Genomic DNA, 576,716 nt, shown 5'->3' with positions numbered 1-576,716 from the left:
TAAAGTGTATGTTGCATTGCAAGAAACATCAGTTTGCGCTGTTGTAAGTAGCTGAGGGAGTTAAAGGTGCAGCCCTGCAATTGCTTGCTCTCGCCACCGCTGGCAGAAGTGTCTACACGTAAGGGGTCATTAGGGAAAACCTCTCGATGATAAGAATAAGTTTTGCCCTTTCTGGCAATAAAACAGGCGTTAAGATGTGCAAACACCAATTAGAGACCTTTTGCAAGGAATCGTCTGCATTAACCGCACGCACTTGTGGTGAACATGCAAAGAAACATAATCTGATAAAATATGCATTTTTTTAAACTGATTGGGCTACACCAGAGACAGCCTTCTTGTGTTAGAACATCTTAACACCTGTTTTATTGCCAGAAAGGGTAAAACTTATTATTTTTCATAAGTTGATACTGGCACAAAAAGGGCCATGCTACCTCTGGAAGATGTTTGGCCTACCCTTCCATACTATCCAGATGGTTATGGGAGAGGTGGGAGTGAACCAATGCTTTGTGGCCCCGACAAGTTTGAGCTGCTGATTGATGAACCGTGGTGGACCCATTCATCCTGCTCTGGAACGCCAACAGCCTGATAGACGAAAAATATATCGTGAGATATGGCGGTGGCTTGGGGAGGCTATCATCCAGAATGTTATTGACCGTGGCTGTTGATGGGGATATTTATATGGGTATGTCTTGTGAAGCGATGAACAGATAGGTCTTCATTATTTATTTTATAGCATCCAACAATAATTAGATTGTCTTTAATACAATTGAATACTGAGTGATTCAGTGCAAATAGCGCTTGCTAAATTGTAAGGGCGTATTACCAGTTTAATGATTTTGACCGACCGTAATAGCTGCATTGTCTGGTTTAACTTCTGGCAGACAGGCTTATGACTAAGTGTTGCAGATTCACCAGAGGCATAACAAGGCCCTTTGCTTTCCCTGCACACACACGGGGAATTGCATTTGTTTACGTGTTTTGCCAATTGTCGTATTTATACTCTTAGTTCTTTCGGTAAAGTCACGTAGGTAAAAAAATATTTTAATTTAAATTTTATTAATTTTTATTTCATTTTTTACCCACGTGACTTTACCGAAAGAACTAAGAGTATGAATCCTTGCAGTCACGAAAGCTTCAAATCTAGAATTGTCGTATTTGTTTTCTCTGACTGTAAGCGCGTCGTTGCTTGTGCACGTTCCACCCGTCGTGGGTCTTTACCCCCGCACGGCAGTGTCCTCGTGCCTGCAAGCCTCTCGGTCGGCATCCACAGGGCACGAGCACGACGCAGCGGACGATTCATTATTAACGCCGCGACTGCAGAGTTGAGCATTTGCCAACTTCGAACCGTGTGACCCGGTATGTTAAACATTTATACATCGCCTCGGTGCATTCACTTGCTCTCTGTATTTGTGCGCGTAATATTTACGTGCCAGTGTATGCGTGCATGGTTATATACGAAAACGCATGCCCTAGGTTCGTCTTGCAAGGTCAAGGGGCGAGAGATGTTAGGGAGCACCAATTATGGTAAAACAAAGCACACGCACACACACATTTTTTGTGAGCTATAGCAACCACCCCTGCCTCGTAATAATGTGAATGCACATCTGGCCAGCGTGGAAGAGTAGGCCAAGAGACCCTGTTAGAGGGCCTCTCTAGAGAGCTCGCTCTAGTGGAGGCCCTTCAGTCGGCAGAGCTGAGCAAGGCATTGCGGGGATGCGCCTGTATTTTTGCACTCTACCACGAGGAGCAATGCAACCTTCCACGGGTAATTGTGAAAATGTGCCCTTGGCAATGGCACACAGTGGCCAATAATGGGGAGCGAATACCATAGGGGGCTTTTCATTTCACACATTTCCGTGCACAATACTAGACGGTATTTGTCGATGTTTCCTGAGCACTGTTCAGTGGGAGCCGAGGTTGAATTCTACATTCACCACCGTGCTACATTTGCGCTCGCTCGCTCGCTCGCTCGCTTGCGTTGTTGTCGTTGTTGTGTGTTCACGTGGCGTTTAATTCCCGATGATCCGGGTTTGATGCCCGTCTGTGATCAACGTCAGTGACGAATACCTGGACCAGGTTCCTGGGACTCCCCTAAGTCGGCTCAACCTTGAGAGAGTGCCTGGTGCAAGTGTATTAAACAAGGTCAGCATAGGGGGCAAAGAGAGAGGTGACCGGCCCATGGTGCTGGCCACACCACCACTGCCTCGCACACTGTACAGGCATTCATAGGTGCTCGCAAATAGCACTTGTCCCATCGGTCTGCAAATGATTTCCGGGGGATCTTTATCTATTTTGTGTGTGGGGGAGGGGGGGTTAAGAGCTCATCCCTCGAGCTTGTTTGCCTTCTTGATGTTTTGAGATTATTTGTAAACAAAAAATACAAACTGCATACAGTTATATATCGATAAAAAAATACACGCAAATAATTTTGAATATTGAAATGCTGTTCAATTCCCATAAGGTATGCTTATAATTACATACATCTTTCCTTTGCATTTTTGTTTTCCTGTCTGCAGGCATCGTCAAGATGGACATTTTATCGAGGATGTGCTGCCCTCAAATATACCAAACTACCGTGATTTAATCAACTGGGCCCTACCACAAACATTCACACACCTGATAACCATCTCACAAAGACGGTCACTGCATCGTGCACTTTCAGATGCGCTTCTGCGGCCGTCTGGAACGCTCTTCCCATATTAGGAAGCCGCTGGAGATATGCACTTTGAAATCCATAATTAAAACGCAAATTTTTGTTGACTGATTTGTGTGTTTAGTTTATTGTCCTTACTCCGTACCTCCGATTAACACAGTAGGCTATGTAGGGTACGAAAGAAGTTCAACGTATACATATCCTCTGGTATCTCGCCACGGTGGCAAGATGTTCATTACCTCGCTTGGTATGCAGGAGGACATGGGTTCGATCCCGACCCTGACGCCTGTGTATTTGAAGTTTGCATGTTCTCCCTGTGGTCGCGTGGATTTTTATCGGGTTCCTCCGTTTTCCCCCCTCCACATTTATAATTAACGTGGAGTATTTGGCTGCTAGAAATTTCCACGTGGTAAGCCACTTCGTTGTGATATCATTTGTGGCCAGATCACTTCTGAAAAAAAGCTGCATACAGCTCAGTGGGCTTTACCTGGTAAAATAAAAAAAACTATGGTTGAGTTTGTACTTTTTATTACACACAATCCATTCACGCTTATTTACCGCAGCTGTGAAATTCCCATACTTTCGTCGCTAGGTGGCACGTTCACGATTTACCACGACCACTGCAACTCAGCTGTGACATCAGCAAAGTATTGAATGAGCATTGCACGTGCTGTGCAGGGGGTGCTTCTACGCAGATGCCACAGTGCGCTTTTCAGTGTTGATAGTTAATCTAATAATGAGGGGTGCAGTGCCACACGAGTTTATTGCTTTAAAACAGCACACGCTGCTTCTGTTGCTTTATTGTGATTTTAAATGCACACAGGGACTGATGCACGGGCACGTCATTCGTTCTTACAGCACAAACAACAACAAACACAAATATCGCATTCAGGCGAATGTCCCAGTCGTAAACATAACAAATTGAAGACTTTAATAACGTTCTGAACACGATTTCTTTTTTTAATCGCTTCAAGAGCAATTTGAAATTTGTTTCTTTGCAAGGGTGCCATGCATCCCCGGGTTGAATCATTCCCGTGTGTATGCGGCACAAGGATGAAGTCCTTTTCATGATCTGTCCGCACAGCTTCAGGCTTTTGAATCTCGTGCGACTCGTCAAAACCGAGGTGTGTTCAGACTTGAGAGATGTTTTTTTATAAGTATGTCTTTTTACTCAGCTGATCATCTGACAACCCGTGAATATACCGCGCGGCCAGTTTGCACGAATCCGGTGAGGTCGCTCCACAGGAGATCGTGCGGCTCGCTACCAGAGGGTTGTTAATGCAAATGCTGCTTGGGGTGTATATCATTATTACAGCTTTGTGGGCACGTCAACAGTGGTTGTTGTACGGACAGACTCACTCCTACCACTGGCTCACAGACTCACCCCTACCACTGGCTCACAGACTCACTCTTACCACTGGCTCACAGACTCACCCCTACCACTGGCTCACAGACTCACCCCTGCCCCAGGCTCACAAACTCACGCCTACCACTGGCTCTCAGACTCACCACTGGCTCACAGACTCACCCCTACCACTGGCTCACAGACTCACTCTTACCACTGGCTCATAGACTCACCCCTACCACTGGCTCACAGACTAACCCCTACCTCTGGCTCACAGACTCACCCCTACCACTGGCTCATAGACTCACCCCTACCACTGGCTCACAGACTCACGCCTACCACTGGCTCTCAGGCTTACCACTGGCTCACAGACTCACCCCTACCACTGGCTCACAGACTCACGCCTGACACTGGCTCACAGACTCACGCCTGACACAGGCTCTCAGACTCACCCCTACCTCTGGCTCTCAGACTCGCGCCTACCACTGGCTCTCAGACTCACGCCTGACACTGGCTCACAGACTCACCCCTGCCCCTGGCTCACAGACTCACGCTTACCACTGGCTCTCAGACTCACGCCTACCACTGGCTCTCAGACTCACCCCTACCACTGGCTCACAGACTCACCCCTACCACTGGCTCACAGACTCACTCCTGTTCCTGACTCACAGACTCACCCCTGCCCCTGGCTCACAGACTCACGCCTACCACAGGCTCACAGACTCACTCTTACCACTGGCTCACAGACTCACCCCTACCCCTGGCTCACAGACTCACTCCTACCATAGGCTCACAGACTCACGCCTGACACTGGCTCACAGACTCACGCCTGGCACAGGCTCACAGACTCACGCCTACCACTGGCTCTCAGACTCACCCCTACCACTGGCTCTCAGACTCACCACTGGCTCACAGACTCACGCCTACCACTGGCTCATAGACTCACCCCTACCACTGACTCACAGACTCACGCCTGACACAGGCTCAGCACTCTAAATAGGAGATGCCCACTGCTTCATTGCTCATTCAAGCAGGAAACCACTTTGACTTTTGACTTGACCTGTGTATGTGTAGCATGCCCTTGTTGTGTGTTTTCGTGTCTGTGTGTGTATATGTACTTATACTAGAGAGGCTAAATATAAGCGCATCCCTTGGGAGCAAGGAAAACTGTACTCGTATCCAAAGTGTGCTCGTATCAGACATTTCCCTTAGCCTCCAGTGAAAATGTAAGAATGTGTTGCTCATATGCAAACTGTGCTTATATAAGGTGTGATTACATCCAGCTTCCATTTCCACGATAAACCCTCATTCTGAGTTAGATTCATGGTCTTATCTAACACATCGGCGGGTGATATCTGTACTGGTACCGGCCCTCTCCGAGGTCAACTCGGCCTTAAGTGGATACCGCTTGTGGAATGTAAATCTGAGTACTGGGCAACATTGGTGGTGGCACTGACAAATGGCTGCATTTTTTTCACGATAAATTCGATATGAATTTCTTTTATTCTACTGAAATGGCAAATTCTAAATCATCTGCATTAACAACCAGACAGACATCACCCAAGAGCTTTGAATACCCCTTTGAAGAAATGTCAAACTTCCCTTCTCGTTAATTTTTCACGCGTTCATTTTTTGCTATCTAAAGATATTAACTCTTCACCAAGAGTGAATGATCCTGACCCGAGTATTTTAACCCAACGAATGCCGCCCCGTCAATGATTTTCGTTGCGCAGAATTGTGGAGTTCAGACCACCGCAGTTACTGCTCAACATCGCCACGAAGGGAACTTTCATCTCACAACGAGAATGGCGAAGCCGTACCAAGTTCTAACTTTTTAACAATCATATGAAACAGAAACATTGACGAATGATCTCGCCTCAGCAATCACAATGGGGTAAGTTTGTCATTACACTCGAATATCGGCTTAGTGATTCATTATCAATCATTATTCCAGTGGCGTTATCCAAAATCTTGTTTTCAGGGTTCATCTGCACGTTAATCATTTTCTTTTCTCAGGCTTTTGCCACCCACTGTATGTTGTTTGTTGGTGTATTTGAGCTTCTTTCGCACCAAAAAAAAACAAAATCTTGAGAAAAGAAACGCTCGTCAAGCGGGGACAACTCGGACAACTCGGACACGTGACGCTCGAGTCACGAGCGGCCCGCCAGCTGCGGAGAAAGAAAATAAAATCAAGTCGCTCGTTAAACCTCGGTCGAATTACGCGCACGTTTTCGGTTTCAAGCTGTCAATTTCGTAAAAAAAATATCACTCGAACGTTCCAGAAATTATACATTTTTCATAATGTTTTTCATATTCCACGCGTCAGTGTCATTGAAGCTGGATGGAGGTTTGTGGTTTAATAAAGGCAGGCGAGGTTGACGGGGATGGGGAGGGGCATTTATTATTCACTATCAATCACCGTTGCTTTTTCAACATCTCTGGAAACGCCAACGTTGGCAACATTGTGTTCTGTCCCAGACGGCATTGCCAAGGTTGCAACAACACCGGCAGTGTTCAAATCTCTGCACGCAACTGGCACAGATTACCGTTGTCTGCATGGATGCCTGCAACGCGTTACACCTGTCAAAGTCTCCTTCCTCCAGCGGACGTGTGGACTAGTTCATTGCCAATTTAACGACTGTCATGTATTATTATACTAATGCAGTTTTGTGGGCTATCTGGAATGCAGTGGGGTTAGCGCACTGCACTCCAAACACGGCCACCTGAGTTTAACTCCCGGTTTAGGCAAACATCAGTGGCGAGCGATAACTGAACCGGTCTTGGGGCATGTGGCCCCCTTCACCTCATACTGACCAGTGCGGTGAAGTATGGTCACGCTGCGGGGATGCTTCCTCATTGTACCAAATTTTCAAGTTTTTGGCCGCGTTTTCACTTTAGCCTCACATTTCACGTACATGCTATATAGCATGTGTAATGGAGTGGTGGCACGGTGGTTGGCACACTTCACCACGATCCCTGCGACCCGAGTTCAATTCCCTGCACTGAGCATCTTGGTAGGTTATGGTCAACCAAGCCTGAGGAACTTGCATCGGTGTGGGGAAGCCATCATCCAGCAGTGGATTAAGACGGAGCTGTAAGTGTATTGGGATGTCCCAAAGTGAGGAATGATGATTCGGCAGTTTTTTCTTTTGGCAGTTGTGGAGGGAGGTGGGGAGGGAGAGGAGGGAGGGAGGGGAGGGAGAGGAGGAGGGAGGGGAGGGAGAGAGGTGAGGGAGAGGAGGGAGATGTTTCCGGAGAACCTGATGATGGATTCCACTGGATATTTCAGTGCCATTGCACGCAGCAAGCACTGGCACAGGAGAAGCGTGGCCACCAGTGAGCTCCCTAAAGCACATCGCCATCACTATCGCAGTCGTTCGATTGCAATAAAAGGAAGATAATGCAGCACACGGGAGTATGAACACCTCCCAAAGTGAGTCATAACCACGCTGATGAAATGAACGACACGGAGGTGATGACTAAAAAAACTAAAAGTTTGCTCAATTTTTAGTTGTTGAAATTACAAAGTGTCATTATGCCCTCGATGAGGAATCACATGAAAACGTTGTTTGCCGACACCAATATTCAAACTGGAAGGAGTGAAACGGAAAGTAGCACAGAAAGATGAATTCTGTTAACGAAATTCATGAACAACGAGGTGTTTGCAAGGCACAGGTAGGAGACATGAGTTGAATATATGACGACCGACGTACACAACTAGTGGCAGGGACAATAAACATTCAGGTGACGTCAATCTATAAATACGGACACGTGAACGAATAATGTTAATGGCATGTGCACAAGGCAGGGATTGGGATGTTGATTTATCCTCATCCAACAGTGGATTGGGAGTGGCTGACGGCGATAGTGATCATCATGTTCTATCAGCGTCATATGTTGAGGTGAAGAAAGAATCGGACTGACCCCGGGCAGCAGTAGAAACCGGTGGAGGAACAATTGCGACAAAGCAAACATTGTCCCGAATAGGCTCCTCTGGTCGCGAATTCCAGCACCACCAGCAGCCATCAGGAGGTGTCACCCCCCCAGTAAGCAATGCGCTGCCCTACATCGTATCCAAACTGGCTCCGGGAGGTGCAAGTCACCTTCTCCACGATTGCAATTTACCTCCCAAATGTGACTCCAGCGCACCGCGACAATGAAACACTTTCAACTCATGTCTACTACGAGCCTGTGGGTCTCTGTGTGAGTCTGTAGGTCTTTGTATTAACTGATGTCTACCTGCAAGCCTATGAGTCTTTGTGGGTGTCTGTGTGAACTCATGTCTGCTACAAGCTTATAGTTCTCTGTGTGAACTCCATACCTGTGAACCGTAGGGTTTACCCGTATTCTTGTAAATAGAAATTGAGTTTTAAGGTCCATATGGTGTACTGCCGTTTCAATATGGGCAGTTTTTTTTCGTATATTTGCTTGTGTGTCTCCCTTGTGATGGGACTTTGTAGAATGAACGTTGAGATTTATAAGGGCACGGGGTGACCAATAAGGTACTGAATTGGTCTGTAATAAGGTAGGGCACTGATAAGGGGTTGACAGCTATGGAACTCATGTCTACTGCAAGCGTATGAGTCTCTGTGTGGGTCTGTGGCTTTCTTTAAGGGCATGAGTGGAATTCAGTCTTTGTTCTCTGAAGCCAGCAGCGGATTTTACTTCTGAGACATCGTTTTTTTTGCTGCGACTCATTTCATATCCATACAAAAGATGATTGAGATTATGACATTTCCATTCAGAATTCTTCCAGGAAGCAGTGTATCACCTTGTGTGGAAGATAATGCCACAGAGATACTTCTGAGGACACTTCCGTTGGCAAGTAGGCCACACATTTTAACGCCCTGCAAATATTTAATCACAATATAAAAAAGGCAAATGTTCTAACTAACACAGTATTTCTCAGAGGCATGAATTTCCGTGATACCGAGGCGTGCAGCCAGGCTGAGGGCTCGGTGTCGCTCACAGAAGCCGAACTTTAGAGATGGAGCCTTCATCAGCGTCTCTTAAAAGTAGACACAGGTTGACTGCTGTGACTGCGGTCGGGGTGGCATTCAAGAGGGTGGAGAGGGGCAGCCACGGCAACTTTTGTTTTTTTAAATGGAAGATAAATCAATATGTTTCAGTCTCAAAATTTAAAGATGTCAAATTACGTTTAAAAGTGTCAATTTCTCATGGTAAGGTTGTTTTATGCTCAATGATGATTGGAATGAGACCTTATACTCGACTCTCCTTGAAACTAGGTTTCATTTGTAGGTAAGCCACCTGGACTATACGACGTTTAGCAGTAGAAATACTCATAATCTTGTATTTATTTTTTATAACAACTGATATCGGGAGATGCCGCTTAAAGCCATCCTCACTACACAATGTCATGAACGGCGCTGTGGACTTCTCTGACAGAGTTGCGGTAGGAACACTCCACTGCAGTTAAGTACAATACATGTTTCATGTAATTTACAAGCACGGGGTCAAAGTACGTGTGTTGTTTTACCCCATGCAGAAAACAACAACGAAGCATTACACCGTGTGCTCAGTAAAACACCTTATCTGTTCAAGGACTCGAATGATACACTTGGCCACGTTACGAATGCCACCCAAAAGCATGAAGAATGGGCGCGAGACAAAAAAAGAACACTGGTGATGGAGCTCATCCAATACAAGCCGTGCGAATGTAAGCGTGCCCTTGTCAATGTTTACTTTATAGTAGTTTAGGCACCACGTGAAGTTCGGTTAAGAGTAAAACTTCTCTCTGCCAGAATGACGGGACGTGTTAAAATACATTTGCACAGCCCTACTGCTTTGCTGCGTGGAGATTATAGGATAGTGACAACAGCAGCAGCGATCCCAGAAGGGGGCATCGGGACATGAGTCAGCGGCGAGGACCCCTGTTGAGATCCTGGTTGATGATGGTTGTGGGTTGGTTGTCGTTGGCAAGAAAACGTGTCAAACGCCCCTGCGGTTCCGCGCGATGCCTATGTGGGATTTGTTTTGGCGGCAGGACGTTTGCCAGAACGGGGAGATTGGTGTCGCTTTCAGTGATCCGGCTATGATGCGCACTGATAGCTGCAGAGTTCCAAATAGAAATGTCTCTGTGCCATGACTTGATGCCGAAACCACAAATGGAACATAACTGGTGGGGAAAGGGAGTGGTGGGGGGGGGGGGGGTCTGGTTGGAATTGGGGGAGCATACAAACAAATATTACTATAAAGTGAAACTTTAACAGAATGAAAAGTATTTGCAGGGAGAAGCTTTTTCTTAACGGAAAAGAAACAAAGTATGAGCGTGGCCTGTCTCAAGTTATGACCGCACAACAATGCGCCGTGTGTGTTTCTAATCCGCGGCGCGGTAATGTTCAACACTAAAAGCGGGCATTGTGTCCTCGGTGCGTCGCTCTCATCGCTCGCCTCTTCAACAGCGCGGCTCGGACATTCGAAGCGCGCCAGCAGAGTAACCCACACCGTGGGGCTCGTTGTGTTGCAGGTGTAAGCCACACCGGGAAGGGCACACTGCTTGCCCCGGAGAGGTAAGTCGTGACAGAGAAGGCCCAGATAGCCCCACACTTTTGACGGGAGGACGTTTTGGTTTAAATAGCCCGAATGAAACGTGTGGTGGGGGGTGGGCGGACAAAACTCACCGTTCCACCACCGTGTCGCCATAAACGGACGGGCGACTTTTCAGGCGAGTAAAAAACCTGCCTAGACGCGTGTCCGAAAATGGAAAGACTTTATTTCTTACGCGCGGTCCCTACGGTTTGCCAGAGCGAAATGCGGAGCGTATTTAAGCGTTCTAAAATTAACACGAAAATCTTTTTTTAAGGGTCGTTTTGTTTTATTTTTTTAATTTTGCAAAGGGCGCTTCGAAAAATGTAGGCGATGTACGCTGGCGAGGGGCAACTATATTTAAGGCAAATTAAATATTAATTCGATGTCCATAAGAGTGTTTGAGATCTTCAGCGATAACAGATAAATGGCCTCTTCATATTTAATGAGCGGTGATTACTGGACCGTGCTTTGTTTTGTGTATTGAGTTTGTAAACGCCAACATCGAGGGAATGGCGGCCAATAACTAAACTTCCTTTCAACTGAGTTCGGGTTGGGATCAGTTCATGTTCCTCTTGTATCACTTTAGGTCATACCAGACAATGACATCTCTACTTAGTGATCAATCTGAAATCTGAGAGCGTCACCATGTGACTCATTGTCTCTTACCTATGTAGTCTTTTTCAGTTGTACCTTTACCTTTTATAGTTTCAAGAAAATGAAATATATCTATCGATATCCATCTATATCTACTCTTTCGGTGGTTCCCATCATGAGTGTGTGCTGCTATTTTGCACACCGTGCCGAGGTGTAATTGATCATATATGCTACATGGATTTAAATGTCACTGTATTCTCTTGAAATACTATAATAAAGTTGTTGCTGACAATGTATACAGAAGTAACGGCAATGTTTTTTTATTCATAAACTCTGCCTTGTCAGCTGGTATGAGATCTTGGGTAAGGTCTGCTAGTGCAACAATATCTCTTGTTGTATCGTAGTTGCTGCAGGACAGGCTTCATGGCCTATACCACCAAGTGGCCGGGAACAAAGAACACAAATTATTCTGAAGATCGTTCGAGTATTTTGAACCGAGTAAGGTTTTAGGAACTTGAAAAGAGTGGCAGTGGGAGAGATTACGACATTTAACGGGAGTAAGGAAAAAAAGGAACATGGGAGAAGATACGTTTTTCGTCCTACGCATTGTTAGTCGAGCAAAGCTTGGATAACAGGAAGGAGTGAATCTGACTCTGGCACCGTTCTTAAGCGTCTTGCTCTCAACAATTGGCTGAAAACATTTGAAAATATAGAGCACTGCAGAGTTTGGGCAATTTTTGGTGCCAGTTCACCACTTGGCTGCCTTCCAGTTGGTCTGTGCTCCCTCAGCGATTGTGACATGCAGTCTGCGTGAATGATGACGCTATATTAAACTAAATATTAAACTAAATTACATTTTGAAGTGATAACGCAGAGTTGCCCGGGTGGCTCGGAGGTCAGGGAGCTGAGTTTGGTACCGCTGAGTTCCTGGGTTCAAATCTAGGGTCGGGTAATGTGCTGACTAAACTTGATTCTCACGTGAAGTGACTTGATAACTGCACCAAAACAATCGTGTTGAATTTGGTTTTCAAATTTTGGATAAATTCCAGCCTTAAGAATAAAAATTCTTTATTTGGCAGTCACGTGACTAAAACTGTCGATGTATTTCCTCGAATATGGCCTGAGGTCCATCGAGGGCATTTCAGAAGTAGTTCTGCAATATTTGATTCCATGGGCCGTGTTCTCTTAACACGAAGGTGCCTTTGTGAGACAGCTGATTGACTCCGTGTTTAACGCAGCCTTGAAGTAGCCTCATTGTCAGTCTGTGCATTCATTCTCACCGATGCAGACCCGTCAACGGACGCAGCTACTCTGGCCGGTGCGCTGAGCTAACATGCAGATTTCGGAGAGTGAGGCCAACATTGTGGACAAACCGTCGAGGCCTCGATGGACCGTCCTGGAGATCGGCTTGACCGTGACAACGGCTGTGCTGGCCGTCGCCCTCGTCGTTTTCATCACCCTCTTCGGGACCAGGAAAGGTGCTCGCTTTGGGCCCTGAAAGGGTGACCTCGTTAGGAGTGGGGTTGGGGGGACGGTACTGCAAAAAAAACCCTCGTATGTATGTGTGTATGTATGTATGTGTGTATGTATGTGTGTATGTATATATGTGTGTATGTATGTATGTATGTGTGTATGTATGTGTGTATGTATGTGTGTATGTATGTGTGTATGTATGTATGTGTGTATGTATGTGTGTATGTATGTATGTGTGTATGTATGTGTGTGTATGTGTGTATGTATGTGTGTATGTATGTTTGTATGTATGTGTGTATGTATGTGTGTGTGTATGTATGTGTGTGTATGTGTGTATGTATGTGTGTATGTATGTTTGTATGTATGTGTGTATGTATGTGTGTGTGTATGTATGTGTGTATGTATGTGTGTATGTGTGTATGTATGTGTGTATGTATGTGTGTGTGTGTATGTATGTGTGTATGTATGTGTGTATGTATGTGTGTGTGTGTATGTGTGTGTGTATGTGTGTGTGTATGTATGTGTGTATGTATGTGTGTATGTATGTGTGTGTGTATGTATGTGTATGTATGTGTGTATGTATGTGTGTGTGTATGTGTGTGTGTATGTGTGTGTGTATGTGTGTATGTATGTGTGTATGTGTGTATGTATGTATGTGTGTATGTATGTGTGTATGTATGTGTGTATGTATGTATGTGTGTATGTATGTGTGTGTGTATGTATGTGTGTGTGTATGTGTGTGTGTATGTGTGTATGTGTGTATGTATGTATGTGTGTATGTGTGTGTGTATGTATGTGTGTATGTGTGTGTGTATGTATGTGTGTATGTATGTGTGTGTGTATGTGTGTGTGTATGTGTGTATGTATGTGTGTATGTGTGTATGTATGTATGTGTGTATGTGTGTATGTATGTATGTGTGTATGTGTGTGTGTATGTGTGTATGCGTGTATGTGTGTATGTATGTGTGTGTGTATGTATGTATGTATGTGTGTATGTATGTGTGTATGTATGTATGTGTGTATGTATGTATGTGCGTTGAACTCAATTCGCACCTTGCCAACCGTGCTAATCAGAGGGGTGGAGGCATGGCACAGTTGATGTTACAGATATTTAAACAAATCTTGACCGTTTAAAAACATATATATAACATTTAGTGGAAATTAGCAAGATACGGCATGCGAACATCCGTGGAAGAGGTGGCAGCAGCCAGACTTCGGAGGTGACTGCTGGACAGGAGCAGCTGGGGAAAGGGAGGAGAGGAAGAACATTGGGGGGAAGGCCTTTGCCCAGCAGTGGGAAAGTTGCATGCTGACAACAACAAATACTAAACAGAATGAAGAATGATACGCGATGTGCTTGTGCCTGTCGCGTGTTCTGCTCTGCCTGTCGCCCCGCTTGCAAATGAAAGAATTGAAAGAAGGTTACCGTAGCAAGGCAGTGTGTGTGTGTGTGAGCAGCCATTACAATGTGTGGGACACAGCCATTACATCCCCCCTCCCTTCCCGAGTGTAATGGGCAGAGGTGGGACAAAGTCATTGTTATGCAAGTCCAAGTCGAGTCGCAAGTCATCAAATTCATGACTCGAGTCTGACTCGAGTCCAAGTCACATGACTCGAGTCCACACCTCTGGTAATGGGGCTGCTGCCTTACACGTGCTTTAGGCTGAGACATTGCCAAGTCATTCGTCAACGTGGTTTAAGTAAAGTGGATGAATTATCTGTCCTGGAGTCGCAGAAGGTGGCTCGTTTGACTCCGCGGGTCCGATGATTGTCACTCGATGTCAGGATAACAAGCCAGAGCCAAAGTGCGTTATCCTATCATTCTGTTTGCTCAATCACAGGATCGTCGTTGCGACGTCGGAAATGCGGCAGTCACACGTGGTGGTTCACTCCGATCGAAGGTGTGGGCGCGCTGTAGAGAACGGTGGCGTGCCTCTCCGACCGTGTAATTCTAGGACGCTGTGTCACCGGGCCAGCTTCTTAGCTATGGCGACAAGAATATCGCCCACTTTCGTGGGAATGCGTACGTTTGGTGACGTTAACACGGCTCACGCCCGCCGCTGATGGAAGGGCGCCCACGTGGAGAAGCTCTGGATGACTTTAGAGAGGCCTGCCCCCCCCCCTCCACTTGATGAGACTTTGGCCTACTCTGCCACGCTAACAGACGCAGCCAGACCGACGCTTTAATGCACCACCAATCGACTCACTGTGGTGTAGCCACTTCTACTTTGTATGTATGTTGAACTTCTATCGCACCGTACGTAGCCCACCGTGCTATTCACAGGTGCAGGGGAAGGACAATACACTTAACACGCTACTGGGTAGACAAAGTGGGTGCTTAGAAGTGATAAACTTACGTAGAACCGTGAATAAGAATTTTTTTTACAGTGGATCATAACATGAATGGGGCATGTGCAATGGACACCAAGTTTATTTGGCTAGGCATTAGTTGAAAATATGTTGACACCACTCAGTTCTTATATATGCATTCAGTGTTAACGGACGCCCGCTTAGGACGTTTTTTTCATCAAATTTTTTTTGTCTCTCAATGTAAAACTGTGATCGCATTTTCAATGGCCCTGCTGAGTGCATCTCTGGCAGGTCATCATATCAAGAAAGTATGCTGAAAATGAAGCAGAAATTTCACTCTTGCAATGGAAAACAGCTATTCCCTACCACGAATTCTGGAAGCTTAATTGTAAGATGTAAATATTTAAAGACCACTCACTAAACATATTTTGCCGTTAGTTCTGAGCGGGGGAAAAAATCGTAACTGAATTCCTGCTCAAACGGGCCGTTGAGGCGGTGCTCATCTTCCGTTCATAGCCCTGAGCCAATCGTGGAATTGCTACGTTCCTACGCGAAAGTGATATCTGTTTTATCGACCCCAGAGGGACGATTGGCTGACCGCTGAGCCACCTGGCTGGTTCCGCTTGTCGTGAGCCTCCTCGTGACTCTCGCTCTGCTGCATTGTGGGATGTGCAGCAGATGACGCGGTGCATGGAATCACCGAGTGTATATAGTGGCCGTTATCGTTTAAATGCGTGCAGCAATTTGATGAGTTATGCAAAACCTTCATGCCGAATTTTAAAGTCAAGCTGTCTCTACGCAACCTATAAATATTTTCCAAGTAATTCTTCAGTTTGCAGTAAATTTTATGGTTTATTCTTTTTTTTTTCTAAATTGCTAAAAAGGCAATATATTGCAGTGTAATTGGTTATTTAAATGGCCTTTTTGTGGGCGCCCCGGTTTAATTTCACCGAATTAAATTGTTTACCTACTCAGGACCGGCAACAAGAAGCATATAAGATTATTCCGCTCGATAAGATTAGTCTGGAAATCCAATACGCTGGTGGAATTAAAATTTATTTTTGATACATATTCTAATTTCCTGGCAAATTGTTTTCATTTATACAGAGAGTATTCAGTATTTTATTTTAAAAGAACAACAACTTTTTATACATTGTTGTGGAGCGCTATAAGTATTCAAATAAATAAACAGTCCTCTGTTTGTCCCTCCAGAGAAAAGTAATATATTTTAGCCTGCCAGTCTGTGTGCATTGGAGACCAGTATTATCAGAATTACATTAATTAAACAGAGTGTTCTTGCCAAAAACATCTGGCAACAAAGCAGAATTTACTTAACACGCCTGACTCTTCTGATGAGACACAGACGATATAACCCAGTCCAGCGTTTGCTTGCTTTCTTCCTTCACCTGGGTTTGAACCCAGGTTCTCAGCGATGCCAGGTCAGTGCCGTTACGCATTATTAGCCACCCGAACAAGCCAGCTACGTACACTTTAAGTTGTTTTTTTAAATTGTTTTGCTCTTTCCATCTGTCATTGTCCCACAGATCCTGTGACACCATGCACATCAGCAGACTGTGCAATAGCAGGTGAGATGGGATATTTTTTAATCAATGATGCCTGCAATTAAATTGTAAACTGTGTTAAGAATACCATTGCTGTTTGCTTAACCCAGAAGCGTGCGTTCTCTTTACCGTGTGAACACCGGTAATTGCATGTTGGAAAGTTAACATCTGCTCCGATTACCTGAACCACTTGCAATGCATCTGTGTGATCCAATCGTTGTTTGAAAGGTGAGTGACAAAATTATGCCAGCTTTTCCTGAGTCAGGTCGCAGTCGGAAGGTTGTGTGAGGTTCTAAGGAAGTCGGCGGTGGATAGGGAGGTGGAAATTCCACCGTTCGCTCAGGGCTGTAAACATGAGATGAGCACTGTCTCAATCCTCATGAACAAGACATGTCACTGACTTTACTTTTTTTTCCCCTTTCCCGAATGTTTAAATGACTTGCTCCGCTGTTGTTAAGGGCCCAGCCAATTCAGTCCGTCGCACAAGGGAGTAATTTCGTAGCACGATAATGCAATGAGCATTAATGTGACAGGGAAATGTTGTATAGATGTAATTGGAAAGAGGGGGTTGTGACTCGTGGGACGTGCATGCAGAAAGGAGGGAGAGCCGGTTTGCAAGACGGGGCATTGGACTGGCACTCAGAGGTTGATGATGAGGGATATCCTCGAAGCTAGATAGTGATTAGAATCATAATCTTCTTGGTTCTTTCGGTTAAGTCATGTAGAATGGAAATAATGAAATAATAACAATAAAAATAAAACATAATAAAATAATTCTCACGACGTTTCGGCCACAACGCAAGCAGCCGTCCTCAGGTGAAGAACAGGTCTGTCGAGAAGACAGAGTCTTATTATTTCCATTCTACGTGACTTTACCGAAAGAACCAAGAAGATGAATCCCTGCAGTCACGAAAGATTTAAATCGAAATAGAATCATAATATTTATACTTAAGGAATCCGATGAGCTATTAAGCTCTTGTTTACAGATGTCCAGTAGGGACAGGTCAGAAAGTTACAGCAACAAACAATACAAAAACACGATTGGAGTGTCAAGTATGGGAAAGGTAAGAAAATCACTAAAGACAAAAACTTTATTTTACCAGGTAAAGCCCACTGATCTATTAACTTATTTTTCAGAAGCGACCTGGCCACAAATAATAGCACAACGAAATAGCTTGTCACGTAGAAATGTATATCAGCCCAATAATCTAGATGATGATGATGATGAGAGTGTAAGAGCTGTTCTTGGAGGCCAGGCGTGAACTGTGTAATAGCTGTGGCATGCATCAGAAAGAAGGAGGTGATGGTGAAATGTGGCATTCATGCCATTGGCCATGATATCCTCTTGACCATGACTTGTCATACATATCACTGTGATATCTGTAATTTTCAGCATTTTTATTGTGCTATCTATCCAAGTATTAATCACTTTCATTTGTCCTACTAAGTCATTCTAGGCGCTGCAAAACCTACAGCTGATCTCGTAAGGCGCAAAATAATTGTCTCTCGAGACACACAAGCCTATTGTTGTTATTGTCTTGGAGCTATTGCCTTTTAAAACTCGATTGAAAGCACATTTCTCTAGAACTGCTTTTTCTATTGAGTTTTGTTATCCACCCCGCCCGCACCTCCAATTAGCACGGTTGGCTACCTATGGGTGCCACAACACATTCCTGCGGAGGGAGCTGGTAGGAACGTTGGGTTGCTCGGTCAATGGCCAGGGTCAACGGCGGCGTGGTGTATTCCGCAAATATGGCCGACTGTGAGGGCGGGCACAAGCCGGCGTGAGTAGGTTAAACGTTGAGTTTTATAAGGGCACCACGGGGTGACCAGCCCCTCCCCTCCCCACCCAGCCCCACCCCTCCCACCCCCCACCCAGCCCCACCCTCCCCACCCAGCCCCTCCCCACCCTCCACTCTCCACCCAGCTCCACCCCTCCCATTTTTGGATTCACGACGAACGGACGGACACAATAATCCCCTGTGAGCAGGTGTAACCAGGAGGTTCCTACCAGTAAAAGTTCAACATACATACATACACATGCATAGGTGATGCGGAGCTGTGCATTGCTGACCACTTGATTGTCGTTTATTCCAAAACCACTCGCGCTCCCCCGTGTCCACCCCCTGCCGCCAACTACGAATCCCAACCCACACCGATGCCTCCCGCCGCAAACTCGATCGCAGCACTTCCACGAATAGGGGGGCATATACATTCCGCTCGCTCCGGCTGGCTACGGCTCTCTCCATTCGCTCCGGCTCGTGTCGGCTCGCTCCGACGGTCGGTGACGTGAATTAACAAATTGCCAGAGATGCCCCACGATAAATGTGAGGCGGAGCCAATTTAATTACGAGAGCGCTGCTGCTGCTGCTCTCTGCGTCCGTTGGGGGCTTTTTTTTTGCTGAAATGAGAATTCAGGAATTGTTCGTTGTCCGTAGTGGATCCCATTGGGGGGGGTGGGTGGGGGTGGTTGCACTTGAGTCGCGGCCAGTTGCTCTCGCGGGCACGTGCGGTGCTCATCGCGGACAGGGGCAGACCCGTCGAGGGGTTGTACATCCGCGATGGATCATCATCAATATTTATATAAAAACCCTATTTTTTTTCCTGAAAGGGCTCGTACAACTAAGAGCGGTGCGAGTTCAATCAATTATTTAAAATGGTCTCTAATATTTCATGGCCAAGGTTCATTGGGTGTGTGGAAGTGGGAGCTGGGGCTGTGTATTGCGCATCTCTGTTCACACACACACGTGTACACACACACACACGCGTGTGTGTGTGTGCGTGCAAGGGCGCGTGGGGAGTGGTGGCGCTGTAGTTAGCTCACCAGCCTACGAAGCCGTCAACCCGTGTTCGATTCCCGCTCATGGCCAACATCGGTGGTAAATATCTGAACCATTACGAGGCCTCCCCTAGATTGACTCAACCTTGAAATTAGTACCTGGTGTACTGTGTAAGCATCCGAATTGGGGGGCTAAATAGGCTACCGGAAGTGGTGTTGGCCACCCACCCTCCCCCGCCCCCTTGTGTGCCGTGCTGGCCTCATTAGGTGCCCCATAACACCACTTGCCCCACAGTACGTTAAAAGCTACCCGGTTGATCTTTGCCTTTGTTACGTGTGCACGTGTTTGTTATTCTGTTTCCCAGCCACACGTTTGCTGGAGGGCATGAACCCTGCGGCTGACCCGTGTGATAATTTCTACGAGTTTGCTTGCGGAGGATGGCCAAAGAAGCAAGTCATTCCGGAAGACAGTGGCTATTATGGAACCTTTCACGTTCTGGACGATCATCTGGAAATTGTCCTGAAAAGTTAAGTATTAAACCTCACGCAATGTTCCCAAGCCGCAAAGTATAGGACTGCGTTGCATCAGACTGACCAGAAAATTGGCCTTAAATGTACCTTATTGCAGGCGTGTACAGGACCACAACCACCACCACCCTAACACACTCATTACGGTACCCTTCATCTTTACGGCGGCATTGTGAATATCATTCTCATGCGAGGTAAAGGGTAAAGGTGCATCCATGAAATGAATTGCTCATACCACTGCGAGTGGAGGGGCCTCCGCCAGAAAGGGGAATTTGGCCTACCCACGGACACTGCTAGGGTGGTCAGAGGCGCGGGAGGGATTTTACAAGAACAACAAAACTTGTATTCTTTGGTTCTTTCGGTAAAGTCACGTAGGTATAAAATAAAATAAATTAAATCACGACGTTTCGATTGCAACACAAGCAATCATCATCAGGTGGGAAAACCAAAGAAAGAACATGTTTTTTTAATACCTACGTGACTTCACCGTAAGAACCAAAGAGTATGGATCCCTGTCGTCACGAAAACTTCAAATCTAGATTTAAAAACTTGTAGATTACATTTCGATTGCCGTTGAAGGAAGGCCGGACCAGGCCACCTTTTGGTGGATGGCCGACACGTCAGGGTAGCAGGCTCCGTAATGGAACAGCTGTTGTTGTTGACGGTGTACGTTGATAATCCCACGTTGCCACGTATGAGTCATTACATTGCAGCTCCAGATATCCCTCAAAATGCTGATTTATCTGAGATTGTGCATCGATGACTTCACATGCTTCCCAGATGCCGGTTGCGTTATTTCACAGTGTGGGGGTGTGTCTGTGTGTGTGGATTTGCAATTGAATCTCATGAGTGCTTTTCCAAATGCGCTTGCAATTAAATCCACTTGATTCATACGTCGTCTAGAGATGTGACCGTATCTCTAGGTAATGTGCAAAAGCAGTGGGAATATTTATATTTAACTATTTTAACTATTTTTATTTTAAAGACATAAAGCCCACTGAGCAAAATGGCTCCTTTTTAAAACGCGACCTGGTCACAAATGATAGGTCATTGAAGTGGCTTATCATGTGTAAATCTATAGCCGGCAGCCAAACACTCTAAATCCATGTTTCTTACGTTTCTATATTATTGAGAGGGAGAAAGAGGCAGTCAGTCAGAGACAAAGGGAGAAGTGGGAAATCCTTGAACCTTGACTTGAACAGGGCCAGGGAGTTGACAGCACATCACAATCTATTAGCTCGTAATACCTCAGTCTCTCTTGTGAACTCTTCATCGGCAAGCCGTCGCCCCCTGCAATTGACTTCAGAGTTCACCTAACCTGGCACTAACGCTGCGGTGACATCACCGCTGCTCAGCGGGATGTGGCAGTTGTTGTGTTTGCGGTAAATCAGGAGCAGGAACTCATACATATTTACGGGCGTGTGATTCAACCGATAAATAAGTGATGGATACCATGATTTATTTACTCATTTAATGTATTCAAGAAAACCTCGCTGACTCCCAAGAAACTCTTTCAGGAGGCCCCTGCATTGGGCTATTTGGACACTCATATTTAAATATGTTTTTGCATGTGGGGAAAAAAGCACGTGTCCAGAGAGAAAACATTTGTGTGAAAAAAGAGCTTAATAACTCATCGGATTCCTCCAGTATAAATACACAACGTAAAGATGATGTTTCTGAACGAGTAAGAGTACACAGCCACTCAAAGATCAGCACAGCCCAGGGTTCACAACCCATTTGCTGTACTGTCTTCTTCCTGCCCAGCGGATCTGGGAGGTTCACAGATCTGTACGACGCCTCTTAGAGTGCTGAATCACAGGCATTTCATGCCGTGGCTCCCTCGGTGCAGTCTTATTCGTCTTCCGTCAGCGTGGACATAACATTTGCAAGGGTAGATCAAGTTTAGATGGCCAGTTAAGAAATATCGTCGGATGCCGAACAAAGTTTTTTTGTTGTTCTGCCAGCGGGGGGGGGGGGGGTGATATTCACGGTGCGTTCCAGTGTTTGAAGTTCGCTGCCGTTGCAGTGCAAGGGGGGCTGTCTTTAATAAGCGCCACTGTGCATCGGGTGTGGCCCACGTCGCCCATGCTGAGTTTATGATCATTCGCCGCCATCCGGGATAGTGCGAAGCCGGGTGCTTCAGCATTTTTCTTAATTTGAAGGCCACCATGTAATTATAATTAACAAAATTAATGTTCTTCCAATTTTACCAGCAAAAGAAAAGCCTGCAATATTGATCATCGTCAGCCGCGGTCAATCCATTGTTGGATGAAGGCCTTCACAGCTCATTGTCATCCTGATACTTTAATGAAAAGTGAAAACAAGAGCCAATGTGAAAATGTAACAAGTTAAATATTATTATAACATTTTATAGGTTGTAAGTGAAATCTATACTTGGTTAGAATTGTAAGAACATCAATGTGATACTGCGTTGGTTGTGGTGAATAAGTACGAATAACACATTTCTTTATACATTTCTCTAAAAGGAAACAAACTCTATAATAGGCAGCACATTTGAGATTCGCCCTACTTCGCGGCACGTAGATGATATACCAGGCCAGGGATGCACACGCAGGTTTTTTTTACGATGTCCATTTCAAAACGGAATTCCATCCTGCGCCGTGCTACCGTGTTGCGCTTCACTGTCAGCCCGCCGGCGTCTCTTATCGCATCGTCAACATCCACCGCCACGCATCATGCGAATCGCTCGCCCCCCCCCTCCCCCGCAAAAAAAGAGAAGAACGCCTCTCGCGTTGTCCCCAGGGCTGCTGGAGGAGGCCGCCGGCAGCGGGGACAGAGACGCGGTGACGAAGGCCAAGCAGCTCTACCTGTCCTGCATGGACGAGGGTGAGTGGTGATCGGGCGGGCGGGGCGGGGGGGAACAACGCCACCGAGCAGCCGGACGAGTCCACAAGGAGAAGTCGCAGAGCCGCTGATCGCCAGGTGGCCGTGCCGGTGCACCTCCGACGAGCACGGCTTGGCTACGTACGGCGTGGAGGAAGTTGAGAACATATTCTTAGGTTTTTTCGGTAAAGTCACGTAGGTAAAAATTAAAATTAATAAAAGTAAAATAAAATAAAAATCACGACGTTTCGGAGGCAACACAAGCTTCCGTCTTCAGGTGGAACCGTCACAGCCTGAAGACGGATGCTTGTGTTGCCTCAGAAACGTCGTGATTTTTATTTTATTTTACTTTTATTAATTTTAATTTTTACTTTTTTACCTACGTGACTTTACCGAAAAAACCTAAGAATATGAATCCTTGCAGTCACGAAAGCTTCAAATCTAGAAGTTGAGAACGTACAATGCGTGCGTACGCGCAGAGCGCCGGACCCTCCGCCGTTGAGATTTCTGGGCCAGTTGAGATCTTGGTTTCAGACACTTGTCATGAAAACCCCACTGTATTTTTCGAGTGTGGCGTGTCGATGGGCTTGGCCTGGTCTCGGATGTACGCACAGAAATATTGTCAAGCTAAGCTAAATTCGAGATGGGAACACTCATTTCTTTGGAACTGCTTTTTGTGGTTAGTTTGTTGTCCTTCCCCCGCACCTCCGATGAGCACGGTTGGCTACATATGGTGCGAAATAAGTTCATCATATCGCCACCACATCCAGCTGGCAATCACTTGACATCAAACCAAGGCTTTTGCATGCAGCTGTAGAATTATAGCTTTTCTTTGCATAATTCAGCTCACTTCAGCTCTTGCAGGAATTAAACAAAAAAATCGTTGATTTCCACGTGACAAACACCTCCATACCAGGGCATGATAGGCAGTGCACCACCTAGTGTGGCGAAGAGGCAAACTAATGGCGATAGGAAGTAGTTATCTGAAGAACTGTTGCATTCAAGTCGTAGCACACACTCCTCGCCACGATGTCCGGCGTTTCGCTCTGCGGGCTGGGCGGTGCTCTTTTTCAGGTGCTGATTCGTGGAATGAAACGTCGGCCATCGTGCCGGGCAATACGCGGTACAGTGCTAAAGAACATCACAGCGTTATCTGTGATGTTGAAGTAGAATGGGGACGTGGAGGAGTGGGGGTTTGACCATCCCGAAATTCTTTCGCACCGTACGTAGCCAACCGCGCTAATCGGAGATGGGAAATCGGTTCGTTGGGTTCACAGCCCCACGAGCAAACCACTGCATACCCACCCCGTGCACACGTTGAGAGATTAGCGTGCAACGTTTTACAGAGCCTCTTCCTTCGTCTCCGTTAGGAGAAGAGAAACCTGCGCTGCAGTGCATTCGGGTGGGATTGCAACTACAGCGGTGCACATGACAGAACGGGAGGAATGCATTAGAATGCTGCAGAGGGGTGCTTAGGATGAAGTGTCCGGAGGCAAGGCGATAAGACGCATTTGCCTTGAGGGGCTCCCATTGTCCTCGGAGGAGAGCGGTGAATGTGCACGGATAATACGCTGTATATATGCAAACATATGCACAGAGATATAACATAACTGGAATCCCAGCATGCTTTGCGAGTCGAGATGACATCAGCATTCCTGCATTTTACAGCATGCTGGAATTATTGCAAGGGATGATATAGATGCAGGATATATAAATGTAAAATTGCGTACGTATTGAAAGAGATATCTTCATGAGCAAAACATTTCTGGTATCCCAGCATACTTTTGCAAGTCGACATGACATCTGCATTCCTACACTTACTCTGCTACGTGCTGGGTTAATGGCACGTATCAGGAAACCTCACGAGGTGCCCTTTAAGCAGCGTGGGGGATTAGGGGCTTGCTTCTGAAGTGGCACTTTTATCGTTGGCAGCGCTGCCGCGGTGCAAAGGTGAACGCGATGGACTCGCAATGCACGAGGCCTCTCGTTCGATTCCCACCACGTATTGCGAACAAAACAAAAAAAGACATAACGTACTTTAATACAGGGGTTCAATCACAATCTACATTTCCGACGACGACGACAACAACAACATCTCTTGGGAGTGTATTGTGAATGGACAGAAGTTCAAAGCAACGCTGCAGGTTTCTTAAATTCCCCTCCTTCCCGTCCCCTCGGTCCACCCAGAAGCATCAAAGGGTGCAATACAGTTCGCATATCGGCAGGTCGAATGTGGTGGGGCAAAGTGTGGGTACTTCCGTCTGGACTGCGTGGAAGAGTAGGCCAAACATGCCCTTGAAAGTGGAGGCCCTTCTACCAGCAGTGGCATGAACAAGCAATTGCAGAGCTGCACCTTTACCTTTCAATGATGATAACATTCCGTTTTATATCGCGTGGCCAAAGATGACATGCAGCAATATTACTCATTCATGAGTATAAATGTGTTAAATGATACACGTCTCTGTTAATCTATCCATGCAATTTGTACTGACCCCCCTCCATTAGTTGGGAGCACAATGTTCCATGTAAATATGTAATTTATGTTTCAATTAACTTTCTCTATTTTTTAATCGCTTTACACTACGTCCACCCGGAGTTCTCTCGATCTCCTCGGATCACAGGAGCTAAGCAGGCGTTGAGCCTGGGCAGCGCTCGGATGGGCGACCACTGTGCACAGCACAGGTGTTATAGGCTGTTGCTTCGGGGCTACTCTTGTCACCAAAAGTTCGTGCGGCGATATCCGATGGTTCTACTGTACTGTGCTCCAACATCTATGCTCCCTCCCCCTGCCTTCACCAAGCCGCACGAACCACAGCGGTACAGAATGATCAAATAACCCCCTCCCCCTCCCCCGTCACGGCATGTACGGCATAAGATTGACAAACACGCGCATTTTATATCTCAGAAAATCCGCACACTTTGACCGCTGGCACACTCGCGATGGCCGGCTTGAACGTCTGCATGCACTGCCGTGCGTAGTGCGTGAGATCCCATTGATAGCCAGGCAGGCTCACGTGACCCGTGAACGGTGTGTTGTTACAGAAGCTATTGAGGAAAGAGATTCCGAGCCGCTGCTGTGGCTCTTGGAGGATGTGCTCGAGTGGCCCGTTGCCACCGTCGATTGGAATTCCACCTACGGTAGGAGTGCGTGCCCGCGCTGGTCTCGGGCAGGCGTCGGCCACCTGCGCCTCTGGTGCCGCCTGCAGCTCTCCCCAAGGCAGAGGTCGCAAACGGGTTTTGATTCATATTCTTAGGTTTTTTCGGTAAAGTCACGTAGGTAAAACATTTAAATTAATAAAAGTAAAATAAAAATGAAATAAAAATCACGACGTTTCGGAGGCAACACAAGCTTCCGTCTTCAGGTGGAACCGTCTCGCTTGATACAGCTATCGTGCTGTGACGGTTCCACCTGAAGACGGAAGCTTGTGTTGCCTCCGAAACGTCGTGATTTTGATTTTATTTTACTTTTATTATTTTTTTTTTTTTACCTAAGTGACTTTACCGAAAAAACCTAAAAATATGAATCCTTGCAGTCACGAAGGCTTCAAATCTAGAATTAAGGGTTTGATTCCTTACCCGTACCCGTACCCGGCCGCACCAGGGTCGCAAACGGGTACCCGTACCCGGCCGTACCCGTACCCTACCCGTACCCGGCCGGGTACGGGTAGGGTACGGGTATCGGGTACCTGATTGCGACCTCTGGGATGAAGCCATGTTGCAGGCGCGGGTGGGTTGAATTGTGAGAAGAGACAAGACGTTGGGAAATGAGTGACAAACGGTGACTCACCAGTGACTCACGGCCTACCCGTACCCGTACCCGGCCGCACCAGGGTCGCAAACGGGTACCCGTACCCATACCCAGCCGGGTACGGGCAGCCGGGTATCGGGTAGGGTACGGGTATCGGGTACCCGGTTGCGACCTCTGCCCCAAGGGCCGCCGTCACGCATTCACCGCGAGCACTGCGCCTCTTGAATGTACGGGGCGCCGCGGTGGCTATGAGATGTTAACTAGCTCGCCTGGTGTACAGGAGGTCGTGGGTTCGACCGTGACCCTGACACACCTTTCGAAAACATGCGTTTAAGTATTCAGCTGCTATAAATGTCCACGTGATAGGCCACTTCGTTGAGCTATCTTTGGTGGCCAGGGTCGCTTCTGAAAAAACAATCTATGCAGCTCAGTGGGCCTTACCCGATTATAATAAAATACATTATTTGCATTGAGTTTTTGTAACAGATTTCGGAAGAAAAAAAAGCTCGTCTTGTTATTTTGGCTGCCGAACCCTGGACTAGAAGCTCTTGTGGATTCCATCACGGTATCCCCGGCGTGCACAAGAACACCATCCTCACCGCAGCACCCACAGCTCAATCACCGCAGCCTCGTCTCCCGATACCCAGAGCCAAGATCTCTCCCTCTGTTGAGCAGAGATTTGGCAAACCCCTTCTAAAAATTAAATCCTTCTCTCGTTTTTTTTTGCGGAAATAATCCTCAATTTACACCTCCTGTCAATCCCCGGGACTACTATACACTACGAATTTAGTTTACACCTCCTGCCAATCCCCGGGTAAATTAACCATCCATTTTTGATGAAGAAATGTCTCCGTCCAAGGTGGCAAGGTGGCTCAGGGGACAGAGCGATGAGATCCTGGATTCGGATTCCGGTTCTCAAGCGTAGCACGGTGACGCCAGCCCCAGTCACCGATAACTGCGCCAACAAAATAAGACTGTGAACGGGAGCGAATGACAGAAATGATTCTGCTACTGATTAGCGTGCGTTTAACGGTAAGTAATCTGAAACCGCAGGCGAGTAAATGTAATTTGTTGTTTACAGCCTTCCGCTGTGATATTTTAGTCGTACCGCATGTTGGGCACCACGGTGGCGAGATGTGAACTACCTCGCCTGGTATGGAGGAGGTCGTTGGTTCGATCTCGACTCTGACACCTTCTGTATATTTGGAGTTTGCATATCCTCTACGTGGTCAAGTGGATTTTTCCCCACGCCCTCTGGGTTTTCCCTCCACATTTAGAAACATGCGTTTAGCGTTATTTGGCTGCCATACATTTCTACGTGATAAGCCACTTCGTTGACCTAGCATGTGTGGCCACGTCGCTTATCAAAAAAGTGATTCAGTATAGGTCACTGAGCCTTACCTGGTAAAATAATAAAATATATATTTTTTAAATATATATTATATTATAGATATTTTTTATAAATTAATATATTTTTTTATATATTTTTTGACGTTATGTCTGACATTTCGCTCTGCGTGCTGCGGGCAGCTTCTTCAGGCGCTGCTGGGAGGAGATGATTTTTGTTTCTTTCGTGAATCGTCCCGTGATGATTTGTGCTGCAGGCGGCCAGTGGAGGCTCGAGAAGGTTCTTGCTTTCATGACGTCACGTTACGGCAATCGGGTGATCCTCGACGTCGGCGTCGCGAGCGACGTGAATGACTCCAAGTCCTCCGCTATCTACGTGCGTGTGACCGCCCCCCCCCCCCCCCCCCCCCAGCTTACGCCAGCTACGCGTCCACCCGGTCAATCGTAGAATCTCTCGTGAGCACAGTGGGGGGGAGGGAAACCATAATACCAAGCTAAGGACTTTCAAATACCTTTGGCAGAGGTATTTGATAGTGTTCTGAGTGTTTGCTCACCATGTGTACTTCATCCCAATGATAACTTAGTTCGTCCGTCCGTTCGTTTCTCAATCCGCTTGTCCTGGCGAGGGTCGTGGCGGCAGCGTGTTGAGTAGTGGCAGTCCAGACGTCCCTTTCCCTGGCGACAGACTTCAGCACTACTACACTATACACTACTACACTACTATACACTACTATACACTACTATACACTACTACACTATACACTACTATACAATACTATACACTACTACACTATACACTACTACACTATACACTACTATACACTACTGTACACTACTACACTATACACTACTACACTATACACTATACATTACTACACTATAGACTACACTACTATACACTACACTATACACTACTACACTATAGACTACACTACTATACACTACACTACTATATTCTACACTACTATACTATACACTACTACATTTTACACTACTATACGCTACTGCACTATACACTACTATACACTACACTACTATACACTATACACCACACTACTATACATTACACTACTACACTATACACTACTATACACTACACTACTACACTTTACACTAATATACACTATACACTACACTACTACACACAGACTCTAGCTCTTCCTGGGGAATTCCCAGGCATTCCCAGGCCAGCCGAGTGACGTCGTCCCACCGCCAGCAGCGTGTCCTGGGCCCGCTCTGGGGTCTTCGCCCAGTGGTAACGTGTTGGCATGAATAGCCGCTTACTAACCACATTTAGCCCCGACAGTCTTAACAGGTTACACAGGGAGATGATTGTTTTGTTGCTTACCATTCGTATGACCTTGTCGTTGTTATTGTAACGACAGATCGACCAGCCCTCGCTGGGCCTCCCTACCCGTGACTTTTACTTTGACAAAGGCTACTACAGTCAGGTGAGGTGGCGACGGTGGCATCACATTGTGAAAACAACACGTTGCTGCTCCTTGCCGCTAAACTCATGAAGCTCAAAAATATAAAAATATTGACGATGAATGGGGCTCTGGTATGCTGCAGTGGTGTCATGGTGAGCACGCCGGGCTTGTGATCTGGAGGCCACCGGTTCGATTTCACCTCCCGGCACGACATTTCAAACAATGTCGAAGGTTGATTAGATCCTCCACTGTCTACGCCCACTCGATAGTAGAGATGGGCACCGCCACAGTCGGCCGTTCAGGCATGTAACGCATGGTGGGGCAAAGATTGGCGTACTCCCACCTCTTCATTGACGCCTGAACTGCGTGGAAGAGTAGGCCAAATACCATATAGAGCGGCTCCTCATAGCTCCCAGTATTAGAGGCCGTTGTACCAAGAAGACAATGGCAAAGAACGCAACAACAACAGATCAACAATGAAGGCCAATATGACAATACAGCCAGCACTCACTTTGGCTCCTTGAAGATGTGTTCTATTTTAACACGATGCCCTCTCCACCACTGTCTTCCCTTATCGCTCCTGTATATATACACACACACGTGCAGGTACGTGACACGTATCTCAAGGCTATGATTGCTGTGGCGACGATAATCAGAGCGGACAAGAATATCACGGACGATATTGACTTCGTTCAAGAGCAAATGGAAGGCGCCTTTCGGCTGGAGATGGAAATAGCGGAGGTAATGCGAGCGAGTGGCATTGACTGCCATCCGTGCGCGTTCCCCCGGCGCGCGTCACGGATCTCGCTGTGTCGCGCATCAAGCGAAATGGGTGACATGGGAAATTTGCGTTCGTTTTCCCCCAAATAAAGATTTTCCGCTTGAGTAAATTACGCGACGAAAAAAACAATCTAAGCGTTTGGCATGCGTCTCACCTTAGGGTCACGTTTGTATTTTCAGTGGTTCTCGTAGGGTAGTGTGTGTGTGTATGTTTGTTGTGGTGGTAAGCGCTCTGCGCTATGAGCACGACTACCCGAGTACAATTCCCAGTTACGGCCAACACCGGTGACGATTATCTGAACTGGTCATGGGGCCCTCCCCTACGTTGATTTTATAATCAAGTAATTTTCAGGCTGCATCTCTATCTCAAGAATTACACCTCTCTCTATAGTTTCTACTCGCAGAAAACTTTTCTTTTTTGCTGTTCATTTTGCAACTTTTAATTACCTAGTTTTCCGTGGGACTAAAACTAAAAATCTAAAACTATTTATATTTTACTAGGTAAGGCCGATTGAGTTACATAGCTCTTTTCCAGAAGCGACCTGGCCACAAATGATAGCCCAACGAAGTGGCTTATCACATGGACATTTATAGCAACGAAGTGGAGCCGGAATATATTCGACCTGACAACAGCATGTTTCCGATTGTCGCACGCTCAGTTACTACTGTCACCGCAAGACCCTTTGCAGTGACAGATGTGCGGACTAATGCGTGACCCGCCAAAGGCATTTGAAAGTTTTGCCCGGAGTGAGGAATAGCTTCTCCACGCCTTCGGTACATTGAACTTCTTTCGCAAAGTACGTAGCCAACTTATCGGAGCTGGAGAGGAGGGCTGGGGTCTACCACCACGTGGTTGTGCCGTGAACGTCGACTGTGACACGTGCGATTCTCAGGCCATAACTCCAGCAGAGAACAGAACGGACGTCACGAAACTTTTCAACAGGATGACCTTAATGCAGCTGCAGCAAGAGTTTCCTCTTAATGTGAGTACTTTATGATTATTATTATTTTCAATTCAAATGGTCCATATGTATAGTAGAACTCCTGTTTACAACGGTAACTGGTTAGACAAAACCGGCCGTTAAGTGATTTGGTCGTTAAGCAAGAATTGGAAATACACGTTAAAGGCTTAATTCGCTCCGATAGTATCGAAAGTTACACTTCTTCACCCAAAAATAAAAATGTATAATATTTAAACAATGGATATTAATACACAAAGATACTAACAACATTGTAAACACATACTATTCAAATAAACATGGTTAATCAATACATTAATTCATATTGATTGGACCAACAACAGCCGATCGTTAACAGGGGAATGGTGGGTAAGCGAACACATTTGGCTCGTTGGTGTCCCCGTCGTTAAGTGATTAGTCGTTAACAGGGGTGGTCGTTAAGAGAGGTTCACTCGACGTTTGTCGATGATTATATTTTGCCGCTTAAAGCACGTCGGAGATGCAGTTGAATTTAGAACGAAGGTTCACGTTTTATTTTTTAAAACCAAAAACTCAGAGACCAGGGTGAGTCTATTTGGCGACAAGTGGCCTCGATTCCACAATTCTGTAATTGTGTTCGTACAGACTTTTTTTAAAAAAATTAAGACCAGCTCAGAACCCACACTGCTGTCTTGGCTTGAACCTCTGCTGAAGGAGTTGACCATTTGTAAAAATATCACAACAAAAATAACAAAATCTTGCATTAATGTCACGAGCACAGACGTTTTTTTTTTAAAGCCGAGGTGATCCCCTGACCGCAGCTGTCCCTATTAATAGGGAAAACGAATGAACCGGGTCTGTGCAGAGAGTTAATGGAACAATGTTTTGTTTTTATCTTTGCTTGTATTTAGGGTTTCAACTGGACATTCTTCATTAACGAGGTTTTGAAAACGGTTGACATTGAAGTGGAGGCGAGTGAGGAAATTTTGGTGTCGGCTCCTGAATATTTGGAGCAGTTGTCTGACATCCTGACCAGTCATCCACCCAGGTGTGTGTTTATATACACATGAACAACAACAATAACAACCGCCATTCACCGATAAGTGGCGGTGACGTCACCACGGCGCTTGTGCCAGGCTATCAGCACTTTAAGGCCACATTTACGCATTAAAAAAACAAAGACAAAGATCCCCCATGTAGCCCACATAGGCTGTTGGGACAAGTGCTGTTAACACCACGCCCCAGTGGCCTCTGTCTCCACAGTGCTGACATCTACACACCACAGCTAGTCCACCTAGGGGAGACCCAGGACTCGGGGATCGTGTTGCAGTCCAAGTAACCATTGCTCCACACACACCGGGTGTTTTGTTGCTACTTGAGCCTGCAGGTTGACCACGTGGCAAGTGCCCTTGCCTTTGGATGCAGGCCTCTCAGCCATCAATCAAACCTCAGTTCCCCAACAGGGATCACTGCAAAAGAGGTTCATCATCGTCTGGCCATTCGCAGAAACTCGGCAGAGCCAACGACTTCTACGAGAACAGTCCACGTCCTACTGGCATTTTGGGATAATTTGGGGAATTACCAACAATTACTGCTTGTTTTACAGAACGTTCCGAACGCTCGCCGGCTTCTTTAGTTCCCTTGTGGTGAGAAAAGGATGCCCTGTCAGCTTAAAGATGCAAAGAGCCTCGGACACGCGCCTGATGTGCTACGCAGATTACAGCGCTTTGTGTGCTTGCCATATTAACCCTTTACCGTTCCAAGACGTTTGCAGGTTTGCGGGGTTGCGGGTGTCCCGTTCACCTCTGAATCTCGGAACGCGCAAGCGGCCCGGCGTTAATTGTATTTAGAGAGGCGTAACGTCGCTGTTTTTAAAGACATTGCAAAGGACGCAGAGAACTGTCGTGACACGACCGCACTCTACGATAGCTGGCACCAAACTGTGCCACACGCCCTCCCGCATGGCTTTGTGAGAGCCACGGTACCGATTTAGTTATTTTATTTGCGTTTACTTCTGGTTTAGCTTTCACGACGTACGCATACGTACACATACATACGTGTACGTCATCGGGATGGAATCAGAAGAAAAACTCGTGATGTACACGTACGTACGTTATTGGATTGAGAAAGGGTTAAGTGCTACTAAGCATGTACACAGGCATGCGTCGGTAAAGAGGGTTGGTGATTATATTGGCGGATCCTAATTAGAGCTAGGTTATCCGACTATTTGAAGTAATTGATTGCTTTACCAACCATCGGTTCAATTACTCGACTAATCGGATAACACCTCCGTTCCCACGTGTGCCGCTGAACGGGAGGTGATGGGCGGGGCATCATTCGCAACATCACGCTTGGGCGTGGCTTTGTTGGGGAGGGTTTCCCGCCTTCGGAAGGTAGAATGTGGGGGTGGCCTCTGTTTTTAAAGGGGTCTGAGTCATCGACTAGAAAAAAAAGTAGCCGATTACAACTTCGAGTGGATCGAGCAGTAGCTAACGCTCACCGCGCTACACACATGCAAAAGCTGGGTGCCGAATATCTGAACCGGTCCTGGGCCTCCCCTAGGTCGACTCAGCCTCAAATGAGTACCTTGTGCGGTGTGTAAACAGCGGCACGAGGAGGTGATGGCCACAGGATCTCTTAGTCCGCCGTTTCGGCCTTCGTAGTTGCTCCCCGAACAGCACTTGGCCTACCGCAGTCGCCCTCAACCTTGTTGGGCTACTGAACCCCCCCCCCCCCTTGTTGAATTTTGATTCAACCTGAACCAACATGGCTCTGAGATCATCAATGTATGACTAATGCACGTCAACATTTTAACCGATTGTCCATTTTGTGAGGTATCCTAACGAGCGTGTAACTGCATGCACGTCGTAATTTGTTCACGCGTGCTGGTTACTCAAGGAAACCACATTGTGTACGATCAATGAGTTTAGAAAGGTATTTTATACCGTTTGAGGTTACCGTATTAGTTAACATTTGATCGTAGTCATTTTACATTGGCAGTTTCATACATGATTATTCACCAACAACTCATGTGTAATATGATTTCACACATTTATAAATCATCTCGCGTACCTCCCTGGGACATTGCTGCATACCGACCAGGGTTCTGCGTACCCCCGGCTGAGAAGCGCTGCCCTACCAGTCTGAGAAAGGCTACAGGGGTAGACTTTGTCTTTGTATTTCTTTCACGACCCACTTGTCACACCTTGCAAAAAGGCACGTCTAATCTCTCCGTTTTAGGTTACGTTTAGCGTAATTGTGTTTAACCTATTTCCAGTACCGTGGGGAACTCATTCCCCTGTTCCAAGTCTGCGCGTGGAAAATTCTATCCAGTTGTGGCAAATTGTGTTGAGTTGAAATAATCCCTCTCAATATGCGACAATTTCAAGATGCAAATTCTCATTGTGTCATTTAAGAGCATGTGCACAAGTAATCTGCAGCAGACTTGACCTCACTATTTAGCATGCCCTTCGAAAATTACACAAGAGATTGAGTTACAGACACTATGATTCCACTTTTGTGTTGAGCATCTTTGCACTGATTTTCTATTTTCTTGCAATTCTTTATTCATTACGTTTGCCATGTTGATGACAAAGGTAGCTTCCAAATTAGATTATTCTGGCCTCTTGATTTCTCACCCAGTTAATGAAATAAACTTGAACCCTTCAGAATTCTTGGGATACAAACTCTCTTAGGTTGAGAGGTTAAACAACTAATTCCTGATATATTAAGATCTTGAAAAATAAAATCGGATTTTGAAATAAATTTGTCATATTTGGATAAAGCACCCTTTAAAAACTCCAGGTGGTGCAAATGTGCAAAGGTCATTTTCTCTTAGGTGGGGTGAGAATTTGTGGTTTAATTTGGATTAGTTTGAATTGGGCACCACGGTGGCAAGACGCCTGGTATACTACAGTAGGTCTTGGTTTCGAGCCCGACCCTGACGCCTGCTGCTGTATATTTGGAGTTGCATATTCTCCCCGTGGTTGTGTGGATTTTTCTCCGGGTCCTCCAGTTGTTCCCTCCACGTTTAGAATCAACAACACGCCTTCAGAGTATTTGGCTGCATTATATATTTCCACACGATAAGTCACTTCGCTTAGCTATCATTTGTGATCGCCAGGTCGCTTCTGAGCAAAAGAGCTGTATCACCCAGTGGGCCTTACCAGGTAAATACAGAAAGAGGTCGTATAATTAGTTTATTGTATGCGTATTTGCGCAACGTTCGTGGCATGCGCGCGTGTGTTGGCGTGCGCGCACTCTCATTGTGTTCGTGAACAGTGACGTGCACAACTACGTGGTGTGGATGCTCATTACGGAGGTGATCGGAAGCCTCAGTCACAAATACCAGGAGGCCATCGCCGAGACCCAAAAGGTACCGTGACTCTGGGAGCCGTGGTTATTGATATATATATTTGTAAATATCTATGAGACATTTATGCTATTATCCAAAATGATGAAAAATAAGAATAGGCTTTAGACTTTTTGGCAACACAACAGGTGTTAAGATGTTCACACCAAATAGATACATTGCAAGGCAGCAAGTCTGCATTAACCACGCGTGCATAAGGCAAAACATCCAAACAAACATGCTCTAATAAGAGCTTTCCTCTTGGATTTTTTCCTCACTTGATAGAGTAAATTTAGCTGTGACGGTCCCACGTGATGACAGAGACTTATGTTGCCTCCGAAACGTGATTTATTATTTTATTTCTATTATAATTTTTTATCATTTTTAATTTTACCTACGTGACGTTACCTAAAAAACCTATGTATGAGTATGAATCCTTGCAGTCACGAAAGGTTCAAATCTAGAATGCTCTAATAGTATATGCATTTCTTTGAAACTGATTGGCCGACACCATTGATGTGTTTTTTGTTTCTATTGCCGTTACGAATAATGAATCGCTCATTTCGGCTCACATAAGGGGCAAGTGATATCAAAACCGCTCCCACTCCTTCGTTTCTACTTCACCAACTCCGCACTGACCAGTGAAGTCGAGTCAAACAACACCTACAGGGAAGGCATTCATCCGCCGTGGAATGGCAAGGTGGTTGTGCATAACACTGCATATATACGAGGCTGATTCACTGCTTAACCCTTCCCCGTTCCGAGACATCTGCAAGTTGCAGGGTGGGTGTCCCGTTCACCTCTGAATATTGGAACGTGCCAGCGGCTCGGCGTTAATGTTATATAGAGGAGCGTAGCGCCGTTATTTTTAAAGACATCACACTCAGCGCAAAGAACTGTAGCGACACGACCGCGCTCAACGATAGCTGCCGCCAAACTATGCCACACACTCTTCCCGCATGGCCTTGTGGGTCCCTCGGTATCGATTGAGTCATTTTATTTTAGTTTTCCTTCTGGTTTCATTTCGATGACCGACACGCACGTCATCGGAACGGGATAAAGTTAAAAGAAGTGTGCTCTCGTGCGGTTGCGTGCGGTTGCGCGAAGCACATTAAATGCGACGTGCGTGGGGGTGGGGGGTGAAGATGCTGTACGGAGTCTTGCTGGCCAGGGCTCGCTGGCGTCACTGTGTCGACTACGTGAACACGGCCCTCCCGAGCGCCGTGGGGGCGCTGTACGTGCTCGACGCCTTCCCAAGACACGGCAAGACGAAGGTACGGAGCGTGTCAGGGGTGGGGGGGGCGTTGGAGGGGGGTTCGCCAGCCTTTTTTGCACGGCGCATCAAAGCCGCGCGTATTTCTCAAAGACAGCCGAGGTTTGTCGAAAACCGCGCCATGCACTGGAATGAACGTCGACGCGAAACCGGGTACCAGTCTTGATTTAAAGCTTTCGTGACTGCAGGGATTCATCTTCTTGGTTCTTTCGGTAAAGTCACCTAGAAGGGAAATAATTGAATAATAAAAATAAAACATAATAAAATAATTCTCACGACGTTACGGCAGATGGCTGCTTGCATTGTGGCCGAAACGTCGTGGGAATTATTTTATTACGTTTTATTTTTATTATTTTATTATTTCCCTTCTACGTGACTTTACCGAAAGAACCAAGAAGACGGGTACCAGTCGTTGGCACGGATCAATTCGCGCCACCTGGACGCAGGTGGCGATCACCGAACTGTGCCTCGGCTCAAACGTGGACAGGTGGCACACACCCCTACGCGCATGGCGCAGTGCCACATCGTCGCCCACTCGGCAGGATCTCGTTCGTTCCGCCTGTTTTATAAAAAGTGTAAGAAGATGAAGGTGCAGCTCCACGCGGCTGCTCGTGCCACTGCTGGCTGAGTGGCCTCCACGAGAGAAGTGCTCCTCGCGCCTGAGAGATTGGTCGAAATTCCACATTCGTATGCCGGGGCTAGGGGAGGAGGGGGGAGGAGGGGGCAGTCTAGCCATCGAGCAACTGCTGCAGAGGTCTCACGAAAGGGTACTCATTTTTTATTAACCCCAAGCCAGGATTTTGAAATTGCAACCTTCCAACTGTGAGTTGTGCGTAAACTACCGAGTCATATAAACACGACAGTCAAAGATAAAGGTGGTGCCCTGCAATTACTCGCTCTCGCGACACTGCTGGCAGAAGACGCTCGACTAGACGGAGCTCTCGGGAGCTCCTGTGGCGGGATGGTTTGACGTCACCTACACTTTGACCCACCAAACGCACACGCACCGATCCACTGACTGTGACGCACGCCTTTATTGCTGCTGGGCCGACGGAGGCAGAGTGGGGGTGGGGAATTAATCAAACTGCGCCTTCGTTTCAACTGCCCTCGCCTGGCGGTGGAATCGAACCGGTCGCCTCTGGATTGCAAGTCCATTGGGCTTTGCCATTACGCCGCTGTGGTGGTGGACGCAGCATCGTTATTTCATTATTACCATTGTTATTGTTATTATTGTTGCATCATTATCAACTGCATTTACAATGGAGCCCATGCCTTGAGGCGCACACATCTCTCTCCCGCTCACAGGGACGGTCCCAGCGCAGCAGCGGAAAGGAATCGTGATCCGTGATTGACGTGCAAGGGGGGATCTGGACAGCGACGATAACATGTTGACTTGGAGTGCGAATTTAGGCGCAACACTGGGGTTAACCCACGACCCTCGATGTCCACAAGGGGAAGGCAGGGCTATGGCTTCATGCAACATAGGCGTGTGAATATTAAGCAATACCCTCGTGTGTATTTTGCAAGTGTAATCTCACACACTGCGCTGCGGTGAGCTGTTCGACGTTTGCTATAGAAACGTAAAATGTGCGAAAGAGGTTCAACATACATACGTCCCATGAACAACAGCTTGGTTTAATCATTATTACTGTCATTATTTTTGTACCAAATGTGTGGGCAAAATATCATTCTCAATCCACAAATTCATAAAAGCCCCCTTCGTCATGTCAGTAATGGTGTTTGTTTAACCATACCTCACCACGCTGGTCAGAGCGGTTTGGTGAAGAGTTGGGTGGGCAGGCAGACAGGACGGGTTCCGACGGGTTAATTTGCCACTGATGTTTGCCGTGGGTGAGGCATCGATTCCTGGGTCGCGGGGATTCTGGCGCAACTTCCTGACCCATTCACCACCAACTCGATAGCATTGCCCAGCAGCCTTTGAAATATTTGATTCAATTTCATCTGCAGACAATTACTTAAGAACTCATGTCGAACCTTTTGTGAATCCACTGCTGGATGAGGGCCTCCCCAGGCAGTGCGGCCCATGGGAGTTGCTCGACCGTTCTTCACCACGCTGCTCGGTGTGGGTTGGTGAAGGCAGAGAGCATGAATGCTGCGGAGCATAGAAGTAGAGTCCAACATTGGGTTGTGTGTGTCCTCCGCTGCTGCTGCTGCTGCGTAACATAGCCCCCCCCACAGCCAATAGCAACCTGCTCCACATGGTGGCCACTATATCCAGGGTTCCACCCAGCTTAGTCGCTCCCTGGGTGTGAAGAGATCTGGCTCGGGAAGGATCGGTTGTTTCCTAGGCGATGTAGAATGCGTGAAATGCTCCACGGCGCACGTCGTCACGTTGTCACGTGCGTTGCGGCCGGTGTGTGCCGGCAGCCAGAGGTTAACGTCAACGTCTAAACAGAGTGAAGCGGTGCTGGAGGCTGCCCAAGGGCCAGTGTGGTTGTCAGTCGTCCTATCGCGCGCGCTGCGCGTCGCAGCGCCGAAGTGTGCCACGTTTCCTTCGCCGATTGCGGCTGGAGCCGAGCGGCGTGCGAGCTCTTTGCCTCCGTGAGTAAATGTAACGCAGCGCGAGGCAGGGCGCTTAAGTGACGGTCATATTTTATTTTGCCTGGCGACCACAAGATTAATGGTCGCCATGGTTTAATCTACCGTGGGGTACATTACCGTCTCTGCACTTGCCTCAATGAAGCCCGTATACGTGTGTGGGTGCGTGCGCGTGGTTGCGTGCGTGCGTGCGTGTGCACATTCGGGAGAGCGGTGGTGTCGTGGATATTGCACTGCACGCAGAACCCGGACGCTCGAGTTCGATCCGCGCTCACGACCAATAACAGTGAATATTTGAACCGATTATCGGCCTCCCCTTGGTCGACTCAGCCTTACATGAGTGCCCGGTGCTGTGTGTATAAAAGTTCACCACCGAGGAGAGGAGGCGGCTGGGCATGGTGTTGTTCGCCACTGACGCCATCGTGATCCGTGCTGGCCTTCATTGGCGCACGCTAACAGCGCGTGCCGCACTAGTCTGTTAAATGCTATAACGGGAGATCCCTCCGTCTCTCTTTGTTTTTGCTTTTGTTCGTACATGCGTACATGTGTGGGCGTGTGTGTGACTCCAGAGCGAGTGGCGTAGTGGTCGTCGTAATGCGCTGTCAACTCGAGTTTGATTCCTGAGCCCTGGGCCAACAGCAGTGATAATATCCCCTAGGATCACACGCATATCCTGCAGGTGGTTTGTAAACATCAATACTCGGGATGAAGGGCAGTTGGGGGTGGTGCTGGTCCATAGATTTATAAGCAAAAATGAATATATAAAAAATGCATGACCAATTGGACTAGTATCTGTCTATATTGCAGGGCTTTATTGGACATGTGAAAATTGTTCGTGATAAATAGCATACAAAGAAACAAACAATACAAATGTACGTGCAATGTCGCATTCAATAACCAATTAGCCATACATCTATTATTTGTGCTGTACATTCTTTCTCATGCAAAACGTATGTATATATATATATATTACTTTTACAAACCTGGCTATACCCGAGCAGTAGCGTTACTTCTATCTTGTGGCAGCCCCCTTCCAGCAGGCAGGATAAATAATTCGATCTGCGCGTGGGCTTTAGTGTCGAGTGCAATTTTTGCGCGAAGTTATATTTATTTTGCGAGTCACAAACGGGGCAGCGCAAGGTCGGTGTGGATTTGTCCCCAGGTGGAGATGATGATCGAGAGGCTGCGGGAAGCCTTCATTCGCACGCTCGACGAGATGACGTGGATGGACGATCGGACACGAGCGAGGGCGCGCGAAAAGGTGCTCTCGTGCGCAGCAATCCAACAGCACCACCCCCGCCCGTCATGCATAGGGCTTCCTCAAACGGACACATCCCTGGTGGAATTATTCAAATTTGGCAAATGTTGCAGTCGCGGGCCACAATGGCAATTAATTTAAACTGAACAACATTTTTTTTTCCAGGCAAGGCCCACTGAGCTATGTAGCTCTTTTCGATTTAAAGCTTTCGTGACTGCAGGGATTCATCTTCTTGGTTCTTTCGGTAAAGTCACGTAGAAGGGAAATAATAAAATAATAAAAATAAAACATAATAAAATAATATAATAATATTATAATATATATTATATATAATAATATTATTTTATAATAAAAAATAAAACATAATAAAATAATATAATAATATTATAATATATATTATATATAATAATATTATTTTATAATAAAACATAATAAAATAATATAATAATATTATAATATATATTATATATAATAATATTATTTTATTATGTTTTATTTGTATTACTTTATTATTTCCCTTCTACGTGACTTTACCGAAAGAACCAAAAAGATATGTAGCTCTTAATTCAGAATCGACCTGGCCACAAATGACAGCTCAACCAAGTAGCTTGTTATCACGTGGACATTCATGGCAGCAGCCAAATACTCTCAACGCGTCTGTCTAAATGTGGAGGGAAAAACCGGAGGACCCTTACACAAATCCACGTGACCACGCGGAGAGAGACACGCAAACTCCAATTATCCAGCAGTTGTCAGGGTCGGGATCAAACCCACGCCCTCCTGTATAGCAGGCGAGGTAGTTAACATTGTTATAGGCGGTGAGACTCTGAGTTAATTGAAGCAGCCACAGCAGGTTACTGTATCCATCGGGTTTTCTTTAGTCAATAATGTAAAACAACAATGTAAAGTCATCCTAAAAACAGCTTGACATATAGCGGAAAGCTAACCAGCCGTGCCCAAGGCAGCAGCTTGCCCGATCCCCAAATACACTTAACGATCACTGGCTCCAGCCCCCTTATATGGGTGGAAACCTCTCCCCAAATAAATGATTCCATCATTAAATGCAGCTGCTCACCAAATGCCCCGCTACTTGGGGAGACGCCGCACCGCCTGAGCTCAATCATCCCGGTTTGGGGACCAGGAGCACGTGAACGTTCATACGCGGAGGCTGGGACAAGGGCAATAACGTCACGTGCTGTGTGTTGAACTTCTTTTCGCACCGTACGTAGCCAACCGTGCTAATTGGAGGTGCGGAGGAAGGAGAAGAACCTGAACACAAAAAAGTTGTTCTCTAGAAAGGAGTTTGAATCGAGATGATTTAAAAGTGCATTGCTCCAGTGGCTTCCTCATATCGGAAGGACGAGGTGCTGAGGTTGGACAACAGGAGGTTAAGGGGTAGGATAACTAACGTACTGAAAGGAAAGAAAGGGGCAGGGGGGAGGGAGGAGGGAGTGAACCTGGGGGGGTCAGGGGACGTCACGAGATCTTTAACGTCCACACCGTGAAACAGACGCCGTGGTCGTATTTTACGGTTAATACCCAACGAGGTAAACACCAGGGCGGCCTGCCGGGTGGGAACCGCGAACCTCTGCAACTTGCCAACGGCCCATTGTCCAACTGTCCCCTTTACCCAGCGGGGAGCCGCCGTGCTATTGTCTGACCCTGTCTGCAGCGTTTCATTCTCTGTGTACATTCATCTTCCCTGCAAACTTTGGCGGATCACAATGTCCCGGGCAGGTGCATTGTTGTGAGGCTTTATTTCACAAATTGTGCCGCGAGATTTCCATTGCACGCAAGTAATTGACTCTCTGGAGGATGTATTTTCTTGTACACATCTGTTTTTTCCATCTGTTTTTTTTCCTTCTTATTGTGTAGCAGTACTTGCGACTCCCTGCTAAAATGAGCAATTGAGCAGCACTTATTTTCTACAGCTGTCTGATGTATATCCAGGTTTGTACTGAGTGTTCGTCGGCGCGATGTCCGACGTTTTGCTCCGCGTGCTTCAGTTCTTGCTCTGTTCCTGAAGAAGCTCCCAGGACATTGATCGAAATGTCGGACACCGTGCCAATTTACCAACAGCGCAACCTGAAAGAAAAACACCTCCAAGAGCTAAACAGCACAAATGTGAAGAGCTACGCTTGTGGTGTTACTGATTTATATTGTCGGCATGAGGCAATTATGGACATTTGAAATCCCATGGGTGGGAGTTTAAAATACCTATGGCAGGCAACCACATATTAACACACACACATGCCTCAGTCACTTCTGTCACTGCAAGAGGCCTCCTGCAGTGACGGAAGTGGATGAGCATTCCACATTCATGACACAGTTTGCCATCTTTTACCCAGCACCTCCAATAAACAAAGTTGGCTACGTTCATGCAAAATAAGTTCAATATAGTTTAACACGTAGGCTTTCGCGACCACTATCATCCATAATAGAGGGTGTTTATGGGTTCGATCGCGTAAATATATAAACGTGTTGTTAAAACCCCTCCACCACCCGACACAGCCAACTAGTAAGGGTTGTCACGTAAACAGAACGTGCCAATTCGTCACTAGTGTGTAGTGTAGTGTAGAGTGTAGTGTATAGTAGTGTCGTGTATAGTAGTGTATAGTGTAGTGTATAGTGGTGTAGTGTATAGTGTAGTATACTAGTACAGCACACCGGTTGTGTGTTGGAGAGCCAAGCCACAACATTTACAATCTGAGTACCGTAACATTTCGCCAGTAATTTCAACTATCTTCATCAGGCGACAGCCTGATTTGTGGAGAAGTCCACCTGTTTCGTTCCTTACATAGATCATACTACGTCAATATACATACTATGTTGAAATGATTCCCCTCTAATACCTGGTTAGTGCGGCTAAGATGCTTGACAGTGATGGGTGTACATATATAAATATGTATAATTTGCAGGCCATTTCAAAAGCGGGAGGCCTCGTGACTGCAGGCAGTGCGAATCAAATTCACAAGCCATCTCCAACCCGCGGGTCGAAAAGTTCCCCACAAAACGGTACTCAATGTATTGACCCCTGCTCCTGATGGATGATGGGTCTAAATCGAGCACTGACCGCGATTTGAACTTGCGACCTTCCAATTGTGAATCAAGCACTCAACCGAAACCCTACCTGGTCAGCTGGTACCATGAGATACCGGCAGAGGGATGGATATAGATTGCAATAGATTCCTCTGCCTCGCGTTGCCACTAGAAATTGATCTCTGCTAGCCCGGCACAATCCCATCGCAAAACCCTCACACTGAGGGGCGAGATGTGCTCCCTATTGGCACCTTCCAGAGATGCATTGCCAATTATCTACATGGGCCCTGACTTGGTGGCCATGGTCAATGGAGAGCTGCTATTAGGCCGGATGAGTGTAGCCGACATGGATCGGAAACGTGGACATTGAAAAAAAGGAAACTGAACAAAGGCTTACGTGTGCAAAGAAGCACGGAGCTGTGCCATCCTTGGAGTCGGAAAAGAAAACACGTGGCTAACATGGCAGGCGTCGTGACGGGGTACTGCAAGATCTTACCATGTCTGTCCAGTCCTCGCCAAGCTGCATTGGCTTCCTAGTTGCCGAACGAATGCGTTATAAGGTCGCACATGCGTTACACACAAAGTGGTTGCCAAAATGAACCACAATACCTTGCTGATCTCGTCAAGAGCATAAACCATCGCGCAAACTCCGGTCATCCTGGCAGCGGCTTTTGACGAGCCATCGAACAAAGACAGTTACCCCATCACGCGCTTTCAGATGCGCTTCTGCGGCCGTCCGCAATGCTCTTCAGATGTTAGGAAGCGACTGGAGCTATGCACTTTTAAATCTAGATTGAAAACTAATTACTTTAGAACTGCGTTTTGTTTTTAGTTTTTGTTGTCCTCCCCCCCCCCTGCCGCACCTCCGATTAGCACGGTTGGCTACGTACGGTGCGAAAGAAGTTCAACATACGCACATGCATACAGATCGGATGACAAAGGGACGTTATATTTGACTGTCAAGACGAGTTTGTGTGCTCGGGGACAGACTCATTGTTCGGAGGGGGTGGTGGCCGATGGTTGATACTGACGAGGGAATTGCACCCTAGAGCAGTCCTTCTCAACCGGGGGTACGTGGACCCCTGGGGGTACGTAAGGTGATTTTTATAAACGTGTGAAATTATATCGTGCATGAGAGTCATTGGTGAATACTCGTCTACGAACCAGCCTGCATAAAATATCTAGGATGACATTTTTATCTATTTGGAAACCTAAAACGGAATAACATACTTTTCTAAACACAATGCGGTTTCCAAGAGTAACCAGTGAGCATGAACACATTTGCTTGCAGTTACTAGCTCGTTCGGATACCTCGCCAAATGGACAATTGGTTAAAATATTGATGTTCGTTATTCATACATTTATTATCTCAGAAAGATGTTGGGTCAGGCAAGGCGCGGGTCTCCTCGGTTGAGACAAAATTCAACAGGGAGGCTCGAGTAGCCAAACAAGGTTGAGAGCGATTGCCCTAGAGCACGGAGACGGAGGGATGAGGTGGAGTCCGTGCCCAAAGGCCAGATGCATTCTTGAGTCATGAGACGCGTGATGGAGGGCAACGACTTGGTGATGCTTTCATCCAGCAGTGAATAGGCTATGGCTGATGCCCATGGTCAAAGTGTAGCCAATAGGCCGTTGTTGTTGTTGTTTTTTCACCCTGACTTTCGTTCACAGGCGTTGGCCATCACCACTCAGATGGGGTACGCGGATTACATTGTGGACGAAAACAACCCCAGGCTTGACGAAGAGTACGCAGACGTAAGTAACTATCACCCCCGTTGTGCGCTCGACTCAATAACGTTACCAGTTAAGAGCCCACGCGTCTCTTTAGCAAGAGAGACATTGGGTCATTTGTGAAAATCTTTTATTTTTAACAAGCATAGGCCTGCGTGTCTGTCTTTGCCTTGGTAAATATGGGTGCGCAGTGGGGAGCACTGGTGGTGCATCCACAAGTCATTCCATTCGACTGGCCCTCAACACCTGGGTCTGCCCTGTGACCTCCCGTACCCAGCGAGCCTTCGGCACTTCACGCCGGCCCCGTGTGTCGAGCATAGCAGACGTCACTGCCACTTAGTGGCCAACGATCGCTACTGTTAATATTAATTTTGAACGTGAAAGCGGACACGCATTTGTACGGTCGATATCACGTTCAATGTACGCACGTACGAGTGCATCGCTTTTGTCGCTCCACTGCTGGATGAGTGGCCTCCGCCATGCCGTACGGGCCGCGCGCACGCGTTATTCCGTTTCGCTGACCGGTGCCGAGAGCACAGGTGCTGCAGCATGGAAGTAGAGTACAACCACCATTGGAACCTCATTTGCCAGTAGAAAAATATGATAATTGTTTTTTTACCCTTTTATATGGCAACAAAACTGACACCTTTTTTTACGAGGAGTCATGTTTGCATAGACTACAATACCTGCAGTCATAATGCAAACAAAAAACATAACTTTGATAATGTGCACTGTCCTTGAAGTTGATTGGTCCACACCCGAGACAGCTTTTCTTAGAGCCTAGTCTCACATGGTGTTGGACCAGATGACGCCAAAAGGCACACAACGTGTGGACCAATCAACTTCAAGGACAGTGCATACATTATCAGAGTTATGTTTTTTGTTTGCATTATGACTGCGGGTATTGTGGTCTATGCAAACATGACTCCTCGTAAAAAAAGGTGTCAGTTTTGTTTCCAGATAATAATAGAGTACAACCGTTGATTTGTGTTGTTGCGCCCACCCCCTGTTGCTAGCCATGTGTAGTGGTGGCGTGACCCAGGGCTACCTTCGTAACCTATATGGCCATGTGTTTTATTTATGTGCTTTTTAAGTTGAACTACGATGAAGACGTGTATTTTGAAAACACCCTTCAAGATTTAGAATTCGCAGTGAAAAACGAATTAAAAAGGCTCCGACGAACAACCAGCAAGCAAGAGTAAGGTTTGAATGCGGTGATTGATGGAGGCTAATTGCAGATTCATCTTGGCTTGGTAAATCATTTATGAATGATAATTAGCGTAACACTTTTTTTTCAAAGTCTGTGATGAATACATTTTCATGGCTATGGACACGTAACAGGGATCCAACATTGTTTGCGTTTTGCGTGGCAATATTTAATCTTCACTGTTGTTTAATGTCATGATCACCAATATGAGCACATTGTTTATTCACTGCTGATTGAAGGCCTCTGCATGCCCGCGCTCATCTCTCGTCCATCAGCCACCATTCCTTCCATAAATGTGCCCAGCCCAAGCCTACATATTCCACATTGATTAAGACTACATCGGTTAATCACAATAAATACCTGCGTTGTGTCCCCCCCCCATCCACGCGCAATATATTTGGTCTTTGACGCATTAAATGTTAGCATGGTTGGCTTCGCACGGCGCGAAAGAAGCTCAACATACGTAAATACAAAATGTATATTGATGATTGTTGTATGAATTGCAAAAGGACAAATGACCCTCTAAACATGTATTATCATCTTTCTTTTTTAAGATCACGATGATGAGTTTATGACCTCCATCATCGTCATCATCATGATGGTTTTATGGTTTAGAAAATCGCTTTGATCGTTATTGTATGAAATATTGTGTTGTCCGTTTTCACAGGAATTGCGTTCATATGATCGTATGCATGTTTCTTATTTTAGGTGGGACACTGGCGCTGCAACAATAAATGCCTTCTACGACCCGAGCAAAAACCAGATCGGTAATGCATTTTCAGAGCAAATGATCGTGCAAATCCATTATTTACCAGAAGCGCACTTAGTAGGCATAGAAGCAAAATTCCTATTCGCTGCACGCACCAATTAATGTTGGCTACAAGCCGTGTGATTGATGCAAGCGGCATCCAGGAGTGCATCTCATTTAATTAATCGCATTGCTCATTAGTGACGCAAATCTAGAGCGTATGTGGTTTCACTGGCAAAACAACCACCTCGGCTGGAGTTGGTCGAATGTGCACAAATTATATTGCTGGGTCAACTTGACACTGTCCTTCTTAATGTGCAATGTGAGTGTGACCCAGGAAATTATTACAGACCTGCTCACAGTCATTAAGCGGGGGCGGTGGGGGTGGTGGGGTGGACAGGGGTGGGGGGATTCATCATCAAGTGTTTATTTTTCCAGGGAAAATGTGAAAATGTTTAATGTCTCGTTTTAATAGAAAATGATACAAGCGAGGTCAAACACATTTATGAAAGGGCTGTCGAATGTAGTTAAGAGAGCCCATACTGGGGACGTGTTTTGTACATTGTGTCCCACGATTAGTAATGGCCACGTGGAACTTCACGTGATTCGTGACGTCCATATGTTTCGGAAAAAAAAACATTCTAAGCCTTTCATTGAAAATCTATAACCGCCACGCATATATACATATTTCACCAAATAAAATGCAAACAGTGCTACCTTTTACAACCATTGTACAATGAGATTCTCTTCCAAAGATGTGTGACCAGCGTGACAGCATGATCCACTGCCAGCATCGCTGTCAGCAGTGACGTGAGCAAGCAGTCGCAGGACTGCGCCTTAATCGTCATTTTATTTTTTGTAACAACGAAAGAGAATCGCGGCATGCGTGCATTGTTAGCGCAACATAGTACAGGTGGAGGCTGCAGTGCTATCCTGGCTAGGTTTCTACCCGTAAATGTAATTGTTGCTTCCTGCTGAATGCGTTTCAATTCACTCCCCACCAACCCAGTGTTCCCGGCGGGGATCCTGCAACCGCCCTTCTTCGGCCTGGGCCAGGCCATGTCCTTGAACTTTGGAGGCATCGGCATGGTCATCGGGCACGAGATAACCCACGGCTTCGACAACTTCGGTAAGACTTCACGGTGCAAACGTAAAAAAGCGGGTCTGTGACGCCGTCTTCCTGAGCCTTTTTTACCGATGCAAGCTGATGCACTGCTTCTGCTGCGAGTCCGAACAGAGATGTGTTCACCACGTGACGTGACACGATGTGTTCACCACGTGACGTGACACAATGTGTTCACCTCGTCACGTGACACAATGTATTCACCACGTGACGTGACACAATGTGTTCACCACGTGACATGACACAATGTGTTCACCACGTGACGTGACACAATGTGTTCACCACGTGACGTGACACAATGCGTTCACCACGTGACGTGACACAATGTGTTCACCTCGTGACGTGACACAATGTGTTCACCTCGTGACGTGACACAATGTATTCACCACGTGACGTGACACATTGTGTTCATCTCGTGACACAACTGGAATTTCGTGAGGGAGAAAAAAGACAAAACACAAAAACTCAAGAAGACAAAATCAGAGCTCTAATTCTTTAAAGTTGTTATCGTCGACTCGTTTGTGGTTGAACACTCGGGCCTCTTAATAAAATGGCAGTAACCACAAAATCCTGCCTCCCGAAGGCAGGAAACCCCCGACAAGCCATGCCCAGCGTGGCGTGACCGATGAAGTCACTGAGCCCTGCCCATCACCTCATCTCCAAATGGGTTCGGAGATTTTTGCGAATATAATTTTTTGTTGCAGGGTAATCGATTACTCAAACAATCGGATAGTTCAGCTTTAATCCGTTGTCAGGCACAATTCGATACGTTTATCGTGAGCATGAGAACTTATTGCAATCGATGGTCCGGATAGATTTCACCTTCACCTGTTGCGTAACTTTGACTTCTTTTCTGACGGCGCGCGGTTTCTGCGATGCCTTCGCACAGGCCGTAAGTTCGACAAGGAGGGCAATCTCGTAGACTGGTGGACCGCCGAGTCTGATGAGGGCTTTGACTCGAGATCCAGGTGTCTGGTCAGTCAGTACAGCAGCTACACGTGGGACCTGGCTTCTGGACAAAATGTAAGTGACGCGCCCGCCACCTGGAGCTCGCGGTTCCACGCTCACGTCCTCCAGCTCACCGTGTCGTCGGTTTGTTGATATTTCATTTGCTGAGCACAGACCCCGAGGCTCACAGTGCCAACTGGTCGGCAACAAACAGCACGAATGAACGTGCAGTAGATATACTTTTCTTGATTCGAGCGAGGTTATATTATCTTGGGGGAAATGAGAGACGATGATGGGAGGGAATTTCTCATGCGGGTGGTGCGGGGAAAAAGGAGTATATGGACCTTCAGTGTGGCGAGTGGGTGAGTGAGCGAGCGAGTGTGTGAGTGAATGATTGGGTGGGTGTGTGAGTGAATGATTGGGTGGGTGAGTGAGTGAATGGGTGGGTGATTGCGTGAATGATTGGTTGGTGTGAGTGAGTGAATGATTGGGTGGGTGAGTGAATGAATTTGGATGGTGAGTGAATGATTTGGATGGGTGAGTGAGTGAATGGTTGGGTGGGTGAGTGAATGGTTTGGTGGGTGAGTGAGTGAATGGTTGAGTGGGTGAGTGAGTGAATGATTGGATGGGTGAGTTATTGATTGGATGGGTGAGTGAGTGAATGGTTTGGTGGGTGAGTGAGTGAATGGTTGAGTGGGTGAGTGAGTGAATGATTTGGTGGGTGAGTGAGTTAATGATTGGGTGGGTGAGTGAGGTGAGTGTGTTGTAGTGACCTTCAGTGTGGTGGCGGTTGAGCACAGTATGGATGAGACGAAACAATCAGCCTGGCAGACCAACTCCTCAAGACGGGTGGAATGGAATCAACAAGCGACTATAAAGACTATGCCTTGTGGTTGCAGCAGTGTCTGCCAGGTAGGTGTATTTTAAAAAGCAAGCACTACGCGTGTAACATATATGGTGCTTTTAAATGGGTGGGTGGGGGAAGAGGTGAGTTCAGCAGGTAAACACCACTGGCTTTTTGAATTATAATCACCGTTTCACTAGCGTGCGTCAGGCGCAGTAACATGAACCGCAGTGCCTTTTTTCCTTTCACCGCTTTGGAAGCTTCGCGCATTCAACAAGGGGCAGTGTTTCACTCACACGGTGTCTCAACGCGGTGGGTAATCACGTGCTGCAAATCGGCTCTGAGTGGCCGGAGCACCAACGGGAGCACAGAACTCCCACACGGCCGCTGTTTTTTAAAAGCTTTCCCGACGGTTGATCTCGCAAAAAGGAACGTTGCACCACGCGGACACGCGTGACGCGGCTCAGCGGTGGCGGCGATCGGCCGCTCGTTGCAGAGGTTCGCTTGTGCGAAACTAACGGCCGCCCTGGTTGACCCTGTTACGTGTAATATGTAATAATAATAACAACAACGCTACGTGCCGTCAGCTTCACTGTGGACGTCAAAGATCGCCCCCCCCCCCCCCCGTGACATCATTTGCAAGAGTAGGCCATTGCGTGTCGGCGTCAAAATCTAAATTTTCCAAAATGAAAAAAATTGCACCGCAAATTTACTCACCCGTGACTGTGGATGGCAATCATCGCGCCCTGCTGGCAGACTTTATGCCCCAGGTCACGCTTGCAAATGAGGCCCTTCCTAGTCTCTTGAACTCTCCCACCTGGTTAAGCAAAGTATACATCTCAATTTCAAACGCTTACGAAGGCTAGAACTCTTCCAGATCGATGGTCCGCACACGGAGCCAAAAAAAGGCCGCATCCTGTTGGGAGGATTGTGAAAGATTGCACGGGATGCTTTGGAGTTTAATTCGGCATCTGAGTGTGCGTTTCACACATCGTCCTTTTTTCATTAATCGGGTCTCTGAGCTCTACGAATGTGTGTGTGCGTCATCGAGCTTGAAGTGCAGTGGGGGAAATGAGGCTATGTTGAACTGATGTGAATTTAACAGGCTATATATATATGACTGTGCTTGCCTTCAGTTCGGAGTGAATGTGGCACCACTCTTTATTGGCAGTCTTGATGAACGTGAAACGCTTGAAAATGCATGAGGTCAGCATGAAGGTCGTTGAAAGTTAAAATCTGAGGCAAAGTTTGCAATTTAGTGTTTTTATATTGAAAGACGTTAGTCGTGGGATTTGTAATTTTTTTGGCGGAGGTTATTTTGGGATTGAGAGTGAGCAGAATAAAAAGAAACATCCACACTATTTATGTACGTGATAGAAAAAAAATCATACATTTTCCCATCTGTGAGTCAGTCTGTTAATCACAGCGCTTGAGTTATTTTAACAGGGTTGATTAAAGTCGTTCTCCTCGTAAGGAACCAAGGAGCTGCGATCTTTGATGATGAGCAACGTATGATATATGACCTTTGACCTATGTAAAAAAATAATACGGTTGAATACTTTTACCTTGTTAATCCTGCATAGCTTTATACGTTTAGAGTTTCTTGATTTGAGAGTTGGGATAGATTTATAAAACGAAGAAACATCTAGGAACTCTGTGAGGAAGCAATCGAGCCTTTGCAGGAAACTTTTTAAAAAGATCATCATCACCATCCAGTACGCTTCTGCCCAAAGTCTCATCTCATCGCTACATCTCCCCCAATCGTCATCCTCTGCACCTCCGATTAGCGCCGGTGGGTATGTGCAGTGTGACAAGTTCAACATACATACGTACTACCGGGCGCGTTCTTTCATTTGTCTTAAATTCATTCACCGTTATCGTCCATTGGGCCAGGATTCCTACCAGTGATGTGACCTGCCCATGGCCCCACTTGGGCCTTGGCTTATAGTTAAGGTACACGTGGGAAACACGTTCATCGATAGGAATGTCATTTGGGTGCCTTCACATTATCAGATAATGTGAACGCAATAACCTTTTGATACGTTGATTTATTCCCCCCCCCCCCACACCAACAACAACACAATTGGACATCTCTGAAACGAGCTGTAATCATGAACGCATGAAAGTGCAGTGTTTTGGCCGTCGGTTCGAAGTGCTGATTTAATAAGCTGCTGAATCCAGGCTGCCACCAATTACGAGAACCAAATCCCCGCAAGCGCGAGTCGGGTCCAGCAGTGCTGTGTTCAGCTCGTGTTCGATATCAAGCCAGCAGAATGCATTCTAGATTGTACGCTGGAAGCTATATTTGCAAAATTTAGCTCGGCCTTTATGTTATTTCAAACACTGTTGGGTAAAAGAGTCGCTGAAGTCGGTTATATTTGGAAACAATTTTTTTTTTGCCGTGAACAGACTTCCCTCCTCTTGCGGCACGTCTGTCCAACATGGAAGAGTAGGCCAAGCGCCCTCTAGAGGGGCTGTAATGAGCTCGTTCTAGCGGGGGGGGACGGGGAGGCTTTCGCCAGTAGTGGTTTTAGGAGAAAGAAATTGCAGGGCTGCACCTTTACCTTGTATAGTGAGGTGATGTTTGTTAAACAACTGAATGTAAATTATCTCTAAGTAAGCTTAGTATGATTTTGTAAGGCGCTCGCAGTACAGTGGCATTAAAGTACGTTGTCTGAATCCGTTAAAACAGCCTAATGTGCGAATACGATTCCAGTCAACGTAAACAAACACTGAGCGAATCGTTGAAGTGTTGTTTCGAATGATTCCTTCCGATGCGGTCACTGAAACGTCACGTTAAGCACGCGCCACGTCACGGAGTGTATCGCCGCGTTTACACAACCGGTGTGGGGCAGAAGCGGATATCAGTGGACCCGGAAAGAATGACAGTCGCTTGGTCAATGTGGTGACTCAGGTCACTCACGCAAACGAGACTCCTTTGCTGGTCTCTTGACTTCTCGCCCGGGAGTAAAACAAAAAAACAACGTCAACTTGAAACTTGGTCCTGCTTTACAGCAAGTGTAACATTGCACGTCAGATAATGTTTAAGATAAGGAGTGCGGTTATTGAAAGTGGTGGTGTAGTCATGGTCGTGGTGGTGTAGTCTCACACACAGAACCATCGACTCGCATAGAGACCCGCTGAGAGGCTGAAATGTTCTGGCAGTGGCTTCATCGTCATGGCTTTCTGCACCAGATGATGCTGGGAAAACCAGAACAGGTGGCAACCCTGCTCAGAGCCCGACTGTGTTCTTATACATGCTTCTAAGCACTATACTCTTTGTTTTTTTCGATAAAGTCACGTAGGTGAAAATAAAAATTAAATAAAAATGAAATAAAAATGAAAACAACAAAAAATGAAAACAATTAAATGTATTTGTTTTCATTTTTATTTAATTTTTATTTTCACCTACGTGACTTTACCGATTAAACCCAAAGAGTATGGAGCCTTGCAGTCACACAAACTTCAAATCTAGAATCTTCCAAGCACTGTTTACAAGTTCACAGTTTCGTGTGTATTTAACCACAACCCACGCAAGACTTCAATTAAACAAATTCCGTTTTCTCGGCGGAGGCGTTAATCCAGCAGTGGTTTGACCACGACTGATGGTGAGGAGGACTTGATCCTCTTAAGGTATTCACATGCAGTGCTCATCCTGCTTAAACTTCACAGGAACAGAATGTCTGGTGACGTTTTCAGTTGGATGACTGCCAATTCCCAGTATGTGTGTTTGTTTGTGTTGTACTTTACTTCATTTGTAAGAAAATACTGTCACTTTTAAACACTGAATAATGCATTCAGGCATGCATTGTGGCAAGCGTGCCCTGCGTGGGCTGACGTTTATTTTAATTCACGAGGATACAAATGTAATATTTATATGTATAAAGAAGGAAAGTACAAGTTGTTAAACGTCTCTCGCCTGTTAATGTAAACGTCGATGACTGTCAGTCTGGTTTTCGAGTTAAAGTGAATTTTTTTGCGGCTATTTTGAAGTCAAATAACGTCAACGTAACATTTCCCGTGAAAATAATGACCTTCAATTAATGATCATGTTCGCAAAATTTTGTCAAATATTCAAATTTATCTGCAGTGATGTTCACGGTTTACAAACTGGTCTTGCAATCCAGCGGTCTCTGCCGGTCCGAATCGGTCTCCTGGTGCGGCGGTTGACGCAATCGACAGGTCTGACCATCGTGGAAGAGTAGGCCAAATCACCGCAACGTCATGGGCTTCCCCGAGGGCCGCTCGTCGTCGAGGGCACAGTGGCGCGCAAGCGAGCGGCCGCGGGGCTAAGGCCGCGTCCCTGGCATGTGTGGACGCTTCGTTGGCGAGAGGCGACCGCTGCTTAGTTAGATGTTGGCTTCTCAGCTCCGCCGTGTGTCCCACTCAAGCCACGGCTGAGAGGCAACGCGGAGACTTCAGATGATAATTGACATCCACGCCGATGCACTCTGCCGGTACGGTGGTGCTGGTGGTGGCGGCTGCCGCTAACCGCTGCACTACCACTCCACACTAAACGCTGCACAACCTCTGCGTGGCACATCTGTGTCGTGATGTGCGCGGCCACCACGTCGTAATTCACTTGTGTCCCTCTAGAAGTGAAGTGCGCGTTCGCGGCACGTGCCTTCCTGGACTGCACCGCGCGATGTTGTCGTCGCTTGTGCGTTTTCGTGGCAAGTTGGCACAGGCGGTGCATCTGCCAGTCATCTCAGTCAGTCGACCCATGGACACCTGGGTCTGTGGCGTGACCTCCTTCCAGCGGGCATTCGACACTTCACGTGGCCTTAAAGTGCACATAGCCTGGCACAAGCGCCGTGGTGATGTCGCCGCCACTCAGTGGCGAATGGCGTTTGTTGTTGTTGTTGGAGTGGAAGTGTAGCGGTTAGCGCACTGCGCTACGAACCCGGCAACACGAATTCGAACCGTAGGTTGACTCCGCGTCAAATGAGGACCTGGTGCGGTGTAGTAAACATCGCCACTCGGGAGACAAAGGCGGCCGGGCGTGGTGAACGCCAGCCGTCGTGTGCCTTTAATAGGCGCTCGCAAACAGCACTTGCCCAGACAGTCTGTTAAGGCTTATCCAGGAGTGGGTGGGTGTTTAGGCGGGATCTTTGTCTTTGTGTGTGTGTGTGCGCGCGTGTGGTATATGTAATGCGCGTGCGTTTGACTCCTCCAGCTCAGCGGAGTGAAGACTCTGGGAGAAAACATTGCGGACAACGGCGGCGTTCGCCATGCCTACTGGGTAATGAGAGACATTCCTCGCGCTGTCAGTCGACCGATGATTAATTTAAATGATGCCGTGGAAGGAAATGAGTGGTTAGAATAAAACATGTAAGAGCTGGCGCGGCTGTGCTCAGGCGGTTGGGGGGGTCAGCTCAGGCAGTTCTCCTGTGGAGAGAGTATTCCGACTTGGATAATGATCATCATGCTTTATGGCATTTACCGAGTTCCCTGCCTCGCGAATTATAAATGCACCTTTAAAAAATGCAAAAGGTCATCAACATGCTCAGGTTGTACGGCGTGCGATGTCGCGGATAATCTCGCCGCATTGTTGAGCGGGCGTGATTCGGACGATCGCAGTGTGGAGTATGCTCAATGCCACCGCTTCCGTGAAGCAGTGTGCATGCACATCACTCGTATGCACGTACAATGATGATTTGGATGTGTATATTATCTTCATACAGCGCCATCTCAAAATGCTCTGTCTAAACACTTCAAAAGGCAAATGAAGTTGCCCAATGGTAGAGCGAATTCATAATCCCAGTTTGGTGGTTGAACTCGGCCCATCATCATCATTCTAAGATCGATAAAACTAGTACCACTTTGCACATAAGCCAACAGTGGTTGTCCTATGGATGAACGCACCCCCACCATAGAAATGTGGAATTTCCACCGCTGGTTTGGCAGGGCTGTGCTCAGTCGATGAGCACCACGCATTAAAGCTGCCGGCAGGTGACATGCGTACGGCTACAGCGCGCGTGCGTGTGTACGTGTATGTGTGTATGTGTGTACGTGTGTATGGGTGTACGTGTGTATGGGTGTACGTGTGTATGTGTGTACGTGTGTATGTGTGTACGTGTGTATGGGTGTACGTATGTATGTGTGCGGTAGTGTAGCGGTTAGCGCGCTGCGCTACGAACCTGGCGACCCGGGTTCGATTCCCGCTCACGACCAACACCAGTGGCGATTATCTGAACCGGTCCTGGGCCTCCCCTAGGTCGACTCAGCCTCAATTGAATTCCTAGTGTGCTGTGTAAACATCGCCACTGGGGTGACAAAAGTCGACCGGGCGTGTGCCTTCCTGGGTGCTACTCACTAACAGCACTTGCCCCAACGGTCTGTTAAGGCTATACGGGAGGGGGGGAGGGGATGTTTGTCTTTGTGTGTTGTCGGCTGCTCCTGTGTCGCAGGCATACAGACGCTGGGTCGAGGAGCACGGGGAAGAGGCGCGCCTCCCCGGGCTCGCGCTGAATCACAAACAGCTCTTCTTCCTCAACTTCGCCCAGGTACGCGGACGTCACCCGGGGCTCATGCGCAGGAGGTGCTCGTCGCCTCTCTAGATGGAGCGTCTTGAATGTTTGTCTGTAGCCCTGCGTGCGATAGCGTCGAGTGCAGTATTAGAGCAATCAGCAGGCCTAATTACCTGGCCTGGTATACAGGAGGTCGTGGGTTTGATCCCGACCCTGACGGCCGTATATTTGGAGTTTTAGTGTTCTCCCCATGGTAGTGTGGATTTTTATCCAGGTCCTCCAGTTGAACTATCATTTGTGCTCCTTTTGGTAAAGTCACGTAGAAAGAAAATTAATTAAATAATAGAATACGACGTTTCGATTGCAACACAAGCAATCGTCATCAGGTAGAACTAAATTTGAGAGAGAGACAAAACACAGACACGGGGACACACAGACAGACACACAAGCAGAGAGAGACAACGCAGAGACTCACAGTGGGCCTTATCTGGTAAAATAAAAAATAGTTCAGCAATTTAGTTTACAACTATCCTTAACTGTCCCCCCCACCCTTCCTCCAATCCAATCCAATTTGATCACGGTCGCTTACATACGGTGCGAACGAAATTCGACACACGCACATACTTGTGTGGCAGAGTTCACGGTCAAAAAATTGCGGAGTTGTAAAAAGATCGGGTAAAACCACATTGCAGCAACATTGCCCCCCTACCGGGAGATTAGATAAATAATCGCGCATGCAACGTTGTGTGTGGATACCAAATGTACTCATTATAATTACTACTACAATTGCTTACTCAGGAAAATCCTCTCCGAGTTCAAAGACTCCTTTCCAGGAGGGTACTGCGAAGGTTTTTGCTCAGTACAAGGCGATGTTGATTTGTGTAAATCCCAATTTCAGTCACTTATTAATTGGCACTGGAATGTGTGTCCAATTCCAATTACATTGTGGCTTTGTTTATTTTTTTAAACAATGGAAGGGAACTGGAAAACCCGGAGAAAACCCATTGCCATACAGGGGGAGAGAACATCCAAACTCCACACAGAAAGGTTTCCTGAGTCAGGATTCCAACCCAGGCCCTTCTTGCTGTAACGCGCAAGCGTTACCATTGCTCCACCCTGCGCCCACATAATTGCTGAGAATCATGATAATAACCCTAACCTTGACCGCCACTTTTTCAATCGCCTATTTTCTACCCATTAACCTTGCTTCCTGGGCCTCAAAACCCATTTTTTTTACACAGCAGCTCTTTTTTTTACAGAGCAGCTGTTTTTTTTTCTTCTTATCGCACCATCGTGCTGATAAACTCAAATCGCCGTTCAAGTAGCAACAAAACGACAGAGTGAACTGCACTGGCCAGTAGAGGGCGTGTGACCTCCTGACAATTTGGGGTTCAAGGCATTATAATTCAGTCACGATCTTCCTCAGAAAAAATTAAAGGCACATTTTAATTTATTTATTTTAATTTACTTTACTATTTTATTTTTTAACCAGGTAAGGACCACTGAGCTAAATAGCCATTTTTCTCGAAACGACCAGGCCACAAATGAGAGCTCAACGAAGTGGCTTGTCATCATGTGGAAATGTATTGCAGCAGCAAAATACTCTAAAACTCATGTGTCTCAATGTGGAGGGAATAACTGGAGGACCCGGAGAAAAATTCACACGACCACGGGGAGAGAGACACGCAAACTCCAAATATACAGCAGGCGTCAGGGTCGGGATCGAACCCATAACCTTCTCTACACCAGGCGAGGTAGTTAACATCTCCTAGCCACCATGATGATGATGAGCGAGAAAACACGCAAACTCCAAATATACAGCAGCAGGCGTCAGGGTCGGGATCGGGATCGGGATCGAACCCACGACCTCCTGTATATCAGGCGAGGTAGTTAACACCTCGCCACCACATTCGCGACTAAACGTCCGCTTTCAACGCCTCCACAGTTGTCGTGTCCACAGTTGTATCCACCGTTGTGTCCACCCATCAAAACACAATTGCGAACGAATCCGCGTGCAAAATCTTTGCCGCAAACGCTGCATGGAGCCCTCGCCGTGCATTCATCCTCCCAGCCGCTCCACCACACCCCCACCCATCACCAACTCCCGTCACACTCAGTGGAGAAGCACGGTGGTAAAGATGTCCAGAGTCGATTCGAAAATAGGTGCTCATTAAAGCGTGGCTAAAATGTCCACTTACAAATTGTTGACACTCAAAAATATCTATGAAGTATGTGGTTGTGTTTTAAGAAAAATCGCAGAGTGGCAGCGAATGTTACAGGAATTATACAATCTCAGAAGGCCGTGTGGCCGACGTTTTGTATTTATTACTTGGAGGGACAGATGTGTCACGGAGGCTTATCATTTAGCTTATTCTTGTGTTTTACACTTAACTTATTTTGTTGGTTAAACGTGTTGGTTAAACGTGTGTATGCATAGAGGGTGTTCTGACAGCCGCTCGAATGAGTTCAAGCAATAGAATGTTGATCGAGTTTCTCTTTGAAAAACAGGCTTATGTAATGTAGTGGCCTTCGACCTCTCAGTTATTTGCTTATCGTTATATATTTTTTGTCTGCCTATTGTTCGCATATGTGGGGATAATCTCCATCTGTTCCATTCGTATGGGAGAGAGTATTGCGTGGGGTTTCTCCGGGAACTGCAGCTTCCTCCCAGATGTGTGAACACTCATTGATTGGCCGATAACGCCTGAATAAAGAGAGGGGCTGCAGAGCTTGGGAAATCGTTGGCAGCACCGCCTGGCCGTTGCCTTCCAGCTTGTTCGTGGCTTCTTCTCTCGCTTCCGAGTCTTTCTCTATCGTTAGTTCGAGAGCGAGCGGACACTGTGCAGTGCGTTACAAGTTGAATTTATTATTCGCATTTTCATCATCATCATCATGTTTTTTACGCTCGTGTTGCGCGTTTTCATTCACGACCACTGTTAAAGTAAAAATTGTAATAACGTAAGCAATTCCGATAAGTTACAGTGGCTTACTGAATGTACGAACAAAAAATGCGTTGGACAGAGATGGCAACACTGTGTACTTGGGTGACTCCGCTGCTTCTCGTGGTTGCTCTCTCCAATGCGCTTCCGGGTCGCACCGCGTGTTGTCCGGCGCGATGTCCGACGTTTAATTCCACGTGCCGGGAGCATCTTCACTGTTCCTGTATATATGTACGTTGAACTTCTTTCGCACCGTACGTAGCAAACCGTTCTCTTCGGAGGTGCGGGGGGAAGGACAACAAACTGAACACAAAAAGCGGTCCTGAAGAATGAGTGTTTCTATTTCGATAACTTCAAAGTGCATAGCTCCAGTGGCTTCCTAACATCTAATGTAGGAAGTAAGAGCGTTCCAGACGGCCGCAGAAGAATCCGTCCACAGCGAGTGAACCTTCGTTGTCACTTGAAAGCAAACTAATCGATTAATTAAATAAGCTAAGCTAAAATTAATACACCAATTGTGTGCAAATGGCTTGCTCATCTTTCACTCACCGCTCCCAGGTTTGGTGTGGTTTGCATCGGCCAGAGTTTGCGAGCAGCATGATAAAGGCAGATGTCCACAGTCCGGGCTTGTTCAGGTGAGCAAAAAAAAAAGTGTGTGCATGTATCTTTCAGGTATTGATAGTACAGTTCTTTGCAAAGTGTACTATTATGCTGTATTCTATGATTTAAAAAAACAAAAAAAGGTCAAAACTACTGACCCCACAGATGCAGGCCATGAAAATCTGTCTTATATTTCACTTGACCTGACATACCTGCGCCGAGAAGAATCGTCTACGGTAATACTTGCCCCTAACCACGGCCCCCTAACCCTAAACCATAACTTTAAACCACAAATTCTATCCCTTGCTCCGAAAGCCCAAACACTAAAACCCAACCCGACATAATTCACCCTCAACGATGATTAAAGAAGCGTCAAACCCTACATATTTCATCGGCAGAAACCCAAGGGGGCTCAGAGATTGGATGAGACCCTTTGTCTACGATTGGATAAACATAGGTGGGGACAATGGTGCCACGTACACAGTTTGTTTCCCATGCATTTACCTGGGATGGTAGTAGTCACTTCCTAAACAGAAATATAGACTGTGTGCTATTCAGCCGCTTGTTTTTTTTTGTAATATATGTACGTGTTTTTCTTTTCTTTTTTCTCACCTTTCCAGAGTCATTGGGACCTTGCAAAACTTTCAGGAATTTTCCGACGCCTTTCAGTGCAAGCACGGCGATTACATGCACCCAGCTCAAAAATGCCGCGTTTGGTGACAAGGCAAGATAAAGATGCCCTGTATAGCCTCAACAGACTTTTGGGGGAAACGCTATTGGCGGGCACCTATGAAGGCCAGCATCGGCACACGAGGGGTGGGTGGCCAGCACTGCACCCGGTGGCGATGTTTACACACCGCACTGGGTACTCATTTGTGGCTGAGTCGACCTAGGGGAGGCCCAAGACCAGTTCACATAATTTCCACATGTATTGCTTTTTTGATCGTGAGCTGGAATCGAACTCGGGTCGCTGGGTTCGTAGCGCAGTGCGTTAACCACTGTGGGGTTAGTGGTCTGGTGACCAGACCCCACACACACACTGTGTAAAAATAAAACAAGTAGTTGTTTTATTTTGCAATGATTGAGCAATATGTTGTTTTCGTGTATGTGTCAGTATCTTTCCAGAATCACTTTCCTTTAAACGTTGTCACATCCAGCAAACAACTTGAAACTGTGGAACAGTAACTGCACATTCCTGGGCAATTGAAAAAAAATGTATATATTATGTGCCCAACGTTTGCTTAAGTTATTGTCGAACACCTGCTACTCCGATTGTATATACAATACATATATATGTACCAGCAATGATGTACGATCCTCACCCTTTAGATCTCGTTAATAATAATAATAGCAAAGATAATCAAAACTCCAGTGCCTTTTAACAAAGTTAAAGTTGGTTCCTGTTCAGGTGACATAGGGCGACTCTCGTACGAATATGTAAACGGTCAGGAACAGATTTCAAATGCAATGGTGTGATCCATGAGACAGGTTTTTTTTTCGGTCGCGAAAGGCCTACGTGTTAAGCAATGGTGTGACTTCACGGGAAAGCTAGACTATGGTACGGGCTCGTTTTACTTGCGCGCCATATGCACGCACCCTCTGTCTTATTAGCATCGGTGTGTGCACGCATCCTTACTTTGCTCCATGGGGAACGGTTGTGTCCTGAATACTTGTATGCACTGCTTTGAATGTGCAGTCTTGCAACGTGAGCAACGTATGTACATGGCTAACTTTGTTGAACTTCTTTCGCACCGTACGTAAGCAACCGCGCTAATCAGAGGTGCAGGGGAAGGACAACAAACTTAACACAAAAAGCAGTTGTAAAGGAATGAGTTTCAATTCCAGATTTTAAAGTGCATAGCTCCAGTGATGTCCTACTATTGGTTGGCTACGTATGGTGCAAAATAAGTTCAACACACATATATAACTCTTTCTTGCGAGCATATGTAGTTGTTGCCGTACATTATATTTTCATACTCAATTTTGTAAATGTAAACCAAGACAAATTTAACACGAGGATTTCACCGCAAGCATCTCGGGATTACGGTGTGACTACCCATGACCGCGTTTCAAAAGAGAAAATTAGATGGCATTAAAAGTATAACAATAATCGCGCCTGCTCGTGTCAGTGTGTTAGCCCTGAGCATTCCTGGCAATATGTGTTTCACGAACAGCGAGGCCTGTGTTGTAACGGCGAATAACAAGACGCATCAAATGAAACGGCGATTACCTTGAATGAGAATTGGCGTCGCTGCTCACTTCCTTTGGCACCACTGGGGCAGGGGTGGACATTTCGCATTACTACACCGGGAGTGAATATTTCCACAGAATGTTAACTTGTGACTTCTCACAAAGTGGTTACCCATTCTAGCTTCATTGGGTCGACGCTCGAGCGAGATTTGAACTCGGTGAGTTGGAGGGATGACGCAATCACCCAACATCGTGTCGATGGGTGCACGTTGGACGAGCGCACAGATCACGACGCGGCTCTCAATGACACCGCCGTACGCCCACGTCGCTGAAAAGTACAATTAAGAAAACAAATATTCCACGGCTTCTTCAGGAACTGAGGGCGGAACGTCGAACAGCAACTCTCGGCACAACGCGAAAACTCACCGGAGGAGAGCCGCAAGGCACGACTGCTAAAAACCAACACCATGAGGTCTAACGAGATCAGGCACAATCGTGTCGATACAGGATTAGGTAGGATTTGAGTTCCCGTAATGCAGACGCTACTGATTGAACTTTGACCGCAACTGTGTCAATGTTGGCAATGAAACGGGCGTGGAGATGCGTTTCTCTGCACGATCGTCGAAGCGTGTTCATCCGCGACGGGGGCGTTCGTCGCCCCCTTGAATCGCCGCGACAGGCTGCAATCAGCGGCGCGAGTGTCTGCGCACGCGAATGCTCGCACCCATTTGGGCAACTTCCAGTGGCTCTGTGTGGGCGGCGAGGGGAGACACGCTTTGTGTTCACCTGGGGATATTTACACGAGCGAGTAGAGGGGGAGCGGCTAATCATCTGCGGCGCGGTGAATGTCAAAATAAAAAAGGCCGGCTACATTTGCGCAATGTTTGCCACAATTATCGGAGATCAAAAGGCCTTCAATTTCATAGGAACTTCGTGTAGCCTGGCTGAAAAAAAATATATTAATGCTCAATTCCAAATCTTATCCACGGCACCTCTCTGGCCTCCCTGTGCCATATGAAGAAGGACCATTACCTGAAACGTCACCTATTATATACTTTTAGCATTTTCGGCCACAGTGTTGTTGCTGAATGTGTTGCGTGTATTTGTGGTTATGCACTACTGTCAATGTCGGTGGCGCCAAATAATTTGTATCTAACAGAGAGAACCCTGCATAGTTTTAAGGGGGTGTGGTGGGAGTAATGCTCATTCAGGCTCTGGTTGATTGGTGGAGAATAAACAAAGTAATGTCAATGTTGAGTGGTTGCAGAAAGCCCTCTACTTGCATTGGCATGCACACTGTGCATGCTCAAGTAAAATAAGAATGGTTTGTTTGTCATAGTGCTGCCCTCCTTTACGCCGGGACACATCGGAGCGCTTCACACGCGATGGGGAACTGGCATCGCAGCTCGAATATACGACAGGGCACCCTCAGGGTCAGCTGTCCATGTGCAGCACTGACTGAATCAGCGCCTGGCCTGCAAGCTGGGCGCTCATCTGTCAGTAGGGCGAAGGGTGTTGAAGGGGGGGGGGGGGGTTGCTGCTGTTTGTATTTCCAAGCGAATAATGTTCCGGTTGTTGCTGAATTTGGACCATGATGCTGGCACGCAATGGCCCGCTCGATGTGGTCCAAATGCCCGCGTTTCCGTGACCACTCGGAAGGGTGATGCCGACTCGGATCGCGAACCCGGGGCTTGTCAGCCCCGGCTCACGTGAGGAAGGGGCCCAATTTGGGGCCAGGCCGATGCCACGTCTGGGTTTGGAAAGTTAGGGCCGGGAGGGGAGCAGTGGACCTGGCCGTTTGGGTGCCCTGAAACAGAAATGTGTTACATGTTGAGGCACAGATCCCCAGGGCCGCGTTGCTGACCCTGAAACACAAACGGAGGTCATTCCTGGCCCGCCAAGCTGGGTTGCCAATGATGGGGTGAATGTCACACAGCAAGACTAGGATACCACTGGATATGTGCCACAGCCTCGTGTGAGACTCATCTTCAGTGCTTCTGTTCCTGATGTATATCTCATCAGGAAAATCACATGTGTCGGTGTTGGGAGTTACGTAATTACAGTGATTAGTAGGTGTGGGTGTATGCATCGATTAATCTGTAAATATTGATCCTGTAGGTAACTAAACATGTGTCATTGTGCCTGTGAATATTTATATTTAAATGGGGTTATGTCATGCCTCCAGCTACTAAAGGAGCTCCCACTCATCAGTATCCAAAAAAAACAAATCCTCAACAGCATTAGAACCTCTGAATCATTAATATCATTCTGTGGTTCTTTCGGTAAAGCCACGTAGAAATAAATGAAATAAGAATAGAATATGACGTTTCGATTGCAACACAAGCATCCTTCATCAGGTACAAATGAATGAGAAAACAACCATAGTAAACTTGGAAATATAATGCAATACAACACAGAGAGTCGGCCAACAAAACAGTCAACACCCCACCTGGTTGGTTAAGTTCTTCCAAAGATTAATACATTTGTTGTATTGCATTATATTTATAATTTGACTATGTTTGTTTTATTTTGATTTAAAGCTTTCGTGACTGCAGGGATTCATATTCTTGGTTCTTTCGGTAAAGTCACGTAGAAGGGAAATAATAAAATAATACAAATATAAAACAATTTATATATTTTTTATTGTTTTATCTTTCTATTACTTTATTATTTCCCTTCTACGTGACTTTACCGAAAGAACCAAGAAAATGTTGGTTTTCTCATTCATTTGTACCTGATGATGGTTGCTTGTGTTGCAATCGAAACGTCGTATTCTATTATTTAATTTAATTTATTTCTCCGTGACTTTACCGAAAGAACCAAAGACTAATTCCTGCAGTCACGAAAGCTTCGAATCTAGTTCCATCCCTATCATTTTCATCCCTGGGGTCAAATATTTACACCCTCCGTAATCTCGGTGACGATTGTAACTGCGTTGCGTGAAAATATACCCTTTCTAAAAAATAAAAAACCCCACCTCAAACTCACGGTCCCATCTACTGGGCATCCTCGCTGACATGCCACAACACCCTGAGTTCCTCCTCACCGCCTCGTGCCACAGTTGAGCCTTGTGTGACCTTCTCGCTACCCACACGACCTCTGCGTGAGCCGCGCGTCACGGTGTCGCACAGCGTTGGAGTGCAGTACTCGCAAGGCGTAGCAGTCAAAGATGCAACAACGTCTCACGGCCGCAGCGTCATTCTCTCGTCGTGGCTCTGGCCGTGACTTTTCAGCGCGGTTGATAAGGTTTTTTTTTTAATTTTTACCTTCCTCAAATGTACGTGCGTAACCCTCATCGCAAGATAATGTCTCGATTTATTGGACGGTAACAGCAAAACACCTGGCGTTGCTGATGCGATGCAACGTTTCCCTGTAAATGGTTGAGCTTTTAAAATTTTCATCGCCAATGTTGATTGCGTCACAAGCCATCGCTCATTGTTGAAGTCGTTTTTTTTTTACTTTCTCATTGATTCCAAAGGTTGCTTTAGCCACAATATCCATTTTAAAGTAACAGATTGGTTAGAAAAAAAACCAGACGAGGGAGTGTTTGTACTCCGACCTCTTCGAAGTTGTTATGGTCAGTGTGGAAGAGTAGGCCAAAATATGTCCAAAATTTGGTTCTCTTAATCTCCCTCTAGCGAGGGCAATCATTTAAGCAGTCGAAATAGCAGGGCTGCACCTTTACCTGCATATAAGTTTACTGAATGTATGTGTGTCGAACTTCTTTCGCACCATACGTAGCCAACCGTGCTGATCGGAGGTGCGGGAGAAGATCATAAACAAAAACGAAGTTTTTTAAAAATCTAGATTAAAAAGTGCATAGCTCCGGTGGCTTCCTAATATCAGAAGGAAGAGCGTTCCAGACGGCCGCAGAAGCTCATCTGAAAGCGCGCGATGCAGTGACCGTCTTTGTTCGATGGCCAGCCAAAAGCCGCTGCTGTGGCAAGGATGAGCGGAGTTCGTGCGATGGTTTGTGCTCATTGACGAGATCAAACTGTTACTGAAGAAAACTCTCTGATGCCATCGATTGAACAGTTTTATAGATGGCCCCTGTAAAGTAAATTTTCAATTAAAATAGCTACAATTTGTTCATTTTGATCAGGTATATCATTGCATAGACAATATAAATTATGACGTAATGTTACAATACAGCAGGAACTTTTATGTGTGTGTTGTTTAGCTTTGTTGGGATCTTTTTACTACACGTTTCATAATGCAGTTGTAAATCATGAAAAGGGAGAAAATTGACTTCTAAAACTTCGATCGCCGGGGAAATCTATCACAAGAAAACCACGAACCAAACCGCCACAAACTCCACATTCTCTCGGTGCCGTTGTCCACGTGTTCGCATTGTCCAGGACAAATCCCAGGCCGACGATTGCCTTTTGTTCTTACTCAACCTCGCCACTGCAGAGAATGCTAACGCTCGTGGCACATAGCAAGTAGGCACCCGGTTCGATTCCTGCCTGCGGGCGCCTCCTTTCTCCGCGTGGTGTTTGTGCGTTCTCTTCCTGTTCTGCGTGGTTTTCCTCCAGGCTGTCCGGTTTCCTGTCATGGTTACTACTCCTGTTGTTGCGTACGATGGCGAAATGTTCCGGAGCTAAATGCTGGTCACGACGAGAGGGCTTCAGAAGAGAGGGAGTCAGTCGTGGAGCTTTTCTGCTTCTCCTCCGCCTTTGAAGGAGTGCCGACTACAGAGGTTCGCTACGTGGCCCACAGTGTGTGCTGCATGGCCACTACCCCAATAACTAAAAACATACAATTTAGTTGGTCTCCTGAAAATCAACGTCTTCCGACTCAGCGTGGCATTCCTGAGTGAATAAGTAATTGTGATTACTGTGGTTTGATTGTAAAAGTGATCTGTGTTTCATTAAGTGCCATTCTGTTTGCTGACACACGTTCGCCAGGGAAGTATGGTCCGTTCTCCTTCAGCGATGCGGTAATAGTTGCGTTCCTGAAGAACACAGCGGTATGGAAAAATCGCGTCATGATAAATAATATTGGGGGTAAATCACAGTCCGCGATAACACGTGAGATGCGTACGCAGGCTGAACAAAGATTTCAGGCGCAGTTGTAGCATCTGGAAACATCCAGCAGCATCCCAATGCCTTGTGTAATGCTACGCCGAGGCAGCCGTACAACGACTTATTCCTTCCAGCAATACGTAGTTCCGTTCGCTCGATGGCGTTGTATCCAATTCGCATCTGCATTATAACAAAAATGTGTTCCCTAATACATTCATCGCGTTATATCCAATTCGCGTCGTGAAAACCGCACGTGTTATAGGAGACCAGACTGTACTCAAACGATTCGGTATTTTCTGAACAGCGTTAGAGCCTGGTTGATGAGTCTATTAAGTCAATTAATTTAGCAACAAAAGTGAGTCATTATTTATTTTTTGTGGAATCGATTATTTTGGGTCCCTTTAACAAATGGCGAGTCCCACCACGCTGCCCCTCCCCGAAGGCGGGAAATCCCCTGAAAAGCCACGCCCAGCGTGACGCGACTGATGACCTTTATGATGGTGTCAACAGTTCCGCCCATCACCTCCCGTCCAGCGGCACACGTGAGAACAGAGGTGAAACCTATTTTTCCAGCCATTTTCGTGTAATCCGAGTTGAACAAACCAAATCAGAAGATTAACTGAACACATTCCTGCGGAGGGAGCTGGTAGGAACGTTGGGTTGCTCGGTCAATGGCCAGGGTGAGGGCGGGCACAAGCCAGCGTGAGTAGGTTAAACGTTGAGTTTTTAAAGGGCACCACGGGGTGACCAGCCTTTCCCCACCCAGCCCCACCCCTCCCACCCCCCACCCAGCCCCACCCTCCCCACCCAGCCCCTCCCCACCCTCCCCACCCAGCCCCTCCCCACCCTCTCCTCTCCACCGAGCCCCACCCCTCCCATTTTTAGATGCACGACGGACGGACACAATAATCCCCTGTGGGTTGGTGGAACCAGGTGGTTCCTACCAGTATTAATTTAATAATAAGAGAGCTCAGCTCTAAACAATGCCCTTCTCCGCACACATTTTGTGAACACGTATCCATGATTTAAAAAAATGGACTCAGTGAGAACGTCTTCTTTGAAGTCGTAAAAAAACACATTTTAAGAGGCAATCGTTTATTTTGATAGCGCAAGAAAAATCTTTTCAAACCATTGCACTGTTTTCCGATTTTTAGAGGTCTTAAATGCTTATTTCACGAAGCCATAAAATGCCTAAGTTCAAAGGTCAATTGATACTGCCACCATTATCTCTTGATGACGTCAAGACGGCTTATCACTAGTCACACATTTGAGCCACTAAGACATTTTTGCAAAGAATGTGTGTGCAATATACTTTATAGGCGGCGTGGAAGCTGACTGGTTCAACTTTGTAATCTAGAAGAGCAATTGTGAATTAAGTTATTGTTAAAATTCGTTCATATATTTGGGGCCCTGTTCTCACGTAACCGGTCTGTGGAACATTGCAGAGTTATGAAATGTCCATGGAAGGGAGGATGCCACTCACGTATTACACGCCTGACTTTGCTGATGAAGCCCACGAGGTTAAAACCGGTCCAGAGTATGCTTGCTTTAACCCAGGCTGCGGGATAAGATCGGTTTTGAAATCTTTACTTTGTTCAACCACCACACTGTAGATCAAAGCTCTTCTCTTTCTGCTTCGACCCTCGCACTACTCCACTTGGGAATTCATTCCCATTGGCTATTTTCCCCCCAAAGCTCTAACAATAATAATGAAAGTAACCTTGTTCAATTCAAGAGACGCCTTACACCATAATCTTTTACAACGTTGATGGTTGCTCTTTGCTGCTGGCCTTCAGACATTTTGGGCCTTTGGGCACATCGTTCAGCAGTCATATTAAACAAAAGTTATTATATAAGTGCAGGTGTTACACCACTATCACTGAATTCTTCAAAACCTGCCATGCCAGGAGAAGATCGTATTGTACCGGTGACCTCTGGGTAGCAAGCCCAGCGTGCTAACCATTGCGCCACTGCAGCATCTGTCTGGACGTGGTGATCCATGCCGGTATTTCAATCGTGTGGGAGGGTGTTGGTGGATCGAACGGGCATGGTCTGCCTACCCTGCAAGGGATCCCCTCGCTCACTTAAGACACTCGATCAGCATGGGGCCGTAGTAGCGCCCTCCTCAACGCCCACAGATCTGCCACAACTGTCTAAGCGCCTTCAATCGAGGTTCCAGAATTTCTACTAAACTGAATACAATTTGAATTTTACCAGGTAAGGTCCATTGAGCGATATACCTGTTTTTTTCAGAAGTGATCCTGGCCACAAATGATAGCTCAATTAAGCGGCATTACCATGTTTAAATTTCTAGCAGCCAAATACTCTTAAACGCATGTTGATTCTAAATGTGGAGGGAAAAACCGGAGGACTCGGAGAAAAGTCCACACGACCACGGGGTGAGAGAGACACGCAAATTCCAAATGTACAGCAGTTGTCAGCGTCAGGATCGAACCTACAACCCCCTGCATACCAGGCGAGGGAGTTAACATCTCCTAGCCACCGCCGTGTCTCGACCTACAGCCACAACAGCCGGGTTGTATATGTAATGACGACTTGGATGCACTTGTCTTGAGATTGTTTCTTTATTAAGGAGCCACGTGCTCACACTCCACAGGCAGAGGACCCCACTGCAACAGCCCCCAGTCTCCCGCGCATCTCCCTGATATACGGTCCGAGGCCACGCCCCCATTCCCGAACCTTCTCGCTGGTTCTAGACACTCGCTCTACCAGCAGACTCCAACGTCCTCTTCGGTCACCTGGCCACGCTCCAATTCTCGATCATTCCCGCAGCCACCAGTCCACTCGTACTGCGGGCTGACTCCCCTGGTATTACCTCCCGTGGCCACTAGTCAATTCGCACTGTAGGCTGACTCCCCTGTTATTACTTCCCGTGGCCACTAGTCAATTCGCACTGTAGGCCGACTCTACTGCCATTACGTATGTATGTACGTATTTATGTTGAAATTCTTTCGCACCGTATATAACCAACCATGTCAATCGGAGGTGCGGGTGGTGTCTGGGTTGACCTGGGAGCCAATTCCCGTCACTACCCCCCAGGTCTTGTGCAATGCGGGGGGGGTGGCAGTGCAGGCGATGGCCGATTCATGACAGCGGAGGAAGAGTCTTTCTGATCAACCAGCTTGGATTGTTTACTCCGTGTTGTTCTCCCATGCGCATCGGTCTGTTTTACCGCATCGCCAATTATTGTGAAATTATAGCAATTAGGTCGATCAGACATAAAAATGCCAATGTTTCCCAACAAGATAAGTTTAAGCAGGCAAGCCCCCCACTGAACCAGTTTGGACTTATCCGAGTCTCGTCAGCAGGGTGTGTCCCGCGCCTTCGTTTATCACGGTTGGCTACGTACGGCGCGAAAGAAGTTCAACCAATACATACGTTCAATTAAGCAAATGTTGGTTTGCCCGGTGCTTTTTTAAAGGCACAATTTGCTCCACAACTAACATCAGGGCCGTTCAGCGAGTGCAGTACAACAAAATCATACACACGTAATCTACACCAGCTCGACAAATTTCGTATACTCGTCTCAGAAATGCCCCACGGCAGGGAGACCATAATGCAGTTCTGTAAAATGCGACTTGGGGAGCTGGAGTTATCCATGATGTAACATATTATTGAATGCAAAGGCAGTGATGATTTAATGCAACATTTGTACTCTGGCTTTAGTGAGCAACATGGTACGTGCAGTATGTGTTTGTACAGTTAAGCTCTTTTGAAGAGAGCCTGACACTAATTATGGGATTTAACGTTCGGCGATTTATCACAGAATGGGGGGGGGGGGGTCGGTGATTGGCACCGACAATTTGGAATAAACTCCGCGGAGTAGACTCACGACAAGAATAGGTTGTGGCTTTGAGGATTATCAGCATTCTCTTGGGGCGGGCACGTTAGAGACGCATTGGCTGAGCAGTGATAATGAGTTGGATTTGAGTGTTCACGCCCAGTCAGGAATTTCTATTGTGCCCGTTTAAAAGTTGTCGCCTATGGCCTAGGACAGGGGTCGGCAACCTACGGCTCCGGAGCCGCATGCGGCTCTTTACGGGCTGCTTCTTGACGATATGTACGTATGTACATAGATGCATTGCGGCTCTTGAAATACTGAATTTTGTACCGAATTGGAAAGAAATGGCTCTTCTTGTTATTTTGGTTGCCGACCCCTGGCCTAGGAAGACCGTTCAGGGGCGATGGTGTCCGCTGTCGTACGCGCGTGCTCAACCGGATTGTTTGAATCGTTTGTGTTTGTGTGTGTGTCTACATTTGATTTTACGCTTTCGTGACCGCAGGAATTCTTTCGATAAATTAAATAAATTAAATAATATTATTTAATTCGTTTTCTTTCCACGTGACTTTACCGAAAGAACCAAAGAGTATGCCTCCATTATTTCGCGGCGCACGTAACCAACCGTGCTAATCAGAGGTGCGGAATCAATGTTTGTTTGGTAAAGTAAACCCATTTTTTTCCACTCTACAAACAAACCATGCCGGGGCCGTGCTGAGCCAGACTTTTTATTTGCCCCCCCCCATCCCTCTTTCAGTCTATAAATTCCTCGTGAGATGACATAAGATATATAGGCATGAGGTAGAGATGGAACGAGACGAGAGCAGAGAGTTGCTAGCAAGATGAATTATTATCGTACAGTCAAAACAAGTCTTGCTATGGCTCTGTATGCTTACAACGATCTGCATTCGAGAGACGACTGTTTGGGACGTTCCAGTCCATTCTTTTTCATCACATCACGAATGCGATTCCCCTCGACCTTCTCGGCCCCCTCCCCCCCCCCCAATCGTTTGCCGCGTTTGCTTTATAACGGAGAGCCACCGGTGCCTCCGGATTACCCCAGGCCATTTCCGTTTCCTCCGGCATGCAAAACCGTTTGTTACAAAGGAATTATCCGAACGTGCCAAATGCAAGAAACCCCTCTGAAAGTAAAACAAAAACTAGCAACACAATTTTTAGACTTCATCATTGTTGTCGCTGTCGTCCTGAAATGTCACAGTCTTGAGCTTGATGCATATTAAAGAAACGCTCTTTCCCCCCTTTCTACTTGATTTAATTTCAAAACCACTTTTATTCGAACAAGACACACCTATGAGAGAAAAGGGGATAATTGGAAAACCAGAGACTGATGCCAGCGTGAAGTATGCACTTGAGTTTAATCATGAGTGACTCCGAAAAAGTTAATCTAATTTACAACAGCTGTTCTTCTTTTGCCATCAAATTAATAGCAGGTTTAGCATTTTTGATGGGGTGCCACAAGCGGTTAAAATGAACCCTGGGGATTACTCATGCGTGCTGATGGCAATAGAGCGATAGTTCGGTTTGATGGAGCATTTCCGCCCACCCCGTGTCATCCGAGTCATTTCCTCTATCATGTGCTTGTGTATCTGCCCCCGTATATTTAATATTTTATTTCACAAAATGTAATTATGGTAATTAGTGCACTAAGCGATAACCACCCGTAATAGAATATGGACATGCTGATTACCAAACCACCATAAATGTGCTCAGCCTCGTGAAATAGTAGAAGCTCATCGGGTGTTGAGCCTGGTTAGTACTTTGTATGGGTGACTACTGGGGTTGCTTGCCAGGTGTTATAGGCATCGGGCTGCGAGGAGATGTCAGTGCTTGAGTGTCACGCCCATGTAATATGTGGGGGTGGTGGTTTATTTTATGTTCCCCTCTGGGTACTCTGGTTTCTTCCCACATCAGGTCAAGCACCCAGGAGTGAAATTGACCAAATATCCCAGCGCAGGCCCCGCATGGGCATTTTCATCAACATTCCAACATACCTCCAACAAGAATACTTTACAAGGAGAGGCGGGGCCTTTTTTATTTCTTATAATAGAACACTAACAACCTAACGTACGCATGTCAGATGCAATAGGCATTCGTGCGTAAGCCTGGGCCCTCCCTGTTTTAGTATGAACCGAAAATGCGTCAGTTCTTAGAAATGACAAGACAAAGGTGACTATTAACACCCTTGACCCCAGCAATCTAAACACCATCACAGGTGGAAAGATACAGATGCTTTTAGGTGTGTACGCGCGTGTGGGGAGTGGGAGCCGAGCGGTAAGCGTGCAGCATTACGAACTCGGTCACCTGGGTTCGATCCCCAACCAATGCCAACACCGGCGACGATTATCTGAACCGATCCTGGGCCTCCCCTAGGTCGACTCAGCTTCAAATTAGTACCTGGTGTAGTGTGTAAACATCAAAACCCGGCGGCCGGGTTTGGTGCTAGTCACCCACTCTTCGTGTACCGTGCCGGTCTTCATAGGTGCTGCTCGCTAACAGTACTTGCCCCAACAATCTGGTAAGGCTAGACGGGCGATCTTTATCTTTGGAGCGGTAATATGGGGCATTTATCTCAAAGCACTCCCAATCATCACGCCTACGGTTCATTGCTTAACCAAGCATATCGTCAGCAGCAACGGGTGTCTGAATTCGTGTTGGACGGAAATGACGCAGGCCACGCGTATTGTGGCTTTAATACCCTCATTGTGTAGACGTCATCGGTGCCATCTCCCAGCAGTGCGTTGTGACTATGCCCAGGGCATGTTTAATCATTATGCTCGTGAGCTTCGTCATTGAGAAGTCAGGTTCTGTTTTTGTTGCGGAATGCTTTGACCACAGATATGAAGTGGAAGTAGCTGGAGAGTCGTCACAGTTTCACTGGTGCGATGTTGTTGTTGTTTCAGCCAATCTCGCAAATTGCAATGTTATTCCATGACGCATTTTTTTTCTCGCGCGAAACTTGACGATGATGCAAAGAGGGCGCTTGGCCGTTTTGAAGGCCACTCGCAGCATGAAAGGAAGTTTGGAAATATTGATATTTGCAATACATAATTTTTTTATTGCCTATAAATAACTCTTGCAGTGGTTGATTACATCATTGTGTTCGTTCCATGACAACTCACAGTATTGTCCTGGTAAACGCTGAGCCAAAAATACATTTCAAATATTTAAAGCGGATTGAAATGCGCGTGAAAGTCAGTGATCCCCCAAAAAATACACATACTGTTTGATAATTAAGGTCCGTCCATCACAGTGTAACAGCCGTCAATATGCAGTTAGACGAAGGCCCTCCCCATGACCACATTTCACCGCCGCAATTTTCAGGATTCACAGCTGATGTGCTGTGGACCGCAGCCCTGATGGACTCAGTGGCAGAGTCACTGCACTCCAGCCTGGTCCGAGGGGCACGTGCACACAGCTGCGACGAGCTCTGTGCAGATGCAAGGGAATGCTTTTAGCTCTGGAGCTCGGCGCTCACCCCAACACCGCTCAACATCTTATCGCCGCGGTGCCGAGATGTTGTCTACCTCGCCTGGTATACAGGGGCGCGTGGGTTCGCTCCCGACCCAGACGCCTGCTGTATATTTGGAGTTTGCATGTCTCTCTCCCTGTGGTCGCGTGGATATTTGCAAGGGCCCTCCGGTTTTCCCTTCACATTTAGAAAACATGTGTTTAGAGTATTTAGCTGCTTTAAAATTCCACCTGATAAGCCACTTCGTTGAGGTAGCATTTGTGGCACGGTCGAATCTGAAAAGAGCTCGATAGCTCAGTGGGGCTTTACATGGTAATATATAAAATAGTTGAATTTTCATAATAAAGGTTTTTGGGTTAGAGCGCGTTATTTATAAATGTGTCGTAACCCTCCGCCTATTATTTGTTTTTTCCTTTTAAGGTCACAGTATTATTGACACATGTGTTGGCGTTTTTTTGTTATTTGTGCCTTCACGCCACTCTCAATGCAGCGGTATTACCAAGTCATTTGCTCTGCGCGGGCTGCATAGGAGTGGTGGGATGCCACTCGCCAATCCTCTTAGCCATGGCCGAGCATCGCTGGGTTAGTTGCGCAGTGCCCCAACCACTGTGCCACTGCTCCACCACACTACTCGTGGATTTGTATACAGTAATGGATCATTTATATAGGTTTAGGTAATTTGTGTGCAGTAGGTGAAAACAATTCATTTCGCCTTGGCTTCGTGCTTCACATTTTGAGCCCCGTTTGTCGGGAGTAACTCGCACTGTCCGCGGCATCGGCGTGGGTTCTACGGGCAGGGTAGAAGGAGGAGGTGGGCCAGGGGGTCGTGGCGGCGTCCACGCGATGCACAAATTCGGCTCAACGTCGTGGCACGCGGGTGACGTCACCACGCACAGATGAGCGCGATGACGTCAACACCGCGCACGTTACAATCCACGTGGCAGCCAGTCAGCTAGAAAGCCAGCCAGCAAAACTTTTTTAGTTTTGATAACGTACTTTAGTTTATTATAGTACGATACTTAAACTCGTAGTATGTTCTCTGGGTGCCACTATAACGCACCATGAAAGCCGCAGTGCAAAAATGTGTATAACACATTGGCATGCATGGAAGGCATGTGAGTGTGACGTCCACCGATGAGATAGAGCGATGAAATCGCCTCGAGTACAGGTGCTAGGTAGATTATTACATCGCAGATTTCCCAAGAGATGGCAATGGCTTGGAGAGGCCTTCATCCAGCAGTGGATTTGTATTGATGATGGTGATGCATGTATAGATGCTTCATAGCGTGAAAGTATAAGCACTTTGTCAAATATGTATCTTCTCATCACTAATGAAATGGAGTTACAACTGGTTTTATATGAACATTCAAATTATTCTAAGGTATTGATTGAGGGCCCTTCACGTAATAAAGGCACGTGTAAGGAATGCCCTTAAACGCGAGGTCTCCTTCTTGAGTTAATTTAAAATGAACTGAGATAACAAAACAAAATGTTGATTCTGATTTGTGGCAATGTCACGAACATTTGCCTCGTTCCAACATCGGCCTCCATACGTCGCTATGCACTTATACCAACGTGAACCAGGGACAGCATCTCATTAAGTTGAAAGCCTCTGAACAATGTCACCATTTGCGAACCTCCTCCTGTACAGGGAGTGTGTCATTTTAAAATGTTCACCCAAAATAGGCCATCCTTCAACTGGCTGAGCGGATTAAATATAAGTGTGCCAGATCTAGCCTGTGTTTGTCGTATGGGACACCACCGTTCACTGACAATATTTGACGCGTTCAAAGTTAACATACGGATCAATTTTAGTTTGTCTACATTCCTCGTGGATGTGTTATCAGCTGGGTGGTACTGGAAGGCAACGTTAATGTGATACAGGGCAGGTGGCCAGGAAGCTCAGAGGTCAGAACATTAGGTGAACACCGCCGAAATCTTGGATTCGGACACGCATTTCACCCGTCCGTGATTCTCAGTCGTGTGTTCTCAGATGCTTTGAGTTGATTGTTTCAGCCTCGTCAACCTATGATTTTACAACAAAACATTCCCAGTGTATTAAATACGGCGATTGACTGAAATTCGGTTAAATGTCAACTCTTGAGGATTGCAAAAGAAGAGTGCTTGCAGGACTCTGCAGTAGTTCGATGATACCTCCGTCTGCGTTCTCTCTAACACGTGACGCACCTCTGCCCGGGGATTCCGAATGGACGATTCTCCCTCTCGTCATATCACTCGGAGTAAAGACCCGACGATGGGACAGCCATTGTTTCTCTTCGGGCCACCCCAACGATATCGAGAAGCACTCTCAACCGCGTCCCAGCAACGCGTGGAAGAAGTTGCGGATATTTCCTACACAAATGGAAGATCACGGACTCACCATACTGCGAATACGGTGAGATTGTCCTCCCCCCCCGCACCTCTGATGAGCACGGCTGGCTACGTGCGGTGCGAGAGACTTTCAGCAAACATGCACACGAGGTGCAAAGCCACCACCAGCTCTAACACTTGAATGCCCAACACACCCACGTGCACTCCGGTGGAGCAAGCAGACTCCACTCACCTACCCCGAATACCGTTGAATGGCGTACAGTAATCCCTTGTTATTCACGAACTTTCTATCCGCGATTTTGGCCATCCGAGAGAGGGAGAAAGAAAGACAGTGATGAGATAAAGTGACGAGAGAGAACGTGATGAGGGAGAAGGTAATAATATAAATAGATGACAGAGATAGACGGAGAGATGACTTCACGAAGTTTTAGAAGCATCTGCAGACGTTGAGCATGCGATATTCGTCGTCCAATATCATTATCCGCAAAATGTTCCTTTCACGAGCATCTCCGGAACTTATCCCACGCGAATCACGAGGGAGTACTGTGCAATTTTGCCAACATCAAATTATGAAAAATAGAGAAAAGATTTTACCCTTTCTTGCAATAAAAAAGGTCTCAAGATGTTCAAACACCAAACGGATTCCTTTTTGCAAGGAATCAGCTGCACACTCCGAGCTGTGTATGCTCTGATAGTGCATTGTCCTTGTGCTGTTCATCTTTTCGCGTCGTTCTGTGGTCTGACACTGGTGGTGAGACTAGGCCGTGAAGAAGGCTGCTGTCTCTGGTGTAGGCCAATCGGTTTCAAACACCATGCCCAAATCTAATTATCAGAGCACGAGTGTTTGCATGTTCACCACAAGGACGGGTGGTTAATGCAGACTTGATTCCTTGCGAAAGGTTTCTATTTCATGTTTGAACATCTTCACGCAACTGTTTTATTGCCGGGAGGGGTAAGCCTATCCTTGTTTTTCAGTACTGTAACAAAATGTAAAATACAACTTTAGCCCTCTTGTTTGTGTTTCAAACGCCGCACGAAAGAGAGAGACGACAAATTGGGCAACAGACGGAAGATTGTCGTGATGACGAAAAAAATGATGTTGAGTCGGAGGCGAAATGCAGCAAAGCGGCGAAGATAAATAGATTACGTCACCCACACTCCGTCGTCCTCAGAATGAGCCACAAACAACGCTTGCGACTCAAGCTATGATTAATGTGCCGAGGGCTTCACTGGCAAGACTTCCCCAGGTGTGTTTGTGCTGCCAGACACAACTTGTTCTTTACATCTGGGCCACCGAAGCGTGGTTATCATAACCAGTATTTTATGCGTAAGAGGGCCGAACAGTTACTTCATAATGTGGGTCGGTATTTGTTTGCCTTCTATTGAGCTGAAGGACCCCGAGTTTAGTTATATAACTATTTGAATCGCCACTATTGCCTGCCATGTTTTAGACAAATTTGAATCCAAGTTGTCAATATTCAGGGTCAAATACATAGATTGTATGTATGTATGTAAAGAGGGAGTCGTGACGCAGCAATTAGTACGCAGTGTTGTGATTCCGGTGGCTTGAGTTTGATTTCTGTCCTTGGCTAATTTCAAGAGTGAGTTTAATCAGAAGCAGTCCTGCCCATCATCCCTCCACAGCCCACACTGGTCAGCGTTACTTCACTGGACACCTGTGAAAAGAGCTTTATAGCTCATTAGATTTATACCGAATAAAAATTCTGATTTTGTATTGTTATTACTATTTTTGATGTTAATTTCTGAGATTTTTATTTGAGAGCCTTTCAGTGAGCAGTACATCACCTTGTTTTCGTGAATGATGCAAGAAGACGACCTGACAGAACTACTACTGAATTTCCTTCAGTACAAGGCCACTGGCACCAACGATGTTATTGCACCTTTCTTGTACGTTTCAAAGTCTGCGTTAATCGCGTGGCAATCAACCCAACACGTTTTCGCGGATCTGGATATAAACCGCATTAAGTGATGAGGCACTGCATGTTGAAATTGCTCGGGATTGTTTATTGTACTTGAATCAATGCTGCAAAAAATATGCAATTCCCACAAGGCCGTGTTGCCGCTGGGTTGCAGAAAAATGCTTTTTTTTTATTAAAAAGTCATTGTTTTATCTAGGGGCCCAGATATACGAAGGAGGCGTATTGTCTGCTTATCTATTTTCTCGCGTACATTCTGCACAACGACGCAAATGATAATTTCGTGCTGCAAATTAATTGGCAAAATATCTAACAATCACTGTGAAAAATGAAGAAAATTGCGTGCGGTCATTGGCAACCGATCCACCGCCGGCCACGCTTGGGAATTCCGTCTCACCAGTGGTGGCCAAAAAAGCCCACATCCTCGGCCATCTCAGCCACGCTTGGCTCAGCGTCCCCTTACACCGCTGAAGCTCTCTCCGTGCGCGGTGGAGAGCATCAAAAGTTTACCTGGCAGCGTCCCCCTACTTGCTATGCTGCACGCACGCTCCTCACAGGGAGTGAGGCTGCTCAGGAGACAAACGCCCCGGCAGCATTAGGATGCGGTGAGCGTCAGGAGCGCAGGTGCAACTGTCCCACTCCGGGGTGCGGAGTTCACCGCGCTTCAAGCGCCCGTGGCGGATGGGGTTGCGTTGCGGCTCTAATCGCACTCTAAGAATAGCCGCGAGCCGTCGTCCTGATAGCGGCAGCAGCGGCAGCTCCATGCGTCCCCGTCCGGAGAAGTCTCACCCCCTCCCCCCACCCCGAGGCTGTGAAAGAACCCCCCGAGGCAACTCGCTACGAGAAGGAGCATTCCGCCTGTGATGTTTAACGGTCCAACGCCATCAGCGATTGCAAAGGAGCAGCAGCTTCGTGAACGTAATGACATCGATGATCGTCCATAATAACACGCTGACCTCCTTCTACATTTCTATGTTGGGTGTGTTTTTTGTTTCCTTATTATAAATTTGAGTAATACATTTACAGTTTGTGTTGTAAATCCAACGCTGTCCGCCACCGGAGGTTGTTAACCATACTTCACCACGCCGGTAGGTGCATTGGTGAAATGGCCGAGCCCGAGATGTGTTCAGATAGAGCACGCAGCTGTTGTTAGCCATGGCTGGGAATCGATCGTAGGTTTCCAGGTTCATAACGCAGCGTGCTAGCCACTACACCACCGCTCCTGCCCAATCTCTCTTACAATGTCAGGAATCTCAGCGTGCCTTGGATGTCCAAATGACAATCGCCATTGTTGTGCATAATCTGCAGACAGCTTTGTGATGGCTGCAAGTCCAAAGCAGCTGAGATCGAAGCATATTTCTATTTTCGAGAACAGCAACAAGTCTATTGTTTTCCAGTTTCATGATTATTAGCACTCATCAGTGCGTTTATTCCTTACAAATATAGCAGTACTGCTGTTGTATTAATGTCTGATCCCGGTCAGAGCATTGGTACAATGAGAACTACTGTCGTGGTAAGTCAACAGTGGTCGTTCTGTGGATGCGCTGGCCTCGCCATCAGAATGTGGAATTGTGTACCAATGGGCCTCAAGGAGTGCCGACAGAGATAAGAGCTGCGCGGGGTCACCACTCGGCGTACGCGCGCTGAATTCACAAGGTCACTCGCCTCGTCCTGGTCAGCCCGCCAGAGTACAGCACTTCCCAGTTGGCATCTTGCTTCAAAATTCCTTGCTTTGAATGTACGCGAATTTACGCATGCATGTATGTATGTATTTACAGACAAGGCAGTGGACCAGAGATATCAGTCATTCCACTGCTCTCCTTCTACACACATTGCTTTTCATTGTTTCAGTTCTCTGGGTAACATTACTTCGCAAGATCACGATAGATGCCCGCGGCGTGGCCTTCGCAAGCAGCCGCCATCATCCAGCAGTGGATTGAGCATGGCTGCTGCTGCTTATGATGATGGCAGCGATTTAAATAAACCTATTCAAAGTTGCAGCTCTGTATCACAACTACATCCCCGATGAGTCTGAAGAGGCGTACGCGATACGGTGGCCTGACCACAGAACGATGAGCCAACCTATTGCACCGACTCACCTGCTTGGCTGCGGCTGTTTTGTTGCAGTGCTTGTTACACACACACATGCCATGACACGCGTGTTAGCAAACAGCTAGGAAAGCACCAAGCCCCATTAACAGTGGGCTACACTTCAATGAGCAAAGCAACCCGATGTCTGTGTCACACAAAGCACTGCGCACTACACGGGCGCACACCTACGGACGGATTCGGTCATGGTTTTGTACCGTGTCGTGTTTACAGATCGAGTTTTGTGTGTGTTTTTTTTTTCTTCCTGTGCCGAGCCAATTCTCAATGTCAACGTGACACATTCGAATTGCAGCGGAAGAGCGAGGTGTAAAGAGAACGTTGGAGCAGGCTGAAAGGTAATGTTTTTAGCGACTGATTGCTGTTCGTTTCAGGTTCCGTTGTAAAATGTTTTCTAAAGGAATGCCGAGTCCTACCCAGACGTATAGTGGGGGGAGGGGGGAGAAATATATTCGCGAATGGCGTTCGTGTGCTTTGACATTAAAATGTGCGCTGGCTTCTACTGCGAGCGGTGCAATGACACGATCCAGACCTTGCAAATGAAGGGCCTGTCTTGCTGAAAAGGGCATTCATATCCCGCTCCCTCTTCATCCAAGGCTGGTTTCAAGAGGTTAAGGTACCCACATTTTACCCCACCACCACCAGCGAGTCATCAATACCCTTGCTGTCTAATGAAAGCGGCGATGTCACTTACTCGCGCATTCATGCTCATAAGTCTAGCCTTCTCGCGGTAACAATTTACGCGTGATTGACATGCTGCCGATATTTACCCGAGCCGCGGTGTAATGGTCAGCAGCATGGACTTGCAGTCCAGGGGTCACCGGTTCGCTCTCTCGCGCGGCAGTTGAAGTAATGATGGAAGATTCCTAAATCTCTGAGCCTCTGTCCACTCAGGAGTATAGATGGGGTACGCCACACTTGCCTGGGTCAGCAGGGAAGAGTAGGCATAACACCCTCGAGATGAGCTCTCGAGAGTGCCCTCCATTGAGAGTCCCATCGGCCAGCAGCTGCTCAAGCGATCAATTGCAGGGCTGCGCCTTTACCATCATTACATATTTACTAAAACCGATTAAACCACGTTTGCGGTATATTCTAATATTCTAAGCCAAGCTTTCTTGTTGTGACACGTCAGCATACTCGACATGCAAAACTCACGCAGCAAACGGACAGAATGCGTGTCACGCTCCCCGCTTAAAGCACGCCGTTGACGTAAACATAGTGATTGCTGTCCTTTATCTATCCACTGCTGCTTTGGGTCCTCCAGCTTGCCATGTGGGTCATGGAGAGTTGGGGAGGGGGGGTTGCCATATTTCACCACCCTGGTCAGTGAGAGATGGTGAAGTGGAGGGGCCCAAATCGCCGCCCGGCTATCAGAAAATTTGTTTCATAATCAGAATATTTATTGAAATTGCAGGAGAATTCCGATGAGCTCTAAAGCTCTTTTTCACAGATGTTAGTAGGTGCGGGTAAGATCGTTACAACAACGAACAGCATACAAACATCGTAGCAAATAGCTAATGTCGCGCGAACAGCGGTGTGAGCCGTGGCCTAAAATGGAACTCGGATTCGCCAAGTTTGCTGACCACCCCCAGCCACTCCCTCCCCTCCGCCACCCGCCCCCCCACCCCCCCATACATTTCCCCATAAAAATATAATATTGTTGAGCATTTCTGTGTCAAAGTTAAGAATTGGCCACGAGCATGTGACGAGAGGCACACAAAGCAGCCCCTCACGTTTCACAATCGGCTCTTTTGACCGAGAAACACTTCAACAGGCAAGCGTTGGTGATTCATCCTGAGATAAGATGACAACAGAGAAGCAGCAGCAGCAGCAGTAGCTATTTCACCACGAGAATTGTCGAACGGCGATGTCACTCCACCTCGTGTTACATTGAAGGTGGGGGGGGGGAGCGGGAGTAGGAAAAGGGTGCACTTACAAAACAACATAAATTGCCGCCCGTTTGACAAGAGGAAGTGAACCGCGGGAGTGCAGTGGAAAGGTTGCGATATCCTGCACACCGCCACCGATTTGGCCAAACGCCGCGTGTCGGGCAGCGCAGGAACGAGTGCCGGTGGAGGTAAGGTTGGAACACCGGCGCGGCTTTGTTGACTCGACGGAGGGAGCCGCGCGCGCGCGAGAGAGAGACAGAGAGAGAGAGGAGGGATTTTGCGGGTTGCCGGTTTTGACGGAGCGTTGGAGGGAAGATGTGGGCGTTTTGGAAAATGACGAAAGTGCGTGTCGCACACAGGAAGGTGATCTCACGCTGCCCACCGTGAAGTGAACTTCGATCAGACCCGGCCTTATAAAGTTGGCCACGCAGCAGCCCAAAGTGCTTAAAGACTCCCTCCCAAACGGTACGGGCAGGTGATCTCGATAAGGTGAGTTGATTCTCTGTGTGTGTGTGTGTGTTTGGGTGGGTTTGTTTTTTTTGGTACAGAGATTCAGAACAACAAGGCAGCAATGTGGTGTGCAGGCATGTTCCAATTGGGAGAGAAGCGTTATTCATTGTCTCGCACACGTGAATATCTTGTTTCCACTTGTACACGTTGTTCAATGTTGAGACTAATATACTCTCGTAAATCATAATTATATTCTGGGTATTCTGTAAAAAAAATACATATTTTATTAACCAAGCACCACAAAAACAGGCGTGTGGTTACAGTTGGCTTTTTATAATTAGTTTTGTTCATGCAATGGACAACCCCTTTTTGTAACAGTTCACCCAAAAAGCGCGTAGATCATTTACTTTATTTTACAAACAATTTTGGTCCGACGTAAATCAGTGTGGGATTAGTAGGTTTGTACCTCGCCATCTTTATCATAACGTGCTAATCATTCTCATAGTGCTCATTTGATAATTTAGAAAACATTTTTTAGATATAAATTCACGCAATTTTTTTCTCCATTCACCCTTTTACCGAAGCATAGAACAATTTCCAACCCGAAAAAAAACACCGCTGCCCTAACCCCCAAATCACAGGCCGCACGCATCCGTAATTACGACGATGGCTGGCATATGCCTGGGATGGCTGGTCTTTTACAAATCACGAGAGGGGTGTTTGTGATCGGAGAGGCACGAGGGAGGGTGAAGATCCGCACATATTGTTCGAGGTGGGAGTATAATTTATACTTTACATAGCACGATTATAGCGTGCAATAGATATACTCAATTGAACGTTCAATATGCATTTTCTCGATCCGGTCACGGTTTCATATCTAGTATTAAAACACAGATTTCGTTCAATGTGTAAACAATTAAAATTGTACGCAAATATAGCTAACGGCTCATCATTATTCCAGCTAAACGGTTAACCATTCACACGTTGCTCTCAACTAAATAAACAGGCAATGCTCGACGGGATTTCTAAGCGGTTCCACTTACACAGATCAATCATTCATCCCTTTAGCCTGCGCCTAAGAAATGTTATTCAAATTAACGAAAAAAAAAGAAACGTCAAAACGTGAGAGCCCAAGCGGCTTGGACCCTGTGTTTTAGACACACGGCTGTAGCAAAAAAAAGTGCAAGGAGGGCACCTGGACACTTTGAATAACATTGGAATGTGTGAGCGACCTTCGATTTGTGGTTTTTGTTTGTCGCGTGTTCACGCGCGCGTCCGTACTCCAAACTCGCGTGGTTTGCTCGCAGTGCTCGGTCTCGCGTAAAGGTCAAGACAAGGGGTTAAAGGGCAGCGATCGTGAGCAGCAAGCATGTCCAAGAAGAGGGCTGACCCCAAGGTGATCGGCCTGTCCGTCACCGTGGGACTTCTGGCCATCGCCCTGATCGTGTTCATCGTCCTCTTTGCCACCAAGGGTTCGTTGCTTTCATGACCTTTCGCACTCACACTCGCGCGGGCATCCCCCCCCCCCCCACCATCGCGCCCCCGCCGCCGCCCTGCTCACCCCTGCGTCGCGCATCGAACGGGCTGATTGCTGCCCCGGGGGACACGGTCCGGTAAACGTCCCCCCCCCCCCACCCGGGGATTGTGTGGAAGCAATGGAGAGAGCGTCCGCCGGGTGCCCCCCGTGGACGCACACGCACGGCAGTGGAACACCGTAGTAGGAAGGGCACAACAGGAAAATGAAGGAGTGCTCGATTTTGTTTCTGCGATGTTTTTTCGCCCAGCGCCAACACGTTTGTTTTATTTGCCACACCAATGACCCCGTTAGGCCAGCTGCGCCCGGATGTTTTACGAAGGGAGATCCCCGTGGTGCCGTGATCACAGCAACACACAAAAGACACAAACACTCGAACGAGGGTTTCGCTCGCCCTACGCGGAGTTCGGTTTGTGCGATTTGGCGCATATGCGGGCACACCTATTTCTACTCAAATTTCGCAATGCGCGGTTAGAATTCACTCATATGCTGCAACGCGGACAGACGTGAGATATTGTTTCTTCTACTCTGCAGGCAGCTTTCTCCACGCGCGGTTTCGCTTTTGGACCATTTTTTTGGAATGCATCTACTACTCCCACCGCATAGAGCGAGGGAAACGTGTACAGGGCCCTTAAGGAGCGTTTCATCATGAACAAACGGGTTTGTTTCATGGTCGTAAATGAAAGGAGCGCGAATAAGTAAATGAAAACTGTGCAAATATAGCATGAGAGCAAGAGGCACCAGAGAACGTGAGGTGCAGGTGCAAGTAAGCTCGGTATTTGAGTGTAACAGCGAAGTAAACGCACGTTCATTGAAAAGGACAGTTAAAACAGACTCCCAGGCAACATTGTGTATCCATTATTGATTTGAAGCTTCCGTGACTGCAGCAATCCATACACTTTGGTTATTTCGGTAAAGTCACGTAGGTGGCTTTACAGAAAGAATCAGAGTATTATGCATCCAATATTAGTTCCTTCAAATTAGGTCTGCACGCCTGCAAGATTAACAGTCTTACCGAATACTTCATCATCATCGATGTATCGTTTGCATCAATATTGCGTGTTTTTTTTGTGCGTTTGCTGCAGAGACGTCAACTGCAGAGCCGTCAACTCCCCCGGCTCTGAGCGTCTGCACGAGCCCAGACTGCACCGTCTCAGGTGAGTTTGCGACGGCCTTCTTGTGCCCCAGGCCCTACGCCTGCGTTGATAATAATATAATAATAGTTACATTTATAACGCGCGCAAATTTGCAGACGTAGTGGCCGCAACTCAGAGGCGCGGAGCCAAGCTCAGAGTCGCTCGAAAGCATGATTGTAGAGGTGAGTTTTTAAGTCTCTCTTGAAGGAGGCGATTGAGGTGATGCTGCGAATGTGCAGAGGGATAGCGTTCCAGAACTGTTGGGGCTGCCACCGAGAAGCGGCGCATAGACGTGACCATCCTTGATCTTGGTATCAAGAGGAGGTCGTGAGTCGCGCTGCGCAGGCATCAGCGTTAACTTATCACTCTTTCTCACCCTCGCCTTGTGGCAAGAGCGTGCTACCCGCCCGCACCCCACTTGTCCCCGATCAGAATTTCCGTTCGCCCAAAGTGATGAGACAAACAGATCCCAATGCGCATTCCTTGAAATACAGTAGAGGCAAGCCGCTCGCCACAATGGAAGGACCCGTTTACTGGCCTCCAACCACCAGTGCGCATTGTTACACATGGACGTATTGCTGTGGATTTTGAATTGTGCTCCAAAGTACAATTCGGTCCCATTTCATATCGCGTTTGAATTCTCGATTGTTTGATTCAGGGGGGACGAGTGGAGGGGGGGTGCAGTTTGTTTTGCATCCAGCAGCTCTGGAGTATTAAATTCAGAATCAGAATCTTTATCGAGACTGGCGGAATCCGATGAACTATGACGCTCTTTTTCACAGATGTCCAGTAGTGGGGCACACGGTCAGAAAGTTCCAACGAGTGGCGCGCCCCGCAGACAATCCTCCCACGTGATTGCATTTATCAGCCGGATGCATTGATGACGAAGCAAACGTTCAATAAATGAGAAGTTACAGAGAGATAAAAAAGAAATGTGTTTGCGTGGCGTTAACGCGATCCTGTCAGGTGCAAAAATGACATGAGGATTATTTGAATGATTTCTAAATAGTTTTTTTGGTGCTAGATCATGGTAGGTGTAATGGAAAATCGAGCAATACACTTAAAATGTCAATTCGAACTCTTCCAGACATGCACAGGACGAGGTTCGTGAGAGTTACAGAGTGCTCCCTGGTTGACAGACGGACGGAACTAATGCGTGGACACTTTCATCCTTTGTTCGGAAGAGTGAACAAGTGGAGCCGTGTTTTAGTCAGATGTTGATCAGAAGTGCCCGGAATGAAAAGCGATGTTGAGTGAGCTGTTGTTAAACTATCGTCAGTGCCTGCACCTTGCCTCGTATTTATATGAAACCAGCTAAGGGCCACACTGAGCTATGAGCAGTTTTTTTAGTGGGCACACATGATGGCCCATTAAAGTGACTTCTTCATCATCATCATCAGTTATGGGACTTTATTGTTGCAGCCACATAATCTCGTCAGATTCAGATTATAATAATTTCACAGCCCTTTGTCAATCCACTGTTGGATGAAGGAAAACCATCCACCCAAATCCCATGCCGGCCATAAGAATTAGTTGACCAAACTTCACAATGCTGTGGGATGCCATGTCGCACACCCGCATTGCGATACGCTCAGTCGAGGGACGATGTCGCACACCCACATTGTGGCACGCTCGATCGAGGGACGATGTCGCACACCCACATTGTGGCACGCTCAATCGAGGGACGATGTCGCACACCCACATTGTGGTACGCTCCGTCGAGGGACGATGTCACTGAGTGCGGTTGTTCTTATGTAACTCGTGACAAGTACAATTCTGTGTGTGTCACTATTCGTCGTTCTGAAGCAAGTGGCAATTACCCTCCCAGCGTGATTGCTGTTAGTTTTGTCTGTCCACATGACTACGCATGTAGCCGTCCACGTTTTTGATGACACAATCCATTCACTGCTCACTTGACAGCCACAAACGAGAGTTAATATTAGCTCTCATTGGGTTCTTAAAATTCAACGCGATTTCCTTCGCAAACGAGCATTCACGCCGCGCTCATCGCCTCTTTGCAGCCCTGAGCCAGGGGTGTCGATTCCACATTCCTATGACGGGGGATGAGTCTATACACAGGACAACCACTGTTGACTTCCCCACTGTGGTACTCATTTTATCGACGCCCAGAGGGATGATGGTCTGAATCAACCCCCATCCAGTATTTTAACTCAGAACTGTACGATTGATTGCGAGCCGCTCACTCGACTGCTGGCAATTGGGCTCCCAGTTGCTTATCCATCAAATGATGGAGTGATTGATGTTGCAAGCTTTAGCGATATATATTGATCAAGAGTCTCCTCTTGTGTGTGTGTGTTATATATATATGGGGAGCGGTAGTGTAGTGGTTATCGTGCTGCGCTACGAACCTGGCGACCTGAGTTCGAATCCCACTCACGGCCACAACCAGTGACGATTATCTGAACCGGTCCTGGGCCTCCCTAAGTTGATGCGGTGTGTAGTAAACATCGCCACTGGGGAGACAAAGGTGGCCGTGCATGGTGTTGGCCATCCACCACCTTGTGTGCCATTCTGGTCTTGCCCTAACAGCATGTTAAGGCTACACGGGGGATATTTGTCTTTGTTATGTTTCGACATCTTTAAGTTGATGGTGAGCCCGCTTGCCACTGCCGTGACGGAGCGTGGTGGGGCTTGGCTGTTGGGATTCCACCAATGGCTGCCAACACTTTGGGCCACTCTAAGAAGTGGCTCCGCCTGCTGCTTATTAAACGCCTAACGAGCACGCGACAGTATTCACACGAGTCAGCCATTCCGGGCCGCGGTGGTATTTGTGAAAATGTAGCCAATATTTATTTTTGTTATTCCAAATGACGGGGAAAAAATTTAAGTAGCATTCACAATGCTCTCCTGGGATGCATCGCACGCCAGTTGTGGCTCATTGCTGAGCAGCGGATGGCTTTGGGATGATGATGATGATTTTAATGATGATGATGATAATGACGATTATTTTCACACCGATAACGATTCTGATGGTGGTGATGATTCTCGTTTTCTTAGCGGCACGAATTCTGGAGAACATGGACCCGAGCGCGGACCCCTGCACGGATTTCTACAAGTACGCTTGCGGAGGATGGCTCAAAAAGAACATCATCCCAGAAACCAGCTCTCGTTACGGTGTCTTTGACATCCTGAGAGATGAATTGGAAGTTGTCCTGAAAGGTAAAAAAACGATCGCCAAGCGGTGTTCAAACTGTGCGTGTTACACGGCCGCTGCTCCTAACCCGCTTGCTCAAAGATTGTCCGCAGTAGTGGGTGGCGTGAGCTCTGGAGAAGGCACAGTTTCACTACCACAGCTCACTGTGGCAAATTAGACTAAGTCCTAGTCACTTGAGTTTTCACCGGGGCATGCAACATCAACTCGAGATGCTCAACGCGCAGCCCAAACCATAACGACCTCGCTCGAAGCGACCGTTGATTAATTTATTGTGTCCAAATACACTAACAAAAATATGTTTTTATTATTTTACCAGGTAAGGCCAACTGAGCTACATAGATCTTTTTTAGAAGCGACCGGGCCACAAATGATAAGCTCAACGAAGTGGCTTATCATCACGTGGAAATGTATAGCAGCCAAATACTCGAAACGCATGTTTCTAAATATGGAGGGAAAAACCGAAGGACCGGGAGAAAAATCCACAAGACCACAGGGAGAGAGAGACACGCAACCTCCAACTATACAGCAGGCGTCAGTGTCGGGACCGAACCCACAACCTCCTGTATACCAGGCGACGTAGTTAACATCTCTGTCTCCTGTTGCCTGGGTGAAAGGTGGTGAGGCTATGATCCTTACCCAATCCTTGCCAGCTGACTCAAAAGCTCAATAAATTAAACTAAATGTACGGATTAGAATGTATATCCCGTTCATGTAAAACGTAGGTGGTGATTCTCAGTTGACGAAAATCCCTACAATGTGGCATCCACACCACTGCTTCAAGCATTGCGTTTTAGTACTCTGCTTGGAGAGTTTAATCAAGGAAGAGAACACGTCTTCTCAAGATAAAACATTTTTACCAGTCTTTCAATAGCATTTTTATTTCGGCAAATATTTATTCATCTAAACGTTACAGTTGTATGATGATTATTATTATAAGATGCACTTTCCTCGCTCGCCCCTCTGTATATTTCATGCAAAAGTCGGGGTTGGTCGGTGTGTGTGTGTGATCAGATTTGTATTTGTGGGGAGCGGTGGCGCAGCGGTTAGCGTGCTGCACTTACGAACCCGACCACCCAAATTCAATTACCCGCTCCATGGCCAACATCAGTGACTAATATCTGGACCCCTTCTCAGGCCTCCCCTGGGCTGACTCGGCCATACATGAATACCCGGTGTGGTGTGTAAACATCGCCAATGGGGAGACAAAGGTGATCAGGCGTGGTGCTGGCCACCCACCCCCTCGTGTGTTGTCCCGGCCTTCATAGATGATCGCTAACAGCACTTGCCCCGACAGTCTGTTAAACGCTATATGGGCGATCTTTGTCTTTGAATTGTTTTACCAGACTTGTGTGACCTTATTGGCATTGAGTATATGCTTGGCATGCGTCCTCGCATTGTAAAGTCCGGATAATAAGGCAACACATTCTGTTTAATTATTCTGGCTGACCGTTAAAATATCACAGTTCACGTGACTTGGTGGATGTCTGCTCTGACAGCTGTTCTGGAGAAGTCTGATGATACAGCACGTGATGCTTTCAAGAAATCAAGGACACTCTACGCCTCTTGCATCGATCAAGGTGAAAGCTCGATGTGATTCCCTCTTCCATACAATGGGAATACTTTGTAGCCTTGTGATACATCAAGAGGCACGTGTTAATATCAAGGCTCCGTAGATAATATAAGAATGGTGGTGGACGGTCGGCTGGGGTGGTCAGCTGTCTCTTGAGTTTGAACTTAAACTTGGACTCCATAAGTCTTCAGGCGATTGGTCAAGGGAAGGAGTTACAGACAGTGAGGACAGCAGAGGAGAAGGAGTGACCTCCCACTTGGTATTATTTTACGACGAGGAGAATGAGCGACGAGCTAACCTTGGTCTGAGAGGCATGAATGAGACGCAATAATGGCAGAGTTTGCATCGATAAATGCCGCAGCGTTCCTTGCGGTGAACAAAATAAATGAAGATGCCCTTGTCTGTGTGTGGCAGAAAAAATCGAAGCCCTCAATTCCCAGCCACTGCTCGAACTTCTTGGAAATGTGAATGAATGGCCGATCGCAACCGTGGACTGGAATACGACCCAAGGTAATGTGGACGTCACTTCCTCTCGGGCGCGTGCCACACGAGGCATACCTTCACAGCGGAGTGGCACATGGCTGTTAGCGCGCTGCACTATTAATGAACCCCACGTTCTGAGTTCGATTCTCGGCAACAGCTCACGCCAGTTACTGAGCGATATATGAACCGGTTGAGGGCTCTCAATTCACCACAAACCCCACACCAGCAAGGGGTGGTGAAGTATGGTCAACGGATGTTGCCTAGAGGGAGACGTCATCCAGCAGTGGATTGACACAGGGGTGCAAATTATTGAAAATATAAGTTGTGTGCTGTACTAGTAACGAATTGGCATGTTATGTTTACGTGAAAAACCTTAATTGTCTGTGTCGGGTGGTGGCGGGTTTAACGACACATTTATATATTTACACAATCTAACCCAAAAAAAGTCGTTTTGCTTGTTTAATAGTGTATGCTCTTACAATTACTCTTCAACAATGTACCTCTTGCAAATCAATCGAATGGATTACGGTCAAAAGGCACTTAACAAACACGTGGTTGCCCCCTCCCTCCCCCCCGACTAGAACTGAGTAAACGGATTTGACCTTCGCTAAACGCCTGGGTAGCTTGTCGTTAAGATACCGTATCTCATTCGCGGCGGAGCCCAGATACGACGTGCGCGTTGGAATTTAGACTCGGAAAAAAAAATCTGCTGAGCTCTGGACGATGCCGCGTGTGATCGAGTGGACGCTGAACCATTTCGAAACGCAGGACGCTTACAGTGTTGTGCAGCAATTAAATACAATAAACGTCTAATGTCATGTACGTGTCCCTTTTTGGAAGTTCACACGCGTAGTGTTTGCTGACGAACGTGTTGAGTGTACATTCGTCAGGCATGCTCGAACACCACTGCCAACGCAGGAGCACCAGCATCCCCAGCACAAGATATTTTTTTCTACAGTCGGGATTGTTTGGGATTTTTATTTTTCTCACACCCCACAGGACCCACGTGGATCTTGGAGAAAAACCTTGCAAATCTGGCCAAGAAGTACAGGGTGCGACCGATCGTCAACACCTACGTCGGGATCGATGACAAAAACTCAACCTCCTACATCATCCACGTGAGTGACGCACGCATGCGTGTGTGTGTGTGTGGGAGGAGTTGGGGTGCTGCAGTGGTGGCCGCATTTGCGCTAATAACCCAGCAAACCGATTTCAATTCCCGTTCACAACCAACGCCAGTGACTCAGCCTCGAATGAGTACCTGGTGCAGTGTGTAATTATCTCCACTATGGAGACAAAGGCGGCCGGGCGTGGTGCTGGCCACCCGACCCCCAAGTGTGCCTTTCCAGCCTTCATTGGTGCTCGCTAACAGCACTTGCCCCAACAGTCTGCTAAGGCTACACGGGGGATCTTTGCCTTTGGCGCGAGAGCATAGTGCTCGACGCGTTACCATTCAAGCCATTCCACAGCTGATGTACAGGCAGATATATGAACAAGTCAGATATGTGAACGTCTGCAGAACATTCCAATTACAGCTACTGCACTGGGTGCACGTGCAGGCAGTTAATTGGTCAGGGTGGATAAGTCACTGTCGGATATGCGACCTTGTAATGTATTTTCTTTTGAGCCCGAAGCATTATATGATGAATGTGGTGTGTGTCGTGTGTGTGTGTGCGTGGTGTGACACGAACTTTCTCTTCGCATTGCTCATTCCAGATCGACCAGCCAGGCTTTGGTCTGCCCTCCAGAGACTATTACTTCTCACCGACAGCAAGCTACGTCAAGGTACAACTTACAGCAAAAAGAACAAAGCCAACAAAGCCCTCTCGACCTCGCCCGGCGCGTCTTTTGGAGTCGCTTCGCACGCTGTTTGCCGCGACGTCCGACGTTTCGCTCAACGTGCCTGGAGCTTCGTTCTGGGGGAACCGTGGATTCATGTCTCCGTGAATCCGCGTCAGAGAAACCATACGGCAGCCCCCTTCCCCCGCACCTCCGATTAGCACGGTTGGCAACGTACAATGCAATACAACTTCTGAAGGCCTCGCTAAACTCTGTGATCGCTACGAGTCCATTACGCTGCCCTCCGTGCCATCTATTTCCAGGGAACTCATCGCGGGGTCAGTGTGCTCGGCTCGCAATTGAAAGTTGGTCCCAAGATTAAATTCGATTGGTGGTCCACTTAGTCCATCAATTCGCATTTGCTTGGCGTGGTGCTGCAAAGCGGGACACGAGTTAACTTTGAGAGAAACAAAAGTCACGTGCAGACAGTTCTCTAAGCAACTGTAGGTGTCTGTCGGAGGGAGGCAACTGGGGAAACACGTCAGAGTTTCTACGCCGAGTGCTGCGATTGGTCAGGACCGTTTACGAGTGTTCGGCATGTGGGAAGGGAGCAGAGTAACCAGAGAAAAGTCCATGCTCATAGCAGCGAGATAACTCGAAGCTCCACACAGATGGATCCAAGCCCATTGCTGTACTGCCAATCCACTTGCCACCTAGCAACGCAGGCCTGCCACACCTTTGTGTTTCTAAGCAGTCTCCCATCCAAGTAGTAACCAGGCCAGGCTTATGCCCCTTTAGCTTGCACAATCGGCGCAGGCTGTATTGGTAATAGGCATTTGGTCATCCAGACCCTGACGCCTGCTGCTGTATATTTGGAGTTTGCATGTTCTCCCCGTGGTCACGTGGATCTTTTTCCAGATCATCCGGTTTCCCCCTCCACATTTAAAAACATGCGTTTAGAGTATTCAACTGCTATCATTTCCACGCGATAAGCCACTTCGTTGAGCTATCATTTGTGATAGCTAGATCGCTTCTGAAAAAAGAGCTATTTAGCTCAGTGGGGTTTACCTGGTAAGATAAAAAATTGTTTATTTTTATAGCTTATTGTAATCACGCTGACCTGACCTCGACTGTTAGACAATACCGAATTGCGGACCGGTGCTGCATACACCGTGTGCCTCACAGCGATGGCTTCTGCTAGGCGGGGTTCCCTAGCCTAGACCACTCCAGGTCAATGGAATTGTTGATATGAGATAATGTGATAAGGCGCGTTGAGATGCTGGGGAATTTTCTTGGCCTGCGAATGCGAATCGTCGCGTGACATCAACGACGTCGATGACATTTCGACAAGGATTTTGCACCTAACTCTGATTTCATCATCATCATCATCGTGATTGTGCACATTTATGATTATAAATATGATTATGAATAATAATGATCGCGTTTTGATGTTTAGGCTCGGGAGGCATACAAAGATTTCATCGTGTCGATCGCCAACATCGTGCGGAGAGACAAGGCGATTCCTGACGATGATGTGTTCGTGCGGGAACAAATGGAGGGGCTCTTCAACTTCGAGAAAAAACTGGCCGAAGTAAGTTTGCGTCAACTTGCAAATCAGGCGGTCCCGATTGTTTTTACCGCCTTGTTCCTTTACGTAAGTGGTTCTTAACCTGGGTTGCACGCACCACCCTGGGGGTGCCAGATGCCCTCTCAGAGGGCCAAAGGGGTGCAGGGCTGCAAGGAAGGTTAAGAAGCACGGCTCTGCGTCAACAGGATGCGTCTCATCTGTGAGCGCAAAACGGGTCTGTGGCAACGGTGTGTTGAACAAAATACACGTTACCCCGACTACACTAGACCTCGACTACGCGTTACCCTGACAACACGTTACTGTGATTACGCGTTACCCCGACCGCGACGGTTAAGGGACGAGTTTGCGATGCCGTGCGCTTAAATATTTTTTTGTCATTTTGAGTTTGCCCCGTAAACTTGAGCTCTCGTTAAAGGAGGCAAATTTTATTTCGTTTTGTTGACTTTGTCTTGAGAATGTAAACACTGCGGTTCTTGCTGGTGGGGAAGAAAGTGAGAATCAAAGGCCACCACCGGTGAGACGAAACGTGCCCTGATTGTTGACGCACTTGTGTGCACGCTGGTAGTGGATTATTTCAATGGCTTTCTCATTTTCTCTGCGTGTTCAACATCAACGCAATCTCCTTCTGGTCGTGTAGAAAATGGCAACTTTTTTCCGAGCGTGGATCAAGTCTGTGCAGCCAGCCAAGAACATCATCGGATGCGGGATTTACCATTATAAGTGCGATGATATCCGTGTATGCCAATTGGCTCGTTGAACGTGTCCTCCGTTAAATTGTGCAAACCAATGAAGGAACCCCAGCATAAATTGGTTGTCAGATAAGAGGACCGGAGACTACATTTTTAAAATAGATATAATTTGTAATTTTCTTTTAAAAATTTATTTTCCCGAGTATTATTCCAATTGGGCTGTTGGTGCCAACGTCGTGACACGGATGAGCAACTCCGTGCTTGAGAATCGCCCGTGGAAGGAGCTGTCGCAGAACTACTTCTGATATCCCTTCACATTCGCCTCTCTCTATCAACACATTAGGGTTGCACTTTCTCGAATGGTCTGTTACAGGAAAACAATTTTGCGGAATAACGGCTAAACCGATTTTTTTACTTTTTGTCACGATTAACAATTAAGGTAACAAACCAACATTTTAGCGAATGTTTTTTTGTTGTTGTGCGTGCAGTTATTGATGACGGGGTTTGGTAGATATCAACTAAAATCCTTCATAGCCCGGTTTTTATTCATGGGCGTCTGAAACTTCACGACAAAACTCAGCTCTGATCCCCGGACCATCTGTTCACCTTGTTTACAGATCATTTCACGTCCACAGACACACACTGGTACTGAGCGCACACAAATACCATATATGTAAAATCTGACACTTAAAAAAAATTTACATTTGGCAACCATGGTCTTAACGATCGTGTGACTCCTGAATGACCGATAACTCCATCGCGTAGCCCTGTGTGTCAATGTATCGGAGTGAATTTCTCATAATAGCAATCATAATAATGATGTGTGCCTGTTTTGTTTCACTAGGCATCTACCCCAGATGAGAACAGGACCGATATCACATTGCTCTACCACAAGATGAGTATATCAGAGCTCAGCACCAACTACAGCATTGGCGTAAGTAGTACGGAGCCCCACGATGTAAACTGGCTTTGCACTCCACGCGTGGTCATCATATACCCGCTGCTGTGGTGCAACCTCCAGTGGTACGCACTGGACTTGCAGCACCAAAGGTTGCCACTTCAATTCCATCTCCTCCCACTGCTGCCTGCAGTTGAAACAACTGACAGCGCCTCACCCACCTTGCCACCCACCCACCGTGCCCCCCCCTACTCACCTCCGTCCACCCGGCAGTATATATTTTTTTTAACCACAGTCAGTTGATCGGCAGGCCATGTCTGGTGGGGTAAAGTGTGGGCACTCCCACATCTTCAAAGGTGTCTGTGGCCAGCGTGGGTCGAGGGGTTAAAAGAAGATAATCTCAGGAGGGTCCTTTCTCATCACGGATGTAGCGTCTCACGGCCACAAGAAGGTGAATTGCTTAGACCACCGCTGACGATTCAGATTGAACGTCTTTAGAATTAGACTTCAAGCAATTCAGAAGTTTCGGCAGAGACAACCCTGAGAGCAAAACCAGTCAATCAACTGTAATGTAATTAGGCGGGTTAGAAATGCGTCCCTTTTTTGTGATCCGATTTTCGTGTTATTGGCATCGACTTGGCTGTGGTTGCAACGCATTTTAACTTTCTCACTCTTGTCGAACATCATTGCAATTTACGTCAGTCACTCGTTCAGACAGTCAGTCATTGTCGTCTATGGGTAAGTGAAATACTACATGATTAACTGGGAAATAATTATGCATTGATTTAAATATGCTCATAGTTAAAATATATATGCGCGAGCTGTATAGATATCCAGCAAAAGGGACATTGTCGTTCAAGCACTCAACTCACGGTCAGAAGATTATGAGATCAGTTTGGTCAAAAGTCGACTTGGCCAATCATTACTTTACGCATATTATAATATGTACCACTTACACTGCAGCTTAAGCGCTGACAAAGGAGATTAACGCCACCTAAGTTCTTGTTTCAGTACAGATACACTTCAGTTTGACTTTGTGCCATTGTATAGCCTTGCTAATTTTAGAACGCAAAGCCAAAACCGCAAACATTTGAAGTTACTCCAGTTCCCAAAAAGTCACGAGATACACGAGATATCGTGGGATTCCGAAATCTCAAACATAATTTCTCTACATCTGAATAGCTGTAAACAACAATTAATTCCTACCGCCTGAAACTGACATTTCTGACTTTAAATTTGTATTTTTTCTTATATGTATACATACCGGGAAAATCCCTTGCGATGGAAACATTTCATTTGCAAGGGTTGGCCCAGGGTGTCAAATGACACACGCATAGCAAACGCGTAACTGGAACGTGTATGCACGAACGTCTGATGGTCTGCCAACGTATTACGACGTACGTTTACGTGGCAAAGAAGTGTACACACGGAGAGTCGAGAAGAGGGGATGCGGCAGCCAGCGTGGCGCTTGCCCATCGCAGCGCAGTCGCCCGCACACACAGATAAACGCAGCGCGCCACCAGTTCGTACAGAAGGTCCTCTCGCAGGCGTGTGTGTGTTGCACTTCTTTCACACCGCGGTACGTAGCCAACCGTGCTCAACGGAGGTAATGGGGGAAGTACAACAGACTAAACACAGAAGGCAGTTGTAAAGAAACGAGTTTGTCAATCTAGATGATTTAAGAGTGTATAGCTTCAATGGCTTCCTAATATCGGAAGGAAAAGCGTTCCAGACGCCCGCAGAAGCGCATCTGCAAGTGTGGTTAAATTAAGCATTTAAATAAATCGAGACTCGTGGCATATTTTAGGTTTTATGAGAGACTTGCTAAAATTCCCCAATCCTTCATTACCCTGATTGCTTTTGCATGGAGCCTAAATTCCCCAAAGTTGCCTGGTGGTTCATGTGCAACAACTTTACGTTGCATACTTATTTTCTACTTTGATTGAAGGTTGACTATATGTATTATAATGTCGCAACTTACTCTTTGATACTTTCAGAATTTTTCCTGGCTCGCCTACATGAAAGAAATGTTTATTGGTATCAAAGATATTGGTAATGCCGAAAACATCGTGGTCTATGCACCCGAATACCTGATCAAACTGAAAACCATCCTGGAAGACGAATCACCGAGGTAATTACATCTCATATTTACGCAATATAACTTGATCGTGTTATCGTTTGCCTGCGTGATGTGCACACGACAATCTTGCAACCTTACTTGATTTCTGTTAACGATACAACACACTCTTGATTTGAAGCTTTCGTCACTGCAGGAATCCATACTCTTTGCTTCTTTCCGTAAAGTCACGTAGGTAGGAAAATAAAATAAAAAATAATGTATCACGACGTTTCGATCGCAACACAAGCGGTCGTCCTCTGGCGAAAAAACAATCCAGCAGTGGAACTGCTGAACCAGCGAGAGAGCTGTTACAACAAGAGGTTATTTACGTGGCGATGGGCAAGCACGTCAGTTGTGTTAATGGGAGAGATTAGGGAGAGAGAGATTAGGGAGATGAATTAGCATGAAATGAGCTTTCGTCGCCGCATAAGAGTATCGTCCCCGCATATGCGCACAACAGCAGTGTTAATGGGAGATTAGCACTATGTTGATGGGAGAGATTAGGCAGGGAGATTAGGGGGATTAGCAAGTTAAAGTCATGTCAATGTGTAACACAAGCTGCGGTGCTGCCAACTGCGCTGTGAGAGGCAAGCGCGTCAACGCAAGAGAACCACCGAAACGGTGGTCACGCCAGTGAGATACAAAGCCCATCACACAGCCAGAACCATGGATACATCGAGGCTAAGGGAGCAGAGGTGGCCATGTTAGTGAGACCCCAGCCCGTTAATGCAGAGGCACCTAACAGGGCAATGCAACTCAGAGAGTCGGAGACAACAGCCAAACGGCAGGGAAAAAGGAAGCACCACAGCAACTTACGACTTTGCTTGGTTAATAACGTCCTTCCAGTGATTGCTCAGCTTATACCCATCTTCTCGGATGAAATTGTCTATGTGTTTATATATCTGGATGGCTTCATGAACAAATCTTTGATGGTAGCCCGAATGTTTGCAGAGTACCTTGGTCTTGGAAAAAACAATATCGTGCGAGCCCACAGCGTTATAACAATGATCAGCCACTGCAGAGGTATTGCTTCTGCCGTGTTCCAAATCTGCCTTGTGTTCGCGAACACGGTCCGAGACATGTCGTTTGGTTTCCCCAATGTCACTACTGCCGCAGACACAACTTAGTTTGTAGACAGCCGGGTATCGTTCTGCGGTCTCGTTTCGCGAACCGGTCGCCCTAATTTTGTTCAACGTTCTTCGTCAGTTTCCACGTCTCCGAGCCGCAAAGTCAACGCGCAGCATGCCAGGGTTAAACACGTCAGCTGGTTGGCTTATCGCAATCAAATTCAAGCCTTCCCAGGAGCACTCCGATCGGCTCTCATCAGCCTCTTTGTTTTCGAGGTTAACAACAATGACAATCACGTGGCTTTGTAAACACGTCCACGTCCAACGGCATCTCAAGATGCCGAACGCAGCGTAGGCAACAACACTGAGAAGTGGGTGAGGGCAGTGAGGCATCGACGAGTGAGAGAGATCACAGGGCTACACGATGGGGTCCTAGACGCCTACATAAGGTCCAGGGGCTGCGTTATATAATCATAACTTAGAGCCCTTTTGTCAATCCACAGCTGGATGAATGCCTCCCCAAACGTCACACCGTGTTGGTCATGGGAGTTGCCTGAACATAATTCACCGCGCTAAGTCGGTGCCGGGTTGGTGAAGGGGTGGGGAGGAGGGCAGAACCGGTTTTGATATCACTCGCCACCGATGTTACTTAGCCATGGGCAGGAGTCAAACTTGGTTGGCTGGGTTCATAGCGCTGTGTATTAACCGCTGTGCCATTGCCTCCACCCTTAGCATTGTACATCTATATTCAAAACTGAAATGGGCTCTGAATAGAAACTTTAAGTGGCTTCCATTGAGTTTTCCCCATCCTCCACCAAATCCTCTTGATGTATCACCGCGGCCTTCTGGTTTTCCTCCTGTCACTGAGAAGGTCGATGGGCAAGTATGGTGTAGGCACTTATTGATTGTTGATGATTATGGTTGCTTTTGTTTGTGTGTTTGGTTTAGCACGATTCAAAACTACATCGTCTGGATGCTCACCGTGGAACACGTAGAATCCCTCAGTCAAAAGTTCAAGGATGCCAGAGCTGAATTTCGCAAGGTACTTCGCATTGGTGTGACGATGTATTTTAAGCTTGCGATGAAAGCATGCATACATATTTACGTGCATGATATCGCATGTATCAATACATGGGGCAAGCTATGGCAAGAATTATCAAGCCGCTAAAAGTGACGCCTCAATTCCAAGTGAACGCAGCTGGACTTGTATATGTGTGTCACTACGTCTATGCCTAGTGAGTGTTTGTATGTTTATATATATATGTTGAACTTATTTTGCACCATGCTTATCAAAGGTGTGGGGGAAGGACAACAAACTAAACACAAAAAGCAGTTCTAAAGAATGTACGTTCCATCTAGAGATGGAGGACCGGGGCCCTGTGAGTTGCAGGTGACCCATTCCCTGCCTCTCTCTCTTAGGCTCTGTACGGAACAACGTCGGACAAGGCTCGCTGGAGGAGCTGCAGCAGCTACGTCAACAACATCCTCTCCAACGCTGTGGGAGCTCTCTACGTGGAGGAAGCATTCGCTGGAGACAGCAAAAAAGTGGTGAGTAGTAGTAGTACTAGTAGTATGCGTTATTTGTGTTTCATATTCGAGTAGAAGGGCAGCTACCGTGGGGACGATGGTTTCCACACTCGACCTCGAATCCAGAGGTCGCCGGTTAGATTCAGTGTCCCAGCAGCGTAGGTGGGTACACCACACCAGGTTTATGTGGGGTGGTGGGGTGAAGTATGGGTGCCCCCCTCCCCCCCACTCTTTTCCAGGATGTTTAGCTAGCGTGGAAGAGTAGGCCAAGTGCCCTCTGGAGGAGCAAATCCAACCAATGGCTGCTTTAATTAACTAAATGCCCATTAGAGAAATATTAAACGCGATGGTCCATAGGCGGAGGAGTTAAAACGTTCAACTCCGCTGTCGTTCTTGGCCATCGGTCCGGGCTTCTGTTCTTTCGTGTGATGGCGATGCGTTCAGGAGCTCAATGTCAATGTCGAGGTCTGCTCGCCATGGCGAGAGGGCTGCAGGAGAGAGTTTGTGTATTCTCGCTTATTCCTCTTTCATTGAAAGAGCGCAGACGACAGTGGTTCACTAAAAAAATGGTCGATCGTTTTGGTTGCATAGCCACAATCGCACTGTGGCCTGTCTTTACTTTTCCATTCATGAAGGAGATGTGCGCATCAGACTGTTGACGTTCTGATGTGGTTGATGGTTTCCACCACCACCACCACCACCACGGCTAGTATCTTGGAGGTGGGAGGAATGTCAAAGCCAGGAGGTGCATCCGATGTTTTGGATGTCGAACGAGGTGTTTATTGCCGGACGGCCAAATGTGTTGTTCCCCCTCTGTTCGCCGGCATTATTCTGGATGCTGGGAGAGATTCTAGGAGGGTGACAGCACGATCTCAGTGGTGTGACCGACCTGGGTAAACAATGGGTGTCGACTTATGCACCGCCACTCCTCCTGCTTGCCCGTCTAATGCCCGTCGTTCATTGCTCAAAGGTGCAAGAGCTTGTGAAGTGGATTCGCGAAGTGTTCATTGCAAATCTGGACAAAATTACCTGGATGGACGAGGCGACAAAGGGAAGGGCACGCGACAAGGTGAGCGACGCTTGTCACAGTCGCCGGCACGCCGCCGGTGAACCTCGGAGTGGGTAAATTATCGGATGATATATTGTTGCATTCGAAAACACAACTTTGATTGAAGACCAATGCCAGAGAAATATATGTGTTTGCTATTAAACCGGTCGGATGACTCAGTGGTCAAACAACTGGCTTCACCATCGGAAGTTCCACGAGTTCAAATCTCGGTTGGCGGTTGAATCAGCCCATCATCTTTCTGGTCGATAAAATAAAGTAACCACCTTGTGGGGAGGTCAACGCTGGTTGTCGTCCTATAGATGGACTTAGCCCCGTGAGAGGAAGGTGTAATTTCCACCACTGGCTCCGAGCTGTGAAGAGGAGAGGAGCAACCACCTCATTGCTCATTTGAGCAGAAAATCACTTTGGCTTTTGAGTTAAAGCCGTATTTATTTAGATTATTTTATTTTTATAATGACATCATTAAGCATATTCAACCTCTGTGCACGTGATTACCATCGGATGGCCAAGAGATAATCTAAGTTATTGTTCTATTGCAGGCTCTTGCTATCGTCGATCGGATCGGATATCCCGAGTTCATCGTGGACAAAGACGATCCCAAAATCGACCAAGAATACGATGAAGTGAGTCGAGTACATCAACTGTGCCTCCTGACAACATCGGATCGCGTGTGTTCGCCACGTTACCACGGCCCCATTCACTCGGTGCCGATCACACCGTTACGGGGTGCGAGGGCACGTAGTGTGGCATTGCAAGGGTTAAAAGATCGCGAGGTCAAAGTGTCGCGTGAGGAAGAGGCAGGTGCGCGCACAGCCACGCGTCAGAGGTCGAGGAGTGCCCCCTTAGCGAGTGGTTGTTCCTTAAATTTACTGCGCCGCAGGTTTAGTGTTGCGCTGTACTGTACTACGATTGTGCAAAAAAAAATCTACGCAACTACTGGGCCAGGCGGCTCAGTGGCAGGGTTCTAATCCTGACTCGGGCCCGTCGCTTTTCTGGTTACCTTGTTTAATAAGCAGCAAGCGGAGCCACTCTTAGAGTGGCCCAAAGTGTTGGTAGCCAGTGGTGGAATTCCAACCGCCAAGCCCCATGGCAGTGGCAAACGGGCAAACCATCAACTTGTCTATATATAACAAAGACAAATATCCCCCGTGTAGCCTTAACAGACTGTTGGGGCAAGTGCTGTAAGCAAGTAGCACCTATGAAGGCTGCAAAAGCGCACGAGGGGGTGTGCCGCCAGCAGCACGCCCGGCTGCCTTTGTCTCCCTAGCGGCTGCGTTTACACGCTGCACCAGGTACTCATTTGAGGCTGAGTTGACCTAGGGGAGGCCCATCACCGGTTCAGATAATCGCCACTGGTGTTGGCCGTGAGTGGGACTCGAACTTGGGTCTCCGAGTTCGTAGCGCAGCGCGCTACCCGCTACATCACCCATACAGGCAACTCCATATCAATATCTGTTGCTACAGTGTGCACATCAATCACGCCATCACGTGATGTATAAGCAACTGAGATCCCAATGGCCAGGTACACTCTTAGTTGGCCAGCGGTTCGCAATTGGTTGTTTAAGAGTTCAAATCTTGGCTTGCGGTTGACTCAGCCCATCATCTCTTCTGGGGGTCAATAAAACGAGTGCCATTTGTGGGAAGTAACACTTGCACTGCTATGGATAGACTCTCCCCCGACATAGGAATAAGGAATTAACTCAGGGCTGTAAACGCGAGATTTCTCCAGACTCGGTGCATCTCCTACTGTTCGTGCCGCTCCCTTGCGACCGAAGGTTCCATCATCGGCATTATGTCACCTTGGGATCTAAAATATGATTTTTATTGTCCAAAATGTCGTGGGTGTCTTTTAGCCACATCGCAACATTGCCGGGACGTCACGACACTCACCCACAGTGCCCATGGTAAGAGGGCAGGGGGGGAGGGGGGGTTGGAAGGTTATGCGTGTGGAGGTAATTATCGATATGCTTTGTTTGTGTTCTGATGTTGTAGCTGGCGTACACCACCGATAAGTACTTTGCGAACACGCTGGCATCACTGGCGTTCGACTCTAAAAGAAGACTCGCAAGAATCAACACCGCAGTGGACAAGAATGAGTGAGGGCTTTTTTAAATTCATCACGCTCACGGAATATTCTTCACCTGCACATGTGAAACACTGTGATCGGTGAAATGTGGAGGTGCAGTCCCGCAGTTGCTTCCTCACTTTACTGCTGGCACAAGGGAGGTAACTCTCGAGAATCTCTCTCAAGGATACTTTGGTCTACACTTCCATGCTGGCCAAATGTGCTGGAAGAGGTGGGTGTACCCACCACTTCCACCACGCACGAACCTGTCCATCGACGGAAGTGTGTACCGATCTAAAGTGCTGGCTGGACAAGAGGCCGGGCGATTTAAGTCAATTGCCCATTGTGTCAACTACCGCACCGGGAGGTCGAACCGGCGGCGTCTGGCTTGAGGAGCTTCCTCTCGTAGAGGCCCTTCTGCCAGCGGCTGTGTGAGCGAGCAGTTTGCATGGCCGCACCTTTACCTTGACCTCGTTCTATTAGACACTTCAAGTATGAAATATATAGTGGAATAGGTTTTACCCTTTCTGGCAATAAAACAGGTCTTCGGATGCTCAAACACCTTTGACTTGCTTTGTCTTTTGCCATTCTCTGGTCTGACACCGGTGAGACTAGGCCACGAAGAAGGCTGCCTCTGGTGTCGGCCAATGAGTTTCAACGACAATGCGAATATCATCAGAGCCTGTTTGTTTGCATGTTTTGCCACAAGTGCTTGCAGTGAATGCAGACTTGATGCCTTGCAGAAACGTATCTATTTGTTGTTTGAACAACATGTGTTTTATTTGCCAGAGAGGATATTATTTTCCATCCTTTGCTGCTGCCAAGAAGGGAGACACGTAAATGCACCCTTGCGCCCGGCTTACGAGCGACACCGTCATTATATGTCCTCGATATGTTGTGTGCGTTATAAATTGTGCTGTCGTTATTATTAGAAATAATTCTACTCTGTTATCGCGTAAGATGGAAATACGGTTCAGGAGTTACAATGCCAATGTCCATGTCTGCTGCTGGCCACGAGGAGAGGGCATCAAGAGAGAGTTTGAGTAGTTTTGCACTCATACAACGAATGGATGAATGCAGACTACAGTGGCTTACTATACGGCCCACCACGATTTAATCGTTACGCGATAAATTCATTACAACAATCACACGATAAGCCACGAGCCCAATGCCCGTTGCAATTTCTTCTCATTTCAGATGGATCTCAGGCGCAGCTGTGGTCAACGCTTTCTACAGCTCCAGCTACAATCAGATAGGTACAGAGCACAAACACAAAGTACAACACGCGAGCAAATGCAAAGCAGTTCACGAAACAGACACATTCGTACGCAAAAAAAAATTCAATCTCATTGCGTCAAGGTGTCGAGCATAGTGAATTGAAATCAATTGAACTTAGGGGCCGTCCATAAATGACGTCACGCGATTTTGGACGATTTTTGACCCCCCCCCCCCCTTCGTCACACGGCGTCACAAAAAGTCAGACCGCCCCTCAAATATGACGTCATAAAGCTCTGCCCCCCCCAAAAAAAAAATATATAAAACATGCTTCAAATCGCTTTAAACTACTGTCATTGTAGTGCGTATTTAATGTGGCGCTGCACTCTGATGTTGTAGGAGAAAACATTTATTAAAAAGTATATTTAATTAAGTAGAACGTGTTGTCCATATTTATTTAAAGTTGCGCATTTTTACGTGACGTCATCCCCCCCCCCCCCTCCTAGGTGCGTGACGTCATTTATGTACGGCCCCTTAGATCACTGGATTTACAGCATAGTGAATTAACCACTGTACCATCACTCCTCCTTGCAGTCAATATGATGCAATTCTACATATTTTTTTGGAATGTGCAAATAATTGACAACATTTACCGTGTGAATGTATGAAGTGCATCAGTGTTTCCTGTCAATGCCTTGTTGAATGTCTGTCGGAGAATGGAAATGTATCATTAATCTCTTATTTATAATACTGTTGACATCTGTGGACCCGATAACCTCCCTGTTAAATTTACAGCACCCATATAACCAGCTGTGTTGTTGGGTGGCACCGCGCTTTCATCGGCACGATGTCCTGCCAAACGGCGTGGCGGCACGACCCAAACACACACCAGCACACTTTACGGCATAACCGCAAAGACATAAGCGGTTGCACGTTGCCTTATCCCCCTGTTGTAAATTCCCTGCAAATGTACCCCAGTCTCATTGTCCATTCCCCCCATCCCCCGGTTCTGTTTAAAATCTCCATACGTCCACATTGTTTTGCGTTAATGGGTTCTATTTTAAAAGCGTAATCATTGTCGGCGTTTTCCAATCTGCCTTGAAGGAGGAGGAGAGTGTGCGTGGGCGTGCATGTGGCTGTTCACGATCTGCTGAATGTGTTCCAATCCACTCCCCACCAACGCAGTGTTCCCAGCGGGGATCCTGCAACCGCCCTTCTTCGGCCTGGATCAGGCCATGTCCTTGAACTTCGGCGGCATCGGCATGGTGATCGGGCACGAGATAATCCACGGCTTTGACGACAGCGGTGAGAGAAGAAGAATAATAACCAGTTCACGAAGCCTGTCTTCGGCAGGCAAAAGTTTTCTATAAATGTAACACGTAACCTGATATTATTATTTTTTTACAATTTTTATCTACAGTCAAATATCTAAACGAAACATATAAAAGATAGAGCAATCATTCTCGCTTAAACTTTATGCTCTTGAATGGTCTATCAAACGAAAAAACCCGCAATCTTATATTTTGAACGGTTTCTGAATGACACCAGGCACAAACGTGTTTATGGGGCACATAAAATCAAGATTTGGGGGCCTTAAAATAAAAAATCTCGGATTTCCGGAATGTTCTGTTATTTGTGTCCTAAAGCTACCTGGTTAGCAAATTTCAGCTTTTTGCCTTGTCGGTGAAGTACCCGAGAGGTTTTTGAGACATACAGATGAACGTCTTTATTTATATGGATAAAAAAAAAATCATTGCAACCCTCGCACCAAAGTGATTGTGCCAGCGTAAATGTGGCAAAATAGTCGACCCCGATTGCATGTGCGGCATGTAACGTTGAACTTCTTTCGCACCGTACATAGCCAAGCGTGGCTCGTCGGAGATGCAATGATCCACACATGTGGGCCGTTATCGAATACCTTTATGTGAACGCGGGCGTTGTGCTTCGGTAGGTCGTAATTTCGACAAGGACGGCAACCTCGTGGACTGGTGGTCGGCCGAATCGGCTAGAAACTTCAAGCAGAAGTCGCAGTGCATCATCGATCAGTACGGAAACTTCCAGTGGGACCTTGCTGGAGGACAGAACGTAAGGAGTTTGGAATAACTGTGTGTGTTTTGGAATCGAGGCTGCTGCAGCATGAGTGGTTAGGACACGGGGCTTGCGATCCGGAGGTCCGTCAGCTCAATTCGATCTCCGCGGCGTGGCAGTTGAAGCAATGGGAGAGCTGCCCACCCAGCCGTGTGGATGGGGCTGCACCGCAGTTAGTTGATCGGCAAGGTCACGTGCTGTGGGGCGACGCGCGGGGACTGGCGGCCCGCCTCTTCGAACATGTTCTTGGTTCTTTCGGTAAAGTCACGGAAATAGAAAAAAAATTCTAAAAATATAAATCTTTTATCATGTTCAATTTATTTTTTTATTGAATTTTTATTATTTTTATTTACACTTTATTTAATTATCTTTATTTAGTTCACTTTTTTATTTTTTGTTTTCTATTAACGTGGCTTTACCGAAAGAAACAAAAATACGAATTCCTGCAGTCACGAAAGTTCTAAGTCAAAAGTCTTCGAACATGCTTGCCCAGCGCGGAAGAGTCGGGCATCACACCCGCTTAGAGGAGGAGGGGTGTCTTTAAAATCGAATGTACGACGATGCCGCGTCGTGAAAATTCATCAACGAGTGGAGTCGGTGGGGAGGGTGTAAATTATAAAACACGCTGAGCTACTGATGGCGGAACGGTGCACGTTTGTGAACGAAAGAGAAAACCGCGGTTTAATTTTGTTTCTGGATGTGGAAACGCGTCGGAGAGCCCATGAATGCAGCGGTACTGCGATAATTTTCAACAACAAAAAAAGAGACTGCGCTTCTTGTAATGTTTATGAACTTTTTAATGCACCCACTGTGAAATTCTCAAAATACTTTGCGAAATTTACACCCGGGCGCGATTGTTCGCACGTTCACTGCAGCGTCAACCTGGCGACAGCGAGTCCTGACTCGTGGCCACGGCGAGCACGAGTGACGAAGTGAACAGCTCATTTGTGGTTGCTGTGTTTTTCTTCTTGTTGTTGTTGTTGTCGTGACGTGTAAAAAAACCTGCAGCTGAGTGGCATCAACACGCTGGGAGAGAACATCGCTGACAACGGAGGCATCCGTCAGGCTTACGAGGTGAGCACGTGTTCTCACGGTGACCTTCCACGCACCATCACAACAGCACTGTCCCCCACGTCTCACCTCCCCACCTTTCATTGCGATAGTGACCCCCCTTTCATTGCGCGTGCCGACACGTGTCTACAGCGCCACATGGACGTACCCTAAGAAACACGCACGTGGAGCGCGTGCGCCACGTTCCTTGAAAAATATTTTAAATTTTTCATTGTGACGCCAAGCGGCTGATGACGCCGAGCCGAGCGAGTTGGTAGAAAGCGCCGAGCTCGCCAGCGAAGCCAGCTGACGCTCGAGTCAGCGATGCCATCCAGTGCCGGATTGTCCCGGTAGCACAAGTAGCTACGCATGCTACGGGCCCCGCACTTTCAAGTTGCCCCGCGCTAAATGCTTTCAAGCTATCAATTCCGGTTCAGTGAGTCTGCACTTGCTCTATTACTATAGTACTATACCGCCTTCAACTTTTACGAACGACTGGGTGTTTAAGGTTAGAGATGTGTCGTATTATCTGTCTGTATAGCAAATGAAAAAATACAATTACTTTACTATGCAATAACATTTTTTTGTGTTTTAATGTTTATGTTTTTTATATATATTTTAGGGCCCCTTTATAAAATATGCTACAGGCCCCGCACTAGCTTAATCCGGCACTGATGCGATCCCAGAAGCAGCAGCAGCAGCAACAACCCCCCCCCCCCTCGCGCGTATGTATGTTGAACTTGTAAATGTTGTGGATTTGCTCTTCAACACACCGGTGTACTGTCCAAGTGTAGTGACTGACTCTGAGACACTAAGAGTAGGAGGCACTCTGTTTATTAAACGGCCTTAACCGTTAACACTGGGTAACTACGGCTCCCAGTCAGGGCAGCTGGTAGACTGCCTGACTGGCGACGCCGAGACGGTGAAGACTCCAGCGGCAGCACGACGGGGACCCCACTCCACACGACAGCCCCGAGCTCCCCTCCCGGGTCCCCTCTTATCCTGCCAGCGTGGCCTGGCTCCGCCCCTGGCCACGCCCCTCTTCTGGAACCTACTAGCGGGTTCTCGATGTGCCCCTTCCGTAACCTTTCCCTGAGATCCCTCTCTAGTCTATCACGTGGCCTGCTGCCAGTCAGGGCTGCTGTGAGCTGCAGATGCCAATCCTTGCCAGCAGCCAGCGCTATGCTGCTATGTGACCCATTCTATGTCACTACACAAGTAACGAATTGCCAGTTTCTGTTACCGTGACAAACCTTACTAATTGGCTGTGTCGGGTGGTGGCCGGTTTAACGACACATTTATATCTACGCAATCTAACCCCTAAAAAAACCTGTATTATGAATGTTGAGCTTCTCTCGCGCCGCACGTCGCTAACCGCATGTCGTGTTCTGCTGCTGCCCTTGTGTCGTCGACACATGGCCGCGTTGTGTGCAGGCTTACATGGCATGGGTCAAGAACAATGGCGAAGAACTGCCACTGCCCGGGCTCAAACTCAGCCACCAACAGCTCTTCTTCTTGAACTTTGCTCAGGTAAAATATAAACAACACTCATATCATCGCCGCAAAGCGAATTCAGCCTTTGCAATTTTGGTATCGTCATCAACATCACTAACATCATGAGGCAGGATTAATCAACTGCTGGATCAAGCTGACGTCCCGCTTTTTTACTTTGTCTGAATTTAATTTAAAGGCATCAATTGCTGAACAATAAACACGATCATTGTGTGCGCTCCGTGATGCATCCATCACCCATCGTTACCATCGTGGCTTCCACCTATGTATGATTCACCAAACACATTTTGCAACGTGCTAGATTCGTGTGGTGTGTGCCCTATCACCTAGCTACACAGGAGCCACCTATCCTAGCTACACAAGTCACCTACCCACCCTAATTATTCTTGTCATGTGTTGGTTTTCAGGTGTGGTGCGGCGATTACAGACCCGAGTATGCCAGCAACTCGATTAAAACAGACGTGCACAGCCCTGGAAAGTTCAGGTCAGTCCCACAAATGCACGTCACTTCACCTCGGAGCCCTATGATGCGGTTGTGCTCTACAGCTTTCCCCTGGCGTGCGCAGTGAAATGTCGGACGTCAATCAAAACGACTCGGCAATCAAACCAAAAAGACATCGGAGAGCTGTGCACACTCCTTGACAATGCAACTCACTCACCCTTTGCATCATGATGAAGTAACAATAACTCAGCCCTGCACCGATCCACTGCTGGATGAAGGCCTCCCCAAGTCATGTTGGCGATGGGGGGGCTGTTTGACCATACCTCACCACGCAGGTAGGAGGAGATGCCCAAGTTCGGTTTGGATATCATTCTCCGCGACTAATGTCAGTTGTAGCCAGGAACCAAATGGAGGTCACTGGGGGTTCATAACGCAGCGCGCTAACCACTGTACCACCACTGTGGCCTCTTGTCATTGGCATGAGCACTATCGTCAACATTATCAACAACAGCTATGGTCGATCCACTGCTGGATAAAGCCTCCCCCCCCCCCAAGTCACCGCCATCTCTCGCAACACCTACGATGCCACGGTGTGCAACATGCCCATGTTCGGTGATCTCCAAGCTAATTACCAAATGTCTCCATGCCCCTTGCTCACTATTTAGTTGCGATTTGGTTCTTCGTGCCGTTCATTGTTGTCGTTGTTCGACAACTTACCGCGTGCGAACGCGGTCGTCTCTCTTTTGCAGGGTCATCGGATCCCTGCAGAACTTCGAGAAGTTTTCCGAGGCCTATAAGTGCAAGGCCTCTGACGCCATGAACCCCATAAGCAAGTGCCACGTTTGGTGAAACCGAGTGACGACTCTTCCCCAAATAACTCGTGCGTGCCGTCGCGAACCATCATCAGCCACGCAACAACGCATCGACTCGTCGAGGAAAATCTGTTTTTTCTACTTACCGCCCTTCGACAACGACGATGCTCGCACGGAATCACGTTGCTGGGAATAGTTTTTGCTTTGTCTCGACTCGTGTACAATGCAGGTACTCGGCTCAAGAGGTCCCTGCCTGCAGCCACCACAATTGGCGGTTGCTTACATTCGCCACAATGCCATTGATTTTTTAATTGATTCTTGAATCGGATTGGGTTCCCCGAATTGTCACAGTTAATTGAATAGCAAGGCAAGGCGGTGGGTGTGTGGGGGTTAATGATCACATGCACGCAGTGTTGATGCACTTGGGTGAGGGATTGCCAGGATGTCGTCAACAAAGGGAAGTCAGACCGACTTAGGAACGGCAGCAAATGGGTGAAATCGTGAATGTGTAGCGGCACGGTCGTGCGGATGTTAACAGTGACACAGTGTGGTAGATTGTTGTGCAGCAGCAGCAGCAGCATGAATGCGAGAGGCAGGGACAAGCAATGGAACGTCAGTCTCATCGCAATCACCCCCCTCCGCCGTGACATTTCACGGGAGTTTGAAGTGAACGGGCCAGATCCACACATCTCTGAGGTGTTGTGATGCTTGTCCACACCACAGCAGGCTGCTTTGGCCTAGGGGAGGCGTCGGAATCGGTCCAGATACCGGCCACTGATGTTCGGCGTACACTGGAATCGAATTCGTTTGGCCCGGTCCGTAGCGCAATGAGCTATTCGCTGTGCTACTGCTCCCCAGAGTCAGCACACCACACACACACACGCGCGCACGTGCGGACGTTTGCACGGTCAACAATTGCTTCTCGCAAATGCAAACGACACGCGTGCACCTTGCACGACTGGTTATTTGCATTTTCTTTTCGGACACTCCAATCCTCGAAAGTGAGCTCTGGCCCATGTGTCTGGTTAATGCTGCTGAAATGTAATACTTGAAGACAAAAGTATTGCAATTAAAGAGCTATCGATAGAAAAACTCATCTTGCAAAAAATAATGATGGCAAACATCCAATGCTCGGACCTTTTCGAATAGGAAATGGGCATAAATGAACGAGTCACTTTTTATTTCTGGATAAACAACATGAGTTTTAAGACATACATAATGTAGATGCGTCCAAGAAAGACGTTCACGAAGAAATAGCTTCAACTTCAAATGAAAGCCTGGATTATTAGAATCAGTGTGAATGTATTCCTCAAGGACTGATTCGATAGTGAACGACATATCATTTAGATTGGACGTCATGGACTCGTCTCCCATACACAGCATCACAGTGGTTGGATACACAAACTACGGCAAAGCATGTATGCACAATTAGGAAAAAGGCACAGTGAAATCTTAATATAAGCCAGAGGTGTGGACTCGAGTCATGTGACTTGGACTCGAGTCAGACTCGAGTCATGAATTTGATGACTTGCGACTCGACTTGGACTTGCATAACAATGACTTTGTCCCACCTATGAGATGTGGACTCGAGTCATGTGACTTGGACTCGAGTCAGACTCGAGTCATGAATTTGATGACTTGCGACTCGACTTGGACTTGCATAACAATGACTTTGTCCCACCTATGAGATGTGGACTCGAGTCATGTGACTTGGACTCGAGTCAGACTCGAGTCATGAATTTGATGACTTGCGACTCGACTTGGACTTGCATAACAATGACTTTGTCCCACCTCTGATATAAGCATAGCTTGTATAATCAGAGTTCTAATTAGCACGGTTGACTTCGTACGGTGCAAAATAAGTTGAACACACATAATACAAAAGGCAACCTCTGATATAAGCACACGTTGGTAAAAAAATTAACCCGTAAAAACAAAGTTTTTCACTATAAAACCTTTATATGCGTGGCGGCTCGAGTCCTCTCGTCCTCTGGCTTGAGATGGCTGCCACCTATGGGTCAGATGATTGCCTGCCACCATTAAGCAATTGGTAATTAAATATAACAAAAAAATTCCTAAAAAGTGTAAAAATTTGGAGAAAAAAAATTCTCGAAAATTAATTGTCACGCACAACGAGTCTGTGTGCAAAATGTCAGCTCGATTGGATCACGGGAAGTGGGTTAAAAAACGACCGAAAGATTTGCATGGTCGTAAGCGCGCAAGCAAGTGAACTTAATATAAAGGATTTTAAAAAAGCACGGCTGGATTTGCTCCGAAGGGGGTGTGGGTCATATCCAGCAGCTGCTGCTGCTGCTGTAGGTTTATTGTGAAGTGACGTGCTTGACAATCGTGACATCCTGTGTGGGTAACGGGGCTTACATGGACCAACATCTAAACACAAACAGAGGCTGGGTGAAGATAAACAGCTTCGCGTGTATTGGTGCTTTATTAAATGAGCAAACGTGATACGTTTTCAATCAACACATTACTCAACGAATACTAACAGAATGTACATTATTTTGTTTTGTATTAATGGGTGAATAGAATTAAGGGACACGGCAGATGTGTTGTGCAGGCAGCTTTTGGGAAGTTGCATTCAAAGGCTCAAAGCGTATTCGCGAGTCTCAGCTTAAGCCACCCCCTGCTGACTTCTCACACCGTGGTACTCGTTTTATCGACCACCCTGGAATGATGGTGAGCCGAGTCCAAGCCCCTGACCGGGATTTGAACTCTAACCGCAGTACCGTCGAGCCAACTGGAATCCCATTGCCTCAACTTCCATCTCAAAACGTTTCCATTTGATTTGAACAGTCCACACAGCTGTACAAAGACAAAGATCCCCCGTATAGCCTTAACAGACTGTTGGGGCAAGTGCTGTTAGCGAGCACCTATGAAGGCCGGCACGGTACACGAGGGGGTGGGTGGCCAGCACCACGCCCGGCCACCTTTGTCTTCCCAGCGGCGATGTTTTTACACACCACACCAGGTACCCATTTGAGACTGAGTCGACCTAGGGGAGGCCCAGGACCAGTTCAGATAATCGTCTCCGCTGTTAGCCGGGTTCGTAGTGCAGTGCACTGACTACCACACTACAGCTACAGCTACACTCCAGATGTACACACACACACACTCGCATTAAGTGATTTGCCAACCGTGATCGTGAGCTGTGGAAGTCGTTACCGATTTCATGTTGGCGTGGAGGTGCGTGGCATGAGAGCTGGAAGTAACAAGTAAACTGTAGAGCAGCATGATTTGAAAAGCATCCTTTGCCATTTAGAGAGGCTGGGGAAATGCGAAAGCCTTAAAAAATTTAATCGAGTAGCAACGCGTATCTTCATTTTACGATTCGTTTTTATTACTTCAATCACTAGAGGCCCCCTCGTCGACAGTAAAACTGCACTGAAAAAAAACATTCTGGTTCGTAAACGTTGCCGGGGTTTTCGGTGGCCAGGGGCTGCCAGCTCACCACGTGTCTTGGTTGAGCCTTCCGGAAATGTGGAGTAGGTTTTGGGTTAATGGCAATCGATGATTCAATCGTGCTAACAGTGTCCCTTTATAACCTGTCACATTCAATGGGACCCTTTCGATGTTCCACTTTCAAAGGAGGGGGGGGGGGCTGCTGATTTCAAAAGCAAGACGAGCAATGTTTACCTTTAGTTACTTCCATCTCCCACAGGAGGCATGCGCAGGTGCGTTGAGCCATTCCGCCGCGTGCTTCTTCTGTCGTACGGACGGGAAGATTGGCAACGTTCCTTGCCGACGTCGACGTTTTGAAGGCTGGCGTCGTGAACGTTCGAGGCGTCGCGAGCGGACGAGCGACGCGCCACTTGGGTGGACGACGCGTGCCACGGTGTGTCTGTGATAGCCGCGGTCGCAGTGCGGGCCCGGTGTGGCTGTCTTGCACCGCTCGCCGTGCGGTTCGCGTGCGCTCGCTCGCTCGTGCCGTGCGGCACCGCGCCGCCTTTCTGAATTGTCATGTTTGCGACAGGCAATAGAAGTGGGCCACGATTTTGGTAAACGGAATTCACACGGCTCCAGAATCGCAACGGGAGATTAGTCACAGATTGAATGCAATCGTGTTTACGCGATGGACGTTTCGTTTATTAAAGTATATTTTTTTTCTGAAAAATAAACTACTTTTTTTCCATGGGTAACAAATGTGTAAACATTTAACGGTAATAAAATTGAAAAAATTTAACGTAAAGTTTTGTTTTGGTATTTAAACTAATACCGCGGGTTTTTGTAGATATTTGAATACATTAAAACAATATTCAGAAACAGTTTCACCATATCACCCACTGCATTTTGTCAAAACCAAATCTGTGTTGCCAACCATAACACATATAACCGTGATCGCATTTTATTTCTTCTTCATAATCATCATCATTCATGAGTAATCTTCTGTTAAATGAAAGCCTTCCCAAGCTACCGCCCACCCTCTTACAAAGTGGCAATGTAATAAATCCACATAGCACCTGCACAACACGAAACTGATTCCATCGCTCCATCTCCTTGTTGGACGATGGTGAAGCCAGTTGCTCAACCACTGAGCCGTCCGGCCGGTTTCATTGGAAACAAAATGATATGACGTCTCTGTCATTGGTGTTTATTCAGAGTTGTGTGTTCTCGTGTGACAACGTCATCCACTGAATTTTCCACTCCGAGGTTCACCGAGTCTAATTTTCAAGAGGATCTTGATTCAGATATTTGACCAAATCATAACCGGATATCCTAATCGGGCCACCGCGGTGGCGAGATGATAACTACCTCACCTGGTATACAGGAGGTCGCGGGTTAGATCCCGACCCTGACGCCTGTATATTTGGAGTTTGCATGTTCTTACCGTTAATCGTGTGGATTTTTCTCTGGGTTCTCCGGGTAATCCCTCTACATTTAGAAACATGCGTTTCGAGTAATTGACTGCTATACATTTCCGCGTGATAAGCCACTTCGTTGAGCTATCATTTGTGGCCAGGTCGTTTGTGAAAAATAACTGTACAGCTTAGTGGGTCTTACCTGGTGAAAAAAACAACAACAGTGATAAAGAGTAAAAAAACATTTCCTCTCTTTGTGGGCGATCCTCTAACACGAGGGGTTACACTGCTTTATGAGCGATCCAGGTGGAAGCTTTGTCTCGTGACAAAACACAACTTGGATAAAAAAGACTCATTTTTGTATATGAAGTAAAGCATGCGTGACCCCACCCTCCCCCCGCATACCGATGGGGGCCCCGACGATGGTGGAGACACATTATACTCGTGGCAACACACACCTGCAGCGATTGCTATGTGAACGTGGTCTTAGCCTTCCCTAGGGCAACTCGGCCTCAAATGAGTGGCAGATGCTACGTGTGAACATTCGCGCTTTGGGAGGGAGGGTGAACAAATAATGCTCTTAGCCACACCGCTGTCTCGCGGGCAGTGGCGGCATTCAATGGGTGGCTCATAACCAGCGCGTGAGCCGAGCGTCTATTATAATTGACACACTGACACCCTCGACGTGCGCGCGACACACACCACGTGGCACAACCACAATCGCACGCACACGATGAACACTCCGCGAAGCAAGTGGCTCTTGATACCGAGCGCAGAGGAAAGCTCGAGACGACGTGAGCGCACGTACCGTGTCGCGCACATGCAACGGGACACGGTATATACACCCTGTTAAAAACAAAAAAAAATAAGCAAATGTTTTGTTTAAATCGCACTACCACAGTAGGCGCGTAGAGCATCGCTGACTCGCTGCAAGCCGCGTGTCCACGCTGAGCCATCGTAGACCCAACTTAGTCCTGGACTGAGCAGTCATCGACGTGCCATCGGATTAGTCGTTCCACAATTGGATTTTGATTTTCGGTGGTTTCAGTGGAATGAAGTTTATATATCTTTAGAAATGTTTTATCATTTGAAAAGCGAGATGAAGTAACGGGCTTTAAATGGGGGCCGAATTCGTTATGAATGGAAATCACGGAGTTTTAATAATGAAACGGATCTTCCCCGGGGCACCCCACCTCTGAATTATTCCGGTATTTCGAGCGCACAGTGTCCCTGGTAATGAACAGAATCGTTACAATAAAGTGACAAAAATCTGAACGGACAAATGTTATAAAATATATTCACTTTACTTAGTTTTGCACCATTATTAATTTACTTTTTATACTTACTCCCACACTGCATCTCTCCCCTACAAAACAATAACAACAACAACAAACCTCGCAATTGCTATGCGGTTGAGGTTTTTACTATTTTGAATTATATATCGCTCCTTGTAGGTGTATCGGTTCCATAAAGTACAAAAAAACCACAAGACTCGTAAAGAAATAAATAAAACACACTGGGATGTGTTCTTGGTAAATAACTACGTCTGAGAATAGCCTAGAGCCATTGGGACCGGGGAATAGGCAGAGGTATGTTGGGGCTTTTTTTACAATTACGGGTGATTTATGCTCCCAGGATGGAAAAGTGAATATCAACACGTGGTCAGTCAAAAAAAACACATTAAGAGCCAGAAGGGATTACTGTACTTATGTGGAGTTGGTTGTTTGCTTAGTTTCAAACGTAAAAGGTGCGATCTGTAACCTAGAAGCAAACAGGGGGAAATTATTGCGTGTTCTTTATATCATGGATTTTTATTTTCCTTTCAAAACATTTTCCCTGGGTAATCCCCATGAGATGGAACACCTCGTTTGCAAGTGTCCCAAGGGTATCGAGTGGCGCACACACATGCAATGACACGGAAACAAACATTTAATATAAGTATAATTTGCACAAGTCAAATAGATATGTTGTAAACATATATAAATTCCAGCCATGTCTCAATCTGACAATGGATGAAGACACCCCCATGTCAGTCGTGGATGTTTCTTTTATATATATATCATACTTCACCACGCTGGTCCGTGCGGGTTGGTGACGGATGGAGGAAGCAAAGGACAAATTACAATATCACTCGCTGCTGCAGATGGGAATCAAACTCGAGATAGCCGGATTCAAAGGGCAACGCTCGAACCATTGCCCCACTAAAACGCATCCACACAAGTAGGGGCCAAGTCCGCATTCACGGACACAGAAGTTGCCCATCACAGGGCGCAGCAAGAGCCTCGTTGAGGCTTGAGTCTACGAATGGTTTTACACACCCTATGCATGTGATGCGTAATGGAGTTTCATCCTGGCACCCTGTAGAACACACTGCACTACCGTAATTCCCTTCACCGTGCACATCGCCAACAAGGGAATTTGCAGATCATTTTGAGAATTAGTGTCGGTGAAAAAAAAGCTGTCTGGTTCACAAATGTAGATAGGAAGGGTCTGTAAACATCGCCCGTCTTGCGCTGAAAAGCGTTCCCCCTTTCATTATCCTCGTTTCAGTAAATTTGCAGGATTCTGTCGGTGGACGTCGTTCCATCGCCCGGAGTGCAAATATTGAGCTGATCAATTTTTACATGGCCTCTGCGAGAAGGCACCAAGAGAGGTCTCATTGATTAGCTGTTTTTTTTCTTCTTCTTTTGTCACAACCTTCTCTTGGGGGTGTGTGTGGGTGTGCGTGATTCGGTGGAGAGCAGCGACCCGCGAATCGTGCACCGCGCTACGAACCCAACCAACCGAATAACAATGAAACACGTGTTAAGATGTTCAAACACCAAATAGAAACCTTTTTCAAGGAATCATGTCTGCATTGACCATTCGTAGTTGTGGTGAGCATGCAAACAAAAACATGCTCCGTTAATTATATGTATTGTCCGTGAAACTGATTGTTCTGCACCAAAGACAGCCTTTTAAAATCCTTTATATTAAGTTCACTTGCTTGCTTGCTTGCGCGCTTACGACCGTGCAAATCTTTCGGTCGTTTTTTAACCCACTTCCCGTGACCCAATCGAGCTGACATTTTGCACACAGACTCGTTGTGCGTGACAATTAATTTTCGTGAATTTTTTTTCTCCAAATTTGTACACTTTTTAGGAAAAAAAAATTATATTTAATTACCAATTGCTTAATGGTGGCAGGCAATCATCTGACCCATAGGTGGCAGCCATCTCAAGCCAGAGGACGAGAGGACTCTAGCCGCCACGTATATAAAGGATTTATAGTGAAAACTTTGTTTTTACGGGTTAATTTTTAGGGCCTAGTATCACCAGCGTCAGACCAGAGAACGCCAAAAGGCCTTTCCAGGACAATTCATGTATTATCAGAAGATGTTTTGTTTTCATGTTCACCACAAGTTCGTGTGGTTAATGCAGACATGGTTCTTTGCAAAAGGTTTCTATCTGGTGTTTGAACATCTTAACACCTTTTTTATTGCCAGAAAGGGTAACATTTATTCTTTTTCTCATACTTTGACACTGCCAGAAAAGGTCCCATTTTTTTCTCCAAACAACCGAGTTTTATTTCTGACCATGGCTAGCTTAATTAGTAAGTGATATCCGAGCCAATCTCGGGTCTCCGCTTGGTTGACTCAGCCTTAATTTAGCACAAAGGTTGCCTAACCAGGTGTGGTGCTGGGTACTCCACGCCTCGTGTGTGCCGTGGCGGCCTTAGAAGGCGCTCACTAACAGCACTTGACTCAGCAGCCTGTTAAAGGCTATCCTGGGGATCTTTGTCTTGATATGTGTTTGTTCATATGCGGTGTTGCGGAGCCTTTGAGAGGGCTCTAATTGCTAATGTGCACGGTCATCGTGTAATTACGCTTTTGTTTACTCTTAAATCGCACATTTTCCAAAATCAAGTCATTACGAAGCGTAACGAATGAATACAGCTTAGTAGTGATGAAAGTACACTAATTTACAAGGACAATAAAGCATTGCGCACATGTCTTTGCAGCCCCAATATAACGAACATTTGCATCTGTGCGTGGCCTTTTTGAATTAATTAAAGGCCATTACGTTTTTTTTACATATAAATCTCCTCAACAAAATGTGCTTATTAATTTGACGAAAGTGTACGCTCTCACAAAAGGGACAAGCTAAGCTGCCTTGACCCACACGTGTGACACTGGAGCGGTTATAATGGCAGCAACAAATTCAATTCAGTTCATCCGTAAGTTCAACAGATAATCCAGCAGAGCCATTCACTTGGCGTGACGCCTATGACATTGACAATGAGCCCAAATGTCAGTATCCATGCCCAGCTGTCTCCTTACAGGATTACAATTGTAAGCGGATTAAATAAATAAAAACATTGAAAGTTGACAAGTGACGTGTTTTGTCAAATAAAACTTATAAAACACATTCAGGTAATGCAAACAAATCGTGCGATAGAGAATATTACATTTACGATTATGATGTTTTGTATTATCATGTCACTGATAAAACCCTGATAGTAATTTTCTTCATAAACCTGGTAACAGACAACGATGCTATCTAATTATATCATTATTATTTTTCTTGATAGTTATCGGGAAAACAAATTTAAATGGTAGAAATTGTTTTGCTCACTCAAACTGCAGAATAGTGCACATCATTTCAACGCATCTAGAATTGTAAATTTGTTTGACATATGCTGTACAGTTCTGTAATTCATTGTTTATTTTAGATCGTAGTAGGTACGATGTCAAAGCATGAACTGTAATTCTCCAACACCAGAGAGAGCTATTCAATTTTTGATTTAAAGCTTTCGTGACTGCAGGGATTCATCTTCTTGGTTCTTTCGGTAAAGTCACGTAGAAGGGAAATAATAAAATAATAAAAATTATACATAATAAAATAAAATTCTCACGATGTTTCGGCCACAACGCAAGCAGCCGTCCTCAGGTGAAGAACAGAGCTGTTGGAAAGACAGCGTTTTTCACCTGTCAGAAAGACAGCGTTCTTCACCTGAGGACGGCTGCTTGCGTTGTGGCCGAAACGTCGTGAGAATTTATTATGTTTTATTCTTATTTTTTATTATTTCCCTTCTACGTGACTTTACCGAAAGAACCAAGAAGAAGAGATATTCAAATCAAAGTTGGCAAGTTGGCAAATATACTATATGTGATGATATTTTTTTCGCAAACCGGATAAATGTTGAATATTGTGCAAAATTTCGGCAATTTTGTTAAAATGTATTTTTAAAAAAGAGTTTTGCGCACTTTGCAACGTTACCGTTATCCCAGCTCCCTTGGTTGGGCTCAGTCAGGCCGATCTGGTGGTGGGAATTAGATCCAGAAACCTGTATTTTCTGACAGAGCAACAACACACACTCTGTGCTCTGTTTAACCACGTGGAAACGTTAATATAAATTCTACCCTGAGGCCAAATGCTCGTAAAATACCATTTATGTAACATGGAAATAAGAGTTATCTATTTTGTAAAGCAGAGCTTTTAACATATATATGAAAGTGTATTCTGTGTTCTGGCCCATATGGTGATTATGTTGAAACTACTTTAATGGCACGGTAATAACCAAGGTCACTCAGCAGGAACATTAATTTCGTATCTTCCTTTTTTTAACCCAACCTAAATTAGACGCATCACACACTCAGCTGAAGATAGCGCATTGCCAGTAATTTGCCAACCAGCATTTAATGAAAAGTGACAATCTCCATTATTATCTTATGAACTTAAAAGGTCAAGAGTAATTTTCAATTGTATCGCTGCAGATTTTCATCATCACCTTGCATTAGTCTCCGCCACTTTAGGTGCAAATGATTTTCTCATGAACCCAGAGAAGCTCTTTTTTATGGAACGGTTGATCACTTTATTTATTTATTAATGACGTTGCTACATTTAATTTCCTTTGCACATCTGGACACGCAGGGCCATTTTAGGGCTGCATGCAACTGCACAATCTGTTTCAGTTGAAGGTAATATTAGACAAAGCAAGTCGTGGCCAGTATTTTGATAGTAGGGATGAATTTCACATTTAAAAGATTTCAGATTATAGATTTTTTAGGACAATTATGGATAACTTTTCAAATGTTCTGATTGTTTTTTTACACGATGCACAGTACTAGTTTAACGTCTATCTTCGTGCCAACAAAAGTGACCTCAGCTTATGGATGCCGCCACTTGCGTGGACATCACGTGATGGAAGTGATGTCACTTCATGTGATGTCATATTTTCGGAGCAGTCCGAAATCATTTTTTTAATCATTAAAACGCGTCCAATTTAGGCTTTGGAGAATTAATAAAAAACGTGGAATCACATCCTTAGTTTCTAGAGATCTGTTTGCCACGTCATTCACCGAGCAGTGGATTGACAAAGAGCTGTACATTGTTGCATGCTGTTATATTGTACCATATATACAGTATCATCACCGTAGTAATGGAGTACGTAGGGAAATGTTATTTCACCAGGGTGTCCCAGATTAAATAATGAGCTTGATTTCAATGCCATACAGGTAAAACACAAGCACCAATAACAACACAAATCATGGGACCTCCTTTGCAAGTACCAACATATGATAATATGTTTTCCCCTTTTTTATGGCAACAAAACAGGTGTTAAGATGTTAAAAGACCACACTGAAACCGTTTGCAAGGAATCATGTCTGCATTCACCACAATGCTTGTGGTCAGAATGCAAACAAAAACATCCTCTGATATTATATGCATTGTCCTTGAAACTGATTGGTCCACACAAGAGACAGCTTTCTTTTGAGCCTCGTCTCAAACGGTGGTAGACCAGAGGACGCCTTTTGGTGTTTTAACATCTTAACACCTGTATATTATTGGTTCTTTCGGTAAAGTCACGTAGAAGGGAAATAATAAGATATTTTATTATTTTATTATTTCCCTTCTACGTGACTTTACCGAAAGAACCAAGAATATGAATCCCTGCAGTCACGAAAGCTTTAAATCAAAATCTTAACACCTGTTTTGTTGCCAGAAAAAAGTGGAAACCCCTATTATCACAACAACACAAATTTGAACAACTACAGACGTCTATTGCTGCATTGGAGTGGACATGTTTCGCTATGGCCCAGCACGTGTTCTACATCACCAGGTTCAAGACAGCTGCTACGGCATTGCCCCATTCATCTGCTGCCACCTGCTGTGCAGAATAAGACTTTCTAGCATTCGTGTTCAGCAATACGGGTTAAACCACGCATGGCTTGGCCTTCTCTAAAGTCGATTTGCTCGTTATTCATCGAAATATTTCACGTGGGAAACCCCATATATACGAAACGCCGCGTTGGCCAAAAAAATCGACCAATGGAATGATGTATCATGTTTAAACATCGATACGAACGTTCACAGGCACAGACAGGCTGTTGTTGCATGGTACATACTCAACCGACAGCAGCAAACTCACGTCTGCTTTACATAACTTTCACGATCACCCAATCTATGGTACATTCTTTATTTATATGAAAGACTTGCCAACCACGCTCTGAATAAAATCATCAAAGAGCTTCAGGATTTTTTGCCATGTTATGTCGGAATGGAAAATTACGTGACGTCGAAAGCAAAAAAAGCATCGATGTTATCCCTCCAGTGAAAGCCACTCCTGCCAGAAATATCGTGATCAAGAAATTTACGAGTTACACTTTTACCAGTTTACCTTATCATCGAATCCCTATCAATGCAGATACGCATCTCTCTTTCACTGTGTGCCATGTCATTTCTCAAAAAAGACCACGGTGTTTCTTCCGTTTAGATCTGTCCGTGATATTTAATCAATAACTTGTGTTCGATGCAGTACTCCCAATTGCGTCCAACCGTTCAAATAGCTTGTGCAGATCTTGTGCTGTCTTTCCTGGCTTATTGTTCCAATCGTTTGCTCAGTCAAAGCATCACGTCCAGTCTCTTGCCTTCTCTCCAGGATGAACACAGTTTCTGATTAATTACATTTCCAAGAACTCAAAATGTAATTCTATAATTACTGTAATATAAATAATTCTACTAGAACTCTGCTGTTACTGGTTTAAAAAAAAGTGTGTTCGTGCACAGCGCTTTCCAACACCCAGGTGATAGATATGTCACGTCAACATTACCCATTTTATCTCTTCCCTTTTCAATATGTCGCAAATGTTTTAAGTTAGCGTGTACTTAAAAACGAATAATTAACGTTTAAATGCACACCCCACCGTCTCGTGCCCGCCTCAGCGTTTGTGTAGCTTTGTTAAAAAGATAATAATGCGAGTATTATTATGATTCTGTGGAACTGAGGGCTATTACTACTCCGCCATCAATGTGTCATAGAGGTTAGCGTGCTACGTGCCTCGCTGTGCGCAGGGCGAGTTGACCTGTCAGTTTGCACCCGTTGTTCTCTCTCCATCCTGCTCAGCACACCTATACCCTGCTCGCAAAACGTCTTGTCTCCTCTCACCGTTAGGCAACAGTGTGACAAATAAACGTGAGTTGAAAGTTAGTGGAGATGAGCGCACTCATGGTGGGCCCACTACGCTGGCCTCGCGAGAGATGGCAGTGGCTTGCGGGAGGACTTCATGCAGAGTAGGTTGAACATGGCTACTACTGCTGCTGCTGATGATGATGACACTGGTGTACAATGGGGCATTGTCGCAGGTGAAATGAAGCAGGGTGGCACAGTTGGGTCATGGTGGCACATGCATGTGACCCAGAACTTTGGATGCAAGGGTTGGTGGATTATGCTGGTTCATGAGACGTGTAAACTCGCTTGCAATCTGAGGTTGGCAGATGGCAGGACAGCAAATTGGTTATGAACCCACCTGTTCAGACCCGTGAGTGGTATGTCCCTTGTGTATTGGGGTTTTCTCGCAATACTTAGGTTTCATCTCACATGCCATTCAAATTGGCCAACCATCCCAGGGCCAGATAATTGAAACAAATATTGAGACTCAGTGAGGATTTCCTGGAGGCAAGGTTTGGTGTGAAAATCCCAAATTCAATGGGCTGTGGGGTCACCGGGAAATTGCAGTACATTAGAACAGCAATGGATTCTTAAATCTACCTGCGTGGAACTTTTTGAGCGTTTTACCCCTTAAAGCACGAGAGTTGTCTCTATGTTGTACATTCCAAAATGGAGAGATGAGCTCAACATCGATGGCAAGACATTCATTCTAAATCTCTATAAATTGGAACAATATTTACATCACACTGTGCAGGTCTGCATCAGGCCTCCATTATCCATATGGTTGGTGTACCAAATAAGGTCGCTCCTCAGGAACCACGCCAGCCACCCACTGACCGGGAATCTAGACTGACTGCCCGTGTAAATACACGTGTTTGCTGAAACCTTTAGCAAATAGGGACCTTACAAACAAACCCGACTGACACTTGCTTGAAAGAGAAATAATTTGCGCGGGGTGCCCATTTCATGTTGTGCAACGCTTGGGTTTCTCTCATATGAAGCCCAGAATCCCAAAGAGAGAACCCTACAAAAATATATGATTGAGGCACAGAGAGGCTTCTACTGGTCGTGTGTGGCCAGCGTGGAAGAGTAGGCCAAATACCGTCTGGCGCGTGGGGGGGCTCTCAAGGTCCGTCGAGTCGAGGCGCTTCTGCCAACAATGGCGTCAGCAAGCCAAAGCAGCGCTGCACCTTTGCCTTTTCCCAAGCAAAGTTTGTAATTCATTTAGAATAATCTGGAACACAGTTTTGTTACACATCGGGGAAGTGACAGCTGGATTAGGATATTTTCATTGTGAGTTTCATCTTTCCGAAAGTAAAATGTAGAGCACTGAAATTCCATCACAAGAACGTCGCTTATTCTTTTCGCCGAGTCCCACAGGAGATTAGATTCTGCAAGAAGCAAATTGTGGGAAATGCATACCAAATGTTTGAATATATTTTGGCGTTTGCATGATTTGTTCTTTCAAAGAGTATATTGCTTCACCAAACCCACTTCAGTTTATGTCGAAATTGAAAAGTCATTTCTTTAGAGTTGCTTTTTGTGTTTAGTTTATTGTCCTTCCGCCGCGACTCCGAGCATGGTTGGCTACGTAGGGTGCGAAAGAAGCTCGACATTCATACTCAGAAACCCACGTGTTTCATTTGCGTGGAATAAAGTACAAGTAAACTGTACAGCTTAAAAAGTCTGCAATCAGAAATACATTTGTATATGTTTTTTTTTTTACAATTTGTCACATGCGGGGAAATAATAGGCGTCTGAATATATATTCTACTCCATATATACACTCGAGATGAGTAATGTATTACGTTTTCGTTTTATTGCGTTATTAGATTTTCAGATTTTTCTGATTTATATTTGTATTTTCAAATTAGAACTTTCATAGTTTACAGGTGAACTTAAAATAAATATGGATCTAAATATTTTTTCTATAATTGTAATATTCATCATTGCTTTTATTTATTTGTACCTAAATTTCCATCCGTTAAGCAAATAACTCGTTAACATTGTTCATGCCGAGCACGTGACACCACGCCGTCCCCCCCCCCCGTGCACAATAGGGGCCATACACCAGTGGCGGCAGGCAGGTGAGGCGATGAGCTAATGCCATTGCTCTACTCAATCATACCCCTATTGTCCCGAGGTAAGGATATTCACACATAAGCCAGTTTTACCACTTTGTTTATTATCAGGATAACAAAAGGCAGCGGTTAGAGCTCCCAATTCCAAGCCCTGGGGGGTTTAATTAGTCCAAAAGCAGCGCTGTCAAGACGAGTTATTGCCAGAAGCGTTGCTTTACTGTTGTGAATAAATATTCATCTTCATGGCAGCTATTCGCGAATTCATTGTTGAGTCGTATCGATATTTGTGCTGCTGCCCACCGCTTACGTAGTGCGTGGTTCATCACAACGTTGTCTTTATATATTTGCATCGCGTTATATTCGATTGTAAACAAAATATACAGTGCATTTTTATTTCTGATTGCTTAGAATCTTGCTAATGTTATTTTGCATTTGTGTTTAAAATGTGATGATGGAGCTTTGTGCCAGAAAGGCGTCACGTGTGTAAAACTAACGTAACATTGACTTACGACAACGTTGCAATGCTGTGGTGTTTCACATCATGATAGCCATTGCATTGCGATTGACATCACTCTTGCATAGCTAATTATTGTTACTATTATTAGGTAATGCTCATTGCTACGAAAGAGGTTTATTGTTCTTTGTTTTATAATAAATTGAATAATTCACGGGGAGTCTTGCACACAGCGTGGGTGTACGGTGTTTATTCTGCAATATTTTGCTGTCTTTTTTTGGATTTTCTGCTTGCACTTTTCTTGTTCATGTTTTTGTTTTTTGTTTGTTGCGGTTGCACCCGATTCAAGAGCCAAATGGCTCACAGGGCTATACCCAATAAATTAACTTGAACTTGAAGTATCGATGATGGGCACCACTCCGCTGGGCGAGTGGGAAGGGCCTCGTGACGTCACTGGAGCGCTGCTGAGTGGGAGGAGCTGAGCGCGGACTCGCGGAAGTGAGTGGATGAGTCCCACTCCCCCCACTCACTCTCTCCACTCACTCTCCTCTTACTCTCCCCACTGACTCCCTACCCACTTCCCCACTCACTCTCCTCTTATTCTCCCCACCCACTCTCCTCCCACTCTCCTTACTCCGGTGCGAGGCCCACCCGGCGTGTACAGACGCGCCTTGCGCATCGCGCACAGCGAGAAGCCGGGCACCGCCTCGGGGCTGCAGCGACCAGCGACTGCTCGTGGAGCTGAGAGTGGGAGTCTGCTGGTGGAGGTGAGAGTCGGAGTCTGCTGGTGGAGGTGAGAGTGGGAGTCTGCTGGTGGAGGTGAGAGTGGGAGACTGCTGGTGGAGCTGAGTGGGAGTCTGCTGGTGGAGCTGAGAGTGGGAGTCTGCTGGTGGAGGTGAGAGTGGGAGACTGCTGGTGGAGCTGAGTGGGAGTCTGCTCGTGGAGCTGAGAGTGGGAGTCTGCTGGTGGAGGTGAGAGTGGGAGTCTGCTGGTGGAGCTGAGTGGGAGTCTGCTGGTGGAGCTGAGAGTGGGAGTCTGCTGGTGGAGGTGAGAGTGGGAGTCTGCTGGTGGAGGTGAGAGTGGGAGGCTGCTGGTGGAGCTGAGAGTGGGAGTCTGCTGGTGGAGGTGAGAGTGGGAGGCTGCTGGTGGAGCTGAGAGTGGGAGGCTGCTCGTGGAGGTGAGAGTGGGAGTCTGCTGGTGGAGCTGAGAGTGGGAGCCTGCTCGTGGAGGTGAGGGTGGGAGTCTGCTGGTGGAGGTGAGATTGGGAGGCTGCTGGTGGAGCTGAGAGTGGGAGTCTGCTGGTGGAGGTGAGAGTGGGAGTCTGCTGGTGGAGGTGAGATTGGGAGGCTGCTGGTGGAGGTGAGAGTGGGAGTCTGCTGGTGGAGGTGAGATTGGGAGGCTGCTGGTGGAGCTGAGAGTGGGAGTCTGCTGGTGGAGGTGAGAGTGGGAGTCTGCTGGTGGAGCTGAGAGTGGGAGGCTGCTGGTGGAGCTGAGACTGGGAGTCTGCTCGTGGAGGTGAGAGTGGGAGGCTGCTGGTGGAGGTGAGAGTGGGAGGCTGCTGGTGGAGGTGAGGGTGGGAGGCTGCTGGTGGAGCTGAGACTGGGAGTCTGCTGGTGGAGGTGAGAGTGGGAGGCTGCTGGTGGAGGTGAGGGTGGGAGGCTGCTGGTGAAACTGAACCTGGTCGTGGAGGTATAAATAATATTGGTTGTGGAGGTGGGCAGGTGGTGGAGGCATTGACATCCAAATTGATCCAGTAAAACCCGGTTAGCTGGTTCCCCAGCTATTCAGATTTTGCATTTAGCCAGACCAGGGGCTGCGAGATGCCTCGAAACACAAATTAAGCACTGGCACGTCAGTACAACTACTTTGTTTCATCAAACCCTCTGCATGTGTTAAGATTTTAAATGTTTTAAAGATTCAGAACCAAAGGGGGAGGGGGGGGTGCAGGCTGCAGTAAAGGTTATAAATGTGTGTTTTGTAATATTGGGTCCTATTACAAACTTTGGCATTTTGGAATCTCCCCTCCCTTGCCCACCTGGGAAGTTTCTAGATCCACCTCTGGGTGCAGGTGAGCGTGGTGGTAGTGCGTGAGTGGTGGAAGTGATTATGGTGGTGGTTGTGGTGGTGGAGAGCCTGGTGATAGACGTGGACGCGTTGATGGAGGTTTGCTGACCGTGTTTGACGCGTCTCGTTTAGTTATTTCCAGGTCACTCGTCCAAACGATTGAACAAACTCAACTTGTCAGCTGTTGCCAATGTTGTCATTTACTCTCGTCGTCTTCGCTCATCGTCGTTGTCTTGTCATCATCGTTGTCTCGTCGAGAGCAGACTGTGGCCATGGTGCGCGTGTACGGCTGCCACCCGTTCTGCGGGCAGGAAGTGCTGCCCGTGTGCGAGGAGCCGTCGCTGCTGGCGAGCGGCTCGCGCACCGTGCTGGCGCTCGCCGCCACCAGGGCCCTGCTGCTGCCCGTGCAGCTCGGCCCCACCGCACGTGCCCTGAGGCCCTTCCCGGCCGCGGGAGACTGTGTCACCGCCATGGCCTACAGCGAGACCGGTACGGGCCTAGCACCCCCACCGCCCCCCCCGGCGAAACTCTACGGTGCCATGTGACTTGCAGTCATTTGGTCATTGGCAATGCCCATCGTGGCGAAGCATGATCAAACGACTCCCATGACTGACGAAGCCATGGGGGGAGGCCTTCGTCCAGCAATGGATGAGCAACAGGGCGTTGTGACTTACACTTCGTTATACTAGCCACTAGCCATCGCATTTCTACCATGAACTATTCTCATCATGAGGACTAACGCAGCTGCACAAATGTGTCCATTGCGCATTGTTGCAAGCAGTAGACTTCTCTGCTGGTGTTAAAATTGTGCATTTTTCCCGCCTCTGCCTGTGGTTTTTCCACTTCCTAAAAATAGTGTCCCATTGCGTTGCACTGAACACACACACCGGCCTCTGCTTGTTGCTCTCCCGACCTGCGGTCACATCTAGGGAAAAACCGCGTGTGACATGCGCCGAGTCAGAGCGCCGGAACCCCCCCCCCCACCCGCTGAGATCATGAGTTCAAATCCAGGCAGTTTGCACGTGATTTAGACCAGTTGATCACGTGTGGTGAGTCTGTTATGAATGAATGCACAGGGAGGGGGGGGGGTAACCCCCATCACGTAAACGTTGTTTTCACACTTTATTTTGGCTACATTACAGCTCTGTAAATATAACAAAAATCTCGGTTTGAATCGACTGTCATGCCGCGGACATTACTCACGGCGAGATGCTGCTTTTTGTTCTGGGAGTTGCACTCCTCCTTTAGGAGAGCCCGTTCTTCATCACGCAGGGCTTGCGAGAGATCCGATTGGGTCCCTCATCTCACGTCGCCGGGTGCACAATCGGGACAATATAGTTGAGTTTGAAAGGCAAAAGGGGATAATTGTGCCTTTTGAAGGTTGTTAGATTTGTGCCATTTCAAGTGGGGGTCCGTTCATGCGAAGTTCTAAAAGATACATTTTTGAATGGCTGTTTAAGGTTTTAGCATAAATCTAATTGGCATAGTAAGCTTTGAGAACATAAACATCAAAGAGACATGGTCACGGTGGAAGAACATAAATCTAGTTGATAATTTACTCTGCATAAGAGATGCAGGGTTGTTTCATGTATTCTCAGTATTTAACTAAATAAATGGACATACTTTCCTCCACCATAAAAAATAAAATAAAAAATTAAACTTCCCTTCAACCGCAATGGCGATGTATTTTGCTATTCATATTCTCCGCAGTGATGCTAATGATCTATTTTGTGAATTCAGTATAAGATGTGTGCAGTTAATCACTTGTGACAATGTTTAATCTCATACCCTTTCCACATGAAATTCACCCTCTTGAACAGCAGGCAAATGTAGCATGTTTAACAGTTTCCTATAACAATGATGTAATTTGCAGCGCGTTGTCAATCCGCTGCTGGATAGAGGCCTCCTAATGTTATATCGTCCACGGTAGTTCGATCATAATTAATTTAAAGTGAATCGGTGCGGACTGACAAACGGTGGGCCCCGGAATAGTTCAGATATCGCTCGCCACCGATGGAAGCCGCCACGGTCAACGTACGAACTGAGGTCGTCGGATTAACAGCACATTGCGGTACCACCTGCGTCACCACTGCCCCAACGCAGTATGTTTTCGCGAGCTTTATTTCCCGTTGAGGTTCTGATACTGCGTAGGTTTTCCCATCCGCGTTGGAGAGTGTGCGGTGTGAGTTTAGCTCTTCTTTGAACCCGACGGCAACTTCAACTGTTGGCAAGCGGCTTCGTGCCCTCTCCAAAAACCATAAACGAGCGCGGTACAGTAAATGTATGTACAGTAAAAATTGCGGCTGTTTTTAGAGCCCCGGCGGGGAAGTCTCAGCATTGATGCATATTGAAACTCCTTAAAGAACAACAGATTACATGCACTGCACAGTTTATTTTCGACCACAGAAAGGGGAAGTTTGAGTGTGTGAGTTGGTGTTTTGTAGTTGGGGATAAGTCACCATAGTGGCGGGTTTCTTAAGGACAAGGTGGTGACAAGCCGTGAAAAACATTGTGAAGCAAGCGCGGGACTTGCTACTTAGGGCAGGGTTGATTGCAGGCACGTGATGCGCCCTCAGCTCCCGCTGGGTAAATATCCCTGACCGTCTCTCCGCGCTGGAACACCTCCGCTACGAATCCGTAAACAAAATTCCAGACTTATCGGCGCATCTTGTTAACGCACAAGTCTCCCTCGCCACGCTCACCTCCTTGGAGTGATCATCCCCCCCCTCCTCCTTCCCGTTGTTCCGCCCCTTCCCACGTAAAAAGCATCACGTGTCAAAAAAGGCTTCGCTTGACAATGATTATATGGAGGCATTTACTTTGAATACCTCCGTGCACACCGCATTTTGAAGTTCAGTCCCCTTGCACGGCTCGCATGTGAACTGGTCATTGGCTGGCACCCCCTCTTCACCAACCCGAGCGGATTAAAGGCACAAAAGTGCGATCGTGGCCACGCAAACCGTGGACCCTGTATTAAACCCGTAGAGACACACGTATGATCGATAAAACGATTCATTAACACATTCCTGCGGAGGGAGCTGGTAGGAACGTTGGGTTGCTCGGTCAATAGCCAGGGTCAACGGCGGCATGGTGCATTCCGCAAATATGCCCGACTGTGAGGGCGGGCACAAGCCGGCGTGAGTAGGTTAAACGTTGAGTTTTATAAGGGCACCACGGGGTGACCAGCCCCTCCCCACCCAGCCCCACCCCTCCCACCCCCCACCCAGCCCCTCTCCACCCTCCCCACCCAGCCCCTTCCCACCCTCCCCTCCCCACCCAGCCCCTCCCTCCCCACCCAGCCCCTTCCTGCACGACGGACACAATAATCCCCTGTGGCGTGGTGTAACCAGGAGGTTCCTACCAGTATTAGGTTGTTTGGGGTTAGATCGTGGAGGTGTACAGTAATAACCCGACACCACCGGAGAGCCGCTCAAATAAATTTGTCACGTGGGCATTTGTGCCGTTTGATTTGGCATATTTTAACGCTATAATTGATTTGGCTCTCTCATTATGTGTTTGTATGTTGAACTTGGCACCGTACATAGCCAGCCGTGCTAATCGTTGGGTGGTTGATTGGTTATATTTTAGAAAATGACTTTATATACCAACACGGCGATCTCGCCCAAAATTAACTAACTGCGAAATCGCACGTCGGCCGTGAAAGCCCGCGTGTACAGAACTGGGGCACGCGTTTCCCTTGCAGGCGACTACGTGGCCACGATCGAGAACAGCAAGAGGAGCCCGCCGACGGTGCGAGTGTACGTCAACTGGCGCCAAACCTCGCCGCAGCACTCTCAGAGAGCCGGCACGTCCACCGCCGGGCACCGGCCACCAAACGGCGACGACTTTGCCGGTGTGACGCCAGTCGGCCAGGCGGCGGCGGCGGCGACGCCGCGGTACCGCGTGCGCATGGCCGGCCACGCGCTGTCGCGGCAGAAGCACGGGGCCCAGAGGTCGCCCGCGCACGAGTCGGCCACCCACGTCATCGAGATCAGCATGCAGGTGGAGCAACCATGCCCCAGCGTGCCCCAGCGCGTCGCAGAGCCGCGTGGAGCCGTGTGGAGCCGCGGTCGCGAGATGTGGCGGCAGTTGAAGGGCTGCGTTTTATTTTACTCCGAGGTCACGGCGGCGCGTCAGGCGTAATTGTGAATTCGAACAAAGTCCCCGTGAATTAGAAAACTGCGTAGAATGAATGCTTAGCATGTCCCCTTCTTGCGTTTCAAAATTCTGTGGTGGTTTCCCCCCCCCCCCCCCCAATATTCCAGCTCCTCTCCGTGAATCATTGTTTTTCCTCAGCCTTGAATTCTACTAAAGATTACTCCGCCAAAATTGTAGTCGATGTTGGCCGTGAGCGGGAATCGAACTCGGCTCGCCGCGTTCGTGTAGCGCAGTGCTCTAACCCTCTCCGCCACCGCTCCCCGCACACAACAATACACAACAACCACAGCCAGAGTCGCCTCTGTGAGTCGGCGCAGTACAACGACGGTCGGATTTTGTGAAGTTTCCTCCTGTTGGGAATTGTTTCGTGCAGGAGCAGCCGTTGTGCCTGGCGTGCTGTCCGACCACCGGCAACCTCCTGGTGGGAGCGGCAGGCAAGCGCCTCGGTCTGTTCTGCCGCGTTTCTCACGTCCAGCGCAAGCTGCCGGCGCACGGCGCCAGCTCGGAAACGGACGAGTCCGGCTCCGAGCACGAGTCTTCCGAAGGCATCGACGACCCGGTAAGAGTTGGCGAGCGAGCGGTTAAGTTGGTTCGTTTAGTCGGTTTAGTTCAGCGGTCGGTGCTGTTTGCGAGTGTTCCGAATGTGGGAAGGGGCGACAGTGCTCGGAGAAATGTCATGCTCGGAGCAGGGAGGTAACTCGAAGATCCACGTGAGTAGTTCTGAACCCCTGGGGGTAGGCGAAACTCTGGGGGTACGTGCCAATGTGCCAGGGAGGTGCGCGAGGTGATTTTGTAAACGTGTGAAATTATATCGTACGTGAGAGTCATTGGTGAATTATCATGCGTGAATATGCCAATGTAAAATAAACTACGATAATGTTTAAATCCACGTGGTAACCTAAAACGATATTAAAGACCTCTATAAACTCGTTGATCGTACACAATGTAGTTTCCAAGATTAACCAGCGAGCGCAACCAATCGCCTTGTGCATGCAGAGCATCCATTGAATGTTTGTTTTGTTCGCTTGCAGTTACGAGCTCGATAGGGTAGCTCGCAGAATGGGCGAGCTCCGTGCACGTCTGTAAGTGGGCCCCCCCCCACCCCCCCCTTCACCGACCCTCGCTGAACCAGAGTGGTGAAGTGTGGTCCAAGCGACCCTCGCCCCATTTGACCGACCGAGCACTGTTGTGTTGCTGCTGCCGTTCCGCAGAACCTCGTCGACTTTGAGCGATTCGCCGTGCTCACGGTCGCGTTCTCGCCGCTGGAGGTGGCCCTGTGCGAGAACTACCTGGCCTTCCGCTCGGAGATCGACATCCAGGTCCTGCAAGTGGACATGGGGGCCTTTGCCGGCAAGGGCCTTCGCCAAGACGGCAGTCCCTCGGCGAGACGTGAGTGAGGCCCCGAATTCGGCTGGTGTGAGATGGTGACTAACTGGTTGGAGGCCAAGCGGCTACCTGTATACACGAAATCATTGGGCACGTAGTGACGTGTTGGTCCGTCGATTTTAAAAGGTCTTCTTACACTCGCACCGCGTTCAAGATTGAACGTGGGCTGCTGGATCGTATTGGGCTGGGCAGCCGGTAGGACAACGGACAAAAGCACGTTTTAATGTTTTTTTTATGGAAGCGCAAACGGAGCACTGCTTATTCGCCCATAATGCTCCATGGCAATGCATTTTGTGTTTGTTCCCAATATTAGCCCAATAGGGTTCGTTTTATGGTTTCATCTTGGGACGTGGGTGTGACTACTCGACAAAAAAAAAACATGAATTTTCCAGCATCTTCCCATATGTTTGAGGTATAATTTTGTATAAACGGTACGTCATGCTAGTAAGTTTTAGTGCAGTCTTGACTCGTTACCACGATCAGCACTGGACGAGGATTGCTCATAATCCTCGACGGCAAAATTGCCGACACGCGTGTCAAAGTGAAGCTGCGGTGTTCAAAGTTGAAGCCCTTGCCGGTGTCCCCTCTCTCTCACTCTCTCGGCATCGGTCGGTCTCCTCGCAGCCGCGTCTACGCCCGGCATGGCGATCGGCTCGCGCGAGGTTCCCTACCGCTGCACCCAGCTGCCCGAGGCCCCCTTCCAAGTGGAGTGGGCCGGCATGCCAACCCTCATGCACAACCTGGGCAACTCCCTGCATTTCTCCTCCATCCTCTACAGGTGCTGCGCTGGTGTCGCTGGCTTTTCGCGGTCGTGCCCCCCAATTTGTTTTCACGGAGTTTGTGTTTTTTTTTACTAAACCAAAACGTCGGATGTCCGAAAAGCCATGTGGTGCTCGTTTGTTCACTCCGATGATGGCGATTGTGGTCAGGCGTGAAATGGATTCTTCCGCTGACCAACGCGTGAATCGACGCATGCGTATAGGAAATGATTTGTATATGGTCCGTGCAAATGCTCTAATTAGGCTAACACAATCGTTGCAAACACTTGATGCTGAACCCCAAAATCGTGACTGGTGGTCAATTCACAGCGAGCCTAAATATTCCGTACTAGCTCACCGCTTTTATTTTTAATATCAAATTCTGCAAAGGTAGGTCACACCTGTATATTTTTATTATACAAATGATAGACATTTATAAACATAAAATTGAAAGTTTTTTTGTATTTTTTGTCCATCCTCTCTCACACACCCGCACTGTGTTTACACATGTACATTGTATATCTTTGTTGTTGTTGTTATATGAGGCATGCCCGTGTGCATTTCACCCACGTGGTTTTGCGTGCGCTCTGCCCTTGGCCATACGTCCGTGCGTAGGAAGTTCGTGCCCAGCTTGTCCCCCCAGGGAGCAAGGGAAGATCTCCTCCACTCTTTGCAGCTCGTCCCCATCTACGTGCATAGTAAGCCGGGTTGCTCCCTGAGTTTAAACGCGCGCGCACGCATATATGCACACACACTTGTATACGGGGGGGGAGTCACCAGACTGACTGGTGACCAACATCGGGCTCTCAAAGTTCACCGTGGGTTTGATGTGCTGCCATCGATTGGCCACTGTTTGTCGCGTGTCATGTGTTTTTTTTCGCGCACGTGGTGTGATCGCTTCACGATCCACCTACCCCCTCTCTAAATTGACGGGTTACAGGCCTACGCCGTCAAACAAAGTAGTGCTACCGCCCTCTGCTTGGCCTGGAAAGTCGTGCTGAGTCTTAGAGACTTTGGCTTTTAGGAGGATTGTAGGAAACAGGCATGTACGAGCTGGGGGTGGGGGGTAGTGCTCAACGCTCCACACAGATCGGCCAGGAGGTGAAGCCAGGCTCAGCCTCGCTCGGCTTCCGAGAACGGTGTCACCCAGTCGTCTTGAACTTGTCACTTCGCGTTTTCCGCACGCAAAATCGGCGCGGACAAAGCCAAGCTCGGCCCCGACCCTGTCCCGAGCGTTACCGCGTCTCTCTCCCTGCGCCGCAGACCAGTTCGAGGCACGGATGAAGCCGCACTTGGCCGCCCCCCCCCCCTTCCTCGTCCCGCTTGGCTTCCGAGATCGATGCCCCCGACCCTGTCCCGAGCGTGACCGCGTATTTTGTCTCTCCGCGCCCGCAGACTGGCACGAGGCGCGGACGAAGCCGCCGCTGGGTGGCGAGCGGCAGATGGCCGCCCTCAGCTGCTTCTTCAGCCAGTCGCGCGAGGGCTTCCTCTACGACGTGCTGGACGGCGCGAGGCTCGTCTCGCGCTACCAGTACTCGGCCGTGTCCCTGCAGGCCGCGCTTGGGACCCACCTCCTCTACGTCGTCACGCGGTAAAACCGCGCACGATGCGTCGTTTGGGATCTACGGATGAAATGCGCCGTACAAGCGGAAACTATTATTATTATTATTAGCACGGTTGGCTACGTACGGTGTGACGTGTGGCTCATTCGAACGAACATAAATGCGCATGCGTCTGACAAACCAAAAATATGTATTATTTATTTTAGCATGAATTTCCATTCGATTATCGGTAACAATAAAATGAACCACAAATACGATGATTTAAATTTACGTAGCGTCAAAATGCAACCGCATTTCCTTTGATGCTGTGTGGAAATAGTAGCTGTGTTTGTATTAATCGGACGGTCAAGTCATAGGCAAAGGAAAAAAAAGAGAGGGCCTTCAGAACGTGGTTGTGAACATTGGCAGCGAGTCGACAGCGGAGGGAAGAGACTAATTCCAGACTCCAGTGGGGGGGGGGGGTGCAGCAGATGAGAATGAGCAACTTCCCACTGAGCAAAGTTTGACCGAGGACGCAAGCGGCAAAGCCTCGGTTGCTGGAGCGGGCAGGGAAAAAGGAACGCAGTGAGCCTCGACTTGAACAATCGACAAAGAGTCGCCAGCACGGATGGCTGGGGGATAGAGAGAGAACCCTTCGGTTATCGATTGCGCCTTCTTTCATACCGCGCTGCAGCTCTGCTACCTGGACCACTCTGCACGTTCCCCCGCATCTCCGATGTAGCACGGTTGGCTTCGTACGGTGCGATTTGAAGCTCTGCATGCATACGTGCATTCGACAGTCTCTGCCCTGCTATAAATACGATCCAGCAACGGCTTGGCGGTGTGGGTGGGGGGGTGCGGACTAGATTGAGAGGGGGGGAGCAGAGTTGTTGGGGAGTTCGGCCCGTGGTGGACCTGCCTTCCAAACATGTGAAATCAATACACATTAGTTTCCCCCCCCCCTTCTCAGCTGCTTATTGCACTTGTGACCCGAGACTCTCGCGGGAACGCGCGCAAATCGGCACATCCATCACCATCACAACGGCGTGGCACCGCTCGCTGGGCGTTCCCCGCCACGTCTAATATTTCCAGGTTGTCTGGGCAACCTCACTATTAACGGGGGGGGGGGGGGTGGGTGATGCCTGTCCGTTAGTTCTGTGAACGCGATGACGGCCGAGGGGGAGAATATCGAGCACGTTCCGTGGCCGCGTTACGTTGTCGTCGGTGGCGTTGTTGTTGATGTTGTTTGTCGGTTTTTATTACCGAGTATTTTTAGTTCCCCCTCCCAGCGAGATATTAATAGTAATTTTAACGAATCAGAACGTGTAACGCTCGCAGGATTCGTTCGGTCCCGGAGAGAGAGAGAGATTCAGAGGCACGGGAAACCACAGACAAAGCGGGAAGGCAGCCAGAAGCGGTGCAGACAATTGCCCAAGCTCTGAGGTTCTATATTGGGATGTTTTTAACCAACCCCCTTTCGTAAGTGTTGATGCACGTGGAAGAAAGTCGAAGTACCCAGAGAAAACATATCCCTCGTACAGATGGAGTGCAGATGGCAATTGATCCACTTGCTATGCTGCCATACCCGGGCACACTAGGAGATGGCGTCCTCGACGCCCACCGGTCGGGATTTGCGTGATCCGCCAACCCTCGCCGTGCACCTCAGTGCTGCGTTTACCAGCCATGTGCGCGGCATGGCCACCAGGGCCCGGCGCCGTGCCATCGGTATTGAGAAATTGGATGAAAGAGACATGTCTGTTCGGAGAGCTACTTTCCCAGTGAGCGGTGTCCCGCTCGTATGTCAGACAACATCGGTGCCGGTGCCAACTTTTCTCACTGGAGGGCACACTTCAATTTGTATGTTACCTGGCATGTTGGACGACCTGCGTTCGACTCCCCCGGCATGGCTAATGTCGGTCGCGAGTGATATCTAAAGCGGTACCTGGTCCTCCTGTTCACCAACCCGCGTTGACAGGCGTGGGCAAGTAAGGTCAAACAATCTCACGTGGCCGGTATGATGTGGGGGGGGGGGGGTCACTGTTCGATTCAAGAATCGATTCACGCCGGCCATAGATGCCTTTACCACACGACGCCACGACCTGTCGATCGATCAAACGTCATTCAATATAGAGCGCCATCCAATAATATCGTTTCGTGGCCCTACACATGCTAGACTCGTTTATACTGCTGACTAACTCGCATTAGGATAAAATTCCGTGCGTATTTGCTTTGCTCGAAGTAAAAAAAACGCCGCCGCAGCGGCAGCACCGTTAACTCTGCATTCCAGGCGCAACGGGCGACTCGAGAGAGCAGTGGGGGCTCGTTTCGGGGCTCTCGTGAGACAACCGGCAGAGCCTTTGTGCGGAGAAATAGCGGTTCACGGAACCCCGTCTCATTTTAGCTGGAGGGGTGCAACCAACCGATCTCCATCGGCTTTGGCAGCTCTCCAGCCGTTGTCCGCAGTTTGATTGGGGGGGGGCGGGTGGGTTGGGGGTGCTTCACAAATATGCCCAACGTTTTGTTTTTACTGCCCCGAAATGGGTTTTTTTGTGAATGCGAAAAAATAATTTTACCACCCCGTTGCGTCGATATTGCGTGATGGGCGAGGTTTCCAGAGACGTGGCGAGTCGAGTCTGAACCTGTCCTGGTCCTCTGCTAGGTAGGTTCAGCCTTTGAATTAGAGAATAAGGTGGCCATGTGTGGTCCTGACCATTCCCCCCAGCCACTTCTGCATCTTGCCGGGCTTAATAGGTGCTCGCTAAAAATGGCCTTTGACTCAACACTTTAGTCTAAAGTTGGTAAAGTTACAGCCCTGCAATTGCATTACTCACTCCACTGCTGGCCAAAGTTCTCCTCTCGAAAGGAACTTGATGGAGCCCCACTTAGAGAGGGTATGCTTGGCCTACTCTTCCACGTTGGCCAGACGTCTTGTAAGAGGTGGCAGTAACCACACTTTACCCAACCACACGTGACTTTCCAATCAACTGATTGTGGTTATAGCCACTCTTAATGTTGGGTGGATAGTGGCGTGGGAGGGCTGGGAGGGATTTCAATCTTTGTCCTCGTTATTTCAACTGCCTCGCCGGGAGATGGAGTTGAACCAACGGCCTCTGCATTGCACAAAAAACCCTCCCATTATATACTTTTCTTTTTAAGAACACAAGTGTTATTGACGAATCTACGATGTCATTAATATTTGTAGATGCTGCTGCCGATGCAGCAGCATCTCCAAATATGTAAATCTGGATTGCAAGTCCAGTGGGCACACTTATTACACCCAGCAGCTTCACTCCAAATCGTTTACAGCTGTGAATGTATTTCCACAGTTATTTATTAGCTCGGTGGTTGTCAGAACTCGGGGTGCTTTTGTAAATGATTCTAATCGATAGTTTTACGTTTTAAAAATACTGTAAACATTCACAGTAGTTTTTTTGGGTCAAAGCGCGCAAGTAAAATATTCCTGTCGTAAATCCTCCACTAACAGGGTGATTTTGAATCCTGCATAACTGCCTGATGATGCTAGTTGTAACTACCAGAAAAACGTCAGAGCAGATTGCACAATGTGTGTGTGTAGATTGCTCTTCAACGCCACACCAGTGGCGCTGCTGAAGCAGTAATACGTTGGCCACGTTTGGTCCGGCGACAACGTTATTAATTGGCTGTCGGGTGGAGGAGGGTGTACGACACACATTTTACTTCCACGATCTGACCCACGAATAGATTTGCCCATCGTAACATTGGTCGCGGAAACTTGCGTGCTTAAATATACCGCACACACTTTGCAGTGTGTGTGTGCGCTTTGAGCGGGCACGAGAGAGATAGAGAAATACAAATGTACGTTTTAATTTTGTCTTTTCAGAGAGAACCTGGAATGCTACACTGTTCACAGTGTGACCCTGGCAACCAGAAGATCAGACCCCGAAGTAGACGGAGAGAGAAAGGTACAGCCCTTAACTCTTTACACGCTGGATGCAGCACACGCACGCGATTTAACCCTTTTCCGTTCTAAGACGTCTGCAGTTTGCAGGGTGGCGGGCGTCCCGTTCGGCGCCGGATCTCTGAACCCGCAAGCGGCTCGGCGTTAATTTTATTTATAGAGGCGTAGCGCCGTTGCTTTTTAAAGACATTGTACTCACCACAGAGAACTGTAGCGACACGACCGCACTCTATAAAGCTGCCACCAAACTGTGCCACACGCCATCCCGCATAGCCTTGTGGGAGCCTCGGTTCCGATCGAGTTGTTTTATTTTAGTTTTTATTTTAGTTTTCCCGATTTCGTTCCAATGACGTACGTATGCGATTCCGTTCTGATGACGTACATGCACGTACGTCATCGGAATGGGAAAGGGTTAAACCAGAATTTCAAGTGCAGCAGGTCGAGAGACTCAGCCCGATCACCACTAACTGCGCTCATCACATTCATGTTTCACTTACTTTTGGTAAGATTTTTAGGTCTTGCAAATGAAACGAAAGTCGGTTCATTGGACAAAATTTGATGACTGAAAATTGAAAAATATTTGTTCGGCCATGATGTAACGAACATTTCTCATTTAACAAGGCGTATAGAAAAGAACTTCGCCAGCCTGATGTCGATAAGTGGTCACTGGAAAGGATATCGGATTTATTACTGCGATATATGCTTCTGCAATAGATGCTAGGCTGTCTTATTTGCCTCTGTGTTCAAACAAGTAGCAGCTTCATCTGTGGATGTTCGGTGATCGTATAAATAACTAAACATTTGAAACAAGAGGCTTGTGTTGCGTTAATCGGTGGGTACCTGCGCGAATGACTCTTGGCCTGAATTATCTATATATATTTGTTTTTACCAAAAAATATTTTTTATCTTACACATGTATAACAAATGTAAGAGAATCCTTTGACCCGAATGAAAACATAATTGTTTAAATTCGGGTCAACCGATGTTAAAAGTTTACCAAATATATTTCTGCCTTGGCACGAGTCGCATTGTACTCGAGCAAGCAATTGCAGGGCTGCTCCTCTCTACCTGACAGGAGGCCAGCTGATTGTGTTTCTGGGCCGCGCGTCTGCCTCTGCCTCTCTGTCTGTCTCCCCCGCCAGGCCTGTCCGCCGCCCAGCCTGGAGGTGTGCTCGCTGCGCATGCAGCACTTCATCGGGCTGCAGCGCGTGTGCGTGTCACGTGACCACGCCATCCTGTTCACACGCGCCGGCCTCAGAGGCACCAGGACACCCAGACGGCCGCAGCGGTGAGGGGGGGGGCGATCGTTGCTTTTACCGCTCTCACGTACGGCCGTCGGGCGCCGACGGATGATCGTCTCCTCTGTTTCCAGACCCCTGCCGAGCCGGTGGTGTAAATTCCACATTGCTGTGGTGGGGGTGGGTCTATTAAACTCATAGCACAACTGCTGTTAACTTTCTCACAGAGTTGTACTCATTTTATTGACCCCGGAGGGATGATAGGATGAGTTAACCCCCCCGCCACCCTCCCAACCAGAAATTGGACTCGCAACCTTCCACTTATCAGTCGCTCGCCCTTCGGCCAAGCCACCTGGCCAAGGACAGCTCTGTGAATCGTCACCGTTTACGATGAGACCTCTCCTGATGAACACTCGGTGCAGATCTTCGCGCGACTGTGAATCGGAACATCGGCTGCGAAAAACCTAGCACACACATGTGGAGATAAGAGATGCGTCTGGGGGGGGGGGCGGGTGGCTGCGTCGCCCTTTGATGGCCGCTGAGAAGTCGCCGTTACGGGAACTCGTGCGTCCCGTGTTGTGTCGGTGTCTGCACTCGCAGGCAGTGACCGCACGGGGGCAGCAGAGCTGCACCCTGGGAAACACGTCCCATGTGGGCGAGCCGAGATGCCCGTGATTCCTGCAAAACACCGATAACAATAAAGTTGAAATGCCCATGCATGCATACCCGTCAACCCATGCGGTTTATCCCGTATTGCTGTTCAGGGAAATTTAGTTTTCGGGTCCATACGGCGTACAGCCGTTTCAATACGGGCAACAACAACAATTGTCTGTTTGTGTCTCTCCCTCGTGATGGGGACTTTGTCCGATGAACGTTGAGATTTGTAAGGGGCACGGGGTGACCAATAAGGTCTGAATTGGTCTGTAACGAGGTATGTGCATGTGCCGTGAAGAAGGCCCTGTCACCTTCTTTAAACGCCATATAACGCGTTAGTTTAACACGCAGGCTTTGTGTTACTGATGAAACGTGTGCTTTGATGTTGTTCATTGTGCTTGTGCACCACTGCCAATGCAGCTGCAGCAGCAGCATCAACAAATAATGTTTAATAACAAAGTTGTGGTGCCAAATGGTGTTTTTTATATATTAGGGATGTGCTCCCAGTTTTTTTTTTTGGCATAAACCCAAAATCGGGAGCTAGATGTGAAATTTCGGATGATAAACAAAAAAATTGGATTCTTTAGAAAACCGTGACATCACTATTAATTCAATCGATGACTCGATTGATATATTAGTGCCCCCTGTACCTACACCTTCAATCATCTATTGAACACTAAATAATATTCCGTCTTGGTACGCAATTAAATCATAAATGACAATGCCCTTAGTTTGACCAAGAGAGCCTCACTGGGTCGACATTGGCAAGTTTGGTGGACCCCATTGATGAGTGATTGGCATGTGGGAGTCAAACCGGCGTACTCGGAGGAATGGACCTCGCGACACGAGGGTCGTAACACTCAAAGCTCCGCACAGATGAATTTAAGAATCCATTGCTTGGCTGCTGTCTCGGCGCCACTTTCAAACGCAAGCATACATCGCCTGGCATTTGCAGGCAGGTCTTCTCCTGCCATCGTATGAGTATTTGGCTGTTCTAAATTTCCACATGGTAAGCCACTCCGTTGAGCTGTCATTTGTGGCCAGATTGCTTCTGAAAAAGAGTTATATAACTCAGTGGGCTTGGTAAAAAAATATATATATATAGTACGAATATTCATGTCCCTCATGCTTGCGTATCTTGTGAGATCTGACGGGATCGGACACATTAATGGCAGTCTGTTGGAAGACTTGTACATCAAGTCCATTGCCCGTCTGTTAACACGTGAACACACGCGTGTGTACGTAACGCGCGCGCACACTCTGAGAGAGTCCGCGCCGTAGCTGCTCAAGTGCGGTCTGCTCATTGCACCCCGCTGCCAACCCGCCATCTCACCCACGCCCCTCCCCCTGTCCCCCCCTCCCGCTCCCCGTGCGTGTGTTTGTATTTTGGTTTGATTGACAGGCCGAAGATGAGGCCAGACGGGGGCGCAGGGGATAATAACACGGGCTGGAATCTCTACGCCCTGCACCTCACCCCGCTGATACAGCTCTACAATGAGATGGTAGCGTTGGCTCTTTATGATCACTGTGAATGGGCCAGCTGGAATGGCCCAGGCCGTGTGACCCAGTTGGGGGTGCTGGGCTCGTCCTGGCATTGATAGAACATCCCTCAAAATGCCAATTAGTGCCCTGTGGCAGCGTGGCCCAAATATGGACCCTCCCCCCTCCCTGGCCACCCCCTCCACGTCTTGGTCCATAACAGGGACTTCTTAACCTGTCGAGCGTAAGGGGGGAAGGAGCGCGCGCTGCTCTTATCATTGTTGGAAGTACGTCATAAAAACCCCAGCGCTTGTGTTTTATGGAGTTTCGGGTTTCACGGGCGGGTTGCGATATAAAGGATGCTTTACGTTGCCGAGCCGTTGCAACGTGACGTGGCTGGGCCGTAGATCGTGTGGAACGTGAGCGGAGCGCCCGCGTTTTGAGATTAGAGTTCACATCCTGACCAAGGTCGGCTTATTCGCATCATTATCATCATCGTCGTCGTTGTTTTTATCATTGTCTTGTTTATGACTTCAAAGAGCGACCGGTGCAGTGTGTGATCATAAGCGGTGGGGGAGACAAAGGCGGTCGGGCGTGGTGCTGGCCACCAACCCCTGCCTGTACCACGTGCCCGGGCCTTCATAGGTGCTGCTCTCTTAACAGCGCTTGTCCTCAACAGTCTCTTCAGGCTCCACGGGGTGGGGGGAGGAGGATCTTTGTCGTCGTCTGCGTGCGTGCGTGCGTGCGTGCAGGTGGAGTACGGGCAGCAGTACGAGAGCACCTGCCCGGAGTCGCGCTTGCACCTTCTGTGCGAGGGCCACCTCCTGCTGCGGGCGGCCGCCCTCGCCGGAGGCCCCGGCTGGACCGAGGCGTCTGCCGCCGAGTTTGCGGCCGCGTTTCGCGAGAGCTGCGCGCTGCTCGGGGACCAGTACAGCCGGTGAGAGGCGCGGGCCACAACCGCACGCACGCACGCACGCACGCAGTCACCTCCTTGTCACTCTTCCATCGCTGTTACCGCTCCTGTGATGTATGTCTGCACGTGCAACTTTTTTTGCACCGTACGTAGCCATCTGAGTCGGAGGTGCGATCTTCGCTCGTCCACTTCCCCCGCCCCCCCTCAATCCGCGTTGGAGACTGCATCAAAGCCGACAGTTTCAGAATCCGTCTTTATCCTAGCGGAGTCCCATGTGCTATGAAGCGCTCCTTCGCACAGATGTCCAGCTCAGTCCGGGGAAACGTGCTCCAAATACCGCGCGTGAGATGGCGTGTCGGGTGCAATGGGGTCACGTGAGCCACCACCGGCCGCCAGAGGCCGCTGCGTTCACCTCGTGAAAAGAAAATAAAAGAATCAATAATTTAATTGTGTCGTGACGGCTCGCCGGATGGCGCAGGGGGTGATTCCTTGTGCCGCTATTGAGAAGCGCCGACTCTAAAGAGCTCCGCGTCATTCATAGCCCCATTCGGCCGTTTGCTGTGGTGTCTGTTGCTCCAAGTCCTTCAGTATTTCTCGCCGCAGAAGATACGTGGAGGGGTGCACAGAGGGAGCGCGCGCGAGAGAGCCGCGACTGACTGAGAAGGTCGGTTTTGTAATCGCACGCCACCGCTTCAGCTTTCATTGCGGCTCCTTTATTTGGGTTTCTGAACGAGAAAAATAAAAAGCCTAAAGGGCTCGTGGCAGACCGTGGCACGTAATAGGAACCACATGCCGGCGTGTACATGTCCCGCGCTAATAACTTTCAAATGTGCGGCCGTAATTGGGGCTAGAAATTGACGGCGTCATGCACGGCACGGAAAAGCAAGAGCCCATAACATTTTATTTCAACTTGGTTTACCGTGCTTTTTTTTATTTAAGACAATATTTCAACTTGCATTAAAAACCGGCCGTATGACTCGCTGCATTAGTTATCGTGTACGTTTTAGCTTTCTAGATAAATCAGTGTTTAAAATGCTTGGAGTGTGTATGTGTGCAGGGAGCGGTAGCGTAGCGGTTAGTGCGCTACGCTACAAACCCGGCGACCAGAGTCCGATGGCTGCCGACTGCGAACACCATTGACAAATATCTGAACCGGTCCTGGGCCTCCCCTAGGTCGATTCTGCCTCAAATGGTGTGTAAACATCGCCACTGGGGAGACCAAGGCCACCTACCCCCTCGTGTGCCGTTCCGGCCTTCATGGGTTTTCGCTAAGAGCACTTTCCCCAACAGTCTGTACAGGCTATAGGAGGGATTTTTGTATATATAGTATCGTTTTTTTCGTCGCGCTCTTAACATGTAAAGTCTTCGTGTAACATGTCAGTTGGTCGTTGACGAAGTTCGTCATTAGTCTCCACGTCTTTGCTTAATTTTTGAATAATAGGAGGGAGGTGGCCGGGTGGCACAGGAGGTCCGGGAAACTGAGCCGGCACCGCTGACATGCCGGGGTTCGAATCCCGGCAGGCGCCGGTGATTAAACCGGTGACTCAACCACGGCAGGTTGATGGTCTCAGCCTGGTCACTGGTGACTGCTTAGCAAAAGAAGAATAAATTAACATTAAGAAAATTCCATCTTGGAGCCTTTACAAATGCGACCGAAACTCTTTGCAGGACATTTTTCAAGGCTTGTCCCCGAGTGTGCTTAAAGAAACCAACTCAAGTGACCTTGGAGGTAGTTCTGTGATGTCGTCTTCTACGGCACCGTCTCTGACACAGGGTGATGCACTGCTGGCTGTGAGAATTACAAATGGAATGTTTTAGGAAGTAGGTCTATAAAGAATCTCCTGTGCAGCTGTTCTCACAAAATACGGTGAGATTCCCTGCTCTGGGAGATTTCCCGATTTTTCGATTCTCCATCTCATCACTTGATGCCGATAGTGCACGAGGAACAACTTTGAGAGAAGACCAAAATATATAAATATACATGACAAATATTGTGTAATGTTTCGATTCAAAGCTTTCGTGACTGCAGGGATTTATATTATTGGATCTTTCGGTAAAGTCACGTAGAAGGAAAATAATAAAAATTAAACATAATAAAATTCTCACGACGTTTCGGCCACAACACAAGCAGCCGTCCTCAGATGAAGAACAGAGCTGTTGGAAAGACAGCATCCTAGTCAACACTGTGTTCATTAGGACGCTGTGACTTTACCGAAAGATCCAAGAATATTGCGTAATGTATCGAGAATGTGTTTGTTTTAGGTATGTTTTCACACAATCTGTGGTCCAAATCTGAATTTTACCATGAACTTTTGCCAGCATTTCGCAAGTAGAGTTAGCTAATAATATTCATCGCCCTCATCAGTCGTAGTCTGTCCACTGCTGGATGAAGGCCTCCCCCACTCTGTCGCCATCCCACGCGGATTTGCGACGCCGCGACCCTTACACAGGAGCCGATCCCGTTTGTTCCGTCTCCACCACGGGAATCGTCGTCTTGGCTGCCACTGACCAGTCTCTTCCATCGGCCATCATCCCTTCTGGCGAAGTATCCTGCCCGCTTTCGCGACCAGTATTATTCATTATCAAGGTTTTACTTGGTTAAATCGCGTTATTTCAAATGTGTCGCAAGCCTCCACCACCCGACACGGCCAATCAGTCCTTGCCAGTCAATATGATGACTCCTTATTTGCATATTAATAATTCAGATTTTTTTTTCGAGTGGAGTGATGGTGCAGCGGTTTGTCGTGTTTCACCACGAACCCAACGGGCCTTGGTTTGATTCGCTGGCCACGGCCAACATGAGTGGCGAGTGAGATCCGATCCGATTCTGAGCCTGTTCCTTATCAACTGTCGCTGACCAACGTGGTCAAGTATGGTCAAACAACCACCATGATTGACACGGCGGTGAGGGAGGCCCTTCATCCGAAACGGTGGATTTGTAAAAGAGCTTTTAATTGTTTCATTATTTAGTATGTTTTTCACCAATTGTTATGGATGAGCATCTCCGATCTGCAGCTTTCGCCTCGCACCACTGCAGCGGGCGCTTTCGGGAGTTGAAATTAGGTGAAACCCACACTTTGGAATAACAGCGCGGGGGCTGCGAGAGCGTGATGTTTAACCTCACGCCCCCCCCCCCCCCCCTGTAATCTTGGTGACTAGATTATATCGGCTGTCGTTCGGTAAGCGGGCCGGAGAAAGCGTGACACAATGCGCTGCGAGGTTTTGTTTTCCAGGCCCCCCCCCACCTCATTCGGGCGCAAATGCGCCGTGACAAACTTGTCCATTTATTTATCCGTCGGCTCCATTTTGTGTTATTCTACACCATAATTGGTGCTTTTCCATGTTCAACTCTCGTGTTGGGGGGGACGCGCTTTGGTGAATGGGCGAGTTTGTTTAAGGAGAGGAAATGGAAGGGATGGACCGGAGAGCCGTGCCGTATTAATCACTGTCTCCACGTGCGTGCACAGATGGCCTCGCTTCTCAGTGCGCCACTTGTTTGTGGAGACGGCAATTTATAGATGACCGGCTTCCTGTTTTGGGCAAAACTTCACTTGTGGCAGGTCCCGAGTGGCCGGGAATTATTTTTATTTTTAAATTAAGTCTCGTGAGTTTACAAGGTACGTGTGGTTTGGTTTTCTCTCTCTCTGTACAGAAGGCGGTTCCATTGCTGTCTTTTATTTTGCAGATTTCAATGATTTAAGTTAAAACGAGAGCCCTCTTTGATATCCGTACGAACATGTGTCTCCTTCTGAGCTTCGAATATCCCACTATAGTTATATTCTCGTCTGCATCGCGCAACTGCCATTGTTTCTTAGTTAAAGTTGAATTGTTTATTAAATATTCATAAGCCGATTGCTTTAGTCTACTGCTTAAGCCACGTACAGTTCAATATCTATACCAATATTATGATACTGATTCTTATTTATCAAAAATATTCACTTTTTCCAAATTTGTAAAAACAATTACAAATGTTTACCTCTACTCTGGCAGTGTTTCACAGGACATCTATAGCAGGTTGATGTTTCGGGCAATGGGCCTTCTTCAGAGCGGAGAGCAGGCTTGTCAGTTGCCCTGGGTTACACAGTCATTAACGACTAATTTTAAAGTAGTGGGAACAACTTAATTGCAGCTTAAACCACGAAATCATTATAAATGGACCAAGCCCTGTAAACTAAACTATTTTTATTTCACCAGGTAAGGCCTGCTGTACTATATAGCTCCTTTTCAGAAGCGACCTGACCACAAATGATAGCCCAATGATCGCGTGATGTTAATTCTAAAATGTGGAGGGAAAAAAACGGAGGACCCGGTGATAAATCCACGCGACCTCGGGGAGAGAGACACACGCAACCTCCAAATATACAACAGGCGTCAGGGTCGCGATCGAACCCGCAACCTCCCGCATACAAGGCGAGGGAGTTAATATCTCGCCACGGCAAAATCAGCAGACTTTAAACAACCGTTTACCATACTGAGATAGGAATCAAAAACGCGTCAAAGTTCCGACATTTCTCCTGCATTTCGGTTAACAGTTTCGGCGCTTGCGGCAGCACGTTCAGAGACGTCCTGAGGAACGTAACGAAAAAAATTACGAATTAAAAAATAAATAACTGACCCTTCCATGCTTGGCTGACCTTTGAGGCCTGCTTATAATCACAGCATTTGTAGTCATTTACATCCGGAAATTTAATCCACAGCTTGAGAGAATGTATGAGCGAATGTGTTTAAGTTGAGCCATTGCTGTACAAATAAACTGGGCCTTGTCGTAATTGCCTTGCTGCCTCTGCTTTCTAGCAGGCTTTTGACAAGGCAATCGCTGTTGCCTTTAATTTAGAAAAAAAAAAATCCCTGGAATGGTGGGGTTATGTTAAGGGGTGGTGAAGGGGGGGCGATCTGAATTATTTAAGGTGGTTGTCCTCAACCACACACGGATGATATTAGTGACCGACTCATCTTGAAAAGTCGTTGTTTTCGTTGTAATTTCTCCCCCTCAACATAATCTCAACCGCGCTATCGGCGTCGCATCGTCACGAGACCGAAATATCCCTTCTGATCTCCCGCAGGGAAGCGCGATCCTTTGCGTGAGGGGAGCAGACCGCCGTCGCGGATTATCGTAGAGCTGCCTCCGAAAGATCCCTTCAAAGCGGCCTCCGGTCCGCACCGTAGAGGGGGTAGCACTCCGCTCCGAGAGTGAGCTTCGTTGTTGCAACGGTCAAACCGACAAATGAAGCGCAGAAGTGAATGTAACATTACCGTTTCATTTTATTTTGCGCAGTCATTGGCGGCCGAGCTGGGAGGTGTGGGGCATCGATTCACGGCTTTAGCTAAAGATTGTTTCGGCTTCTGTGAGGCCCTCTCCCATTTTGTGAATAGCGGCCTTCCGTTCGTTGTTCGCTTATGGGCCCGGCCACGGAATTCCTGCAGCCGTGCAAACGGCGGCAGCTTTTATTTTCACGGCGAATGCCAGCGCAGTAAATAAAAACCAGCTCGGAGGGGGGGAGGCGGATACCACTGTATTATATATTCGCCTTGCGGTTCAAATGCATTCTCCTGTGACCGCTCCTCCTCCGTGGCGTCGTGCCACCACGGAGGGGCGACCGGCGCTCGTGGCGGCGGCTTACGCAAGATGCGGAGAGTCGGGGGAGAGAGAGCCCGGCAGCCATTGTGGTTTGCGTTGAGTGGACGTGACCATCGCTTGCCCACCCTCCCTCCCCCATGCCTCCCCCGCCCCACCCCCACCCCTCTCTATTGCGACAGGTAATGAGCAGCGTTAGAAACTAATGGAATGCCTATTGTGCCCAGTAATTGAATAACTGCGTTTTGTTGTATTACTGCCCGCAAATGAGCCTTTGGGCAGGGCGTAATTATTTCCACATGTACGCATCTTTAGTTAAAGGTGCTGGCTGCGGTCTTGAAAACATAAAACGAAATACATTATTATAATGGCTGTTATTTTTATAATAATAATAAAAATAATAATATAATAACGGCGATTATTTTGCTCCGGAAAGCCTCGCTGGGACCCTAAATACTTTGGGATGTTTGGCCAATCGCATTTAATGAGAGTTTGGCTTCACGTGGAGAGGAGAGCGGAGCACCCGGAGGCAACCCACCACGCGTGTCCGCGAGGGGGTGACGCCCGGCACTGCCATCTCCCGTCGACACCTCGCAGTCGCACGCCTACAGCACCTGGCAAGCCCCGGTGTTCGCTAACAAAGCCAAACAAAACTCGCTTGGCTTTCGATATCCGATGAGATTTGGGTGAACTTTTATAGCGGTGTTAAATATTTGTGGGTGAAATAACGTTTTGGATAAGATGCCGTGTTCGCTTGTGCTCCTCTTAAACGCGAGCACAGAGGGCCAGAGCTCTCGTTCTCCTCCCACATCTCGCAAACTCTGCGGGGCCCGCCACGTACAATTGCGCAACATCTCCCACGTGCGTCACTTTATTGCCTCATCCGCCGCTGCTGCTGCCGAGGACCCTCGAGCGTGAATCCGAACTCCAGATGATCCAAAATGCCGCTTGCTGCCAAACTCCCTCGACCGCACCCAACCACAAATGAGACCCCCATCGGCGCAATCCTCCGATCTCTGCAACGGCTCCCGATCTAATCCAACTGCAGGATCACACTCCTCCATGAACTCACTCCTGCCGACCTCTCCCCTCTCATCTCACTCTACTCCCCTGCGTGCAATCTCCTACATCTCTGCTCTCATCTCACTCTACTCTCCTCCACACACTCCCCCACCTCTCCAGTCTCATCTCACTCTACTCCCCTGCGTGCAATCCCCCACCTCTCCGCTCTCATCTCACTCTACTCTCCTCCACACACTCGGCTCTCATCTCACTCTACTCCAGTTTAGCAACACGGGCCTCTGTCAAAACTCTTGGTCAACTTCTGATAAGTTGATGGTCGCTTCTTCTCGGCTGCCGCCCCCGTTGTCTGAAATAACTTTTCTCGAGCCATTCTGCGTACAACCGACCTGTTTCCGTGAAGCGTCTTTGTTAGCCGCTGTGCCCTAACGTAATCTCTGGCTCCGAGCATTCTCTACCTCTCCCTGCAAAAAGAAAAAAACAATCCCTAACGAACCCCCGACGCATTCAAACTTTCCAACTCGTGCACGGTCCACCCTCTGTGTGCAGGGCATCTCAACGCGCGATCGCAGTCAGTTGCTTCATGAACTCAAATTCGCTTTGTGTCGTATATTCATCCCTGCAAAGCCGTTTGAACGTCTCGCCAAGCGGAGCACTTCAAAACGACGTTTATTTTCCCTGCGTTTAAAAAATTTGCTCCGCGTGTTTAATTTTTTCTTTATTTAGCGAGTGGTGAAAGAGTCGGGCAGGAGGGAAAAAATAATAACACATTCCAGCGAAGTCGACGCGAATTGTACGTGAAATCGATCGAGGGAGGGGGGCAGCCACGGGTGAGCAATTTTACGTCGTCGGAACCGGTCGCACGTCGGCGCAGTTGGCCGGGTTTTACGGCGGACGTTTAATGGCTCGCGCGGCGAGGCTCATCGGCTCTTTAGCTCACTGGCTGCCCGGCTCTCCGGCTCTCTCACGTGGGCGGCGCAGCAGAGAGAGAGAGAGAGCCGCCCTTCGTTGAAACTCGGAGCACGGCGTGCGGCCCGGGCGCTCCGCGCTAATTGGAAGCAGCATTGCGGCCGTGCCGGGGGCCAAATAAATAGCGAAGCCGCTGCCACGGGCACGATGACGGCGGCGACGGCGGTGACGGCGGCGGCGGTGGTGGTGCCGAGCGGGGGGGGGGGGAGACCCCCGAACATGAGATGAGAATTACTCCACCAGTTCCTAAAAAACCCGGCAATCCGAGATGATCATTTCTTCTGTCCCGTACCACTGCGCCCCCCCCCCCCAGCAATGGGTATCGGATGTGATGACCAGTAAGGAGGTTGTTGGTGGTTTGTATGCGCCCGGCGTGTGTGTGTGTCCTCGGCAGCATCGTAATAATATATATTTTTAAGAAGCGCGATGAAACGTACAAACATGCAGCAAGGCAACCACACGGTGAGCCAGCGCCAAAGCTTGCCCGAGCTCTGCGTTCCTCTCTATATAAAGGTGTTATCAGCCAAGTAATGTGGGAGAACACCGGAGCAGCTGGAGGAAAGCGACGCGTGCGTGGCGGAAACGCTCGGTCCCATTTTAGACGAAACCGGTGGAGTGCACGGTTTTTCTGCGCCGCCTTCTCCTGGCGAGCCAGGGTACGGCCACCTCCGTCGACACCCACGGGAAGGGAGTTTCCCAACATCTGTGCGATCCACCAACCCTCGTGTGGAAGTCCTCCTGTCACAATGTTGTGTGTTCAATTAGTTTTTCACTTGATTTTTATCCGGGTGGATGTAACTTCGTCTGATTGGCGTGACACGATTGAGCGGCATAACAATAAAATAGTTGCGAGAAAAAAATATATATATACGTACAGACACAAACAACTGTAAGTAAAAAAAAGAAAGTAAGAATAACTTCTCGACAAAATTACTTGCTAATACGTTCGCTATTTTGTTTCCCTTCCTGCCATCGCCTTCCTCCTCTCGGTTAATCGTTTGGGTTTCTTGTTTTGCCATCACTTCCCGTCACGGCTAAACTGCGTCATAAATCAATCTCCCTGCTCGTTGCTTTGGAGATTCTAAACTCGGACGTAGCAGGGGCTGAGCGGGGGGGCACAGTTAAAGCTTTGCTTTTTTTTCTCCCCCCAGCAAAGAGAGAAGGGGGGGTACACGAGGGGGGGAGGGGGGGGAGGTCGCAGAACTGAGCCTCGGTCGCCCCGTGTGCAGGCAGAGCAAATTAGCCGCGCGTCCGAATTTCGCGTGCACTGCAAACGAGATTCCGTCGCCGATGATAACGATCCGTTTCAACCTCGCGACGCCCCCACACAGTGTTCTCTCGCTCCCTGAGAGAGAGCGGGAGGGAGAAGAAACTCGGGAGGCGGGAAGGCAGCATCAAGGCGGTGAGCCGGCACCGACGGTTGCTCAAGCTCTGCGATCCCCTACATGTTAAGATGTTTTCTGCCATGTGGGAGGAAACCGATGCACCATGTGTGCAATGGGGCAACACTATCTCGTACATAGAGAACAGGCGGAGTCGTCCACAGTTTTGCCATCCCACCTTCTCCTTGCACCTCCTCGACACCCACGGGAAGGGAGTTTCGCACCATCCGTGCGGCGATCCACCAACCCCTCGCTGCTGCCTCCGCAGCGCTGGATGACGGGCCACGCGCGTAGTGACGCCGGCTTGAACCGCACGGAGCTCGCCGATGTCGGGCGAGCGAGCGATCGTCCGTGCCGACAAATGCCCGCAAGTTCAAAAGCTCCGGCAGGTGGTTTACCGCGTGGTCAGTTCTCAACGTCCGATTCGCACGCTTGGCTACGTACGGTGCGAAATAATTTTTACACACAACAGGGTAGGGATCGAACCCACGGCCTCTTGCATACCAGACGTAGGAGATAACATCTCGCCACCGCGGCGAGGCAACGATGTCGGGCAGTGGTCCTTGTTGGCATCGCATGACGGGAGGCCGGTGCGCCGACTGGGTTCGGGACTCCTGAGTGAGCGCGTTGATACATCCGGAGTCCGGAATGCGTGCTCGATCTGGACCCCGGGTGCGTGCAGTGCGCTGTGCTTTCTTCACGCGCACCGGTTTTTTCGGCGATGACCTTTGGCAGTCTAATGCGGTATTTTAATTGGTTTGGATTTTATTCAGAACTTTCCTTTGGGGGGGGGGGGGGGCCATTGTGTGCGTGTGTGTGCGTGCGCGTGTCTGTGCGTACGTGTGGGGGATCGGTGGCGCAGCGGTTAGCACGCTGTGCTTGAAAACCCGGCGACCCGGGTTCGATTCCTGCTCGCGACCAATAACAATGGCAAAATACTTGAACTGGTCCTGGGCCTCCCCTAGGTTGACTCGGCCTCAAATGAGTACCTGGGGTGACGTGCGAATGTCCCTACTCGGGAGAAAAACGCGTGGTGCTGGCCACCCACCCCTCGTGTGCCGTGCCGGCCTTGATAGGTGCTCGCGAACAGCACTTCCCCCAACAGTTTGTTGCAGGCTATACGGGGCATCTTTGTATTTGGGTGTGTGGTAATTTTTGATGGTTTGAGCTTTAAATACACTTAACGTAGCTTTTAGTAGGCCAGTACAACGATCCATGTTTTTTTTTTGTGTTCTATATCTATCCTTGCATATGATGGTTATAAGTTTAGGAACTAAATTGCCAATGTCGTGGTCTGCTGGCTTTAGCAGACAGTTTGTGTAGTTTTGCCGTTCCTCAAATGCTGTAGTCCATAGATCGGGTTTCATGGCCAAAGTTGCGCTGCTTTGGCTTACATCTTTAATTTTATTTCTGTACGAAGGATATGTTCTGATGCGGTTGATCGTTCCACATCGGTGTCTTGGAGGAGGAATGTTAAAGACAGGAGGTGCGGTGATGTTTGGGTCTCGAATGAGGAGGTGTTTATTCTGGACGTCCGCGTTTGTGCCACTCTGCTCGCCAGCTTTCTTCCGGATCTGGGTGAGATTCTCAGATGGGTTGTGCCGTGGTAACAACTTTTTGACGTATTATGGCGGTGAATGCTTTACAAGGAACGTACATATGCTGGTGTCTCGTGCTTTATATCGCTGAACAGAACAATGTGCCTTGTAAAACTCGGCTTATATTCCTACAATAACACTGGCCTTAAAAATAGATTTTTTTATATTCTACGTAGCACACAAACAAAGCACGAACCTCTGATGCAAGAATTTTGAACGACGCTACTGCACAACCACGTCACCGCTACAATTTAGCAAATCGTATGCTAACGGTACGTTAGTATCGTAGGTGTCTCTATTTGGCGTTTGAACATCTTAACACGTGCTTTTATTGCTTGAAAGGGTGAAGCATTTTCTCTCTCTTTATCCTCTTGATCCTTGCAAAAGGGTCCCCGTAGATATGATGCCTTTTTAGTGTTACATTTAAATCTGTAGATGCAAACAAAACAATATAAATGGGATGTTTAGAATGAGTCAATCAAATCGTGACCCTCCCCTTCCCCTCCCCTCCCCCCAAACTGACAGTTGACTATGGCCGGCTGCAGAAGGGGGTGGGGGGAGGGTGTGTGTCGAGTGATTCACTGCCCGACCGTTGAAAGGCATTCACAGGAGGTGTACCCGCGAGGCCAATCAGGCCACACACCTCTGCCCCCACCGAGCCAGCAGCTGATGAGCAATCCCGTTCGAGGGTTGCGGAGAGAAAAATGAGAGGTCTTGACCTCCCGAACTTACGCCAGTAGGCCCCTGTAATGGTACCCAATTTACTGGCCAAGATCAAAGGTTGATAAGTGGTTTCGGATGATTGAATCGCTATCATGTGTGCGCTCGAGTGCGCGGTTTGTTCCCGCGGAGGGATTGTTGCTATCGGCGGGGTTGTGCTAGTGGGCGCGTGCGCCCATGTTTGTGCCGCGTGTGTTGCAAGGGCAAAGTGGGGAGCGGTGGCGCTGTGGTCGGCGCACTACGCCGCTAACCTCGAGGTGCGACCCGTGCTCTGGGCCGACGTCGGTGACGAATCCTCTTGACCTGAGCCCTCCGCTCGGTCGACTCGGCCTTAAATGAGTACCTGGTCCGGTGTGTAAACATCGGCATTGGGGAGGCGAAGGCGGTCGCACGCGGTGCTGGCCACCCAACCCCTTTGCATCTCGTGCCGGAGGCGCACGCTGACGTGACTGTGGGCTTCTCGGCCAATGAGAAGCTGACGATGTATGTGTGTTGAACTTCTTTCGCCCAGTACGTAACAAACCGTACTAAATGGAGGTGCGGGTGATGACTGCGACGACGACAATGATGATGGTGATGCCCGTGTAAGCGATGTGGTGGTATGAACTGTGCGCGTGACTGTAGCCTCACCGTGGACGACTGGCGGCTGGCGTTGCCGTATTACCGCATGGCCGGCCTCAACGCCGCCGCCGTCCTGAGCCGGCACGCGACGTCCACGAGGGCATACGGCAGGGGCCTCCTGCACTGCCTGTACGGCATGGCCTGCGAGCGCGAACTCCTCCAGCAGGTGACTCCGTCGATGGGCCTCGTGCTTCTTCCGTAATTTGTGCTTTGTGTCGGGACGCTCTCCGACTGAGGTTTGAAACGCATCGAATGCGTTTTAGTGGTCGACTGGACCACGCTGAACCGCGCTCGAACACAAACACTGCAGATGCGCGTACACGTTCCATAAATGGGATGAATGCTCCGTCCATGCACATCCTGGCGGTGTCGCTGAAAATCCACACTGCGTCAACCACGTCATTTGACTGGATGAGGAACCTTTGCATTAATTTATGACGATCATTAAGACAAAATAAAAACTTGCTTTTCACAATGGCATACGAAAGAAGAGCGCACAAATCGATGATTCGTGTGCGACTGTGGTCATCCAGAACAGAGATCGTACAGCATATAATAGTAATACACAAATACGAAGGAGACACTGCAGCGATTCACTCGGCCGCTCCTGACGTGGTTGTCTGGCTTGACCACCTGCATGTTAAATTGTCGTTGTTGCTCTGCATTGACATCAGCAGCGATGGGTAACAAGAAGAACCATCGGTCATCCTCTCAGCAGCGGTTTTTGGCTCGCCATGGAACAAAGACCTTCACCGCAAGCCACAGGAGCTATACACTTTTTAATCTGGATTGGAAACTCGTTTATTTAGAGCTGATGTTTGTGTTTAGTTTGTTGTCCTTCCCCCCCAACCTCAACCTCCGTTTAGCACGTTTGGCTATGTACGGTGCGAAAGAGGTCCTACACACTTGCATAGGACACGGGGTCACGGTAACTCTCGTAACGTCGATCCAGTACACGAGTGAACCGTTTCGTCTAAAGTTGTGGAGCCCTTGGATCAAACAAGGTGGAGCAAAACCAGACGGATTACTCGGGATGAAAAATACGAATGAGACGGCACAAATTTTTATCATATCTGGAATCCCATCGTGACCCTGAATTTTGATAATTCCTAAAATTGCTGACGAGTGCGGTGGGGATGAAGGTGGGAGGGGGGGTGGGTAATGGAGATGAAGGTGGGGGAGGGGGCGGGCAGGTGCGATCGTTACTCCGCTACTACGGACGCCCGTTTAACAAGCGGGCTGCTGTCGCGCGAAACCGCAGGAGACGGCCGACCGGGTACTGCAGGTGTTCAGCACGGTGGAGCCGGCGCGCGTGCCGCACCTGGTGGCCTGCCCCGGCATGGCGCTCGTCTCCCCGGCGCTCGCGCGCCAAGCCCTCGTGCCCCCCGCCGACGATGACGACGCCGCCGCCGCCGCGACGAAGAGGGCCCCGACGTCACCTCTCTGCAGCCTCGCGGCGGCGTTCGTTTCGCTGCGCGTGGACGACGACGACGCCGCGGAGGCGGAGGCGATCCTGTCGGGGATGCGCCAGGCGAGTGCGGTGCCTGCGCTCGTTCCGCTTGGGCAGCCCGGCGAAACCGTCGCCCGAGATTCGGGCGAGTTTTGGCCAGCCGGGTAGGAGGGGCTGCCGTGGGTTGTTGGTGGGCAGGGAGAGCAGGAGGGCAGGTGGGCAGGAGGTAAGGATAGCAGGGTGGCAGTAGGTTAAGTTGGCAGGAGGCCAGGAGGGAAGAGAAGTCTGGAGGGCAACGAGGGCGGGATAGAAGGAGAGCCCGAGGGCAGTGGAGCGTGCTGCTTGGGAGCGTCTCTCGTTTGTGGCGTCCCTTTGACACCTGTACTCACCCCACTACCGCACACATCGGTAGAGAATCTTGGACGTCCCGGAAGCGTAATGTCACGCCGGGGCCCCCCTTATTCCACCGTCCAAATGCCCTATGGGGGGGGGGGGGTAGGGAGGCCTCGCTTTTGTGCGAGGCCCGGAGATAATGTCCCCTTTCGCCCTTTCCCCATCCCTGAGTGGCTCTGCATGCCACAGCCACTGAAGAACACTGATTGGAAGTGAGGCCTCCATTGCCCAGGTAGAGGTACTCCGCCACTCAATTAAAACTAGACTAGTTTAATTTTATTTGTCCAGTGGAGCGGGTCAGAACGTTACAACAACAAACAACACAAAAACACGATCAGAGAGCAAAGTACTGTGTAGGAAAGGTAAACCACTTCAAAAAATATACAAATACCAGATGAAGCCCACAGCTCTTTTTCAGAACCGACCTGGCTGTCACAAATGTCAGCTCAACCAAAGTGGCTTGTCACGTGGAAATGTATAGCAGCCAAATACTTTCAACTGCTCTATTCGTCAACATCACTCGCACGTGTTCCCCACGCCCCCCTCCTCCCCCGCTCCACAGGACCAGGTGGTGCAAGCTGCCCTGCAGGAGCCCCGGCTGGTGGTGCGCGTCGGCACGGAGGCCCCCGGGCAGGACGGCGAGACGGGCGCCACGGCCACGGCGCTGGGGCGGCTGCTGGCGCGCGGCCACGTGGCGCTCATGGTCTCCACGCTCGTGTCGCTGCACGAGAGCGACGCGCTGAGCCTGACGGACATCGAGGACCTGCTCGTGGTGGGCGAGCCCGCGCGTCACGTTAGTTGCGCGGTCATGATAATAAGAACAACGGCCGCGATTTGCAACGCGCGCATATTTCGCGAATCGCACGGCAGTGTTCGATCGAGAATTCGGAGGCGCAGAGCCGGTGGGTGCTCAAAGTCGCTCGTGTGCCGCCCTGCATAGGTGGGTGCCGCGTGTCTCTCTCCTACCGCCCCCGCGTCACATCACTCCGCTCGTGCCGTGTCTCTAAACTAAAAAACGTAATATTTTACCAGGTAAGGCCCACTGGGCTATCTTGGTGTTTTTTTCAGAAGCGACCTCGCCAGAAATGTACAGCAACCAAAATACTCGCGTGATTCTCAATGTGGAGGGAGGACCCAGAGAAAAATCCACGAGACCATATAAGAGAGAGAGAGACGTGCAAACTCCAAATTGAACCCACGACCTCCTGTATACCAGGCAAGGCAGTTAACATCTTGCCACCGCGATTCACCATCGCTCCGCTCGTGCCGTGCTTCTCGCCTCCGTCGCTGCGCGCAGACTCTGGGGCCCGAGAGCGAGGAACCGTGCTCCGGGGTGGAGAGGGAGGCCGTGCCGTCCATCCTGCTCGACCTGTGGGAGCACCTGACCCTCGTGTGCACTAAGCCCGCCGTGAAGGCCCTGCTGCCGGAGAAGCTGGCGCGCGCCTACCTGCAGCGCATCGCATCGGGCGACACCCAGAGCCGGCCCGCGCTGCTCTCCGCCCAGGAGCTGGTACGGAGTCGCCGCGTCCGCGCCACGCGTGTCCCCGTGCGTGTCCTCGTGCGTGTCCCCGTGCGTGCGCGCGGCGAGGCCCTCGCTGGGAACTGCGAGTCCAGCCGAGCGCAGACTCTGAGCAACACGGCAGGCCGACGTGCGGCCTTGGTGAACACCTTGACTTCTGTTGGTACGCGGCCACTGCCACACTGCTCGTGCTGCAACTCGCCACTATGAGCAGCTTGGGTATGAAGCCGGCTTGCAGCTGCCATTAGAGTCTAACCTGCCCTCCTCCTCCATCGAGCACACGGGCGGCACCCATCGCGAGCTCCTTGTTTCGATTTAAAATCTACAGCTTTTTCTTGCCATGTTCTATCCCAGACTTTGAAGGGGACTCACCTGATTAAGTCACCTTGTTGTAACTTAAAACTCAACAAGTTCGTCAAAAAAACTGCCTTAACATGAAAATACATAATTTATCTATTGCCCTAAACGTCGCCGATTATGTATTTTAAGGTCACAGTGTTATTGTTCATTGTGCTTCTGCACCACTGCCAATGCAGCAGCAACATCACCAAATAATGAGCTATTTAAACTTCTCTTTTTTTTTTTTAGAAGCGACCTTGCCACAAATGTTAGTTCAATGAAGTGGCTTTTCACGTGTAGATTTATAGCAGCCAAATACTATAAACGCGTGATGTTGATTCTAATTAAGGATGGAAAAACTGGAGGACCCTGAAAAGAAATCCACGTGACCACGGGGAAAGAGACAGATAAATATATCCAGCAGGCGTCGGGGTCGGGATGGAATCCACAACCCCCTGTATACCAGGCGAGGTGATTAACATCTCGTTACGTCTTCGCTGTCGCGTGTCTTTTCCTGCCCACCGTACCGGACCCGTTGACCCTCGGCAACCGGATGCCCAGCGTGCCTTGTGTAGAGGGACTGGTGTCACTCGCTGTTTTACACAGTTTTTGAAACGGCTTTGTGATCCGCAGAAAAAAAAATCCGCTTGCTTTCCATCGCTTATTTGAACGCCTTTGGCCCGCCACCGCCGCCAGTGAGATTGTTTTAATGGAAGGCCCTGGGAGGTTATTTCATGCGAGGAAGATTGACGTAAGTGTTCTACGGGGAGCTCAAATCGGACGGTGAATAAACACAAGGGCTGGCCTTTTGAGGACGTGTGTGTGTGTGTGCGTGTGCGTGCGTGCGTGAAATGCCTCGCGATGTTAATTTAATAATTATTATTTTATTTCCTCGGCTCCGACGGACCGACCGGACCGCCGCCACGCCGACGTTGCTAACTCTATCAATCACGGATGGCCACCGAGCGTGCGTTGTTTGGGGTTCCGCGGAAAACCGGCAGAAATCTCGCTCGGCCATGGGGGACGCAACCTGTAGCACTACCGCCGCCCCCCTTCGGCGCTCTGATCCAACTCCCAATCTCGGGGTTTGTAGCTTGAAGGCAGAGCGAAATAACTGATGATGATGATGACCACGATTGTGGTCTAGTGACGGTACGAGGCGGCGAGGTATTGCCGCTCTCGCCACTCGAATCGCGCCGCCGATTGCGATCTCCCCGGTGCGACTGCGCCGGTGAAACCGCCCAAGGGGCCCGCCCGCCGGCTCGCAAGCGGTTAATGCCCGTGTTTCTTCGCTGGTTGTTTTTTTGTTGTTGTTACGTACCCTTGAATTTTTTTTATTTTACAAAAATTGTGCATGCCGCAGCAATAATTAAGTCGTGGTTAAAGATGACTTGGTGGGGGTGGGGGTTGCTAGATGGATTTTAAATAGTTTGGATAAACAGACCTGGGAATGCTTCTTTGCACTGATAACATCTCGTGCACACGTTTATAGTTTATTTGTGTCATTGAGATGTTGTGGGTGTCATTCGAACGTGGACGTTTAAAGGACATTACAATTGGCAACTATGATCATGTAATGGTTATGGACTCGCATCCGTCAAATTTAGGCGGTCCATCCCTTCTTGTACTTCACAGACGCATGTATGATCTGTCATCATCCACGTGGACACTAGATGTGCACGTGTGTCATTTGAACATGCATGTTCAGGAGTGTATTTACGAGGGAAGCAAATCAATAATGGCCCTAATAGTAAGAATATATCCAGCCGTGTCCAATCCACTGCTGGATCGAGAACCCCCGTGCTGTCAGTCATGGGGGATTGCTTGACCATACTTCACCACGCTGGTCATTGCGGGTGGGTAACTTGAGGGCAGGGAGCTAAGAATCGGTTCTACTGCCGTTTCGAGTATTTGGCTGATATAAATGTCCACGTGAAAAGCCACTTCGTTGACCTGGCTAACATTTGTGATATCATTTGCGATAGCCAGGTCGCTTATGATAAAGAGCTACGTAGCGCAAGTGGGGGCCTTGCATTGTAAAATAAAAAATAGTTCAGATAAGTTTGAATAGATTCGTTTTGCACCACGAGGTGTGGGGGTGGGGGGGAAGCTTGTCCAAGTTGGGATGTGGCACCCAACAACGCACGTGGTACAACCCGGAGAGCAACGCCGCCGATCTTCGTGAAACCTCACGCGGCTGGGCTACTCGCGGCGGACTCCCTCGCAAAGGGGCGAGCTGTGGAAACGTGCCGCCGGGTTTTTTGTTTTCATCTTAAAGCAACGCACTGGGCAGCAGTCGCGTCCAATAGCACCGGATGCTGAAAGAAACAAAAATTGAGCATCGCCGCTCATCTGTTTTCTCCAGGATAAATAATCAGATTTTGATCCCAAATAAAGTGCCGCCTCATCCGCCGCCATCGCAGCAGCAGCGAGCCTTTAGGCACCGTCGTAAGAATGTCCCCCCGCCCACCCGCTCGCCCTCATTGTAAAACCGGGGAAATGCGGGAACGAACAACGAGCAGAAAACCTGAAAACAAAAGGAGAGTAATGATGCGTGACCCACCACTGCTCCTGGCCATTTAACTCCGCACCATTTCCGTACTCGTGCATTTATTTATTTCCCCTCCCCCCCCACCCACCCACCTCAGTCGCCAGGTTATATTGGAACGCCTTCCTCCTATTGAGCCTGGGCTTTAATTACCTGATCCCATCATCCAGAAAATTGCTAAAAAAAAAAGAAACCTCAAGGACGTCCTGAGGGGGGTCCCCTTCTCGTGCCACAGAAGCCACAAATCTCCCCTTGCCGCCCGCTGTGTGATTGCTTTAAGTTGCTTGTTTTGAGGAGTTTGTTTTCGCGAAAGAAATTGGCCTCCAGTTGCCCCGGGCGACTAATGTGCGTGCGTGCGTGCGTTTGCGCACGTGGGGAGCGGTGGCGCAGTGGTCGCGCGCGCTCTGCGCTACAAATCCGGCGACCCGAGTTCGATTCCCGCTCACGACCGATTTTTCAATAGTGGTGAATATTTGAACCGGTCCTGGGCCTCCTCTCGTTCGACACAGCCTTAAATGAGCACCTGGGGCAGTGTGCATTTAAACATCGCTGCTGGGGAAACAAAGATGGCCGGGTGTAGCGGTGGGTCACCCTACCCCCCTCGTGTGCCATGCTAGCCTTCATAGGTGCTCGCGAACAGCACTTGCCCCAATAGTCTGCTAAGCTATACGCGGAATTCTTGTCTTTGTGTGTGTGTCGCGGTGGAAATTGTGGTGAATGCAGCTGCGCAGACATGATCTTGAGAGAGTGCAGTTTTTATGAATTCACATTAAGATGCCAGCAGATGTACCATTTCCATGAACGCGATGACTTGAGTTTGATTACCAGCTCACGTAAATGGTGAAAAATCTGAAGCTATGAGCGAACCATTGGTTTACGAGGCCTTAAATGAGCACCTGGTGCAGTGTGTAAATAACCAGCACTGGGGAGACAAAGGTGGTCCAGACGTATAGCCCATGAGGCTATACGGGGAATCTTTGTCTTTTTGAGGAGTGGCGGCGCAGCGGTTCACGCTCTGCGCGACGATCCTAGCGGCTTGGGTTCGATTCCTAGCCGTGCGCAGAATCGACGAAAAGTGGCACCCGAACCTGTTGTGGGCCTCATCTAGGTTGACCCAGCCCTAAGTGAGCACCTGGTGTGATGTAATTAACGTCAACGCTCTGGAGACGTAATCCCGAATGGTACGATGGTGGGGGCTCCAAGACAGCCTTCTCGTTTGCCATGAAGGCCGCAGCAGATGCTCACCAAAGAGCGCTTGCAGTCCACACGATACTCTTTACACAGAGTGCAGGTACGAGGCAGGCTGCGTCAGTGAACAACGCTTTGGAGCAGAGTCGAAGGTTTGCTGCTGTGTACGGGGGAGGAGGAATACCCAGCTAGTTGCACAGGAAAAGCCATTAAATGTCAAGGGCATTCTTGCATGCGCCGCCAAATTAAATAATAAACACTATCGAGTTCTATTTCATAATGTTCCGTTGTACGTGGAGAGGAAGAACAATGGTCCTTCTGTTCATCTCTCACGGCTCTACCGAGTGTAACGGTTACTCTCCAAACCGACAGAAAAAAATATACGCTGCGTGCCGGCCTCGCTTTAAGAAAGGGGGGGGGGGGGTAGAAAAAGAAAATCCACAGTGGCGCTCAGCGATAGAAACGAAAAGTGCTTAACTTATTACACCTCCGCTAATAGTGAAAGTTGTTGGTAAAATCGTTACGCGCGCAACAGCTGACGCGAAACAAAATGATAAATGACTCCTTGCAGGTAAAAATCACGGTTAGAAAGTGAGCCGAGCGGAGAGAGAGAGAGAGAATGGGAGGAGGAGAATTCTTTTTCTCGTTTTCTTGTAATGCCCGAGGGCGAATGTAGCACTAGCGGAAAGTTACGGGCTGACCCAGAGGTCATCGTAATTTTGAAAACATCTCGGTCGCCGCTCTTACCGTGTGGAAGGTGATTTATGATGGAGGCAACAGTGGGTGGTGGGACTCTGCCTGGTTTTTTTTGGCCCGGTCTCCCCTCCACCCCCACAGTCAACCCCACCGCCGCTGCCGCCTACTTCCCAGCCCACAACTGGCCGGTCCCTCTTTGTCTGTGCCTTTTTGGTGCAGCAGGGTCTTCGGTGCGCTTGGGTCGCGGAATTAAATTGTCAACAAAGCCTTGCCCCAGCGAGCTACGAGCGACACGGCGCCCCCGTGGTCTCGCTCGCTCCCTCGTTTCTCCACCGTATCCGCACGCTCGGCTTGTTAATAATCATCATCATCGTCGTCGTCATTGGCCACGATCAATCCGCTTCTAGATGCAGGCTATCCAAAGCCAGCGGCCACTCCAGACATTGCGATGCAGCGACTCCCCCCCCCCCCCCACCGCACCGCCACGCATCCTGCCCTCGTCGTCGCTCCATCTCCACGGTCGACGTGCTCTCGGAAGCGTTCCGTGTTGATCATCATAATTTAGCACGTTTGCTATTCGCGTCTCTCTGATAACAACACAAGGCTAATCACGAGGTGCACTGTATTTCACAGACAGAATCAGAATATTTATTTCTACTGGAGGAATTTGATGTGCCATGAAGCTTTTTCACGGATGTCCAGTAGTTCACCGATGTCCAGTCACTGGGTATGGGCTGCCAGTATGGGGGGAGGGCCGTGTTGTGGTCTTTGCCACCTCTGTAAATTGGTAATTTATCAACTTGCGGACCGTGGCGCCCGGCACGCCGTGGCCTACTCTTCTTTCAAATAACGTCACGGGATCTTTGAACGTCCACTGTGAAGCAGAAGGTGCACGTGAGAGAGTTGGGTGAGAGGTCGAGCATGGTGAAGTCTGGTCGAGCAACGAGCCTGTTTCGTCCTTCATCCAGCAGTGGGATGTTACAAAGGCCCGCTGATGTGAATGAGCATGGACCTGGCATCTTCTCAACACGCGCGTTTGGCTGCATCCTCTTGAATGGTGATTTTTGCAATCGTCCTCGGATGTTGCGATTCGGGGATAAACCCAGTTTTTCCATCGAGTCTGGCGGACTTTATTTGGATTTCACCACAGTAGGGCACAGGAATGTGGGAACGGTACCGCGTTGGCACGGCGTTCGAGCCACTTTGTGCACCTATGTTTTCCGCCCTCGTAAATCTCCCCCGACCGGTAACCTCCCGAGGGCAACGTCTCCGTGCCCACGTCTCCACGTCTCCTGCACGCACCTCCTCGCGCGCTCATTCACCATTAATTCCACCCCGGTCGAGTGACACCGCGACCGTGATGGAATGGCGCTGAGAGACGGGACAGGCGGACGGGTGTAAGCCTTCGGATAGGAGACGGACTGTCCAGACGGAGACACAAGGTCAGGGCTAATCAAATTTCGTTGCGCACTTGAACGGTAATTTTAATGAGAAAAATATTTTCGTCCTGTCTGAATAACTCAAATCACTCCACTGGTTGCCAATCCAATCCCAGATTCATTTCAAGATCGCACTCGCTCACCTTCAAGATTTGTTCGTGGCCTCACCCCTGCCCTATACCGCTCCCTCTCGATCTGTTCTCCCCTACGCACTCCACTCCACGTGCACTCTGCCTCAGACTGAGAGTTTCTATTGAAGTGCTGAGACAACCTTCGCTACTGCCCCCCCTCCATCGCCTTCATCTCCCTTCCCCCAGCCATCCATGTTATCGACTCCCTGGCCCCCCCTGTTTAAGTAACGGCTCAAGACAATACCTTTTTAACACAAATCTGGCTGTCGCCTGATGAAGCTAGTTGTAATCGCTGGCGAAACGTCGTATTCAGATTGTAAATGTCGTGGCTTGGCTCTCCAACACACCGGTGGTGCTGTACTAGTGACGAATCGACATTTTCTGTTTACATGACAACCCTTACTAGTTGGCTGTGTCGTGTGGTGGCGGGTTTTAACGACATTTGTAAATTTACGCAATCTAACCCAAATAAACCTCTATGGACAATACCTTTTTTCCCCCCCTCCACACACATGATATATCTGACCACCTCTCTCTGTAAAAGAAACACGCCCGCTGGCAATTTGTGTGTCCGTCGTCGTGAGATGCGGTGGCGTCACGGAGACACCTTGACGGTTGTGAAGCGTCGTGATGTTCGAGGAAGACGCAGCCCAGGGGAGGAAATATCTCACGCCGGGCCATGTGCCGCAGTCCATGCCAGGGCCTTCGCAGGCCTCTTCTACCATTTGCTGCTGATGCGTCTCGTCAACATCGAGTAGTAACACAACACTATAGTCGCCCGCCTGCGAGTGACTCGTGTTTTTTTTTGTTTTGCAGAGGGAGCTCTCGAAGGCTCACTTTGGGAAGGTGTTCCCGTGGGTGGCGCTGGTGATGAAGGAGGGAGGGCTGCAGATGGACGACCAACGCACCCAGCACCTGGAGAAGCTGCAGGTACCAGCAATGTCCCTCCAGACTCTCCTGCCCCTCCCCTCTCATCTCGCTCAACTCCCCTCCACACTCTCTCCTGCCCCTCCCCTCTCATCTCGCTCAATTCCCATCCACACACTTTCCTACTTCTCCCCTCTCTTGTCACTTTACTCTGCACCACGCTCTCTCCTACAATGATGATTATCATCATTGTTAGTTTCATTATTGTCAACATCATCTATCCCATCATCACGATTGTCATTTCCCAAGAGCACAACATAGTGGAAGGTCAACAACGGGACTTCTTTCGGACGAACCTATTTCTGCCATAGCAATGTGGAACTTCCACCGCCGGTGGCATCGCACCACCACCACCGCTGCCACCGACCGCTCGTTTTGGACCATTGGCAACGATCTCGGCTGCCGGCCGAGCCCATCGCGGACTGGCGCAAGGAGAGCGGTCAGAGCGATCTGCCGCTCCTCTTCCCCGCGCCTGTCAGGGCCCCCCCCCTCTCCCCCCCCCCCCCGCACGTCGGACGGTCCCAAGCCGCTCCCTGACGAGCACGGTGATGTGACGGCAGATCCGTGGCGCTGGGAGGGGATGACTTTTCGGCCCCGTTGTAAGTAAGTGACGGTTAGCGCTGCGAGCAACGGTTACAGGCCCTTGGGTAGCCCCGAGTCGCTGATAATGGAGCTGTCATCCAGCAAGTTCGCGTTTTTTTTCTGCTTCTTCTTCCCATCCCCTCCCCCCCACCCCACCGATCTCGCTCGGTTCTCCACTGGGACGTGGAGCGGGAGGCGGGGGGTCTCAGCTCCCCAATTCAGCCCCCCCCCCACCTCCCGCCCGCACCCCTCCCCCCTCCACGACACGTTCTTAAACCGGGTGATTCTGACCATGATGAATGTGAGGGCACGAGACTTCATTACTCCGCTAAATGACACGCGCAGAGTTCACAGCCATGCTTTGCTCTCCTTTTTTTTCCCTTCCATGCGTGTTGGTCCGTCCGACAAGATCAGAAAAACGTTGATGCCCTTTTTCCATCCCCCCCGCCCCCCCAGCTGCCCCCCCTGCCCTGAGCTGGCGATGTGGCTGAACGCTCGGTTAGTAGCTCTTGCTAATCTCTGGGTGGTGCGCACAACGTCGTGATTTTTTTTGGTGTTATGAGCTCGTTAAATGTTTTTTTTTTTGCTTGTTAAGCGACCTTTTTTGTCCACGCTCAGCGTGGCGGTGTTGCGCCGGCAGAGATATCGATTGAATTATTTAGGCGTTTTTGAAGAACGCGAAGGGGACTTACAAAAAAAGTATTGATCTTGAGAGTCACTTCTCGGCTTGCTCTGTTTATTCAGATTTTGAGCCAAGCTGGGCCAAGATTTGGCAAGGATATAGCGGCCACCGCTGTTCACTCAGGGCAACCAGTGAGCACAGACATATGATAGTTCTTGACTTATCCCTATACCAACAAGAAATTACATGTATTTAAGAACGCTCGATAAAAAAAATATAACAAATACACAACTAAAGAAGGAAAATTGTTTACTTCAAATCTTATCAATGCTTCTCATACAGCCTGGGAAACGTATTCCAATATGGATGAAGGCTATTTAAACAAATAACTTCCATAAATTCACATATGATCTTCCTGCAGGGCTCTTACATTGATTTGTTACAATGACTGCAATGTGCGTGGAAAGCCGGATCAAGAGATTACATACGAAAGTTAGAGACACCGTATGGACCGTTAAATGTGAGCACGTATGTTGAACTTCATTCGCGCGTACCGTACGTGAGCCAACGGTGCTCACGAGCTTCAGACTGGCGTATGGAGGCCATTATTCGTAGTCACGTGACTGTGTCGCTGTGCGTATGCTGCCCCCACCTCGCGGTGCGTGCGTGCGGTACCGCTTGGGGGCGCTAAAGTTACAAAAAGTACACCCAGACCCAGCAGGCCGTTTGCCCAAAACGTTGCCTAATTTTGTTTTATAATTTTAATGCCACGGTGTGATTGGCGAGCGTGTCAAGGTTTCTGTTGTTGTGAGTTGTGCCCCACTGCCAACGCAGCAGCATCACTACCAGATGATGTGTTCTATACCCATCACGCTTTGCCCTCACGAACATTTCCTTCTGTTATTTTCATAGAAGCAAAGCCGACTACTCTTCATAGACGTACAAATCGAATCGTGTTCCAGTCCGTCGGCTCGTCGTTTTTTCCAGACCGGTGTTATCCGTTAGACGCAAGCGTTACTCTCAACCGGTTTCCACCTTCTGGGTCTCATCAGCAGCGTGAGGCTCTGTGAAACAAAGCAACTTGAATGTGGCATCGTGTACTGTGCGTCGTTCTTTCAAGTCTGTTGCATTCTAGCCGCGCTACGTAAGGGTCGGTCTATACTTTGAGCCGTGTGTGGCAACTAGTAAATTTGTTCGGGTTTTTTTGTGTGTGTGTGTGTATATATATAAGCGTACAGTCGTGTCAAGCCGACGGAGGGGGGTCACGTTTGCTCGATCTTTGAGCCTGGCTTGACAAACCCACCCTGTACACAAATTAGCCGAGGTGGGCGAGGTCTTTCTTTGAAGGTAGTAGGAGTTCCCCTGAGTTCAATTCCTTCCACATGTCCAACAATGAAATGAGAGTTGTAATCGTCCACACTCGCTTGGAACACCTCGCCCGAGGCGCGGGGCTCGTTTTAAGGAGGGAGGGGGTCCTGCATCGGGATGTTTGGCAATTTCTTTGATGGGCATCGACATAATGACCCTCATTGAGACATCACGATGCGTGAGCCAACACGGTCAGAATGGCACTTGCTTCATTTGTCCTTCGTGAATCTTTTCAAGTAGATGCGTGGATGGGGTTGTTGTTGTCGTCGTCGTCGTTGTTAACCGGTAACTTCCCACTGCACGGCAAAGGCCTCTTCCCCCATTTTCTTCGTCTCCTTCCTTTCCTCAGCTGCTCCTGTCCCATCCGTGGCCGCCCCCTGACCAGGTCGTGACCTGCCGTCTGCGTTGTGACCTCCCGAGCGTCGTGGTTTCTTCTCACTGCTGCCGTCTTCTTCCACCGACTGCCTCTGATCCTACTCCCCTCTCTCAGTCTCCACCCCCCCCCCCCGTAGTTCGTTTTGTCTCTCATCTCAAGTCATGTGTTCTTGTGATGGCGTCTTGCCTCATTTCCACTTGCTTTCATTTTCCTTTAACAGCAGCATCCTCATCGGCGTGACCCCCCCCCCCTCTCCTTATCTTTCTTTCTTGACTTCTTTGTCCCTTTCATTCCTTAACCAACCCCCCCCCCCCCTTCGACTTTCTCGCGTTAGATTGACGTCCCCGACTGCACCCGTTTTGCCGTAGCGAGACCTTGGCCGTGTGCGAGCCCCTTCCGTACAAGTTCACGGAGATTCCTCGCCCCCCAATTGGCATGGTTGGCTACGTACGGTGCGAAAGAAGTTCTACATCCATACATACATCCATACATACATTGCTCGGATACAGAAGCAGCCGCAAGCGAAATGCGTGCGGCCAGTTTAAGGAAACGTGCATTTTTTTTGTTGTGTTTTTTTTTTCCGGAGAAATCTGAAGGCACGGCGAAGCCAGCTTCCCACGACCGCACGCTGCTCCTCGATAACATCTTTCCCGAGGCATTAGCGTCATATCCCGAGAATCTTACAGATGCCTTCGTTTGCCTCTGCGAGCCCTTTGCAAACGGCAACGGAAGCCTGAGAATCTTAGCGGCGCCTTAATTGGAGGTCTGAGCCTCGAAGCGCATCGGCGAAGTGAGAGAATCTCAAACGGTCCCTTGGTTTGACTCGGAGGAGCCTTGGGAGAGAACGTGATATCCGCCAATGCCGACCAGCCTGGACTCTGGACACCTGGGAACAAAAAAAAGCTCCGTGGCGCAGCGGGGATCTTCCCGCCGAAACAAAGTGTCCGAACCTTGGACAATAACATTGAAGCCTGTGAATCCTGAAGGTGCAAACATGCCTTCGCCTGGCTCAATGAGCCTCGGCGGATAATAACGCAGAAACATAATGCCAGTAAAACAAACTGGTTGTCGGAAAAGTCTTTTGGAAATTCAGCTCTCATCAACTCGTATTATCCACTCTGTTGTCTCTCTCTGGCTTCATAATTTACATTCCGTGAAGAAGGGCCATTGCCAGAAACGTTAACTATTTATATTTTGTCCCTCTTAAAGCCACGGTGTGACTGACGAACGCGAGTTTCCTTGTTAAGAATTCCAAAGGCACTCAGTGTATGGCGCTCTGCGTGTAATGTCGCGCTTGAGTTGCTTGTGTGTTTACACGGTTTGTGTGTACCAACTGCTGGCGGTCCATATACTTGGTTTAATCGTGGCCATCTTGGTGGCCACTGGCACCGAATTGTTCACGAGAGCTTTGTAGGAATCCTCCCCCGTGCAGGGAACCACGACGTGTAAAACTCCCACGCGCTGGTGTCACGGCCCGCATTTGAGAGCCGCCAGCGTGCGCGATATACGTAACAACAAGTCTCGGATGCTGGAGGAGCCGGAGGAAAAGAGTCGTTTTTGGGAATGAAGAGGAAGGGCAGAGAACAGGGGGGAGGATGGAGAAAGTGGAAGCTCTGGGACCTTCTGCAAGTGCAGAGCACCAAAGCAGCAGAAGAAGAAGACGCATTCCGTGGAGGCGACTGACCTATTGCAAACGGATCGAACAGAATTCTACAAACGTGACGCGAATGTGGAGGGAGGAAAGAAGTGGGCGATGGTCGACACACGACTGTCAAGGTTTTTGGGGTGGCGCTGTGGAGCCCGCGGACGAGTTCTCGGGTCGTCGCCGCGTGCTGTCGGGCGGCATGATGTCCGACGTTTCGCGCCCACCGTGCTGGGAGCTTCGTCGGTTCAAAATTCTGATCGCCGAAGTAGGCCCGCGCAGCGAAGTCCGGACGCTGTGCTGGAAAACGCGCGGCACGACCCGAAAACACGCCGAGAGAGCCTGGGACAGATGGTAAAAATTAGGCACCAAAAAAAAGAGAAGGATCGATTTCTTTCGATCGGATCGTAACCCCAGAATCGTTTCATTCCATCGCCGAGGAGTGGCAGAGTCGTCGTGACCACGCAGCGTAGTCCATCATCATCATCCGCAGAGTAAATCAACACTTGCGCTGATAAGTGCTCATCGGGGGCATTCGTGGCCGGGTCGGGCGATGGGAACGGGGGGCAGACAGCTGGCGGGGGCCGCGTTGCGGTGCGCAAAAAACACTTCGCTCTCCAGCGCACACTCCCCGGGGAGGTGACACGGGGGTGATTGAGGCTGTGTGGGATATGAGACCCAAGTTGTGTCTCCACTCAGCCCAGACAAAACAAAGAGGCCGAGAGCTCAATTAGGATGGGGCTTGCTCGAGAGGATAAGCTGTGTCAAATTCACAAAGCGGTGGATTTTTGTACGAATTATTTTTTTGATGATGATCATGGAATTTTTTACGTGTGGGGAGATGTTTGCTCATTCATATATCTTGCTACCAGTTTGGCATAATTCAATATTTGGTTGAATCCAATGGTTAGAACATTTTTAGGTCAGCGTTTTAGACGAGCGGTAGCCCGGTAGCGTGGCGTTTGAAACCCCTGAGCCAGCGCCACTGGGAAACCTGGGTTCGAACCCAGGTTTCAGCTGTCTGTGATTAAACGGGCTTCTCAGATGTAGTGAGTTGATGATGCCCGCATGGCTACCAGCACAGACGTCATTGTACGCTGTGGGGCTGGCCGCAATGTGGCAGTACAGCAAATAGGGATTCCTGACCTGCCTCTGCAGATGGTAGCTGTTATCGCATAGCAGTGCGCACAGTTTTCGACTGGAACTTCAGTTTCCTCCCACGTGAAAATATTCATTCATTATCGCGATGCCGAACTCGACTGGAGAGAGCCGTAATACTCCTGGAGGCTTTCTTGGGTAAATAAATGACGAACGGCAATCTCGTGGGTAAACATTTTCCCAAGCCTCAAGCCTCATTAGGGTTTACGCTTTCCTTCGCATCACCGCCAATTTTGGCGACAAAGCCTCGAGTAGCCAAGGTTATTGGAAAACCCTCATCCCGGCTGACGAGGCGCCGTCTCGAAAAACCAACGTAAGGACACAATAGGACACGGCGTTTGGCGTGCTGAACCGCGGTCACCGTTGCAGCGATCGTGCCGCCACTGCCGTGCCGTCGTGAACACCGCGGTGGGAGTGGAGTCGGGGCCCCTCGGCCGGTGACCTCGGCCGGCCGACTCTGAGACCGACGATGCCTACCAGGCCACCAATACGGCGTGTCTGTGCGTGTCTGTGTGTGTGTCTGTGTGCGTGTCTGTCCATGTCTGTGTGTGTGTCTGTGTGTGTGCACATGTGTAGCTGTAGTGTAGCGGCAGTGTAGCGGTCAGCGCGCTGGGCCTCCCCTAAGTCGACTCGGCCTGAAATGAGTACGTGGTGCAATGTGTAACATCCCCGCTGGGGAAACCAGGTGTGGTGCTGGCCACCCATCCCCTCCGTGTGCCATGCCGGCCTTCATAGGTGCTCGCTAACAGCACTCGTCCCTACAGTCTGTTAAAGCTATGTATATATTAATAGTAGGGATGAGTTTCTGATTAAACCATTTTGGATTTTAAGGACGGTTTAAGATGTGTTTTCACATTTTCGGGTGATCTTAATTGCGTAATTATTTAATTTGTCTGCGTGCTTACAAAAGTGACGTCATTCAACGCCACCTGACACCGCTATTGGCTGGGAAAGTGACGTCATACTTTCAGATCAATCTGCAAAAAAAATTACCGTCGCATCTTGACCAAGTTTTTTTTTCTTTTTTAGTTTGGGGGGGGGGGGGGATCAACCAGAAAATCAGAAGCACATACATTTATGATTATATATTTATACAATTAAAACGTTTAACCACTGTAGCATTATGCCACGGACCCCACACCAGTTGATAGGCCCAGGTTTCTCTGCCTTTTTTGACCTTTACAGCCGTTAACTCCCAGGGAAGTGATGAACACATTTCTTTGCGAGGACGTTTGTGCCTCAACATTTACCTCCAAAAACTTTTCATTCACGGAAAATAATTCCACGACATTTCGCGTGAATAATGAACGGATTTTTATTCTTATTTTAACTTAATAGGCCGTCTTTTACTGGAGGGAGAAAACGTCTGCAAACCCGACGTGGGAAAAAAAAAAAGTAATGCGGAGAGAGCGTGTTAAATAAAACGCGGTGAAAAATGAATACGTCAAAGGTAGGCATTGCCTAGCTCTGCGCAAAGCCATTACCTTTTAAGCCAAAAGCACACACATACACACACTCTCTCTCTCCCCCGCCTGCTCCAAAATTAAATACGGTTGTCACAAACTAATCGCAGAAAAACATACTGCATTTAATCTCCCGTGTTCTCTGGGGGCCAAACTGTTAGAGCGGCTTATAATGAATGCATTGCTTGGGGTGCTTGTGGTTTGCCATAAATACACTCGCAAATTGCTGTAACAACACCGAGATTCGCATGGGGTTGCGACTTTTGTATAATTAATGCAGGGAAAGGGGGGGGCGGCCTTTGGGGAAACTGCCACGGCACGGCGTCGATGCCGGAGATATTCTCCAGCAGGAAGATTATTTGGGGGGGGGGTCCCTTCTAACACGGGCAAGGGAGGCGATTCTAATCTTGGCATTATCTCTCCAGCCCCCTAATTGCAACCTCGTTGGAATGTTGAACATTACATCACAGAAAAAAAAATATCACTTGCTCTATTTAACAAATCTATTCCAGGGGCAGACAATCTCATCAATCTGTCTGGCCTACTTTGAGATTCGTTCTTTTTCGGTTTATTTTCATACTTCTACCCCCAAAAATGCCTCCACTTCAGCGGCGGTTTTCATATCCTGAATCCTCTCATTTTGGAGCGCTGAAATTTGTACCCGATGCGTAAAAAAACGCGGAGAAGGGGACGCTGGACCCAAAACTCCGCTTAAAGTCAACGTCAGTTTTTGCATTTATACAAATTAATAGGGCAGCTTATTATGCTTCTCTGGCAATAAAACAACTTACAGTAGACCACATACACACACGACATTTGTCAATAACACCGTGGCCTTAAAATAAAAAAATAAAGATACATTTCGTAGTAACGATAATGAAAAAAACATAATAGGTGACGTTTCGGGCATTGACCCCTCTTCATAGCACAATGAAGAAGGGCCAAAGCCTGAAACGTCGCCTGTTGTGTTATTCCTGTTGTGTGTTATTCCTTTCAAGGCCACACAGGTGGGGATTGACGGATGTGAGCTTTGTTGTTGTTCGTGCTTGTGCACCAATGCAGCAGCAGCAGGAGCATCGCCAAATTATTTCCTTAAACTTTCACAGGTCCAGTTGTATTGTTATCATTATCCATTAACGTCATCATGGCATTTCCGAAAGAAACGGTGAGATTTTTTTTTATTTTCTGATGAATCCAAGAATTTGCTTCGCATTCCGAATCCATATATAACCCACACAACCCCGAATGACTGCTGTTTGCGTTGTCAGCTCTAGCGCGGCAATTCCACGTTTCCATGGCAGCATCCGGTAAACCATTGTAACAACCACAGTTAATAACTTCCTCATAGTGGGTGCAATTAAAATGAGGCTGTTATTGCGTTTATCATGGGTGCACACATACCTCGACAATTTACTCGTGTGTTTTACTCCTATTGTCCGTACAGCCCTTTGTCAATCCACTGCTGGATGACAGTCTAAGACTGCGTGTCGGTCGTGATGGTTACTTGACCACACCTCACCACGCGCCGATCGGTACGAGTCGGTGACATGGTGTCAAGCCCAAGGGACAGGTTTTTAGACGTAACTCCGCCACCACAGGTTGCCGAGTCCGGGACTATAACTCGGCTCACCAGGTTCATGGTGCAGTACGGTAAAAGCCCCACGGTTTCTCTGACGCAACACAAAATCTCGACACTAAACAACGTGCACATCGCGAGTGGCACACTGCTTCGGACACTGTCACCTGTTTAGCACGTTATGTTATCGTTATGTTATAATTCCTACTCTTGAACCGAGCAGAGTGATTCATAATGGCAACAACGCCACCGCGTAGAGTGTAGCTTCAATAATAATAACAACAACAACGCCTTTACATTTAATTTACGAAACATTAACGACATACGACGTCGCAAAATGACGAAGTGGAATTAAAACAAAGCGTACGACCGAGCAATTTGGTTTTGCACAGGCTCACAAACTCGCGACGGTTAATTCTCACATAAAATAGTGATATTTAAAATGGAGCCGGGTCGAAGATTAAGCTATGCATACACAATAACAACCGGAGCGGTGTGGAGGTGGGGGGGGGGCAGCATCGAAAAATAAGAGATTTACTGTTATTCGAGTTGATGTCTCAAAGGGTGAATGCATTTAACCAATGCATTGGGCATGTTTGCATTTTTATGAGCTCCTCGCATGCATGCAGGCCCCGGGGCAGCCTTTCACGGCTCTTAAGGCTGTAAATCCACACCGGCGGAGGAAATGGGGTCAAGAGAATGGGAGTGGCCGGGTTGTACAATAATATATTTTACAAAAAGCCAGTCATGAGCATGACTGCTGGCATTCACAGCGGTAGTGGCATTGAGATATATATAAATAAATATATTTATAGGGTTTTTTTTTATCCCGCTCCCGATTTTTTTTTGCCTCTGTGTGTGAGAGAGAGAGCACCATCTTGCTCGTTGTGTGGAACACAGCTTGAATCTGCATTTAATTTGCGAGTTTCACGTTTATGGGATTTCGGTGCCAGGACGGTGGTGCAGGGGGAAGCGTGTTATAGGCGCGCGCATGCGCCCGATTTGGCTGCCGCCCGACTGGCGTAGCGTGCCAGCCATCTCACCACCACCGCCGCCGCTGCCCTGCTCCACTCGCTGTGCCAGCGCAAATAAAATATAAATAAATAGTCCCCTTTGTGTAACCAACTTGGCCTCTCTTGGGGTATCAAAACTCCTATTATATATATGTTTTAACCAAGAAGGTTTTGCGTCCGGATGTTTTGGGCGGTGTGTGCTTGTGTTCAGTGTTGTGTTCATGCGCAAGGGGAAACGGGAGTAACCTCCTCGTGACAACTCTCACACACCGTTGGAGGAGACTTCGCTTCAAATTAAATACAAATAAGAAGGTCATAAACCGACTCGCTGTGCAGGCCCCCTACTGGACAACTCATTGCCCTGCGGATTGTGAGTCTCGTGTACTGGATGATGTCTGCATGATCCACAAACGCTACCGCCCCAAAACACCGCGTTGTGTGTAACAATGCCTGACATAAATACACCTTTTTTTAAGATGTGGTAGTATTCTTTTGACATGCGCTCGTATTTTTTTTACCAAATGATGTATGTGTATTAGTGTGCACATACTCTCTGGTTTACATTTTCATAGGGAGTGGTGGCATCGTGGTCACGGTTCTATGAACCCCGAATGAGTCTGGTTCATCTCCTGGTCACGTGGATTGTAGGTAACTTACATCTTAACCGGACTTGGGCTTCCGGAAGGTAAACTAAAATATCACCGTAATCCACTGCTGGATGAAGGCTTCCCCAAACTCGTGTTGGTCGTAAGGGAGTTGGACCGTCCTTCATCATGTGGGTCAGTGCGGATTGTTGAAGGGGAGGATGGCCCAGGTCCAATTGTAGCCACCGTCTGAAATCGAAGTTGGGGTCACCAGCTTCCCAGTGCAATGTGCCAACAACGGCACCACCACCCCCCATATACCTTTTTAGATCTCCTAGGTTGACGCAGCCTAAAATAAGTCCCTTGAATCAAGCGTGGTCAAACATTAGACACGGTGTTGACCACACCGCTAACCTTGTTGCTGTGAGTGGCAAATACGAAAATGGAAGCATAAAAAGATATTGAAAAGTATCGCAGTGAGCATGGCGATATTGTACAGTGTCAATCTTGCGAGGTGCGCGTATGGGATGATGTGAACGCGCTTCAAAACGTTCGGTAGGAACACTCCGCATAGAAGATGCTCCGTGCGCAGGAGCGGTTACAAAATAATTCCTCTCGTTTCGACATTCCCCCCCCCCCCGTCTCCCATGAGCCCCGAGCGTGAAAACACCCAAGATGGCACAACTTGTGCAGCCCTTTAAGGAGTGTTTTTTTTTAAATAGCACACTTGACAAAGAGGGGCCCCTGGAAGTATGTGTGATATTTAATCTGAGCGAACTTCACGCAGTGAATTGCAAAGGGGGGGGGGGGGGGCACGTGGGATTGTTTTTCTTCCTCTCTTTTCGTTTCGTGGACATTAATGGAGACGTTAATGCTGCGACACATCTCTCTTAACCCTTTCCAGTTCCGAGACGTACTGCAAGTTGCAGGGTAGCGGGTGTCCCGTTCGTCACACCTAATCTCGGAACGCATGAGCGGTTCGCGTTAATTTAATTTAGAGAGGCGTAGCGCCGTTGTTTAAAAAAAAAAAATTGTATTGGACTTACCGCAAAGAACTGTAGCGATATGACCGCACTGATCGCTGGAGCCAAACTGTCCCACAAGCCCTCCCGCATGGCCTTGCGGGAGCCTCTGTCCCGATAGTTATTTTAGTTTTTCTCCCGGTTCAGTTCCGATGACGTACACATACTTACACGTACGTTAGCAGAATGGACACGTACGTCATCAAAACGGAATCCGAAAAAAACTGATGACGTTACACATACGTACACATGTGCACACGTACGTCATCGGAACGTGAAAGGGTTAACAAGGAACTGGCCGAACATCCCAATGTGTGACGCCTTGCCGAAAATAAGTCTTGACACTTGGTGAAGCTTTCTCGGATGAATAAACCTGCTTTCCTCGTTAGATCGCGAGCCATGGCAAGTTTAAGATAAAATAAATCGCCTTCTTGGCATAACCAAGAGCAACATCGCCCCCACACTGGCACACCAAAGCCCACGATTGGGCTCGCATCAACTTCGTTCCGCACAGGTGGAGTTGCCACCGGCGGGGGGGGGGGGGTCCCCGAGGCTAACAAATAAAAAAAATAAGAAGTTACAATTGGTCCTTCGAATGATTGACGTGCACTTGTTTGGTGCTTTGACATGCTGGAGCGCCCTGGGTCGTGGAGAGATTTTGTTTTCACACATTTTCTGAAATCGTAGAAAGATCAGTCCCCGCCCCAGGAATGTGTAATGTCCACGTTGTTCCTGGGGTCTCCGTTGGAAATGACTTGCCCCCCCCCTCTCCGCAAGAGAGACGCGCGTTGGTTCTCGCCTCTAATGCTGCAGCGCCGTGTTGCGTGGGTCCACGCACACACACACACACGCACGCACGCGGCGCTGTTTGGGTTTTATAAAGCGTGATTGTATATGATCGGAAAACAAAGAGCGGAGCCGGATTTTTTTTCTCTCTCTTTCTCCTTTCCCGACAGCGGTGTCGCACGTGGCGCGCTGCTTATTTATAAACGCAGACGCAAAATTGCCTTTATAGCCCCGGGGCGTGGAGACAAGAGAGCCATTATTCCGACCCAACTTGGCTGGCCATTGGCGCTGTACCGGGAGGGCACTTTTGACTATTAACCGTCTCTACCTTGGGCGCTGTGAGACGTGGGGGAAGAGGCTGGCCGCGATTTGACGGCCGAGGAAAAGCCAACGAGCGCATTTCATACCAATAGGGGTTTTCCCCTTTTTTCTGGCAACAAAACTGACACCTTTTGCAAGGAATCATGTCTACATTAACCGCAATACTTGCAGTCAAATGCAAACAAAAACACAATACTCTGGTAATTTATGCATTGTCTTTGAAACTGATTGGTCCACACCAGAGAAAGCTGTCTCTGGTGTGGACCAATCAGTTTTAAAGACAATGCATAAATTACCAGAGTATTGTGTTTTTGTTTGCATTTGACTGCAAGTATTGCGGTTAATGTAGACATGATTCCTTGCAAAAGGTGTCAGTTTTGTTGCCAGAAAAAAGGGGAAAACCCCTATTGGTATATTTTGGTACTGGCAAAGGAGGTCCCATGATGAGCGCATTTCACTTCGCTGCCCTCTCCTCTCTTTTTACGCAAACAAGGAGAACAAAGATCTCCCGTGTAGCCTTTGACGGACCGCGCGGCAAGTGCTGTTGGCGAGTAGCAGCACCTATGAAGGCCGGCACGGCACATGACGGGGGTGGGTGGGTGGTCAGCACCACGCCCGACCGCACACGCACACGCACACTCAAACACGCTCACTCGCGGTAGAATGAAGTATGCGGTATAAACTGACTGCAGCGTTTCGTTAGGCAAATTATTGCGCGAATTCAGATTGTTAATTTGTTGGAATTTACCATTTGATTATTTGGTATTTGTGCCTAGTCGTGAAGCGCAAGGCTGTCACGAAGGCACGTAGTTTCACAGACAATCGGAATCTCACAGTTGGGGGTAAAGTTGCTATGTCTCTTTACCGAATCGTGTAATAATTTGAGAGTGATTATCAAAGCTGGCAGATTTTGTTCAATAGTCGCAAGCGGTTATTTTCTTGCCGCAATTCCCCATAAATCAGAATTTTTATTCGGATGTTTTACCATGGGGAAAGCATTTATAATGTTCATAGTTTATGGTAAATGCCAACAAGGGTATAAAATCATGGTTATCATCTGAAATATAATTTTCTAAAATGAACTCCAGATTTTTTTTTGGTTTAGGCGAATCAAACGCCCACCAGATCTGCCCAGTAAACATTGAATGTTGGCCCAAGACTTCCGGCCACGTCCTAACGACGGCCCAACGTTGGGACATTTCACTGGGTACCCGTGAAATGGTTAATCGGACATTGGGGCGGATGCTCACGTGTAACGTACCACCCTGCGAACAAAATGATTTGAGGTGTTGTGGTAGTGGTGGTGGTGGTCGTTCATATCTTATTCATGTTAAAATGATCGCTGTACTGAGGCGTTGGGTGGTTTCCTGCAGGTAGGAGAAATGGATTATCAGGAATAAGTTTAACGCAAGTGCGAGTGCAAGTGGGCAGATTTTACCGTCATATATTATTCATTCAAATCTACACCGCATACCGTCGCATATATATTGTATGGTGGTAATGAAACACTTTATATGGTAAATTCTCCGTAAGATTGTGTGCAGTTTACACTGCCAATGCTAACGTACACACGCGGTTGCTTTGCTCCGCATGCACATCTCCTTTGTGGCATGCGGTCGGTCTGGCGTGAAAGATCTGTTAGTGTTAAAAAGTGTTTCGTCATCATCGTTAGCCATGATCTATCCACTGCTAGGTGAACGCCTCCCCAAGCTCTCCATCTGTCACGATCTCGTAACGTAAAAATGACCAAAGCAAGCCCACGTGTATGTGCTTGGATGGTCGACCGCCATGCCTAAGGGGTGTTATAGGCTGCGTAGTTTCGTGGACGAGCAACGGCAACATCCACCGTTGTGCTGTACTTCTATGCTCCCACACGTCTGAGCTTTCCTGCCTTAGACAAGCCATACAGAACAAATTGGTGAGGTATGATCAAACGACTCTCTCCCCCGCGAGCCCCCCCCCGTGTCCACCCTGTCGAGTTTCCCACCTCCTCGTCGCCCAGGTGAGGCCCACGAAGCTACGTTGCTCTTTGCAGAAGCGAACCTCGCCACAAATGATAGCCCAACGGAAGTGGCTTATCATCACGTGGAAATTTATTGCAGCCAAATACTGTAAACGCACGTTGATTCTAAATGTGTGGGGGGGGGGGGGGACTGGAGGACCCGGAGAAAGATCATTGTGACCACCGGGAGAGATAGAGGGACATTCAAACTCCTAATATACAGTTGTAGGGATCAAACCCACGACCTCTTGCGTACCAGGCGAGGTAGTTAACATCTCGTCACCGCGGCGCCCCAATTGCACCGCATGGACACTCGCTCAATAGCCACGGCACTGTCGTGGACGTCCACATGCCGATCCTTACCATGGGAACGTGGAATGTTCACACCCCGGCTTCGAGCTCCCGGCGGCGACGAGTGCCGTTCTTTGTCCGCGTGCGAGTCATTCCCTGCATTGAAGGACTCGTGCTCCTCTCCTGGGTGGGTCTCTCCTTAGGGGGACAACCACTGTTGACTTCTCCATAGTGGTACCTATTTTAGAGACCCCCCCCCCGGGAGGGATGATGGGCAAAGTCGACTCCCAACCTGAATTTGAACTCCGCGACCTTCCGATTGCGAGCCACTCGCTCTCTCCCGCTGAGCCACTGGGCCGGATTGACTTTGACGAACCGATTAAAGTATTCCCGTGTCGTTAAGGGAAACCGGTTAATACTGTGTGTGTGTGCGTGCGTACACGTGTGCGTCTACATGTTTCGTGCGTGTGCACGCCGCGTGTGCAGAGCGCGTGTCCCCGGCCCGAGCCTTCTTGGGCTTGTTGTGCCCCCCCCCCCCGTCCGTCCGTCGTTTGAAGGCGCACGCGATGAAAGCAACGCGTTATCGGGACGGGATGGCGCGCACAGAGCTTACCTACCGCAGTCGGGACCACATGGGACGCTGAGAAATAGCGATGCGCCCGTGGCGCATGGACCACAGACTTAAACTGACGACGCTGGCTGCCGATTCGAGACGAGACTTTTTTGTCTCGTTGTGGCATTGTCGTCCGATTCCACTTAGAGCGGAATCTTCATCTCTGCCGTTAATTACTCTGCTCGGTGGGATGCTTCATTATAATGTTGGCATTTTAAAATAGAAATCCCATCATTATTATGTTTATCGTCGCAGAAAATCAAACTAATTTTGGCGCTCTTCAAATGAGTTTTGATACTTTATCGGAATGCAATTTTACATGATGTTATTGTTTTATGCGTTGCGGAAGGCGATGTAATTCTTTAACATATCTATGCTGTCACATATAGCTTTATTCATTGTTTTCAACTGTAAAAGCAGTTAACTATTTTCACAAGAAAGATGTATTTTAAAGTTCGTAATTGTATCCATATTGTTGCAAATATCAGTCGCATTTGCAAGAAACACGAGTAAATTATTGCTTCGTTGTAGACATTACGATCGTAGCCCTTGCAACGAATCCCAACCAGAACGCTGTAGCGTTGTTGCAGAGCCGAGGTTACCGTTTGTAGCGCAAAGGCATTAATCTGTCATGTCACTGGTGCCTGACACTCAAAGGGTTAGGGCAGTTTCAAATTCTAGGTCTGGATGGCACAAAGTGTGTGTGTAGAATGCCCTGAAAAGTTGAGACTTTCACATTTACTTTCTTAAGCGATTTATGTGGCAGAATAACAAAAAGAGATATACAAGGTCGATTGTAACCTTGTTAATTTATTATGTGCAATAGAGAAGAGCCATTGGCCAAAATGTCACCTATTTTATTTGAAAAAAAATATTCTTCAGGGCCACAGTGTCACAGTTTTATTGACGAACGTATTTGGTTTTTTGTTGTTGCTTAAAATGTATTTCTGGCCGCTAATTAATCAGCGGCGTTTGCCGATCGAGCGGGTCGATAATCGCACCGCTGCATTAAACGAACCGGGGCGCGAAGACCTCCTCCGCGAAACGGCCTCGGCCAATAAACCCGCCGTCGCCGCGGTCGTCGCTCTCCGCTCCGTCGTTCGTTCATCCGCAGCGCGGGAGCTTCGTCGCCGGGGCACGTCCGGCTCCGTCGAGCATCGTGCCTCGCGTCAGACAGAGCCGATGGGGGCGCGCCCCCGGGTCCATTGCCCCCCCCCCTCCCTCCCCCACCTTTGCTGGCCAGCAAATAGGAGGCTGATGGGACACGCTAGAAGCTGTCACTCGACAAAGTTATTAGAGCACATTCCAAGGCTTAGAAGAAAAGCCACCTCTTTGGCGAGTACAAGGTTACAGCCAGCTTTGAAACTTTGCTTCCTAATTGGCTGTGCCCGGCTTTATGAGTTGGTGCCATGTCTATGTGGGCAGGTAGCCTATTGACATGTTGGGGTGGTGTGGGTAGTGACGGAGAGAGGGAGGGAGGGGCCCGACGTCCCCTGCCGTAGCTAATTACAAGTGCGTGCCTCCTTAGCGGTAGTGAGGAGGGTGCGGGGGCCGCGTGTCAAAGATCACGGCTTGAAGCTGACGTAGGCAGCAGTGGAAGTGACGGGGCATGCTGGGGGTGAGGAATCGTGGCACCGGTGCATCCCATCAAAGCCCAGTTCCTCCCAACGCGCTGTCGGGGTTGTACCGTGCGTTGTTCGGCACGATGTCCGACGTTTCGCTCCACGCGCCGGGAGCTTCTTCAGTTCACGTCTGCGTGATGTCATCGCGCAGACGTGTGCGCGATGACATCACCGCCACCACTGCATTTGCCATGCCCACGGAGCCAGGATGAGATCGGCATGCCGTAGCGAGTTTTAACGTTTACATTGTCATGACGGCATGTGTATCATGCTTTACATGCTACACTTCCATCACTGTACGGTAGCTAATTACAATTTAGACGTGTGTGTGTGTGTGTGTTTCTATATTCATATGCGTCATGGTTGGCATTAATTTTCCACTGAATCACTTTGTTGATTAAACCCGACGGAGTAAATGTTACACAGGAGTAATAATTGGATGGCAGACTGCCTGGGGATAACAGTCTGTGGGCTCGGGCTGAGACCTGGACAGGAATAGGCAATACGGCGAAGTATTCCTCAATCCATCTGTGCAAATCTTTTGAGCCCTTAGCTGCTGGTCTGCCTGGTGGATTTTCTCTGGGCATTCCAGTTTCCTCCCACGCAGATGCCGAACACACGCTCGTGGACTTCGCCAATCACCCCATTGTGGCGGGTCCCTCCGGTAAACAATTCCTGCCGCCGTGAGACTTTCCTGGGGAAGGTTATTGTTGTTATTTACAGCCGGACTCGGGTTCATTGAGACCAAACGTCTCATTGAAATTTCAAGGGCGTAAACACGGATTTCTGGCGATGGCCTGATGAAGCTGGTTGTATTCGCCAGCGAAAATGTTCTACTCGATTTGTACATGTTGTGGGTTAACGCTCCAACATACAACCGGTGTGCTGTACTAGTAACGAATTGGCACGTTTTGTTTACGTGACAAACGTTACTTATTGGCGATGTCGGGTGGTGGCGGGTTTAACAACACATTCATATTTAGGCGATCTCACCCCTCAAAAAAGCCCTTTTAATTTGTAAACACAGACTGAACAAGAGTATTCACTTTCATTATTGTTGCGGTTTTGTACACGATCAGTCAGGAACACATTGAATGGAAATTGCCCCGACATCCCCAGCGTAGTGTTGAGCCTCCTGAAAACGAGTGCTGAGCCTCAGTGAGGCCCTTGTCCTTAGACACTTCCATTATAGTTGGGACGGAGCCAAGCCAAGCCCAGCCGAGCATAGAAATCCGCTCGTACGCAGGTGCACGGGGAATTATTGTATTACAGGCTCGCGAGTGGCGGTGGCGGTGATGTTGGTGGCAGCTTGGAGGAGGTGGTGAGGCCTTCATCCAGCAGTGAACTGATCATGGCTGTCAACGACAATGACGACTGTTCACCGCGGCTCTTCCTGCGTCCACAGGGGCTGCTGTGCGGCGGTGGCCTGGCCTCCGGCGCCACCGACGACCTCCTGAGCGCCGCGCCGGCGTTGGGAGCGGCCGAGCCGATCGTGCGGGCGCTGGCACTGTGCCACGCCGGCAGCTACGGCCTGGTGCGCCGGCTGCTCATGGAGAGCTGCCCCTCCGCCCTCGTGCCGTTTGCCAGCCACCACTTCCCGCACACCTCGCAGGTCTCCTTCTGGTCGGAGCTCCTCGTCGAGCTGTGCGCCTACGTGAAACAGATCCCGGAGGATCACCCTCACCTAGGCGACCTGGTCGAGGCCCTCAAAGGTAAAGGGGCACCTCGACGTTGTCGTCGTCGTTGCGTTCGCGATTTTCCGACGAACGTCGAAGGTGTTTTTGAGAGCGTCGGCTCTGGCCCGTTCGTCTGCGTGGCGTCCGTCCGCCCGTTGCCGGTGGTGCCGCGCTCACTTCCCTGAAGATGATCGCCGAAGGGAACCGTGCGGTCGTCCGAAGTTGCGTTGAGATCAGGGACCTTGCGCTGTTGAAAACCGGGCCACACTTGGGGGGGGGGGGGGAGGGGGTGGTGGGCGTTTCTTCGGGATTTATCACTCCCAATCTGCTCCAGGCACACTCAAAAGGTCGGGATATTCGATCGCATTTTTTCTTACAATTATCACGCCAGCTCTTCGTCACGAACGGCCGCTGACTGTGTACATATGTAAGTTGGACTTCTTTCGCGCCGAACGTAGCCAAACCGCACGAATCGGAGGTGCGAGGTGATCGTGCGACGAACACAGATTTATTAACCCCACCATTCTCTCTCCCCCCTCCCCCTTCTCTCTCGCTCGACAGGGGCCATGGAGGGAGCGTCGCGCCGTCTCGAGCCGCTGGCCTTGCTGGAGCTGCTGCCCGACGAGGGCCAAGCGGCGTTCTTCCTGCCGTACCTCCTCAGCTGCTGCCGCACTCATTACCAGGGCAGCTGATGCCCCCCACCCCCCCCCACCCCGGAGAGAGGAATACGAATCGCTCCACCCCCACCGACCCCGTGGCGTGCCGCAGCGCGACCCTCGATGCGACTCGAGCCAGCAAGTCGCCCTGAACGCCCCCGCCGATCTCGTCCGATCTCAGAAGCCCCAAGCACGATTTTGAGCCTGGACTTGTCGTCGTGATCTGATGGGTGAGCGTCGGAGCTTGCCAGGTGGTTGCTGTGTAGGCTTAGGCCTGCAAGGTGTGCGAGTCTGACGCCCTGGGTTCTCTGCTCTCCTCTCACACATGGAGCCCAATCATGAATTGCTCCCCTGGCCAAACATGCACATTCAGTGAGTATGGAGACTGGGTTAGGCTTTCATGGAATGTATTGCTTTTTTTAAGTTTAACTTTTTTATCGCTGTAGTGTAGGTATTTTAACGAGGAGGGCTGAATGCCACATGTTGGGACCGCGTCTACCCCTGCAAAAGGTCCTTAACGACTCAACCGATTTGATGATTTGATAAATTGGCAACTATATATTTTATTATTTATGTTTTATTCTCGCTCCATGGCTGTAGGAATCGTATACATCCATAGCGGAAAACAAGATGTAGTCCATCGGAAATACTCGGTACTCTCAATCGGTCACGTACGCCGTTAGTGTAGCGATGGATTTAGGTCGACTGATCGTATTGATCGGCTCACTACGCGCCAAAACCCGCAACCTCGATGAATGTCACGGATTAGCGCGAGTAGAGAACTTTTAACATCCCTGCTCGTAGCTTGGCGCTGCGTGACGCGTAAAGAACCTCTCAATCATCGTCATCATTTACTGTTTTGTACCGCTGCTCCCGTACGTCGCGTCTCAAGGCACGGGATGCGCGCCGTCGCAAGCGGCTTCACTGGCGTCGAGACCGCACGGAGGAGTTGGGACCTCCTCGGTGCGACGCTGAGCGAGAGACGGCGGATGTCAGGTCGATCCATCCTCGCGGTGCGCGTTTGTGAACTTGTCACCTCGGAAAACCCGTTGAGATCCACGCTCTCTCTCACTCGCTCTCTCTACACGCGGGGGCGGACACCGGAAAGCGCTTCTCCGTGCGTTCGGCATGCAATCCGGCATGACTTGCAAGCAGAGTGGCGGTAACTATGGACCAACGTGGCTCCCGAGCGGATGAGGAGTGGTGGTGGCGCGTGCGGCCTCGCGAAGACGCCTCGATCATCATCGTCGTCGTCGTTGGCCATGGTCTATCCACCGCTGAATGAAGTCCTTCACGACGCCGTTGCCATTCTTCGTCTTTCAGCGCTGCCAGAGTCCGTCCGGCTCCCGTGCGTGCGTGCACAAGCCGGCCTTGCTGCTCCATCTCCATGGCGGCCGTTTCTATGAGCGCATTCTCAGTCTCGTCCGTTGAACATCGTACCTCTCTAGAGATGCGTCCTGCACAGGGCCCGCTCGAGCCTCGTCGACGGCCGATGCGACGCGTCTCCAATCCGCGCGTTAACCGATCCATGGGCGTTGCTCTCTCCATCTCCCCTGGTGGCTGGATAACGCAGCGTTGGTTTGGGAGCGGTCGTTAGTTCACGGTGAAGCTTACCAGGCGTATTGCAATTAAACAAACGTCGTAATTCTTACAGATTGCAATTTCTGGGTATATTAATCCCTCGTCAGGGGGGGGGGGGGTGGCAGGGGTAAATACGGTCCCGTATTAAATGTCATTGTAATTGCACCCAAGGTAATCTCTAATTTAGCCGAACCTAATTCCGCGTCCCCCGAGGTTAAGACAGGAGTGTAATTATTTAATGCCAGATTGTGCCACGCGGTTTTATTTAGTCGTATAAACACAAACCTGCGCAGACATTTCAATGCTTGTTGCACTTGGAAGAAGCTGCCGCACTGGGCCTGCTGTCCAGAAAATTGTCGGTTCAATCTCTGGTCGCGGCAGCCAAAACGATTGCGCGATTTTCTTAGGTTACACGCGGTGGGGGTAAAGTGTGGGTACTCCAGACATAGGCCCTCTAGTGGGGGCCCTTCCAACAGCAGTGGCGTGAGCAAGCAGTTGCCTTTTTACCCATCAGCCCCTTGGTGTCGCTACGGCAGTGTGCACCGGAATGCCTTCGTAACACAACGTGTGCCTGGAATTTGTACATTTGCACTGCGTAATTTAACAATCAATGACTTCGTTTATTTTGCTGTGAGTGTGCCAATGTTATAGTTTGTACAGTAATCCTAACTTGCAGTTTGCCTTTTATTCAAATGAATTGTTTACCATGAACGCGAAATATGACAGCGATTGAGAATGTTGCCTTGCTTTTAGCATTTCTAGTTCAGTGAAATTTCCTCGCAAAGGATTTTTTTATTAATTTGTTGTCCTCACTTTGCCGCGAAGATGTTCTCACCCGAGATGACGACCGCGTGGCACCGCGTGACGACGTCGCCGTGTGACGTCACAGCACGGCGGTGTGACGTTCGTTCCACTCCCGAGTTATATTTCCACGTTGTTTACGATGTAAATCTGACGGGGATTGTTTGGGACGAAGCGTCCGCCCAGAAGAGCCGCGTTAGTTTTACGGGACTGTTTTAGAGATTTTGCCGCACAGGTTGATTGTGTTTTGATGTGAAGAGCTGATTCGTGGGGAGCCCTTTTAAAATAAATTGTTGACTCGTTTTAAAGAAATCATTTTATTGTTGATCCGTCCAATGAAGGTGTCCGCCTATTTTTAAGTTTTATTTTAGCGGGAGTTGACGCAACGTACCGGTGGAATAATCCAGCGCCAATTGTGATTATAGCGTTAATTACGTCAATCGATTCGCGAATCTGTTCAATTTTTTGTGTTTTATAGCAGCTTGATATGATGATAAGGTTGCATTTGGTGAACTTATTTAAGTCCGAATCGCATTGTTACAGGTGTATTGTGTGTTATTTTTTTACATTGTCGCGAATGTAAAAACCTCTCTGCGGCTGCAAGGCGTCCATGGAGGAAACCCATTTACGTACAAAATATAAGCAGTCGATAACGTTGACTGGGACGCATGCTCGTATTGCGAGCCGAGAGAGTCCGGGTTCGTCTGCCGCCGCTCCGTGCCACCAGCGAGGGAGGGTTACGTGACGATGGCAGTGCAACGTTTCTCGCTGCGCGTGAAGGCGGCGCTGGCAGTGTGAGCGAGGCCGATCGTGTCCAGTTCCTAATCGTGACGCGACACAAGACGCACACTACTCGGAGTGTAACTCAAGTGCAGTATTCTTTTTTTTTAAACCAAAGTGCAATCTGTAACCATCTATTTCAGGTACTTAATGAATGTAAAACTCCCCCCCCCTCCCTTAAATATGCATTAAAATTGTGTTTTTTTAAAGTACATTTGCGCATGTAAATGCGTGTGCTTGTGTGTGTTTTGTGTTCTCTGGCCTTAGACGAGTCCCTGTTGCTCTCCACCACCACCTCGAGCGGCCTACTGGCCTTCACGGGCGCTCGCTGGCAGCACTCGCCCCAACAGTCTCTGCTCAGGCCATGAAGGCCGTCACCTAGGTCGACACAGCCTTAATGAGTACCTGGTGTGATGTGTAAAATATCAGCACTGGGGAGACAAAGACGGTCGGGCGTGGTGCTGACCACCCTCGTGTGCCGTGCCGGCCTTCATAGGTGCTGCTCTATAACAGCACTTGCCCCAACAGTCTGTTAAGGCTACACGGGCGATCTTTGTCTTTGTGGGGTATGAGGCCACAATAACTCGTGCAAATCTCAAGAGATGTTCACCAAACTCTGTAAGGGGTCTAAAGACGTGGAGGGGACGTGGTGGTGGTGGTGGTGGCAGGGAGTCTGGGGTCTGGCATAGCGACCCATCATTATTGTTACTATAAATGCCACAAACATTTCATCCCGCGAATCATCTCCCGCTTTTACTCCGCGGATATCTTCTCTGGCCACAATTACAGCAGCACATGCGCTTGGGCGTATATAGGGGCGGGGGGGCGGGGGGGGCGGGGGTTGGTGGTGACCGACCCCCACATTTGTATTAGTTTTTTTTTTAAATCTGGCATTGCCCCCCCTCCCCTGCGCGCCGTGGTGGGCCGGTCCATGCGCACACACGCGGCTCCACGTGTCTTCGGGTGCGGTGTTGACAAATCGAGGGGGGGGGGGGGCGCCTGTTATACCACGCGTCGCATGCGCAGCTCTGCCCGGTATTGCTGGGCTGAGTTGCCAGTAGTTGGTTGCTTGGAGTGGGGGGGGGGAGACCTCGCTCCCGGAGTCATTATTTATTAACTTTGTTCACTCGCGGGTGCATTTAATGTGCGGTCGGCTGCGAATGTGGAAATGTCAGCCCGCGACTCCGCTTGTGTTGTGTTTCAACATTCCTGCAGAGTGGCCCTCGCTCGTGACGTCACCGGGTCACACGCCCGAACAAAATATCCCCAGCTATGGTTCGGTGAATAATGGGCAGGCCAGGGGAACATTCATTATCCATATTGCACGGTCACTCCAGAAACAGCACCCCCCCCCCCCCCCCCCCCGTAGCACCAGGGGTTGGGGACAGGAGGGGGTCAGACCCCTCCCGCCTCTCCCCTCCCCAACTACGGCTTAGCCCCCCCCCCCTCCTTTAACAACATTCTGACACTAGTTCAAATTCCCCGTAACTTCACTAATTTATTCCATTCCAGCCGTGTTGAGGTCCCCGATCTACCCAGACGCTGACTGTTTCGTCTCGTGCACACTGTGTTCAACCACCACCAACCACCACACCGCAGGTCACAACAACACTCACTCGCCCACTCACCTATTCACTCACCACACTGCAGGTAACAACACTCACTCGCCCACTCACCTATTCACTCACCACACCGCTAGTCACAACAACACTCACTCGCCCACTCATCTATTCGCTCACCACACCGCAGGTCACAACAACACTCACTCGCCCACTCACCTATTCACTCACCACACCGCAGGTCACCCCACTTCTCGTGCTGCGTCTTCCCTCGCACTGATCCACTTCGGAATGACCTCCTCCCGTCGTCGTTTCCCCAAGTTCGAATAACCTTGCTCGCATTCAAGGAACGTATCATTCACTCTTCTCCATGACGACTCCGCAATTGCTGCTTTGCTGCCGTCCGTTGGGTGTTCGATAAAATATGAACGCTGGTATTTGTTCATCCTCAAGCTGGGTCGATTGGCCAGTTGTTTTTTTAAATTAAATAATTGTCAGATCTCGTGTGGTGAAGAGCCCGTGGATAGGACGCCTTGGTGGAGCGATGTTAACTGCCTCGCTCGATTTGCAGGAGGTCGTGGGTTCGACCCCAACACTGACACCTGCTGTATATTTGGAGGCTCCATGTCTCTCTCTCTGTGGTCGCGTGGATTTTTCTCCGGGTCCTCCTGTTTTTCCCTCCACATTTATAACACTATGTAACAATTTTTATTCCTGGGTACTAAGTGTTATTTTTTAATTGCTTATGCCTAAAAAGTATAGAAAATGGCTATTATTTCCCACTAACTTTTCTTGTGACCAGGACTTTATGTGAACGAAATGCACAAATGCATACCACGTTTTCTCATTGAAAATAGGTAAATTTCTAAATATCACTGTCCTGGTCACAAAATCAAAGTTTGTGGGGAATAATAGACATTTTTTGTACTTTTGAGGCATCAGTAATTCGGAAATAACACTTACTACCCAGGATCAAAATTTGTGTTTTGTTACACAGTGATAATCAACGTGCATTTAGGGTATTTGGCATTAAATGTGCACGTGATAAGCGACTCCGTTGGGGTATTATCTGTAGCCAGGTCGCTTCTCAAAAAAACAGCCACAAAGCTCAGTGGGCCTAACCTGGTGAAATAAAAAAATATATAGTTTCACTATTCTAATATAACCTGGGTGCGGAGTGCGATATAAGAACATTGCAAGTGTAACAGACAGCGGGGTAAAGGCGCAGCCTTGCAATTGCTGTCTCACGCACCCGTACGCAGAAGGACCTCCACCGGGGGTAGTTCTCCAAAGGGTGTTTGGCCTACTCGTCCGCACTGGGCACACTTTACCCCGCCGCATGCGAACCGCCCATCATTAAGCCATGCGACTGTGCAGCACACAGCTGGATGGACAGGGGCGTTGCGGACGTTCTAGAAACTCCGCGCCATCGTTTCAGCTGCCGCGGCGGGAGATCGAATGAAGCCGCGAACGGGCGACCCCCTTGGATTGCGACTCCCAAGCGTGGCTCTCGATTCCAGCGCGGCAGCTTCCCAAAATGTGCATCGTAAAGTCCCCCTCGCCACGGTCCGTCTTTGCAGTGAAGTTGTCACGTGATACGGCAAACCGTGGCGTTTGTTTTATTATACACTACATTACACGGATGGGTACGATTGTTAAATGAATTACATTTACTACGAGCTGTTAAGGTGATTTATTTATTGTATCCCAACTCATTTAAACACTGTCTAAAAGAGCCGGAGCGGTGGTGCTGTGGTTAGCGCACTGCGTTATGAACATCGGCAAACCGAGCGAGGATAGTGTGCCGTGCACGGCTGACATCAGTGGCGAGTGGTAGAGCTGACCCGGGTCATAAAATCCCCTTCCTTTCACGAACACCCCCACTAAACCAGCGCGGTGAAGCATTGTCCAGCCCTCGTAATGGCCGACACGGTGTGGAAAGGTCTTCATCAAGCAGTGGATCGGCAACAATAATAGGTGGTGGTGTGCACCCACGCTAAGCGCCAATATAGCACAGCCCCGTTCTCATGGCACCCACTACAATTAATTGTCTTTTTAAAACCTCAGTGGTTGTTCCAACGGGTTAACTGATCCCATCATAGAAATATGGAATTTCCATGAATGAATATGACCCCTCTCCCTCCACTAAATAAATTACCACAAAAGGAGCAGGCGACCTAGGCTATGTAGGTATGTGTGGTTTCGCGATGTTAGTACCAAATGTTTTGATGTTTATTCCGAAGAAAGCACATTTTTTGCTAAAATCTGGCCAACAATGGCATTTCGGATTGATCCGAAAATGTGACGTGACGTCACAGACGTCACGTGGAGGGCTCTTCGCACCCGCTGCGTGGGGTGGCGGGGGGGGGGGGTCACGTGGCATGACGTCATTTTTTTATTTACTGTTTAATCAGAATCTGAATATTGCATTTCTACTGGAGGAATCCGATGAGCTATGAAGCTCTTTTTCGCAGATGTCCAGAAGGCGTTGGTCAGAACGTTACAACAACAAACAAATTAAAAAGACAATCGGAGTGCAAAGTATAGGAAAGGTAAACAAATCACTTACAAAACATATACAAATAAATGACATTGATCTGAAATTGTCCTTAAAAATAAAAACTAATTATCTGGTGACGTTAACAACAACAATTTCATCAATAACGTGTGGCCTTAACAAGATACAAAATATATAATAGTCGACGTTTCGGGCAGTGATCCTTCATTCATAGCACACAAATAGAGAGTCCAGAGATATAGAGTTGAAGAATAAGAGTTGGAGACTTGCGTGGTTATTGAGTGCAGCCTCAAACTCTTACCAAACGATATCCGTGGCCTCTCTGCGTATGCCACTACCTTAAACACCCTCACCTCATCCACACCAGTGTGCATGGAAGCACCTCCGATTGGCACGGTTGGCTACGTACGGTGCGAAAGAAAACACACACACACACCTCTTACATTACAGTCAACTTACCCTGGCGTGCGCGGCTTTGAGATTAACGCATTTATGCGTTCACTTGGCCACGGAATCTGCCAGCTGTTTCTAATTTTTATTTATTGAAAGGTACATTTTTATTCTCGTTTTCTAAGAGATGTTGTCGCAATAAAACAAAGTCATAGGATTGCTCCTAAACACGTTTTTTTTTTCCCTCCCCGAGAATGTGTCCGCGTTAATTATATCATAGACAGGATAACAGATCGAGGTTCATGTACTTCGAAATACGTGAGAGGAATGTGCACACATTGTGATGTAAATTACACCGATGTTGTTATAGAAACTAGCCCCGTGAAGATCAAAATGTGACACGGGCAATTATGGCACGTTCAGCCAATTCCAATTAACATAGGAAGCATTGGTGTATACATATGCATTTCAAGTGGATATTAAACGTATAGATATCAAATTTATGGAATATAATAACCACTTAAATAATTATGACGTTTACCTGTGTATCTTAAAGGATTTCTGTAACCTATTTCATAATTACTTTTATTAATTATAATTACTGCTATTAATTATGAATGCGATCGCTGGTATTTTTAATGTGTGTGTGCGCATAGTCGTTCGGGGCTGACACGTTCACAAACTGACATAACTGGATACAAGTTTATTGTAGAATAACCATTAATGACATGCCTGCTGGAGCATTTACATCGAATGCAAAATTTAATCCTCTTGAGTTTTAATAGGCGACGTTTAAGGTAATGGCCCTTCTTCATGGTACATCTATATAATGCCTATAGTCGATCGTGAATGAGTGATATAATTTATAATGGATGAAGCGGTGTAGAAAGTTGAAATATTTCACAAATATAGCCGTGCCCCTGCTTATACGTTAGGTATTCATTCGTACAATATTCGACCACCACGTGTGTTCGAATGTTGATTGATGTCACCTGTATCGTAAAAACACGACCAGCCCAGAGCAGCGTCACGTTAATCACCAACAAATACACCCCGCCCTCATTTGACACCCATCGGTGAACCGGGTAATTCGCCTGCCGCCGAGTGTGATGATGAAGCCGCTAGAAAGCGGGCAGTCTCCGCTGCCTGCCGAGTGAAGTACATGGGCACGCAACGTGCTCGCAACATCGCGAGATATGCAGCAGTATACAAAGACAAAGATCCCCCCAGTATAGCCTTGACAGACTGTTGGGGCAAGTGCTATTAGCGAGCACCTATGAAGGCCGGCACGGCACGGCACACGGAGGGGTGGGTGGCCAGTGGCGATGTTTACTTCACACCGCACCAGGTACTGATTTGGTTAAGATCATCGTACTGGTGTTGGCAAGTGAGCGGGAATCGAACCCGGGTCGCCAGGTTCGTAGCAGAGCGCGCTAACCGCTACACTACCGCTCCTCACACACACACGCAGACACACACACGCAGACACACACACACACGCAGACACACACACGCAGACACACACACGCAGACACACACACGCAGACACACACACACAACACGGGTAGAGCACGCGTTAGGCACCAAAGATAAAGATCCCCCTCCCCCTATAGCCTGCACAGACTGTTGGGGCAAGTGCTGTTAACGAATAGCACCTATGAAGGCGGCACGGCACACGAAGCGGGTATGTGGTCAGCACCACGCCCGGCCGCCTTTGTCTCCCTCGTGACGATGTCAACACACCCACACCAGGTACTCATTTGAGGCTCGCCGTCACTGGTGTTGGCCGTGAGCGGGAATCGAACTCGGGTCGCCGGGTTCGTACCACTCCGCTACCGCGTTCTGCACCAAACACACACGCACAGCTCCAGTGCATGGGCCATGACTGCCAGTAACAACACTTCTTAATCCACTGATGATGATGATGCCCCCCCCTCCCTACGCCGTATCTGTCGCGTGACGTCTTTGCGTGACCATACTTCACCACGCTGGTCCGTGCGGCTCGTTGTCACGTGCGGACCGAGGGACAGGGAGGGGCAGGTCCCGCTTCGGATATAAATCGCCAGCGACGTTCGCCGCCGCTGGGAATCGAACCTTTCACGTGGCCCCTGGGGTTTCTGCAGCGCGGCGCGCTAACCACTGCGCCACCGCTCCCTCGTCGGTGATTCTCGCAGGCGGCGGGGACAGATGTCGGCGTCGAGCGCAAGAGGCTCGGGGTGGCTGAACAACGACGACGACGACGAAGATCACGCGAATGCAACGGCGGCGCGAGACGTGTTCAGGGCGAATACGCGGCCGGTAACTCGTGGGATCAAGAACATCGCCACCGGCTGCGTTCGTAAGCGTGCAGCGAGTGAATAACATCACGCCATTCAACAATTAATAGACTGGACTTCAGAAAATATTAAAGGGGAGGGGAAGGGGGCGGGGGGGGGAAACCTCTCACCTATGACTGATTATGAACGTATTATTTATTGCGTAAGTTCACCGAAATGCAAACTGTATACACTATAGGTATGTGTTTCTAGTTATGCTTTGCAATGACGGTTCGAGCGTGTGTATATATACAGTACATTCGTCACTGGCGTTGGAGTGGTGGCGCAGTGGTTAGCGCGCTGCGCTGCTATAAACCCAACTGAGGTTCTGTTCCCGTTCACGGCAAACATCAGTGGCGAGTTGGTAGCTAAACCGGTCATGATCGACCCAGCACCACCGCTCACCATCAACTGGCACTGACCGGCGTGGGGAAGTATGGTCAAATAACGGCCCAGAAACTAACAACGCACGTGGTGAGGCTTTCATCCAGCAGTGGATTGAAACATCGAAATTATGTCTGGAATATTTTAAATGACTGCGTGTGTGTAGGGGCTGTGTGATGTGTTCATTATAATCACAATACATGCTATGCAGCTTTGGACAACTGTAGTCAGTATCTATGTGCGCGCGCGTGTATATATATATGTAGTGTATATCTGAGTATGTAGTGTATATGTACCTCCAATTAGCAAGGTTGGCTACGTACGGTGCGAAATAAGTATGTAGTGTATATGTATTCACCGTATTGTATGCACTGTGGGAGCGGTTGTATCGCGGTTAGCGCACTGCGCTACGAACCCGACCACCCGAAATCGATTCCCGCTCACGGCCAATAACCGGTGGCGATTATAATTATCTTAACTGGTGCTGGCCCTCCCGTAAGTCGACTCCGCCTTCACATGCAGCTTATCTGGTGCGGTAGGTAAAAGTTCACCACTGGGGAGACAAAGGCGACTGGGCATGGTGATGTTGGACACCCACCCCCACGTGTTCCGAAACCTGCCTTCACAGGTGCTGCTCATTAACAACACTTGCCCCAACAGTCTGTTAAAAGCTATACGGGGGGGATCTTGGCCTTTGTTATTGTATATACAGTCTGCGTCCGCGTGTGTGTTGCCAATTCTAAGCAGGTCTGCACCTGTAAGTGATTTGCGCGCCGGGCTGTAGCGTGTGGCACGAGGTTCCAATTAGAATGCGGCACGCGCACCACGGTAACTGATTTTGGAGAGAGAGAAAAACACCGGGACTCGGTATTCCTCCTGCACGTGGTGACGATGATGTACGGGTGCTGAGCGTTCTTGCACAAGTACGTTAGATTACACGTGACGCCTGGGGTCGGCATCACAGCGTACTGTGTCAGACTTTTGTGTTTTACGCCGGAGAAATGTATATCACGTAAATGATCCTCCCGTGTTGATTCCCTTCGAAGCGCACTGGGCAATTACCATGATGATGATGATTATGATGATGATGACGATGGTGATATCATTTGTTCTATTCGTTTGGGGATATTTTTGTATTGTGCTTTTTGTATGCTTTGTTGAATGCATTCTGCGTTGCGTTTTCATGATGTATTGGCCGTTTGGATAGTTTGTGGACTATGTTATGTTACTCATTGTGTTGGATATAATAGTTTATTTGGTGCGTTGGCAGTGGTTCAAAAGCACAAACAACAACAACAAAGAGCACTCTACACATTCCTCAATAACACTGTGGCATTTCAATAAAAAAAACAATACGCGACGTTTCGGGCCACGGTCCTTGTTCACGGTACATCATGAAGAAGGATAATTGCGAGAAACGTGGCATATCGTACATAGTGTGATGCATAACATGTCAGTTAATTTGTGCAGTATATTATACGTTGTGTAAACGTTATGTTGTACACGGTGTGCCTTGCATACGCGATATACTGCAGATGCACCACGACACGCATTGACAAAGAGAGAAATCGTTTAATTTTGAGATTTTAATAACCAATTGCAATTTTGAGAAGCAGCACTTTTAGCAAGGGTGAACGATGCGCATTCGTCTGTAATGCGAGTGTAAATGTGTATTCTCTTTCTGTTTATATCATCAATCCAGGTAACAGTATTTAAGTAATTATTATTACATGCAAGCGGAGTGATTGTAAAAATGAAATCTAGAATTGAAATGTGAATCGGCCAATCAACGCACGAATGCGTATTTGTTCTTCGCACATTTACGCATTTAATTAATTGGTGTCAGCTTCAAGGTCTTGATAAGCTGGTATAATAGCTAATTAACATAATTAATGCACGTGAGTAGAGCGCGCGCACAACGATAAAGACCCCCTGGAGGAGCCGTGAACTCGCTGTTGTTGCTGTGAGCGCGCACCTTATGAAGGCCGACTCGGCACACAAATGGGGGGGGGGATGAGTGACCCACACAGTGACACACACGGTGACCCACACTTCGCCCGGCCACCTTTGTCTCCCGATTGCCGAAGTTTACACACCGCACCAGCATCTGATTTGAAGGCCCAGTCGCCCTAGGGGGTGGGAGGCACAGGCTCTGTTGGGATATTCGCAACTCTTTATTGGTCGTGAGTGGGAATTAAACTCGGGTCGCCGGTTCGGGAGCGCCAGTGCGTTTAGCCGCTACGCTACCGCTCCCCAGCGCACACACGAATAGCCGCTCACATACACACACACACGCTAATACACACGCACACTTACACTCGCAGCGTTTGCCAATCTACTCGTGACAGAAGGCATCTTCTACATCCTGCCAGTCGTCGGATTATTTGGACATACTTCACCGTGCGGGTCGGTGCAGGGGGGGGTGGTGTTGAATGGGGCGGAAGGGTCGCCAGTTGATGTTCACCGGGGTCGGGATTCGAACTTCCATCGTCGGGTTTCAAAGCACGGTGCGCAAACCGCTGCGCCGCCGCTCTGCCCCACACACAGACATACGCAAAACATACATACGGCTCATGTATGTATTTAGCTAATCATCCACGCTTCTTTAAAACGAAAGTGATAATCATTTATCGCGGACATCTTCAAATGAGTATAAACGTTTCAGGTGGGGTCGTGTTTGACATGTCAGCCCAAGCAAGCGATGGTTGCGTTTATTTCGTCTCGACGATGTTCGTGTTGACACGTGATCTACGTTTCTAGGCTGAGTTGACCTAGAGGTGGTCCAGAGCTTGTTAAAGTGTCACCTGCTACCATTGGCTACGTGTGTGCGTGTGGTACATGAGGCCGTAGAGTCCCGGGCAAAGCCAAAGATTCCCCGTGTAACCTTAACAGACTGTTGAGGCAAGTGCTGTTAGCGAGCACCTCCTGAAGACCGACAGGGGCACACGGGGGGGTGGGTGACCGGCACCACACCCAGTCGTCTCTCTCTCCACTGCTTAAGTTTACACACCGCACCAGGTACTCATTTGAGGCCGAGTTGAGCTAGGGGGAGGCCCAGGACCGGCTTGGATAATCGTCACTGGTATTGGCCGTGAGCGGGAATCGAACCGGGGTAGTCAGGTTCGTAGCGCAGCGCGCTGACCGCTACACTATCGCTCCCCACATTGTCTCACACACACAGACACGTGCGTATGCACACAGAGACACGGATACCCACGAATGCACACACAAACTACACTCGTACCATAACAACGCCGAGATTAATGGTTGTTCGAGGCTCCCTAATCTGCCCCATCTTTCTAGCCCGGGGCTAATCAGGCCATCTGAGTCTCGCTTTCATAGCGCGTGGCACATCCCAGTGCTTCTCTGTAAGTGCCTCGCTGATGCAGTGATTGATTATATCGTCTGCAGGTCAGGTGCTCTCACAAGGTTAATTTCCTACCGGCCGCCGCAGGCATTTCGACTGCCGGCCTCAATGTGTGTGCATGCGTGTGTATGGATGTGCGTGTGTATGGAGGTGTGTGTGTACACGTAAGGGGAGCGGTGGCGCTGTGCTGAGCACACTGCTCTTAATCCGGCCATACGAGTTCAATTCCCGCTCACGCTCTACATCGGTGACTAATATCCAACCCCGCACTATGAGAACCTGGTGCTGTGTAAATATCAGCACTGGGGGGACGAAGGCGGCCGGGCGTGGTGCTGGCCACCCACCCGCCCGCCCTCCCGTGTGCTGTACCGGCCTTGATAGGTGCCGCTAACAACTATAACAGCACTTGCCCTAACAGGCAAAGTAAAGGCTACACAGGGGGATATTTCTCTTTGTGTGTGTGTGTACACATGAGCATATGTCTTTGAGCGTGCATGCATATGCGGAGGTTTCTGCCTTAATCGGTGCTTTGTGTATACAGCGTGCGTGTGAACATGCAATATTTGCCTAAGTGAATACATGGACGTTAATATATAAATAATCACACGAGAGTCCGTGTGAGTTTTTTTACCGCGTCCAAAATAAAAACTATGTTTTAGTCGGGGGCTTAATTAGTTCTCACCGAATTGTGATCCGGCTCGTTGCTAGATTGAAGCAAGTGGCGCATGAACAACTCCCGCAGCCGTAACGAGAAGTGTTGTGGATGCGATGTGGCGGTTGCGGGCCTGGTTTTGTTTTACCAGCTCAACCGGGGCTGACCTGAATGGAATTAAGCTGGGATTTGAGTCCATCGGCCGATGCTCCGTTTCGAACCAATATCTGCTTAGGATAAGCAGCAGGTCAACGCGTTGACGCCAGTTTCGACTTCCAAAGCCCCATCAGCGGAGTTGTAGCCCTGTTTTAAACGGATGCATTGCTGGAGGTGGCTCCGAAGGTCAGGGGATGAGCTTGCTCCGCTGAGAGCCCCTGGGTTTGAATCCAGGCAGCTGTCTGCTATTAGACCAGGTTCTCGAGTATTAGGGAGTTAATGGGTATCAGCCAGGTAATCGATCACTGCTAAATAAAATCAGTCAATTTGGTTCTGCACTTTAGTTTTGCTAAATTCCAGCTTTAAATTAAACCATCGGTTTCACTATGATGCGACTAACATCACTCGCATATGGCAGAGCCAGTTGAATAGTGGTGCCCTTCGACTGTGTGTGGGGGCCCAGAGGTCATTTGATGAGGGGGATCTCTCAGGCGTAGCTCTGCAATAACCACTTCTGCGGGCCGTTCTCCAACACGAAGGGTCGCGCTGCTACGCGATATCCGAATGGGTTATCGGGTCTCGTGACAACGCCTGCAGAACAACGGGGGAATGACAAAACATAATGAAAACATTTAATAATAGCTTAATATAATTCACGTTTTTCTCCAGGAAGGGCCACATTCAGTCACTCATATTCAGGAGTGTCCTGCATTGGGTTGTGTTGTTGTTTATTTTAAGATGTTTTCAGCCAATTAATGAAGCGTTCATTGTCCACGTGGGGAGGAAACCCCGAAGCATAACGAAGAAAGCCTCCCTTGCTCGAGGGAGGCAACACTCCATCTCCGTACAGACGGAAACAGATGGCGATCAGTCCACTTGCCCGCGACGCGTTCTCCTGGCCGAGCCAGGGTGTATGGCACCACCACCTCGATACCCACGGGAAGAGAGGCGCGTTTTACGACATTGAGTACGGTGATCCACCAACCGCTCGCTGATGACCTCCACAGAAGTGGATTGCAGGCCGCCACTACGACCGCCCAAGCAGAAATGCAACGCGGCTGCGGGCGTAGCTGGCCGAGGTGGCAGAATTCTAGCCGGAGTCGGTGTCCGCGCGTGCCTCTGATAACGGGGCTCTGTTACCTGTACACGTGGATACACTGTGTGTGTGTATGTGCGCGCGCGTGTGTGTACGTGTGTGTGTGTCTGCTTCGGACCCCGGCGTAATGGAAGGACAAGCTACTCATTTACCCGAAACAACGCGAGGTCCTGAACCCAATTAACGACTCATAATTACTGCCCAGGGGGGCCCTCTGCGAGCCACGCTGTCACGGTGACCCGTGGTGGCAGCATCAGCCGCTTAGAACGAGTCCCCGTGTCCCTCGGGCAACAGCGCTCCATCTCCTCGCACGACGTCCTCCTCCTCCCCACTCTGACACCAACCCCGCGAATCACCCGGCCACCTAGATTCACACAGCGCCTCTCTGTCTCACATACACTACACTTGCACCTCTCTGTGTCTCCCATACACTACACATGAACCAGCGTGTCTCCCGTGCACTACACGTGCACCTCTCTCTGTTTGCTATACAATCCACATGCACCTTTGTTTCCTATACACTACACATGCACACGTGTCTCCTATACACTACACATGCACCTGTGTGTCTCCTATACATTGCACATGAACCAGCGTGGCTGATACACAACACACACGATACATGTATGCGTGTGTATCTCTTATACACTATTCCATACATACGTATCCAGTACACACAAACGCGCACGTGCTTGCAGTGCGTGTGTAGATAGCTCGTGTATATTACACCGTGTATCATGCACACCACTTCACACCACGTGTATATTACACCGTGTATCATACACACCACTTCACACCACGTGTATGTTACACACCACTTCACACCACGTGTATATTGAACACCACTTCACACCACGTGTGCCCCACTCAATCGCCATCACCGTTATGAGTTCGCGCTGCTGCTGCTGCCACCATCCTAGAATGTCACCCAGATTCTAAAGAACGCTGCTGCTGCTGCAGCAGTCACTATCAGAGTGGAACAACGCTGGCGTCCAAAACAATAAACAACCTCGTTAGAGACCCAAATATCATCACACCTCCTCCCCACTTTGACATTGCCCCTCGAAGACACTGGTGGTGGAACCATCAGAACATCAACAACATGGGCCGATGGGCACGTCTCCTTCATCAATGTGAAGTTAAAGACGCAAACCACCGCAGTGCGTTGACTGTGGCCATGCAAACCAAAACTCTAGACATGGAGCAGCACCACTGTAGTCTACGCTTCTTCATTGGAGGAGGAGGAACTGCCAAACGACACGAAATCTTAACTCCTGAAGCCTCCTTGTGGCGAGCAGACCTCGACACGGGCACTCCTGAACATATTCCTGCCATACGCATGAACGGAAACGTGAATGGGATGACGATCTTATAACGATCACTGGGGGCTCGCTCCTATGCATCCGTAACCCAGTCGTAACGCTCGTCCATAAACAACAGCCTACTGTATATTGCCAATAATGAGGCTATAATCATGAATAAAGTGGGCTGTCGATGGCGTTTAAGGGCTCTCGCCGTGCAAACAGCACTGTAATCGCGTGCACGCAGTTCCGCGCTGGACTTTGTCTCTCGCCCCCCCCCCCACCGTGTGCGTTCACGCCATCGCAGTCCTTGGTTTACAGCTTGCGTCAGCGGCTCGTGTCACCAAGCGCGCCTGTGTGTGTGGGGGGGGAGCGGTAGGGTAGCGGTTAGCGCGCTGCGTTACAAACCTGGCGACCCAAGTTCCATTGCCGCTCACGGCCCAACACCGCTGATGGTTATCTGACCCGGTCCTGGGCCCCCTCTAGGTCGACTCGGCCTCAAGAAGCAACTAGTGTGTTGTGTTCACCACTGGGGAGACAAAGGCGGCTGGGCGTGGTGTGGTCCACTCACACACTCGTGTGCCGCGTTGGTCTTCACCGGTGTTCGCTCGCAGCACTCAGCTCCACTCTGTAAAGGCTGCATGTCAAGCCTATACGGGGGTTCTCTGTCTTTGTACGAGAGATGTGTTCTCGATTTTGAGATGAATGTAATCCTAAAAGCAATGTTCCTGTCGCCCTACATCCAGCGCCTACGGGACCGCAAGTCAACATTTGTATCACCCAAGCCCAATGTGGTGTTCATATTTTTCTAATTAGAAGCCTAGACTCGACTCGATTTACTCAAAACATTGGCCCGGGAGAGGCGCTCGTCGGAGAGGAATCCGTCAGTGATGTAAATTCCACTCGTGTTCTAGAAGGCCTAGAAGGCTGAATTCTAGAATAAGAGTTGCCACGCGCATCTGCTTAGTTGTAACATTTTCCAGAAGAAAGTTGGTTTTACGTTGAGTTTCCAACATTTCGGCCAAAATTGATGAGCTTAGTTTTTTTTGGGTGAAAATTTAAGTATAGCCTACACGATTCAACATGCAATTGGGGGCTACATCTATGCCCCTTGTTGAACAGAGCCATGTAAACGTTTTCATCTGGAACTTATAAGCGTTTGCTAAGTATAAATATTACACCAAATTTAGTCATTGGTATTTTTTCAGGCACTTTCGAGAATAAAGACAAAGATCCCCAGTATAGCCTCAACAGACTGTTGGGACAAGTGATGTTAGTGAGCACCTAATGAAGGACGCCGCAGCACTCGAGGAGGTGGGTGGCCAACACCACGCCCGGCCGCCTTTGTCTCCCCAATGACGATGTTTACACACCGCGCCAGGTGCTTGCGCCTAAGTGTCCTCAGCGAGGCCCAGAACTGGTTCAGATAATCGTCACGGTCGTGTAGCGGACGAACCCGGCGACCCGAGTTCGATTCCTGCTCACGGCCACCAACACCAGTAACGATTTTCGAAAACTGGACCTGTCCCTCCCCTAAGCAGACTCGGCCTCAAATGTGTACCTGGTGCGGTGTGTAAACATCGCCGCTGGAGAGACAAAGGCGGCCGGGCGTGGTGCTGGCCACCCACCCCCTCGTGTGCCGCTCCGGCCTTCATAGGTGCTCACTAACAGCACTTGCCCCAACAGTCTGTTTAGGCTATCCGGGGGATCTTTTTCTTCAAAGAGCACACACAGCCACACGATGTACCTGATAGCATGCTACTATTTACACGCCTTCCACGTGAAAACACCGTGGGCACACGTGCCTCGGCACTGGTCGCTGCGTGCGTCTTGCCGTGTACCGCCGCGCGTCTGAAGTCGTTTAACAAAACGCTTCCAGATGTTGTTGCGAGTTTGTTAAAATTATGTTCGCACTGCTAAGGGAGGGGGGGACAATAAATACATCCAAACTGGAATAACACGAACCTCGAAGTGACAACGTTAAGTTCCACGTGGTTTCTATGTATTTGTTTAAAAAAGAAAATTTCTATATCCACATTCTCATATACACGTTTTCTTTACGCTTCTGGCGTTCACGCATTTCTCAACAAGGCCATCAAATGGCGGCAATTCTGCGTTGGTCAATCACCGATCCACCCCTCCACCCAAATCCAACATCCGGGATGAACCCCTTCTTAGCTTCCGAGATCGGACGCATTCCGCCGATGATGAAAGGGCGTCGCGGAGGCGATGTTAACTACCCCTCTTGGTATAGAGGAGGTCGTGGGTTCGATCCTGACCCTGACGCCTGCTGTATATTTGAAGTTGGCATGTCTCTCTCTCACTTCCCGTGGTCGCGTAGATTTTTCTCCAGATGCTCCGGGTTTCCCTCCACGTTTAGAATCAACGTGCATTTACAGTGTTTAGGCTTCCACGCATTTCCACGTGATAATAAGCCACTTCGTTAAGCTGTCATTTGTGGCCAGGTCGCTTCTGAAAATGGCTATGTAGCTCAGAGGGCATTACAGCAGGCGTCAGGGTCAGGATCTAAAAAGAAAAAAAAAAGTTGTAGATTTGCTCTTGAGCGTTAATCCACACGAACACGACGATCTTGTTGTTCATCGCCTCCAGTCCTGTAACTGCGGTGGGCCAGCAGAAGGCAATGCAAAGCAAGCATCTTTGTTGTACTCTACTTCTATTGCTCCCACCTCCTATTCACCAACCCACAATGGAACCACAATGGAACCAGCATGGGGATGTATGGTCAAATACATCATTAGGGCGGGCGAAGAAGCCTCCATCCAGTAGTGGATTCATCCCGGATGTTGGATTTGGGCTGTGCGTGTGTAACATCGTGAGTAGTCGTCCTCTAATCGCTCTTGCCAGTCTCTTCGCGACCTGGTCGGCCTCGGTGACCTGAGATGACCTTCGTGCGCCCTGTGATGCTCGAAGTTTCTGGGTCTGGATCTTTCCAGAGTTTCTTTTTTTTGTTTGTCCCGTCGCTTTCAAACTCAGTGCGACGTGAAACTCCGCCCGGGTTTCATTCCATCCTCCTTCAGCTCCTCGCGGAGTGTGCAGGGGGCGGGAGGTGGGGGGCGGGGTACGGGATACACAATTGAAATGTACGTCTAACGTTTTTCTTATCAGCTGTGACATCTCGAGCGAGTAATTTTGTTCCCACCCACCGCCCCTGCAAGTGAAACGAAATACATTTCTTCTTTTGCTTTTACTCAGCGTCAAACTGTAGAGGCATCGGTTTGTCCCTGTGCAGTCTTGACCGGGGTAATATATTCCGGAACGAGCACGCGATTCGTATTTATTCATAAAATTATGAGCTGTAGACGTGCGCTAGAACATGCGCACAAAAGTAACTGCGCACACAGCAGGGAGCATCACTGCACTGGAAAGATATTGTGCGAGCATGTTTTTTGACAAGTTTAATGTTTTCGCAGCCAGGTATGATGTAACGTCACCAGCCGTGTGAAATCTACTGCTGGATGATGACCCTCCCCTGAAGCTGCCGCCACCTCCATATCGATCCCATGATAGTTCGGCCAGCAACTCCCATCTCCGGTCAAACTCCGCTTTCACTCGCAGCGGCTCTTGGCGCGACCATCGAACAATAATGGCGGTCACCGCATCGAGCGCTCTCCGATGCGCTTCTGCGGCCGTCTGGAACGTTCTTCATTCCGACATTAGGAAGCCACTGGAGCTATGCACTTTGTAAAATCTACATTGAAAACTCATTTCTTGAGAACTGCTTTTTGTGTTTAGTTTGTCCTTCCCCTGCACCTCCGATTGGCGCAATTGGATACGTACGGTGCGAAGGAAGTTGAGCATACGTACATCGCCTCGGTGTCCTGTCCAAGCCCACCTATCTTAATCGTTTGAACTCCGACATTGCTTGTTAGTGCATTCACAAGCCAGTTCTAGTTCCAGCAAATCTACGCTAAGTCGAACAAACAGTAAAAAAAACTTTAACAAGAGGAACCTGTGGTGCAATATTTGGCGTGTGGGAGAAACCCGGAGTATCTGGAGAAAACGCCACGTTTATCAGAAGTCCGTTCATGACCTTGCGGGCAGAAAACGACGAGGAGGGGGACCTCCTCCCACTGTGTGTGTGTGTGGACTGTGACAGGAGGTTGCGAGGCAGTGTTTTCTGTGCGATTAGGTGCGGGGAAGCTGGGGGTGAGTTGAGGACAGGAGGATTTACAAACGTAACCAGAGACAAGGCACGGAATGAAGAAGATTTTTTGAAGGGTGACGAGAGGCCCTCTTGTGCGAATCGTGACGTTTCCGTCGGGGGCAAGTTCGGTTAGCGAGCGCCTATTAACGACGCAGCGGAAAGCTAAAGCACACACAGCGCTCTTTGTCAGCCTTTTGGCGTTTTCCTCGGCCCCGTGTCGTTGTTCACGACGCACGCACGCACGACACTCGTTCAGGCTGAGTCGATGTAGGCGCGAGAATCGAGGGGGTGGGGAGGACACGTTCAGATACCCGCTCGGCTTGCCACGGACGTTAGCCGTGGCCACGAGAATCCGAAGCCAGGTGAATGCACCGCACCATGCAGCGCACAACACAGGTGTGTGAGAAGAAGTGCACGCGTGACATTTTTACAGTTATCGTTTAAGGTTTGTATGGATTTGTTACACGGATGTTTCCGTTTAAGCGAGCGTTCGCGGCTATTTTACACGGGGGATCCGTGGTGGGTGATAGGCCTCGGCAAGGTAAGGTAAAAGTTAAAATGTAAAAAAACAAGACTACCTTTACCTTACCTTTTACCTTACCACAATACAATCACTCTACCCTACCTTTTACCCTTTAGCAGGTAAGGTAAAAGGTAAAAAGTAAAAAGCAACGAGCCTAACTTTACCCTACCTTTTACCCTACCCTTTACCTTACCCTTTGGCATGTCGACACCTTTACCCTTTTACCTTTACCCTTTTACCCGGTAAAAAGGGTAAATGACCTTACCTTGCCGAGGCCCAGTGGGTGAGCGCAGAAACGGCGACGAAAACAAACAGATCACGTTCGCAGAGACCGGAGCACACACGGTCCTGAAATGATCTTGTACAACTAACAAACCTGGTATTTAACGCACAAACAGCCATAAACATAAGAATAGAATGCAAATACATGGATTCTTGTGACTGACTGAGTGAGTGGCTGATCTACATGTTAAATGATGTTCTGGAAGGGCACGAGATATGAAATCTACTGCTGTCTATTGCTCCAAAAGAGGGATTTTAATGTTCGTTGTTGGCATAAACAGAAAGGACGGGGCCTACAGAGGTTGAACTTTTCCTGTTGATGCAAGGAAATAAGAGAAGAATCAAATGCCTGCAGCAGGAAACGGTATAGCGTTAGTGTCGCAAATTTGGCCTCAGGACCAGCTCGTATTTTTATATTGTAGTCTATTCTTTGATTTTTAACATGGACAATATGAAAACCGAAAATTCTGATTTGTACCCACAACAAAAAACGGTTCAGGATTTTTTTACTCGCTTTTGCAATTTCTTACTAAATTATAAACGCCTCCAAGTTGCATGCCCAAACACTTTTCACGATACCGTGCCAATAATCAGTTGACCAAGCAATGTGCCTCGCTGAGTACGACGCTAAAGCCAATAAAAAGTGGATAAATCCTGTTTCCGGTTACGAGCATTCGAGGCTTAATCTCTCGCTGAATGATTTCCAAGTCGAGTGTTTAGATTGCAGTCGGTGGCCGGTGGTTATTCGCCAGGCTCACAGTGAGAGGTGCACTGGATGCGGTGTTTTTGCCGGGGGGAGGGGGGGGTGTGCGTTAACTACTTTTTTACGAGTCGCTATTGACCCGGACGGATCCAAGCTGACTGAAATGATAACCCTGCTCGTGTTGTACACGCGGGCCAATTGCTACGTGATCCGTATGCATTCCCGCTCGGGTTGTGATCGTGTGTTATTACACATGTGCCACCCGTTGACAGTAATTTACACAAATCAGCCCTTACCACCAAACACCCCTACCCCCTCCCCTTGATCCCCCACCACAATCACCAACCCCTCCCTTCTCCTCCAGCACCCTTCCCAATCTGCAGCCCCAATTAGCGGTAAGTATGGCTGTGTCTCCACGTGCTCGAGTTTCTCCCTGTGCACGCGGTTGAGTCAACATCACGGTAATTGTCGCCCTGGTTGCAATACCCTGGGGATTGGGGAGACGTGTGGGGCGCGTTGGGAGCCGTCGGGCAGTGCAGTGCTGCGGCTGCTGCTGGTGGTGCTGGTGGTGGAGGAGGCACTCACTCGAGATTGTGTGGATGGGGGGGGAGTACAGATGGGGCATGTTGTGTATTACGGGGTGTTGTTGGTGAGGCGTGGTGGTGGGATTGATAGAATAGTTGATGGGTGGTGAGTTCGGTGAGATCTATTGGTGGGATAGATGGGGTAGGTGCGAGGTGGTGAGTCTGTGAGGTGTGGTGGTGGGGCTCTGTGAAGGAGGAAACCGAGCCACGTCTCTAACTCGGATCGCAGATTTGGTCTGCAACGTGGGACTGGGGGGGGGGCATCATGCTCACCAGCACGCGGCCGCTTATGCGTTGATGTGTTCACCAGTTTGATGTGTTCACCGGTTGGATGTGTTCACCGGTTTGCGTTCTTGTGGAAAAACTTCGAGGCAAACCTTGTGCACAAGTCGAGTCGAACACAAGAGGTCCAGTGTTGACTTTTTACCGCCATATGCTACAATACGTAATCTGTGACACACCTACAATAATGTGAACTTGCATTCGTACACTCATTGAGTCAGCTGGTTAGTATGCTTACGACCACACAAATGGCTACGTAAAACATTTAAACCTTAAGCATTTAACTGGCTCACACGATGTGCGATTGGCTATGGAATCCAACGATCCCTTGTTCGCCCTGTGCATTCTTGCATATATACTGTTCAATAAATGGTACTTTTATGAGACTACATTTAACTGGCTAGAAATACATCAGCTGAATCGTCCAGTAAATCACGCGACTTCTCTATCGCCACGCACTGCTCTACGAACCGTGGCGACCTTGGTAAGATCTCTGGCCCACGGCGAACATCATTGGCCAGTGACAGCCGGACCTGTAATACAACTCCCTCATTTCCCTCCGCATTCACCAACCCACATTAGCCAGCGTGGTGAAGTATGGTCAAACACCCCCCCCCCTCCTACATTACCAGACACTGTGTGTGTGGACGGGGGTGGCCTTCTTGAACCAGCGGTATTTTTGACAAAGTGCTGAAATTTATTATTATGATTATTTATATTATAAATATCAGATCCGGGTCTCCTTAACAAAGGGACGCCATTGTACAATACTACACGAGCACCTGCTTCCAAGTAAATGAATCTACGAGTAAAAGTGTGGCTTTACCGCGATGGCAGTGGGGGGGGGACAACACTGCCCTATTGTTACCGCTCTTAGCCAGAAGCTATTGCTCGCCATCCCTCCGAGTTTAATTAGTAACCTGCCCACGTCGCTCATTCACCTGCACCGAATCTAATTGATCGCAGAGCTTACCTGGAGTTTTTAAGAAGCCTCGTAGCAGTAGGGAGTTGTATTTTTTTCTCACCCCTCCCTCCCCTATAACTATCGCAAACGTAGCAAACGATTGCCCTGTGCTGGTGAAATCCACACACAAACCAACCCCAACACACATCTCTTATCTAATTCAATTATCTTGCGTAAATACGGGACCCGAATTAATTAGCCGCGGGGCCATTCGACGTGCTCATCCACTGGTGCAGGACACGATGTGAAATGTGATATCATTGAGAGCGGAGAGGCACAGGTGGTTTCGGGTTCACTCTCGCGAAGGCAAAAGCGCAGCCCTGCAATTGCTCGCTCACGCCACTGTGTATGTTGAACTTCTTTCGCACCGTACATATCCAACCGTGCTAATCGGAGCACATTTGGCTACAAAAATCAGTTCTACAGAAATAAGTTTCAATCTACTTTCAAAAGTGCGTATTGGCTCCAGTGGCTTCAAATGCTGGCGGAAGGGCCTCCACTCGAACGAGCTGTCTAGAAAGCCTCTTTAAGAAGGTGTTAACGTCTTGAAAGATGTGGGGGAGTGCCCACACTTTACCCCCCACCACGCATGACCTGCCGACGAACCGTGATGATCTTCACATAGCTATACTTATGCCAAAGTACGTTCACGAAGGTGAACATGCGTCCGGTACATTTGGAACCTGTTTAAAGAAGAGCTGAAAAGTGCGCAAAGAACGGAACACACGCGGGTGAGATGGGTGAAACCCACGCGCATCGGAGACGTCTTCTTTATGTTGACTGTCGAGAAGAACACGCGGGAGCGGGCAAGGCTGCGGGCAGGGGGTTTACTCGATGGCCGATGGAAGCGGCTGGTGATGGAATGGCGCAGCGATGGAACGGAAAGGGGACGGGAACTGCGTGGGACGAGGACGGACCATCGCGAAGAGGCGTCAGCGGTGGCACGATCGTCAGATTGGTGTCCGTACGGGGTAGAGGCTCTCGGTCGATTTCCATCGCAGCATCGCGGGCGATGGGCACTGGCTTGGGGAGGCGGGGGCAAGATGCCTTCCTCATCTAGCAGTGGATTGACCATGACTGACTGATGGTTTTCATTGGGAGGGCGGGCGGGGCGGGGGTGGGGTGTTCTACATACACGAATCACCACGTGCTCGTGTATCGAATCGCCAATATAACATAAAGTATAATCAACAACACTCCCGCCTACCCCCCGGTACATGGTCACGGTGGGCACAGAAGCGGTAGGCCCGTGCATGGCCCCGTGCACACGGGGGGCGCGCAATGAGCGGCGCGCGCGCTCACGCCAGGTGCACGCGCGCATTCCGTAGCGAGGCCGCGGCTCTCGATGTTGAACGCAGGCGAATTCTTTGGGTGCAGCGAGGTGCCGCGACTGGCTTGGGGACAGGTAAATGAAGCATTCTGCTGCCCGTGACCGAGTGAAGCGGTTTTTGTTGTTGTTATTTTATTATTTTATTTTGTAGGGCTGTTCATGCCTCGGTTCGCTCGGCAGCGGTGTGTGTGTGTCGTCTGGACGGGCAGAGAAGGGCGAATGGACGTTTGACTCTCGCAATTCGCTAAAGGCGCAGCACTGCAATTGCTTGCTTCACGGCACTGCAGGCGGATGGGCCTCGAGCAGAGGGAGCCTCGCAGAGAGCGCCTATTCAGAGGGTGTGGTGCAGTCTTGTGGAGTGTCCTTGCACGTTGGCGAGACTCGCTGGGAGTGGGGGGGAGTATCCACACTTTACCCCGCCACACTCAACCACCCGATGAAATCGACTTTTCTGTCGTGTACCCATCCATAGCGCTGGGTGGATCGAGGCCGGGGGGGAGAGACGAGATCGTTTCAACTGCTGATTCGGGAGATGGAATCGATGGATGGCTTCGAACCGGCGATCCCCACTCTCCCCCCTCTGGATTGCAAGTCTAGGGGTCTAACCATCACAACCACGGCAGCTCCTTCCAATTGGTATAACACTGAAACGTCTGTACTATATAGGGGTGTGTGTGTGAATATGCATGTGGGGTAGTTTTGTCAATTGTTGTTTGGAAGTAATGAGCCAGGCAGGGCAGAGAAAGTTGCTGGCACGTTCTAAATGAAAACACATCGTCGTCGGTGCACTCGACAATTCACACAAATTGCTCTCTTATTGGAACAAATGATGGTAACTGTGACCAGGTCTCCCTTGCGAAACTCAACTTGTGTTTAAAAAAATTCCTCGCCAAGTTTTAGACAGTCCATGTACGTATGGTAATGTACGTTCAGGATTGCAATACGCTCCGGAAAGTAAGACGCACGTCAAACATTATGCCCGTTGTCAATAAAGTCGTACACGTCTCACAGACACACACACACAGCGTGCGCGCAGGCAACTACCGGATTAGAAGACGCGGCACCGATGTTTTTTTTATATATAACGTGGAGAACATGGTAACTTTACATAATTCAAAATGGGTTTGCTAACAATCATCATTTGTCAATTCACTGCTGGATAAAAGCCTTTCCCATGTACCGAAACGGTTTAGGTACACAGATGAACAATCTACACAAACGCAAAATAAGTATTCAATCCTACTACCCCAAGTTGGAACATATCATGGGGAAAGTTTCGATCAATGGCCCTTCATAGCAGATTGATTAAAATAAGCGCCATTTCTATGTACAAGGATCATTTTCTGAAACGACGTCGCATATATACTGTATATACATGCTTTCTTTAGAGGGTACGCATTACTGCCAAAGCAGTATCACAACATATTTGCTTTGCCTCTACATACCAAAGCTACGTCAATTCTGATTTTTTTTACTTTATATTCTTCCAACAGTGGGACGAGGTCGTTATTTTCCATCGCATGATCGTGAGATTTCGGCGGAATGGAGAGGCGTTCATTCAGCAGTGGATGGACCCGAGCTGTCGACGAGTTCTAAACATCGTAGTGAATTCGCGTTATAATCTTGATGCGCTGTGAAGAAAAGGGCCCCATTTATCGGCCACTTCGCCGAATGATATATTTGTTTTCATTTTTCCAAGGCTAACATACAGCGTGATTGTCTCAATGTGCCGAGTAATTGTTGTCTTGGTTGTGTTTTGTGCGCCACCGCTAACGCGCAGCGACGGCGCCGAGCAGTGAGTGATGATTCAAGTCGGCTTCTTCATCCAGCCGGACGGTGCCGTTGCTGCACGGTGTTTCATGGATCGTCGGCCGCCGGATTGCGTTCGGACTCGCCTTGAAGGCGTCTTGAGCGGTGGGGGGGGCGGCCTTGGACATGCGCAAGGCATTAACCGGTGATGTCGGGAAGTTGGGCCGATACGCAAAAGCGATGCTCGTCCCTTGATAGAATAATTGTAGGGGACGATGATGATGATGATGTTTCGTAAAGTATCGTGTGTGTGTGCGCGCGTGTGGGGAGGGGTGGTGTCGCGGTTAGCGCTACGCTGCGCTACGAACCCGGCGACCCGAGTTCGATTCCCGCTCACGGCCAACACCGGTGACAATTATCTGAACCAGTCCTGGGCCTCCCCTAGGTCGACTCCGCATCAAACTGGGTACCTGGTGCGATGTGAAACATCGCCACTGGGGATACAAAGGCAGCTGGGCGTGATGCTGGTCACCCACCACCTCCTCGTGTGCCGTGTCGGCCTTAATAGGTGCTCGCTAACAACACTTGCCCCAACAGTATAAGGTTATACGCGCGATCTGTATTTGTGCATGTGTGCGTATGTTTCTTATAAGCGTTGTATCTGCACATACATGCATCGTTAATCAAGGGTAACGGGTATTCAAGAGCCGAATGGCTCACAGGGCTATACCAAATAAATGAAATAAATAAATACATAAATAAATGGGTAAGTATGGATGATGAGCACAGGCCTCAAAGGCCCCACCAAAAACGACAAGCGGTCAGCAACAAACAGCACTGTCAGAGCGGTAATGGATTAAGAGTGTAACACATTTCTTAAATGAATCAAGGTTATTTAGAGATGAGAGCTTTGGCGGGGGGGGGGGAGGAGACGATGAGAGGAGGGGAAATGCCAACAGCGGAGCAGTGTTAGGGGGGGGAAGTGGTGTTGTGACCTGCAGTGTGGTGAGTGAGTGGATCAGGTGAGTGATGGAGCTAGCGAGTGAGTCGGTGAGTGTTGTTGTGACTGCCTGTATCGTGGTGGTTACACGCAGTGTTTGTGAAACGAAGCGGTCTATTGTTGTAGGCAGTCCCTCGATGAGTGAAGATTACGGGAATGGAAACTATGGCAGTAGTAGCGATAGAAGAGCGATAAGGAGGCTACTGACCGCCGGTGAACGAGTGACCTTAAAATAACAAGTTAATTAAATTTAAACTTGTTTAGGTGTGTGTGTGTATATATATGGCAATTAACAGAAAAGTAATATCTCGACGTTTCGGTAAACTCACCTTTTCAGGACAAACTTTAACTGATGTATGATCATGGTAGGTGACGCGATATCGTGTGTGCATACTTAAATGTACAATTATATAATTACAGAGTGATACTTAACTGAAGAATCGATTTTCCGTAGGGGGCTGCACGTGGAACATGCAATATCTATCATGCGTGCAGACAAACACTTGTCCACTATAATGCGTGTATATACATCATGCAGACAAACACTTGTTTACTATAATGCGTGTATATACATCATGTAGACAAACACTTGTACACTATAATGCGTGTATATACATCATGTAGACAAACACTTGTACACTATAATGCGTGTATATACATCATGTAGACAAACACTTGTACACTATAATGCGTGTATATACATCATGTAGACAAACACTTGTACACTATAATGCGTGTATATACATCATGTAGACAAACACTTGTACACTATAATGCGTGTATATACATCATGTAGACAAACACTTGTACACTATAATGCGTGTATATACATCATGCAGACAAACGATTGTACACTAGGATACAAAGACAGCACAGACTGTACGACACACGAAGGTTAGTGTGTACTAGTACAAAGACAAAGATCACCCGTATAGCCTTAACAGACTGTTGGGGCAAGTGCTGTGAGCGAGCACCTTATGAAGGCCGGGCACGGTACGCGAGGGGGTGGGTGGCCAGCACCACACCAGACCGCCTTTGTCTCCCTAGTGATGACGTTTAAAACACCGCACCAGGTACTCATTTGAGGCCGAGTCTACCTAGGGGAGGCCTAGGACCGGTTCAGATCATTGTCACCGGTATCGGCCGTAAGCGGTAATCTAACTAGGGTCGCCGGGTTCGTAGCGCAGTTCGGTAACCACTACACTACCGCTCCCCCCCACACACACACGCACGTACACACACACACACACGCGTGTACACACACACACACACGCGTACACACAATATAATAGCCGACATAAGGATAATGTGTTTTTTTTAATGAGCGCTTAAATGCTACAATAACGTCCCCAAAGGGTTTCACGACGATAATGAGAATATAAACAAAACACCGCACCGCCAGGGACGAAGCGAACGTTGGGAGAAGATGACAAATCATAAAACGAGAGAAGCACCAAGACTAATAATTATCTCACGTGTCTGGTGATGCTGCTGCGTTGGCAGTGATGCACACAAGCGCGCACAAACTCAACGTATTCGTCAATAACACCTGTGGCATTAATTGGGGGGGGGGGGTAGAATAGGCGACGTTTCGGGCAATGACTCTTCTTCAGAGCACATGGATTTTGCAATGCAGAAAGGACCATTGTCTAAATCGTCGCTAGTTATATGCTTAACTTTAAGGCCACAGTGTTGTTGAGGTTTGTGAATTTTCCAATTATTGCTCTTAATTACTCCAATTACTATGATCTTCACATTATGAGACGCACTCCCCCCCCCCCCCTCTATGTTTGGAAATTAAAAGCTATGGGTGCGTCGACCTTACCGGAGCCCATTTCATAACACAGAGAACAGGGTGCGGGGTGCGTGGTGCTGGCCACCGACCCCCTCGTCTGCCGAGGCCGGCCTTCGCAGGAGCCAGCTAACGTCACTTGCCCCAACAGTCTGTATCGGCTACATGGGGGATCTTTGTCTTTGGCCAGCAAACCTCACCCAGGCCACCGTTGTCTCTCCCCCCCCCCCCCAGTGGCAATGTTGACGCGCCGCGCCAGTGTATTAATTTTGAGGTCGAGTCGACCTAGGGGAGAGACCCGCGACCCTTCAGATATCCGCCCTCCGGCTTTGGCCGTGAGCGGGAACCAAACTCGGGCTCGTACCCTACCTGCACTAAGCACGCGCACAACATCAACACCACCGCCACCAACAACAACAACATAAATATACAACAGCGGCAAACAAAAATAACTCCGCTAATTAGTAGCGACCCCGCATATGGAAGCATTTAGGCCGAGAGTAATATTTCAGACATCTTCAGTCTCCGAAGGGCGCGCTATGACGTCGCTGCTGCCAGCAAGTGAATGCAGCCCGAATGATGCCTATGAATGACCTTTTTATTTCGCTACCAGTGGGGGATGCGAGCCTCAAGAAAGGGCCCTTTGTGATGCGGGCCGTGCCGTTAGAAGGTGTGCTATTGCATACGCGATTTGCCTATTATTCTTGTCACCATCAGCAGCAGGGGAAGCAGCCGTGGTCAATCCACTGCTGGATGAAGCCCCCCCCCCCACTTCCTACTCCCCCCCCCCCCTCCCCCAAGTCGTGACTGTACACGACTGATTAGTTGCATCGGGTCGTCGGCCACGTTCCAAATCCACTGCTGGATGATGTCACCGCGTACTAAGCCGCGATGATCTCTCTACCACAATTCTGCGATGTATAATAATAATCGACCCAGCACCTCCGCACGAGATGAATGCTTCGCTCAATCTCCTCCGATGCACGTCCTCACTCGGACGCGTTACCTACCCTTGGCTGCTATGCTCGTCTCCGTGCTGATGACACACGAGCAACGTACCTTAGTTAATCAGTTAAACACGTAGTAGTAGTTGTAGGCTTTCGCGACAAATATTAATCGTAATAAAGGTTTTTGGGTTAGGTCGCGTAAAGTATAAATGTGTCAAAACCCTCCACCACCCGACACAGCCAATTAGTAACGGGGTTGTCACGTATTCAAAACGCCAATTAGATACTGCTACAGCCCACCGGTGTGTGTGTTGGAGAGTAAATCCACAACATGTACAATTTGAATACGACGTTTCGCTGGTAATTACATCCAGCATCATCGGGCGATTTGCCAGACTATTCTCATTTGCCAGACGACCATTTGGCTGTGTCGGTTGATGGAGGGTTTCGACACATTTATACTTACGCGATCTAACCCAAAAACATTTTTATGAATACGTCAGTAAATGTCGTCATCGGCCAGGTTCTATACACTGCTGGATGAGTGTCCTCACGTCAGCCACCTTTCCTCCTGGGTCCTGTGCTCGATCAATCCACGAGCCGATTTCCACGTTCATTCTCCTTTCTGTACCGTTCATCTCCCCGGACCCTTATCCGTTCCTTTGTTGCCATTCCGTCAATATTCTTGACCTCCTGTATCTGTCATCGTCTTGTCTGGCGATGTCTCTTTCCCAAGCCCTGGCGATTTCCCCCTTAACAGCTGGAATTGTGTCATTAACCTGTTCTAAGGGCAGTATTAATTTCAGTATATGAAAGTATGTGTATGTGTGTGTATATATACACACACACATAAACGTACGGTCGTGTAGCGGTTAGCGCTGCACTACGAACCTGGCGTGTCCGGGTTCGATTCTCGCTCACGGCCAACTCAAACGGTCCTGGGCCTCATCTAGGTCGACTCAGCCTCAAACGAGTACTTGGTGCGATGTGTAAACATCGCCACTAGGGAGACAAAGGCGGCCGGGCGTTGTGTTGGCCACCCGCCACCTCGTGTGCCGTGCCGGCCTTTATAGTTGCTCGCTAACAGCACTTGCCCCTACAGTCTGTTAAGGCTGCACGGGGGATCTTTGTCTTTGTATATATGCAACTTAACATTTGCACGAATAACCTAAAATGTTTAAACCCCCGAACTTTTTTAAACGGTTTCAACATTAAATGATTTAAAACGAACGCAATATCGATTAGCTAACGAGAATCGTCCACGTATAATACAGTATTATATTATGAATGTACTCGTAATTAAATACTTGAGAGTAAGTCCGAACACACTTCCCATGACAATCGAAATTCACTAAACTCAATTTGTATCGCACACGGGAAACAAAACAAAAGTAATTCCATCTAATCGTCTGTTTCCTAAGCAACTGAAAAAAAACATTTGCTAGAATTTCAACAAAACGTCCATGTAATAACACTTTTGCCTATCGCACACACTCGTCGTGCTGTGTGTTACTGGCCCCTCGACGTTTGCAAGGGGCCTCGGGGGGGTGCGGGTGCTGTGCTTAGAAACCGCGATCAGAAATAAAAGTCTTAGCGATTGCCTTGAGGTTTCAGCCAGTGGGTGCAATCTCCTCAATCATTGAACTTCTCTCGCACAGTACGGAGCAAACCGTGCGAATCGGGGGTGCGGGCGGGCGGGGAGGGGGTACCGACAAAACCTAACAGCATGAATCCTTGCAGTCACGAAAACTTCAAATCTAGAATTAATAGCCTCTACGGGGAGGAGTTTCACTTATCTGTTAGAGTTTTTAACAGACAACGAGACAAGAAGTCACAGCTTCTCGAGACCGTGACTTTACCGACAACAACAAACTCAACAAAAAAGCGGTTCTAAAGAAATGAGTTTTCGTTGTAGATTTAAAAGTGCACATCCTCCAACGGCTTCCTCATATCGAAAGGAAGAGCGTTCCAGACGGGTCGCAGAAGCGCATCCGAAAGCGCGCGGTGCAGTGAGACCGTCTTTGTTCGATGGCCAGGCAAAAGCCGCTTGCTGCTGCGAGGATGAGCGGAGTTCGCGTGATGATGGTGTATGCTCCTTGACGATCAGCAAGGTATTGTGGCTCATTTGTGGCAAAAAATAAATAAATTCGGACAATGAGCATGCATGCGACCTCTGTAGTCCATGACCAGGCATTTGCATCGTCCCTTGAATATCATCTCCTGACACATCCCGTGCGATCTCCACGGCAATGGCTTGTAATTGCAAAGCATTGCCTTACATCCCTCTGATACAAAGTGTCTATAAAATACATGCATTTAAAACAGGGGCGGTGGCGCAGTGGTTAGCGCACTGCGCTCTGAACCCACACGCTTAAAGTTCGTTTCCCGGCCACGGTTTAACAACAATCAGTGGCGAGTTGATAGCAAAACAGCTGGATCTGCCCTGCCTGCTACCCCTTCACCAACCCACACTGAGCATCGTGGTGAAGTATGGTCACAAATACAACGATGTTTGACGCAGTGTTTGGGTAGGGGGGGGGCTGCGTAATGCATTGGTGGCATTGAGATAGTACGAATTATTGTTATTTGTAAAGCTACTGGTGGTGTCAGTTTTGATGTGTGCGTGTTTTACATGCGTCCGCGTGTGCGTTCGTGTGCGTGCACGGAGAGCGGTAGCGTAGCGCGCTGCGTTACGAACCCCAGCCAACAACACTCGTTGTGACCACGATCTCACTCGATCCTGGGCCTCGCCTAGATCGACACAGCCTCAAATAAGCACCCGGTGCGGTGTGTAAACATCGTCATCGGGGAGACAAAGGCGGCCGGGGGTGGTGCTGGCCACATACCCCCCTCGTGTGACGTGCCGTCTTTCATAGGTGGCTCGCTCACAGCACTTGCCCCAACAGTATGTTGAGGCTATACGAGAGGGGGGATCTTTGTCTTGTGTGTGCGCGTGTCTGTTCGCGATCGCGACAGCGCAGAAGGCCGCTCCTGCGCTGCTACTTTAACGTGTTCATTGACGCTCAAAGGAAATCGTAGCGCGCACTAATTGTAACACAATTAACATGCAAATTTTAACGGACAAGCTAATTACGGCGGCAGTGATTGCGTTGTTATGCGTAATGATCTTTAAATTGATTAACATTTTTTTACGAAAAAATGTGCGGATTTAATGATATAACCGATGCCGGTTTGACTCTGCATCTAATGTGAGTATATTAAGCGTGTACACTGTGTGTGTACACTGCGTGTGTACACTATCTACATTGCGTGCGAGTGAGTGTGTAATTGGGGAGCGGGAGTGTAGTTCTTATCGCGCTCCGCTACGAATCCGGCGACACGAGTTCGATTCCCGCTCACGGCGAGCATCGATGATTCATATTCGAACCGGCACTGCGCGTCGCTTAGGCCGACCTGAGCCGAGTACCTCGACCGAGTCTCTGATGCGGTGTGTTTTAAAGGTCGCCAATGTGGAGACAAAGGCGGTCCGGCGTGGTGCTTGCCACCTAACCCCCTCTTGTGCCTTGTTGTCCTTCATAGGTGCTCGCAAACAGCACTTGATTCGACTGTCTGTTAAGGCTATACGGGAGGGGGGGATCTTTGTGTGCGTGTTTTTGTTCGTAAACTAACAAACATATACAGTATTCAATAACATCTTACACCCATGGAACGTACGTATAGGTATGCAAATGAAAGTCAGATGCATTAAACTAAAATAACCTCTCCGTGAAACTAGCTTTCTAATAGGTGCGTTAATTGTCTGTACGATGTGATGGAATAAAGTTACACGCGCCGAGAAATATATAATGTACCTAGCTGGGTGAAGACTAATTTCCATTTGCCGTATTGAACCAACAAGTGCTCTTTCAGGGAGGTTTGCCGAATCGGCATCTTCTGATCACGCATTCGTCTAATAATAATATGTAAATGTATTAAGTAAAACGCTTAATAGTAATTGGACAATTAATAATGTTGGGTGAATGTCATGAATATACGGATTTTATGTTTACGCTCGTATTTAACTGAACATGCATCGCGCGCGCGTGTATGATCGTATGTATGTAATTGCATCGGTGCGTGTGTGCGTGAGCTTGTGTATATTTGAGTGCTCGCGCGCGTGTGTGCAATTGCATCATTGAATGTGTACATAACTGCGTGTGTGCAGTGAAATGTGAAATACGTGTGTGTGAGTGTGTGTCCGTTAGTGTGTAGTGCTGGCCACCCACCCCCTCGTGTGCCGTTCGGGCCTTCAAATGTGCTCGCTAACAGCACTTGCCCCCACAGCCTGCTAAGTCTACACGGGGGGTCTTTGTCTTTGTGTGTTCGCGCGAGTCTGAGGCGCGCTTATGGGGAGCGGTGGTGCAGTAGTTAGCGCTACGAATCCGAGTTCGATTCCCGCTCACGGCCAACATCGGTGACGAATATTTCAACCGGTACCGGACTTTCCCCTCGATCAACTTTGCCGATGTGGTGTGTAACCATCGCCACTGGGGAGACAAAGGCGGCCAGGCGTGGTGCTGTCGACCCCCACCCCCTTGCGTGCCGCGCTAGCTCTCAAAGATGCTCGCGAGCAGCCAACAGCACTTGCCCCAACAGTCTGTGGAAGACTGCGCGGAGAATATTGGCCTTTTGTATGGCTCGGCGCGCCTGCGTATCCGTGTTAATTCACTCACGTTCACTCGTTCGTTCACAAGTACAAGTTCATACTTGCACGTGCATCACACGAAGGGTGCAAATCATTACATTGATTACGCACACATGATCATCTAATCCCCAAGACATCTATTACCGTTTGTTTAACAATTTAAAAACACATTAGCACGAATTAACAATAATAATAATACGCGGATCAGACATGTATAAGACTGCGTAACAAATTAACAACGATCTGTACGAAATAATAACGTTAACAGCAAATCATCAGCAGTATCATCATCATCAGCCACTGCGTGCACGCGCGCAATAAATAACTGGAGCCCTCTCTCAGCGCTCTCTCTCTCTCGCCTCTCTACCCCCAACATCGCACGCTCGCATAATAGAGAAGGAGCAAGGGCGCGCATGCGCCTTCACTACAACCATTGAACCATCAAGACGTGACGGAGCCCACACGCCTCCCCAACACCCACCCAGCCCGCCCGCCCGCCGACTCCTACCGAGAGACAGTAGACAGGAGGGAGGGAGGGATGGTGGTGGTGGTGGTGTGGGGGGTGCGTGGGTGAGTGTGTGGGTGAAGTGAGTGGCGGTAGCCGTGAAAGAGAAAGTGAAGTGCACAGGGAGGAGCAGGAGGAGGGAGCGCTGGGGAGTGAGAGCGAGAGAGGGGCAGAGAGTAGGGGTGGGTGGGGGTAGGGGAGATGGGGGTGGGTGTTAGGGGGTAGGTGGTTGGCTGGGCTGGCTGGTTCGTGGGGGGGGGTGCTGCTTGGTGGAGTTGTTTGGGACGAGTTCGAGAGCTTTCAGAGATTTTTTTTGCGCTTCCTCGCCGATCATCTGCCGCGGCGCCGCCGGCACAGCCATGCGTTCCAAAGGACCGGCTCGAAAACTCGCCACCAAACGTGAGTTTGTCTACACCATCACCACCCCACCCCACCCCAGTACTCACCAGGCTGTGTGCGTGCTCGACTGTGCTTGTATGGAGACGGCCTGTCGCCGTGTCTCTGCGTGATCACATCTGAGCCTCATTCACCCGCTGCAGTCCCTTACGCAGCAAACGCAGCGTCCGCACTCAGCAACTCGCTCGCTCGCTCGATCGCCGTCTGTGCGGTTTTTACTGTGACCATTGATTTTACATTCTGCCCCCCCCCCCTAATTGAGTCGATGTTGGTGTAAATCACACACCGCGATATTTGCCTGTAAGTCACACGCCGCACACACAGCTAGAGATTGCTCAACCGTTGCTCAATTATTACATACGTACATACATACAGGCACAGACGTATGCAACAACCCCCCCCCCCCCGATCTCCCTTATCGTTGCCAAATAATGTTTAAACCAGTCGTGTCAACATTTCATCTCCGGCTCTGTATGGCCGCCGTATCGAGGCGTGATGCATGCATGTGTGCACGAAGACAAAGATACCCCGTGTAGCCTTAACAGACTGTTGGGGCAAGTGCTGTTAGCGAGTAGCACATATTGAAGACCATTTCGGCACACGTACGCGCGCACACACGAAGTTTAAAAAAACTCGTTACAACCACCACCACCATCATCATCACGAGCCGCTACCGCTTAGCATCTTCCCGTTGTCCGCTTTAAATGCCAGGCTAGTGTAGAACGAGCTTCTGAAATGCTCGGTTAAGATATAAGGGCGTCGTGGGGGGGGGGGGTTCGTAAGAAGAGTTCGCGTGTGCGAGTCTGACGGACTTTGCGGACTGCTGGGCGCGCTGCGTGCCCTGTGTGCCCTCGTGGCTGCAGGCAGACTGCCCGTACGTAGTGGGCGCTCGAACGCCGCAGGAGAACGCCAACGCGCCGATGCGCGCACCGCTCACGCGACCTTCAATTGTAACGCGGCCTGCATCTGTACCCCTTTCTTTTTTGTTAACGCCGTGCGCGTACGTGTTGTTATTATTATTATGGTCGTTCTTTATACACGTCGTATATTGTTGACAACTTGCAGGCTAAGCTTCGCGAACGAACCACAGACACTTGACTGTGTGGGTGTTTAAAAGCTAGAGAGGCGAGTGGATGTGTGGTTCATTCACTCATTTCTCGCGAGATGGGTGTGCCGTGCGCTGGATAGCTCTTACCGCATTGGTTTGGAACTTTAATCGGCATCATTATCATCAGCCACGTTCAATCCACTGCTGGATGGAGACTTTCCACACACCGCCGCCCAACTCCTGAGATGTTACAACAACAAACAACAACATCCCCACCCAGCAGCTTGCACAAGAGCCGATTCCGTCGCTCCATCTCCTCTCGGCTGGTGTCCACTCTCTGGGACGCGTTCCACACTTTGGCTGCCACTGCGTTCTCAGGTCACACCATCGTGCCCAGGCCACACCATCGTGCCCAGGCCACACCATCGCACATCGTTGCGATGACGTGCTCCGGCCAACCCCGCATTTCTCACAAGTTAAAAATGCGTCATTAAACCAGCTTGAATTTTATAACCTATGCTATGTTCATCTTTCTGTCCCGCCCGATATTAATCCAAGCGTGCAATTGATATCATTATAATTATTTTTGAATAGGCTATTTTAATTTCGGCTTCGGTTAATTGTGTTTTGTGTAAAATAGCGGCACGTAAAGTCTCAAGACGCATTGCCAGGATGTGGTCCTATTTCTGATTGTTTGGTTGGCAAATTCCTTCATCGCCTGTTCGTTCGGTGCTGTGCATGACACCGTACGGTTGACGATATGACTTGGCAATAAAGTAGTGGCGAATGTTAAATCTCGTAGCGTGTTCAGTCGCTACATAGGTCTCACATTGAACTGAGTAGTACACAGACCAAAAACCATCTGTAGCCGCAATACATCATCATTTTATTATTGGAAATTAATGTCAACCTCATATTTTAATTAGCATAGACAATTATTGAGTGTGATTGGCTCGGCGCGCGTGTGTGTCTTTGTTATCGTTTGTAAGGAGGGTTATTGCAGGCTATGCAGTATATAATTGCGTACTTTGAAAAGTGTAGGAATTTCACGGTGTACTTTATATCATAACGGGAATACATTTGTAAAGATAAAACATCGCCGTGTCGCATATTTTAGTAACCGACATTGATATTCGCTTGCTTTCTATCGGCTTGAGCGTCATACTCTCAAGGTAGGCGAATTACTTGGTTAACCGTTTGATCGGGGGATCGATTCTTTTAAATCTTCAACGGAGGAAGCAATGACGAACTTGGGAATGGCGCTGCCCTAATGAGTGAACTCGATCAATATTCAGCATTTATTTTTTTATTGTGTCCGTACATGAAGTAATATTGTCAAATATCACATTTGTCTCGGCCACTCTAGAACATCAATATAATTTACATCAGTCACTTCCACACGGCGGATACTGAAAAACGTATATTCATATCTTGGTATCTTAAACGCGATTTTAGAATGACACACACACGATAAAAATAAATATATATAGAGCACTATATGAAAATAATAATAACAATGTGCCCTCCGTTGTCAATCCACTGCTCGATGAATGTCCCCTTCCCCTCGTCGTTGCGAAGCTGTGAAGAGGTTCGCGGATTCGGTCCCTACCGTTTGCCGATATCACTCGCGGCCCGGATTCGAACTCTCACAGAGCACCGCTCCACGTGCATGCACTCTCTATATATAGTAATACACATGTGCGCATGCTGTTGTACGCCCAGCACTGCCACTTACTGCTATCTCCTACCACCTTTTACTCCTGTTTACACTAACTAGTAGTGTTGACAACGGTCGATGTGCAAGGGCAGTCTGTAATTGCCGTGCGTATCCGTTCTTTAATCTTCGCATTGCACACTCGCCTTACCACTGTGTATACATTCAACTCGTGTGCGTGTTTTTGTGCGAGAGCTGTGTGAGTGAGGCACCGTGCATGAGGAGTGTGCTGGCTACTACCACTTGTTTGATCGGCAATCTTGTGTCTAATTAGGAGCAGTCATTAGTGGTTTAGCTGTAAGTGATTTATCCACCCGACTATTTTGTCCTAAGAGCCAGTGTGTGTTTAATTATTCATCCTAAGCAACCACGGACGTGTTGTGGTGTGTGTGTGTGTTTTATGCACGGGAGCGGTAACGTAGTGGTTAGCGCACCGCGCGACGAACACGGCCACACGAGTTCGATTCCCACTCCCCGAATATTTCAACCGCTCTTGGGCCTAGGTAGACTGAGCCGAAAATTTGAAACTGGTCGTGGTGTGGACACATCGTGGTGTGTAACCATCAAGACTGGGGAGACAAAGGCGTTCGGGTGTGGTGTTGATGGCCAACCAGTAATCATATACGTCTCGCTTAACAGTATTTGCTCCAAAAGTCTGAAAGGCTATACGCGGGGGGGATATTTGTGTTTGATACGTGAACGTGTGAATTCTGTATACACAGGGACTTCAATAAGCGCGTATACTAAATTGTCAAGGATTTTTGCGCGTAAATAACCGCTGGAGTAGAAAATAAATAAACCATTAATTATTATTTTCGGTCGCTAGGAGGGAAGTGATCTGTGCACAAAGACGCAGGATGAGTTTATTGTTGTTGCTTTGGACAAATGTCGGAGTTCTCCTGCCAATAACATCTGGTCAACGCGCAGAATTTATATCAGAAGCCCGACTTTGCCGGTGAGACCCAAACAAATTGAAACCGGTCCAGCAGTTTGCACGCTTAAACAAATGCCGCTGGAAAATTGCATTAATAATAACAATACTGTTTTTATGGGGCCAATAGGCCGATGGACAAACACAGGCAGTATTTATGTGCGGAAAACACATTGAGTGAATCATCATTCACTGAGCCGACATGCATTCTGCAGGGCATTTTAACCGAGAACAAAACCCATCTTGAAGAAGTCAACTTCCATTTGTCTCGTGCAGTGACGCAAAGATGCTTCAACTCGAATTGTTACTTGGCTGCAGCCGCGGTGCGTTCATGGGTTAGGACGCGTGCGTGTGTGTGTGGTGTATGTGTGTCGGTGTTGGTGTGTGTGTGTCGGTGTTGGTGTGTGTGTCGGTGTTGGTGTGTGTGTGTGTGTCGGTGTTGGTGTGTGTGTCGGTGTTGGTGTGTGTGTGTCGGTGTTGGTGTGTGTGTCGGTGTTGGTGTGTGTGTCGGTATTGGTGTGTGTGTGTCGGTATTGGTGTGTGTGTCGGTGTTGGTGTGTGTGTGTCGGTGTTGGTGTGTGTGTGTCGGTATTGGTGTGTGTGTCGGTATTGGTGTGTGTGTCGGTGTTGGTGTGTGTGAGTGTGTGTGGTGTGGGTCTCGGGTAGTGTAGTGGCGAGCGCGCGCTGCGCTACGAACACGGCGACCCAAGTTCGATTCCCGCTCACGGCCAACTACCAGTGACGATTAATTTGAACCGGTCCTGGTCCTCCCCTAGGTCGAGTCGGTCTCAAATGAGCACCTGTGGGGAGACAAAGGTGGCCGGGCGTGGTGCTGGCCACCCACCCCCTCTTGTGCCATGCCGGCCTTAATAGGTTATACTGGCTAACAGCACTTTCCTCAACAGTCTGTTCAGGCGATACGGTGTGTGTGGAGGGTATTCTTTGTCGGTGTGAGTGATCGTGTGCGTGGCGGCCCCCAGTTCGATTTCCTGCATCGGTGGCGAACGTCTGAGTCGCTCCCGGGGCACCGCCCTATCTCCCTCCTGCGCGGCTCTTCCGAGATGTGCAGGCACAGCGCAGCTTCGTCATTCGGCGCGAGGAAAAGCGACGGCGCTCACGAGTAGTTGATGTTGTTGCAGGCAAGGTTATGGTGATCTTACTCGCAATACCTTGCTCACATATTTATTTTGCATGGGGGGGGGGGGTGGTTGGAAAGATCGCTTGTGGGGATCGGCATGAATCGTTCCATGCACACGAGCGGGTTCTCTTTATGGAGGTGGGCGGGGGAGGAGATTCGGGTGAGGTTTGCTTCGGATCTCTGCGTGGAAACTGTGTGAATTGCACGATTTACCTAAAACAAAACTCAAAACAAACAAAGCGGTCCGCACTTTCACCACGGGGACGTGTGTGGCCTCATGGCCAGCGGCTTACGTTCTGTCCCTCCCTTATCCGCGATTGCCACACTCTGTGTCTGCACCCGGCACACCACGTCCGGCATGACACATCTCGCTGTTAAGGCGGTGGCTGCAACTATTGTCACGTGTACACACGTGTCGCCTACTCCAGACGACCAGCGACCCCCGGCAACATCGAGTGACAAATTCTACCTCTGCTTTAAGTCGTTACACGCTGCGCCGCGCCCGATGATTGCTCAACGAGTTGCTATGGCGACGTTGTACGGCAAGTTACGAACACGTTCGTTGGAATCGGCGCTCTCTACGTCACGTGGGACCTGCTGTGGCAATCATCGGGCGCGTGCAGCGAGCAACGACTCGATTAGTTATTCGAAAGGGGGGAGATTGGTGAACGGCGTGGTGGGTCGTGGCGGGTGCGAGTCTGGGAAATGTTGACGCTAGATTCCGTCGCTCGTGCGTGAATGCCTTGTGTATGCACGCGCGTGTGTGTGTGTATTTCCACAGACACATCACACGAGCACACATCACACACACCACACATACCACACACAGCACACGAGCACACATCACACACACCACACACATCACACGAGCACACATCACACACACATCACACACACCACACACATCACATCACACACCCACACATCACACACCCACACATCACACATCACACACATCACACACACATCACACACATCACACGAGCACAAGCGGTCGTGTAAGCGGTTGGCGGGTTGCGCTACGAACCTGGCCACCCGAGTTCGGTTCCAGCTCACGGCCAATATTAGTGACGATTATCACAACCGGTCCTGGTCATCCCCTAGGTAGACTCGGCCTCAGATGAGTACCCGGTGCGGTCCGTAAAAAAACATTGCTGCTGGGGAGGAAAATGCGACTGGGCGTGGTGCTGGTCACCCACCCCCTCGTGTGCCGTTCTGGCCTTCAAAGCTGCTCGCTAATAGCACTTGCCCCAACAGTCTGTTAAGGCTATACGAGGAGTCTTTGTCTTTGTATTTCCACACACTTTGCATGCAGCATACGTGTTAGGTTCATATGACATTAAAGACGCTGTTATTATGTAATACTCGTCTATAAACCTATCTCGATGCGAGCCGTGTCCTTCGCAATTACCTCGGCGACCATGGCAGAGTCGTCCCTTGAGCTCTGTCCATGAGATTTCTACTCAACTTTGCCTGGGATTCTCTGTCCGGTTGCATGCAATTGTTTACATTGCTTCTGGTGAAACTTGGCATGCCGTTCTTGTGTACCCCGCGAATGTTCCCGGTCAAAACCACATTAATGATCGGTGTCTTGTTATCTCATTCACGCAGATTTTTACTTTATCTTTCTCTAATTATTGTCGTGAATATTCCCGTGTAGCCGGCTGATACCCCGCAATGCATCTGTTACTGGTCTCGTCTGTCCGTGAAATGTTTAACAACATTTTAATACAAACACACACGCATTTTTATTGCTTCTAGTTTTCTTTTTTTGATTCAAAAAAAAGTGTCCAGATTGTTATTTCTAAATCCAACGGTGTTGGTTTACTATTCGAATAGATCATCGATCATCCACGTGCGCGTAATTTCAGTCAATTGCCATGCCGTGTAAATAACTTACAGCCCACTGAATCAATCCACTGCTAAATGGATGGACGCATCGGAACGCCGTGTCGATTGTATGGAGGGGCGAACCACGCTCCTCCACGCTGGTTAATGCTGGTTGGTGGCATTAGAGAGCGCAGGGTGTGCTGCCCAAAACTCGGTTCCAATTCTCTGACTCTCCAATGACGCGAGCCGTGACCGGGAGTCGAACTCTGATGGCCCGGGGTTTGTATACGAAGTGTGTAGCGAAGTGCGCTAACCACTGCACCCCCCCCCCCACTCGTGATTGTTAAAATATACAGCGACAAATGAAAACGCGATGTTAATATCTACAATAATTATTTCATTTCGTGTGCGCTGTCGCGTGCGGTAATGGTTCAGCTGTTGTGGCGGTGGCGCAGTGGTGAGCGCGACGCGCTACGAACCCAACACGAGTGAAGATTATCTGAACCGGTCATGGGCCTCCGCTAGGTCAACTCGGACTCATATAAAACATCGCTAAAAGGGGACAAAGGCGACTGGGCGTGGTGCTGGCAACCCACCCCCTCGTTTGCCGTGCCGGACTTCATAGGTGCTCGCTAACAGCACTTGCCCCTACAGTCTGTTAAGGCTACACGGCGGGGATCTTTGTCTTTGCTGTTGTGAGTACTACGGATGCTGTCACTTGAGTATTATTATTATTGTATCGCACGGCTCCGCATTGAAATTCTCACCTCCCGTCGTCGATTTCACCCCAAGTTCTTAACAACGGTTTAGCATGCACAGTGCTAGACGGTGCGCGCGAACTCTCCTCGTGTCCCGACTTTAATCGGTGCTGTTTATTGCTGGCCCGCTCTGGCTTACTTGTGAGACTTTTTCTTTTTGTTTCTGTGCCTGTCGCTCTGCAACCGTGAGCACACCCACACGTGCACGTTCCGTTTTTAAAATGTGTACATTTTATATATTGTACATATATGTGCGTGCGTGTGCATTTGTGTTACCTGAACGGAAAGCTGCATTATTGACATGTGCAAAGATCTACGTGAATTATGATGATGATCATAGTGCATAGCTTACTGGCAACGGGTGTGTGCTTGCTTTCTATCAGATGTAGCGTCGGTACTCCCACGGGAGGCGAGTTACTCGGTCCACCGATCGCCGGGATTGTGATCACTCCATTCGGCTGATGCTGCTTTCCGAGTGGAAACCGATGAGCGGCTGGACTTCCAAATCGTCATTTAATTGCCGAATTCTCACTCCGTTACAGGAAGCATTGTCTACTCCCCATCCCTTCCAGAAAGTGCATCGTTACACATTTAAAATGAATAATAGTCGTGTATATCTGTCTCGGATACAGAACTCTGATTTGCTCGTGTGTTGTCCAGCTGTCTGTCTGTGCAATGGCTTAGAGTACTCGCGGTATTTCAGTGCGCACACACGCGCTGAATCGACCACTAGGTCGACTCAGCATGAAACCAGCAACTGGTGCATTCATTGTGCAAAACAAACATCCGCGGGTAGTAGGGAGGGGAAGGCGGCCGGGAGTGGTGGTTCTGGCCACCCTGTGCCGTGGTGGCCTTAATAGGTGCTCGCAAACAACAGCTGCCCCCCAACTGGTATATGCAGGGGGTCTTTGTGTGTATCCGATGTGAGTGTGTGTGTCTATCGTGCAGCTCGTGTTGTTCCACTCACACCCTAGAACCTCATCCGACACACGTGGCACCATTTGCATCCACATGCTGAATTCAATGGATGAGCGTGTACCTCCCATCGCTACGGTTAATCGTCGCAAACAAAATCTGGAATTAATTATAGTTATTTATCTAGTGTATCACGTAGCGCTTCCAAGACGTCTGGTTAGCGTGGAGGAGTAGGCCAAGCACGTTCTATTAGCGGTCTCCTCTAGAGATGCCTTCTTTTGAAGTGGCAGACCCAGGCGAACAGAAGTGGGGTGAGAGAAAGCACTTGCAGGGCTGCGCTTTTGCCGTTGTCATATCTTGGCGTCGACTTTGTTTGCGTCTCGTTTGTACAGCTGTGTTCGCTCCGTTACCCGAAACGAGTTAGCCTACATCATCACGCTCGTATAATTTGTTGCGAAACTTATAAATACTACGCATCGATTCCAATCGTCGAATAGATTCATCGTTAGATGAATAAGAAAGCCGTGCCCGTGTGGTTCCCCCACAGTGTTGAATCGTGTCGCCTCTATTATGCTCAAAGTTAATAGCAGCATTAATAATTTAAACGCGGCGCTTACACACACACATGTGCGCGCGCGCATAGAGACCCGCTCTAATATGTGCACATGCATTGGCGTGAACTCTAAACAATAACACGTGATGATGATGATGATAATAATCATAGTTTTACTGCCCATTTGTCAATCAATCAAACCACCGTGGGGCTGGAAGGCCTGCTCCTTTCGTGTCGATAATGACGTTAATGACCATACTTCACCACGCTGGTTAACGGGAGCGGAGGGAAAGCTTAGACGCGTGGCCGGCTTCGGACATCACTCGTCACACTGATGCGGGACCCGGAATCGAACAGAGGTCTCACGAGTTCATAGCGCACAGTGCGCTAACCACTATGCCACCGCTCCACCCCAACGCATTTTTACCTGGCGAAGAACGTTTACATATACGACTATTAATGGCTATAAGCAATGTCCTTTATGGGAGTGTCCAATGTGACCATACTAATAAATGCTACTGATTGGTGTATATTTGTGTTCAGGTGTGGACATAATGTATATTTCGCCAGGTAATTGTACTCTAGAACAGAACGTGTATACTTGTACAGAGCGTGTACGTGATTTAATCTGCTGCATACAATATGTGGTAGTCACTGTGCACATTCTATATATGTATATACAATACAAATCTATTGTTTAGGACTATATCGGCTGCCATTGAATGCAAGTGTCGATCTTATTTTGACAAGGTGCAGTCCTGCAATTGCTTAGTCACGCCGCTGCTGTCGGAAGGGCCCTTCACTCCAGGCAGCTCTGGGGGGGTGTTTGGCCTACTCTTCCACTCCATTGCCACCTCTTCCACGCTGGCCCGACGTCTTTTGAAGTGGTCGGAGTACCCACACTTTACCCCACCACACGCGACCCGCCCATCGACTTGATCGTTGTGAACCCATTCACGCTGCTGCTGCTGCTGCTGATGATGATGGGTGGGCAGAAGGGGCTGGGTTTGGGGGGGTAAGAAACTCGCCGCCGTCGTTTAGCTGCCGCGCCGGGAGGTTGAATCGAACCGGACGGCGACCTCACTGGATTGCAAGTCTGGTGCGTGTTGGTGAGCGTGACACCGCCGTGACAGCTGTCTCCCTCGGTTGGTAAAATAATAATAATATATATACTGTGTTTGTATATGTGCGGAAAACCGGTAACCAGTATTTGACTTGTGTTTTCATTCGGTTAGCGGTTACCGATTTACGAATCCGAGTTGATGTTACAGTCCAGGAGAAAAGCCGGCGACGAAGCGACTTAGTATCCACACACACACACGTACACACGCGCTAACGCGCACACACACCCACGCACGCACACACAGGCACCCACGCACACCCACGTGTATGCATGTACATATACAAAGACTTCCCCCCTATAGTCCGAACAGACTGTTGGGGAAAGTGCCGTCATCGAGTAGCACCGATGAAGGCCGATACAGCCCACGAGGGGGGGGGGGGGTGGCGGCCAACAATCCAGCGCGGCCGCCTTTGTCTCCCCAGTGCCGATGTTAATACGCATCGCACCGGGGACGCATTTGAGGCCAAGTCGACCTAGTGGGGGGGTGGGGGGGGAGTCCCGAATGGGAGAGACTGGTTCCGATACTCGGCGTGTTTTGATTGACCGTGAGCGCGAATCGAACTCCGGTGGAACCGGCCGGGTTCGCAGCGCGTCGAGCGAGCGAGCGAACCAACCGCGCCTCCGCTCTCCAATACCCAAGCACGCACGCGCACACTGGTACGTGCCACGTGCCACGCACTGGTACGTGCCACGTGCCACGCACTGGTACGTGCCGCGTGCCACGCACTGGTACGTGCCGCGTACCACGCACCGGTCTCGGACGCGCCTCTACTGCAGTAGCCAGGCGCGCAGTGATGCAACCAGAATGATCGCGACTCAAGTGCCATTGGTGGTCGTAAAGGGGTGGGGGGTGTCGGGGCTGTAAACTTGCCGCTGTCCGGCTTCTGTCGCTCATGTCTGCACGGCGCGTGGAACGCACGCGAGGAACGAATGGACGCAAAGACGAAGATTCTCCCCCCCTCCTCTCCATCCCCTCTCTAGACTGTTGGGGCAAGTGCGGTGAGCGAACGTCTGCTAGTAAGGCCGGGAAAGCACACGAGGGGATGGGAGGGAAGGGGGGGGGTCAGCACCACGCACGGTTGCCTTTGTCTCTCATGTCCTGGATTCGGCCTTAAAAGCTGTATACCTGTATGCTGGTGTGATGCGTAAACGAATGCACACACGCGCACGTACACGGCTGCATACCAACATCAAGGCACATGAGGACAAACGCGCGCGTGCACGAGAAACGCGAACGTTCGAATGCACGATGCGCAGACACACAAGTCAACACCAAATATACGCACATTCCCCCTTGCGAACAGATACACATGTACATATATACACATGTCAACACGCACAAAAAAGATATACACACACACACTCTTACACATGCGCACACACATACAACCTTTAACAAAGATCCCCCGTATAGCCTTAACAGACCGTTGGGGCAAGTGCTTTGGCGAGCATCTCTGAAGGCACACGACGGGATGGTTGTCCAGCACCACGCCCGGCCGCTTTTTTTTTTACACACCGCACCGTGCACGCATTTAATGCTGAGTCAACCTAAGTGAGGACTAGGACCGGTTCGGATGTTTGTCATCGATTGTTGGCCGGCAATGGAATTCGGGTCGCCGTGCGCTAACCACTCTGCCACCACCACGACACATACACACGTGTACCACCAACAAACACCCACACACATGTACCACCAACACACACACGTGTGTGCCGCCACCACCACGCTCGTGGCGGACACACGCACACACGTGTAGCACCCCCACGCACGGTAGCCGGCACACACACACGTGTTCCACCAGCACGCACACGTGTACCACACACACACGTGTACCACCAGCACACACACGTGTACCACCAGCATACACTCATGTGTTCCACCAGCATACACACGTGTTCCACCAGCACACACACACGTGTACCACCAGCACACACACGTGTTTCACCAGCACACACACACGTGTACCCCCAGCACACACACACACGTGTACCACCAGCACACACACGTATACCACCAGCACACACACGTGTACCACCAGCACGCACGGTAGTCGACACGCACACACACACCAGTAAACCAAACGCACACTTAGGCACCGGTTACTCTTCAATTAGCGCGCGCGCGCGCCGCTCCATGCGCAGGAGCCGCATTAATTAGTCGGGCGCTGCTCGGTGCTCCTAATTAACGAGTACACGAGTGGGTCGGTGATGAGGGGGCAGCTCTCGATGAGCCACACGGGACCGCGTTTCCCCCGGCGTTAACACGGACTTATGGCCACTGCGAAGGCAGACATCATCGCGGTTATCCGCTCTCGTGTCATGTTCTCGGCCACATCGCTGCAGGATGGCAAAGATGCAGCGGCCCGCGCGTTGTATAGCGGAGCCGTGGTCACATCCAGAAGTCGTTCTCGTTCATACCCAGTGGGTGTTAGCACCTCCTGCTGCTGCTGCTGCTGCTCCTTCACCTCCTCGGTCGACGCCAAGGCTGGTGAATCCGCAGCGTCTACGGATTTGGGGAGGGTGGGGGGGGGTCGTGGTTTAGGTGCGTCGGTCACGCGGGGGAGGGGGTTGTTTGACCATACTTCACCACGCTGGTCAGCGCGGGTCTTTATAACTGCTCTTTGTTTTTAGTTTGTCCTGACCCCGCACCTCCGATTCGCAGGGTTCGACGCACGTACACTTTGATGTCGTTTCGCGCGCTGCAATTCCGTTACCGTGCAATGGATTCTTGTCCAGTAATAACGAACCGCGCTCGATTGTTTGTGTTAGCTCAGAATATGTGCGGTTGTTTGTCTTTGGTGTGCGTTCGTGTTGAAATGTGAATGTTTTGCAAAATATTCATTATTATGCAAGCTACGCGTGAGTGCAAGCGTGAGTGCAAACGCAACGTTACATCCTGTGTGTGTAAAACATAATATACCGTGATTTAATAATACATTGCGTTTACATTACATGGTATTATAAACTCTTCAACGTGGTAGACGTATTGGTGCAACGTATTGCAGTATATGTGCAATAAAAAATTGGTGAATTTTTTATACCTTTGCATTTGTGCAAATAAAACTAAACGCAGTACTTTTGTAACCGCAGCATAATTTTTTTCGTATCTTAGTAATTAACTACAGTACATGTGTACGTATGTGTGCATTAAAAATATATTTATCAACGTAATTGTATATTTGTAAAGCATAATCGTAATTATGCGTTATGGTGGATTATGGATACTGCCCTAATTAATACTCGTTCTCATATAAATATATATAACAAAGTAATGTTTTGCTGTTATTGTTTACATGCATACAGTAAATATAATGGCGTAACAATGTTAACAACGTATTGTCCATCTGTTCTTGCCATTTCATCATCGGCCACAATTTATCCGCTGCTGGCTGAAGGCTTCTGCCGACTCTCCCCTGAGTCACAGTCCACCCAACCATCCCTCGCACCCCCCCAGGCAACCGACTACAATAACACAAACAAAGGCCCCCCGTATAGCCTTACCCGACTTTTGGGCCAAGTGTTGTTTGAGCACCGAACGAGGAGGTTGGCACGGCGCACGACGGGGTTGGGTGGGGTGGCCAGCAGCACGCACGGCCGCCTTTGTCTCTCCCCCAGTGGCGATGTTTACGCACCGTACCCAGGTACTCATTTGAGGCCGAGTCGACCTCATGGAGGCCCAGGACCGGTTCCGATATTCTCGGCTAACGCACCTTCTAAAAATCTGCACGCAACTCCCAGCGCGGACGCTTCGATATTATTCTACATTTAACATTTGGATAGGCAGATGTGTGCAACGCCGAGTCTATTATTGCTCTTTAATAGACTCGGCGTTGCTCTCTCTGTGATTGCAGCCATCTCGGACGAACACCCCGTGTCGATTTTAATATCGACCTTTTGTCCGAGCTGCTGTGTAATTGATTTATCTAAAAGTATTGTTTAACCAGGTAAGGCCCACTGAGATATGGAGTTATTTTTATCAGAAGCAACCTGGCCACATGATAGCTCGACGAAGTGGCTGATCACGTGCACATGTACAGCGGCCAAATACACTCCGCGGGTGATGTCGATTTTAAATGTGGAAGGGAAGAAAACGGAGAAACCGGGAGAAAAAAACCCACGCGACTATGGGGATAACACGCAAACTCCAAATATACAGCAGGCGTCAGGGTCGGGATCGAACCCAAGCCCTCCTGTATACCAGTTGAAGTAGTTAACATCTCGCCACCGTGACCCCAGTGATGTCCGTGCAATATGCGGTATAAATACAGTTATGTAATTGGTGGAGCGGTGGTGCAGTGGTTAGCGCACTGCGCTTTGAACACGGCCACACTTCGGACACCGATTCCAGACCACGGCTGTCAAGCAGTGGGCTGATTCAAAACTGAACCGGTCCTGGGTCTCCCTCGCCACCCACCTATCATCACCAACTCGCGCGAATAGCAGCGTGTTGAAGTATAGTCAAACATCCGATATGACCACAACACGTGCTATGAAGGACCATTGCCCAAAACGTTGCCGAATATTTTTTATATTTTAATGTTTTTAAGCCACAATGTCGTTGACAATTGTTAAATATTATGACCAACATCACTGTTTGTGGAGGCCTTCACCCAGCAGTGGATAGATGACTACAGCGACTACTGCCGCCGCCGCTGATGTAAATGGTTCATGATGTGAGCCAGGCACGTGTGCGTGGTGTGCTCGAATTGGCGCTCGACGGAGTTGCACAGTTAGCAGCGCAAAGTAGCCCGCTCCTGGCGGCATATGGGAGACACGTGCGGGGGGAGACACGTGCGGGGGAGACGCGACTCTTGCAAGAAACGGTAGCTCCCGGCTTCTAACTTCATCCACCCCGGCTCTCACCCCCCACGTCCCCCATCAAACCCGTGACCCCTAACGAGGTCATGGTGAACGGCCAAGAAATTTGGCTTTGGGGGGGGGTGGGCGTGTGGGAAGAACGAGCGAGGTTTTTTTTTCTACTTCCTAGCAAAGCGAGACGGACAGCATCTTCGCCTCTGAACGCCGTGGGTTTTTAGTTTTGGTTAAAGGTGCAGCACCTGCACCGTCCGGCCTCGCGAGACTGTTTGGCGGAAGGGTTGACACCCACGGGAGGGGGAAACCCCTGGAAATCCACTCCGCTTTCACGCTGGCCACATGTCGTGGAAGAGGTGGGAGGAGTAACCACACTTTACCCCACGGCGCAACGTGGCCCAGCCGGTCGGCTAACTGGTAACTGCGGTTAACCCATGAATGCCCCTAGTGGGTGGACAGGGGGGAGGGTGTAAATAAAAACAACCCGTGCCCATTGTTTCATCTATCGCGCTCGCGTGATGCAGTGTTGCCAATAGCTACCCGTTGACGATTATATGCACAGTGCTATATACACACACACGTATCTAACTGTGCATATGTAATATAGGAACATGAGCGCAGTCCTTTAGTCAATCCACTGCTATGTGGACTCGAGGAGGAGTGTGGTTTATAGAGCATGGGTCGGTCCTGTGCGAGTCTGTGTGGGAATTGGAGGGGATGGAGGGGGGGGGTCCGTGGTAATGGACCGCCTCGTGGGAGTTGTGTTTGTGTTGTGTCCCGTGGCCTGTGTTTCTATAAACAAAGACAAAAATCCCCGGATAGCCTGTACCAGACTGTCGGGGCAAGTGCTGTTAGCGAGAAGCACCGACAAAAAGGCCGGCACGGCACACGAGGGGTTGGGTTTGTCAACATCTCACGCGACCGCCTTTGTCTCCCCAGAGGGGATGTTTGCACTCCCCACACCAGGTACTCATTTGAGGCTGAGTCGACCTATAAACATGCTCGCAACTCGCGGATGCACACACACCGGCGAGTCTATTCAATGAAGAGGCCGTGACATTGTTTCCAAGAGTTGCCTCTTTGGGTCAGGTGGAGAAGGGGGGGGGTGGATGGGGGGGAAGCTACCGTATTATCTGGATTATAAGACGCACTTGAGCTCCCTGTATTTTAAATTAAATAAAAAGTTGGTGTTGAGTCGTAATAACCAAATAGTTGTGTGTGTGCGTATTGTGTGCGACCAAATATATATTTAAAACAATGTTTTGACCCCCGGGTACCAGTGTTGGGAGGGGGTGGTGCGTCTTTCTTCCCGGGACGTCTTGTAAACGTAAATGTGTCGCGCTCCGAGCCAGCAGAGTTTTCGATTGTCAGGGTTCGAATCCACGCTTCGGCCGTCCGTGATTTATAAATAAAACCTGGGTGCTCAAGCGCAGTCTTAAGCCGTTCCCTAACGACTGCTCGACAATAATATAATTAGGCGTATTCCCTTAATTCACTTTATTTATTTTCATTAAAGCGCGATGGGAACACGAAAAAAATCGTTGCAAGGCGCGGTGTGGGTTTGGTGAACGCAGTGGGGGGAGTGATTGTGTGTGTATATATATATCCTAGTTGGGAGCATATCAAGACAGTACAACAATTGCTTTTGGCTGCACTGCCCTTCGCCAACCAACTCGCACTTGACCAGCGTGGTGAAGTAAGCCCAATAATGACCACAACGTCCAGCAGCGAGTTGGCAGGAGCTGTGTAAAACAACAACCACAACGCCACACACGGTGAACATCCTGTTCCTAGGTGCGCGTGGCTGTGTACGTCTGCGCCGAGGAGCGGTAGTGTCGTGGCTGGCGACTTGTGATGCCGAGTTAGATTCCCGCTCACGGCCAACACCGGTGACGAATTATCCCGATGTCGACTTCTTTCTCGCACCGTACGTATCAAAACCGATGCCCGGTGGGGAGGACAACACGTACGTATCTGCGTTACATGGGTACTGAACCTGCCGCGGTGTGTAAACATCAGCGTTGGGGAGATAAAGACGGCCGTGCAGAAAGCTGGCCAACCCCCACTCCATGCGCAGAGCTGGCCTTCATAGGTGCCCGCTTAAAGCTCTTGGCCCAACAATCTGTTGGGGCAACACAAGGGATCCTGGCCTTGGTTGTGTCGGTGAATGTGTCCATCGGCTCTCCGTTGTGTTTTTGAGTTGTTACCGCATGTTGTTTGGCATCGTGTCCGACGTTTGCACTCCACGTGCTGGCCCAAACTACACCCTCGACGAGCCCTGCACTTGCCCTCAGCAGTGTGAGTCTATACGGGGGATCTTAGTCTTTGCGCGTCTGCTGGATTCATTGGCGTCCTCTAGTGTTTGAGCTCAGAAATCTACCTGGCCGACGACATGTTAGGAGAGCTCAATGGAGGGGAGGTGTGAAAGAATTACCACTAATGCCATTATAAACTTTAAGCTCTTTTTAAGATTTATTTTTTCGGCATACGTAGAAGTAATTTACAGGTGGGCCGCGTGATACGTATGCCACGCATGTTAATGGCAAAATAAGGTAATTTGTATTAAGTTAATCCTGTACACGTGTGCTTGTCCTTTGTAGTACAGTTTTCGAAAGAAGTATAGCGTTATATTCTTACCCATACACACCTGCTGTACATTAACCGTATATTTAAAAATATGTTTTAAATTTCACTTTTTTTTACACGGGGAGGGATGATTCCATCCACACCAGATGCAGCGGTGCAATCGGGCTCCAATGTTCAGGGGTAGGGAGAGCTTCATCCAGCAGTGGATAGATGATGGCCGACGATCACAATGAAACACTTCTTCTGCCAGACGTCGTGACGCATCATCTTCTCCTTGCAGACGCCTCTTCCCTCCTGCTCACTCACTCCGCGTTCATCGTCGCAAGCAAACAAACGCCCACCACATGTTTCCACCGAGCGCGTTCGCGCGCCTCCTGGATAGATGGCCGTTTTAAATCGATTTAGTATACACGTCAACTCCCGTATCGCAGTCGATACGTTACGTGTCTATGCAATGCACGAGCGCCACCCCCCCCCCTCCTCCTCTGCCTCGTGTCGCTCGAACAAGTTTGTGTATCCAGCAGCGAGGACTTGGGTTTCCATTTTTATAGACGGTTATAAAATATGAAATTTTGGAGACTGCGGGGGAAGAGGCTTGTTAATGGGTTGGGGGTCGTAGTTTTTTTTTACTGGCTGCTAAGACAAAGGTCAGGGGACCTGATGTTGTTGGTTTTGGTAACCCAATACGCTTTTGGGGGGCGCAAGTTACAACCGTCGTAAGTATAAAATGTTCAATGCAAGTTCTCGAGCACTGCAGGGATACCAATGTCACTATGGGCTGCATAAAACAAATATCGGGTATAATATTTTATTGAATTAAATGGGCAAAACGTCTTGACGCGTTACGGTTCAGATGCACGTGGATGCGCGTAATGCAACCACACATGCACGTGGCACACAAAGACAAAGATCCCCCGTGCATAGCCTTTAACAGACTGTTGGGGCAAGTGCTGTTAGCGAGCACGTCTCAAGGCCAACACAGCACACGAGGGGGTGGGTGGCAGGCACCACGCCCGGCCACCTTTGTTTCCGCAGTCTTGATGTTTGCACGTCACACCAGGTACTTATTTGAGGCCGAGTCGACCTAGAGGAGGCTCAGGAACGGTTCGGATAATGGTCACGAGTGTGTTTTTTAACTTTAATTCTTTAGTAATAAACAAATATTGGTTGATTTACTGTAAGGTTTTGTGTGTTAGCAACAGTTTATGTTTTGTGCTTTTGTGTGTTTTGATTTCGAAATGTATATTTAGCACAATATATTGTAGATTCTTCAACCCATGCAACTGTGCTCAAATCAAACAAACGTAGCAACACATTGTGCCGTGCTCATCAAAATACGATGTCATTGGATCTTTTCTTTTCTATTTGAATTGCGAAAGTGACAATTATCGCTGAAGTTTATCTTGGTTCACAGGCAGTGAGTGAAGGCATCACTCAGTTGTACAAAACAATACTCTGATCCATATGTGTGTGTGTGTGTGCACGCTTTGAAATGTGGTGTAGCGGTTAGCCTCACTCCGAACCCGGCAAACCAAGTTCAATTCCCGATCAAGGCCACCACCAGTGACGCGTATCTGTACTGATCCTGGCCCTCGCCTAGGTCGACTCGGCCTCAAATGATTACCTGTGGTGCGCTGTGTAAAATCATCGCCACTGGGGAGACAAAGGCGGACGGGCGTGGTGCTGGCCACCCACCCCCTTCGTATTCCGTGTCGGCCTTCATAGGTGCTCGATTACAGCACTTGCCCCAACAGCCTGCCAAGGCTTTATCGGGGCTCTTTGTCTTTTTTTTTGCAACGTCTCTTTTCTAACCAGTGAATAACCCAAACAATATAGAGACCCCTATACAGGGCTCTCTACGTTGTAGGGCTTGGAGTTTGTGACCATACTTCACCAAGCTGGTCAGTGGAGGTCTGTGAATAGAGGACTTTCTCGTCTGTACAAACATCAAAATAAACGATATCATGGATGCTATTTGGTCGCGAAAGCTTGTGTGCTAAACTTGATCATCTCCTAGTCGTCCCCTTAAGATAAATCAAACAATTAGATGAGTTGAAGATTAACGATATTATGTACGTAAAATACGTCGAATAGTGAAGTCTATATTTTATTTAAATAACTTCTTCCCCCCTCCGCCCCCCATTGTATTCCAATGTTGCGCTGTCAGCAATATCATGGAATTCATTCATTTCCACCCGGAGCACTCTGGCTAGCGGAAGTTGACATTGCAGAACTACTTCTGAAGCTCACGTGAACATTCCTCTTCATCCGCAATAGACGCGCACCTTTATATAATGCGCCCACGGTGATCGATCTCTATTCCAATCGATTCATTCTTCGATGCCTAACATCTACCGTTAAAGAATCACTGATGACATCATCAATGTTGTGACATCAGCATGTGTCACCAGTTTCTATTGATTACATCATGACTTACAGTTTTTTCATGATTTCCATCAAACAAATAAAACGAGTGCCGCAAGTGATACAAAATAGAGGCAAAGATGCGCCCTATAGCCTCTACAGACTCTTGGGGCAAGTGCTATTAGCGAGCACCTAATGAAGGCCGGCACTGCACACGACAGGGTGGGTGGCCAGCACCAGATACTCATTTTGAGGCCGAATGGACCTACGGGAGGCCCAGAACCGATTCAGATAAACGTCACTGGTGTTGGCCGTGAGCAGGATTCCAACTCGGGTCGCCCGGGCTCGTATCAACATCGCTAACTGCTCCAATTTGTACAAACCCTCCGTAAAACACTTGTCCATGTGAAATAAGTAGCAACAAAGTCCGAAAGTTTTTTCTATCCTGGTGCACAGCCTCCCACTGGAACGGTGAATTCTTGACGGGGAGACTGGGTGGCCAGAAACATGGGGGGGGGGGGAGTAAGAAGGAGACTCTTCGTGGAGTGGGTAAGTTGACCCCTCTCGCACTGCCGCTCCTGGATCCGTCCCAGCTGGGTTCGGTTTAAATTGGCAGCCCTCAACCACCAAAAGGTCAATTCGTCGGTAAGTGACTTGTTAGTCAAGAGTTAGTTACCTGGTGGGGGCATTGTTTCACGTGGCTCACGGTCCACGCACGTTTCAACTTTGAACTGCGTAACTTTTGACGTTTTTTTTCTAATGGCTGCTAAATGCAAGTTGAACGTGAAATGTGAAACGCGGGCGGAGTTTTTTTTGCGGTGGCGCTGTTACGGCTCTTACGGGTCGTAACCGCGTGCTGTTCAGCACGGTGTCTGACGTTTCGCGCCACGTGCTTGAGAGCTCGTTCGCCGTTCTGAGAGCTGCTTCAGGAATTAAGTTTGGCTGCTTGAAGAAGCTTCTAGGGCATCGAGCGAAACGTCGGACATTGTGGGGCATAATAACGCCGCTGTACAGCCCTGAAAACACATCGCAGAGCGATGACGTGTAAACACTGAACTCGAAGATCACATTACTAACAGCCCTTCAACCGATATAACTTTTAAATACAATGTACGGTTTAATCTACAACATAATTCAATTATCTTAATTGTACATCGGTGGATACATATGTTTGTTCCTCGCTGAAACCTAATGCTAGTGTTGCCGTGTTAATTGTTCGAGTCTTCCAGAGGTGTCTTGGGTATTTGGACGCCATACACCAATTCACGTGTTGCAAGTTTAAAACAAAAATGATCACGGTGCCAAATTAAAGACCCTCCTGGGAACGTCTCTTGAGAATCGCTCGGAAATTTGCTGGTAGGTGAAGAACTTTATTGCAATAATGATTATCGTGAATGCAGCACATAGAAACGCACCAACAATCGGTGGCATTGCACGGAGTTTGCCTGGAGTCCTGGTGCGAGGATTTAAATGGGGGGGAGGGGAGGGGCCTGTCCTGGCTCATCCCACCCCCCCTCAACCAGTATATATACGGGGTAGTGTCTCTTGGAATCTCTCATATACTTGATACAGCTATCGTGCTGTGACGGTTCCACCTGAAGACGGAAGCTTGTGTTGCCTCCGAAACGTCGTGATTTTTATTTTATTTTTATTTTATTTTACTTTTATTAATTACAATTTTTTACCTACGTGACTTTACCGGAAAAAACCTAAGAATAAGGGGAGGGCCCATTTGTCATACTTCCTCTCCAGCCCCGTAGGATCCCGAGGCAGTTGCACCGCCTGCACACACTCCACAGCTACCCCGCTAGCTGCCAACAAGGGTTCGTAGAGGGATAATGAAATAACGCAGCTGCAGCTGGTGACCTTAAATAACCTTCACTACCTGCGAAAAAATATAATGTAACGCGCTTATTAGTATTGTTCGTACACAGCCAAGCACTGAGAATTTTGCAGATGCTGGTGTCATACCGAGGTCATAACCGGCACCCTGATTAGTCTTGGCGTAGCATCAAAGGCATAGCACAGATACGCACTCGCCAAAACAATAACGACTGTCGGCATGATGGAGGAATGTTAGATGGGAGCCTGATTTAATAGATTATTTAACAAAAAATATATATTGAAAATATCACGATACCAAATTAACAAGAAGAATAAATAGCCGAGTGGGCAGTGAAAGGACGGGAACGCGTGCGAGAGGACGGGCACAATCGTGGGAGATGGAGCGATACGAATCGGTCTGCGTGCCGATGTATTATTAACGTCAGAGGATCGTGAGAGGCGGCCACAGCATCTTCGGGGGTGGCGCTTTCACCCAGCAGTGGATTGACCTGGCTCCTCTTAGCGCAACCACTCACAACTCTCCCAAACTAAGCGGTGACCTCCTAGACTGTGACTTTACCTTTGCGACTGAAGAATTCATTTGTAACGAAACAGTTATATGTTTTTGCTGTTAGCGAGTAGCACCAATGAAGGCCGGCACGGCACACGAGGGGGTGGGTAGCCAACGCACTCACACACACTCACTCACACACACTCACACACACACACTCACGTACGCACGCATACCTATAAAGTCAAGTAGCAGGCTAATCAACCTTAATTCACTTAACTTTTAAATGTCGGCTGAATTTATAAATATTGACAGCCACAATGTTTACTTTATTCCCGTTGAACAAGCTCTCCTAAACAGAGAGAGGGCACTGCTGCGGCTCCCAGCATGAGGACAAGGACCCACTGTTCAGACTCGCAGGCTCGATGGGAAAGCGCAATTAGCGAGCGCCTATTAAAGCTCACGATATTGGGTGGCGTGTCCAGCACCGCACCCAGCAGCGTTTGTCTCCCCAGTGCTGCTGCTTGTTAACGCACAGCACCGGCGGGCAGCAGCATGAGTGAGTTTCTCCCTTAATTCACACTGAACGAAATGGGAGCTAAGGATGGATTTTTTTTTTTACGAAGGTGTATTTACGTCACGGGAACCCCAGGGTAATTATCTAAGGCTGCGTTAACCTTGGGAGTAGCAGACCCTACTGGGCCGTACCCAGGAGTCGAACCCAGGTGGCCGGGATGTAGCTCTGCGCACAAACTGAGACACTCCACCCCCCCCCCCCCCCCCGATTTTGCACCCAAGTATTTTTTGCGCACGCACACACACACACGTACGCGCTTATGCACGTAGCACTACATAATGCCAGAATCGGGATATGTATAAACTACTGGAGGAATCCGATGAGCCGCAAAGCTCTTTTCACAGATGCCCAGCAACGGGCTACGTAACCCCCCCCCCCCACCGTAGTCGTGAATGTGAATGCATTACACGAGGGAATGACAACACGGAGAAGACTGCCCCCCCCCAAACCAACCCCCTTATGGGAAAGTAACCGAAAACACGCCGCTGGTTACCAGCTGTCTCGTAGCACGGCACCCCCCGTAATCCAAACAGCGTCTCTGTTTGAGAGAGAGCGAGAGAGCGAGAGAGCGCGCGCCAGCGTCGCGAAGGACAAATGAGGTGGCGTACCGACGGAGCGCACAGCCAGGCAGGCAAGGCAGTAGCGGGCTGCAAGATTAAATAAGCACAGGAAAGGGCGACTGCCCTCCGAGCCTGAACCACCACACCGTGACCGCTGCCGGCGCTCAGGAGGAGAGAGAGAGAGAGAGAGAGAGAAAAAAAACATCGTTGTTTTGCGCAGCGCTTGTTGAGTGTCACGGAAAACCTGTAGTGTGCTTTTTGGGTACGGAGAAACTTGGACGAGAGGGGAGGGGTGTGGGTAGGTGGGGGCGATATTGAGTGATTTTAATGGGAGCCTGGGCCGCGGGGAGGGGGGCGCGAGGTGGTAGAGCTTCGCGTTCGCAGGGCGGGCCACAGATGAGGCCCCGATGGTGGGGAGGGGGGGTCAGTGGGGGGGGGGGGTCTGTGGGGGGGTCTGTGGGGGGGGGGGTCTGTGGGGTGGGATGACCGTGGCCAAAAAAACAGTGAGAGGGAATGGAGAAGACAAAACACGGGGACGCACGCGAGGGCACGGGACCGTGGCTTGTTGACGGGCACACAGCTGCCCGCACAAGTGTTAGATGGCTCTGTGCCGCGTGCCCCTCACCACCCCCCCAACCTCCACCCCCCAGCCTCCTCCACCCGTCCCCACTCCCCGTTGCGCGAGTTTGACACATGGACGTGCGATTGATCGAAGAAGGGGTTTTCGCGAAGTTATCGCCGTTTTTAAATATGCAACGCTCTGGTTGAATGGAAAATGTTATTGTACGACGGACATTGCTTTGTGGACGATAGAAAATAAGATTTTAATCGTCGTCGTGGGCCATTATTAATCCACTGCTGGATGAACGCCTCCCCAAAGCCGTCGCCATCTCTCACGATCCTGTGATGTATCATCAATCCATTTGATGTGCATACATCATGTAACAATTACAAAGATATAAAATATAATCGCTTGCGGGGAGTGGGGGGTGGAGAATGCCATCAGATGTGTTTGGTAGAACTACAAAAAAAATAACGGGCTTGCGTTACCCAAATTAAGTGCGAATCAATTAAAGCACGTCAAACATATTGAATGTTTAAATAATACTACACTCTGGCAAGAGGAGGCTATCTGTTTTTTTGTTAAAGCCTTCATGAAAAACCGGTAGCAGCAATCAGGTCCCCGAGTGAGCTCACGAGTTCACTTTTGGGGGGTGATTAGGACTCCCCTGGAAACGTTGACCAAAGGCTTTCACAGTCGATTAAAGAATCCCCTACCCGTCGTTGCTGAGGGTATTCGGACAAAGCCTCTGGTCTGACCAGTTGTCTCGTTAACAATTCACGTTCAAAGTTTAAAGGTCACAGCGACTCCCTCGCTGGAACCCAGCAGTCGGGCGTCACTCCACTCTCCATTGGAGGCCACGTGACGTTCTGTTTTCTCTCCTTTTTTTTCTTTTTTAGCAGATTCTCTCAGTTTTATTTTATATCTCAGTTTATTTGGCATAGCCCTGTGAGCCATTCGGTTCTTGAATCGGGTGCAACCGCAACAAAACAAAAAAACATGAACAAGAAAACATCTTAAATTGACTATGTGACTATACGCAAACAGAAAAATCCAGGAAAAAACTGGAAAGTTTTCCAGAAAAAGCACCGTACACCAACGCTGTGTGCAAAAATCCCAGTGGGATGCAAGTCAAACAACAACAACAACCACAAGACAACTTAAATTAAAGCCATCGATCTAAGTCCGTACTACAACAAACAAAACATGGCCAAGCCAAAAAACTTTTCGAAATCACCTCTCCCAACCATATCATGGGGATAGCTGCATAAAGCAGCGGTAATCGCAAGTTCGCTTTCCCGACTCTCTTGATGTCCTCACTTGGATCACGCTCCGCCTTCAGCAAAATAACGACGCACAATGTGGTGATGCACCAACTCATCATCAATCATCATCCTCCTACTCCTCGTAACGTCGCTATCGCAGATCGCGCGTCTCATGGGACGAAGTCGCATTGCAAAAAGCATCGCAGAAATCCAGGCGGTCCACGTGCTTTCTTTCATGCCTGGGTTTGTAGATGCACCGTCGCTATGAGTTATCGACGCTTAGCAGGATGTTCCCAGGTTTGTTGTCGCCACGTTATTTGTATCCCCCCCTACCCCCCACAACCCCCGCCACAGAACCTCGCTCGCCGTGCCGAGCCCAAACAATGCAGTTCAGGTGTCTCAGCGAGGGGGCTCGGATTATCCGATGACAAAGGTGAGATAATGGGGCTATGGAAGGAAGGAAAGGAAACCAGGCAGGGGACCATTCAAGGCCTAATTGTGGGGCTTGTGCCGGGAAACTGTGTTCCCTGGGGGGCCACTTGACTTAAGCCTGGGCACGTATTCTTACAGAGCGAGTGTTACTTTACTAATGGTTATAGTAGTTGGGTTTTTATTGAGGTGCTTGTTTTATGATTGGTTTATTTTGGCCGTCCGCACTGCAGCGTTGGAACGTGCGCCGTGAAAACCGCGCTTCGCTTTTAGCGGCGGTGCGGGGAGGAGGGGGGGAGGTTGAATCCTTCTTTAAATATTCAATTTCGTACGAAGAGGAAATTGGTTGCGGAATTATTAATGATGTCTCCGGGCACTTTTTGAATCGAGGTTACGTTTGTTATCCAGCGGTTACCGTAACGTTATCATTTGTGCGGCTTCGGCATTCGTAAGCGGTCACGGAGGCTCTCGTTAAATATTAAATTGGAACAATTATCCCGCGAGTCGTGACGCGTTACAAAATGTCGCTTGTGAACGTCGTGATGTCACGGGTTTTTTTTTTATGCCACTTAATTTATAAATATATTTAGCAACACAGACGTTTGGAAGACGGGACCTGCGACCAGGATAACGCCAGTGAATCTGGAAGGAGCACTTCATTTGGGCTGGGGGGGGGGCTTGATGGTCCTTGGGCCAAAGCAAAGATTGGTATCACCTTAAAGGTAGTTCAACTTGAATAGAACTGATTTTATCCGGATATTATAATGACGAACCACCCCCTCATTTAAAACGGTTATCCCAACATTCACCGTGATCGGCCACGTGAAGAAATTGGAGCCGCTACAATTATGCCACCTCCCCAGGTTGGGGTTACTGACAATCGAGATACCTGGCCTGAGCTCGTAGACCCACGCAGCGAGGCGGCGAATGAGAATCAACACGGGGGCCTGGGAGAGAGAAAGCGAGAGAGAGAGAGAGAGAAAGGAGGAGGGGACGCGTCGTGGGGAGTTTAAATTTGGCGAGCCGTCACATTTTCGTGACAGGGCAGCAGCTACTGCTGCTGCTGCGAAGTTCGTGGGAAGTCAAATTGATACTAAAGTAGTCGGTGGGTTTCAGCACGTGCTCTCAAGGTGCGTGCATTATCCAGTGAGACCGCAAAAACCCCATCGCTCCTGCACGCGCCCCTCTGCCTCTCAATGCCCGACAAGTCAATGGCGAAACGTGCTTTGCAGTATTCAATAATAAGAATTAAATATCGCTAGGAAGGGCAGAACGCTTTGCGTGGCTGAGAACCGCGCCGGTGCCGTGGGAACCGATGTCCTATCCGCGGTCGGTGTACGTGATCGTGCGCACTAATTAAATGCTCGTTGCAAAAGAGAATAGATTTTCATCGTCATCTGTCATCGTTGATGTAGACGTATATACGCTGCCAGACTATTTTATTTTTATCTATTTTGTCACTTTTTGTTTACCAGGTAAGGCGCACTGAGCTATATATATATCTTGAAGCGACCTGGCTACCAATGATAGCTCAGTGCGCTGTGGAGGTGGCCCTGTCGGCTGCGTTCCATCTCTCGGCTGTCATTCCATCACCAGTCTCGCCCCAGCGGACATTGTCCCTTGTCTCTTGGTGCTTCCTGCCCACGTCCGAGTTGTTAATTTCCTTGACACTCGATGTGATGTCACTCACTAGCATTGTGCTCTGACCCGTCACGTGCTCGTCCTCGCAATCCGAGCGCTTGAGCATTTACGCCGAACTGTGCTTTTAAAATCACTTGTCATGAAAGTTGGACAACTCTTGTTAATGAAACTGTTGTTAATATTTTATTGTGGGATTTGAAAGATTGATACAACTAAACTGAGTAATCGTGTTTTAAACGAGTTTAATTGCTCTCAAATGTCCCATCGTCATGCATAAGCATCGTCATCATTATTCATGATCTATCCACCGCTGGATGAAGGTCAAAATATGTTTTCATAAATCTGAAGTGACATTTTATAAATACAGCGTGACAAAATTGACTAATAATCTGTGGCTGGATATTCCTTAGCTCATTTCTAGCGCACAATTTTAATCTGGGAAGTAAAATCTCTAATTATCCGGCAAGGACAGTTTGTGGCAATGTGTGCACGGCCCTTGCGATGACCGTAGGAAGCATCAAAACACAATTCCTCTTTTGTCATAAATGTGCGCACTCGCCTTCAAAGAGCGCGCATTTTTTAAATTGACATTTAATTATTATTAAAGCTTTTACAAACGTGAAAGTCCGGCTGATGTCCGCTAACTCCCAGTCACCTCTTTAAACCTGAAATATCTTCTCCTCGTCCTCCTGCTCCTTTTGCACCTGGGAATTGTTGTTGTTGTTGGTGGTGGTTGGTGGACGCTTGCGTCGCAATGTGCGTCTGTAATTAGTGCATTAGTGGAGGCATTAGCGGGCAGAGATAATTGAGCAGTTTTACTTTTTTGCATCATCCCCCAAGGAAATCCTGGCGATCGCCCGCCCCCCATCCACCCCGTGCCCCCAGTGATGGAGGTCCCCCCAGGGTCCCGCTTGGGGATAAACAATCGCGAGCTCGGCTTTCACCCCCGACACATTAGACAGAGTTTTGTTTTTGCTTTGCAGGAGTCTGGGTGGTGATGCAAGGTTATGTCGGCCGCGAGTGTTTATAAAAGGAGTGGTTGAAAGATTACCCAGGGCTTGCTGCAACGGCCGCTCGAACAGAGTTCGGACGAACCCCCCCCCCCCCCCCAGGAAGGTTCGTTTCCCATGCCGTATTGGAAAGCAACAAGATAGGAACGAGAGTGAGAGAATTGGGGGGTGGTGGTGGGTGGGGGGGGGGACAGAACAAAAAAGCTTTTATTTGTGGGTTCTTTGAAAATAATGAAGCAATGAGCAACAGGCGGGTGGAGTTGGGATTGTTCTTGACAAGAAAGAGGAGGCACGCACGCAGCGGAGAAGCTTTCGCGAACGAGGAAGCACAGTTTGTGCTCGCGGCCGACGACAATGGAGCCGAGGGGGCAATCGTCGGCACGCGATCCCACGGCTTCGTTCGTTCATCGTTCGATTAGAAGCTTCAATGTTTGTTAATTATTTATTGCGTTTGGGAAGAGTAGAACAAATACCCTCCTTAAGTAGAGGGGGGGGTGTTGCTAGAATTATGTCTAGTGTGTGGGGGCGGGCGCCTTTCTGTTAACAATGGCATGAGCAAGCAAATTGGCAGGTGATGTTACCTATTGAAATTGTGTTTTTTTTTATTAGTCGTGTGAATGTGTATGTGTGTGGTCTCTGCACAGGAGCAGGTAATCGGTATCAAACAGGTGATTGACACCGAATGAATACTCACCGGCTCGCTGCATTCACCGTGGTTTGTTGTGCGAATGATTTGTGAAAGTTGGGATTTACTGCAGTACGAATGACATTGCTCTTCCGTTCAGGATGACTCTGCATCGTTGTTTATTGCTCTGGAGGGATCGGTCCGTCACGTGTCAGCAGAGCCAACGGTCGTTGTAAAAGTGGGATCGGCGCAATGAAGTGAAACTGGATTACACGTAGTGTTTTTTTCATTGTGTGAGTTATTGGTGATCCATGTGAAACCACAACATTCGCTGCACGTGACAATCTGTGTTTTAATCTCAGACGTCCCAAACCTGAAATCAAAAATCGAGTGTCTCGTTGGTTCTGGCCACCAATCTTAATTTCGCACATCGACAAACGGGAAGAACGAAACCCAAATACAAATAAACGCGGGGGCGGATCTCCTATCTCTACTAAAATCCTGAGCCAAGTGGTGAGCATTCAACATTGCTGTGGAGAGGGTCAGCCAGTGTTCACAGGACATCCTCCGTTGACTCGAATTGTCAACCCTGAAGAAATAACGTGGTTGGGCTTTTGAACCCCGTGACCCTCTGAGCGCGATGTCTGTTGCTCTTAACCCGCGCGCCGCCCAACCGGATAAACCGCCGGAGCGGCGAAGCACACGCCTACCGCCGCAGGCACTCGTGAGAACCACTGTAGGTACTGATTTCAATCTAGAGGATTTAAAAGTGCACAGCTCCAGTGGCTTTCTAATATTGGACGGAAGAGCGGTTCCAGACGGTCGCAGAAGCGCATCTGAAAGCGCGTGATGCGGTGCCCGTCTTTGTTCGATGGCTGAAGCTGCGAGGAGTTTGCGTGATGATGGTTTATGCTCCAGCAACAACAATGCTACACGTTCCGTGTCAATAAAAACGCAGGTGGCCTTGAAAGGCCAAACAATTAAAAGATGTTTCAGGCAATGGTGTCACTGATGGTGTCACGGAGGTGACGTTGCAGGCAAGGCCCCCTTGCTCCAAGCCGTAGGCGCTTGCCAACGGCAATCGTCACAACGGCCTGCATAGATTCAAGAGCACTTTCGTATCGATATGGCGAAGGTGCGTTCAGCAGCAGCACGGCGCACACACAACGCTGAGAGCCAGCGGGAGTCGGGAGGAGCCAGCGGCAGCCAGCGGGAGACGGCGGCGTGGAGTCTTGAAGGCAGGAAGTGACTCGTGCAGGATGAGCCCAGCAGACGCATCCCCGTGTTTACACAGCGGCACTGTCTGGGAGACGCTGCACCACCCCTCACGCTCGCTCCATCGCGCGGCATGTGAAGCGGACCCCCCCCCTACCCGGGTCGGTTCATTTGGGATGAGAGTTGCAGGGCCTTCCCGGAGTCCGATTTTGAGGTGTTGGCTGTCGTTTTATGCTTCCTGCCTCTCCCGTTTATCCACCCTTTTCCGCGGACAGAGCGCCGCTCATGTTCTTTGGCCCCGAAGGTCGCGAGTCCTCAGATGTTTTTATTTGGGAGGGGGGGGGTCAGGGTGTGGGGGTTTCGTTTCGCCGAAAGTTAGGGTGGACGAAAAAAAAATTGGGCAAGCGTTTCGTTTCTGAAATAAAACGCGCGACTGTTAATTGCTGCTGCTGCGTGCGTGACCGCGGGCTGCACTTGCCCCCCAACAGGGTCTGTTCGGGCTACGTGGCAGCATCGTTGTATTTGCGTGCAAGGCGGGGAGCGGTCATTTAGCGGTTTAGCGTTGCTGCGCCACTACACCTGTGCACCCGAGTTCGACTCCCGGCCACGGCTAACACAGACTTTATTATTAAACCGCTCCTGGGCCTTCCCCAAAATTGACTTTATGGCCTGAATCGAGTGATCTGGTTGTGGAAGTGTGTAAAACAGCAGCAGCGGAAAGACAAAGGCCACTGGCCGTGGTGCTGGCCACCCACCCACCCCCTCGTCTGCCAGGCCGACCTTCATGGGTGCGAGTAGCAAACAGCACTTGCCCCAACAGTCTGTTCAAAGCCATACGGGGGAATCTTTATCTCGTGTGCTATCATTGAGGTTGGTCTCAATTACTGCACGCAGAACAACCATTGCACCATTTTATTAGGTTATCACCTTGACCTAAGCGAGAGTTCAAATGTTCAACCCGCGGACTGAATCGCTTGAACGACCGGCTCAGGAGGCGTTGGTATGTTCCACCTCGCAGCAGCAACAGTTGTGGGTGTGTGTGGGTGTGTGTGAGTGAGTGTGTGTGTGTGAGTGTGTGGGTGGGTGTGTGAGTGTGTGGGTAGGTGTGAGTGGGGAGCGGTAGTGTAGCGGTTAGCGCGCTGCGCTTTGAACCCAGCGATCAGGGTTCAATTCCCGCTCACGGCCAACACCGGTGACGATTATCTGAACCGGTCTTGGACCTCCCCTAGGTCGACTTAGCCTCAAATGAGTACCTGGTGCGGTCCGTAAAAAAACATCGCTGCTGGGAAGGCAAAGGCGGTCAGGCGTGGTGCTGGCGACCCACCCCTTCGTGTACCGTTCCGGCCTTCATAGTAGCTCGCTAACATCACACCAGAGGCCCTTACATCGGGGGAGTAACACCTCCTGGCGTCCTGTCGCCCCCCCCCCTCCAGCCCGGTGACGAGGCTCAGCTGAGTCGGTTGCCACGGCGTCCGTGGCGTCCTCGCGGTCCCGTCCCACGCCTTCCCACGCCCGTGGCTCGCGGCACGGGTCCCCTACCCACCCCTCCCCTACACCCCCCCCCCTCCCGGCGTCAAACAACGAAAAAAAAACGACTCCGTTCCAAAAATAGCCAGGCCCCCAATTTTGTGATGGAGCTCTGCCGTTAAAATGTCTCGACCCAAAAACATTTCACGTACAAATATGATTCCTTCCGGAGAGACGGGGGAGTGGAGGGAGTGGGGATGAGATGTGCGCAAGCTTTTTCGCCCACGAGGTTACTCCAGCACAATGCGCGGTGTGCCAAAAAATATATTTATAGATTTATTTTTTTAAGCGCCACTGCCTGCGAACAGCTGGCTCCAAATGAGTGTTTGTGAGAAATGTACCGGCACTAAATGATCGCGAGACAATGATGGTTATATGTTTTTCACAAGCGCTATATGTATACTGAATCAAAGTTGTAAAAAATGATTGTCGTTAAAATAAAGCGTAAGCCTCGGTAGAAGTACGGTACTTATGACTTCAATATGTTTTGTCTTATATGGTTTTGAGATCTGTTGAGATTGGGTGTGTTCCGTATGATTAAGTCACAGGAATTTTGTATATTCTCTGCATGCACTTATAGGAAAAAATAACTCTGCTATATTAAAAAGGTTATTTCTGAAAACGTCGGCTATTATTTATATTGTCCTCTGTATGGCCCGAGTGGTCATTGTCTGTATTGGTCCTGGGCCCCTCCCCTAGGTCGACTCGGCCTCAAATGAGTACCTGGTTCGGGTGTGTAAACGTCACCACTAGAGAGACAAAGGCGGCCGGGCGTGGTGCTGGCCAACCACCCCCTCGTGCGCAGTGCTGGCCTTCATAGGTGCTCGCTAACAGCACTTGGCCCAACAGTCTGTTGATGGCAACACGAGGGATCCTGGCCTTGGTTGTGTCCGTGAATGTGCCCATCAGCGCTCCATTGTGTGTTTGAGTCGTACCGCATGTAGGTTTGGCGTATGGTCCGACGTTTCACTCCACGTGCCTGGGGCTTCTTGAGAAACCAAATTCAGTTTGCATGCATGCCTCTGTTATTTTACTGTGTACACGGATATCCAGAATAAAGGCTTGATTCCAAACGTAAAAATCACACTCCTCCTGGCTCTAATATTCCTCCTCGAAGGCGCTGCTGGTGGAACCATCAACTGCATTAGGACATCACCAACAGGCCAATGCGCGTCACGTCTCCTTCATGAAAGCAAAATTAAAGACGCAAGCCACGGCGGTGCGACTGTGGCCACACAACCCAAAACTGCGGGACCACAGAGTCATCCCGAAAGGTTTGCGGAGATCCTCAGCGGCATATAGAGATACGTGCAGACTCGTAGAGATACGTTAAAGACGAGCCACAGCAGTGCAGACTGTGGCGCTGCGTCTCAAACCACGGATCACATCGTAGAGCTCAACATCGGCATTCGCCTCCTGGACGCGTGACCATACGCAAGATGAGCATGGAGTTGTGTTCGTGCGTGTGTTTTTAGTGTGTCATGATGTATTGATGATTGATGCCCCTGAGCGGTGTTCCTCTCTAAACAGGCTCCGTGCCAGCACAGGCGGCGCGCATTACGAGCAGAGTCTTGTATCTTTTATAGACGGCTTCACTTCAGCCAGTAAAAAAAGTTATTTTTTTTAGATTTGCCACTGGTTGGCGTTACGTAGAACCCACAGGAATTTAGAATTCCAATACCATCGTTTGTGTAATCATCAGGGTCGGCTTCTACATCATCCTCATCATCATTGTGACGCTTTAATCGTCATTACGATTAACAGATCATCATTCATATCAGGTGTTATCCATTATCGTCATCATTGTTCATCATTAACATTGTGTTCATTGTCATTATTGTGAGCATCATCTTAATCATCACATACCACCAGTATCATCATTAGGTATTCGTCATAATCAACTGAAATACTTTATCCCAGTAGCCTCTTTGTGAATCGCTTAGAATCTACCAAGCAGTGGAAATTCCACATTCCCATCGAAGACTGCACAACCGCTCGACTTTACACCTTTACACCACATGGTGCAGCGCCGACCCCCCGCCCCCCCCCCCCCCCCCCAGTAAATGGGCCGACGTTTTACGGCACGTGATTGGAACCATTTGGGTCAACGTTGACCCAACGTTGGTCCATATTCACTGGGTATTTGGTGCGTATTCTGATGATGATGACGGGCCCTCAACTGACCCTGGCCACGTGTCCACCCTCGTCACAAGATCACGTGCGAGGATCTCTGCCGCTCTGTCGAATAGAGCGACAGGCGGGCGCTGCGTGATGCCCTCACCTTGGTGCGGTTACGTGACCTACGAATAGGCAACTAGCAATGCATAAACAAGCGACCAGCTATTCATAACGCCGCATTTAAAGTAGGCTATTAATTTAGTACGGTGTAAAGCATGATACGGTGGAGCGGTAATGCACTGCCCAGCGTATGACATCACGAACCAGAAACATCCTCGCTTCAATTCCCAATCACGGCAGGTGGCAAGGGATATCTGAACCAGTTGTGTCTCACACCCCAACGGCCACCTCCCTTCACCGACCCGCCTGGTCAGATGTGGTCAAATAACCCCCATGACTGACACGGCGTGGAGAGGCCTACATCTAGCTAGCAGTGCCTTGACAAAAGGCAATGTATTATGGTTGTATCATCACTATCATGTGAAGGTAATGTAGTTTTGATGTAAAGCTGTCGTGACTGCAGGGATTCATCTTCTTGGTTCTTTCGGTAAAGTCACGTAGAAGGGAAGTAATAAAACAGCGTCTGAATTCAGACGCTGTCACCTCGATAGACCTGGTTTTCACCTGAGGACGGCTGCTTGCGTTGTGGCCGAAACGTCGTGAGAATTGTTTTATTATGTTTTATTTGTATTATTTTATTACTTCCCTTCTACGTGACTTTACCGAAAGAACCAAGAAGAATGGGTAATGTAGTTGAAAAGGAGGTGCTGTGTCCACAAAGGTCCATCCACAGTGGAGATGGAGCGATGGAACAAGATCACGTGCAGGTGCTGCGTAACGTGGTGTTGCATTGTGGGATTGTGAGCGATGAGTTCTGTCTTGGGGATAACCTTAATCCAGCAGTGGAATGTTCGTAGTTGATAGCGATTGATATAATTACCGCAGTGGCGATGTTAATTATCTCGCCTGGTATACAAGGAGGTCGTGGGTTCGATCCTGTGCCTGGCGCCTGCTGTATATGTGGAGTCTGCGTGTCTCTCTCCCCGTGGTCGCGTGGAGTTTTCTCCGGGTCCTCCGGTTTTTCCCTCCACATTTAGAATCATCAACACGCGTTTAGAGTATTTGGCTGATTTACATATTTTACACGACGATAAGCCACTTCGTTGGGCTATCATTTGTGATAGCCAGGTCGCGTCTGAAAATTAAAGAGCTGTATTGCTCCAGTGGGGGGCCTTGCCTGGTAAAATCAAAATAGTTTAACGTTTTGTAATTGTTGTGCAAGATTACATAGCGACGACTGAACAAAAAATCCCGGGCAGACGCCTCCTGCGTGTCGCCGCAGCCAGAGGCGACGCAAACTTTTTTTTGTTGAACCCCCCCCCCACCCCATTTCATTCGAGGTGACAGATTCAAAAACCTAATCCAAACATTATATTCCTTCCTTTCAGTTCCTTTATTATTGCCCTCTCCCCTAATGGTATTGTTTCAGCTGGGGACTGGAAAAATGTGGAAAATGTGTAAAAACAGCGGAAAAGCGCTTTGCCTCGACGATATCTTAAGGGGCGAGCGGTGAGAGGGGGGGGCGGGCGGTGCGGAGTTGTTTGTTCTCTCCGTCTCTCGCGCTCCGCCGTCGCGTTATCGCCCGTCGACTTGGCTGATCCTTGGGACCCGCGCCGGAAGGAAGCTTGACATTAACATTCACCCATTAGGGGCCATTCATTTATTTATATTTCTCTTTTCACGGCTCGCCCCGCCGAAAAACACTCGCGGCGGTTGACGGGGGTGGCAGGGGTTGGTAGGTGGGTGGTAGATGGTGGGGGGGTGGGGTGGAGGTTTGGGGCTTCCAGTCCGCTGCTCGCCTGTTTGTATTGCTTGTCGCTTTGGATGACATACGAGGGGAGGGCGCGCCCCGTGTGAGACTGGGGGCGGCTTCTGGGCTCCGTGCCCCCCCCCCCACAGCCCCCCCCCCACACCCCAACACCCACCCCGGTCGGGGTAGAGGTTCGACTCCCGCTCGTGGATGAACGCGGCGGCCACGTGGAGCGTAATTGTAATGTGCCTACTCTTAGGTTTTTTCGGTAAAGTCACGTAGGTAAAAAAATAAAATTCAAATTAATGAAAGTAATAATAGAAATAAAATAATAAATCACGACGTTTCGGAGGCAACACAAGTCTCCGTCATCAGGTGGTACCGTAATGTGCCATCAGTCAGTCCCCCTAATTTATTTAACTATTTTAAAAAAATATGTAAATTTTTAAACTTTTTTGGGTTTTAGCAGGTTAGGGCACACCTGAGCAATATAGGTTTTTTTTTAAGAAGCGACGTGGCTATGACAAATGATGTCTCAACCAAAGTGGCTTATCATGTGGACATTTTATAGCAGCCAAATAGTCTAAATGCGTGGTCACGTTGTCTATACATGTGGAGCCAAAAACCGGACGACCGGGAAAAAAATCCACGCGACCACGGGGAGAGACACACAAACTCCAAATATACAGCAGGCGTCAGGGTCAGGATTGAACCAACGACCTCCTGTATACCAGGCGAGGTAGTTAACATCTCGCCACTGTGGAGCATCCCTTCACATCACGTGTCCCTCCACATGTAAAAAAAATAAACATTTAAGTGTTTTACATCCCAACATCCAGTAACATCCCAACATCTAATAACATCCCCTCGTTTAGCCTGTTGAGGGATCCATCATTTCGGCAGAAAGCTGTGGATTGGTTTCCTTAGCCCTGCTGATAACTATAAAATGTAAGTGTAGAACATGCTATGTATTTTTCTTTGTACGTGGGAGGAACGGATAGCGTAGAAGGCATTGATTATCTGCTTAATTATCGTGTTTACTTACTTCCTCCACGCAAACGATGAATTTGTTGTGGACAGTTAAATCGTTAATTGAGACACACTCCCACGACATTCGCTACTCCTTACATCTAGAGGACGTGCTCCACGATCAGACAGTGTGAGCACTGCTAATCCATGTTGCATGACCGCGCTGTTCCGTGGCTGTGTCTGATTGCCCAGCCTTATCAACTGCACGTAAGTGCATGAACGTAATGCCGTTTCAGCTGTAGATTGTTTGTAGAAATGTTCGTATATTCGCGCTCATCATCCGCCTCTGCGTCACTGTGGACGAACTTACTTTGGACGCTCCACCTCGAGGAATTCCCACCCCCGTGTGAAACGTTTGAGCTAATTAATATTAAAGGTGCCACAGAGTTTAGCGCGCACTGCGCTACAGGAACCCCGTGACCCAAGTTCGATTCCCGCTCATGGTCAACACCGGTGACAATTAGCCTCAGATGAGTTCCTTGTGCGGTGTTGTAAACATTGTCACGAGAGAGACAAAAGCGGCCGGGCGTGGTGCTGGACACTCACCCCCTCGTGTGCCGTGCCGGCCTTAATAAGTTCTCGCTAACAGCACTTGCCCCAACAGAATGTTAAGGCTACACGGGAGTCTTTGTCTTCGTGCTGGCTATCCACCCCCCGCCCCTCGTGTGCCGTTCTGGCCATTAATAGGTGCTGCTCACTAACAGCACTTGCCCCAAAAGTATGTTGAGACTATACGGGAGATCTTTGTCTTTGTGTTCAACTCAGAACTCAACCCAAAACGTTTGGCCGGCCAGCCTCATAACAGCAGCAATGCTCACAACAAAACAAATGATGGCAAAACAAACCGCATGGGTTTTGCCTTGAGCGGCGAATGAGTGAGTCGCCTGCGCGTATTTCTTTTAGATTCGGGTCATTTCGCGGGTTTGTAAACAAACATTTCTTTAAAGGAGGCTTTGGATGAAGGCAAATGTTGTGTTTGTTGAGCACGAACACCTTGGCGCCGTGTTTTATCGTTGCGCTGTTTATACCTGCGATGAAATAAACGTGAGAGATTATTATTTGTAGGTTGTGGAACCCTTCGGGGTGTAAAGAGATGTGCGCACGACGCGTTGTTGTGAATGGCGATAGTGTGCAGCGGTTAGCGCACTGACCTACGAACTCGGCCACCCCAGTTCGATTCCCGCTCACGGCCAATACCAGCGACGAATATCTGAACCGGTCCTTTTGCCGCCTCGTCTACATCGACGCAGCGTCAAATGATTACCTGGTGCGGTGTAGCGCGAACCTCGGCATTGGGGAGACAAAGGCGGCCAGGCGTGGTTGCTGGCCACCCTCTCCTCGTGTGCCGTGCCAGCTTTAATAGGTACTTGCGAACAACACTTGCCCAAACATTCAGTTAAAGGCTATACGGGGCATTTGTATTTTTGTTTTGCAGTGTTGACCTTAATAGGTGCTCTCTAATAGTTACTGTCCCGAGGAGATTGAAAGGCCTATTGGGTTGTTATTCTGAATTGCTCTGCACGTATAACACTTGCCCCAACAGTCCGCATTCTTTTCTGGCCATCTTCACCTTTACCTTTGTCTTTGTACCTTCGTTCTCGAGCTCTTGATTGAATCCAGGTGCAATACAAATATTTAGGATTTCGCCAGCTAGTGTATGCACACACACACACATTTTAATTACACTCACGCCTAAGCTCCGTTAGATCACGGAGTGTCGGAAGCGCATTTAGAACCCGAAGATGGATGTCTCGCAGACACGGAGCTTGTCGTGTCGCGAGAAACACCTAACTTGGGGGGGGGGGGGGGGCGAGGGGGTGGTGAGGTGGGGGGGCATTGTCTAAACAATGATCACTTCACAAGGACGTTGGCAGCAGAGGCACTACACTTGAACGTGCACCACCAGCGACTTTGCCACAATTGCCCCGAGTTGGCAGCTCCCTCTGCGTCAGCCCCGGCGCTGTTTTTTGTTTTTAACCGAACCCCTTGGCCCTGCATATGCGTTATTTACCCGGGGCCCCCTCTTTGTTCAACTCTAATAATGTTTTTTTTGCTCGGGTGTCGGAGAGAATGCAGGGCGGGTGGGGGGCGGGTGCAAATCCCCGCTCCCGATGAGGAAGAACTAAAGAAGGTGAATTGACACCTCCCCTGGACAGTCGAACAACGCTTATTCTAAAGCCATCTTACTGCAACCCAGTAACAGTACTCGAATGTCACCGGTAATTATAGGGGCTGATTAAAAAAATTATATAACAATAATACAAATATATACGGCTATTTTTGTCGGTTGTAGTTCCCGTGGTGTCAGTTTGACCAGATTTCACCGCGCGCTTGGTCAGAGGTTTTCGAATGGTTTGGGCGACTTCACTTCACCGCTGATGTTAACCATGACCCGGGAATTGAACTCGTCTTGCGCAGCACGCTAACCACTCTACTACCGCTCCACCCCAAAGACTGTTCAGGACACGAAATGAATGGCAATTCTTAAGAATAATATTCGGTGTAAATTTGTTACAGTTAAACGGACTTGCTTTGCTATAGATCGAATGAGCTCTCAATTACAATAATTGTTAAATTACTTTAAGGAAATCGACATGACCTCAGACACATTGGTCCTAGTCTTTTGAATGTGGAGTTTCTTGTTCTGACTCTGGGTCACTGATGCAGGTGATATTGATTATTTTTTCTGGCTTGAAGTGGAATTCAATGGAGGTTAGAGGAACGATCCCCAACCCCTCGGTGATGCAGTGCTAATTTGTGGAGACAGTCAACATTGGGTTGTGCTATGGATAGACTTTCCCCCAGCCATCAGAATGTGGAATTTCCACCATTGGATGAGGGCTGTAAACAGAATGAGCCACCGCTTCAATGCTCATTAGAACAGCAAATTACTTGCATGTTTATGACTTTGCTCAAAGTCGAACAACGAACTCCATCGCCTTTAACTATCTTAAGAGGGCTTCTGTAAAACAAATTGCTGACGTTCGTCTGTGCGCGCGCCCACGCAGAGGTCACTGGGGTCATCGTGGCGAGCCACTTCTGCCGATCGTGAGAATTTTCCAAGATAAAAAAATAAATAAAAACAAAACCCCGTAGAATGGAGCATTGTCCTCGGAACGGCTGAACACGTGGCCCCGGCATTGCTGCCCGCCCCTAGTGCAGCGCATTTTATTGTTGTGGGGTTTTAGTTTCTCCCCATAGGAAGGCATCTAATACCTTGGCGTCAAGTTATTGTGCGTGCGTGCGTGTGTGCGTGTGTGTGTGTGTGCGTGCAGTGTGTAGGTAATGGGAAGTGGTAGTGCAGCGGTTGGCCTGCTGCACTACCGTACGAACACGGCCCAGCAGAGTTCGATTCCCGCTCAAGGCCACCAACGCCAGTGACAATTATCTGAACCGGTCCTGGGCCTCCCCTAGGTCGACTCGGTCTCAAATGAGCACCTGGCGCCACTGGGGGAGACAAAGGCGGCCGGGCGTGGTCCTGGCCACCCACCCCCTCGTGTGCCGTGCCGGCCTTCATAGGTGCTCGCTAACAGCACTTGCCCCAACAGTCTGTTAAGGCTATATGGGGGATGTTTGTTTTTGCGGTGTGTAGGTAATAACGTCATTCAGCTTGAGATTCGTGCATGTGCGTTGTTTCGTTATGCACGTGTCGCAGTGGTGTGTACGCTGTGCCATAGTCACCGTGACCTGGGATAGATTCCTGGTGATGTACGATACGAAGGGTGTCATTTATCTGTCATCAGTTTGGGCCACTTATAAGTTGACTAGATTGATACCACCTTGATGAGAACCGAACCTGCCAGGTGCAGTCGTGACAAACGCCAACGTCACCGAGTGTTATGCTGAATTTAATAGGCGCTCGTTAATGCGGAGTCTGCGTTGCTACGTCTCAGCCAGTGACAACTTAATTTGAATTGCAATGAATGAGATTGGCACATGTGGAACGGCAGGCCTGGCCGGACCGGAAGAATGGATGCTGGGAAACACGACACTATCTTTATCAAAACATGGCAATGCCATTTAAAAACACTTAACTGTAAGAGGTGTCTGGGTGGGTCAGGGGTCAGAACACTGACAGCCTGAGTTCTATTCCAAAGTTTTGACCACCCGTGGATCGTGATGATGATGATTAGAAATCTGTCTAGTGTAGTGAGTTGATGGTCTCAACTTAGTCACCAATAACTGCATAAGTCACGTTTTGTTTTTCAGTTACTTAAAACATATATATTAGCTCTGTTGATAAAAAAAAAACTAATGTAAGTTTGAGTGCCATGTGGTGAGAAATGGTGAATTGCTTGTGGTCTGGCAATTTGTGGCTAAGAGAGGCTACCTCAGAAGTCGTTCTGTAGTTTCTGCTTCTGCGGGCCATTCTTTGAATAGACACAAACTTTACTTGCCGTCCACGACACAATTGGAACACAATTGTGAAAACGCTGAGAAAAATCAAAGCCTTCGTGAAACGTAAAATAATGTAAAATGTGTGCATTGGAACCGGTTAAATTCTTTGTCCTGAAACGGATCCGGATCGGCTATCATTTTTTGTGCTATGAAAAAGGGGCCATTGCCTTAAACGTCACCCTACAATGTTCCGTTCATTCTCAGGCCGCAGTGCTATTGATGAATGCGCTGATCACCATTTGTCTCTGCAGTCCTTTGGGGTGGATGTGAGCCAACAGAATGCATCTCCAGGGCCGTCCAGAAAGTTCCTGGCGCCTGGTGGCTTGTTGTTGTTGTTAGGGGGGGAGGCTGGGGGCACATGCCCCCCCCTTATGTTGCCCCCCCCCCCGCCTATGAGCATGCCTGCCCCGTGTGACATCGCCAGCGCTCGACAGCACCGTGGAGGACTGAGCGCACCTACCGCGAGCGAGGAATCGAAGCGCCGTCAAGAGCCCTTGACGATGGCGCATTGGAGTGGAGTCGGGCGGAGATTACGGGGACTGGGCGCTAAATTAATTACCGCCGTTTAGGCAAACGCGACCACGGGAGGCGAAATTCGATGCGGTGCGTGGCCAGGGGATGGGCGATAATCATCGCGCGAAAACGGAGGCCCGCTTGAGCTCGCCACGGATTTGTTTGATTGTTGTTCTTGTTCGTAAATGGGGAGTAAAATAAAAATGAAATTGTGCAACGGCCGTTTCGTTAATGGGGAGAAAGGACCGCGTGCTCGAGTCAAGTTTAACGATGATTCGCGAGGATTGAAGAGGCTTCGGCCACGTGGAGTTTGTTGCCTTTCCTTCTTGCGCTGAGCGATGGGGAAGTCAAACTCGTTGCTTTAGAGTGAATGTCTTTGCTTCAGTGTTTAGTTTGTTGTCCTTCCCCCGCACCTCCCCAATTAGCACGGTTGGGCCACGCACATTGCGAGAGAAGTTCAACATGTACACAGAGACCCATAGACTCGCACAAAGACCCATAGACTCATCACACAGACACCCATCGACTCATCACACAGAGACCCATGGACTCATCACACAGACACCCATCGACTCATCACACAGAGACCATAGACTCATCACACAGACACCCATCGACTTATCACACAGACACCCATCGACTCATCACACAGACACCCATGGACTTGCAATCCATCGCGCGCTTTCACATGCGCTTCTGCGTCCGTCTGGAACGCTCTTCCTTCCGATATTAAGACGCTACTGGGAGCAGTACACTTTAAAATCCAGATTGAAAAGTCACTTATTGATAACTGCTTTTTGCGTTTAGTTTGCCCTTCTCCCCGCACCTCCAGATTTAGCACGGTTGGCGCTACGTACGTTGAGGAGAAGAGTTCAACATACACACACAGAACGCGGGGATTGTGAGCGAGCGAGGGTGCAAAGCTTCTTCTGAGCGAGCGAACTCGATGCCCGTGTGAAAGTTTTGGCAACGGCAGTCGCGACAGGGCCAAGGGGAGTTAACTCGTAATGACACATTAGCGTGCTCACACACACACACACTCCTCGCCATCGCGGTGTACAGCCATTGAATGAAGTTACGGTTACCAAGACCATGTGGCTCGCGTGATTTTAAATCATTCATTTGTGCGGCTAAACAATATACGGCTGTTTTCTGATATATTTGTTTTGTTTGCTTATTTTGTTGTTCGAGGCGACTTTGGAAGTGGAGATGAAATGTCATGACGTATAACTAGAACCTACTCAACTTAAACGGTGTCTTTTAAATGAAATGCACAAGTCACTGTCAAGATGTGGTAGTGAAGTTGTTAAGTCACATCTGCTACACATGAGATTCGCTTGTGGGCTGGGTTACTTTGTTAATTCCATTCATTATAGATTATGAATGCAGAACTCTCACAAAGTATGCATCTTTCATAAAATTACGTATATTTGCGTAAGGAGGTGGTGGTGCTGGTTACGTGGTGGTGATTATCATCGTGGTATTTCCATTGTTGATGGTGACGGTTACTGGTCGTGTTGGTGATTATGGTGGTAGTCGAGGTGGATCGTGATGGTGGTGGGGTTAATGTTGATATTGGTAAAGGTGGTGGTGTTGGTGGTGGTGGTGATGTTGTGTTAGTGGTGGTTGTGATCATGGTGATGGTAGAGTTGGAGGTGGAAGTAAGGGTGATGTCGATGATGATGGTGGTAGTGTGTTGGTAATGTCGGTGGTGGTAGTAGGGGTAGTGGTGATAATGGTGATTCTAGAATTTACAGTGATAGTAGTGATGTTGCTAATCGTGGTGGTGTTGGTAGTCTTGTTGGTAGTAGTGGCTACTGTTAAAGGGTTAGGGTCAAAGTGCACCTAGCCTGGCACAAGCGTCGTGGTAATGCAACTGCCACTTAGTGGCAAATGGCAGTTGTTCATCTTCTTGGTTCTTTCGGTAAAGTCACGTAGAAGGGAAGTAATAAAATAATAAAAATAAAACATAATAAAATCATTCTCACGACGTTTCGGCCACAACGCAAGCAGCCGTCCTCAGATGAAGACCAGGTCTGTCGGGGAGACAGCGTCGTGAGAATTATTTTATTATGTTTTATTTTTATTATTTTATTACTTCCCTTCTACGTGACTTTACCGAAAGAACCAAGAAGATGAATCCCTGCAGTCACGAAAGCTTTAAATCGAAAAATGGCAGTTGTTGTTGCGTTAGTAATTATTGCCATGGCTTTGGCTGTAGTAGTGTTGGTGGAGTTGGTGGTATTGATTGCATTGTTGGTGATTGTGGTTGCTATGTGATGTTAGCATCTGCCAGTCATCTCAGTCAGTTGTCCCATGGCACCTGGGTCTGTCACGTGACCTCCTGTCAGCAGGCATTCGATACTTCACGTGGCCTTGAAGTGCACATAGCCTGGCACAAGGGCCGTGGCGACTTCACCGCGACTTCTTAGCGAATGGCGGTTGTTGTCTTTTAGTCATTATTACAATGATGATGGCTATAAGTAGTATTGGCGGTGGCGATGTTGGCAGTTTATATAGATTATTGGTGGCAATGGGTTGATCCGTGGTTATAATTCTAAAGGTTATTACACTGATGGAGGCTGTCGAGATGATAGCGGTGGCAGTGGTGGATGGTGAAGGTCTACACGAGGAATTCGCCTGATGCTCCAAAACCCTTCCCTGAGTGGCCTCCTCTCTGAGCATCGTCTGGGCCACCCCACCCCCACGGGGTTCCACGGTGACCCAAGCCACGCGGCCCCACATGTCCCTCCATTGTTCCTCTCATCCTATCAGGATTTTTCGATCGCAGTCTCCTTGTGTATATATATGTATGTAATTCCTTTATTCCTTTACTTCCTAACATTCTTCTCCTAAACCTTCACACCTGGGCCCTATTTTTTTGTTTCCTCTCCCACCCCCCACCTCTCTCTCCCTCCCTCTCTCTTTAGCCACAGTGTGCCCTTTTCTCAGAGAGGCGATCGGACCGTGCCTTTCTTTTTTTTTCAGCCGTTCCCTGATTAACTTCTTCTGGCCGGAGAAAATTAAAGTTTCGAGGGAATTAAGGGGCTCCGTGACAGCGGGGGAGATGCCTGCAGATGCCGAACAATACAAGCGCGAAGGCTCCCCTTTGAAAGGGCATTAAAGCGAACGCTATTTTAAACAGATTTTTTTTTTTGGGTCGGGTTTTAAGCTCGCGTGTGCATGCGTGTGTTTGTGTGTGTTGATGGGGAGCGGGTGGTGTGAAGGTTAGAGCACCGTGCCACGAAGCAGGCAAACCCGAGTTCGGTGCCTGCTCATGGCCAACCACACCGGTGATGATTATCTGAAACGGTCCTAGGCCTCTCCTCTAGGTCGATTCGGTCTAATATGAGTACCTGGTGCGCGATAGGTAAACATCACCACTGGGGAGACAAAGGCAGCACGGGATAGTGCTGGCCACCCACCTCCTCGTGTGCCGGGTCGGCCTTCATAGGTGCTCGCTAACAGCACTTATTCCAAAAAGTCTGTTATGGCGATCCGGGAGATCTTTGTTTTTGCACGTACAGATTTTGATAGCGACATCATCATCATCACCAGCAGCGGCAGTAGCCACGGTCAATCCACCGCCATGTATCACGAGCATGTGATGTGATATACGTAGATAAGCCACTTGAAAAAATAAATAAATATTGAGAGCTCATTTAGACTGGGTCAAGGATCTAGGCAAAAACATTAGAGCCTAGGTCCTAGAAACATGAACAGAGCAAGTAATGTGGGTGAAAATATATATTTTAAAGCCCCAGTGAATATGCCACCAATGATATATATTTTCAATTGTGAATATACCATTATATTTTGGAAGTTAAGCAGGTTTGACGCTGGCTAATTCTTGGAGTTGTCGGGCGTTTTGCCCGTGCGGTGATGCCAAGAGAAGGCAGTGCTGAGTGCCACCCGGCCCCTCTAGCACGCTCAGGGTTTTCTCTGGGCTCTGTGGTTTTGCTGCCACACAGAGGCGCGCGTGCGATCGTTCGTGGAATTATACGAACATGCCACTGTGGCAGGGACCTCTCGAAAGATAAGTTTGGAGACTCGGTGAGGCTGGCTTCCTCCAAAGTGTGACGACAGAATTTGTGTACGCTTTGTTTGCGTTTCTGATTTGGAAACGGAAATTATTATAAACGCTCGTGAGGGATTTTAATAGACTGGGTGCAGATATTTTATTTTTTTAAATACCAAATACAGTAATTATTTTACATGTTCATACGGGACACAGACTCATTATTTATATGTATTGCATCATCAGATTAAATATACTGGAGAAAATATCAGATATATGGGCGCTTTTCTGGCAAGGAGTTGATGTTTATAGATTGCATAACGAGTATTCTCGGGACGCTAAAACAGTTGCATAATGATGACTCAAATTGGCACCATCCACACAGTTTTTTTTGTACATTCTTAAACTTGAAAGAGATCAATCTATCGTCTCTTCTTTTACATCTCTGGTTCAGTAGAGTCTGGCTCAAAAACTTCTGGTGCCGTAATAAAAAAAGGCCTTTTATTGCTCCAAATCTGCAGACATTTAGCGCGCTCCATACCCAGGGCTCCGACACCCAGAGACGAGCAGAGTCCATGAATTTTCACTCCGACGGACTTCAAGCGACGGGCACGATAAAGAGTGACTTTAAGACGAATCGTACTCTTGACTTTTTTTTTTATCTGGGCAACTGTATATGATCTTCAAAAGACGGAACGAAAAATCACACGCAATAAAGTTTGACGCTTCACAAGCCGCGCGCTTTAATGGCGTTTTCGCCGGTCCTTTCAAGGTACCCACAAATATGTGTTAATGATGACAACAGGGGCATGCTGCTGCTGCTGCTGCTGGCCGCTGCATGGCATCCATTACGCCAGCCGCCGGGCCGTGGACCCACGATCGCAATACGAGCGGACGGTTATTCTTCTTATTATTACTATTAGAGCACCTCGTGTGCGAGAAAATGTCTTCAAGGTGCGACTTCGATCCTTTGTGAATGTCGCACACCCCAATCCATCTTCCCTGCCTGCCCTCCACGCGTTGCGCGGCACTCCTTGTTATTTATTTTTTGGGGGTGGGGGGGGGCACGGGAGGGGACGGAGGGGGGTGCACGGGAGGGGGGGGGGACGGAGGGGGGGGGGGCGTGCCCTTTGATTCCATCTCAACCACCCTCCGAGAAGAGCGCCTATGGCCAGGTTCGTGCACACGCAGCGGGGGGACTTCTCATTGGGGCCTCGCGGGCGACGGCTTCCATTCAACAACAAATGCTGCCGACTCTGTCTCCGCATGCAAACGAGGCACGTTGAGTCGTAATAGTTTTAACAACCAAAACTCCTGTCATACCCCTCCACCACCCGACGGAGAGTTCCGTCACGTTCACACAGATATCGCGAGTATTACGACTATTACTTGTAGCGTGCCAATTCGTCGATTTTAAATTCTGACCGATAACGATGCTCCTCTTCCTCCTGCCACCGGGGACTGGAGACTCCCCATGTCTATATTTAGCACCAACATACGAGAAACAAATATATATATGGATCGTAGTTATGAGTATATAAGCGCATGCTCTTTTATGTTTAATTTTTAATCTATGTATTTAGAACTGCAGGAACGTCTATACTGTTTATATACTGAACGTGTGGACTTCAATGGCTTTTCCTCTCTAACATTTTTCCGCCATGACTTTCGCTGTTCCATTCTGTTCCCGTGCACGATGAGATGGCAGCACGACACTCGGGAACTCGATGCCAATGTCGAGGTCTGCCAGCCACGATAAGAGGGTTTTAAGAGAACATTGCTGTGATGTTTAATTGTACATGCACGTATGTATGTTGAACTTATTTCGTACCGTACCAAGCCAACCGTGTTCACCGGAGGTGCAGGGGGTGGACAACAGACTAAACACCAAAAGCAGTTCTAAATAAATGAGTTTTTAATCTATAACATAAATATGTAGCTATTGCTAGTTTTGCTGCAGTGTGAAAATGTAGGAACTGAAGACAAAACGCATCAGCATGACAATGTTTCCATAATTTTTCATCTCTTCCAATACTTAATTATAAAAGCTAACCGGCAAATAAAGTTTACTTTTTGGGCCCAAAAAAAATCTGAAACCCGCCCCCCCTCCACCACCCTCCCAACTCAACTGGGGGGGGGCTTTGAGTCTCTCTCGGCTCTAAGCCTTGTGGCCCAGTGCGCGACACAGCCATACAACTCCAATTATCATTAATTGCGAATAATGGCTACCAGATATTTTGTTGCTGTTTGCATGTCACTTTTATATCCTCAAACTAATTGCGCGGAAGGCGTAGTTCAGAAACAGAAGGTTGAGGCCGGTCAAGTGTAAAATTGCCCGGCTGACTTCGGTAGCCCAGGAGGTTCTTGTGAAGGGGGAGCCCGTACTGCTCTCCGCTGTTTAATCGCTTCAAGCTATTGTCTTAAACGCTACCAGGCGCGGCACGGCCGCCCCATTCTCTCGTCTCGTGTGTCGTCGTCCCCCCAACCCCATCGCTTTGTGAGGACGAAGAGGAGGACGACGATAAGATGGAGGATAGTGGTGGTGGTGGAGGAGGTAGTGGCTTCGTTGAGATGATGGCCACGTGATGAGGCTGGCAGCTGACTCGGTGGAAGAGCGAGCGGCTCGCAACGGAGGAGGTCGCGCGTTAAAATCCTGGTTGATGGTTGATACAGCCCATCATCAATACCTCTGAGGTCGATAAAATAACACCACTTTGTGGAAAAGTTAACACCGAGTTAACTCGCCAACCCCCCATCCGCACCACAGCAATGTGAAATGTACAACACTGGCACGTGGCTGAAATCAGGAGTGCGAGCTCCAGTCAATCCCACTGGCTGGCCTATCCTACAAGATAGAAATCTGTCTTAGTAAAAGATAAAATGTTGTCGAAGTAAAGCCCCTCTTCTACAAAGACCGCTCTACAACCTTGCCTTTTCAATCGACTTGCCCTCAAGGCAGATTTCTCCGTGGATGCATTGGCTTTGTTTTATCGAGCCGTGATAAATATTGTTCAAGGGTCTTGAGTGGTGCATTCTATTGAGCTATGCGTGCACGGTCCACACCTCCGATTAGTACGGTGCGAATGAAGAAGTTCAACATGTACATGCAGCAACCCCATCCTCGCCGGCAGAGGTGACGGCCCGAGTTTTCAGCTTCGAATCTTGAAAAGTTTTAAAAAGAAACTGCCACCAACACCGCACGGGCCACCTGTTCTCTACCATCAAGACACACGCGGCAGACTTAACACAAAAAAATATATTTTATTGTGCCGATGACAAAAATGGGGAGTGGAGCCTGGGGAGGGGGTGGCGCACACAACAATGGCTTTGCCGGGGGAGAATGCAATGCATATCTCGGGGAGCTAATTTGGAAGCATTAGCGCTTCGCAAAATGAAAGGGGAGGAAACGGCAAACAAAAAAAAGGCCGTGAACTTTGGAATGAGGTGAGACGCTGCGGGGGGAAGAGCCGCCATCCACTCAGGTATTTGCCGCTTTTGTTCGCCGCCGCGGCCCGAGCCACGGCGCGCGGTGGGAGCGGGGCACGGAGGCCTAATCTCGCTGAGAAGGGGGCCCGTGATGAGGCTGGCAGCCATGCCGATTTATCCGGGCCCGTGCTGCCCCCTCTTCCCCCCCCACCCACCACCCCCCCCATCACCCCCCAACACCAACCCCCGACGCGGAGTTTGCCAGTGCCCCCCCCCCTCCTAACCAGGGATTAATTTCTCACTAAATATTTTCCGGGTCGCCGCTGGCAAGACGCGAGAGTAGGCCTCGCGCACGTGACTAGTAGTTATATGCGCCGGCCATAGCAATGGGGGGGGGGGGGGCATACTGGATGTGGTGTACCGGGTGTGGAGTTTTCTGACGTCCGTAACCCGGACAGACCCGGCTGAAATGAAGCCCTGCTTCGTAACCCACGCGAGAAACGGTGTTGTCGTTTTTAAACGGCGTGGCAGAGAGTGTGGTCATTGAAAGCCGGAATGACAGATCTCAAAGTGTGTGATGGAGTCCGTGCACCTAGCTTGGCACAAGCGCCGGGGTGACGTCACTACCACTTAGTGGCGAATGGCGATGGTTGTTGTTGTTGGTTTGTTATTGGTTCACGCCCCGGTGATACGATCCCAGCAACTTTAGGGTTGATTCTTGTCTACGATTTACGTCGGTGATGAGTGGGCATACGAACCCGGCCTCAACCATCCCCTTAGATGGACTCTGCCTTAAATTCATACCGAGTATTGTGTGTGTGTGAACATCACGAAGGTGGCCATGTGTGGACATGGCAACACCACCACATTGGATGGCATTCGGGCCTTCATCAGGAAGGGTTCTACCACACCACTTGTTGCAGCCTATCATGGCTCGGGCCTGGGATCTCTGTCTTTACTCTCTACCTCTCTCTCTGTCTTTCTCTCTGAGTGTGTATCGCGGTTGCATTGTCTGTGGGGCACGCGTGGTCGAGTCGGAACGTGAAACAATTTTCGAAAAAGTGAATTAAACGTCAACGCCGCTTTGGCATCGTGTCTGCTGCTTTCGCAGAGTGTCCTACTCGGGATGAGTTGGAGGATGAGGATCACGTGTTCAAAAAGCAAGGCACTGTCCAGACAGGCTCTCTCACACCTTACAGTTAAGGTGGTTTTAGCGCCACTCAACTACATCTTCATCACCACCATGATTGTTAATGTTTCTCCGTTCACTCGTACGCCTTTGGTTGCCCCAGCCAACGCTAACGTGAGCTTATTTTGAGCATCGTTCTTCATGCGTACTACTGTGTGATGGGAGTCAACGGTGGTTGTCCTTTGGGTAAACTCGCCCTTGCCATAGTAACGTTGAATTTCCACCCCTGGCTCAGGGTTGTAAACAGGTGATGAGCACCTCCTCAGTGCTGGGTTTGAGCAAAAAACAACTACTTTGGCTGTGATTTGTAATTGTTTGTAATTTAAGACATACTTGTGACCTCAGACGATTGATTGATATGAATGCATTCGCTCCAGGTGGGTTTGTAAAAGCAGCCATAACTCGGTGTAATGTTACTAATAGCTGGCCATCAGTAACACAAATATATCTACTTTTATAACCAAACGCAAGCACGATGAGGATACAGGTCTCTTTGTCAGGAAGACGAGTTTACGAAATGAAAATTTATGTAAAACTTACTATGGCAATAAAAGTACTACAATTGTGGGAAAACACTAAGGAACTCACTTTTTTGGTATTTTCCCAGGCAAGGCGCATAGCGCATATATCACTCTTTCAGAAGCGACCTGGCCACAAATAGTCCAATGACGTGGTTTGTTGACATTTATAGCAGCCAAATTCTCTAAACGCAAGCTTGGAAATGTGGAGGGAAACACCGGAGGACCCGGAGAAAATTCAACGCGACCACGGAGAGAGAGACGCAGACTCCAAATATACAGCAGCAGGCGTCAGGGTAACGATCGAACCCACGACCTCCTGTAGACCAGGCGAGGTAGTCAACATCTCCTAGTCACCGTGATGAGTGTAGTGTAGTCACCGTGATGATGAGTAGTGTAGGCACTGTAATGATGAGTAGTGTAGTGTCGTCACTGTGATGATGAGTAGTGTAGTTTAGTCACCGTGATGATGAGTGTAGTCACCGTGATGAGTGTAGTGTAGTCACCGTGATGAGTGTAGTGTAGTCACCGTGATGATGAGTAGTGTAGGCACTGTGATGATGAGTTGTGTAGTGTAGTCACCGTGATGATGAGTGTAGTCACGAAGGGAGTGGAAGCCCCTCGCTGTGGCTCACAGAGCTCGACATTGGCGCTCGGCTCCTGAACCCCACTGCCATCTTGCGCGAGAATAGAATAGGCCTGAAATTGCTTTTGACAATCAGTTTTAAAAAAATTACAATGAAAATTCCGTAATGTAATATTCGATTTTTCATAATGGTCTGTCACCTACTTGTAACACACATTGTAATTTTCTTCTTCAAACAAAAATAACTTGTATTGATGTGGAACAAGTGTATGTATGTGATTTAAAAGCTGTTAAAGAAATGTTTAAATTTCAAACCAATGTTAAATACAAATGTGTGTGTGTGTGTGTGTGGGGGGCGGTGGGGGGGGGCTGAGCAATAGTGCAGTGGTTATCACACCGCGTGCACTCTAAAGCCAGCGCCCTTGATGTCGATTCCCAGCCAGGGCGAACAGCAACAGTGGCGAGCGATATCTGGACGGGTCCTGGCCCTTACCCCCTTCTCACCGAACCTTCACCAATCCGCATTGACCAGTATGGTGAAGTATGGTCAAACCCCATCCTCTCCATGGCCTACATGAAGAGGCCTTCATCCAGCAGTTGAATAATAAAGAGATGATTCTTATTAATTATCATAATTTATCGAAATAATTGTTTGTGCAACGTTGTATGCTGAACTGCTACAAAAGAGACGAAATATTAAGGAACGGTTTGTGGAAATTGAATGACAAATAAGTTAATTGAACAATATTGGAACTTTGAAATAAGAACTTTTTTGTCAGAAACTGCGTGGAGCCAACCAACGTGTGAAGCATTAAAACAAAGGCCCCTGGTCACAATTTCACGGCTAGAGACGCGTTGACATTCGTTATTCGCCGGCGACTCTGGGTTTATCTGGGTGGCGGCTGCTTCTTCACCCTTGCGAGAGGGGCATTTTGCTCGTGTAAATTATAAATCTGAAAAAAAAGATTTGCTGTTTCTGCTTGTGTGCGCGCTGGGCTCTCGTATAGCCACTGCGAAGTCCACGGTGCAGCTCCGATAGTTAACGGGACAGCCCAAGGGTGGGTGGGTGTTGGGTGGGGGGGGGAAGAGGTGAATGGGAAAAGCCGATCGGATGCCGACAATTGGTTTTCTGCTGAATTTCCGCGGCCTCACAATGCTCGTGCACAATGCGTGCGCCCTTTACGGGGGTCCCGGTCATGATGAAAAAAAAAAAGGTGGACACGGTTAAACAAACAAAAAGGTTGGACATTTAATTCGCATTAAAAACAAGACGGGGAAGACGCGGTCCCCTCGGACAAAAGCTGTGGTCCACGCGGTTCCGTCGCACCACAAAAGCGGCTGGGAATGCGGCATTACCGAGTGACCCTTGGGGTCTGGTTAGGTCCCAGTTTGCCACGTCGTGCGCGCGGTCGCACAATCAATCGCGGCGTGGTGTAATTAACTCTCATTCAGCGGCGCTCAAAAGCCCCTGGCCGGACCCCGGGCCTTGCCCCGCCGAGAAAGATGATTGGTGTTAATAAACGCTGGCCGCTGCCAATTCCTCTCCATCTACCCCACGAGCATCCCACCCACTGCCTCGCTCTCTCTCTCTCGCTCGCTCTCTATCTCCAGTCGCCTGCTCCCTACGCGATTATAATCTTACCCTGGCGGGGGAGCGGGAGAAGCGGGATTGATTTTTTGGTGGGAGTTTGCGAAATGTGCGCGGGCACGCGCGTACACCCTCGAGCTCACGGTGCGAAATAAATAAATAAATGAGTAAGCTTGCCAGCTGGTTGACTCATTTTCTTTGGAATTTATAAAGTCGTGTTGGGCACGGAACCTTTTAATCCAGCCCATTTATTGAGAAATGTTTGCAAAGCCGTAATCTTGACTTATTTCTAGTTCCTTCGGCGCGTTTTAATTTATTTCGCATTGTCAAGGTCCGTTTCACGGAACGACGGTGCACAGAAAAAAAAAACCGCACAGCCGGTTTTCTCGTCCACCTGTTGTTTATTAATCTATGTTCATCAGAGAGAGATCACTTTAAATTAATGTGATCAAAAACATGTTTGGACGGTTATAAAGCCAAATTTTGTTTTGTTGCTGTAATTGATGTCGGTGATGGTTATTGATCATTTAAAAAAAATACAACTGAGAACACTTGCGAGCATTTCAACATTGACAGTTTAGCAACGATTTTGGAAGGATTCGATATTTGATAAAATAATTACTGCCGCTGTAGTTGAGACAGTTGAGTTCCCAAGTCCCATTTTACTTTTCAAGGTAGACCTGTGAAAAATATAAATATAATACCATACAACAATATTAATGTAATAACATTATACAAGAACCCTGGGCAACGTATAACACGGCAGCGTTAAACATCACGGGCAGAATATCCTGAAGTTTAACCCATTTGAGTTTCGAGTGTAAAAATGATCAACAGCTAATGTCATAACGGGAAAGCAAGTGTAATCAGTAACAACGCAGTTAAACATCATAAACAGCCAACTTGAGAACAGCAGAAAAAGTTATAAAGTGCAAAATTAACGTGCAGAGTTAAACAAATGTCAGCCAACAGATATTTTAACTCAAAAAAATTACCAAAGAATTGAACTATGGAATCAAGTTACATAACCCAGCCCCCCCAGCTGTGCAGATGATCGTATCACTGCGCCCTACGTAATCAGCATTACTACAATACGTTCTGTCTGCTTTAAATTGTCCTCTAATTGCCTTGAGTTTGCTCTCATTTCCCTTCTGCGGAGTGCTTCCTACCCTCGCCATTTTCCTTAGCAAAACACTCTCAGCGATTATATCATTATTTTTTTTTGCAATGGGAAGTGATACAAGGTTGTTCCATTGTCATTGTGCTTTGACCCCGTGGTCCAGACTCTGCCGGATACATCGCCCCACTCGTGCTGCAGTAAACACGCGGTATTCTCAACAGATTAATGGAATTTGTAACCCAGAGCCTTGTTCTCTTGTTTTCCACCCGGTGGAATGCGGAGTTTCCGTCACTCACCGTAAGATATTGCTCAATAATAATAATACTATCTTCTCGAGAGAGAGAAAAAAAAATGTCCAACGACATTCCAGCAAACAACAGCACTCCCCGATGTTTGCTCTCATCCCAATCACTCAACACCTTGATTACCACGCCACTGAGTTCCAGCGACCTTGTCATTCCACCTTCAAGCCACCGCTGTAAGGGCCCCAATGCATTAGAACGTGGAGTCCATAATACAAAGAAAACCTGTACTGGATGATATTGGTCGCGAAAGCCTCCGTGTTAAAATGTGGAGTGTCGAGCCTTATTTCGTGTTGGTGGAGAGTTGTAACGGCAGCGTTCACGCGTCCGTGCGGAGGTTGGCGAGTGAGTCTGCGGGCTGCTGCAGGAGAGAAGCCTCGGGGCGAGGGTTAGGGATGGAATGTACGAAACGCCGCTGGTGAATGATCGCAGGCCGCTGTGTTGCCTTGTGGGCCATTGGTTCGGGATTCGTCACCACAGACGCACTGTGGCCTATTTTGGCCGATTTTAAATGCCAACGATGTTCGAGGAGAAGGCGGAGAAGTGACATTCGACACAATTTAGTGCATTCTGATTAGACGTGAAACTAAATCGGACAAACGTGTTGGATAATTTTTTAGGCTGCCAATAGTGACACAAACTAGCGATTGATTGTTTTCACTGATAAGTATAATGCATGGCCAGTCTAAACCTGTACATTGCTTTGTATCGTGCTCAAGACTTCATACGTGATCTCCATCATCAGGAAGCCAAGCAAATTTGCCTCCTTATGGAGTTGAATCCTAAACTCAATAGAACGCCATTAATGATGATGATAAGAAATCGCAATGACATTGAAGAAGCTTTCAACCCTGAAAGAGCCATTGCACTCCGGCACCACCACGTCAACAAGGACTTGACGTTAAGAAAAGAATTCTCGAAGAGAATTTGCCCCGAATTTCTTTACCAAGTAATTGCTCCACTCTCCGCAGCTACGGGAGGAGCAGAGCATCATTCGTGGTGGTGGCTCGCGGCATTAATCGCAGGACACCTGGGTAATGTCAGAGGCCGGCTATGGAATTAAACCACGGGCGATACACGAGGAGCCTCGCGGATCGTGGTGCAAATAATATGCCCCATCCAGCCACCCCCCCCATTCTTACCACCCCCCCCCCCGGGTTTTCAGTTTTCAGAGCTATGAATTGAAGAGTTGCAATTTTAACAAAATTTCCAAACGAGGAGACGGAAATTTAAAAAGCCAACAGACAAGATGCTGAGTTAATGCCGCTGCGTAGGCGTTTGTGGTCGTGCAGTGCAGCTCCTCCATCGGGTTTGTGCCGCGTGTTGTTTCGGCATGAGGTCCGACGTTTCGCTCCACGTGCTCTACCAAGCTCCTTCCGGTTCCTGTTCAGTTCCAGAAGAAGTTCCCCGCCCCGCCCAGGCATGCGGAGAGGAACGTTGGGGTCGGCACGTGAGAGCGAAACGTCGGGACACAATTGGAGCTTCTTCGGTGGGTGGTGGAAGGGGGGGAGGGTGCTAATTCAGTTTCGTGAACGAGCTCGCAAACACGCACGGAGCCAGCGAAACGTCGGACAACGTGGCCGAAGAGCGCGCGGTTAAAATAAAAACTCCACGGCAGGGTCCGAGACGCTGGGGTGTGACTGGGGGAACCGGTGATCGACTCTGTGTGAGTCACCGACAGACGTACAGCCGGGACGATGGGAAAAGAGGGGAAAAAAACGAGTTGGCGTGACCTTGCTGGGGACGAACGAAGGGGGGGGGGGGGTTATCTTGGCGCCACTCCGAAGGCCCTCCCAGCCCAGGCCACCTGTTGTCAGTGACGGCGTCGGAGATTCCTCACGCCCAGCGATGACCTCCTTGAGGACGAGGAAGGAATCCGGACCATAGTTTTTCGCACCGTGCATTGTTACGTCTCTCTCGCGCCGTGCGGGTCGCCTGGGGGTTGTTCGGCCATACTTCCCCACGCTGGTCGGTGCGATTTGCCGAGGGATTTGGGAGCGTGGGAGCATAGCAGGACATGGCAATTGTCCCTCTGCTGATGATGCATAGATGAGGATGCAGTGATAACTCAGTGCGGTTACTCGCAACAAAATCGTGCGTTATAAGAATCGATGATTCGCAGTAAATTGGAACACGATTCGCTCCCGTTGCGTGCAGGCTAACGGAGCGGAAACGTCGTAAGTGGAACGAGTCACTGGGGCTCTCTAAAATCCCGTCTCAAGACGCTGTCCCCGTGAGCTGGGCTCTTTGTGTGCTGGTTATGACGTCTCTCTCACTCGGCAGGTGCTGGCGCCGAATGGAGTTGATGAAACGCGCGCGCGTGCGTGCGCGCGCGCGTGCGTGCATGCCAGAGGAGCGATGCTCACAACAACGAGCTGGAGCGTCGGGCGTCTAAAACGCAAAGAGTTTGGCAGAGTGGGGAGAGCGAAGTCACTCAACCCATGGCACCTGGGTCCATCCCTTGATCTCCTGCCAACGGGCCTTAGACACTTCACGTGGTCTCGAAGTACATGTGGCCTGACACGAGCGCCGTGGTGAGGTCACCGCCACTTAGTGTGGAACGGCGGTGATTGTTATTGCGCCCGACTGTGCTCGCTAACGGCACTTGCCCCAACAGTTTGTTAAGGCTATACGGGGTGGGAGGGGGATGGGCTGCTTTGTCTTTGTGCCCCACTGTGTTGAGATCGGGGGGAGCGCTCCCTTGTGTCTTGTCGATGAAGACGTTCCGTGCAAAGTAAACACGTGACGCAAATGAATCGTACGCGCGCGAGTGAGCCGAGTGCTGTTGGATGCGTCGGAGGGTCTTCTTCGTCCTCTTCAAACTGTTTGTTGTTAATCATTCTTACGTTGCCACGCCGTTGATGTTTACTGGAATGAAAACTTTGCAGAATTCGTTGATTGTGGGTTAGATCGTCGTGTCTGTGCAATGTGAATGTGTTCTGCGATGACCCCCGCTTTGTGCGTGTGCACCGACCGCTCTGAAAACGCCATCAGATCATTTCTTGTCCTTCTTTCGTGTAATTATTCGCGTCAATCGCAGATGTACGTACGGGGCGTTAAGCGTTCCTGTGAAAACGGTAACCACGGACATAATAAAGCCACTTGTATATCCTATAACAAATTGCATTAGGTTAATGACACTTTTTTTGTTAACCTGCCAATATTTCTCAAAACCGTCCTTTGTACGTGCGCGTTTGTGTACGGTATGTAAAAAAGTAAAAAAAATCTCCCGAAGTTCTTCTAAAGCCAAGTGCTGTCCCAATGGTCACGTGGGACCCACGCAGCTGGGCAGCCCCATGTTAATTATTTCATGTTCCCCAGACACGGGCACAGAGGGCAGGAATATCCTGCCATGTGACAGGTGCGGGATCACTCGGAGGCATTAAGAGGTTCGGTTGCTGGCTTAAAAACTAAAAAAAAAATCTGTACGGGGTGGAGAGGGGAAGTAAATAAATAAACCACGTTATCTGTTGCACACACCCAGGCCGGAGCTCTGTGATTCATGCCCCTGGACATTCACAGCCCCGCCAACCGCCCCCCCCTCTTCCCTGCACTCTATCTGCAAAGGCCCCCTCTTCCTGCCCGCCCACCTCCCTCCCTCGCTGAGCTGGCTTTGCTGAGTGAAGGGCTTCCCTCCCAGATCGCAAACAGTGACTCAGGGCGTTGGTGACTCCTCGAGAGCCGTGTCGCAGACCGTGAGCATGGGAGACGGAGAGGGGGCGAGCGAGCCCCCGCCGCTACCACCACCGCGATGGATTTTCGCAATTGCGGCCACGCGCGTGTGGCTCTGTTTTTGGATGATCACAAAACTTGGAGCTAAAGCGTCATCAGACGCACAAAGGCCCTTCTTTAAGGCGGATAAAACAAATGTGTTGGCTGCGTTGTTCTACAGTCTGTTGGTTAAAAATGTTTTGAAAATATGAAAATAAGGCCAAACATTTAGCAGTTCATAAGGCACTATTGTTGATGGTGGTGATGATAATGATGGTTAGGCACATTACTCTAACATTCACGATAACGCAATTGCACAAATTAGACACCCATGCTGCCTACATTTCCAAAATCGCTCGAATATTACACTTTGTCCGACCGTTAAATGTCCCGGTTACGCAGAGCAGAACTTCGGACATGCCGAACGGCGTGCGGTACACCGCACAGACGCCTGGGAGAGCTCCCCAGAGACGTAGACCCGTTCGGGAGCTGCACAGAGTTGTTTAAACCCAAGACAAAATAGCCCAACTCCGTCGGGTTAAGTTTGCCAAAGCTAACAGATTTTCGCTGCACGCTTCGTCCGGTATAGAGATGCGAGCCGTGGTTATGTTAATTGTAAAGTGGTGTTCTGCTTGGGCATAGTGCGTTTAGCCACATCGGACGGCGGGTTTGGAACCGAATAAGTTGTCCACCTCTATTCTCTTGATAAGTGAGAATCACTCTTAAAACACCAGCCGTGTCGGGCGTGCTCAGACAGACTGACATTTTCGTCCATGCTGGATTTCAGTTTGGCGCACGAGTGAAATGATTGATGCGCTCCATAAATAAGGCCTGCTTTCAAAACAATAATTGCCTTCAACGTGACGCCTCTTATGGAATAATTAGCAGGGTGATTTAGAAACATTTGACTTTGTGGTGGCCAATTTTTTGGAACAGCGGAAGTTGCTGAGTAATGATTTCCTTCATCATCGTCACAGTCAACAAGCGCACTTGTGAATTCAAATGTCCCCTTAAATGAAAAAAAAAAAAATGGCACGTTACCCAATAGACTAGAATAAAATAAGCCGATGGAAGTATTTCATTTGCCGTAAAGACGTGCCATTGGCCGCAACGTTAGCTTGCAACGGTATACATAATTAATCAAGGTCAGGAGGTCATCGCAGGCAATGTCGTTAATGTCACCACAGCCTCACGTTGCTTCTGTCCGCTCAACCCCGCAGCTATTCTACACTCAGCACGTGACCTCCACGAGTCTGCTCACAGTACCCAATCATCTGGCTCGGTCTTCCCCATTTAACAAAAATAACCCGAGTCGTAGGGCAGTCATAAATAACGGTAATGGTTAAAACGATTGACGTTTTTGTAAATAAAAGCCATTGTAATATGTTTAAATGTGTCCCAGCATCATCATTGTCGTCTACATCTGCCATGGCCATTGGACTGCTGAATGAAGGCAAGAAATACCCGTCACCATATCTCTGGCTTCTGTGATTTAACAATCAACAAAGCACCCCCTGCACACCAATTGACGTCCATTGCTCCATCTCCGTGATCCACATCCTCCCGGGCATGTTCCATTCCTTCACAGTTGACCATCACCCCTTGTAGCACAGAAGTCCTTCCCAAACCCACTTACTCTTCCCAACAGTCACTTTTCGCGACCAATACTATCCATAATAAAGGGTTTTCTTCTGGGTTTGATCGCGTAAATAGAAAAGTGTCGTTGAACCCGCCACCACCCGACACAGCCAAGAAGTGCCAATTAGTTATTAGTTCAGCACGGCCGATGTGTTGGAGAGTAAACCCACAACACTTACAATTCGAGTACGACGTTTCGCTCGTGATTGCAACCAGCTTCATCAGGCGATTCACCAGAATTGTGAAGGAGTCTTCCTGTTTCGGTCTTAACAATGTAAACGCCTCGCCAATTCTGCAACCTTGCCCATTGCCTACAAATCCACGTGTTCCTCTCTCTCTCTCTGAATACAATTCCAATTAAGCCTTTCGGAGAACTCTTTCGTTTTTGTTCCGTATTTTTTTCCGTGTCTATACATATCCGTTTGGTTGTGTAGCAGTGCTATAACCTCCCGTGTCAAACCAGTCATCGGTGAAGCCTACATCTGATCGAACACGCATCGCGGGGAAATCTCTTTTGTTATCAGTGGCAAGGATGCGATTTGCAATGGTAATTGTCAGGCCCGATGACTGCTATTACAACAAAAAAAATGCATGCACTTATTTCACCGGTTACTGACACTCCCCGCTGATCGTGCATTGTAATACACAGCGTTACACGGGCATTTCAATAATTGTGACGGTGTCACAAAAAAGGGGGTGAGAGATAAAGATTAGGAGGCCCTGACAGCCGTTGCTGTGCATGTCACCACGCCTCGCCATCGCTTCCTTCCTTCTGCTCTATTGCACGAATGTCACACATTTGACAAGTTGACCTCCGAGTTTTTGACCTCATGATATTCCGCCATCTGGCTTGAGGTCATCCCGTTTGGTTGTCGAGCTCTGGGTGTCACTCCCGTGGCACTCTCCGTAACCTGTCCCCCCCTTCCACCCCGCACAGCATCAGCATCTTCGTTTATACTAGAGGGATCCGATCAGCTATAAAGCTCTTTTTTCACATAGAGAATCGGGGCAGGTCAGTACGTTACAACAAAGCAAAAATACGATAGGATAACGTTACAAAAACACACGTGTTCCATTCGCCCATCACAACCTCCCCCCTCTTCATTTTTATTATTTTACATATATACACGCAAAGCCGTCTTGCTATGTTCGTTACCGAGCTCGGTTAAATAAATAAAGGCAGCAGCGAATGAATGAACTCGTGGCGCTACTCTCTCTCTCTCTCTCGTTAGCTTTGAGAAGAAAATGAGGACGACGAGGGGAATGGGGGGGGGGGGAGCCACCTCTCAAGCAGCCGTAACAAAGCTGTTGCGACTCGCTCGCCTGCGGTTCGCTGTGACGGTCGTTGCTGACCGACCGCCCGCTGATGCTACTTAGATGCTGCTGCTTGCTGCATAGATGCTGCTGCTTAGATGCTGCTGATGCTTGCTGCTACCTGCTGCTAGATGCTGCTTCGGTGCTGCTTAGATGCTGCTGCTTGCTGCTGCTGCAAACCCCTCCTAAAGCAAACAGCACAGGTAAACACCTTTGCGGCACGAGCGGCAATCCGACCGTGGCAAGAACGCCGCCGCCGCTGCCGCAGCTGCGTTAGGGCTCGCGCATCCAGGCTTGTGTCATTCCCAAAGGACAACGATCGCCCCATAGCCTGCCTCTAACCCAGGACCGGTTCAAATAATCGTCACCCGGTGTTGACCTCGAGCGGGAATCGAACTCGGGAGGCCGGGATCATGATACAGCAACTTCTCACCACTGGTGTCACTATTGTACCGTCCCCCACCGCCCCCCCCCCCCCCCCATTAAAGTGGCGTAACAAATTTTGTTGTTGTAATGTTTGTGAATCAGTGTGTTTTCCTGCAAAACAACTAATTGAGTTGTAGAAATCCTTTAGAATGCCCCCCCCCCCCCCTGGTTATGAGGACAGTGTGTAATTCATGACATCTGCCTCATTATATCCTTTATTGTCAATTTGTGATTCTGACATCATGTGGCTTTGTAGGTAAAAGCAACTGCGATGTATATGTTAGTCCGTCAGCCGATTGACTTTGCAGACAATCGGGCAGAATTAGTTTTTACAAAGTCAACTCTGGACCACTTTGTGGTTCTCATCAGCAGAAGCCACGGCTTTTTTTTTAAACAAACTCTGCCAGATGTTCCAGATGTTCTTGGCAAGTACACTCCACATATGAAACGGGGAACGAGACTGGGGTGTTCAACACAAACTCGGCGTAGCACGGTGGGAGTTTTTTTTTCTTGTGCGGCTTCACGGCTCCGCTTGCTGGACGGCAAATCGCTTACGGCTCTGATCTGCAACAGGCGCAGAAATTAGTTTCACTTTCCATAAAGGGCGGTGGGGTTGTTGTTGTTGTTGCAGTAGTAGCTGGCCATTACGCTAATTAACTCTGGCGCTATTCCATAAGGGGCTGCTGTTACTACGATTTACAGGATCCATCGGACATGCCTCTTACGGCCAGGCGTGTCGTCGCACGCAGATGCCGAACAAAATGAACAGCGCCACGCCGCTGCTGCTGCCGCTATGATGGTGCGTAATGATTCGTCCTGCTTCGGGGGGTTGTTCCCTTGTTTTATTACAATCGACTGTTTGCAAACATTCGACAACGCTACCGCCACTCGTGTGGTTTTTTTTTAATTGCGCCCGTTAACATGTTCTAAAGTGCGCCCCCACCACCACCACCACCACCGCCGCCGTCGCCGCCGCGTCCCCACGTGTGCAATGTTCTGGCGAGCGATGCTCCGCTGCCTTGGCCTGACCGGCACCGACAAACCTGATTACGGGATGGGGGTAGATAGCTTATCGCAATGTGGTGGGCAATGATGCTGTCACCGTAACACGGGGGCGGTGAGGGAGCTGTTGCAATACCTGCTATCAGCTTGGTGTTGCTTAAGATAGAAACACTGCCTGCTGCTGCTGGTCAAACCTGTCCCGTATTGAGCAATACTCCGATATGCTCAGTCAATCCTCCCGGGTATTGCAAACCGCACAATTGGAGGCAATTGTTTACCCCCCGTGCTGTCAAAGTACGTGCCTTTGCGTGTTCAATGTACGCGTGGTTTTTTCTTTTTAAATATGCGTCGACCTAGGTCGACTCAACCTCAAATGAGTATCTGCTGCGATGTGTTAACGTCTTCACTAGGGAGACAAAGGCGGCCGGGCGTGGTGCTGGCCACCCCCGCCCCCCTCGTGTGCCATGCCGGCTTTCATGGGTGATGCTCCTCGCTAACAACAGCACTCGCCCCAACAGTCTGTTCATACTAAGCGGAGGATCTTTGTCTTATACGGGTGTTTCTGTGGCTGTGTTTACTACATTTGTGTGTTTTGTGTACATCTTTGTTAATATAACTTGGTCATGATTAAACCACTTTCTCGGGTGCCGTGCTGGCCTTAATAGGCGCTCACTAACAGCCCTCAACACTTTGTTTACGGGGGGTATTGTCTGAGCTTTGTCAACTGACAGTCGCACTGCGATCATCACAATGCTTGTAGCGCCTCCACCGTGACCCAGCCATCCGTGCTGTTGACTGCCTTCTATTCACACCCAGGACCCCAAGTGTTTTCTCTCCCCCCCCCTCCCGCTCTGCTTATGAACGACTTTGGTTTCTCTCTCTCTCTCTGTGTCTACAAAACAAACTTGCCCACTGTTCTGTACAATGTTTGGAAATGTGGTCGTTTTTAAGACGCTCAATAAATCCGCGTTGTATGCATTGTGTGTACTTGCACAGCAACTCATAGACTATTATAAAGACCCACAGATCCGCATAGACACACACCTATGACCCATTGCTTTTATCTACAAAATTAACACGCCCGTTGTTTCTATGCAGCGTCTTGGGACGCGGTTGCATTCGGGATTCCAACAAAGCGACGTTGTTAGTATGTGGCCGCAAGTAGAAACGCATCGACTTGCGCAGAGACGCACAGATTCACATCGAGACCCGAAGCACGTTGCGTTGATGCGCCGTGTAATCTCAGCTGGTGCAGAAATAGCCGTCGCACCGCCTGCCACATGCAGTAAGCTCCCTCCCGTAGCCTCAGAAGTGCGTCCTTATTTATACACGAAAACATATATTCGCTAAATCTTTGCTTTGTAAAAAAAAAGTGTTTCCGCGTTGCTTCTCCACGTATCTTGAATCTACCCATGCCCCCCCCACCCCGTCACTCCCCTGCTGCATGTCCCGATTAACCCAAAACGCAGAGGATTTACCTGCACCTGTACCGAACGTGTTTTTCTAGTGCCTCTTGCGGTCGTACTCGACTGGCACTTTTCTCTCTCGTCCGCGTCGGTTTCGTTGACTGGCGTCAACATGTGGACCTCTCGACAAATCTGGCTGTCGCCTGATGAAGCTAGTTGTAATTACTGGCGAAACGTCGTACGCAGATTGTAAATGTTGTGGCTTGCCAGCAGAACAGAGCCACGTTCTGTTTACGTGACAACCCTTACTAGTTGGCTGTGTCGGGTGGTGGCGGGTTTTAACGACACATTTATATATTTAAGCGATTTAACCCAGTAAAACCTCTATGGACTACCTCGTGTGTTTTAATTGTTGCAATATTCCTTACGTGCTCTCGTTCTATCGATGTGCGTTTTTTTACATCGTTTGTTGTCGTCGCTGTTAGCAGCACCACACAATATCTCATGGGAGAAAAAATCTAAACTAGCCGGGCAACTGGCTAAACGGGATCACCCGTGTGGCAAAATCAATTTCTGCACGCGAGCAGCAGCAGCAGCCCAGAGTGGAAACCTCCACCTCTCACCCCCTCACCCCTCACAGGGATCGCCCCCCACGTCTTCGTGGAAACATGAGGATGCATCCAAGTGGAGATGGGTGGGGGGGGGGACAAAGTAAAGGACTTTTTTTTCTTTCAAAAGCCTCGGGGCCTATAGGGAGACCCCCCCCCCCAGCCCATTACCCCTGCCCTGGACTACCCCGGTTGCCCCCCCCCCCACCCCCGCTTGCAGTTGTTCCCTGCAGCCCTGCCCTGTCCTGCCCTGCCCTTTAGCAATACAATATGCCTCGACTGAATCATCGCCCAGTTAGGCTTTCCTAGGTAAATATTGTAATACCGTATTCTCTGGATTAGAAGACGCCCCGGAAAGTAAGACGCGTCCACTCACGGGTGCCCGGTGGTAATAAAGTCATAGCGCATTGTTACACACACACACCTCGAGCGGATTGTTAAGGGACATCGGGGTAAAAGGTGGGGCTTGTAAACGGGGGAGAATACGGTAATTGAGGTAATTTAAGGCTGGTTATTAAGTTGAATGTTGTAATTTTGGGGGATAGTGTTTAAGCTATTTTTATTCCAAATGTGCGATCAACATCAGTGTTGCAGCGTGAAGGCATTTCCATCCTGGAACTTTTGCCAACAGCGGCGCATCACTCTGTGTCGGAGAATAAACTTGCAGAAGGAGGAGATGTTGCAGAACTAAATCCGAGCGCCCTGCAAGTGACCTCGTATTTACGTGCGGGGCACTGCACGTCCCCTCCGCGTCGCTTACACCAGGGATGTTTTTGTCACACGTCACTCGAACCGACGTTTGTAATTGTCAGAGCTGGAATTTAGCCAACTTAAATGACAAACAAAATGTAATAATAAATTATTTGTCCAGGAAAGCCACGCTAAGTCCAAGGACTTCTTTTTGCAGGAGGGTCGTGCTACATTGGGTTTTCGTTTTAAGGTGCCGTTGGAAAAAAAAAATTACGAGTTGTTTATACGCGTGGGAGGAAACCAGAGCTCCCGGACAAAAGTGCGAGGGTGCAATGCTATATCACCATACAGACGGGTAGGAAGGGAGTTTCACAACAACATGTGTGCGATGATCCACCAACCCTCCCTGCTGCTGCCGCTGTCTCAACAGTGGTGAGTTACAGAGAGCCGCGTGCATCAGCGTGGCCAACACAGCAGCGGCTGCAGTGTGCAGTCATCGGTTCCGTTTGTATTACGATCGCCTGTTTTGAAAGCATTCGCTACCACCACCACCACCACTCGTGTGACCGTTTAAAACGCGTAAGTGTGCTCCGTGTACAATGTCCAGCTGGCGATACTGGCTGGCTGGCTGATGCTGACGATCTTGATGCAGCATGGCAGCCACTTGCAGCAGCGTAGCCACCACAAGCCCCGGCTGTTGTGCAGTCATCGGTGATCCGGCTCAAAACAACAAACGCGCCACGCTTCTGAGAACCTGGTTGTAATCAGGGGTGGCTGAAACCCAGACATCCAAACTCAGATTCCCAGCAGTGCCGACCCCGATGTCTCTGACCTTTGACCCACCTGGACCAGCTTCTATTCTCTTCTCCGTCCAACTTCAAATCGCTGGGGGGTGGCGTGGGAGATGCAGGAATCTCGCTGCCCTTTGAATCTTTCGGCAAGGCTTGGCGATTTTGTGAAATGTTGTCTGGCGTTCCTTTTTTTTTATTTCGCCGATTGCTTTGTTGTTTGTCCAAAATGAAATTGTGTAACGGTGATTTCCCCCCCACCCCCCCCCCAAGGGGGCATGGGGCAGCCAAAGTCGTCTCCTGACAGGGGCTGCTGGGGCTTTTTGTAAATGTCAAGGCCGCCCACCATCCCATCGTAGGAAGTGGCGATGACTCGCGGCCACGGAAGGAAGGAGTAAGTGGCGCGGGGAGACTCGCGGCGTTTCAGAAAACGCGGCAGGAAGGACTGCACCTCGCGCATGCCGCGCAGATAGCTGTGTAAGTGGCCTTGCCCCCCCCCCTCCCTCCCGTGCGTTAGCAGTTGAGGCTGTTTATGCAGCATCGGCCTACCCCGTCCGTGCGTGTGTGCGCACGCACGAGTGAGTGTGTGTCCAGCGGTAGCGTAGCCGGTCAGCGCGCTGCGCTACAAACCCTGCGGCGCGAGTTCGATTCCCGCTCTCCGGCCAACAGCACCAGTGGCGATTATCTGAACCAGTCCTGGGACTGCGATGTTGTTGACACATTCCCACTGGGGAGACAAAGGAGGCCCGGCGTCACGTGCCGTTCCGGCCTTCATAGGTGCTGTTCGCGAACAACACTTGCCCCAACAGCCTATTAAGGCGATACGGGAGGGGCTCCTTGTTTTAGTGCTGGCCTTATCCGATGCTGCTACTCGCTCATAGCACTTTCCCCAAACATACGGGGGGGGGGGGGGGGGTCTTTTGTCTTCATGTGTGGGAGGAACGGTGGTGCATATCGTATCACACTGTGCTACGCAGCCGGCAGCCAGAGTTTGATTCCCGCTCACGGCCATAATCCGTGAAACATACACGCACTGTGTATGGGCATGCTTGGCATGGAAGCTTAGTTAATGCATCGATCTTTGAATTGGTTTTCTTTATTGCCCTTTGCCAATATGCTGCTGGATGAAGGCCTCTGCCAAGGCATGTCGGACTTGAGGGTTATTCGACTATACTTCACCATTCTGGTCAGCGTGGGTTGGTGATGGGGTGGGGACTGGTAAACATATATCACTCACTACTGATGTTAGCCGTGGGCAGGAATTGAACTTGCGAGTCAAGGTTCACGTGGCAGTGAATGAGCCACCGCGTCAACACTCCCTACTGAATTGTCTTGTGCTTGTTTTAACAATGATATAATGCCACGTGTACAAGACAGCCCCACTCAATGCCTCGTAATTAATGAGCTGAAACAAAACAAAATCAACTTATTCCATTTAAAAAGTACTCCCACAATTTGATTAACTTGCAGTTTTGTTTTTGTTCCCAAAGGGATTGTTCTCTCTGCTGGCCATTACTCGCACCTGTTCCTGTAATGAATTGTTGCACTTGTGAAATGTGCTCATTGTTCTTGTCTATGATTGGCTATAACCAATTGCACGTAGCTTATTTTAACCTCCAAAAGAGAAAAAATACAATTTGTATACATTTTGTTAACCTTACCATCGAATATCAGAACACATTTTAATCGATTATACGGCACTTATTATACGGCACTTGTTCCAAAAAAGTGTCTTGGAAACCCAACAATTGAGTCTTAAGACTACTTTTCATTAGGGATGCTTGGCCAATTCCATTTACCGAGTGCCTTTGCCTTGAGGCAGGATACTGGAACAGCCGGAGAAAACCCCGCACTTAGGAGGGATTATCACGCAGAAGCGTCGCGGCAAGAGACTCGAGGCTTGTGCCGCACGGCCATCACCTGGCCCAGCTTGCAACCCTCTTGGGATATCACCGCACCAACTCCGCACATCACCCTCGAAACCTTTTGGCTTCCCTTCATACGCATCCGTGTGTATGTGTGTGTATGTCGACTCAAATGAGTACCGAGTGAGGTGTGCAAACATCGCCACTAGGGAGACAAAGGCGGCCGGGCGTGGTGTTGGACACCCCCTCGTGTGCCGTTCGGGCCTTCATAGGTGCTCGCTAACAGCACTTGCCCCAACAGTCTGTTCAGGCTATACGGGCGATCTCTGTCTTTACACTTACATACACACATAGTGTACAATGGGTGCATTGAAGAGTCCACTTTCGAAGGGGCATCAATGATCAGAACACAAGTAACTATCGTTGAGCTCTCTCTATAAGCTATGAAGCCATAACTCTCACAATCTTAATCGCCTGTTGAGAACATTGCAAGACGGTGGCTATTTATATAATTGGAGTATCTACAAACGGATCAACCCTGTCTGTATTTTAAACACTCCGATACGAGACATCTTAAGTGGTTTCTTACCTAAACCACAAAGTAAATACGCAGACTCCTTCCCATATCCGTCTCACTCTCTCTCTCTGCGTAAAAAAAACCCACCACGTGTTTCTTACCCAACCCCCATCGACCGGCACGGCCTTGTGGGAGTGGATAATTTCAGCAGCATTGCTTCAAGACAAGCAAACACCTGGACGGTTTCGACGATGCAGCGTCTCATCAGCAGACACTATCGCGACTGTTATATCCCCCTTCCCCCTATGTATTATCTCACACAAACAAACACCGCCTTGTGAAAGACCCAACGCAGAAGTTCCCTGGGGTTTGATCTCCCACGAAGATCACGGTCGACCATGAACCGCGTCCACTACACAAACCGTGGCAGTAGCAGATGGGGCTACCTGGTGATGCACAAATGGGAACATTTAAAAAAATCCTGCAGTGAGTGTGGCCATCCAGAACAGCCCGTACGCCAACGCATAACGACGCAATGCCCTGAGATCCACAAATACCAAGGAGGGAGACATCACTCCGCTGCTCCTCAAGCGGTTATCTGGCTTGACCACCTGAATGTGACACTGTGTAAGCTGTTGCTCTGCATCTACATCACTAACCGTATGAAATAATAATAATAAGAAGAATAGGGGGGGGGGGTGTGGGGAGCGCTTTCATGTCGGTGACGGTGTTGGCCCCGTCACTGTTTTCCACCGCCCCACGCGCGAGCTTCTCCGTGGCATTTCCCGTGACTTTGTAATTCCAGCCCCAAGGTGAACCGCGGCCCCCAGGTGATGTTTCCCCTTCCCAGCTCCGGAAGGGCCTTGTCCGCGCTGCCTTAAACGCCGGCCAGAAAGCGCCACCGCAGAGGGTGCTCGCGCGCGCACAGCCGCTGTTTGGCTTGGCCGTTACCCGCGCCCCTCCCCCCTCCTCCTCCTCCCTCTCGCCTCTCTTCGAGGATCTCATCATCCTCATGCTTATTATCATCATCGTTGTTCTTATCATCCACCTCATCATCATCATCATACTTATTCTCATCATCATTGTAATTAACTTAATTGCCATTATTATTCGTAGCAACGTCCACCTCATCATTGTGCACCTCATCAGCATCATCCTTAACCTCACCATCATCCTCGTTATTCTACTCATCATCATCTTACACATCATCATCATCCTCGCCGTCATAATCCACCCTCCCATGCCCTCCCTTCCCTCCTGCGCAACAGAGGCGACCTTTGCAAGGAACTTCTTGGTACCCTTTGGTCGAATAACGTAGACTTGGGTGTGCGCATTCACACTCGCAGGCACATTCACACACACAGGGCACATTCACACACACAGGGCACATTCACACTTGCGGGCACGACACACGGCTCGCTAAGCACACTGCACATACCAGGTGATGTAGGATTGGTAGGTGGGTGGATGGACATTTGTTAAAAAAAAGTGTAGGTGGTTGAGTCTAGATTTGAAGCTTTCGTGACTGCAAGGAATCATATTCTTAGGTTTTTTCGGTAAAGTCACGTAGGTAAAACATCAAAATTAATGAAAAAAAAAATCACGACGTTTCGGAGGCAACACAAGTCTCCGTCATCAGGTGGGACCGTCACAGCCGAATTAGCTGCATCAAGTGAGGCAATGATTCAAGATGTAATTCCTTATAAGCAAGTTGAAGGGGGGAGCCCCGCCCCCCTCCCTCCCGATACGTTCCATTCATTGGCTACCACATTCTGATGAGCTCCCCCCCCCTCTCCTCCCCCCTTCAACTTGCTTATAAGGGATTACTTCTTGAATCATTGCCTCACTTGATGCAACTAATTCGGCTGTGACGGTCCCACCTGATGACGGAGACTTGTGTTGCCTCCGAAACGTCGTGATTTTTCTTTTTCTTTTATTTTATTTTCATTAATTTTGATGTTTTACCTACGTGACTTTACCGAAAAAAACCTAAGAATAGGTGGTTGAGTGTTTGTAGGTAGGTGAGTATCTGAGAAGGTGAGGTGGGTATGTGGGCCCGGTCTCAAACGAGTACCTGGTGTGATGTGTATACATCACCACTGGGGAGACAAAGGCAGCCGCGCGCTGTGCTGCCCACCCACCCTCTCGTGTGCAATGCTGGCCTTCCATAGGTGCTGCTACTCGCTAACAGCATTTGCTCCAACAGCCTTTTTAAGGCTATACGGGCATCTTTGTTGTGTATGTGTGCGTATAAGAAAGAGAGAGAGAGAGTGCGCGTGTGTGCGCACGTGTGTGTGTGTCAGAGCGCACGTGTGTGTGTCAGAGCACACGTGTGTGTGTCAGTGCGCACGTGTGAGAGAGCACGTGCGCGTGTACGTGTGTGGCGGCCGGGCGTGGTGCTGGCCACCAACCCCCTCGTGTGCCGTGCCCGGCCTTCCATAGGTGTTGCTACTCGCCGACGGCACTTGCCCCCAACAGCCCGTGAAGGCTACACGGAGGGGGGGGGGGGGGTCTTTGTGTTTGCATGGGTGTGCGATAGACTTCACCATCCACCTGTGAACGTTCCACGCCAGGAGCGTCACGCTATCAGCTCGGGGCTCGCGGTGTTTACCCATTAAACACACACACGCACACACACACACAACGCTTTAACGGACTTTGCTTTTGCGTGCGGTTTTGGCCGATTGTGTGGAGGGGATTCCAAAGTCGGGACTTCATCATCATCACCATCGGGCACGTCCTGAAAATCCGTCCGGCCGGTCCGACGGCTACACAAGGAACGAATGAAAGGAAAGAAAAGAAGAGAGGCAATAACGCAAGAGGTCTTCATGGCGACAGACAAGACGACGGAACGAGCGCGAAACAAACCGTAGCGGCCTCGTGTTGTCTGCGTTGGCATTTCAACTGGCGACGCGCCGCTGCCGGGAGAGTGTTCGCTCGCTCTCGCAGACCGCGTGAGACGGGGCAAAGATGACGACTCGGAGATCGGCGAGGATGTCCCACCGACAGGCAAAGCAGCCGCGCGGTACGCGGGCTCGACTCACAAATTGCCCACGCTCTGCGGTCCTCGATTAATGAAGACGGCCAATTGACGATTGAGGAAGTCGAAGCACCGGGAGAAGAAAAAAACGAGGCGTGCGAGGGGGCAACACTCTATCCCCACACAGACGGGGAACAGCTGGCGTACAGAATTCCTTTACCGCATTCTCCACGGAAGAGGAGCGGTCGCAATATTTCGCGCGACGATCCACCAACCCTCGGGTGTGGCCAACGTTGCTCCGATGTTGGCCCAAAGTGGCAAGGTCCAATGAGCTTCTTCTCACCGTGAGGACAGCGTATTCACTTACGGCGCCATCCGGACGAATCTCTCGAAGTTTATTTAAAATGTCAGTTTCAGCGTCGTCGCGTTTCGTAGTGTTCGTGGTATGCGTCGGTGGTTGGGCAATCCCGATTCGAGCTCGCACTGTATCGCGTAGTCGGGGTCCTGTTTCGTGAGATCAAATATTGGTTTAAGCGCAATTGTCACCGTCTATTTTTCTCGGTTGTAATTAATGAGTTAATGGTGACTGACACTTCACCAGAGCAAACAAAGATGGAGGGGACGCCACCAAATACCCTTAACCTCCTCGGAACTCCTTGTTCCCAAGGGTGGCGCGTGAATTGATGTATGCGAGTGTGTGTGTGTATGTGAGTGTGTGTATGTGAGTGTGTGTGCTCATGTGCATATGTGTTTGTACTTGTGTGTGTGTGTGCGCGCAAAGGTGGCCGGGCGTGGTGCTGACCACCCACCCACTCGTGTGCCGTATCGGCCTTCATCGGCACTCGCTAACAGCACTTGCCCCTAAGTCTATTGAGGCTATACGGGGGATATTTATCTTCGAGTGTGCAGTGGTTAGCACACTGCGCTACGAACCCGGCCACCTTAGTTCGGTTCCTGGCCACGGCTAACATCAGTGGCGAATGATATCAGAACCAGTCCTGGGCCTCCCCTAGGTCTACTCAGCCTCAAATGAAATGAATACTTGGTGCAGTTTGTGGAAACATCAACAATGTAGAGGCGGGGGTGGTGATGGCCACATCAAGACCTTCCCGTGCCGGCATTATTGAGCGCTTGCTAACAGCACTTGTCCCACCAGTCTATTGAAGCCTTTACGGGTGTGTCCCGTGTGGCCGCGTGCAATCTGCTTGCCTTGGCCCGTCCGCCCGACGTCTCGGAATCACAGTCGAGCAAAATCACGGGCGCGCAACCCCCCCCCCCCCCCCCCGTTGGCTCGGATTTTGGGTGGCAAAGCGCCGCGTGTGTCTGAAAGCATCGCGCGCACGGGCAGCGAAGCCACCGCCCCTTGTCGTGATGACCTGGAACTTGACCCCCGTGACCTCGTTCTGGTCCAGAGATCCCATTCACGGCACGGCGGATGCCTTTGTGCGCCGTGGTTTTGGCGGTTTTGTTTTGTCCACCCCCCCTCCACCCTCCCTCATCTCCATCCCCCCCGCCCGCCCGCCCATCTCTCTCTCCCCTCCTCCCCCGGACAGCGAGCACACAATAATCACTGGTTTCTTCTTACATCCGTTCCTCGGCATGGGCACACAATAGACGGCTGCTGCTGCGGCTTAAGCCGTGGCCGTGGCTGCTCGCGCAAAAGGAGCGAGCCAACAACAACCGGCGGCGGTGGTGGTGGCCGGAGCGACTGAAACTCAAGGCAGCAATAATAATGATCATTATTGATAGTCCGATAATACGATTGCTACTACTACCACGAGGTGCGGTAGTTGGTGGTAGTAGCGGTAGTGATACCGGTGAAGTCTGGTGAATCACGTGGTGTGATCGTGTACCCCGATGCACCAGTAGGCGTGTTAGGTTGATGCACGTGTGTGTGTGTGCACGTATGTGTGTGTGTACGTGTGTGTGTGGAGTGTCGCGGTTAGCGCGCTGCGCTACGAACCTGGCGACCCGGGTTCAATTCCCGTTCACGGCCGAAAGCAGTGACGATTATCTGAAAGGGTTCTGGGCCTCCCTTAGGTCAACTCAGCCTCAAATGAGTACCTAATGCGGTGCGTAAAAACATTGCCACTTGGGAGACAAAGGCGGCCGGGCGTGGTGCTGGCCACCCACCCCCTCGTGTGCCGTTCTGGCTAACAGCACTTGCCCCAACAGTATGTTAAGACTATGCGGGATATATTTGTCTTTATCTTTGTCAGGGGAGCGGTAGTGTAGTGGTTAGCACACTTTGTCAGATATGTAACAGCGGTGATACATTTCTGACACGGCTCCTGGCCCTCTTCCCCCTCGGGGCTGACACGGCCTCCAATGAGTACCTGCTGCAATGTGTGAACATCGCCACTAGGGAGACAAAGGCGGCTCGGCGTGGTGCTGCCCACCCAACCCCCTCGTGTACCCGGCCGGCTTTAATAGGTGCGACTCGCTAACGCACTTGCCCCAACGGTCTGTCAGGGCTATACGGGGGATCTGTGCCTTTGTTTGCACGAGTCTTGTTAATCACGAGCTCACGTCAGACCCCATCTCGTCCGACATTGAGACAAATGAGACCAATTTTCTTTGAGCAGATTCCCAAATTTCCAATTAGCTGTCTCCCACATGCATTCCTATGTGCATGGACACGAGTAACGACAAACAACACAAAACGATTCGACTTGTAACAGTCTGCTACAACAATTATAATTTGAAGGTCTTTGGTAATCCACTCGTGGATGAAGACCTCCCTGCGTTGTCGGCCATGGGGGTTGTTTGACCATACTTCACCACATTGATCCATGCGGGTTGTTGAAGGGAAGAAGGCCCTTGAGACCAGTTCTAATATTCTTAGGTTTTATTTTTTAGGTAAAGTCACGTAGGTAAAAATTTTAAATAAAAAAAAGTAAAATAAAAATAAAATAAGTTATAATATTGCTCAACACTAATGTTAGCCGTGGCCAGGAACCAAACTCACGGTAGTGGGTTCATAACGCTAGCCACTGTGGTACATCTCCACTTAATCATATCAACCTTATTCTCCAGGTTATAAGGTGCACATCCCCCCCCCCCCCCAGTATTTTAAAAGCACCGTTTTGGGGCGCGTCCTACTCTCCGGATGGATCTTATAATCTCAAAACTTCTGTAATAAAAAACACAACTGCCAAAGCCAGCTATGTCACATAGCGTTAAAGCAATCGTGGAGAGGTAAATGCTCCGTTTAGATTGTGTCCTGCTCGCTGCCTCATTCCTTCCCCAGCCCAAGCTTCTTGGCCATTCACCACGGCCCTGCGTTGTGGGAGATGACGATCCACACGAATACTGCACACGTGAGCGATGTCGGGAGGCATGGAGGGGGGAATAACGTCGTTACATCGGCAAAAAAAGCGATTGTTCGTTTCGGGCACACGAGGGAGAAACACAAAATAACTTTCCGACTGCACAAAGCTGGACTTTAAATTCCAATCCCACGTTGCTGTGTGATGCTTTCACCCCTTCCAACTTAATTTTTGACGCATCCACCGTTTCGACGGCGACTGTCATATGTGCATACTCGGTCGCTATTCTCACTCCTGAGTATTCGTCGCCTCGATGCTGACACTACTGCACTGTTCGCGAGCGTTGGGCTTTGAATGGACTCGTCCCCGCCATATGAACGTGGAACGTACGCCGCTGGCTTAGGTGACCGCCAGCGGCGCGGCGTTCGACGCTCGCATGCGGAGTAGCTGAGACACTTGGACTCTCTGAGCGAATTACATGAACGTCTTCATGGCAGTTTCTCTCAATAGCTGTTGTGCTCTCCCGGGTACACGCTGCTCCCCCCCCCTCTCTCTCTGGCTCCCACGTGTGCGAGCCTTGCTACACCCTCTAAGGGATCCATCAGCAGCTTATTGATGAGTGCGGCCGGCAATCTGCAAATAAAACGTAATGGGCAGAGCGGCGCTCGCTTGGGAGCGCTCTTACTTATTTATTAAATGTGTCACATTTGCGAAACAAATGATGGCACCGCGAGAGTTATCATCTCCGCGGCTCAATAAATATTTGATCAGCCGTAATGGAAATTGTCATATCAATCTAATAGTGCAATATGTTATAAGGAGGCATCGGTATTAACCCCTTGTTAGGCGAACGCCGTCGTGCACAATCCAAGCGCACGCGCGCGAGAGAGAGAGAGAGGGAGGGAGAGCGGTAGACGCTATTTCCCCCACGCTTCTTACGATCCGCACGGAGCGTTCGAAGTTAATGACGGCACGGCACTATTTGGTATTAATTGTGATTTAACTCGTGACTGCGATTGCTTGGCAAAATGCATATTAGCGAGGTGTATTAGATTCAATAACTGATCACCAGCCAAAGTAATGTGTGGCAAAAAGTCGCCTATAATGCACCCAAATCTCATCCGATCTTATCAGAAGAGGAGCGGGGCTTGAGCATCGATAGCACTTGAATCAGCGAGCACGCGGTGACGAGATGTTAACTACCTCGCTCGGTATGCAGGAGGTCGTGGGTCCGATCCCGACCCTGACGGCTGCTGTATATTTGAAGTTTGCGTGTTCTCCCCGTGGTCGCGTTTGATTTTTTTCCAGGTCCTCCAATTTTTTCCCTCCACCTCCGATTAGCACGGTTTACTACGTAGGGTACATCAGCGATACTACCTCACCCTAATAAGATAGAATTATCCGACGAAAACAAAATCTTGCAACGTTGGCATCGTCATTGAATTGCAAATCTCGCCACATTTTTTACATTAATTCACTCATTCAGGATTTTTCTGTTGAAGCTGTTTTTAAAGTTCCCAACCCACTACCCCCCCCCCCCCCATATTTAGTTAAGTTCCATTCCATTGGGTTTGAGGAGTGAAGTTTGAGAGAGCGATGGAGAGGGGGGGGGGAGCCGGGTGCGTTCCAGGATCCATCGTTCACGGAGGCGAATGTGCCACGCGGAGTGGGTTGAGCGTTAAATGAAGCCCAGCTGCTGTCATTTCATTTGTCAGCCTGATGCTGTGGCATTCCGTCAGAGGCCATAAGGAGCTGATAAACAAGACGTGAAATATGGACCATTAATTATTCAAGGGCCATCTGATTAGCCCATTAATTTTGCCGCAGTCGCAACACACAAAGGGAAAAAAGAAACATGAGAGTAGAAGAACCACCCCATCACTCCCCCAGCCAGCAGCCTCTGTTTTGTAAAAAGTGTTATTTTCGTGCAACTTGGCAGGAATAAAGCACAGCAAAGCTTGGGTGCACGTACTCTCTGTACACACGTGAAATTGATCATCATCGCCATCATCATCATCAGCAGCAGCAGTAGGATGCCATGACCGATCCACTACTGGATGTGGCCTCCCCCAAAACCGTGGGGCACCACTCACGCTCACACGATGCGCATCGATCCACCATGCGGAGGCTGAATCCGTCGGTCCGTCTCCTTGGTGGCACGACGTCGCCCCCCCCCCTCGAAGATGGAGCGATGGATCGTGCGCCGAGCGTGTGGCGGATATTGTAACTCGTTTTAGGAATTGTGCGGAGTGTGTGTGTGGGAGGGAGGGGGGGGGATACAAAATATACCACGAGCAGCTGAGCATTGTTCACGAGGCACGCGACCCGTTCTCTCCAGGAGCATTGCGAGTCTGGGTGAGGAGGGGGAGGTATCGACGACTCTTGTCAATTTAATTTCGCGGTCCGATAACAAGGCAGCATTTTACAGGGCAAAAGGCTCAATTTACTGCTGACGGATCGCATCAAAATAGGGCCCGTCGTGGTGGAATGTATCGATCGGTTTGATGAAGTCTCTATTACGATGTAAATTTCTCAAAGTGCTTGCAACAGATCAATATTCCGTGGTGATTTGATTTTTCTGTACGGTTATTTATTTATTTTTGCCGCTGTTCCGTTTTTGTTGTTGTTGTTGCTGCTGCGGGAATGATGTTGATATTACATCCACTTTCAAAAACTTTAGCTGCCCCCCCTCCCCCCCCCTCCCCCCTCTCTCTTTCCCTCCCTCCCCGGTTTATTGAGTGAGGTGTCAGAGTGAAATGAGAAGAAATGTGCACGTGACCCCGCGTGTGAATGAGTCGAGTCTCCAGACACCCATCGTGGTGGAGCGACAGCAATTGGCCAGTTTTTCACACAGGTAGAGATCAATATTTGATGGTGGAGCAAGTTTACTTTCTTGTGCGTCTACGACGCCACGCGGATTTTGTCTTATTTTCGTCTTCTTAGCCTTTTCCCCGTAAAAAAAATCGAAGCCCCCCCCCCCCCCATCGCCATGTGAACAAAAGAAAGTTTACTTCTCTAAAGTCATTCTGTGCAAATCTTAGCACGTTATCTGCACGGTGTATTCTTTTTAGGTGTATATATTTTTTTATTTTATCTGAGAGTTGTTTCCATCGCATTTGTCACGATCAGAATTCATCCATCCATCCATCAATCCATCTCGTCCGTTCAAATTGCCATGATCACTCGGTCATCCTGCTGGTCGTCATCAATCCCTAAGTTGTTGCCAGCGCTGTTCTTATCTCAATATTTCAATGTCCTGCGCGTGTATAATTCATTATCATCATCATCAACGCTATCATCGTCATCATCAACGCTATCATCGTCATCATCATCATCAACGCCGTCAGCATCATCAACGCCATCATCTTCATCATCATCAACGCCATCAACGCCATCATCGTCATCATCATCAGCGGTGGCGGCGTGCGTGAAGCGGCCATCGGTGTCATCACGATTTTTGCAACGATTCCGGGCGGCGCGACGGCGGACTTTACCGAAAGAACCAAAGAGTATGGATTCCTGCAATCACGAAAGCTTCAAATCGAGAAAAATCATCATCATCATCATCATTTTTTTCACATTAGCGTCGCATTATCCGCGTGGCGTTGTTTCGCTCGGGGTCGGTTCAAGAGCCCCTGCGTGGCTCGGCGTGGGAGGCGACAATGCCGCCTTGGCGGGGCAAGAGCTGGAGAGTCGAGGCGAGCCACTGCTCGGGCCGCTATCGTTTGGTATGTACCGCCCGTTGGCCTCGCAGCGGCGGCGAGTTTATTTCTCAGCCTTGACGTCTACATTTATTCAGACAAGGCAGCGCTTTGATGTGGTAATGGATGTCCTCTATTACCACTGATAAACTAATTAACCTGAGGCAATTTATCTCGCCGTGTTTTCTTTTAATTATCTCATTTGTCTGTCGCCATATGTAGCGAATGCTCTGTGGGCTGGCACGGGGAGCTTTATCTTGTAAATTGCCTGGGCTTGGCGTGTGTGCCGCGACGGCTCGGGGAGGGGGAGCGGGAGGGTGGGGGAGGAGAGGGGCTGGAGAGAGAATGGATTGCAGTCTCCCCCCCCCCATCCTCCGCCGCTGAGCTGTAACGCAGTCTCGGGATAGATAATAAATCAATTAGGTACTTGCACTACCGCCCCATTCATTTCCCTCTTGGTGATTACAGCGGCTGGGCTGCTTGCCGCTCGCCGCTGCTGCTATTCCACTCGCAGGCGGGGAGGGGGGATGGATAAATGATCAACTCTCGCAACTGGTGTACGGGGGACGCCGACGCTACCAATGCAACAACCCATGGTGCAAATATGTATAAAGGCATATCGCCATCATCACCACCACCACCACCACCGTAATCAGCGTCGTCGTCGCATGCTTTCGAGTGGTTCGCGTGCACTCATCGTCAAGTCTGGAGACCAAAGTCAAATTTCTGGCCACGGTTAACATCGGTGACCAGTTCGTGCTGCCACTCACTCGCGTGTACTCGCGTGGTGAAGTATAGCATGAACATAAACAATACACGTGACCAATTTGTCCCTGGGGAGATTTTCATCCAGCAGTGGATTGAGAATGTAGGGTTTTTAATTCGAATATCTGTGCGTTTAAACGGTTGCTGGTGGTGGGTGGGTGTGAAATTTATGGCGCGTGCCGTTATTTTTGTGTTCACTGCACTCTCTCTGTCAACTAATCACAATTAAAGTGGTCCCACGTTGTAATGCCTCTCATGGAAAGGAAGGTGAAACCAAAATAAACGCGTCGGCATCAATAAGTGTAGACGTATTTCAAAGTCACTTTCATGCGTCCAAAAATACATATTATTATACATTTTAAAACGATTCAAACGCTCCTGCCACTCGCGATTTTGTCGGGTGGAGGAGGGTGTACAACACAGACAAATGCAAAGATCCCCGTATAGCTTCAGCATACTGTTGGGGCAAGTGCTGTTAGAGAGTAGCACCTTTGAAGGCCGGCACGGCACGTGAGGGGGTGGGTGGCCAGCCACCACGCCCGACCGCCTTTGTATCCCCAGTAGCTACGTTTACACATCACACCGGGTGCTCAATTGCGGCTGAGTCGACCTAGGGGAGTCCCAGGACCCGTTCAGATAATCGTCACTGGTGTTGGCCGTGAGCGGGAATCGAACTCGCGTCTCCAGGTTCGTAGCGCAGCGTAGCGCTAACCGCTACACACGCTCACTCACACTTAAGTGTCTAAAGAAAACATAATGAGGATGTTTCATTTATTTATATTTTCTCTTTCGTCGTTGTACCGAGTGGCCGCAGTGAAGTGAACTTCCATTCAGCACCCACAGGGCGAAAGCTTTTTTGCGCTTTAACATTTAATGGGACTGCACCGTCTTTTATCACAGCAGGGAATGTATCTCGTGGCCCGCTTAAACGTTTCGGCCGCCTCGATAAGGGCCATCGCACGTGGCTGAATGTGTCACGCTCGCGTCTCAGTTTTGTTACTGTTGTAGTTGTTGTTATTGTTGTTTATATTTTATTAGTTGTGGGATTTTGAGTTAGACGCCTTGGCGTCGCTCTTGGTACGCGGTGCAGAGCGCCGTGAGGTATTGGGCAGAAAGCGACTCGCAAATAATCCGGCTTACTGCGACAGAGATTCCTGTTTTATGATAGTAATAGCGCGCTAAAGACCGTGACGTGTGTTTTGTTTCAAGGGTGTATAGTGTCGGGGGCATTGACGATGAGTGGCAACAGTTGTTACCGCACTGCGCACTGAATTCCGGCAACATGAATTCGATTCCCGACTGAGGCTAACAGCAGCGGGCGGCGATTGATGTCTGAATGGGTTCAGGACCAGGATCGCACCGACCAGTGCGGTGAAGTATGGTCGAAAGACCTGCCAACACTCACACGCCATGGCAGGCGGGGGGAGGCTTTCATCCAGTAGTAAACTCACAGAGGGCTGTACAAGTAGTTTACAAATATATTATATTAGTTTTCCCGTAATCTACATTGTGAGAACGATGTTCTGCATCAGCGGACTGCACCTGGTCTCAATGAATGACGCCTCTCTTGCCTATCGCGTGGCGTCATAACACGTGCGAGCGATGGGCGCGCGCTGTCTGTCCACGCTCCTCCTCTTCCTCCTCGTGCAGACTGTAGCGGGCCACGGCTCGGTGAGTGGCTCGGGAGGGGGGGGGGCGCAGGAAGACCATCAAATCGCGACTCATCCTTTCCCCTCGGCGCAGAGCCTCGACTACGCACGCCGTTCAACATTGGCCCCAAGTCACAGACAGACGGACGGACGGGGCGGCGGGGGTGGTGTTCTTAGGGGGGCCTATTCATAATCAGAATATTTATTTATACTGCAGGAGGAATCCGATGAGCTATGAAGCTCTTTTTCACAGGTGTCCAGTAGGGGCACGGGGTAAGAACGTTCCAGCAACAAACAATACAACAACACGATAGGAGTGCAAAGTATAAGAAAGGTAAACAAATCGCCGAAACACAAACGAATGAAACTAAAACATCCTACCAGACAACGAACACCGAGGCATTAACTTATTTTTCAAAAATCAACCTGGCCACAAACGACAGCTCGACAAATGTGGCTTATCGTTGGGATAGTCACAGCAGTGAAATAATCCTGAATCGTCTCCACGCCTGTTTCTCAACGTGGAGGTCAACACGGCCGGTGGCAGCCCCGATCTCGTCACACCTCTGAAGCCGAGCGGTGGTCGGACCTGCTGAGAGCGGCTCGATGGACGACCGCCTGCGCCTTGCCCGCTCCCTCGCCGCCTGCGGGGTGAGAGGCACTCGAAGCGCGGAGAGTGGCGGGCGGGCGGGTGGGCTGGGGGGTCTCTCCCACTTGCTCCCCCCCCCACCACCGCCACCACCACCACCACCCCCGCCGCCGCCACCACCACCACCACCCCCGCCGCCGCCACCACCCCCCCACCACCACCCCCGCCGTGGTTTAAGTTGAAATCGCGACACGAGAGCCGCGGCTCCTCGTTGGATCCAGAACGGTCCGGAATTCCGTCGCGGGAATTCGTCGCGGTGCGCAGCATCCATCGCGCCTGCAACGTCGTCTTAAAAACAGCTCTTCATAGGGCGTCAAAACTACAGGGTGCGGTGAGATAGAATCGTCACGGGTGGGCCTAACTTCGTGTCCTCTCGTGGCTGGTCGGTCAGCGCCTTACGCCGACGTGGGTTTTGATTGTCAAAAAGTAAAACCTCCCCCGCCTCCCCGCCGAGTGGAGAGCTATCGGCGTTCTGCTGCTCGCGAACGAGGCTCGCGATTCTCAGCGGACCCCCCCAACCGCCCTCCAGCAGCGAAAGTTTACGTCTCGCCGACAATGATTAACAGGAGCGCAAGACGGGAGAGGATTTATTGCGGATTTCCAAGGTTACCGGCAAATGTACGCGCACACCAGCGCGATCGTCGCGTAATCGACGGTTACCATTGCCGCGGCCGCAGAGTTTGTTGGTAGTTTATTTGATTGCAATAAACGCAGCCGTAAATCATCGAGTCGTGGGTGACATTTGTGACCGAAATGCAAACAACGCTAGCTCGGGTCCGCTTTCGCCATGCGCGATAATTATACCGCGGGTAGTTTGCCAGGTACGGGATTTTTAATCCATCACGGCGAGCGGGGCGGGAATTATTGAGAGCGGGCGGAATGGGAGAAACAAATAATGGGCCGCGTGTCGATCTGTAAATTCGCGTCTTTACTGCGGCCCAGGTCGGTGAATTCGCGTCGTCGAGCGCGCGCGTGCACCCCCTTGGCTTGAGAGCTCCCGAGGCCTCGTGGAGCACGCGGAGTTCTGAAACTCCCTGCTTTGTTAAAGCCTTGGAAGTCGACCAGTGGATGGCGATAGAGCGAGCGGATTGAATTCATCTGTGTGGAGTTTCGAGAGTAATACCCGCGGATAACGCTCAAAGCTCCGCACATGTTGATTAAACCCATGGATTGATTCCACTGAGCCCATGGATTCAATCAACATGTGTCATTCGCTGGTATGATATTTTTCTTCAGTTTGCTCCGGTTTCTTTCCACGTGCTCCTTAAATGCAAGTGTCCCAACGTCCAAATGTAGGAAGCTCGTGGAAAGGAGTCGTGAGAGTCACGGAGGCTTCACCGGATATTTTGAAAAGGCATTGCCCATATAATTATAATGCAATTTGTGCGCGAATTAAGTTCAAATGAATCTGCATCTCAAGACACTGTACGGAAACTATGTGTGTGTGCGCGCGCGCGTGCATCTATTTAATAAAATGAGATGCTCAGTCACAGGCTGAGAAAATAAGGAACGCATTGAGCCTGCATTCGAACAGAGGCACGGCGTCGACAGCACGGATGTCTGGTGGAAGGGAATTCCACACGCTGGGGGGCAGCACAGGTGGAGGAGCGGCCTCCCCTCGTGGCTGCGCGATGAGTGTTCCACATTTTGCGATGAAATGAAAAGTGAGAATATCAGGGCCGACATGGATCAAAGTTGAACAACTTGGTGAAAACTAAGTTAACGATAAATAAGCGTGTGCACTGGTATTATCCTTACAAATGGAACTCTAGGCCGAGATGCCTCGGTGATGCTTTGGCCTTGCTCTAAATCCCTTGCGAAGTAAACCGGTAACACGCGGTGCAACATTGACAGGATTTTTTTTGTAAATATATAAATGACTTTCCAGCTGTCAGCTTCACCGTGATATTAATTGCATAATTACCTCTTAATTTTGCTCGTGATTTTTACGAGGGGCGGGGACGGGGGTGCGGGGGGGATGAATGGGGGGAGGCGGAGGGGGGGTAAACGATCGGCTATGATGAGTAATATCCATGCTAATGGCTGTGTGAAGGTCACGATAGCAATTTTTTTTTTAATACGTGACTTATTACGTAATGGAGAAACCATCTCTTATTCACAATTATAATGCTGTGTCCTCTGCACGTGCCCACCTGAGCTTGCGTGCACTTACACGCCCCTGTGTGTATGTAGTGCCATAGTATCATGACGGGGCGTGGTGCTGGCCACCCACCCCCTCGTGTGCCATGTCGGCCTTCACAGGTGCTCGCTAATGGCACTTGCCCCTACAGTCTGTTAAGGCTACACGGGGGGGGGGGGGTCTTTGTCTCTATGCACTATGATCTGGATCACGTTGGGAGGGGTGGCGCAGTGGTTCGCGCACAGCGCCACGAACCCGGCATCCCGAGTTCGATTCCCGGCCACGGCCAAGACCACTGACGAGTATCTGAACCGGTCCTGGGCCTCCCCTAGGTCAACTCAGCCTCCAAACGAGTACCTGGTTGCGGTGTGTTAAACATCGCCACTCGGGCAGACAAAAGGCGGGGGCCGAGCGTGGTGCTGGTGGCCACCCCACCCTCTGGGTGGCCTGTGCCGACATCCATCGGTGCTGCTCCTCGCTCTCAGCACCTGCGCCTAGAGGAGCCCGTGAGCTCCCTCTAGCGAAGGCAATTCCGCCTACAAGCGGCGAAAGTCCGCTGTTGCAGGGCTGCGCTCTGGTACCGTTTAACAGGAGGGAGAAGACGCGTGATGATTTAATAGCGGGGGGGGGGACGGCTGTGTTGACCTAACGGAGGCGCGCGGATCGCAGGAGCCTCCTTCCAGCCATGCTCGGAGGCGGTTCGTGAATGGTCAAGAGAGAGAGAACTGAGACGGATTGCATCTCATTCTGCTGTAAAAGCAGCCACCCCTGCTGCGAGTGTTGATGGCGTCACCGAGTATCCCATTTCCACTCGGATATAGGGGGAAGAAGAGAAAAAATGAATGATTTGAAAATAAATATATCGTCACACACGCGCGCAAAACACGGACGCACAAAGCCAAAGCTGCCCCGTATAGACAAAACATACTTTTGGGGCAAGTGCTTTTTTTAGCGATCTCCGTAAGAAGGCCGGCGCGGCACGCGAGGGGGTGGGTGGCCAGCACCACGCCTGGCCGCCTTTGTCTCCCCAGTGGCGGCGTTTACACACCGCGCCAGCTACCGTACGAGTTTAACGCTGAGCCGCTTGCTCGAAAATAACCAGAATAACAAGAATAGACAATGTTTTACATCGAATTTGATACTAAAACTCAATATTGCAAGAGCCGCGATGCACGTGAATAACATGAACACACAGAACTCACCGAACACACAGAAATCCCATAACTCACAAAACACACAGAGCAGCATACGAAGCCGCTGCCGCGACACCCCCCCCCCCTTTCTAAACCCCTCTACCCCCACCTCCACCCCCCCCCTCTCTACCCCCCCCCTCTACCCCCACCTCCACCCCCCTCTACCCCCCCCCTACCCCCACCTCTACCCCCCTCTCTACCCCCCTCTCTCTACCCCCACCTCTACCCCCCTCTACCCCCCCTCTCTACCCCCTCCCTACCCCCACCTCTACCCCCCTCTACCCCCCCTACCCCCACCTCTACCCCCCTCTCTACCCCCCTCTCTCTACCCCCACCTCTACCCCCCTCTACCCCCCCTCTACCCCTACTCTCTACCCCCCCCCTCTACCCCCCTCTACCCCCCTACCCCCACACCCCCACCTCTACCCCCCTCTCTACCCCCCTCTCTCTACCCCCCTCTACCCCCCCTCTCTACCCCCACTTCTACCCCCCTCTACCCCCCTACCCCCACCTCTACCCCCCTCTCTACCCCCCTCTCTCTACCCCCCTCTCTACCCCCACCTCTACCCCCCCCCCTCTACCCCCCCTTTACCCCCCTCTACCCCCCTCTACCCCCACCTCTACTCCACCCTCTACCCCCCCCCCCCTCTCTACCAGCTAAGCCCGCACGCTCCTCGCCCAACAACCACAAAACCCCTCGATCCAGTAAGCCCCCCCTGCCCTCCCCTTGCCCCACTGCCCCCCCTGCCCCCCTAATCGGGTGGCACCGCCGCGCGCGGCCCCATGCGAGTGTGTGGGCATGGGGAGGGCGCGGGGAGGGCGCGAGGAGGGCGCGGGGAGGGCGCGGGGAGGGCGCGGGGAGGGCGCGGGGAGGGCTCGGGGAGGGCGCGCGCCGTGAATTTGTATTGGGACGGCACCGGGCGCGCGTTCAAGTCCCGCACCGGGCAGGGTTCGCCCGTCAGACCTCGCGTCGAAATGATTCGTGCCCCACCTTGTCACGCGACATGCGATCGCAGCATACATCACCCTGTTACAGGGCGGCGGCGGTGGTGGCGGGGGAGGGTTGCGAAGGGAGAAAGGGGGCGGCCAGAGAGCGAGCGAGAGCGAGGGACCCCTTCTAGTCCATTAGAGAGTGAATTAAAGATGATCTAAAGAGCTATTAATCACGCTGACAAAATGTGGTGGGCAGCGTAGTGGGGCCCCCACCACCAATCACCTCCACCAGCAACCCCCCCCCCCCCCAATAACGCCACGGTGTGCTCCGAGGGGAAATCTGGAGGGTGGTACGAGAGCGAGACCCCCCCCACTCTCCCCCGTGTGATTGGTGAGAGAGTAAACAAATAAACGAGGCAGGAGGAGGAGAGGGGGGGGGGCTAATCGTCGCTACAAAACAGCCGTGCTAAGTCGTGCAAGAGAAACCAAAAATTGTGCGCACAAACAAGCATCGCCCCGAGCGCGACGAATCTCATCGCCGCCGCGCTCGTTTCAACGTTTTTGTTTATTTATCGCCATTGGCCGCGCCAAACCCCCGACGACTTGGGTTGCAAAAGGGGGTCAAGTGGTATTTCTAGGTGACAGGAGGCGCGCGCGTGTGTGTGTGTATAAATATGTCTATTCAAGGCTCGCTGCTTCAATGTACATTCATGTCTTGATAACGCTGAGCGAGCTGCGCGTCCGTTGTTTGTGCGTTTGCCATCGTTACAACGTGGGGGTTTGCCGCATTGCCTGAAGCGCTTTGCCATAGAGGCTACTCGCTAACAGCACTTGCCCCAACAATCTGTTATAAAAGGTATAGGGGGATATTTGTATCTTGTTGTTGGTATTACGTGATTAATATGGGCAGTCCCTTTTTACGGAGCGTGAAACATTCTGAATTCGAAAAATAAAGCGAAGCAACTGCCCTTGAAAAAATATAATTTAAACAAGCTAATGCTTGTTTATTTTTAGATTTATAGCGTCGTTCATGAAAATTACATCCCACAATTGTTGATTAGGACCCACAGACCAAGCCGTGGAAGATGGCCAGGCGGTGAGCCGGCGGCCCCCAACAACAATTGCTCTGCAGTTCTCTACATATCAAGATGTTTTCGGCCAATTATTGTTGCACCCGGAGAAGAATCCGCACGCGTGAGGGGGCAACACTCTATCCCGCACAGAAGGGACAGATTACACGAGTCCACACTTTGCTCTACTGATTTCTGCTGGCGAGCCAGAGTATTGCACCTCGATCGATGCTCCACAGTAAGCCAGTCATCAGTGCGTGATCCACCAACCCTGGCTGCTGCCTCCACAGTGCTGAATTTACTGGCAGCCACGTGCATAGGCACCACCGCCCGCGTAAGACGATGTTCAGGCGATGGCATAACAACGTGGAGGTGGACGAAGGTAAAGACGCAGCCTCACGATTGCTCGCTTACGCTCCAGGAAGCTGGAGTGGAGGTCCTTGGTCTACTCTTCCAGTCCATTGCCACCTCTTCCACGCTGGCTAGGCGTCTTGGTAGATGTCAGAGTACCCACACTGTCACCCCCATCAAACACAGCCTGCCGATCGACTAACTGCAGAGGATTAATGAAAACCGCTGGGTTGAGAGATATGGTAGTGGGGTGGGGGGTATTGGAGTATTTAAGAAACTTGCACCATCGTTTCAACTGCCACGTCGGGAGATCATGTCAGTGGCGCCGCAAACCATTAGGCCATCAACAGATGACTACCGCAAATAATCTTACCAGAACTATAGCAATTGTAGCGAATAGTTGAGTCTATTGTAAACATTTCCTTACCTCTTTTATCCCTCCCTTCCCCGCCTCTTGTATTAAAGACACCGCGATACAAATTTGTGATTCTTTTGAAAATATCCAGCAACGTCTCTGTAACAAATTCGGATCCGCGACTCGAAGCCCCGCACGTGGCGGGGCGGTGGGGACGCGAATGTTCGTCCCCGACCGCCCTCGCGCAAAAGCGAGAACACTGCGGCTCGGAGGGCTTGCAAAGAAGGTGGCAGTGGGTGACGATGGTGGTGGTGGTGGTGATACAGCGCTGCACAAAGAACGCACATCTCAACCTGAAATCCCCGGCTCCCCCCCCCCCCCTTCTCCTCCTCCCAGTGTGGGTTAATATTGATTATTAATATTATTCATCATCTTTCAGAAACGTCTATTAGCTTCCAGGGCCCCATGGGTGACGTTCGCTTGAAAGGTGTAATGAATAGATGTCTAGTGGCGGCATCCTTCGGGAAGGCTTGAGCACGGGGAGGGGATGAGAGAGAATTGTGGGGGGGGGGGGAGAGGAGGGCTGGCGGAGAAAGAGAGCGAGAGAGAAGGGGGAGAGAGACGTTGACTTTTAAAACCAATTTTATTGCTGCCACCAGCAATAGCTCTGGAGCCGCTTTCGATGCGGGGTCAGCGCCGTCGAGTCGAGCAACGTCGCGATTGCAAGCGGCGGCACGTGCGCCACACCGCCACGCGCAATGCAAGCACCGCGTAGAGTTGACTGGTCAAAACGTGAAAGTCAGTGCGCCGTTTGTGTTGGTGCAGACGGCTTCGGCAGTGTGCTTACCGGTGGCCCTGGCGTGGATTGTGCACGGGCCAATAAAACCGTGGCCCTGCTTTGTGGAGCGGCTTTCTTTTTGTTGTTGGGCGAGCCGGAGTGGGCAGCGTCCGAAGGGCCTCGCTGGTCGGGCGGCAGCAGCGGCGCGTGGAACAATGAGGGAGGGAGGGGAGGGGAGTGGATTGTAACCAACGGTGAACACGACAATGGCACCTCGTAAATTGTGTTTTTATGAACTCGCCATCGTGCTACGGTATGATTGTTTAATAGACTCGTCAACACCGCTATTCCCAAAGCAATTGGACGTTTGTACAAACCTTATTGTATAAAGAACAATGTTCTGCTAAGTTTGGGAAAAAATCAATGCATTATTTGTATTGTATGTTTACATAATAATAATAATTATAATAACTAAGCCAATATACTGCTGGATGAAGGCGCCGCCTTATCGTATTTGGTCATAGGTGGTTGCTTGACCATGACCTCGTCACGTTGCTTTCTTGTAGATTGAAGGGTTTGCCCAAGATCCGTTCAGGTATCACTCACCGCTTACGTTAGCCATGGCGGGGAATTGAACTCAGGTCGCCACGTTCATAAAACAGTGTGCAGACCGTCAATTTCCCGTCCAACGCCCTGTTCTGCTATGTGACACAATCACACTCGGACCAAGCATTAACATTGCTGATTAAACATTGCGTGGACGTCTGTGAGTAATTGCCAATGATTTTAATAAGAACCATAGACATCACAAAAAACAATAATTCTTTTTACGATATTGGTAACAAGAAAATCTGTATGTTGAACCTATTTTGCACCGTACGTTTCCAACCTTGGTAATTGGAGGTGCATGGGAAGGACAACAAACTAAACACAAAACGCAGTTATAAAGAAATGAGGTTTAAATCTAGATTTAAAATCGCACAGCTCCAGTGGCTTCCTAATATCGGAAAGAAGAACGTTCCAGACGGCCGGAAGAAGTGCATCTGAAAGCTCGCGATGAGGTGGCCGTCTTTGCTCGATAGCCGACCAAAAGCCCCTGCGAGGATGTGCGGGGTTCGCGTGATGGTTTATGTATTATTCGGTTTACTAATACAGACTTTAAAATGCCATTGATGACCTCATTCGCCACCTTACTAAGTAAAGCACTATGTGCGCATATCAGGCAAACGTCAAATTTCCTCCTCGATATGTCATCCAGTTTAACACCATCTTTGTATGACCAACCCCATGTCCTAGTCTCTTCTAATTTAATCTAAACTACAATATGTAATATTTTATTTTATCAGGTAAGGTCCACTGAGCTATATAGCTATTTTTCAGTAGCGACCTGGCCACAAATGATAGCTCAATGAAGTGGCTTATCACGTGCATATTTATAGCAGCCACATACTCTAAAACGCACGCTTATACATGTAGAGGAGAAAAAGCAGAGGACCCTGAAAAAAACGCACGCGACCACGGGGAGAGACACGCCAACTTCAAATATACAGGTTTCAGGGTCGGGATTGAACCCACGACCTCCTGTATACTAGGCGAGGTAGTTAACATCTCGCCACAGTGGAGGCCATTCAAAAGAGTTCACTCACACGAGGCACAGCTTGGCACAGCAACGTGGCTATTATTGTCATTCTTTGTTAGTGATACAAGTGATACAATGTTTGTATGTTCAACTTCTTTTGCACCATGCTAATCGGCGGTGTAATTATAATAAAAAAAAATTCGTAATAATTATTTTATATTAAAACAAATTACAGCCCTTTGTCAATCCACTCCTGGATGAAATCTTCCTCGAGTAGGTAATTGGGATTGTTTGACCATACTTCACCACCCTGGGTCAGTAGGGGCCAGGGAGGCAGGACTGGTTAAAACATCGCTTACGTGATCTACTGGCCAGGACTCTAACTCGGGCTCACATACGGTCGTGGGGCAGTATGCTAACCACTGCACCACCGTTCTCCCACCCCTGACCCCCCCCCCCCACCCACCGATCGTAAGTGAATAACGTTTGAAACATTTATTTTGATTCTCGTCGTAGTGCGTTTCAGCCGAACGTTGAAACTTTAACTTAATTTGCTTTTATCAAGAACATTCACTTTGAAACTTCTCGTTTTTTTCCCCTCCGATGCACGCCGCTCTTACCCCAACCATAACGGCTCACCCCATGTGGATCTTGTCAGATGCTCGCTGCTCGGCTTGATGGCAGGGGCTGAGAAGTCTGCAAAGATGGACCGCCGACTTTGCTCATAGCGGGGGGGGAGATCGTGAATTGATGGGGGGGGGGGTATAGATCTGCGTCTTTCTCACTTGTCACGTTAATTGTTCCACGGGGTTTTTTTTTTTCCCCGGCTCGCAAAGACCTGCACTTTCCCGCACGCTGTGCGTCTCTCTGGCACAGGCAGCACCCCCGTCGCGCCACGTCTCGTCCCCCCCGCCCCCGGCGTGTCAGCCGGAGATCTTAATCTGTTCGTTGTCGTCTTGAGGCCCCGACGATCCCTGACACCGCCGGGCTGGATGGGGGCCTAGCGGGAGGGCCACGTAGCAGCAGCAGCAGCCAAAAAGTAAAAAAAGAAAACCTCGTCCCAGCCAGCGATCAACAGTAGGCCGCTCTCGCCAGCGCGCCCATCAATATTTCACCGAGCGGGAGAGAAACGAGGGCTTTCTATTTTTTAGTCGTCTCGTCAATTTGCCTTTTTTTTTCTTCACATACCTGTTCGAGTAAGTTGTGCTCCGAGTGGGTGGGGGGGGAGGAATCTAGAGCAGGGCCGTGGATTTGTAACAAAAGTAGTGCGTTTCCAACAATCAGCGGCTTAATTGAAGTTAAATGGACGCAGCACTTTAAGATATTTGCATAATTGGCTTCGTTGAAATGGAATAAATATTTGTAATTTCCAATTTACCCTCTGAGATTGCTGTAACAAGCCTGTCCAGTAGGAGGTTGCAGTTGAAAGGGAGACGGAATGATTCCGTCTGCCAACCTCTGACAAATGACTCCCCTGGTCCTTCTTTGGACCAACAATGATTCGTTGCTCCGACAGTCGCGTGGCAAACGCTAACGGTGACTTTTCTTGCAGCGTTTCACTTCTAGGTCACGTATATTTATGATGGCCAAGGGTCACCGTGGCAGCTGCTTATGAGAGGAATGTCATTTTAAGGAGGGCATTATTGTATGTTATCGTTTTGAACAACAACAACAGAACCAGTGTGGTATGAAATGTCTATGGAATATGAGACGAGATATGATGTGTGTCTATTAAACGCGAAGACTATTGAGCGTTTTAGAGGTGAGCATTACCCATGGTGAGTTGGGGCGCTACGGTGGTGACGTTATCTCCCTCACCTGGTATACAAAAGGTCGTCGGTTCGATCCCAATCCTGATGCCTGCATATTTGGAGTGTGCGTGTCTCTCTCCCCGTGGTCGTATGGATTTTTTTTCCGGGTCCTACGGTTTTTTTTACCTTCACATTTAGAATCAACATCACGCGTTTTAGAGTATTTTGTTGCTATAAATGTCCACATGATGATAAGCCAATTCATTGCACTATCATTTGTGGCCAGGTCTCTTCTGAAAAGAGCTACATAGCTCAGTGGGCCTTACCAGGTAAAACAAATATAAAATAGTTTTAGTTGAGTAACATTTTCCACCCCACGTGGCCCCAGCAACCCCCGTCGGCTTCACGGTTTATCTGCTCCTCTCGTCCGTATTTTCCGCTTGCCCTAACCGCTTCGTACGTTTCCGTATAAACGTTTTGCTTGATGTCTTTTGTTTTAATAATTCAACATTATTTCCCGGTGAGACTTAAAAGCTTCCTTCTCGCCCCCCCCCCATCCACCTCCCCCCAAGAGAAACCACGTGTCAAACTTTATAACGGCATCAAAACCCAAAGAAAAAAATTAATACGCAACGCAGAATATAATGAAGATGATCGCACACGTGTGAAATGAGGCAACGACTGAGCGGTGCGATTCCCAACGAGAGATATTCACAAAGGGATGCATTCAACGCAGTCATAGGCAGGCATCTGAGAAATGTAAAAAAATAATGTAACGAATATGTTTGTGAAATTGTCAGCCATGTTGCATTTATGAATCCACACCATTTTGATTCACATCACGACAATTCTGAGCGTCGTTGTGGAGAATAATCTGAAGACTACCTCTCGATCCCATCTGTCCCTTTACGCAAATATACATATATATATATACAATTATTATTTTACACATTCCATCAGCACAAGTAAAACTCTGGGCCAATGTTTATAGTTATTATCTATAACAAGTATAGGTTGAGGCTGGTGATTTGTGCTTCTTGCACCCATTAACCTGCTCAACACAGACAGTGACTCCCTCTGTTTATGGTATAAATCATTATTGAGAATTCCTGGTAACAGGGCACCCCCATTCTGCTCTGCTGCCCCAATGTTCGGGAACTGCCTTCCCATAACCACCCATGCTCTCGACTCCCTACACCCCCCCCCCCCCCCCTGTTCAAGTTCGGGTTCAAGACCTTGCCCTTTATTGGTCCATCTATAACTGGCTGCCACTCTCTCTGTCTACAAAATAAGGGCCCACTGTTTCTGTAAAGCATCTTAAGATGGGGTCATATTTATATGGTATATAAATCCACGTTGTATTGTGCACAAGTGTTCGGAGACGTTTCTGAGAATAAGCACAATTTGAAGACGTGATTATTATGACTGTTGTTAAAAGTAAGTGGGCTTGAGCAGAAGATGTCGCTAGAAGGGATGATGGTGGGTGGTCGAGAATAGAGACGGACTGGTAGCCAAAGGAGTTACCATTCCTAAGAGGACATCTCCCGCGGAGATGGAGCGACTAAATTGGCTCACGTTTGGATGCTGTAGGTAGATTGTCACATCACAAGATCGTGATCGATGGGTGACGGCTTGCGGAAGCTTCCATCCAGCAGTAGATGCATCATTGCTGATAATGATTGTATAATCACGCTCCCGATTGCCGACCACCACCACCCTCTGATACCACCACCTTCACTCTGAATTGACAGCCAAACTCTGCACCCCCCTCCGTGTCCCCACAGCGGCCGAGATGATGAGCGACGTCATCACCGTGTCGGAGGAGGTCGCTTACGAGCACTGCGACGATGACGACGAAGACCACGTCAACGATGAGGACAACATCGACAACATCAACAACAACGGCAGCGGCAACAGCAGAGCAGATATCGGCCGGACGGTTTTCGTCGAATCCTCCGAACCGGAGGCTCACGATCGCTTCACTCCTCCGCCACTACCCCAGCATCGACTGCACCACGATCACCACCACGAGCATCGCCACGATCATCACCACGAGCACCACCACGAGCACCAGCAGGAGCAGCAGCAGGAGCAGCAGCAGGCAGTGTCGGAGCAATCGGAGGCGGCAGCGGTGGGGGGGGCGGCTTCGGCCACCCAGGTGTTCGTGGTGGACGAAGCGCCGGTGCCCCGGGAGCTGGAGGTGCGCGAGTCGAGCGAGAGCGGCGCGGGGCTGCGCGTGTGGGCGCGCGGGGGCATCGCGTCGGGCAAGCGCTACGGGCCGTACCCGCCACACGCTGCCCGGACCCAGCACCTGGACGACCTCCGCCGCTGCTGGGAGGTGAGCACGGACGGCGTGAGCGGTGCGAGCGGCGGCTGCGGCGTTCGCGGCCGAACTCTCGCGTGTCGTTTGTCGTGGATGTTCCGACGCTTTAGCGTGCCGCGTGCTTGGAAGCTTCTTGAGTTCCGCGAAGTTTTGCACGTTAGGCTGATCAACCGGCGGCTTAGCCTGAGAACGTATCGGAGGGTACTTGTGATCATGTTTTGATGGTTGGTGCGCTTTACCAATGAGCCAGCCAAATGGGTTCGTCTCTTCCAAATCTACCTTGGCTGTGGTGCATCATGAAGGTATGGAAATCATTTAAAAGCCTACTGCTACTTAAGTTTTTTTTCCAGCTCTTCTGTGCCGTTCTCTGTTGTGTTTTCCGGTTGTGCCGCGCGTTGTGTTTTGCACGATGTCCGACGCTTCTCTCCACGTGCCGGCGAGCTTCTTTACGAACCGAATTGAGCTGCTCACTTTCTTGCCTATCGAGAGTCAAGACCCGGAAACGCCAGCGGCAGCCGGTAGCGCCGTAGAGTCGTGGTGATAACATGAGCTGCTCGGTGCAGTTCCTGAAGAAGCTCCCCCAGCACGTGGAGCGAAACGTCGGACGTACTGCCGAACGACGCACGGTACGACACGAGCAGCGTGATCTTCCTGGCAACCATCCATCGTTTTCCTTGTCTTCTTGTTCTCATCATTTTATAAGCACAATATTGTTTAGAGTGAATATTGATACGAGGTGGCTGTGTGGCCCAGAGAGCACAGAGCTGACAAACACCCCCTTAGGTCCTGGGATTTGAGTCTGGGTTGTGCCCACTCGTGTGTTTACACTGAGGTGTGAATCATCATGAGGTGATGGTCTGAGCCCTGTCATTAAATCACCTCCGATTTAGCGCGGTTTCGTCTACATACGCTGCGAAAGAAGTCCAACATACATACGTACGACTGTGCAAAACAAAAACATTGTCATTTTAAACGTAGGCTTTTCACTATTTAAAACTAAACTATTTTTTTTATTTTACCAGGTAAGGCTCACTGAGCGATGTAGCTCTTTTTCAGAAGCTACCTGGCCACAAATGATAGCTCAACGAAGTGGCTTATCATCACGTGGACATTTATAGCAGCAGCCAAATACTGTAAATCTAATTTGGCCGAGGTCCCAGCGAACCAGACCTTGCTGTCGCGTTCTAACTAGCTTCACCTGACCCCTGAATCTCCGAGTCCCCCTCAGGTGTTCACTGACATTATGTTACACGTCCATCGCAACATTTGCTTTGAGTTTGAGTCATTCACCTCCTCACGCCTCGACGGAAACAGCCAAGAGGGAAGAGGGGGGGGGGAGCCCGAGATGAGAGATGTTTCACGCTGCCATGGCCGCCATGGCCGCCCGTTCACGCGAGTTCCTAAAACAATGAGAGAGAAGGCGACAAAAGGGAGACGACAGGTGCCATTGTCCACGCAGTGTGTGGGCGTCGTGAGAGCGGTGTCCGCCCGCTCCAGAGAATGTGTTTCAATTTCAAAAACAAGGTGGCATGAGAAAGAAAGAGAGACAGAAGCAGGTGATGTTGTGGTGCCATGGACAATGTCCCTTTGCGAAGTCTCCAGTCACTGTAAAAGATGACACATCCTTCCCCTCTGTGGTCGTGCAGAAATGGTGTTGAAATGATAGTGCACGGTTTCCAAAGGTGCAACAACATCAACAACGTAAAAAGAAACAATGCAAACGTTTATCGTCACAACCTTCCTTTGCACTGCAACAAAAAGAGTGTTAAAAAGGGAAGGCCTCACTCAGATGGGATTATCACCTTAAGGGTGCGGCTATCTTGTATGTTTTTTTTATCAAACCTACAAATGTGAGTGGCCTAACATGGGTCCATAGAGCCTACACTAGGCCCAACACAATTTGACACTTAGAGACAGACCCCTTTATAACCCACATCATCAACCACCGTTGTGCAAACTGATTCTTTTAATTCAAGGTCTGGCAGACCTCTCTTAAAAACAAGTGGCCTGGACTCTGTCCGTGAGATCTACACGGCCAAATCCGGTTCAGATGAAGTGTGACCACTTCAAGAAAATGCTGCTGTTAAACACTGGTCTGGAAGAAGCTTAACCTGCATGATCAACTGAAAGAAAATACCGATTTTTTATCGAGAAAATTTGAAGTATATTAGTTCGTTGGGCCCTGACGGCAATACGTTCGACTCGCACAGAGCCACCTCAGCTCTAATTAGAATTATAGCCACCCATAATTGTCCCATGAACGTTCTCTCATCCAAGTAGGTAGGTCCTTGTGAATCTACAACTCTCCACGGGGACATTAAAACTCCCCGGTTATTTTTTTTTTTATCAGTTGCGCAATGGAGACAGCGCACGCCGCACACGTGACTCTCAACTCTTCCCAGTGTTGCGAGATGCTCTCTGCTCCTCATGCCATGGATACGCTCCCAGCTTTTGTGTACCTCAGTGCTGACAGCCCTAATCCTCGATGTGGCCTTGCCAATAGTGTGCCTGTGGTGGCAGGGACCGGTAAGTCGCTGGTACTTGGGGTCGTAATTACGGGGTGGGGGGCTGTGCTGGGTTTGGTTGCGGGGGGAGGGTGGGAATGGGGGGGGGGTGTTGAGATTTGGTGGGGGGAGGGGGACAGCTGCTCCTGATATGAGCTTCCGCACGGTGCTCATGGCCCCGTGTGACCTCGAGGCTTTAATTATGAGGCTGTCAAAATAAACAGAGGGTGACCCCGGGCCATTGGCAGGCCTCAGCTGCCAGACGTCTGCGCTGCCCAGACGCAGCAAATTCCTCTCCAAATTGCATGATTTGCTCGTCTGCGAAACAGCGCGTCTATGCCTTTCTCTCTCTCTCGCCTTTTTTTGTTTCTACTCATTTAATTATGCAATCACACGATCGCTTGCGTGCACACGCTCGTGGGGATCTCAGAAGTTGTTGAGAGGTAAATGGTGTCCGTTTTATTTATATTAAGAGAAAATAACCTTAATTACGTCGTAAAAATTAGCTTCAGGTTCTTAAATCGGCGCTCCAGTTCATACATTGTTGGTTGGGGTCCTCTGTGGGCTAAGAGTGGCGATAATTGATAGCCAAGGACATTTCTGTATTTTCTTTCGACACACAGTCGTTCTGCTAGATCGTCTGTAGGGGATACAGTGTTTACCCCCTCGCATGCGTGTGACTTTTCTCCGGGCACTCAGGTTTCAACCCCGCACGTACACTATCATTAATTAGCTGAAAACATCTTTAGATATAGATGACCGCAGAGCTTGGGCAATTGTTGACGGCGGCTCAGCCGAGCGGCTTCTGCTGTGCTTCACCGCTTGTCATTGTGGTTCCTTCCTCGCGCCTCCCCGAGTCCGTTCCGTCTCGAGCGAGCGAAACGCTGCGCGGAGCCACGCTCTCAAGGCAAAATGATCTACGGCTCGTTTTTTGTGGCTGCTCGCTGTTGGTGGGGGGGGGGAAACTCGGCGATATTAAATACATAATAAGGCCGCAGCGTTGAGGCCACGCTGCACAGCACCCAGGGTTGTGGTAACGTAATTCCGCACTCACTTCGGTTTATTTTTTATTGCCCTTATCTGGTTTGGATGCAATCGGGAGCTGAAATCAGTCCCCCCAATTGAGGCTAAAGAATCAAAAGAGAATGAAGATGGAGAGCAAGGTTTGATCGTATCGTCGGCTACGTTTTATTATCATGATCTCTCCGCTAAAATTCATTAATTAAGTGTGGAAAGTCCACCGGGGGGGGTGGGGAGGTAAGCAAAAAGAAAGTTCCCACAAAGCTGGGACAACACTGACAAGCCGTCAGGGTTGTCCTTTATTAATCCGGCGCAAAGTATTTCTTTAATTTATTTTGGAGAGGGCCCCAGTCGTCGGAGTAGGAAGAAAGCGTCCCTTTGTAAACCCGGAGTGGATCGAGATTTCTCGCGAGCTTGAGTGAATTTCTCGGGACCCACTTGAGCCTGGAAATTGGCGTGTAGAGGAGGAGGAAAAACCCCCGCCCACCCTCCAGAAGGATGAGGAATGCCATCGCGTGGGCCCAATCGTCCCAAATTGTGGGGTCACGTTGGAACTCTCGACGTGTTTGAGGAACGAAGCTTGCCGGTGAGGTTGCTGTTTTAAGCCTACACGATTCATCTACACGTGGTTAATTCACGTATGTATTTCTATCTGTTGAACTTCTTTTACACCGTACGCAGCCAACCGCATTGACGAGATGTTTACTAACTCATCTGGTATGCAGGAGGGTCGTGGGTTTAATCACGCCCGTGATGCTTGCTGTATATTTGGAGTGTGCGTGTCTCTCTCCCTATTATTACGTGATGGCCAGGTGGCTTCTGAAAATTAGCTCAGTGGGCCTTACCTGCTAAAATAAACGTAAGTTTAGTTTTTAGTTCAGTTTAACCGTGCGAGCCAAATTCAGCGGTTGACGCGATCACACGCATTATCGCCACCGCTCCTCGCAGAGGCTCGCGATTCTAATCCGGCAGGCTGCCCCCCGGTCAACGCTGCCGTTGTGTTCAGCATAAAGTAAAGATGCCTGGGTAGGCGGTTGCGCGAAGAAGGTCGGGCCGTTGTGTGCTGCCGTCATGGTCCAATTTAGAAGAATTGTTCTGAATTGACTCTATTGGCAAACAGAGCAATCGTCACGCCCGCTGCTGTCGCCCCGTGAAAACTTGGCCCAGGGCCCTCTCGAAAAGGATCGTTGAGGCGCCAGGCTCTCCTGCATAAACAAGCGTAATAGTTACGGAAGGCGAATGCCCAAAATCTATTTACTGACGAGAAATAACGAGAACGGCTTTATACGCTGAGGAAGTCGACGTTGAATGTGGAATTCCCGTTGAATCCGACAGGATTACTTTGGGATTCCTGCAGGATCTGTTTTGGTCTCTTATGAGATCCCACAGGAATATTAGGTTCTCGTTTTAACAAACAGGATGTCCTTCTCGCAATTGACTTAATTTATTAACCCCTGACCCTCAGCTGACACCACCGTATATCCGTATACTGGCCAACCTCCTCAAGTACAACGAATGCAACAGTTCCTCATCAATGGTCTCCTATCGTCACGATCATAAATTCTGGCACCAAATCGCACTTCTCACAAGCGTGGCAACAAGTCCCCCGAGTGCCCCACGGGTTGAAGTCTCAAAGTTGACGCTGAGTAACTGTCGCAGCACCCGGCCAAGAGAGTTTGGTCACTGGCCCTGATGGTTTCCTGTCGTCAGATTACAGACAGCGAAGCAGAGTTGAGCCTGGAAATTGGTTTGATGGGGAACGACCATGCTTAACATATTGTCGTACGACTGCAAGTTGTTGTACTCTATTCGTTATGCTCCTTATCCTTAACCAACCCAACCAGCCTGGTGAAGTATGGTCAAAGACGGTGACCTCCCAACGACCCTCGTCTGATGGTGGATTGACAAAACTGCTGTAAACGTACACGGCGATGTGTCACTCCGTCGTCGGAGTTATTCGAACGATTGTGAAATATCCTGCGATCCAATCGGCGCCCTCGGGGCGGATCGCCGCGCGCTCCCGGTTCTCGCGCGGAGAAACTCCTTCGGGAGCGACGCTCCGATGGGCACCCAACCCCGGCGCTCCGCCCGTCGAGCCTCCTGTTTCATAATCCCCGGATAGCGCGCGCACGCGTATGAAAGCCCCCTTTCATTCGGCTCCTCCGCCTTCCGCCGTCCGCGTTGACTTCACTTAGAAGTCGATGCACGGTGGCCGAGTCTCTTCTGGAATGCTGCCCTCCTTTCTTCTCTTCATTTCTCCCACCCCTGACCCCCCCCCCCACCCACTCTACCAAAATCATCTGCTTATTGGACGAGTCCAAAGCTAATTGAAGCACACCTGAGGTGAGTGAGTAGGCTCGAGCGACTTATTAGAGGGCTTTGGGTTTTTTTTTGCTATGCTCCAGAAGCGTGATGTAAATTTCCTCAACACACCGATCGATCGACCCGCATACTTGAGTGTGGGACATAGCGGTGGTAAGTTCCATCATCATCTGTCTCGTTAAACACATCAGTTTGGCTCGTTACACCTTAATATAGAAAGGACTGTAGAACCTGGGCAATGTTTTTTTGTTTTCAATCAAGCATGATTGCGCACGCAATAAAACATTGATTCAATCATCCCGTTCTGTAATTGCCACCCTTAAGTAATCTCTTATCCTCTCTCTCTCTCTCGCTGTCTCTCTTTCCCTTTCTTTTGAGCTTTCTGTTTTTCTTACTCCTAAATCACAGCCGTGGGAAGCGATATTTCTGTACTTTTATTCCGGTGGTCATGATCCGGTGTATTCTGGCTCTGCTCATTTCTGCACCTATTGTTGAAAAAAAAGAAAAAAGAAAAAAAACTAAAAACCCCCTCCAGGTGGACTCCCACGAGGCTCTCCCCCGCGGCACCGCCGGCACAGCCGCCGGTAACGGAAGGGTCAAGCGTCGTTTACGCCAGAGACCGGAGTCGGAGTCTCGCTCGGCCCCGCGTGCACGCACGCGTCGGGTGCGACGGGGCGTGGGAATGATCCTCCGTGGGTCCTGCCGGGAGCGTCAGCTCGAACCCCCCCCGCACAATTAGCGCACTCTGACCCCGCCGCCATCGTCGCGGTGGCGGCGTCGACGCTCGCACGCGCCACAAAACCCTCCGGCCGTGCCACACCTGGCCGCGGCCCCGTTGCACCTGTCGCGGCGGGCAAGTTCGCGTTACAAAACAAGAGAGAAGAGGGCCTTTTGTCCGCGTGCCGCTGATCGCGCATGGAACGGTCGGGGTGGGTGGTGGACGGGGCGGCGGTCCGGTGCTGAGTCTCCGCGCTCGGAGGGGCGCAAGAGCCGGGCCGGACGCGGGGTTGGATCACGCCATCACCACTACCACCACTACCACCATCGCCACCACCACTACCACCACCAGCGCCACCCACCACCACTGCCACCACCAGCGTCGTCACTGCTTGGTGATGGTTTTATTTTCAATTCATTTGTTTTGAAGACCACAATATATATTTTTTGGTCACGCAAGCCTTCAAAACGAACCCCTGTGACCCCACGGAACATATTTTATTCTGGGTGTACTCTCGGTGAAGACGGCAATCAGATCTGAAAAATTGTAATTGTTGGGTAGTGCCGATGCGGGTCTATGCTACCGTCAGGCGATGCTCACGCGGCTTTGGCGAGACACGTTGGTTCCTGCGATCGAGCGAAGTTCATTATTCCGCGCTGTGGATTCACGAGCGCTAGGGCCGTTTGCGTGGCTTTGTCGCGTCCCATTCGACAAAATGTATACATGTTTTAAAGCCTGCCAATCTTTTTTCTAATGACCGGATGGATTGCCACGGTGGGGTGGGTCGGCTGGGGTTCGAGCAGTGCTTCATCAACCCGTCGATTGATACCGATGATGAGGCTCGCATCACATGCATTGAATGGCGTTGCATAATCATTGATTGTTATATATGTGTTTACTCGTATGTGTTTGATGCATGGCTTCCTGTGCTTGCTGGAGGCTGGCTACTTATTTCGCTAAGACATTCACAAAATAATCGATTCCCTGCATTGAATCGCCTGGGGGGGGAGCAATCGTCAAAGACTGTTAAGGAAAGTAAGTTAGGCCTGTGTATGGCGACAACACCACTGAGAGGGACGGTGGCTCATGGTCGAGACTAATGACGGAGTAGCAGTCGATGAATGGAATGGCTGCGAGGGGACGCCCCACCGAGGAGATGCAGCGGTGTAATCCGTTCAACACGTAGGCTTTCGCGACCAATATTATTCATAATCAACGTTTTTGGGTTTAGATCGCGTTATTTATAAATGTGTCGTAACCCTCCATCACCCGACACGGCCAATCAGTAAAAAAGTGTCACGTTGACGAAAAACAAATAGTTCACTGCTTTAGCCCACCGGTGTGTTGAAGCGTGAAACCACAACATTTACAATTTGAGTACGACGTTTCGCTGGTAATTGCATCCAGCATCATCGGGCAATTCGCCAGAATGGTGAGGCTCTGCTCTGTCTCCCGTTCTTATATAGAGCAGCAAGCAGGGTGACGTCATCATTAATCCGATATCGTGCAGGTGCTGGAGTAATCGTAACGATGCAGGCTCCTGTGGTACGGCAGCAGCGCAGGAAGGGCCTCATCATCATCACCACCCATTGGATTGTCAATGGGTGATGATGATGGTGTAGAGTCGGGGGCAGAATATTTAAAACACCCGAGTTTCAGACGTTTTCATAAAGGTGCCAGAATTGACAATTGGGCTTTTTAAAAATATAAATGAGAAACCCTGACACAGACGTCATCACGAGAGTAATAGCCGTGTCGTCTCCCCCACCGCTGCTGCTGTACACTACTACCCTATCATCCTCCTCCTACTCACCCCCCTCACCCCACCAGCCTTCGGCCTCCCTTCATTCCTGAGCACACCCGAGGGTGAGACGGCCTGAAATCCTTCGCTTTAGTCCAACGCCCCTGGGAGCGACTCGCCGCACGCCATTAAGTTGTCTTGAAAACGAATCAAGCGCTTCACAGCCGAGTGTAATATTGAGCAGGGATGCTCTGGGATGGCATTAGGCGGTTGATGGATGAGGGCGGTGGGGGCGGCGGGAGGTTCCGTCTCTTCTCGCTTTGTTTTGCCACGGACGAACCTCTTGCGGTCACGTAGGTTCGTCGCGAGGTTAATTTACTCGCCACATGCCGCGGACGATTAATAAAACCAAAAAAAAGTCAAGTTGAGTGTGCGCGCCGAGCCAAGGGGGGCCAGAAGGTTTGGCGGCGGCGAGGGGTGGCTGCTGTTAAAGTTCAAGGTTCGTCCGTTCAAAAAGCCAAACTTTTGGCAGTCAGGCGTGGAGAGGATGGCCCCGTCATTTGCGAGGCGGTGTCAGGCTCAGGTTACTCCTGTTCCCCAAGATCTTCACTCGGTCATTCCTCCACAGCCCGTGTCGAGGGGTCTCGGTCTACCAGACGCTTGACTGCTTCATCTCAGCCACCACCACACAGTTCAATCACCGTACGCCATACACACTCGCTCACTCGTCTACTCATTCGCTCACTCATCTACTCGCTCGCCCATCTACTCGCTCGCCCACCTACTCGCTCGCTCACTTACTCGCTTATCTACTCAATAACTCATCTACAGTATTTACTCATCTACTGACTCATCTATTCACTCATCTGGTGACTCATCTACTCACTCATCTACTCACTCATCTGTTCACTCGTATACTCACTCGCTCATCTACTCACTCATCTGTTCACTCATCTGTTCACTCGTATACTCACTCACTCATCTACTCACTCATCTGTTCACTCGTATACTCACTCACTCATCTACTGACTCATCTATTCACTCATCTACTCACTCGTATACTCACTCGCTCATCTACTCACTCACTCATCCACATACTCTACCAGCCATCACGTGTCCTGCCCAGAATCACCAAGAGCTTGACTGATTTCATGAATGTTAAATGTTGCTATGTTAAATGTTATATATATTAAATGTTATATGTACTTTACAACGATGTTGCAGCGGTTCCATGTAAGCACCTTTGTCTCGCCAGCAAGAGCGCCGGGGGAGACCAAGCTGACCAGGCGTGCAAAATGTTGACCTAGCATCATCCCGTTTCCCGTGATGGCCTTAATAGGTGCTCGCTAACAATATAGTTTTTGTCTCCGTGGTCCGTAGGGGTTAACGGGGATTTCGTTGTTAATCGAGAGCACGTGTGCTTTCAAAAGTTGCCAAAAAAAGTTTCACGCTCGGAGCAGAGTCAGATTTTGCCACCAGTTTTATGACCGTTTATAGATGAAGCGTGTGAAATTATAATTGCCTATAAATATTCCCGATTGATGGATGGTTGGATTCGAAGATACATCATCAATATGTTTCTGCTTTGTTGACGTCACGTAAACCAACTGAAAACAGAGAGTTACGATGCCATGCAAGTCACTGGCACCCCATTTGTATCATCATTATTTGAGCGAGGCATGCGATGGGTGCGTGCTTTGTGGCCTTCTATTGGATATATTTATTAAGTGTTTGTGCAATCCACTCTCAAGCCATCACATTCTTTCCTTGTTTTCTTTATCATTATTAACAAGCTCGACTTGGCCGAGACTAAATTGTCCACAAAGCTACGAGAGCCAACGTGCGCTTATTAAACGGATGGGAGGTGGGGTGGGGGACGTATCAGTTTAAAATCCACGACCCTTGCCACACACGGTGTGGCCGTGCCTGCTAAAGCAGCACCGTAAATCGAGACGGTTGCAGTGAACGCGTCCCTCGGACGAACATTTTTCCGTTATTTTTCATTTTCTTGTTGTTGTTGCTGCTGCTGCTGCGGCCGGTAGCCTGGCCGCCTCTCGCGGTCCTGCGGCTCGCTTTTCGGGGGCCTCTCCGACACCCGGGAATTGACTTCCAAAACGGCCGGCCGGATCCGTGTGTCCAAGCGCTCATTAATCAACGTCAAGAAATTGGGCCCGTTAGAACAAGGGGCATATTCTTCTGGACGCTTCGCGCGGCAGCCTTTGCCTTCCCATTGTTTACCTCTTTCTGATTCTGCGATCGGGGATGAGGCTTGGATCAAGTGAGATTAGTTACCCCCTTCAGATTTTCTTTGCTTGGAGTTCAAAGCTGTTCCCTGCACCCCATCAGCCTGCGCCAGCACCGTCTCTTCTCACTCCCTCTTGCCCTCCGAGTCGTCTCCGCTTCTGTCCACTCTCCCTCCTCCCCCCCTGTTCTTTTCTGTCTCTCGCTCGTCTCGAGTAATAATAATGGCGCGCAGTATTCTCCGTAGCTTTGTGTGCGGCACTCAATGTGGGCTCTTGGCTTTGAAGAGCGTGGATGCTGCCAAAGGGCGGGTGGGGCGTGGGGAGGGGGGGGGACGTTTGTGCAACGATGATAAAACTCAGAAATTGAGTGGAGTCTGATGCAATTATTTCTGCTCTTGTTTATGTTTCCACTTTTTATGGAAACGTGTTTTGCTGTTGCTGTTGCAGTATTATGCGAGTTGAAGGTGCAAGTTGCAAGGCAGATGCGGTTTTAAGAAATGCGGACGGGGAATAATAACGTTGCAATCCTCTCTGGGCTTCCCGACTGAGAACAGAGACTCGACGCATGCGTCAATAATACTGTGGCCTTAAAATAATATAAACACATGTATGTGTGATAGGTGACGCTGCGGGCAGTCGCCCTTGTTTATGGCGAATTGTGTGCCATGAAGAAGACACATTGCCCAACACGTCGTTGCCCCATTATATATATTTGGCCTTTTAAGACCACACACAGACACAATGTCGTTATTGACAAACGTGTCGAGTATTGTATTATGTTAATTGTGCTTTGTGCACCACTGCCAATGTAGCAGCAGTAGCATCACGGAATCGTTTGTTTGAACAAATGGTCACATATCGCGTGGACTCCTCCTAGCTGGACCGCACTAAAGTAAGTGTGCGCATAGTGTCCTTGATTCGTGACGAAATCAAATGAATTGCATGAGAAAATATTTATTTGTCTTGAATCGATATTCCAACCTCCCCCCTCCGCCCCAAAAATAATACAAATTCGGGTTCTACGGTGTTATTTAAAAACTAAAAATTATTTTCCCAACTTACAACCAAAATGATTTTATTATAAAGCACGGCCAATTGGATTCATCTGGTCGAGTTCGTGGTAACAAAGCAATATCTATTTATTTAATTGCTCGTTTATTTATATTGGATATTTGCATGTGCTGCGCTGCAGCTTTGGGAATCGTATTTTAATGTGCGTGCGGGAGTCTGTGTCCGAGACTCCCCGCGCTCGCTCACTCGCTCACTCGCTCCGTAGTATTTTGCTGCTTGAATCCCGGCCCAAATCACTTTGGCCTCTCTTTAAATGCCCCTCTTTGCACTTTCCCATACCCCCATCGCTCGCCCTCTCGGGAAGAGGTCAGCACGAACTGAGATTCGGCCAAAAAGCCGAAAAGGGGAGACAGCGAGAGAGAGAGACACACAAAGTGACTGACGTATCCAACTTTGGTGCGGTGCCCGCATTGGACGGGAGTGCAGCCGCACTGCGTGGCTCCAGTCACACAAGTCCCAGAAGAGTGTCTCCGTCTCGCCTCGCAATGTTATTAAACGAATGAATGTGCTCCCCCACTGACCATCACGCCTCTAATCGCACCATCATTGCCCGGCCACGTACATTCTATCCTCCCCCTCCTCCCAACCCGGCCTATAAACAATAACATCGGCTGGTTCATCAGCATGAAGCAAGCATTGCCCAGCCAGTGAGACCCCCCCCCCCCCCCCCCGTGAAACCGGTCCGGAGTGTTGCTTACGTTGAGAACAACACTCCCGCAAAGACGCAGTCCCGCAGCGCCGTCCAGCCGATGGATTGCGTCAAAAATACTTTGACGGTTTAAGAGGAGAGGCAAATATGGTTATGAGGAATTATTTCTCTTGTTGTTAGTCCCACGCTTCTCCCCCCTCACCCCGCCCGCTGATCCCCGCGGCCCTCTGGTGAAATGTCCCATCAGTCTTTGCAGTTTGGACGGACGCTCAGTGCAGAGATCTCTCTCTCTGCAGGGAGGGTCAAGGCGCCGCGTGATGAACATCTCCGCTCGTTTATTTGCGAGGCTGGGTGTCGGCCACCCGCATGTCCGCGGTGGTTCGCCGTGGAAGATCCCCGGACTCGTCACACAAAACAAAAACAAAGCTGGGAGGAACTTTCATTTCCTTCTGATTCATGAGCGCGTCTTCATATGCCAGGTTGTGAAACACGGAGCCTCGGGGGAGGGGTGATTTAATTCACTACCGGCGTCAAAAGTTAGAAAACACTTTTTTTAAAGATGTGTTTTTTGGCGCTATGTGTGTAATGGGGTGACTATGACCAATTCACCGCGAATGCGTCCGATCTCATCAGATCTCAGAAGCTAAGCAGGACTAAGCCTGGTTAGCAGAAGAGCTGTGGGTGAACGCCGATGCATGTATTTCTAAGAGGGGTCCCATCGCGTGATAATTAATCGGTATCGGGGCTTCCGCGAGTGATTCGCATCCGTCTTATGATGCAAGTTGCTGCCGTGAGTGCGACAACTGCAAAACGTTGCGCGAGCGATCGCGTCATTGCGTGCTTTGTCACGCGTTCACAAAATATTAGTAGTTGGTTTGTGAAGTAAATCTCATTAAACACGTTTGCACGATTGGGTTAAGCATCACACTGTTTTCTTTACGGTAAAGTACGTGGAAATGATGCTTCAATGGGCATTTGTCATCCAGGCACAAGGTGTGTGGGCTGACAAGTAACGTTTACAGGGGGAGGGGAGATCTATTTGTAAAAAATTTTACTATATATTTTTTATTTTTTTTTATTGTTTTATATAAATATTATTTTATTATTTCCCTTCTACGTGACTTTACCGAAAGAACCAAGAAAATGAATCCCTGCAGTCACGAAAGCTTTAAATCAAGAAAATTGTTGCTGTTGAACATCTTATATATTGCAAAGTAAGGGAATTATGCTCACAACGGTGAATCGAATGGTTGATTCAAAGTAATCCTTACGCTCGCATATACATTACGTACACGTGTATGCATGTACGTACGTATGTTGAACATCTTTCGTATGTAGCTAACCGTGCTAATCGGAGGTGCTGATGGCAATAAACCAATCGCGAGTTACGCGAGTCACACGCAAATCGTATGCAAATGTCCTGCTCGTGAAACGTTGAGACCGATGCGAAGAGAACAACAACACTGGGGACGAACGAGAAACGGGAAGGCGAATACGAGACGGACACGGATGGATCCTGAAACCGAACTGCGACACTGAATCGTAACGATTTATTGAACTTCTCGTCGCCAGGAGAGAGGTGGGAGGAGTGCGTGGGTTTGAGGTGAGATCCTACTTTGCTCTCACGCGCCACCCTCCCCGCTCCGCTTCCAAAGCTCATCAGGCGAATAGATTTTTCCACGATTAGATAATCAACTGGAGCGGGGGGGGGGTCATGAAGCGCACGTGCGACAAAATGCAAACACGATCTTCGGTGCCAGGTCGCGAGCGGTATCGGTGGTGTTGGCGAGTTGCGAGCGGAATGCAATGGCCCTCTGGATCGCGGGAGGTGAGATTCGCGTTGTGGTCTTGTCACCGCGCGCCCAGAGGGACTTTGCTCCATGGGGTAAGGGTCCAGGTATCTGGACAACGAATCCTGGTTTGCGGCAAACTTTCCTCCAATGTCCGTCGGGTCAATTGGTGGCCTACGCTGCTGCACGTGGCTGACTGCAATCTGGCAAGCGTGGGGGCAGCAGTGAGGGCTGGTGGATCGCCACGCGCAAGTTGCGAAACTCCCCTCCCGCGGTTGTCAAAGCGGGTGGCGTACTCTGGGTTTGCCAGGAGAAGGCGGCACTGCAAGTGCGTGCAGTGCAGGCTGTGTCCGTCTGTGTGGGGATAGAGTGTTGCGCCCTCGCACTGGTGGGTTTCCTCCGGGTGCTCCACTTGCCTTGTACATGAATGGAGTTGGCCATCAACCCAATTTATGGCCACAGAGCTTGGGGCGGGGGGTGGCGTCCAGAACCAGGTCAGATATCACTCGCCACTGATGTTAGCCGTGGCCGGGAATGAAACTCACGTGGGTGCGTTCGTGATGCAGTGTGTGCTAGCCACTATGCTGCCGTTGCTCCCCTATTGCCGTCAATGTCATTGTGATTCTTTGTTCGTATTTATCTCCTTGCTGGATGGAGGCTTATTAGGGACCGAATGTCGTACTCACGATGTCGTTCTTCAATGTCGTCTTATGCAATCGCAGCATTAGGGAACGTTTGTCCTCTGGGGTTTGTCCTTCACTTAATGTGCATCTCACTCTCAGCTGATGTCCTCAGTTTAATCTCGAGCTGTCCGTTGTCTGCCATTGCAAAGGCTACTCCAGGCCGTTTGTATATTTTTTAAAATCTCACAAAAAGTGCCTGTGAAGTCAGACTCTCGTTCTTCTGTCCCGGTGTGGTAACAAGAGCCGTCAGTTATGTTTAACAGCGTTCATGGAAAGTGCCACAGACTCGGACATCCGTCACTCACTCACTCGCTCTCTTGCCCCGTGATAGCACGAGTCATTCAATCGGCAGCAGATACAAAAAAACAACGCTGTCTGTGAGGGTTTACATTTACGAAAGCAGCAGGTGACTGCGATTCGCAACTGTTTTATCAGAAAAATAAAGCGAACTTTGGTTTTTGCAATCAAAATTAACAAGGGGTGGGGGGGGGGTAGGTTGTTGGAGTTTTTTTTTGTAATCTTCAGCGGAAGCTTAAAACTGGGGGGGAGGGAGGGTTAAGCGATTAGGAACACAATTGCCCTTATAACCGTCGAACGCCGATGGAAAACATTCACAAGGTCGGAGAGAAATATCCCACGTGCCCCGTGTTACGACAAAAAAAAACCCTGGCAATGAATGGCCATTTAAGGATTGATTAGATAGCATCCCGCCGGTACAGATGACACTTTTGTTGCCGCCAATAAACGATAACGGGGCAGACGCACGATAGCCGTCGACATGCCAGCCGCTGATAATTGGATTCGTTTTATGGCTTATCGATTTTGCCGCATTTGCAAGCGCCTTCTCGGATACCCACAGTGGGGGCACAAACATCGCAGGCGCTGAAACAATGAAAAGAAGGATAAGGAGGACAAGTTGCAACCATCGTGCGGTCGACGCTGGGCGGACACGCGAGCGCACGCGTTAGACGAGGAGGCGAATTTGCTTACGAATGAGTAGCGGCGGTCGTCTCTGAGTTTGTGGAACGACACGTGGACATTGAGCTGAAGAATCTTTGCACGCGCGGGTGTTGAACTTCTCTCGCTCCTTACGTAGCCTAACCGTGCTAGTCGCAGGATGCGGGGAGGAATGTCTCTTCCAGTGGGGTCCTGGTTGGTGGAATGTGTGCGGCACTCCACATTCTTATGCCGGTCTATCCGCACTAAGTAGCAGAGCCTCGCCAGGTGGTGCTTATTTTACCAACTCCAGAGCGACGCCGACGACGATGATGATGATGATGAAGAGGGAGCAACCTTGGTTAAGATGTGAACCCATGCCCTCCTGCCTAAAAGCCGTGATCCTCTAACAACTAAACTGTCCCTCCCCCTAATAACCGCAAGTGGGATTTGCCAACATTCGGTCATTGTTCCTGTCATACTCCATGGACGGCAAATTACTTGCTTCGCCGAGGATGAGCATTGTTTGTTTGAAGCGTTTAGAATGAAACCCAAAGTTGCATGGAAAGTGAGGCTGCACTTTTCTTGGGAGGGTGGTCTTCATACCGCAGTGGATTGACCATGGCTGATGATGTTGATGAATGTACATTTACTTTAAACACCGTGATATATATTTTCCTACTTATACAGACACAGATCCTCCCCCTATAACCCCTTGCGGGAAGTGCTGTTAGCGAGAACCTATGAAGGCCAGCACGGCACACGAGGGGGTGGGTTGCCAGCACCACGCGCAGCCGCCTTTGTTTCCCTAGTGGCGATGTTTACACACCGCGCCAGGTACTCATTTGAGGCTGGGTCGAGCCAGGGGAGGCGCAGGACGAGTTGAGATAATCGTCACTGGTGTTGACCATGAGCGGGATTCGAACTCGGGTCGCGCCCGGGTTCGTAGCGCACCGGCCACGCTACCGCTCCCCTTACACACACACAGGTAGACACGCATTTTAGCGGTGGCCGCTGCAGGCACCTGTAAATGTATTGCACCAGGGAATAGAAACGGTCCAAAACCTCAGAGCTTCGAGGGATCTGTCAGTGCCTTCGCTGCGTGGCCTTTAGGGCAAAAATCCCACGCCGCGCTTGGCTAGCACCACCGAATCCTGTTGCGGTCAACACCAACAAAGGGGGGGACAAATAAAATTGTATAAAAATGTAACGTGAGATGGCAGCACCTGCAAACACGAAACAACAAATAGGAGAGAGAACGCGTGAGGTGGGGACGAGTGGGGGGGGGGAATAACAACAGGAGGATGGCGGGCGGTGAGTAAAGTGGTGGGAAAAGTGCGCGCCTTGGACAAACAGCTTACGACGAAATGAATATGGTCAATAAAAATCCTGCCGCACAAACACAGCGCGACTGAAGCCCCCCCCCACCACCACCACCCTACTCCCATCATTTTCTGGAGGGACAGAAACTCGATGGCCAGTTTCGAGTCGAACCACGACTCTGTATCGTGGCTCGACGGGGTCCGCGTGAGAAAATAATTTGCGCTTTGCCTCGGCGATCGATGGCAGCCCCCGCTGAGCGGATGATACCTCCACCGCCGCCGCGTTTGATCGTCGCTTATCCCACCTTGAGAGGGCCCCCCCGCGTCTCCTCTCCCCCCACCGCGTTGTCCAAGCGGCTCCGCCTGTCCGGGCCACAAACCGTGGAAGCGTCATGGGCTGCTGGACACCCGTGAACAAGATCATCGTACCTCATCGGACTCCACCTGTAGTCTAAATACATATGCTGAGTCCGATCAACGCAAATACATAACTCCTTTCTGCGCGAACCACAGACAAGTCGGGATGTTTGTTTTGAGTCCACGACGAGCCCAGTTGGCTCGTTCCAGCGCGGGCATTATTAGCAAGCCTGGAAGCAATTCCCACTGTTGGATCGCCGTCTTATTGACGAGAGCATTGCCCTGTAAACTCATCAACCGTTGCACTGGATAATCGTGGGTAAAGTCGAGTCGAATTTGAACTTCGTTCGCTTTGCTGTTTCCCCACAATGCTCCCTGGCAGGCAGGGTGTTGAATGTCAACGGCGTCTCCCCTGCTCGTATTTTACGCGTGGATCCCAGATTCTAGTAGCTCCTACGCCAAAGCTTGATCATTCCTGGGGGGCCACCGATGATGCTCTCACACATTATTTGTCGACGGATGATGCTGCTGTTGCCGCTGCTGCTCCTGCTTTGGCGGTGGTGCAAACGAACAATTAAACGACACCAACAAAAAACTAACTTTCAGCGCATTAGTAAAATAGTGCGGTGTATCACGGGTTGGTGGATCGTGCAGATTCTCCTGTTCCGTGAGACATTCCACCTGGAGTGGTGTCCACGAGTCTGGGAGGGACTAGGGCGGGGGTGGGGGGTGAAACTTTGGAGCAGACGGTAGGGGAGAGACTCACTGTGGGGGCAGAGTTTGGAGGTGACGTGTACACGCTCCGCAAGCAGCCGCGTTAGAACTCGTTGGCGAGGTGTGGTGACGTCGTCGGCATTGGTCACGCGATGACCCCTTGATCTTGACCCACATGCACAGCTTGGAGGTGGCCTCTAGGAGGCAGTACAGCAGGTAGGTTGCTGATCCCGTTTTGGTGCCGGTGTGTTTTTGTTGCTGTTAATCCGGCTTTAAGGCACAGCGCACGTCTGGCTAAGGGTTCGAGTCCCATTTCAGCGGTGTGCTCGGCCCACGTATCCCTCTGGGGTCGATAAAACAAGTACTGCTTTGTGAGAAGCCGACAATGATTTATTTACGAGTGAACAACCCCCCGGCCATAGGAATGTGGAATTTCCACGACTGGTTGATGACTGTAAATGGGAGAAGTCTCCTGTTTGGTATGCGTTTATTCAATTGTGGGGGAAATGCTTTCATGAAATTTAAACCCTTACATGTGTCGATTTGCTATGGGTCTACGCTCTCCCGTCTCGCTCGCTCACGCACGCTACGTGACACCTGGTAGGCGATTTGTCAAAAAGCAACGTTTGCGAGCGTGGTGGATTGCGAAAGTACGGAGAAAGCCAGCTGACGCTTCTCCGGGTGAATAAATGACGAAGATTATTACAGATGATGCGATGTGAATCACGCGTGTGTGTGTGGTGTGTGTGATGTGTGTGTGTGTGGTGTGTGTGGTGTGTGTGTGTGGTGTGTGTGTGGTGTGTGTGGTGTGTGTGTGTGGTGTGTGTGTGGTGTGGTGTGTGTGTGGTGTGTGTGTGTGGTGTGTGTGTGTGGGGTGTGTGGCGTGTGTGTGTGTCGTATGTGTGGTGTGTGTTTGGCGTTTGCTGGTGTACGACGTGCCGCTCTTACACCCAAGCGGTCAGAAACGAATTGTGTCAGAATATCCGCGAGTCGGGGCGACCGTTTGTCAGCGCCGTCGCTGACAAATGAGAAATGGGGCATCAACGTGCGATGGGGGGTTGGGGGGAATAAAGCAAAACAAAACACTCATTGATTTTGTTGTAATGCACGCCGCACTCGAGCGTTCCCTGGTTCAAGAAAAATATGAGTTAGAACCTCGTTTCTGAAATTCACGATAGTTGGCACGATGCTTCGCCCCCCGCCCCTCCCCCCGAGTCCTCCTGTGGGTGCATCGTCGGACGTCAAAGGATTGCTTTGCTGGCGACTGTTGGGTGGGTGGGTGGGTGTGTGGGTGGTTGGGTGGGTGGGTGGTTGGGTGGGTGGGTGGTTGGGTGGCTGGGTGGGTGGTTGGGTGGGTGGGTGGGTGGTTGGGTGGATGGGTGGGTGGGTGGGTGGTTGGTTGGTTGGGTGGGTGGGTGGTTGGTTGGGTGGGTGGTTGGGTGGGTGGGTGGGTGATGTCAGCCGGCGTCGTGTTACGCGTGCCACACCTGAACACTTTGGCCCGCCTGACCCCAGCGGGTCCGGCGTGCGTGTTGACACAGCTATTGCCAGCAGCAGAATGGCCCAGAGAGAGAGAGAGAACCCCCCTCGCTGTTGGGCGTCGGAAACCTATGGAGTGATGTTCGGGGTTGGGGGGGGGGAGCGGTCGTGAAGAATTTTGAAAAGGATGAAAACAAATCTTGTAACACCTGCGGGAAGAACCGCAGCCTTTATTCGTACCTGCGGTGTTAATTTGGTCACGGGTATCGCGCTTTCTATGCGCGAGGTTTAACCTGGGGGAGGGGGGTGTGCGTGTGTGTGTGTGTGTGCGTGCGTAAATATTTTTTTTGTTTCGCTAAAGTTTGGGGGCACGGCGGATAAACCCGACGGCAAATGTGGGAGCACGCGGTCGGTTGACATGTGGGTACCTCCGTTCATCGCAACACACCCGTGCGGTACAGCAAGTAGGTGGATAATAATCCTCGTCACGATGGAGGTGGGGGGGTGGTTGGCCAGGATGCCTCTGGTCACAAGGGGCGACAGCCGACGGTCAGGAACAATGATGGAGTGGCAGCCGAGGAAGAGAACGCGTCCCAGATTAGCGCCGCCCCGGGGAGAGATGGAGCAATGGAATCGGGTGGATTATAACTCCGCAGGGCAGGATCGTGAGAGATGGGTTGCGGCTTGGGGGGGGGGGGGTGGACATTCTTCCAGCAGTGGATTGACCATGGCTGATGGTGATGCTGCTGCTGCTGCTGATGATGATGGACTGGCAGACACAGGCATACGGAATGTGGATTCCGGAACCATCCGAACGTGTTTCGCAGTGTAAATAGAAAGCCAACCCCCCCGCCCCCCGTATAAAACGCTCAGTGCTCTGTTCAGAGCCACGGTTTAACCCCAGGGGTAGTCGCCAACCTGCGTCTCCGGAGCCGCGTGCGGCTCTCAAAGGGGACTTGCCCCACCGCCGGCTTAAAGCCTCGTGGCGTTGGCGTGGCCCCCCCGCTCGCCCCCTCCCCCCTCCCCGATCGGTGGCGCGCCGAAAACACCGATCCGGTTCGCTTCGTCTTTGTCCCGAGGTGCGTCCCTCCGAGGCCTTTGGCGTCCGGCGTGACCTCGCGTTGACCAGCGCGCGCACCTTTTTAGAGCGAGACAAATGAGGGGGCCCCGTCCGGCGCGTGAGGCCGCGCCAGACAGCAGCCCCGTATTGATCGGGCCCGGCCACAATAGTTACCTCGGCAACAAATTGACGCCCGTGTTGGAACCTGGAAGGAGAATCGATGTCTTTTTCACTCCGTGCTGACAAATATGCGCTGTGTGTTAATTCGGTGGGGGGGGGGGTGGCCGGGTTTCTGGAACTGAATGATGCCCGAAAGGTCTCAAGGTCAAGTTTAGTTCAGAGAGGGTCTTCTCTATAGTGCTGTTATTTTGTTTTGTTATTTAGATTAAACGACTGGCGATCGGCAATCGATCATTTTGGCCGACGCGGGGGAGGCTTTGTCACAGAAATGTTGCCACTTGCCAAATCTACGCCCTTATGTGGTCTCGTAAATACATATTTTTCAATATAAGGTTCATTATTGCTAACTTGAAATAAATACGAAGATAATTAGTTTAGGGGAGGTGCCGGGGGGTTTCCCCCTTTGACAATTAAACGAAGACAGTAAAATTGCCAACCCAGTGATGTTCGAACGATTAGGCTCTGTAATTAAGGACGCTTACGAGCTGTAACGTTGGAGCAAGTGTATTTAATTGTTGGAGTGTACTATGTGTCTGGAAAAAGACCTGAATCAAGATGTATTATTGTCAGTTTAACACGTATTATTGGTTTAACACGTAGGCTTTCAGGACTAATATTATCCATAATAAAGATTTGTTTGGGTTAGATCTAAATGGGTGAGATCTGAGTTAGATCTAACCCAAAAACTGCTTTTGTGGATAAGATTTTTGTTTGTTTGTGGTGTCATCCGTATCTACACCGCAGAACTAAGCGGCACAACCGCTAAACCCTGCACAGCCATTTAACGCATCTGTCGCCAACACTGCCTTCTAACCAAACATATCTATATATAACAAAGTATGCAACATCCATGATACTTTGAAGTTGCCTCTTTAATATTCTACATTTTAGTTGTTACCACACAATGTTGATATTTTCACCGCTCTGCTGATCACAAACCAAGCACGTGTGATAGCCGTTTAGGAAAATATCTAATTTGTGAATTGATCCCACGACGCATTTGCTACTGACATTAGCAACGTGTTGCTATTTTGATAATGTTGGTTAGATTTTAGTTTAAATCCTGAAAAGAGGACTACATTTCAAAAGTGCGAGGTGTATATATTTTGAAAATGTTTTTTTTTTATATTTCAGCCAGCAACGTTACACACGTGTGCATGTGTGTATGTGTGTTTTTGAACTTCTTTCGCACCGTATGTAGGCCATCCGAGCTAATCGGAGATATCCGTGTACAGTGGTTCATAATCGGTGGTGAAAATATTTTGGGGCAGAAACCGTTTACAAAGCGAGGAAACTACTCTCAGTGACACGCGCTTAGCACACGAATGATGCATACATTATTTATTGTATACAATTTAATTTTTATATGTTTCCTGCCTTTAATTCACTTTCACACGATTCCACAAAGCCACGTAATAAAATTTACACCTTCAAGGCCGTACATCTCACATTTTAAAGACCCTCGGTGCTTCAGATGAAGAGGCAAAACGTCATAAAAAAAAGAAAAAGGGAAAAAAAAGCCGTTTCATTTAGCAAAGAGCTGCCGCAATAACATGTAAAGGATAAGAAATGTGCGGGATCCTTTGAAGTTCTTTCTCTCCCCGTGTCTCTCTAATTGAGTCCTCTGGACAATGTTTTTGTTCCCACTGTGACCGCCAAACCCTCCAATCGGGAGGGACGGCGCATCGGGCTGCCGTTTTAATGCGGACGATAAAACACAAATAAATATGCTGCGGAGATATAACGACGGTTTTAAAATGTTCATTTCTTTCACAAAGTTGTTTTGAGTGCAAGTTTAGTGGCTGTAACGTTGAAAGGCGGGCTGATGTTTGCACAGACATTAGTGGGGGGTGACAGGCGGTGGGTGGAAGAGGAGAAAATCAACAATGAGCGGCCTGACCGGACGAGTTTCTCGTTCACCAACGAAGACAAAATGTAAAGAACGCCTTTCAGGAGCTCCATTCCGTGCGCTTCGTTTATCCAGATATCAACCCGCTATTGTTTACTCACGTGATTAATTAACACTCTCTGGCTCAGCCACCTCCAATGTCAAATTAAAGTTTTGCTCTAAATCAACAACATTAGCCCACAGAAGAAGACGTTTGACATTGGAAGACGGTCTAGCGGATGTATGTATGTTGAACTTCTTTTGCACCGTACATAGCCAACTGTGCTAACCAGTGGTGCCGGACAAGAAACTAAAATAAAAAAGCAATTCTCAAGAAATTAGATTTCAATCCAGATGAGTTAAAAGGGCATAGCTCCAGTGGCTTCCTAATATCGGAAGGAAGAGCGTTCCAGACGGCCGCAGAAGCTCATCTGAAAGCGCGCGATGCGGTGGCCGTCTTTGTTCGATGGTCAGCTAAAAGCAGCTGCAAGGATGACCAGAGACCACGTGATGGTTTATGCTCCGTGACCAGATCAGCGAGGTGTCGTGGTTCATTTGTTTTGCAGACATTTGGTTTTAAAACCGCCACTGCCCCTCCTGGGCGCCAATGCGTTTTGAGAGGCCTCTCGTTAATAACCGTGATTAAACATCGCTCGCACGATCCTTGTAAAGCTCTCGATTGAGTCGGCAAGGAGGGGCAAAGCTCCGTCGCGCACTCGTTGCCACACTTGAGTTTATGATGCAATAAAACGTGTGATTCATAGATCCGTGTTAAATGCAGCCGCGTCTCAAGATGCCACGTGACCTGCGCGTCGCGTTGTATAGGTGTGTACACGGTGGCCCAAAAGTCAAGAACACACACAGGGTTTCATATTCTTGGTTCTTTCGGTAAAGTCACGTAGAAGGGACATAATAAAATAATAATACAAATATAAAACAATACAAAAATACCGAAAGAACCAAGAATATGAATCCCTGCAGTCACGAAAGCTTTAAAAAAAGGGTTATTTCACTTATTTTAACACTGCAATTAAACATGTTAATTTGATGTTTCTTTAAGTTCATAATTTATTAATATTAATATTTTTTCTTATTGCTGTGCGGGTCACCTAAAATCTATCGTTTACAAAACTCGACCATGAACCCGGAATTAATTACGACAACAAAATATAATTAATGAATGTTCAAAGATTACACCTGTAATTTAATAAATAAAAAAGTCCTAAATTCATTAAAAAAAGATAATTCGTGCATGAATCAATGAAAATAGAAGTCGGTTTCAAAATTTCCGCAAATGAATTAAATAACTTTGGGGCACCGTGCATGTGCACGAGGAGTGGCCTCCAGAATTTCCGATGACATCTGAAAGTCATGCTGAGATTCGACGCACATCCTATAATCGGATTCATTTTTCGTGCAAAGCCCATCGCTAAAATGTACGCTAATAAAAATAATAACGATCATAAATCCAGGCAGCAACTCATGTTGACATCATATTCTCAAAAGCAGCGAGTTGCTGATTCCATCCCATTGATCATACTTTGTTTCAGCTTTAATAATGCACATCGCGGCAGCTCTGCTTTCTACGAGGCGAATGCTCTCTCTGCACAGCAAATACAAGTTGTGTACCTCTGGTGTGCATGAACACTCGTAATAAGTAATCTCTTTCGATAACCATCTTAATATAAGGAGCACCGCAGAGCTCGGGCAATTGTTGGTGCCGGCTCGTAACGTGGCTGCTGCTGCCGCCTTGCAGCTGGCCTGTGGATTCCTCCTCGCACCTCGAAGTCGTCCCTCTCGCCACGACTATGAGCGTGTGCCGTGGCGCTGCTACGAACTCGAACCCCCTTGTGCTACTTTGCGAGCGAGCTGTTTGACGTCGTTCCACTCAGCGCCCATCTCGTGCACGCGGTGGTGCACTACCTTCGGCGCGAGAGTTGTGAATGTGATGCGATATCGCTGCGATTGTAAAAAATATATAAATATTCGAAGAGAGAGAGAAAAAGTAAATTGCAGCGCTGGGTGGGCAATGCCCGTCGCGGCTTGGTCTCTTTAAGCGAAGTCGGCGCCGCGTTTCTAGTTTGTTGCGTTACCGCTAAGATCTGATCGCCGCGGTGCGCGGGTGGCAATTTGAGGCCCCGGGCAAGGCCCCATGTGCGCTGCCTCTCTCCCCTACCGCGCCCGTGATATTTTATTGACAAAACGCCACCCTGTTGGCGTGACAAATGGCACGTGGGGAAAAAAAAAGGAATTGGACAATCTTTTTCATTTGTGTATGGAGATAAATCAATAGGTGGCCTCCCGGTTCATTTCCATCGCTGCTTCCCCTAGAGGTGAAGGGGGAGCGAAGTGAGTGGATGGGGGGGGGTGTGTTGGATCACCTCTCCAGGGGGTGGCACCGTGTGACGAGCGCCAATTTTTGCCACCGATTCTTGACCAAGTCGTTAGGCTCCGTCGGATGAACGCCGGCAGGTTTCAAGAGCCGAGGGCCACAGTGGCTCGCGCTCGTGAAGCCAGCGTTGGGCTGGGTAACGCTGCCGGCAGAGCGACTCGACTCGCTGTCGGAAGATTTGGAGATCAAACGCCAGTGGGGTGGAAGGGGCCGCGAGTGAATGGGCAGGACGGGACGCGTTGCCCCAAGGGATGTGCGTACGTATGTTGAACTACTTTCGCTCCGCACATCGCCAACCGCGATAATTGGAGGTGCGGTAAAAGGACAACAAACTAAACACATGATGACGGTGGTGGCCAGTGAGCAAGCGTTACAACAGTGGCACACAAAGAAAGAAACACTGCCCGTAGGATGTCCATCGGGGAGATGGAGGGATGAAATCAGCTCGTGCGTAGGAACTAGGTCGCTCGCTGCGTCACGGGACCATCGGCAACGGTGGCCACTTTCACCGGGCAGCGGATTGATCTTGGCTGACAGCACCGCGCTCGCGTTGCAGGAGCGGCGATTCGGGCACAAAGGAGGGGAGAACCGCCGTGGGGGCACCGCTGAGACGGGACTCGAACCTTGACCTTGGCACGTGGGCGGGCTAGCAAAGCGGGCGATGGCCGCCTCCCAAGAAAAATGTAAGAGGAACACGGGGGAAACGTGTGCGCCCGCCTCGCCCGTTTCGCCGCGGAACACGTATCAATGCCTCTCTTTATTGCGGCAGGCGCGGGCCGGCAGAAATACTAAGGAGAGCTTGTGTTCTCGCGGCCGGTTTACGCCGCGACAAAAAGCGCCGCGTCGTCGTCGTCATCGTAGTCGTCGTCGTCATCATCAATCATCCCAAGTCATCCATCATCGTCCGTCCGTCCGTCACCGCCGTGCGGGCTGTGACGCGTCCGACCGTTGCGCCTCTCGCGTGGAGCGTTTCTCGGGGAGCAGCCCCCCACAGCCGGCCTGAGATTTTCGTCTTCTTCTTTCATATTGATCATGATGATGATGCAGAGCAACAAATCGAATTTCACATTGACGTGGTCAAGGCAGATAAACCGCGTCAGGAGCAGTGGAGTGTATCATCGCTGCGATGTCTCCCGTCGTGTTTGTGGATCGCCCGGGGCATTACGTCGTTATACGTTTTAGGGTCTGCACATTGGAGAGGTTTCCATTTTCCATTTGTGCATCAGGTATCCACATCTACTGCCATGGTTTGTGCAGTGGATGCGGTTTAGGGTGGACCATGAGCTTCGTGTAAGATCAAACCCAGCGATCTTCTGCGTTGGGTCCTTCGCAAGGCGTTTGTGAGTTCTTCTGAACTCCATTCAGCTCGATAGGCGGTCCACCTCCTACTACCGAGCGTGAACCGAACCTGCGACTTCAATGTGGACGGGGAGAGGGGTGGTTTGGGCCATAAAAAAATATCACGCGAACTTTCACCAAATGTGTCACCCATTCAACCGTAGAGCTCTCTCAACCCTACGATGCCCAAAGCGCAATGATAATGATTTGGCGTCGATAATTGTTGAACTTGGCTCTTAGATTTTAGGATGGGGGGCTGAGTCTTGAGCGAGGGGAGGGGTGGTGGGCACTCAGCCGCTTCTAGCCCCCCAAGGGGCTGACTTGAACACACATAAAGTACTGGGACCGTGCATAACATTGCAGTTTATTTCTCATCATTTTCACGTGACAGGATGAACACACTTTAAACAGATTATATTGTACGTATTTTTGTTCAACTTATTTGATATTAAAATGATCTATTATCGCTGATGCCCCGTAAACAATGGCATCTGTGTTGTAACTTTGAACACATTCGGACCGCGACATGCATTAAAGCCAATGTATCAATCTGATTACTTTAAATGCGACAGATATTTAATGTCCGCCAGTGCGTTCCGCCACAATAATTTTGAGGAACAAGGGTGATTAATAATTATGGCTGTAAAAAAAACCACATAACGTCATATAACATAATTTCAATTCTTGAGTTATCGGGACACCAGCAACATTTGCATCGTTGCGTTTCCGTCTGTCCCGCCCTAGATTCATTATTTCCCTCGTTCTTCCTTCTTTTGCCACTGAAACGCAGAACTCGGACTCGCTCGTTCTCATTCGCGAAGGTTCAGCGACTTCTTGAATTCGGCAAAAACCGCCGCGCACACCGCCCTGACCACATGAAGGAACACAGGGCCCATGTGGTGTCTGGTGCTGGTGTGGCCTCGCGAAAAAGATGAAGCTTCTCTCACAATTCACACCGCTGCCTCCTGTTGTCCTTCCCCCGAACCTCCAATTAGCACGGTTGGCTACGTACGGCGCGAAGGAAGTTCAACGTGCACGCGTACGTAGCGTGGCTTCCTGGTCAACGGACAGCACAAAGCTGTCAGCCGGCTCGCCAGCCTGAACTCTGTATGACCAGGAGTTGCCCTGTGGCTTCAAGACACTCGGGGTGCCGCATCTACCCAAGGCGGGTTGCCGTTTGCTGTTGTTGCTCGGGATGGAAGCTCAAGTGGGTTCAGTAGGCCGGAGCCAACAGTCCCTTAGCGCCTGGCGGAGTGGCGTCTGTGATGCAAGTCAGCGCCGCCTGGGAAAGGCATGTAGGGGCGTAGCGCTGCTACTTACTCGCTCGTGCTACTTCTAGCGGAAGGACCTCCACACGAGGGAGCTCTATACAGCTCCTCTGGAGGGCATTTGGTCTACTCTTCCACACTTGGAAGAGGAGGAAGTTATCCACACTTTGCCTCGTTAACGAGCGGCCTACCGATTGGCTAACCGCGGAGGACCAACTTGTACTGCTGGGTGGATAGAGGTGGGGGGGATGGGGGGGGGGTTAATTAAACTTTGCTCCATTGTTTCAGCTGCTGCGCCGGGAGGTCGAACTTTTGAGTTGTAGTCCAGAGCAATAATCATCGCACCACCGCAGCTTCCTGGCTGCGTGGGAATTGAGCAAATTGTCCTAACGAAATTACGTTCCGAATAAAATACAAATTCAACATTTGTACGGCGCAACTAACCTGTGTAGCTTTTCACCGCTGTGTACCACAATGTTAACCGCCACCAATGCCAATCACACACCCAGGAAAGCCTCGCCGAGCCTCGGGACTTTCCAGGGAGGGTTCCGTGTTATTGGAATGCTTGGCCAAAATCAATGGTGAGTGAGAGGGAGAGAGCCGGAGTCAACCCACCTGGCACACGATGTGGGTGACACTCAGTCAGCACCGCAGCCCCACGCCTACAACACCTGGCAAGCCCTGGTGGTCACCCGTCCACGTTGTCTCTTCGTTGTTATCAGCAGTCCCTGGGCGTGTGGCCACTGGGCCTTGCCGAGTGTTGGAGGCGTGGGGCTCAAAGGTGGTTAGTATGGGACGTCACCCATCCAACATGAGCTGAGATAATTGTGCCGCTATAAATTTCCACACAATAAGCCCACTTCGTTGAGGTGTCATTTGTGGCCAGGTCGCTTTTAAAAAATCATCTAATAGTTCAGTGGGCTTTACCTGGTAAGATAAAAAAAAATGTTTAGTTTAATTTGTATATATGTGTTAAGTGATGTGTTCACCTGTGCTATACCATGCACACCTATCGTGTTTTTATATTGTTGTTGTAATATTCTGACTCCACCCCGACTGGACATGTGTGAAAAAGAGCTTCATAGCTCATCGGATTCCTCTATGATAAATATTCAGATTCTGAACTGATGTACGTGGGTAGCTTCGACCCCCCCCCCCCCCCGCTTTGCTCAGTTGACGAGTTGTGACGAGATCGGGTGCAAATCGGGACGATTTGGCCTTAGGACTCCAGGCAATGTGGTGAAACATTTATAAAAAAAAAATTGAAAGGTGGCCGCTGTTATCCCCTGATAGAGAGAGGGGTGGGGGGTAGGGGGCTTCGCGAACGAGCGTGTTTGTTGAACTTTACGCGGCGGGCGTCTGGTTGCGAGAGGAGGAGGAGGAAGAGGAGGGGAGGAGGGTTTTCGCGATGCCGATCGAGCGCCCGGGCACAGAGCGAGACGCGAGTGAGACGCGAGCGAGAGAAACGAGGTGGGAGGTTGGCACGCCGCCTTGTTGCTCCAAGTTTTTTACGGACGTCAGCACCGCTAATGGTCACGCATATTTTTTTGTTGCAATCCCTGTAGTAGCGCCGTGCCAGACAGGTTTCTGTTGAACATACACAATGTTTTCCTGTGCTTGAGAATAGAAAGTTTCATTTTTAAGCTCGCAGAGGCTGAAACGGAGACAAGCAGTAAAAATAAGCCACACGAAGCAGAGCATTCCTTACCGCTTCTTTTTTTAAATATCAGCGCCCACTTTTTTGCGCAGGTTTTTTTTTCAAATCGCATATTTATTTGCTCCTTCGCCGGGTTAAATTACCACAACAAATTCAAGTTATGTCGTTTACGCACCACCGGCACACACAGTTCCGGTTGGCTGGGTTTAGTGCAGAACCTCATCCTCACTGAAGACCGAATCGGACTTTCAAATACCTTTGGTGGGGGTGGAGGGGGGGGCAGCCATATGCTAACACGCACGGCTCGGTCCACTCGTGTCACTGCGACAGAGAGGCCCCTGCTCCGAAACGTTGGACATCGTGTCGAACAACGGGAAGGGTAGGCAGGCACTACATAGCCCGAACACACTCGTGGGTACAGGAAGTTGATACGGAACAGCCCCGGCAACGTCTGCAGCAGTCGGGATTCCTGCAGTGGCCTCGTCACGGGCCGAGTGAGTGAGTGAATGCGCGACGTGGCCGTGACTCAGGCGCAGGTGAGCGTGGTGCTGAGCAGGGAGAATGGGGCGCATTGGAGACGGCCACGCACCACGTGACACACGGGCATGAGACACGGCCACGCACCACGTGACACACGCGGCATGAGACACGATCACGCACCACGTGACACACGGGGCATGAGAGACGGCCACGAGACACACGCGGCATGAGACAGGCCACGCACCAAGGTGGCCCCCACGAACCACCATCGCAGGCGGCAGCTGTTGCTTTTCAGAGCCCACCTCTGCCCCCCGCCCCTCACCTCCCCACCTCCCCACCTCCCCTCTCCTCCCCCGTCTCCCCACCCGATACTCCTCACTCCTCCATTGCGGTGCCCCCAAAATAAATAAATGTGATGGTACTCGGTAGCAATGTTTAAAAAAAAATCAGTTCCATTTACAGAGCGCGCGCCGCTGAACACCGACGTTTTCAGCGCCACATTTGGAAATGATCCAGTTCAAGAAAAAAAAGTGAGGTTTTAAAAATAATACTGAACTAATGTTTTTGTTACACGATATAAGTCCCACTATGTTGGAGCTTCTACAATGAGTCTTGCCCTATGGAGAGAATGACTCTTTCTGTAGGAAAGCGGAATTACACCGCTGACTTGAGATGATTAACGCTGCCACGTACCCAATATAGCAACAGTCCTTCAGTTCTGTATCTCCACATGAAAACATAAACATTGCTTAGTCCTTCAGCTTATTGGTTCTTGAACGTGAATATTACCAAGTGACATTTGTTTAAGCAAACACAACTCTGGACAGGTTTCGTCCTGCTAGGTCTCGTCAACAGTCAGACTTTTTTTTTACAAATGCCAATATATATACCATATGTTGTTGGCAGCAGCACTCCGTATAAATTATGGGATCCTTGTTCAGAATACTCAATAGATCAGTAGTGACCACAGTGTAACATTGTTACCTTGTAATGCAGAGGTAGAGATCTGATTAACCGTGTCTCGTTCATAACGTGCTGGTCTATTTACATACTAAAAATATTTTTGCGCGCTGATAACATTTCAGATTTATGCTCCACTACTATACACCCATATATATTAATGTTGACAAAGTGGGATGTGACTTAAATTGAATATTGTGTTCGGTGAACGTATATGGATACGCGCAAGATGATTTATAACCTGAGACTTTAATTAAAGAATCTCAGCGTTGTTTCAAAATACACAAAATGCCTCATCATTATTATTATACGACCACACACACGTAAAAAAAACAACCCATAGTAGATCACTGATGCAAATTCTTAGGTCAAGCAGTCATCCTCTGTGAGTTAATGTTTAAATGACTGAATTATTCCATTGAGCCACTCAGGAACATTTCATGGGGCGGGGGGCATGGGGGGGGGGGTATGGGTGGGAGGAGGGCATGGGTAGGGGAGGGGGGATAGGAGGGAGGGTGTTTCCCCTCTCAGGAAGTGAACGGAGTTCGCTGTTGAAAAGCTGCGTGCATAACCGAGGGATAATGTTACCCCAAGCTCGCTCAGAGTCGCCCTTTGTTTGTGAGAAGTGGCCGTTACATGGGAACAGGGCCCGCCCTTATTTTAGCGGTAAAGAGACACGCGGACGTCACAATAGTGCCGCCGGGGGCACGTCGAGACCACCGGCGCTGACAAACGCGCGGAGGAGGTTGGGGGGGGGGGCAGGCGGGGGGAGGGGGGAGACCCCCTCTTTAGCTCCTTCCCATCCGAGACAACCGGCGATGTCCCCCTGGCACTGGTGTCACCGCCGTTGAGAGACGAGCAGTGGCCTTTTGGTAATCGTAGATTTTTTTTGTTTAAAAGTAACAAACGCGCTCGGGTGCGCATTGCCCCGCGTCCATCACCGCGCGGCCGGAGGTGAGAAAATGGATTTGTTGATTGTTAGATACGCGAGCCATTGTCGAGTGCCACCTATTTTGTCATTTTTGTCGCGTAACAAAAAAATATTGATATCTTCTTCCTTTCTTAGGCCATGCCCGCTGCGCGTTCCTGTTCGGATGGGGGGGGGGGGGGTTGGGGGGGTTGGGGGGGGGGCGAGTTCACGGCACGGTTCGTTCACGCGGAAAACTGGCAGTGGTTGTGTCAACACGTTGCCCGTCATTCGCGCACCGTTAATCGACGTCCCCTATCGTGCGAGTAAAACACTCGGGTTCGGTTTTCTTTAAAAAAAAAATTACGGGCGGTGGCCGTGGAATCGAGTCGAGGTGTCACATTTTGAAAAAGTCGCTCCACTCGCGAAACAATTCCCACCCGCCCCTCCCCCTTGCCGCCTCATTTCTCTCTCGCTCTTAAGTCCCCGTTTATTATCTCCCATCGACACACACATCCCGGTTTATTCGCTTCACCTCTTGCTTTCTTTTTCCCTCTCTGTCATCAGCTGCCAATTCGTATAATTCAGTTAAATTGTCTTACTTTTATTACCAGGTTTTTTCCCGAAGCGACTTGGCGCTCACAACTGATAGCTCAACGCGCAGTGGCTTATCATCATGTGGACATCCATAGCAGCCAAATACTCTAAACGTGTGACGTTTGTTATGAATGTGGAGATGAAAATCAGAGAATCCAGAGTAAAAACCACACGACCACGTGGAGAGAGACACGCAAACTCCAAATACACAGATGTCCGGATCGAGATCGAACCCACCAACTCCTGTATACCAAGCGAAGTCGTTAACATATCGTGTTTTACTCCCATCAGCATCGCCTGCGTCACGTTAACTTTCATTTGTTCCGAGTTCGAGTCATCCGACCACAGTTCCCATTTCTCGTGCGTACATGTTCCTCTCCTTGTCATCCGGCTGTGGACCGCATCGTGAATCACTGCCGTCTAGGACATTACCCTTCCCGGCAAGGATACACAGGACGTGAAGATGCTCAAAACACCAAATTGACAACGACAACAAGGACGCAAGTCTGCTTGTGTGAAAATAAAACATGGAAACAAACATGCTTTGATATTTCCATTCAGCCTACTAAGTTTTTCACAGCGCGGAGCGACGCGTCTAATCCCAGTCGAGCAATTTGCAGGAAAAATTTCAGCACTTGGATGTTTTGGCCAATACCGTTTACATTGCATATATGTTTTTAGTAATGGGATGAAATCGGAGAACTTGGAGGAAATCCATGCAGAACAGGCGGGAGAGAGAACATACAAACTCCACACAGTGATGAGGCACCCGCATCAGGAATCACACCCAGGGCCTCCTTATTGTGAGGCGTAGATGTGACCACTGTATCATCCCACCCATCCATGACGCTGAGGATCTGCGAGTGACATGAACGTTTGGTATTTATAGGACGCAACAAAATGTTTATAAAAGTTAAATTTTTTGTAATTTTTTTTGTGTTTTTACTTTTTGTACTACCTTTATGTCAATAAAAACAATCTACAGCCCCTTAGCCAATCCACTTCTAGTTATAAGGTCCCCGTCCAACCATGTATGTCGGTCTTGGAGGATGTTTGACCGTACATTCCCACGGCGGCCAGTGAAGGTTTGTGAAGGTGGGGGGAGATCCAGAGACGTGGCCTGGAATCGAATTCGGGTCTCCAGGTTCATGGTGCAATTGTGCTAATCACTGCGCCCCCACTCTTCCCTACATCAGGGCGCCCCACGGTAGCGAGTTATTAACTACCTCGCCTGGTATACAGGCCGTCGTGGTCACGTGGATGTTTCTCTGGGTACTCGGGTTTTTTCCTCCACATTTAGAAACACGCGTTTTGAGTATTTGACTGTGATACATTACCACGTTGAGCTATCATTTGTGGTCAGGTCGCTTCTAAAAAAGAACTATATAGCTCAGTGGGCAATGCCTGGTCAAATAAAAAAATAGGTAGTTTAGTTTAACATTGGTATGCTGTAAATGTTTATACAAGTATTTTATTACCTGAGGATAGTTAAGTGCAATCTTGAGTGTCGTGTTTTCCAAACCGTTCTATTGAGGTGTCATAATCTATGCAAAGCAGCACACAAGGAATTGACCAAACATCCTACTGTGTGACCGGATTAAGTAATGGCCTTATCATTTCCTTAAAGATACACGTTCAATATAGATAGCTAAACCCTGTTTACAGCAGGACACAAATACGAATGGGACATCACCACAGAGATACAACACTCTGCTACTCCCTACGCAATTATCCGGCTCAACCACCTAGAATTAAAATTTTAGCTGTTTACTCTCCGTCAACATCAGCCAGTAGCAAGTGATATGTGAATCGTGATCGTGATCATGATGATGATCATCATTATGCATGGAAACGACGGAAAGTGCAGAGTTAATCACAGATAGATGAACTTGTGCGCTTATTATATTTAATAAGAGTATGGTTTGTAATAATAATAAAAAAAAACTGATTCAAATTGGCAGAGCAGTTGCATCACAGGAAACGAAGGAGCATAATCGTTATCATCATCGTCATCTTTGAACTTGGGTAGAAGAGACAGACACATCTTTTGTTTCTCTTAAGTGAGTCATTTCCTGAGTTGCAGCATACATGATGTAAATCATTTCCACGCGACTGTTGACGGTAAACGCTTGAGTTGCTTATTTATTTACATTTGCGTACTAAAATATATTTTGTAAGATGGTGGATTCAAACCGTATAGGTTACAAAACAATTACTGTATTGTGCCGGTTAAAATAAAGCCACCCTTAGCTTTTGTGCGACAAAAACAACGCTCTTAGCTCCGGGACTGATCAAGCTGGCGAACGGTGGCACAGTCGTTGGCGCACGGCTCCACGGACCCTGGTCACCCAGGTGTTTGATTCCCGCCCACGGCTGACATCAGAGACATTCTCCTCTGCACTCCCATCACCAACTCACTCACACTGACCAGTTGTGGTGAAGTATGGTCAGCAAACTCCTTCGGCCGTTACGGTGCGGCGGAGGGCCTTCATCCGATGCTGGATTGACACGGGGCTGAAGTCTGAGATGGATTATTTTTTTTAATCATAATCAATCAGCCGTGGTCAATCCACTGCCGCATGAATGCCTGCCCAGGCGTGGCCACCTCTCGTGATCCTGTGATGTGAACAGTCCTCGTTGCACCTCCACGCGACGAGCCGATCTCGTCGCTCCATCTTCCACCGCGGGAGGCGGGGGGAAGGGAGATCACGTCGATCCAATTCGTTCCTTGGCTGCCACTCCGTCATTTCCAGGACAGGGGGGGGGGGGCACGATCCTGGATAAAACCAGGACAGGTGGCAACCGTAGTTTAGGGCACCATCAATGTCACACAGAAGCCCGTTCACACTCCCCCGCTCACTTTAGAGACCTCCGATAAAAATTCAGGGGTAGAGCAAATACCTACCTTGAGAACGGCCCCATGTGGGGCTCGTGAGTGAAGGAGCCGAGCCGCCAGTGCCCATCATTGCCGGGATGGACCCCCCCCCCCCCAGCGCCCCGTGGCTTCCCGTAGCTCGGGAGGGGGTCTCCGTTAAGCCCTAAAGAGAGAGACCCCTCCCCTCTCACCCCACCCCCAACACTCTACGGCCCCCCCCCCCGCTTCGACAAGTGGCGGCAATTTGACCCCCCCCCCCCCCCAATCACCTTCTGTCGTCTCCCAGGATCTTTAATTTCTGTATAGTTGGCGGAGAGAGCCGGTGACGCACGGCGCGCAACCGCCGCGACAAAATACGACGCCTTGGCTGCCCGTCGTCACCCTCGGTGGGATTTGCTGGAACGTCCTCCGTGGGTTTCTAAAAAAAGAGTTAATGATAGTTCAGATCTTTGTCAGCGTGAGAGTAATTTTCTCGTAATTTTGTTTTAATCGTGGGCAATGCGGTCGCGTGTCTAGAAATGGACCGCGGCTGTAAAAAATGTGGTGGGGCGAGCTTCCTTTAAAAAATGTTTGACTCGCGATGGAGAGGAAATGTTGAGCTGGTTGCGTCCGCTCGGTGTGAACAACACAAATCGTGCGTCTCTCGCTCTCGCGCTCTCTCGCTCGCTCCACCACATTCAGGGCAGCTTCTTTGTTCAGTTCAAGAGCTTCTCATTCCATTGGGAGCCTCCCACGATTACAGCATTCTTATTCGGTTCCTGAAGAAGTGGAGTTAAAACGTCAGCCACCCAGACACCGTGAAAAGCATCCAGCAGTCCTGCCCGAAAACCCACCGAAGAATTCTACAGCACATCCGTAGCAACCCATGCAGCGTTACGGAATATGATCATTGTTTTTTACCCTTTTATCTGTCAACAAAACGGACACCTCTTTTTACAAGGAGTCATGTTTGCATAGACCACAATACCTGCAGTCGTAATGCAAACAAAAACATAACTCTGATAATGTATGCACTGTCCTTGAAGTTGATTGATCCACACTCGAGACAGCTTTCCTTAGAGCCTAGTCTCACAAGGTGTTGGACCAGATGACACCAAAAGGCGTGCGCCTTTTGGTGTCATCTGGTCCAATCAACTTCAAGGACAGTGCATACATTATCAGAGTTATGTTTTTTGTTTGCATTACGACTGCAGGTATTGTGGTCTATGCAAACATGACTCCTTGTAAAAAAAAGGTGTCAGTTTTGTTGCCAGATAGAAGGGTAAAAACCCAATTATCATATTTTTTCTTCTGGCAAGTGAGGTTACAATAATATTAATGAATATTTTTCAGGAACTCCGAGCGTTCTTTGTACGTGATCGTCCGTGTTATTGCGTCCTCCAGCCAGCCGGCAAAACTTGTTTTCTCGTATCGTGTGATACCTGCCAGTGGCTGGCATTGCTACTGCCGCACGCTCCAGCACGAACCAGCAGCTCGCACGAGTTGTCTTCTGGGACGGGGTAAGGGGTTGGGGTAAGACAGGAATTAGAACACGGGTGTAAATCAATTAGCCGCGCTCCGTATCTGGGTGGGGGCTTAATTAATTTAGCAATTGGCTACCTCCCCGCGTTGTCTGTTAACACCTCCACACCTACCGCCGGCGGCACAAGCGTAAACAACGCGGTTAATTGAGCGGAATGCGAGCGTTGTAACCCTGAATGAGTCTAATTACAGCCCCTGATGTACAATCAGTGGATACCTGCCAGTTCTGGGTGGGTGGGTGGGGGGAGATGTTTGGCGCACGTGTTCTGCTGTCGTGCTGCTCTGTCGTGATACTCGATAATGCACGGAGAGACAGAGACACGGAGACACGGGACAGAGACAGCGGGGGACATTCGAATGCTGCCCGCACTGTGCATTGTCTGTGTCGGCAGGCTGCAATCTCTACGAACTGCGCGGATGTCTTTCGGTTAAAGAAAAAAAACATTCGACTAGCTTGGGAGACGTTCCGTTTAAGACTAATTGGACAATCCTAATCGTAAATAGTAATGCAATTTTTAACGAGCAGCGTATGTACGTATGCATGTTGAACTTCTTGGCGCACCGCACGTAGCCGACCGGGAGTGAGCGCGAGTGAGATGGGGATCGTGAGCTCAGCGTCGCTCGAAAGCCGGCCAAGAGAGGGTCAGGGCCTTGAAGCGTCTCTTGCCGGTCGGTGTGGATCGACTGCTGATGTCAACGTGCGCCAGGATGGGTGCTGCCACGGAGAAACGACGTCCGGCAATGACCACGGTGGCGAGTTTGTTAACTACCTCACCGGGTATACAGGAGGTCGTGGGTTCGACCCCGACCCAGACGATGTCCGTGTATACGTGGAGTTTGTGTCTTCTTTCCTCGTGGTTTCATGGAGTTTTCTCTCCGGGTCCTCTGGTGTTTCCCTCCACATTTAGAATCAACATCACACGTTCAGAGATATTTAGCTGCGATAAATTTCCACTTCGTTCGGGCCATCGTCTGTGGACAGGTCGCTTCTGAAAAAGAGCTAAGAATAGTGAGAATAGTTAGTTCGACCACGGTCCGGCGCTGGGTGGTTACCAATTCAATTGATAACCAGCGTCAACTCTTCTCCACTCGAACTCATAACGGCTTATCAGCAGGCCACGTCCACTTACAAACTGCCAATGAAAACTCAAGATTGGCGCAAGGGTATTCGTGCTCATTAGGGCTCATCAGCAGACGTGCCCGGCTACAGGCTGCCCAAGGGTAGAGCCCAGGGTGCCGCGTGGGTTTACGTAATCGTTCTGGCTCCTCGGTGAGCCGTGTTCTAGTCGTTAACCGTGAGACTGCCACACTGTGACCCCGCTGTTTCTGAGCAATGACACAAGATTGGAAGTGAACCAGAGCGCTCTTAGCCGAGAGGCAAGCACATTAATCATGGGTCACCCGGCACAACACGTAAATAAGTAAATAGCGTACACATTACCCAGACCTGTGTGGGTGCGCGTGTGTGTGCGTATGTGTGTGTGTGCGTAATGCGTCCGTATAATGTGGGGTGTAGTGGCCAGCCAAGTGGATCACGAGCTGCACTGTGAACCCGGTGGCTTGATTTACATTCCCAGCCGTCGCTAATATCAATGGCTCGTATTCTGGATCTCTCCTAGGTCAACTCGGCCTTTAAATGAGAACCCGGTGTGGTGCTTAAACGTCAGCGCTGGGGAGACAAACGCGGCTGCGTGTGGTGTCAGTTGGAAATGTCAAGTTTATTTTGTTGAACCTGGGTGAAAACTCAATAAAAACAGGGGATGAGTCTCGTTTGCAAGAGTGACCTGGGGCGATGATTGCTGCTGTGTGGCAAAATGTTAACTTCCTTGCTTGGTATGTAGGCGGTTGTGGGTTCGATCCCGACCCTGATGCATGTGCATTTGGAGTTTGCGTGTGTCTCCCCGTGGTCACGTGGATTTTTCTCCGGGTCCTCCGGTTTTTTCCTCCACATTTAGAATCAACATCACGCGTTTGGAGGATTTGGCTGCGATAAATTTCCACGTGATAAGCCACTTCGTTGAGCTGTCATTTGTGGTCGGGTCGCTTCAAACAAATTGCTGCATAGCTCAGTGGGCCTTACCTGGTAAACAAATAGTTGTATAGTTTATCATTCCGGTTGAGTAACGTGTGGACTCCCTGACGCCGGTGTGCGATGACCTCCTGTGGCGAACGTCTCCACGGGATCCCTAGCGTCCGCGTCGAGGCAGACGCCACTTATTTATTATTAGTACGGTGAGTAACGCGGTATTAATCAGGGCGGCCGCTGGATTCAAAACGTGAAACTCTGCCAACGAACGCACGAACGCCCCACCACCACACCACCGCACCATCCCACCACCGCACCATCCCACCACCGCACCACTGCACCACCGCACCATCCCACTACCGCACCATCGCACCATCCCACCACCTCACCACCGCACCATCGCACCATCCCACCACCGCACCATCCCACCACCGCACCACCGCCCGCGTGAAGGGCCGTTTGGGACCGACTGCTCTCGTTCAGCGTCGTTCAGCGTCTCCTTCAGCCAGAGTCGGGCTCGCTGCGACCAACGGCGACCGTGAATAATCTCACGAGGCAGGTTCAGGCCGCTAATTAAAGAAAGTTTAAATAAAAAAAACCCGCACAACAACAACGACCTCGTGTGTGTACGCGCCCGCGGCATATAAACCGTTTGGTAAATTGCGCGGAGAGGCTCAAAGGAGGGCCTTGTCTGCCGGCGGTCTTCCCTCGCCGCGCCGAGGTGTAATTAAACGCGCGAGCGGCACATCTGGCCCGTCTCATCCGCCGCGGTGTGTGTTGGATGTGTTTACTTAGCGCGCAATTAGTGCTCCATCTCTCCGCGGTGCCAATCTTGCCGAGCATTTACGGTGCCCCCCCTCCGCCCCTCCCAGCTGCCCCCCCCCCGGCCCCCCCTGCCCCCCCCCCCTGCAGGCTTCCACCCACGTCGTGCCGCTCGCGTCAATTACCGCGTCATGGAAATTGCCCCCCTCGCTTGATTCATTATGAATATTCTTGGTGGTGCTTGGGAAGAGAAAAATAAGTTACGCTAACCAGACCACTTACTACAGTGATTTTGGCTGTAACGGTTCCACTTGAAGACGGAAGCTTGTGTTGCCTCCGAAACGTCGTGATTTAATTTAGTTGTTTTCATTTATTTTATTTTAATTCTTTACCTACGTGACTTTACCGAAAAAACCGAAGAGTGTGAATTCTTGCATTCACGAAATCTTCAAATCTAGAATTAACCAGACCAGCTTCCATGAAGCTCACCACCAGGTCGCTATATACACGAATAACAACGGTGTGCCTCAATACAGCCTGCCATCGGCTGTTGGGGAAAGTCGTCTTGACGAGGGCTGCTGTGGCCAGTCCCCAGCCTGGCCACCTCTCTCTCCTCAGTGCTGGTGCTTCCCCACACGTCCACTTAATACGGTTGGCTACGTACGGTGCGAAAGAAGTTGAACACACATACTAAAACTAAACAATTGTAACTTTACCAGTAAGGCCCAATGAGCCATGTTGGTCATTCTCTGGAAGCGACCTGGCCGTAAATTAGAGCTCAACAAAGTGACTCATCGTGTGGAAATTATGAGCAGCACTTTCTAAATACGGAAGGGGGGGGGGGACAGGAGGAAAAATCCACACGACCACGAGGAGAGAGACACGCAAACTCCAAATATACAGCAGCAGGCGCCAGGGTCGGGATCGAACCCACGACCCCCTGCATACCAGGCGAGGTAGTCAACATCCCGCCACTTGCACACTCGTAGCAATCCCTGTCGTGTCTGTTTGTGATTCTTTTGTTTGTTCTCTTATTGTATTCTTTCTGATTCTTCTTTTTGATTATTTTATATAGTTTTTGTTCCTTCTATTTCGGGCGAACGAGTGCCGCCCGGGTGCCGTCGTACGTCCTGCGAACACGTTCTCGGCCTCCAAAGAAAACGTTGAACAATCCGCAATGTGTTCTAGCGCACAGCAATGCCCATCGCGCTCCCTCTGCAACCGAGCATGCGTCTCTCTTGACCAGTACCGCGTGTGCCGTTGAGTTTGTTCGACCCCGGTTTGTTTAAAGAGAGAGTTACCGCTGGTCCGCAACACGTTTTTTTTATTCCGTCATCCAGCAGTGGGTTATACTGTAGCTAACGATTATATGTATGTACGGTGAACTTCTTTCGCGCCGTCCGTAGCCAACTGTGCTAATCTGAGGCGAGAGACAACGAATAAGATGACGGCGATGATGAGAATATTAATTAAATGACACCCTTAATATGTAGAGGATCACAGAGCTTGGGCAATTGTTGGTGCTGGCTCACCGCGTGGTTTCCTACGCGCTCATCTGTGGATCCTTCTCGGACCTCCAAGTCATTCTCTCTCTGTCTCCCTTCGATCATTCTCTCTCTCTCTCTGCGATCATTCTCTCTCTCTCTCTGTGAGAACGAGATAATTCCGTGCGGGCCACACGTTACAAGTTGAAATAATTCCGATGATGATGATGATCATCACTATTATAATCGCAAGCTCGTCTTACCGAACCAGGCGACAGCCACTTCATCAGCAGTGCGGAGGGGAAGGAACCCCGGGACCGACATTCGAGTCCTGTCGTAGGCGGTGTTTGTGTGGTGACAACGGTCAGTCGCTGACCACGTCCACACAGTGGGTCGTGGTCTGCCTCGTTGGCCCCATGACATCGTTTCCATTGCTCACGTTGAACGGGGGGCTTGGTTTAAACACAGCAACGTCATCATTAATTAAATAAATGTACGCACATTCGTCAATGACACTAAAAGGAAAACAATATATTATGGACGTCGTTCCGGTCAATGGCCCTTCTTCGGAGCCAATGAGTTTTTGTTTTGTGCTTGAGCACGACAGCTAACGAAGTATAACCAAAAAATGTAGGCACGGTTAAGAAATGATTTAATTAGCATCAAATTCACGAATATTAATTTCGATGTTAGGTCGCCAATTGTTTTGAAGCGTGTTTTTTTTTTCATTGCCAAATATGCGGCCCATATTTGCAAAATCACCCGTCAGGGTCTCATCCAAGGGTTTGGAAACAAAGGGGGCCGCTGTTGTTCGATTGGCCTCGGCTGTGACACAAAATCCATGAATAGGCAAATACGGCACGGCTGGAGAGATGAACTTTGACCAGCTGGCGATGCGCTGCGCACACTCGGCGTGCGGATTGGTTGGTTGTAAGTTGGATTGCGGTCCCCCGGGGGGGGGGGCTGGGGGGGAATTGCTGAATGCACCTCCTGGTCACGTGACGCCGCAGCCGGGGAAAGCAGCTCGCTCAGTTGGTGGAGCGGGCAGCCATCGGCGGTTGTGAAAAATCATGAGTTCGCATCCCAGCCAAGGTCACCTCATCTCGGCCTCTTTTCATCGTCACGGTGATCATCGTCACCATCAGCAAATATTGTCACTTTCATTGTTATCATCGCCGTAAAAATCTGCAGCATCATCGTCGTGATCGTCGTCGTCGTCGTCATCATCGCAATTATCGTGATCACCGCCAATTGACGACACACTGCACTATAAAGTTGGATGTTTTCATCCAGCAGTGGTTTGAACATGGCAAGTGTGTTGCTGAGTAACTAATCTTCATACACCGGGGAGCCCGTGGCACACAGGCTACGTGGGTGTCTACTCCATAGCTGCGAGAGAGCTACTGGGTTACATTGATATACTTTGGTCTGAATCGACATTAAACACAAACTCGCTCTCGTCGTTAGACGTTGGTACGGTCTGTTCTGGATGACTGTGGTAATGACTGTGGTCATCCAGAACGGATCGCAATGTCCCGATCCGCGAATACGAAGGGAGACATCACAGCGACGATGCCACACTCCGCTGCTGCTGCTGACGCCGCTGGCTGTCTGGCTTGACCACCCGAATGTGAAATCCTGCCGTCGCTCTGCCTCGACATGAGCTGTCGTACCGACAAGAACAAGAAGAAGACTCCAGTGATGCCATTGCCACAGCGCCTAGCAATAGCAACGTTGACCATTTTCCTGTAAAGTATGAGACGGCACTGGACTAATCACCGTTGCGCTGGTTTTTACTCGCCCAGGATAAAAAAAAAAAATCCTCGCCGAGTCCTCGTGGCTGGCTATTTATTGGGGAGGGTCCTGCCAGGGTTTTTTTCGCGGTCTGGCCTCAGCCGGAGCCTCGCGTGTCTGCTTGCGCCCGGGCGGTTGGGCGGGCTGGTTCCGTCAAGATAAACAACGAGGATGGGGGGGGGGGATGCAGCTCTGGCGCGTAAAACGGAGCTTTGCTACCTCGACTCAACCGCACCGTGAAGCTCTGTTTATCTTCCACCTCCTTGGAGGAGGAGAGGGGCGAGGGAGTGCGAGAGAGAGAGAGTGAGAGAGCATTCGCTGCAACTCGCAGACTGTTAGGCTCTCGATTGTATCGGAAGAGTTGGGAGGTTGGGGGCGAGCGGTGTGGACTGTGCGTGCAGGCGACGTGAGCCAGAGAGAGAAAGAAGAAGAGAGAAGGGTCAGCCTGGCATGAATGGAGGCAGTGTGCAGGCCCTGCAGCAGCAGCAGCAGACACCAGTGGCACACACTGGTGGGCGGGCAGGCTTCAAACGCCACACGCTCACCTGCAGATCGCAATTCTGATAGCATTTAACGAAAAGCCAGCATGAAAACCCACTCCTACCTCTCCGGTTCTCTCTCTCTCTCCGACGACGACGATGATGCTTTGTGATAACTGCCGACTGGGTACAGGAATATATCTGCGATTCGAGATCTACGAGAATGTTTGTATTTCACTTGGAAGGCACCTCGGCAGTGGGGCGGGGGGGGGGTCACAGAAAGGGAATAACAAAGAAAAATGCGCGTGGCAGGTGACTTGAGAGAGAGAGAGAGAGGGAGGGAGCAACTGGATCAAATCCCTTGACACTGTGGTGTTTGTGCCACCGCGTCTGCTGCTGTACAGCTCTCGGCCGTGTCGTTCGGCTCGTACCGCGCGTTGTTTGGGATGATGTCCGAGGTTTAGCCGGGCGGTGGTGGCTGTTTAATTGGCTGCCACCAGACCCAGCGCCGGGTGGAGGCAGCAGCAGCAGCAGAAGCAGCAAGGGTTAGCGGATCATCGCACAGATGTTGTTGCAAAACTCCTTTCTCGTGTGTGCCGAGGCGGCAACAAGTGGTCAAACAGCCATCTGTTCCATCTCCACGGGGATAGGGTGTTGCCCCCTCGCACGCGTGTGGGTTTTCTCCGGGTGCGCCAGTTGCCCCCCACGCGTATAAACGCAACTAATTATTAATTGGCTGAAAGCATCTTAGGATTAAAACCCAAAGTAGCAGCAGGATCCTCCTGTGAATGAATACAGTGGCTCAGTGTGGCTCTCTGGATGAATACATAATTTATTTATTACATTATGTGGAGCTTCTTCAAGAACTGAGTGCAATCTCGGGCATCGTACCAAGCGACACGCAGTGTATGATGGCAATAATTATAATGCTGCAACGGGTAAGGACGTGTTTCCCGATTTTCGGACTAACATTTAAACATTCCATATTATACGTGATCTGAATTTATTTTTTTACTTCGGATTGATCTGAAAGTATCACATCACAGGAAATGGCGTCACTTGTTTTCGCATCACATCTGCGCTTTTCCCGCAAAAATTGGCATCGGGCAGCTTCGAGTGCCAAAGACACGCTAAATCGATCACATTTGTTGCGTAAACGATCCCTAACTAAACAAAGAAGAGGCCCAATCCGAAAAAATCGCCGCAGAAAAATCCCAAATCCGAAGCGCGTTCATCTGCAACTCCTCCCTGGCACCGTGAGGGACTCTCCCTCTCTCGCTGTGTGAGGGCGCTCGCGACGCAGACAGTTTCCCGATGTTTGACAAACGAGCGTGGAGAACTGTTAGCAGGCGGCGGGGAGCCGCGGCTATCTCAGCCGAAGATCTGCGGCTCTCGCAGGAGACATGTTTGCATTGTTGCCTCCCCAAAAAAAAAGAACCCCTCCTTCCCCGCTGAATGCGCTGCACGAGCCACGCGTGATAAGCATAGCCAAGCTGGGGGGCGGCATATCGGCACCCTCGACCGATCCCGGATCGCTTTTCCACGTTTCTAACCTCGGACGACCCCGTTGTGGACGACGCTGACCTCCCTCCTTCTCTAAACATAACTTAATCTTCCCTAATCGCAAAAGCAGAAGACAAAATGCGGAGCTCGTGAAACCGCGCGCTGTCTTCCCCACCCACCCCGCTACCCACCCCCCCCCCCCCTCCGTTGTTTTTGTCTGCCCGTGTCTGCCCGTCGACGACGACGACGATGATGAAGTCATCCATCGCCAAGCCAGCGGGCGGGCAGCCAGCCAGGGTTGACCGCGAGAGCGCGACGACTAACCGCGTCGGTGACCCTCCCCAGGTGAACGGTGTCGGAGCAGCGTGTGCGGTCTGCGCTCAACCACCGAGCGATGGGTCCGGTGCTCGCCGCCGTTGATGATCTTGATCCCACGGTGGAAGTTCCACCTTCTCGTGACATGAGGGGGACAAAGTGCGTCCCAGTAGGGCCCAGCCCGCTGTTGAGGTTTCCGCCAAGTGGCATTTCTTGTATTGGCCCCTGACGGGGGGTGATGGGCTGAGTCGAATCCAGACCAGGATTCGAATTCACGACTCTCCTCTTGTGAGACTTTGTTCACAAGTAACCTGTTACCCCACACTTGTACCCAGTGTCGATACAGTCGGACAAATCTAGTCGCACGCGCACACCTACAAGATGATGAGATGCTCCCCCAAGTTGCCGAGGGGGCATGGAAGGGGGAAATTGCGTCTTCTAATCTGGACGGTAATTGTGATTTTTTTTCTTTGAATCTGGTGGAGTTTTTGCGGACAGCAGTTGACACGAGTTCCCTTTCAAGCAAACCTTCACCCTTTCTCTAACGCAACCAAGTAGAATTTTTGTATTTTTTTTTCTATTTAAATTCCCCCACCTCCCCGGGCATCAACACAGGCAACGATCCCTGATCCGAAACACATCGGCAGAAGTGGCCTCTCCCCGTCTGCGAGAGACGCACCACTTTGTTTCGCTTCTCGCGACGACAACGAAAAGGAACGGTGCCCGCTGCCCATTCGGCCAGCGTCCATCGGTCACCGGCTAGCGACTCGTAGCAGAGCATTTTGGGTAAAAAGACAACAAAAGCAAAACTTGTGTTCAAGCAAGCAAACTCTGGTCCGGTTTCGAGCGGCTGGGTCTCATCGGTGCTGTCGCGGGCGACCAGATGCTATTGTCATCGGTGTGAACTCTTTAAGCTGCCCTGCGTCTGAAAATGTAACTTCTGCGGTTTTTAGAGAAAACCCAAATTGGGGCGTTTGTTCTGCACGGCGGGGTCAAGGGGTTGTCTGGTCGCTGCCAAATTCAGAAACGAAAGAGGACGTTTGTTTTAGTCAGACGGGAAGGTTAATGTTTTTTTTCGATGGGGGGGGGGGGAGGATGGGTGGGAGGGATACGTTTCAGGAAAGAAGGCCACGAATTTAAACTTTTAAAAATGAGTGAGAGTGAGAGAAATAAAACTGGCAGCTGTTTGACTTGGCCCCACGTTACTATTTTCTCCGACTGATTGCAAACTCCCGTTCAGTGTGGAGCAATGCGCCCATTCTGTTTACGTTCAAGAGTGAGGGAGGAGAAAGGGGGGCCCAGTGGCAGCGACGGGGAGCGTGTTGCGGGTTTTTTTTTTTGTGCACGGCACCTCGTTCCACTCTCTTGCCATGTCCGCCACGGCTGGGCAGGATGTTGAGTCTGCAGAAGCAGTGGAATTAAGTCAATAGCGCTAAGCGCCAACAATGGTTTACAGTAGTAGAAGCTTTCAGAAATGCCCGGCTACTAGCTGCTGCTGCTACTGCTACTAGCCCCCAAAGCCCTCCTGCGCACGTTCCGTGAATTTTGGAGAAAAAAATTCCAGCCAGCTGAGAGATCGGCAGCTCCCAGCTGCATCACCCGGTAATGAGATTGACTTTCGCGTGCCTCCAGGCATAGCACTAATCATATTAAAGCCACGTATTAACTCGTTAAAAAAAAAACTCGCTGAGTCTCAAGACTTATTTTTCACGAGGATGCTGGCACATTGAATTCCTCCACTGGGTCGACTACTCCGAAGAAATTTCGCACGTGTGCATTTAGCCTATTTTAGGAATATAGACTTTGTTTTATTTACCAGGTAAGGCCCACTGAGCTATATAGCTCTTGTTGAGAAGCGACCTGGCTATCACAAATGATAGCTCAACGAAGTGGATTATCGTCATCACGTGGACATTTCTAGCAGACACAAAATGTGGAGGGAAAGCCCGGAGGACCCGGAGAGAAATCCACACAATTCAAGGGAGAGACAGACAGGCAAACTCCAACTATACGGCAGGCGTCAAGATCGAACCCAGGAATGCCCGTCTACCAGGCGAGGTAGTTAACATATCGCCCGCACGGCGCCCACAATGCTAGGGGGAGTTTTGTTTTTTCAATTGGTGACATCATCCCAAGGTGCAATGAGTAGGGCTGTGGAGATTCCACTGGTACGGTGGAGAGGGAAGATATGTTGATGTGGACGGGTGTGGTGGGGTAAGATATGACGGACGGTGGAAGATTAAGATGTGCAGCTATCGATGGGTCGCTGAGTAAGTGTATTAGGTCTCGGGGTATTTATATAAACATCTTGACTGTAGTTCTCTACGTAAGTTTATGGGTATAGAAAGTCTATGTGAGTCTGTATGTAAGTTTATGCATTGGTCACTGTTTAAGTCTATGGTTATGTAAGGTTATGCTAGTCTATGTTAGTTAATTGGGTGTCTATGCAAGTCTGTGGGTCTCTATGTAAGTTTGTGGGTGTATATGAAAGTATATGGGTGTGTAAGACTATGGGTCTACATGTACGTCGGTACGTCTCTGTATAGGTATGTGGGTCTCTATATAAGTCTGTGGGTCTCTATATAAGTCTGTGGGTCTCTATATAAGTCTGTGGGTCTCTCTGTCAAGTTAGTGAATGGGACGGGAGAAGAGGCACGGAATGGTGAAGGGGAGTGTGAGCGGACGACCCCATGTGGTGCTGATGGGGCTTCTGGCTTAGGAGAGGGAAACAGAAGGAAATCAGTTGAACCTTTATCACTTTAATTGGGTTTATCGCACGTGCAGAACCGTTTCTTGCGCGATCGAGTTGCGCGCTCGGGGCAAGCTGCCAAGAAACGCGACGGGTCAAACGCGAACAGCTTGGCGCCCAACGTCGTGCGTGTGACTTCACTGGGAAGTTGGACGGGGCTTCACAGGGCTCAGGCCAGCGGTCACATTTTTAAAACGTGGCCTCCTTCAATCAACACTGAGACAGGGGGGGGCGGGGCAGTCTTTGTCGTGGGGGAGGGGTGTGCCCTTGCTGTGTGAGTGTGTGTGCGCGTGTGTGTTCGATCGGGGCATTTACAGAGGAAACTACATCATCATCAAGTTCACTGATGACCTCACTATTAGAGTTGTCATCGTCGTCGTCGGTATTATCCACATTGTCGCCATCATTGTGATCTTCATCGTTCTGAGTTATCATTGGCATCATCGCCATAATCATCAATCGCCATAATTGTTGTCATCATTATTGTTCAATTCATAATAATCATGGGTCACCATCATTGCCATTGCTATCACTGTGCAAAACACCCCACAATGTCAATCGGTTCATACGTACCAGGCAGGGACCCTCCTGAAAACATGTCTTGAGACTCGGCGAAACTTTTCGGAGCAAAGAAACGGCTTTGAGCATCGTTACAATTACCGATGACCGAGCGCTCGTGGCGAAGGGATTCTCTCACCGTGTCTGTGCGTGTATACGATACCGACCTTCATAGGTGCTCGCTCAACAGCACTTACTCCACCTCTAAGTGTGTGCACATATCCACCAAGCAACCTCGAGCTACCAACTGCCCTGTGAACTCGACATCCGTGACGCGGAGGAGGCCTTCGCCACGCGTCTTCTTCGACGGCATTGCGTCGTCTCGGCTCCGCGGCTCACGGGGGTACAACTCCGCATCCACGCGGCACTGTGGGAGGGGGGGAGGGGGGGTTTGGGGTTTTTTTTCTCGCTAACATTGCCCCTCCATCACCCCCACGCCTTCCACTCTTCACCTCCAAAGACAAACATCCCCCCCCACCCCCCGTGTAGCCCGTAACAGACTGTTGGGGCAAGTGCTGTTAGCGAGCATCTATGAAGGCCGGCACGGCACACGAGGGGGTGGGTGGCCAACGCCACGCCCGGCCGCCTTTGTCTCCCACGTGGCGATGCTTACCCACCGCACCAGGCACTCATTTGAAGGCCGAGTCGACCTAGGGGAGGCCCTGGACCCGGTTCAGATAACCGTCACTGGTGTTGACTGAGCTAGAATAGAACTCGGGTCGCCTCGGCTCGTAGCGAGGTAACCGCTGCACTACCGCTCCCCCCAAATAATCATCTTCCTTACCCCCCCCCCTTCACTCCCCTCACCCACCCACACCCTCGCTCTCCTACTAACCACCAATACTCCTTCGTCACTCTTCACGGCTGTCTGCCTGTTGAGCCCCCCCCCCTCTCCCAGGGGGGGGGGGTCACTGTTTGTGGTCCACTCTACCCGTCCGTCATGCCGCTCCGGTGTCGCCACGCTCGCTCGGCGCTTTCCCCGGTGAACTTCGCTTCCACGGTCACTCGCTCACCCGTCACTCGCTCACCCGCTCACCCACCACATTGCAGGTCGTAACACCGCACGCACTCGCCCACTCACTCGCTCACGCACTCGCTCACCCACTCGCTCACCCACACATCCACTCACTCGCTCACCCACTCTCTCACTCACTCACCAACTCGCTCACCAACTCGCTCGTCCACTCGCTCGCTCACTCACTCGCTCACTCACTCACTCACTCGCTCACTCACTCTCTCACTCACCCACTCGCTCACCCACTCGCTCGCCCACTCACTCGCTCACCCACCCACTCGCTCACCCACTCGCTCGCCCACTCACTCGCCCACTCAATCGCTAACCAACTCGCTCACCCACTCACCCACTCACTCGCTCACCCACTTGCTCACCCGCTCGCTCACCCACTCGCTCGCCCAGCCACTCACTCGCTCACCCACACGCTCACCCACTCACTTGCTCTCCCACTCGCTCAACCACCACACTGCAGGTCGCAGCCATGCACTCGCTCACCCAACCACTCCACCACTTGATCCTCTTAATTCCCTCTTGTCGTCTCTTCTTTTTTACTCTCCAAGTTCTCGTAATAACCTCCTCACCTAGTCCAAGCAACACATTCACTCGTGTCTATGACCTGAATTGCACATTGAACAGTTTTGTTTGTTGCTGGTCTCTTGGAGTCGTAGATTTTGGGGCTTGTGTTACTCAAACTGATGAACAACGCCTCCTCTCCCTCCCCCCACGTTCTACTGCCCTTGGCTGTGCCCCTAAGTGCTGACCTACTGATCTCTCTCAGCCTCTCTCCATCCCGGTCTCTCCTCTCACAGCCCTAACCCTAACCGCTAACCACTAACCCCTAACCCCTAACCCTAGCCCCTAACCCTAGCCCCTAACCCCTAACCGCTAACCGCTAGCCACTAACCCCTAACCCTAGCCCCTAACCCTAACTCCTAACCCTCCCGGCACAGTGGTGCCAAGAAAGCCATTTCTCCCGGCACTGAATGCGAGTATAAATAATGGGACGCTAAGTGCCACGTGGAGGAGAACCACGTGGCGGGTGTGCGATTGCCGAGCGCCCAGATCTTGGGATGTCATCGCATCTCAAGATCTCTGCCGCGTGTCAAGAGAGAGAGAGAGAGGATTAGGATTTGACTGATGGAGGAAGTGACGACAGATGGAGGGATAAGTTCGGTATTGTAAAGATGAATTCTTTAATTTGCTGTGTAATCATTTATTCCGCATAGTTGTTACGTGATTCATTGATATAAACGCGACTAATTTTTACTCCGATTGCTGTTTAACATTTTTCATGGCTCAGTGGCATTTCCTAGGGTGCTGTGTGTGGCGCAAACCCGATTCCCATTTAATTACAAACCAAAGAATCTGAGCCATAGCCAGAACACAGTGTTGGTGGTGATGGTGGCGACACTGCTGCACGTGACCGCCTCTAATCCAGCGCTGTGGGGGCAGCAGCTCGGGGTCGGTGGATCACGTCACAAATGTTGAGGAACTTCACACGGGTAGGCGACGAGGAGGTGCCCTCCTACCCTGGCTCCACCAGGAGAAGGCAGTGCAGCAAGCGGGCTAATCGCCACCTGTTTCCATCCGTGCGGGTACAGGGCGTTGCCTCCTCGCGCAAGGCGTGGGGATTTCTCCGGGCGCTCCACACTGTATAATAATAATAATGAACGCGACTCATTATTAAGTGGCTGACACACATCTTAAAATAAAAACACAACGCAGCAGCAGGACCCTGCTGTAAGCGAGCCCTTCGACGCAGCGTGGCTCCGCCGGGATGAATAAATAGATTATCACGTTTTATTATTATTTAACAAAAATATATTAGCACCTAAAATACACGCAGTATAATGGAACAGATTTTGAGGACAGCTTAACGACACTTTGAAGTGTCACCGCTCATTCCAGGCCGCCCCTCAACGCGTGACGATTGTGCCCGTAAACGTTTGTGCGGCGCTCTAAAGAATGGAATTGAGTCTTTAAAAAACTAAAATGTTCTCTCTTAATGTTGCCCCGTGACCTTGAGGGTTAACGGAGGGTGAAAACGACAATGCCATTCATTCATTATTATTATTTTTATTATTTTTGTGCTGCGTCTTCACACGGACTTGGCCGACAGCAGGTGAGAATAAACACAATCTCGCTCGCACTCAATTCCTCCGAGTTCAATATCACAGCTGTTCCCATCGCCAAAGTGGCTCGTGTGTACGTTTGTATGGATGGTGAACTTCTGTAAACTATTAAACGATGAAAACAGATTTTACTAAGGAAGGCCTACTGGGCGTCATAGTTCTTTATTTTAAGAAGGGACTTGGCTATCATACATTATCGTAAATAATAGCCCAATTAAGTTGCTTATCTTGTGGAAATTTACAGCAGCCAAATATTGTAAACGCTCGTTTCTAAATGCGGATGGAAAAATCCACGCTGCCACGGGGAGAAACACGCAAATTCCAAATACACAGGCAGCTGTCAGGGTCGCGATCGAAAACCACGACCTCCTGTATACCAGGCGAAGTAGATAACATCTCTCCACCGTACGTAGCCGACCTCGATAATCGTTGCTTCCGGAGCGAATGGGGTGTGGTGTGAGCGCAGGGTTTGGTGGGCGGGTGAATTGGGTCAAAGTTGCCTGCAGTTTCACGTGAGATCCGGACATTACGACGACTCTTCCCCCACGTTTATTCAGCCCCTTATCTAGTTGTACCGTACTCGCGTAAGCTGCTGTGGCGTCATGGTTGAAACAATGGGGCGAGTTTCTTAAATCTCCCCCACCGCTGCCCTGTCCGACCAGACTTATAAGCAGGCCACGCGTGGTGGGGCAAAGTGTGGCTGCACTCTCTCACATCTTCCAAGATGTCTGGCCAGTGAGGAAGAGTAGGCCAAATATGCTCGAGAAGGGCTCTCTGGAGTCCCTCTGGAGACCCTTTGGAGAAGGCCCTTCTGACAGCAGTGGAGCAATTGCAGGGCTGCGCCTTCATCACCACGTTGAAAATACTCGTGTTGATGTTGTACCTATGACTCGAAGGTAATAATTTGCCCTCGATTTGAATATTAGTCATTCTTGTTGTTTACCCAGGAGAAGCACGATCAGTCTTAACAATGTGTTTTCAGAAGGGGCCTACTACTTTGGTATGATTAATCGATTCCGTTTGAATTATTTGTATCAGATGGAACCAATTTAAACACAACCATAATTTCTATGGATTTAACAACAAAAACAACTTTTTTGAGAAGCAACTACTGGATGCCCTATGGGGAAAAAAACTGCCCCCTGCCATGATAATGTGAATTCCCAACCACTGACCGAAGGGTCGCCAGTGTGCGTGAGCACTGGCCAGTTGCTCGTTTGCACAGCGAGACGATCGAACTTGGATTCTGTTCCAGGGTTTCTTTATTGCCCGTTTACTGCCGCAACAGGTAGCAGGCACATAAGACCGTGATTGTGCACGTGCATTCGCCTACTACTGCCACAGACATCACTATCAAACTAAGGCCGCTAATCTTGAAAACACGAGTGATTGTGTTTTTACGGTTAGGGTAAGGTTTAGGGCTCGTCTTCTGGGTTGGGGTTGAGCAGATAAACCAGATATAAAATGTTCTGGTGGCTTTCTCTGCCTGCCTAGATTTTTCCACTTGTGACCGGATAATAATAATAACGTCTTTTGTCAGTGGTCATAGTCACACTCGTCTTCGTCATCAGCAATGGTCAATCCACTGCTGGATGAAGGCCTGCCCAAGCTGGCGGCCACCTCTCACGATCCTGCAATGTATTGATGTAGAGAGCACCTGCAACACGGAGTTATTTTATCGCTCCGTCTCCTCGATGCAATGTTTGTTCAACGCCGCCGTGTTCCATCCCTTTGTCACAGTCCTATTCATACATTTCTGAAGGATTATGTTGGTTTGGTGACTTTCTGAATACTCAAGACACAAATACAGTTCGCTGTCTAATTCGTTAATTCTGTATTTATGCACGAAAAATTATCACAAAGTCTAAATAATGTATTTCAGGAGGGGCTTGCTTGGGAATGTTTAGCCAATTCCTTGCGATCTTCTCGTATCTGAGCGATAAAAACCCAGAGTGCCTGCAGAACAATCCTTGGTTAGGAGAGATAGTTACACGTTTCCAGATAGGTCCACAACCTACTTGCAGTCCAGCCTCCTACTGGCACTATAATTATCCCACACACATTATCTCTTCTTCTATGCAAATGCTGCCTTAAGTAAACTTCGTTTGAACCAGCAATAGCAGATTTACGAGAAAATATCATCGTGATAAATGCATTTTCCTTTACCCCAATCCTTCCAGGAAGTATTACCTTGCGGCAGCTTAGCCCATTAGGACCCCCCCCCCTCCCCCCATGGCTTCGTCATTTCAGGTCATTCCGCCAAGCTTTTCTAGAGGGCCACAATCTTGCCGTTTTGATAATAGCAAGTGGGGGGGGGGGGGGTCGCTATTTTCCACGTGGCCTTGGAGCCCCCGGCACACAATGAGCTGTTATTGCAAAAGCAAAGTCGTGGGATCTGCAATGTCCACACAAATTTATCAGACGGTGCGGTCAGTGGGATAATGTCCATCGTGCGTTATCGGGGCTGCGAGTTTGGCTTGAACCCTGGACCCCCTGGACCCAAGAGGTCAGTTTGCCAAGCACCAAGTCATCCCCCCCCCCCCACTTGGCCCCCCGAATAAATCTCGGGGTCGAGTAGGGATAAACTCTAAAGTGGTGAACGTGCACGGCACTTAATTAATGTAAGTGACCATTAGCGAAATGGGTTGCGACGATGAGAAGCGGGTTGCAGTCGAGCAGCGTGGCAGGCTTCACGCTTCGTGTGCAGTGCTCGTGACGCTTCAGATCCGAGGATTTTCCACACACTCTCTCTCTCTTGGGGTTGTGTTAAGCCTTACCACCGTGCCTACCTCGTGCAATTTACAATTCCAGTTTACGAGGCGCCGCAAACGGCGATTCATGTCAGCCGAAACGGTCCGAAACACTTTTCCGAGAATTATATTTGGCGCATCGCATCTCCTCCACATCCCTTCGCCTTGTTTGGCCCTCGTTGTGCCCGCTTTTGCTACAAACCTGTTAATAGATTAATAGAAATATAGAATACGCTTATGAATAATATGTGATTGTTATTGTTCACACATCCTGGATGTGTGACCAACGTGGTAGAGAGTAGGCCAAACATACCGCCTAGAGGTGCTCTCTGAATCTCCCCCTAGTGGAGGAGGCCATTGTGCCCACAGTGGGTGGCGTGAGCAGGAAATTGCAGGGCTGCACCTTCACATAATAGTGCCAGACCGGCGATGTCGAGTCGGCACCGGGTCTGACGACACCGGCGCCTGCATGTGCGACGCTCGCTCCGTCTTGCCAATTTCACAGGCTCGCCCAGAGGTAACGGGCCACGCCAATTGCTTTTGGCACTTTTCTATTTTTATATTTCATTTTTTTTGGCCACAAAGAGGAGGCTGGAGAACGAGAGCGAGAGAGCAAGAGAGAGAAATAAAGTTGCGCGCCCGCTAACCCCACCACCTTGAGGCCCCGGCTGCTCCCAGCGGGAAACTGGGCACACTGCTTGCTCTGTGCTGCTGTGTTTTCCCGCTTCGCGGCCTTGGCTGTGTCAATCAGTGCGTAAGATGATAACTCGTAAGTGAGTGCTGGGCCCCCGTGGTTCTCCCTCGCTCCCTCGCCCGCCCATTCTCTCGCCCTCTTGGGTTTTTGTGTGTGTGTGTGCTGGGCTCAGCTCGTGGGTTCGGCTGATCTCTCTGGCGCCAACCTGTCGCCAGAGAAAGTGCACTCGCTCGGCTCTCACTCTCGCTGCCGCAGCCCCCGCCGCTAATATGATCGGCTCCCAACAAAAAGCTGCTCGCCCCAATTGCCCGCTCATTGCTCACGTTAAGCACTGGCGATGCGCGTGCTCACGAGCACACACACACGTGCTCGCCACAACAACAACAACAACACCACGGCGCTTGTGCCAGGCTAAGTGCACTTTAAGGCCACGTGAAGTGTCGAATGCGCGCCGGCAGGAGGTCACGGGACAGACCCAGGTGCCGTGGGTTAAACACTCACGGTTAAGCACGTAACATCGCAACGATGCAAAACGTTTGTACGTTGTGAATTAAAATTCTATTATTGCGTGTGATGGCAGCAATTACGTTCAGCAGCTGAATGCCAATGTCCGCTTGCCACAACGAGAGAGAGAGAGAGCACGTGTAGCTTAGTGCTGTTTCCTCCTCCTCCGTTGAAGGAGAGCAGAGACTACAGCGGGTTTGCGGAGTGCATGCCCACACTTGCACCGGGGCTCGTCTTTGATATCACAGGAAATGTAATTATGGATACAGACGGCAGACGAATGATACAATTTATTCGTCACATTATGGTGAAACTGACCAGCGCAAAAATGTATGGGGCCGATGAATGGGCGCTAATAATGAAATACATGTATGTACAAAGCCAAACATCCCCCACTCAGCGTTTTGGAGACTTTTGGAGCAAGTGCTGTCTGCGAGCACACACGAAGGCTGCCGTGTGACGCACGAGGGAGTGGTGTGGCCAGCACCACGCCTGGCCGCAGAATAATATATATATATACATACTAGTTCATAAGGCCTGTCTTCGCCGGGCAAAAGTTTTAAATAAATGTAATCATTAACTGATATATTTTTTTCCGGCAAAAATCTCACAAGAATTGTTGACTTGATTAAACTTCTTATATTTAAAGATGTACCCATCAGAAACCGCTCAATGTAAATATTGTGTTATTTTTTCATTATAAAGAACACAACATAATGAACTTAATACTTTGAGAGGAAGCTCCTATCTTTTACCGTTTTCGCATTATTCAGATTGGAACATCATAAAATGTGTATTTTTTCGATCAAAATCGCTTTAATCCGAAATATAGAAAAATCTATAAAATATATAACAATGGTTCTCGCTTAAATTGCATTTGCTGTTTAACGCTCTATCAAACAAAAAAAATCCGCAATATTATGACACGCACAAACATGTTTATGGAGTGCATAAAATCGAGATTTGGGGCCTTAAAATGAAAAATCTCGGATTTTCTGATTTTTATGTTTGTGTCCTAAAAGCTACCTATGCACCAAATTTCAGCTTTCTACCTTGTCAAAGAAGTATAGACATACATACAAATTAAGGTATTTAAATAGATATACACAGCGTGTCCATATGCATAATATATGCAAGCATTTTGGATGCAAAAATACATAGGGTCCTTATAGAGCAAGTATAAAGGTGTATATGAATAGAGTTAATTCTGATCATGTATTTCATGAGTTTTGTACATTACTGAATGTAATCATTTCACATACTTGTCAATTTAACGTTATGCCTTTCAGGGGTCAATTTATAAATTAGATTTATTGTTGTATATGAAGTAATATTTCAAGCTCGAGTGAGCCAAAGTCTGAACTGCAAAACTTTTTCTTTGCTTTTGAATGGGGGTATATTAATTTAAATGCTGAAATTTAACTAAAAAGGTCATAAAAGTATGGAAATTAGCCAGCAAATATATCCCTTTTAATGTTTTATGTGTAATTGTGATTAAAAAGTTCCTCTTTGTGAAATGTTAATGCCAAGACTATAATTAATTATACAGGATATCATTTTAAAATGTCACTATACAAATAAGGAATTGCTTATAATTTTGGATTAACTTTCCGAAAGATTTACGGTCTTAGAGAAAAAACGCGATCCAATTTCAACTCTAACAGACAACAAGATCCCACGGGAATGTGGAATTCCATCCGGAATTCTATACTACTGCTGCTTTCTGCTGCTGCTTTCTGCTGCTGCGGTGGCGGTGGCGGCAGGGAGCGATGGCGCAGTGGGTAGGGCACTGTGCTACGAACCCGGCAATCTGAGTTCGATTCCTGCTCACGACCACCAACACCAATTACGATTATCTGAACTGGTTCCAGGCCTCCCCTAGGTCCACTCAGTCTCAAATGAGTACATGGTGCGGTGTGTAAACATCGCCACTGGGGCACGGTGCTTGCCTTAACAGCCTTCATAGGTTCTCACTTGCAGAAATTGAACACTGGGCTTGCCATTCCGTAGATTACCTCTTGCTGGGCACATCTCTTCCACCCACCCACACCTCCATCGAGTCAGCAGCAGTATAAATGAACAGCAATACAATGGGTCGATCGGGAGGTTGCGTGCGGTTGGGGATACTGCAAACTCTTCCAAGACGCCTGGCCAGCGTGTAAGAGAAGGCCAAAGTGCCCTCGAGAGCAGGGGCCCTCGAGAGCTCCCTTTAGTGGGAGGCCCTTCTGGCACCAGTGGCGTGAGCAAGCAATTTTCAGGGCTGCACCTTTACCTTGTACCTTATAGGGTTGCTTTAGAATCCCTCCGGGGACTTCTGTGATGTTGTTGTTGTTTTACGTCACCGCTACATTTTTCTGACAGCATTTACCCGTGCAATTTAAATAAAATCAACTAATATTCTTTGGGTCTTTCGATAAAGTCATGTAGATAGGTTCAAAGAAAATAACCAAAAACTACGACGTTTCGATCGCAACACAAGCGGTCGTCATCAGGAAAAGGGGGTTAGCCTCTAAAGGCAAACTGTTTATAAAGGTTTAAAATGGACATAGCCCAAGTGTCAGCAGCATGGGCGGGGTAGCTAATGTTAATGTAAGAGATTAAAAACGGTGTGTCCCAGCATGCGGGCGGTGCTGGAAGGTGATGCAGGGTGGTGTAAGAGGTGATGGTAGTAGTGGGTAGTGATGGTGCTGGTGGTGGGCTTCTACCAATTAAAGTGCTGCCAGGTCTAAATTGGAAACATTACAGCCAGTTATGATTTAAACTGGTTGATAACGTCCTTCCAGTGATTGCTGAGTTTGTACCCATCTTCTCGGTTGAAATTGTGTCTATGTCTGTATATATGGATGGCTGCATGAACGAATCTTTGTTGATAGCCAGCGGGTTTGCAAAGTACCTTCGTCTTAGAGAAATCAATTTCGTGTGAGTCCACCGCATTAAAACAACGATCAGTCACGGCCGAGGTGTTAGTCCTACCATGTTTAAGATCTGCCTTGTGTTCACGAACACGGTCCAAGACATGTCGCTTAGTTTCCCAATGTAAACTCTACTGCCGCAGACACAGCTTAGTTTGTAGACGCCGGGGTATTGCATGTCAGGGATCACATCCTGTACAGATGGGATCAGATCACGAATTTTATGTACTGTGTTAAATCAAGCTTTGATCTTGTGTTTGCTCCTGATTTTGGAAATCTTTTTGGTGACTCCTGCTATGTATGGCAAGGTGGTGTTTTTGATTGGGTCCTCAAATGGTTCTTTCCCAACGGTTGGGGTGACAGCTTTACGGATTGTGTAGTCTGAATATCCATTCATCTTGAGAGCTTCACTGGCTAGGTGATGACGGTCGGAAATGCATCGAGCTCTATTGTGTAGAGTTTTTATGAGGGAATTCTTCTGGGATGGATGGTGGTGGGAGTCAGGTTTTAGGTAGGCATCCGTATGGGTTGCTTTCCTGTAGACAGTGGCCCATTCAGACATCTGGTCTATTTTCGATTAAAACAACCAAAAATGGTAGCTTGCTATCCTTTTCCACCTCCATGGTGAATTTGATGGCTGGGTGTTTGGAATTGATGTGGTTGAGGAATTGGTTCAGAGCTGGTCGGCCATGGGGCCAGATGACGAACGTGTCATCTATGTATCTCTTCCACAAGGACGGACGTATAGTGGATGCCTGGATGGTGTCTGTCTCAATTGTTTCCATGAAAACATTGGCTACAACCGGAGATAAGGGAGAACCCATTGGGGTACCTTCAACTTGTTTGCAGAATGTTCCATTCCAGGTAAAGTAAGTGTTGGTGAGGCACGATCTAACCAGGGCCGGTACATCAGCATTCAGTCCTTGTTGGACCAAATCTTTAATAATTGCAATGGTGTCAGGCACAGGAACTTTCGTAAACAAAGAGACTACGTCGAAACTAACGAGAAAATCACCTGGAGAGAGTGAGATGTCCTTAATTAACGATACCAAGTGAGCTGAGTAAAGTACAGCTGAGGTGGTCTTACCTGTGAATGGTTATAAGGTCTCAGACAGAAAGTGGGCCAGTTTTTAGGCGGGTGAGTCAATGGTGGAGACCATAGGACGAAGGGGTGTAGCTTCTTCATGGATTGGTAAACCATACAATCTGGGTGGTCTAGCAGCAGAGGGTTTTAAGGAAAACCGCTTGGTTGGTTCGATTAAAGATGTCGAATCAGTGATGATATTGTTGGTTTTCGTAACCAGGCTGTTAGTGGAATCTCTTTAAAATGTTGTATAGCTACCATCATTAAGTAGGTCCTGAATGTTGTTATTGTATGTGGTTTTGTCCATGATGACCGGGGCATTGCCCTTGTCGGCTGAGAGGATGACGCTATCATACCTCTTTTTAATTGAGACAGCTCAAAACTTTAAGTAAAGATTTAAACCAACTAATATTACGTCCGACTAAATGTGTTCAATTGTTCTTTGGGTTTTTTTTCTCTCTCCCTTCACTCTCAAGTCGATCAAAAACAATACGGAGCCAGCATGGCATTTGGCCTCGAGCAAACGCACACTCGGGTATTTGTATTTTATTTCGATGCGCATGCAAACCGTGCTCCGGCTGCCATGTACTTGAGGGCTCTATCCCCCTAATCTAAGCGTGCTATGAAGATGTTCATATTTATATGGGCAAATTCAAACGGATCGTTTGTTGTGATTTATTTCTTGGCTTGAATTTTTTTTTCATTGGCATGGTTTTTTTTCCATTTAAAAAAAGCTGTACTCCACACAAAGAGTAAATGGAACAATGTCAATATTATAAAGCAGTCGAATGTAATTACTCTCCAGTCCCAGTTGATAAAAGAATCACACACAGTTAATCATCCGCGGCATTCACTGCGGCAGTCAATTACTAAGAACTTGCTTCACATTTTACCCCAGTATGTCAAAGCAAAGGTTGGGGGTGTGCCATATAATCTGGTAGCTGTGTGTGTAACCAGATTAACACAAGTTTGGAGTACATTTTACTTTCTGGAGCATCATATAATAAGGAGAATTACTCCGTGAATTGCGAGCTTGTTAGATGATATTAAATTGATTAATCCGTGCAAAGTTATGCCCCTAATGCATTCGATTTTTTTAGACGTTTTCAAATACTGCATTATTGTCTTTTTTGCCAATCTGTGTACTTACACAGTACAGTACTTACTAAACATTCACCTGTGAAGCCAAAGTGATGATCAGTTCAAAATGAGCATCGAGGCATCGGCGCTCATCTCCCGCTTACAGCCCTGCACAGCCAGTGTTAGAATTTTCCACGTTCCTATGACGGGGCCCAAGTCGCTCCAGAGGACAACTAATGTTGCACTTCCCCATCACGTGGTCATTATTTTATCGGCTGCTCAGGGATGACGGGCTGAGACGAGCAAAGCCACGCCAGGCATCGAACGTCACCGACCTTCCGTGAGCATCATCGTCGTTGTGAGCTCATCGTTCGGGCGTGTTGGGAGACTCACGTTGCGGTGGTGAGAGCGACGCCACTTTGCGAAGTGGCGTATGTATGTACAGTGTGTATGTGGACTTTTTCCGCACCGTACGTAGCCAACCATGCTAATCGGAGGTGACGCACCTCCACGTTCGAATTTAAATGGCGGCCAGGTAGCTCGTCAATTATTCCGCCGCGATTTTGTCGAGGACCCGTTACACACCCATGTGCATCTTAACACGGGCGCGATCGATGTATTAATTAGCAGCTTAATGAACAATTAGTTGATGGCAAACACATTTTCCCCACGTACCCACGGTGGTACCGCCAGGTATATAGCCAGGTAGCCGGAAGTTGTGACTTGTGTGTGGGTGTTTTTGTTCTGACTGAGAGTTAAGTTAAGTTTTTTTTATGTTTAGTTTTGGGCCGTCAAGTTTTTGGCTACGAGATCAATTGGAGAAAGAAGAGAAGTTATCGGCAACGCGTTCTGTGACCGAAACGGAATAAATGTCGGAGGGAGGGACACGACCGCAAAACACAACCAAGTATCCATTTCTTGGGTGATTCTTGAAGACGGACTGAGACTTTTGACCACACTTCATCATCCTAAAATTCATGGGATAAAAAAAAGTTTGGCGCTGCGCACGGCCTATGCGGTGGGCTTCACCCAGGCAGTGGATTGACAAAAGGGCCGCATTAAACGGACTCCAGATAATATTCGTGTTTGTCTCATTTGTAAGTTGCAGCCATAATCTAGCCACTGATGGATGAAGGGCCTTCCCCAGGCCATTGCCATCTCTCACGAAAAAACCCGCGATGTAACAATCCACTTAGCACCACCCTGCCCACGATCCGATTGGTGTCTATCTGGGTTGCCGGGTTTGTTATATATATATATTTTTTAAACAAAACAACTTTTAGGATCGCTTCAAAAAAGTCTCTGCGTTCTTTTTTGAGTCCCCCCCCCCTCCCGCAGATATGAGGCTTGCGAGCAGCTGCCAGGTTATTTAATTCATCGTTGCCCTCTTTAATTATCGGTACGATTTGACGAGACCCTGGGTGCGCCTCAGAGTCTGGTTTCGTTTACGCAATCATACATCCCAGCGAGCGAGCGAGCGAGCGGGGAGAGAAGAGGGGGGGGCGAAGCTCGCCTTACCTCAATTAGCCAGACTCCTGTTGCATCTGCCTCTGGCCCCGAGTTCAAGTTCCCTGGGTCTCCCCGAGACTCGGAGAGCCGCGAGTTTTTAACGCAAATCAAAATAGAGAGGCAGCCGAAGGTGGGGGGGGGGGTAGCGGGCGAGGGAATGCGCGAGAGGAGAAAATTCCCCTTAATTTTATTTTCCCTCCCACACGCGGCGTCCCTGAAGCCGCATTAACGACTCGGTTTTTTTTTACATGAGAGAGAGAAAAAAACCGTCTCGGTAGAATGTGGCACGACTAAAAAAGTGAAGTCGTTTTCGCTCCCAAGAAACAGATGTGCTGGCGCTGGGCGAGAGGTCCGGGTACCGTTGCGTTTGCGTGTCATATATATAAAAAAAATATTTTAGAGGTTAGATCGTAGGTGGCGGGGAAATATGAGATTAAACGTGAACGTTAAGACGAGTGCTTTCAAAGTTCGCCAACTTGCCGCCGCAGCGGCGGCGTGAATGCGGCTCGTCAAGTTTGGAGCACGTGGCAAGATGTTGGCACGAGCCGGGAAACTCGCCATGCCGGAGGAGCGATCTGTGAGGGTCGTCCCTCCCACGCACGCCAAGGATGGAGCGGTATTTAGTCGGCGTCATGTCCGATAAAAACACCAATAATAATAATAAAACATATCTGGAGCCCGTCTCATCTGATTCTTTAGCCTTACGCACTACGTGAGCATTATAGCACAAGACAGAGGAAAGTGGAAACAAATGACGAAATGTACAGCGGACACGTACGGGCCATCTGCCCATGGATCGTGACGATGATGGAGCCCAACCGGCAAACGTTTTTGATAAATGCGTCATTTGTATTGCAGCTTCTGAGTTAATTCACAAACATATTCCTCAGATGAACCCCCCCCCCCCACCTCGTGACTCCGTGCCACCGCGCCCCTCGCGAGAAGGCGAAGGGAAGGGAATGGCGGGACAAGCTCTCGAATCCGTTTCTCACAACGCTGGTTTACGAACGGCAAAATCCTCCTTCGGCCCGAAATTCCTTTCCAAATTCAATTGAACTCGGCCTCCCCTTTTTTCTCCCTCCCAAGCGCGCACGTCACCCGAAATAAGGGGAGGCGAAAAGCAGACCGGTGGCAAAGTGAAACAGCTTTAAAAAATCTCCTCCTCGGACCCCTCACGATTGACAGTAATCTGATCCGCATTGTGCACACCGTGCAGGCCTTGATTGCATCGGCGCACAAAATTGAATCCAGACCCGGCTGTGCGCGGGGGAGACGCGCCGTGGCGCTCCTGGGCACATAATGGCCGGACGAAACCTGGCAGCCGCCCCTCCGCCACGTTGAGGCTCTCCGCGGAGTCTCCCCGGGGTCGGGTCGGGGGGGGGGGGATCGCCAGCGAGGTGTGGGGGGGGGGCCCTGGTGCTGGCGAGCATTCGCGATGCCGAGGGTTTCCGAAAGGAGCGGTCGGTCGGAGCGTCGGCGATTGTTGGCGCGACGAGGAGGAACGTTTGACGGCGATCTTCTCTCGGGGTTTTGTGTTTTATTGCACGAATAATGCACGGTTCAAAAAAAAGCTTGTCAAAGTCTTCCCTGCTCAAGGAAATCACAGGGTGTTGTGGCTTTAATAACGGCCACGATGTAAACGTCGATTGCGAGAGATGGCGACGGCTTGGGGGAGGCGTGCGTCCAGCGGTGAATGAACCTTGGCTTATGATGATGACGATATTGAAGATGGTGCAGCGATGGCAATTCCACATTCCTAATGGTTAGCTATTCTCTGCACGTGAGAAGCGAAACCGTGACTACGACCAAGTCACCCTTCGTGTGGCTGATCCTGCCGGACCCTTGGAAGGCAAACGGGGTTGAGCCTGGTTAGTATTTTGGGGAAACCCATGTCAACCTTCTCGCTACCATCAGCAGAGTCGGGCTTTGTTGAACAAATGCTGCTGGGTTCACAACATATCCTTGTTGGCAAAACGCTCCGTCGAACGCACCGGGGCCCTTTCCAGCACAAGAGAAAATGGCAAAACGTGGCCGGGCCGTAGTTTGTAAATAAGCACACACACGCGCCCCCTTTCGCTGGGGTTGAGCGGCCCGCTCAGTAGGAATTGCCACCCAAACACAGCAGGGGACAGCAGTGGTGTGATGGTGTTGGATGAGCCTCCGTTCACACCCTCGGGGCTGGAATACATTTCCACGGCCAGTGTCTCCAGTATTAGGACTGTGGACATTAATCAAGCCAATCAATCATGTTTCAGCAGATGGGTCAACGTGATTAATTAATTGTCGGCTTCATTTAATTTCTTTTTTGGTCCTACGTTGCCTTGGCCCATCTGTAATGGTCGTATTATGTATGCCTTGATAATGTCGCTGATGTAATGCGCCTTTTCCAATTATTAACCGAAAAATATTAGCGCGTGTGCAGGACAAATGTGGTTTATAATTGGCAACAAAAATAGTACGGCAGGGGTGTGTTTTTTTTTCCTTATTCCTGTAAGGTTCCGAGATGGGGATGGAGAGAGGGGAGAACAAGAAATATCTCCATTATTCCTAAACTTGACATTCTCATGAATAATCCTTCACCGGGACTCATTTGTACTTTCTAAAATGTATAATGGGAAAGAAATGAAACCACCAACGAGCGTTTTGATATAATCTTGGTTTACGAGTTAATGTAGAACGTACATTTGCCCTCCATCCATATATATAAAAGCGGTCATTTCCCAGAATTACATTTGATTAAATATATTTAGCCGCGTCTCGTCTGGGTTTAAGGGTTTAACGACAACAACAATAACAACAAAAAATATCTTATCTCTTAATGGGGCAATTCCTCACGCACCTTGCCACAGTTGGGCCATCCGTCAAAATAACCCGTCGTTAAGTGGACAAGTCTTGAAGCGAACTGAAAATAATAATAAACAAACAAACACGCACACACACACACAGGGCCAGATACAAACCAGAGATGTATTCGGTCATTTTTCTAATGTGCGGCACGCGCTTTTCGGTTAACGCAAGACTGATCACTCGCCCCGGGCCATGGACACAGGAGGGGAAACGGAAGATTGAGCAATCCTGCTTTAGATGTCACGGGATCTGGACAATTTCCATGTCTGCTGCAACCCATGGCCTTCTCCCCGCAGGGCATAACTAATATACAATGAGGCCGCGTAATTGTCCGCGTATTCATTTCACTCACTTGTTTATGTTGTAGATTTTGCATGTGTGGGGTTTTCTTTCCTCGGTGTGGGTGTGTGCGTGCGTGCATGCGTACGCACGCGTGTGTTCTTTTACGTGTGTGGGTGGGTGCAAAGTGTGCCATGCCGGCCTTCATAGGTGCTCTCTAACAGCACTTGCTCCTGCAGTCTGTTCAGGCTACACGGGTGACCTTTGTGAATGTGTGTCTATGTGTGTGTCTATGTGCGTCTGTGTGGATGTTTTGTGCGCAAGCAACATTTGTACGCGCATTTTTTCGTAAGTGAAAGGACAACAAACAAAAGCACAATAACGCAGTTTCTAAAGAAATTTGTTTTCAAAGTGCATAGCTCCAGTGGCTTCCTAATATCGGAAAGAAGAGCGTTCCAGACGGCCGCAAGAAGCGCATCTGAAAGCGCGCGATGCGGTGACCACCGTTTTTGTTCGATGGCTGAGCAGCCAAAGGGCGCCGCTGATGCCGCTGCGAGGATGAGCGAGAGAAGAAGAAAAGGCACCGAATCGAGAAGACGCATGGAGGAGGGAACCAACTGAGGAGGAGCGGGCCCTCCTGCAATGACGGCGCTTCATCGGCGGCTTCGAACGAAAGCTCGCGTCCGATGCCATCGACAGCGGCGGAGGGGTTATTCGCGGTGTCGTCGTTGTCGTCGTTGTTGTTTCATGGCCGTGATTTGTGTTGCTGCCCGCCACGCTCGGCGGTGTTGTGGCTGGGATCGCCGCTGAGGGGGGGAGGGGAGGCCCCGTCGAGGCGACGGAGCTCCCCAGCTCCCCAGCTACTGTTCTGCCTCTCGCCTTTGATTGATAAGGGTCACGGGGGGAGGGGGGAGGGGGGGAGGGGGCGGACGGAAAACATGAACTTCCTCCCCCATACATCAGCGTCGTGGGCTTGTTGAGTTTTTTTTTATTTCGTAGTGGTGTGGGGCGGTGGTTAGTTCGCCGCACTACGAACCCGGCAAAACCTGAGTTCGATTCCAGCTCACGGCCAGACACCACTGGACGATAATCTCAACCGGTCCTGGGGCCCCCTCCCCTAAGTCACATCGGCCTCAAATGAGAACCCGGTGCGGTGTGGAAACGTCGCTACTTATGTAAAAAAGGCGGCTGGGTGTGGTGCTGGCCACCCACCCCCTCGCTTGGTGTGCCCGCTTTCATAGGGAGCTCGCTCACAGCACTTCCCTCAACAGTTTGTGAAGACTATACGGGGGATCTTTGTGTTGTCCATTTCGAAGAAACACCCCCCCCCCGCCCCCCGTTTTGTCTGGCTGCCTTTCAACAACACCCAGACCTTCCCCATTCCTTCACATTTGCATTTAGCGTGCGCAATTTACAACTGGGCATGCGTGCGCACGTATTGGCGAACGCTTGTATTTGTGCTCGAATACACGTGGAGGTGTAATTATGGAATGTCACCCTTGCCCCCACCACCTCGCCCCCACCAACCCCCTGCTGTGATTCAGGTTCACGATGATATTCAAGACACAATTCTCTCACTATTGGCACTGTGCTGAGAACGCGACAGCCTCACTCGTGTCCGCAACAGGTCACGTGAACCCCCATTACATGCAAAGCATACGAGCCAAACAAACATCAGACTCTCGCAAGTTCGATTCAACGTATGCCCCCCCCCCCCCGAGTTTAAAAGTTGACATCAATCGATTAATCGTTGTATTTCTAATAGGAACACGCAACTGGCACGTGTGCATTCTTTCTGTACAACGTATATGTAACTTTTGATCACTGTATTGATTAACCCGAGAAAGTCACACGCAGACTGTGTAGACTCCTTTTCAGAATATCTCTGCTGTATTTGGGGTGTTTGGCCAGCACCAGTGACTTGAAGTATTTTTAATTTTTGGAGGAAATTGGGAGAACCCAGAGGCAAGTTCACACAGAAGAGGGCGAGAATATACAAACCCTGATACATGAGGGTATCCGTTAGTGCGCAGTTAGAATGCATTCAGAATTTGATATTTTAGTTTACACTTAATGCCACGTGTAGTGACGTATATTGGGTCACTACGGCGTTTAGCGCCAGCTACTGAGAAAAGAGTGCAACTGTGCGTGTTAGAGCCTCTCTCTGGCACCAGAGTGCGTATGGCATGGAAGGGGGCCCTAGGGGGCATTGCTCTGGTGACGGTCAGAGAGAGGGCAGTTGAGGACGTGACGGCCTGGGTCAACGCGAGAGGGCACGTGACCAGGAAAGGGTAGCGAGGGGGGTCAAAAGGTGGCGAGAGGGACACGTGGTGTATGGCCGAGAACCTTCTGGTAGGATCCAGAAGGGGGCGTGGTGGTGGGCGGAGCCAGGCCACGCTCAGGGGCATGAAAGGGAGGTCCCCGAGAGCCGATCCAGGCTGTCTGTTGGAATGGAACCGGTCGGGGCTACGTTTCTTTGAGCCTCGGTCTTTACGCTCGGCATCGTGGGTCAGGCAGTGTGTTACTGACTGACCCGGTTATGTAGTTACCCTGTTGAGGTGTGAGAATACACGTGTTGCCTCCAAGTTCAAGTGTGTGCCTCCGTGGAACCCACTACACATGTATTACATCATAACTTATTTTTTCTATTAATTAATGCTTTCCAGTGTGGCTTGAACTTTGAACTTGACCCCAAAGTGAATTGAGGATATCAATATTTGTTTTGCATTTTTCTCTGGAAATATTGGCCACCCCGCATGAACACGCGGTTCTCAAGCATTTGTACTGGCAGACGTACAAAAGTAATGTTGGGCACGTTTAAGCGGCATGTTGAAATTTTTTATTTTTTTTTTCACCGTACACTTTAGAGGACATTGGGGCTCCAATTTTGCAACATGATTTTTAAATAACTGTTTAAAAAAAATTGAAATGGGAAGAACAATTGCAGTAGTTAAAATAAAAACAGGAAAAAGATTGTGACAAAAGAGAGCACTCATATTCCACAAAGTTTGGCTCTCATGAAGCTCAAAAATACTTCTTTTTTTTTAAATCGGGCACAGTAAAGATCTCTTAGTTAAGCCTGTGAATTTGCCATAACTAATCCAGCAGCTTGGCTAATCTGGCCTCATTATCTGTCTTGTTTGTGTGTGTGCGCGCCCCTTGCAGTGTTGTTTATCCCGTGTGAATGCATCTTGTTGAAGAAACTTGCCATTGTGTTCCGTAATTACCTGCAGCTGCCTCGACTGTAAACAACCCTATTGTGGACTAGATTGAGGACGTGCGTGCCAGCACATGCATTGGTATCGCGGTGGATTTTTTTTTATGAATAGATATATTTGTTTTATATTGGTGCTCCATTGTTGGCTGGGTTGTTTCCGAGAAGCGACAGGACCTGGGAATAAACTCACGGTTCAAGGTTGGCAGCTGCCCGCCCACTTCTGCTGCCGATGCAAATGATGGGAACGTAACGGAACTGTTGCCACATGGCAGCTTCACGCGTGTTATGCGAGCAAGCATTTGCAGGGTTGCACGTTTTACCTGTCGCCCATTGTGCGTGTCAAACTATTTGGTGATGCTGCTGCTGCTGCTCCTCCGTTGGCAGCGATGCACAAGCACAAATAACACGAAACAAACGCAACACGTCCGTCAATAACACCGCGGCCTTCAATTGAAAAATGTGCAGCAGGTGATGTTCGGGATAATTGAGCTTCTTTATAGCAGGGAGAGCGACAGTATTATTCATAATAAAGGTTCTTGGGTTCGATCGCGTGATTATAAATGTCGCAACCCTCCACCACCCGACACGGCCAATCGGTAAAAAATTAGTCGCATTAACAAAACGCCAATTAATTACTTCTGCAGCCCACCGATGCGTTTGAAGAGTGAATCCACAACATTCAGAATTTCAATCCGACGTTTCGCTGGTAATTACATCCAGCATCTTCGGGCGATTTGCCAGAATAGTGAAGCCATCCCACCTGCTTCCGGTCATAAATAGTGCAGGATGACGTCATCATTGTTGAACCCCATTCAGGTTTCGAGATCAGAGGCGGGGGTGTGGGTGTATGCAATTATGTAATAGATCAGTAATCAGCCACTTAGCATGTGACTCATCTGTAAGGAATTGCAATGTATTGTGTATTACTTAATAAATAGAAGTAATGTATTGGCGTTTTGTTATAATGACACATTTTGTTACTGATTGGCCGTGTCGGGTGGTGGAGGGTTGCGACACATTTATAGCAATATGATCTAACCCACAAACCTTTATTATGAAGAATTTCACGTTATGTTTCCTCATGAACCGTTTTTAAATTGACATGTGAAAAGTTCCCTATGAGTATATTTTGAGTAGCAAACAAACCCTTAAATAATCATAAAATGGAGTGCCACGACATAAACTTGTATAAAGAAGTAGAAAATATGAACTGTTGATGGCACATTGCATTCTGGGTAGTTCTATTGGGTAAGCCCTGTTGCATCTGGCTGGCTGGCTGACTGACAGACAAATAAATAAATAACGTTTCTGAGATACTGAGCAACTGTTCTCAATTTAAATGCAATATAACAACTAAATAATTACTGCCCCTCTCTATATAGATAAATTAAGCACCAAAAAATCAAACACCTTTTTACGTCATACTTTAGCTCCCTGGAGTGGGGAGGCCCTTTTGTCAGCAGCGGCGTGAAGCAGAACATTGCACGGCTGCACCTTTACCCTCCATGTGGCGTGTGACACAGTCTTTGATTTTCACTGATTAACCTACATTATGTAAGCTTGCCATGTGTCAAATACCCTTACTATTTTTTCAATAAAAATGTAAAGTCGCTCCATCTTTAGAAAGCGTGCATAAACACGCCACACCAGGTGAGGTACTCGTTTAAGGCTGAGTCGATCTAGGAGAAGCCCCAGGGACCAGTTGAGACGTCACTTGGCACGAGTGTAATCTCAGACCAGTGAATTGATCCAAAGTAGTCGGGTTCAGAGTTCATTGTGCGACCTCGCAACAGTTATAAATGTGGGCTCATTGAACGACGACGTTGCAACTCATGCTCGAAGATATTTACCAGTTTGTTTTTCCTTATTTTGTTTAAAGATGACAGTCCAGTAGCTGACAACACCTTGACAAGTCAATTTCACCCCATTATACGCTTTTTTGACCTTCGTGACCTTGGAAATGACCTTAAAGGTCAAAATCCAGGTGGGCATTCACCCGCGTCATGTTGCCATTCTTTGGAGTGGGATCATGCACGGGTGCCACATGTGACGGAGGAAAGACATCAAACCTTTATTTTTTGTATTCCAGATGCCCTCTCTGGGTATGGCCGTGGTTGGCACGCACACGCACGCACACAAACACGCACACACGCACGAACAACAAGACAAAGATCCCCTGTATAGCCTTAACAGACTGTAGGGGCAAGTGCTGTTAGCGAGCACCTATGAAGGCCGGAACGGTACACGAGGGGGTGGGTGGCCAGCACCACGCCCGACCGCCTTTGTCTCCCTAGAGGCGATGATTACACACCGCACCAGGTACTCATTTGAGGCTGAGTCGACCTAGGGGAGGCCCGGGACCGTTCAGATAATCGTCACTGGTGTTGGCCGTGAGCGGGAATCGAACTCGCGTCGCCGGGTTCATAGCGCAGCGCGCTAACCGCTACACTACCGCTCCCCACACACACACACACGAACACAAACACATACACACACATGCACACACACACACGCACCGCTGTGGAGCTCCCAAACCTCACCGGGGTCGCGAACGGGCCAGGAGGTGGCGGTGCAGCGAGTTCACTTCACGGACGTCTGCGCGTGTCGCGCTTGAGAGTCGTATCTCGCTGGCGTGCGTGGCGTCTTCTCCGGGTCCTCCGGTTTCCTTCAACTCGCAAACATCGTCCGGAAATTGAAATTGGTAGTAAAAAAATCCAAATGCACGATCTCCCTTTTAATAAACACAATTGTTGAGTCTCTAGGAGGCTTACTTTAATTAATGCTTAATAATAGAGTAGTTACAACCGTAGAACTAAGAATGATTGGAGAAAGGGAAGTTCGATTAGATGAGGAAACAATGGAATGTTTTGACCGGAGTTCAAATAAAGTGCAACAGCGACTTGATCAAGTGGCTGCAACTGGGAGCATCTAATTCAAAGTTCTTGATTACATGCGGTGCGAAATAAGTTATATATACAGAGCCAAACGGAAGGAAGGCCACATTTGCTGACCCGTCTTACAAATGGCACTGCACATCGAGAGAGAGAATAATCATGATTAACGCATGTATTAACCATCATCATACACACTGCTGGGTTACAGGCTTACCCCACACCGTGTGGATCCACAAGGGGGATTGTCTGACCATACTTCACCGCACGGATTCAGTGTGGATTTGTTAAGGGGGGTAGGAGGTGTGGACAGCACGCAGCACCGGATCTAACATCTAATATCACTCGCCCCGCTGTTAGGAATTTAACTCAGGTGACCGGTTTTACAGCCCAATGCTCGCTTAACCAATGGCGTCACCACCCCTACCCGAATATAAGTGCTCGTGTATACAGTATACGTGTGTGTGTGTGTACTCGTGCTCGAGTGTGTGTCTATATCTCAACGATAAAGACAATAAACACATAAACAACAATAAACAAACTGGGGCTGGAACGGGCCCCGTTTCATCTCGTGCCCTCCCCGCGACCAATTTGGCTGAACAATGTGAACGCGTCGACCGCCTTTTGATGTCGCCCCTCGCTTCGCGCCGCAGGAATCCGCCCCGCCGGCGTTTGTTTTGCGGGAGCAATTGAAGCAGGTTGAGTTCAAAGTGCTACGGACTATTGTTCCTTATCGCGGGTAAGGCGGAGAGATAATAACGCGGCATTCTGCCAAGCCCTCCATCTTCAAGATTGGGACTAGATAAAGAGGCTTTATCTGGGGATTTTTTTTTTACTCATCGGCAATAAAAACAACAACTACAATTTCGCTCTCTCTGTAGCCCCCCCCACACACATCCCAGATCGCTGGCAACTCGGGTTGCGTGCGATTAAATCGTCATCTTTTGTTGTTGTTGGTGTGCTGCTCCCGTCTTAACTGTGTGAGAAATCGGCTCGCCCGATAATGGCTCCATCGATAAATGTTTACGTTGCGTGGCGAAGGTCTCGGGGCTCAGGGTCACCTGAGCCCATCGTCTCTAGCGAGCCAGGAAAGTGATGACTGCTCCGTTTACTACTCTGCACGAGAGGAGGTCAGTGCTGCTTTCAGTGTTCACGGAGATTGCTGGTTCCTGCCATGTGAATGTGGAGTTTCCAACACTTTTATACCTGAGTTGTTTTTTTCCATACATTTTTAGTGACTTGCGTTTACCTTCTCTCTATTTCGCACTCCTATCGGGGTTATTTTTGTTGTATTGTTTGTTGCTGTAAATTGCCCAGCCACTCCTTCACTGGGCATCAGTGAAGAAGAGCTTTATAGCTCATCGGATTCCTCCAGTCTCAATAAAGATTCCGATATTTAGTGGAAATGAGCATCTCCCACCCATCATGGTCATATGGGCTCATACACACAAAGACAAACATTCCCCGTTATCGCCTGAACAGACTGCTGGGGCAAGTGCTGTTAGCGAGCAGCTATGAAGGCCGGCACTGTGGCACACGAGGGGGTGGGTATCCAGCACCACGCTCGGCTGCTTTTGTCTCCCAATTGGCGATGTTTACACAGCGCACCAGGAACGGAACTTATTCTGAGGCTGAGTCGACCTAGGGGAGGCCCAGGACCAGTTCAGATAATCGTCACTGATGTTGGCCGTGCGCGGGAATCGACCTCGGGCCGCCGGGTTCCCAGCGCTAACCGCTACGTTACCGCTCCCCACACCCAAAACACAAGAGACCCCCACACACAAAGACAAACTTCCCCATATAGCCTCACAGACTGTTGGGGCAAGTGCTGTTCGCGTGCACCGATTAAGGATGCCCCCCGGCGCAAGTTGGTGGGGCGGTGTGGCCACTACGCCCGTCCGCCTTTGTTTCCCCAGCACTGGAGGATGTTTACACTGCGCCGTGCTTTCATCTCAGGGGCCGAGTCCGTCGACCTCTGCAGGTGGTAGGCCCTATGCCCTTATCAGACGATCGCCACTTAATGGTAACCGCTGCACGGACTCGAACTGCGGACGCCGGGTTCGGGGTGTGGTGCGCTTACCACTGCACTAGCACCCCCCACACACACAACCGCCACAAAGACAAAGACCCCTCATATCGCTTTAATATGGGGCAAGTGCTGATAACGATCACCTATTAAGGCCGGTACGGCATACGAAGTGGGGGGGGGGGGGTTGCCAACGCCATTCCACGGCCGCCTTTGTCTCCCCAATGCAAGAGGGACTCGTTTTTAAGTCCGAGTCAACCGAGGAGATGCCCCAGGACCAAGTTCAAATATTCGCCACTGTTATCTTATCGTGAGCGGGAATCGATCTCGGGTCGCCGAGCGCTAACCGCTGGGCCCACCGCTCCCCCACAAGGCACACGGGCAGAGCAGGAGGGGGGAGTGGGGGGTGGGACGCTTATCTCGTCTGCGACGCCGATAGCCATCAGAATTGCCCGGCAATGAGGCCTCTGCCTCAACACACTCCACCTTCAGAGATGCGCCACCACAGTGGATGGCAGCAGCACACACCTGTCTCATTGTGCCGTCTGTCGGCGCGGCTTTCAAGCGGGGCGGAAGGGGGTGGGGTGAGGTGGGGAGGGGTGTGGGGAGGAGGTGGGGAGGGGTGTGGGGGGGAGGTGGGCAGGGGGTTATGACCACGCTCAAGAACACGGCCACGCACAAGGACAAACAAAGGCAAAGATCCCCCGTATAGCTTTCAAACACCACGCCCCGACCGTCTTTGTCTCTCCCCGGTGGCAATGTTTACACCGCAGCGCAGCAGGTGACTCATTTGAGGGCGAGTCCGGACCCCTCTGAAGGGGCCCAGGACCGGTTCAGATGTTCATCCTCCCGTGCGTCGGTGACCGTGAGCCGGGAATCGAACTCGGGTAGCCAGCCGGGTTGGTGACGGAGCGCGCTAACCGCCGCGCCACCGCTCGCACGCTCTCGCCCACCCCGAGGCTCGGTGCGTCCGAGTGCTGCCCGGGGTGGTTTTGTCCTCGCTGACCTCTCCGTCACGGCTCTATTGAAGCCCGCGAATTTCGACTGCCGAGGCAGGAAAACATCGCGCCCCGCGATAACTCTTGGTGTCGTCGTGCCTTTTGAGTGTAAACACTACGCGATGATTGTGTTGCGTGCAGGCCTGCGTGTGCGCTGGCTACCCGCACCGCCTCGTGTGCCGTGCCGGCCTTCGTAGGAGCACCTCGCTGACAGCACGTGCCCCTACAGCCTGTTTAGAGGCTCCACGGAGCATCTCTGTCTCTGTTCCTGCATGGGCAGCGCTAGTGTAGCAGCGGTGAGCGCGCTGCGCTCGGAACCCGGCGACCCGAGTTCCATTCATGCTCACGGCCACCAACACCAGCGACCGATTATATCTGAACCGGTCCTTGGGCCTCCCCTAGGTCGACTCGGCCTCAAATGAGCACCTGGTGCGGTGTGCAAATATCGCCACTGGGGAGAGACAAAGGCGTCCGCGCGTGGCGCTGGCCCACCCAACCACCCTCGTGTGCCGTGCCGGCCTTCATAGGTGCTCCCTACAGATTGTGAAGGCTCTACGGGGGGGGGGGGGGTATGGGTCTGTGTGTGTGTGCACGTGTGTGTACTCTTGGTGCGGGTGGTTAGGTATAAACGGGGGGGGAAGTTTTGGCCACCCACCCAGGTTTGGGTCAAAAAAAAAACTCCCATCGCGTCTTTTGAGACCCCAGGCGCTGTCAATTGTAAAGAGAGAGAGACCTCCTTTTTTCTCTATAGAACAGTAAGCATGTCAAAAGCCAAGACGTATTGTTCACGCGGGGGTCTGCAGGGATGAATGTCTGTGTGTGAACCAAGCCCGGGATGAAATTCCAAGACCCCCTCCGCCCACTTGTGTTGTGGAGGGGCGTCCTTCCCTCCCCACCCTCTCTCTGTCTCTCTCTGTCTCTCTCTTATGAGACTATTGTGCCGAGGAGTGTTTGCTCAGTTGGTCCGTGTATGTTTGTGTATCAAGGAGAGACCCCTCTGCAGCAATTAGTATTGTCATAAGTTCGGCCTTTTGGAAATCTATAGTTACCCAAGTGGTGAAGGATCTGATTTGTTATAATAGCCAGAAATTGTTTGAAAGCGTAATGCGTTTATTTTGTCCGTTGTTTTAAATTGTAAAAGTTATTGTTGATTTGTCAACAAATATACCCTTTAAAATATAATGTTTCCTGTAAATTATAGCTGAAGGTTGATGTCCAGGACAGATCATTTCAATCTTTTGTTGATTTTGAACGATCTTCAGCGTCTTTCGTGTATGGTCCAGTCCAGCGGTCTCGCACTGTGATTTCCGAGTAATTTCTGACCGTAGCCAATCTCGCAGCCCTTAACCCAGAGCAGAGACTGTACGACGTATAACGACGCAATGCCCGATCCACAAATACGAAGGAGACATCACAGCGATGATGATACACGACTCCGCTTCTGCTCCTGACACGGTCGTCTGACTTGACCACCTGAATTCTGAGATTGTAGTTGTTCCTTTGCATCTACATCAGCAGCGGTACGACAGAAGAAGACCCACCACACCAGTTGCACTCATTCCATTCTCCTGTACCACCGCATCTCAAACGTTTTTAACCTTCTGAACCTCTCCATCCGCAGTCTCCTTGTTTTCCCACTGCGCTCAACACCAATTCTTTAAATGTACAGTGCCTTCCTCATCTTCCTGTGTGGCATCAGATTCATTGATATTCCATAGATTATTTTTTTATCTTATCATAAACTGTCTTGGCCGTTACAAATGTTCTACTAACAACGTGTCCCATGCCTGCCAAGATGGCAATGTTTCAATGAACGTGAGTGTTTTAAATTAAATCAGTCTTGCATTTTTGATAAATCAGTTACCTGTGAGGGGAGCGGTAGTGTAGTGGTTAGTTTTTTTTGCGCTTCGAACCCGGGGAACCCGAGTTCGATTCCCGCTCACGGCCAACATCGGTGGCTATTAACCGAACTGGTCTTGTACTGGGAATAAAAATGAGTATCTGGTGTGGTGTGTAAACATCAGCACTGGGGAGACAAAGGTGGCCGGGCGTGGTGACGGCCATATCAGCCCCTCTTATGCCGTGACAGTCTTAATAGGTTCTCGCTAACAGCGATTAACTCAACAGTCTGTTCAATATATGTTTTTGCATGTGTGCTGCATCTGTCGATGTAATATTTACCCCATTGAAAACTGTTTTTTTTTTTAAGAATACATTTTGAAAACGTGACTGTACCATCTTGGCATTGCCTATTGATCCACGTTGCAGTACTGTGCTGTAGGTAATTCTACGTACGTATGTTGAACTTCTTTTGCACCGTGCGTAACCAACCGTGCTAATCCATGCCACCCGAGTGTGTCGGTCGTACATCAAGACGGCTCTGGCAAATTTGTTCTGCGACGCCGACAAATACGCGCACACACCGAGAGACGCTTTACTTTCTGTTTTGAAAAGAAAAACACTCACGCACGCGCGCCCACACGCGCGCACACAACGCACGCGCACGCACACAACGCACGCGCACACACAACGCACACGCTCGCGCATACACAACCCACGCGCGCACACAACCCACGCGCGCCCTTGTGTTGCATAAGAACGAGCTAAATGCGCGTGGTGAGGAAGACGCGGCGTCCGTCAAGGGGGAGGGGTGGGGGGAAGGAAGGGCTGGGAGCCACGCAAGGTCAGATGGTCTGGGTCGTTGTTCCACTTGCTGTTGTCTCTGAATGGCAGCGCCGCGGCCGCGCTGCTATATATTGGGGAGGGGGGGTGGCGATCAGCAGCAACGCAGCCTCGCGCAAATGAGACATCCGACACAATTACACCTCCCGGCCCCGAGTGGACGAGGTGCCTCGATCCCTCTCGTTCCCCCTTGATCACCCTTGGTCATCCCACGGCCAATGCGACTCTGGGTCGCCCGAGAACAGCTGAGCGATGACACCCACACAGGGCCAGGGCCTGTGGCCCACGTGCTTAGTGTTTTCATCCCCTGACCCCCACCCTCTTCCCCTTATCCGCCAAGGCCAGGAGGTGGCTGGGAAGTTGGTATTAAAATAAAGTTCAGCGTAGGCGTAGAGGTTCAATGTTTGAACAACAACAAAAAACAAGCAATGGTGCGCTCGCATACATTTTGAGCGATAACCTCGTGATGTAAACAGCAATTGAAATCCACGCGTGGGCTTTCACGAAGAACACTATGCTTCGTAACTGACACAACAATTACATGTGATGTGTATTTTAAAATTACGTCTCTTTGAGAGACAACAAATACAGCGAAAGTTAAATTGAAGAGCGGGCCCACAACGAAGTGTGAAAAACATGTTCATGATTGCGAGTGGGAATACTGTAAAGATTATAAGGTATATTTCTTAATAATTGTGAAGATTAAGGGATAATATCAGATGCTCCAGGACTTAAACAATTTCTGTCATTTTCTGGGATATAAAAAATGTAATCAGATTTACAGGGGATTTTTTTTTCGAAATGTTTAATCACATTAAGCATGGTGTAAACGTGTGTTTTTACAAAACAGGAAGGCAATAAAAGATAATCTCTACTAAAATTAGTTTATTTTACAGAGCTTTTACTTTCAAAGCACTGCACACAAAAAAAAACCTCCAAGCAACGAATGTACATCTTGAGCTGTTAACCACGCATTGATCAGCCCTGCACTGTCTTGCTCTAAACTAAACTATACTTTTTATTTTATCAAGTAAGGCCGACTGAGCTCCTTGGCCACATGATAGCTAAACTAAGTGGCTTATCGCGTGTAAATTAAAAGGAGCCAAATGCCTTTAAACGTGTAACATATCTTCTAAATGTGGAGGGTAAAAACCGGCGGACCTGGAAAAAAATCCACGCGACCACGGGGAGAGAAACACGCAAACTCCAAATATACAGCAGCAGGCGTCAGGGACGGTTTACGATCCCACCACCTCCTGTATACCAGGCAAGGTAGTTAACATCTCGCCAGCACTCATGTCAATGCTGGTAGAAGGGTCTCTGCTCGCGGGAGTTTACTCGAGGCAGCTCTAAAGAGCCAAACGTTACCTTCTCGAGAGCTCCTCAAGAGGGAAACGTTTGGCCTATTCTTATCCTTCTACGATGGCCAGACGTCTTGGAAAGGGTTGGAGTACCCACACTCTACCCCACCACCCACGCGATCTGTCGACGTTTTGCTGCACGCGCCTGGGAGCTGAATCTCGAACGGACTTTTCAATTAAAAGTTTTGCAGAAGCTCTCGGCACGTGGCATGAAACGTCAGACGTCATACCCGACAGCACATTTCCTAGAGCCGTACAGCACAACCGAGAAACCGACGCAGGAGGTCCTGTCTTGTGGACATGTAAACAGGCCCATGCGCGTCCTGGACTTTTCAACATGAGTTTGCAGATGATGTCAACGAGAAGAGATACTCCGACGCATCGTGCACAAGAAAATATAATTTAAATGTTCAAGAGCATTCCTGCGATGACTTTAAAAAAAATCACAGCAGACACATCACGGGATCACTCTCCTCCTCCCTCCTCAATGTCAGTTTAAAGTCTTTTCTTCTTCTTGACGAAGCTTCAAACCCACTTGGGGCATCCAAGGGCCACGCAGCAAGGTGTGTCTCTGCAAGACAACAGCGTCGTGTTTGCTTTTGGGGCAGTGTCTCTCTCTCTCTCTTTGACTTGGCTCGAGTGGTTTTTTAAGTCGCGCGTGGCGGCCGCGGACTTGCCATCGTCGCCGCCGCTGACTGCGCGACCGCTCCGACGCGTGTTCCTTCATTACAGTGAGCCACCAACCCCCCCCCCGCCGCCTTCTCCACCGCCTCGCCCTGCCGAGAGGACCCTGCGTCAACTTTACGTGAAACCGTTTTCTGCCTAAAAAAGCCGTGAGCCGCGGGGAGCGGTGGGGAGGTTTGTCCGCGCCGTGGTTATTGTTCGCCGCTGTTTGTTGCGCAAAGAGGGGACGCTCGGTCGGCAAAGACGGTAACAGATGAGTTGGACGCGCCGTCGATTTATCTTAAAGGGGGGCATTGTGCCTCTGATTGCCTTCCGTTGGCAAAAGCCCTCTTTCGTTTCGATAGGCTCACCCCCCCCCCCCTCACAAACACGCCGCCGCGTTGGGGAGGGCGTTATGCAATGTTTTCATTTGAATGAGTGCGTATAGAATGCCGCTTATCCAAACGTTCGGACGCACTTCGTCCTTGTCCGCCGGTTAAACTGTCATGGGGAGAGAGAGCAGGCGAGCGAGCTTGCTTTTGTCGTGCGAGGCTTTTGTCTTTTTTCATGGGCCGCGTAGCGAAGAAGGGGTGGTGCGGTGGGGCGATGTGCCACCGCACCCGAAGCGAGGCCCCAAGCTCCGGGCCGGCAGTTGCTCGAGGCCGATCGCTGTTCGGCGCCTCGGTCGGGGATTGAACCCCCCAGGGGTGAATGGCGTTGCAGGACCCCCGATTTAGAGTGAAACGTCAGGACCACGTGCTTTTGGAAATACAGAGCCACGAGTGGACAAAACATGCAATTCGTTCGATCGCAGTTGTATGTAAAGTTCTGTATTGCAAACGCTACTCCCATAAATTATATCTTTTCTATGGTTATCGGCCCTTTATAGGAAAAAAATTCATGTATATCGGGGGTTCGGCAAACCTAGATGCAGTAGTTTCACGAAATTACGTGAGAGCGTCAAATGGCTTAGAATGTATCCAAATGAATAGTGTTAGTGTGTATACTATACTTTCGCGGCAATGCAGTTATTAACCATGGAATGAATTATGGATATTTTATTGCGTACACAATTTTAACTTTGATTAACAAAAAAAGAAAATGAGCAGAAGCAGCAGGAGTGTGGCTCAGTGGTAACCCCCCCCATCCCCCCCCCCCCCCTCATGCTTCGAAGCAGGGAGAACCTGGGTTCAACTTCTCCTCCCTCGCTCGGGAACCTTTCTGGGTAGAGTTTGGATTCTCTCCTCCTGCTCTGCATGGGTTCCTTCCGGGTTCTCCCATTCTTCTGCCCACAGCTGAAAACAGACCTTACAATGTAACCGCTTTTGGCCAAACATCCCAATGAGGCAGGATCCTCCTGAAAAACGAGTGTTCTGACTCACTGTGGTATTCCTAGATACATACATATTGAATGTAGATGCAGGCATTTAATGTACTTTCCTGCACCTACAAACGTATGGGTGTCGGTGATGGTGGGGGGAGCTGCAGGGGGAGGGGTTGGGGGTAAGTATGTATGTTGGGGGTTGGGGGTAAGTATGTATGTAGAACTTCACGCCTTACGGAGCCAACCGTGTGAGTCGCGGGTGAGATTCGGGGTGGCGGAGATATTGAACACTGCCATCTGCAGACCTTCTTTGCGTTCCCCCAGGTCGACGTTTCGGTCTAGGGGCCACCGAGCTTGGTCCCGTGTAGCCCTGAGGCTACGGGACGCTCTTCCAGGAGATATCAGGGAGGGATCTCTGAGTCAGTGGACTTTTTTAAATGCGCCTTGAAAACTATTTACGCGTTTCCGTTAATTAAACGTTTAATTCATTCAGTTAATTATTCCTAAAATGTATTTGTAATATTCGTTTTATGCTGAGTGTCTGCTGACGCTGTTTCCTGTACAACGCTTTGAGATCCTTCATGAAAAGCGATATATGAATGTAAGTATTAATTAATTAATCTCGTGGTCACCTCGTATGCCCAAGGCCTCAAGAGACTCAACTCTGCTGCTTTTGCTTCGATCCGAAGACAATACAATTTGGGAACTTTTAGGCAGCTTCATATCATTGGTGAAATCAATATATAACATATATATATAGGTCGTGCCGAGTGTGCATGCGTGCTAGTGTGCTTGCTAAGAGCGCTTGCCCCAACAGTCTGTTCAGGATGTACAGGGGGGGGATCTTTCTCTTTGTTGCGTGCGTGTGTGCTCATTCGTCTAATGCTCTGATACCGCATGGATGGTGGACAGCCTCAAGTTATTAACAAATTCTGTTAAAAGCTTACGTTACTGTGCACCTGTGGAACTTATTAATGATCTTTGAATATCCCTTGTAAAACGTCGCGAAAAAATAGTCGGATTAGGCACACTTTTTTTTATTTATATCGCAAAAGGCTTATACAAAGGATTTCCAAAGGGGATTTGTGTTTCGCTCCTAGAGATTGCATGTCATGCCTTTTAAATGAAGGTGGCATCCGTCTACCCACTCACCTACCCACACACACGGGGTGTGAGTGGCGGTCCACTCCATTGTTAACCGTCACCATCATCGGCTCCGAGCACGCGGACAGCGGATTGTGGTCCTGACAGCTTTGCGATCACCGGTCCATTGGCCTCGAACTCACCTACCCACTCACTCACCTACTCGCCAACCCACTCACCTAGCTGTCAAGCAGCCTGGAACTCACCTACTCACTCGCCTACTCAGCAGTCCATCGGCTTGTAACTCGCTCTCTGGAACTCGCTTCCTGGAACTCGCTGCCGCTGCTCGATGTTTGAGACTCTTTAGGGACATTTAACCGGTTTGGTATAAGATGCAAGACAGAGCTAGTTAATAGTGCTTACAATGTACGAATACTGTGCGCTCGTGATACCCTAGGTTATAAGAATTGCGCGTTCATCAACGTACGTGTTTACTAAGGGGACAAGACCATAACACCCATATCGACATCCTCGTCATCCCCGAATGCTCGTTCAGCCAGCGTGTGCTGTGTGTACGTATGTATGTATGTTGAACCTCTTTTGCACCGTACATAGCCATCCGTGCTAACTAGAGGTGGGCAGAGAAGGACAAGAAACTAAACACAAAAAGCAGTTGTGAAGAAATTAGTTTTCAGTCCCGTTTTAAGAGTGCATGACTCTAGTGGCTTCCTCACATCGGAGGGAAGAGCGTTCCAGACGGCCGCAGAAGGGCATTCGAAAGCGCCGCGCGATGCGGTGACCGCCGCCTTTGTGCGATGGCCGTGGCCGTCTCTCGCGACGATCACGGCGGCGGGAGAGAGGAGACGCCGCCTCCTCCGCTTGCCTTCAAATCCACGGTGCCGCGGGCCAGAGGTCGCAAACGGGTTTTGATTCCTTACCCGTACCCGGCCGCACCAGGGTCGCAAACGGGTACCCGTACCTGTACCCGGCCGGGTACGGGTAGCCGGGTATCGGGTAGGGTACAGGTATCGGGTACCCGGTTGTGACCTCTGCCGCGGGCGCAGTCACAGCGCCGGCACTCTCCCGTCCGCCGGCGGCAAGGTCCCCGAATGACGCCCTTTGTTCGCCGCGTTGATGTTTTAATTGCACGCCGTCCGCGTGGCAATTGTTTTTGAGGCCAAATTTATCTCCGAAGTGACAATGCTGTCGGGGTGAAATGGGATCCCATGAGGTGCAATGATGTGGAGGGAAAAAATAAATCAATGTTCATTTTTCTATCTCGTTTTTTTTGTTACGTTGACATTTTCTTCGTGTGTCCTACACCTTCCGTGTTTGTCTTTATCTCCTGAGTTTGTCTTTCAAATTCTGTGGTTCTTTCGGTAAAGTCACTTAGATAGAAGAAAAATAATAACAATAAAATAATACAAATTAAATTGAAAATAAAGTGAATAAGTTAAATATTTGGGGAGAACATTTTCAGACTCCGGAAAACCTCCAACCACTCACCCACTCCACCACCACACTGCAAGTCACAACAACACACTCACTCACCTACTCAACCACTCACTCAACCACTCACCCACTCCACCACCACACTGCAAGTCACAACAACACACTCACTCACCCACTCAACTACTCACCCACTCATCCACTCACTGACTCAACCCCCCACTTACCCACTCACTCACTCAACCACCCACTTACTCACCCACACACCCACTCAACCACTCACCCACTCAACCACTCACTCACTCAACCACTCAACCACCCACTTACTCAACCTTTCAACCACTCAACCACTCACCCACTCAACCACTCACTCACTCAACCACCCAGTTACTCACCCACTCACCCACTCACCCACTCAACCACTCAACCACTCACCCACTCAACCACTCACCCACTCAACAACTCACTCACTCAACCACTCACCCACTCAACCACTCACCCACTCAACCACTCACTCAACCACCCACTCACCCACTCGACCACTCGACCACTCGACCACTGAACCACCACACTGCAGGTCACAACTCTTTTCTCTCCGCTTCTTCCCTCGCACTGCTCCACTTGGAAACACTTGCGACCTTTGTCAATTCGAGGAAACTGTCTCATGCATTACAACTCCAGTAGTGCCGCCTGTTGTTTGGCCGCAAGGCATCTGGGGGCGTTCATCCGAGCCCTGTGGCTCGGAAATGTTAAAGCCACCAAATCCGGATCGTGCATCGCAACAAAACGGGAGAGAGGCACCCCTCGGCAGTGGACGGGGACGAGGCAACTTCTAAGCGCCGCCGACTTGGCACGGAACTCGCCGTCCCGTAAACCGCGCGCTCGCGCCCGCGTCCTCGAGCGCTCGCGAGAGCCCCCGAGCTGCTGAGCGGTTGAGATCGCGCGAGATTCTGCCACCTGCTTCCTCTCCGAGATGATAATGGGGAGGGGTCGTCTCCGGTGGTTTGTCTGTGCCGTGCGCGCCTTGCGAGCGTACCGTCGCGATGTTATGAATTGACAAAAAAAACCCACTGCGACAGATGCGTATCTGCCGGTGCTTTCCACGGGGCAGGTGCATCGTGAGTGTCGTGGCACCGTCGTGCCGGCAGCGAGGGAACTGGGAGGGGATGCGCCTCGGTTTTGGGTTTTTTTTTCCTCCCGACGCGCTCCGCGTTTGTAATTCTTGCCGCACCTCGCCACGTGCCCCGGGCGTGCGACGATGTAAATCCGAGCACGCAAATGAGTTGTGAGCGCACGCACGGTGATGCCACGTGTGCCGTTCCCAATTTATTTTTTTCCTCCCCCCCCCCTCCCCCAAAATCCTATTTAGGAAGAATTAATACGTCCCGAATGAATATGGCGGACACCCGTGGATTCGACTTATTTCTAAATCCTACGAGCTCGAACAAAAAACACACGCATCTTTACGCGGTAACGCAACGACATCCCTCACATCGTACGAGATGTGTCGAGCTCTTTAAAAAATATATATATTTAATGAGCACTATATAGATTCAATTTGATTAAAAAGTAAATATATTTTTTCCCCACCAGTCATTTTAAAGCGTGGGTACCATGTCGGCAAACTAACGCATCGGCATTCATAGTTCTCGCTGGGGGATTGGGGGGGGGGGGTTCCATCCAGCAGTGGAGCAGCGTGTCGACGATACGTCTTTGTACGTTTGCGTTACATTAACACCCGAGGGGGGCACGCGAGGTGACTTCGTTTTCACGCCAGGAACCGTCACGGCGCCCGCCCTCCGAGCGGCACCTCGCACCCCGAGACAACCCCGGTGGCTCACGGCTCCTTCGGCATCTGCCCGGCAGAGTTGAAGAGCCGCGTCTCGGTCGGCAACATTCCGGCCCACGTCTCCGCCGTATCGCGTTTCCCGCTGAACGCTCTTCAAATTTGGCCGAACCGCAGCGGTAATATGTTGATGGTTGAACCCCAAGTCGGCGGGACACACAGAGACCCGCGTGGCTTTAGGAGGCCCTTCCTGCATCTTGTTTGAAACGGGTGGGGGGATGCTTTGCGTCGTCTGTGTTTGTACATGTTGAACTTCTTTCACACTGTACTGTAGCCAACCGTGCTCGTCAGAGGCCTGCGCTGGGATTTTGTGACGATGGATTCTTCTCGCCAAGTACAGATTTGACCTTTGTTGGCATTAGCCGAGCTCGTGACCCCTTGTAGTGTTGAAGCGGAGACTCCACATTCATAATTTCCCGAGGCCTACTTTGCAGCAGTGAGTATTGGTAACTAAGCTGTGCTGATGATTCCCAATGAAGACAAAACCTGTTCTCATGGTTATCTATAACTGCATCGCTGCTGCTGTTGGTCATAATTTTTGACATATTTGACGGTGACCTAAGACTAGAGGATGACAGTGCACATCTTCAGGAAATTATCATGGTTCATGAAAAATGTACAGAAGCTGATTCTTTTTTTACACATGTCTGGATGTTGTTTGAAACTGGAGATGGGTGTCGTATTCTGTGCTTGCGGAGAGGAAGCGAAATATTTCGTCGATGAACAACTCGGTGAAACTCGTGTCACATTAATGTCAGGATAATTGTTGAGGCCCTGTCTTTACTCGCGATCATGCAAGCGTGTGCGTCGTTGAAATTTAATCTGAATTTACAGTGGAGGCGAGGTTTGGAAATAAATACAGAACTCCTCTTAACCGTGACCCAATTACTCATGACTCCCGATTATCCACGGTAGCTGTCCGTGAGTAGGATTGTGGATAACTCCCGCGGATAATAGGATCTCCCACATCGCTACAGACAAGATGAGAGGTTATGTGCTTAATTCCCAATGTGCTGCGTGTTTGTATCTATGGCAGTAAATCAAGTGGGTTGAATGATCACGTGCACCGACCCCTGAGAGTTGTTCATTCGTTTTCATAGAAACCCTGATGCGGGGCACAAATGGAAAGGAAAAAAACGAGGAGACAAATTCCAAAAGTGTCAGCGCAGTGCACTTTAATCGTTTAGAGCAGGGACGTAATTTGTGATTCATTAGGCCATGAAAGATGTAAGTGAAGTCACGATAAATGTTTTAACCGCGCTAAGTAAATGCTTTCTTTGATCATAATCAACCATCCGCGATTTCTATTAAGGTTTGGAAAAACATCACAAAGTTGCTTCAATTGAAACGGACCAAATAGTGGGGTTCTTTGTTTGTCCGCTTGGTTATAATTGCCACTTAATTTGCATTATTTCTGCGAACCAAGTGGCATGATGCATTGGGCACAGCCTCCAAGTGCTTCCTCTCTGCGTGGTTTGACTCATCCTGCCGTCTTTATCAGATTTTACTTTTTCCCCACGAAGTATTTTTTTACATATCGCACGATAGACAGAAACATTATACGGCAAACCACCATTCCATGACCTCTTACGGCCGTGCTACTAATCAAGCCAAGCGAGCATTGAAGAGACCCGGTTTCATATTCCCCTCTCAAAAAAAACCTTCTCAAGTTCCTGAGCACCTTTCTCAATCCAAGCAATGTATTAACTCTTATACCTTATATCACACACGCACACACTCCAACGGTGCTGTTTGTTGCTGACTGCTTGGTGTTTTGAGACTTTGATGCTGTGGTCAGCAATGCTGATAAACAACAAGAGAGCAGAATATCCCCAGCACTGCAAGGAAGTCCGAGCACACGTGACTGCACGAAAACCGGCAGTGACGATCCTTAAACCTCAGCTCAAAGCGTCTTCGTCTTTGTACGCGACCTCCCCTGAGCCCAGCAAAAAAACAAATCTCTCTAAAACCGGACTTTTATAAAGGCCGCGCTGCTTGTAACGTAGACACAAACTCCGTGTATCCTAGGAAACTCGGCGTGAAATACGAGCGGTTGTTTCTGGAACAAATTACAGTGCTATTTCTGCATCTGCAAGCAGGCGGGCCGTCACAACAAGCTCGTCACAATCCACGGGGGGGGGGCGGGGGGGGGTGGCGGGCGGGGTGGCACCTGAGGTCCAAGAGGCCCAAGTCTACGGGAGAAGCCCTGTGCCACCACCGTCACGAGGACCCAGGCGTTTTCAATCGCCCCGGCGGCGATGCGCCGCAATCGATGACCGCATCGAACTCGACGACAAAAAAAAAAAACACCGTCCTTACCTGAGCATCGGGGCCGGTGGTGCTCGTACCCAGCTGAAACGGCGATCTGGCTCGGTGAGCCTTACCTGGTGGACGAATGTAGATATATAAATAGATGACATGGAGACAGAAGGGAGTTGTGCTTTTATGGCGAAGGTAGATGGAGTGCGGCTGCACCCACCCACAGCGGTTTGTTCGTGGGCAATTACACCAACTGTTGAGATATTGAGACGTTTACCACTACAGGAAGGCAGTCAAGAGACACAAAACAATTCACGTGGAGCTTAAACAGCTCCCGCGTGCCGTGTTCTAATTAATGGATGTGAATTTTTTTGCAATTAGCCTCGCGTTGGTGAGATGAAAAGTATTTACGCCTCATTTGAGGTAATTCTTTGTATGTCATTTGGTTCAGTGGAAAACCGTTAGAGCGCACTTGGAAAACAGTTTTTAGCGCCGTGCACATTTTCACCATTGCACTGAAACAGCTCTTCTCTCTCTCTCCCCACTGCGCTTTCGTATCACGCCGCCGTGCTGCTCGGCACAATATCCGACGTTTCACTCCACGTACTGGAAGCTTCTTCAGGAAAACTCGGCGAAGGACGCTCGCAGAAAACTCTTCCCGGCGGGTGGTGGGGAGCTGATTTATTAAAAATGTTCGTCACCTCGAGCCAGATTGACGTCTGCATGAAACAACAGTCGCGTATCTCATCTATGATGCGGAGGGGAGGGGGCATTGTTCGTGATGAGGACATGGGTAACGATTTATCCAAAAAGAAAAGTAACCCGCAAACAAAATAACAATGAGAGACATTTTTTCGTTGGATTAGCTAAAAAAAAAACTCTATATTTCAAGAGCCGCAATGCATTGTGAATACGTAGACGGATGGGGTCCTTAAAAACCAACGTCACAAAGCAGCCCCTTAAAGAGCCGCACGCGGCACCGGAGCCGCAGGTGTCCGACCCCTGACGTAGACCCCTGTAGCCAAGAGAAGAATCAGAACCCCCGCCACCACCACCACCACCACCATGTTCTCGGATAACCCGTGAACTCACGCTCGCCTCGTTCTTTGGCCCATTCCAAAGCGTTGGCGCTTGTCCACGTGACAAGCGTGTTTTTCACGTATTGTAGTTTCCGGCAATTTTAGTTGTTGTTGCTGCTTGATATGTTCTTTCCCTGGCTCCCGCGTCAAGACTATCACAACAACAACAAATAAGGTCCTGGGTACAACGCGCCCCGGGCGCATTCCCGAGTGGTGCCGAATTACCGATTTTCCATCGAACCGGGCCTGAACAGGGACGAGTGAGCAGCTCCACACACACCGATGACCGCTCCCACACAGGAGCAGGGTTCCCACCAACCCTCCGCTACGATGCGCGTCCCGTGACAAACACCCCCGCCGCTCGCGGATGCAACTGGGAATGCCCGATGCAAATTTCTTGAGCAGATATTATGGAGAGAGCTGAATGTTTAGAAAGGACGTTGCTCACAGTGAGACGGAGTTGTATTATTTGGAATCAGAATCTTTTATTAGTGTGCAGGAGGAATCCGATGAGGAGCACGTGTTCAGAGAGTTACAACTGTGAAACAATACAAACACCGATAGGAGTGCAAAGTATAGGAAAGATAAGCCAGTTACCAAATATATATGAAAATAAAGTATTTAAGTACAAATTGCATAAGTACATAAATTGCTGCCCGTTTGTCAAGTCCTACAACGTGCCAACACGTTTTAGCTCAAGCGTTGTTTGGTGAAATTATTCTCAGGTGAATAGAGAAGACGGAAACGTCGACTCCAGCGCGACTCTGCAATGCTCCCACTTTGTGCAATCGCCGTTGGATTGTCACGTAATCTTCACCCACCAAGAAGATACAAACGTAGAAGAAAAAAAAAACATTTTCCTTTTGACGCTTCTCTCAGTCTCTTTGAAGACAATGTCCCACAACTGCGAGCGACAACAACACAAAAAAACGTGAAATAACATAAGCCCCATGAGTTACGTATCTGGCGGAAGACGCGAAATAGAAATCTGCGGGAGCGCGAGCGGAGACTCCGACACCGTCGGTGGCTCGTGACGGCGCTTCGAGAAGTCGAAAAGTGGCCATTCTGGTTCACGGCTCGGCACAATGTGCGTGATTCTCTTCCCCCTCTATCGCCAAGGGATGCTGTTCCGACCGGAGATAGCTTATCGGCAAACACAGCAGCAACGGCAATAGCTCATCATTTCTCGGAGCAGACGGAACCGTAAACCATTTCCACAAAAACCGGTGCCGCCACCAGTGCCCATAGACGCCCCGATATCTGGCCGCGTTATCTTCTGAGCACTAAAGATAAGCGTTGAAAGAAGTTGAAGGGTAGGGGATTCGAGATTTTTTTTAGTTCTTGGGTTTTAAAATGTGTGCTGAGCCAGCTGTGTGGGGTGGCTGTTGTGGATGGTTGGCGGCCAGGACGCCTTTGGGACCAGCCAAGACGGGCCAGCAGCTGCTTAGAGGACACTCATGCGCAGGTTGTGATTCTACGGCTCGCTAACAGCACTTGCCCCAAAAAGTATGTTAAGGCTATACCGGGCGGGCAGGCGGGGGGTATCTTTGTCTTTGTTCTACGGGCTGTCCGATGGCATTATCGGGGGCTGTACCGAACGTGTCCGACGTTTCGCTGCCATGTGCTGGGAGCTTCTTCGGGAACTGAAAGATGAGCGCGGCTCACGGTCTCTCTTTGCTGTGGCGAGATGTTAACTACCTCGCCTGGTATACATTGGAGGTCGTGGGTTTGATCGCGACCCTGACACCAGAATATTTGGAGTTTGCATCTTCTCCCCCATGGTCGTGTGGATCTTTTACGGGTCCTCCGGATTTTCCCTCCACATTTAGAATTAGCATGTGTTTAGAGTATTCGAATGCTGTAAATTTCCACATGATGATAAGCCAATTCTTTGCGCCATAATGACGAGCTAGATAGCTCAGTGGACCTTACCTGCTAAAATAAAAAAAAATTGGTTTAGTTTTAATCGTTCAAAAAAATAGTAGTCTAAAAGTGAGTCGATCAGTTCAAGTCCTGAAGAAGGTCGGGATCGAACCCACGACCTCCTGTATCTCGGGCGAGGTACTTAACAACTCGCCACCGTGGAAAGGCAGTCCGAACCAGCGCCAACAATCGCGCAAGCTCCGTGTTCTGCCGACTGGATGAATGAGTTTTTTTTATCCACGTGCAAATGAACCGGAGTTCTGCTCAATACCCATTCCCCCTACAGGTGGAATACAAAAGGAATGTTTCTATTTGCTGTCCTGCCTTACCCTCGAAAGCCATGGGAGGGCGAATTCAATGACCTTGGGTCAATTGTTTCACAAATTGTGTGATCAACCAAACCTCATCATCATCATCACGATCCATAGGCAGATGGCCCGTAGGTGTGTCCACTGCACAGGTCGTCATTTGTTTCCACTTCCCTCTGTCTCGTGCCAATGTACTCAAGTAGTGGCCGCATCTTGCTGGCTCCAATCGCTAACGTCGCCAACATCAAGTCATTTTTCGTGAGGTCTTCCTGTATTTCCGGTTACATCCGTTTTTCCCGAACAACAACAACAACACTTTTAAATTTCCTGTTGTCATTCCTCCACCAACCCTCATACACATCTTGTTGGCAGCTTTCGCACATCCTGGCCATCTTGGCCTGGTGCGGGGAAATAGGACCCTGGATGTCCTGCTCCGAGTGCCAAACACTCCTCCTAATCTCCGTGCGTGTTACGTACGAATGGAAAAAAAAACTTAAATGAAAATATTTGAGAAAGGCTTGGCATTTTGGGTAGTAATAATAATAACAAAGTGGGCCTTGACGTTGACACCCACTTACCAATGTGATTCTTTCACACGTAGCGTTGAGTTCCTGAAGGCTCGGCACTTGTCACAGAACGGTGACACAATTTTTTTCTTTTGTTTCTAAGGTGTGTCAATCCCAACACCGGTTGCTTTCTTTACCACCTCGAGCTCTCGCTTGCTCTCGCGCGCGCATGCCTCTCTTCATGTTTACCACGAGCACAATCGCAAATGACAGCCCCTGACGTCAGCGTTCAAAAGATCATTTAGACATCGGGTTATCCGCGGCATGGACAGGGGAGCAAACTTTTGTTTGCGAAGGGCCAACGACTTTTGAATTCGTTTATTGGCCCCGCCGGTTTGTCCACGAAGGCCGGAGCCTCTCCTCTGGACTGTCCTTCGCTTTCTTTCAGAAAAGCAACCAAAGAGAGAGAGAGAGAGGAAAGGAACATGACGGGCAACTTTACAGGTGATGGCATTGTATGTATGTATGCGTGTTTCTATGCCTGTTGTACGTTGAGCTTCGTTTGCGCCGTACGTAGACGACCGTGCTAATGGAAGGTGTGATTAGCACAGAAATTAGTTTTCAATTTATATTTAAAAGTGCATAGCTCCCAGTGACTTGCTAAAACCGGAAGGAAGAGCATTCCAGACGGCCGCAAAAGTGCATCTGAAAATGCGGGATGCGCTGACCGTCTTTGTTCGATGGCTAAGCGAAAAGTTGCTGCTGCTGCTGCTGCGAGGACGACCGGAGTTCCCGTAATGATGGTTTATCCTCCTTGACGAGATCAGCGGGGTGTATTGGTGGTTCATTTGTGGCCAGCGCTGTTAATGTGGCAGTGGCGGCGCACGGCACGGCACGGCACGGCTTGCCTTACAGGGAGGAGGAGGAGGAGCAGGGGGCCCCTCTACGGCCCCCCGCGTCGGCTCCGGGTGGAGCCACGGACGGCGTTGACCTTTGCACTGAACCACGCCGCCGGTGCCGACGCCACTGAAGGGGCCCAGTTTTTTTCCCTCGTTCGCTCCGATTAGGCAAATGGCCTCTCGAGAGGTCGTTAGCGACGAGGGAGACCGACGTGGGGGAGCGGCAGGGGGGGACATCGCGCGGAGGGAGGGGAGGGAGATTTATTTCCTCACTTTATCACGGAACGCGAACTCGGAGCCCGGGGATCATCTTAATGAGCAGAACTTTTAAAATGACTGCGTCGCTTAGGGCGAGGTGTGAGTTCACGGAGATGTGATGTCTCGTGTAACGTGACCTCGGATTAATTAAATGTCAGGTAACTGGCTTGGTTCCGAAGTAAGTGAGTGAGTTAAGGAAGCTTGGAGGGAGGAATCACGTTCAGAATTCCGACGCTCGCGTCGAAAGTTGTGAAATTGTCAGGGCCCCACAGTTTTTTTTTCTTCCAAGGTTGCATGCGAATGTCACGAAACCGCACCGACGATTCGCGCGGTTGGCTACGTACGGCGCGAAGTTCAACGAAGCTGCACGCGGGAAACAACAAGGGCAGAGAGGGGCAGTGCGAACCACCGACAGTCGTGACGATTCGTTCATTGAATAGCAGCCAGGGTGGGAGAGAATCGTTTAAAGCCAAGGTCGGCAACCCGCGTGCCGTGGCTCTTTAAGGAGCTGCTTCATGACGTTATTTATTTATAATTATTACGTATTTATTAAGGACCCACCGTCAGAATAAAAAAAAATGGCTCTTCTTGTTGTTTGTGTTTCTGACCCCTGGTGTTTAAGCCCCGTGTTTGTGTTGTCCATCCTCGGGGCTTAGGCAGAGTCCAATACATCACTCACTGGTCGCCTGGAGGTGGCAGGTATCCACAGCCGTAGGGAGCGGTATACTCGACGCGGTGTGCCGGGTGTGAAAATGTGTGTTTGGGATGCCGACCGGCACAGATCTGGCCGACACGAAACCCCCTCACCCCTCACCCCCCCTCCCCACCACCGTTCGTATTTAATCCTCGCGCGCGACGAGACATCGTCGAAAAACATGCAGGCGAATTAATCCGGCTTGAGTCGTTTGCGAAATGTAGGCCTGCGCTGTTTCACGTACGACCCAGAACATGTGCTCGGGATTACGTGTCGGATGATCCAACGCGTTCTACAAACACAGTGCGCGCTCGTCACCAACTTGTGCGTTGCGATTGATCGCCCAGAGTGTGGGGACGTTTTGGATTGCGTAACCGAATGTTTCGTGCGATGGCCTTTCCCGTAAATCGGCACATGAGTCGGTGTTCGTACGAGAAACATAATCTGCTATAGCCCTGTCTGATAGTCCACGGTATATTTGATTCATACTGCAAAAGGTACTTCCCTGTACTGCCATTCACAATGCCCGGCACGTGTGAAGCTCCCTTATAATGCAATGGCTGACAATGTGTTTGTTTAACACGGCGTTCTTCACAAATTTTCGCCGATAAGACATCATCAATGTGAGGGCCGCTACACATTTGAAACCATTGGGGGGGGGGGGTTGACAGCAGCACGATGATGACGACGATGACGACGACGATGGGGGGGGGGGGGGGGGTGTTGTCACGTGTTGTGTATTTTTGGGGGGCCGCGCTGAAGGCACCAGTGGCCTCCAGCGGCCCGCAGGCCTCGCAGTGTTCTGCTTGTACGACGCGTTGTTTCGTGGTTGTGGCCGAAACGTCGTGAGAATCATTTTATTATGTTTTATTTTTATTATTTTATTATTTCCCTTCTATGTGACTTTACCGAAAGAACCAAGAAGATTAATAGCTCCGTTCAGTTTCTTGTGCGTCTCATCTCGTAACATCGATTTTCTTACGTCAACTCAAACCTCCGATGCGTTTATTTTCTTGTGACTATGCTGCACTGGCTGCTGCACAAATAAAAAAAACTAAAATCTGAATTTCATGGTGATAACATTGAACCCTAAAAATCCGGGGATCTTCATTTCCGGCGACTGCACACCTTCACGCGTACTCGGTTACGTCTGCTGCTCGTGCAAATACGTGAAACGACTGTCATACAAATTAAACCCGAATTGTATTAATATCCGCCGGGCGCTGTGAAAGTCACAAGGGCCCGTTTGCCGATGACTGTGCAGCGACGGACCACCACCACCACCACCACGTGCGTGATGAAGACCGATGAGATCACTGCGAGCTCATCCTCACCAGCCGGACTCCTGTTCCATTGACGGAGGTCCCTGGAGCATGACGCGTCTCTCCCCCTTCTCCAGAGTGTTTGGGTCCACGGTTGCTCATCGCCGTCGTGACAATTCCACATTCCTGTGGTGGGGCTGAGTTATTCAGATGGTCAACGTTTTCTTTCGTTTTTTTTATTCACCACAAAATGCTAGTCATTTTATTGCCCCCCCCCTCCCAGAGAGATGATTGGTTGAGTCACTCCGACCGTGATTTTATGAGCCTACAGCCTTCCGATAGTCGAATGCTCTGACCCACAGCATAGCAACTGTTACTTGTATACAACCCAGGAACAGAAAAAAGTTAGATTTTATTGAATGATGTCAACATCGTATCGAAATATGTCTTTTTCTAAATGAAAGTAGCATGGAACGGAATTGCCTGGACTAATCTGCACATGGCGGTAGCTTATGGAGATGCAGCCAGGGTTTATGAATCACAAGCCACTGCCGCGCTAAGAGGTGCGATGTGTGAAAGAACTTGATAACTGTGTGTGCGCGACGTCGTTGCGGTGAGATGTGTTAAAAGAGGCAGTAAAGCACAGACGGATTGGCGCAAAATCAAAAAAATAAACCACCTCCTGTGAGTTGTAAAAGATGTTGAACACAGGTTCACTGTGTTCCAACACACTAATGCGAGACACACCATTTATTACGGCGTGTTTGGCTGGGACATGTAGATATAATAAAGAACATTAACATAATATCCATAACTTTAGCATTGAATCAGTCCACTACTGGATGAAACCCTCTGCACGCCATGTAATAACGGGTGGTCGCTTGGCCATATTTCACCGCACTGGCCGAGGTATAAGCGCTCGCCGCTGATGCCAGCTGTGGACGGGGGTGGAACTCAGGCGGCGGGGTCAGAGGGTTGTGCACGTGCGCGAACAACGGCGCCACCACCGCACACCCCCCATTAGCACGGTCAGCTACGTACAGTGCGAAAGAAGTTCAACATGTGTACGTACGTGCGTACCTCTCCATCGTAATGCTTAAGCTTCTTATTGACTTAGGAAAGCCCTTTTTTTCCGAGTCTCAAGAATTTGCTTTGAGGCGGGTTCCTCCTGCATTGGGATTTTTGGTGTTTGCCAGTTCTGTTTGTGGATATTTACTCGGCTCGTGGAAGGAAATGGGAAGAGCCGGCGTGAATCAGCTCGACGTACAAGGGGGAGCTAAGCTCTCAAAGCTTGGCACCGATGGAATCCATCGATGTACTGCCATTTCCTGATCACCACGCAGCTCCGAGCGTAACAACACCACCTGGTATTCCCAGGCAGTCTCCTGACTCTCTACTAACCAGGCTCGAACCGGCTTAACTTCTGAGATCGGCCGAGATTAGGCGCTTTCAAGTCGTTGTGATTGTAAATGTCCCGTATTCTCCGGGTTGTCAGATCCGGTGGCTTCGTGTTTGACCACATTTAGAAGCACGCGTTCAGAGTATCTGGCTGTTGTACATTTCCACGTGATAAGCCACGTCGTTGAGCTATCAGTTGTTGCCAGGTCGCTTCTGAAAAAGAGCCATATAGCGTGGTGGGCCTGGTAAAATAAAGACAGTAGTTGAGTTTTAGGTCATTTATTTATTGATAGTAATGTTCTTACCTTTCCCTTACTTTGCACTCCCATCGTTTGTTTGTCTTGTTTGTTGTTGTAACTTTCTGACCCGCCCCTACTGGACATCTTTGATAAAGAGCGTTGCAGCTCATCGGATTTCTCCAGGATAAATAAAGATTCTGATTCTGTAGAACAACAACAAAAATAATAACAATGACACCGGGTACACATTTTAGGGTGCGCTTTAGTTGCCGGACAGTCTTGTAATCCGTAGGGGAATGTACAGACGCCGCCGAGACACGCAAACAGCACCTATTACTTGCTGTAATCATTTATGCCTTTACGACAACAGACGAGCAACAGCAACTTTAAAATAAAAAAGAAACCCCCCTGGTATTACCAACCCTTCGTTGAAGCGCCTCCAAAGAGAGAGAGAGAGTAAACAAACGAATTACAGTAAACATTGTGGGGTCATAAAGCACCCGGGCTGGAGATAATTTCCAAGCAAAGAGTGACTGCGTTTGTAACTCCACAACTGCGCCAGGACGCGCACACACGCAACGCGACGCACGTGTATTGTCACTGTTGCAAAACTACAGCTACCTTTCCAAAAAAATATAATACCTCTCCCAATAAAACCTTATATCCTCACGATAGAGATACGGGGTGTCTTGTATGATTTACTGTGGAGGGGGTGGGTGGGAGGCCGGTGGGTGGAGGAAATAGCTACTCGATTTATTTCAACTTTGGACCACCAACTTGATACAGTGACTATGGGATTCAGACAGGTTCATGCCAGCAGACGTGGGTAAACATCTCTCATGCGCACCCCCCCGTCAGCTCGTGAGAGTCGATGAGGAGTAAAAATTACAGAGCCGGTTCTCAGGGGACACTTGAATCGCGTCTATTGAAAAACATTTTAAAGATCGCACTTTAAACGCGTTTAGCAGCAGCAGCAGCAGCACCTCCGCCACGTATCGAAGCCATCGGCCGTGATTAAATTTACGGTGTCCATTAGCACCGGAGTCACTAAAAACAAAGTGCCTGGAATCTCAGGCCAACGGGCCTTCTCATGGGCAGCCAGTCACGGCAAGTTGTTCGCTCAACACTCTGATGGTAGTGCGCTGTCTTTGAGTTGTGCGCCTTTTGGCGTCATCTGGTTCAACACCAATGGAGACTAGGCTCTAAGAAAAGCTGTCTCGGGTGTGGACCAATCAACTTCAAGGACAGTGCATATCATTATCATTATCAGAGTTGTTTCTTTTTGTTTGTTTTTTGACTGCTTGTGTTGTGGTTATTGCAAACATGATGCCTTATATAAAGGTGTCAGTTTTTGTACCAGTTGAAAGGGTAAAAACCTATTACTATATTTTGCCACTGGTAAAGGAGATGTATCATAAGTTGTTCGCTGTTTATTAATTCAGATTTCTGTTCACCCACCCCCCCGCCCGCCCGCACCAAGGCAAATTGATCAATCGATCATCCCTCGTATAGTGGGGACTGCGTGCAGCAAGAGGGCACTTCACGTCTTGTCACGAGTGGGGGAGTTAAGGCCGCGTGCATTTTAAGCCAGCTTGACACGAGTGCTTGTGTTTCTTTTAAAACTCTGCTATGACTGCACGTGTGCGTGTGATGGGGAGCGGTGGTGCAGCGGTTAGCGCACTGCGTTACGAACCTGACAACCCGGGTTCCAGCAATGCCAGTGACGAATATCTAAACCGGTTCTGGGCCTCCCTTACGTTGACTCAGCCTTAAATGAGCAGCTGTGTGCACATTGGCACTTGGCAGGCGAAAGCAGGCCCGGCATGTCACTGGCCACAACATCCCCTTGCACCGTGCCGGCATTTAATAGGTGCTCGCTGACAGCACTGGCTCTAGCAGCAGTCTATGTTAGGGCTATGAGGGGAGGGTGAATCGTCGTGTGTGTGTGTGTGTTTCCCCCTCTCAGGCCTTTGTGCACGCGTGCATTGTGGCATGAAGTGTTGTTTGTATTCGAGTTGTGAATGGACTTGGGTTCTTTGGAAGACAAGTCAATCAATGTTCTTTATTCACTCAGGTGAGAGCACATTCAGCTTTGTTATTCCTCTCGCAAACAAGGCTGGGATCGCAGGGCGAGTGTTACAAAGGGACAGCAGCCGATTCGTGTGTGTGTACACGTGTGTGTATCGTCACTCGTGTGTGTGTTTCGCATTTTAACTGCAAATCTTCATCGACGGGTTTTAATTTTAAAAATTTTTACGAACGGAGTCTCGTTACCACTCGCGTTCATTCCGGCCAAAGCCTCAGACTTCTGCAGCATCGGCGTCACTTTAAATGTCGCGCCCTGCCTCCATTTACTGTTTTTGAGCCTTCGAACAAAATCACTCTCCCAGACGCACACACGAATTCGTCGGCTCGCCAAAGCCAAGCAGGGTTGGTAGCCTGGTTTGTACTCGGATGGGTGACGATCAGCGGAGCTTGCCAGGTGTTGTAGGCGTGTGGCTGAGAAGTCGGTGGGACAGCATTTGCTGGGTGTCACCCCCATCCATCGTACGCACGATTCGTTTTCTCCAGGTTCTGTGGTTTCCTTGCCACGTGAAGCCAAACTCATCGCAGTGTAACAGGACCCTCCAGATAAAATGCGTCTTCAGATTTACTCGAGATTTCCCTGAGTGATTTAAGGGCATCTCCATCATATTAATATCTTGGAGTGGCGGCGCAGTGCTTAGCGTACTGCATTGTGAACCTCGCTACCTGAGATTGATTCCCGGCCATGGCTGACATCAGTAGTGAGTGATATCAGAACCGGTCCTGGGGCAGGGCTTCAACAATCCATCCACGTTGACCTGAATATAGCAAAACAACCCCGTGGCTGTGTGGCCTGGAGAAGGCTCATCTAGCAGTGGACTCATAAAGGTTGAAAATGAGAAAGTATAACAACACGAGGGGCTGTGCAATCACGGGACCAGGGGGGATGCTCACCAGCACAGTGTGGCCGTCATCCAGCAGTGGATATCCAGTGACTGACGATGAAGATGAAGTCTGTTGGCAGTGGAATGTTTTTCAGAGCAACGTATTCTCATTATACGCGAAAGCGTACATTTAACAACAGAGGATGAAGTGCTTCATGTTTTTTCCTTCTCCATCCTGCGCTTTATAAGCACCACCACCGGCCCAAGCACAAGTCGCTGAGGCTCAATTTCAAGTTAAAACACATTCATGTCCGCGTACGTGAGAAAAAAAACATTCCGACCGTCCGATGCATAAGTTAACACTCATCCCTCTCTCGCTCCCTCCTTCCCTCCTGCCGCCTATTCAGCCATCACTCATGACCCTCTGTCAACTCCACAATGCTTCGAAGACGTCTCCCACAATATCGGGGCACGCACACACGCACGCACGTGCGCTCCCACTCCCCCGTGTCAGTGAATGCGTCACGTGCGGCATGTGGACACGTGGGGCGTTGGCGGTTTGAGAAGGCGTGTGTGTGCGTGTGTGCGCGTGTGTGCGTGCGCGCGTGTGTGTATGCGTGTGTGTGTGTGCGTGTGTGTGTGCGTGTGTGTGTGCGTGCGTGTGTGTGTGCGTGTGTGTGCGGTGGGGAGCGGGAGAGCAGTGGTTAGCGCGTGACCCTGGCGAGCCGGTAGAGTTCGATTCCCGCTCCCCTAGGTCAACTCGGCCTTGAATGAGAACCCTGGGCGGTGTGTAAACATCAATATTGGAGAGACAAAGGCGCCCGGGCGTGGTTTTGACCACCACACCGCCTCGTTCCCTGTGCCGCCCTTCAAAGGTGCTACTCTCGAACAGCACTTGCCCCAGAAGTCTGTTAAAGGCGACACGGTTGGTAGGGGGGGCCTTTGTCTATTGTGTGGCTGGCATGCGAAAAGGCCGATTCAGCTTTCGTTTGTTCATCCATTCCGTTGATCCTTTCATTAATTCACTCCGAGTAGTGTCCCCGCATGTCGGTCCGCGTGGACCGAGAGCTGTCGGCCAAACCGGTGGCTGTTGCAGCGAGGCCTTGCAACGCATCGCTCGCAATCGCCGACTCCAAACACAATCAAAGCCAGCAGCAGCCGCCGCCGATCGCAGATTCACTCACGGCCCCGTTGATGATAAAGATGCGCAGTCAAAAGGAAGTGTCGACTCGAGGAAGACAAAATGTACACGGTGTGGATAAACGCCTACGCTTCTGCGTCACCGTCTGTCTGTGTCTCTCGCCGTCTCGTCGCTCCGTCTCCACCGTGGCCGTCCTCCCGTGGCGTCGTTTCCCGTCCCTCTCTCCGCCGCTCGTCTCGACGGCCGGGGGCATCGTCGCTTCAAGCGCCGACGTGCGCTGTCCACAAACCCGCCTGCGTCTCGGCAACAAACGAAAATAGCGCCCTTTCGAGTTTGTTTAAAGTTACGTCTTTCTTTAGGGGGGAGGCGTGTGTGTTCGTGTGTGTGTGGCCGCTCACGTCTCTGTCAGCGGTGGGTCCGTGCGTCACGCGCAAACAGAATGGGGAGACGCAAGAGGGCTCGGCTGTCGTTACAATCAGAATGAGTTTGTTTTGTTTATTCAAACTGGAGGAATCCGATGACCTAATGAAGCTCTCTTTGACAGATGTCAATTAGATCCCCGCCCCCTCTGGATCATCCTGCCGCCGCCGGCCCTCGAGATCTGTGATGTCGCTTCTGTGTCACCCACCGCGCCAATGACGACGGCGCTTTCCCTTCTTCCTCCGCCGAGCTTTTGTCCACCCTCCCATCGTCCGTGGTGCAACAGTGGCAGCAGCTGGAATCTCAATAAAAAAAACTCGCCTCCTTAAAAGCGGCCTTCACTCCCTAGCTCGGGCCGTTGAGCTTGCAGGTTCTGTTAATTCCCTGGCTTTCCATGCGCATGGACGTTGAACTTCTTTCGCGCCGCACGTAGCCAACCGTGCTGATCGGAGGTGCGGTGGAAGGGCAGCAAACTAAACACGAGAAGCATTTTTAAACAAATGACTTTGTCAATCTAGATGATGATTTAAAAGCGCCATAGCTCCGTTGGCTTCCTAGCATCGGAAGGAAGAGCGCGTTCCAGGCGGCCGCTGAAGCGCATCTGAAAGCGCGCTCGATGCGGAAGACCGACTTTGTTCGCTGGCCAGACGCTGCTTTGGGATCTGCGGACGAAACGCGCCACTTGACAAATGTCAATAGTTATTAGTATTAGTAGTAACCCTAGCGGCGAGACACCCCCCCCCCCTTCTCGCGTTCACCAACCACCCCGCGGGCCGGCAGAGCGGCCGCTGCTTCCCACCGCCCGCGAGGGGGCGGGCGGCGGCGTGCGGGCCGCGTGAGTGGCGCGCCCGGGTCGCAGAAGTCATTCGTCTTTCACGGGAGTGGACCGTGGGGATGGGGGGGGGGGGTGTAGGGGGCGGGACCCTTCACTTCGCCCCCACCCATTTGCCCTCAACCGAAAGGGGTCAGGGTGTCAGGGTCACGAGGTCATTGACGCCGGTGCTTTCTGATGCCACCGCACCTCGCCATTGCTTCCTTCCTTTCGTCTGATCCTGGCAGCCGTTTTAAAATAGCCACCTGACCTCCTCGGTCCACTCGTGGAGTCTCCCGCCGCCATGTGGCTCGAGGTCTTCCTCTTGGTGCCCGCTGACCTCTGGGTGCCTGGCTTGGTAACCTGCCCTTCGCCACTCTGCACACGTGTCCCGCCCATTGCATCCTCCTTCTCACTGCATCCACAGCGAACTTGCTCGCCCCATCTTCCTCCACTCTGCACACGAGTCCCACCCATCGCACCACCACCACCGCCGCCTCCTCCTGCTGCTGCTCCAGCTGCTGTGCACGTCCACGCAGAAAGACACTTTGAACGTGTAGGGGTGTCGTGCGCGCGCAGTCCGGTTGGCACGGCGGGGGACAATAAAAACCACTTCGCTGCTGCCCAGGGAGGTAAGGACGAGTGCGGGAGAGGTCAACCGACGATCGACGGCGGGCGGCGAGCGAGCGAGATGGCGCGCCTCTGCTGCTGCTGCGTGGTTTTACCATCCCTTCGGCAAGCGAGGGTGGGGAGGGGGCTGTCTCGCCAATCACTTAGCGTGATCGAGAGCAAAGCGCCCCCACCGCGGCGGCCTCCGAAGCGTTGTCGGCGAGCGAATAAATCACGCGCCCCGACTCTGCTTTTGTTTCGTTTCTCCAGACGTGGCTAAGAAAGCAATATAACTCAAAAATTGTTGTCTTGTGCGCTCAGTGGAAACTTAAGTGACGGGGTCAAGCCTTAATTATGTCCGAAGGATCCCATAGGAAGGCGTGCTGTGTCTGATGGGAATGGGGGCGGGAGGGGTGTGGGGCTGGGTAAAGTTTGTGAGTCGTGCGTGCGGAGCGACGACTACGATGATGATGATGATGACGATGACGACGAGGATGACGATTGATGATGACGACGACGATGATGACGACGATGACGACGACGACGATGATGATAACGACGATAATGATGATGACGATGACGACGAGGATGACGATTGATGATGACGACTACGATGATGACGATGATGATAACGACGATGATAACGTAGATGATGACGACGACGATGATGATTCGCTCGGCCGTGCGCCTGCTGTGTGACCTCCCGGGGGGCATCGGGCAGCTCGTGAACTTGAGGGACGTCCGCTGCACCCCAAGGGGGGCTCACTGCCGCGGTCGCTCCAGGAACGTTGCCTCCCCCCACCCTCACCCACCGTATGGAATTCAACCAGATGACCAAATGGTTCATGCTGCAGTTTCATCGATGACGACGATGACGACCGCTTGCGTACGTCTCCGTGATTGTTCCACACAGCCGTCTGTCGCAATTTGTTGGGTTTTTTGCCGCTCGGTGCTCAGGGAACGGTGTCCGACGTTTCACCCCGCTTGCTTCCGAGAGCTTCTTGAGGAACCTGAAATTGAGTTCCTCCGCGTCGCTCTCGGAGGTTTTGTTCGGGAGCGGAAAATGAGCGGAAAAGGAACGGGATTCAGGAAGTGAACGAAATGGAACCAAGGACGCGGCGCGACCTTTCGGACACGTTCGGAGAGGCGTGCGGCCGCGGTCAAGTTGCCTTGGCCCTCTCACAAGCTGCGTTCCCGTCCTACGATTTGGCTGCCGTGCCCCAAGAGGTGAACAAGGAGCGTCCCTTACAAACATCTCGCAGGGCCGTGCGTCGCCCCTGTCTTGGAGAATGGCCCGAAAACAAAACTAAAAAACGCCGACAGCAAAATGTTGTTGAAATCGCCCTCAATCTAAGCAAAGTTGAGCCTGGTTAGCACTCGGAGTGGGTGACCAACGGTGCGTAGCAAAGCGGTGTTGTGCGGGCTACGTCGCGGGCACCCGTGGGGGGAAACTCGGCAACTCAAAAAAAACCCTCGTTGACGCTCTCCCCGCGCCTTTCACCAACCCGCACTGACCAGCGTGGTGAAGTATGGTCACATAGCGCCTGGGGGCGGGTGAGGCCGGGCGTGGCGAGCGATCGGCGCTTTCTTTGGCCTCTGTCGCCGCCTCGAGATGTTGACGGATGCGGCCGGCAGACAATAGCGGCGCAGAAGGTTGCGAACAAGAAGGACTTGCCGTGAGGATGTCCGCATTGCTCAGCCACGGGCCAAACACGCGGCGTGTGTTTGTGAGTGTGTGTGTGTTTGTGAGTGTGTTTGTGTTTGGACTGTTTGCGTGCGTGTGTGTAGTGGTGAGCACACTTCGCTAGGAACCCGGTGAGGCGAGCTCGGTTCCCGTTCGCGGCCGATAACTGTCGCGAATATTTGAACTTTGGCCCTGGGGCTCCCCTAGGTTGACTCGGCCTGAAATGAGTACAGTGGTGGTATGAACAACAGCACGGGGGATCACGAAGGCAGCGGCCGTGGCGTGGATGTTGTCCACACACGCCCTCGTGTGCCATGCCCGCCACCCTTCATCGGTGCTTGCCCCCCACAGCCTGTGAAAGGTTCATGGGGGGCATCTTCGTCTCTGTTATTGCGGACACGTCCGTGGCGTTTTGTGCGAAGAAATTCCTCGTGCCATAATCTCCCTTCGGCTCCTGTCTCTCTCTTTCTCTGTGCGCTCAAGCACCGGGAGAGAGCATGTTAAAGTGGGAAGGAAGGGAAAAGCAACGCGTCATTATTATGTTTGTTTTGGTTCCGACGTGAGGAGGCGGAGCGGCGAAATCGGCTCGTGCGTAGACGCTAGGCGGATCGCTACATCGCAGGATCGTGAGAGATGGCGATGGGCTTGTCTGGGAAGGGGGAATTCATCCAGCAGTGGATTATTCATGGATGATGGTGGTGAGCCATTGTAAGTTTGTTGTTGCTCAGGGCTCAAAAAAGTTCGCGCCTCGTCACTCAAAAAAGCAATAGTAATGAGCATGCTTTGGAAATTCCACATTCGTATGGCAATAACCGTTACATGCATATGACAATCACGGTGACCTCCGCGCTGAAGTGGCGCTTAAATCGGCGTAAAAAATAGACGAATAATTTGATTCCATTCCAGGAACAAAAATTGCGATGAAAAAATATATTGGGAATTGAAAAAAAATTGGCTGCGTTTTCGGTGACCTTATTTCAACAATGGGCTCGCAGAGGGCATTGGAATTAGACAAACGTCGGGTCGGGTTGCACGCTAAGGCCAAAAAGAGGTCACCCTTCACGCAACACGGTTATAAAAACATGTAAGTTCGTTTCGCCGAGTGTTGTTCACACGTGTGTGTGTGGTGTGTTAGTATTCATTCCACAAAACTTTTATGACCTCTTAAATAAAGAATGTGCTCACATTAACAGCGACTCGTGATAAATGAACTCGGACGCAACTTTTAAATCACGGCCGGGCTTAAAATAATTCTAATGTTTTCCCAAATGCGTTTTTTTTCGCTATTAATTATACATCTAGCGCGTGTCCCTTTGCGCAAAAAATAATCCCTCGCTTTAAAAAATGAGGCTCGTAAAATGTAATGGTGCAAAAGATGATTAATGCACTTTGTCCTCCGATTAGTTGTGCACGTGCGCGCGCGCGCGTCTGCGCGAAAGAGTTTCAGACTCCGCGAGCTTTTCCCCGTTCAACTCCGCGCCTCGCGGCTCGCGTATTCCTTAAGTAGCAAGTGATCAGCATCCTTCTGATGACTTGCTACTTAAGGAATACAGATGTTGTATTCACGTGGCGCTTAAGTGGCCGAGCATCTCGAAGCCCTCTCGCATTGCATCTCAATCGTCCCATTGCCTGCTGGGAGTTTTTTCTAGAGGGGGGGGCGGGGGCATCTTGAAGACAGCTGTCGTTGTGCGACACAACGTGACACATCTTCTTGGTTCTTTCGGTAAAGTCACGTAGAAGGGAAGTAATAAAATAATAAAAATAAAACATAATAAAATGAAATAATTCTCACGACGTTTCGGCTACAACGCAAGCAGCCGTCTTCAGGTGAAGGACGTGACACATATCACCTACAACCTCGTATTGGTTGCTATTGGTTATTACATTTAAGTAATTTCAATTTATTTTCATGATTATTGTTATTTGGACAGTTTGGATCATGACATTGATAGATATGCCCAAATCTTTTTTTCGATTACACGTCACGGTATATTTCACGTGCATTGTGATACTGACGACGCGTATTAGATATCTCTCGCCACTGGTGTTAGCCGTGACCAAGATTCGAACTTAGCTCGATAGGCTAAATACCCAGTAAACGTGGAACGCTGGTGTCGATATTACTCAAACGTATTTAACTTTGAGGAATCCGATGAGCAGGTCAGAAGGTTGCAACAACAAACAACAAACAATACAAAAACACGATAGGAGTGCAGAGTATTGGAAAGGTAAACAAATCACTTAAAAATACATGTACAAATAAAATTAATCATTTTTTTGCATCTTACCAGGTAAAGCCTCCGGAGCTATTAGCTGCTTTTTCACAAGCGACCTGGCCACAAATGATAACTCATGTGGAAATTGACAGCAGCAAAACAATCGTGACAGTTCCAACCACATGCTAATAACGTTGCACGAAAGGTGGGAACAGGCCGGTGTTTAGTTCCAACTCGGCCTGTGTCACTTCACCCTCATCGGAACTAAATCTGAACCATTTTTTATCTTACCAGGTAAAGCCCCCTCTGAGCTATACAGCTTATTTTTCAGAGACGACCTGGCTATCACAAATGATAGCTCAACTTAGTGGCTTATCACGTGGAAGTTTATTGCAGCAAAGTACTCTAAGCAGACATTTCTAAATATGTGAGGGAAAAACCGGAGGACCCGGAGAAAAATCCACGCTCCCACGGGGAGAACATGCAAACTCCAAATATGCAGCAGGCCTCAGGGTCGGGATCGAACCCACGATCTGCTGTACACCAGACGAAGTAGTTAACATCTCCTAGCCACCGTGATGATGATGAGAGAGAGAGAGACACTCAAATTCCAAATATACAGCAGGCGTACATGGTCGGTATCGAACCCACGGTCTCATGTATACCAGGCGAGGTAGTAAACATCTCCTCGCCACTGTGGCGCCCTCTGTGTGAATTCTTCAGCTTTTGTTGCAGGTTTGAAGTCTCCAGATCAAAGCAGGCGATACGCACCGTGGGAAAAAAATGCATTGCTCCTCGAGCCACCTTTGCTGCGGTGATTTTTGACTCGGAAATGTTAAACTTTTCTAAAACGCAACTGCACTGGCTCCACCTGTATTGCGTAATGCTGATTCGATAATGTATATTATAAGCCTCCACATTTGGGATCGACAAGCGTTTAGAGTATCTGGCTGCTGTACATTTCCACATGAAAGCCACTTCGTTCAGCTATAATTTGTGGCCAGGTCGCTTCTGAAAAAGAGCTATGCAGCTCAATGGGCTTCGCCTGGTAAAGTAAAATAGTTGATTGAAATTTGTAGTGATTTGATTACCTTTCCAATACTTTGCACTCCTATCGTGCTTTGTGTTGTTTGTTGTTGTAACTTTCTTACCCGCCCCCTACTGGATATCTGTGAAAAATAGCTTCATAACTCGTCAGATTTCTCCAGGATAAATACAGTTTCTGCTCCGTGCCATTTGCCAGTTGTATCCCCTCCGTCAATTGATTTCCCTTTGTTGGCGAACTTTAAATGTCACCTGGTATCCAATAGAGTGATCGCTTTATTACTTGAAATCAACTAGCTTGTTTTGTGCTCTGGACAAGTGCCATTGTCCGAAACGTCACCTGTTACATATCCTGTTTCTCTCCTTTTAAGGCCGCGGTGTTCTTGATGAATGCGTTGAGTTTTATTCGCCACTTGTTGTCGACGTCACTTGTGGTTTGGACGTGGCTAAAGTGCGCTCGTTCATATTTCACTCCGTCAGTGCGTCAGTCCGTCAAAAGCACTTGCGATCCCACGCGAGGCCTCGGGTTACAAGGTGACCAAGAGCAAGCAGGGCAACAGACGATTGTTGAATCCATCTGTGTTCTGCCTTGAGTGTTCACCCCCCCCCCCCCCTTCATATGCGTGGCTTTATCCGGGAACTGCCGTTTCTTCCCCAAATGTTAAAACATTCAATAGGAACGTCCCAAGGTCTCAAAGTAGGATCCTCCTGAAGAACGTTTGAGACTCCGTGAGGCTCCCCCCCCCCCACCCCTGGATAAGTAAATAAATGAGATGAAGATCCCGAGACGGCCTAGAGTTCCATTTTAATTGTGTAGAGACCCATGGACTCACATTGAGACCTGTGCACTCGCATAGATGCGCTTTTCCGGCCGTCTGGAACGCTCTTACCTGCCACTGGACCTACGCACTTTTAAATCTAGATTGCAATCTCATTTCTTCAGAACTGCTTTTCGCGTTTAGTTGTGTTGTCCTTCTCCCGTACCTCCGATTGGCACGTGACCAAGTCATCCGGATTGTGCCCGATCTCATCATATGCAGGATGCGAAACAGGGTTGAGCCTGGATAGATAGATTTGGCAATCGCCAAGCTTGAAAATAGTTGCTATGAGCTACGGGGCAAGGCAGTCAGAAGGCAGAGCAGTAAAAAAAAAACAGTGCTGTACTGCACTTCTATGTTGCCACGATCTGTGCCTTCACGAACTCGCACCGAACGGCGTGGTGAACTATGATCCAACAACCATCACAACCCACCTGCCGTTGGGGAGGGCCCTTATCCACCAGTGGATTGGCAAAAGAGCTGTAACACATACTTCCATCATTATCATTTTCACTTTGTCATCACACACGGATTCTACTGTGGCATGGAGTCAGCCCTGACTGCTGCCTTGTGCAACGCCGTGCAATAGAAGGTGTGGAGGTGTGGGAGGGAGGGAGGTCGCCCTGGCTTGTTGGGTGGGTGGGTGGGTGGCGAGGTGCAGGATTCCGAGCCTTTGACCCGCGACCATGACGAGGAGGAGGTGTCTCTGGTGGGAGAGGAGGAGGAGGAGGGGTGCTGAGGTGGGCGGTGGGAGGGGAGGGTTGCGAGTGTCACGGTCGCGCCGTCCGGCCCCGTGCGAGCTTTGTCAAACGCCGAGGGAAGTTTCACCGACACCGCCACACGGCGTCTTTAGAACGCGCGTCGCCCGCCGATCTGCACACTTGACTCCCGTTTCCAACTTCGTCTTCCCGTCGCACCTTTCACGACTCGTAGCGCGTCTCGCTCTTGGGCACGGCCTCGACGCTCCTCCAATCCCTCCGATCCCTCCGATCCCTCCAATCTATCTGTGCCGCGTCTGCGTGGATTCCCCAAACTTTAAAGAAATAGGTGGAATAAATGCTGTGACTGCAACCGGGTACGTCTTTTGCTCAATTCATATTTGAGCCGTGTGCGTTGAATCGAGCGGTCGAGGTGGTTGTCTTCGTATTTGTTGGTGGGGTTGTGTTTTTTTGTGAACTGGCGTTTGTCACAAGCGCTGCGAGCGGCAAGGGGGTGATGGAGGGAGGGGACTGATCGTGAACTTTTTAGCGACTGTCGCGGAGTTTGTTCCGGCGTTTGCTTTTGGCAGTGACCGATCGCTCACCGGCCCTGCCGCGTGTATCGAGTTTCACGTCTTTGCGCCCATCACCGCCTGGAGCCCGGCTTTGGGGCGTCATGCTACGATGTCTAATCTAGGATGAACACGCGCGTTCAACTTTTTTAGGAAGTAGAGATTATTTACACGCTGCGCAATTTTTGTTTTAATCGTCTGAACGTTCCTCGTACGGGAGCTTCAACGCTTGCGATGTTTTTATTTTATTTGCGTAAGAAAATTCTAAAATTGGTCGCGTTTTCATGTTGTTGAACGACGGAAAGTACGCAAGCTCGCTGGTATCGTGTGGTGTTTATACTTTGCGGCAGCGTGCGCTTGGGAAATGTTTCTCGCTTGTTGAGTGCTACGCGATTTGCGGTTGATTACTCATGCTGTCACAGAAGTGATATTATTTAGAACGCGTGGTTAATGTGATATTATTTATATCACGTGGTTAAGGTGATATTATTTATAATGCGTGGTTAATGTGATATTATTTATAACGCGTGGTTAATGTGATATTATTTATCACACGTGGTTAACGTGATATTATTTATATCACGTGGGTAATGTGATATTTTTTATAACGCGTGGTTAATGTGACATTATTTATCACACGTGGTTAATGTGATATTATTTATCACACGTGGTTAATGTGATATTATGTATAACACGTGGTTAATGTGACATTATTTATCACACGTGGTTAATGTGACATTATTTATGACGCGTGGTTAACGTGACATTATTTATAACACGTGGTTAATGTGATATTATTTAGAACACGTGGTTAACGTGATATTATTTAGAATGCGTGGTTAATGTGATATTATTTAGAACGCGTGGTTAACGTGATATTATTTATCACACGTGGTTAATGTGATATTATGTATAACACGTGGTTAATGTGATATTATTTATAACGCGTGGTTAATGTGATATTATTTATAACACGTGGTTAATGTGATATTATGTATAACACGTGGTTAATGTGATATTATTTATCACACGTGGTTAATGGGATATTATATAGAACACGTGGTTAATGTGATATTATTTAGAACGTGTGGTTAATGTGACATTATTTATAACGCGTGGTTAATGTGATGTTATTTATAACACGTTGTTAGTGTGATATTATTTAGAACGCGTGGTTAATGTGATATTATGTATAACGCGTGGTTAATGTGATATTATTTAGAACGCGTGGTTAATGTGATATTATTTATATCACGTGGTTAACGTGATATTATTTATAATGCGTGGTTAATGTGACATTATTTATAACGCGTGGTTAATGTGATATTATTTAGAAGGCATGGTTAATGGGATATTATTTAGAACACGTGGTTAATGTGACATTATTTAGAATGCGTGGTTAATGTGACATTATTTAGAACACGTGGTTAATGGGATATTATTTATAACGCGTGGTTAATGTGATATTATTTATAACGCATGGTTAATGTGATATTATTTATAACGCATGGTTAATGTGATATTATTTAGAACGCGTGGTTAATGGGATATTATTTAGAACGCATGGTTAATGTGATATTATTTAGAACGCGTGGTTAATGTGATATTATTTATAACGCGTGGTTAATGTGATATTATTTAGAACACGTGGTTAATGTGATATTATTTAGAACGCGTGGTTAATGGGATATTATTTAGAACACGTGGTTAATGGGATATTGTTTAGAACGCGTGGTTAATGGGACATTATTTAGAACGCGTGGTTCACGTGATGAGCTCATCGTTATTCTCGAGGAAAGGGCAGAAACGGCGAAATGTAAACTTCGGTGCGCAGCAGGCAAGATGGAAAAATAAGTTGACATCACTCGATAAGGAGAAGGACTCTTCGTGTGAGTCGGTTGTTTTCCCCATGTGAAATGTTTAATGTAAATATCCGTGCCTGGGCTCACGGGACCATGAGCCTGCCATAGTGAGCGAGCGTTGCCCTAAATGTTATCCACATCGTCATGGAAGGAAGAGGGAATGCTTTGCTCTTCATTTTACAAACGAAAACATGCGGACGCGGTTGCGCTTTTGCACGTTGTGGAGTTATCCTGGAGGCGTCCACACGTGAATGCTCTGCGTAAAATGTCTTTCTTCTCAACATAATATATACACACGAATGTATGTACGTTGCACTTCTTTTGCACCGTACGTAGCCGACTCCATCTGTAAATATACGATACAGAGAGTCATTCGTATGCCAATTTAAAAAGTGCTCATCATCGGAAAAAATTTTTTAAACGTGATTCTCATCAGGAACCCACCCTATGGCTATAGGTGCAGTCTCCAACTCGTCTTGTCCACTCAGTCTCTCTCTTGCGGCCTTCCTGGTGGTGATGCGCTATGAAGAAGGGCCACTGCACGAAACGTCGCCTTTTATATTTGTTCCTTCTAACGCCACATACACACACGCAGATTTGTTGTTGTTGGCGAGCGTGTTGAGTTGTTTTGTTGTTGTTGTTGTTGGCGAGAGTATTGAGTTGTTGTTGTTGGAGAGCGTGCTGTGTTGTTGTTGTTGGCGAGCGTATTGAGTTGTTTTGTTGTTGTTGTTGTTGGCGAGCGTATTGAGTTGTTGTTGTTGTTGGCGAGCGTGCTGTGTTGTTGTTGTTGGCGAGCGTATTGAGTTGTTTTGTTGTTGTTGTTGGCGAGCGTATTGAGTTGTTGTTGTTGTTGGCGAGCGTGCTGTGTTGTTGTTGGCGAGAGTGTTGAGTTGTTGGCTGTGCTTGTGCACCACTGCCAACGCAGCAGCAGCAGCATCACCAGACCACGTGCTTAATATACCGGACAGAGTCGTTCAGAATCCTTTGAGATTAAGACACTCAAACATATTTCTTCTCAAATGACCTTCATTGTTATTATCATTGTTGTTGTAGATGTAAAATTGTCAATAAAAAACAAACAGCCGCAGTGCATAAACAGTCCATCAGAATTTAGCTGGTGAATCAAGTGACCCTGGTACAATATTAAGCCGTTATTGTGCCGGTCATATTATTGATATATTAGTTATTGTATTTAACGATAGTAGTTTACTGAGTGCATACAATGAAATATTGTATTATCCACTATATATAGATTTGTGTGTGTTTGTGTGTTACGGGTTTAACTGTGTGTGTTATGTCACGCGTTTGTGTACACACGTATTATTTTCATTTCTCTGTCAATAAACACAACCCGAAAAATGTAATCGCGTGCAACGAATTGTTAAACACTGCGGCTAGTTAAATAAATGTTTTTAACCTGACAACTCGTTTCTGATTTTAACGAACCGGTTTCGCTAAAACAAATATAAATGGGGTTGACATCAAAAGGCAAATTGTGACTACACCAGTGTCAGTATCAGGCCATGCTCTATCCGCTGCTGAGTGATGGGCGGTCCCACGATGCCACGACACGTCTATGGGTCGTCCCTCCTCCTCCTGCTGCTGCTGCTGCTCCTCTTGGCTGCTCCCCATTTCCATCGCTGGTCTCCTCCATCAGCCAAACGGCGGCGCCCCCTCTCGTAACGGTGTCTTGACGTCCGACGGTGAACGCGATGCCTGTCTGTGACGATGCCGTGATGCGTGCACGCGCGCGTGCCTGATGCGCGTGCCTGATGCGCGTGCTCTTCCCCCGGGCCTCGGCGACATTGCAAGCGCGCGCGCATTTGTCCATCCGTGCTTCTTTGCGTAGTTTAAGGATCTTGTTTGTTGTTGTTGTTCCCGTTGAAAACATCGTCAGCGTTCAGCCGTAATGCCCGCCCGCCTTTTTTCGTTGTTAGAAAATCCATTTGGCACAATAGCCGTCACTCACCTCTTCGTATCATCGTTTTCGTCCCAAATGTGCTTCAGTGTTTTAGCTCAAACACCTGCCGCGTTTTAGACTTCTCCCCCCCCCCACCCAACACAATTATATAGTTCGTAACATTGTTGACTCATATTTTGCTTGTGCGCATCTGGGGCTCTCGGGAACGCTCTTCCGTCTGATATTAGAAAGCCACTGGAGCTGTGCGCTTTTAAATAATCTCGATTGAAAAGTGATTTTTTTTACTGATTTTTGTGTTAAGTTTGTTGTCCGTCCCCCGCACCTTCGATTAGCACGGTTGGCTACGTACGGTGCGAACGAACAACATACATACACATCAGTGGGGTTCGTATTCAAGTCCATCGTGATTGCTTCAACGTAAGATGAAAATCTCTTGCATGTGCAGGTATCATTTTAATATATAAATTATATTGAAATAGAGCTGCTGAGCGCAATGGCCTAACCCAAAATAAACTGAGCGACCGACTAAATAACAGAACATGCTTCTTCTTCTTTCGAATCGGCGTCTGTTTGCGAAGCTAAGCGGCTGAATTTTGGGAATGACAACAAAAAACATTTATGCGGAAAATTGTGTATTGACAGTCGTGTTCTTACGTTCACAAAGTGTGTCTTCATATCCGTTGATTTAATGTGGTTGCCCGCAGATAGGGCTGTGTGGCTGGTTTGTAACAAATAGACTCAAAGGTGTCCATCGTTGGAAGAGTTGTAACCAATAACTAAACCAAAGCACACTTACGAAGTGGCTGCATCACAATCACTGCTTGTTCATGAACATTCACTGGGCTCCACCACTTATGTGGATACAACCTTAACGCTCTATTAACACCCTGTTATTGTTAAGACAGACGCACGGACTTTGAATTAAAAAGCGCAACCAATTAAAGTTTATTTTTTATCGGATGTGCCAAGAATACAAAGACAAGGTAATTACTAAACGGGTTAAACACAGACATTCGCTAAATAATCGTTGCCAGAATGAGTGGTTCGCAGGAGAGTAGCAGTTGCATGTTTAGTGAACGGAACATGATTTGCTAACGTAAGTGCCTGTATAGTTGCTGTTATTATAAGAATACAAATATACCACCGTTGACAATTTAAAGATTACTATGATGTATGTTGAAGTTCTTTCACACCGTACCGTAGCCACCCGTGACAATCGGAGGTGCAGGGGAAGGACAACAAACGAAAAAAAATCAGTTCTAAAAAAATCACTTTTTTTAATCCAGATCATTTAAAAGCGCCATAGCTCCAGTGGCTCCCTGATATCAGAAGGAAGAGCGCGTTCGAGACGGCCGCAGAAGCGCATGTGAAGGCGAGCGGTGACCGACTCTGTTCAATTGCCGGCCACAATCCGCAACGAGGATGACCGGAGTTCTCGTGATTGTGCTTGCTCATTGACGAGCTCAGCGAGGTATCGTGGTTCATTTGTGGCAAGCACTTTGTGTGTAATTGCGTAATAGTAGTATGTAATTTGTGCGTACAATTTTTTTACAACGTAAGACTATGCTTGCAGGTGCGTAAGCGAGCAGGTGTTGAACCTCTATATCGCTATATATCCCTTCTGCTGCTTCATGTCCACCCTGGTGGACACGGCGCTCTGAGTTGTACCACCGCTAAGAAACTACATTCATAAAAAAAAAAACTGAAACAAAATAAACTACGTCTTGAAGAGGTTTCTTTACCTCATAAAGTCGCATTAAACTCCCCCTGAAGATAATAATACCGTACCTTCTACAATAATTCAGACCCGTAACAGGTAACAAAAATTGCACTGTGATATTGACGTTCATAAAACGCATCTTTCTTATTTATTGACGTATTTATTTTTAATCGGAGGACGCATACTGGGTACGGTGTGGTTTATAAACGTGGTGATCTTCGTTGATTCGCTCTGAGCCGGTGGTTTTGCGGAGGAGCAGGCGTCCAGTGTTGCGTGGCAGGATTGTGGAAATGCCCTTCTCTCCTGTACCGGGTGGGATTCACATCCCTACCTATCCTCTTAGAATATTTTTTTCATATTAGAGGCTGCAGACGTTTTGCTTCGATTAGCCATAGAACTGTTATCCTGGAGATATTGGATTTTTGTTGTGTTTGGTGTCGTGTTCAGATGGGGTTTATAAAGAGGTGAAATGATGTTAAAACTTTTTTTTATTTTACCCCTCACGAGAATCCGATAACTAATTTTGTTACGAGAGATGTTCAGCAAGGGCCTAACGTCACGTGTCGTCTCCAGGCTGTGTTGTGTGCGGAGGAGCTTCTTCCGCTCATTATTTCTCACACAAAATGCTCAATATCTAGACATTATTTTACTGAAAAGGTTTTTGATAACTCAACGATGTTAAACTTATTGATGATATATCTGAAAATAAATCATTACGACTAAAGTATGAGTGATTTATTAGACTTGATCTTAACGCATTTCGTAACCAGTGACCCTCAAATTAACAATACTTGTAAAAATACACGCAAGTCAGTAATAAAAACAAAAGAGGTAGTCTCAACAAATAATTTAAATTAACGTATTTATTTGATGCCAATGCATTAAATCATTTTAATAAGCCTTTGTGGCCATTAATTTAAACTGCCAATATAATGAACAATTCGTTCATAAAGCGACTGTTTATTTTCGGAATTCATCTTGTGCACTGGCAGCAAATTCTATAAACAATGTGGCCTTTCATTATCAACACTCTAGCTACCATTTATTTGTAATTGCATCTTGCCGTACTGTGTGTAAGGCATTGCCAGTTAAGGAATGACAATGGAATAATCGCAAGTGATCGTTTTAGACTTGCCGACTAAAACGAAACGCATTCGTCACAATATAAAATATGACATTCTCGACTATCACAGGTGTGAAGACGCAGTGCTATTGACAAATGAGTTGAGTTGTTTGTTGTTGTTAATTGTGCTTGTGCACCACTGCCAACGCAGCAACAGCATCATCTCCAACTTAATTTGTTTTAGGTTTGAGATCACTTAAATAATATAAAGAATATACCACTGTCCCATCTTCGTTTTCCATCGATTAACAGCGCAAAGCGGACCCATCGCATCCCCTGACAAGGCCAGTTTGGGTGGGTGTGAATAGCACCTCGCCGCAGTAAGGGGTATTGGGGCAAGGCTAACGATGACATGGCGACCAAAGGGGAGACACAAGAGGAATCGCCAGTGTATGTACTTTGAACTTATTTTGTGCCGTACATGGCCAACCGTGCTAATCTGAGGTGTTGGGGAAGGACAACAAACTTAACACAAAAACATCAGTTATTAAGAAATGAGTTTTTCAATCTAGATGATGACTTCTTAGTGCATAGCTCAAGTGGCTTCCTAATATCGGAAGGAAGAGCGTTCCAGACGGCCGCATAAGCGCACCTGAAAGCGTGCGATGCAGTGGCCACCGTCTTTATGCGGAGATGTAGCGATGAGATTTGTTCACGGTCGGGAGACAGATCAACTGTGGACCCAGAGGGTTGGTGATTGCGAGGCTGTCGTCCAGCAGTTGATCGACCACGGCTCGTGGTGATTTTAAAGAAACACGTCACATTATTGGTGCTGTTGTTGTTTTCTATAAAATAATTTGAACTCTTTTTTGGGGGGGGAAGGAAATTCGTCAAGTCAAAAGTTTAAAACCATAGCCACTTCAGAAATGTATTTCACAAACGGACCTCAGAAGCGAAGTTGACGTGAGCCTGGGTAGTGCCTGGGTAGTGCCTGGGTGGGTTGAACCACCGTACCCAGGAGACCAGGGCAGTGGGCGTAGTGGGCAGCAGAGGGCAGTGTGGCAAATTCCATTCCCGCTCTGCGCCCCTCCACACCCCGACTCCTTCTTCTACCGGCCCCGCTCGGACAATCGTGGCGAAGTGCGGTCGAATCACCCTCGCCATGAACTAAGTTCTCATCCAGCAGTGGATTGACAAAGGGGGCTGTGTGTATGCACAGGCAGAGCTTGCCGGGTGGCAGGGTCTCACCCTACCTGCGCCGCGTGCGCGCGAGGCGGTGCAACATCCACTCGCTCACCTGGGGACAAGCTTGGTCCCCGCTCGGGCAATAAACGCGCGCGCGCGCACGCAGCGTGCGCGTCGCATTAACAACTTCCACGTCGTAAACGCGAAACGATAACATCGGCACAAGGGTGTCCGTGACTTAAACTCAAACAGCCTAAACGACTTGGGGGATAACGCCGGTTATAAACGGAATAAAGTGGTGGCGATCCGCTGTGAGAGTATGCGGTGCCCTTTTTTATTTTTGGGAAGTGTATTTAGATATTTTTAGTCGTGAGGACAGCCGCGATTAATTATGCTGTCAGTGTGCAGCTCGCCATCGCTGCATAGTTCATGGAATAATTACCACTCCGTGGCAAGTACAATTAGCACGATTGGCTACGTACGGTGCGAAAGAAGTTCAACATCCATTCATGCAGGTCGCCATTGGCTGTCGTACGGATAGATTTGCCCCCCCCACCCACCTCCATTGAAAATGTGGACATTCACGCTGGCTCAAGCCTCTAACCCGTGCGGTGGCGGTGCATGCCCTGTAAACCACCGCTGTGGCTTGTGCAGTGGAAAAGCGGTATTTCACAGGTGGCCTCGGTGTAGATTGTTGTTGTTGTTATCGTTGTTGTTGTAACTTGCTGACATGCCCCTACTGGAGGACGTTTGTGGTAAAGAGCTTCATTGGTTCATCGGATTCCTCCTGAAATATAAAGAAATATTCCGAGTTTCGGCCAGTACATGTGTTGACCTGTCGCTGTTCTCGCCTTGTGTGTGTGTGTGTGTTCAGGGCTCGCAGGGAAACAGCCCCCCCGCCAAGCTGTGCGACGACCCGGGCCAGGACGACTCGGGAGCCTGGGTGAAGTATGTGCGCTTCGCACAGGCGTGGGAAGAGGCCAACCTCGTAGCCTGGCAGAGCGGGGAGCAGGTGAGCGTGCGAGCGGCTGGGACGCTGGTCTCCTCACCCACGCGACCGCTGATCACCTTTCGATTTAAAGCTTTCGTGACTGCACGGATTTATCTTCTTGGTTCTTTCGGTAAAGTCACGTAGAAGGGAGATAATAAAATAATAAAAATAAAACATAATAAAATACAATTCTCACGACGTTTCGGCCACAACGCAAGCAGCCGTCCTCAGGTGAAGAACAGGTCTGTCGGAAAGACAGCGTCTGAATGACAGACCTGTTCTTCACCTGAGGACGGCTGCTTGCGTTGTGGCCGAAACGTCGTGAGAATTGTATTTTATTACGTTGGTTGACTCGGCCTCAAATGAGAACAGGTGCGCTGTGTAAGCATCGCCACTAGGGAGACAAAGGCGGCCGCGCGTGGTGCTGGCCACCCACCACCTTCGTGTGCCATTCCGGCGTTCATAGGTGAACAGAATTTGCCCCAAAAGTCTCAGGCCATCCAGGGGATCTTTGTCTTTGTATGGAGCGGTGGTGCGGTGGTTAGCGCGCCGCGTACGAACGCGGTCACCCCTTTTCGATTCCCGCTCACGGTGAACATCGGTGACAATTTTATGAACCGGTCCTGGGCCTGCCATAGGTCGACTCAGCCTCAAATGAGCACCTGGTGCGTTTTTAAACATATCCTCAGTTATCGATAATTCATGACATTACTTAAACAATACGTCCTTAATTGTTTGTAAAAACACATGACGTTTGCTGCACATTAAAAATGACTGATTAATTATTTATATGTCAGACTACCGAGGACACATGAAAGTCGACAGGAGCATAGCAACCACAAGTGACCATGGCCGTACCGAGAGAGTTGATACGGAAGGTGCCGGCAGCGTTGGACGACCCGGCGTTCGCGTTTGCAGCGCTGTTCTACAGAGACACTTGTGAAATAGCTACCCCTACTGATCACGGCAAGCATCACAGTGCACCGTACGCAGTAGGGGCCGGGGTTGTGTAATGCCTCGGCGTGCAAAGCCAGTGGTTTACACGTCGGTTGATGTGTTCGCCTTGAGGCCTTTATGCGATGATTACAAATTCGAGCTTGCGCAGCAGCGGAACTTTGCTCGTGGGGTAGGGAAAATTGCGGTGTTTGCTCGAGACCGTTGCCAGCCTTCGCTGCGTGTTACGGCAATGCATCTGTGTGAGGTGGTGGTAATCTCTGGTGGTGGAAATTCCACGTTACTATGGTGGAAGCCTTTTAAAGTAATATTTTGGTCAGTTTTTTTTTACACCCCCAGCTCATTTCGATTATAATATGATTGCCGTTATGTCTTGAGATGGAGAAGTCCTTCAGAAATCTCACAGATCCAGTGTCGCCCTGACATATCAGAGGACTGAACCTTGAAAGACGTCTTTCATAGCACTTTGGGAGGAAAAAACTTTTATTTTTTACGCAACAGGGGGTGGGCACGCCTTCTCACAAGCTCTGGTATGAGACCATCATACGACAGTGAAACGAAAATTCGAGTATATAAAAAAAATTCTCAGCGATGTAATTTAGCCACCTACAGGGAAAACCCAAAGTTTCGTGCGATCAGGGTTATTTCCGTCTCATCGCCAGTGTCCGGGCTGAGACCCATTGACCTGCTCGCGCTTGAGAACCCAGTTCACTCACCGGTGACCCAATCCAAGATTACAAATCTGTGCCTCGGCAGCGCGGGGGGCCGACTCATGCCTCCTGAGGCCTCCGAGCCACCCAGCCCGGGCCACTCTTCAGTCACCGCCGCCTCCTCTTCCACCTCCTCCTGGCAGTTGGGTGGGAGTTGATTCGGTGGCACGTGTCCCCCCCCCACCCCCCGTCGCAGATGTACTACAAGGTGATCAAGGATGTGGAGCCGGGGGACGAGCTGCTCGTCTACATGAGGGAGGATTCGCAGTCTGGTGGAAGCATGGCTCCCGACTTTGATGGTACGAGATGCTGGTACCGCCACCACCACCGCCGCTGGTGCTGGTGGTGGTGCTGGCAGTGTGGGGAGCGGTAGTGTAGCGGTTAGCGCGCTGCGCTACGAACCTGGCCATGTCGGGGTTCGATTCCCGCTCATGGCCAACACCGGTGACGATTATCTGAACCGGTCCTGGGCACCCCCTAGGTTGACTCAAACTGGTGTGCTGTGTAAACATCGTCACTAGGGAGACAAAGTCAGCCGGGTGTGGTGCTAGCCACCCACCCCCTCGTGTGCCATGCCAGCCTTCATAGCTGTGGGTCTCTATGTAAATCTGTGGGTCTCTATGTAAGTCTTTGGATCTCTATGTAAAGTCTGTGGGTCTCTGTGTGACTCTGTGGGTCTCTGTGTAACTCCGTGGGTCTCTATGGAAGTCTGTGGGTCTCTGTGTAACTCCGGGGAACACGACGAGCGGCCGACCCACGAGCTGTGCCGCCCGGTGTGCGACGCGAGTGGCCGGGCAACGCGCACGGCTCCCCATGTTTGCTTTGGCGCCGACTTCAGCACCGTGCCCCCCCCCCCCCCTCCGTGCCGGGGAACGCGGCGGCCTCGTAATGCCCCCCCCCCCCGCCGAATTTGGTGACGCCAGGCACAAACGGCGGCTCCAATTACACGGATGCCTGCGTCGCCGCGTTTCTAACCCCCCCGCAAGTCGCGTTTCGTCCGCGACGGCGTGTGTAGTCGTGCAGTCCCGTGACAGGAGAAGTAAAAAAACACACCACGGAAATGATGATGATGATGGTGGTGGTGGTGGTGGCGATGGCGGCGATAGCAATGCAATTACATTGGCGGAGATGAGCCGCGGGATTGCGCAGGAATTTGGAAGTGCGCTTGAATCTGCGTCCGACTTGAATTCATGTGTGACGCTCTGTGGTTGTTAAATGATAACGTAGGTTCTCGCCATGTTAATCGTCCACATTTAGACTCATTACCGTAGCTGCTATCCGATGTGTGTGTGTGTGTTTGTCATTGAGTTGCGTTGCGTCTTGTTCGGCATGATGTCCAACGTTTCGCGCTGAGAGCTTCTATTCGATCCCTAAAGAAGCTTCCCGGTGCGCGACAACGAACCGTTGTTCAGACTTTGCGCCAAACATCGACTGTGCGAGAGCATTGGGAAGCGGCCTCGTGGCATCGTTCACGGTGGCGCTCGCTCGCTCGTGCGGCGCCCGCCGGAGATTTCCAGCTCGCGGGAAGTTTGACGTTGGGACGTTTTGAGCGAAGGGCTTCGCTGCCAACTCGACACTTGCCCTCCGTCGATGATTTAACTGGAAACACATGTCGCGGGCTTGCTCGTTTATTTGAATGTCAGGCTACGGTGGTTTGAAACCTTGTATGACTGCATGCGCGCGTGCGCGTGTGTCGGCGTGCGTGTGTGGGCTGCTTGGGCGTGCGTGCGTGCGTGCGTCTATATAGCCGTGACTGGAGGCGCGTGTGTGCCTGTGTCAATATGTAACATGTATGCACGTGTGTATGTAACTCTGTGCGAGTCAGCGTATGTGTGTGTACATTTCCTATTTTAGTACCCATGTGGGTATATCTATGTAGGTGTGGGAGCGGTAACGTAGCGGTTAGCGCTAGGAACCCGGCGGCCCGAGTTCGATCCCCGCTCACGGACAACACCAATGACGATTATTTGAACCGGTCCTGGGCCTCCAATAGGTCGACTCAGCCTCAAATGAGTACCTGGTGTGGTGTGTGAACATCGCCACTTGAGAGGCAGGCGCCTGGGCGTGGTGTTGGCCACCAACCCCCAAGTGTGCCCCAACAATCTGTTAAGGCTATTCGGGGGAGCTTTGTCTTTGGTTATATGTTAGGGGAGGGTTGGTGCATTCGTTAGGCCTGGTCGTAGCTAGGGATTGGTAGTAGCAGCTGGGGTAGTGATAGGAGCAGGGGCAGGTGTTGGGGTAGGCCTGCTCATAGCTGGAGATGATTGTGACGACGGTGACGATGATGAAGACGACGACGGCACGCCCTGCGTGTCTGCGCGCGTGCAACAGACGAGCCGCGCTTCCGCTGCGGCGAGTGCGACGAGCTGTTCCGCTCGAAGCAGGACCTGCGGCACCACCAGCGCTTCTCGTGCCACAGCGGCAGCTCGGTGCTCGCCTCGCTCAGGCCCGAGATCTCGCCGGCGACGCCGGACGCCGGGCAGATCTACGAGTGCCGCGACTGCGACCGCATCTTCCCCAATGCGTACAGGTGAGGCCACGTCGCCCCGGCGTCTCGTCGCTTCCGCCGGCCCCGGGGGTCGTCGAAGAGGGGGTCGCGGCTCTCCGACGCCGCGCGTCGTTCGGCCACGGCGGTGTCCGTTTCGTTCCGGTCAACGCAATCGAGCGGCCGTCGTCGTTTTGCAGATTGCGTGGCGATGCGTCTGTTCGTCGATTCACCGTCGGCGTCATCAGTTGTTTGTTGTTCATGTCGCGTCTCCACCCGTGCGATGAGTCTCCATTCCTCTGGGGGCCGTTCTCCGACACCGCCGCCATCATTGTCGGACAACGATGTTGTCGGCGATGATCGTGGAGGTGGCCGCCGTGTCTCTGCCGTCGCAGCGGCCGCGCGGGACCTGGCGGAGGAGAGTTGGTGGCATTGACCCCTCTGACCCCCAGCGATGACCTCTGCAGTGGAAAAACAAAAGACGCGCTGCCGCGGGGCGTCGTGTAGAAATCGTTTTTACTCCGTGTCTGCCCGGGTTCGAACCTTAGGCCGTCAGCGTTGTTGCCGGCTCGACGCTCTGACGCAAGCACCTCGCGCGGATTTGTTTGGATTTTTATGTCTCTCTCGAAAGCGAGCGTGGCCTCTCCAGGCCTCGATCGCCCCCCCACCTACGGTAGATGAGCCGCTGTTTTGAGTAATTCTGTTTGAATTGCGTTTCGCGCCATATCTCATAACTTCACAGGCAAACAGGATTAAACTTTAATGTCCATGCATGGATTATGAGGCAGGCGAAAGGAACATTGTTGGGAGAGAGGGGCGGTCGTGTTTGCTGCATTCGGCTTGGTGTGTCCGAGTCAATTATGGCAGATTGCACGTCTCTGTGAACGCTGTTACAAAGTCTCGCGTGTGTGTCTGTGTGTCTGCGTACCGTGTTCCTGTGTGTGTGTGTGATTATGTATTAGTTCATGATTACATTTTCGCTTTGTGGGTAGTGGTAGTGTGATTGGCGCGCACTGTGTTATGAACCCAGCGACCCGAGTTAGATTCCTGCTCACAGCCAACAACGGTGACGAATATTTTAATCAGGTTTTGCGCCTCCCCTAGGTCGGCTCAGCCTTAAACGAGTACCTGGTGTGGTGTGTGAACATCATTACCGGTTAGACAAAGGTGGCCGGGCGTGGTGCTAGAAAACCCACCACCTCATGCGCTATGCCAGGCTTAATAGGTGCTCGCAAACAACAGCATATGCCTGGCTTGGCGCTGGCTGTACCACTCGCATTTTTATTAAATCCACTTTAATAGGTACTTGCTCAAAGCACTTTCCACGAGAGTCTATTAAGCTCAATGGGTGATGTATGTGTATATTCCCTCTTGGGAGAGCACACACACACACGCACGCAATATATGTGAGAATAGATCTCATCAGATTCTATAACCAACATTTGTATGCACCGCCACTAACGACGCGGGCGTTGGGGACAATGAACACTTCAGTTAATCACGCCTTAACGAAATGTAACGTCGATTTCTCTCTCTTGGCTATGAAGAAGGGCTATTGCGTGAAAGGTGTCCTATTTATATTACTTTTCCTTTGAAGGACACAAAATGAATAAAATAAAATAGTTGAAGTTCATGGATTTGATTATATGAACATTGCACGTCAAGAATTTGGCTTACGGTGATCCGTTTGTTTACTATTTTCGAAATTAATCTTAAATTTTAAGGCAGCTTTGACCTCACGGCCCCTTAAGAGCACCTTTAAAATATATTATAATATTCATTTTAAGTGTGTGTATTTGTTCTTTGTTTGTCTCAAATGGTGCGTTCTTAAATCGAGTGTAATTGTTTGTTGATTTAGCGATAAGTCAAGAAATATCCGAGTCTGTGCTCTGTGGTTGCCCCGAGTGAATGGGGGTGGGGGGCGGGGGGGCGCGGTGGGGGGGGGGGGGCAGCGTGGGGGGGGGGGCGCGTGGGGGGGGGGCTATGTCAGTGTGCCCAACCCCTGGCGGCCAGCTGGCTCATAATCTCAGGAACGTAAACGCGGCCCCCTTCAAACGAAGATTTGCGTGAGACAACCAAAGGCTGCTGCTTGTTTCTTCAAAGCCCGGCAGACGGAGTCCGAGTAGGAGAGAGATCCATCTCATGGACGGGCATTGAGTCCCAGAATCCAGGGACCTTTCCACTGACAATGCACAACCTCCTTGTCCTCTTGAGATGTCCTCTCGAGATGACCTCTCAATTAACCGCCAGAGGAACCGATCCGGAGAATCGCTGGGTTTGTGTTGCAATTTGGGGCACTGAACGATCTTTTGTGAGGTGTGGGGGGGGGGCGGTTTGAGCCCAAGTCTATCGGGGGGCCTCTTAAATCACGCACCACACCCTAACCCTTGATCCCATTGAGCCACCGGCAGCCGATATACGGCTCACAAAGAACCACTGCCATCTATTCTATCGGCGGTCGTTTCAAAATTGATTCTCCGAGAGCTTTTGATAGTCTCCCCGTTGTCACTGCACGTTTGTCGATGGGCGACGTTATTTCCCGTCGTTTTTTGTTGGGACATCCGTCCTGCTAAAGTCAGCTCGGCCAGACCATCTCTCCAGAGCGTCGGCTGTGCCTGACATGGCACTACTCGAGGTGCGGCATAACGTACGATTCGGATATCTGCTCGTTGGTACCGGCTGAGCTGGCGGGAATTGAGCGCGATCACCTTCTCCGTAATAGAAGTGTTTTTGGGGTTGTGGGTTGACTCTCCAACACAACGGTGTGCTGAACGAGTGACGAATTGGCACATTTTCTTTGCGTGACAAACCTTCCTAATTTTCAGGTGGTGCGGGTTAAATGACACATTTTTATTCACGCGCTCCAACCCTAAAAAAAAACTCTTTTGGATAATGTTGCTTGCGAAAGCCTACCACGTGCTAAACTCACCTTATCCGTACGACGCCGAAGATTTACCCAGGGACAGGCTGACCGAGTCTCAAGACTTTATTTCTCAGCAGGGTCCCGCTGCATCGGGGGTATGTCCAGCCAGTTGATATTAATGAGGGATTGGCAACACGTGGTGGAAGAGCGGGGAGGGTACGAGGGGGTAACACTCGACGCTGCTGAAGCCCAGCCCACCTGACAGCATCACGTCTACAACACCTGGCAAGCCCCAACCGTCTCCCATCCAAGTGTTAATTAGGCTAAAGCCCTGACTAGCTTCCAAGATCTGACAAGGCCCGGGCACATTTAGGTTGATTTGGCCAATACAAGTAAATTACGTGATAACGATTTCAAATTAGCCGGTTGTCACATAGTTTCACGGCATCGAGATGTTAACTACCTCGCCTGGTATGCAGGAGGGTCATGGGTTCGATCTCAACCCTGACGGTGCCTGCTGTATATTTGGAGTTTGTGGTCTCTCTCTCCTCGTGGTCGCGTGGATTTTTCTCCGGGTCCTCCGATTTTTCCCTCCACATTTAGAATCAACATCACGCGTTTGAGAGTATTTGGCTGCGATAATTTTCAACGTGTTAAGCCACTTCCTTGAGCTGTCATTTGTGGCCAAGTCACTTCTGAAAAAGAGCTGTATAGCCCAGTGGGCCTTACCTGGTCAAAAAAAATAGTTTAAATAGTTTAGTTCTCAATCACACAGCTCATGCTGTCAGAAACGAGAGGGCGATAGGCAGGGGGGGGGGGATGTGGCACAGATTTGACAGCGGAGATGAGGCTGACCGCTTACGATCAATTCGCCGAAACCAAACTTTTTTTTTCCTCTCGGCATGGATGGCTGGGAGGGAAGGGAGTTCCAGACTTTGAGAACAGCATTCATATCTAATCAATGAAAGTTGTTACCCATAACATTACCTGTTTTTTTTGTGTTCAGGTCACAGCGTTATTGACGAAATAATTGTTGTGTTTTTGTATGAAAAGGAGAATTAATTTGATGAGAACGGCGCTCCATACGGGATGAGTTCTCACGCCGGCTCCATCGCCACGTCCCCCCCCTCCCTGCACCCTCCCTGTCGTTGCCCACACCCCCGCACCCCCCCCCCCCCTATCTCCGTTGTCTTATTTTTGCGAGCAGCCTGGAAAGGCACATGGTGATCCACACGGACGAGCGCGAGTACAAGTGCGACCAGTGCCCCAAGGCCTTCAACTGGAAGTCCAACCTGATCCGCCACCAGATGTCGCACGACAACGGCAAGCGCTTCGAGTGCGAGAACTGCGACAAGGTACGGCAGCAGCAGCAACAACAACAACAACGATGACCATGTAGTTCACCGCGATTGTTTTTCCGTCCAGGTGTTCACCGTCGTGGTTTCCGTGCAGGTGTTCACAGTCGTGGTTTCCGTGCAGGTGTTCACCGTCGTGGTTTCCGTGCAGGTGTTCACAGTCGTGGTTTCCGTGCAGGTGTTCACAGTCGTGGTTTCCGTGCAGGTGTTCACAGTCGTGGTTTCCGTGCAGGTGTTCACAGTCGTGGTTTCTGTGCAGGTGTTCACCGTCGTGGTTTCCGTGCAGGTGTTCACAGTCGTGGTTTCCGTGCAGGTGTTCACAGTCGTGGTTTCCGTGCAGGTGTTCACCGTCGTGGTTTCCGTGCAGGTGTTCACAGTCGTGGTTTCCGTGCAGGTGTTCACCATCGTGGTTTCCGTGCAGGTGTTCACGGTCGTGGTTTCCGTGCAGGTGTTCACCGTCGTGGTTTCCGTGCAGGTGTTCACCACTGTGGCTTTCACGCAGGTGTTCACAGTCGTGGTTTCCGTGCAGGTGTTCACCGTCGTGGTTTCCGTGCAGGTGTTCACCGTCGTGGTTTCCGTGCAGGTGTTCACAGTCGTGGTTTCCGTGCAGGTGTTCACCATCGTGGTTTCCGTGCAGGTGTTCACCGTCGTGGTTTCCGTGCAGGTGTTCACCATCGTGGTTTCCGTGCAGGTGTTCACAGTCGTGGTTTCCGTGCAGGTGTTCACCGTCGTGGTTTCCGTGCAGGTGTTCACAGTTGTGGTTTCCGTGCAGGTGTTCACAGTCATGGTTTCCGTGCAGGTGTTCACCGTCGTGGTTTCCATGCAGGTGTTCACCGCTGTGGTTTCCGTGCCAGTGTTCACCATTGTGGTTTCCTTGCAGGTGTTCACAGTCGTGGTTTTCGTGCAGGTGTTCACAGTCGTGGTTTCCGTGCAGGTGTTCACAGTCGTGGTTTCCGTGCAGGTGTTCACAGTCGTGGTTTCCGTGCAGGTGTTCACCATCGTGGTTTCCGTGCAGGTGTTCACAGTCGTGGTTTCCGTGCAGATGTTCACCGTCGTGGTTTCCGTGCAGGTGTTCACCGTCATGGTTTCCGTGCAGGTGTTCACAGTCATGGTTTCCGTGCAGGTGTTCACCATCGTGGTTTCCGTGCAGGTGTTCACCATTGTGGTTTCCGTGCAGGTGTTCACAGTCGTGGTTTCCGTGCAGGTGTTCACCATCGTGGTTTCCGTGCAGGTGTTCACAGTCGTGGTTTCCGTGCAGGTGTTCACCGTCGTGGTTTCCGTGCAGGTGTTCACAGTCGTGGTTTCCGTGCAGGTGTTCACAGTCGTGGTTTCCGTGCAGGTGTTCACCATCGTGGTTTCCGTGCAGGTGTTCACAGTCGTGGTTTCCGTGCAGGTGTTCACAGTCGTGGTTTCCGTGCAGGTGTTCACCATCGTGGTTTCCGTGCAGGTGTTCACAGTCGTGGTTTCCGTGCAGGTGTTCACCGCTGTGGCTTTCACGCAGGTGTTTACCGACCCCAGCAACCTGCAGCGGCACATCCGCTCGCAGCACGTCGGGGCGCGCGCACACACCTGCACTGACTGCGGCAAGACGTTCGCGACGTCGTCCGGCCTCAAGCAGCATCGGCACATCCACAGCACCATCAAGCCCTTCAGCTGTGAGTGCTGCCGCTCCTCTCCTGCCGTTGTCATCGTGGTCGTCATCGCCAGCCTCGTCGTCGTCATTATCGGCATCACCAGCGTCATCGTCAGCATCATAGCCAGCATAGTCGGCGTCATCGCCAGCATCGTCGTCATTGCAAGGACCATCGTCGTCATCATCATCAGCATCATCAGCGTCGTCAACATCATCATCATTAGCAGGGTCGGCATCATCGTCAGCATCATAAATGCTGTTGCGACTGCTGCTGTTGTTGTTGTTGTGTTGTTGTTGCCAGTGGTGGTTGCTCTGGCCCATTGGGGACCCTAATCAAGAAATGCCTTGTGGGGGCCCGGCCCTTTGGATTTATAAATATCCACGTGTGAGAGTAGAAAGCCAGAGACGCGAGAGTGAGGTGAGAGAACTGGACACCAATGTCGAGGTGTGTCGACATGGGAGTAAATGTGCGTACACCAGATAGCGATGGGAGTGATTTAACTGGCTTTAAATACATAAATAATCGTACTTCATCTTTTTTAGGATCTTAGGCTGATATTTTGGTTGAATCCGGAGTCCCTTGAGCTGCTTGGGCCACTAAGAGTTTTCTTGTATGGCTCCAATATACCGCACGTGGTGACACCACAACATATGGTGACTCAACTTCCGTGGTCCAGTTATCACTGGGACTACTGATTAAAGCAAATGAACATGAGACAACACTTGAAATGAGTTTCACATCCAATTATCCATGATTATTCGGAGCGAATAAACCCGTATCCAGCTGGGTATTTGTCTTGTACGTCTTCCCGTATCGGTTTTCTTTTTCTTCCTGAAAGTTGCGAACACGGGACTCGGAGTGACCCGGCAAGCCGATGCCGCCAGTTCACCGTGCCCCCACTTACAGTCAAAGTGCTGACTCGACGTTGTATGGACGTCGTGAGGACGTTGGGGGAACGTCGGGGGGACGTCGGGGGGACGTCGGGGGGACGTCGGGGGGGACTGTGATTTTTCAAAGTTGGGGTTTTGCTCTCTTGCGGAAAAAAAAAAAACAGATGGACGTGTGCAGATGGTGCTGCGATCCATTTGTCTCGTTTGCCGAGTACGTAAAGGTTCATTATAGAACGCTGATGGTTCTAATAATGAGTTGTCATAGCTGATTGCTTAACCGGGTGACGAATGGGTTGTCAAATGCGTGTCATGCGATGGGGTTTTTAGAACGCCGCATTAACTTATGCTAATGCCGCCGGCACGAGCCGCGTCGTCCCTGGTAGAGGCAGCCCTCGCTGGCGCTCGCCGGCGCTTGCCGTCTTTCGCAAAGCAAAAAAAAAGTGCATGATGTTAAAGAGCAGAGGGGGGGGCGAGAAAAAGTACGAGAAAACTAGAGCACGTCACGAGATTAGTTGGGAAATAAATGACAGTCCGACCTGATGACGGAGACTTGTGTTGCCTCCGAAACGTCGTGATTTTTTTTATTATTTTACTTTTATTAATTTTAATTTTAATTTTTTTACCTACGTGACTCTACCGAAAAAACCTAAGAATATGAATCCTTGCAGTCACAAAAGCTTCAAATCTAGAAATAAATGCCCGCTGTTCTGTTTGCACTTTCTTCACTTGAAAAAAAGTAAAAAAGATCGTGCAGGATGCCCGGCGGGTTTCAAACGTTAACCTGCTGCGTCCGAGCGGAGAGCCGGAGCGAGAAATCGACTTTATAAATTAATCTTACCGGCGCCTCCTCGCCCCGCGGAAGCTCCGACCACGGTTAGATTGCGCGATCCGCATGTGTGGAGCAGCCACGTGATATAGCGGCGGGCAGTGAGCTCCTCCACGCCACTGACAGAAAATCTCAACTCATTCGTCAATAACGCTGCAAGTCGCCTTGCAAGAAGGGGTGTGTAATTGGCGGAGGTTTCACCTATGGCTCTTCTTCATAGCAGAGAGACGGAGTGAATGAGAGTTGGAGACTGCACTTAAACACTATGGGGCCTGATAAGAATTTAATGTTACATCTCTCAAGCCTTTAAATCTCTCTAGCCTCTCTATTTATGCGTCATGAAGAAGGCTCATTGCCTGAAACGTTGCCTATTATAGTTGTTTTTCTTTTAAAAGCCACGGTGTTATTTGACCGAACTGTGTAGTGAGTCTTTTTGTTATTTGTGCCTGTGCACCACTGCCAATGCAGCATCAGCGTATAGACTTCGGATCCCAGTCAGCGTGATCCATTGTCCTGCAAAGGTCAGCAAGACAACGACCACCACCTATTCAGACTGCTCCACCCCGAGGGAATTTCATTGTGGGCATCCCATTGAGAGGCCATAGCAATGCTGAGCTTTTAACATAGCGCCGCCAACAATAATGACGTGGCCTTAATTCGCCCTCCATGTTCGAACCAAATCTCCGCTCGAATTATTTTCAACGGCGGCAAAAATCGCGACGCAGCGACGGCGCTCACGTGGGTTCACCCCTCTGTGACGCTCAACCTCGGCGGCACTAGTGCAGGCGTCGGCAACCTGCTGCTCCGGAGAGCCGCGTGCGGCTCTCGAAGGAACCGCTTGGTGACCTTATGTATTAAGGGCCGGCGTCTCGTATTCTCACCGCGTGTATCGTGGCATCTTGAAATACAGATTTTTTTTTTACTGAATTCGACAAAAACGGTTCTTGTGGTTGTTTTGGTCGCCGACCCGTCTGGCGCAAGTCCTCCGACGGGGCGATGGCCGTGACATTCTTCACCTTCAAGTTACGTTCGCTCTCCCTACGGGGGGGGGGGGCTTCATTCAGACTCCATGAACCGTAAGCTGTGCGGTTCGGCGTCGCCGCCGCCGTGTTTGGGGGTCGTGTGCCGCGTGTCGCTGGTCACGGCGTCCCGACGTTTCGCTCCGCGCGCCCAGAGCTCTCTAAACCCCGAAGGAGAAGTGATGAGGAGGAGGAGCACCAGACTCTGCGTCGCAGCGCTCGTTAGGCTAAAGGAGGAGGTCATTTACAGCGCAAGAACACGTCGCCTGCAGCACCACGACAGTGCCAACTTCGTACTTCTTACAGATGTAACATTTGACCAGCATGTGGCGGGAGATCACTAGGGGTGGGGGGTGGGAGAGGGAGGAGGGCGACCGAGGAGGAGGAGGAGGGAGAGGGTGGGGGGGGGCACAAAGCGCTTGTAAAACTCGCCGATCATTATCCTAGATTACAATGTCCCGGTCTGTCCGGGGGACCCCTTGTAATTAGAACCCATCGATGACTCGGGCCGCAGACTTCCTTAATTACCCCGTTAATAACGGGAGAGGAGCGGCGGGGGGGGGCGGGGAGCGTCCCTAATGAGAAGCCACGCTAACAGATGGATCGCGGGTGAAATTTACATGTGCCCGGATCTTTAATATCATGTTCATCAGTCGCAGGCCTAATTAAATTCCTGACAGCTAATTATGGTTCGTCGCCCTTCGCGCGCTGGCCGCCGCCCTGCCGGGTTTGGAGAGGGGGGGGGCGGTGGGGGTGTGCCCCCCACCGGCGCACCCCCTTAGCCCAACGCGACGTTTCACCCCCGGCCACTAATGACTTTCTCGCCCTCCTTCATCGGCGCACTCACGTAAATTGCAGTGGCCGAGACAAATGTCACTAAATTAATAAAGTGCCGAGAGACGGGGTGCAGCTACCGGCAAAGAGCAAGGGGGGTTTGTAGGGGTGGGGGGGGGGTTGTGTGGGCCGGTGGCGTGGGCAGGAGTGGGGGGGGCGGAACAACGCAAAGTTGAGTCGCGGTAAAACTCCGCGACGGTGACGAGGAGGCGCTAAAGGCGCAGCCCTGCAATTGCCGGGCTCGCGCCGCTGCTGGCCGAAGACTCTCGGCTGACAGGGAGCGCCCGAGGGCCCGCACCTCCTCCCCCCCCACCTCTCTGCTAGAGGCCTTTTGGCCTACTGCTCCACACTAGACAAAGCTGCCTTGTAAGGGGGTGGGAGTAACCCACGTTTTACCCCCACCACCACGTGCGTGACCTGCCAACGGGCTAACCACGGCTACCAATCTATACGGCCGGGTCGACAGAGGGCGGTACAAGCGGGGGAAAGGGGGGGGGGGAGGTTTAAGAAACTCGCACCGCGGTTTTGCTTTGCCGCGCCGGGTGATTGAGCCGTGAACCGGTGACCCCTGCGCTGACCGAGACGGCAAGGCGACGGCTTCCCGTATAGAATCGTGACTTGGCCGCAGTTTGTCGTCAAGAAGGAATCATCTGTTAATTGCAATTGGGACCCATTTTTTTGTTCGCATTTCGTTCGTTTTTTTGTCACCTTACCTATACTTTAGAAGCACCTTCAAAAACTAGTTTCGTGAAATATGCGATCCATATTCATCATCCCAGTGTGCCCTGTGGAACCATATAGTGTTCATTTTTTAGATGGCTCCAGCAGAGACCGATGTCATGTGGTATGTACGTGTGCATGTTGAACTTCTTTCACACCGTTCGGAGCCGACTGTGCTAATCGGGGACAACAAACTAAACACGAAAAGTAGTTCTAAAGAAATTCGTTTTTAATCCACGGTTAAAATCGCCGCTGTCTTTGCCAAGCATCTGCACCATTTGCCCAGGGCCGCTTTAATGAGCGGCCTCTTCGTGGTGTCGTTATAATTTGCGCAAAGTGATGAGAGTTAGTCGGTGGAGTTAAGGGAAATGGGCAGCGTGCTGTGATTCATGTCCAAGTTGTTCATTACTTCCATTATACGCCGCCTGCTTTGTATCGATGATCAATATCCGATGTTGTTTGCGTCTATTTTATTATATTTATGATTGGCGCAGAAGTTTCTTGGTTTCTTCAAAGCCCGTGTTGCCCGTGTAAGTTGTGAGAGTAGCCCCGTACCCTATGTTTACTCAGGGAAGCCTCACTCATTCTCAAGTCTCAAGAGGACCGTGCATCAATCAGTACGTTTGGCCATTTAGTCCATGAGCCCCAGACCAGATACATCACTCAACTTTACTCTCCCTGAGATGGCATTACTCTCTCTCGTGGTTCTGCTGTCTTAATGAGGCCAACAACCATCTAGGGTTCAGTGGTGTAATCAAGTAATTCACTCTTATTAGCCGTGCGACTAAATTGGTACAGCCTTAGGTGGTACCGATTTCTGCCCTGGCCCATGGACTAGTGAACCCGGAGAAAGGCCACCAAACATTTTAGGCGGGTAACACTCGAGGCCTCGCACAGATGCATTCAAAGATCTGCTGTCTCCTGGCCACCTGACTTAGCCCAATGGGTGTTGGGATGTCACAATGATGTGAGATCTACCAAACCCAGCCTCCAAAAGTGCTGGATCAAGAGGCGTCTACGCATCGTAACAACGCAGCTGCGACTCTCTGTCTGCTCTCGTCAGATTCGCACGGACGTTCAGACAGCTCCAGACGCTGAAACAGCATGTGCAGATGAAATCAAAACATGAGATTCTCATGAATCGGCAACAACATTTTTTGCAAACATCCTCGATAATTCTGTTTATCTTGGGAGTACAACAATTTCACGTTTACTTAATACGAGTGACAGGCTTAAAAAAATAAAAAAATAAAAAATCTGGCTATCACTGGGGTGCCCTGCAGATGCAATTGTTTGTTTATGCAAGGCAAGAAAATTAAATATAAACTCCTCCGAATGGCAGTTCATTAAAGCCGCCGCTAAATTAGCAACATATGTCAGCGGGAGAGGAAGGGCTCGCGTCAATCGCTGTGCCCCGCGCCGTGCGGACAGCATCTCCCCCAGCGGCGCAGCGGCGGTGCAGCACGTGTCGTCATCCGCATGATTACGGCTGCGCTTCGCCGAGACGTAATTAAAGAAAAGAGGCATCTAGAGAGATGGAGAGAGAGGCAGAGAGAGAGAGAGCGATGGAGAGAGAAGCAGAGAGACAGATGGAGATCGAAGTACAGAGAGAGACAGAGGGTGTGGTAGAAAGATCTAGGGGAGAGAGATGGAGAGAAAGAGACACAGAGACAGTGAGCGACAGAGACAGAGTGGGAGAAAGAGACAGAGAGAGACACACACAGAGACTGAGAGGGAGATCGAGCATGAAACAGAGAGACAGAAACACATGGATACATGTATATTCTTCATAGACGTTTCAGAATTCAGTCCTATTGCAGTGTCGGCAAGTATTTGATCACCTTCGTGTTTAGTGTGAGGAATAAAATAAAACAGATCTCCTTTCAGCATCGATCCATGATTTATGTGAAGCAGCATTTCCGTGCGAGGGGGCATGCAGGTGGTTACAGGTGGGACCTGGAGCTCACAGTCCCGTGGTGATTTGGGAGGTAGCGTTGACGCCTCTAGGAGTGGGGGGGGGGGCAGCTTCAGTTGTGATGGAGATGTCGCTGAGACTTCGATTGGACTGAACCCTCGAAACGCCTCGTCAAACTCACCGCATACAGCAGCCCGGTTTAATGAGAGATTACGGTAATTAAAGTCGACTATGACGTGGCCATTGTGAAACCTCGGTGTCGCCTGGCTGCCTTGTCATGGCAAAGAGACACATTTGGCGTGGTCACAGGTAGCCTTGGGGTGGGAGCCCGGATTCTAGCAGCCTTGGGGGCCCATGAACGTGGCGCTGCGTGCCCCCCCCCCCCCCCCAGTGGCACAGCGTCGTCGGCATGAGTCCTGGTGCCAGGATGGAACTAGGGCAGGGGTCGGCAACCCAAATAACAAGAAGAGAGCCATTTATTTTCTAATTCGGAAAAAAACCCCTCAATATTTCGAGAGCCGCAATGCACTGTGAATACGGAGACGGTGTGGGGTCCTTAATAAACAGCGTCACGAAGCAGCCCTTAAAGAGCCGCACGCGGCACCGGAGCAGCAGGTTGCCGACCCCTGACCTAGGGCTGCCTTCTTCCAAAATTGAACTAAAAATATGTTTATTTTACCAGGTAAGGCCCACTGAGCTATACAGCACTTTCTTCCAGAAGCTACCTGGCCACAAATGATAGCTCAACGAAGTGGCTTGTCACGTGGAAATGTATAGCGGCCAAATACTCTAAACGCGTGTTGATTCTAAATGTGGAGGGGAAAACTGGAGGACCTGGAGAAAAATCCACGCGACCACAGTGAGAACATGCAAATTCCACATAAACAGCAGGCGTCAGGGTCGGGATCGAACCCACGGACCTCCTGCATACCACGCGAAGTTGTTAACATCTCATCACCGTGGCTTCCCTCTGTGAAGTCTGGCACCCAGGCCCCTAAGCACAGTTGCACCGCCTGCACACTCGATGGCTGCGCCGTTCTCTCAGTGTCCCCAAACCCTCGACCTCAAACGACTCCCCCCCTCTCTTTCTCTCCTTCAATGCAGCAGGCATCAGTTGGAAGCCATCGTCGCGGCTCGGCAGTTGAAACGTTGAGCAAGTCCCTTTAAATGCCTCAGCCTCCGTTCACCGGCTGCATAAACGGGTACAGCGCAGTCCGTCGTTGGGCAAGTCACGTGTAGTGGGGTGAAGTGTGGGTAAATCCCACCCCTTCCGAGACGTTTTTGTAAACGATGAAAAAAAGAATAGGCTTTAACCTTTCCGGCAATAAAGAAGCCAATTTTTCCCCCTCAATTTGCAACAAAAAGTTCCCACGGACAATCATCAATCAAGTGTGGAAGAATAGGCCAAGCTACCCTCCCGAGAGGAAATTCACTGTTCGAGTCACGAAACGAGCTGTAAGACGTCCGAGCAGCGTGGACGAGCCGGGAAAATGTCCCGTCTGTGGAGGGCATCTCCAGAGCCCCCTCCAGCAGGGCAGCCCCTCCGCCAGCTGCTGGCACGAGCGAGCGATTGCAGGGCTGCGCCTTTACCTTTTCTTGTCTTGTCCCCTCCCGCCCCCCCTGCGTTTGTCCGGCGGCAGGCGACGTGTGCCAGAAGTCCTACACGCAGTTCTCCAACCTGTGCCGGCACAAGCGCATGCACGCCGACTGCCGCACGCAGATCCGCTGCAAGGGCTGCGGGCAGCTCTTCGCCACGGCCTCGTCGCTCAACAAGCACCGGCGCTTCTGCGAGGGCAAGGGCCACTTCGCCGCCTCGGCCGCGGCCGCCGCGGCCGCCGCCGCCCTCGCGTTCGGCGGCGCCGGCTCCATGTACCCCCTGGGGCCGGCGCCTCCTCCCGGCTCAGCGCCGGACAAGGGCTCACTCGTGCCGTTTTCCCTCGCCAACCACGGCCACCACCACGGCCACCACCGCCACCACCACCACCACCCGCCGACGACCTTCGCGGAGCTCTTCCGGCAGGACGGCCACCACCACCACCACCTGCGGCAGCAGCAGCAGCAGCACCATCACCACGCGGCCATGGGGCTCACGTTCCCGGCAGCGTCCGGATTTCCATTGGCCGCGCACTTTCCGGGGCTCTTCCCGCCACCGCCGCTTCCTCCGCTGCCGCCGCAGCAGCACCAGCAGCACCAGCAGCAGCAGCAGCAGGCGGGGTCTTTGTCGAGTTTTTACTCGAGGCCCGAGTTGCTGCTCAAGAGGCTGTACGGAGAGGGCAGTCGGAGCCAGCAGCAGCCGCACAGGGACGAGGAGGGCCGCGGCGGCGGCGCGGCGGCGGCGGCGATGCCGACGCAGCGGTCACCGTCGTCGCCGTCGTCGCCTTCGTGCCCCGTGGCCCACGGCCCCGCGGTGGACGTTGGGGAGAAGAAGCGAGCCGGGGACGCGCAGCGGCGCACGTCCACGGGGGAGCTGTCGGAGATGAGCGACGAGATGACGGAGGGCGACGCGGACGAGGACGAGGAGGAGGATCGCGAGGAAGAAGAGGAGGACGAGGAGGATGAAGAGGATGAGGAGGAGGATGAGGAAGAGGAGGAGGAAGAGGCCGGGCTGAGCTCGCTGGTGGGCAGCGACCTGGAGCCAACGACGGGCTCGGAGGGCGACACGGACGCGGAGAAGGAGGAGCGGAGGAAGAAGCGGCGGGCGGACGCCATCAAGATGGAGGGGGGCAAGGCGGCCGCGCCGGCGACCCCGCCTCGTAACGGCCTCCTCGGCGGCAGCTCCGGCAAGAAGCCGTTCTTCTCCCGGCAGCCGCCGTTTGCGCTCCCCTTGTCGGTGGCCAACCAGCAGGGCTCCGCCACCTCCTCGTCGTCCTCCTCCGCCGGGGTCGTCGGCTCGGTCAACGACTCCATCAAGGCCATCGCCTCCATCGCAGAGAGGTACTTCGGCACGAGCCTCGTGGGTTTCTCTGACAAGAAGATGGCGCACCTGCCGTACCCTTCCGTCTTCCCGTTCCCGTTCATCCCGGCGTTCCCCAACTCGGCGTTCCCGCTGGGCGACGCCGCCGCGGCGCTCGAACGCTCCTCCCTCGCCGCGAAGGCCGAGTCGGCGGCGGCGGCGGCCGCGTTCGCCGCCGAGTCTCCCTGCGACCTGCGCAAGCGCCGCGTGTCGGGCGGCGGGCGGGCGCCGGCGCCGGCCGACGCGGCCGACCGCGGCGGCGGCCGCGACCGCGGCGGCGCTCCGACCTCGCCGCACAGCCACCCCCCCTCGCGGCGGGGGGCCGACGAGCAGCCGCTGGACCTGAGCGTGACCGGGCGCAACCGCGGCGGCGGCGGCGTCGGCGTCGGCAACGGGCAGCGGCGGCCCGAGCCGCACAGGAACCACGTGTTTGGAGAGCGGGGCGCGCCCCCGCCGGCCCCCGCGCTGGCGCAGCACCCCTTCCTGCAGTATGCCAAACCGTCGCCCTTCTTCATGGACCCCATCTACAGGTGAGCTTGAAGCCGCTGGCCAGAGGCGGCGAGGGGCGCCCGTCGGCGCCGGAAGCGAACGCTGGCCAACCAAGCGGAGGTCTTGCCACGGATCCTGACAGAAGTAGCCAATGGGCACCCAGCAGCGCTCTCCCTGCCCGAGTGCGTGTGTGTGTGTCTCTGTTTGTCCTCTTGTTTCCCCGTGTGTGTGTGTTTGTCTGTAGGGAACAAACACACTCCTAAGGAGAGGGGGGGTACATCGCTTTGTTGATATTTTATACTGAATATCTTGTACTAGCTATCTTAATAGTGTTAGGCTTCCATGTAAAAAATACATTATTGTATGTTGGTGTGACGGGCTCTGTTTAAATGAAATATCCAGACAATGCGTCTCTCTCCACATTAAAATTATTAAAGTATTCCGTACGCACCCCAACTGTTATGTTTCACGTGGAGATGTTGGTACGAAAGAGACCTATCATCTGTGTAATCTATATGTTGCATGTAAGTATGCTGAACTTCTTTCACACCGTACGTAGTCAATCGTTCTAATCGAAGGTGCGGGAATTCATGTTATTTATCTTCTCCGCAGCATCGTTCATCATTATTATTACTACTTTAAATCGTATCAGAATCATTATTTCCACTGGAGGAATCCGATAAGCTATCAATCTCTTGTTCACGGACATCCAGCGCACTTTACTTCTTTGTACGAATGAAAGCAGATTAATTGACGTGAAGGCAGGGACTCGCTCCGCACGCTCTCACACGATGGGCGGCTCCGTGCTATGACCCAGCTAATTGATGCTTTGTCATTGTGCCCCAAAGTAGGGTAGAGAAGAGAAGGCAGATGGAACCGATGGAGTCGCTCAAGGAGAAGTACCTTCGACCATCACCCAACCTGCTGCTTCATCCCCAGGTGAGCGGCCGGCCATTTCAGTGCGTGAGAACATGCTGTGCCGATGTGCAGTGTGGGTGCGCGTGTGTGTGTGTGTATGGGTGCTCGCTAACAGCACTTGCCCCTGCAGTCTGTTAAGGCTATACGGGAGATCTTTATTTTTGTGCTTACGGGGGAGCGGTTAGCACGCTGCGCTATGAACCCGGCCGGCCCATGTTCGATTCCCGCTCACGGCCAACACCGGTGGCGAAGATCTGAACCTGTCCTGAGCCTCCCCTGGGTCGACTCAGCCTCAAATGAGTACCCGGTGCGGCGTGTAAACATCATCACTGGGGAGACAAAGGCGGTCGGGCGTGGTGCTGGCCACCGACCGCCTCGTGTGCCGTGCCGGCCTTCATAGGTGCGCGCTAACAGCACTTGCCCCAACAGCCTGCTAAGGTTATATGGAGGATCTTTATCAATCGGCCAGCTGACTGCCATGCACGATATGATAATGGCAATGAGAATTCAGTTTTGCGCAAGTGTAACAGTGATTTCTTACTCGCATGGGTGTTGAGGCGGTGATGGAATGTTCTACATTCCTTCGTTTGGTTTCATAATGTCGAGTTTTATACAGCGACATGGTTCATGCGAATTGCATCTCACAATTGCTGAGGAAACCACGCACCAAGCTGGAAGGCAGCAGCAAGGTGGAGAACTGGTGCTTCCAACAATTATCCGAGCTCTGCAGTCCCTTTATATATGAAGATGTTTCCATCTGTATGGAGATAGCATTGGCGCCCCCCCCCCCCCCTTGCATTGGGCGGGTTTTCTCCGGGTGCTCTGGTTTACTCTCATGTGTGTAACTACTCATTAAATAATAGCTGCCAATGGTGCGCAAAGACCGGCCTTCTCATTAGAAATCAGAAAAAAATTACTCTTGCAGACAATAACTTTTTTTTTCATATCCACTGCATCCTGAGTTATTAAATGCACTGCTCTTGAGTTGGAATAATTTTTTTAAAGTTAGTATAAATATTTGTTTTATGTTCAATCTCTTCATTTACCCAAACCGGTCTTTTTTTAAAGAAGCAGCACTTGTTTTGGCAAAGCCCAGCCTTTGTAAAGCCTACCAAAGGCCTCGTGGGAGCATTCGTCGCCTGCCAACACCGTCCGTGTGGTGCAGGGAAACCACACCTCGGAATTCTATCCATTGTCACAATTGACACGAATGTTTTGCGTGTTTACCTTTTGTCTCCTGCTTCTTCGTACAGAGATTCTGGGTAAGTCTTTTCATTAAACATCATAGGTCACGTGAGATAGACAGTTATAATAACAGTGATTAGACCACTGCATACATTTAAAAAATGTTTATTACATTATTTTAACTCACCAATCCCTGCTGCTTAACATAATTTGAATTTTGCTTGGATGAATATATAATTTTCCAATATGGCTGTTTCTATGTGCGCACACGCATGTCTGCATGTTTGTGTACGCGTCTGTGTGTGCGTCCGCATGTGTATTGACACGCGCATGTGCGTGCATGTGCCTTAAATGAGTAGCTGGTGCCAGCCTTCATAGTTGGTGCCTACTCGCTCACAGCCCCGAACAAATCTATTCAGGCTACGCGGGATGGGAATCTTTGTCAAGGCTACGTGGGGTGGGGATCTTTGTCTCTGTACGTGGGGGACGAGCAGCAGAGCCTGGGACCGTCGTCGGTGCTGCCCGGGCCGATGGGCGGCGGCGGGATGCACAAAGTGGCGGAGAAGTTGGAGCGGCTCGGCAGCCTCTCCCTCGAGTCGGCGGCGGCGGTGGCGGCCGCCCAGAGCCTGCGGCCCGCCGTGCCGCACCACCACCATCACCACCACCACCACGCGCCGCCCTTCGACTTCCGCACGCCCTCGTCCGTCCTCACCGACGCCATGCTGCGCAAGGGCAAGGAGCGCTACTCGTGCCGGTGAGCCGGCTCGCACGGAGGCTTCCGACGGCATCCTGGCGATGCGCAGCAAAAGGCGGCGCTGCCGTTGGGGCACGGCGACTCGATTCGATCGATTTGTTACATCTCTATTTTAGTCATACGCCGGTTGTTTAATATTGATTGCGGATGAGAGAGTCGCAGACTTCAGAGCAGATCGACCAAATGGGACGACGCTCTCGTCAGATGGGAGTGCTCTTGCCAATGACAGCTGGCAATCCAACGACAGGTGTCTAACAAGCCTGGCACTGCTGATGAGACCCGGAAGGTGGAAACCAGTCTGACCAGAGTCTACTTCGATTTAAAGCTTTCGTGACTGCAGGGATTCATCTTCTTGGTACTTTCGGTAAAGTCACGTGACTTTACCGAAAGAACCAAGAAGACAGAGTCTACTTGCTTACATAAAATGCTTTTGAATAATATTGGTCTGCAAGGCCTATTGGCTGATGGACGAGAACATATTACTCGCCTTTTGCCTGTCCAAGGACGGGTGTATTGCAGTAAATCTGAAACTTGCAAGCGAAAAGCAGACCGCGACGTTCATATTCATTGTATCAATTTGTGTGCAATTTGGGCACGATGACACAGACCTATTTCATGTAAAGGTTATAATCCCTTGTTCATTATGACGTCCTTTTTACTTCGATGTCTCAACAGCGTTACGGAGATCGCGTGATGTGAAGGTTCTGCCTTTGTAGTGAGGGTTGTAAGTTGACGCTGAGGAGGGGGGAGGAGGTTCATCGCCCCCCCATGTGGAGTGACGTCAGCCACTAATTAGTATTAATGGGGGGGGGTGTCCATTTGGAGGACGTCACCTTATATGATTATTAATGAAGGGGGCTGTTCGATGTGCAGTGACGTCACCTGTTCATGATTATTAATGAGGGGGGCTGGTCAATGTGGAGTGACGTCATGCGCAGGACACACATACATTCTTGGCTCATTATAGTTGTGAATATTTCCATGTGGAAAGACCAACAGAAATAGATTTTGTAATTCGTAAAACAGAATCGTATTTTTTTGTTACTTGTGAACATTACTTTCGCTCTGTGTGTGTGCGAATTCGCTAAACTATTTGCGGCGGTGATTCCCGTTTTCCAGATACTGCGGAAAAATCTTCCCGAGGTCGGCGAACCTGACGCGTCACTTACGGACGCACACGGGCGAGCAGCCGTACAGGTCAGTGCCGCCATCGCAGCGTGGAGGAGGAGGACACGCGTCTCGGCAACGGGAGACGGTTCGCTGTGAAACCCAGACGAGTCCGTTTGCTTCATGAACCTGGCGCTTTGGCACAGCACTGCGGGCAACAATTAAATATTTGTAATTAGCAGTAAGAGTCCATCTCCTCTTGAAAACTAAATTTGAATGGATTGGCCGATGGACCTTCTAGCCCAGGGAGTCGGCGAACCAAAATTTCAAGAAGAAACACTTTTTTTTCGAATTCGGTCAAATAAAACCTCAATATTTTAAGAGCCGCAACGCAAATGGGGTGAATACGAGACGGCGGCGGCCATTAATAAATAACGGTCACGAAGCAGCCCTTAAAAAGAGTCACACGCGGCTCCAGATCCACAGGTTTCCGACCCCCCCCCCCCACCCCCTCGTTCTAGACCGATTTCTTTTTTATTTTTTAACGACGACGTTTGCGCAAACACGCCGAACCCTGGGCCGGTTTCACCCACGCTGTTCGAGGTCTCTAAACCCGACACCGTGGCTGGACAAAATGTGCTTTTGATAATCACTGCCAGAGCGGGGGGGGGGGTTGTGGTGGGAAGGGAGGGAGGGAAAAAAGAAGAAAAAAGTGGAACGTTGAACAAAAAAAATGTGTGCGCGAGTCCAAGACCCTCCATTCATTGCGGCCGTAGCCACAGAAAAGTGGAACGTGCCGAGCCGCTCATTTCCTTTGAGGCTTTCACGGCTGACGCCGCCGCCGTAGAGAGAGAGACAGAGAGCGCACGCGCGCACCTTCACGTTCAATTCACACTCCACTCGCAACAGGTAAAAGGTAAATGCAACAGCCCTGCAGTGTTTCTCCGCTCACGCCTCCTGCTGCTGGAAGCGCCTCCACGAGAAGGAGCTCTCGAGCCCCCCCCCCGCCCACGGAAGTGAAATTTGTCCGGCTCGTCCACGCCGACGTCTGCTGCTCGTTGTGCGACTCGAACAGTGAATTTCCTCGACTGTTTTAGAGCCTTGCCTGCATCGCCAGGTCTTCTTCTACGTGCAACTTTTATTTCTTAATGCCTCTTTGGGCTCAGTTTAGATGCAGTATTCTTACGTAGCAATGTATTTCCAGTGCCAATATCTAATCTCTGTTAGTCTTATTTCAACGTCCAAGTCTCGCAGGCATACAAAGCCGTACTGAACGTGCATGTCATTAAGATGGTCAGTGTTGGTCCTGTAGCTGATTTGCTTGCTTCTCCAGATGTTATTGAATCCTACCATTACTCCTTTTTTGACTTTGTGATCCTCGCACTTGTGTCTTTCGTGCACAATGATGATGACGATGAAGAGCCAGCTGAGAGCAGAGAGGTTCCTTTTTTGTGAGGGAGATTTGGGTAAAAAAAAAACGTTACAACAGCAAGGATCCTTGAGGTAAATGTCAACTTAGGTTCTAGCGCAAGGAATTATAATGCACGGTCATATATCTCAAAAGCAAATATCTCTACACCGAACAGATTCTACAATGCTAAATTGAAAGTAAAACGTTAAACATCTCGAAAGATAGTTGTTATCATTATTATTAAATGATGAGCCCAGAGGCGTAAAAACCCGCCAAGCGGCCAACAACCAACACAGCACTGATGGAGTTGTAAACAGACGAGCGTCACTTCGCTGCCTCGAATCGAGCGCGTGGTTATGAGAACTTGGGCGAGAGGAGAGAAGATGGGCGAGAATGGCGACAGCAAACGAACGCCCCAGCGATGTCGCGCTCGATCCGTCGTGAGAACGGCCGACGTCCCAGCGACGGCGTTCCAAAATGCGGCCACTCCGGAGCCGTAGACTCGTGAACGAAACGAAAGCAAAGGTATTGGCGATAAACGAATTAGGATTTATTTCTTATATTTAAACCGCCGGTCGCGAGCGAACAAACAAACGTGGACGCATTGCGGCTCTCGTCGCTGTAAACTCCCCCGGCCGCTCGTGGGGGCCGCGATGGATCTCAGCTGACAAAATAACCGCGGTGGCGGCGGCGGCCGCGGCGGCGGCGCTTTTCTGCCGACGAAAATCCCGGCGCGGGCGTCGTGAATGTTAGCGCATAGAGCGCGGCATTGTCTGGCTGGAGCGGCAGAAAGCACATGCGCAGGAAGTCTCGAAATTGGCGGTTCTGACCTCTGCATGGGTGACGAATTGTTACGCTTGTCTCCTCTTTGCTGCGGCTAATGGGCGACTGATTACGCTCTGAATGCTGAGCCTGTAATTTAGATGGAGGTTTTAAAAATATATATACGTGTGTGTGTGTGCACGTGCGCGCGTCCGTTCTTGCTTTTTTTGCTTGCGCGCGTGAGAGGGGGGGGGGAGATGGGATCCTGGGAGTTCGTTCCTTGGGTTGAGCGTAGGCGTGGGCTTGGTGCCGTTCGTCCGTAAATGGGAGCGCGTGCGTGCGTGATATTGAGAATATAATAACGCACTTATTTATCCAGGAAAGCCACGAGTCTTAGGACAATTTATTTTTAGATGTTTTCAGCCACTTAATGATGAGTGTTTATCATTATTATTATACACGTGGAACCAAACCGGAGCACCCGGAGAAAACCCACGGGTGCGAGGCAGCAACACTCTATCCCCGTACAGATGGAAACAGACGGCAATTAGTCCACGCTTGCTGAACAGCCTTCTCCTGTCGAGCCAGGGTACGGCTCCTCCTCCATGCCCATGGGGGAGGGAGTTTCGCGACATCTGTGCAGTGATCCACCAACTCACTGACCGCCGTGTGCAGCAGCAGCAGCATAGTGGCCACCACCGTTGTGAATAGTTTACTAACACGCCGTAAGGGCACAACTGGGCTCACTCTCTTAGACACGTCCACGCCGAGGCAAAGATCTCCCCCTTGTAGCCTTTCCACAGACTGTTGAGGCAAGTGCTGTTAGTGACCACCTATGAAGGCCGGTACAGCTCGCTTGGGCGTCGGTGACCAGCACCACACCTGGCCACTTTTGCTTCCCCGGTGCAGATGTTTACACCACACCAGGTACTCATTTAAGGCAGATTCGACCTGGGGAAGGCCCATAACCAGACATTGGTCGTGAACGGGTTCGTAGCGCAGTGCGCTAACCACTACGCTACCACTCACCACGCATTGACACACACGCCACCTGCTCAAAGCATGTGACGCATTTGCAGAGGCAAATGGAACAGTAATTTGTTCACGAATGCACAATCCTGACCACTCTGCAGCCTAGACCCTCGTTAGAGCTCCACACACTCTAGCGCAGACCTAGAACTCAACACTGATCCTCTCTAGCCAGTTGTTCATCGCCTGAGAAGAGGAGGAAGATCTTGAACCTGGACAAGAGTAAAAGTCAGGGGAACAGGAAGCCAATCATGGGGGGGGGGATGAATCCCCCAGACTAAAAGGGGGGCAGCAAGGTCGAGGGGAAATGAGCGACCTCGCGTTGCTCGAGCGGCTGAGGTTGACTATTCCAGCGGCGCCCAGTTCACGCGCAGAGCATGCGTGTACACACAGCAAGCAGGCACGACGACCTGTGGACACGGACACGCGCCCGCCCCGCACGCACGCCGATTCCAGCCACGGCGGGGCGTTATCGCTCATCGTAATTGCGTGCACGCTTGCTGGGGCGAAAGCTCGCTTTGAAGTAACGCAAAAGTTGCTTTGAACAAATTGTCCGGCTGGCTGGCTCTGCTCGCTGGCTCGGCTCGGAGTCGAGTTGGCGAGCGAGGTGGTGGGCGTCCCCCCCGTGGTTCAGCCGTCTCGCGGCGAACTTCGCCACGCAAACACAGCGGGCCCTTTTGTCCCGTGCGCTATCGTCGCAGACATCGCCATCCCTGGCATCTCCGCGCGCAAAAAAAAAGTCAGACACTGCTGCTGTTGCGGCTGCTGCTGCTGCGTGGCGCAGGCGTTGCACAGCCCCCCCCCCGCCGCCTCCCCCACGCTCACTCCTTTTAACTTCATCTCCCTTTTAAAGTAAATTCGGGCTCCAGCAAAAAATAATAGCGCAGTCTTGATGTTTGTTTGTGGCGCGTTTTCGCGCGCGCGCGCACACGTGTGTGTAATTTTTACGTGCCATATGTTGAGCGTCCGCGTTGCTACGCACTCACAGATGTTGTGCGTTGAGATCAGCGCCGCTTCGTGCCTCGAGCGTTGCTGTGTTTGTCTCGAGCAGCGTGTGCACAGCGGTGCCCGCGTGTGCACAGCGGTACCGGCGTGTGCGCACTGTCAAGAAACCAAAGCGATTTCACTACGCAAATTAACTGGCTAGAGAGGATCACATGAATATTGAGACATTGGCACTCACCTCCTGTTTACATGACAGGAGACTGTCTCTCAACAGGACAATCACCATTGACTTCCCAATTTCCCAGCAAACAATACGACGTTGAGCCGACGTTGACTGACGGTGGGCCACCGCTCAGCCACGCTCCCAAATCAGAATCTGAATATGTAGCCATATGTTAGAGAAATCCGATGAGCTAGAACGCTCTTCTTTTTTCACAGACGTCCAGTGGGGTCAGGTCAGAACGTTACAACAACAATACAAAAAACGCGATAGGAATTCAAAAGTAGACACCTCGTGTCTCCTGACTTGAGTCCGGTGTTAGAGTTGAAACATAATTAAGAGGGGGGGGGGGGAGTGAACGTAAAGGAGTGGGGAGGGGACGTTAAAAAAAATATGATTGTTGTTGAAAAGGAAAAAGCTTCGTCGACTTAACGACGATGATTAATTTTCCTTGTGTAACCGGACACCGTGTCTTAGTGCACAGGGGGCTCGAATATCGCACCCCCGCGAGACCGCCCCCCACACACCGCCCCGCCCCCCTGCTGCCCCCAGCTACTGACACAGCTGATTGATGCCTCTGCTGGTGCAGGGTTATGGAGCTGATTTATTACGGGGGCTAACAGAGGCCCTCATTCGTTTTATTATTTTACTTTCAATTTCCCCATTGGTCACCTGAATTAAATTTCAACGTGGAGTTTTTTTTTATATATATTTTTTTTATATTATGTATAACATTTGTTTTGTTAAGTATTCCACTCCTTTTGAGTCGTGTCGTACAGGAAAAGAAAGAAAATGCCATTAATTTCGTACGCTGCTCAACGTTTTTGGAAGTAATATTAATAATTTAACCGTGCGTCTCTTAACTTGGAATCGCGACGCCTTGGGAAATAAGCTTAATTCATGGCTCGTTCATTTTTCACATTGGGGCGGGGGGGGTGGCAAGATGATTTAAAAATAAAATATACATTTATATATTTAAATATTAATACATGGAATTAAACAAAAAACTATTATAAACTGTCATCACTCACCTCCTTCCTAAAAAACTAAGCCTTGCACGAACTCAAAATGCAGCACCGAGCTTAACCCTAAACCCAACACGAATCGTAACTTTCTAACCTTCGCCCTATCATAATGCGGCACACGATCCAACGCTGACCTTGACCCTAACCTTACCTCGAACACGAAACCCAACAACGCTAACACCCCCCCCCCAACCCTCGCCACATCCATACCAACGATCCTACGACGTTGACTGCCACCCCGTGCACGGCTCCCCGGCGCGTTGCTCGCCACGACGCCCGACGTTTCGCTCCACTATCCGTCGCCCTCCCTCAAGCAACGACCCTGACACCCCCCCCCCCCCCCCGCGTGTCGAACCCCCGACCCCCGTGTCTACGCCGGCAGGTGCAAGTACTGCGACCGCTCGTTCAGCATCTCGTCCAACCTGCAGCGGCACGTGCGCAACATCCACAACAAGGAGAAGCCCTTCCGCTGCCCACTGTGCAGCCGCTGCTTCGGGCAGCAGACGAACCTGGACCGCCACCTCAAGAAGCACGACACGGACAGCGTGTCAGGTGGGAGAGCGTGGGTGCGCTTCTGTGATTGTGTGTGTGTATTCTAGATTTGAAGCTTTCGTGACTGCAAGGATTCATACTCTCAGTTTTTTCGGTAAAGTCACGTAGGTAAAAAATGAAATTTAAATTAATAAAAATAAAATAATAAAATCACGACGTTTCGGAGGCAACACAAGTCTCCGTCATCAGGTGGGACCGTCACAGCCAGATTTGCTGTAACAGCCAGATTTGCTGTAACAGCCAGATTTGCTTGATGCAGCAAATCTGGCTGTGACGATCCCACCTGATGACAGAGACTTGTGTTGCCTCCGAAACGTCGTGATTTTATTATTTTATTTTTTATTAATTTTAATTTCATTTTTTACCTACGTGACTTTACCGAAAGAACTGAGAGTATGTGTGTGTGTACCCCGCTACCGGTCGGTTGGAGGCAGTCGCCCTCACAACGAGCGGAGCTCCGGGCAGATAAAATGCAGCCAGTTGGCACGATAGGAGGCACAGCTGGTGCGTCTGCCAGTCATCTCGGTCGGTCAACACATGGCACCTGGGTCTGTCCCGTGACCTCCTCCTGTCAGCGAGCCTTCAACACTTCACGTGGCCTCAAAGTGCATTTGGCCAGGCACAGGCGCCGTGGAGATGTCATCGCCACTTAGTGGCAAATGGTGGGTGTTGTTTGTGTTGTTGTGTGTGCCCGGTGAGACGAAGGCAGCCAGACGTGGTGCTGGCCACCCACCCCCTTGTGTGCCGTGCTAGTCGCTAACAGCATTTGCACAAAAAGTCTGTTAAGGTTATAGGGCGATCGGTGTCTTTGTCTTATATCAAGTGTGCATAAGGGTTTGTGTGTAATTCTAGTAGTGGGTCTGTCAGATGCGTGCGTGAGAGGTGAGCGTGCCACGTCTGTCTTGTCGGTTGCAAGTTGACCGTATCAGCATGCAGTAAGCCTCCTAACGTCCAAACAGCCACAGAATGTTCTTCTTGGTTCTTTCGGTAAAGTCACGTAGAAGGGAAGTAATAAAATAATAAAAACAAAACATAATAAAATAATATAATTCTCACGACGTTTCGGCTACAACGCAAGCAGCCGTCCTCAGGTGAAGAATGAAACACCACCAAGCTAGGAGCGTATATTTAAGCTGGGTTGGAGGGGGGGAGGTGGGAAGAAGAGCGCCTGAACAAAATAATTTGCATATCAAGCCACAGAATGAATGCCGATGTAACGCGAATTCCGTTCTCGTCGTGGTCGTTGTGATCGTCTAATCGGGTCGCCTCTGCTGCAGGCACGGCCGGATCTTCTCCGAGCTCGGACCGAGAGGTCGGCTCCATCCTGGAGGAGCGGGACGACTCGTTCTTCTCCCAGATCCAGAACTTCCTGAGCGAAGGGCAGTCGCACCTTCCGGGCTCCCAGCTCCTGTGAGTGCCACGTGTTTAATGTTCAAAACACAGGGGTATAAACTGCTCAAATATTTTTGATATTTGACCAGTTTAGGCCCACTGAGCTATGTAGCTCTTTTTTCAGGAGTGACCTTGCCACAAATGATAGCTCAACGAAGTGGCTTATCATGTGGACATTTATAGCGGTCAAATACTCTAAACACACGTTGTTCCTAAATGTGGAGGGAAAACCCGGAGGACCTGGAAAAAAAAACACGGAGAGAGAAACATTGCCAACTCCATATACGCAGTCGTCAGGATCGAACCCACGACCAACTGCATACCAGGCGAAGGAGTTAACATCTCACCACCATGCGTTGGGGGAACCACACGGCCCAGAGTCCTCGATTGAACATTACGTCCGAAGCGCGTTGTTCTAAACCGTGTCGGGTACTCTGCTACGAGAACCGTAACTACTTCTGGGTTAACCGAGTCGAGCAAAGCCACGTGACCGCGGTCTGTGACTTGTTGCAGCGTTTGAAGTGGCCGCCAGATGGCAGTGCATCTCCCTTCGTCACGTGGTCGTCACGTGGCGAAGCAAATTGCCCGAGTGTGCACAGACTGCAGCAATACGCACCCTTGTAATGGATGCACGATGTTGAACTTGTTTCGTACCGTACGTAGCCAACCAAAGTTGCCCCTCCACATGAAACGCAAATAAAAGGTTGTTGTGTTTTGCTTCACATCTCGTAATTTGTATGTGGAGAGACAGCTGTGGGAAAGATGCGTATTGTTTGTCGGCTAACTTATTTTGTCACTTACATTCCCCCTAATGGTGCACGAGTTTACATGCATGGTTGAATATAAAACAAAAAAATCTGGCTTATTTCTGACATTATTCAGAATATTAATACGTTAAAGTATCCGTTACGCTATTATTGGGCGATGGAAATATAACATGTAATTAACATTTAGTGTCACTTTAGTACTTTCGGAGCAGCCTTGCAATTGCTTATTCACTGCGGGTGGAAACGCCTCCACTAGAGGGAGCTCTAATATTTACCGGCAAGGAAGATACTCCCCTGTGTATATGTGCTGAACTTCATTCGCACCATACGCTAATCGGAGGTGTGCTTTGTCAAACAAAGTGACTTGACTTAGATGAGCGCACGTTGATTCGAAGAAGCCTAGTTTCTTCCCGTAACCTTCAAACGAAAACTCAAATGTTCACGTGCGGCATGCTGAGAGCTTCCTTCCATAACGATCAACCTTTCCCCTTCTTTTGCTTCCTCCTCCTCTTCGCCAGCGCAAAGCAAGCGGCCATGCCGGGGCACGGCCAGAAGGAGACCGAGGCTCTGTCCAAAGCTGAGCGAGAGCGCACGAGGGGCGAGAGGGGTGGAGGGAGCGAGCGCGACGGCGCGAGGAAGAAGAACACGGCGGCGGTCCGGCAGGACGAGGAGCAGGCCGAGGGTCGGGGGTCGCGGTCCCCTCGTCGCCATGACGACAGAGACGACGGCGGTGGCAAGGACGCAGGCCGGGAGGACGGGCGACCGCTCTCCATTTCGTCGAGCCCGGAGTCGCTGCTGAGGTTCGATGATTGCCTGACCGGAGATCGCGTTTCTCACCGAATGAGTTTCTGGGTTACTTGGGAGGGGAGTAGGAGGCCCCGCGGTGACGAGTAGCCGCAGCCATGGCGAGAGAGGAACAACGGATGCGGTGTGCCAGCTGGGGGAATATTTTCTGGACAGCCGGCTGGGGACTTGCTGAAATATTTGTTTTATTTTGTTACAAAATGATCGAATTATTGTCGACGATTCAATTCAACCTTCTTTGTCTTTTTTTTATACTGGGCATTGATATGTGTGAATGCGCCCCGCTCTACATAACGTGACACAACGCGTTGATCGTGGCCCCAATTGCACGATGTGCACTGCACGTTGGTCCCTGACGGCACGTGACGTTCTCCTGCCCGACATTCGCTTCACGCGGTCGCCAGTAGTAGGCCGGAATAGCCGGTTTAGAGTATTCACATGGACCCGTCTGTCCACTCTCGTGCATTGGCAATCACTTCGCCATTCGTCCCTTCTCACTCTTGTGGCCACGGTAGCTGTGTCCCCAGCTACGGATTTATTACCCCCTTCCTGCTACCACGCTGGTGACTGCACACGTTTCTAATCGTGTACGAATTAAATACGTTCACGTTGCACGTGTGTGTACGTGTGCACGTGTGCAGCCCTTTTCTCAGTGGACTGCTGGATGAGGCTTCCCCATGTAGCACAGCGAATGGTGCATGGCTATTGACTGCACCTCACCCCACTCTGATCAGTGCGGGGTTGGTGAAGGCGGAGAGCATGGACTACAGTACAACAATGCATTTTGCTGCATTGCCCTCTGCTGCCTGTAACGCCCGGTGTCCCTTTCGACTGTCCCTTCCGTCAGCTCGTTGGTGATGATGGCGCTGAACGAACTGCTGCCACGATGATCTCTCGCTCTGTCCGTTCGGCCTCGACGCTTCCCCTTTGAGATCTTTAAATCGCCGCACCTACCCCGTGGCTTCCTGTCTCCCCCCTCCTGTCGTTTCCTTTCCACCTTTACTTGAATCGCCAAATGTGGGGAGCGCGCGCACGCATCGATGCTCCATGACCCTCGGTGGGGGAGTCGGCGTGTGTGAGAAGTGACGCCGGTGATCGCCGCTTGCTTCTCGCCCCCCGGCCGTGCAGGTGCAGCCCGAGCCCGCTGCACGAGAAGCCGCTCTCGGCGCTGGAGCAAATCGCCCGCTTCACCGACGGCCTGTCGTTCCGGCCGGCCGGTGAACTCCGACCTCCCAGCGGATCCGCTCTGACCTTTAACCCCAACCCGCTGACCCCCGAGCCCGACTCGCAGCCCTCTCCTTTCCGGCAGAACAAGACTCAGGTAACGGGAAGCTCTCGCTGTCTTTTCGTGATGTAGGGGAGTGGGGAACGGTAGTGTAGTGGTTAGCGCACTTCACTACAAACCCGGTGTCCTTGAGGTTCGATTCCCGCTCACGATCAATAACAGTGAGCCTCCCCTAGGTTAGCTCAGCCGTAAGTTATGGACGTATGTCGAACTTCTTTCGCACCATACGTAGCCATACACAATCGGAGGTGCGGTGTGTAAACATCAGACCTGGAGAGATAAAGGCGGGTGCGGTGCTGGCCACCTCGTGTTCCGTGCCGGCATTCATCGATGTTACTCGCTCACGTCGCTCGGTTCAACAGTCCGTTAAAGGCTCCACGGGGGATCTTTGTGCGTGTCACAGACGTATGCCATGATGCTGTCGCTGTCGGAGGACGAAGGCGGCCGCCTGGGGCTCCCCAAGTCCGCCGAGGGGTGGCCGCGCACGCTCCCGCCGTCGGCCGAGAACGGCGCTGCTCTGGCCGCGAGCCACGTCTAGCGGTGGTCGCGCCGCTGCCGCCGCTGGGAAGGGGGGGTGGGGTGGCCGGGGGGTGCTCCCTGGGCCCGACGGTGGGAAGCGTGAGCCGAGAAGATTGGAACGACGCCACCACGTCCCCTTCTGTGTTGCTCGCAGCCGTCTCGGGAAGGCATCCGTCCCCTCCGCCCCCCCGCGCGCTTGCTTGGTGCGGCCTCATCGCAGCGCGCTAGGGCTTGCGCATTGCCGCGTGGCTACGAAGTGGCAGAGATGGAGGGGGGGGGGCAGCACTTGGCGTGAGCGAGTCCGCCATCTTGTTTTTTGTGAGCCTGCGGGGGGGGGGGGTCACGGGGGGCCTCCGAGGTAATCGCCGTCTCGATCAAGAACAAGAGGCAGCAAACATGTGGGGAGTTTTAATGCCCCAAGCATCCGTTAGAAGTATAAACGTAACAGTCGTAAATGAAGAATCAAAAATTTAACAACGAAAAATTATCATTGCAATGTAAAACTTGACTTTTGTTGGGACCAACTCTGCACTTCCAAATTCCACTTTTGCATGACCAAGAAAGGAAGATTGTCCCACCTTTGTTTCCATCGCCGACGATTCCAGTGAAATCGTGGGGACCGAAAGCAGTCTCCCCGCAGCGCTGTGCGAGGTTGCCGTCGTGCCGCTCGCTCGCCGAGCGTGAAGACGACAGCGGCCTGCGCTGGGGTGGGTGTCCGGTGAATCCTCCCATCCGCGCTCGCTCTTCTGTGAAAGACAAATCCAGGCCTCCCCCCCCCCCCCACTCGCCTCTTCTGTGCGGTCACTCACACTCGTGTCTCGGCGACAGTAAACGTGTTATTTATTCGTGCTCGTGGTATTTGTGACGCCTGTAAACACTTTCCCCTCGCGCCAGTTTTTCTTTGTTAATTTGGGGGGGGGGGGGGGAACCCTCCACCGATGGTGGATCACACTTCACGGAATATGGGCCCAGTTTTATTTCGTTTTTTATGCACGTGTGTTTTTTTATATAAATATATAGAAACATATACAAACACTTTTTATTTTGTGCTTCACAATTCCAGCAAGTTGCGGCGCAGATCTTTACAGCGTTTGCACGACGTTGAGAACGGTTATAATGCACACAGTGGCCAAATAATGAAGATTTCCCGCCAAAAACACATCCTACAGGATTCCGCCAATATCATTAATGGGACCTCGCGGCATCGGAAAACCCCAATGGGATTGGGTGACATTTCTTAAGGACCCCCCCCCCCTGTAAAGGAAAGAGCATTTGTGAAAATTACCGCACAGCGTGTTGCCTTACGAGTACGCCCTGCTAGGATTTGCAATGTTTTTATTTGACACATTGGGTATGAAATGCCTTATAATTACAACACAGGACAGTATTTAACATTTCTGCATTAGGTTTCATTAATGATTTTAACTGGAGAGAGAGAGAGAGAGAGAAAAAATCAAATGGACCAAAGAAAAAGTGACGACTAAAATTACAAATTGTGCTCCATTTCAGCTGATGAGGGTTAATCTGAGTTGGGATGAGGGTCTCCAGTCTGAGATCGAGTCTCACTTTCTCTCTCTCAGGGTAGTTTATAGCAAACCCCCCAGCGTCCGCTGTAACGTCATTCAACCTTCACATCGCCGAGTGGAATTGGCCCGAGGCCACGCGCCAAGCTGCCCGGGGCCCTAGCGAGCAGCATTGTGCGTTGAAAAAACACCACCGCTGCCGTTCGGGCAAGGAGAGACGCGATTCTGCAATGAGCGAGCCAGCGGGGGCCACGGCCCACTCTTTCACCCGCGAGATTTTGTAGCTTTTCATGTCGGTTGCAACGCTGCGGTTGCCGAGTTGTTTTAACGGTTTTAAACAAAAAAAATAATTTAAACATTTTTTTTATATACATGTATAAGTTTCCCACTCGTATTGATATCACAGTGTCGATGTCCCACTCGTGCTATTTGCCTCCAGATTAAAAGAAACATTCGCTCAGAGCGTCGGCGGATTATTGCATCCGACGTTCGTCTGCGCGCGTTTTGATTATTCCCAGCGCAGCGAAGCGTCAAGAGGCACCGCCGCGAGAATTCAATCGGCATGCTGGCGGCGCGAACGTGAAAATTATCCGAAAAGTAATTGTACGCTTCGAGCTAAAGCAACACACACACACGCAAAACGAACTCCTGCTGACATTGCGCTTATTTGTCCAGAAATTTGCCAAATGTAGCAGAAGGTGGCGGGGAGTGGGGGGTTAAGGCTCCACTGGTCTCGGCTGACCCCCGTTTCGATGGGATTTCGACGTGGGTTTTTTGTAAGTGAGAATTTCTCATGGAGGGTTGATTCCGATGGCCATGAGCTTTATTAAGAGCCTATGTTGCCAACGACGGGTTTTCATTGAAGACAAGTCGCATCTTCGGCATCGTCTGGTCTTAAGTGTCATTGGAAACACACATTTTGTTACGCGCGCGCGCACGTGCGTGTGTGTGAAATATAAAGATGTGGCAGCACATTCACAAGAGTTGCATCCGCTACCCAAAAGCGTGTAAAGTTGTTGTGTGTGTCCGTCTGTGTGTGTCTGTGTCAGCCTTGCACGCTTTCGGCGAACACGAATTTCGTTTGGGAGTGCTTTTCGTGAGCACACGCAGAACATGTCAAAATTTCTTCATGAAAAATGCTGGGGGGTTTTTTGCCTTGAATATAGTAGAGACACAGTACGGTTGGTTAAATCATGAAAAGGCAGTTCCTCCTAATATTTATACATTTCCTCAAAGGACTTGTGAGGGAGTGTCATTATAATACGTAAACTGTATATTAAAAAAAAATGTGTGTGTGTGTATATATATAAACTGAAAAGTTACACGTACTAAGCCAACACGCAACTACGTTGTGATCCATCGCTCATAACAAATAAAATAAAACGTACAAATCTCAACAATGAATCTCACGCAACAGTTCATATGACGGCAGTTATAATACATCTGGCAATCGATGCATTTTTCGGTTTCAAAAATCACTCTGAACAACTAGCCGACAAAGCACCGTGTAAACGTCCCCCACCACCCCCTGCATTATATTTTGGGGACCAAACGTGATTTGTCTTTGCGTCGTCGTTCTGATCAGGGCGATGGATGGATGGTGATCTTTGGGCGGCGGGAATAGAATCAAGTTGCGAGCGACCGTTTGTTTTAAAAAGGGACAATCATGCTTGTTATTGTTTTTGTGTTCACCGGATGATTTGTCCGGGAGATGCTTTTACGCGGGAGCGTTTCAGTCCGTCTTCCTCCATGCGCTGGGTTCGGCCTTTCGTTCGGCGTGCTTTGTACTTGCATCCATCCGTACGTCATCATGAAAGGAAACTACGATGGATTGTGTTTTTTTTTGGTGTTGAAACATTTGATTATTATTATTGTTAAACTCGTGAGCGTATAGTGCCAAATCAAACATTTAAAATCTAGACTTGATTTGATTAAAAAGTTATATCAACAACAACATCTCCACACGGCTGAGGTACAGGACAGCTTTCACGTCTCCTTAATGCGTAGCTTCTCTTTATAAACATAACCAACACACACAAATCCCTATTATTTAAATGTTTCTCCTTCCTCTGTACAGTAACCTGTGTTTGTTAATATATAAAGTGTTTTAAAACGTTCACTTTTTGTTGCTAAATACCTCATTTTTACATTACTCGTTCCTGCTCTCTTGGGCCGAGGCCACGATGTGAAAACAGAACAGGCTTCACATGAAATTGCCGTCTCAGTCTGCTTCTTATCCAGAGGAGTTTGAGAGGACTCTTCCCCTGTCTCCTCTTATCAGGTATATACTGTGTACATAACATCATTCATACTTTACCACGCTAATTCCATCTTTTAATGCAATGCGTTGTACATTAGACCTAATGTAATTTAGAGATTAACCTTATCACCTTAATTACTGGCATATTCTCTTTTTTGTTGTGGTAGGGGGGGTCAAAGTTATGTGCTGAAAAAACACCTCTCAGCACCTCCAAACGATCCGAGAAAGCCTCCACGAGCCTCAAGACTTATTTACAGGAAGGAGGGTCCTGCATTGAGGATGTTTGGCCAATTCCCACTAAACAAGTGTTTGGGTTTATTGCGGGAAACGTGGCACCGAGACTGGACCACTTGGTGAAAACCCAACTTCCACACTTAAAACTCCGCACGGATAGATTCAAGAATCCATTGCTGTTAAAATGGTAAACGCCTCGCCTCAAACAAGGGGGCAAGACCCCCCCCCCACCTCCACTTTGTAATGAGAGTGTCTCTTAAGCAGTGGTAGCAATTCCACATTCCCATGGCGGAGATCATGTATATCCATATGCTGACAAATAGTAAAAACATTTAATTGGTACCTTAAATATGATATCATCCACCACCTTAGACGCGAAATGAGTTTAATGTTTGCAGCAACTGCGTTCAGTTTTTTTTACACTTTTACATCGCTCCGATCAATAACGTGCCATCAGCTGAAATGCACGCTTGCAGGATTTATCTCAGAATTCACTCCCCTTGCACGGCTTGCTCTCATTACCATTCAAAATGCTGATGCAGCGAGCAAGCATCGAGGTTGACAACACTTTTAAAAAAAATAAAAATGCTGACTTGGCTACGGCGCGTGAACAGACGAAGCATGGCGGGCCATCCTCCTGTATTATCTGTGGACTGTACGTACGTTGAACTTCTTTCACACCGTACATAGCCAGCCGTGCTCATCGCAGGTGGCGAGCCCCGTGGTAATTCACACGTCGGTGAATAACACGTGCAGCCAAGAACTGGGATAAACCTTCGCCGACAGGCAGGACAAAGATTCCAATACTAATCATCGTCATCATCCTGAGCCATGGCCAATCCACTGCTGGATGAAGGCCTCCCCAAGCCGTCCGTCGCCATCTCTCACGGTCTTGCGATGCAACAATCCATCAGGCACGACCTGATGAAAGTTGGGGCAACGTTGACCCGACGTTCCGTGTTTTCTGGAGAGCCGAATTCATCTCGACTCGGGCCACTCGAAGGAGACGAACTTGGAGAGCCAGAGGAGCCACTTGGTTCTCACCGCACGCAATGCAATCGTTCGCTGTCGAGCGTTGCCAGTCAAAAGTGTCGGCGCACAGTGCCCGCGACTGGCGGACGACCACACGAGCGCACCGCCAATCGGCACAATCGACGTAAGATCCTCGTGCGTTCGAAGCGCCTGCGGTGGGCACGGAGGTTGTTCACGCACCGCGCCGTGAGCCCGGTGACCCGAGTTTGAATCCCAGCCGTGGCTAGCATCAGTGGCGGAGGAGATGTCTCATTCGGTTCTAGGCACCCCCAACGCGCGCCCACCACCCTCCCCACCTCCCCATTGCACGCTGACCAGCATGGGGAAGTATGGTCACACAGCCCCCAAGACTGACATGGGGGCTATAAAGTGACGCATTTTTACGTAATCTATAAAACACGTTTGAGTAAATTAAAATGAAAACGCAACACAAAGTTAAATGCTCAAAGTATGGAATTCATGCGGCTGGTGTTTGTGTTGTTGGCGAAGAGCCATTCGTTTTGCCTCTCGCTCAATCGGCGTTGCTTTCGTGCCAGCGCTTGTGGCCCGTTTCCTCCCCCGACACGCACCTGCATGTGGCCCACTCCCTTCACCATTGACCAAGTCGCACGCGTAAAACTACATCTGTGCGCCCAGCGGGGTCGCGCAATGTCTGCCTGGGAGGTGAAGACGGGTGATGTTGCTGTGTTCAGCACTGGCTGATATAATCGGCAGGCCAGTGCGTTCGCGTCATGCCCCCCCCCCCCCCCCGAATGCCAAGGAGGTCTGGATGGACCCGGTTGGTCAGGGAGTGCTGGAATGGGGGGGGGGTGGTGGTAGATGGGTGGATGGGATTGCTGCTGGTGGCAAATCCCAGCTCTTGTAACAACTGCCCTGATGTATGCCACTAACCCAAAGGCCTCTCTGCTCCGTTGATATTTAACAAATATTGTGGCAATTGTCAACAGGTTTGGGAATGTCAAGACACGCGCGGAGTTACGTAGGCTCTCCAGCATGCGTCTGTCCCCGTAGGAATCTTTGATTAGTAGTACAGAAGCTAACGGGAGCTTGCCAAAGCTCACCGCGTTTTCAACTTTGCAATTAGTCCTCTCTGCTCAGGTTTCTGTCTCCCTTGTTTTGGGCAGCCCTTTCTTTGATCAGTGTTGGGCAGTTTTCAATAAGCCAAGTCACACTTAACAGCACAATTTTATTTTCAAGTTGTGTTCACATTTTATCATCTTTATGAAGAGAGTTATTGACGGACCCCTTATTACGGAGTGAATACGTAAACGTTTTCAAACAAGAACATTTTTTTTTAAACGAGAACATTGAAGTCAACCGTGGCATCCCGAATAAAATCTTAAAATAATGTAAAATACAAAGTTAAAAACATCATGCTTCAGTGATTTTTGTCTGGAATAAATGCTTTCAGCTTGTTTAATAATTCACAAGTCTGTATTTTTTGAGGATAAATATAAATGATGCATTTCATCGGTTGAAATTGTGTTATTTGTTATGAATTAAACATGTAGAAATTACGTTTTAATTAGCCAGAGGGCCCTGCGAAATGTATTCAGCGCTTTGGAGACGAGGGTTGGTGAATGGTGTTGAGATTCGTGAAATTCCCAAATCCGCCGCATAGACCACACTATCGCCAGGATGTGAAGTACAGAAAATGGATACTTGGATCGATATTTGTGGAGACTCGAGTTATCCCCACCCCCACCCCCTCTCTGTACCTGTGGGTTTTATACTGGACATCTGTGAAATTACTGGACATCTGTGAAAAAAGCTGTATAGCTCATCGGATTCCTCCAGGATAAAAACATAACACTTCAGATTTCTCTACACACACACAAAACAAACAATCGTTGTTGAAATTGGCCAAACAACGCCATGCAGAGAAACCCCTCCGTGATAAAGCGTCTCGGCGAAGTTCTGCCGGGAAAATAAAGGATACAGACTCCTGGCAGTGCACGTGTTGGCGACCATCTCTCGACCAGTTCAACGTTTGACCGAGAAACTCACGCCAGCCACAAATTCACAAAATTTCAAGTTTTTTTTTTAAGTCTTTGTAAACATTCTACAGGGTTCCGTGATGATTCTTCTGAGATGCTCATCTTGTCGGACACCAATAGCCATGTGAAGTATTGTTCTCGCTGTTCTGTCGTAAGTTCCTTGAAACAAATGTAAAACAGTTGTGTTTTCCCGCGTTCAAATAATAAGAATCAGTCCACACCCCCATTTCCCCCTGCTGTAATGTCATTAAGAACCCCTGGACTGCGATAAGATTTCAGATTCATTCGCGGAGCCTGTAAAACATTGAGGATGCAAACGTATTGCTCGATCGTTGCGTGGAAAGGCAGGCTTACGTTTAATTGTAAATTGTGGTTCCCCATAATCTTCTACGACGGCGTGTAATGAGTCGTCTGTGAGTAATCTGTTTTAATTAAGGGAAGAAATTATTATTCGGTGTTCTTGGGAGATTTTTTGTTGTTGTTCAGCCAGATACACATTCACTTGTCACCACTTTCAAAGGTGCTTTTTAAACTTAGTGCTATGATGTGCTACTGAGTGTTTTTGTAACATAATGTAAAAAAAAGTCATAAATGTACAAAAAATATATAGCGGCCCAATTTAAGATTTTTTTTTTTGAAATGTGAAACTGTGCAAACCCCCCCCCCCCCCCCCGGTGTTTGGAATGAAGAACACTTTGTAACTGTTCCGCTGTGTGTGTAAGAAGCTTGAAATAATAATTATTATTATAGACAGTTACTGTAATTCCACTGTGTTATATAGCTAACGCAATGATACGACTGTACACAAATTATTTAGCGTAGATTCTCCCCGTTTGATCCTTTGTCAATAATGCATGTACCTCCAAACGGAACATGAAATGTACTTTTCTTTTCTGTAGAAAGCGGTCGTAATTTCAAAACAATTGTCTTAGACATTGATTTTAATGATTAAAAATAAATGCAAGTATTCTCGAGTTTCTGTTTTTTATTTAAGTCTTTGGGAGGTAAAAACCCGCGGACACATGATGGCATGAGTGTGTATACATTAGCAGTCTTGAGAAGTCGCTAATTAAAATGAATTGTTACACTTCCAAATACGGCCATATGTCCGCACGCGGCTTCAGGTCGAACACCAGTGGGTGAGCTGTCAGAGCGAGACAATTTTGTGTGGAACCAAAGTCGTGATTTTCACGGCTTGTTGAGCAATCCACACACACACATTTAACAATGTGGTCCCACGTTTCGCTCGTGGTTGCAACATTGCATAATCGGGCGATTGTCAGAATTGTGTAAGTCTTCTCCAAGGCCTTGAATCGGTGGCGTGATGTCATCAACACTCCCACGCAGGTGCACAAGCAGCAGGAAGTGACACAAAGAGGTTTTAATGCAATCACAGATTATAACATTGATTAAAATAAAGATGCTGGTTATGTTGATGTTAAGGTACATATGCTTCCTTGGTGATACAGCTTAGTCCTAGTTAATTATACTGAATAGTCATGATATAATGTGTTGAGTTTTTAATTAATTTTAATACACTATTGGGATTTTGATGGGATTACTTTATAATGCGTTTCCAAGCCGCACTCAGCCTATCGCAGTCATTTGAAATGAAATTATTCATCCCAATGTCAATCGGTTTTCTAATTCGTTTTGACCAACAGTAATTCGTTTTACATAGAATACGAATGTTATCAACAAACATTGAACGTCCTTGTTGGCAGGCATGTTCCACAACGGTCAACAATTGTGTTTTTGAGTATTTAATGTTCGTCTGGTGTTCTTTTAACATTGTCATAATCTCTCGTCCCGTCTGGCCGAGCAATAACAATTGACGCGTTTGTTCACGTGGCAACTTGATTTGGATGACTGTGTCGGGTGGAGGAGGGTGGACAACACACTTTGACATTTAAAATCAATGATTCATATCAATGTTAAACTATACACTATGCAATGTTAAACTATACACTATGCACAGATTTGAGTTGCCAAATTTTCCACCTCAGACAAAACCCGGAGACATTTCTTCGTCAGCCGAGGTCCATGATCACAATTGTGCAGTATATGGTTAAGTTAAACACAACACCGGTACCGCCAGACATTCAGTTCAAATTCCTACCACCCAAACACAGGATGTTTGTATTAATCGTGGCCAATCGGACACTGCCTATCATATGTTTTAATAACAGTTGTGTCGCGATTGTACTATCGGTAAGCATGTCACGATTATTAGTAACCCGTTTGGATCTCTCTGAGCAGTGTATCCCTTGCCTCAAGTTTCCTGTACAGTGTCAATGCCACACAACTGTGGATGGCATATTTGCCTTTTTTTAGAACTGTACTGGGTTGTTACGTGAAATATTTATAAGGGGGAGCGTCACTAAACGAGATGCAGCCCTGTTTTAAAAGGCAGCCCATTGTTACAGGAAATAGTATTCATTCGTGGTGGAAAATATGCCCTTTTAAACAGAATGCTGGTTGCCAAAGTGCCAGAGGATTTTTTTTGCAATTCATGAACAAGCAGTTAGCTGTTTTGTTTAATATTTAAATACAATTCCCATGCCACGTTTGTAATAGGTCACTGATCTGTGTGTTGTACCGTGAAATTCCCTGCCTTGATATTTGAAAACCACTATCCCCACATAGAATGGTCCATGGGTCTATTATACCTACTATAATCACCCAAAAATGTCTGTCCGTCCCGAGCGTGACGTCACTCTACATGAGGCCCGTCCCCCGCGTGACGTCACTCCGCATGAGGCCCACCCCCCCCTCATTAATATTCATGAGTGGGTGGATTTTTACACAAACGCAGGTCGAGCTGAATTAAATAATTTATTACGCAAAGTCGCTTCAAATATGACGTTTCTTTACAGAAAGTGACGGTAAAAAAATAAATCGACGCAGCAGTGCTGCATCTGTGCGTGACGTCACTGCAAAAGAACCCCCCCACCTTCATTAATATTCATGCCCGCGTGGAAAGTTACACAAATGCACAAGGCCGTGCACTCCACATGCCGCACCCCTCCCCTCATTAATAATCATGAGCGGATGACGTCACTCCATGCCGCACCCCTCCCCAATAACCATGAGGGGGTGACGTCACTCCATGCCGCACCCCTCCCCAATAACCATGAGGGGGTGACGTCACTCCATGCCGCACCCCTCCCCAATAACCATGAGGGGGTGACGTCACTCCATGCCGCACCCCTCCACAATAACCATGAGGGGGTGACGTCACTCCATGCCGCACCCCTCCCCAATAACCATTAGCGGGTGACGTCACTCCATGCCGCACCCCTCCCCAATAACCATTAGCGGGTGATGTCACTCCACATGGGGCAACGCCCCCCCCCCCCTTATTAATAATCATGAGCTGAACAATTTTGCTATAGAATATTTCAGATTTACTGCAATATACACCCTCTTTGGGCAAAAAAGCTAGTAGAGCAGATATGTGTCAATATCACCCGAGGTGGCTTAAGTTTAGCGGTTGCAATTTATTTACATGGCCAATCACAATGAGTAAAGTGATGACCATTTGAAATGCGTGGATTATTATCAAGCAATTCACTCTTATTAGCCATCATTTTGGCTACATTAAGTGATACCAATTTATGCTCTGACCCATTGCCTAACGTGGCTAAATCCCATGGTCCAAATGCCCAGAGCAAAGGGTTGGACAGCTATAGTGAGCTAAACAGACGGCCAAAATTAGTACAGTATTGTGGTCCAAGTGACAAACGTACAATACAGCGTCACATATCCGACTGGCTGGGCACTGCGGCGTAGGCGGATTTATAAAAGTCCTGCGTGGAAATCTACAGGAAATGAAAAGTTGCACCGTGCCTAACAAAACTGTTACTGCACAGGAAGCGTAGGCTGCTTGGAGCGTGAGGAAACGCCTGGCTGCACGCGAGATTTAGAATAAACAATAGCGGAATTGCACAATGGGTGCATCTCAAGCAGACCCATGGCCACCTGGGTCTGTGTCCCGTGACCTCTTGCCGGCAGACAACCTGAAGTGGCTTCAAAGCGCACCCAGCCTGGCACGAGCTGTGACATCATCGTCGCGAATGGCAGTTGTCGTTACGTTATTGTTTATTGTTGTAAACTTGCAGATAAATAGCTTCATAGCTCATCGGATTCCGATTCTGGTGTTGGTTAAGCCGAGCGCGTGCAAGTGGCACATGGGGGGGGGGGTTGATGAACTGGTCGAGGATGAGCGACGTGAATGTCCATTGTTGTCGAGTCGTCTGTGGAGCTTGTGCAAGAGAAACGCTCGCGGAATGTGAAGGTGAAACAAGTTCAGCACCATGGGCGTGTCGAGAAGAAACGAGTGGAAAGCAACGAGTGGAAAAAGCAACGTGCAGCCATCGACAGAGCCGCGTTCCTACGGAAGCCGAAACGCGTTCTTATTCCCCCCACACCCCACCGCCGCCCTCCTCCCGACATACGAAACGCGTTTTCACCGGCACACAAGGAAGACACGACGGTACGTACCGGGTCCAGGCGCGGCGTTTCTCGCGCCCGTTTAATACCCGTTTAATACTTGTCGTGTTGACAACGAATACACAATAATAATAATAATCACGGTGATCTTGAATTGCATGTTCTATTGAAGGAAAACATTTGTGAGTTATTCGGCAAACGTTTTTTTGCTTTTTCATTCGTAACATTTTGTCGGCACGCGCGAATCGAGAAAGTGGTGGTGGTGCCACATTCCAAATTAAATTGTAGCCGCACGCGCAGCGTTAAGGCTCGCAATGTCTGACTCGCGCTTACACGTCGCAGTTTGCGAGTGAAATCAGGGCTTAGGCTAATACTTGTAATCCGTTTCGCCGTACAAAACGCAAGGGGCTTAGAGGCGCCCGTCACTGCATTACAGTTTTTACTGTACTCTTTGCCGTAGTGCGTGAGGCGGTAGTTTTGCATTCCCTACATCGGATAGGCAACGCGCTCCGCGTCGCCGCTTGCGATTGGCCGAGACGCCGTTCGCGGGGGGGGGACTGGCCAATCGGGCGCGCCGTACCATTCGCGGTCGCTTGTGCGCGCTGGGTAATGTGAATGGGAGCTGTCCAATCATTGGAAGCACGATGGGCTTGCGTTGTTGATACCAACTCGGGCTTGTCTTAGAGAGATCGACTCACAAGGTTACAAAGTACACACTTTCTCCCAGCTCCAAGGACGGCCATGTATGTACGCGCCCTAACATTCCAACGTAAACCTTGTGCTGAATTGTAGCGACTGAATGTGGATGTTGCTATTGGGGCGGGGGGGTTATTGCGGCGTTATTGTGTGTTGTGGTATGCGAAGATTTGTGTTCAATGTTGAAAGGTTTACTGCTGCAAGGGTGATCGTGACCTCTCTCGCTGCGCTTTGGGCGCAGTCATCACGGAAATCAACGAGGGGCGATTGGTCGGGTCGTGAGTTTGGGACATTTGTGCTGGCGAATTCTACATTTCTGTGGCAGGGTCAAGTCTGTTTAAAATGCGTGAGTGAGAGTCCGCTTGGAATGCATTTGCTAAAAGTCTGTTTAAATCAAATAGAAGTCTGAGTCATAAGTAGATTAATATTGTGAAGATGTGTACTCTTTGGTTATTTCAGTAAAGTCACGTAGGTAGAAATAAAATAAATAAGTTAAAGAGTGCAGATAGTGGGTTATTCAATAAAAAAAACGAATGAATAGCGACGTAAATAAAACCAAACGTTAAAAATTAAGTAAATTCTTTAACTTAACAAATAAAATTAACATTCAATTGAAATTAGATCAAAATAAATAAATAATCTGCACTTGCGCTAGGGACATATGACACCCTAGGTCTCTGCATTAGACAAACATTACCTGTGCAGCGGCGTGCCATTAACAGGAACCGTGTTTTATTAAAACATTGTCGTGGTGTAACAAATAAACAGCATTTGGTCACCAGTCTAACGTGCGCATCACGTAAAATAACTTGTGCTGCTGCATATTAAATCGGCGTTTATGGAAATGCTGAATCATTGCCAATGCTTTACATGCACCTTCTGCTGTGACACTGCTGGCAGAGAGTGACTTATTGACTGACTGATGCAAATTCTACCTCACCTCTGCGATCTAAGGACCGTAGTTGCGTATGCTTGTGGCTAGAGAGAGAAAAAAACAATGTTTGTGTCTTTAGGCAAATATTCAGAACGGATTCGTTTGCGAACCCTCTCCTCTGCTAAAGTTTGTGTTGGTTGGTTTGGAAGGTTGCTGAATGCAAACATGGCGTAAGATTTTTGTTCGTCTGAAAAGCCTACATTTCCAGTTTTGAGACCCGGCTGAAACATTTTTTCCGTAGATTTAAAATGTAGATATACAAATGGGTATTGTTTGAGAGTTTTTTTTTTTAAGACAGCGATTCCAAATATGACACTGGTTGTTAGATCACACTCTATTTTGGGTATATTTTGGATGAGAGTAACACCGAAAGCGTTGGAAGATTGGCAAAGTCGTGGATAGCAGTCAAGCGTATCGTGTGGGGTGGAGTGGTGGCGCAGTCGTTGGGGCATTGTGCTTTTAACCCAGAGTCCCGAATTCGATTCCCAGTCACGCTTGTCATCAGTGGCTATGTGATTTCTTAACCAGTCCTTGCACCTTATTTTATAATCCTACACTGAATAGCTTGGTGAAGTATGGTCAAACAGTCCCCATGACCAACCATAGCATGGGGACGCATTCATCCAGCAGTGGATCAACAATTGACTTGACATTATATTGTTATTGATGATAACAGGAGTCACCCAGAGTCGTGACAGATGTATCCTATTACATGTGTAGTGAGTCACTTCGGAGACACTAATCGTAGGAGGCACACTCGTTTATTACAGCCACCACAGGTACGTGGACTAACTACTCTCGGGTCAGGACAGCCGGCACACTGCCTGACCACAACGCCGAGGAGGTCAAGATGAGGACGGAGACTTGTGTAGCACGACGGGTTCCATTCCAGACGACAGCCCCGACTCAGAGTCGGGACCTCCCTTTTATCCCCCCAGCGTGGCCTGGCTCCGCCCTCGGCCACGCCCCCTTCTGGAACCTACCAGAAGGTTCTGGGCTTCACCTCACGTGCCCCCTCCGTCACCTTTGCCCTACATCCCTTTCTCCGGCCTATTACCTGCCCTGCGAGCAGACCGGGCTGCTACACCCACCAATCCCCTTCTCTCTGCCAGTAACCAGCGTTACGCACCATAGTGACACATTCTATGTCACTACACATGTATTCACATAAGAGTTTTGGTTCTGGAATTATGTTCATGGATAGATTTGGTAAGAGAGTATAGCCCCTCCGCCACCACAATAGATACCTGCATACCAAGCAGAACAAAACCTACCATTGCAAGATAGCATTGTACACAATCAATAATATTCATTCATACAGCACACATGTTTTATTCATGTCGCATGTACAACATGTACATAATGTGTAAGCTGACATGTTTCACAATGTTCAGTCACCAGTCTCAACCATAAACTATCAATATATTCTAGTAGCGTTGCCTACTCAAGCCCACATTTGTTAACCATCAATACTCAACACCTTTAACTTGTGTATGTCCTATTTCTGCCTCTCCGTGTAATTCTAAGCATATTTATTCGTGCAATCTCCAGCTTTTGTTCCATTTCCCTTATTGATATCAATGTTTACAATCCATATGTCATTGCAGGTAACATACTAATTACATAATTTATTTCAGCGCATGGGCATGTTGGGTATACAATGTGATCGGTTTATAGTTACCAGACTCATTTGTAGTCACTCCCTTACATATCAGTGACCTTAACTTATGCATGCTTGACTGTCGTAAGCACATCAGACCGGCTATCTTGGACAAAGTATATCACGAGAGTGTTATAATATTTTATATTTTCATTGTGATTGGTGGGAGAAATGGAGAGGCTTTGAAATAATGATGTCATCAATATAATACTGGTAGGAACCTCCTGGTTACACCAGCCCACAGGCGATTCTTGTGTCCGTCCGTCGTGCATCCAAAAATGGGAGGGGTGGGGCTGGGTGGAGAGGGGAGGGGCTGGGTGGGGAGGGTGGGGAGGGGCTGGGTGGGGCTGGGTGGGGGGTGGGAGGGGTGGGGCTGGGTGGGTGGGGAGGGGCTGGTCACCCCGTGGTGCCCTTATAAAACTCAACGTTTAACCTACTCACGCCAGCTTGTGCCCGCCCTCACAGTCGGCCATATTTGCGGAATACACCACGCCGCCGTTGACCCTGGCCATTGACCGAGCAACCCAACGTTCCTACCAGCTCCCTCCGCAGAAATGAGTTTTCTCCCTAGATTTTTAGTGTTGTTTCTTACAATGTGTCCACCTTGTATATCGATCTGGATATATTTCTAGAATATATAAACGCTTCCAGTTGTTTTGGGGCCAAATGTAACCTCATTCTAAAACCCTCCTTAATTGCTCAAGCTGCTTAAAAAGGAGCATAGCACTCAGCTGCACCACCTTCTGGAAAAATCAACATTTGCGTTCTTCAAGAAACGAGTTAACCTCTGTCTTGTGAATGCGGAATTTCCACTGCTTTCGTATAGAGCAGTGGTTCTTAACCTTTATTGCAGCCTTGCACCCCTTTGATTCTCAATTGTATGATTTATTATAATGTGAATAAATATGTAATGTGAGGATATATCTGGCTCACTGACGTATCACAACTCGTCATGATGATTGGCTCTGCCGGTCCTGGTTTATAGCCAATGGAGGGAAGTCTAGGGGCGTGGCCCTGACGTAATGGAAAGGTGACAGCTGTAAGTAGAGGATTGGTTCTGCTGGCTTTGGCCACAGCCAATGGGGAGATGAGTCAGGGGCGTGGTCCCGGGAGCCTACGAGGGAGCCTGGAATATTCCATGGAGGCTAAACAGGATTGGTGGAAACGTACCACGTGACCCGGGTATTAAATAGAGGTGGAGACGAACGACACCTGGTCAGAACGGGAACGAACGGAGGAAGGGGCCACGCGTGAGCGGGGCTCCGGGTTGCCACGTGGCAGTGCGTCTCTATCTATCCCTCTCACGCTGCCTGTCAGCAGCGTGAAGGAAAGCTGTAATGCAAGTTGAATAAAAGACCGGATTCCAGAAGTCGCCTCAACGACCTTTATTACAAATACATAGGGGCTCGATGAAACAAAGTAGTTGTACTGACGTGCCCATGCTTCATTTGTGTTTCCGATGATTTACCTTATAAAAAATATCTGGCATGTCTCGCACCCCCAGAAAGGGCATCTCGCACTCCCAGGGGGTGCGTGCATCCCAGGCTAAGAAGAACCACTGGTATAGAGTCAACAGCGGCTGCTTGTGGTGTTAATGAAGAACAGCATAGGCTTTATTTTTCGATTTAAAGCTTTCATGACTGCATAGATTCATCTTCTTGGTTCTTTCGGTAAATTCACGTAGAAGGGAAATAATAAAATAATAAAAATAAAACATAAAATACAATTCTCACGACGTTTCGGCCACAACGCAAGCAGCCGTCCTTAGGTGAAGAACAAGTCTGTCGGAAAGACAGCGTCTGAATGAACACCACCAAGCTTGGCAGCGTATATTTAAGCTGGGTTAGGGGAGGAAGGGCGCCTTGACAAAGGAATTTTCATATCAACAGGAATTTAGCATATTTATGGAAAATGCAGATATGGGATTAATCACTACTTGTGGAATGCGTAGGAGGTGGGGGGGGTCTCCAAGTCATTATGCCCGTGCATTATGTAGGATTAGCAGCAACAAAGGGAGGAGGTAGGGTTATCAGTAATAAAGGGAAGGAATTTTAATAGTAAGGAGCTGCAGCAGCCAAACCACCACGTAAAAAACTAAAATATATACTACATCAATATCATTAATATACTAAATATACTCTCCAATAAGCTGAGCTACTAACAGTAAGTCATACATTACAATTCTATGTCGCAAAAAAATATAATATGCCTCCAGCTAAACTTTTTCCTTACATCACACGGATCTGCCCCGTACTATATACTGCCATAGACAAAGACAACATTAAATTATATGCTGCATTACTATAGACTATACATTGTAATATTACACTATGTATTATTCTACCAACCCTACTGTATACCACACTGCTGTATATTCACTATACAATTACGATATTACCTTATACATGATATTAAACATTACACAGCATAGGCTTTGCCACAGCAGCATCTTGGGATCAGAGGCAAGCAGGCACTTGTTTCCTCGATCGAGCTTCTGGAAAGCACGTGTTTGTTTACTGATTGTCACTCGCAGACAGACCGTAGTTGCCAAATCGCATGCAGTAAACGAGTGTTTTTTAAATCAAAGAATAAACACCTGAGGCTTGTAAAGATAACAGTGTACATTGCACACACACTGTCCAAGGAGCAGCACATTCACTTATTTGTTTCAGACACTCAGTTCCTTTATGTACATTCGCTTCGCACGTAGCAGACCGTGCTAATCGGAGGTGCGGGGGAAAGACAACAAACTAAACGCAAATAGCAGTTCTAAAGAAATTGGTTTTAAATCTAGATGATTTAAAAGTGCATATCTCCAGTGGCGTCCTATTATCGCTGCGGTGACTGTCTTTGTTCGATGGCTAGCCAAAAGCTGCTGCTGCTGCAAGGGTGACCGGAGTTTGCATGATGGTTTGGGCTCCTTGACAAGATCAGCAAGGTATTGTGGTTCATTGGTGGCAAGCACCTTCTGTGTGTGTGTGTAAATGAGTGCGACCTCATTTTGTGTTCGTTCGGCAACCGGAAGCCGATGCAGTTCGGCGAGCACCGGATGGACACGGTCGGATCTTGCAGTGCCCTTCACGACGCGTGCCAGAGAATTTTGTACACGCTGCAGCTTGGTAATGTTTTCCCAGATGTCCCATAGAGTAGTGAGTTGCAATATCGAGCCTTGTCAATAATATGCTACACGCCACCATGTTGGCTATATCACGACTCGATCGTGGTCGAATATGTCCTGGAGTCCTGATATGAAAATTGCAGGACCTGACTAGATTTTGCACGTGGTGATCAAATGACATGTTCTGGTCGAGTGTGATGTCGAGGCTCTTTAGAGGAGTAGAAAACTGCATCCTGGAGTCTGCGACCGCCACACCTGATCCTCCCACAAATGTATTAATTAATAATAAGTTCTACACATTTAAATAATGTACTACACATTTAAATAATATGTAGTACGTATTATTAATTAAATGGCTTTGGCAATTCCTATTACACAGTGACTACTTTCATATACGGACGGTCGTAATAATCATCATCAGCCATGATCAATCCACTGCTGGATGAAGGACTCCCCAAACCGCCACGACCTCTCACGATGCTACGATGTGATAATCCACTTGGCGCATGCACACACGGGCCTATTGCAATCGCTCCCATCTCGGTTAAAGAGAATGTAGTGAGATGAACAATGTAACACCTGTTGAATGCATTTATTTGATGCCAACACAGGATGCTTCCTCGTGTTGCTTACTGCAACACAAACAAGCATGCCTAGGCAGGGGGTGGGGAGGGGCTGGGGGAGTGGAGGCGGTGATTGGGGAGGAGGCTGCCCCCAATGCAAGTGCCCTTGGAACTGTGACTCACTCATTGTGGGCCAGACATGGAATGACTTGCGCCCTTTTCTCTGAATCCTTTTCAGCGGGTGGGCAATCGGTGGCATTCTGTTAAGTCAGACTGACAATGAAGTGTTACTCTCACCTTAATCTCATTGGGGCAGACGGCAATATATCGATTATTTCTGAGTCATTCTGCCTGCCATAGATTAAGACTCACAAGATGCTTTTTTTTATTGCTAATTTTATGTGGGGTGACATCCCAACGCTCCATGCAGATCAGCTTTCGCCGGCTTGGTGTTCGTCAGAAATTACGTTACTTGAGCGTTCCATGTGTCTCGCTCCCATCGCAGGGTTCGAATCGCCACACGGTTGCTGCAACGGACTTGTCTCAGCCGACGGATCAGCGTCTTCGCTCAAGTGAACATCTGTCAAAGAACCCTCCCGAGAAAGATGCCAGTCCACGTGTCCAGGTATGAACTCTGTCTACTCGGCAAATGGCACGATGCGCTCTTTCGATCATGTGCCATTTGTCACCGGACATTCCGTGGTCTGTTGTTAAAGGTAATAGTTGCCCAATTCTGGACAAATCTGATCACTCTGCTCCTTGTTGGGTAATCTCGATGGAGGCTTCAAATCATAGGGGGAGGTCACATGACAACTCAAGGTTGTGAGCTCTCTAGACCAATCATTGTCCACCAAGCGCATTTTCAACCAACTCTGTTCTTATTCGCTAGAAAGAAATCTTGTCACTACATTCCATTGGCATACCAAATAGCCGCAGTCGCTAAATGGCAAACACTTTGCCCGCAACAGTTAGCATAAGTGATTGCCTTGCAGTTTCCCGAGTGTATTGTGACCTTAAGGGAGTCCTGTGTGGGAGGTACATTCTAGCTCCACACCTTGAACAGGCTGAGCTCCTAAATCATCCCGCATGATGTCTTTAGCCCCAGGGGCATTGCAGACTGGATAGGTGACCACTTGCACACACCGCTCCCACCTGCTTCCAAGTCGTGGTGTTGTTTGAGTCATGGTGTCTGAGTCGTGGTGAACAAGCACAGGAACACTGGGATACATAGAAACAATACTCCCATTTCGAACTTTCAATGTTTAATACATTTCACCGAGAGCATCCACGACATTGCTGGTTCTTCGAGTGTTGCGAAGAAAGGGTGTCAAAGTATAATTGTGCTCCGCAAGGCCATAATACATTTCAACATTTGATAAACCGTTATTTACTGCCAACCCCTGCGTCAAAAGCACTGAATCCTCAACGCCACTGCACCCGCAGATTATGAGCATTGTCATCATGATTCGTGATAAATCCGCTTCTGGATGAAGGCCTCCTCCCCAAGCATTTTCCATCCCTCGGGTTCCTGCGATGCAACAACTTCTAGAGATACGAAATATTCGTCACCGAGTGAGTCAACTATGTTTTTTTTTCCCTTCCAGGATAATGCGTCCGGATGATGCAAACATTGCAGGGACCGTCCATGGCGGAACCATCCTGCGCATGATAGAGGAGGCCGGCGTCATCATCAGCACACAGCACTGCAACAGCAAGCCGCAGGTACGCCGTGCACAGGTGGCCAGCAGGCGCACCTTGGCTGCGAGGCGGCTACAGCGATGCAGCCCGTGAACTCCTACAGGGACCAAGAGCATTTAATCACTGGCATAGCTCAGAGAGGGTGGAGCGGTTTCACAGTCGTCGGCGCGCTACGCTGCGGACCTGGATACCTGCGTTCGCGTAACGGCCACGGCTAACGCCACTGGCGAGGGATATCTGAACACGTCCTGGGCACGCATCTCCCCCTTAACCAACTCGCCCCGACCAGGGTGGTGAGGTGACGTACGGTCAAGCAACCTCCATGATCGATGCGGCATTGGGATGTCGTAATTCCGCAGTGGATTGGAAAAGGTCCGTAAGTTTGGTTATAGCTTAACAAGGTGGTTCAGAAGGCTTGGTAATAGCCTGTCAGAGCGCAGAGCCGGCACTGCTGAGATCCTGAGTTCAAATCTGGCTTCAGTCGCCCGTGCTTAAAGCAGGCTCTAGGGATGGAACAAAGTTATGGTTTCTGCCCATTCACCAATGACTGCACAGGAAAACTTTTGTGATGCATTTTGGAATTCCTTTAATTTCACGTATCAGAGCACTAATCCGACACTGCTGAGATCCTGAGTTCAAATCTGGCTTCAGTCGCGCGTGATTAAAGCAGGCTCTTGGGATGGAACGAAATGATGGTCTTTTCCCAGTCACCCATGACTGCACACAAAAAAACATTTTGTGATATATTTCGCGATTCCCTTAATTTAACATATTCTGAGCACTAACTGATGCTTTACCGTCCATATTAAATAAACGTGTCCACTGCTTTTTGTGGACAGGAGATTTGTACTGGGACGTCATCTTTCAAAAATCAATCCCCAGACACAACGTGATGCACTGCTTGCCAATTTTTCGTCTCAGGCAGTGAAGCTGTTCGCACGATTGCACTCACATTGAACATTTTTCAACCTGGCACGAGTCCATTAAAACACTTGGGCAGGTATTTACTTTTATCTGATGTAAAAGTGCAAGCTTGTTATATTCCATCTCTGAATGTGAGTTGATGGAGTGTGTATAAGACTGCTCATGCGCGCATGAATATTCCAGTGTCTCGTATCTCACAATTCATCATTTGGTGCCAAATTCCCACTTGCACAGACACGAGTGGCATCTGAATGCTGTGCACTTTTACATAACATAGTAACCAAAGTGTTATCTAAATGTCTGGTCAAAAATTGTATAGTTTCAATCCATTGCTAGATTAAGGTATTCCCATTCAATACTATGAGACCTCCTTTACCAGTGGCAAAATATAGTAATAGGTTTTTACCCTTTCAACTGGTACAAAAACTGACACCTTTATACAAGGCATCATGTTTGCAATAACCACAACACAAGCAGTCAAAATGCAAACAAAAAGAAACAACTCTGATGATGATAATGATATACACTGTCCTTGAAGTTGATTGGTCCACACCCGAGACAGCTTTTCTTAGAGCCTAGTCTCCATTGGTGTTGGACTTTTAACTGCTTGTGTTGTGGTTATTGCAATCATGATGCCTTGTATAAAGGTGTCATGTCAGTTTTTGTACCAGTTGAAAGGGTAAAAACCTATTACTATTCCCATTCCATGCCAGTCATGGGAGTTGTTTGACCATACTTGACCCTGTTCTTCAGTGTGGTTTGGCCAGTGGGCTTGCCCAAGATCAGTTTAGACATTGCTCGGCACTGATGTTAACAGTCAGTTACTTTCCCAGAAGGTCCATTGAGCTAAGAAGCCTCTCTATCCATGGAAACCCGCCCAAAACAGCTGATACGACGGTAGCGAGCACGTTACATGGGAGGGGGAGGGTTTACAGGGGTTGCATGGAACAGTATCGGTTCAATTTTATACACGACATGGATAATAAACAACCAGAACTATGTACAATGGAAATGTAGCTCGCAGTACAATGTGACATGATGCATCACACCAGCCTTGATGCGAGTCGTGCACAATTAGCCGTGGTCATGAAACAAACTCATGTTCAGAGCATCGGGCGCTAACCACTGGGCCAGCAATCCTGGACATAATTCGTATGCGAAACTTTAAAGTTGTTTCCTCAAGTTTCGGTGTGTAAACATTACAGATCCGCTTTCCTGGTGCACCCTCGTACGGGAAGTGATGCATTTAATGAAACAGCTGCTTGATTAATACCGTGAAGACGGCGGTGTAAATTAAAGGCCGTCGCTCACTATGCATTCAATTAGTACTTGCCGCGATCAAATTTACACATTAGCGTGGCCGCCCCCGGTAGTGCGTGCCGGTAAATCCGGCGCTTGGGCAGACACAAGGGGTTTGCGCCCTCGCAGAGAGCCCTGTAACACTCCCCCCCCCCAAGCCGCTATGCTGCGACACGGCCAGCAGAGGACAGCACAGCAGCAATGTGCTTCGTGAGTCTGTGCGCACCCCTGAGACTTATCCTCTCGTCTGCGTGGGTTTTCTCCAGATGACTCTAATTTCCTACTCGGTTCTATCAAATTGTCGCAAAGACTGCCTGAGAATGCAATGCTTGTGTAGGCTTTCTCCCTGTGAGATGCCCAGGAGATGGCACTACAGCAGGATACTGGGTCCTTTGGTTGTGAAGATAGCATCGCCAATTCTCACTTTAATTACTTTACAGTCGTTAGTCTATCCACTGCTGGATGAAGGCCTCCCCCAAGGCGCTGCCATCCCTCTTAATGTTCCACCGAGAACGTGCACATGAGCTGATTTCATCGCTCCATCTCCCTGGTAGATGCATTCTCGGGTGTATTCTATTCCTTGGCTGCTACTCCATCATGAGTCCCATATAAGTACTGTGTATAATACATACACTCTACTAGATTAAACTCACAATCTGCGCAAACAATTTAGTACATATGTATGTTGAACTTATCACTGTACGTAGCCAACCGTGCTAATCGGAGGGGCGGGGGAAGGACAGATTTAAAAGTGCATCGTATGAATTGTCAAATCGCACGTGAGCTGGATTAACTGTTAATGGCCACCTAGTCTTTGGTCACGTCGGTTGTCTTGACCATACTTCACTGTCCCGGTCAGTGTGGGTTGTTAGTGAGAGACGGGGGAGACCCAGGACCTGGTTCAGATATCACTGGTAATGTTCGCCGTTACCCGGGGGGCGTGGGACTCGAACTCAGGCCGTCAGGTTCACCGCACAACCAATCCATTGATTAAAATGTATTCCTGCAATTACGATGCATGCATGTAAGTAATCGTTGCGCGTGAGAGGTTGATTGCTTATAGTTTGTGCACGTTCAGTGCAAACTCGATGCTGTCGTTGCATCTGAGGTTAATGGAGCAACAACACTGCACACGCTAGGCAGAACTCATGGAAGTGCGCGTTGAAGTTGTACAGGTGAGAAGAAACCGGTGATGTTTATTTCTGAATCAAATAAATGTCTCGAATTCCTACAGCAGGCTGTGAGTGGAGAGGGGAGAGTTGTTCACAGCTTGGTTCCCACACACACTGGGAGAGGACCGCTGCTCTTCCCCAGTGCTCTTACCAGCCACCTACCACCACCACCACTCAGCACACGAGCTCAAACCCCCCTCACCCAGGTTAGCGACGTGCAACTATACTAAAAACTAAACGATAAGCAATTCTTCATTTTACCCAGGTAAGTCCCCACTGAGCTATGTAGCTTTTTTCCAGAAACGACCTGGCCATCGCGAATGATAGCAGCTGGATGAAACGGCTCATTGCATGGAAATGTACAGCAGGCAAATACTCTAAACGCGCGACGTCGTTTCTAAACGTGGAGGGACAAACCGGAGGACCTGGTGAAAAATCCACCCGACCGCCGGGAGATGGACATGCAAATTCCAAATGTTCAGGCATCGGTCAGGATCGAACCCACGACCTCCTGCATACCAGGCGAGGGAGATAACATCTCGCCACCGTGGCGCCCTCGGCAACGGCTGAGGGATCGGGCAGCAGGTAGCGATGGCAGAGTTGGTGGTGTGGTTGGCATCCGAGGCATCGGCTAATGGTGACCTCTTGACCTTCACCTGTTTTCAATGATAATTCAAGTCTGAAAACATTCTTTAAAGAAATAAATGTACGGCTGATAGTTAAAGAAAAAACACTTTTTGGGGGGGTTGTGGGGGGGGATTTGACGAAAGACTGCAGTGGAACTAGAAAGCAAACAGGCCTAAAACAAAAAAATGCCAAAGATTGATTGATGTGACAGAACAAAGGATTTGCATTTAATGGGCGGACGAAACTGGGGGTTTGTTGAAGGAGGAGGCATTAACATTCCGCTGTAAGACGGCGAAGAATGCAACTTGAAGGTCGCGGCCACTGGGACGTGGAGTGTTGTACTCGCAGTGTTTCCTTCTGCCGCTAGGTGTCGACACAGATTGAAAAGAGAACCGCATCCTCGTGTTGCCGTGGCTGGATTGTTATGATGTAGGCACGTACAGATTCGGTCTGCTCGCAGCACTCTGATGAATTGGTGGTAACGGTTTTTAATTAAAAAATCTATTCTTTTTTTTTGTCTCGTTTGTATCGTCCGTCCCACATGTTCAGGTTTGCTTATTCTATTCCGTGCGTTCTATTAGTTTAAATTAACAATTAACCTATTATTAGAATTACTCAATTAATTGTTAGATTCACGATGTAATCTTCATCAACGAAGTGTTACATTGGCTGGTTATGATGTATTATGCTGAGTTTTGCTACAACGGTTTTGACGGTTTAACAAGAATCGGATTAGGGATCGAATTAACCTGAACGCCACTCGAGTTAGCCAAGCGGGGGCTCACTTGAGACGCTGCATTAAAAAGAGAACGATTGCCAACGGATAATGATGCTTTTCCACACACGGGACTTTAATGCCCCCCCTTCCCCCCCGTCATATATCTAAATCACGTACCGCGAGCTCCGTGTACATCGGCCGAGCAGCATAATGTGAGCTGCGCGAGCCGTCCTTGTCTGGAGTGCAAACGACCTAACGGGGACCTTCCATCCTGTGAATTATTGCCACTCGCGTTTTGGCCAATGGATTTCCCTGGGAGGGAGTGGTGGTGTCCCAATCGCTAAGGTTAGGGCCAGGACAGGGTTAGGGGTGGGGTTGACCAACTGGGTCGTAAGTGTCGATTGTCGGTGGCTCGCCACGGCACAGCGGCGCGCACGCTGGGTGCTAGCGTTCACGCCGGAGCTGACGGTGCCTCGATAGAGACTGATTAGATTAATTGGCGATTGTGAACGAAAGTGCATTCCTAATGAGCATAACGTAATGGAATAAAATGGTGAATACAATTAAAAATGCCGCTTTACTCGCGTCCGTGTGTGTGTGTTGTTACGAATTAATTGTCAAGGGCAATTGAATAATCGAGTAGCATTTATGAAATGGTATATGCTATTGCAATTAATTTAGCCTTTGCTATGCTAATTAACGTATGCATCTATTTTTATTTGAAGCTTTTGTGACTGCAGGAACCCATACTCTTTGGTTCTTTTGGTAAGTCACATAGGTAGAAAATATAATAAATCACGACGTTTCGATCGTTGCTTGTGTTGCGATCGAAACGTCGTGATTTATTCTTTTTTCTACCTACGTGTCTCTGCCGAAAGAACCAAAGAGTATGCATCTATTTTAAACATGCTTAGTTTCCAGCCACTTTCAATTTTATATTACAGGTAATGGGTGACGTGTTCACGATGACAAAGCGTTCGCAATGTGTTCACGATAACTAAGATAACGATGGTGATGATGTGTTCTGGTAGTGACGATGATTGCAATGACAGTGATGAAGATGTAGGTGACAAATGACAGGAATGAAGGTGGTGATGATGAGGAATGAAGGTGTTGTTACTATGATGACGACTGAGATGATTGCTGAGAGTGGGCGGCAGGTCACGGATGACGACGACGACGACGATGATTGTGATAGCGGCACAGATGACGGCGATTACGCCGGTCACTGCAAAGGTAAACGATTATTGGTCATGGCGCTGATGACGTCGAGACGATCGCGAAGGTGACGGTGACGCAGGCAAACGCGTCGACGGTAACTGCCGAGTTGCGGAAGTAACGATCACGACTCTGCCCGTGCCCGTCTTTGCCAGCACGAGAACTGCGTGGCGGCGTTGGCACGTGTGGAGCGCACGGACTTCCTGTCGCCCATCCTGATCGGGGAGGTGGCGCACGTGGCGACGCACATCACCTACACTTCGAAGCACTCGGTGGAGGTGCAGGCGTTGGTGACGGCCGAGAATCTGCTCAACGGTAAGCGCATCCCAACGATCTTCCCAACGTTTCGCGAGCGCGCGTGTGTTTTTTGTGGTTGTGCGCGTATGTCGCTCCGACGCGTGTCGGGATCGTACCGTGTGTTGTTTTCTTCGCACGATGTCCCGACGTGTTTCGCTCCACGCGACGGGAGCTCGATATCGATTCGGTTCCTGATGAACCTCCCCAGCGCGTGGTGTGCAGTGTCGGGCGTCGTGCCGGGCAACGCACGGCCCGACCACGAATGCGCATGGCAGAGCCTCTCAGTTTCCCCTATGCTCAACACTCTATAACACCACTCTACACCACTACTCTATACTACCACTCACTAATATTTTATACCACGGCTTTACACCACCACCACCACACGACAGAACATAGATTGGACGGTTTGGCCACAGCCTCCCCTGGCCACCTTTTGCTCCCCAGTGCAGCCATTTTTACGCACCGCACGAGGTACTCATTTACGGCTGAGCCGACCTCCGGGAGGCCCAAGTACGGGTTTGCATGTCGCTCGCCACTGACCACGCCTGGTTCGGTGGCGCAGTGCGCTGACCACCACGCCACGAGCGAGCCGAGGCGCGCGCACGCCGACGGCACGCTCTGCGACTCGGCCACGCGGCCACCAAAGCCGTGAGCGCATCGTGACGCCGCGCTCATTCAATCATCGCGGCCACGCCGCTGCGGTCTTGAAAGCCCCGAGCAGCTTATTATTTTTTTTGTCACCAAAAGAGCTTCACGATCAAAAGCACTCCTGCAGCAAGGGAGGAGGAACGACACAAAAAAAGGTCAAAGGAAAATTGCGTCAAGTGAAATAAAGGTGAAATATAACAAGGCGAGGAGCACTCCTGTGAATGGTGGCTGCATGGGGGTGTAATCGGGGCCTCCTAAAAGCATTGGGCTCTTTCGGCTGGGATGATGGGTGCTTGTCTCCTGTTCGTTTGATTTCTTGAAAATGCCGCCCCCTGCCCCCCCGCATGCCGGCTGTGTGCCGGAGTAGCGCCGCGGCGGCCCGTCGGTGTCGAGGACGAGTGGGCGGCGCTCGGTGTGCCGCGTTCGGTGTGCCGCGCTCGGTGTGCCGCGCTCGGTGTGCCGCGCTCGGTGTGCCGCGCTCGGTGTGCCGCGCTCGGTGTGCCGCGCTCGGTGTGCCGCGCTCGGTGTGCCGCGCTCGGTGTGCCGCGCTCGGTGTGCCGCGCTCGGTGTGCCGCGCTCGGTGTGCAGCGCTCGGTGTGCCGCGCTCGGTGTGCCGCGCTCGGTGTGCCGCGCTCGGTGTGCCGCGCTCGGTGTGCCGCGCTCGGTGTGCCGCGCTCGGTGTGCCGCGCTTGGTGTGCCGAGCTGCGCCAGCAGGCTGGGCAGCGCGGCACACGCATACGTGGGCCGGGATATCAATCGGTGCAAATTGTCGTTGCACATTCGTATTTTATACTTAGTGCCCGCATATGTGCACGCAGTGTTTAAACAACAAGAACAACAGCCGCACGTGATTGAACTGGGCTGTTGAACTTGTGGTTGCCAGGTGGTAGTGTCTATGCACGTGGCCTGTAAGCCAGCACTATGGAAAAAACGAGTGTTGGTGAATCGTCACAAGTGGTGTGAGACTCCCTTCCTATGGATGTCAAGGTGCGCGTAACCTGAGTTGCTGGGAGAAGACGGTAAAACAAAGTGGGGAATACCATCATCTGTCCCTTCTGTATGGGATAAAGTGTTGCCCCCTCGCACGTGCATTTTTTCTCCCGCATGTAAAAACACTGATTCATGAGCTGAAAATCTCTTCATATCCAAAGGACTGTGGAGCTTGGACGTAATATTAGGAAAAATGCAAATGATGTATTTAATACCACGTGGACGAGACAACCACATACAGGGGCAGTACAGAAAGTAGGTTTCTTGCATGTCCGTTAAATTATTGTTCTGTCCACGTACGCGTGGCTTTAAACCGCAGGATCTTGACAAGTGCATGTCTACCGCACTGATCCCCGCCCGTTCTTTTGACATCTGCATGCTATTTGGCTGCCGCTGCCCCGTCTCCCTCTACACCTGCCCTCTCTCTCTCTGCGCTGTGCCCAGATTAATACCTTCCGTTCTGCTTTACCGCTTGGCTTCGGCAGCATGGGTTCACGCGCTTGTGTGCAGGGAGCGGTGGCGCAGCAGTTGGCGCATCACTCGCTTTGCAAACCCAACAACCTGAGATAGATTCCTGGTCATGGCTAGCATCGGTGATGAGTAGCATCTGGTCAGGTCCTGGGCCTCCCCTAGGTCGACTCGGCCTGAATTGCGTACCTGGTGCAGTGTGTGAATCATCAGCACTGGCCGGGCCTGGTGCTGGCCACCCACCCCCCGTGCCAGCCTTCATAGGTGCTCGCTAACAGCACTTGGCCCAACAGTTTGATGAAGGCTAAAGTGAGGTTCTTTGACTACTTTTTTGGCAATTTCACTCGATGCAGTTTTCAACATACCCTTAGCACATTCTGAAATAAAGCACAGTAAAGTGTTCTAAATTAACACGTGACTCGCGTGGTACAGGGAAAAAACGTTACCTCTCATTATTTTGACTCAACTGAGCTAACCAGCTGCAATTTGAGTGTATTGTCGCGAATGTTTAAGTAATTCATAATAATACTTTCGGGAAAGTCACTGCGGCCCCAGGGCTCCTTTTATGGGAGAATAATTCCTAGAATGTTTGGCCAATTCCTTATTTGAGTGTTTTTAAAAGTTCCACAACCTCATTTTGTTGAACCAGGCGGTGGGAACTCAAGAGACCGAAGCAAAACAAATAAAATAAAATACAGCAACGAAGTGTAAAAAGAAATTGGAACAAAACAACTGTATCGCATGAAGAACAGAAAAGATTGTGAAACTAAATGTTTAAATCAGCTCGAGCAGATCACCTCCAGATTGACGGAAACGCTAAACATTACAATTTCAGTTTTCCACCTGCAACTTGCTTATTCCATGGCGCACCGCACTCTGAAATGAGAGAACCATTTCTCGTTACATCATGGCGGCTCTTGAGTGGTCTCGGATGGCGAACGTGAACGCTAAAGTGATACGCGACTCCAATATGGATTCTAAAAGCGGCGTCGTCAAATGTATCACTCAACTCTAGACATGGAGAGGGGCGTGGGTTAGTACGCGGGAACACGATACGTTAAGCACTCGGCCGTTTTTGCGACAGATGGACGTTGGCGTATCATATGGCCAGCCAAGATAGCAATTTTTACAGCAATCGCAATCTTTATTTATCCTGGAGAAATCCAATGAGCTTTTGGAGTTTTTTTTTTTTCACAGGTGTCCATTCGGGGCAGGTCAGAAAGTTTACAACAACAAACAATGCAAAAACACGATCAGAGCACGAAAGTATTGGGAAGGAAAGCCCAGTATCTGCACCGCGATGCCGGCAGAGCACGGCTCTGGTTCTGGCTCGGCACTGCAGATTGGCAGTGGAAAACAACCCGTACCATGGGGCCCTGCGCTGGCTCAACGAGGATTTGTGAACCGCAACTTAGAGGCAACGAACGCAGCCGTGAGCCGACTCGCATGTTGCAGAATCCTCATTTCCCCCACACGGTTGCCCCTCAAACACATCAGCAAGTCTGTCCATTAATTGATGAGCCAGTGACCTTCAGCCCCTTGCTTTGTTTAATGGGAATTATAATTGTTATAACCCATCGCTGCTTGGCGTTAATGGTATGCATTTAAGTCACTGCACGACAATAAAACACACGCACACAACAAGTGCATGGCAGCTACGGAGACGCGACACCCGAGATTATTCCAGGTGTTAAATATCATTACCCAGGTTGCCTTGACTTTCCCAGTGGTTGTCATGGAAACAAAAGAGCCATCGCCTCAGAAAAAACATTAACGTATTGGTCTCCCGCGTTTACTCGTTGCGTGTGTGATTAACAGAAACTGAAATTAGTTTGTAGCAGCAATAAAATATTATAAAAAATAACTGAAGAGGCTTGATCATAAAGATCCCTTGATGAAGCCCCTGCAGGATGATGGCCTCCCCACTCCATGTCACCCGCATACAAAGACCATCCTTCACGCAGTCAGTGTGGGTTCATGAAAATGGGGGGGGGGGGGGGCAGGTAGGGGTATGTCTAGGACCGGTTCAGATATAATGCTCGCCACGGGTGTTAGCCACGCCCAGCAATCGAACTCTGCTCCTTCCATCTCTCTAGTTATATTTTATTTTTTTTAATTCCCAGGGGGATCTCATTCGTATGAGATTTCTGGGGGGAGCATTCGGGTGAAGGAAGAACAATGTGCGCTATGGCTCGGTAATTGAGAAGCGGGCACACGACGGCTTTCTCTTGCGGACAATGGGCGGTGCGCGCCAGTCCCTGGGCGACGCGACGGGTCGTGCCACGCGCCGTCCCCGCTTTGACATTGTTAGCGGCGCTGAGCTGTCCACGCCGTGCGTCGACGAACGACGCCCTGTCGATTTGTTTATCTGCTCCTCCACGCTCGCCAGCGTTCCCGCTAATGCGGTCTCGCGGAACGCGTTCGACACCCTCCGTGTTACGGTGCCGAGATGTTAACTACCTCGCCTGGTTTCCAAGAGGTCGTCAGTTCGATCCCGACCCTGTGACGCCTGCGTGGATTTTTCTCTGGTTTTACCCTCCACATTTTCGAAACATGCGTATAGAGTATTTGCCGTAAACTTCCATGTGATGATAAGCCACTTCGTTCAGCTATCATTTGTGATAGCCAGGTCGCTTCTAGAAAAAATCTATACAGCTCAGTGGGCCTTACCTGGTTTTAAAAAGCAAATATTTAGTTTAGTTTCATTTTGTCGAATCGTTTTCTCATAGATGGACGTGGCTGCGTGCATGGGCCGGCTGCGTTGAATGGCGATGCGGGCATTACCGCTGCGTAGCTGCAGTTGGAGCGATGGATCCACGTGTGGGACGCCGGTTCGGTTGTTGACTCGGCAGCCGGAACGCGGCACCTCGCCGTGTTGCCTCCGTCACCGGTTCACGGAAACAGTTCGCGCGCGTTCTTGCCAGAAATTAGATTCACAAGCAAATTGCGCCCTTGCAGTTAAACAGGGACACGTCTATGTGTGTGTGTATATATATAAAGTTAGTGATGCGTGCATGTCTGGGAAGACGGTTTGGTGGTAGAGCAAGCGACGCGGCAATGGGAGGGTCGCGAGTTCAAATCCCGGTTAGGGTTGACTTGGCCCATCCTTCCCTCGTGGTTCAATAAAATGAGTTCATGGGGCATTCAACAGTGGCTGTGCCATGGATATACTCACCCCCGTCATGGGAATGTGGAATTTACGCTACTGCCTCCGGGCTATGACCAGGAGATGAGCACTGCCTCTGCTCATTTGACCAGCAAATAACTCAGAATTTTTGAGATCAGGATCAGCAGACTGTCACCCGCATACATAAACGACAATATATAACATAGCATAGACTGAAATATAGACAGAGTTGTCCATAGGGTTTAAGCATGTGTCACGTCACCGGCTTTGCGATTCAACGCATACATGAATCCACTGAACGTTCTGGTTAATATATCACCTCGAGTAGCGACGGGGAGTACACGAGCAGATAACACACGATATGCACCAACCTAAGATAATCATCGCTCCTCTACGTGCCTGATTGGATGCGCGTTTAGCAATCAACATAATAACGTTGCTATGATTTGGTGCACAGTGACACCTTGGCTATCAAAAGCCATCAGAATAATAATACGCTGCCCATTACGTAATGCTTGTCGTATACAGTACACACTGTTGTTGGTCCTAGCGTATACCCGGTGGCTTTCCTTGATTTCCTTTATGACAATGCCCCCCCTCCTCCCCTGTCTCCCCCCACCCGCACCTCGTTTTCCCATGCACCATACGCTCATAAATAATAATCGGATTATAATTGTCTGCGTTGTTGGGTTCGCAGTGGGCGGGGTCGCGGTGTGCGAGCCCCCCGTTATTTTTAGTCTCTCCCGCCCCCCGCTTTTCCTCGTATTTGCGACATTCCCGGTTGGCTTGAAGACAACAGTGAAATCGACTTTAGGCCAACAGAAGGAAAAATGGAGGGAAAATCAAAAAGGCACAAGCACACGCATGCACAGTCGGGGAATTGAACCAGCTGTTGAAAGAATACAACTTCTTGTTTAATGGCACGTCACATGCCCAATTTTCCCTTGTCCCGGTGTGTTGCGGCTCTGGCTGGGTTCAGGGATCCCAAGTGGTAGTTGCCTGTGAATGTTCCCGGCCGGCTTGAAAGTCAACGGTTAAAACGACGTTAGGCCAAAAGAAAGAAAAAAACGGAGAGAAAATCAAAAGACACGCGCACGCACACAGGCACTCACACCGTAGGGGAATTAAACCAGCCGTTTAAAGAAACCAACTTTTTGTTTAGTGACGCATCGCATGCCCAATTTGCACTTAGCCTGGCATGTGGCGGCTCTGGCTGGGTCAGGGATCCCAAGTGGCCACGATGGCACCCACAAGCCTCGGCACGCCATCAAGTCCCCCTCGTCAGGATGTAACCAAACTCCTCCCTCCATCTGTCCTCGCCCCGTACGTGTGTGAAATACAGTGCGGCTTTGTGATGTGCTAAACATTTCCAATATCCAACGCCTGAAATTATTGATGTCATTGTTTTCTTTGTTGGCTGGGGCCACGTAGTGATCTGGTCAAATTTTATATTGTGAAGACCCTCCACCACCCACCCGACACAGCCTAGCAAGTGAAATTGTAACGTGGTGATTGTTACCGTCGTATTTGAGCTCGCCAGTAATTTTAAGAACAATCCTAGCAACCAAATTTAGCAACGAGATATGGCGTTTTATTTGAAACTGTAAGTCAAACATCTTCGGGGCAAGATCCAGGAAAGTCTGAATACAAATGTTTTTTCTCACAGCGTCGCGCCCGTCGCTGTTGTGCAGTATAACTGCTCGAATTTACAGAAACTCGCACTGGCACCGGTGGAAAAAATATCTGACGCCTCGACGGGCCCACGGACGGTGCGTTAATGCATCCGCGATGCGTCCGCGACACATTTCATTTTGAGTACAATCTTTTATATATATGTGCACGAGCCGTAACTATTAATGACGGCCTGTCACCACCCGCTGTTTTACACGCCATTATCTGGCCCCCGCGAATGACCCAAAAGCACTTAATTAAGGTTGTCCGATGGCCAACATGTCAGGCGACGCGACCACCGTGGGACGGGTTCCCACGGTGATCGCGTCGCGGTGCCGCGTCGCGGTGCCGCGTCGCCGCGACGGCCACCGTCGGGTGTTGTGTTGCCTCTCCCCAGGCTTCTCTCGTTTGGTGCGGCGAAAAAAAAATGACAATTTCCTTTGGTTTTTGTCATTCTCCAAACGACGCGTTGTCGTCAAGTACGCCCGCTGTTTTTCGCTTTATTTTCCGTCGAGTGTGCGAAGCCCTAAAACGAGGCCATTTCTGTGAAAATTATTGATGCGTTTTTGATTTGTTACGCTGCGGGGAGGATGGAGGTGGCGGAGGTCGGGGTGGCATTTAGGAAACTTTTGATTCCAACAAAGTGTTGTTCTTATTGTTTTGCGCCACAGTTTGTCCATAGCAATAACTGTCAAGGCATTGCAAGGCCCGATGTGATGGCTATCTGAAAAGGCAATTACGCAGTGGCGGCTTGATTGAACGTAAAAGTTCAACAAACCCCCCTCCCTCCCCCCCATGCGATTTGAGAAATATATTTTGTTTGTCTCTCTTGACCTGACCTACCTTTCTACTGCGGATTTTATTTTTATAATAGATTTTAAAACATAAATTTGTAAAGAATTTCGAAAATTAAACTTTTTATGAGGCTCGTGGAAACTAGGTCACACTGATTAATGGTTGAAACTTCTTACAGTTAATGTCTCGTGGCCTATAAATTAATGAAGCCGCTTGACGGCTTGGAAGAAATATACTGTACATACGCTAAGCGCTCCCCTGCACACGCGTGCAACGTTTTTCGTTCTTTCCCCTAAGATAAAATAACGAAAATTTTTGTAACAAAAAAAGGCTTGCGGTTTCAGAGATGCATCGATCCATCGAGTAATATTGATTCTCAATCTCACGGCACATCCATCGAAAGCACCTGTGTGTGTCACGAAGGCACCTGTGCAGCCACGAGAGACCGCTGCATTCACCGCAATGCCTGAGGTCAAGTTGGAACACACCTGCTGGAGTTGGAACACACCTGCTGGAGACGCATCACAAAATACAAATTTGTGTCGTCACGGAGATTCTGCCAAATTAAATCAATGAAGCAGACGAGATGCCTCCTTCGCATATATCTGTACTTCCACACCAAACAGTTGAAGCATGTTTTCCACATGCCATAAGCCACATGGCCGTCTTGCAGTGCAACATTTCAGCAGCAGTTGTTCTGTGTCTCATCGGCAGTGTCAGGCTTTGGATCGCATCCAAGTATTTTTTATTGCAGTACACAGAATAATAAAACTGAAATTATTTCAAATGTAAAAAAATCTACGGTGAATGTTACAGTAATTTAATTGAACTGTGATATAACAACAATTAATCCTTAATTGTGACCTTGAATCCTGACAGTTCATCGATTTCCCAATCGATGTGGTAGGGTGGGTGGGGGAGGAGTGCGGTATATCGTTACACTCCTACATAAACCGGTATTGTAAGCTTGCGTGAATTTGATGTGGAATCGTGCCACGTTATTCCAGAACTCGTTATCAGCTGGCAGAATCTCTCTATCCAGAGTGTGACCTGCACTCGCGTTGGGCTCTGTTGGCACGGGCAGTGAGTGGCCCACAAGAGGACCCCCGATGCTATTTTGATGTTCTTGCCTGCACGCCTCGCACAATCACCACGCGGTTCATTAACGAGACTTTGGCGAGAGAATTCTCCGATATGCGGTTGGGAAAAAGCGCGTCCCGTTCGTTCGCACGGCGGCACTCGGCCTGTACCTGTGAACCAGAGTTGAACAGAAGCTTCCTTTCCGTTCGTTTAATGGGCACAGGAAGGCAATGTGCCCTAATAAATATACTTTTTTATTTTTTTAAACCTCACTTGCGCGTGTGCTTCGGAACACGACTCGCTACGATATGTTAAATAAATGGCTGCTTTTGTATCGTGACTTTGTGTCACGTGGACGGCGCACCCGTGCTCGTGACAGCGGGCGGTTGTGGGGTCGCTCTTCTCAAAATGTATTCATCTCCTTCAATGGCTCCTCCCGTGCTCGCAATCAGTCACGCCGCGCAAATTGCCACTTGCCAACGGAGTTGAATTCGTTAGCCGTCGGAGCCACTCCCCCCCCCCTTCTCGGTCCCCAAACCGCGACATTAAACCCAATGCTGCCGCACGGTGGGTTTAACACTATGAGACATCTCCTTTACCAGTGGCAAAATATAGTAATAGGTTTTTTGAAAGGGTAAAACCTATTACTATATTTTGCCACTGGTAAAGGAGGTCTCATAGTGTAAATGCTTACCCCGAGCTCTCAATACTCTGATAGTGCGCTGTTTTTGAGTTGTACTCCTTTTGGCGTCATGTGGTCCAACACCAATGGAGACTAGGCTCTAAGAAAAGCTGTCTTGGGTGTGGACCAATCAACTTAAAGGACAGTGCATATCATTATCAGAGTTGTTTATTTTTGTTTGGATTTTGACTGCTTGTGTTGTGGTCATTGCAAACATGATCCCTTGTATAAAGGTTTCAGTTTTTGTACCAGTTGGGTGGGTTTAACGTCGCGTTCCAGGAGCGTTCGATCACGTACGTGCCTCGGTAAAGCGTGGATGCGGGTGCTCGTAAAAAGGCACGGCGCTTAGAAGCGCACGTCGGGTGGCTCGGGAGAGTCGGAGCTCTGAGCCGGCGCTGGTGGTGAAATTCTACATTCGTATCTGGGTCTCAAGTGGGAAATTAAAGACGAGCCACGGCAGAGCGATTGTGGCCATGCAACCACAACTACGGGCCGTATAGTAAACCCACTTAGACGCATAGAGATGCAGATGGGAATTGTGATCTCCTTCCTCTTTTCCTTTAGCTCGGCCACCAGATGCATATTTATCTGCGATCGGGCACATGATATGGCCAGCAGTGGATAGACCACGGCTCGGGAAGACACGGCCCGGTCCGTAAGCCCCGGGGAGGATTGTTCACGGTGCACTGGCTACTGCAGGATCCGACAGATCCACAGGAATCTCGAGAGACGTGTGGAAATCCGTTTGTGGGAGCTGTTCTCTCTCAATCGCGCACACAAAGGGGTTGATGCTGGCCGTTGACCAGCTGGTGCACATGGTGGTGCACTGCTTTTTGCGCAGGTTCCTTAATGGACACTTTGTGTTGTATCACGATACCGATAAGGCCAATCACACGAGGAATAATGTAGCAAAACGTTGAGCACCGGTGAAAAAAAACACAGAGCCCATTTATTTAAATGTTTTCCCCCTTTAGCATTGTTGCGGTGATTGTTGTGATGCGGTGAGTGGCGTTCCCGGCGCTCTGTGCCGCAGGGAGTCCCCCTGGCAAGTCGCCGGCTCAATCTGCTAGCCCGCGTTAATCTGTGCTAACATCGGTCTTTCCTTTTCAGGTCACCAACAGGGTACGCCCCCTGTCAAGGGGGTATAGATTTAATGAGTTTCTCCGCTACTCGTGGGTATTGAGTCGAGCAACACGTGGTTTATAGTTCCACAGGGTTTAGTGGCAGTTTACTGTGGATTGACACTTGTTTTCTCGGTGTTTGTGTGTGTGTTTGGCATTTGTTTGAACTGCATCTGCTGCATCAATTTTGTAGCCGTTTGCCATCCCTTCTACCCAAGGCTGCCTGTGCTCGTTTCTACAATGTGTACGTTCAACACGCGATTTGATGTGCGCACGTCGAGCTGATGTACCAAAATCAATCGCTTGCAACGCAAGTGACAAATCACCGAATTGCTGGCTGGGATTAATCGTCGCATGCCCAGTCAATGTCCTACTTGCTGTACCGCCTTGTGGAGGGCTATACCTCCTTGCAGGAGGGCGTCACGCACACAATCCAGACCCCCCCCCCAACACCTTTAGCTGACGACCCAACTACGTACAGTGTCTATGAAAAATTAATCGCAGAACTAGCCAAGCGAACTGCAATTCATCCGCACGACCGACAAGGTTTCTAAATAATACACGGAATAATTGGAAACGAGAGTATACCGGTGCATAATTTACCGTTTCCTTTAATTGAAGTCTGCGTAATGAAGTTCTAGTGCGCGTGTATGTACACCGTTACTGTCACCGCGTGAGTCATAGCATTTAGTTCATTGCGTTGAAGACCTAAGTGGAGCATATATACGAGTGGGTTAGTGCCGCAGAGGTAATTGGATGTACCCCTTGCAGAGATACTGCCAAAATTCCACGTTTGCAATTCCAAATCAAGTAAAATGAGACTCCCTTCTATTGTCGTATCTCTGTTGGTGTTCCTGAGCTCCTGGTGGAAATTCCACTGCTGCCTGCTTTTGACCTGGTTTAGCCATGCGGTGGTATGGCGCACACCTGTGGAGACAGCAGCGAGGGTAGGTGGATCGCGTAGGTGTTGGATAGCCCCCGTTCCGTGGGCATCGAGATGCCGTGCGGAACATCAAGTGTGGACCCCTGCCTGTTTCGTCTCTATGGGGTTGGAAGTGTTGCCCTCTCGCAAGTGTGCGTTTTCTTTGGATGCTCCAGTTTCTTCCCACATGTAAGCACTTATTCATTGGCTGAAAATACCTTAATATATAGAGGACCGCAGAGCTTGGGCATTTGTTGGGGCCAGATCACTGCTTGGCTGTCTTTCCCCTTGTCTGTGGTTCCTCGCCCCTCTGAGTGATTCCCTTTTTTCCAGGGCGAGCGAATACTGTGTAGCGCGCTACACAGTTGAAATTGTAAATAAATAAATACAAATATTATAAAATAAAGCACAGGTTACCAAGAAGTCGGCAACCGCAGACCTTGGGAGATCACAGGTGTCACTTGTGCAGCAACTGAGGAATCTAGCATAGGGAAGGAATTGATGACACGTTGTATGTTGTGTGATCAATGGCATTGGCCATGATGATTTTCTCTGTCGATGTCTGAAAGGGATTGAAATTCGTCGAAGCTTCAGCTAGTAAGTCGAGTGCTGTCACCATAGCACTGTCTGCGTCTGAATGTATCGCTCTCCTGCTGGCCGCACGGCCCTGTTGTGACGTTATCTCACGCGCACGCTTCTCGACGACCGGAGCTCTTCGTTATCGAAGGCCTGCGCGTGACGGCAGAAACAAACCCACGGCCCACCTGCTTGAATGCAATCCCCATAATTGCCCGAACCAAGGGTCGTGCAAGTGGAGTAAAAATAAGCTGCGAACGAAAAAAAATATAACAAATGACAAGGTACAATAGAAACATTCCTACGAATCAGTGGATGGATCACCCGCTCGGAAATAATTTCCTTGGTCCCGCGGGACGGTGCCTCTGTTTGTGGCCAGGGATCACTTTCCCGCGAGCAGAGAAATCATCTCTGCCTACGCGCGTCTGTGTGTGTATGCGTGTGTGCATGCATGGGGAGCGGTGGTGTAGCGGTTAGCGTACCGTGCTACGGACCCAGCGACCCGAGTTCGATTCCCGTTCATGGCCAACACCAGTGGCGATTATCTGAACCGGTCTTGGGCCTCCTCCTCTGGGTCGGTGTGTAAACATCGCCACTGGGGAGACAAATACGGTCGGGCACGGTGCTGGCCACCCACCCCCTCGTGTGCCGTTCCGGCCTTCATAGGTACTACTCGCTAACGGCACTTTCCCCCACAGTCTGTTAAGACTATACGGGGATCTTTGTCTTGTTGTACGTACTTGGGGAGCGGTGGTGTAGCGGTTAGCGCGCTGTGCTATGAACCCGGGCATCCGAGTTCAATTCCTGCTCATGGCCAACATCATTGACGAATATCTGAATCGGTCATGGGCCTCCCCTAGGTCAACTCAGCCTCAAATGAGTAACTGGTGAGGAGTGTAAACATCACTACTGGGCAGACAAAGGCGGCTAGGCGTGGTGCTAGCCACCCACCCCATTGTGTACCGTGCCAGTCTCAATAGGTGCTCGCAGACAGCTTTTGCCCCAACAGTCTGTTGCCCCATATATACGACGCAACTTCGGCCAGATCGTTCATTCTGTGGGCTAACCCAAAAATCTATTGTGAATCAAATTTGCACGTTGATAAGTGGGCATGTCCCAATTCACCCTTGCCAACGATTCCACATATCGTCTCGTTTTGCGGGTCACGATACAATTCAGTAATTGATTTGTCTAGTGCTATGTTTAATACCATCAGATATTCATGAACACGTGGTGTTTCCTCTGAACAGCCCAAATAACATTAGCATATCATGAGCCGATCATTTTGTGCATACATTATAAACAAATTGATTCTCACATGCACAATTTGCTTCGTCTTTTAAGAGCACGAGAATGTTTTTTGATTGATTAATCCGTTATGTGCCTACTGTATAGTTTTTTTTTTAAATAATACATTAACGTGAGCGGATACGTTGTGGCAAATTGACGAGTCAAGCGGATAATCGGTGTCACAGTTTACAGGGGAACAGCATTGTGCACTTGGAGTCGTGGCCATAATCACACATTTGCACATTACCTTCGGATTTGGTACAGCCATAAAAGTTAAAGCAATAAAAACTTAAATTAATTCCCTTGCACTCTATGCGGAATGCTCCAGTTTAATTTCCACTTGCACAAATATAATCTTCAAGGCAATTGCGAGCTGTTTCGGCCTATGTACTTGTGGGATGTTATAATGTAGCGTCTGCAAAAGAGGTGGTAATTAAATTTTTTTTGTGAACATATCAATGCGAGCCCCCTTTTTTATTTAATTACTCCTTTCTGTGAGTTGGCACAGCAGTCGGCGCACTCTATACCCTGGCCACCTGAGTTCGATTCCTGCCCGCAGCTAACATCGGACCCTGTGTGTCCCTTCCGTCCATCCACGGACCGAGAATGACGAGCGTGGTCAAGTACAGTCAAACAACCCCCACACGGTCCAGTGTTGCCATCATCCAGCAGTGGATTGAAGACCGGCTGGAACTGCGCATTGCTTAGTGCGATGTGCATTTGCGTTTAAGTGTGCTGACCCACCTAGTACCTAGCGCAGTTTAAACATCCGTATTGATACATATTGCCATTACAGCGTGTTATTATAACTATTATTGTGATGTGAATGTATGTTATTTCTCCCATGGTGTGAACACCATTGATGCAATTCAAGTTGGGAGGGAGGGGAGGGGGATGCAGGGTATGGAAGTAATCAAATAGATCCGTGTGCCTCAGAGGGCTCTGCTCCTGACAGTCGTCGTGATCATCGCCCTGAGATCTCCTGCCGCACGTCGCATTCCATTTGTTCTGCTCCGGATGCCGCGGTGGCTACGCGCGGCTGCAGGGAGCGAGTTGTTTAGAAGTGCACCCAGCTCGGTGGCTGGCTGTCCTGCAGCTGAATCAAGTGCTTAATGTCAGGCGGAACAGTCCGGAACGCTGCTCCGGTAATTATTTTGGCACTCCGTATCCATCTCGACCGTATTTTTGTTCTCGCGTTTTTTTTAAAGCTGCTCGTCATTGAGCTAAGATGCTCTTTTTCAATTTGTAAGAATACAGGGTGCTGTTATACAGGTTTCTTACGGATATGCATCCCTTCTACTCCCGTGGTAGTGTCTTATGATGATAATCCCTCCTACTCCAAGCTTGCCCGAGCAGAGATGTTAACTATCTCGCCGGGTATACAGTGAGGCCATGGGATCGATCCAGACCCTGACGCCTGTGCATGTTCTCCCCGTGGTCGCGAGGATTTTTCACCGGGTCCTCCGGATTTTCCCTTCCACATTTAGAATCAACGTGCATTTGGAGTATTTGGCTGCTATACATTTCCACATGATAAGCCACTTCTTTGAGCTATCATTTGTGATAGCCAGGTCACTTCTGAAAAAAAGAGCTATATAGCTCAGTGGGCCTTACCTGGTAAAATAAAACTATTTTTCAGAGTAAATATATATGAATCACTGAGCACGAGGCACGAAACCGCTCATCAAATATCTAATTCTGCGAGCCTCACTATTGAATCGCCCTTCTCTACCCACTGCTACCTTGTAGCTCTTACGATGCCTTCTCATTTCCCATTACCACCTGCCGCGTGGCGGCAGTGTGCAGGCAATCCGGGCTGTGCAGCTCGGTCCGTGATTTCATCTCCCTGTCGTCCATTGCTCCGGCGAGACAGAAGCGGAGAGAAACCCGCGGTTTCTCTGTTTACGAGCGACTGCGAAAGCCCGTTGGGGGAGGTTCGGCAGTGGCACGCCCGTGGTTGGTCTGCCATGCTACGAGTTCGATTCCTCGCTACGCACCTCCGATTAGCACGGTTGGCTGCGTGCGGTGCGAACGGAGTTGAGCGTACGTGACCATGGTCTATCCACTGCTAGATGAAGATCAAGTGTGGTTATGTGACCTTGCGTATGTCCTCTAATCCACGTGTTACTCCTCCTGTCTCTCAATTTAATTATAATCATCATATTCGGAAGTCATTGGAGCTATGTACGTTTAAATCATCTCGATTAAATACTCATGTCTTTAGAACTGCTTGTTGTCCTTCCCGCACACCTCCGATTAGCACGGTTGGCTACGTACGTTGTGAAAGAAGTTCAACGTACATACGTACGTACATCAGAAGTGAGTGATATCTGACACCAAATCCCGTGTTTCTCAAACCCTTCGACCATGCCGCACTTGCTGGCAGAGTGAAGTATGACCAAACATCCCCCGTGACTGTCACGGCAGGGAGGGGGGGGTTCAGCCCTCATCCAGCAGTGGAGTGGCAGACCGCTGTAGATTATTATGATTAAACAGGAGCCCAATGGGGACAGACGCCTCTCTTGGGATACCTGGGGTATCAACAAGTCCTGTGCAGCAAAACAACAAACGCATTTCAATGTTTCCAAATCAAGGAAGAAAAAGAAACTTGAAAAATGCGGAGCACAAGTCGTTCTACATTTTTTTATCCTCACTAAATAAAATATTTCTTATTAACTTTTAATGTGTGTGCCTGCAGTTTTGTTTTCTACAAGATTTGCACTCATAATTTGCCAAGTAGTGAGTGACTTCTCGTATGACTGCATCGTGCTACCTGCATAGTGGATTCCTGCAATAGTGGATACCTGCAATAGTGGATACCTGCATCATGGGAGGAGGGAATTAAAAAGTGGAGTGGTGGGAGGGAAGAAGCAGAAACAGTGGTAACTGGTAGTGCGGTGAGTGGGCGGGTGAGCGAGTGGATGAGTGAGTGAGTGTGTTATTGTCTCATCGCGCACATAGCCTGGCACAATCGTCGTGGTGACATCCACCGCCACTTTGTGGCGAATGGCGGTTGTTGTTGTTGTCACCTGCAGTGTCGTCGTTGAGCACATCATAAATGTCGACGCACCTCTTTAAGTTCCAGTAGTTTTTCTCTAGCTAGGGAACGGCCCTGCGAGAAGACTTGGAAGGAGGAGGGAGGAGGGGATCCTTCAGTGGATTTGATAGAATTCTTAATCTGACAGCAGGATGGAATGATGTTTTGTTGTTGTCATGGTTGCTGAAACACAGGCCCTAGATGCTAGGCGACCAGCAACAAGCAGCACGACGAGGGGGCCAAAGCAGACGGTCCTGGGAGTTGATATTGTCTTTGGTCCGTGGCTCCATCGCTGCCGATCCACTTCTGGTTTAGCCATCGACAAGGTCCCGACCCCTCCTCAGACGCCGCCGCCACCGCGCAAGTGAATTCCACTCGCTCGTCTTCTCTTCTCTAGGCGTGCGATGCATCACGGATTAGAATTTGTCCTGCGACACATCCATCCCCCCCACCATCCCTCGCCACCACCCGTTTGCCCGCGCGTTATTACCATCGTGCATCTCTCCGCGCTCGCTTTGCTTGCTTCCCAGCGTCCGTGCGCCTCTATCAGTGACCGCGTGCCCGATCCATCAGTCTTAGCGGGCGGTGTGCGTGTCAGCCGGAGATTTGTTGTTTGGTGCAGCGCGTAGCTTCAGTCTAAGAATACACGCGGGGATTAATTACAATCTCTCCTATGTTTGTTGTGGAGGGCTTGGGTTTAGGATTTTCATCTTCAGCATATACACCGGTGACCAGGCTTGCAATTTCCAAGGTGTGTGTGGATGGGCTATTTTTTTTTTTGGTAATTTTCCAGCTCAGATTGAAAGCGGTAATGCATTAGCGGCATCAGTCCGTCTGTCCGTCTGTGTAACGGGGAGTCATAATAACTCGTGAAGTTAATCCAATTTAAATGTGAGGCGCCGACCCCGCAGAAAACCAGCCGAATTGATAATCTTGATTTTAAGCTTTCGTGACTGCAGGAATCCATCCTCTTTGGTTCTTTCGGGAAAGTAACGTAGGTAGAAAAATAATAGATCACGACGCAAGCAATCGTCATCAGGTGGGACAACCACAGCAAGAAAAAAACTGCTGAAGTAGGCGAGAGATCTGCTGTGGCATGAGGTTATATAGTGTAGCGTATAGTGTAGTGTATAGTGTAGTGTATAGTAGGCCTCGGCAGTAGGGGGGACAGAGATGGGGGGGGAGGCGGGGCAGAAAGTGGACCCCGCAGCAGTACCCGGGTCACTGGAGTAAAGTGGGCCACCGCAGCAGCTCTGGAGAGGTCGGCAGTAGGGGAGAACGACACGCGGACATTCCACATTTCTGTGACGGCAACGAGTTGGTCCGCATCGGCGTTATCACTTGAAGAGACGCACGCGCACACACTCGCACGTCGTCGTCATCGCCAGCCGTGACCAATCCACTGCCGGATGAAGAGCCCATAGTGGTTATTTATTTAATGGCGCGGTTTTCTCCTCCGCGAAGATCGAGTGAACTTGGCAGTGGGTGCCATGGAGTGATGAAGGTTGAGCAGCACCGCTCTGGACAGACTGGTCCCCAATAGGGAAATGTGTAATTTCCACCGATAGAGATCAGTGCCATTCCGGGTCATCGTAAATAGATGCTTATCATCGTGCATTTGTTGTCTTAACTGTAAAAAACAACTTGACGACATTAATAATCACAGGGCAGCCAATTTAATAATAGTTATTAATATTATTATTCAACAATCTCCATTTAAGGACATTGAATAACACACACACGTGGATGTATAGCACCAGGGGCGTATGTATTTCTCGAAGCGCAGCCTAATCTGAAATACATTTTGAGAGATTATTTTTTATGGGATTACTAAAATTCTCAGAGGGCATCTTAAATAAGTAGAAAAAGGAGCCCATGTGGCTCTTTGTGATATTGAAACGAATCCCAGAGGAGTTGCAACGTTGATATCGCGGGATCCAAAGCATATTTCACATTCTGCAGAGCTCAATTTTCAAACCGTACGATATTGTACGTTAGCCGTTTCTCATTTTCACAATCCATCCATATGTAGTGAGTTCAACTGAGTCGCAGACGCACTTTTTGGAGGCAACACATTTCTTAAAACCAACACACGGGGTACTACCCCTTAACACATTAACTACCTATGGTGGTGGACCACCAGGCTAACTACTATAATTACACTGGAGTTAGCTACGACGGACCCTGGCCTGGGTCCCGGTCCACGTGTTGGTGACGTCTGTAGGACGTAGAACGTAGATTCTTCAGGATGAACAACAGCAGCCGGTCCCGCTCGGGGACCCGGCTTCTATCTTCTCTGGCGGGGCTGGCTCCACCCTTAGCCACGCCCACCTTCAATAATCCTCTAGCCGGTTCTCGACCCTGACACGTGACCACCCCTAGCCCCCACCTGGGGGCCCCTGTGCAGACTTTACCGGTCACGTGTCCTTCGGGGTCAACCAGAGTGCCATTGCCCTTAGTAACCCCATACCCATGGCCGGCACTCCTCACCTTATCCTGTAGGGGTCGGCACTGCACGCAGAGCGTGGTGCCACTCGGCACTGTCGGACAGCGCTCACCGAGCCCCTCTAGGGCCGGTACTGCACCCACATATACGTGGTGCCCGCGATGGCAATACATCGCAAGCCAGCAGGATACACTCTTTGGATGGAACAAACACCGTCGATTACGAGTGATCATTTGAACTTTGAACCCAGCATCTCAGCGGTGCCAGCTCAGTGCTCTTCACCCACCTCTGAGCCACCTGGCGCTCTCAGGCGATACTCCTTGTATTGACCCCGCCGGGATGATGTGGCTCATTCGGCAGCCATCCAGGATTTGAACTCTCAACCTTCAGATTGTGAGCCGAGCAGTCTTCCACTCTGGCGAGCTCAAAGCGTGACAAAGAAGAAGACGAGGAAGAAGAATAATAAATAATAAATAAAATAGCTGCGGTTTAACTCAATCCCCCGAATCGGTTGAATATCCCTTTTATGACCGGCTCTGTAAGCTAAATCAGATGCAGCATGGGCCCCGTGGTATTCTCTCCTCCAATCAACGCGGGCGGACACATTGAGGGGGCGAGGGGAGGGGGTGCGCACGAGCGAAGGTCCCATCAATAACGCCGCTTGCCGTGCCCCAGACGCCACCAGCCACGGTGGGGGGGGGGGGCACCCCAGCATCGCCCCATCGTGCCCACACAGCCGCCCCTTTATAACCCTCCAATCTGTGGCTTTCGCCACTGAGCGCGTGCGTGACTAATGAGGTGTCGGCCTCGCGGCTCTTTTCAAGTGCCGTTAATTAGCGTGATTAGCATGGGCCAGCGTGTTGCGGCGCGTCCCACCCCCGCCGGTAACGGTGACGACGATGGCGATGGTTGTTTGAGCGCTTCGGGGGGGGGCTGAGGTGGGGGGGGAAGTGCTTCCCGATCCACCTCGTTATAACCGGTGCTATTTTTAACTTCATGTTTAGCATCGCAATGTGCTGTTATTAATTGCAGATGTGAATCATTGTAGCTTCCCTCGTTTATGCGCATTAATTTTAAGAGGCAGAAAGGATATGGATGTTGGTGTGTCACACTTGAGCGCTTGAGGTGAACGAGTGCTGAAAGCGCTAACGCTGCCCGAATGTGACTTGCGTTTACGCTTCTAATTGCCGTCTAATCGTCTTCCTCATTTTATTCCCATTATCTCTTCTGTCCCGCTGTGTCTGGTGTATGTATATGTAATGGAAGCGTTGCAAAAACAACAAAATTAATTTGTGTTAAAAAAAAAAACGAATTGTAATCCGCACCGCACATTCAAAAGGGATGCTGCAGTGGCGTGATGGTTAGCTTGCTGCAACTGCACATCACACGTCACCGGCGGTTGAAATGATGGTGGAGGCTTCTTAAACTGCCCCGCCTCTGTCCACCCAGCAGTCTAAATTATTGCAACCACAATCGGGCGGCAGGTTTGCGTGCGGCTGGCTATAACGCATGCCTACTCCCAGCTCTTCCAAGGTAGTTGGCCAGAGCGAAAGAGTAGGCCAAAATATTTACTGGAGGTGGCTCTCCAGCACTCCCCCCGAGGCGGAAGCCCTTCCACGGTCAGTGGCGTGGTCCATCGCTGGCAGGGCTGCCCCCTCTTCCTTGTGCAGATTAAGAGAGGCGCTCCCGGAAAAGGTCTCTGTGTAGACGCAGCAGTCACGAACGCCCGAGCATAGCATTTGCCTGCTCCAGTCGGCAGTGGAGCGGCGCCCGCGTCCATTAGCGCGATGGAAATGCCGCGGTCCCGTGGCCTGAGCCAAGTCTGTCCATGGCACGGCCGCATTTAGGCAGAGTGGAAAATGTTACTCTGTTTACCTGCAAGCTCCGCCGCGGCTCTGTCAAGACGTCATTACACCCACGAAGCGCATTGGAGCGGACCCGTGCTCTCGGTTCGCCGCGTCAGCACACGTCGTTAAAGTGCTCCGATGTGCTTAACGGGATCGTGTTGTTTGGCCAGGATGTCCGACGTTCCGCTTCTGGTGCTCCCAGCACGCGGAAGCGAAACGTCGGACATTGTGACAAACAGCACGAGGCACGAACGCAAAAGCCTACCCCGGTGGTGCTCATTTTAGTGCGTTAATCGGAAACATAGAAACGATGACACGTGGCCACAACACACTCGTGGGACATGCACAGTGTGGGCCACCGGCACGGCACGCTGTCTCCCCCCCCCCCCCCCCCACCGTGTGTTCCGATCTCGCTCGGTAATTAACGGCGAGAGAAAGCGGCCCCCAGCGGGAGGCACCCGGAGAACCGGCCGCCCCGCCACACGCGCACGCGCAACTCCATCTCTCCTCCCCGCTGGGATACGGGGACACGTTTTATTTTCAGCCTGGGCAGAGTGTATTGTACGTGTGCGCGGTGGGGGAGATGTTAACTCCCTCCTCTGGTGTTCAGGAGATCGTGGGTCCCATCCCGATCCTGACGCCTGTGTGTCTGGGGTTTGCTTGTCTCTCTCACTTTCCCCGTGGTCGCGTGGATTTTTCTCCGGGTCCTCTGGTTTTCCCTCCACTTTTAAAGTCAATGTGCGTTTAGAGAATTTGTCTGATATACATGTCCACGTTGTTAAGCTCCCGTTTTTGGTCAGGTAGCTTTTGAAAAAGAGATATATAGCTCAGTGGGCTTCATCTGATCAAATAAAAAATAGTTCATAGTTTTGGTTTGGGATGCGATGTCTGGATCCCACCCAGATCAGCTGGCTGGCCGTTTGTTTCTGTGCGGCATTTCACATTAACGGGTAGATCGACAAATGAATAAATGCAACACATTCAAGTTATTCCCATTCCACCAATGGGGTGGAAGTCTCCACACGCCAAGTCTGCCATTGGGGTTTGTTATCGCCATACATCACCAAGCAGCTTCGTGCAGCTTCGTGCAGCTGGGTTGGGGAGGGCAGCGCAGGTTCTGATATCACTCGCCACTTGATGTTCGCCGTGGTTGGGAATCAAATTGAAGTCGACGGGTTCATGGTGCGGCGCCCTAACCACTCTGCTGCCATCCCCCCTCCCTAGCAAATGAATGAATGAGTGAATTGCCATGGTTTGGGATTGTGATATGATTCAATTGTCAGTTATTTTTGTTTGTCTCGTTTGTGCTGTCCAATGTGTGTTGTTTCTCACTTGCTACATCTCGTTTCGTTCACTGCACCGGCCTACAATTAACACAATCGTGTGATTTCCATACATTCTAAGTAAATTATGTCACATGCACAATCTATCTTTGCCCTGTGAAGATCACGATCAATTAAAATGTTTAGCCTAATATACTGCCGGCCAAGTGCTGTTAGCGAGCAACTCTGAGTCGACCTAGGGGAGGCCCAGGACCAGTTCAGATAATCGTCACTGGTGTTGCCATGAGCGGGAATCGAACATGGGTAGCCAGGTTTGTAGCGCAGCGTGGTAATAAACAATGCACTATCGCACCCCACAACACTTCTATGTACGCACACACAGACCTCCCTGCAGAACACATTTATTCACAATGTGCAGAAAATGGGGGCTATGCTCAACTGCAACGATAATACGTTACAAATAATCTCTGATGACTCGGTTAGTGGTAGGAGATCGCTGGAGAACGAGCTACATGGGGAGAAATGAAGAGAGATGTCGAGAGAGGGAGAGAAACGGTTGGGTTTGATGCACATGTGTTAGCGCAGGGGCTGCTGCTGCTGTGCCTGTGGGCCCGACAGGACTGAACTGGTGCCCGTGGCGGGGAGGGGTGTTCAGATTTCGTCACGGGGATGGCCGAGTTGGGAATCAACTGAATGGGGGGGCGGTGCAGCTGCCGACGCGGCCCGGCGTGATTGATGCAGGGGGGAGATATTGGCCGTGGCGGGCGGTGGGGGGGGGATTGTACGGGATGATGCGGTCGAGGGGTAAGGAGGGTTTTTATTTGTGACCCTGCACGGATGAGGTGTTGCGATCGGTCACGGCACCGAGTGTGGAAGTGGACTCCCCCCCCCCCCGGGGGCGGCTGTGTTTGGAAAGCAAGCTGGGGGAAGGGCAGGCAGAGGGCAGGGCTCGCGGGGGCGTTGTGTGTGCTATGGGCTCACCTCGCCGGTGGCATGTAAGGACCTGCTCACGCATGAAATACTACGGAGCCAATCTCTGTTATGTTTTGTCTATTCCTCCCTGCTTTCTTACCTTCTTTTTTCATTCACACCGTCAAATCAGTTTCTGCTGAAGGGCAGCGGAAGAGACAAATAATGTACGGCCGCAGTCTATCCTCAATATCCTTTACATCAAGCCATGCCTTTTAGATCCTGTATGCCAGGCAAGGTAGTTAACATCTCGTCACCCTGGTGACAATATCCTATATCACGCCATACCTGCTCCGAACCATTTGTGCCTCGAGAAGTGTGGCTTGCTTCTTTGTTTGTGGAATATCAACAAAATAAGAACATATTCTTGGTTCTTTCGGTAAAGTCTACGTGACTTTACCGAAAGAACCAAGAATATGAATCCCTGCAGTCACGAAAGCTTTAAATAAAAAAAATAAGAACAATTTACTTTGTCTCGGCGTTGTGAAGTGGGCCGTACGCTCGCAGCACCTTCGTAAACAGCTGCCGCGGATTGAAATGTTTACTTTGTTCAACATATCAATTGTGTTTTCTATAATTTGACTTTTGCAAAGTAAAATGTTGGAGGGTAGTAAAAGTGCTGTACCGTCGTATGGCCTTAAATTGGCAGCTCACGTGTTGAGATTTGAAGGCAGTTTTTTGCGAGTGGTTGCAATTGATTTGAAGTTAGGGTTCTGACTAAAGTAGGATCTTGGGAAACTGCAATGATCATGGTGGTTGATGATGAACTATTGAGAATCGTCCTAAAGGTAATGTTCAATAAATCGACCGTCGCGCAATTCATATGCAGCACAATAACACGCAAGCACAAAACAACGTAATAAATGAGTACGTGTTTCAGCGTAAATATCTAATGAAAAACACACGGATACAAAGAAACCTCTTTCTTAGAACTAAGTTAGCATTGCAGTGTATTGCCATACAAGGATATCAGCCGCAATTCATGGTTAGATTAAAATAATCATCCGTCACAACGCCTCTAATTTAATTCAGAGTTTAGAGATAATGCAATACAGTTTCTTAGAAATCTCAACCAATGAATTTAAAATACCACGACAAATTAATTTCCACGTTCGCAGCAATTTGTTTTGGGCAAATAATTTTCCTCTGCTTGTCCGCATGAACGTTAAAAGTGGCTGTGTATATTTATTATTATTAATAGCATTTTGTGGGTTTATTAAATTTATTTTGGGCAGTGATCGGGCCCCATTGGGATTTGTGATGAAGGTGTCGAAAAAGCAATTTGGTTGGGGCGACAGATGTGAAGCTAAAATAATCATTCTTGCGGTGAATTGGACGATGCCGGCCGTTGGCAGACCGGTGGCAATTTTTCTAAAGCCTCTTGACGGCTGCAGTCAGTGTGGGCGGCTTCGGAGAGGCGGCGCAGTGGTTAGCGCACTCGGCTGCGAACCCGTCTGCTCCAGTTCGATTCCCGGCTCGCGTCCGCCAAGATCGTTGACAATTATCTGAACCGGTCCTGGGCCTCCCCGAGGTCGACTCGGCCTCAAATTGAGTACCCCGTGCGGTGTGCGAACACCATCGCTAGCGAGGCAAAGGTGGCCGGGCGTGATGCTGGCCACCCACTTCCCTCTCGTGTGCCCTGGTGGCCTTCACGGGTGCTACTCGCAAACAGCACTTGCCACAAAAAAAGAGTCTGCTTTAGGCTATACGGGAGATCTTTTTCTTTGTGTGCTTAAAAACATGAGAGGAGAATGGACAATTTCTATCTTTAAGTTTTTTTAAAGGAAGATAAAAATTGCCCCTGCCCTCAAAAAAACACAACTATTTATTATTTAGAAATTGGAACCGCGCTGGCCCGGCACAAGTTAAACAACTTTGTTGATGAGAGATAATAATTTAAACTTTGTGGGGGTCCCTCATGCCACCGTGAAGTCAGAGAGAGGTGTGATTGCTAAAAAAATATATTAAATTAATTGTTTCGTAAACCAAACATTTTGTCCCGTTTTATTCTGATGGTGCGATCGGCATCGCGTCGTCACGAGAAGAAGAATCCATTCGGATCGCTCGCAGGGCGGTGCGACCCGTCGTCTTTCGATATCCTTCAACTACTTCTGAGATCCCTTCAAGTGTGGTCACGCATAGCAGGGGACAAACGCTTGCCAATGTTTCCCTGCCAGCCAGAGTACTATTTGGCACGTGACGAGTCACACTGATATTTAAATTCTGACAGCTGATCAAGAACAAAGACCCTACGAAAAAAAGATAGAAGCAACAAAAATGTGTGTTTTTTTTTTTAGGAAGCATATTAAAAATGTAATGGACAGACACCGGGTACAAACATAACATTTACGAGAATAATTAGAGAAAGGGCCGGGTTAGATATCTTGGACATGTAATGTGAAAGCAAGAGACCAAATATAATGCTTTGACTGGGAAATTTAGAGTTACAAAAAGCTGATGATGCAACTGGGAGCTTCAAATGCCAAGTTCTTGAGCAGCATCATGGAGAGAGCGTAAAAGGAAGAAGGCCACGATCGCCGACGTCTTTGAGAGAGCAAGGGGGCACGTAGAGAGAGCTAGCAATCTGAAATGTATCCAGATGAACTTTGCAGGGCCAGTGCTCACCATTATTCATTGGTGGGCGTGTTTCCGTTGGTAACACTCTCCCTGTGCGATGCTACGTGTGTGTGTGCGCGCATGCGTGTGTCTGTGTGCGCGCGTGCGTTTCTGTGTCTGTGCAATCAGGCAGCAAGCGCGTGACCAACAAGGCCACCCTGTGGTACGTCCCCCTCTCCATCAAGAGCCCGGACAAAGTGCTTCCCGTCCCGCCCATCGAGGTAACGGGACACGCCGATTGCGGGCGCGCAGGGACGAGCTGCGAACCAAGACGGAGGAGAATAAAAATGAACAAACGAGTCTCGTCGTGGCAGAGCTACAGTTCGACTCCTGTCAAGCGGCGGGCTGTCCTGTCCGTCAGTTGATTGATTGGTTGGTCGCGTGTGGTGGGATAAAGTGTGGGTATTCACACCTCTTCCAAGACGTCTGGCCATCATGGGAGGGTAGGCCAATATACCCTCTGTAGAGGGATTCGCCAGAGCTCTCTCTAGTGGAGGCCCTGCCGCCAGCAGTGGCGTGAGCGAGCAGTTGCAGCGCTCCGCCCTTACCCTTCCCCGAATGTTTTCTGGGGCCTGGTGGGATGCTGCGTACGCCACGGTGCAAGAAGCTTGGATATTAAATTAGATCAGTGATGATTTAGTGACCCTGAATATCTCTGTGTTTTCAGTCTGATAAATTAATAACATTTACATATGACCTTTGTTCATGACCGCTTAAGATGCCTTTGAGGCCCTAGGTCGTTTATTGCAACGGAAACCGGGATTGTACGTGACCCGTCATGCAGACGCTTCTAAAATAAGACGTCGTCGCATGTGGTCCGTGGTGGCCAGGAGGTCCTGGTTTGAAGAATCAGGGCAGCCACCTCTAATTAATCCACTTGCTCAATGATATAGTGAGTGCATGGTCTCAGTGCAGTCATTAGTCACTGCACACACAAATGACTAGTTTGTTCATTTTATTTTCTGCACCCCAGATTGGCCTAATTCCAGTTCTCAGGAATGACGTCCATTTGGTTTGCTGTCAAGCGACATCCTCATCGCAGTGTGTGTGTCGGAGAGGGTGCCGCATAGAGTATGCAGGATGCAAAGGCCACTTGTGGGATTTTGCAAGAGAAGTTCTACGGAAATATTTTTTCTCGTGTGAGGGGCACACGCACTGCTCTGAAAGATTTCAAAATAGATTATTCATCTCACGACACAGTGCCAGTAGCACGATTGGCCTAAAGTGTAACAAAAATACAGGAAGGTCTATTCGCCCAGGGAGAATCCTCGTTGAATATCGAGGTTGTTTTCCCACGCAAGTCCTGCTAAGCTCTGCGCGTGAAAGCGGGCAGTGCCGCTTTGCACTTCCCCAATCGCCGTAATTTGCGGGTGACCTATCAAACGTTAGCATCTTTTGGGAATATATCAGGGAAAAATCCAAGCAAAGTGACACAAATCTCCGCGCTGTGGCCGAGTTGTCTGCTGGGCTTGGCGAGTCTTCTCGCCACCTTCGTGCCAGTGTCCATGTTGCCAGAATCGGCTCAACGTGTGCGTTGTTTTCGGACGGCATCCAACGATCGCTGTTTATCGCTGTCGTTGTCGTCGGCAGTACGGATGCGATGAGGAGCGCGACGATGGCCAGACGAGATACGACGCCCAGAAGAGCGCGAGAGTGGAGCTCATGGCGAAACCGGCGTTCTCCCTCACTCCTATCATCAGTCCCGGTAAAGTGCATCGTGGGAGCAGTTGCATAGCACAGTGGCGGCACGAAATCCTTTTTTGCATACACACATTGGGGACGTTTTGTCTCAATTCGTTGATGCGTAGGGCCCCTTGTCGATCCACTGCTGGATAAGGGCCCTACCCATGGCCGTGGCACGTTGGTGTAAAAAGGGGGAAGGCCCAAAACTGGTTCTGATGTCACCCACCAACGATGTCAGCCATGGGCCGGGAATCGAATTCCATCATCAGTCCACCCAGATTAATAACACAGATAAATTATTAATAACGAATGATAACGGTAAACACAACTAACTGCTGAGCATTGAGAAATATTTAATGTTCCTGGAAATATTTAGTTTTTTTAAATAAATCATCTAATTTTAAAACGTTGTCAAGCAAATTAAAAGTAATTGTTGGGTTTTAGTGCCACGGACCTTTCGAGTGTGTTGAGATAGAATCGTAATGTTTCTTCCCCTGTAATCTCAAGACGGTCATTTTGAAATTGAAACAATTTGTCAACTCTAAATGTGTAATCCCTTGTTATTCAATTAAATGTTTTTTTTTCCTGTGTTGAACCAAAATAATGTCATTGTTTTTGTTTTTCATGATATAGGGAGAGAAGCAGCAGCACCTTTTACGTCAATGGCTTCACCCTAGAATGCATTTGTCTGCACAGTCCTTTTCAAATGGGGCTTGCCAATTTATTAAAATGAGGCACTTACAGATAGCAGGCTTAATCTGCGTACGTAATAGGGCCCTTTGTCACGTCGCGTGGCCATTATTCTTGTTGCCTTAATTGCCGGTGTAAAAATACATCTGTAAAATATCTGTTGTGATGTGAATGTCCATCACGCGGTTTCACAGAGTCCCTCCGTTGTTGTCATGACACCACCACCCTCACCCCCACATCGTCTTCTCATTAATCATCATCTGCATCTTGATAATTTCTCACTTCCCAACAGCGGCGGCACCCTTCCTGTTTATCATCGTAATCGTGCTCATTCATCACTGTGCCGTCCTCATTCGTCACTGCCAGCGTTATCTCCGCCATCGTCGCCGACAATGTTGCCGCGTCCTTCAGCACCTTGGCAGCTGTCGCCCCCCCACTTAACTTAACAGAAAAACGTAACGTTTCAAAATAACGCACCACCCCTCCAGACGTTGGCGCAATGAAGGCGGGGTGGGGGGGACGAAGGGACCGATATTTCACCGGTGGCGACGCACACGATGAGCCCAACAAAAATAGTTCTCCTTTCACGTCTGCCAAATGTGCCCGCTCACATCCTATTAGCGAGCACCTGGCTGCTATAGTTGCCGCAAGGCGCCCGGGCACCGGTGTTTGGCGTGGCCACCTGTGTCTCCTCCCCCCGGGGAGTTGCGTCATTGAGGTTTTGGCAGTGATTGGCGCGTGGACCCAAAGCCCTGCGTCGAACATGCCGGCATGACGGAGCGCTTGGTGGCTGCACGGCAAGCAGAATAAAATAAAAACCTCGGCGTAGCACGTCGTGTTATTACGACCGTCTCCCACAAGGCGTGCTGCGCGAGCCAAACGGCACGGCGCTCAGACGGCGCTTCTCAAAGTGTCCTCTGGGCGCATCTTTGGGTCACGCCGCACATTGCACGGGACGGTGACTGACGTTTCGCTCCACGTGCTTGGGAGCTTCTTCAGGAACTCATTTTCAGTCACAGGGATGAAGTGTCCGTTTTGATTTAAAGCTTTCGTGACTGCAGGGATTCATCTTCTTGGTTCTTTCGGTAAAGTCACGTAGAAAGGGAAGTAATAAAATAATAAAAATAAAACATAATAAAATTATTCTCACGACGTTTCGGCCACAACGCAAGCAGCCGTCCTCAGGTGAAAACCAGGTCTGTCGCCTCGACGGACCTGGTTTTCACCTGAGGACGGCTGTTTGCGTTGTGGCCGAAACGTCGTGAGAATAATTTTATTATGTTTTATTTTTATTATTTTATTACTTCCCTTCTACGTGACTTTACCGAAAGAACCAAGAAGAAGTGTCCGATTGTCCACCTCTCTTGCCGAGGGAGAAAATACCCGTGAATTACCACGGTTGTCAGACATACGCGGACAAACAGACTTTTCATCCACGCTTGGGGGCGGTGGTTGTGGTGCATTTAGTTTGGTGTTTGTGTCAAACACACTCTTATTCCGTAAGCAAGCCGTATTCTGAAAGCCATAGTGACACCCAATAATGTATTTATCGGTTGATTTAGAAACATTTTTGGCTCTTGATATTGCCTAATGTTTGTAGTTGTCCTTGACATTCACCTGGATTTCATGGGTGATTTAAGGGCACTATAATTGTCAGCTGGTTAAGTGCATTTGTTTGTAGGACGTTCCTACCAAGTTGTCACAGTTAGGGGCTGATGTTGTTGTGTAATCCCAATTGAATTTTTTTTCCAGTTAATTTTTCGGCGTTGGGATGTTTGTGCAAGTACCAGTTACGTTGTCCGTGTTTTTTCTTTTTTGGTACGAAAGAAAATGGGAGAATCCACAGGAAACCCACGGAGAATAAGGGGGGAACATACAAACGCCACACACATAGACACCTGAGTTGGGAATCGAACCCCCAGGAACCTTTCTGTGAGGCACGAGCGCTACCACAGCGCCGTCCTCTGCCGCCCTGGCTAGGAATGTATCGGCTCGTTGTGCTGCGTCGGGTCGTGGTTGGGATGGCTTATCTGATTCACACCGACTGCGCGAGGGGTCTTCAATGTTATCTTCCATCGCGGCCCCTCCGTGTTTCGACCCGGCGCTCTGCTGTTGGGTAGGAGTTCCCGAACGATTTTCCTTCACCCTCGTGGCTTGTCTCTTTATAAGCGCGGCCACGACACCATTGGCAATTTAAATTCAAAAGGGACCGGAGCCGGAGTTTTCACGCTGTGGGAGAAAACGCCGTTGTTGGTCGGTGTCGGCGTCATCTTAAAAACAAAAAATCCACGTCATCGATAAACCCGCGCGCTCTTGCGGTAACCGTGCCCCTGCTATGTTTGTCCCAAACAGCGGCAGCCCGCGTGCACTTGAGCCCTTTTATCGCGCAGGCGTCGATCGCGGCGTTTATTGCTAAAGTGCCGCTGAAGAGCCAACGATGTCTCTCGCGGGGGGGGGGGGGGGGGGTGAGGGGGGGGGCTTGTTTAAGCCTCGCCGGTGTAATCCTGAGCCTTCGCCTGTCCTCCGCACCGTGCGTCTGCATCTATTTGAGATGACACACGCCACGCCGCCAGTGGGTGCGGCTGTCGTGAAATGCGTTGAAATTAAAGCGAGATGAGATGATAATAATAGCAATGATGGTCCGTCAAAAATAACCATCATCGCCGTTAACGGTCATTAACGTCATCATTTTCAGTCGTTGTTGCCTATTGGTCGTCATTAAAATTAAAAAAAATTATGCTTTTCCAGACGATGTTTCAGCCCCGAGTCATAAATGGAAATGCTGTACATTTGTTACGTTTATATTACACTTGCATTTCCACAAAGATCATACAATCCTGCCTGTGTTTGTGATTAAATGTGTGCTTTGTCGCCTATGTTCCAGATTTAAGTTGTGTGCTTCACCTGTGTTGAACCACTGACTGCAAAGCAAAAACGAACATGTTCTAACGTTCACACGCATTGATTACAAAACCTTTCTCTCTCACTGCGGCCTTGGGTCTACAGAGTGGCGGAGCAAGGGTAAGCAACGGCGTGCGGTCGCGATACGGTGGAACCCGGTTTAACGCCAGCACTCCCTGTATATTTGAATTAATAAATAAACCTTCCGTCCAGTGATCCAGAGCCAACTCTGACACGACTGTGCCCTGGATTGGTCGCCTTGCAAGTGGTTACGGTCGGAAACGCCGTTCAGCGATTGTGCACTGCCGCCGGCTCCTGATTGGACGTCATGTGGCTGCCTTGCTTGAGCATCCGATTACTTGGTTGTTGTTGTTGTTTTCTCACTCTGGATTGGTTGACACGTTTGGAGCGTATACGCACGAAGTGTTTTTGAGGTGTTGGCGCTCATTTCGCCAAGAAAAAAGCTATGCGGTTAAATGTCAATTTCCCGTGCCCCTTCTGAAGAGAGCACGGCACTTTGGATTTACAAACACACTTTTTTGCTCTCGTTTAGTGTCAAAATTCCTTGCGTTTTCGATGCATTCAGATGCTACGTTCTAACAGCGCACCAACCGGGTTCCGCCGTATTTGGCAATACATTTATTTCCCCTTCCATGCTAAAAATAACAACGAACGTGTTCTGCCGCAGCCATTGTGTACATCGCGCGTTTTAATAATCCCATCAGGCTTGGCAACCAGAAATAATGAGATGTGTTTTCCATGCAATTATTCTGTCTGCCCGTCTCTCTCTCTCTCGCTCCTCTTTCTCCACCTCGCTTCTGTCTCTCTCTTTCTGCCGCTCGTTACGACGCGAGGCGTCGCGAGCTGCGAGCGAACGAACGTGCGCACCGCTCCTGCATGCTCCGGATGAGAGGCGTCGTTTTGTGCGTGGGTGACAGACAACGATTTCGGGAGGCTCAGACGGAGAGAGAGCGAGAGAGCGAGAGAAAGTCACGCCCACGAAATTAGGCAGGAGACCTTTACCGCAGGATTAATGTCCCTTAGTAGCAGCGGAGAAGGCGGAGCGCTGAGAGCAGGGGTCACATGAAGGGAGGGAGAGGGAGGTTGAAGCTGGGATTAGAGCGGGATGGAGAGGGGGGGGTGGAGAGGGGGGCGGGAGCTCGTTCCCCCTCCACCCCGACCCCAAGGGTCGTCGTGGGCTGGAGGGGACACGAGCCAGCCGTGCGTGAAGTCGCCTGGGGGGCGGGGGTTGCGATGCCACCGAGAGGGTGCAGCGGGTGGGTGGGTGGGGGAGAGGCGGTGGGGAGGGGAGCGAGTGGGAGGGTGGAGGGGTGTGAGGCTTGCCGGCAGGGTTGGGGGCGCGTCACCAACAACGCGTGAACGAATTGGCAATTCAGTTTGCCATTAGCGATGAGGAGGTGGGGGGTGGGGGGCGAAGGGGTGGGGGGGGGGGGAGAACGAGGCGCTCGCCGCGTGGCCTTGCAACGGTGCGACGGAGGGACGTGGCGATCGTCGCTCACGACGGAGGAGGGGAGGCTGCCCGGGTTGAGGCTCGGCGGCCCCTGCGGTGCCGATTGTTCTCGGTTGGCACCTCGGCCGCCCGCGGCTTCGCTTGCGCCGCTTTTTGTGGAGCGGATGGGGGGAGCGGAGGCCGCGGGGGGCCGTGCCCGGACGGCTGTCTCCCCGCGCGCCGGTTCGCCTCCGATTAGCACGCTTGGCTACGTACGGTGCGAAAGAAGTTCAGCGCACAGCATACGTGCAGCGCCGAGACAAATGACACAACCCACACCTCCCTGCACGTGCGCCCCCATCGCCAAAGCTAAGCGGAGGCTGATCCTGGCTCTGCCTCGTATCGAAGGTCGGAATACCGGGTGTTGTAGGGCTTGGGGCAGAGGTAGCCAGAGAAGAGCAGTGCAAGAACACGTTGCAGGGCTGCCCCTTTATCTGTTCGTAAATAAATAAATATATCCACACACGTGTTCAGCGTTGACTGTTGTGGGGTGAGCGTCGGTGCAGCAAATTGCGGCGACCCAAAACGGCGCGCGGTAGAAACGTGACCTCGAAATTCGGAGCCGAATTTCATCCTTGGCGGTTGGCACGCCCGCTGCGCCCCACGCGCGGACGATGCGTGAATCTCACGGTAACGCTCACCGCAGGTGATGACAGTGATTCGAGCAAAACGTAACGTCTCGCTGCCGCCCCCCGATTCCGACGATGCTGCGACTTGCCCGCAAGGCATCGGCGACGATTAATTGATGAAAAATAAACTATTCTTGGTCACGTTTTGGTGAAAGTAGTGGCTACTACTGGCTGCTACAGGGTTAACGTAAAACCCACTCGATGCCAAAAGAAAATAGCCTCCATTCGCTCCATATGTGATTAGTTGCTTGTATTAAGCTTAAGAAGCTACATCAATCGGCGCATCGTTTCACGTGTACATGCACAGCCCTGCTTGTCACTCCACTGCTGGCTGAGGGCCTCCCAACCCACGTCGTTCTGGCCACAGGCGTTATTTGACCATACTTCACCGCGCTGCTCCGTGTGCGTTGGTGAAGATGGGGGAGAGGGGTGCACGGAAGTACAGTGCAACAAAGTATTTTTTCTGCACCGCCCGCAAAGTAGCCCCACACGTGATACGAGTCACAAAAGCTAAAGGTGCAGTCCTGCCATTGCTGGTGGAAGGGTTTCCTCCAGGGAGGGCTCTCAGAGAGGAGGCTAATGTTGGTCTTCTCTTTCACACGTGCCAGACACCGACCGATCGTCTCACTGTGGTGTGCCCATTTACGCTGCTGGGTGGACAGAGGCGGCTGGGACGTTTCAGAAACTTTTCCCATTCTTTTAACTGCCATGCTGGGAGATCGACCCACGAGCTGTGGACTGCAAGTCCAGTGTGCCAGCAAGCCCCAATGCACATCATCGTGTGTTCATTTTGAGCGAGGTTTGTGTACATTTTAATTGGCGGTGTCTCTGTGTGTACCCGCGTTGTTGTCTTTAGCGGAGACGCACACCGTGGGCTACAGCCAGTCCAGCCTGATCCATCTCGTGGGGCCTTCGGACTGTGCCATTCACGGCTACGTGCAGGGGGGTGAGTGTCTCGTCCGCGCGCACGCACGCACACGCACGCACACGCACGCACACGCACGTTCCCATTATCCGCTCGGGGCCACGCGCCGTGACGCGAAGCTAATCGCTCAGCGTCTTCGTGTTGTCCTGGGGTAAAATAGAGGAGCTTTCCCCGTGCGTTCACGGGGTGTACAGCACGATGTCCGACTTTTTGCTCCAATGTGCCGGAGCTTCTTCGGCAACTGAACCAAGCAGCTCACCTTCTACCTTGGGCATAATGGGGTGGATGAGTGGGTGGGTTAGAGCTCGGTGCACCCCCCCAGGACCACAGCGTTTCTGATGCTACTCGCCACTGATGTTAGCTGTGACTGGCAGTCGAACTTACGTCATCAGGTTCATAGAGCAAGGCACCAATCACTGTCCCACCACCCCCAACACTGTGTGAGGAATGAATCATTTCCACCAATGACGCAATGCTTGTGTTGAGAGGGAGACACGTGGCCTTTTTGACCCACCACTTAAAATCTCTGACCTGACCAAGTAGTGTCTTCCTCGAGTTAATTCTCAGAAGATACAAATTGCGTTGGCTTGACATCCCCGTAAATGTCCACGAGCACACGGCGTTCAGAAGTCATCAGCATTACGTAGCATCAGGTAATATACCTCTGGGGAAGTGGACGCACGCATGGGGTGGATGCACACGTGGAGTGGATGCACGCAGCAGACGCGCGCATGCCGTGCCACCTTCAACTGGAACAACCCCTCCCTGTACTCGTAACGAGGTCGCTCATCATCACGACAATTTCATTTGTTAGGCTTGTCGGTTGGTGGAGGGATTCGTGACACAAATTTGATCATTATGCAGCGGCCTCACTCGAAAAAATCTATATTATGAATCGTAAATCACAAATGTTGACCGTCATTACAGGAATAATTTGTCCGCTCACAGTCCGGGTTTAAATATTTTGTTAGGAATAAAAATCCATTCGGCTCGTGAAGGACACTGCAGAGTATATTGTGTTGTTTTCTTTATTCAATTAGAATTTAATCTCGTTGCTGGCCTTTGGCGAGACCTTTAGGAGTCCTCTCCCAAAGGCCTCAACGATAAAACACGTCTCGCCTCGCATGATCGTATTGACGAAAACTATTTCCGGGAACACTTTTGTTTTGTGAACATGTTTTATTTACCGGCCCATGCTTGTTGAGTCGAGACGCATTGCGAATATCAACTGCACGTTGGCCCAGAAACCTACAAGTGTATCACCTGCAAGCTAAGCAGATTTTAGCCTGGATAGTGCTCTGACCTGCGATCGTAATGGACAATGCCTTGTTTCACGCTCGGCGGCTGAGTGGGTGGTGCCACGTAAGGTCCAGCAAAACACGTTGCTGTACTGGACTTCTATGCTCCCACGTCTATTCTCGCCAGCCTTCCCCATCCCGCACAGACCAGCGTGGTGAAACATTGTCAAACAGCAACCCTCATTGATGTATGTAAGTTGAACTTCTTTCGCACCATACGTAGCCAACCGTGCTAATCGGAGGTGCGGATTATGACCAACACGGCATGGGGTATCCCTCGTGTAGCAGCGGACTGACAAAGGCCTGTGCACGCACGTGTCGAGTTGCACGTGTCACGTTGCACGTGTCACGTTGCACGTGCCGACACTCGATCGTTCTTCATCCAGGTGTGAATATCCCCGCGTTGGTATTTCTTTCTGAGCGCCGGTGTGCAATGGTGATGACGATAATGGTGATCGCTTATTTGCTCAGCGAACTCGTCAAGTGTGGACAATATAATTGTGCGTTGGCCTTGTGGATTATGGGCATTAAATAATAAAGAGACTGGGAAGGAGCTGTTTAACTAGCCCAAGCGACCTACGGGCCCTCCGGAGCAGCTTCTGTTTGAAGCAGCTTTTGTTTCAGCGACAAACTCCAGAACGATTTCGACTTCCGTGAGTCCCATCGGCAGGGTGCGGCCTGTTCAGCAAATGCAGCCGGGTTGCCTGATGTTTTTCGGTGAAAGCTGTGCCCAAAACTTTGTGGGCGCCATTGAGCACAGTTCAGAAAATGTTGTTCTAAACGGTAGTTTAATTCTCTGCTCAATCGTGAGCAAGGACATGACCCACCAACCCCTTGGGAGCAAGGCCAGCTGTGCCCAAATTCGAAGTCGTGTGCTTGTATGAGACGTTGCCTCTTTGATCGTCCCAACCACCGGTGAGATATTTGGATGGCTTGCTTTTATCATAGAAAATGGTCTTCGTCGTCGGCAAAATAAAATACATTTTTGGGTCCTCCATAATGCAGAGCTTTCGAGGACCAATCATGATGTAGAGCGGTGTTCGTCGGGAGTGGGAAAACCGTGGCTTCTTAGAGTTTTGGCTTCTCCCCGAGTGACTCTGAGCATCAAATTTCAGCCTGGAGGCCCGCGACAGAGGGAGGCTTTCGCCGGGCGTACAAAATACGAGGGAGAGACATCATCAGCGAAACTCTGCTGCTCCAGACGCAGTTATCTAGCTTGACCACCTGATTGTAAGATCGTAGTCGTTGTCTCTGCATCTACATCAGCCGTACGAAAGTAGAAGAAGCTGAGCGACACGCTTTGAGACCCCGAAGGCGAACCGGGAAGGCCCAGGCCAGGGGTCAACTCGGGAAGAATCGCCGTGAGACGATCCTTCGCTGGGCTCCGAGCTCCATGCAAAACACCGACAAATTAAACGGTAAGCTAGATTTATTTTACCAGGTAAGGCCCACTGAGCGATATAGCTCGTTATCATAAGTGACCAACGAAGTGGCTTATCATATGGAAATTTATAGCAGCCAAATACTCTAAAACGCATGTTCATTCTAAATGTTGAGGGAAAAACCGGAGGACCCGGAGAAAACTACACGTGACCACCAGGAGAACGTGCAAACTCCAAATATACAGGGCATCATCAGGGCCGGGATTGAACCCACGACCTCCTGTATACCAGGCGAGGTGGTTAACATCTCGCCACCGTGACTCCAATTAATTGGGGCTTCTGTAAAATCCGACGCCGCCCGTCGTCGCAGGGTCAGGGCGAGCGCCGTTGTCCGCGTCCTTCTCGCTCGTCGCAAATCATCAGTGCCGCCATCACAGCGAGGTCAATATTGACCTCCTCCAAAAGTAAATACCGGCTTGATTGAAGCGTGAGCCCGAACTCTCGATTGAGCCTTGAGCCCGTTCACAAACAATCAGGAACTCGGATGTGGCCATGCGGTGGGGGTGTGAGGGGTGGGAGGGGGAAGTTCTCTGGGGGCAAACTCATTCTTTGCGGCGTGAGCGAGCACCCCTCCACTTGTTGACCGGAATTTGGTCGAGATGTCGTGTACACAAGCGGGTGAATAATCGGTTCCAAGGCCAGGCCAAGCGTGGAGGAACACAAATTTGGAAGATTTCGGTCAAATAATTCATTGGGCTGAGGGTGGGGAAATAAGGCCGGACAAATATCTGTTGTTGTTTGTCAATTTCAAATATATTTCGTCGTGAAAGCTCGACGTTGCGTTCCGATGTCGAATTTGTCTTTTGAGCGTGCCTGTCAACGCGAGAGGCTTGGGGTAGATTGCAGCCGCTCGCAGCAACGCCGGCGGTGAGAGACGGAGGAGGTGAACCTGTCGCCAGCGACTCATAAACATCGCTTCAATAGCGCTTCGTCCTCGTGCCTGCATATCTTAGCCGACCAGCCGGTTCCTTCGACACGTTCGCCCATTTGCCGTTCGTCCATCAGTCCGTTAATTCATAGGCGCTCTGATTTTAATTGCCTTGGTTACGCCGTGCTAGCCGCTGTCCCAGCAGCACTCGCGGGCGCTGGCTTGAGCGCGGCGCTCGCGCAAGCTGCTGATAACAACCCGTAGCGGCGGCGGCATTGTTCCGCGCAGGGCCAGATAGTATGCACCGTGCTGCTGAGAGCGAGACAGGAGGGAGGACTATGTGGGTTTGGAGAATGTACGCGACTAAGAGCCGTCGTGTTGACCGTGAAGCGAAGTGAGCGAATGGGCTTGTGGCAGGGTGTGTCCCGAGAAGGGGGACAATGGCTGTGGTCGAGGCTAGCCATGGAGTGGGAGCCAAAGGACGGAACGTATCCTGTGGAGAACTTGCGTCGTGCGGAGATAGTATTGTTGAGATTGTATTGTTTCGGAAAGGTTGCTAGTTCTGGTCCAAATTGAAGGTTAACTTATCCCACCACCGCCATCACCATTACCAGTATCGATGTCGCCATGATTCCAGGGTTGATAAAAACATTTTTTCGCATAATTCTGGTCATGAGACCTGACCTAGGAACCCAGAGTTGCGTAGCGATGGTTACTATTTTATGTTTTACTAAGTTGTCTAAATAATGTGTCTCCTCTTCACTGCCTGCCTGTCTCTCTGTCTTGTTCTGCCTCGATTGTTCCATTATCTTAGCAGTAACAATTATTTATATAACATGCATAAATTGACAAAGAAAAAAAATATTGCTCGCACAATTTAACCCTCGTATCGTAAGCGTAAGGACTGAGAATTTTCGAGCAGTTGTTTGGTGAATAGTCCCTGAGTCAGAGCAGAAAATGGTGCCGATTGATTTATACGGCAAATAAGAGGAAGACCTAACAGAGAATGGCTTGCCGGCCACATAAGAGGTTGGTGTCAGAAAGATGTGGCCACTACTTGAGCATATTGGCACAAGGCAGAGGAAACAAACAAGGACATGTTTCAGTGGACATCTACGGGCTATCTGCCCATGAATCGTGGTGGTGGTGGTAATGAAATCAGAGTGAAATGTCTAACCCCACTCATTTGAAATGCATATCACAGACTTCACTGCTTTTGGCTTCATGAAGGAATTGGAACCGCCAATGTTGTGCCAACTCTCAAGTGGTACCGAGGAGTGAAATCTGTGGTTCATGGACCATGGGCTAGCGTGTATGATTAGCGAGCAGTAGTAAAAGTGAAACGTTGCAAACGTATTGCAGGGCAGAAGCGTGCGCGCCCAAACAACTGCTGTGAAATCAGACGAGTGGCCTGCGCGATTGTAAATATCATCGGAGGCGTTACGACACGGTCGAAATATCAAAGAAAAAGAAACGACAACTGTAGAAGAGCTCTCGAGGCAGCGAAGGCAAATTATTTATGAAACAAGCCAAGTGTAAAATTGCGCGGAGGCTCACAAAAGCACAAGACAAACATAAAAAACGAGATTTAAATGTTTTATAAAGGACCTTATGGAAACGCAATGAGTTTGGACCGTACAATTTCTGGCTCACCTTCGGGGGGGGGGGGTATCAACAATGTCCTGGTAAACAATGGCATTGTTGCATCAACGCTGTGTTTGCAATTCTTCGCCTGCTATGCTTGCGCTTTCGAAAGTATCAACCCGGCACTCTTTGCTTTTCAAAATGTCAGGAATTAGAATCCAATGTTGTTGGGATCTTTTTTTTTTGATAGCCTTTCCCAGAAATGTAGACTTATCCATATAGCTCGAGTGGCTTTTATTTGTTGTTATGATTATTATTGTGTATCTATTGTTGTCGTCTTATACCTGCTTTATGTAATCTCACTTAATCTGACACCCTATGTTAGAGGAGTGAGAAAATACAGAACTTGATCTTTTCGGTTTTGCACTTCAAAGGAAACGGGAAAGCTGCTGTGTGTTTTGCACATGTGCTAGTGCACATGCGTGGGTGTGGCTAGAGTCGTTGGGGGAGCGGTGGTGTCGTGGTTAGCCAACAGCGAGCATTCGTGGCAAATATCTGAACCAATCTTGGGTTTCCGCTAGGTCGACTTAGCCAGTTGGGTAACGATCAACACTGGGGAGACAAAGGCGGCCAATGGTGGGGCGCTCAACCCCCCGTCGATTCGTTTGCCATGCCATCCTTTTCGGTGCTCGCTAACAGTGTTTGCCCCCAACGGCCTATTAAAAAGGCTTCACGAGAGACGTGTGTGTATGGAGCGGTAGTGTAGCGGTTAGCGCGCTGCGCTATGAACACCATCGACCCGAATTTGATTCCCGCTCTCGGCCAACACCAGTGACAATTATTTGAACCGGTCCTGGGCCTCCCCTAGCTCGACTCAGCCTCAAATGAGTACCGGGTGTGGTGTGTAAACATCGCCACTTAGGAGACAAAGGCGGTCGGGCATGGTACTGGCCGCCCACCCCCTCGTGTGCCGTACCAGCCTTCATAATTGCTCGTTAAGAGCACTTACCCCAACAGTCTGTTCAGGCTATAGGGGGATACGGGGATGTGTGTCTTTGTGGGTGTAGTGCTGGCCACCCACCCCCATGGTTGCTGTGCCGGCCTTCATAGGTGCTTGCTAACACCACTTGCCCCAACAGACTATGAAAGGCTATATGGGGATATTTGTCTTCATATATTTATGGTGTCACATGGCATGTTTGTACAACTCTTAACCCGCCCATGAGATTGTTTTGTTAGGATACAATGGTGCAAGTCCTTTTGTATTGCATCTCTGTGGAGGTAATAATTAAATCGGGGACCCTTTTCCCCTGCCACCAGTCTTAGTGATCCTTGACATGACTAACCCCATTAGAGCAAGACCCAGCACATGCATTATTTGGCATCAAAGGATTACAAAGTCATGAATAATGAATCTCATGTACCCCCTTTATCAGAAGAACCCGTTAAGAGACTTTAGCGTGCGTTTTAAAAATCGGATCAGCTAAATCTTCACCGAATCAAATATATGGTCTATCTTGTGCATCACACAAGGCGGAGCAGTGACCAGTTTCGGGCATAATTCTTGTTTTAATGCCTTCCCCAAAGACAGTATTTTTGGCAGGGCTAGGCCGAGTCAAAAGTATCCAGATGTGCCGCCGCTCTCTCTCTAATTCAACCACCATATGCCAAGGTGGCGGAGATGTTATCTCCCTCGCCTAGTATGCAGGAGGTCGTGGGTTCGATCCCGACCCTGACGCCTGCTGTATATTTGGATTTTGCACGTTCTCCCCGTGGTCAAATGCATTTTTCTCCGGGTCCTTCGTTTTTTCCCCTCCACATTTAGAAACGTGCGTTTAGAGTGTTCGACTACTATAAATGTCGACATGGATAAGCCGCTTCATTGCGCTATCATCTGTGGCCAGGCCACTTCTACAAAATAGCTTTATAGCTCAGTGGGCCTCCTGACCTTGTAAAATAAAAGACAAAACATTTTAAATAGTTAAGATCATTTGAATAAGCCAACGCTCACCATGCATAGATACATAGTGACATGCACAGTGGGTTTGAAAACGTAAAAAGGTAGATAAAGGTGTCGCCCTGCAATTTCCTGCCTACGCCTCTGCTGGCAGAAGAGCCTCTGCTATGGAGAGCACCTCGCTCAAGACAATTTTTGGCCTCCTCTTTCACGCTGGCCCAGGTAGTACACCCACACTGTGCCCCACGACACGCGACCGGCTCGCTGGCCGTGGTGAACCCATCCATCTGTGTGCCGTAGGGTGGACAGAGCCGCCGGATCGTAAATACGCTCCACGCAGTGTTGGAGATCGATTCATCGTGAATATCAACGGTAGTCGGTGGAGAATGTGGAATGTCCGCTGCTAGATCAATACCGTTCTCTTGTTGGTTGAACAAAAAATCACCGCTTGGGACTTTTTGCTTTTGACAGTTATGGTGATCCACGATCGAGGTTTTTTTGTGTTAGATCTCTTAAATATATGAATGTGTCGTTAAACCCCGCCACCACCCGACTCAGCCAACAAGTAAGGGTTGTCACGTAAACAGAACGTGCCAATTCGTCACTTGTACAGCGCACCGGTGTGTTGGAGAGCCAAGCCACAACATTTACAATCCGAGTACGACGTTTCGCCAATAAATACAACCAGCTTCATCAGGCGACAGCCAGATTTGTTGAGAAGTCCACCTGTTTCGTTCCTTATATAGAGGCGTAGATGTGTTGACCACGCTTCTGCGCTCTTGCGCAAAGTGGGGGGGGGGGGATTACTGAGTCAACGTACATTATGCATGCGCATTATGCGAGCCCTATGATCTTGTCCTTCCTGTGTCGGATGGCGGCGGGTTTTAACGACACATTTATATATTTACGCGATCCAACCCAAAAAAACCTCTATTATGGATGATATTGGTCGCGAAAGCCATTCGTGTTAAACAGTTATGGTGATACTTAATGTATCGCAGCAGTGTGATGCGTGCCTACTCTTTAGATATGAAACAGATTGGTTGTGCTTTGGGCCTCTCTCGTTTTATGTGAAGCAATGCAATCTTCATTAAAGCGCAGCACTGTCGATCACGTAATCATTTACGAGGGTGCTCATTGCCGAGATGCCAGCTAATGTGAAACAGACACGCGTCTGAGAAGCAGAGCTGACAAATGCAATACGATTATGATTTCAGCTCATCTATCAATAAGGAACCACCGGCACTGCTAACTTAATAATAACCTTTCGTTTTATGCGTGTAAAAAATACATAGCATGCCCGTCGTTCGTGCACAATCGCTGGGGGAAGCGCAGAACGAGCTGGAAGGCAGCAGCCAGGCTTTGATGAGCCGGCGCTACCGACAAATACCCGTTCCACCGACGGCCGTGCGCCTGGGTGTCTTACATGGGCAAACAAAGACAAAGACCCCCGCCTCCCCCGTATAGCCTGAACAGACCGTTGGGGCAAGTGCTGTTAGCGAGCACCTATGAAGGCCGGAACGGCACAGGAAGGGGTGGGTGGCCAGCACCACGCCCGGTCGCCTTTGTCTCCCCAGTGACGATGCTTACAACGCACCGCACCAGGTAACATTTGAGGCTGAGTCGACCTAGTTGAAGGCCCAGGACCAGTTCAGATAATCGTCACCGGTGTTGGTGGCCGTGAGAGAGGGTATCGAACTCAGGTCCGCCGGGTTCGTAGCGCAGCACGCTAAACTGCTCTGCAAAGACAAAGACAAAGATCCCCCGTATAGCCTTAACAGACTGTAAGGAAAGTGCTGTTAGCGAGCACCTATGAAGGCCGGAACGGTACACGAGGGGGTGGGTGGCCAGCACCACGCCCGACCGTCTTTGTCTCCCTAGTAGCGATGTTTACACACCGCACCAGGTACTCATTTGAGGCTGAGTCGACCTAGGGGAGGCCCGGGACCAGTTCAGATAATCGTCACTGGTGTTGGCCGTGAGCGGGAATTGAACCCGTGTCGCCGGGTTCGTAGCGCAGCACGCAAAACTGCTCTGCACGCACACACGCACGTACGCACACACACACGCACGTACGCACGCACACACGCACGTACGCACGCACACACGCACGTACGCACGCACACACGTACGCACGCACACACGCACGTATGCACGCACACACGCACGTACGCACGCACACACGCACGCACGTACGTACGCACGCGCACGTATGCACGCACGTGCGAAGCACCCATTTCTGGCGGCCATAGCGGCGCTCTTTATCGCCCCTTCCCTCCTGGCATTTCCACTGCGACCCTATTCTGTCACATTGCATTTTAAGGGGTTGCGTTTTTTTGCTTTGCTGCGATTTAAGAGGGGGCGGGTGTGGGGGGGGAAATAAATAAACAATTGTTGTTTCTCCGTGCCCTGTTTGCTTTATGAGCCCATGCTGTTTGTAGCCGTTTCCTACGGCGAAATTTCGGGCTGTGCCATGAAGCACGGGAGGGAGCTCCGTCTCCGTTTATATATATAGCGCTTAACTCTCGCCTGGCTTCACAGTCCGGACTCTGATGCATACGGTTGCAACCGGGGCTTAATTTCCTCATGGAATATTTTTCATTTGCCGTCTAATTATCAAATTTAGAGACGGTGACGCCGGCGACGCAATGGCCTGCCGTTGCCGGCGATGTCAGGGGGGATCTCTAGCGTCCGCTGTGAAGCATGTGTAGCGTGCAATATCGTCGTGCAATATCATCGTGTAGTAACGTCGTGCAATATCATCGTGTAGTAACGTCGCGGTTATGACGCACCGCCCAAGTATATTAATCGGGGCGGAGGGGGGGTGCGGCCGCCGGATTGTAACCGTTGAAGCCTGCGTGGCGACAAGCGTGGAGCGGCGCCACCGCTGTGCCCCATCAACCGGCCTGCGGTCACGCCGTGCTCGCCTGGCCCAGTCCCACATGCAGGTGTGGCCGTGGGCTCGTTCTGCTTGGCATTTCCCTGAAGCGTTCGCACGCTGCCACAGGGTGGCCGGTGAAGGCCCCGTCACTTCGGTCGCGAGAGGCAACAACCGCCGTGTACAGGCGCCAGAGCGCGTGCCCGCTGGAGGGGGGGGTGCAGCGTGGAGATCTCGAGGCGGTCAGGGGCGGCAGCACGGCAAAAGTGGGTTTGTGAATCCACCTGTGCCCACTTGGGAGGGTTGCGTGTGTCTGGTTAGTTGGGTTTCATGCCAACTCCCAAACATCCCAATCCTGGACTGGCCTTGGAAAATACATAGATACACATTTCTCGCGTTAAATAATTGCATCATTAGTGTTTGCCTGCAACCAAATTGTACAAAACTCTATAACCATGCACGTGTAGCTATCCATTGCCCGCTCTTCCTTGCTACAGACATAAATATTGGCTCTCGTTAAATGGAGAATGTAAAATAAATAGTTTCACTTCAAAATGGGATGTCTATTTCTGCTTTGTAGCATCGCTATAATTTCACATCTCCTGACTGTGGCAAGTCCTTCAAAGGCACATCCCCTAAGATAGCAAAGCGATACCCATCGGCCGAAGCAAGCAGACACAAGATGCTCATAACAGTCTGAGGGACAGCAAGCAGCTATTCTCCGTGGGTCAATCGATGATGTAACACATCCGTACAGCAAGCCAGGCGTTCGCAAACACGTCACCAGCGATAGCCAGATCCTGATGTCGCATCTCTGAGTAGCAACATCTACCGAGATGCTCCAATCCCTCGGAGGACATCTCTCAAGGTGGCTGCAGAGACAGCGAGCGATGACCCTTGGCACCGGCTGCTGTTCTCCCCGCAGCCTGCGGAGTTGCGCACCGACCTCGGTATCGTTCGGCACATCTGGAAGTGGGGGGGGGGGGTGTTGGGGGAGGGGAGCATGTGGAGGGGAGGGGCATCACCCCGGTCCTTGTTTAACCGACGAAGAGTCCTCTGTGGACTAATTAATTGTGGCCACGGCACATCCGTCGAAGTAATTGGGGGTGTCTCATTATCATTCCGTGCGGTCCACGTGGCTCGTGCCAGCGGAAAGGTTGCCCGTGATGAATGCTGGGGGTGTTTGACCTGGCAGGGTTGCGCGCGGTGCATTGTGAGTGTTCGTCAGCTTCGTGTGAGTGTTCGTCAGCTTCGTGTGAGTGTTCCTCAGCTTCGTGTGAGTGTTCGTGTGAGTGTTCGTCAGGTTCGTGCGAGTGTTCGTCAGCTTCGTGCGAGTGTTCGTCAGCTTCGTGTGAGTGTTCGTCAGCTTCGTGCGAGTGTTCGTCAGCTTCGTGTGAGTGTTCGTCAGCTTCGTGTGAGTGTTCGTCAGCTTCGTGCGAGTGTTCGTCAGGTTCGTGTGAGTGTTCGTCAGCTTCGTGTGAGTGTTCGTGTGAGTGTTCGTCAGCTTCGTGTGAGTGTTCGTGTGAGTGTTCGTTAGCTTCGTGCGAGTGTTCGTCAGCTTCGTGCGAGTGTTCGTCAGCTTCGTGTGAGTGTTCGTCAGCTTCGTGTGAGTGTTCGTCAGCTTCGTGCGAGTGTTCGTCAGGTTCGTGTGAGTGTTCGTCAGCTTCGTGTGAGTGTTCGTGTGAGTGTTCGTCAGCTTCGTGTGAGTGTTCGTGTGAGTGTTCGTTAGCTTCGTGCGAGTGTTCGTCAGCTTCGTGTGAGTGTTCGTCAGCTTCGTGCGAGTGTTCGTCAGCTTCGTGTGAGTGTTCGTCAGCTTCGTGTGAGTGTTCGTGTGAGTGTTCGTCAGCTTCGTGCGAGTGTTCGTCAGCTTCGTGCGAGTGTTCGTCAGCTTCGTGCGAGTGTTCGTCAGCTTCGTGTGAGTGTTCGTGTGAGTGTTCGTCAGCTTCGTGCGAGTGTTCGTCAGCTTCGTGTGAGTGTTCGTGTGAGTGTTCGTCAGGTTCGTGTGAGTGTTCGTCAGCTTCGTGTGAGTGTTCGTGCGAGTGTTCGTCAGGTTCGTGTGAGTGTTCGTCAGCTTCGTGTGAGTGTTCGTGTGAGTGTTCGTCAGGTTCGTGTGAGTGTTCGTCAGGTTCGTGCGAGTGTTCGTCAGCTTCGTGTGAGTGTTCGTCAGGTTCGTGCGAGTGTTCGTCAGGTTCGTGCGAGTGTTCGTCAGCTTCGTGCGAGTGTTCGTCAGCTTCGTGCGAGTGTTCGTCAGGTTCGTGCGAGTGTTCGTCAGGTTCGTGTGAGTGTTCGTCAGGTTCGTGCGAGTGTTCGTCAGGTTCGTGCGAGTGTTCGTCAGGTTCGTGTGAGTGTTCGTCAGGTTCGTGCGAGTGTTCGTCAGGTTCGTGCGAGTGTTCGTCAGGTTCGTGCGAGTGTTCGTCAGCTTCGTGCGAGTGTTCGTCAGCTTCGTGCGATTGTTCGTCAGCTTCGTGCGAGTGTTCGTCAGCTTCGTGCGAGTGTTCGTCAGGTTCGTGTGAGTGTTCGTCAGGTTCGTGTGAGTGTTCGTCAGGTTTGTGCGAGTGTTCGTCAGGTTCGTGTGAGTGTTCGTCAGGTTCGTGTGAGTGTTCGTCAGGTTCGTGCGAGTGTTCGTCAGGTTCGTGCGAGTGTTCGTCAGGTTCGTGCGAGTGTTCGTCAGGTTTCTTGCGAGTGTTCGTCAGCTTCGTGTGAGTGTTCGTCAGGTTCGTGTGAGTGTTCATCAGCTTCGTGTGAGTGTTCGTCAGGTTCGTGCGAGTGTTCGTCAGGTTCGTGTGAGTGTTTGTCAGGTTCGTGCGAGTGTTCGTCAGGTTCGTGCGAGTGTTCGTCAGGTTCGTGCGAGTGTTCGTCAGGTTCGTGTGAGTGTTCGTCAGCTTCGTGCGAGTGTTCGTCAGGTTCGTGCGAGTGTTCGTCAGGTTCGTGCGAGTGTTCGTCAGCTTCGTGCGAGTGTTCGTCAGGTTCGTGTGAGTGTTCGTCAGGTTCGTGCGAGTGTTCGTCAGGTTCGTGTGAGTGTTCGTCAGCTTCGTGCGAGTGTTCGTCAGGTTCGTGTGAGTGTTCGTCAGGTTCGTGCGAGTGTTCGTCAGGTTCGTGCGAGTGTTCGTCAGGTTCGTGTGAGTGTTCGTCAGGGTCGTGTGAGTGTTCGTCAGGTTCGTGTGAGTGTTCGTCAGGTTCGTGCGAGTGTTCGTCAGGTTCGTGTGAGTGTTCGTCAGGTTCGTGCGAGTGTTCGTCAGGTTCGTGCGAGTGTTCGTCAGGTTCGTGTGAGTGTTCGTCAGGGTCGTGTGAGTGTTCGTCAGGTTCGTGTGAGTGTTCGTCAGGTTCGTGCGAGTGTTCGTCAGGGTCGTGTGAGTGTTCGTCAGGTTCGTGTGAGTGTTCGTCAGGTTCGTGCGAGTGTTCGTCAGGTTCGTGTGAGTGTTCGTCAGCTTCGTGCGAGTGTTCGTCAGGTTCGTGTGAGTGTTCGTCAGGTTCGTGCGAGTGTTCGTCAGGTTCGTGCGAGTGTTCGTCAGCTTCGTGGAAGGGAATGGGGGGGGGGTCAGGCTTCGTGCTGCTGATATCTATCAGGGCCCCGGTTCAGATGTTGTGGGAGGTTATTGCCGTGATGCTTGAGGCTTTGCGGTGCAAACAAGCAGTGTTGATACGCCTGGATGATTGTTAAATATATAGGTGTTAGCAACCAAACTATTCTTTTCAATCCTTTGTTGATTAAATAATTTTAATTGGTTGTGGCTTTTTTCAATTGAATTTCCACTATTTTAATTAACTGCTGCTATTTCTAAACGTGAAGTGCTAGACGTCTACAGATTAAAGTAAAAGCAGCACGTAACTTAATTTTCAATGTTTCTAAAAACAAACTCGCTGTGGTCAACACTGCGGTGGAGTGGACAGTGTAGAACCCAACGGTCGCTCGGCCAGCCCTGGTGACGGCCCTCTGCTAGCGGTTTGTTCCCAAGGTCGCTCCGCTCGTGTCCCCGATAGCACGACCGTGGGAGCCTCGTGATGGAGCGGCGATGAGCGAGGGCGATCGGACGTGAGCGGCCCACGTACCTCGGGGAGGGGCAGGGAGAGGCGGGGGAGGGAGGGCAGAAGGCGGGAGGCCACCGCCGAAGATCGCGTGTGTAGCGTCGCGCACAGCCGAGCGGTGTCACGCGCGCCACCAGGTGACGTCCGATCGGCAGGGTTGAGGCTGCTTCGGACTTGGACGGGCATCTGTCCTGGGTATGCCGGGTGTTGTAGGCTGACGCTGTGAGGTTTGGGTGGTCCTTTTTGTTACTTATCTACCCAGTTGCTGAACACAGGTCTGCGGTGATCCGTGAGCGGCACCTGGCTGAACACGGGGGCTCGGTGCCGCCGTGGACGACTGAGCCCACCGCTCGCTCGCGTTCTGTTCCCGAGCGATTATCGACGCTCGACCGCAGGGCGAGGCAAGCCGGAACGTCCGGCTGGAGATGGGTCACGGTCCTCAACAGGCCCATACGGACGGTTTTGAATAGGGTCCTCTATGCTGGAGTGAATCCGAATCAAAATATTTATTTGTGTTGGAGGAAATCCAATGAGCTATAAAGATTTTTTTTTACAGGTCTCCAGTAGGGGCGGCTAAGAACGTTACAACAACAAACACATTACAATAACACGACAGCAGTGCAAAGTACAGGAAAGGCAAACAAAGAGAGACCAGCGAGGGATGTTAGAGCCCTTGCTCGCACACAGACACAACGAAACACAAGCGAGCAGTGGGAACGTCTTGATCCCCGTGCCAATTCGATGGACGGTCGCAGAGCGATTTGTGATGGATGCCATGGTGATAATGGTCAAAGGCAAGCTTTTCATGGCCACCGTGTGATTGATGACCTGTGCGTGCGTGCGTGCGCCTGCGTGCGTGCGTGCGTGCGCCTGCGTGTGCGGCCGTGCACGCTTCTGTACCGCTGTACTTGCGCGCGCGTGTGCGTATGTGTGCAGGGCATGTGTAATTATTAATTAACGGTGGTTAGCACTCTGAAACGAACCCGACGAACCGAGTTCGTTTCCTGCTCGCAGCCAACATTGGTCACGATTATCTGAATTGGTTCTGGGCCTCCCCTAAGTATACTCAGCCTTAATTGAGTACCTGGTACTGTGTGTAAACATCATCTTTGGGGACACAAAGGCTCCCTGGTGTGGTGCTGGCCACTGAGCCCTTTGTGTCCCGTGGCAGAATTAATAGGTACTCCCTAACAGCACCGCCGGTCTATTGAAGCCGAAATGGCGATCTTTGTCTTGGTTATTTAATGGCATATGTCGTGTGTGGAGAGCGGTGGCGCAGTGGTTAGCACGTTGCACCATGGAAGCCGGCGACCCAATTTTGATTCCCAGCCACGGCTAATGTCAGTTGCACGTGATAGCTGAACCTGTCCTGTGCTTCCCCTGGGAGATAATTCTGTGTTAGCAATGGGGAGAGAAAGACGGCCGGAGGTGGTGTTTGCCAGACCACCTCCCCTTTGGGTGCCATTTCAAATTCCGTAGGTGCTCGCTTGACAGCACTTGCCCCAACAGTCTCCTTGGGCTATACCAGCGGGCCTTTGTCTTTTTTACGTGTGCATACGAGTGAACGCGTGAATGTGTGGCCCCGCATTGGGTTCATTCCAGTGGGTGCCTTCCGTCATCCTCCACCCACTCGCGTCACTCAGGCCACCTTCAATTGGCACCGGCTGTCACCTCCGAGTCCCACGCTTCACAGTGAATATAAACCCCTTAATACCTGTGGATTTCAGGTAATGTGGATTTTTTTAATACCACTTAAATTTTGTCTCGGATATGAAATGCATGAAGATAAAGCCCTGAGGCACCGTGCACGTGAGCGTGAGGATTATCTGAACCGGTCCTGGGCCTCCCCTTGGTCGGCTCGGCCTCAAATGAGTACCTGGTGCGGTGCGTCAAACATCAGCACTGGGGAGACAACGGTGGTTTGGTCTGGAGTTGGCCACCCACATCTCGTGTGCCTTGCCGGCCTTCATACGTGCTCTCGAACATAACTTGCCCCAAAAAGTCTCTTAAGGCTGCACGGGAGTTTTTTTGTCTTTGTGTCTGACTGTTCATTGTTTACACCGCTAAAAGTAGCGTGCGCTTTTCCACTGAATTTGGCACAGCTGCTGATTGCGAGAGAGCCATCGCAGCACTGCGATTGTTCACACTTTTCCTGTAATCTGCGCCATTTGGTGCCAGGTAGATGCTGGCTTAAACGTCTGGCCGCCACGCGGCACGGCGCTCCGTGCGTTATCCTGGGCGTGACGTTAAACTGCATCCGGTGATGGTGTCACCAGAAACCACTTCAGCCACCACGACCCCCAACCCTAAATTCGCCGGGGCTTCTCAGAACGCTTTATTTCCCATCTCATCCCAACCGTGTAAAAGGGGCACCCCCAGTGGCAGCTGGCTCTGTGTGGTCACTCAGAAACTGCCTCACGACCAGGTATTGTCTGCCAGTAGGGGGGGCGGGGGCGATGACTCCAATCTCCCACTGTCTGCATTGTGTCTCTTTCTGATGTCTCCACCATCTCCGATATGTCTCTGATATCTGTTATGTCTCCCTTACGTACCCCCTGCCCCCGTCGTCGTGGCCGTGACGCAGGCGTGACGATGAAGCTCATGGACGAGGTGGCCGGCATCGTAGCGGCGCGTCACTGCCAGACCAACATCGTCACGGCGTCCGTGGACGCCATCAACTTCCACCGCAAGCTGCGACTCGGTGAGACCCGGCACGGCGTCGCACCGGCTTCCCCTGCCTCTCGCTCTGCTGTTGGGATGCACAATTAACAAAAACTGCATTTATACATCGGTGTCCTCAGTGTTATCTGAGAACCGAGCCGACCGTCATTCCGTGCGGCTGTCTGCTGAGCGCAACGTGCCAGCCCCCGACTTCCTTTGGCTTCCTCGCGCGATTACGGTCGTGACGCTTTCCCGTTGCCTCTGTGTTCCTCCCTCCCAAAGCAATATCCTTGCTCTCCCTCCCCCAGCCTCTTGTGTAGAGGATAGAAAGAAAATCTTCCCCAGACTTGACCGTGTAATTAAATGGCCCCCACCTGAAGACGGCAATACCCATGGAGAAAATACGTTTAACCTCCCCCTTCCCGGCGGCAAGCCGCTTATGCGATCGATGCGATGAACGGCAGTGCTAAATTCAAACTCGGTTCCGTGAAGGCCGAACGGCCAGACGGGAAGAAATATTTTCCAATTTCTTCCACGGTAAAAGTCCGTTGTCTGGGCAGGTTTATGAGTCCCTGTATCCTGATTTATGAGAAGCTCAGCTGCCTTTTAGTTTGTTATGCAACAAAATGTAGACTGCAGAGCAGAATGAGATGGATTTTTTTTTTGTGAGCGTCCATGGGGGGAGAGGTGGTAACGCTGCGGTTTGCACGCTGTGGCGTGTGTTATATTCGCACTCTACCGTGGGCCTCGCCGGGGTCGACTCGGCCATAAATTATTATCACTTAGTGTGGTGTGTGAATAAAAGCACTCGAAAAACAAAGGTGGCCGGGTGGGGTTCAAGCCGTGTCGGCCTTGCTGGCTAAGAGAACTTGCCCCAACAAGTCCACTCGACGAACGGGGAATATTTGTGTCTTCGCCTAATAGGTGCTCACGACCAGCCCTTGCCCACCTATTTGCCTCACCGTTTGATTGTTTGTGAGCAGCATCGTCATTTGGGATGCGAATCTTAGGGTTAGGCCTCGCCTGGGTCGAACTCAACATGAAATCAGCACCTGGTGCCAGCACCTGGTACGTAACTCCCGATGGCAACACCCACCACCACCTTGCGGCCCGATCCCGTCCTCAACAGGCGCTCGCTCACACCTCTTGCCGCCCCCCCCCCCCAACGACTCGCCGCCGCACGTGCATCCAAACGACGAGCGTGGTAGGAGGCCTTCGCCTCGGTTGTTGTTTGTAGCTGCGTCGTCGTCATCGTCTCTCGGACGACTCGACCCAGTTGGGGGGGGGGGTCCCGCCACCTCCTCCGTCCCCGCCACCGCCACTTCCCCGTCGTGCCCACCGGTTCCCCCGCTCGTGCCTCCTGAGCCCCGTTCAACCTCCACCCGCCAAGCCGTCGAGTCAGCGATGATAGCGGCTGTGGCGGCGCCCGTTGCCGTTCGTCTACTTAATTGGCCGTTCGTGCCAACCGAGAGAGGGGAGCGAGCCTGGTTCTTTGAAAAAGCAATTTGTAATGGCTGCCGCGCAACCGTGTGTGTGTGTGACTTGCCGTGTGTGTGTGTGACTTGCCGTGTGTGTGTGTGACTTGCCGTGTGTGTGACTTGCCGTGTGTGTGTATGTGTGTTACGTGTGTGTGAGACTTGCCGTGTGTGTGTGACTTGTGTGTGTCTGTGTGTGTGACTGTGTGTGTGTGACTTGCCATGTGTGTATGTGTGTCACTTTCTGTGTGTGTGTGAGACTTGCCGTCTGTGTGTGTCACTTGCCGTGAGTAGGAGGCCCCACGCCGCTATTTGTTGAATAATGCACACGTTGCCCTCAACTCATAAATACAAATGTGTGGCGGCTGCTACTGCAGCGGCGTCTGTAAACGCGGCCCTCTTTGCATCCAAATTGAAAGGTGCTATGTTTAGTGACGGATATCATTATTGCCCGAGAGCCCGTCCGCCGAGGAGACGGAGCGATCGGTCTCCCCATCGTGTCCCTAGAGCGGCAAGGGGGGTGGAGTGAAAGTGAGCAGAGTTATCACAGCAGCGGCCCTCAACACTCAGTGGGTTCCAGTGTTGTTTTCCAGTTTTTCGCTTGGCAAATCATCGCGGTCTGATGCATATGGACAGCTTGTGCAACACAGACTGACGTTAGATGAAGATTCCTTCGTGATAAAGGTTGCCAAGCAGGCGGTCAGGGCAGGTACTGTGCACTATGGGAGCACCCTAATGGAATGAAAATCAGCGTAGTGCACGAGTGGGTGGTTTGGCCAGAGCTTCACCTTTTTCTCCCCAGTGATGATGTTTTACACACCGCACCAGGTACTGTACTCGTTTAAGGATGAGTCGGGGAGCCGCAGAAGCCCTTCAGATATTCGTCTCCAATGTGGGCCATGAGCGGGAATTGAACTCGGGTCACCGGGTTCGTTGTGCAGTGAGCTAGACACTCCACTGCTGCACTCAAGCGTGTCCACACTCCTACAAAGACAAAGATCTCCCGTGTAACCTTTAACAGACTGTTTGGGAAACTGCTGTTAGCGAGTAGCACCTGCAGTCTGGAATGGCACACAAAAGGGGTGGATTACCAGCACCACGCCCGACCGCCTTTGTTTCCCCAGTAGTGACGCTTACGCACCGCACCGGGCACTCTTTTTAGGCTGAATCGACCTAGGGGAAGGGCCTGGACCAGTTCACTGGTGTTGGCGATAAGCGGGAGTCGAACCCGGATAGCCGGGTTCGTAGAGCAGCGCACTGTTCGCTGCGCGACCGCTCCCCACACACTCGCGCACACACTCACTCACGCACACACACACTCACGCACACACACTCACTCGGCGGTTTTGGAATTCCAGCTGGGATTAAAGCAACCTCGGGAGCCCCCTCCCCACTTCAGCAGGGATTAAACGATCTGGATTGAAGCCCCAGTGTGTTCACTTCTAGGTTAAGCAGGAGGGGGATGTTTGCATCACCCACACTGACATCCGGATTAATGGCAGCGCATAAGGCCTTGAAGATAATGGTGAGCGCATTGAAGACCAGGTGCTTCTATTTGTGTGTGTGTACACCGTGTGGATAAAACATCAAGAAGCTAAGCATTTGTATGCGGTGTTGCACGTTTGGCTGAATGACCGTACTTCACCACGCTGGTCAATGCGGGTTGGTGAAGGCATGGGCAGCATCGACATGGGAAGTTAGGATGGTACAATTACCACCTCTGGTATCGTTTGTGCCCCTATCGTCCTTTGACGTTGTGCGTAGAGTGGGTGTGTGCATAGCGTTGTGGTTAATGCTGCACTGTGTTACAAGCCTGGAAATAAGAACGTGATTCCTGCAGCGGCCCCGGGCTTTCCCTAAGTCGACTCGGCCTCAAATGAGTACATGGTACGGTGTGTAAACATCGCCACTCGGGAGACAAAGGCGACCGGGCGTGGTGCTGACCACCCACCCCCTTGCGTCCCGTGCCGGCTTTCATAGGTACCACTCGCCCCAACAGTCTGTTGAGGCTACACGGGGGACCTGTACGTGCGTGTAATTGTACCGGTGATTAATTGTGCGGTGTCGTCTAATCCGTGAGCAGCTTTCGGAGTATCCAGTAAGCAGTCGATGAGCTTATCTCGTTTCCACAATCCATCTCGCCTGCCCTATACACACACCGGCACTCATTCCACAGCCTCAGCTGCCACGGCTGATCGTAAATCGCTATAGCGGTACATTTTTTTTTCTTATGCTCAAATGATTTTGCACTCGAACAAAATTGCCACCCTTTTTAAAGCCACTCTGCTCTAATGAGAGCGCAAGCTTTTACGCAGCAAGGTGTGGCCAAGTCATCAATTGCGTCCATACATTTTGCGCCCGTACAATTCCCGTTTTAATAGGTAGCATGGAATTATGTTTACAACTAAATGTCTTCGTCAGTGCGTCTCGGAAGCCTCGCAGGGGGCCGAGTTTGGGGTTTGCGCTTAGATGGGAGAGTGCCGTGCGTTTATGGGCGTGCGCTCAGAGATGGCCAGGAGTTCGTGGCCAAACAGCGATGGGATCTCAAACCTATTTGCGTTTATCTTTTGTTTGCATCGTGGTTTGCCGAACACAGCCCCAGCGTGTTAAGCAGCCGCCGGCAGTGCAATAGATAAGAGTTGATACCCTTGTTGGGTTTAAGCAGGAGTTGTAAGAACTTGGGAAAAGAGACGTCGGGAGGGAAGCTGCTTTGAGTGTTACCCTCCTCATATGTGTGGGTTTTCTCCGGGTGACCCATCAATGCCATCGGACATCTAGTGTATGATCATCACGACATGTGTATTTTTGTCATTCCCAGGACCTTCGATAATTCAAATATCTTCTACGACAGCTGTCTTGCCGATACCCAATGTCCCGGTAAATCGGTTTAGCAGCTGATAAGATAAGATCAGTGTCATGAAAATAAAGCCACTTTGTATTCCTTCACAGGAAAGCGACACAGTGTGAGGTCGGTGTTCCAGTGGCGTAAGGGTCTTGTAACCGCATCAGACCACCGAGCCAGCGAATTCCAAGGGTCCAATTTGGAATGAGGGTTCCTCCCGCTTCGCCCTTGGGATGAGTCCGGGTCCTCAAGCGTAGCGAGTTGGTGGTTTCTCAGCCCCGCTCGCCAATCAGTGCGTGCAAGAGTTTACACGAGATGTGGGGTAGGATGGGCTAGTCCTGTTGGAACGTAATTTGAACGAAAATAACTAAAAATAATAAGTAATATCACAAAAGGTGAAGGTGCAGCCCTGCAATTGCTTGCTCACGCCACTGCTCGTAGAAGGGCCTCCACTAGAGGGAGCTCTAGAGAGCCCCCTCTATAGAGGGTATTTGGCCTACTCTTCCACACGTTTTGGACAGCTTGTAAACAGTAAAAGTAACAACGAAGATGTGGGGGTGGGGGTGATCTGTGGTGCATTCTTATAACGCCTGGGCAGGTTAATATTCGAGGTGTTGGTCACTCAGAATTCATCATCAGCCACGGTCAAGCCACTGCTGGATGATTGCCTCGCTAAGCTGCTGCCAGTGCATCTCATGATCCCGCGATATTGATAATCCGCCTCTCACCTGCACGCAAACCCACTTGCGATTAAACCCCCAACGTATGATTTACGTTGGTCGCCCGATTCCTGAGATGGGATTTCTCTCCGGGTCCTCCGGTTTTCCCCTCCACATTTAGAACCAACATCACGCGTTTAGAGTATTTGACTACTGCTATGAATGTCCACACGATGGTGATAAGCCACTTCGTTGAGCTGTCATTTGTGATGGGCAGGTGCGCTTCTGAAAAAGAGCCATACAATTCCGCGGGCCTTGCCTGGTAAAAAAACAAAAATTAGAATTTTAGTTTTTAAGACTAAAACGGAACTATGCCGGGAAACGGCGAGGCTCGGCAGCGGAGGAGGAGTTACGGTGGAGGATGAGGCGCCATCGACGGGGGGGCCCACTGGGGTGGGGGCTGCAAGCCGGCGCTCCTATAAATAGCAGCAGGCGCCGCGCCAGAATTTGCGGCCGTGTCAGAGGTACGAAAATGGGAAACCCCCCGCGCACCCCCCCCCCCATCAGCTGCTGACGGTAGCAAAGGGCAAATGAGTTTTATATTGAAGGCGAAAAACAAGCGAATGCATTTTTTTTAGCGCTCGCCCACTCAGAAGCGACGGCGAAAGTTTTCTTCGCACATCGTGGCAGGGGGCGGCGGTGGGGGGGAGTGGGGGGTGCAGGGTGCAGGGTGGGTGGTGTTGATACGATGCAGCGAGGACAGTCAGCAGACACAGGGTGTGTCCCCCCCCACTTTTTCCAATTAATTACATTCTCCACGCTTATTTGCAGCTCCGCTCGTGTCCGCGAATCCGAGGTGTCGATGCGGCCTTTATTTAGAGGCACGTGGGAGCCCATCGAGAGCTGCCCGCGGCTGCCGGAGCCTCACAGACGCCACGGCGCCAAGGGGAGCGTGCACAGTGACAACGCTTCGACTTTGGGAGCAGATTCTTTAATAATATATATATATATTTTCTTAGCCATCGGTGTAATTGCTTTTAAAATATATTAATGCAGGCAAATACTGGTTGTGTAGCAGTGTCCCCCAAGAAGTATGTTCAATTTAAAAGGTTACATTTGCAGGCCGTTGCAATTAAATAATTGCCTATTATCCTTTAACGCAATGAGCGGTTTACTTGTTTAATGCTTCAGGTTATTGCCTGTTTGCTAAATAGGGATTCCCTTGCACATTTTGTTTTATATCACTGATTTTGGTTATAGCTGTCTTCTCATTTGTTATGGCCTCAAAAGAGATTGCATTCAATCGCTGGATGCCTCGCTTACAAAAGCAATCCATCTCAAAAGGCCCACACTCCTGGCTATAAACAAACAAAAGCCTTGGAATATCCAGTTTCGAAGAAGAAGCAACTCATGAAAATCTGTTGACTATTCATGCGTGTAAAAAAAAAATGTAACGTTGAGGTTTTTTTTTTCGGCATAAAAATTGGCTTGGAAATTAGCTTTTTTCAAGGTTACAATTTTTTTTTTTATCCCACTAAGTCACAGGGCCCAGGATTATGAGAGTGGCAACGTTTGATTTTAAAAGCCACCGCTGCTGCCAATGAGCCATCGAGCTGTCGGCGGCGGAGGGGCATCGTTCCGCTGGCGCTGCATTGGGCATGTTCAGGAGCTGGCACCGCGCCCACCACTCCCTCCGTGGGCGCCGCCGCCAACGCCGATAAATTAAAGAGGTGATTCTAGATTTGAAGCTTTCGTGACTGCAGGAATCCATACTCTTTGCTTCTTTCGGTAAAGTCACGTGGGTAGAAAATTAATAGATCATGACGTTTCGATCGCAACACAAGCGACCGCCAGATCTAATGTGCTACGAAAATTATTCATCATTTCCTCAGCGATCTTGAAAATGAAACAGTGACATGTGTGACCAATGTACTTGGGTGGCAGATGATATTCTTGAGTAACCGGCGTTTTATTGGACAATATCGTACATGAACGGATCTCGCTCAAACAAAGAATTACATCATCGTGCAAAATCTTGTCAGATTTCGGTGTAAAAAAAAACCTGAAAAACGCAACATCGTTGCCCATCGCCATCGCAGGCGGCGACTAAACGCCGTCTCAGTCATTTCACGTTCGCGCGGCAGCCTCCGCCGTTTAACGCAATCGCGCCGTTTCAACTATGGACTCCGCTAAACCCTCGTCGGAGGAAAGCGTTAATTAAGACCCGGCGGGCGAGCCGCTGATTAAGAGAGCTCTTCAGGAGCAATCGGATCTGAATCGATGGATTGGACCGTGAGGGGGGGGCGGGTGGGGGAAGAGCAATGACCGCTCAACCTCATCACGGCGGCCACCGCTGTGCCGATCGATGACGCTCGTGTCAGCCCCCCGTGAAGATCCAGCTCTTCCTCGCCAGCTCTCGCTGGCCTATTTCGGGGTTGTATTTAACCGAGGGTTTACATTTAGAGCTCGCGTCGATATTGAAGCAAGCGTACGCACGTGCCTGTCCGTGTTACGTATTTACCTGTGTGCATCCGTGTGTGTGCACGTGTCTGTGTGTGTACGTACGTGGCTGCGTGTGGATTCGATTCCCAGCCACGGCTAACATCGCCGGCTAATCTATTGAACCAATCCTGGGCCTTCCTTAGAATTTGGTCCAACGTGTGAACGTCAGCACTGGGGAGACAAAAGGCAAAATGTTTTCGACGTTGGCAGCGCTGTTTATAATTTTAGTGCATGCTCGGTCACGGCTGTCCGCTGCAGGTTCCCGTGCCAGGAGTGAGTGACGTTTTGTGTGTTCATGCCATCAACACCAGTGACGATTACCTGATCCAGTCCAGGGCCTCCAATAGTTAGGAGAGACATTTACAATTACAATTTAGTACTCGAATTGTAAATGTTGTGGGTTTACTCTCCAACACAGCGGTATGCCAAAGTAGTAGCTAATTGGTACGTCTTGTTTACGTGACAAACCCTTCCTAATTGGCCGTGCCGGATGGTGGCGGCGTGTTTAACGACAAGTCTATATATATATATACGCGATCTCACATTTGTGGATAATATCGGTCGCCAAAAGCCGACGTGCTGAACAGAAAAGATGCATCGACTGCCTGCCGCCCCCCCCCTACTCCCCGTGTCCCGTGTGCCGTCGTCGAGCAGGCAGCATACTGACGGTGACGGGCCGCCTGACGTTCACGAGCGCCAAGTCGATGGAGATCGAGGTGGGCGTGGAGGCCAACGCGCTGCTGGGGGACGGCAGCGAGGAGGAGGCGGAGGCGGAGCGCGTGTGCGCCGTCAGCGCCTACTTCACCTACGTGTCGCTCGCCAAGGACGGCAAGCCCCTCGGTGTGCCGCAGCTCAAGGTGAGGGGTTGGACGGGGGCGGCTCCCCCCGGCGAGGCCTTGCCCATCGGTGTTTATGAATCCCCGGTGAGCGTTTTATTTTTTTATTCATCCCCTTTTTTTGCACGCAAGCCCCGGTACAATGCGTCGATGGCGCCTGGGGAGTGGGGGGGGGGGGGAGTTGGGGGGGATTTTCTGCGATTGGCCGTTGTCTAAATGGTGGGAAGAGGAATGCTCGGTGCTTACCCTGAGCGGGGTCTTCCATCAGTGGGGGAGGAATGGGGAGGGGGGGCTAACAGCTTATATATATGTGGGGGGGAGGGGGGGCTAACAGCTTATATATATGTGTGGGGTGGGGGGAGGATGCCCCGGTGAGCATTTTTACGAGATCGGTGATGGAGGGTTTCGAAAAAAGTCATGGAGTCTGATGACAGCGGTCCGGGTTGACTTTGTTAGCGAACGCTCGAACCGAGCGGCGCGTGCAAGAATGGAATCGTCAGTTGATATTGATTCTGACTGGCGGCGACGGCGGCGGCGGTGGCGGTCACACACGTGGCCTGTCATCGTGGCGTCGAGGGGGTGCCATACCCTGGCTTGCCAGGAGAAGACGGTACGACCAGAATGTGTGGGCTCCACCTGTTGCGTCTGTATGTGATTGAGTGTTTCCCCCTCTCACACGTGGGTTTTCTCCACGTGCTTAATATGTAGAGGACCGTAGAGCGTGGGTGATTATATTATTGGGGCCGGCTCACCGCGTGGCTGCCACCTTTCCCGCTCGTCTGTGGTTCATCCCGGCGCCTCTGAGTCGTACTCTCTCTCTCCGAGAGTGGGGAGTGTCGACTGTGCGGCGGCGGCGCAAGGTTACAAGTTGACATTTTAATTATCTTAAACGTCGTGTTTTTTTATTCACCCGTGCTATATACGATGGGTTCACATAACCCCCTGCAAGCCACTGCATTTGTCATCGGCCGCGGTCAATCCATTGCTGGATGAAGGCCTCTTCAAAAAAACGCCATCGCCACCTCTCACGAGCCCGCGATGCAACAGCGCCAACACATGAACTGAATTCATCGCTCCATCTCATCGGGGGGCGTCATCTCAGATGTCTTCCGTTCCTTAGCTGTCCGCTCCGTGTTTGTTGTTGACCGTCATCCACCCCGTCCCCTTTAGGGGTGACACGTCCTGCCCAAGCCCGCTCGCCCTTCTTAACAGGCTGGATGTAGTCATGTCCGTGAGTGCATTTAACAAACCAAAAAAAAATGAATTTTTCGGACTCCTGATTTTCCAAGCAAACTCATGCCACGAGCATGATAAACACGTGGTTTTTATAATTTATTTATATACAGCAAGTGTTTGTTATGCTTTCAGTCATGCATTGAGCACACAACAGCACAGCAGCATTCACAGCTGATGTGAGAGAGGGATACGCTTTAAAATAGAACACATGAGCTATATTTATGAAGAACAGCTGTTTAAGGCCATGCGCCAGTGTTATTTTTATTCTCACGTATCTATTTAACAAAGCGACAGTGGCTTGGTCCGTAGCGTATTCCTAGGAAGGCTTTACAATGTGGAATTGTCTAGCACCGGTGGCTCGGTACAGCCAACCTCATTTTGATATTCATCCAGGCCAGCGCAATTGAGTCTCAAGACTTATCAGAAGGGATCCACACTGGAATATTTGTCCTCGTCCTTAATGAGTATGAATACTTGCTGTAAATCTTGACTTAAAGCTTTACCTGATGACGACCGCTTGTGTTGCGATCGAAACGTCGTAGTTTTTTGTTATTTTCTTTGAACTTATATACGTGACTTTACCGAAAAGACCCAAAATAATTTAATTTAAATCCTTGATGTACTATCTCGCATTATGATCTCATTGTGATCCACCGATTTCACCTCCCTAAGTGTTGGAGCACAAGTTCCGTCGCAGTGGGTAGCATGCATCATTCTCATCATCTTTTAATAATATGCATGTACTTGCTCTAGCACGAGGTGCAGTGTCATCGCACCAGCGCAGCCGTGTACCCAGGAAGGCAACCGTGTGCACAATCGTCGTGATGCTCGTGTGTTGGTGTTGGAATCACAAGTGGTATGACAGACAAACATTAATTTGAATACATCAACAATGGAAAATATCGTAATTTCCGACGTGCGTCAACAGGCGCCACGAGCGAGCAATCACAGCCAACCAATTGCTCCGCTAAACGTTTTGCCCGCTGTGCAGGTCAGGTCACGCCCCCTCTCAAAAAATCGTAATAGATTTTACGCGGAATAAAATCAACTATTGCTCAACCTAGAGTCGGCAGAAGCAGAACGGCGGTCGAACAATCGCTCGACAAATAACGACGACGGCGTTCGTTCGCCGGTGCATCGTCGCCGCCGTCTTGCAGCATTAGCGCCGTTGGTGTGAATAGCTGCGTTCTCTAAACGAAAATGTCAAGGTGAAGGGCGGTCGCAGGGCGAGGTCTGCTCCTGGCCACTCGATCGCTGCAGGAAAAGGGATCTCCTACCGTTGGGCCCCCCCCATCCCCCACACTCCCACCCCCAGCCTCTCGAGGGGGGAGCTATAAAAGCCGGCAATCACCCACAATTTATCCCACCACAACCAATTTGGCCGATTGCTGCGGTGCGCGATAATGATCGTAATTCCCTTTTTTTTGTTTCTGCCGCCGCCGCCGCAGCGGCAGGGGCAATGGCGTTACAAATGAAGAGGCAGCGATGATCACATCGAGCGCGATTGCAATTGAAGGGTGCAGAACCCGGCGAGTTTGGGTTATTTTTACTCTGGCTACGCGTCCCCCGTGGGAGATGAGATGTGAGAAGCGAGTCTATCGCTCTCCCGAGCCCCGGGGCTTTTGTGTCTCTTTCCATTGATCGAGAGAGCAGCCTCGGAAATGTTGGAAGCCGAATATGGATATAGGATTTTCCATCGAGTCAAAAAATTCCCCGTTTGGGTTTATTTCTTCTCCCTCCCACACATTGACCGTTTTTTTTTTTTGCCGTTGTGAAACGGGTCCAAATCGCGGCCGATGTGTGCACCCGGTAGCCAATCTGTTTGAAATCAAATCATTTGGTGGCGATGCAGCTGCATCACCCTGCAGCTTTTGCAGTGGTGCCCAAGCACAATCAACCTCAACAAAACTCAAGCTCACCGCTGAATTCGTTGATTTCCCCCCCCCCCCACCACCATTCTGGTGCGAGGTTAACGTCTGGATGTTTATTAAAAGGTGGTGTCGCTAAGGCACGTGCAACGCACCTTCCCAAAGACGAAGATCCCCCGTAAAGCCTCAACGGACTGTTGGGACAAGTGCTGTTAGCGAGTAGCGCCTATGAATGCCGACACGTCACACGAGGGTGCCCAACACCACACCCGGTGTCTCCCAAGAGGCGATGTTTACACGTCTCATCAGCTACTTGAGTCGACCGACAGGAGGCCCCAGGACTGGTTCACATCATCTTCACTGGCGTTGGTCGTGAGCGGGAATCAAAGTCGGGTCACCGGGTTTGTAGCGCAGCGCGCTAACCGCACCTTCCCACGCGCACGCCAGGGGTTCTCGGAACACCATCCCCCTCTTGAAACCAAAATTAATTTACCTCCCTTTGTCGATCCGCTGCTGGATGAGGTGGCCGCTGAAAGGTTTTGTTTTCAGAGAAGCGCTGTGAAAGAGTCGTCCCCCGACACTGCTCTGTGAGATTTCCAACTGATATCCGCGTTATAGCGAATAGGCAAAATGAGAGGAAATGTCAGCTCAATTAGAAAGTAAAATTGTTGTTACGTGCAAATGTGTGAATAATCTAACGTGACGATGAAATCACGGTCACTGTCGAGGATCAGCAAGTAGTGGGGCCCTTAGCCGGACAACGCCGTCGCTTAGAGAGACGGTGGCCGACGGAGAGGCTGGGGAGGACGGCCAGCGTGGAGACGGAGCGGCAACGCGCTCTGCTCGCCGTGCAGGAGCGAGACAGGGCTGCGTGGCGTCCGTACCAACGACGGGAGGCAACGGAGAAGTGGGGAGGCCAGCCGTGGATAGATCATGGCTGGCGGTGATGATGGTGGTGGTGGAGGTGATGAGCCGTGAGAATGATCTTCGAAGGGTTGGAGGAGAATGGGCGATAATATTCTGGGCACTGCCATGAGAGCCGTGCCAAGGGCAGCACGAGGTCGGGCACTTGGATAAAAAAAATCCGCGAGTCACGAAAGGTCAGTATTGATCTCACAACAAACAGGGATTTTTACAGCATCGTTTATTATAATGCGAGATTAAAGTGATGCATTCTACGGCATGCTGTGACTTAGAACTCCCCTTCAAAGGAGGTAGTTTTACAAGGGTGGAAACGGTGGCGCAGTGGCGACACACGTTCCTCGCAACAAGAAGGGCCTGGGTTCGATTCCTGACTCGGGTGTCTCGGATGGTGTTTTGCAACTCGTGATCGGCGAGCTGACTGTAATCTTTGTTAAATCCCTCTGACGCTCAAATATCGTGGGAAGACGATGACGTTACAAGTCTGATTGCTTAGTTTTAATTTAAATAAATTCGCGTAATAACAAAGCAACATTTCAATCGTGAATCATAGTGCTCGTGCATTTAGTTTAAAAAGTCTTATTTTAATTAAACACCGCGTTTGTTTTAATCTTCTTGATTACGACGACATGTTCTCCCTCCGTTACAAACTCGCTGCGATTTGCTTCACCCCTGCCTCGATGTTTATCTCCGCGCATCTCCGTGTGGAGCGTTTACTCAACAGCACATTCTCAAAAGAAAGTTCCATTAGCGAATCGCACACCGGGACTGTCAAGTTACAGCAATTGTCTGGAGCCCCCCCTATTCCCCCACACCCCCCCTGTCCCCCCACTCCCCCCCTCCTTTTTCCCCACGCCCTCCCCCCCTGTTCCCCCACGCCCCCCCCTTTTTCCCCCACGCCCCCCTTTTCCCCCCACGCCCCCCCCTTTTCTCCCACGCCCCCCCCTCCACCCCCCCAATCTCGTGACCGCTAATGGACACTTACAACCCACGTGGGCTGTTGTTGCCTCTCCCTTGTGGAGTCTATATTGAGCCCCTCGGTATGTCGCCATGGCTCAGAATGAGAACAACAAAGGCCGCTGTTGTTTATTTATTGAACGATTGAACCGGTACACATTGAATCTTTTTATCTTTTTTAGCAATACCAGACTGTGTGTGTGTTTGTGGCAGAGGGGGAGGGGGACGGCCCCCCACCCCACATGCCAGAGAAAATAAAATATCGCTTTAGTTTGAATAGACAAAAAATGTGATACAATTTGCTCACGTTCTGTGCAAATGTGTTAATAATCGGGACGCGATTGTGACATCACAGTCACTGTTGAGGAGCAGTGGGGGCCATCGCTTAGAGTGACGATGGCGGACGGACGATGCCTGCTTACGGCGGCGTCGTTGCTCTACCGCCGGTTTCCCCTCCGCTAATTAGGATATTTTTTCGTTTTTAACGGAGTTGCCGTATATTTATTTGAAAAAAAATGTCCCCAGGTCGGGGACGGACAACACTCGGCCAGGAATCTTTAATTCCCATCGCCCGAGTGATGAATGAACGTGGACGTGACATGCAGGGGTTGGCAAAGGGGGCATTGGTGGTTAGCTCAAGTGTGAAATATCTGGAAGAATTTCTCACCAACTATTTGGAAGACAAATGATCAATTGAGAGGGACAAGAAAAAATGTAACTTAACTCGTGATCTTTATCGCAGTACTTCAGTTCTATTCACTGTCGGCATGACTAACAAGAGGGTTTATTATTTTTCTCTCGCGTTACACTAGACCCATATTTAATCATTACCGCATTCAAAGACGAATTTACGGTGTTTGGCTGTGCTGCGGTACTCGACGGCCAGAGAAAATGTAACGGCGAAGTCGAACACACTGAAGGAAACGTCGCACTTTGTTGTTTTTTTCCGGGCGGATAAATTCTTGCCGAGTCGTTAACTGCGGCGCAACAAACGCCAACCGTCGCGTCTCTTCGTCTCTGTGAGCAGCGGACGAAAGAGTCGATGTGTCCCACAGAACGTAGCCGGGTTGCTCCCTGTAGTTTGTGACCCAATTAGGGCCTCGTTTGGCCGAGGCTCCACGGTATAACCCGACGGGCGGTTGGCACCCAAGTTGAAACGCTCCGAGCGATGAAAGGCACGCTGGCACACAAAGACCAAGATCGCCCCGATAGCCTTAACAGACTTCTGGGGCAAATGCTGTTACCTACCTCATCAGACTGGTTCCCCGTCACGTCAAGGTTACGCCAAGGATTGTATCCTTTTACCAATTTTTTTCCCGGTTGCCATTGGCTGGGTTATGAGATGCACCACCAAACGAGATGGGAAGCCAGTGGAGCCCCTTATCGGTGCTCGAAGATCTTGTGTTGATTCCGCAGATGACATCCCTCTGCTCTCTTCTCAACACACCCATGTGCAGGAGAGAACAACTCTGTTGAGCCAGTGTGCTGACCAACTCGGCCTGCAGGGTCAGGTAGAAAAGACCCAAGGAATGAAAATCAACACAGCAACAACAACAACAAATACAACAATCAAGGGAAAACCAATGGAACAGGTTGAGAGTTTTACGTACATTGGCGCTGTAATAAGCAAAGAGAATTCCACCTCAAAAGACATCAAGTCCAGGCCTAACAAGGCTAGACACACCTTCTTCCTACTGAGAAGCATCCGGAAGTCTGGCCAATACAGTTTAAAGACAAAGGTACTAATATATAGCAGCACTGTAAAATCAGTGTTACTGTACAATGTTGAAAGTTGGAGAACCACCAAGATAGACGTGAACTCCATATCCACCTTCCACAACGACGACTGCCTGGAGAAAAAACAGCTGTCGCATCTTCTGGCCAAACAAGATTTCAAACCGGGACCTGTACATCAAGACCAATTGAAGATACGTAACGCGGGGGGGGACATAACAGAGAGAAGACTCAGGTGTCTGGGACGCGTGCTGAGAATGGAACTCGAGTCCGTAGTGAACACTGCCCTACGGTGGACACCACAAGCGAAGAGACCACGGGGCAGGCCGGAAAGCACCTGGCGACGGCACCGTTCAACACCAACTAAAGACCATGGGGGGCCTGTCTTGGGGTGAAGCAGAGAAAGCTGCTAAAGGCCATCCTGCATGGCGTGGGATTGTTGCGGCCTTATGCTCCACAGGGAGCGAAAAAGAGCAAGATAAGATAAGTTGTTAACGAAAACCTATGAAGGACGGCACAGTACATGAGAGGTTTGGTGGCCAGCACCACGCCTTTGTTTCCCCAGTGGCGATGTTTACATGCTGTCCCGGGTGCTCACTTGAGGCTTGAGTCGACCTAGGGGAGGCCTAGCAACAGTTCAGATAATCATCACTGGTGTTGGCCGTGAGAGGAAAGCGAACTCGGGTCACCTGGTTGGTGGCGCAGATCAGTGCGCCGACTACTGCGCCACCGCTCCCCACACAAAGACACGCGCGGCTTGGCCCCAATGCTGGAACCAACCGACGGCTCAGACTCGGGTCACCCTGCTAAGCCTTCCCGCGCAAGGCACTGCGGTTTACACAGCGCACTCGCACACTCGCAGATTGCGCTCGGCAAGTAAAGGCAGCATTAGCCGTGTTCAATGGAACAGCGGACAGGAGACTGTCAAGACCCAGAGCTATCTGCTTGGTAGGCCGTTTTCAGGCATCTGTTCTTCCGCCCGCGTGTGTTAATGGCCTATTATGCGCTGGTGTACGTGCCAGCGTGCCGTAACGGTTAGCACACTCGATTTGCAGCGTTGTGCTCGCCGGTTAAATTCAATCTCCCGGCAGCAGTTTTTTATCCTCCCCCCCTCCACCCGCACCGCCACCATTGTAAAGCTAGCGGTATAAATGAATTGGTGCAGTAGTTAGGCGGTCGGCAGGCAGGTCGCTCGTGGTGGAGTAAAGTGTGGGTACTCCTGCATTTTATCAAGACGCCGGGCCAGTGTGGAAAGAAAGGGGCTTCAGAGAGCCTCACGCTGAGACCTCTTCCGCCAGCAGCGGCGTGAGCGAGCAGTTGCAGCGCTGTGCCTTTAGCCACGCTCACACCTGGGGACAGGTTCGAGTGTATTGGCGAACTTTCCAAAACGTAGGGTGCCCCCCTCCCCCCCCCATCAAGAGCGGTTGGAAAAACCGGCACCGGAACCTCTCTGCACACCAAATCCATACCGCTCTCCTTCCGGCTCGGTGTTATTCTCTGCTCGGCATTCGTTGAGCTTCCGTCGTTTTGAAAATACCTGCGCCGTGCCGTCGAATCCGGGTTTATCGTAACGCGGAGACTGCGTACCGCGGGACAGGCGCGAGTTGCGAGCAACCAGGCGAGGCCGCGGGGCGCGTGCGGAATGCTCGTTAGAAATAATTGAAGGCGATGAGCTTCATGTTGCGTGGGCTTGGGGAAAGGGGCCCTATGATGGTGATGATGATGAGGTCGTTAAGGCATGGAAACTCGGTGGTCGGGAGGACGGTAACTGGCAATGGTTCTCGGAAGTCTGAGCCTGCCCCGTAGACAAAAGTATAATCTAAGGCATTGCATTTTCACAACGGTACTGCCCGTACTTTGGGCGTTGAAGTTTGTCTTGGATAAAATCCCACTGCCTCTCAATATAATCTGGTTTAATTTACTCTGCCTGGCCACTTAACAAAACCAATTTTTTGCCTCTTGGGCACTCTTGCCTATTCCAACAGATCTATTACAAGTAAACAAACATAAAGCATGTGCATAAAACCTCCGCTACTGTCACTTCTCTTCGCCGTGCAATTGCCATCGCAGCGTCGTTCTTTCATGACCGACCGAACCATCGCTCCGTCAAGTGTTACGACAGACGTTGTACGCTCGGCTGACCGCGTAAGAAAGTACTCGTGCGCGCCTGCCCGGAAGGAGATGAGCAAGTGACCGATTGTCGCTCCGCAAAGCCTTTCAAAGTCTGCTCCGAGATCCCCTCCAAGGCAACTTGGCGGTCCCTCCCTAACGTCCGCTCCGGTGATGCATGGCCTTGCGGTGACTTCACCGGCGCGCCGCCGCCTCGTTCCCTCCGGCTTGTCGGGCAAGCGTGACCTTTCGGAGCGGTTCCCGTTGGCCGTTGCGGGCACGCGGCGACAAAAAAATCGAGAAGTCTTGTAGCCTCTGAATTTACGGCGCTGACCTCTTGGCAGCAGCTCCTCTGTCTCGCGTTAACGGCCCCTGCCACTTGACTCCCTAAGGCTTCCGCTGAGGAGCTCAGCGTCCTTGCAGCGTGTCTACTATTTTATTCCCCCCCCCCCCAGGCCCCTCTCCCCACTGCAGTCTGGAGTGTCTGTACCCTTGAAAAAGTTTCGTCAAGTCAAGGTGACCTGTTGGCTCGCAGAGTCCGAGATGCCGCCGCTGAGATTCTGGATAGAATCCAGGTTCCGACTGTGATTAAACCGGGGTTTCCAGTGTGCTGGGTTGGTGGTTTCAAACCACTCGCCGATGTATGTGTGTTGAACTTCGTTTGCACCGTAAATTGCCAACCGTGATAATTGGAGGTGTGGATAATTGCATGCACATACATACACACACACAATCATAATAAATACGTTTTTAAGCAATCGATTTACAAGAGATTTACGGTTATGTGAAATATTTATATATCTATGGCAGAGCGCAAGGGAATCGCAGCACTCCTAATGTGGACAAGAAAATGTAACCGGAAGGTATTTCAGAAATAGCTCCAGGGAAGTGTGGTTTCCTGGGGCCCGTTGTAGCAGCAGCACCACGGTGTGATACTCTGCTGTGCCATCGTGTACATGGATCAAGCGACTGTCTCGCCACTGAGAGAAACATTTGTAAGAAAACGGGGAATGATTACAAAACAAATAGTGGCACTAATTTAACCAACGAGCGAGCGTCTTCAGCCAATGCAGCGTTGATATGAACCCGTGAGATCCCGCGGTGCCGTAGGAATCGCAAACATCCGATTCTTGCAAATTATTTGGTGATGCTGCTGTGTTGGCAGTGGGGCACAAGCACAACTTGCAAACGAAAACTGACCACGTTCGTCAAGAGACTCTGGAGTGTGGCCTCAAACGTAAAATCTGTCGAATGGGTGACGTTTTAGGGCAATAGCCCTTCCTCATAGCTCATGAATGCTAAATAAATGCGCACTTGAATTTATGTGCTTATGCATAAGTGCCCCTGTAATAAACATCGCCTATTATGTCAATAACGCGGTGTTATTAATGAATTCGTTTTTCGATCCTTGCAGCAGGTGATTTGATGTGTGTTCTCATGAGCTTACGAATCAATATTTGAGGAATGTACGCATTTTTACGTCCACAGTAAACAGGGTTGCAACTCACCGATGCATGGATCCGATTCGACATGCGAGAATTGATTACATTTGTTTGCACAGTGTAAGCAAATTGTCACGCATATTCGGCCGATTGAGTGAATGGGGCAATTTGTTAAGTAAAAGAGTAACAAATGCTACAAACGAGATTGGAAAATCGATGGATAAAAAATTATATTTTCAATTTGAATCAGGATGATTCGTAATCAGTTTTTTTGGGTCAGTTCATGTAAGTGTAATTACATAACACACCTTCACAACGATCTAACCCGAAAGAAAGGAATTACGAATCGTAGCATTGCCCGAAGAAAAGCCTACATATTAAAGATGGAATCGGGATACCGAATCGTGACGGTGTGCGATATCGCTGGGGCCGGGTGTGGGTGGGTTGGTGATTCATCTTGTGCTATTAAGTCAACTTGTCATCGGGCTGAGCCAACTGGATTAGCCAAAGTGGGCCATAACAAAGTAGTGTTAACATCGTGACACGCAGACGGATATTTATACATTGCTGCCATCGTATTTAGAGACTCACACGACATGCGCATGTACGTACGTACGTTCTCCCCCTTACATGGAAATAAATAGTTTTTTGCTAAGCGCCACTAAAATCCCAGAGCTGCTTTCACTTTCGAGAGCGATGTCTCCGTCTGGGTCGGCTTTTTGTTGCTGTCGTGTGTGACGAATTTTCGTTTTTTACGTCGGGAGAGAGAGGAGGCGGAGGTTTTTGGAACAACGGTTGTTGTCGAGTCCACGGTATAACGGGGAACATGTGAACACCGTGGTTTTTTTTTATTTCGGGCTTCTCAAAATGTCATGAATGTTATTCATATTCTTAGGTTTTTTCGGTAAAGTCACGTAGGTAAAACATCAAAATTAATAAAAATAAAATAAAACAAAAATCACGACGTTTCGTAGGCAACACAAGTCTCCATCATCAGGTGGGACCGTCACAGCCGGATTAGCTGCATCAAGTGAGGCAGCTTGATGACGGAGACTTGTGTTGCCTCCGAAACGTCGTGATTTTTGTTTTATTTTATTTTTATTAATTTTGATGTTTTACCTACGTGACTTTACCGAAAAAACCTAAGAATATGAATCCTTGCAGTCACGAAAGCTTCAAATCTAGAAGTCATGAATGTTCTTTTTTTGATATTTTTTTTTTTACCTCGGCCTGTGAAGGTTTGTATCTGGCAGTCTAGAGGTTTTAAAGGATGATGAATGCACCAAAATATATAAAATCCTGATTGATTGTTGGCACACAGCTCTCACCGCCTGGCTGCCTTTGCCGCTTGCCTGTGGTCCCTCGGCGATTGTGAGATGCAAATTTGCACTCGCAAAATCTAAAATAAAAGTTAAAAAGGACTCTTTAGAAAAGTTTACAAATCCCATCGTCGTTTACGGTTGCACATGAGAATTTATCACAAGGATGCAAAAAAAGCGCGAAACGAGAATCTTGCGTCGCTATCTTTTAAAAATGTTTAGGATGTTGCTTAAAATAAATATAAGAGAGAATGTCTGTATGTATGTACGAACTTCCTTCGCACTGTACGTAGCCAACCGTGCTAATCGGAGGTGCGGGGGAAGGACAATAAACTAAACACAAAGACTGAAACAAGGAATTTTCCACAATTCTGGCTGTCGCCTGATGAAGCTGGTTGTAATCACCAGTGCAACGTCGTACTCGAATTGTCAACGTTGTGGGTTTACTCTCCAACACACCGGTGTGCTGAAGTAGTCACTAATTATCACGTTTTATTTACGTCACAAACCTTAGTAATTGGTTGTGGCTGGTTTGACAACACATGTATCATTGACGTGATCTTACCTAAGAAAAAAACCTTCGTTACGTATAAACACAAAAATCTGATGCGAAGAGATGAGTTTTCAATCTAGACGATTTAGAAGCGCACGGAATGTCGAGTGCGGAATGTTGCGAGGTTGCAAGCGCTGTTGCCGTGTCTGCTCTTGTCCCCAGCTGCAAACGGAGGACGAGAAGCGATGCTTCGAGGACGGGAAGGCTCGCTACATGCAGAACAAAGCCAAGCGCGACGCCAAGAAAGGGGGCAGCGCTTAAGGGGGGGGCCGTGGCGACGTGCCGGCTGTGCCCTTGCGAGGCTGCAGGGAACCTGGGTGGTTGTGTTGTTGTGCTTTAAATAAAGTTAGGCTCCAAACACACACACGTACCAACCGACACTCGCACGCACACACGCAACACACTCGCACCACAACACGCAACACACACCACACTCGTAGAGATGTACCCGAGGTGGCGGAAGGGGGGGGGTCGCAAGGAAACCGGCACCCACCCCCTCTGCGGGCCTTCGGGGGCCCGCGTCATGCGTGCGCCGCGTCACGTACGCGTCACGTGTGTGCCGCGTCACATACGCGTGCCGTTTCATGCGTGGCGCGCTGCGTCGAAGGTGCTGCCCAGCTGTGAGGGGTACAGCTCGGTGAGAACATCGTGCGCGCGAGATTTTAGGCGACGAGCAGCGTGAAGCATCTCTCGACAACCGCAGATTCCGTCTCGTTTAGTTTAGTCATTAAATGAAGTCGATCATCCCCCCCGCCACCGCCATCAGCCCCCCCCCCCTTTGTTACTGCGGGGCCTTTGTCAATCCACTGCTGGATGGATTATGGCCTTCTCACGCCCCGCGCGGGTCGCGGAGGTTCGTCGCATCGTGATTCACCGCGCTCGTCAGCGCGGGGTCGGCGAGGTGCAATAGCAGTGCAGCGCAACAACAACAACAACATGGACGTTGTTGCTGCGTCCCGCGCACAACGTGGCGAAGCTTCGCCTGTCGCGCGCTCCGGTCGCCGGCCATTCCAGCAGCACCCCGGCCTCAGCCCCGATGTCTGACGGCAGATTCGGTCCTGGGCAACCATATTGAGGGCCGTCGTGGGCTGTGTATGAATAATTATTAACCATACGTGAGCCAATTAACAGAACCACTTTAGGCAGCTGCTGGCATCGATTAGATTGTCGAAGTCTCTGACTGCTGTTCCCCCTCCCACTGATCTTGGCGCCCGATCCTCCCCAGCAAGAATCCCCCCCCCCCCCCCCGTGTGAATGTCTGAACACACACACACGCACTCTCACACAGACTCACACTCACGCACGCACTCTCACACACACTCACTCTGACAGACTCTCACACGCACTCTCACAGACTCTCACTCACACGCACTCACACACAGACTTTCACATTCACTCTCACTCACACGCACTCACACACAGACTCTCACACACAGACTCACACACACACGCACTCTCACACACACGCACTCTCACACACACCCACTCTGACAGACTCTCACACGCACTCACACATACTCTCACTCACACGTAGACTCTCACACACACGCACTCACACGCACTCTCACACGCACTCACACGCACTCACACGGACTCACTCACACGCTCTCAAACACACACACAGACTTTCACACACACACCCTCACACACAGACTCTCACACGCGCACTCACCTGTCATTGCACGAGGGAGACGCATCGGCAAGAGCCAAAACGGCTCTCCCCTTGTAGTTCACCTCCCAGGGTCCGCGTGTTTGTGTATGTATGTGTGTGTATGTGTGTGTTTGTGTGTATGTGTGTGTATGTGTGTGTTTGTGTGTATGTGTGTGTCCCCCGCGCTGTCTGACGTTGAAACTTTATGAACGAGAACAGCAAGCACGCTGTAGTAACGTGTTTGCGATTGGGGCCCACTACTCTACGTTGCTCACGATATATCTTGCTTAGACGAAGAAAGCGCTTTCTGGAAATATTATGATATGGTTGTAGACCGGCAAATTCTTTCTCTTTGCTTTCTCTCCTCTAAGTTAATGAGCGCACACTGGAGGTCGAAGACAGTTTCAAGGCAAAGGTGAGGCCCTGAAATGTCTCGCGCGTGGTAACACTGGTGGCAGGAATGGCCTTCGCTTCGACGGAGCTGTGCACACAGCCCATTCAGAAGCTCTTCCAATAATCACAGGAGGGGTTCGGCAAAGCAAAATAACAAGAGCCATTTTTTTATCCGGTAAAAAAAAGCCGCAGTATTTCAAGAGCCGCAATGCACGTGGTGAGCGCGAGACGGTGTTCGTCACTAAATCGCTGTCACGAAGCAGTTCCTTAATAAGCCGCAGGCAATTACCGACCCCTGGTTTACCGGAATAAAATAGCCATGGTTTGGGCTGCGTCTTCCTATCAGCAATGCTGCCCCTGGGGAGCCGGGCACTTGCATGGGAGCAGTCTACGGACGTGCATCGGTTGTCAACCTGCGGTAACCCGGAGGCAGCCGCGGGGCGCGCACCCACGGCCATCGCTTGCACGCAGCGCAGCCGGGTCGTGCGAGTGAAGATGCACGGCGTCTTGCGGAGTAACCCTCGCAGCTTCGCGGGCGAGTGATGGTTCACCGTCACTGCGCGCGCGCGTCTCCCCGGTCGCGATTTTCGCAGCCGCCGCGGTTCAAATGCGCGTGTCGCTCAAATGTCGTGGGGGGGGGGGGGGGGGACAATCCAGCCAACCTGCCGTTGAGGGGTGGCCAAAAATTTGAAGGAAAGAAATTCACGGCGGAACTTGCGGATGGCGCGGTGAAACGAGGTTTTTGTTGAGACGACTTCTTTTGCGAACTGAAGCGCAGAGAAATCAAATGGCTATCGCACAGACTTGTTGCGTCGGTTTTGGCAAACGGTAAGTATGACAGATCTTCAACTTTATCATGGTCAGCCGTGGTCAGTCCACTGCTGGATGCAGGCCTCCCCAAGTCGATCTCACCAGTCCATCTCCTCGACTGTTAGGAAAAGAAAGCGTGCGTGGGCAGGACGCGTCACGAGATGATGGAGCGTCGTTTTGATGGTCTTAAAATGATGATCGCGTAGAAATAGCTGTGGCCATAAAACGAAAAAGATATAATAGGCGACGTTTCTGGTAATGGCCCTTCATAGCCTGTAATTTCAAGAATGTAACGATCGTCTTGCCGTAGCGGAAGTAACATGTTTGTGCAATTAGCCCAAAACGGACATTCCGAAAATCATAGTTATTTAATTCTTATCGTTTTTATTTGCACATTTGGTATTGTGGATTTAAATACCCCCTTTGCATGTCATTGAGGTTTACGGGTTCTGAATTAGGGATCTGCAGTAAGCTCTCGTTGTTATCCAATGAGGTTCACAAGTTCTGAATTCCAGATATGCAATAAGCTCTCCTTGTTATCCATGGAGGTTTAGAGGTTCTGAATTCCAGATCTGCAGTAAGCTCTCCTTGTCATCCATTCCGTGGTCACCGGCACGCTCCACATCTGTTACCGTAACCACGTGCGTGGCGTTGACCAACAGTGAAAAAAGTTGATTTTAGCGTAAGTACTCAAATCTAGCTTTAATTCGCGGTAGCGTGATTTGTTTACATTTTTATTTAGTTTCATGAAACAAGCCAGTATTGTTTTATGTTGAAAAAACTCCCTCGCCGTTGTAAACATTGAGCTGAAGGATGCCGCACACATTTTCAAAGCGTGCTTGCCAGCGTCTCGCGGTGCGGTCACATCGAGACGCGCCTGTACGAATCGCACATTTGACCTCGCGGTGCGCCACGCGCCCAATTCTCACGGCGGTTCTCTTGGCCCCTCCGATAGAAAGTCCACGCAGGGTTTCCATTCCATCGCTGCTCACACAAACGGTATAGTCCGCCTCGCTGCAAGTCGACGCATTCGCGCTGCGAACGCGGAGGAATTGACACGCGGACGGGCGTCACGTGGGCATCCACCGTTCGCCATGCGCACACAAAGCACGCGGTGCGGCCTTTGGATGATGGGTTTCGAGAGTTGAGCGGGAAAGTTGAAAGGCAAATACTCGGTAAAGTCGCGAAGTTAGAAATAAAATAAAACAAATCACGACGTTTCGATCGCAACACAAGCGGTCGTCATCAGGCAAAGGAGTCAGCCTCTAAAGGCAAACTGTTTATAAGGGTTCTCAGGTTTTTTTTCGGTAAAGTCACGTAGGTAAAAACATTAAAATTAATGAAAGTAAAATAAAACAAAATAAAATTCACGACGTTTCGGAGGCAACAAGTCTCCGTCATCAGGTGGGACCGTCACAGCCGAATTAGCTGCATCAAGTACTGAGAATATGAATCATTGCAGTCACGAAAGCTTCAAATCTAGAATGTTTATAAGGGTTTTATTTTATTTCTAACTACGTGACTTTACCGAAAGAACCAAAGAGTATGGATTCCTGCAGTCACGAAAGCTTCACATCAAGATTAAAAGCCAAATGTCGCGCCGACGGAGGATATGGAAGAGCAAACGCCACGAGACGTTTTAAACCGTCGCGTGTAACCCAACGTTCGCGCAACGTGTGCGCACAGCACCTTTGTGAGGATAGCTTTAATTAAACCAACACAATCGACAACTATCCAGGAAAGGAAATACGTAAAAAAAAAGTCATAACGACAATCATATTCTAACAGAGACGTCAGTCACTTGCAAGCCTGGAGTCCAGAAGGGCACTGCCCACTCAAGAATTCCGATTGTCTCGCGACGGGAGAGTGCTGGAGGAGTTTTGTTGACGGCGCAGCACACACATTGTATTTATTCCAAAGCTGTGTCGCAATTATAATGATAACGCGTGCCGTGACCGCCACGAAAAGGCGAGACGTTGACACGGTTGTTGATGGTTGATTTGCAGTTTCGGCGACAAACACATGCACTCGTGTTTAAAGTGTTCTGATAACCTAATGTATTCAAGTTTATCGGGCATTGCTTTACGATGATGTATTTATGAAGGTATTAATGATTAAGCAAACGTATATCGAATGACTCAAATAATTATATTATCCATAGTATACATTATTATAATGAATACAAAAACGCATTTTAATTAATAGATATTTTACTTTGGCTTGCTCACTGAAAATTCCCCGACCAAAAAAAGCCTTTACATTGCCATAACTTATTCAGTAGTGAGAGATATGTTACCAGTTTATGGTGGTCATGTACGCTTGCATATCGTGCCCTGTGTGACGCTACCGCTTGATGCGATTGTATTTGTCCCAGAGATCGAGTGAAATAAATACGTAGACAAAACACGTATCCTGAATTGGCCCCTCTCGTCTGAATCTGTGGATCTCAAATTAAGTTTATTTCGTCTGCCAAGAGTACTTCGGTGGCGGTGGGGGGGTCACGATTACTTGTAATGGAAGCTACGCTGGGTGTGTGGGCTGTGCTGGGTGTGTGGGCTGTGCTGGGTGTAGGGGCTGTGCTGGGTGTAGGGGCTGTGCTGGGTGTAGGGGCTGTGCTGGGTGTAGGGGCTGTGCTGGGTGTAGGTGCTGTGCTGGGTGTAGGGGCTGTGCTGGGTGTGTGGGCTGTGCTGGGTGTGTGGGCTGTGATGGGTGTAGGGGCTGTGCTGGGTGTAGGGGCTGTGCTGGGTGTAGGGGCTGTGCTGGGTGTAGGGGCTGTGCTGGGTGTAGGGGCTGTGCTGGGTGTAGGGGCTGTGCTGGGTGTGTGGGCTGTGATGGGTGTAGGTGCTGTGCTGGGTGTAGGGGCTGTGCTGGGTGTAGGGGCTGTGCTGGGTGTAGGGGCTGTGCTGGGTGTAGGGGCTCCCATGCTGGGTGTAGGGGCTGTGCTGGGTGTAGGGGCTGTGCTGGGTGTAGGGGCTGTGCTGGGTGTAGGGGCTGTGCTGGGTGTAGGGGCTGTGCTGGGTGTAGGGGCTGTGCTGGGTGTAGGGGCGGTGCTGGGTGTAGGGGCTGTGCTGGGTGTAGGGGCTGTGCTGGGTGTAGGGGCTGTGCTGGGTGTAGGGGTTCCCATGCTGGGTGTGTGGGCTGCGCTGGGTGTAGGGGCTGTGCTGGGTGTAGGGGCTGCGCTGGGTGTAGGGGCTGCGCTGGGTGTAGGGGCTGCGCTGGGTGTAGGGGCTGCGCTGGGTGTAGGGGCTGTGCTGGGTGTAGGGGCTGTGCTGGGTGTGTGGGCTGCGCTGGGTGTAGGGGCTGTGCTGGGTGTAGGGGCTGCGCTGGGTGTAGGGGCTGCGCTGGGTGTAGGGGCTATGATGGGTGTAGGGGCTATGCTGGGTGTAGGGGCTATGCTGGGTGTAGGAGCCATGCTGGGTGTAGGGGCTATGCTGGGTGTAGGAGCCATGCTGGGTGTAGGGGCTATGCTGGGTGTAGGGGCTATGCTGGGTGTAGGAGCCATGCTGGGTGTAGGGGCTATGCTGGGTGTAGGGGCTATGCTGGGTGTAGGAGTTAAGCTGCGTGAAGCTGTCTAGAGAACGTAGCGGGCGCGCCGCGTTAACCAACGCAGCAGCGATGTCTCAGTGGCGTCATCCATCAGGAGTCGTCGCCGGGTGAGATGATTATCGCCACTCCGCATCGCGACGTGCGCATTGCGATGCGATGCGGGTTGATGTAGCGTCTCGACGCGACGGGCGTGTGTCCCTTTTCACCTGGCGAGATGTTAACTACCTCGCCTGGCGTACGGGAGGTCGTGGGTTCAAAAATGACCCTTGCCGCCTGCTATATATCGAGAGTCGGCGTGTCTCTCTCCCCGTGGTCGCGTCGATTTTTCTCCGGGTCGTTCGGGTTTTCCCTACACATTTATCAACGCGCCTTTCGACTTTTTGGCTGCTATACATTTCCACTTGATAAGCCGCTTCGTTGGGATATCCTTTGTGATCGCCAGGTCGCTTCTGAAAAAAAAATCGAAATAGCTCAGTTGGCCTTACCTGGTAAAATACAAAAATTACTTTTTAGTTTCATTTGTAGAACAGTTTAGTTACTTGAAAGTTTAAGCTTGGCCTTGAATAGTGGCAGGCAGTCGACAGCGCAGTTGGGATGGGGACAGCAGAGGAGAAAGAGCGACCTCCGTCTGTGCGAGAGTCGAGCGGCAACTCGCTTCCCACTCTCACGCTGCGCGCGCAATCCAATGTTGCGCGTGCACATGCGCTTATTGTAGGTCTTCTTGTACGACTTGTAACACATTCCTGCGGAGGGAGCTGCTAGGAACGTTGGGTTGCTCGGTCAATGGCCAGGTTCAACGGCGGCGTGGTGTATTCCGCAAATATGCCCGACTGTGAGGGCGGGCACAATCCGGCGTGAGTAGGTTAAACGTTGAGTTTTGTAAGGGCAACACGGGGTGACCAGCCCCTCCCCACCCAGCCCCACCCCTCCCACCCCCAACCCAGCCCCACCCTCCCCACCAGCCTCTCCCCACCCTCCCCTCCCCACCCAGCCCCTCCCCACCCAGCCCCATCCCTCCCATTTTTGCATGCACGGCGGACGGACGGACACAATAATCCCCTGTGGGCTGGTGGAACCAGGTGGTTCCTACCAGCATAAATTATATTCAAATAACATTTAACTTTTTCATTTGTGACCATAAAGAGCGGACAAACGTTCGTCTAAATGAGAAACAATGCAAACGGCGCAGTAAAAAAAATCTCTAAAAAAACATACATTTGTTCCCAAGTAGAAATGTCGACCTACAATGGAGCCACGTTGCTCGCGTACCGCCCGCTGTGTGGCCTTCGTGCGCCGCGCTCTCGAAGAAGGGGGGTGGGGGGGGGCGAGGTGACACGGCCACGCTGACAGTGGCGGCCGGTGGTGGTTGTTATTCGTGACGAGTACGACGGCTTTCATCGCACGCAGCGCTCCGAGTCATTCCTCCCCAGGCGATTGACCAAGCGAGCTTGCGAGGCGGCGAGCAGTCGCGGGGCAGTCCCCGTGTGCGCGTCTGCTGCTTCCTGCCTGCGTGAGACACGCAAAGCTGCTGCCGATGCCGCTGGTGGCATCTCTCCCCGACGTTCTGTTCATCTGACAACGTCTCGCCGATGGTGTTTTTCCTTGGCGTGTGTGGAAGTGAATCGCTGCAGCTCAGAGATCGATGTCGGCGGCTGTGGGAAAGGAACACAAATGCCACTTTGTTCCAAGGGAGGCTCTGAAATAAGGAAAATGCTCCTGCTGCCGCTGCTGCTTTGCATGAGCGGACAGCCAGCCTCATGTGTGGAACGAGTTCCTCCGTGACAATTACGGGATGATTTTTTTTTTATCAACCAACGTCAATATATATATAAACTGAGAATGAACGTGATTGATAATGGGCTTGAATTGTGATATATTTAGAAAAAAATTCGCACGTGCTGTTCGCCACCGAACCATTGGTTCCATTGTAGATGAAATAATTCACATTTTTCTAAGTGTGCATGACTCTTATTCAGCAGCGGCCTGCATTGCGTTTTCATTTAAAGATGTTTTCAGCGAATTAACGAGTGTTTAAATCTATACACTAATAAAGTATGTAAAAATATACATTTTATGAGTACTTTAACTAGTTAGTTTAACGCGTCGGCTTTCGCGAGTGGGGGAGGGTTGCGAGGGTTATGACACATGCTTACGCGATCTAACCCAATAACCTTTATTATGAGTACTTGAACTACTCTGTAGAAAAAAATATATAACACATTTGCATTCATAATAGCGAAATAGCGACTCTTAACATTGAGTTGAAACACAAATGAGGTGGAATGGATGGCCAGCAGTTGAGTTGCACTGGCAGTATTATAACATACCTCAGCGGCCTCGTTAATTATAATACGCAAATTTTTTATACGCTAATTTACTGTGTCAGTCGTGCATAATAAAATGAGATGATGGTGATGATGATACTCATTACAGGTGGAACTAATCACCTCCCCCCCGGAGATTCTATGAGTTGCAAATCAGGTTCAGGATTCAAGTCACGTGCAGTATCGTGGCAGTGTTGACATTGTAGCGACTGGTAGCGACTCTTGTGGCTGCGGTGGTGCGGTGAACCCACATCTCATACTCTTAGGTTTTTTCGGTAAAGTCACGTAGGTAAAAAATAAAAAATAAGAATAAAAATACTAAAAAATAATATGGGAACATTTTTAAAATTAAATAATAAATCACGACGTTTCGGAAGCAACACAAGCTTCCGTCTTCAGGTGGAACTGTCACAGCACAATTGCTGTATCAAGTAAAGAGAAGTCCCAAGAGACCCGACCTTGTATATACTGGTGTTACCCACCCAGCAGCATAGCAAGGGGCTGCTTGGTCCTGACTTACCTATCTGCTTCTGACATCTACATGACAAAGGCTCCGTCCCAACAAGCAGCAGCAGCCGTACTAACCATCTCACAACAACTCCTCTCCCGATGCCCATTCTGGCTCCTCCCCCCCCCTCAACCAGTATATACAAGGTCGGGTCTCTTGTGATTTCTCTTTACTTGGTACAGCTATCGTGCTGTGACGGTTCCACCTGAAGACGGAAGCTTGTGTTGCCTCCGAAACGTCGTGATTTACTATTTTATTTCTACTATTTTTTCTAATATTTATTATTATTTATTTTTATTACTTATTTTTAACCTACGTCACTTTACCGAAAAAACCTAGAGTATGAATTCTTGCAGTCACGAAAGCTTCAAATCTAGAATTAAAACCCAAATCTCACCAGCAGTCGAACACGCGATCATTGATAAACATTGATTCTTCTTTACACGTGTAATTAAATGCATGAATCGTTCGCCTATCAATCATTGCCTATCGATGAATTGATGGCATTGACGTCTGATACAGACGTATTTATATACAACATTCGTTGATTTTTTGTATGCCGTGTCCCGTCTCAAAGACGGTCATGACCGTCCTTCCATGTAGCTCTGTCCATGATATTACTCAATCACTTATTTTTTACAATGATGCTCCCAGTAGCGTCCAACTGCTCAAATTGCTTCTGTAACTTATTTCGCTGCCTTTACATTCTGCCCACAACGCAGTGCCGGATTCAGCTAGTGCGGGGCCTGTAGCATATACTATAAAGGGGCCCTAATTAAAAAATAAACACGTAAATATTAAAACACAATTTTTTTTACTGACATAGTAAACTAATTGTATTTTCCATTTGCTATACAGCCAGATAATACGACAAATCGCTCATCTTAAACACCCAGTCGTTCATAAAAATTGAAGGCAGTATAGTACTATAGTAATAGAGCAAGTGCAGCATCACTGAACCGGAATTGATAGCATGAAAGCATGTAACGCGGGGCCCTTGAAAGTGCGGGGCCCGTAGCTACATGTGCAGCTACTTTTGCACTGCCCATAACCCTGAAATGAAACTGGCTGGAGGCGGCGGTGTCAACTCAGAGCTTTATTTCACCATGCTGCTCATACCTTTCCATCGGCCTTGCTTGAACCGCCAAAAATCGGGAATGATACACAACTCGTGAATAACTGAGGGCCCGCATTCGTGTGCATCCTGATTTACATCCGACAATGGCATTAAAACAAGACGCATAACACACTTTGTATCGTAAATAGCACAACTCTGT

At 49.5% G+C, this 576,716-nt stretch overlaps 5 protein-coding genes and 1 long non-coding RNA gene across 19 annotated transcripts; 5 read left to right on the top strand and 1 right to left on the bottom strand.

Annotated features, from left to right (window-relative positions):
• Nucleotides 1-12,432: 12,432 nt before the first annotated feature.
• On the top strand, nucleotides 12,433-64,105 carry LOC144730617 (neprilysin-like). The gene is made up of 23 exons (XM_078611265.1): nucleotides 12,433-12,619; nucleotides 16,469-16,510; nucleotides 19,631-19,792; nucleotides 22,557-22,640; nucleotides 25,680-25,775; nucleotides 27,990-28,108; nucleotides 29,118-29,183; nucleotides 29,769-29,903; nucleotides 30,836-30,925; nucleotides 31,792-31,928; nucleotides 35,162-35,255; nucleotides 36,377-36,505; nucleotides 40,226-40,324; nucleotides 45,032-45,115; nucleotides 46,186-46,289; nucleotides 47,007-47,065; nucleotides 48,056-48,175; nucleotides 49,059-49,192; nucleotides 55,138-55,203; nucleotides 56,372-56,467; nucleotides 59,929-60,005; nucleotides 63,500-63,693; nucleotides 64,002-64,105. Exons 1-23 carry the CDS (start codon nucleotides 12,475-12,477, stop codon nucleotides 64,103-64,105), a joined length of 2,436 nt encoding a protein of 811 aa, XP_078467391.1. The 5' UTR covers nucleotides 12,433-12,474.
• Nucleotides 64,106-82,820: 18,715 nt separating this feature from the next.
• On the top strand, nucleotides 82,821-115,202 carry LOC144730693 (neprilysin-like). Its single transcript, XM_078611382.1, has 24 exons — nucleotides 82,821-82,924; nucleotides 83,096-83,225; nucleotides 84,494-84,658; nucleotides 85,806-85,877; nucleotides 88,875-89,036; nucleotides 90,528-90,608; nucleotides 91,016-91,111; nucleotides 92,084-92,202; nucleotides 92,801-92,869; nucleotides 94,320-94,454; nucleotides 95,985-96,074; nucleotides 98,036-98,169; nucleotides 100,173-100,266; nucleotides 100,644-100,772; nucleotides 101,722-101,820; nucleotides 102,360-102,443; nucleotides 103,813-103,916; nucleotides 105,083-105,141; nucleotides 106,286-106,405; nucleotides 107,052-107,185; nucleotides 108,197-108,262; nucleotides 109,673-109,768; nucleotides 110,158-110,234; nucleotides 110,942-115,202. Exons 3-24 carry the CDS (start codon nucleotides 84,556-84,558, stop codon nucleotides 111,039-111,041), a joined length of 2,223 nt encoding a protein of 740 aa, XP_078467508.1. The 5' UTR covers nucleotides 82,821-82,924; nucleotides 83,096-83,225; nucleotides 84,494-84,555; the 3' UTR covers nucleotides 111,042-115,202.
• Nucleotides 115,203-128,889: 13,687 nt separating this feature from the next.
• LOC144730692 (BLOC-2 complex member HPS3-like) lies at nucleotides 128,890-190,173 on the top strand. Its single transcript, XM_078611381.1, is given in 19 exon segments — nucleotides 128,890-128,920; nucleotides 128,923-129,336; nucleotides 132,551-132,849; nucleotides 133,379-133,564; nucleotides 134,217-134,394; nucleotides 135,016-135,169; nucleotides 135,765-135,847; nucleotides 136,545-136,740; nucleotides 140,550-140,631; nucleotides 141,770-141,915; nucleotides 143,922-144,021; nucleotides 144,751-144,935; nucleotides 156,800-156,962; nucleotides 158,058-158,327; nucleotides 159,202-159,411; nucleotides 159,937-160,149; nucleotides 167,316-167,429; nucleotides 185,873-186,179; nucleotides 186,705-190,173. Coding segments are annotated over 19 exon segments (3,462 nt in total). The 3' UTR covers nucleotides 186,836-190,173.
• An 8,505-nt stretch (nucleotides 190,174-198,678) lies between these two features.
• On the bottom strand, nucleotides 198,679-226,324 carry LOC144730691 (uncharacterized). Of its 3 annotated transcripts, XR_013587839.1 has the most exons (5): nucleotides 226,224-226,276; nucleotides 224,762-224,854; nucleotides 203,984-204,052; nucleotides 201,314-201,893; nucleotides 198,679-199,659 (listed from the first exon to the last, which is right to left on the bottom strand). It is a non-coding gene; the product is annotated as an uncharacterized LOC144730691 (long non-coding RNA). The 3 variants fall into 3 exon arrangements; XR_013587838.1 differs by having other exon boundaries at nucleotides 224,762-226,324; XR_013587837.1 differs by lacking the exons at nucleotides 224,762-224,854; nucleotides 226,224-226,276 and adding an exon at nucleotides 223,617-223,805.
• Nucleotides 207,936-476,722, top strand: LOC144730689 (MDS1 and EVI1 complex locus protein EVI1-B-like). 7 transcript variants are annotated; one of them, XM_078611376.1, is made up of 16 exons: nucleotides 207,936-208,226; nucleotides 316,672-317,225; nucleotides 434,271-434,408; nucleotides 436,248-436,350; nucleotides 438,383-438,581; nucleotides 442,607-442,754; nucleotides 444,229-444,409; nucleotides 452,233-454,075; nucleotides 454,883-454,973; nucleotides 456,632-456,891; nucleotides 458,011-458,088; nucleotides 463,773-463,942; nucleotides 465,220-465,352; nucleotides 466,620-466,901; nucleotides 468,034-468,226; nucleotides 468,594-476,722. In XM_078611376.1, exons 2-16 carry the CDS (start codon nucleotides 316,680-316,682, stop codon nucleotides 468,726-468,728), a joined length of 4,500 nt encoding a protein of 1,499 aa, XP_078467502.1. In that variant the 5' UTR covers nucleotides 207,936-208,226; nucleotides 316,672-316,679; the 3' UTR covers nucleotides 468,729-476,722. The 7 variants fall into 7 exon arrangements, with proteins under 7 accessions (XP_078467502.1, XP_078467505.1, XP_078467501.1 ...); XM_078611379.1 differs by lacking the exon at nucleotides 207,936-208,226 and adding an exon at nucleotides 223,438-223,569 and having other exon boundaries at nucleotides 444,256-444,409; nucleotides 454,886-454,973; XM_078611375.1 differs by lacking the exon at nucleotides 207,936-208,226 and adding an exon at nucleotides 223,438-223,569 and having other exon boundaries at nucleotides 444,256-444,409.
• A 3,287-nt stretch (nucleotides 476,723-480,009) lies between these two features.
• Nucleotides 480,010-571,478, top strand: ACOT7 (acyl-CoA thioesterase 7). 6 transcript variants are annotated; one of them, XM_078611366.1, is made up of 12 exons: nucleotides 480,010-480,250; nucleotides 487,684-487,803; nucleotides 488,783-488,900; nucleotides 492,334-492,477; nucleotides 494,990-495,149; nucleotides 520,832-520,923; nucleotides 522,293-522,407; nucleotides 526,082-526,096; nucleotides 528,972-529,061; nucleotides 545,678-545,794; nucleotides 553,887-554,089; nucleotides 566,370-571,478. In XM_078611366.1, the coding sequence occupies exons 1-12, from the start codon at nucleotides 480,072-480,074 to the stop codon at nucleotides 566,466-566,468; spliced, it is 1,452 nt and encodes a 483-aa protein (XP_078467492.1). In that variant the 5' UTR covers nucleotides 480,010-480,071; the 3' UTR covers nucleotides 566,469-571,478. The 6 variants fall into 6 exon arrangements, with proteins under 6 accessions (XP_078467492.1, XP_078467494.1, XP_078467495.1 ...); XM_078611372.1 differs by lacking the exon at nucleotides 480,010-480,250 and adding an exon at nucleotides 480,269-480,389; XM_078611371.1 differs by lacking the exon at nucleotides 480,010-480,250 and adding an exon at nucleotides 480,626-480,950.
• Nucleotides 571,479-576,716: the final 5,238 nt, after the last annotated feature.

Source organism: Lampetra planeri, chromosome 36 (assembly GCF_965212315.1).
Source record: "Lampetra planeri chromosome 36, kcLamPlan1.2.h2, whole genome shotgun sequence".
Taxonomy (NCBI): domain Eukaryota; kingdom Metazoa; phylum Chordata; class Hyperoartia; order Petromyzontiformes; family Petromyzontidae; genus Lampetra; species Lampetra planeri.
Note: the sequence above shows the minus strand (reverse complement) of the source record. Positions and strands in the feature narration are given on the sequence as shown.

Bases quoted from the DNA above. Each gene is read 5' to 3' on its own strand.
- LOC144730617 (XM_078611265.1), top strand. From the start codon at position 12,475: ATGCAGATTTCGGAGAGTGAGGCCAACATTGTGGACAAACCGTCGAGG. The intron at 55,204-56,371 runs GTAATGAGAGAC...CCTGTGTCGCAG, and splicing joins GCGTTCGCCATGCCTACTGG to GCATACAGACGCTGGGTCGA. The intron at 63,694-64,001 runs GTTGCTGCTGTT...GTTGAGGCACAG, and splicing joins TGTTGAAGGGGGGGGGGGGG to ATCCCCAGGGCCGCGTTGCT.
- LOC144730693 (XM_078611382.1), top strand. From the start codon at position 84,556: ATGTCCAAGAAGAGGGCTGACCCCAAGGTGATCGGCCTGTCCGTCACC. The intron at 103,917-105,082 runs GTGAGGGCTTTT...TTCTCATTTCAG, and splicing joins ACCGCAGTGGACAAGAATGA to ATGGATCTCAGGCGCAGCTG. The intron at 108,263-109,672 runs GTGAGCACGTGT...CGTTGTGTGCAG, and splicing joins GCATCCGTCAGGCTTACGAG to GCTTACATGGCATGGGTCAA.
- LOC144730689 (XM_078611373.1), top strand. From the start codon at position 223,530: ATGCGTTCCAAAGGACCGGCTCGAAAACTCGCCACCAAAC. The intron at 456,892-458,010 runs GTGAGCCGGCTC...CCCGTTTTCCAG, and splicing joins AAGGAGCGCTACTCGTGCCG to ATACTGCGGAAAAATCTTCC. The intron at 458,089-463,772 runs GTCAGTGCCGCC...CTACGCCGGCAG, and splicing joins ACGGGCGAGCAGCCGTACAG to GTGCAAGTACTGCGACCGCT.
- ACOT7 (XM_078611366.1), top strand. From the start codon at position 480,072: ATGGGCGTGTCGAGAAGAAACGAGTGGAAAGCAACGAGTGGAAAAAGC. The intron at 529,062-545,677 runs GTGAGTGTCTCG...GCCGTGACGCAG, and splicing joins TCACGGCTACGTGCAGGGGG to GCGTGACGATGAAGCTCATG. The intron at 554,090-566,369 runs GTGAGGGGTTGG...TCTTGTCCCCAG, and splicing joins TCGGTGTGCCGCAGCTCAAG to CTGCAAACGGAGGACGAGAA.